The sequence below is a fragment of the Chrysemys picta genome, chromosome 1 (assembly GCF_011386835.1).
Source record: "Chrysemys picta bellii isolate R12L10 chromosome 1, ASM1138683v2, whole genome shotgun sequence".
NCBI classification, from domain to species: domain Eukaryota; kingdom Metazoa; phylum Chordata; order Testudines; family Emydidae; genus Chrysemys; species Chrysemys picta.
The window spans coordinates 224000245-224576960 of record NC_088791.1 but is presented as its reverse complement, the minus strand read 5'-3'; the positions used below and the strand labels follow the sequence as shown (position 1 = coordinate 224576960).

Here is a 576716-nt window from a genome sequence, read left to right as displayed (position 1 = left end):
AGCATCTACACTAACTGTCAACCCTAGGTTAAGAATTTTCTAACCTGGACCCAAATCCAGATCTCTGGCATCCACACTGCGGCAGGCAGACCTGAGTCCAACCAACTATATCCCAGAATTTCTCGCACCCTCTCAAAATGTGGCCTCTCTAGCCCTTTGTTGGTGGTGAAGTGGGAAACTTGATTGTCCACCCCGCAAGTTACAGGAGACTTGACCAGCCCACCAACACATTCTGCAGACCCATCATTTTGGTCTGTGTGCTCCCAGCTACCGGAGACAGCAACATGAAAGAGGCACCATTTGAAGATTTTCTCTCACTTGCGCTTTCACTCCTGTTTCAGGAAACAGGCAGCGCTCCTGTGAGGTGCTGGTGGACATTTCAGCAGTGTTGTCTGATCCACCAAAGGCTATGATGGAGCTAATGATGGAGCAGGAGGAGGAGAAGGAGGACACAAACATGGCAGACTCAAGCTGGCTGATGCTGCTCCTGACACTCAGTATAGCTGATGATGGCCCCTACATATACGAGTGTCTCAGAAGCAGGGCCATAAGCACAGCCTGGTGGTACCACATCGCTTGAGGACTTGGGATGACAAGCAGTGGGGCCATAACTTTTGCGTGAAAAAAGCTACATTTCTGGATCTTTGTAAGCAGCTTGTCCTGACCATTCAGCATAAAAACACACATGAGGGTGGCCATACAATATGAGAGGGATGCTTCAGACCACAGAAGCTCCCTGGGCACAGCTGGGTTAATCACAGTGAAAGATGTGCCGAGATAATGGTAAGTTAAAAATCAAAGCCGCTCATTTTTCTAAAAACTGCTGAACAACTTGGGCTTTGAGGAGGAGGTCGGTGGCTGTGCTACAAAAAAATTCGCTGTCATTTCAGGCATTCCACATTTTGAAGGACATAACAATTCTTGTGTTATCCAAGAGATGTTATTTCAAGCTGCCAGTGGGAAACCATCAGTGTATGCCTCCAAAGTATTCAAACATATAGTGACTGAACTGCACATCTGTGAGTGGAGTGGGCTAGTCAGCTACCAAGGTGGCCTTGGAAAATATGCCCTTCCCCAAAATGTGACTATCTGTCTGGAGTTCCATGCTACAGGACAAATTTGCAGCTATCAGCATGCCAGATTGGGTGAGAATTCATGAGGGAATCAACAGGATGATCATGCTAACACGCAGAACTCCACAGCCATCCCCCTTATGCCTTTTCCTCCGCCTTCCCCCCCCCCCCCCCCCCCGGAACAGTTCTGGACAAAATGTAATACCCCTAGTAACTGAAATGGACTAGATTTGTAAATGGAACACAAATCCCTCATCCCAGTTCACCGTTTGCAGGCAACTGATTACACTATTGAGTAGTCACATAGCAGTGCACTTACAGGGGAAGTAAGGTAAGGTTATTATTTCTTAACAAATAGGAATGGCCCTAGCAAAAATGTGCCCCTTTCCTGTAAACACTTGCTTTTCAAGGCATTTTTTACAGTTTGCATTTCCTGGTCACTATTCTGAATTCTGCACTGGGGGGGAGAGGGGGCAGTTTCCAAGGGACTAGCATACAATATGCTACATTGGTACCTGGAGCTTGTAATAACTTTTGCATTGGTTCATAGAAAGAAAATCCCTCCATTCCTATATTAATAAACATAAAAATGGAGCCAGAAACTTACCAGGCTCCGGGGCAGCATCTGCCTCTTCTGTTTCTGCTGCCAGTTCCGCAGCTGGTCATTCCTCAGGGGAGCACTGAAAAGCTCTTCCAAGTGTGGCCCTAGGATGTGCTGCAGTTGCTCCGGTGGCAAAGCCTCCTCTGGGCCAGTGTCAGCAGCAGAATCACTTCCCTGGCCTCATTCAGTGCCTACTGCTGACTTCCATCAGTTCTCATGGTGGATTCTGGGGCCAGAAGGACACCATCCCAGCTGATCAGTCACTGTGCACCATCATTGGCTCCATGTGGGCGCAGTACCCAGCCACTAGTCAAACTCATCATAAAACGGGCATAATGTCGATAAATTGCCCAATGTACGGTGCTGGTCCCCTAGTATTTTGGTATTCAGTCCTGAGCTATGTAATCTTCTCCCTGCACTGGTCATTGGTCAGCTAAATTTGCAATGCTGCCTGCTTCTTTGCTGTTTGCTGGTAGGCATGGTCATTCCAATCCTTTTACTAAATCCACTGTTTTGCTCCAGAGACTAACCAAAATCTGGCTCCTGCAACTATTAATGTTGATTTATAATACATCTTGGAACATGGGGGAAGATCCAGAAGACTGGGAAAAAGTTTCGATGATAAGGATAATAATATTGAAGTAATATACTTACAGTTCTGTAGATCAACATTTTGATTACAAAACTATAACTTCAACATGACACATATTCAATGGATTAAAAGCTGGTAACTGAAACATTTCAAAATGTAATTGTAAATGGGGAATCATCATCGAGCAGTTGTGTTTCTAGTGGAGTCGAACAAGCATTGTTCTTGGCCCTACGCTATTTAACCTTTTTATCAATGACCTGGATGAAAACATAAAATCAACTGATAGTTTGAAAATGACACAAAAATTGGGGAAGTGGGAGATAATGAAGAGGACAGGTCATTGATACAGAGTGGATCACACTGGATGAGTTTTAATGCAGCTAAATGTAAATGTATGCATCTAGGAACAAACAATGTAGCCATAATTACAGGGAGGGGGACTCTATTCTAGGAAGCAGTGACTCTGGAAAAGGTGGATAATCAGCTGAACATGAGATCCCAGTGCAAAATTGTGGCTAAAAAGGCTCATGTAATCCTGAGATGCATAAACAGGGAAATCTCCAGTAAGAGTAGAGAGGTTATTTTACCTTGAATTTGGCACTGGTGTGATCACTACTGGAATACTGTGTCCAGTTCTAATGTCCACAATTCAAGAAGGATGTTGATAAATTGGAGATGATTCAGAGAGCCATGAGAATGATTAAAGGATTAGACAACATGCCCTATAGTGATAGATTCAGGGAGCTCAATCTATTTATCTTAACAAAGAGAAGGTTAAGGGGTGACTTGATTACAGTCTATAAGTATCTCCATGGGGAACAAATATTTAATAATGGGCTCTTCAATATATCAGAGAAAGTTATAACATAATCCAATGCCTGGAAGTTGAAGCTAGACAAATTCAGACTGGAAATAAGGTATACATTTTTAACAGTGAGAGGAATTAATCTTTGGAACAATTTACCAATTGTTGTTGTGTATTCTCCATCACTGACAATTTTTAAATCAAGATTGGATGTTTTTCTAAAAGATATACTCTAGGAATTATTTTGGGGAGGTGCTATGAACTGTGTTATATGGAGGTCAGATTAGATTATCAAAATGGTCCTTTCTGACCATGAAATCATTCATGACCTTCATTCCTTTCCTTTGAACAGGACTCACAAGGGGCAAAAAGCCCCTTGCACCATCTCCTCATTCCACTGTGTCTGTTCCCCAACTCACCCCACTACCTTCACATTAGGTCCAGGGATGTTCTATCTTGGTGTGTGTGTAACCTGAACTGTGTGTAACATAGTGACTTGTCTAGAGAGTCTGTGTGGTCAAAAATAACACATGTGGGAGTTGTGTGTTCAAATCCAGTTCTCACAATGACTCACTGTGTTACCTTGAGCAAGTTGTGTAACCTCTCTACCTTGTTTTCCCATTTCCGAATTAGGGAGATATTACAAGAGTGTTGTGAGAATTAATGTTTAGAAGGTGTTGTAATTATGTGTATGCACTTCCCTGAAGTTATCTATTCCCCTAACTAGCTGAGCTAGTGAGACCTACTCCTTTAGCACCTACAATACAAACCTGTGAGTTCTGAGCAATGATTTTTCCCTTCATATTGCTAGTACGCTGTTAGTAGAAAACCAGCAATATTAGTGTATACCTTTAGCCACCAATTCTCGCCTGTTTTTCCTCCCACTGCTTTGCATTTATAAGAGTGCAAAGTTAATGTAAAATAGCACCAGGCTGATTTGGAAGCCATTCACAAACACTTTGGATGGATGCAAATGACAATACAGTAACTCCTCACTTAACATTGTAGTTATGTTTCTGAAAAATGCAACTTTAAGTGAAACAATGTTAAATGAATCCAATTTTCCCATAAGATTTAATGTAAATATGGGGGGTTAGGTTCCAAGGAAATTTTTATGGGGCAGACAAAAGGCATTATATACTGTACAGTACTGTACTGTACTGTGGTGGGAAGGTGCCCCTGGCTTATCCCTGGGGCTCAGGGCTGGGGGTGCAGGGTCTGGGAGGGAGTTATGGTGTGGAAGAGTGCTCAGGGTGGGGTGGGGGCTCTGGGAGGGAGTTAGGGTGTGGGAGGGCGCTCAGGGTGGGGGTGCGGGAGGAGGTTCAGGGCTAGGGCAGGCAGGAGGTGCAGAGCACTTACCTGGGGCAGTTCCTGTTTGGTGCAGGGGGTGTGCAGGTGGCTCTGTGCAGCACGGCACTGCCCCCATGGCCACAATTCTGGGAGCCGCGATTCTGAGAGCCACCCCCGGAGGCAGGGCCACCTGGAACACAGGGGCTTTAGGGGCTGCAGGGCCCTGGGCTAAGGGGGCCCCAGGACCCTGGCCTGCAGTTCTAAAGCCCCTTTCGGAATGTAGCCCTGTAAGCACGGGCTGGAGGACTCAGGAGGAGCAGGGGCTGCCGCGCAGCCAGCAGCCGGAGAGAAGTGGCACTTTCCCCTTCAAAGTCAGCCAGAGACAAGCGGCTGCCCCTCCTCCTCCTGAAGGGGAAAGCGGCCGTTTCTCTCCGGCCGCTGGCTGCGCGGCTGCCTCTACTCCTCCTGAGTCCTCTGGCCCATGCTCGCAGGGCCGCATTCCGAAAGGGGCTTTAGCGCTGCAGGGCCCCGGGGTCCCCTTAGCCCAAGGTCCTGCAGCCCCTAAAACCCCTGCTTCCAGGTGGCCCTGCCTGCCGGGGGGAGGGGCAGCTTCCCCCCGGCTTGCTCGCTCCCTCCCAGAAAGTCCTAGGCACTGGGAGGGAGGGAGGAAATAGAGTGATCAGATGTCCCGATTTTATAGGGACAGTCCCAATTTTTGGATCTTTTTCTTACATAAGCTCCTATTACCCCCCACCCCCGTCCAGATTTTTCACATTTGCTGTCTGGTAACCCTAGGAGGAAGGGAGGGGGAGGAGGCAGAGAAGAGGAACTTGTGCAATGCTCCCTTGTAAAGTCAGCCAAACGACGTTATAAGGGAGCATTGCGCAACTTTAAACAAGTATGTGCCCTAATGGAGCAGCAACGTAACTTTGAAATAATGTTAAGCGGGAGGACAGTAAGTGAGGCGTTACTGTACAAGATGCAACACAATCCAGAGAATCAGGTCCTATATAAATGTATCAGCATTCCCTTAGGAAACTGCATGTTACATCTCCTGAGATTATGTTAATGAGCAAAATTTTAAATAAGTACTGGGCCTTTGGAGGTGTCTTACAATCTAAAGTCCCTTAAATTCTCACTTGTGGCATCCAAGAAATTAAGGCACATCAGAGGATTCTTTCTTACAAGTGTATAATTGAATGTAGAGATTCAATTTATTCTAAATAATGCGACAATAAGAGTATCCTTAAAGGCTCAAAAAGGAGGAGAAAACTTAGTTTAGGAGAGAACAGAAAAATTAGCAGCAGAGGTAAAGACAAGAACTCTTTTGATTAGCTCACAAATCCTGCACTCTCATGGCTAATCATTTGGTGCAGATTCCACTTGTCAGGTTGAAAAGGAAATAAAGTATAAAGAGAAATATTAAGGATGTCAGGGGATTGTTTACAGCAAACAGTCTTGCATGCTCATCTGCACAAATGCAAGCTTTAGCACTTCATTTTGAATGAAACCAGTGCTGATGGTACAAACATCTTCATTTGCTCTGAAAGGCTGGAGAAGAAGAGAGAAGAGACAGTTCTAAATTACATCTCAGAAAAATTAATTCAAGTGATGTAAAAAAATTAATACTTCATGTGATAATAGCTAGGAAATTTTAAGGTAAAGCTAAAACTCCAAGTTTGTCCATGGCCTTAAGCTTATTGTATTGCAGCACATATAAAATATTTATCATTAACAGCTATTTTTTCCTTATAAATCTTTCATTGCATCATTATTGGTTAAAACAATGATACTATGTGTATACTTTACAATATGTTCTCTTCTGTATATATCATCATGGTGGCATCATAGCCATAAAATACCACCATCTATGATAAACAATGCAATAGATTTTTTGTTGTTTTTTGTTTCTTGGTTTGTTTGTTTTTTGCTAACCAGTAGTGCACTTTTTGTCTTATATGAGGAGTAAAACTTCAGAGTGTAGATTCAGCCCTAAGAGATTATGGTTTTTTTTCAGTGTCTCAGAGCTTGTCTTCACTACCAGCGTAAGTCAACATAAGTTACTCTATTCCAGCTATGTGAATAATGTAACTGGAGTTGACGTAGCTTAGGTCAACTTACCCCAGTGTCTTCACTGCGCTGCATTGACTGGAGACACTCTCCAGTCAACTTACCTTACTCTTCTCACAGAGCTGAAGTACCAGAGTCGACTGGAGAGCGCTCTGCCATCATTTTAGCAGGTCTTCACTAGACCCACTAAATCGACACCTGCTGCATTGATTGCAGCAGCGTCGATCTCCCCGGTAGTGAAGACAAGTCCTCAGTGTAAACCAGATTAGAGCACCCCTAATAGCAGAAAGCCTGCCCAGAGGGAAATTTGGTTGGTATTAAGTTGAAGGTCTCAATTCTTATCTTTAAGGTGCTCAGTGATCTGGGCTCAGCATATCTAAAAAAAATCTAATCTCTGGTGGAGAAGACCATGGCTGAAAACTCCATTCCAAAGGCACAATGGAACTTTCTATCATAAGGCTATGTGCAGAGACAGAGCTTTCTTGGGGTTGGTCCAAGACACTGGAATGAACTCCCAGAGGAAATGGGGATCATCACCAACTTCACCTTCTGCTACAAATACAGTGTGCACTTTTTCTACCTTGCCTTCTCTAACACAAACATATAGCAGTGCATATACAAAAACAAAATAAAAACCCTATCGAAACAAAACACTCCACGGTACACACGATTCCACCACTGTGGAAAGGATGAACCACATGTGAGCGATGTTAATCATGTTGGCCCTCAGATACTACAGTGAGAAGGGCAGAATATGAACATGTACAGAATATAATAGCAGTGAAAAATAATCTCTCCCTTTTCTAAGCAGCCTGCAGCCAGCTAATATGGCCCCCAAAAGTGGACAGTACTGGCCAGAGAAAAGGCATGACCAAAGCATCTAGGAAATGCATTGATTCAGCACATTTCCTGGTATCCTCCACAGGAAAGATTCCTACTTAAGCACTACTTACATCTGCACTTCTATAAAAGAGGGTGTTGGTACAAACATCTCTTATGCTCTCAGGGCTATGATTCCACCCATGGGGCAAAGTGGGCATAGACCTTAGCTTTCCTGAATTATAGGAAGAAGCCACCAACTTCTTGTGTGGATTATAATGTATGCGGTTAAGTAAAGTGTGGACGAGTTTAGCTGTACTAAGAAATAATTGTAGTAACTGGGAGAAATTTGCTGACAAATATTGACTTTGTGTAATCACAGTCTGAGTTCTTATTGGCTAGAATGTGTCATTAATTTGCTTTTTATTCACAGATTGAAAGGAGGAATCTGTATTCTCATTTGTTGGATATCCGTATGGATTAATTTAAACAATCTTAAAGTAAACTATAAGAATTCAGAACTGAGGGGTTGGCGAACCTCATAGAGTTTGTGGGTTTGAGATCTTCATGAAGTTTTTGTGAACCCTGCAAACTCCAAAAGCTACCTTAAGTTGACACCTCATTGCCAGTAAATTATTTGTTTTTTTCCAGCGTGATTCAACTTTTAAAAAAAATGCTTTCTTGAGTCAATGGGAAGCATATGTTATAAATGAATAGAAAACCAACCCATAAAAACTGGGGAGTACTGTACATGATCTATAGGCCGAATGTCTTTTTTATAGTAGAATTTCCTCTCCCCTTTTGTGTTCTTTCTTTTCACTGTTTGTATTATTTTTTCGTCTCATTGTGCCTGTTTCTGTTCCCATTGTGTCTTTTGCTCTTAACAAACCAAATGTAATGTGAAAGAACCACATGGGTACAGTGGGGTCCAAATAACAAGTGTTTACTAATTATACACAACATTAAAGGCCAACCAACATCTCTCAGCTACTTTTTCACTATTTCTCCTTAGCACACCTTTAACCTACTAAGGCCCCTTTCCTGAAAACACTTTCAAATGTAAGTTATTTTATTCATGTGAGTCGTCCCATAGAGCCTCAGGTCAATTGTTGACATACAAGGATTCAGCAAACATTATTTATCTGGTCCCTTTGAACTCAATGGGTACGTCCAGACTACCCGCCATATCGGCTGGTAGTGATCAATTTATCGGGGATCAATATATCATGTCTCATTAAGACGTGATATATCGATCCCCGAACGTGCTCCCCGTCGACTCCGGAACTCCACCGGAGCGAGCGGCGGTAGCGGAGTCGACGGGGGAGCCGCGGCCATCGATCCTGAGCCATGAGGACAGGAGGTAAGTCGGAATAAGATATGTCGACTTCAGCTACAGTATTCCCATAGCTGATATTGCGTATCTTACATCAACACCCCCCCCCCCAGTGTAGAACAGGCCAATGAGACTACCCCTAAAGCTATTCATGTGTATGTTTACTGGATTGGAGTCCCTGAGTTGGGTCAAACTTTTTAAACTTGCAGTGTTCAAATGGGTTCAGAGTCAGGCAAAATGAATTTCCCTAGCCCTGTCCAGAACATTGGCCCAGATCCTTGTATAACCTGTGCACTCTGTCCCCCTCTAGTGATAACTAGAGATTGTTGAATCTGCTACAGCCTTAGCTAAGTGAGATGTGTCTTTTAGCTCATGCCGTAGAGGCTCATGCATTAAGCTCTGGAGTTCTTAGGGTTGATTCTGGCCAACAATGACTGGCGTTACATTTACCCTCCTTGAGTCTGTTTGCACTGCTTCCCTAATCTAAGAGGCATATAGCCAGTGTAAATGGCCCCTTGAGACTGTTGTAGGCAGAAGTCCTATACAGCTGCCCCAGGGCAGATTAACTTAGGCTGTGGGCCAAACCAGCTCCCAGCTCCCAGGTTCAGGGAAACACAAAAACGGCATCAAGTCACTTTTGCTCTTTCCGCTGCTTTGGGTGCTGCACTGTTCAGAGTTTGGCTGGACCTGAAGATTGTCTGCATTATGAAAGTTAAGGTAAGGATAATGAAATCTCTTGTTTCAGGGTGTAAACTGCCTGCAGAGGTAGGGATTCAGGAATTACTTTTATCTCTGTAATGCATTTCACAATGAGCTAGATGTACTAATACAGGCAGGAGGAATAACCTTCCATATAACTGGTCGTTGCTAGAGAAGCAGAATGCTAGATTAGCTGGATCAGTGGTCTGACATGACAAGTCCAATGTACCCATTATCATGCCTCTGTTTCCTTTTTTTTCTTATCAGTTTTTGTCTTAAAGCAGATAAAGGGGCTCAAATAATGTGTCAAAATGTAATACATTTGTTTTTGTTTTGTTGCCGCCATCTCTAACTTATTTGTATTTCTAAAGAGGATCATGAATAGTTTTGATAGCCCCCTGGTGACTATCTTGACAAGAACTTTTGTCCTTAATTAGGTTCTGCTTAAAGATAATAAATATTCCCTTGCAGACTTTTCACTCAATTATATGTTACCCCAAAGTATATGTAAATTTAGAATAAAATCCAAGCAATTTGCTTTAACTCAGCATGATAAATAATAACCAGAGGTTTCATCAGAGATCAAACACTAGCTGCTGAGCGTGGAAATGAAACTAATTACAATTTTGATGGTTTTGAGAAGAAGAAAACTGCAGTCTCTCTCTCATAAAGTCTCTCTCATAGGGACTGGTTTTAATCAGATCCTTTTGACTTCTGAGCATCTACCTTCACATGTCCTGAAGATCTTCTACACAGCTCAAGGAGTTCATGCCATGCACAACAGTTGCCTTCTTAGGATGCTGAAAATATAAGGGTACTTACTGGTATGTGGCAAGGATTATGGAAGAATTCAGAATTCAATATGGCCATAGGGATTTCATTTTCTTTTATGTATTCATTTTAGACCTTTCTGATGAGTGAAAAGATCCACCTTTAGAATTTGCATTGTGCATTATTCTGAAACATGGTTAGACAAAATAAAAATGGACATCTTTTTACTTCATTCTATAGCTTCCTCTGCTAAATTGCAACAAATAATCATGTAGTATGAAGGACAGTTTACTCCCAGTGAATGCAGAAGTATAACAATGGCAGCAATGTTGATACAGGACATCACCAAGGAGTGTGAATTTCACCTTCATTTCGACATGGGCGACACTCACACATACATTTTTCAATTCAATTTGAAATATTCCACCGACATGACAAACTAAATAATTGTTGCCAATTTTGTAAAAAAGAGACTTTTTTTCTAGCTTCATTATTTCAGCTCATCCCAATCTTCAAATACTGAATCCATTTCATTTCACTGGGACCTTGTTTAATTGTCTTTTGGATGTAGTTGATTTAGTTGGAGATTGGTCCTGCTTTGAGCAGGGGGTTGGACTAGATGACCTCCTGAGGTCCCTTCCAACCCTGATATTCTATGATTCATTCTTTGTTCAAATGTACTTAATGTTACGCCTTACTGAACAAATGTGTAAAAAGATTATGGTTATGAACACACAAATGTTGGTGTGATTGTATGCTGAAGGGAGACTAGGGAGAACACTTGGCTAATGAAAAAGCAAGGAGTTACCTTAGCATCATATAACCTATATGAATATTGTCCAAGGTCATATTAGAATTATTTTCAGATGGACATTTCTGTTGGAAAAGTGATCAGACTACAGGAACTACTACCAACAACCTTTTGCAGTGGCATATTTTGTTGATGTCTGAATTTTGCTCTTTGTTCCCCCATGCAAAGACATTCCACTTGTAACATGATTCATTTTTCTACGTGAAGTATTGTATTTTCATATAACTTAGCAGTGAAAGCATCACCTGGATCTTGTTACGTTATTGAGTTATTGCTGACAACATGCTTAGTACTATACAATGCATAGAAATGAAACCATTCCTTGGCTCAATACTGCCACCCTGCCTGTGTGTACTACCTTACCACACAAGTCGTCTCAGTGATTTCAATGGAGCTACTTTCAGAATAAGGTACTAATCAATATTAGGGTTGCCAACTGTATAATCACACAAACCCAAACACCATTGCCCCACTCCCTGCCCCTCCCCTTCCCCAAGGCCTACCCCTACCCTGCCCCTTCTCTGAGGCCCCACCCCCTGCTCACTCTAGCCCCCCTCACTTGCTCTCTCCCATCCTCACTCACTTTCACCGGGCTGGGGCAGTGGGTTGGGGTGCAGGCTCTGGTCTTGGGGGGGTGGGGCTGAGGGGTTTGGAGTGTGGAAGGGTCTCTGTCCGGAGCCTTGGACAGGGGGTTGGGTGTAGGAGGGGGTGCAGGCTCTGGGAGGGAGTTTGGGTGAGGGAGGGGGCTCAGGGCTGGGGTAGGGCTGCAGGAAGGGGTGCAGGCTGTGGGGTGGGGATGAGGGGTTCGCAGTGTGGGAGGAGGCTCTGGGCTGAGCCTGGGGCAGGGGGTTGGGGTGCAAGAGGGGGCTCAGGGCTGGGGTAGGGGGTTGGGTGCAGGGGGGTGGGCTCTGGGAGGGCGTTTTGGTGTGGGAGGGTGTGCAGGGCACAGGCTCTGGAATGAAGTTTGGGTGGGGGGTGCTGGCTCTGGGGGTTGGGGTGCGGTAGGGCGTGAGGGGGGCAGCATTTACTTCAGGCGGCTCCCGAAAGCGACCAGCACATCCCTCTAGCAGCAGCTCCTAGGCGGAGCCCCAGGGGTCTCCCAGCCAAGGGAGCGTCGGAGTCAGCGCTCGAGGTGGGGGCAACACGCAGAGACCTCCTGCCCCCCAACCCCGGGGGCTGCAGGTACGTGCTGGCTGCTTCTAGGAGTGGCGCAGGGCCAGGGCAGGCAGGGAGCCTGCCTTAGCCCCGCTGCACCGCCAGACTTTTAGCACCTAAAATCTTCCAGTTTGGCATCAGTAGCTTCCAGGAAACAGGGCCTGATTCCAGGAGTCTCCTAGCGAATCCGGAGTGTTGGCAACCCAAATCAATATGAGAAAGAGGGCCCCATGATAATATTTGGATGTTGTTGATGACCTCATATTAACATTGCCTAGCACTTACCATTCCTGTTTCCAGTTGTTTATATACTTCTGTGACAAAGTCAGACCAGACATCTACCAGAGAGCAGAGGAAGGCAGGGAGATTAGCCCTAGAATGGTAAATGTCCTTTTCTCCAGGAGCTGAAAAGCAGTTACCTCAGGCCAAGTAGGGACACCTCAGTCCAATTAAGGGCTGCCTGTGACCTTCCAAAAAAGACCTCTTCTCATGAGAGCCAGGGAGGACAGATGTAGAAGGACAGATGTAGGCTCCTCCTGGTGGAAGGCTGCTCTCTCTCATTTTTCATGAAAAACTTCAGGTCTTGCATTCATCCCAATACAGAATGGGGAAAAAATTTTAATCTTGAAAAGTTTCATGGGACAAGAAAACCTTTCCCTGTCCCGTTCTCCTGATGACCCAAATAGAGGTCCCAATGTTGCACATTATGGAATCTGTATTTTTCTAGTTTTCTTTTATTAAAAATCTGATTTAATTTACATAGTGAGAAAACATCACAGAAACAAAATATTCTGTACTTTGGTTATTTGTCATATTTTGCCCACTGTTATCACACATTGGCTGCTTTGAAGGTTAAGGGGCACAACCAAATCAGATACAAAGAAACACTTGAGTGGCAATAAGATTTAGCAAGGTAACTGCTGGTGCACGCAGGGGGAAATTATGGGACTGGCAATGCCTTTTAAAATAGGCTTATTAAAAATAATTAGAATGCAAAGGTGTTTTAATTTTTAACCGTCAGCTGTAAGCTCAGCATTCCATAGCAAAACTACTTATATTATAGAATACCGGTCAATGGAACAAAGTGTGTGAAATATATTTGGAGCCATATGGTGTATCAAGTATGATTTAAAGGCCATTTAAAACCATTGATAACATTACCTAAATAACAATTCTCCAAAGGAAAGGGAAAAGAATACCCTGTAATCCTACACTAGCAAATGGCTTGACTATGCTCATTTGATGAGTCACCACTGTAAGTAAGAAGAGCCTCAGAGGAGAAAAATGGAGAAATCAATAAGCTTTACCCACATCATCTAATCTGATGCGCTGAAGAAATGGCTGTCATTAGAGAACACTAAATAAGCAACTAAAAAAGTAATTGTTCCATAACAGTTAAAAGTTCATACACTTTTATTTCCCTAATCACAAGGAAACTCAATACTTTAATGGAAGGCTGTAGACACAGAGAAAGCAAAAATATATTTCAACTACTCTCAGAGGGAGGTTTAGTGATCACCAGAACAGTGGGCATTGTAATCATCTAATCTAACCTTCTGCATAATACAGATGATATAGCTTCCCTGAATTAATTCCTGTTTGACCTGTCCCTCTTCCTACAATTTTACTTCCTGAATGATCTTGAAATAATTATGGAAGTGTCATCGCTGTGCATTTTCACTGCTGCACATACTTTTAAGCCTTCCTGCCATCTTATGATGTTATCGTCTCTGAATGCCAGAGAAAAGTGGAACAAGATTCCACAGAAGGGATTTCCCTTGCAGCAATAGCCATGCGGAAACTCTCAGAACTTCTTCCCCCAGTAATAGGGTTATTTTTAGCCCAGACAATAGAGCACAGGTGGTAGATTTTGTTTATGTTAAATATTTGATCCAATCCGATCACAGTGAATAAAATTGAACTGAAGGCAAAAACATCTACAATGAATGGAAACAAAAACAAAATTGCTTCATTTTTTTTTAGCACTTGTGTGTAATATTCAGAGGGAGTTGGTTGTGTGTGCATGTATTTGTACAAAGCGAGCAGGATGAAAGGGTGAATCTGGATCACAAATCCAGCTGGGTGCTGTGTGTATGCAGTATAATCACATGTTGCGATTCACGAGTCTATTGTCTTATTTTGAAATAACATGCCAAATGGCTAAAAATCTGTTCTATTTGGGTGGCTGACTGCCATTTTCTTGCCACAACCAATGCACGCAGTTTAGTCAATATAACTTCTCATCATTCATGGTGTTCTGAATATAAATATTGGGCCAAACACTGAGTCATGTGATCTCTGGGGGCTTCAATTCCCTATCTGTCAAATGGGGATAATGTTGTTTCCTTTCTTACAGAGCAAGGACTGTCTCTTATTATGTCATGTGCTTGTACAGTACCCAGCATAAGGAATCCATCTGGAATCAGGGCCGCTAGCCCCAACTGTAAGACTAATAAATAATAATAATGATGAGAGCTGCTGAGCAACTGTAGCTTCCACCAAAATCAAGGGGAGTTGCAGATTCTCAAAATCTCTCTTGTTTTGACCTATTGTGTATTCTAATGGGTGATACAGTGTGTGACACTGGCAAACCAGGTGCCAAGTCTGTAGGCATCAGCTGAGCACTGACAAATTCATAGCCGGAAACCAGAACAGCTCACATATATGTTAATATTGTTCAAGACAGGTGTTGAACTTCTAAGAATGTGTTTAGCGTTTAGATTCTATAAAATGCTTGGCAGTTGCTGCCTGTATTTATCTTACTTGTAATGTCTGTATCCCATGCTATAAGGTAATATGTAAGTTTTGCTTTATAACTATAAAAAATGCCTGCTCTGAACTTGTGAACCCAGGCAGGAAAAGTGGTTCTCCCACCCATCCAGAAGAACTATCAAGACTAAATGGGCCATTGTAGAATATCACAATACAATGGCTGGGTTAATGGCCCTCTAACACCAATGAAGGTGCTATGTGCAAGGAAGCTCATTCCATCATCTTGAGTTCTGGAAGAGGAAAATAAAGATAGCTGCCATGAAGATTTTTCATCTCTTTGCTGTTTGAATGCTTACAAGGGCTGAAGCTAAGAAACAAAAAGCAGAGATTCCCCACTGAAATCAACCTGGGTCAGCCCTAAAAAGACATTCACTCTTGCTCATAAGCCACCCAGACAGTGTGACACAGTGGTCATTAAATTTTCATTCTCATCTTCACATTTAAAATTGCTTATGCCTTTCTCAAACAAAATTTCTTTTGTGCAGGGATTTCTCATGATTTGTTTCAACCCAGAGATTTTTTTTTTTAAGTTTTGATCAACATTATGTTACTTGTGCAAGTAAAGAAAAGAAAATGTCCTCTGGTATGAAATTTTGTGCCTGGATACCAGACTATAGAAAGTTCAAAAGTGGCTTGCTCTGTTGAACTCATCTAGATCTAAAACATAAGCAAAGTTTTATAATTCTTTGATTTTTTAAAAAATTCTGAACATATAGGGGCTAAGACAATGTCCAGTGAAGACTTTAGAAAGACTCCCATAGATTTCAATAGCTACCTCTAAAGTATAAATAGACCAGTAAAATATGATAGCCCCAAACTGCAGGTTGTTCAGCATTTGACATGATCTGAATTATGGATAGTAAAGCTGGACTGAATTAAGCCATGCCTTCTTAGGGTAACGGTGGCTGAGTTAAGCACAGTTTGCATTGTAACAATCATTTTTCAGGCGCTCCTGACTTTCTCAGATTTTGTTTATACTGAAATTTTCCACAGTTGGTCTCAACCTAAAGGTTAAAGTTTGAGCAAAATTGGTTAACATGCTTTTGAGATGGAAAAGTGAGAATGAAACGTGCCCTTCTCCATAAGTTCAGATCACCGCTTCATTAATGCCATATTATGAAATGAATAGACCTTTTGAGGGAGAAAGTATAACTAGTAAGTTTGGGGACTCTCTAAAATAAGCTGGACTTCTGTTGATATAAATCTGCCTTCATGCTCTGATGGGCAACAAGATACTGGACCTTAAATATATTGTCAGTTGCCTGCCCTGGGCCAGTGCAGTTTTGGTGGGAAATTCCATACTTGGAAGGGATAGGGGAGAAAGAAAAACTATACATATTTTAAATTGAGACTGATTTAAAACTACTCAAAAGTTTGACATGTAAGAAGTTGGCATGTAAGACCTTGGCCAAGATCAATTGGAGGGAGGATTGCAGATAGGAAAGTTAAAAGTATATGATAAATGCAAGTTAGCAGTCTTCTACATTTTATTATCTGTGTGTGTGTAATCCTGGCTCCACTGAAATCAATGGCAAAACTCCCATTGACTTCAGTGGGGCCAGAATTTCACCATGCACACACAACCTATGTTAAAAGAAATGTTATTAAGGTTGCAAAGTCAAGCATTCACAAGTCAGGAAACTCCAGAATGAAGGTAGCTCTGTGCAACTTTAATTCTGTCCCCTTGTGGATATGCATTTTGATACCATCTTTAATTACACAGTCACATTCCACTTTTTCTAGAGCACCCTACCACTCAGTACACTTCTGTGTGGCTGCTTCAGATTGGAGATGCTGATGACTTCTTTCTGATAGGAACTGTGAAGGGTGCTCAGTGGATCTGAAGCATGCTCAATGCAGCCAAAATATTCCGAGAATTTATCAGTAGACCTGTATCAACGTCTGCAAGAAGACTAGAAATGGTGACTTATAATGGTTTATAACTAAGCAAAAACTGAACAGACTTTCTTGAGGGGAAAAAAACACACTTCTCTGACTCTAGGAATATCGCCAGTTAAAATTTCAAATTCCTGGTGCAAGTCATGAAGGCATTAGAGTTCCTCAAAAGTGGTTTGAAAATGTTTGTAATGAGAATTGTTAGGCAATTTTAATATAAGGGTTGCTACCATTCCCCCTATAACTTCTTTCTCACATCATAGCGAAGGAATTACAACACACGTGAAAGCTTTTGTCATCATCATAGTAACCATGAGAGAAGAAGCTTTGAATACTGGCTAGTGCCATCAGTGTAGCTTTCTCACAGCTTCCCTTTAAAAATGTTTCCTAAATTATATTTTCATTTAGGAATCACTGCATGTATTCATAAACTAGTTCTGAAGCTAGAATAATGCTTTAGTTCTGGGAGACATGGGGTCCAACCCATAAATCCATCTGTGAACAAACACACACACTCCCTACATACAATAGGAGTGTGTGTGTCTGTTTCTTATACCATGCCTATCACTGTAGAATCTAAGCACCTTCCAGTAGTACATTAAGTGACGTGTTTAACATCTGTCACATGTTATTTGTTCTCATCTCCTCCCAGAGGGGGGAAACGTGCAGTATTTTGGTAGGATTTTTTGTTTGGCTTTTATTTTATTTATATACATACACACATGGCTATGTTTTCAAGGTAGAAAAGACATGGAGATGACAGTGCACTTGGAGCACAAGGCAGTGAGGTTTGTGATGGTCCTTAATTCCTCCAAGAAAGTTCTGTCTCCCAAACAGAAGAGCTTTATTCTTAGTATTGAAAGTTCCATTGTGCCAGACAAGTGACGTTCACCACAGTCTTTGTCCTGGAGTTTTAGATGGTCTTTTAAATATCCTGGACCCAGGACATGGAACACCTTGAAGATAAGGACCAACACATTGAACTTTATTTGAAATTCTATAGGAAGTCAGTGTAGGGAGCGAAGAATAGGTTTAATGTGCTCGCCATTGTCTGTGTTCCTGAGGAGAAACAATGCAGTGTTCTATTCTAGTTGAAATTTCCTAAACACTGAAGATTTCATACACACATCATTGTGATAGTCCAGATGACAGGTGACAAAGGTGTGAATAATGAGGCCAAGTGATTATTCATTAGGATGGGAGGGAGTATCCTAGCCAACTACTGATTATAGAAAGCACTGATGTCAGCATCAACAAGGAATCCAGGAGTACTCCTAGACAGGTAGAATTGACAAATTGTGGGTATATCACTTCAGCCAATGGAAGTTGCACCATGGCTCCAAGCTTTTCCTCTGTCTACCAGCATCACCTCTGTTTTGCTCAGGTTCAGCATCATCCATGAGCTGATCTTGTCCAAGCCCTAGACCATCTTAGTGTAGTGGTGTGGTCATATGTGGTGAAGGATAGGTAGAGCTGTGTGTCATCTGCATAGTGCTGGCACTTGAGTCCATGTCATCTGACTAGTTTACTTAGTGCTGCATAATGGTGTATAATACTAAGTTTATCTCTATTTATGTTGTTAATGAGGCATTTGCTATTTTGGTCAGGAGTGGCACCAGTTGCTCATGTTTCTCTTTCATAAGCCAGGAAGGGCCCAGGTTGGATTTGTAAATCTTGGGTTGAGATTCCTTTAGGATGTCAAACTTCCTGGTGAGTGGATGTGTTGAACTTTGGGAATGCAGGAGGGCTGTTGGTTGGTGAAGGCAGGTGAGGTGGATCAGTTATTTGGGAAGCCTTCCCAAATGTGAAGTAGGATGATAGGTCTTCACAGTTCTTCATGATGGGTTCTGGTGCAGGATAAAGGCACTCAGGATTTCTGGATATCTCTTTGGGATGGAATTTTGAAGCCTCAATAGAGGCTGATAAGAAGGGTCTCTTAAACTGTAAAACAGCCTTAGCATAGACTTTGAGGAATTTATTGTGTTTCCTCAGTCTGTATCGGTCTTTAATCTCTGCAATGAGTGCTTGAGTTTCTGCGCCTCTCTCATCTGGTGCAGCAGGAAGCTAGCAAACCAAGGTGTTATGTGTGGCCAATGGGGAGAAAGAGGCCATCTCAGCACCAGTATAGAATGGAAATGATTCACCAGGTCCTTGATGCCTCGTCCTGTGGGTGCGGTGTGCATGAGCAGATTTTGGCATTTGTTGGCATCTGAGTTTCATGGGTGAATCAGGGGCAGAGGTCTTTTTGTCTGGGAGCTGGAAGGTTTCTGACCACTGCCTAGTGAAGTGAAGGTCCTCAATCTTGATAGGTAGGCCAAAGATCAGGACGAGGATGGGACTGGCTGTATGGATTGGACCAGAGGTGACCTATGAAAATCCTAGGGAGGCAAGTGAGGAGATAAGCTTTTGGGCTTTTCCATCTGTGGCCTTGTTGAGATGGACACTAAAATCTCAGAGGTCAAAAACTTTGAGGTATTTCATGACCATTTCCCACAAGGTACCAACAAATGCCTTAATGATTCCTATCATCCATGAGTTCCAGTATGTTCAGAAGTGGTCAGCTAATTTGTTTATATAGATAGAGACCACAAAGAAGTTTGGATCCATGTCTGAATGTTCCTGGACTTTGGACTTGAGACAGTCTTTTATGTAGGCAAGTCCCAAACCAAATTAAGATTTTACATGGCAAAATCAAAAGTCCACCTGCAAGCCATCAGTTAGGCAATGAAGATCATAGAATACCGGTGTCATGTGTTCCCAACAAGAAATGCCATTTCCTAATGAAGTGGCCACATGATGCTGGGTCTGTTAGGATTTCTATCGCTTTTACCCTTTTGTAAGTAAAAATGTTGTGGTTGCATTACTGCTTTGATTTTAAATAAATAGTTTTTTTTTTATTGTGAATACAAGTAAGATTTAACATTCAAAAATACACACAAGCTTTCCAGGGCAAGTTCCATTGCTCTATTAACTTTCTTTTTTCACTTTCCTTGCAGAAGTTATTTCTGTCAATTTATTTTCATTTCATCTGAGGAGAATGGGAAGGAAGAAACAGGTTGACACAGATGGTTGTCAGCGAAGTGATGACTGCAGCTGAGAATAGGTTTACAAAAATACACAGCTTTCTGAACTGTGTATTGTTTAGCTTCTGTGTATAAAATGAAGCTTGGAAGAAAAAGATTTTAGAACTTGTATTTTTTTAGTAGATTACTGTTCACCATGAAGAGGTGATCATAGGTTTCCAACGGAATTATAATGCGGAAACTATACAAAGAATGATCCTTGAGTTCAAGATTTTCAAAAATAATCATAAGATAGGCTCCATATTAAGGCATCTAAAGAAGTGGTCAGTTTTCAAAAGTACTGAGCATCAGCTGCTTCTACTGGGGTCAATGGGGAGTTACTGGGTATGTCGATGCTGAAAAAAGAGACCCGTGGCAGCTACAGCAGTGTCGATGTTGTATAATGGGCTGGCACCCAGGCTTTTGTATTAATCCCCTCCCACCCGCTTCTGCCAGGTTTCAGAGCCCAGGTTCCAGCCTCAGCCTGAATGTCTGTCCTGCTATTTTTAACCCCATGGCACAAGCCTGAGTCAGTTGATCCAGGCTCCGAGACTTACTGCTGTGTGTGGGTTTTTTGTTTGTTTGTTTTGTTTTTTGCAGTGTAGACTTACTCAGTGGGTGCTCAGTTGATTTGAAAAACTGACCGCTTATTTAGCTTCCTAAGTACAGATCTAAAAACCTACCGTTAGGTTCCTATTTCTGAGAAATCAGGCCCCCAGCAAGTCAATCACACAAATGACCTTTAAAATTAGAGCTAGATAAATTCAAAGGAATTTATTGTGAGCAAGCTCTTTATTTTTTAAGCTGCCTCAGGTTTGTTAAAATCTGTGTCATCTTTAGGGGGAGGGGAAAAAAACAGGCCTTGTCCACACAAGAAGGTTGCAACATTTTAATTAAATGCATATAAAATCTATCACTCAAACTGGTGCAAACTCTGATAAAGATGCGCTTAAATGAGGTTAAACCTTGCTTAAATCAATCTAGCTAATTAAAGTATATCTGCATTAGGGGTTTGCCCCAGTTTAACTAGATTAATGTTTAAATTATTTAGTCTAAAGTGGTGCTATTTTCTAGTACAGGCAAAGTCTTAGAAATGCTGTTTGAGATACCGTTCTGAAAAGCTGACAGGGATGGGAAGCACAGAAAATTTAGCAGACACTCCTTCTTGTCAATATTCAATAATGTGGGTATCAATCTACCCTCAAATCAGTCGGTGCTAAGCTGATTGATATAAAATTACTTGAATCTTCCTCAGGGGAAACCCACTGGGCTAAACTCAGTAGTGTAATTCCATCGGATTCAGTTGACTTACACCAGGGATAAATTTGGACCATGTTGTTCACAGATCCTATGTAAATGTACGCTTTTTATGTTATAGGTGTAGACAAATAAATCTTTGTGGTCATTCAAATGTTTGAAATCCTTCGTTTCCCTAGACCACACTCGCCATGAATTCCAGAGCGGATCACAAAGCAAACACAAATTCATTTTAAGTTAATGTGATTTCAAACCACCTTTCTGTACTGTGTGAGCTCCCCCTTCATACTAGCGAAAGTGTGGATGGGGGGAAGTTCTAATACAGGAAATAAGTATGAGATAATGATTTGCAAAAGTATGAGAAATTCATTAATGAATGAGGTTATTTTCCCCTGTGGCTCCTGGAATTAGATATGACACAACACCTTAACACAATCAGTTTGTTCCGAGATCCTGATAATAGGAACCCATCTGCTTGGAGACATAAAGGAGAATTCATTATATGCCTGGTAATTACTTTCAATGCAACATAAAGAGATTTCATGCACAGCTTCTTAGAGCTAAACATGCTGTCAGAGAGAATACTTTGATGCCTAGGAATAAGTGAGGTTCAAAAAGGTGATAGCTAATAATGACATTTAAACATTTCTGCAGAAAAATGTATATTGTGCCTTTTCCACAGCACTAGCTGCAAAGAGACCCAAAGGCTTTGTACAGGACTTCCTGCCGTCTGCTGCTGAACATCTCCACTGAGTGTATTCTTTTCTATGCCATGCCTAATTATGATGGACAATAGATAATATCAAATGCATGTTCTCTTGTAAAAGAAGGAAGGAGAAAGTGACAAATTTGGAAACTGAGTTTTAATACCTTACCCTTGTGGCTCGCTCCCAGAGTTGGCAAGAAATATTACAGTCAGCATGCTATGCCCTAAAGAGGAGATTCCCAACAGCATTTAACAATGACTGCTAAGATTCAAGAAGGAGTGGCATGGACAGACTCTGGAGTGAGTCTCCTCTGGCCCTCCATTTCTTTATCATAAGAAGGTGGCATACAGCCTTAAATGGGTAGGTGAAAGGAGTAGGATTTGAGGCTCTGAAGAAGATTATTAAGACTCTATGGGGGATGGAATAGGGCAGGAAAATGAACTGAAGTGAAAGATATGGCTTAATTTGCTTCTCCTGATGGTCCATTTTGTGCTGAATTTATTCTCTCCCACAATTCTAAATGCTAAAATACATACAAATATTTATAGAGGATAAAAGTCTGGGTTTAATTTTTATGGTTAACCTTTTATTTTATACTTCAGACAGTGCGTGTTTCAATTACATTTCCTCAATGGGGGCAGGCATCCTCCAGGGTTCTCCTTCCTACTTCCATTTTATTTCTTTTTTCTTTGACTTCACTGAGAGCTGCTGGGTGATCCCTACTTCTGAAGATGACAACATATTTTTAGAGGCTAAGTCTCCAATGAAGCAAGACATTTAAGCACATGCTTATATTTAAGCACAGGAGTAGTTCCACTGAAGTCAGTAGGAATGCTCACATGCTGAATGTTAGACACATGTTTAAGTACTTCGTTGAATCAGGGCCTAAATATGGATTTAGGAGACTTTACACACCCATTTAAAAAAAATCTTGGCCAGAGGCTTCTGTACCCAGAAGCAATAGAGAGAGGTCTTCCTCCAGGTGACAACCCTAATATTGCCCGTCTCTGAAGAGTACTGCAATAGTCTACAGTTACTGCATAAAACAACATTCCCTAGACTATAACAACCCCCATCATTTCTGGACCTACCTATTGGCCAAGTGCAGAATGCAAACATTGCTGTAGCCTTAATAGAGCCCCCCAACATGGTTGTGTTCATTTTTTGTATTATAAAACTGAAGCCCTTTCCACTTGCTGCCATTAAAAATCCAATGGCACTTTTAAAATAAATAAAAATATCAATCCTGGATTCCTAGGCAAATTATGCATGAAATCCTGGCCCCATGGCAGTCAATGGCAAAGTTCCTATTCACTTCAGTGAACCAGGATTCTTCCCTAGTCAAGTCAAATAATTACATTCTGCCTATATAAACTCTCCACATCCTTGCAACTGGATACTATTCTTTCTGTCCTAGGGGACTGATCAAAGTCCCCTTAGAACTGGCAGATGTTCTGCCTGGAAATTGTTTGCAGTGTTGTAGCCATGTTGGTCCCAGGATATTAGAGGACAAGGTGGGCAAGGTAATATCTTTTGTTAGACCAGCTTCTTTAAACATGCTAAACAATCTGTTCCAGCTTGTATTTAGTTGTGATACTGAGTACCTTTCCCAGACCTGAAGAAGAGCACTCTGTAGCTCGAAAGCTTGTATTTCACCAACAAAAGTGGGTCCAATAAAAGATATTACCTCTCTCACCTTGTGTGCAAAATGTTACTCTATTCCACTCCAGAAGTGGCTAATGAGAGGATCCTTGTGTATAGTTTGTATTTTAGTGTAAGTTGGTAAAGCACTTTAGGATCATGTGCAACATAAATGTAAGGGATTATTATGCAATTACTTTATGTATAATTAATAACATTGCACTCTATGTTCTTTTCACAAACTGTTCTAAGAAATTCAGAAGGTAATTTGCTTGAAAGCTACTAACTAAATTAATTGCTACTTTTCTTAACACTGTTTATTTTGAAAAGATTTATTGTCACTTAATTTAGTCTGTTGTGCTATTACAATATGACTGAGAGAAAGTGCTATTTAAGTGTGAGGGAGGGAAATTTCTTAATCAGGGAATAAACTCCTAGATATTAGCTAATCCAAATTTTCTAGCACATCAGTCTTGAAATATGATGGGTGCCCACTGGGATAAACAGAATGTTGGGTATGCAAATTGCACAACCATCTATTGTGATTAGTTCTGCCTCGCATACTTCTGCGTAGAATACTTCTCTTGTTAGCTTCTCTAAAACCATTTCAAATAAAAATCTCTCTGAACACTATTTATTGCACCTATCTCACCTAGAGGTTTTTTCCTATAAGAGACAGAAAATAGAGTGCATCTAAGCATTAGGTGTTCTAAAATACTACAGTCTTAACAACAAAAGTTGGCTAATATTATAGACTGGCAGAAGTTCTTTTCTTTTTTGCAACATAAAACAAGACAGAACCCAGTAATTAGGCACGTGTATACGAATTGTTTGAAGGAAACCATATGTATCAGCTATATCTGTCCAAGTCCATCTCTACATCAGTCTTTCCTTCTCTGTCTGATATCAATATGACTAGGGCTATCAAGCAATTAAAAAAATTAATCATGCAATTGAAAAAATTAATCGTGATTAATCGTGCTATTAATCGCACTGTTAAAATAATAGAATACCATTTATTTTAATATTTTTGGATGTTTTCTAGATTTTCAAATATATTTCAATTACAACACAGAATACAAAGTGTACAGTGCTCACTTTATATTTATTTTTGATTACAAGTATGTGCACTGTAAAAAAACAAAAGAAAAAGTATTTTTCAATTCACCTAATACAAGTACTGTAGTGCAATCTCTTTATCATGAAAGTTGAACTTACAAATGTAGAATTATGTACAAAAAAAACGCAATCAAAAATAAAACAATGTAAAATTTTAGAGCCTGCAAGTCCACTCAGTCCTACTCCTTGTTCAGCAAATCACTCAGACATACAAGTTTGTTTACATTTGCAGAAGATAATTTGCTGCCTGCTTCTTGTTTAGAATGTCACTTGAAAGTGAGAATAGGCGTTCTCATGGCACTGTTGTAGCTGGCATTGCATGATATTTATGTGCCAGATGTGCTAAAGATTCATATGTCCCTTCATGCTTCAACCACTATTCCAGGGGACATGTGTCCATGCAGATAATGGGTTCTGCTTGATAATAATCCAAAGCAGTGCAGACCAACGCATGTTCATTTTCATTATCTGAGTCAGATGCCACCAGCAGAAGGTTGATTTTCTGTAGTTTCTGCATTGGAGAGTGGCTCTTTTCAGACTTCTGAAAGCATGCTCCACACCACATCCCTCTCAGATTTTGAAAGCAACTTCAGATTCTTAAACCTTGGGTTGAGTGCTGTAGCTATCTTTAGAAATCTCACATCGGTACTTTCTTTGCGTTTTGGCAAATCTGCAGCAAAAATATTCTTAAAATGAACAACATGTGCAGGGTCATCAGCTGAGACTGCTATAACATGAAATATATGGCAGAATCCAGGTAAAATAGAGCTGGAGACATACAATTATCCCGCAAGGAGTTCAGTCACAAATTTAATTAACACATTATTTTTTTAACAGCATGGAAGCATGTCCTCTGGAATGGTGGCCAAAGCATGAAGGGGCATACGAATGTTTAGCATATCTGACATGTAAATTCCTTGCAATGCCAGCTACAAAAGTGCCATGCAGATGCCCGTTCTCACTTTCTGGTGACATTGTAAATAAGAAGAGGGCAGCATTATCTCCTTTAAATGTAAACAAACGTGTTTGTCTTAGCGGTTGGCTGAACAAGAAATAGGACTCAGTGGACTTGTAGGTTCTGAAGTTTTACATTGTTTTGTTTTTGAGCGCAATTATGTAACACAAAAAAAGTTGCACCTTCATAACAAAGAGATTGTATTATAGTACTTGTATGAAGTGAATTGAAAACACTATTTCTTTTGTTTATCATTTTTACAGTGCAAATATTTATAATAAAAACTAATATACACTTTGATTTGAGTTACAACACAGAATACAATATATATGAAAATGTAGAAAAACATCCAAAATATTTAATAAATTTCAATTAGTATTCTATTGCTTAACAGGGTGATTAAAACTGTGATTAATCACGATAAATTTTTAAAATCATGATTAATTTTTTGAGTTAATTGCGTGAATTAACTGCGATTAATTGACAGCCCTAAATATGACCCAAAAAAGGGAAGGGTAACCAAAGCTTATAGTCATTTATGGCAAATTGGGTACCCACATGATCTAACTTGCAATCCCCTGAAAAGGTGTCCCCTAGTGTCTGAGACTTACATGTTGCATCAAAAAATCTAGGGAGGCATTTTCAATTTACTGCCTAGGGATTTAATTAAATAACTCCGTTAAAAGGAGTCCAATTTCTAAATCACTCTGCACCACGCTGAATATTTACTGCCTAAGGCTGGTTTACAAAGGTAAAATAGCCACCTGCAGGTTTCATCTTCTTTAGGGTTTGGGAGGGGGAAGAGGTTTACAAAACCAAATGGGGCAAGGCATAGTTTAATCGATTAAAGCAACAGAGGGTCCTGTGGCACCTTTGAGACTAACAGAAGTACTGGGAGCATAAGCTTTCGTGGGTAAGAACCTCACTTCTTCAGATGCAAGTAATGGAAATCTCCAGAGGCAGGTATAAATCAGTATGGATATAACAAGGTTAGTTCAATCGGGGGGGGTGAGGTGCTCTGCTAGCAGTTGAGGTGTGAACACCAAGGGAGGAGAAACTGCTTCTGTAGTTGGATAGCCATTCACAGTCTTTGTTTAATCGATTAGTAATGGAGCAGGGGCAATGCTGATGTGCTACTGAGTTCTCTGGGTTCTGTGTGGAATGAATGGTTTGCATACCAAGTCATGATAAACGAAGAAGTCTCAAAACATTTTTGAGAATGAAGCTAAGACTGCCTAATTTGTGACTGGGCCAGTTTAGTCAACAAATGACTCAAATCACCAAAACATACATCTTGTTCCATGCTGAAAGAAGACTTTGTTTTCTGTAAATCATCTTGGCTTGTATATACAATTCCACCCTGCCTTGTGTAAACAATAACCTGACCCTTCCAAGGTCAGTTGAGTTCAGCAGTCTGAATCAGGGATGCTAAATCAGGGCTTCGGGGAAATGCCAGGAAAAACAGGGAAAGTAAAATTAATAACAATGTTTGTTTGTACTGGACAGAGATGCCAGATTTGCAGATCCCTAGAAGAACCTCACTACACACCATTTAAAACCTCCTAAATGTTGCTGATCTTGTCAATCGCACTTGATGCAGCAGAGGTTTTGCTGGTAAACTGGCCATTCCAAATGCCACAATGAGAACTGAGGGAGGCGTGTCCTGTTGTTGAGACAGCTCCCATTGACTTTAATGGAGCCAGGATTTCACTCCTAGTGTGTTAGGAAGTACACTCATACTTAGTAAAGTACGCATTGCCCTGAAGTGCAGGAACAGATGAGTTTATAGGCTGAGCTTCTCTGTTGGGAGAGTAGAAATATGGTTGAGCTGTCTTTATGGGAAGTCTGCGCAATCTAGCTGGGGTGAGTTGTCCAGGTAGGTCTGGCAAGAGACAGTTACAGATTATGTGGTAGGAGTCGTCTCAGGGAGTTCATAGAATCATAGATTCATAGAAGATTAGGGTTGGAAGAGCCCTCAGGAGGTCATCTAGTCCAAGCCCCTGCTCAAAGCAGGACCAACACCAACTAAATCATACCAGCCAGGGCTTTGTCAAGATGGGCCTTAAAAACCTCTAAGGAAGGAGATTCCACCACCTCCCTAGGTAACCCCCCCCCTTTTTCCCACCACCACCCTCCTAGTGAAATAGTGTTTCCTACTATCCAACCTGGACCTCCCCCACTGCAACTTGAGACCATTCCTCCTTGTTCTGTCATCTGCCACCACTGAGAACAGCCTAGCTCCATCCTCTAAGGCAGTGTTTCCCAAACTTGGGATGTCGCTTGTGTAGGGAAAGCCCCTGGCGGGCCGGGCCAGTTTGTTTATCTGCCCCGTCTGCAGGTTCAGCCGATCGCGACTCCCACTGGCCACAGTTCGCCATCCAGGCCAATGGGGACTACTGGAAGCGGCGTGGGCTGAGGGACGTAGTGGCCGCCACTTCCAGCAGCCCCCATTGGCCTGGAGCAGCGAACCGCAGCCAGTGGGAGCCGCGATCGGCCGGACCTGCGGACGGGGCAGGTAAACAAACCGGCCTGGCCCACCAGGAGCTTTCCCTACGCAAGTGGCGTCCCAAGTTTGGGAAACACTGCTCTAAGGAACCCCCCCCTTCAGGTAGTTGAAAGCTGGTATCAAATCCCCCCTCACTCTTCTCTTCTGCAGACTAAATAACCCCAGTTCCCTCAGCATCTCCTCGTAAGTCATGTGCCCCAGCCCCCTAATCATTTTCATTGCCCTCTGCTGGACTCTCTCCAATTTGTCCACATCCCTTCTGTTGGGGGGGGGGACCAAAACTGGATGCAATACTCCAGGTGTGGCCTTACCAGTGTCGAATAGAGGGGAATAATCACTTCCCTCAATCTGCCGGCAATGCTCCTAATAATACAGCCCAATATGCCATTGGCCTTCTTGGCAAAGAGGGCACACTGCTGACTCATATCCAGCTTCTCGTCCACTGTAATCCCCAGGTCTTTTTCCGCAGAACTACTGCTTAGCCAGTCGGTCCCCAGTCTGTAGTGGTGCGTGGGATTCTTCCTTCCTAAGTGTAGGACTCTGCACTTATCCTTGTTGAATCTCAGATTTTTTTTGGCCCAATCCTCCAATTTGTCTAAATCACCCTGGACCCTATCCCTACCCTCCAGTGTATCTACCTCTCCCGCCAGCTTAGTATCACCTGCGAACTTGCTGAGGTGCAATTAAATCCCATCAACTAGATCATTAATAAAGATGCTGAACAAAACCGGCACCAAGACCAACCCCTGGGGCACTCCGCTTGATACCGGCTGCCAACTAGACATCGAGATGTTGATCACTACCCATTCTGCCCAACAATCTATCCAGCTTTCTATTCACTTATAGTCCATTCATCCAATCCATACTTTTTTAACTTGCTGGCAAGAATACTGTGGGAGACCATATCAAAAGCTTTGCTAAAGTCCACCACTTTCCCCATATCCACAGAGCCAGTTATCTCCTCCTAGAAGGCAATCAGGTTGGTCAGGCATGACTTGCCCTTGGTGAATCTATGTTAACTGTTCCTGATCACCTTCCTCTCCTCCAAATGCTTCAAAATGGATTCCTTGAGTACCTGCTCCATGATTTTTCTGGGGACTGAAGTGAGGCTGACTGGTCTGTAGTTCCCTGGGTTCTCTCTCTTCCCTTTTTAAAATATGGGCACTATATTTGCCTTTTTCCAATCGTCCCGGACCTCCCCGGATCGCCACAAGTTTTCAAAGATAATGGCCAATGTCTCTGAAATCACATCAGCCAACTTCCTCAGCACCCTTGGATGATTAGATCTGGACCCATGGACTTGTGCATGTCCAGCTTTCCTAAATAGTCCTTAGCCTGTTCTTTCACCACTGAAGGCTGCTCACCTACTCCCCATGCTGTGTTGCCCAGTGCAGCAGTCTGGGAACCGCCTTTGTCTGTGAAGACTGAGGCAAAAAAAGTATTGAGTACTTCAGCTTTTTCCACATCATCTGTCACTATGTTGCCTCCCCCATTCAGTAAGGGTCCCACACTTTCCCTGACCTTCTTTTTGTTGCTAATTTACCTGTAGAAACCCTTCTTGTTGCCCTTGACATCCCCTGCTAGCTGCAACTCCAATTGTTCCTTAGCCTTCCTGCTTACACCCCTGCATGCTCTAGCAATATTTTTATACTCCTCCCTAGTCATCTGTCCAAATTTCCACTTTCTTTTTGAATTTAAGCTCACCAAAGATTTCATTGTTAAGCCTAGCTGGTTGCCTGCCATATTTGCTATTCTTTCTGCATTTCGGGATGGTTTGTTCCTGCACCCTCAATAAGGGTTCTTTAAAATACAGCCAGCTCTCCTGGACTCCTTGCCCCCTCATATTAGCTTCCCAGGGTATCCTGCCCATCAGTTCCCTAAGGGAGTCATAGTCTGCTTTTCTGAAGTCCAGGGTTCGTATTTTGCTACTCTTCTTTCTTCCTTTTGTCAGGATCCTGAACTCAACTATCTCATGGTCTCTGATGCCTAAGTTGCCACCCACTTCTACTTCCCCTATCAATTCTTCCCTGTTTGTAAGCAGCAGATCAAGAGAAGCACGGCCCCTAGTCGGTTCCTCCAGCACTTGAGCACTTGTACCAGGAAGTTGTCCCCAACACTCTCTAAAAACTTCCTGGATTGTCTGTGCATTGCTGTATTGCTCTCCCAGCAGAGGTCAAGGTGATTGAAGTCCCCCATTAGAACCAGGGCCTGTGATCTGGAAACTTCAGTTAGTTGTCCGAAGAAAACCTCATCTACCTCATCCTTCTAATCCGGTGGGCTATAGCACACGCCCACCACGACATCACCCTTGTTGATCTAGCCTCTAAACTTAACCCAAAGACTCTCAACAGGCTTTTCTCCAGTTTCAAACTGGAGTTCTGAGCAATCATACCGCTCTTACATACAATGCAACTCCTTTCCTCCCCTAACTGTCCTTTCTGAACCATTTATACCCATCCATGACAGTGCTCCAGTCATGTGAACTGCCCCACCAAGTTTCTGTTATTCCAATCACGTTGTAGTTCCTTGATTGTGCCAGGACTTCCACTTCTTCCTGCTTCTTTCCCAGGCTTCTTGCATTCATGTACATGAACCTAAGAAAACTAGCCGATTGTCCTACTTTCTCAGTATGAATCAGGAGGCTTCCCATCTTGTACCCTCCTCCTTGTGTTTCCTCCCAGTATTCCACTCCCCCACTTACCTCTGGGCTTAGGTCACTTTCACATGGTGTAGGAACATACGCTCACCTCTAAAGCACCTTTCTGTGTCTGGGCATAGTACCCTAGTGGTTCATTCAGTCCAACACGTCTTCCAGCCCTTCTGGCATCAAAACAATCTGTCATTGGTTAAGTCTCTGCTCAGTCTATCCCATTTCACAGGCACAGAAGAGTCCAAAAATAAGGAACTCAAAGTCCAACCTTCTCAGAATCTCTCCTCTGGCCTCTGTACAATACTTATAGTCTTTGACCATTTTCCCTTTTCCTTCTTAGTCTGGGAAAGAGGTAAGGAAAACCAGATCCCGTCTATGCCACTGGGTTCCAGCTCAGGGCCCTGGTTCAAAGCAGCCAGAGTTAACCCATCTCAAGTTCCTTGCTGTTCTCTGAGTTGCTTCTTACCTCTGTGGACTTTCTAGCCTCCTATTCTGTTTTCTCTCTATGTTTTCTTTCTTCTCATCAGTTTGTTGGCAGAAGCTACTTTCCGGAAGCCTACTGCCTCTCTAGTAGCCACTCTGCCTGCCTACCTTACACCCCTTTTTATATTCACAGTTGCTGTGGGGCTGCCAGTCAGCTCTGACCCCAAACACAGCTTGGTGCAGAGACCCATGTAAGAAAAGCCCCTTCTCCCCAGTAGTTTGCTCTCAGGAACTAAATGCCTTATCATTGCAAACTCTACCAAAGTCCCTGCTGTAGACCTGTTAGTCCTAGTCATGCTCTCTTTTACCACCTAAAACAACTATTTTCCTTTCTCAGTAATACACCCATCAGACACTTGTCAGAAGGCATAGAGGTGGGGGGCGTGGTCCTAGAACCTGGACTTGCAGAGTCCCTGGGCATCAATCACATCCATGACACCTCACTTAACTGCTTTAGTAGCAGTTATATTCAGGGAGTCATGAGCCCTAGGGTACCACCCCGCACAGGATGTGCCACTCAGAGGAGGCCCTGATTGACAGGACATTCTGGATTCCTGATTGGTCCGTACATCCTATTTAAATCTTTGGAAGCTGCAGGAAGTTTGTCTGTGCAACAGGGCAGAACCTCAGCTAGTTGCTGCTATGGGCCCTATTTTCTTGCTTTGCTTCTGATCCCTGAGCCCTGCATTTATCTCCTAGCTTTGATACCTGGTTTCTGACTTGGCCTTGTTTCCACTTATGGTTCTGATCGTGTATTGACAAATGACTCAGATTCCTGACATCTGGCCTTGGGTGTAGCCACTAGGCAAGCTGCCCATGACTTGGCCTTGATACTTGTAGACAGTTGTTATGTTTAGCTATGTTGTGATGTTGAGCCATAATGTATACTGCTGAATTAGATTTTATGCTGTCTTGATGTCATGCAGCATAACTCATCATGATTAATTTATGTAACTTAAAAATATGCCTTAGTGCATCAAATTCCAAGACTTTATATCTGCTGGAATTTTATGCAAGTTCTTATTATTAACTCCCTAAAAATCTTAATTCTGCCCCTTTAGTAGTTCCAGTCTGCTATGCCTTTTGGGGGGAGGGTGAGCTTTCTATTATTTCCATCTTTTTCAGCCAGATTCCAATACTTCTGATAGAAACTTTTCAAGGGCTGCAAGAAGTCTGGAGTTTGTAGACGCAGTCTTGAAAATATTTCATCAAATATTGGTTTTATAGCCAATTTTGTCTAGAGATGGCTCTTGGGTTACTGTAATTGTACCATCTATCAAGTGCAATCTGAACAATTCACTTAATCTTCTTACTTTCTAGTAATTTAGTAACGGAGAGAGGCAATTTTAGAAAATCCCTTCCCTTCCCCAACCAAAAAAAGAGAAATTCATTATAGAACACAGTAACTCTACCAGTAATCCTCCAAAAATATGTCCATATATCAGTTGCATTAGTTACAAACAAAGTTCTTTGAGCCAGATTCTAAGCTTGTGTAAATCAGTGTAGCTCCTTTGAAATCAATGGAACATGCTGATTTCAGCATCTGGGGATTTGGCTTTTTAACTACCCTCTTACACACACTCTCTCTCCCCAGCAAAAAAATAGAATGTGGGGGAGAACTGATATTCAGTATCTAGGCCTGTCCTGTAACTTCAAGAGGAGTAGTGACCCTGCAGGATAGTCCACTACTGTATATGGATTCTTGTGGGCAGAGGATACGTGTTCTGGGATAAATGCCACAATATGCATGATTTCAAAATTACATATTGCCATAGAGTTATAAATCTAAACAAACAGGGCTAAGTTCAAAATACATTCAGGGCTGTGGTTAAAAGCTAAAAATGTGAGAAATGCAGAGTTAAGGGAATTACTCCACCCTAACTTTTTTTCCTGGAAAAAGCCTAGGGAAAAATCAGACTAAATCAGAGCACCAATGGGATACCACTGGGGTCACAAGGATTTGCGGCTCCCACAAAAGATGCCATAATTAGTAATATGCAGCATGTTATTATTTAGTAGAGGGTGACCCTGAGATATGAAAAACAGTCTGAGTGGAGTGCCAAAAAAAAATAGTGCTAACATGAAAAGTACCTTTAAACTGTAAGATCTGGTTAAATCAGCATTTTCTTGGGGTTATTTAAATTTCTATGTGTCACAGATTGAAGTCAGAGAAGACACAACAGCACGTACATTTACATTATAAAAATGACTGCATGCAGCTGATTGAAAGGGGGTAACTTTTGGTTTGTCAGTAAAAAATGGGACGTATCCATTCTGGACTATAAGGTGGATAGAAAGCTGGCTAGATCGTTGGGCTCAAAGAGTAGTGATCAACGCTTGATGTCTAGTTGGCAGCTGGTATCAAGCGGAGTGCCCCGGGGTCAGTCCTGGGGCCAGTTTTGTTCAACATCCTCATTAACGATCTGGATGATGGGATGGATTGCACCCTCACCAAGTTCACGGATGACACTAAGCTGGGGGGAGAGGTAGATATGCTGGAGGGTAGAGATAGAGTCCAGAATGACCTAGACATATTGGAGGATTGGGCCAAAAGAAATCTTATGAGATTCAACAAGGGTAAGTGCAGAGTCCTGCACTTAGGATGGAAAAATCCCATGCACTTCTACAGGCTGGGGACCAACTGGCTAAGTGGCAGTTCTGCAGAAAAGGACCTGGGGATTACAGTGGATGAGAAGCTGGATATGAGTCAACAGTGTGTCCCTGTTGCCAAGAAGGCTAAAGGCATATTGGGCTGCATTAGTAGGAGCATTGCCAGCAGATTGAGAGAAGTGATTTTCCCCTCTATTCGGCACTGGTGAGGCCACATCTGGAGGACTGCGACCACTTTTGGGCCCCCTGCTACAGAAAGGATGTGGACAAATTGGAGAAAGTCCAGCAGAGAGCTATGAAAATGATTAGGGGGCTGGAGCACATGACTTATGAGGATAGGCTGAGGGAACTGGGGTTATTTAGTCTGCAGAAGAGAAGAGTGAGGGGGGATTTGATAGCAGTCTTCAACTACCTGAAGGGGGTTTCCAAAGAGGATGGAACTAGGCTGTTCTCAGTGGTGGCAGATGAGAGAACAAGGAGCAATGGTTTCAAGTTGCAGTGTGGGAGGTCTAGGTTGGATATTAGGAAAAACTATTTCACTAGGAGGGTGGTAAAGCGTTGGAATGGGTTGCCTAGGGAGGTGGGGAATCTCCATCCTTAGAGGTTTTTAAGGCCTGGCTTGACAAAGCCTTGGCTGGGATGATTTTGTTGGGGTTGGTCCTGCTTTGAGCAGGGGCTTGGACTAGATGACCTCCTGAAGTCTCTTCCAACCCTAATCTTCTTTGATTCTATGATTCTATATTTAAACGTGTAAAGCAGATACTATGGTGATATGACATTTCAAATGCAAACTTGATCTGTTTTCAGTAGAACTAAATATGCAGCAAGTTTAAATGATTGATTTTTAACATGAACAAAATGTTACATAGCTACCCTGGGCAAGACTGTATCATTCCCCGTTACACCCAAACCATTAGGACTCTTCTACTGATCAACAGGAGTCAGCCTGTTGCCTACACCCGTCCTACCCTAAAGCTCAAGCATCCATCCTAGTGAGCTTCTTTGACCTCGTGAGTAACAGACACCATGCACCTAAACTCAGTTCACTCACGTAGTAACATTCTGAAGAAGCCATGGAACTAAACTATTCTGAGTAAATTTTAAAATACATTCAAAACACAGGCTGTTGTTTGTTTTGTTTTGGAACAATGTTATGTTTCTACAGACATTTCCTCATAGTTCCCTGCTGACACATTGTTCCATCGTGTATCATTCCAATATTCAGTTCTGTAGATATTACTTTGTCAAAAATACATGACACATACAAGCAATAGATGTCAGTTGGTTTGAAAAGCTGTGGATCTGCATAAAAACTTTCTGAAGAGAGCATTTTCTCCTGCACCCTATAAAGATACATTAGTGTTTAAACATTTTATAAAAACATAAATATATATATAATTAAATTGCTGCATCTAAAGAGATTTTATTTGGGTTTTTAGTGCAGAGACCAGTGTTCCTGGAATTCATGTGGAAGTATACCGAAAGGGAGGTTCTGAGAAAATCCCTGGAGAGTTGGCAAGTATCCTGTTTTGCAACTAACAAATAAGTGAAAAGACTAGGGATGAAATCCTGTCTCCAAAGAAGTCAATGGCAAAACTCCCACTGACTTCAGTAAGGCCAGGATTTCACCCATGTTATCTTTTATATAAAGGTTAAGGCTGACACTCCTCTCCCCAATTTTGTGTTTATTGATCTGTAGCAAATTTCAAGGCTGAGGCATTTTAAAAGGCCTAGTGGTATTATATTAGAATGCAAAACACATCCCAAGGCTAAATGAAACATTTTAAAACCAGCCTAATCAGGGTGCTATTTTTGGTCTGCAGAAACATACATTTTGTTCAACCGGCATAATTTTATTGTTTAATGTTTCCAGGTCAAAACTGACACATTCTAGCTGTAGAGTTGCACAACCTAACAATGCAAGATTCTAAATTCATTCCCTTCAGGGGACTGGATGAGCAAAAAGGATACTTGTATCAGCGTAGCTCTTAGCAGTAATTTCATTATGTCAGTTGTACTATCTCTCCATTCCCATCCCCTTTTTTGTGAATCCAATCACACACTCAGATATCTGATGCTGAGAAACGCACTTTGCACTGTTTCTCAGATACATTTCATAATGACTAATTATACAAATTGCAGCAGGTTGAATTCTGAAGCTCCAATTCTTTTCTGTGTTTCCAGGGACCATTTTTACTAATGGCTTTTATAAGAAATTTTTAAAATTTAAAAATAAATCACAGGAATTTAAAATCAAGAAGGGAGGCATTGAATGTTTGTATCACTAGCCTGTTTGTATAAAAGAATAGGTACTAAATATATTTTATGAGATATCCTCTCAGGTTACAGCTCATTGCATAATACACTGTCATGTATCTTTTGGCCAGAATCTTTAAACGTGGGTGCCTAAAAATTAGCCTCCTAAATCCATGGATCCACGGTAGAACTTTCAAAATGATCTAAGTGACTTAGGTGCATAATTCCATTTTAAATACTTAAGAATGGATTAAGGAGGCAAAGTTTTAGGCAACCAGGTTTGAAAATGTTGTTCTTTGATCTCATTACTACATGTGAGAGTATCGTCTTATGGTTAATGGACTGGAGTGAAGAGATTTGGGTTTTACTCCAGCTCTGCCTCAGAAGTCCTCTGTAACTTTGGACATACTGCTTGTATTGCAGTAGCACCAAGAGGTCCCAGGTGAGATAAACCCTCTTTGTATTAGGGACCATAGAACACATAATAGGAGACAGTTGCTGTCCTGGAAAACTGATAGCTTAAGGCTGTGTCTTCTCTAGAGAAAAGAACATGTGCTCTTAACATGAGTTTGATAACTTAAGTTAACTAACTCATGATAAAACCCTAGTGAAGACAAGGCTATTTGCAATTTTCACACAAGTTTGTAGATCGACTTTAGAAACCATGGGCAAGCCTGGGGCTTATCCTGACCCACTAATTCATTTGAAAACTACAAACTCCCTTGTCTTTATTAGGACTTTGTCTCAAGTTGGTTAACTCGAGTTAAGAATAAAAGACAAGGCCTAAGTAAGTAGACAAAACAGACAATGGGTAGGAGGAGAAAGTGACTTTTTCAAGGTCACACAATAGGCAGAACCAGAAATAGAAATGAGGTCTCCAGACTCCCACTCTTGAGTCCTATCCACAAGGTCACATAGGTCAAAATTTTGCAGCGTGACATCACATTTTGGGTGTCTCAATTTTTGAGTGTCCAAATAGAATGTTGTTTTTCGGACATGTTGTGCTTATAATTCCACTTAAAGGTTGCTCAGCGCATCTGGAAAACCTAGTCTAATATGTTTCAATTTGGGTATAAAAACCAGAAGAACTGAAAATCAGAGGCCACCTTAGAAAATGTTGACATGTCAATAAACAAAAGTCATTTTGCTTTAAGCACTAAAACTGTCAACTTTTGTTGAGGAACAAGGCGGGTGAAGTAATATCTTTTATTGTACCACCTTCTGTCGGTGAGAGAGGCAAGCTTTTGAGCCACACACAGCTCTTCTGCAGATCTCAAAAGCTCGTCTTTTCATGAACAGAAGTTGGTCCAATAAAAGATATTACCTCACCCACCTTGCCTCTCTAATGTCCTAGGACTGACCCAGCTACAACTACACTGCATACACATTTTGTTAAGGCATTCACAACCTTCACTTAACAGGATGGTATCCCAGCAGTTAGAGTTATTGTGTAAGGAGACTGTTTTAAATTTGGAAACCAATTTATAGGTCTGGGTGAGGTTATAGTCTCTCTGATACTTGTATATTTAAGAAACATCAAGCTGAACAATCCCTTATCTAACATTTGTGAATGTTTCCATAGTAATCTTAGACACAAAATTAATAATCAGTTCTCTGAATAAATATTTTACATAGTGGCTATACAGAGCAGATACACTGCCACTTGGACAATCAACCAAAAATATCTTTCCAAGACTTTACTAGCTGTATATCATTCTGCTGAAAATAAGGTGGGAAACTGTATCCTATTATTAGATCTTCTCCTTTCTATGTGCAGAAATATTATTAGAACTGATATTGGGTTTTTTGCAGCCATTCTATATGTGTACATCATCTTCTTTCCATTTTAGACATATATAACATGAATAGAGTTGTATTTATATCCTCCCTCTTGCAGTTTAATATATCTAAAAAATACTCTATTAGGAGGATGTAAAGAACTTGTACAAGTATATGAATCAGGCTGATGTGATTCCCATTTGTAGAAAGACCCTTTAGGCAAGTTGTACAGGAATCTAGAGAACACCTGCTAAGCAAAGAAATCACATTCTCTTATGCATTATTTTTATTAATGGGGAAAAAATAGTCATCCATCGCTTGTTAAGAGTCTCCAGAAAGCAATCCGAGAATCCTCATCCATATTATTCGAGCAACATTTTTTCTACAGAAGTTGCTGTTAAGAGCAGCTTTAAATTAGTTTGTCTTCAATCTTGGGTCTCACTACTGTAACTAGAAGAAAATGAATTGATCACTTAGAAGGAACTTGACTTCAGAAAAGCTCACACAGGTATAATCTGTACAGTGTGCAATCTAACTTAATTTATGGGCTTGATCCTCCCATCTCCTTCATACAGTTTCAACATCCTACCTGTAATAAATAATATGTAAAATCAGAAGGAAATTACAAACTGTGCCTTGCTTAGAAACCTTGAGAGACAACTATGATTAATGGGAACATGCTGTGACACCTAACTGCATCAGAATATTTCCACAAATTAGGCAATATTTTATTGATCCTAAGGTTTTTTGTTATTCTTCTTTGGTACTGGAAAGTGAATTGAACAATTCAGTTCCTAACACAAAGAGATGAAAATAACTATTTATAAAGTTGTTGGAAATTTTAAAGGCAGTAGATGTTTATATTATTTGTCACTTAGCGTTTGCATGAAAACATTCCTATTTGCAGAGATTCCTGCAACATCGGTGTAAGTGTATCCTCACCCTGTTTTGCAGTTTGTTATAAATTACGAAAATTATTTTCCAGGCTGGCAGAGGTGAAAGCTGAAATATCCCTGAATCTATTTATTTTGCTGATTTTCAAGTGATCTGTTGGTTCTTTTTTTTCATGAAGGATGCGAGCACCCTCAATAACTTGTGTTTTCGCATTTGAAAATGTGGCTCAGGTTATAAATATAACTGGTGATGTGTAATAACACGTTTCTGGTTAGATGCATAGGGACAGCTTAGAATGTGAAGGCATCAATTACCCTAGGCAATGTGATGTCTCTGAACTGGGCATTTTCCATATTTATGCTATCAGATTTTTTTTATGACCACTTATTATTGGAGCAATGCGAGTCTTTTTGCTTCTCCAAGGGAAGATCGCATAAGGTCAGGATCCTGTGAGATTCTGATTACCTCCTGCCAAATGTGAGCGCCTCTGTCTCCCATTTCAGTTGATGGGAGTTGAGCATGCTCAGCAATGTGCAGAATCAGACACGTAAGTACTGTGGCGAAAGAGGCACTGTCTGAGAAGTAGCCTCATGACTGTAACATAATTCAGTTTAACAGAATGTGTGCCAAACAACAAACCAAATCACTGACTTTTCCTGTTGAGTTCGCTCTTCCCATCCTTTTCCTATCTGTCCTTCTTTGGGGGATAGCTTTTCAGGAATGTAGACACTACGGGTACGTCTATACTTACCTCCGGGTCCGGTGGTAAGCAATCGATCTTCTGGGTTTGATTTATCGCATCTTGTCTAGATGCGATAAATCGATCCTGGATCGATCCCGGAAGTGCTCACCGTCGACGCCGGTACTCCTGCTCGGTGAGAGGAGTACGTGGAGTCGACGGGGAAGCCTGCCTGCCACGTCTGGACCCATGGTAAGTTCAAACTAAGGTACTTCGACTTCAGCTACGTTATTCACATAGCTGAAGTTGCGTATCTTAGTTCGAAGTGAGGGGTTAGTGTGGACCAGGCCTACATGTAATAAACCACAGATCTAAAGAACAGGGTCAGGTCTGATCTTAATTTCTACTGATGAAGGCAGTGATTAAAGGGCTATTGTCCATTTAAAAATCACATTCTGTCTGAACATGTTGTACTTAGTACAGCAAATTTTAATACCTAATGACTTGTCTACACCAGAGTATAGTACAGGCACTACAAGTGTAGCTACCTACAGCAGTGAAAGCAGTCTGGGTCCACACTTGTCACTGTGGTGTGTAGCTACACAGGTCAGCAAAAGATATCAGCAGTGGTGAAAGGGTCCAGCAGCAGGGACATGATAGAGCCTTTCCCTGCTGTTGGAGCCTTTCTTCACTGCCTCCACCTTGCCAGAGCCTTTCCTTGTTGTCAGAGCCTTTCAATGAGGTGGGGAAAGGCTCTGGCAGCAGGGAAACAGTGGGACACTACACTGCTAAAAAATAGCAGCGTATATGTGGGAGGCACTGCTTAGGTATATATACACTAGGATTCAGGTCTGTAGGACACTCAACTCTATTCACCTAAGCGTTGCCTCACTGTCTACACTGCTATTTATACCCATACTAGCTGGGCATACCGTGTCTGTAAGTCTACATGCTGCCATAGGTATAGATATACCTTAAGATTAATGTAACTGAAATGAAAATGTTCCCATTTATTCCTAATCTGGTTACCTTGTGCATTTTACAATACTGTGTGCATAGTGAGTTTTGCTGCTTCCCCTGTATAGTTAATTAGTTGTGTTTGTATTAGTGTATGCCAGGATCTGGAACCTCTTGAATTTTACAGTGCCAAGAGCCAGTGTGGGTGAGTGCATTGCTTGAAGAGGGTAGAGGGAGAGTGACATGAAGTGAATGGGTTGTAAAAGGAGGTGAAGAGCTTTATATTTCAGTAACTATGGGATTGACAAAGTAAATGTATAGAATCATAGAAATGTATTGCTGGAAGGGACCTAAAGAGGTCATTGAGTCCAGACCCCTGCACTGAGCCAGGAAACCTAGAGCATCCCTTACAGGTGTTTGTCCAACCTGTTCTTAAAAACCTCTAATGATGGGGATTTTCACAACCTCCTTTGGAAGCCTACTCCAGAGCTTAACTAGCCTTATTGTTAGGTATCTTTTCCTAATACTTAACCTAAATCTCCCTTTCGGTAGATTAAGCCTATTACTTTTGTCATACCTTCAGTGGGCAAGGAGAACAATTGATCACCATCCTTCTTATAGCAGCCTTTAATTTGTCCACATCTTCATAAAGTGTGGCACCCAAAATTGGACACAGCACTCCAGAGATCTCACAAGTGCTGAGCAGAGCAGGAAAATTACTTCCTGTCTTACATACAACACTTCTCTTACTACAACCCAGAATGATGCTAGCTTTTCTGAAAACTGCATCACATTGTTGACACATATTCAATTTGTAATCTACTATAACTCTCAGATTCTTTTCAGCAGTACTACCACCTCGCCACCTATTCCCCATTTTGTAGTTCTGAATTTGATTTTTCTTTCCTAAGTGAAATACTTTGCACTTGTCTCCATTGAATTTCATCTTGTTGATTTCAGACCCATTCTCCAATTTGTCTAGGTCATTTTGAATTCTAATCCTGGCCTCCGAAGTGCTTACAACCCCTCTCCTAGCTTGGTGTCATCCACAAATTATAAGCATACTGTCCATTCCATTATCTAAGTCATTAATTAAAATATTGAATAGTGCCAGACCCAGGACTGACCCCTGCAAGACCCCACTAGATACACCCTCCCAGTTGTATAGTAAGCCATTGATAACTATTTCTTGAGTATGGTCTTTCAACCAGTTGTGCACCCACCTTATAGTAATTTCATCTGGACCACATTTCCATAGTTTGCTTATGAGAATGTTGTGTGAGACTATGTCAAAAACCTTATGAAAATCAAGATAGATCAGGTCTACTGCTTTCCCCACCCCGATCCACCTCACCAGTAACCTTGTCAAAGAAGGAAATTAGATTGACATAATTTGATCTTGACAAATCCACATTGGCTATTCCTTATAACCCTATTATCCTTTAGGTGCTTACAATTGATTGTTTCATAATTTGTTGCAGTATCTTTCCAGGTATCAAAGCTAAGGTGATTGGTCTATAATTCTCTGGATCCTCTTTGTTCCCCTTTTTAAAGATAGGTGCTATGTTTGCCTTTCTCCAATCCTTTGGGACATCACCCATCCTCCATGTGTTCTCAAAGATAACTGCTAACAGGTCCAAGATTGGTTTAGCTAATTCCTTAAGTACTCTTGGATGAATTTAATCAAATCCTGCTGACTTGAATGAATCTAATTTATCTAAATATTCCTTAACCTGTTATTTCCCTATTTTGGCTTGCATTTCTTTCCTCTTGTTAATATTAAGTGTGTTGAGTATCTGGTCACTATTAACCTTTTTAGTGAAAACTGAAGCAAAATAGGCATTAAAAACCTCAGCCTTCTTGATGTAGTCAGTTATTAGCTCTCCTTCCCCACTAAGTAGAGGACCTACACTTTCCTTCCTCTTTCTCTTACTCCTAATGTATTTATAGACTCTCTTCTTATTGCCTTTTATGTTCCTTGCTTTACGTTTTGTGCCTTAGCCTTTCTGATTTTGTCCCTCCATGCTTGTGCTATTCTTTTGTACTCCATCTTAGCAATTCATCCATTTTTCCATTTTGTGTAGGATTTCTTTTTGATTTTTTCAGGTCATTGCAGCCATATTGACCTCTTACTAATCTTCCTATTGTTACCCCAAAAACAGATTTACGGTACCACCAGAATAGCTTACCTGTTGCCCCCCTCCCAGGTTTGCCCAGGGTCTTCTCTAAGACAGCCCACCTGTCTGCTAATCTGTTTCTGTCAGGTATGGGTTCCCAGGGTTGGTAAGGAATCTTGGGTTAAACAGAATCTGAGGGGTCATGGATACAGCCCTCCAATAGAAATGATTGACACCCAGCCAATATTTTTCCAAAACAAGGCACCTCTTTATTTTGGTGTAAATAGTAATTTCTGATGTAATAATCTAAACATAAATCCCTTTTATTAACACAATCCTTGGGTACAAGCTAAAAGCACCCAAACCGCAATGACATACAGTTAAAGCAATACTAAATGGCTGTGTTCTGCATGCGTTGATCAGTCACTTGCAGTTCACTGACAGCAATCCATGTTTATAAGATTATATATTTTATATATATATATTATCATAAATAAGATTATATATATTATGAGAGTTTATAATAATTTAAACTCTACATGTCAATTAATATAACACATACATACACAGACATTTATTAACTCAGACATACACATGTGTACACACCATCCTATAACAATCTATCACAAGCTTACTCTCTCTGGTGGCTTCTTTCCCTTTGCTCTGTCAGGGTCCTTTCTGCTCTGTCCCAGCAGCTCGCACTCCTGCTGCTCACCCTGAGGCTTCTTCTTCTGCTGTTGCTTCTGATCTCTCCTTCTTCTAAATCCGCCTCCTTCTCCTCCTCCTGCCCTTGACTTCTCTTTCTCTAAAGATCTAAAAATCCCTTCTGGTGCACTCCCTTTTATACAGTTTATACATTCTGAGCATGCTTGCATTCTGATCATTTTAATTATTCTATTGGCTACTTCTTAATCCTTCTCTTATTCTCCAATCACAACCGTTGGAACATAACTGCTGAGTCACTGTTTACCATTTTTGAATATTATGGTCTGTTTAGTATTATGGTCTGTGACCTTTATCCTATATTTACACTGAGCATGCTTGACTGACCACTGATCTGAGTGACCTTTTTCGGTACTGAGCATGCTCCACTTTTACTTGGATGCATACCAATGTTCCACATATACCAAACGGTAAACAATTACCTCATCCCTTCTGTGCACTTATCTACATTTCAGTTGGGTCAGTTTGTGGCAGCCCAGGCCCTAGGTCAGGGCGGGGCAGCAATCCAATAGTCAAGCAAATACCCAGGCCCTTAAGCAGGGGCTGGGTCAGTTTGTGGCCGCCCAGGCCCTAGGTCAGGGCGGGGCAGCAAGCAAACAGTTAGTCAGGTACCCAGGCCTTTAAGCAGGGTCTGGGTCAATTTGTGGAAGCACCCAGGTTCTCTAGGCCAGGGAAAAAGGGGGGAGTCTGCCACCCAAGGAGTGGGTGGCAGGGGGGATGCAGGCCCTCCCACTCCACTGCGTCCCAGCCCGGGGCCCTAGCAGTGATGGAAACTCGCTGCTGTCAGTGGGGATCCTGGCCGCAACACACTGACATTGGCTCTGGCAGTGCAGCAGCCAGACTGGGGTCGGCTGCCCCCGGGGTTACTTCCACACTCCCCCTCGTATGGTACCTGGGCCGTCTTGCGGTCGTCGGTGCTCTCCACCAGCATCGGCTCCTCTGGGTAGGTGGCGAAGGGCAGGCTTGGCTCGTCCTCGGGGTAACTGGCACGAGGCAGGCTCGGCTCCTCCTTGCGGTAGCTGGCACGGGGCAGGCTCAGCTCCTCCTCGGGGTAGCTGGCACAGGGCAGGCTTGGCCAGTCCTCTTCGGGGTAGCTGGCACGGGGCAGGCTTGGCCAGTCCTCTTCGGGGTACCAGGCGAGAGATAGGCTCGACCGGCCCGGTGACTCAGCAGGCCGGTCACGGCCTGTGGCTGTTTCCCAAGCGGGAGCTCGGCCACGGACGTCTGCTCTCTCCGCCGGCCTGGGCTCCACTGAGTTCTGCAGGCGGGCTTTTATACTTCCGGGTCAGGGCCATGACCTCGGAGGGGCGGGTGCCGGACCCGGTGACTCCGCCCACGTTGGAGTTAGGGGAGGTTCGGCCCTCAGCAGGCCTCACTACAGCTCTTACATAAATTAAGTTGTCAAGGGATAAAAGGGAAGGTCCTTTCATAGATTGAAAACTGGTTAAAAGACAGGGAACAAAGGGTAGGAATAAATGGTAAATTATCAGAATGGAGAGGGGTAACTTGTGGTGTTCCCCAAGGGTCAGTCCTCGGACCAATCCTATTCAACTTATTCATAAATGATCTGGAGAAAGGGGTAAAAAGTGAGACAGCAAAGTTTGCAGATGATACTAAACTGCTCAAGATAGTTAAGACCAAAGCAGATTGTGAAGAACTTCAGAAAGATCTCACAAAACCAAGTGATTGGGCAACAAAATGGCAAATGAAATTTAATGTGGATAAATGTAAAGTAATGCACATTGGAAAAAATAATCCCCTAACTATACATACAATATGATGGGGGCTACTTTAGCTTCAACGAATCAGGAAAAAGATCTTGGAGTCATCGTGGATAGTTCTCTGAAGACGTCCACGCAGTGTGCAGCGGCGGTCAAAAAAGCAAACAGGATGTTAGGAATCATTAAAAAGGGGATAGAGAATAAGACAGAGAGTATCTTATTGCCCTTATATAAATCGATGGTACGCTCACATCTTGAATACTGCGTACAGAGGTGGTCTCCTCATCTGAAAAAAGATATATTGGCATTAGAAAAGGTTCAGAGAAGGGCAACTAAAATGATTAGGGGTTTGGAACGGGTCCCATATGAGGAGAGATTAAAGAGGCTAGGACTTTTCAGCTTGGAAAAGAGGAGACTAAGGGGGGATATGATAGAGGTATATAAAATCATGAGTGATATGGAGAAAGTGAATAAGGAAAAGTTATTTACTTGTTCCCATAGTACAAGAACTAGGGGCCACCAAATGAAATTATTGGGCAGCAGGATTAAAACAAATAAAAGCAAGTTCTTCTTCACACAGTGCACAGTCAGCTTGTGGAACTCCTTGCCTGAGGAGGTTGTGAAGGCTAGGACCATAACAGTGTTTAAAAGAGAACTAGATAAATTCATGGAGGTTAAGTCCATTAATGGCTATTAGCCAGGATGGGTAAGGAATGGTGTCCCTAGCCTCTGTTTGTCAGAGGGTGGAGATGGATGGCAGGAGAGAGATCACTTGATCATTACCTGTTAGGTTCACTCCCTCTGGGGCAACTGGCATTCGGAGACAGGATACTGGGCTAGATGGACCTTTGGCCTGACCCAGTATGGCCATTCTTATATTCTTATGTAGTTCTGTAAATTTGTTAAAGTCTGCTTTTTGAAGTCTACTGTCCTTATTCTGCTTCTCTATAGATTCCTTTCTGTAGAATCATGAAATCTATTATTTCATGATCATTTTCACCCAAACTGTCACCAGTTCATCTCTGTTGGTGACAATCAAGTTTAAATGGCTGTCTCCCTGGTTACTTCCTCCACTTTCTGAAATAAAAAGTTGTTCCCAATACATTCCAAGAACTTAAGGCAAAACACAAAATGTCCAATATTACTTTTCCAACAGATGTTTACTGATTACTACTAGGTCTTGTGGTTTGGATATTTCTGTTGCCTGTTCTAGAAATGCCTTATCCACCTCCTCTTACTGATGTGGTGGCCTATAGTAGACTCCCACTGTGATGTCACCCCTATTTTTTAGCCCTCTTAGCTTTACCCAGATACTTTCAACTGGTCTGCCCCTCACTTCCTGCTGGATCTCAGAATGTGTGTGTGTTTGAGAGAGAGAGAGTTATTGGGGCATTGCTGAAAGAAGGTAGATTTGAAGGTTGCATGGGCATCCTTATCAGTGCATTTCTTGGTTTTCAGAAGTTTGGGTTTTTTTCTCAATTCACTGTTCTGTAAGGGGATGACGTACTGCCAAGCAATCTTAACTCTGCATTAACATAGGGTTTTTTTTCGCCATTGTATAAATATTATGAGTATCAATACAGACTTCCAGAATTTTGGAGAAGCATGAATGCTAAAGTTATTGTTATACTGTGATACTGAATGCTGAAAAGCACATACACTCCAGTATTTATTTTTCTTTCCACACTGAGTAAATTAGAATCTGTAATACCTGCATTATCCAAACCATCTGCTTCACTGCATAAAAAATGAGTAGGTGGAAGAAACTCATGAGCCTTCTCCTCATTCTTGTTGCTAGAGAAACCAGTCTTTAAAAGTGTTTCTATAATCTGCAAAGGAACCTGTCATGCTCCCTTTCCACTGCAAATGAAGTAAAATGTGCTCTATTTTGATGTTGGTTTAGTGGTTAGCATGGAGGATTTGGGAGTCAAAATGCATTGTTCTTTTTCCAGCTTTGCCACTGACGGACCTTGGGCAGCTCAATTAGGGTTCCTGTGAGTCTGAGCCATGCTAGAGAGTTGTGGGGGAGGAAGAGCTGCACAATTTGAGAAGCAATGTCAGCAGTATAACGTCTCCTGAACACAGAGCAAGGCAACACAGGGCACAGCAGATCCTGATTTAACTTCCCATGCCACTCTCAGCCCTGGAGCTGGTCAGTGATGCAGGCTGTGCTAGCTGGTCCAGCTCTCTTACACTCCCTGGGCTAAGGCGAGGATTATGCCTGCAGTCCTGCATAAGTGTGCTAGAGGTAAAGGACTTCCTTTCCCTTCTCCTCGGGCTAGCATATTTATGGAGACAGACAGGAAAAACTGAGCCCTTATCCCTCTTTAACTGTTTCCACATCTGTAAAATAGAGTTAATAGAACTTATATTATAGTGGTTTGTTGAGAATTAATTTGTGTTCTCAAAGTGTTTTGAGCGCTTTATGTAAAAGGCTACTCTACAATGCCAAAGTCGTAATATAACTTGTATTATTCCCTGGAGAGTTTCCTTTCCAACTCCCCTATTCATTTACAATGGCATTATATCCGATTCCAGAATGGTCTAAGAATATTCAGGCTCACATTCCAGGTATTCACTTCTGCCACCAACCTGTGCCCAGTTGGGCTGTTCAAAAAGATGAACCTGTAACGCAGACTAATATTTCCATTTATTTTATTTCATTTTTTTAAAAGAACACTATTCACCTGTTCGGTTTTCCAAGCTTTTGCCACTGCTTCTCCCTCCCCACAACCCCAGCAAAACTTTATTTCAGATTATGAAAACAAACCGAGTGTGTGTCCAAGTGGCACAGCTGTCAGATGCACCGTCAAGGGAAAAGGATACCAAATGTAGAGCTGGTGAAGAACTCAAACGATTTTCACTAGAAAATGCCCTTTTGGCAAAAATGAAATTTTCCACAGAAAAATTGCTCTTTTGCCAAAAAAAGAAAAATGTATATTTTCCATTGGGGGAATCAAAATGATGGCTGCCCACCTGGAAGACTCTTGTCAATTTCACTTTCTCCCAGCTCAGCCTCCCTGCCACCCCCACAGGCCACAGCTGATTACTCCAGATCTTTGCCTCTCCAGCTCTGTCTTCTTACCAGTTCTGGCTGCTGGAGAGGAAGAGAGCTAGGGTGTTCAGCCCCCCACCTCCCTCCACAGCCTGGCTGCCAGAGATGCAGGGGCCCAAGGCAAGGCAGAGAGGCTGAGAAAGCAAAATTGACAAGTCGCCCAGGTAGGCAGCCAGAAAGCTGCAAAATTCCATTTTGGTTTTCCCCATATGGAATTTTTCTGGAAATTCCTTCCAGTGAAAAATGCACACACCAAAAAAAAAAAAAAAATCAGGGAGGGATTTCTATTTTCCAACTAACATTAACCAAAAGCATTTCAGGTGAATTGGACCCCTCATTTTGTTTCATCTTCACGTAACTCCCTATTAATTTTCCCCCAGGAATATCTATACAACTGGAAGTCTCCGTTTCTAGTTTCATGACTGCACTGATATACATAATTATTTCATCATGGCAAATCCAAAAGAAAGTTGCACTAGTCAGAAAATCTGATTTCAACCAAACGTACAACAGTTTCTCTCAGCTATTGCAAGACCATGTGCGAAAGAGTTTCATCCTTAAGTTTGTTATGTGTTTTGATAGGCAGGGATAGAATCTTTGTCACATTAACCTCACAGTCTGTATCAGTGTCATCCTGTACAGAAGTGGTGTTAGGCAAAACAGGTCTTGATAATATAATTGCTATAAACATTAGTTCCTCGCCAAGCCAACAATTCAGGGTTTATTACTGCAGTCTCTGAAGCATTCTTTATAACCTCCAAAAAAAACAGGAGTACTTATGGCACCTTAGAGACTAACAAATTTATGAGAGCATAAGCTTTTGTGGGCTACAGCCCACTTCTTCGGATGCATATAGAATGGAACATATGTTGAGGAGATATATATACACACATACAGAGAGCATATACATGTATATATATACACACATACAGAGAGCATATACTTGTATATATATATACACACATGCTCTCTGTATGTGTGTATATATATCTCCTCAATATATGTTTCATTCTATATGCATCCGAAGAAGTGGGCTGTAGCCCACGAAAGCTTATGCTCTAATAAATTTGTTAGTCTCTAAGGTGCCACAAGTACTCCTGTTCTTTTTGCGGATACAGACTAACACGGCTGCTACTCTGAAACCTTTATAACCTCCGTGACCCTAGTGAAACCCTCTATGGTAACCTATGATCTGTTTCCACTTCAGTTCTTTCTTGGCCATAAATATATTGGCAGAATCTATCAACCAGACAATCACAAATAATTCTTTTTCACTCTTGCCGTGGTTCCATCATGACCTTGTTAATACTTTTTGAAGCATATGCTAGTGGGTTGGTGTGCTACTGTAACTTATTTTTTCTTTTTTTGCTGGTAAAACAGAAGGTTTATTAGTCGACAGGAACACAGCGTAGAACAGAACTTGTTAGCACAGAAATCAGTGACTTTCAGCCTGCTTCTAGACCATTTGTACTTGTACTCAAGGCTGTTTACAAATTCCTGGAAACTTGCTTTTCCAGTTTACCCCAATACCAAGAAGCATTTTTAATAGTATTCTTCTCCGTGACAGTTAGAATAAATGTATGAAGATATGATCGTGAAAATTTGAAGTTCTCTATTCTCTTGTAACGTTGCCATCTCAAAAATTCACATGGGAAGGGCCTTTCTCCACACTGTCTTTGCCAAGAAAATCCTCCCCTAGTGGGAACTGGGGCCTTTATGGCTTCTTTACACCACTCTGGATTTATTATCGGGCTTGGTGAAGAAGACTCTGAGGCAAAGCAAAAGAAACCATATAAGAAAAAACACAAAAAGCAGAAAAAAGAGGCAGCTGAGTATGTTGAAGAAATGCAGAGAAAAAAGAAGAAACATTCAAGTCTGACTCCCCTTCACAAGCCTGGTATGGGCAAGGGAGCCATATTGGGTGGAGCCATAGTATACAGCAATGTGCAGATTCAGGGCAGTTCTGTGGCCTATAAGGCAGCCCAGGGTGGCTGCTGTAACTTAGGCAGTTCCCAGGACTGTCTAAATTATGCCAGGGTCTCTCCAGACCCAAGAGCAGCACTGGATTGGGAGGGCATAACTGTGCCTTAAGACTAACATAGCCCTTCTCCTACCTGGGCTGTGAATTCTGTGCTGCACGTCTTAGAGGCAGAGCACAGAATCTCACCCCTTCCTTATAGCTGACAAAGGAGTCTTCCTTTAGGTCAGCTTTTCACTATGATTTATTCAGTTTTATTTCTTGTGTTCCCTGTACATTTTTGCATATCCCTTCATTCTATGTGTCGTCACTTGCTATCCATATTTGCAGGTATTCCGCAATGATTTCTACTCCCTCTAAATCATCAGAAGTAATCTGAGTCATAATCTGTAATAAGTCATTCCTGAGTTATCGCTGAACCTGAGCCTACTTAAGCCTGAAGAGTCATCCATGAGCCAAAGAGTGTGATGCATCATCAGAGGCAATTACCTGCAGGACTTGTGATAGACTCCACACCATGCAACCAGGGTTCAGCCAATCCACAGGTGATCCCAAAGCAAATATATAAGCACCTAAGGGAAACAGTCTCTTCAGTCTGCTCAATGTCATTACGTGGCTGGGAACACTTCTGTTACCTAGTAGTTCTGACAGATTGCTTATGCTCCCTTCCATGCTAGCTAGCCCCTGCTCCAGCCTGCATCTGCTCCTGCCTCATCCAGACACCCAGCAATTCTGACATAATCTGATCTATTTCTGGTGATGATGCAATGCCAAATGCCAGTTTTTAAGGATATAACTTCCATATAAGGTGGTAAACGTATACAAAACAGCACTTTCACAGTTCAGTGGCACTTGCTAAGAACCATGACTGAAATCTATACCCAAGAACTGTATTGATTTGGGAAATATGGAAGCAACATCTCAGTAGTGCTCATGGGATACTCTTTGCTTCAAATTACTGTTTAAATCCTTAAAGCCAAATTCTCCTCTCTGTTACATTGATGCAATCCCATTGAATTCAATGATTATTCACTAGCATAACTGACTGTAGAATTTGGCCCTTCAGATTCACATAGAGTGATATTTTATTAGGATTCTTCACTGTCACCATACTAACAACCTAATCAGTAAGGTCTGTTAAATTCAACTGTACTCTCATTAGATGCAGTCAAGTTGTTTCTTAATAATTTGCCTTAAAGCTATTAGAAGTTTTCTTGTTGTTTTATATGGTGGAGTTTTTAGGATCCATGTAGATATGACTGACTATTCTTTTAATGCAATCTAGGCGTTGGGGCAAAAATAATGTTACTGTCCCTTGAGAGGAATGTTCATGTGAATTATCTTCAACTTTCACTGTGTGCCTTCAACCTCTTAAGTATAATAAATTCTCAACCTGTTGAATCCTGGCAGTGAGTGATTATTTTGATCTCAGACTCTACAAACCAATACTGCCCTTTCTGTTGCCAAGCCAGTGTTGCTTTCCCAAATCATTGTGTTTATCGCACCCTAAGCTACAGTTGTAGCTTCTGATTTCTAGAAACTGTAATTGACATGCCTTTATAGGAGACCCTTCCAACTGAATCTGGTTGAATTATTAATGACAAATGTAGCCATTTTTTGCTGTCCATGAATAGCCTACGAACAGTGGTAGCTTTAAAAACCTGTTCTTTATTCATACTGTTCATTGAATCATTTGTGTGAACAAATTGCAGCAACTAGATAGTCTGTGAATTGAGTGCTATGATTTTCTGTCTGCTTTTCTAATGATTTATTACTGATTCTTTATTGATTATCCTTATTTGTTATATGTAATTGGTGATGTAATTTATGTGGTATTGTTTCCATTTCCCAACTGAACAAACTAAATTTATAATAATCTTTGAATGTGTCATGTCAACGAGAGGGCAGATGCAGGGAATTTTAGTATACCATTTTAAATCTTTTTCTGTACCCTTTTGCATAAGGAACAGCATTTTATTTGGCTATGCTCATGAACCCCAAATTTAAATATAGCTGTATTCCTTCCTGGCTGAGCCGGAAAGAATCTCAGGTGTCTGGTTTATTGGGAGTCTAGCAGCCTTTACAGTCATTCTTCTCCTACCAGTGACACCAAATTATTATTATTACATTATTATAGGATGGTAGTGCCAAAAGATTGGGCATCATTGTACTAAGCATGATATAGCCCTTTTTACCCTTACACTATGTCTACACTACACACCACTGGGGACAGCGTGTAGTTGTACATACAGCTACACCCTGCAGTGAAAAGCATTCCATGTCTACACTGTGGTGTGTAGCTACACGTCAGTGAAAAGGCTCTGGCAGAAGGAGGGCAGGGAAGCAAAGGCTGAGCCTTTCCCCACTGGCTACCCCCTGCTGGAGCCTTTCCCCAACGCTGGAGTCCAGCAATGGGGAGCTGGAAGAGCCTTTCACCTCCCCCATTCCAGAGTCTTTCCCCACAGTAGGGGAAGGCTCCAACAGTGTGGAGATGATGGGGCCATTTCCCACTGCACCCTTCCACACTCCCACTGCCAGAGCCTTTCCCTGTGGTGGGGGAAGAGCAGGGCCTTTCCCTGTGGTGGGAAAGGGCTCTGCACGAAACCTTTCCCACTGGGAGAGTCTTTTACTGGAGAGGAGAAAGGGTCCAGCAGTGGGAAGCATCGGGACACTCAAAATAGCAGTATTGACTGGGGGGTACGGCTTGGGTGAGTAGAAAGCATGTGCAGCAGAGGTGCCGACTCCAGACCTGGAGCACCCACAGAAAAAAAAAATACTGGGTGCTCAGCATAAACCAGCCACCTGCTGATCAGCTGTTTGGCAGCAGGCGCTGGAGGGAGGGGACAGGAAGTGGAGGCGGGAAGAGATGGAGCAAGGGAGGTATGTGCTGGGGGGGAGAGAGGGGCAGGAAGAGGTGGAGCAAGGGTGGGGCTTTGGGGGAAGGGGTAGCGTGGTGGTGGGGCTCAGGGCAGAGCAGGGGTGGAGCACCCACCCGGAAAGAAGAAAGTCAGCACCAGTGATGTGCAGTATGCATACGTACCCAACCCTGCAGGCATCTCTCTACTCTACTTGCCTAAGCCAGCTACACTGCTGAGGGGGCTATGCAGGTGTGTACTCTACACACCACTGAAAGAAGCATGCAGTGTAGACATACCCTTAGAATGGCACACTTAAAAAAATAATTAGGTTTGCTGCATGTTCTTCATCTAACTACATGCAAACAACACGTGGTTTTTTTCATAGGGCTGTTGCCACATCCACCACAGATTACTGCATTGGGTGCAGACTTTTCTGCTTTGTACAACTTGGTGAATGCTTTTTTACAGTGCAGCGCACTGACTATTGCTGGGAGCCTGAACACATGCTTTACTACTTCAGCTTTACTGTTGTCATTTGCTTGTGCTAAAGTTAAATTAGGTCCTCCAAATAGTCTTGCTCTTACTCGTTTATTGGTTGTGCCTCCAACAATTCTGCCTCTAATTAAACTGTCTGAGTTGCTCAAACTCTCAGGAGGCTGATTTGCTTCTTAGCACAGCTGCATGTTGATCAGTTGTTTCACCCTTACAATTTCTGCTAGAGAACTTCTGCCTTTCCCACGTCTGATATTTCATGGAACTGAAATTGCTGCGTTTCAATTTTTTGTCACTTTTTAATTCTTCACCTTCCTGATCCCACTGGATAGAACTATAATGTTTAATGCTTCCTCTCCTGCTGTGTGTGTAGCAATACTAAGGCTCTGGCTGCTTCTGGTTTCTCAGTCCACTGGCTAGTACACACACAAATGCTGTTGTGTTATACCTTTGCAGTCCTCCTTTCCATTTCTAAAAGTCGTATAACATTTGCTTCAGAACTAACACCACTTGGTGACTTCAGCAAATCCATCTCAATTTGTTTGAACTTGGACACTGGGCCCTGGTCTACAATTAAAGCTTAGGTTGCCCTATCTACATCGCTCAGAGCTGTGAAAAATTTCACATCCTGTGCAATGTAGTTAGGTTGACTTAACTCCCACATTAGGTGCAGCTAGGGTGACAGAAGAATTCTTCCCTTGACTTAGCTACCCCTCTCGAGGCGGTGGGTTACTACAATGATGGAAAAACCTCTTCCATCACTGTAGTAAGTCTACACTACAGCAGCATAGCTGCAGCCATGATGCTGTAGTGCTTCTAGTGTGAGCATATGCTAAGAATATGAGTTTCTTGGTGGTGGTTTTGGTCTACCAGCAATTAGCACACCTAGCTTTTTTCAGAAAGTAGTAAAAACTCCTTGACTTTTGACACCTTGTCTCCATTTAGGTTACATAGTTGAAAACATACTGTTGATAATCATTTCCTCCTTACTTACCTGCCAAGTCTGCAGTTCCAGTTCAGTTGTCCCATCAACATTTTGTCTCCTCTGGTATAGCTGATATCACTTGCAATCACTAGCAACTACAGTGGTATAAAAAACACAATTCCTTTCTTTGCGCTAGATTTTGTGATGATATAATCAACTGTCGAACAAAGGTCCCTGAGGGTCTTGCATTTAAAAACAGTAACAACTGATGCACAGGGCAAACACCTCTGTATTTCCACACCATTCTAGTGTATCTTAGCTCTGTACTATTTATTATACTTGTGTCTTAAACAGCCACACTGCATAAGTGACTCATCAGGAGGGGACAAAAAGAAACTGATTGAAAATCTTCCCAGAGCATTATAAAATAAAATATGCTCCCTCCCCTCCACTTTTGAAAGATTTACCAAAAAGAAGCTGCAGACAGAGAGATGCTCTATGAAACAGAACATAGTGTGCAGGCTTTGGGATTGGAGTCTATATTTCAGGCAAGAAAAAAAACTGGAAGACTATATGGGCAAGCTTCAGGCATGAAAACAATCATCATTTCATTGTTGTGTCTTGTCATTGACTCTGATTCTGTCTTGTCTTGTCTTATTAATTGGTATTCCCTTACAACTTTCACTGCTGAGCCCTAATTAACAGTGTAGTTGATTAAACAGGCAAATCACCATTAAAGTGTCTGTATTTTAGATTTACCAATGACCGTGAAAAATGTGGGTTTCTTAGTCACACTCTCCTCCCTCTCCTCCTCTCTTCTCTACCCAATGCTCAAGAAAGACACCATAAGTGCCAGGAATATTCTTAACAAAACCATCTATTCATAGTGCTATTTATTTATTTTTAACATCTAAACTGATTACATCCCACTTCCTGCACCCTACCAACTAGAGCTGTTGAATGCAGTTTAACTAGCAAACAGAACTTCATGTTCAGAGCATTTTATTAGACCTTTATGTACAGGGCTGGCTCTAGGCACCAGCGCTCCAAGCATGTGCTTGGGGCGGCACTTTCCAAGGGGCGGCATTCCGGCTCCTTTTTTTTTTGCTTGGGGTGCAAAAAGCTGGGAGCTGGCCCTGAGCGGAGGTGAGCTGCAGCGCTGGGGGGCGCAGGGAGGGCCGCAGGAAGTAACCCGGGGGGGGGCAGAGGAACTGCCCCCCACCACCGCAGCTCACCTCCACTCCACCTGCTCCCCTGAGCGCGCCGCCTCCGCTCCACTTCTCCCCCCTCCTTCTGTCCCTCCCAGGCTTGCCGCGTGAATCAGCTGTTTTGCGGCAAGCCTGGAGGGAAGTGGGAGAAGCGGAGCGGCGGCGGCGGCACGCTCAGGGGAGCAGGCGGAGCAGAGGTGAGCTGTGGTGGTGGGGGGTGTGGGGAGGGCCGCAGGAAGTAACCCGGGGGGGCAGAGGAACCACTTCCCCCCCAGCTCACCTCCGCCTCCTCTCCCGAGCGCGTCGGCGTTCTGCTTCTCCCCCCTCCCTCCCAGGCAAGCCTGGAAGGTAGACATAGGAAGGGAAATGCGGCATGCATGGGGGAGGGGGAGGGGCCGGGGATTTGGGGAAGGGAAGGGGCGGAGTTGGGGTAGGGTAGGGGGGGCACGGGAAAATTTTTTTGCTTGGGGAGGCAAAAAACTTGGAGCTGGCCCTGTTTATGTAATACGAAGTATATAAATGGTGATCACAAATCTTGTTTTTTGAAGAAACGGAACTCAGTAAAGGAGGGATTGGCCATATTCATCTCTCATCTTCCATATCAATGAGCATCAGTCTCAGGCTTTACCTAGAGTCATGTCACTTACAGGGTATGACTTCACTGCAGAGTTAACTTGAAAGTGATCAGCACCTGGGTTAGACTAGCTCAGGTGTGAGCAGCCACGTGGCAAAAGCCCTACCCAAATGATTGTGTCCTCACTGGTGCTGCATTCACCCAGGTGTGGATCAGGTTTCTGTGAGCATATCCCATGATTCTTTATGCAGTAAGCTGAGCTGCTCTTCTTTCCCAGTGAATTGGGGGAGAACTTGTCCGTCCTTCTGTGCCCACAGGGGCAATTACGGGAAGGCACTGGAGGATTATCAGGATTTGTGTGATTTTTTTAGCCTACATCTTAACTACAAAATACCCCAAGCCTGGGTCGAAAGCATCACTAAACTTGGGTCAGAGGGCTTTGTGTAAGGACAGGAAGAAATTTAGGGGCTACACGCAAGAGCCTGAGTTTACTCTGCTGTGAATACTAGAGCTGGGTGAGATTTTTCAGGTGAACTGTTTATTCGCCAAAGAATTCAGTTTTGGTTGAGCCAAAACTATTTGCAAATCTGATGTAAAGTTGCCAAATAGTTTTGCCCAGACATTTTTTTTTTAACAGACTAACTAGAGGAAGAGGCAGAGATGGTGCTCCATTTCAGCCTGGTGGTTAGGGCACTCTGTTAGGAGGCAAGGAAAACCTGAGTTCAAATCCCTGCTCCACAACTGAGGTTTGAACCTAGTTCTCCTACATTATAGGCTATTCTGGGCCAGGTCTCTCTCCATCTCTCCTATTAAAGCTATTCCATTGTGTGTAAAATACTTGAACAGTAATTTTTCCAGAGAGACACTGAGAATGTCTCTATAGCCTAGTGATTAGGGCACCCACTGGGGATATGAAAGACCCACATTCACGTCACAGCTCCCACAAATGTTTAAATGGTTATAAATAAGACCTTGTGAACTTCAGATTTTTTTTTCTTTTTTTTTTAGAAAAATTCAAACATTGTCATGGGTTAAGTATTGAATTTCTCAGAATATGCCTGGAATGCTGTCAATACACAGTCAGTGCTGCATTCCTTCATATCAAACCAGTCGCCAAGTCCCCCGTCCCGCCCCAAACTCCTGCTCTAACAGGGCGCTGCTGCCCACTGTGATCCACACCAAGCACGAGACTGGTGCATGCAGTGGCCTGCTTCCCCCTCCCCACTGAGGCTGCTTGTGTTCCAAGTGATGGTGGCGCTGCCTACTTTGCCTCTTTCTCCCACTTAAGTGGTGCAAATGCAGACCCAGTCTCAAATTGCAGATGGAAGGAAGGCGACAAGGTCATGTGACCCTGGTCTCCTCTTCATTTCATTTTAATTTTTAAAGAATATTGGGGAAATTGCAGTACTGGGCTAACTGAATGATTTCAGCAATTTTTCACAGGGGCTTAATTATAAAAAGTAGAACAGCTTCAACAGGAGAGATTGAGAGAGCCCTCCCCCTCACCCCACAGTTAATAGCCCCAGAGTTGGTTTGGGTATTCACCTATGGGGAAGACCCTAGTTAAAATCTCTCCTTCAGAGTTGGGGGTTTGATCCTGAATTTCCAGCATCCCAGGTTAGTACTCTCTAGCCATTGGGCTAAAAGTTAAAAGGAGATCAATCACCAGACATCTAGTCCTCTGGCCATTTTGTGAATCTAGCCCTTTAAAAATACATAGAAAAAAAAAACATTTGGGTTGAAGGACATGTTCTATTCAACCTGAAACAGATTTTTTGAAGTCACTGACATTTTTTTTAATTTTTGGATTCAGTTCAGCACTAACTGATTTTTTTTCTTTCTTTTTTTATTCCTTTTTTATACTGCCAATGAAACTAAAACTCAGTTCTTCACCCAGCTTTAGTGAAGACCTACCCACCGGCCCTGAGGACTTCAGTGAGGCTACTCATATATTTAAAGTTAGGCATGTGCTTATGTACTTTCTTGATTTGGGTTTGTGATGGATGTGGGGTGCTTGGTAATGAACAGTGATCAGGACCCCAAAATGTGTTATGCATAGAATTCCTCATGTGGTGTGTTGGAATGTCAGAGGGAGAAGATCACATCAACTCACTCTCCCATGAGACCTGTGATTGCAAGACATTAAGGCTGAATGGGTCTAACTGCCAAACAACTGAACAGTCATTACAAGAGCATTATCTGAGATGGCCTGGCTGGCCTGCTTAGTCTGGGAACATGTGTAATTCTGTGGGCAAGTTAATGATAGAAAGGTAAGGGAGGTGTCATTTGATTCATAAAAATCTACAGAATCATGATTACAATAGTGACAGGTTTCAGAGTAGCAGCCGTGTTAGTCTGTATCCGCAAAAAGAACAGGAGTACTTGTGGCACCTTAGAGACTAACAAATTTATTTTGAGCATAAGCTTTAGTGGGCTTTCCAGATGATGAACTTTGTGACTTTGTCCTCACCCACAACTATTTCACATTTGGGGACAATATATACCTTCAAGTCAGCGGTACTGCTATGGGTACCCGCATAGACCCACAGTATGCCAACATTTTTATGGCTGACTTAGAACAACGCTTCCTTAGCTCTCGTCCCCTAACGCCCCTACTCTACTTGCGCTACACTGACCACATCTTCATCATCTGGACCCATGGAAAAGAAGCCCTTCAGGAATTCCAACATGATTTCAACAATTTCCATCCCACCATCAACCTCAGCCTAGACCAATCCACACAAGCAGTCTATTTTCTGGACACTACTATGCTAATAAGCGATGGTCACATAAACACCACCCTATACCGGAAACCTACTGACTGCTATACTTACCTACATGCCTCCAGCTACCATCCACCGCATCATCAAAGATCTACAACCTATCCTGAAAGATGATCCTTCACTCTCACAGATCTTGGGAGACAGACCAGTCCTCACTTACAGACAGCCCCCCAACCTGAAGCAAATACTCACCAGCAACCACACACCACAAAACAAAAACACTAACCCAGGAACCTATCCTTGCAACAAACCCCGATGCCATCCCTCTATATCTTCTTACACTTCTTGTATGTATGTATGTAGCAGAGAGCAACAAAAATGATTAGGGGGCTGGAGCACATGACTTATGAGGAGAGGCTGGGAGAACTGGGATTGTTTAGTCTGCAGAAGAGAAGAATGCGGGGGGATTTGATAGCTGCTTTCAACTACCTGAAAGGGGTTCCAAAGAGGATGGATCTAGACTGTTCTCAGTGGTACCTGATGACAGAACAAGGAGTAATGGTCTCAAGTTGCAGTGGGGGAGTTTTAGGCTGGATATTAGGGAAAAAAAATTCACTAGGAGGGTGGTGAAGCACTGCAATGGGTTACCTAGAGAGGTGGTGGAATCTTCTTCCTTAGAGGTTTTTAAGGTCAGGCTTGACAAAGCCCTGGCTGGGATGATTTAGTTGGGAATTGGTCCTGCTTTGAGCAGGGGGTTGGTCTAGATGACCTCCTGAGGTCCCTTCCAACTCTGCTATTCTATTCTATGTATGTATCTTCTTACACCTCTTTTCCAGTTGAGCTTTATCCTGATCATTATTACAGAGCCGCTTTGAAATACATTTGTGTCTTTAAGGAGAAATTTTGCACTAGGGAGGAGCATCACATTTTATATGGCAATGGGAGATATTTCCTTTATGTTAGATAATTTAGATTCTCTATTCCTCATCTTTTCAAGTCTCAGGGTTTTTTGTTTTTTAGAAATGTAACCAGTAGAAAGGGAATTATATATGTTACAGCAATAGTTTTAGCCTGAGTAAGCAAAACTGTACTTTGGCACATGGCAATGGGTGGGGGGGCAGTCTGATCTGGTCTGATCTGATCATGAAAGATGGACAGTTTTTGTGAATCCTCAGAATTCATTCAATGAAAAATATAATCAATTATCAAACAATTGAACCACTACTTGTTATAGCTTGGCTTTCCAGCTCCAGTATAAGCCAAATGGTACATCTCATTCTGCAGAGATCATAGTATTTTACAGTTGTCTGCGGAGAAAATGTGTGATGTCTGTCTGTTTGCTTGTGACATTTATTCCTTATAGCAATGGATCTGAGAGAGAATGTATGTGTTCCAGCAACTATGTCAACTACAACATCATATAACTTTGGTGCTTTCAGAGGTTCTTGCTCTACCTCCATGCGATACGCACAAAGAGTGGGAGATTGGTGTGACAGGCCATCTCCTGTCTACTTGTTATCAGAACAAAACCGCTGTTGAGTTTCAAAGGAACAGAAAAATCAATGGTAAATCCTTAGTATGAAAAAGTTAGAATCTTTGAGGTAGAAAGTCTTTAAAAAGAGGAGTCAAACTACCCTTTAAAGACTCGTTCTGTTGTGGAAAAAGCCGTCTTTCCAGGCAGTGCCTGCCTTCATTACCAGTTAATAGGGGAGAACCTGGGGGAGACAGCAATGGAGCAAAGCCTTCTAGGAAAGTCAGGGTGAACTGATACTCAGGTGAGCTACACAGTTCAGTTCAGTTTGCTGGTTTGGTCTATACATATTACTTCTTGACTACTGGGTTTTCTCCTCAGGATCTCCTTCAAACTCATCTAATCACTGTACAGTGAAATCTGCTTGCAAAACTATATGTGTGCAGTTGTAAATATAATTTATATACAGGGTCACTCAGTTAGGAACTGAAGTCTCATTGCAGTCAATGGGACTGTTTCTATAGATATCAGTGAAGCAGGATCAGGCCATTCATGCAATAATGAAGTTGCAGTCTGAAAATGGAAGAGTCAGGAACTGCCAAAGTTGAAGCACCTGTAGTAATGAATATTGTATTTTGCATTCATGTTTTTGTATTTGAATGTGTAGCTTACAGTGTTACTGCTCATTTTCCCATCACAGATGTACAATTTTAGGCTGCAGTCATGTAACCACTTTGTTCACATGCTTAACTTTATGCATGTGAGTAGTCCCTAGTGAAGTCAATGTGACTATTCAGGTGAATAGCTGTGCATGTGCAATAAGTGTTTGCAGGGTCAGGGCCTTGGAATGAAAAAACTGAAAATGAGTTTGTTAGCGAAGCAGCCATGTCTATTGCGATTGTGGCTGAGTGACTGCTATCGTAATGGATACTGTGCTGTAAATACACACAGTTGTCTTTATTTATGTGTACAGAAGTTTGGGGATGACATCACAGTACAGGAAACTATCTCCAACAGGGCATCATTGCATCACTTTAATGTGGGGACTAAAGAAACATAATAGGCCAGGGACCACACAGACCACCTGCCCCACTTCTTGCTTCAGCTTCCCCTGCAGGTATCTGCCAAGAATCACTTCAGAAAGTTGAGCTGCACATTTTAAAGCCCTGGAAAGCCCCATGTACCACAGAGTGTAGAAATTAGTACATTTCACCTATGAAAGTCAAGAGTGAGAGTCAGAAATGACTGGTATATAACAATATGCTTCTACTTTGATGCTGTATACTGACATTTCAGTGTAACCTGTTGATGCAATGTTTCCACATAACATCTTTGTGACTCTGAGAGACATGAACTTGTTCTGTCAGAAATACTCACATTAGTGGGATTAGCTGTGTTAGCCAACATTATTTTTAAGGTCTGACATAAGTTTGTTTTTATAGTATAATTTCACCTATTTGAATGGTACATTCATGAAAGGTGTCCCTTCAGTGTGGTTGGACAAAGCTACCTTAGCCAATAAGCCCACATGGGGTTTGTGAAGAAGAATTGTTTGTAAAAGCACTTTGGGATCCTTAGCTGGAGGCACTGTAATAGTGCAAAGTGTACTATTATACCATACAAATGTTCCATTCATTTGAATGGCCCTCCAATAGAAAACCTCTGTTGTATTTAGATTGTAAGCTCCTACGGGACAGAGATTGTGGCCCCATTGAAGTCAATGGGACTTTTTTACCATTGACTTTGAGGGCGCGTATTTCACCTTATGTGTTCTATGTCTTGTGCAGCACCAAACACATTGTTAGTGCTAAATAAATAAGAAATATGCATCTGGTCAACACTTTTCAAATGAAGAGCTTTTTTAATCCAAAAAAAATTTTTTTTTTCATGAAACTCTCTGAAAAAAATACTTTAAAAAAATCTCTGAGTGAATTAAAAAAAAATCCATAAACAAAACAACATTTCAGTTTTAAAAAAATCATGAAAAAATGAAAGCTATCCATTTGGAAACCTGAAAAAGGAAAACCTGAAAAAGGAAAAAAATTCAAAAATGTTCAATTTTTTTTAAGTGTTACTAATGACTATTATTTTCCCTTTTGGGGTCCTGATTCTGTGATAGGCTCTGCACTCTTGTGCCTCTGCAAACCCTAGAGATCATTGCAAAATTGGTACCTTAGCTGTAAAATATTTTCAGAATAAGGCAAATAAGTACCCACCTCCTAATGAAGATATTATTTCATGACATTCTCTCATGATGAGAAAGTCAGAGTGAAAACTGGAAGGATTTCTTCAGGGACTTACTTTTCTTAGAGGACAGGTGTGCCATGTATAAACTAGTTCATTAGAATTTAAAAGAACTAGGAAGACATGTCTTATTTAGGGCTAACAATGTCTTTAAAAATGTTTTAAATATTTTTTCATACTTGTTGTTCAGAACTGCCTGCAAGTAGCACAACATTCGCCCTCTCCCCAACCCCACCCCAGACTGTTCATCTGCTCTTGTTAAATAATAGTTTTTATTCCTCTCAAATGTTATGCATGCAGCAAAAAAAAGTAAAAACCCCCAGGGGAAAATTATTTTTAATACAGGAATATTGCTATTCCAGGAGGTTGTGAGGACTGGGGGGGAGGAGGTATTTGTTTATTTTCCACCTAAAATCCATTATCCCAGATGATATGCCTTTTTTTTTTTTGTAACATTAACTGAGCTACAATGATGGTAGAAAGCTATAAGGAAACAATAGATCTAATGAATTTATTCCCCTTACAGAAAAGCACCACATAATTTAATACAGAATATCTGTTATAGAATTTAACCAACCGACAGAATTCTACAATGGGCATGTAAACCCTGACCCTGCAATCAGATCCTTGCAAGTGGATCCTTTCAGCCATGCAGACTCCTACCAAAGTCAATGGGACTTCGCCTGGGCACAAAGGTCTGTCCATGCAGTTCCAGTTGCAGGACTAGAGCCATAATTCTGTAAAATTCCATGGCTCTTTAGGATACTTTCCCTAGAAACTCATCAGTAGCAGGGTTCACTTAGTGGCCAGCATGCCTAGTGGGCAGGCCAGGGTTCAACAGTCCCCAAAGGCCTTGTTGGGCAATCTGGGGACCTGGCAGCCAAATTACAGTCTGTCCTTATCTGGGTTCCCCTGGCTAGACAAGGGGCAGAGGGTAGGGAGGACCTAAGCCCTTCTTCTCCACTGTCCAGCCCAGGGCCCAAGGGGGAAGGGATGAAGAGTGTTTCAGTCCCCTCTAGCTGATCCCCAAAACCACTTCCTAATTCCCTTGTGCTTTTCTCAGTTTGGGGCACAGTCACAGCACTCTGCTTCCCTCCCTGCAAATAGTTGCTTAAGCAGTCTCGATGATTCAGATGGTCAGTAGGGGCTCTTCAGCTCCCTTCTCAATGTCCAATGATTGCCCCTTGTCGGGGACAAGGGGAGGGAAAAAGGGGTCCGGCCCCTGGTTGCCCAGTCGGATCTTACCCACAGTCTAGGCCCTTCCTCCATGGATTCCTCTATCCCAAAAGGTACTAATTGGCTTCCTTACTAAGAACATAAGAACAGCCATACTGGGTCAGACCAAAGGTCCATCAAGCCCAGTATCCTGTCCTCTAACAGTGGCCAATGGCAGGTGCCCCAAATGGAATGAACAGACAGGTTATCATCAAGTGATCCATGCCCTGTCACCGAATCCAGCTTCTGGCAAACAGAGGCTAGGGACACCATTCCTGCCTATCCTGGCTAATAGCCATTGATGAACCTATTTTCCATGAATCTATCTAGCTCCCTTTTGAACCCCATTATAGTATTGGCCCTCACAACACCCTCTGGCAAGGAGTTCCAGAGACTAACAGTGCATTGCGTGAAAAAATACTTTCTTGTGTTTGTTTTAAACCTGCTACCTATTAATTTAATTTGGTGGCTCCTTGTTCTTGTATTATGAGAAGGAGTAAATAACACTTCCTTATTTATTTCTCTATACCACACATGATTTTATAGACCTCTATCATATCCCCGCCTCAGTTGCCTCTTTTCCAAGCTGAAAAGTCCGCGTCTTATTAATCTCTCCTTATATGGAACTGTTCTATACCCCTAATCATTTTTGTTGCCCATTTCTGAACGTTTTCCAATTCCAATATATCTTTTTTGAGATGGGGCAACCACATCTGCACATAGTATTCAAAGTGTGGGCGTACCATGGATTTATATTGAGGCAATAAGATATTTTCTGTCTTATTAGCTATCCCTTTTTTGATGATTCAAACATTGTTTGCTTTTTTGACTGCCGCTGCACACTGAGTGGATGTTTTCAGAGAAGTATCCACAATGACTCCAAGATCTCTTTTTTGAGTGGTAACAGCTCATTTAGACCCCATCATTGTATATGTATAGTTAGGATTATGTTTTCCAATGTCCATTACTTTGCATTTATCAACATTAAATGCCATCTGCCATTTTGTTGCCAACTTTTGTGAGATCCTTTTGTAGCTCTTCGCAGTCTGCCTGGGACTTAACTATATTGAGTAGAGTAGTTTTGTATCATCTGCAAATTTTGCCACCTCATTATTTACCCCTCATTCCAGATCGTTTATGAATATGTTAAATAGGACTGGGCCCAGTACAGATCCCTGGGGGACACCACTATTTACCTCTCTCCATTCTGAAAACTGACCATTTATTTCTACCCTTTGTTTCCTATCTTTTAACCAGTTACCAATCCATGAGAGAACCTTCCCTCTTATTCCATGTCTGCTTATTTTGCTTAAGAGCCTTTGGTGAGAGATTTGTCAAAGACTTTCTGAACATCTAAATACACTATATCCACTGGATCCCCTTGGTCCACATGCTTGTTGACCCCCTCAAAGAATCCTAGTAGATTGTTGAGGCATGATTTCCCTTTACAAAAACCATGTTGATTATTTCTCAACAAATTATGTTCATCTATGTGTCTGACAATTTTGTTCTTGATGATAGTTTCAACCAGTTTGCCCGGTACTGAAGTGAGGCTTACTGGCCTGTAGTTGCAAGGGTCATCTCTGGAGCCCTTTTTAAAAATTGGCGTCACATTAGCTATCCTCCAGTCATTTGGTACAGAAGTTGATTTAAATGATAGGTTACAGATGACAGTTAGTAGTCCTGCAATTTCACATTTGAGTTCCTTCAAAACTCTTGGATGAATATCATCAGGTCCTGGAGACTTTTTACTGATTTAGTTTATCAATTTGTTCCAAAACCTCCTCTAATGACACCTCAATTTGGGACAGTTCCTCAGATTTGCTACCCAAAAAGAATGCTCAGGTTTGGGAATCTCCCTCAAATCCTCAGTGAAGATCGATGCAAAGAATTCATTTAGTTTCTCTGCAATGGCCCTATCATCTTTGAGTGCTCCTTTAGCATCTTGATCTTCCAGTGGCCCCACTGATTGTTTAGCAGGCTTCCTGCTTCTGATCTATTTAAAAAAAATTGCTATTACTTTTGGAGTCTTTGGCTAGCTGTTCTTCCAATTCTTTTTTGGTCTTTCTAATTATATTTTTAACACTTCATTTGCCAGAGATTATGCTCCTTTCTATTTTCCTCATTAGGATTTATCTTCCACTTTTTAAAGGACGCCTTTTTGCCTCTCACTGCTTCTTTTACTTTTTTGTTTAACCACAGTGTCTCTTTTTCTGTTCTATTACTATGTTTTTTAATTTGGGGTATACATTTAAATTGAGCCTCTATTATGGTGTCTTGAAAAAGTATCCACACAGCCTCTCCTTCATTTTCTCCCTGCTTGAGTGCCAGAGTCCCATTTTAAGCATCTTCTCCATTTGGAGCATGCTCTGCAGCTGCTGAGGAGTGGGACCTTCTTGGCCCAGTACTGCTCCATCACTCCTTTAGTCTGTAAACCCCATCACACGCTCCTATTCAATTCCACAAGGGACAGAATTTGTTACCCTGAACCCTACATTAAAAAAAAAAAAAAAACAAGTATCAGCTACATAAAGCAGCTCACAATCCATTTCACAAAGGAGAAAATGCTAGCTGGCATGGAAAGGCCACACACCAACTGACATTTTATCCCACACTCAGTGACTTGATTCACATTTGATTAGGTCCCAAGAGATTCAGTATTCCCCAATTTGTCCACTACTAAATGCTCTATTTATCACCAGAGAGAAGAGAATCAACCTTCCCTCCCCTACCTTTCCCCCTCCTAGGATGTTCATGTACCGGGGCTGGGAGCAAGGCAGAAAAGATGACCCTAGTGGGGGAGAGTTTAATCTATTGCTGAGTTTTCTGGAGAGATGATTTGTTTTGTTGCGGTTTTTTGTTGCTGAAGACAGCAAATATTTCTCCTCTGAGCTTTTTTCAAGATTGAGCTATTTTTTATTTACCGCTTGTATGACTCAAAAATAGATACAACCACAGGCTTCACCAAGCTTTAGCATGGATTCAAATTGTTGCTTTCATGAGACAACCATTAGGGCATCCACCTTTCTCTATATTCACAGTGGTGTGATCCCTTGGTAAGAGCGAGCATCACACACAAGGAAAACATGGAGAAGATCCTTAGCAAAATACTTTTGACAAAGAGATGGTCTGGAAGGCCCAGTGAGGCTTGGGATTCAGAATAGTCCTAGCCACCTATTGCACACTAAACACACTGTTCTGTTCTGCACAAGCTGTCCATGGTGGCAACTCCTCCCTAAAACTGGGCAGCAACACAACTACTGCTGCTAAACCCCTGCATGTCAGCTGGCAAAATGCAATTCTGGTTTATTCTGTACTCTCGCCTCCCCTCCTTTCCAGTGCTCCCCCACCATGGCACCCAGTATTTCGGAAACAAACAATACTGATATCCATTATGATGTTTTCAATGTTTAAAAAATGAAAAAGCATGAACTTTTTTGGAATTGGGTCAGCATCAAACCTTTTGAAATGAACAGCTTCAAAATTTGTTGTGAAACTAGTTTTTCATTTTCCAATCAGCCAAATTCCTAGACCATATTAATTTCACCTATATGTACCACACGGACACCTGGCAGCATTTTTCTGCAATGCTATTTAATAGTGTCCCCCTCCACAGAATAACGTCTGTGTAATTAATAAACATGGGATGGGGTTGCTTTACCAAGTGTTAGGTCAGTCTAACAAGATAAATCAATTAACAGCAGGATACCAAGGGAGGAAAAATAACTTTTGAAGTGGTTAGAGAGTGGCCCATTACAGACAGTTGATAAGAAGGTATGAGTAACAGTAGGGAGAAATTAGTATTAGGGAAATTAAGTTTAGGTTTTGTAATGACCCAACCACTCCCAGTCTTTATTCAGGCCTAATCTGATGGTATCTAGTTTGCAAATTAATTCCAACATGAAGCTGCAGAACTGGAATTAATTTCTCCCTACTGTTACTCACCCCCGTCCTTTCATGTATTTATACCTGTTCCTGTATTTTTTACTTCATACATCTGTTGAAGTGGGTTCTAGCCCACGAAAGCTTATGCCCAAATACATTTGTTAGTCTCTAAGGACTCCTCGTTTTTTTTGCTGATACAGACTAACACGGCTACTACCACTGAAACCTGTGTAATTCATCTGATTTAAAAACATGTTGGACTAAATTGTAACTGATCTTGCACAGGTGTGGAAGAAAAGAATGAAAGGAGCTCTTTCTCCACCCCTAAGTGCCTTCTGATACATAGCCTGAGACTGCTTGTACTCTCCGCGCATAAGATATGGGTAGGAATGCTTTGCTAGGCCAGAGTTACTCCACACTCCGAAGGGTATTTGGAATATATGGAGTATTCCAAGATATTGCCAGGCAGGTCAGGTCAGAGGCAGACACACCAAACCCGTGGGAAAAAAAACAGAAATTGGGCTTGTTTTTGGCTTAACTGGCTTGTGAGTTGCTTGTTGGCTAGTTTTTGGCTTGTAGCTTGTTGCTTGTTTGGCTTGTAGCTTGTTGTAGCTTGATGCTTCTTTTTTTGATTGACTCCCAGCAAGAGGGAGAAAGGGGGGGGCAAACAGGGGCAAGGGGAGAGAGAGTCAGGGGTGCACAGCGGGCCCACCACAGTTCCAGACTGCACACCGGGGGGATCTAGTCACATAGAATGTTGGGGTTCTTAGGGATTGGCTTGTTTTGAAATGGGATTAGCTTGATTTTTGGCTTATTGTGAAAGTCGGTGTGCTTATTTACCGGGTGAAAGTTAGCAACTGTGGACAGAGGCTTGGTCAGGTCCCTGCACATCTACTAACAGGTGGAGGGTAGCATTGGGGATAGCACTTACAACATTTTCAATGCTGTAATAGTTGCGCTTTTGAGTGTATTCTCTATGCATCCCTGCCTTCCTCTGTCCTCTCTAGGTAGAATGAGACACAGCAGCCCTCACGCTGATTGCTGCAGCACAGCACTGGCTCTCAAAAGCCAAAAAGGAGACTGTTGTTTGTGTGGAACCGAATTCAACTGATCATTCTCATCCTTTTCTAAACATCTGATTCCTAAAATCTGTGCTCTTTGGAACTGGTGTAGAGGCTGGTCTTTTGTTAACAATCTAGAAGATAATGGTACACTGACTTTTATCAGTTCAATATTTTTTCAAAGACAACTTGTGAAGCAGGTTTTAGGGAACTTGAGGAGGGAGGGGTATCTGTGTTGCTGTGGCAACTCTTAAAAAAATAGTGCTGAACTACCTATGCTTGGAGTGCAGTTTACTTTAAAAATAGCATTGATTTCCTCAGTGAAGGAAAGCAATGAGACAGTTCTGTAAAGTATGATGCCTGCTTTCCCCACCACCACCTCCATCAGCACCACCAATGTTAGAAGATCAGCCTCAAATGAGGCCCTTTAAAAGCTCAGTAACTTGAGAGCTTTCAAAGGAAGAACCAAAGTGTATCACGTTGCTTTGGTGATTAGAATGCATTACAGCACATACTTCAGACAGCTCTCAGGCCAACCAGTAGCACTTCTGTGGAAAAAATGCTGGGAATTTCCACCACTCCGTTTATACTTTGGCACATCTCATGATGTCCAACTACAGCCTGCCAATATGAAGACTGAATTCTCTCTTTCCCCCTGAGCATGTTGCTTGAAAATCAGTACTGAACAGAACAATGGGGAGAAGCCTATTCTTTCCCCAGAACGTGATATTTGCAACACAAATGGTTGTAGTTAGTAAAATACAGAAAAAAGGGAATCTCCATTAACTAAAGTAACTTCTAGAGCAGAAGCGTTATGCAAAACCTGTCCTAAAAAATGGAAAACAAGCATGTATAATTTTTAACATAATCCATGATTCTGAGGCATTAATTCTGTGATTTAATTTCATAGAGCTTAGGAACAGAAAGGACCATTACATCATCTAGTCTGACCTCCTGTATATTACAAACCATTAAATTTCACCCATATAGCCCCCTATTAAGCCTAATGACTTTAGTTAGACCCATGGGCAGTGGGTAGCATAGGCAGGGGAAGGCTGTGCCTCCCCAAACAGCCTTGTATGGCCCTGCCCACACTCCACCCCCAGACACTCTTCTGCCTATTTCAGTTCCTGTCCTCTGTGTCTGAGAGACTGGGGCAGGCAGGCTGGGGCCGGTGCACACAAGGCCCGGGGCTCAGGGCTCTGGGGCTGAGGCCATGCTGTGCCGCCCGTCCGTCCAGCACTGGTGGTGCTGGGACCACGCCACCAGAGCTGTGGACACTCCAGGGCTGGGGGAGCTGCAGCCGCCCTTCCCACCCACCCAGCACTGGGGTTGGGGGAGCTCTGAACACGCCACCTGCCTGACACTCCAGGGCTGGGGCTGGGGGCGCTCTGGGGATGGGCGCACTCTGGCCATGCCGCCCACCCAACATGCTGGATCTGGGGACATGCAGGGTGGGGCAGCGGCCTCAGGGGGGTTGTGCTCCAGGATCCAGCAGGGGAGGGGGATAGGAGGGGCGGGGCCTCAGGCAGACGGGGAGAGGACGGGGGCTAGCCTCCCCCAACAGTGCATTCACCTGCCGCCCATGGTTAGACCAAATCATTTCAGTACTCAGGAGACTAAATTGTTGTATGCCACAGGCAGAGAACAAAAGAGACCAAGGTTCTACCAATGCTTGAGGCCCCTGCAATGGCACAGAATTGCTTAGGTGAAATATTGTAAGTGATCCTGGCAGGCAATTCATGTCCCATGCTGCAAAGGAAGGTGGGGGTGGGGGGAAAATCCAAGATCTCCATCAATCTGATCTAGGGGAAAATTTCTTCCTGACCCCAGTTTGATGGTGAGTATGTGAACAAGACACATGAGCCAAGATTCTCTGTGTCACTTCAGAGCACAGGTCCACCTCATCTGATGTCCTGTCTCTAAGCTGTGGCCAATCTCTTGTGCTTCAGAGGAAGACGGAAACAAAATCCAGAATACATGTGGCCAACTGTGCTTCAAGGGGAAAAAAGTTCTCCCTAATCCCTATAGACAACCAGCCAAAGCTCTGAAGCATGAGAATTGATTATAGCCATTGTGTTAATGCAGAGCAGCAAGTGTTATGAGCATTTTGAGGGCAGTTATTTAAAAGTGCTATAAATATTTTTCAATTACCTGGTACTTTACATTCGTAAAGCAGATTTACAATTGTATTTTAAAGCATAAAAAAGATATTGTCTCTGCTCAAAAGAGTTTACAGTCTAAATAACACAAGATGGACAAACACAAAAGGAGACATGGGATAGCAGCCCAGGAACAGGAGGAGAATTATTAATGACAAGAAGGAAAGAAATATATGAAGAAAGAGAGATGAAGGCTAGCAGACGAGAAGAGGAAGCATGGGTGGTGGGTGAACCCCCCCTTCGGGGAGGCAGTCCCTGGCCCCACCCACTGGAACCCCAAGGCCCTGCCCCCGGAGCCCTGAGGCTGGAGGAGCCCCAAGCCTCTCCCTTGCAGCTGGAGGAGCCCTGAGGGACCCCCCTGTGACCAGAGGAGCCCCAGCCACAACAGCAGGGGAGAGGGAGAGCGAGGGTGGGCAGGGCCACAGGCCTGGGTTAAGGGAGGCTTAGCTTCCCATGGCCTACGATACCAGCCGCCCATGAGAAGAAGAGTTTCAGATAGAGGGAGCAAAATGAAAGAAGGCGTGAACATGGAGCTAGAGAAGGAGCTGAAGGGAGAAACCGGGTGAAAGAACTGGGAAGAGCATAGAAAATAGGAAGATGAATAGTGGGTAATGAAAACTAATTAAAGCAGAGGAGTAGGGGAAACAAAATTATATCCATCCTCCTAGCTAAGGTCAAAGTGCTTGAAGTTATCCAGAAAGAGGTTGGAAGTAATTAGAGGGATTCAGTGAACTGAAAAAAATGAAAAGGATAGAATAGGAAGTAAAGAGGTCTTTGACAGCAGCATTTTGGACAGAATGAAGGTAGGGTAAATTTTAAAAAAGCAGTGAAGATAGATGGAAAATTACAGTAATCCTGTTAGAGATCACCAAGGCATGGACACTTGTTTTAGCAGTGAGAACAATGAGGGGATGAGTTTTGTATGAGCCGCTCAGAGGTTGCTAACATTGTATAGAAAGAGATAAACTACAGAATAACCCTACACTGGCTCATGGATGAACGAAACAATCTAAGTGATCTCTTATCACCTATAGTTTCTATGCCGATGATTTTTCCCCCCTTAAATCTGATTGTGTAGGTATCTTGACCTGAACCATTTCTTTGTCTCCCTCATAGGTCATTCATCTACATTCATACTATCCCTGCCCTCTGTGCTCCTCTCCATTGCTTTTGTCATCTCTCTATACCCCTTATCTCCATCTCTTCAATAGCCAGTTCCCTCCTTTGCGTGTCCTGTTAACTAATTCCCTTCTGCCTTCTCTCCTTACCCCACATCTGCTGCATTACACATGTAGTGTGTGCGTGGACGCATATATAAACAAAAGTGAAACCTTCTCCCCCTTCAAAAAGAATTGTGGAACTACCTATTTGTCCACCACCATCACTCTGTTCAAGCTGCTTGTATGTTGCATCCCTTTAACTCTGTCTGCCTTGTCCATTTCGATTTTAAGGGTGAACTCCTGGCCTCTTTGAAGTCATAGGGAGTTTTGCCTCTGACTGCAATGAGTCCCGCATTTCAGCCTAAGTTCCTTGAGGAAGGGACAGTCTCTAAGTGTACGTCTACACTACCCACTGGATCAGCGGGTAGTGATCAATCTATCGGGGAGCGATTTATTGCGTGTAGTGTAGACGCGATAAATCAATCCCCGATCGCTCTTCTGTTGACTGCTGAATTCCAGCTTGGCAAGAGGTGGAAGCAAAGTTGACGGGGGAGCGGCGGCCATCGATCCCGCACCGCGAGAACGCGAAGTAAATGATTCTAAGTCGATCTAAGATATGTCAACTTCAGCTACACTATTCTCATAGCTGAAGTTCTGTATCTTAGATCCCTACCGTAGACCAGGCCTTACATATTAGAAGTGGGGCTGGTAATACCACCTATTATTAAGGTACACCCAAAACTTCCAATTATAAGATGTTTTTGCAGTTGCTTATACCGTTTCCAAACTTGAACCATATGAGCTGAAATGTACCGAGCCTCTGCCTCAGTTTGATTATTTTTGGAAAATTTCAGTCAAAACAGTTCAATGTTCTCACCCAGGCAGCGGAAAGGAGAAAGCCATCTGATGTGAATGCAGAGGAGAGAAAAGCCAGAGCAGGTAGAGGGAAAGGTGTAGATTGGGTCAAGGCACCTGATGAAACTGGAACTAGAAGGGGGAAGGGGATCTGTGACTAGAGGTTTGGGAGATAGAATGGGACTGGCTAGGCAAGAAGACTGGGAGCTGTGGAAAAAATTGTAATGATCAGGTAATTAAAGATTTATCATAATGCATAAGGAGGATGAATTAAAGTTGCACAGACAACCTTAATTCTGACCTTTTCTATTTTTTGATTGTTTGACTTGGCAACCTTAATAATGTTATTTTAATATAGTTTTGTGTGTGTGTGTAATATATACTGTATTTATATTGGCCCAAATAATGGAGGATATTAATCAGTTTTTATGTAGTCCTTAGGGAAATTTCCATGGATTGACTATCCCAAGTCACTCACAGCTCGAATGTGTGACCAGACTGCACATTTGCCATCCCCACAGAACAGGGCTATAATGGTGAAGACAGACTTTCCCTGTAGCTGCTGCCCACAGCTGCTCAGTGGTGGGACCAGACACTAGATCTGAAAGCAGGGAACCTGTCTCTCTCAGTGACCCCCTACTGGCACCTAGGCAGCGAGGAGGAGAAAAACATCTGAATTGGATGCAGAGAGGGACAAAAACCCGAACCAGAAAGGGATCAATAGGGACAAGTAGTCAGGGAGACTGGGACTTATTGGGCAAGGAGACTGGGAGTCAGGGGGAAGCTGGAACTTGATTGGACAAGAATGCTGGGAGCTGGTAAGGAAAACTGGAAGGGGTGGGGGGACTCTGAGATCATGCAAGGAGCAGTGGGGTGTGGGAGACTGGGACTATCAATCAGTGTGGAAGGGAATGGGCATGGGGGCAGAGGAGACAGATCTGAAAAGGAACTGAGGTGTGGGACAAGAACTGTGATTGTCTGGGCAAGTAGACTGGGCAAGGAGTCAGAGGTGAGAAAGAGACAGGACTGGAACAGGGACAGGTTGGAGGTGATAGGGCAGAAGAGGTCAAACTTGGGGGGAGGGGATAGGCCCACTAGAACAGACTCCCCTCAAGAACCTGGAATGGAACCCAACATTCCAGAATCTCACCATTCCTCTATCAGAAGAAAAATCTGTGAAAATAACCAGCAACGTGTGTATCTCATCCCCACTCTGGTCCTGCTCCATATAGAGGATGACAATCTACTACTGCTGTCAGTTACTCCATTAGCTCACATGGCAGAGATCCGTGTGGCCACACACTCTAGGTGGCAGGAACCTTCTTCCCAGCGGCACCCCTTTCCCCCCAGTCGGGGTTATGATCCCCCTCCAAGTCTGGCCTGCAAGACCTCTTCCCTGGGCTGGGCCCTCTGCCCCATCTCCAGCCCCAGCTCCACTCTGCCTCAGAGCTGCTTCTGCTGCTCTGCCTCTCATGCAGCTTCCTGGACTGCTTCTCTGGCCCATCTGGTTCTGGTTGTTGCAGCTCTGCTCCCAGCACAGCTCTCTGGGCTACTCCTCTGGCCCCTCTGCTTGCTGCTGCTCTGCCTCCAGGGCAGCTCCTTGAATCTGGCCCCTCTGGCTCTGGCTGGCACGGCTCTGCTCTCCAGCTCAGCTCGGACTCCACTCTCTCCTCAGCTCAGCCTGTTTCTGGCCCAGGCAGCTCCAGCTCATATGGAGGATGGGACCCCTGGTCTCCTGACTCCCTCATTAGCCTGCCTGCCCTGTCAATCAAGCTGACCTGGAGTGTTGGCCTCCCCTCATTGTCAGTCTTAGGGTCCCAGTTTCCCATCAAGCCTTCCCCTTTATTTTGATACTGAGAGATGGCCAACCAAAAACCCCCACTACGTTTTAGTAAAGGGCCAACAGTCCCCTTGCACTTAGTTGGAACACTATGTTCCTGAAACAGCATTGCTTTCCATAAAGCAGTATTCCCAGCACATCCTTTCTCTCCTTCCTCCTTCAGTGCTACACAGCCAGGTTCATGGTGTTTGGCTTTCCTTCCCTGTTTGGAAAAGTTACCGAAGGATGAAACAAATGTGCTTGGAATTTTGTATTATATATAGCTTTCTTTCTAAACCCAATATTAATTCAAAGTTACAAAGACGTAGGATTTATTAGAGGGAAAATCCTTTTCTTTCTTGGCCAGCAAGTGCATTGGCAGATATTATGGTCTCTTCTGATGAAGATCAGCTGTTTTTCAATGAACAATAAACCATTTCCAGTTAGCATAGTTGCTATTTTAATTTTTTCTACTGTTTAGGATTTTTTTAGTTGAATTTAATTATATTCCTATGGAAACAAAGGAGATAACATCCTTCTTCCTCAATATATCTTTCTCACACACGTTCTAGCTTCTTAATTACTGAGTAAGGCTATTGCTAATGACAACATAATCAAAATGCAGAAAATTCATCTTTCAAATGCATGAAAAAAACACCATCTGTATGTATCATTCACATGAAGCATTAAAAAGCAGCTCCTGTCTGTTTAGTGAACATTAAAAATATGTAAGAGTGATGGTTTGCTCTGGTGTCTTTGGTCAAAATTTCCCCTTTCCCCACTGTTGTGCAGTCTGACACCAATTCAAGTTTCAAGTTAGTCGTGGTATTTGACCTAACTTTTTCTTTCCTTACTTTCAAGCCATTACTCTTAATCACATCTCCCTCCTTGGCATTTGAACCCTTGAGATATAGACTATTATTGTGGACCCCATTTAGTTGTGACATAACAAATTTTTTTATATTTATCTTTCCTCATAAATCAAACTTTCTATCCCCTCCCCCCCCCTTTTACCCATCTCCCAATGAATTTGTTTGTTTTTCTCTGGCCCTCCCCATCATCCAGTTTGTCAGTGTCTTTCTGGTAATAAGATGCACTGAACTTCATGAAATGTTCCAGATATTGTTACACATAGAGCGGGAGTCTTAACTCTCTGTGATATACCTATGTATATGCAGCCCAGAACTACATCATCCTCTATTACCGTCCTATCACACAGCTGCCACATCACATGACACCCAAAGTCATGTCTAATTTGTTATCCACTGTCACCTCTAGGTCTGTTCCAAATCAGCACCCCAGATTGTTCACTCTCATGGAGTAAACATGGTTCAGATTACTTTCCTCCTGATACATGTATTTGGTTTTTTTCAAGATGAATCTTGATCTATTTTATGACTACGTTTCTGTGTTTCTTTAGGCCCTCTATAGTTGTTCTCACTGATGTTTGTGATTCTTCCCAACTAGGTATAATCTGCAAACTGCATTAGTGAGGATATAAATAAGATGGGTTCTAATAGTGATCACTGTGCTACCCCTATTCTCAGCCCTAAACACTGCCGTTTATCTGCACTGTTTGTCAAGTGTTTTAGTGGGTGTCTGCCTTATATGACTGAGTTAGCAACCAAACCAATTTGAGTCAATTTTCCAATTATGATTTTTTTAGAAACTCTATGATGCTTTACGGGATCTGATCCAGTGCCTAATGAAGTTAATCAGAATCTTTTTCTTTATTTAGATGGGCATTAAATCAGGCTCTTACAGAAAAAGAGGAATCTTACAGGCTCTGACTGGTCACAGTTGAACTATGCCTCTTGATATGAAGCTCCCAAGTAATCAACAGGAAGAACTCCAACATAGTATTTAGGGCAATATCTGTGTGATAAGGGCTGCTGGCTGGATTGGGAATGAGAAAAGTAGAACAATAATACATTTTAAAAATACAGACGCCTGGACTCAAGTTGCTGGAAAGTTTGAACTGCTCTTTTCAATGTTTTTCTTTTAATAGAACAATTTATTTCCCATAAGAAATCTTTTCAACCCCCCCGCCCCCCAAAGACTACAAAATGACTTTAGGAATCATCAAGAACTTTGCACAGTTCACATCTGAGAAAGTGTTGTGCCCAGTGACTAATATTTCATACCCCAAGGGGAAAATAAATTAAGAGATTTTTTGCTCATTTACAAAAACTATCTTTTTTTTTTTCTTTTCTATTCCATACCTTGGCTTGCAACCAGCATTTCAATGACTTTCAACATGCTACGTGCTATGTGTTTTAATTACATTGTGAAGTATGCTGCATCCCAGAAAAGACAAATATTTTAAATGAAATAATTAATGTGTGAAGGTACCCATACTAATAAATGTATTTTTCATAGCAGCAATTAATTATTCTCAAGATAACCATCTTTTCCCCTGTAAATTAAGACATTTCTCCCCTAATTAGTTGGAATTGCCTGTAGGAGATTATCACTTCTGAGCTAAGGAACTTCCTTCATCTTGTAATTCCAGTCACCAGAGAGGAGAGTTTAAAATAATAAGAAAAACAACTGCTTCCTCTGTACATGCACTCACTGAGCTACAAATCACACAATCTTTTTTTTAATTACATGGTTTTCCACATCTTTGGACACTTCTGCATCAGCAGGACTAAGTCACCTGCATCCTCCAAGGAAAAATAGAAAGCAAGTGCTTAGGACAAAAATTAAGCATCATATTACTTGAAAGGGCTGATTCTATTTAGGAAATGAATGGCAATATTGTTAAGGTAGATTTGTTTTCCTGGGTGTTACTATACTTTCTGTATCTACTTTACAGGGGTGCTGTTGAACTTCATTAATTAATGTTTGTAAAGTATGTTAAAATCCATTTATGAAAGCCAGGTACATATGGAAACACAATACAATTGAGTAAAATTTTCTAGGTAAAATTTTATACCACCTATTATCACTCAAATTTAGCTAATGGAGATGTAATTTTGAAAATCAGACTGAAAAGTGAATTTTCAGGAATGTAAACTGAAAACTTAAAAGTATCACAGGAGCTTTTTATCCCCTTAAAAATTCTCTGCAGTTTTCCATTCATTATACAGAATGTTCACAACAATATTCAGATTCTTTCATGTTGAGAACCAATCCTGTTGTCTGGCAACAGTGATGACATAGGAATTTCCACTAGAGGCCACTACAACCTCAACCTCCTAGCTATTCCTGTTCCCAAATAGGTCATTGTCCCCTTTACCCAGGCAACTACTTTCAACCTAACTGAGAACTTAAATTGTTAGTAAGGAGAGAGATGCAGTCTGTGGCAGTTCAATAATGCGGCCAGACATGCATGCCATCCATTAGCACAGACACACATATTTACTAATAGGAGAGGATGATGAAGAGGAAATATAATTGATAGGACACAATTTTCAAACTAAACCAGATAGGTTATACCTGTGCCGTAAACAGACATCTGTTATATGTGGCCATTGTGGTTAGCTGGAGTACTCAATAGCTTTCATGTATATGCCGGCATCTAGCCTACACTATTATCTAGAGGACCAGTTGGTTTATGAGGTCCAGATAACAGTGACATGGGAGAGTTCACCAAGTTTGCTATGTTTGGCAAAAGCACGGCTGTCCGATAAATACATTTATAACAGCTAGAGTTCCTTGTTCCTTGTTATTTACCGGTTTTTTTTGTGTGTGGAATATTTGTTTACATTCAAGTTTCACTGCCAGTGAGCAAGGGGAAAATATAATGTTTTGTGTTTATTTACAAACCAGTTCCTTTCAATATCCCTGCTAACGATCTCAGTCCCTACCTGGAAGTGGCCAGAGGCAAATTAGATTGGAACCAAGCCCATCCTCACATAGACTCCAAATCTTATGTAAAGCAATTTTAGAACCAAAGACACTTTAGAAGCCCATGCCAAATTAAAAGAAAGATGCTAGCGCATAACTCTTTTTCCCCCCCAAAATATGTAAACTCTATAACTTGTCACATTGTGTTTGTGCAAAATCTGTAGATAATGGCAATGTACTTCAGAAACTGAAAATTGCTGCTTAAGAGCCAGAAATAATATATTAAAGAACAATAATAATAAACACAGGTTGGCACCATAATTTAATTTCTTTTGATGGATGACAAGTTTTTTTGTTTGATGCCATAGAACCATAAATAAATAAATAAAAAGGAAGAGAAAATTTAAATTAGACTCAGACTTGCCTCCATTCTTCCAATTTCTCTTGCTAACCCTGACACATTCCAAATAAACCAACATAGTTCTGAAATAATAGCTTCCAATGGGGTGCTATATGACTTTAGGGATCTCAAACTCAAATCACTACGAGGGCCACGTGAGAACTAGTACATTGGCCTGAGGACCACATCACTGAAACCTTTTCATACAATGATACAAAAGGAAAGTCAAAAATTTTAAAAATGAAAAATAATATAGTATGCTATTGAAAGTCAATGTATTAACTTTTTAAAAACTGTAATGCGAAAAGTCAGTGCTAATTTTGACAATCATTTCATTTTTGGCCACTTAGCTGGCAGTGTTTTGCATCAACCAGAGCATCAATATTAGGTTTGATATCCTGAGACCAAACCAATCTCAGTGTTGCTTGGAAATGTTCATCAGTGAGCCTTGACCTTAATACAGATTTATTAATCTTCATGGAAGAGAAAAACTGTTCACATATATATGTACTTCCAAACATTGCCATTACCCTTGCGGAAGCAGAGAATAACATGGGAAATCTTTCTTGTGAAAGAAACCTGTAGAATTCTGGAATTCCAACATCTGTATACTTCTGCTTCAAAATGGTATCACAATGAAGCTCCACTAACTCCATCTGCATTTCCTCTGCAACATTGTCAATTTCCACAGCAAATGGTGTGGAAAAAAGTTGAAAATGTGGTTCAAGTGCCTTGAAATCTTTAAACCGCACATCAAACTGTTTGTGTAAGTTAGAAAGAATAGCTGCATATTCTTTCAAGGATTTAGGTTCAACTTTTCCCAAGGAATTCAGAGTCGAGAAATGGACCAATTTGCCAGCAGTCAGCTGTTTCCCCCACAAAGTAAGCTTGACTTAAGACTGTCATACATCTGTATTATCACCTGTTTTCTACCCTGAAGTTTCAAGTTCAGTGCATTCAGGTGATCAGTTACATCTGTTAGAAAAGCAAGGTTGCAGATAAAAGTGGAATCAGCAAGCTGTGGAACCTCCTTGTTTTTTCATTTTCATGAAGGAATCAATCTCCTCTCTAAGTGCAAAAAATACTTCAAAACATTTCCACGACTCAGCCATCTAACTTCAGTGTGATACAGAAGTTCCACATATTCGCTGTCCATACATTGACTTCAGTGGAGCCAAGATTTCACTCTAAATAATTAGGGACAAATCTGGAAAACTCCTATTGAGATGGATCCTTTGAGGAGCTGAGCATGCCCAACTGGAATTTAGGATGGTCTGCTGGTACTTGGTATATTGCAGGATGTTGCACAAGTGAAGTTTTTCCTGAGTAAAAATACTGAATCTCAGGATTTGATATATGGTCAGTATTTTTAAAAAAACATAATAAAACAACAACTGGAAGAACTTTATAGCCTATAGAATTTCTATTTAAATATGTACAATAGAGTACCTGAATTTAAATGTATCTTATTTAAGACGCTGAAGTTAAGCCAATGCATAAATTAAGTTCAATTAATAAAAATCTTAGTATGTTTGCAGACAATTCACAAACAGGAAGAAGGCTATAATGATGGAATAGTTCACCTAACTCTGCTGTCAAACAAGTGCTTTCTCCTGTTATGAGAGCATAAATGTCCCCCGTCTGCCCCCGGCCCTGCCCCCACTCCACCCCTTCCATGAGGCCCCACCCCTGTCCTGCCTCTTCCCACCCTTTCCCGGCCCCCATTCCAACCCCTTCTCCAAAGTCCCCACCCCAACTCCACCCCCTCCCTGCACCTATTCCAACCCCTTCCCCAAATCCCCACCCTGGCCCCGCCTCTTCTCCGCCTCCTCCCCTGAACGCGCCGCATCCCTGCTTCTCCCCCCTCCCTCCTGGAAAGTCTTAATCGCCACCAAACAGCTGTTTGGCGTTGGGAAGCGCTGGGAGGTAGGTGGAGGAGCGGGGATGCGGCACGCTCGGGGTGGGGGAGAGGAGGGGACGGGAGGGTGAGGGGAGCTTGGCTGCTGGTGGGTGCAGAACATCCATTAATTTTCCCCGTGGCTGCTCCAGCCCCAGAGCACCCATGGAGTCGGTGCGTATGGCGGACTGCAGGAAATAACTCCGCGGGCTGTGCGTGTTTGAGACCCCTGCTCTACATGATGGTTCTGCCGAATTACTATGGGGTGGGGGAACAGTTAATTAAGTAGCATCCCCCTGCACAATTGTCCCTGCAATTACTGAATTTTCAGGTTTTCAATGACTGGGAATGACTATGTATAAGAAAAATGCATCAGGGCTGCAAATCTGACTTTCCAAGACAGAATGATTTCAAATAGGTACAGGTATCAGTTATTAGAGATCTGTGGGCCTCTTTCATTGCTGTCCTATCGTAGGACTCCTGTAGCCCTTTTCTGCTATGATAGCGCAAAGAGGTTCTAGAGCCAATGTTAGGATATCTCAGCTGGCACAGAGCAGTTGTAGTTGGTTCTTTTTCATTCCTTCTCAACTCTCCCCATCATAGTGTGCCAGGAGACATCTCAGGAGGCTGCCGTTATTTACCAATGTAAATTAGAGCAGCCCTGAGGTTGCATTTATATTAGGTGCCAAACCAATCTCCAGCTCCCCACGGAGCAAGGTCAACCTTTGCCCTCTTGTATGATCTATCAAAGGATCAAGCAATAAACTACATTTGTTGTTAAAATGTATTGTTTAAAGCAAATGACAAAAAACAACTTGTACTCATATCTTCCTGGTTCCCTGGCAAGTTTCAAACAATGGCTTCTTGTAGCTCCATCTTAATACAAGGCTGGAGTCAGATGTCACACTGATTCTGCTGGAGTTCTATGGTGGGCTCCAAATCTTATAAAAAGTAAGGCCAGGCTCCCACCTGTTTAAATACATCCCTATAGCTTCCAACAACCTACCTTGAAGAGTTTCTGTAGCCTTCCATCTGCTATGTGAGAAACATTAGACGGCTGCTAACGGAACAGCATTTTAGCAAAGAGCAACAAGGAGAATGGAAACACTGACTACCAGTATATTAGCCTCTGAAAATAGGCCACAGTATTTCTCCCTCTAACAGGCTTTATTGGATTTTTGATACCCTCTGAATAGGACCCCCAAAATCCTGCTGCATCCCATCCTAGTTGTGTCTAGGAAGTGCTCTCCCCCTTTCTCCTCCTCCCACCCTAAACCAAACAGAAGTCTTGTGTTTCAGGCATAGGCACCGACTCTATGAGCACTCAGCTGTTTGGCGGCGCTGCTGATCCGCTGTTTGGCAGCATAATCCAGGGCACCGCCAGTTTATCGGAGATGCCACCAAACACTGGATCAGCGGTGCAGCCAAACAGTTGTTTGGCAGCTCAAGGAAGGGCGTGGGGAAGGGTGGAGAGCAGTGAGCAGCCGACAGGTGGGAGACTCAGGAAGAGGGCAGAGTAGGGGCTGGAAGAGGCAGAGCGAGGGCAGGGCCTTGAGGGAAGGGAAGGAGTTGGGGAAGGGCCTCGGGTGGAGCAGGGGTTGAGCACCTCCAGGGAAAACTATGGTTTCAGGGATAAATTCCCAACAGGGATCAGAGGCAGCTCAGAGAAACACTCCCAGCTGGCAGGTGATTAGGTGCAGTTGTGCCTATTTGGGCTCAACACCTTAAAATAAGGTTGTTTTATGCCAGAGAAGGGGAATCATACAGGCAGACAATTAATTGGGTTGTGCTGACCAGAAGCTAAGGCAGGAAAGCATGGGAATTATTTTGCATAGATAGAACTTTTGTTCTGTGTGTTTGAGTTTACTGCTTGTAATAGATGGAATCCAGCCAGAGACTTTTGCCAAAGTGGTGTCCGTTTAGATTAACCCTTTAAACCCCTAATCAGAGAGGCTGATTTTATGTTCAAACTGAAGCTTGGAGGGAATTTTCTTCTCTTCTTGCTCCATCCTGGGCTTTGCAATGTTCCCCCAGAGAGGCCCCCAACCATTTAGAATGTACTGTCATCATCACATCTCTTGTCCACTGTTATCTCTGTTTGCAAGTCCCAGATACAGTAAATCACGGGCGAGTACATAAGAACTAAGCAATGTAGTAATAATTTCAAGGTTATATCTGCTTTCAGGCCAACAGAGAAATCATTTCACGGTCTTTTTAAAAATTTCTTATGTTTTTAGAATAGATTAGAGAGCACATGAAAGACAAAATATATAGTTAACAGCATAATACTGTTCTATTACAAATCACACCACTCCTTGGGTTTGTTCTGTGTTACAGAATAAGTACATTGCTTCCCACAACTATCACACAGAAACTCCTATCGCCATGTGTACAACTTCAATTTGAGCGGAAATAAATCAAAATGAACAACATGAGCAAGCGTCCCAGACACAAAGTTAATAGTACCAAAAAGAGAGAGAATGAATAAAACAAACCTACACAGATAAACAGACATGTTTTACAAGGAAGCAGGGTCAGGTTTAGGGGCAGGCAACTGCCTGGGATGCTAGACTTGGGGGGCGCCAGGCTTGCAAATTTACAAATCCTAGCGTGCAAATGTATCGTCTTATATGACAGGGATAAATCATGCATGCAAATCGTGCATCAACGTTATGAAATGGGCTACCACTGCAATAAAAATAAGGTATTCAAAAGTTTAACAAATGAGGGGGAGGCACCAAAGATGCTACTCAGCTGGGGTCCCATTCGGTCTAGGGCCGGCCCTGCCAGGAAGGTAGTTTGAAATGATAATATGAGAGAAGTTTAATCACCGCTCAAGATCGGCCAGTACTAATAAATGGGGTAAAAGTTATACACTATTTTAGTTAAGTTTATACTATTAATTTTTTTAAACCATAAACTCTTTGGAGCAATAACCATCATTTACAGTATATTTGGACAACTAGCACATTGGGGCGCCTAGCCTAATGGTTGTGTCTTGAAGGCACTACTGCAATCTAAATGTTAAATAATAATAACAATACTTTGCAACTTGAGAGTTTTGTGCTTCTAGTCCACACGTAGCTCAGCAAAGAGCTGCTACATTTGTTTATCTACTAATTCCAATTTCCAATTCCATATGGACAGAATTCCATGAAACTTGTGATTGACCTTTAAGTGAGTTTCCAGTAATTTTAACTCCTCTGACAGAGGCAGATCTACTTCTTATATTTTAAAAACAGATAAAGAATTTTTGATTTCACTTTCACCCAGTGACTTGATTAAACTCTTGGGTTCCTTTTTTAGTAATGCAACCATTTCTTTGTAAATGTGCCCTTGTTAATGTATTACACTATTTTAAAATATCACTTTGTTAGTTTTTTTTACATCCTTCCTACTGCAATGTTGGTGCAAAGGGCAGAAACCAGTCTTCCGCCTCTCTCCATCATAACTGCTGCTGCTTCCATCTGCTCCATCATATTGGGATTAACTGTTCTGCTGTCCCTCCTAGGAGTGTTTAAGGTTTCTCTTGGGTAACTCTATTGGTGTCCACTTGACAGCGTCATGTGGGACTCTGTGTTGGCACCCAAAGTACCTGCACCAAATGTGTCCAGAGCTTATTTCTGATGCTGCTGGAAACGAGCTGCTGGTAGGTGATTTCTCGGATCTCTTTGTTGGTGATAAAGTTTTTCCAATCAATGCCCAGAATTCTTCATAGGCACTTATTTTCAAAGGCATCTAGTTTTGTGTCTAACATTTTAGTAGATCTCCAGCTCTCACAGCTGTATGTTAGCATAAAGATTATCTTTGCACTGGAAATTCTCAGTTTTGTTCTGGTGCTGTATATCTTCGACTTCCATACATGTTCAGTTTAGTAAATGCATTCACCTTTCCTATCCCCGATGTCACTTCCTTCTTGAGGTCTCTGTTGGCTAATATGATGCTCCCCAGGTAGTTGAACCATTCTACTTTCTTGATATTTTTGCCTTCTAATGTGATTTTACTGCTTGACATCTAGTTTTCAAGGCTGTTTGTTTTAGCATACCTAATTTTGAGCCCTGCTTGACCTGCTATTTTTGTCAATTTGTCTGTCTTTGTAACTATGCTCAGTAGCATAATATCATCAACAAAGTCTAGCACCATGTCTATGCTACAGTGCAGCGCTGCACACCGCAGCTATGCTGCAGTGGCACTGTAGTGTAGACGCTTCCTACATTAATGAAAGAGGGTTTTCTGTTGATGTAGTAAATCCACGTCTCTGAGAAGTGGTAGCTAGTTTAATGGAAGAATTCTTCCATTGATCTAGCTGCATCTACAACAGGGGTTAGGTCAACCCAACTATGTCACACACAGTGTGGAATTTTTCACACCCACGGGAGACGTAACTAGGTTGAATTAATTTTTAGGTACACCAGGCCACCTTTTAGGCATTTGCCGTCTACCCATACTATATCAATGTTTGTGTTGCTAGTACACTTCTTCAATAGCCAGTCTATGGCAATGCCAAACAGTGGAAATAAAATGCAGCCTTGTTTCACAGCAGTGTCCAAACTAAACTACTCTTTTGTCTGGTTGTTCACCCTTATAGATCACGTTATATCTCTGTATGTGGCCTTGATGATGTTGACAACTTTACCTGGGATGCCGTAGGACTGAAAATTTGTCTGTGCAGGCTGACAAATGCCTTTTGAAAATTAATGTAAGTGATGATTAGGGGAGCTTACCATTCTAGACATTCTTCTGTGATGGTCCTTAGAGTGAAAAACTGATGTATACAGGATCTCTTGAACCTGAAGTAAGCATGTTCTCCTCTAAGCTTCACATCTACTGCCTCTTTCATCCTCCATAGTATATCACACTGCAGAAGGCTTTCCCTACAACAGAGAATAATGTAACTCCTCTCCAACTGTTACAGTCAGTAACAAAGGCGCCGACTCCATGAGGTGCTCTGGGGCTGGAGCACCCACAGGAAAAAAATAGTGGGTGCTCAGCACCCACCGGCAGCCCCACAGATCAGCTCCTCCCTCTCCCCCCTCCCCCCCAGTGCCTCCCGCCTGTTCAGCAGTGTTCAGGAGACACTGGAGGGGAGGGGACGGGAAGAGGTGGGGGAGGGGCAGAAAAAGGTGGGGCAGGGGCAGGAAGAGGTGGGGCGGGAGTGGGATCTTGGGAAGGGGTGGAGTGGGGGCAGGGCCTGCAGTGGAGCAGGGGTCAAGTATCCCCTGGAAACTGAGAAAGTCAGCACCTATGGTCAGCAACATCACCCATTTGGGGTATACTGACAATGGTTCCATATTTTCACTGGTCAGGCGGGGTCTCTTTTTCCCAAACTTCATTGAACACTTGTTAGTGTTATTCTAGCCATACCCATTTTCTTCAGCAAAGCAACAATTTTGGCAGATATTTTATTTTCCTCAATTAGCTTAACTAAGATGCATCATTTGTTTCTCATAAGGACATTTTTTAATACAATTTGACATTTTGCTTGACTTTGGTGCAAGAAGCTCAAGAAATTCACATGATGTGTGAAGGTCAGACCAGTTAGGAAACAAGACTCCTTTAATCCATTAGGCCAAATGGTTATTCCCAAGTAAAAGGAAATAGGATTGGGATAATTTCAAGACCATATGAGAACTGTTCACAACTGATTGCTAGGGCAGGGTTGCTTGGGCTCAAATTCAGGTCTTAGAGTTTGGCACAAAATAGAATATGGATTTTTTATTTATGGATTCAAAGTAGAGCTATAATTTTACTGTTTCTCCTTGATTTACTCCATCTGAAAGTGAACTGTTGTAAATTATAAAAATAATTTCTCTTGCAATAATTTTACAAGTTCAAAATGTTGCCAGTGTCATAAACAGTTACATTTGTAAGCTTCTAAAAGAAACCTGAGAAACAGAAAAGTAATGCAGTTCTAAGACCAATTTTATTCTGAGAGATCTAAACACAGGGCCAAATTCTTTCCTGACTTACATCCTCTGCAAATTTGGCCCATTGTTTCTAAATGGTTAGCCTTTCCCTAATCAGGAGTCTATCAATCAACGATGAGGATGGCAAAGACTGCTCTCCATTAACTAAGATCCCAATCCTACAAAGATTTATGCACATACAGAATTTTGGGACCACTCATGTGTTTATAGTTAAGGTCATGCGTCATTGTTTGCAGGATGATGGCCTCTCTCTGCTTTTTGTTTCTGAACACTGGTTGGAAAGCACACTCCAGCCAGGTCTACAGTACAAACTTTTGTTGGCAAAACCATGCCAGTCAGGGATGCAAAAACAAAAAACAAAAAAACACCCACACCAGCGGACATATCTATGCCAGCAAAACCTCAATATAGAAGCAGCTATGTCGACAACACAGTGCTTCTATCAGCATAGCTAATGTCATTCAGGGAAATGGTGTTACTATACTGACAGAAAAACTCCTACTGTTAATACACTTGTGGTATAGCTGTATCGGCAGAGCATTTGTAGTGTTGACAAAGCCTTGCTAAAAAAAAAATCTTTCTTCCACAATGTGTCTTTTAAAAGTACAGATCACATCCTCCAAAGATCTTTCTGATCAGGTAGTCAAATATTTAAGCACTCGTGTCCTGGATTTGGTTTCCCTTGAGGGCTGGAGCGGGGGTCCAGTTCCAGAGCACAGTGCCCTGATGATGCCAAGTCTGGCCCCCTCGATATAGCCTGGGCTCACTTGTTTCCCAGTTCCTTGCTGGTCAAGATCCACGAAGGGCAAGAGGCGAGGGCATGTCTTTGTGCTCCACAATAAAAGGGTAAAGCACTGGCAGACCAGGTCAACCTGCATCAGTTCATAGTTGGACCCTGGGGTTTTCAGCATGGAGTGTTGGTGAGGCAGCAGCATGATTCCCTTCCGCTCTTCCTTTCTCTCACACAGTCAGTTGTTGATATGGAGAGAGAGGTCAATAAAAGTATCTGAGCTGGTCATGGTCTCAATGGTCTTTACCTCTTCACTAAGTCTACACCAAAATTGGTGCAGTTGGGCCACCTTGTTCCATGAAACGTCATCCGCGAGTCACCAGAACTGGGTAGTGTACAAGGCAGCTGGCCCTCACCCTTGCTGGAGCCTCTGTAGTGAGGCTTCCACTGAAAAGGAGTCATCAACATTTGTAGAAAACATTCACAGGAAAGCATTCCAGTCCATTAACACCAGGCTGTCCTGCTCCAGCAATGGAGAGGCCCAATCCAGCGCTTTTCCATCTAGTAAACTAATCACTACTCCCACCCTGACCTCGTTGGTGGGATACATTCGAGAGTGGAGCAGGAAAAGGTGATGACATGGGTTCAGGAGCCCCCTGAACTACATTTGGGTAGCTGTACAGCGGCAGTACTCCAACCCAAGCCTGGAGCATGAACTTCGCTTCCTGGAACCATGCTAGCTGCTTGCAGAGTGTCTGACTTTCTGCTAGGAGTTGCACCATTTGGGACCACAGCACATGGTTCGCTGTTTAGAGTTAAGTGACTCACTCCTGAAGATCTGATACCCCATGAGGTACTGTGGATGGTGGTAGATCCACCCCTTCCAGATCCCTGGAAAGGGGCTTCTGCAGAGGGAGTCAAAAGTAGATCTGGGCTGCAGGGCCACTCTGGCCACTTCCGGGAGTGACGTGGGGCCAGAGCAGGAACGGAGCCTGCCTTAGTGGCAGCCCCGCTGCACTGCCAGAGATTGCGATCAACTGGGAGATCCTCTAGGATTGACCAGTCATTCGCAATCGACCGGTTGGTGACCACTGGACTAGAGCATAGGCAGTCTTGCTTAGTGGTCACAGCTGGGCTCCTATCCACAGGATACCAAGTATGTCCACAAGGTGATAGTCAACAAGCAGGGATCAGAGTAATCATTGAAGCTGGAATCAATAAGCAAGAGTCAGGTTCAGAGTTAAGCTGGGGTTGGAGACAGGCAATCAGAAAGCAAACTGATGTCTGGAGTCATAGCAGGCCTGAAGTCTGGGTGGTTGCACAGACAACTTCCTGGGATACCCTCCAGGGTTAAATAGGGAGCATGGGCCAATCAGAAGGCTTCAGGGTGCTGTCATTCTGGACCCTTTGAGTGGTACTTCCTGCAGCTCCTAATCTCCACAGTGTTCCTTGAAGGTAGCTCTGCATGGCCTCGTGGTGGCAATGTGGGAATGTCAGCTGTTGCAGGCATGGGTTCTAGTCCCACAGACCCTTATATTAATCTTATGATTTTTAAGCCAATGGTATGATTTTGGAGGGGCCTAACTCATGATTTTTGAATGGTTGGAGTTGGCAATACTGAACAGTTATTTAAAAAACACTTATGTGATCATGGAAAAGCAGTCACCGAAAGTGTTACACTCTTGTAACACAGAACAAGGAACTTCTTTACAATAAAGAAAATACTTCGACCCTATCTTTGCTTCAGAGCAGAGCTTCTGCCTAGAACCTTACCCAGTTCTTCCTTTCCCCTGCCAGCTTTCTGCTGTAGCTTTAAAGAGTACACATCCCAAAATCATGTGCCCTTTGCCGATGCCCCTTTGATATCTAAAGTTGCTATAAACCTTGTCATAGCTGACATTTTAAAAATAGAGATTTGAAAAACATCCTGTTTCTTTTTCCTCCTTTCTCCCCCACACACAGTTCTTGAAACCAAATCGCGTGTAAATGATATTTCTCTAGAGGCAGGCTTACTGCTGTATAATGAAGCATTCATGGAGGATGCTATTGCTAGCATTCTTGCATCAAAAAGAACAAGACTAATAACCTGTAACTGAGAAAACAATGCAGTGATTTATCACCTGTTTATGTTCACATCAACAGCTTTCAGCTGGTGGGAGGGGGAGAAATGCTGGTGTGTTGGTGAGACTACAAAACACAGATTGAAACACTCCTGCCCTGGGCGTTTCATATACTAATAGGAGCTGGGTTTGTTTCAGGGAGAAAATGTTAGGAAAGGCCAAGTCACTGTACACAGGCCAACCTATTAATCTAGGCAAAGAATTTTTAACAGTTCCAAGAAACCATGTAAATAGGGGCAGCTGTACAATAAAACTGACTGCTTACTAAGGGGGGGGGGAATTCTAGCCACAGAGTAGAAACCAAATTCTGTGATTCTTTTCGTAATACAGTCCTACTTTTACACCAAAAATTTCTACAGCACTTTTTCTCTGGGGTTCTGTGCTGAGCTAAGGATGCTTTGTCATTGGGATATGGGTTTTGCTGGGGGTTAGTAGCTTGAATTTGAAGTAGCCTTTCAGAAAAAAAACCCTCTGTATTTCACAATAAGGAACAAAATACTTTGGATCATTAGGTTTCTTTTCCATTTGTTAGAGTGGAAGAGAAAGAAAGTCAATTTAAGGAGACTACGTACAGAAACACTGAACCATTATTGCTCTGGAAGGCCACCTGGAACTGTAATCTTAGGCTCCATCTCTTCAATTTATTTCTCCTACTACATTTTCTTCCATATTTATTGAATGTCATTTGAATATAAGGTGTATTTATCAACCTCCCTCGTACAAATCCCAGAGCAGGGAGACAAAAGATCCGGCAGACTTGGTGCATAGATACTAGAGTGAACAGTGTGTTAGAAAGAAAGATTCCAGTCTAGCAGTGTCTGCCATTCTGCAGTGTTGCCTGGCCTACTCCTCCCCCTATAGTAGAATGACAAAGTCAGAAGTTGTGCTGCAACTAACCCCTCCATCTGTGCCTCCTAAAACACCCTCTTTGAGCAGGGTGCTGGCACCATGCACACATTCATATTGCAAGGAGAAGAATTAACCTCTGCCCAGCTGCTTGACAGAGCCCAGGGGATTGTGCTACATAGAGTGATTTCTCCCTGGCTCTGTCCCCATTGTACTATTTTTCATTTAATATTAAGCTCCTATATGTGTGTTAAATTTATAACATTAATATACAATGGCTTAAATATCAGAGTTGGATTTTTCCCCTTTTTTATTCATTATGTATTTTTGCATGAATATTAACTCAGCCCATTTTCTATTTGTTCTTCCCCATTCCTCTTTGTCTACCGGATTTGCTGTATTTCATAGAATCAACACAGAAATTCGGCCATGGAAAACCAGAAAAAAAAGTTTCTTGTAGATCTTTACTGCTTTCTGTCTTGGGAAAATATCTCGTTTTGCCTCATGGTTGCTGACTGCATCATAAGGAGCCAGAGGGCATCTGCTAAACTCACTGGATGTGACTACGCCCTTCATGTGAAGGAACGTATCAGTCTCATATGCCTTAATTTGTCTAGTGAAGTCTATGAGAATTTTACCATTAACTTAATTGAGAGAAAGGGATGGGGGGTTATAAAATATCCTGTTAGTTTGGGGCACAATCCAGAGCAGTGAGAGGTTGTGTCACCCCCTCCTTTGTAACCTTGTGTGCCTTAAATGCTCTGCTGCTGTGGTTCACTGTCCAGACAACAATAGCCACCAGACAAACATGCAACTCCATGAGAATCTGTGTGCTGTGCAGCCCTGGTTCAGCACTCTGACCCCAACAGCCTGTCCACAACACAACAGCCCCACCCGGGTCTCCAATAGTCTTGGTTACTACTTGCCAGGTCACCCCAACACACCCCCAGTCCTGAATTTCCCCAAAAACATCTGCTCTGAAATGCCCAGTCCTCTCCTGGAACATTTAGAGGCGTAATGATGTCTGTTTCTCCTTTAAAGAGACAAAAGCACAGCAATTTGGTACTTTAACTGGAGTTAATAATCACTTCATGTCAAATACAGCATTGGGTTGAGGTAGAATAAAAGAAAAACAAGTTTATTTAATCAAAAAGACAGTGGTTTTAAGTGAGTTCAAGTGCAAGGGGTAAAGACAGAATGGTTACAAGCAAATACAAATAAAATACACTTCCCAGTGGCTCAGACTTAACTCAATAAACTACAGCCTTTGTTCAAGGTAGTTTTCTTACCAGTCTTTTTCTTTCCAGCCATGGCTGACTTTGTCTCAGTCAGGACCTTCCCCAGAAGGACAAGGTGCCAATTTTCCTTGTCTTCCTAGGTGAAAGATCTTTGCATAAGCAGACTTCTCAGTTATATTCAGTTTCCAGAAACTTCAACCGCCTTGATTGAAGGACCCATTTTTCTCAGCTTCTGAGAGCTCTGGCCCCTTGTGTCTGTCCAGTGATAGATACCAAGATGGCTTCTTCTCACGCCTATATCTTCTCAAACTCACTGTTTTGTCCCCCCGACTCACAATTACCTCATGCTGTTCTTCTCTACCTGTGGACCCCACCCCCTGCTTATTCATATGTAAATGAGGCTTCCATTGTGTTTGGTCACACCTGACTTAATTTTCTTGGACACAGGTAGGTAGCTGCCTTCCCTCCTGTGTGAGAGAAAACCTGTTTCTCCCTTTGTTTAGTTACACACTTTAAAGCATAATATCAGTGAATATTTATAATTCCTCATATAATGTTAATACATACATTTTACAATAATATTAATCACCATTGTATCATTAGCTTTCAATAAAGTTCTTACTTGATGCACTTTTATAATACAGTAATTTGTATACATTTGCTTGATTTAATTACTTATCATTTGAGGTTCAGACCCCCTGTAGTCCAAAGACAGTTTCCCCCACTCACTGGATTGATGGCTTTGTTTATTTTTTATGTAAATGTGCCTTCATTGTCTCTGCCTGAGGACCAGGCTTGTGAGACAACCAAATACACATTCCCTTGTCTAGGGCAGTCTGGGCTTATGCGTTGCTTGTCAAACACATTTTGAGAACATAATTCTAGCACATTCCGTAACTCTTTGTACACACCCTGTACATACCTCACACAAGAATATTAGTGATCAGTGAGTTGTCTGACGATACGTTACATGCCATCGTTTGGGTATATATCATGACAACAGTGTGTTAGGTGTAGTGAATATGTGAGGCCCCATAAGAGTTGTTGACCCAGATTAGTGAACCACAAATGGGCCTCTGTGTCAGAAGTATGTCTAGACGATGAGCTGGGGTGTGATTCCCAGCTCGTGTAGAGATATTCACATTAGCTCTCATCAAGCTAGCATGCTAAAAACAGTAGTGTAGCCAGGGTGGCACAGGCAGCAGCAACACAGACTAGTATGTACCCAGGGGGATCAGGCGGGTTTGTACTCCACACTGCTAGCTCTGTGTCACCACTGCCACTGTCCATGCTACCCCTGCTATACTACTGTTTATAACATGCTAGCTCAGATGGTAGCTACAATAAGCATCTCTATGCAAACTGGGAATCACACCTCTAGCTCTTACTCTAGACATAGCCGTAGTCATATAAACTTAGGAACCCAGACTATATTCGCACACACTTTCTTGTCTTTCAAGCAAAAAATAATAATGTGTAGATTTGCCAGTGTGTTCATCCCAGTGTAAACCAGTTTATTCACATCTGTGTCCAAAAAGAAAATTTTATTCAAAACAAAAATAGGGATATTCAGTATGATCATGAACAAGTGATCAAATTCCAAATTGCTTGGAGATAATTCTCCAAAGTCTAGACCAAATTGACTGCCCCCTGGTCTGCACACTCATCTCTTATTGGAACCAACAGAAGTGGAGCATACGTATCTGAAGACATCTGAGCTGGAGAGAGGAGAAGCACTTAGGAATCATGTATCAACCATATGGCCTAGTGGAAAGCCCACTGGACTGATACTATTCCTAGTTCTGCCACTGGCCTACCTGGTGACCTTGAACAAGTCACTTTCACCTCTCTGTGCCTCAGTTTCTGATCTGTAAAATAGGGATAATGATGTAAAGTTCTTTAAGACTTACTGCTGAAAAGCACTACATAAAAGCTAGGGCTTTTGATTATTACCACATCACAGTAGGATATTAACTGCAAAACTAGTTGATAACTACAACTGCCTAAATGGCCACTAACCCCTACCAAAAAAAATCTTTTTGTTTAAAAAGCAAGGAAATTAAATGACAAAGAATGTTGTTAGTGCACAGTTAAAGTTGCCAGGTGATAGCTCATTCCCTTCCAGATCGGGGGGGTGTACCTTAACTCCATACTTCCTGGTTTCCACAAGTTTGAGTTTTGCCGAACTCATCATTCTGGAAGGCCACAAACTATCACCCCAGCAACTTTAACTCACATTAACAAAGTTCTTTGCCATTTAATAATCCCTAATTTTATGTTGCAATATGCAGCAAACGTTGCTGCAGCAAAGTGCCACCATAAAACCATCTTGTGTTTGAAAGGAATAAATATGAAACACAGATTCCTTTCTGTGGCTTTTACTGCTCTGTCTGTTCTGACTGATTGTAACTAATCGATGTGCTACTTTTAACAGTACTTTTAGCATCCACAAGGCACAATTTTCCATTGATTGACACCAGACTTTTACCATTGTAATTTCATTGACTAAACTGGAATTACTCCTGATATACATCAGTGTTACATGTGCCCATGATGGTTTCATTTAAAAAAAAAGAAGAAGAAGAAGAAAAACCACTACTTAGAGTTGCCCACAGTTATTTCTAAGCTAAGTAGAAGATATTCTCGGTATATACACATGCACGTTGAAGTAAATGTTGTCTATTTAATTGCAGCTACTGCATTTTCTTTTCTATGTTCCTTGCTTTGCCACTTCATTTTTTCCTGTGGCCCTGTGTAGTCTCAAGGGAGCATGCAGGGAGACGTTTCTACAGATTTCTGCACAGCAAACTCTAAATGATCCTATTCTGATTTCAATAAATGTTTCAAGGTCAGATGGAAAGTCATCTTCCATTTTTCCAGTTCCCAGAGGTCCATGAGGTCAATCAAAGCCATAGCTTTCTGTGTGTGCTGAGAGCATGGAACTAGCATCCACAGCTTTAAAATATAGCTTCAGGGATGCATAAATGCCAAAGATGAGGCAAATTCACATTCTTCCCTTAGCTGTCATTAGCTCTTCTGAAAATCTGTATCTGCACAAAGTTATGTCACATGCTTTTTTAATGTTTCCTTTCTCGTGGAGCTTCTTGATTTCTAAGAAAGACAACAGAAGAGATCAAGCAAGACAAGGGGCATGTTTTTTCTGAAGACACCTAGTGCTGTTTATGATGTCTGAGTCAAAAAGAAAAGCTAAAGCCACTTCTAGGTGCAAGGGTGCTGTTTTCCCACCAAATCTTATACAATAACACTTAATACAAAGCTTAGTACAGTATTAGATTTCTACTTCTGATCATTTTTGCTGGTTCATCTCAATGTTTGCCTTTTGCTAATACTGCAGCAAGGTAGGTACAGCAGAGAATGCATCCCATTGTTAGGCCACTCAAGGAATTCATCCACGCTGAAACTTTCATAAAGGAACCATCTGATAGACACCCCTCAAGAGACCTCTTCTTCAGAGGTGGGTCTATCTGGTACCAGATCCCAGAGTTGGGGCCAGATTCTCAGAAGAGTTCAGCTCCCATTTAGGCACTAAAATAAGGACCAGATTTTCCAAAAAGCTTGAGTACCGTGTGTCCTGCTGTTCTGAAAATCTGGCTGCTGAGCCCTTCTGAAAATTCCAGCCAGAGCATTTGGAAGATGCACTTCTACATCCTTGACTTAGCTTTGTACTCTTTGTTTGTTTTTTGTTGCTCTAACTCAGGGGTTGGCAACCCTTCAGAAGTGGTGTGCTGAGTCTTCATTTATTCACTTTAATTTAACATTTCGCATGCCAGTAATACATTTTAACGTTTTTAGAAGGTCTCTTTCTATAAATCTATAATATATAACTAAACTTTTGTTGTAGGTAAAGTAAATAAGGGTTTTAAAATGTTTAAGAAGCTTCATTTAAAATTAAATTAAAATGCAGAGCCCCCCAGACCGGTGGCCAGGACCCAGGCAGTGTGAGTGCCACTGAAAATCAGCTCACGTGCCACCTTTGGCATGCATGCCATAGGTTGCCTACCCCTGCTCTAATTGTTTTGTTTTCCACGTCTTTCACATTGTCACATCTCTACATTGCTGGGAGGAGACGAGTGGGGTGGGGTGGGGGGGACTTATAATTATATCCTTATCAAACAAATAGGTAGGTTAACCATGAAGAAAGGAAACAAATGTCTAAAAAAAATCCTCCAGGTTCACCACAGATCTCTTTGGACAATGCTCACAGCTGCAGTTATGATTCCTATTGGGGCTGAAAAGAGGTACCAGCTGATCCCTCTCCAGTAGCTCAATGTTGGCTAGTAGAAGATTAGGTAGCACTTTACCAAATATTGTCACTTACATATTGCATTGATTAATTTATGCAATATCAGAGATGCATAAACTGTGATCTTTGAGTTTTTTGATAGCTTGGAATGGTCTTAAAGCTTATTGTTAGCAAAGGGTTCATTCTGTATCTGTTTTGAATTAAATTCTACAGACATCATAGCAATTGTTAAATCTCTATAAGATGCTCACAGCAGTTGTAGGTTTTTTTGCCAAAGTCTAAAATCTAAACCAGTGCAATAAGTCACTAGAGCAGACAAACACACATTTCAAGAGCCAAATTCTGCTCTCAATTACAGTCATCCAACCTCATTGACTTCAATGGGATTGGACAGATGTAACTAAGGGTAAACATTGGCCCTAGAAATGCTACACATGTATACACTTTGCCTATAATAATGATTAGAAATGTTTTTGAAATATGTTTCTGAGTTTTAGTTGTGCCACTGAATTTGGCATAGTTTATATATGATCCCTCAGATTTGTTTTTCCAGTAGATAGTTCATGCGCTAGTTGTTGTTGTTGTTGTTTGTTATTTTACACATAGATAGTACTAGAAACTTGTTTTCTTTATTTATCCCCAAGGCAGGTACAGCACAGACAGGAGCACTGCCAGCCTCCCTGCACATCTTTCCTGTGTGTCAGAGGCAAGCACCAGCTTTCCATCTGAATGGTTAGAACTGGGCTGAAGGGGCCAAGAGTCAGAACCGGAGTTAGGCGCCACCAACCAGAGCCAGGGCATGAAGCCAAAGTCAAGAGCCAGGAGCCAGAGCCAGGGGGCAGAGGCAGGGCCAGAAACTAGGAAGGGAAGGCAGGGCTGAAGCAGGACAGGAACAAGGCAGGGGCGGGACTGAAGCGGGGCTGAAGCAGGACAGGAACAAGGCAGGGGCGGGACTGAAGCGGGGCTGAAGCAGGACAGGAACAAGGCAGGGGCAGGACTGGAATGGGGCTGGAGAAATACAGGAACAAGGCAGGAACAAGAGCAATCACAGCTGCAGGCAGAAGTGTTGATCAACCAGCGGCTGGCTGCTGCTGCTGAGCTTAAAAGTAGACGTGCTTGATCACTTCAGCCAACCAAGTAGGCCAGCCAGTCACATAATCCTACCATAACCCCTCTGAGCTCATTAATCAACCTGGAGGCTGGCCTGACTGGTCCTCAGGGTCAGCTGAAGGTGCTCCTTCCTAAGAGTATCCCTTCTCTCAGGGGCACCTTCTAGGGGCGCTCATCCCAGGTCTCTTGGGATGAGCTCAGTGGAATTTCCAGAGTAGATCTGGTGCATGGACATTCTCTATTGGCTCCCATGACTGGTCATCAGGACCATAGCCTTCCCAACCCTATTAGGTAATAAAGCTTACCGCACACTCATTTGGAGTCTAGAGTCTGTCAAATTAGGTATTCCTCTTATCCTTGGACCATTATGGGAGGTAGCGATAGGTTAGACTGATTGGGGAGTAGGTTTTCCGCATAAGGTTTTAGGAGATAGAGGTGGATCTTAATTGACTCCAGTAACAGCAGTGTGAATATCAATAGACTGATTTGCTCAATTATCTTGAATGGACCTATATATTGGTGGTCTAACTTGACTAATGTTTGCCTTGACCTGAGATTTCTGGTTTACAACCAGACCTTGCCCCCATGGTAAGGGTACAGACTGGTGGCCCTGATTAGCATAGCACTTCTAGGCCTCTTTGGCAGCTTCCAGATGTATCATGAGTTCTCACTTTACATGGTACAGGTAGGTAACCACTTCAGTGACCTAGGAAACTCTGGATGGAAATGTGGATGGAAACCATAATTGGCACAGAACAGGCTCTGCTGAGTAGAGGCATAGACCAAACTATTGTAGGCAAATTCTTCATAAGGCTGCAAGGAGACCCAGTTGTCCTGATGATAATTCAGAAAGCAATAGAGGTACTGCTCCAGGATCTGATTTACCCACTCTGTCTGCAACTAGGAGCTTAACAAATTCACACCAGAAGCGAGCAATAAATTGTAAGCCTCAATCTGACACAGTTCTGGTTGGAAATCCATGGAGCTAGAAAATCTGTTCTAAAAAGAGGTGAGCTGTCACCAGAGCAGTAGGGATGGTCCAGGAAGGGACAAAATATGCCATTTTGGTCAAAAGATTAACCAGAACTACCACTGTGGTGCAACTTTGGGAACGAGGCAAATCCACAATGAAGTCCAGAGACACAGTGGACCAAAACTGGGATGGGGAGGGCACTGAGTGGCTTCACACATGGTCTTTGGTTTGGGAGCAAAGGTCACAAAAGCTACCATATTTCTTGATGAAAGAATGCCAGCCCAACCAACAGAAGTTCAGTGAAACCAAGCTCCATGTTTTAGTCATGGAAAAGTTTCATAACTTTGAGATGAAGCAGACCATTTGGGACATAAAAGCATTCCCCATGATAGAGGATCTTATCCCACAATTGAACCAGGCAGGGTATCTGCATTAGCCGAGTCCTGGCAGATCCATGCAGCGAATGAGTCATGAGGCAGCAGGGACCAAATGATGGATATTGGGTTCTTGTCCACCATTCCATTGAGAAAATGAGATATATTAAGGACTGTTGAAAGAGATTCTGTGCTGGATTTGATGTACTCATCCTTCTGGGATAAGGTGTCTGCTTTTCTGCTTTAAGCACCCAGGCAGTAAGTCATGACGAACTCAAATTGGGTGAAAAATAATGCCCAGTGTATCTGGCACTGTTTTAAGTTTTGGGACATGCAGAGATATTGTAAGTTCTTGTGATCAGTAAGGACCTGAATTGGGAACCGGGCTCCTTCCAAGAGTTGGCACCACTCATCGAAGGCTGCCTCAATCACCAGTAGCTCCTTATCCCAAATGTCATAATTCCTTTCTGCTGGGATTAACTTTCAAGAATAAAAGGCACATAGGTGAAGTTGATTATGTGGATCCATTAGTTGCGACAGTACAGCTCTAATGCCAAAAATTTATGCATCAGTCTCTACAGTGAATGGCTTGATAGTGTCTGGATGAATGAGGATGGGAGCTGTGATGAAGGCTCTATTTAATTGGTCAAAGGCATATTGAGCCTCAGTACACCAACCAAATTGGACTCCCTTACAGAGGAGTGCCATCACTGGGACTACCAGTAGGGGGGAAAAAAGCCCTTGATAAAATGCCAGTAAAAGTTGGCAAAACTGAGGAATCACATCCCTCAGAGTGGCTCACTCGGCAATGGCAGATACCTTATATGGATCCATAGTCAGCCCTTAAGGGGAAATAATGTACCCGTAGAACTTGATTGTGCTCTGGCTGAATTCACACTTCTCTAACTTAGCATACAGGTGGTGCTGGTGGAATTTTTCCATGGTACACATATGGATCATGGAGGAACAGTTTTTTGAAAAAGATGAAGTTATCATCCATGTAGATCACAATGAACTGATGCAACATATCTCTAAAAATATCACTGATGAAATGTTGGAACATTGCAGAGGCACTGCACAGTCTGAAGGGCATTATCAAGTACTCAAAGTGCCCATATTGGGGGCACAAGGTAATCTTCCATTCATCCCCTTCCCGAATATGGACCAGGTTATAAATTCAGTGGAGGAACTGTGGTAAAGATCTTAGCAGAGAGAAGTGTCTTGAAGAGCTCACTGATGAGCAGTAGAAGGTATCAATTCTGGGTGGTTACCTTATTCAAGGATTGATAGTCCTATGCAGGGGTGCAGGTAACCATCTTTTTGGCCACAAAGAAAACCAGAGCTCCTACTGGGGACATGGATGGGTTATTCTGCAGCTCAGGCTCTGAGAGGGAATAGATGCACCCAAAAGTAACATCGGCTTCTGGCTGGAAGTCAATGGGGCAATTGTAGTATATCAGCCTTCTTCTTATCGAATACATTCATTTGCCAGAGTCCCGTACTTTGCTAGTACAGCTGGGGCTACAGTGGAAAATGCAGGCACTGATGGAGGTTCTGCTGACCCAAAGTGTGCCAGGTTAATCAGGTTTAAACTATGGATGGCCTCTGGCATAGAATTGGGTTTGGGGAGACGAGCCTGTCAGCAAAATGGCAAGCAAAAATGGACCATGCCTGCCCCCGAGGCAAGTATGGGAATTGTGCATAGTGAGCCCAGAGTTGCCAAGAATAACTGGGAAATTCAGGGAGAAAACCAGGAGAAACTCCAGAGTTTTGCAATGTCTCTTGTGTGACTGGGCCCAATGAGAGGGGGGATCTGTCAACAAACTCCACAAGGTCTGGGATGGCCTTGTGCTGTGTCGGGATCCATGTGCCCAGGCTAACTTCAGGTCCATGAAGTTACCAGAGACACCAAAATTGATCAGCACTTCTAGACTGACCTTCTGCATGGCAGGATGCTTCAGACAAAGTGGAAGCTGGAGAAGTATAGGTTGCCAGCTAGGAACTGCAAGGGCTAAAATAAGGGGAAGGGAACTGGCCCAGCCCAGCCCAGACCCCTCTATTGGGGCTGTGGTGTGGCATTTCCTGACCAAGGTGTGAGTCAGGCCTTTCATGGGAGGGACAAAGCAAAGTGCCCAGCTTGCCCACAAAACTGAGATACCCTGCCCAGCATCAAGCCTTCTCCCCTTTGAAGAGGCAGGTCCAGGGTTTATTGAGCTGCATTGGTTCAGGCTGCAGGATGGACACAGGAGACTGACAGGGCAGAACCATCAAAACTGGTGGAGATTTAAGTGTCATCTTCCTTTCCTGGCAGTATTTGGATAGGAGGTTGTCAATTCTGATGCACAGATTCATAAAGGCATCCAGGCTGGCCAGATGCTCTACCCAAGACAGCTTGTCCTTAATGTCATCATTAAGGCTGTACCAAAAATGATGGTACTGAGTAGCCTCATTCCATTCCATGTCCACCACTAAGCACCAGAAGTCAGCAGCATAGTTAGCAGCCGACCAACATCCCTTAGAGTCTGGACCCTGGCCTGGCTGTGTGTACACAGCATGGGTTGCATGGCTTAGACAAATTTTTTAAACCGGTTCAAGAGAAGGCTGGATTTTTCAAGGAGTGAGGAGACCAGGGCCAACATCTCACCTGTCAGCAAGCTGATGATAAGCCTTACCTTAGTCTTGTTGGTGGGAAATATCTGTGAGTGCAGCAGAAACAAGACGAAGCACTCGTTGAGAAACCCACGATACTTCCCCCAGTCAACACTGAATTTGCACCACTGAATCCTCTGGCAGTAGATAGGTCTGGGTGCTGGGCAGTGCAGCTTGCATATGCAGAATGGCATTTTGCACCTGCAAGGCATTAAGCTGGGTCTGTAGACTCTTCAAGATGCCCAATAGCTCCATCAAGGAGAGGTTGGCTGTAGTGGGGTCCGTCCTAACAGCTGGACAAGGTTTTGCAGAGAGTTCAGACTGTCAGGGTTAGGCACCAGGAGCCTGACACAATGGGTAGAACCAGACTGAGGAGGGCCAGGAACCAGAGTGGGAGCCAAGGGTCGAACCTGGATTCAGGATTCGGGAACCAGAGGATTCCTTAACCTAGAAAATATCATATTGCCTATGATTGTACCTAATTTATTAGCAAATAATCTTTACCTGAAAATACTAAAAGCATCTAAGATTATAGAATATTTATATTTAGCATAGCAACACCAGCTCATAAGCTTCAAACAGTAAATTGGCTTCATGGCATTTTGTTAAGGATTTTGAAGATCTTTCATTCTCTCTTAAAGCAAACCACATTTGAATATACATAGTAGTTAAACTGCCTAGCAAGATTTGTGATCAAAGCAAACGTGAAATAATTGCTAGTGGTTTGTGCAGCAAAGTGCCTTGTACAAATAAAGGCAATAATATCAATGGAAGTTAATTCAGTTCAAAATGTAAGGAGACAGAACTCACAGAGGAAAAAATCAAAAATGTATACATTCATATGATCAATTCACAGTTATTTTTAAGTCTTGGCTGTGAAGTGACAGCAACAGCAGAAATGAGTTCTCCCAGCATAGCATAATATTCATTAGGATGCTTTGGGTAATAAGAACTTTGGACCACACTGGATTCCTCCACAGTTAACCTAAAGGGCTCAGAAAAAACAGGAAGGTTTGCCTCACCCAGGGTGTAATTCTGGAACCAGTTGATGTCAATGACAAAACTCCCCTTGATTTCAATAGGGCAAGGAGAAATCTATGGCCAATTAAGTTAAGGACAACAAGGAGGTTTTAAATATATTAGAAACAGAAAGAATCCTAACAATGGTATTGGTACATTACTTGATGAAAATGATAGAATTATCAACCATAATGCAGAAAAGGCAGAAGTGTTCAATAAATATTCCCGTTCTGTATTTGGGAAAGAAAACAGATGATATAGTCTCATCAGATGAGGATGATAATACTCTTTTTCATTCTACCAATATCACTGGAGGATGTTAAACAGAAGCTACTAAAGTTAGACATTTTTAAATCAGCATATCCAGATAACTTGCACAAGAGTTTTAAAAGAGCTGCCTGAGGAGCTCTCTGTACTGTTAATGTTGCTTTTCAACAAATCTTGAAATACTAGGGAAAGACTGGAGGAAAGCTAATGTTCTGACAATATTTTAAAAAGTTCTGACCCAGGTGATTATAGGCTGACATCGACCCCAGCAAAATAATGGAGTGGCTGATATGGATTTGATAAATAAAGAATTAAAGGAGGGTAATGTAATTAATGCAAATCAACATGAGTTTATGAAAAACAGATCCTGTCAAACGAACTTGATATTTTTTAACGAGATTACAAGTTTGGCTGATAACAGTAATAGTGTTGATATAAAATACTTACACTTCTGAAAGGTGTTTGGCTGGGTGCTGCACAATATTTTGATTAAAATATATAAAAATATAAAATTTACATGTCACTCACTAAATGGATTAAAAGCTGGCTAACTAATAGGTCTCAGAATGTAATTGTAAATGGGGAATCGTCATTGAGTGGTTGTGCTTCTAGTGGGGTTCCACAGGCATCGGTTCTTGGCCCTACGCTATTTAACATTTTTATCATTGGCCTGGAAGAAAACATAAAATCATCACTGATAGAGTCTGCAAATGATACAAAAATTGGAGAAGTGGTAAAAAATGAAGTGGACTGGTCACTAATATACACAGTACCAGGTTTCCCTGCCTGAATTTGATGTACATCAATTCCTGTCAGTTACAGATCGGTTAGGGGATCCATCAATAAATAAACACAGCAATAAGCCTAGGTTTCTATACGTTTCTGAATCATTTCTCTAAGAGACTTTGCAATTGCCTCTATACAGTCTTTCGTTCTGTGGGTGTTAATATAGTTTGAGCCAAGATTTTGGTCTGCCGATTTTAGAGTACTGCAAAAATAATTTAAATCAACCAAGTCTGTGTGTAAATAATTCTTAATACAAATGTGTCCTTATCATCAGGCAGGAAAGTCAATTATTTTATTTTTCTAGATAGCACTTCTACTTGCCCCATAGGCTTCTAGGAAATAGAGTGTTTTTTTCCTAGCCTGCCTGTAGCTAGAGATCTCCATAGCTGTTAATGTGGTACATTTCACAAGAATTAAATTAACATGGGGAAAAAATAGTAAGTGTCAGTTAAGTGCCATTTTTTTGTTAAATTATAATTGTTGTTACAAGTGCTTGAATGTGCAGGAAGATTTAATCATCAGGTATCTGAAATATTGACTACACAGCTATACTGTATTAACTGGCCCAGTTTGGCCATCAGTAGCTAAGCCATTGGCATTTGGATGTCTCCCTCTCAAGCCAGCAAGGAATTAAATGCTGTTCTTTCTGCCCCTGAGACTGAAATGCAGGTTTCATTCAACTCATCACCAGTGGTATGCAGAGTTGTTGTAGCAGTGAAGGTCTCATGATATGAGAGAGACAAGGTGGGCGAGGTAAAATATTTTATTGGACCAACTTCTTTTGGTGTGAGAGACAAGCTTTTGAGCTCATACAGAGCTCTTTGTCAGGTCTGGGAAACATACTCAGCATGTCCCGACTAAATACAAGATGGAACAGATTATTTAACATAAGTAGTTAACACATATTTCAAGGGACCATTCAAGGTGATGTGGCTTGTTAACACCTCTCCAGTTATAGGGGGAGAGGTAAGTATAAATTAAATAAATAAAATTAATGAAGATATCCTATCTCCTAGAACTAGAAGGGACCATGAAAGGTCATCAAGTCCAGCCCTCTGCCTTCACTAGCAGGTCCAAGTACTGATTTTGCCCCAGATCCCTAAGTGGCCCCCTTAAGGATTGAACTCACAATCCTGGGTTCAGCAGACCAATGCTCAAACCACTGAGCTATCCCTCCCCCCAAGTAAGGGGTGGGAAGGCAGCTGAGGGGGTTCTTAGTGGGTTCTAGACTGTTGTAATAAGCCATAAATCCAGTATCTCTATTCACTCCATGATTTTTAGAGTCTAGCAAAGTTATGAATTTAAGTTCTCAGGCTCGTCTTTTGAAAGTGTTGTGCAGGTTTCCATTGAGGATGAGGACTGATAGATCACAGATAGAGTGATAGCTTTGTGAAAAGTGTTCACCCATAGGTGATGAGGTGTTTTTGTCTTTTATCATTTTCCTGTCTGAGATCATTCGAGAGCGTAGTGATTGTCTGGTTTCACCCACATAGTTATTATTGGGGCATTTAGTGCACTGGATGAGGTACACCACATGTTGGGTGGGTCATGTGTAAGACCCATGGATCTTGAAAGGTGTGTTGTGGGGGTTGTTGCTCATTGTAGCAGTGGAGATATGTCTGCAGGTTTTGCACCTATCGTTCTGGCAGAGTCTGGTGCTGCTTTGAGTTGTGTGTCCTGGTCTGTGGGAAGCTTGCTTCTGATGATGAACTTGGAGAGGTTGGGGGGTTTATAGGCCAGAAAAGGGGGTTCAGGAAAGATTTATTTCAGGGTGGGGTCCCCATCGACTATGGGTTGTAGTTGTTTGTTGATACCCCATATGGGTTCCCGTGTGGGGTGGAAGGTGACAACTAAGGGTGTGTGATCAGATGGGACTTTATTTCTGTATTGAACTAGGTTCTCTCGGCTTTCAAAGGCAAGCCTGAGAGCTTAAATTCATAACTTTGCTAGACACTAAAAATCACGGACTGACACTGGATTTATGGCTTATTACAACAATCTATAACCCACTAAGAACCCCCTTCCCTTCCTTTCCACTCTAAGGCCTTGGCTACACTTGTGAGTTACAGTGCTGTAAAGCCGCCCCCAGCGCTGTAACTCACTCTCCGTCCACACTGGCAAGGCATTTGCAGCGCTGTATCTCCATGGTTGCAGCGCTGCATGTACTCGACCTCTCCGAGAGGAATAGTGAGTATTGCTCTGCTGCTGCAGCGCTGCGGCACCAGTGTGGCCACCCAATGCGCTGTGAATGGCCTCCAGAATTATTTGGCAGTATCCCACAATGCCTGTTCTAGCCACTCTGGTCATCAGTTCAAACTCTACTGCCCTGGCCTCAGGTAACCAACCATGTGACCCACCCTTTATATTCCCCGGGAATTTTAAAAATCCACTTCCTGTTTGCTCAGCCTAGCGTGGCTTGGAATGCTATCAGCGAATCTTTCCAGGTGACCATGCCTCCACGCGCCAAGCGAGCCCCAGCATAGAGCAATGGCGAGTTGCTGGACCTCATCAGTGTTTGGGGGGAGGAAGCTGTCCAGTCCCAGCTGCGCTCCAGCCGTAGAAATTACGATACCTTCGGGAAGGTATCAAAGGACATGATGGAAAGGGGCTATGACCGGGACGCCCTGCAGCGCAGGATTAAAGTGAAGGAGCTGCGGAGTGCCTACCACAAAGCCCGTGACGCAAACGGCCGCTCGGATGTTCCCCCTGCGACCTGCTGATTCTACAAAGAGCTGGATGCAATACTTGGGGTTAACCCCAACTCCACTCTGAGCACCACCATGGACACTTCAGAGCCAGTGGGGGGGGGGGGGGAGGAAGAGGAGAAGGAGGAGGAGGAAAACGGGAGTGATGGTGGTGGGCCGGATGGAGACACCCCGGAATCCCTGGAGCCATGCAGCCAGGAGCTCTGATCGAGCCAGGAGGAAGGTAGCCAGTCGCAGTGGCCAGTACTTGGTGGAGGACAAACAGAAGAGCAGGTTCCCGGTGAGCGGTTTGTTTGTTTTTTGGGAAGGAGGGTTAGGCATGCATACCTAGATGCGGAATAGTGCATTGATGTGGTTTATCACATCACGGTAATCGGCTTCGGTAATCTCCTCGAATGTCTCATCCAGAACGTGGGCAATGCGCTTGCACAGGTTTATCGGGAGAGCCACCGTGGTCCTTCTCCCAGCCAGGCTAACATGTCCGCGCCACTGTGCCGCGAGGGGCGGGGGGACCATTGCTGCACACAGGCAAGCTGCATATGGGCCAGGGCGGAAGCTGCATTGCAGTAGAAGACCCTCCCTTGCTTCCCAGGTCACCCTCAGCAGCGAGATATTGTCCAGGATGAACTCCTGTGGAGTTCAGTGTAGGTCAGGGCCGGCTCTAGGATTTTTGCCGCCCAAAGCAAAAACAATTTTGGCCGCCACCCCCTTATTTAATTACCTTACCCCCGGCCCCGCCTCAACTCTGCCCCTTCCCCAAATCCCCAGCCCTGCCTCCTCCCCCCAGGCTCTCAAGCCTAGGAGGGAGGGAGGGAGAGAGGGGGAGAAGTGGCGCCGCGCCACAGCCACTCGGAGTCTTCCCCCCCTCCCAGGTTTGAGAGCCTGGGAGGGAGGGGGAGACCCCGAGCCGCCACGGCGCGCGAAACAGCTGATTCGCGCGCCGCTGCTTCCCCTCCCTCCCAGGTTTGAAAGCCTGGGAGGGAGGGCGAGTAGCGGCGCGTGAATCAGCTGTTTCGTGCGCCGCGGCGGCAGCAGCAGCGGAGGTGAGCTAGGGCGGCCGGGGCACATTTTTAGGGGCGGCATTCTGGCGCCGGCCATGCCGCCCCTAAAAATGTGTCGCCCCAAGCACCAGCTTGTTTTGCTGGTGCCTAGAGCCGGCCCTGGTGTAGGTGCCCCCTGAAGCTGTTGGCTCTCTCCAAGGCACAGAAACCCAAAGGACAGTGCAGCCCTGAAACAATCAGTCCCCCTTACTCACCATTTTGAAGCTCCCGTGGGATATGTGTGCTTTGTTTCGGATGGGAAAATTATGCAATTGTGTAGACCCTGTGTGTTTTCTACTCCTTAAGTGCAGGGGAAATCATTACTCTGTCTGGTATAAACAATGCTGCCTCTGTTAAATGTTGCATTTTGCCTATATAGCAGCATCAACCTTGAGACCTCAGCCATCCCTCTTATCACCTGCTCAGAGACTGCAAAGACTCAGGAAGAGACCGCAAAAAAGCAAAGAAGACATGCTGCAAGAAGTGATGCGGCAATCTATTAAAGAGAATGAGAAAGCACAGAACTGGAGGGAGAGAGAAAGCAGGATCCGCCAGGAAAATGCAGCGCATCGGCGACAAAGCACGGAGCACCGGCAGCAAAGCATGGATTGGCTCATAAGCATCCTGGAGCGCCAAGCAGATGCTATCCAGGAGGTCGTAGCCATGCAGAAAGAGGAGCAGTACCGCAAACGCCACCCCCCCTACAGCCCTTGTCCCAAAACTCTTTCCGTTATGCCCCACTGTCACCTCCAAACCACTTTCCCCAACTTCCGTGTTCTTCACAACACCCGCTGCCTCCAACACCAGTATCTTCACCACCCAGCCCTGAAAACCACGACCCTTACTCTCTGCACTCAACCCCCATCACCATGCAGTATAGCTATCCTGAAGTGCAGCACTCTCTGCACAGCACACCAGACAGAACATACGCAAATCTGTGATTGTACCATTCCCCACTCCACCCCCTTGTTTCTTTTCAATAAATAATTTTTTTTCTTTTCAATAAATGGATTTTTTGGCTTTGAAAACATTCTTTATTATTGCATAAAGTAAAAGACTCCTTAGCCCAGGAAATAAACAGGCACTGCAAGTCTGCTTGTCTGCTTAGCAAACACTGATTCCTAAAGATTGGAACTACTGCACTTCACTGCCGTGCAGGGCACCAGATATCACTGCTGGTTTTCAGCCTCAAATTGCTCCCTCAAGGTATCCCTAATCCTTGCAGCCCCGCGATGGGCCCCTGTAATAGCCCTGCTCTCTGGCTGTGCAAATTAAGCCTCCAGGTTCATGAACCTCAGAGGTTCATGCCTCAGAGGTTCATGCCTGAGTGAAGCTTTCACCCTTCCCTTCACAAATATTATGGAGGGCACAGCACGCGGATATAACCGCGGGGATGCTGTTTTCGGCCAAGTCCAGCTTCCCATACAGAGATCGCCAGCGGGACTTTAAACAGCCAAAGGCACACTCCACAGTCATTTGGCACCAACTCAGCCTGTAGTTGCTGCTGTCAAGGCTCCCTGTGCAGGGTTTCATGAGCCATGGCATTAACGGGTAAGCGGGATCTCCAAGGATCACAATGGGCATTTCAACTTCCCCTACCGTGATCTTCTGCTCTGGGAAAAAAGTCCCGGCCTGCATCTTCCTGAACAGCCAACTGTTCCGAAAGATGCGTGTGTCATGCACCTTTCCGGGCCAGCCAGTGTTAATGTCAATGAAATGCCCACGGTGATCCACAAGCGCATGGAGAACCATAGAGAAATACCCCTTCCGATTAACATACTCGGATCCTAGGTGGGGTGGTGCCAGCATAGGAATGTGCATCCCATCTATTGCCCCTCCACAGTTAGGGAACCCCATTTGTGCAAAGCCATCCACTATTTCCTGCACGTTACCTAGAGTCACGGTTCTTCTGAGTAGGATGTGATTAATGGCCTTGCAAACTTGCATCAACACAATTCCAACGATCGACTTTCCCACTCCAAACTGGTTTGCAACCGACCGGTAGCTGTCTGGAGTTGCCAGCTTCCAGATTGCAATAGCCACCCACTTCTCCCCTGGCAGGGCAGCTCTCAATCTCGTGTCCTTGCACCGCAGGGTGGGGGAAAACTCCTCACACAGTCCCATGAAAGTGGCTTTTCTCATCCGAAAGTTCTGCAGCCACTGCTCGTCATCCCAGACTTCCATGACGATGTGATCCCACCACTCGTTGCTTGTTTCCCGAGCCCAAAAGCGGCGTTCCATGGTGCTGAGCATGTCCGTGAATGCCACAAGCAATTTCGTGTCGTACGCGTTACGTGGCTCGATAAGTCAGCATACGCCTCAGCAGTTCGGACTCCATTTCCCGCAGACAACAGATCGCGCTGCACAGAAACCGTCGAAAGATGGCGCCAAAGGTGGACGGAAACAAAGGGATTTCTGGGATGTGAAGCGATGCATCATGGGGCATTGGGACAGGACCCAGAATGCCCCGCACCCACGCCCCCTTCACACAACCCACAGCGCCAGAATGGGAAGAGGTGCTCTGTGGGATAGCTGCCCATAATGCACCGCTCCCGATAGCGCGGCAATTGCCGCAAATGTGGCCACAACAGTGCGCTGGGCAGCTGTCAGTGTGGACAGACTGTAGCGCTTTCCCTACTCAGCTGCACGAAGTCAGGTTTCACTCACAGCGCTGTACATCTGCAAGTGTAGCCAAGGCCTATGACTGAAGGGGTGTTAACAGGCCACTTCACCTTGAATGATCTCTTGAAATATATGTTAACTACTTATGCTAAACAATTTTCTCCCTCTTTTATTTAACTGTGACACTCTGGGTACGTCTACATGGCCATTAAAAACGCACAGCTGGCCCATGCAGCTGACATGGGCTCTCCGGGCTCAGGCTAAGGGGCTGTTTAATTGCAATATAGACATTTGGTTCAGGCTGGAGCCCAGGCTCTAGCACCCTGTGAGGTGGGAGGGGGAGCTCGGTGGAAGCTCAAAAGCTTGTGTCTCTCACCAACAGAAATTGATCCAATAAAAGATATTGCCTCACCCACCTCATCTAACTCATCACCAGTGGCATCTGCAGATCACTCAGAAGGAACAATAAGAGAAGGGATATATACAGTTAAATCTTCTGTGCAGTTCCCACACTGATTCTCATCACAAGCTACTCTTTGCTTTCATCTCTATTTAATTCCTCTTTGCTCTCATGTAAATTTATTCCAGAAGCAGCTCCAGTGTATTTTCAGCAAAATGACACAGTAAAGCTGCCAGAATTTTCCCTGTTGTCATAGTGCCTGACATACATCTTTAGCACTGCCATTAAAATGTAAGCTAGCTCTAGAGAAAGAGGTCAGTATTGTAGCAGAATCATGTGAGGGGCTATCGTTATGTTTTTTTCATTGCTTCCATTATAAACCCCAGTTTTCAGGGATTAGAACTCAACAGTAAATCTAAGCAAGTACATTAGATATTTAGATATTATTTGTGTGAGCTGAAATTACACATGGAGGTGCTGTGGGATACCTTGGGTTAGATCCTTGGTTATGGCTGAGGAGCACAGAACACAGCTCTAGATGGAGATGTCAAGCTTTGTGCTCTCTGATTCAGGGTCAGTTGTATGCTGGTGTGTAAGGAAGTTCAGGCTGTGCCCCTTACACCAGCAGTGGGGGTTAAGCCACAGAAGCTGGTGAGATCTTCCCTGTATGGGCAGCAGTTCGCATAGGCTGGGGGAGGCTGTGCCTCCCCAAACTGCCAGGCGTGGCGCCACCCCCTGCTTACCACCAGCTCCAGTCCTGCTCAAGCCCCCCAGTGCTCCGGCTGGGGAGGCTGCGGCCACGCACTGCCCGCCCTCCCTTGCTCCGGAGCTGGGGAGGCTGGGGCCGCACACCGCCCACATTCCCGGAGCTCTGGAGCTGAGGGGCTAGCCTGGGATGGGACTGGGCCAGTGGCTGCGGTGGGGGGGCCCTGGGCTCTGGCGGGGGGCAGAAGGGGTGGGGCCTCAGGTGGAAGGGGCAGGGCTGGGGGCTAGCCTCCCCCAGCCGGCAGTTCACGCACTGCCCATGCTTCCATGGCCAGCTGCTGTGCAGCACAAGATCAGGATCTGTTATTATGAAAGGCTTGGAAATGCTTATATGACCAAAGTCTATTCAGTATTCCCCAGGACACCAAAATGGAGTTTTTCAAGACATTAATATATGTTGTGGCCTTGTTTGCACTTGGAAAGATCACCTTTGCAGGAATTAGATTAGCTGAACTGGTACTGGTCACAGTTTAGTTGTAAATGTAGACAAGGGTGAAACATTGTCAGTCCTGGTTCAGCTAACCAGGGTTAACCCCAGTTCGCTGAACCAGGGCTGAGCATGGTTTTCATTACACTGGTCTACAATTTTTGAGAAGTTGTCTGCTTCAGAGATAAAATGTGCTATTTATTATGTATTTTGATGTGCTGAATTCAAATATGACAATCAAAACAACTGATTGGCTACTGTTTCTAAGATATTTAAGTTTTTACATTTTATGTCCATGTATATTTTGTAGATAGTAGAGTTTTAATCATAAATTGTAAACCTAGGTCTTTTCATGTGTTTATGGTTGCTTTACATGATAATAGTTCACCTGTGCTGTTTATGGAACACTTTAAAAATCAGCAAAAGGGTTATATAAATAAAATTTATTGATGAAACAAAAGGCAAAAAAACTATTACGTACATAGTTTAGTCCTATTCAGTGTCTACTCAGCGCTTTTTGGCTTGTCTCTTGTAGACATTAAATAGAACATCTCTTGTCACTGTCCAGCAATAGTCTGCAAGCATTGATGGGCTCCATTTGCCCTGATAGCGTTTCTCCATTGTTGCAATGTCCTGGTGAAATCGCTCACCGTGCTCGTCACTCACTGCTCCGCAGTTCGGTGGAAAAAAATCTAGATGAGAGTGCAAAAAATGGATCTTTAGTGACATGTTGCAACCAAGGCTTTTGTATGCCTTGAGGAGGTTTTCCACCAACAACCTGTAGTTGTCTGCCTTGTTGTTTCCGAGAAAATTTATTGCCACTAACTGGAAGGCTTTCCATGCCGTCTTTTCCTTGCCATGCAGTGCATGGTCAAATGCATCATCTCAAATCTGAGGACCAACAAAGACACCTTCCTTTATCTTAGCTTCACTTAACCTTGGAAATTTTCCACGGAGGTACTTGAAAGCTGCTTGTGTTTTGTCAATGGCCTTGACAAAGTTCTTCATCAGGCCCAGCTTGATGTTTAAGGGTGGTAACAAAATCTTCCTTCATTCAACAAGTGGTGGATGCTGAACACTTTTCCTCCCAGGCTCCAATGACTGTCGGAGTGGCCAATCTTTCTTGATGTAGTGGGAATCTCTTGCACGACTATCCCATTCATAGAGAAAACAGCAGTACTTTGTGTATCCAGTCTGCAGACCAAGCAAGAGAGCAACAACCTTCAAATCGCCACAAAGCTGCCACTGATGTTGGTCATAGTTTATGCACCTCAAACAGTCTCCACTCATCTGGATCGTGAACGATGTTGAGGGCTGCCATTCATAGAGAAAACAGCAGTACTTTGTGTATCCAGTCTGCAGACCAAGCAAGAGAGCAACAACCTTCAAATTGCCACAAAGCTGCCACTGATGTTGGTCATAGTTTATGCACCTCAAAAGTTGTTTCATGTTGTCATAGGTTTCCTTCATATGGACTGCATGACCAACTGGAATTGATGGCAAAACATTGCCATTATGCAGTAAAACAGTTTTAAGACTCATCTTCGATGAATCAATGAACAGTCTCCACTCATCTGGATCATGAACGATGTTGAGGGCTGCCATCGCACCATCGATGTTGTTGCATGCTACAAGATCACCTTCCATGAAAAAGAATGGGACAAGATCCTTTTGACGGTCACGGAACATGGAAACCCTAACATCACCTGCCAGGAGATTCCACTGCTGTAGTCTGGAGCCCAACAGCTCTGCCTTACTCTTGGGTAGTTCCAAATCCCTGACAAGGTCATTCAGTTCACCTTGTGTTATGAGGTGTGGTTCAGAGGAGGAGGAGGATGGGAGAAAATGTGGGTCCTGTGACATTGATGGTTCAGGACCAGAAGTTTCATCCTCTTCCTCTTCCTCGTCTGACTCAAGAGAGAATGATTCTGGTGCATCAGGAACCGGCAGTCCTTCTCTGTGGGGTACTGGGCGTATAGCTGATGGAATGTTTGGATAATGCACAGTCCACTTTTTCTTCTTTGACACACCTTTCCCAACTGGAGGCACCATGCAGAAGTAACAATTGCTGGTATGATCTGTTGGCTCTCTCCAAATCATTGGCACTGCAAAAGGCATAGATTTCCTTTTCCTGTTCAACCACTGGTGAAGATTTGTTGCACACGTGTTGCAGCATATGTGTGGGGCCATCTCTTATCCTGATCTCCAATTTTGCAGCCAAAATAAAGGTGATAGGCTTTCTTAACCATAGTGGTTATACTGAGCTTTTGTGATGCAAAAGTCACTTCACCACAAACATAGCAGAAGTCATCTGCACTGTTCACACAATTACGAGGCATCTCTGCTCACTTTGGCTAAACAGAAATGTGTCCCTTTGCAAAATCAAACACTGACAAATAAGAGAGCATGACACTGTATGATTTCTAGAGCTGATATAGGGCAATTTGTTCAGCAGAGTGATGTAAGCTTCGTTATGATTGCATCATCCATGACTTCTAGGAATAACATGATGCAATTCATATCATGTATGACGCAATACCAGCTTCAGATTGCATCATTCATTGTTTTGCCTAAAAAGCAAGTACTGTCCAAACCCAGTCATAGATTTATTCATAGATCCAGTCAAAGATGTATTTTAGTCATTTCTGGTTTAAATTGAGATCCCTTCCCTTTATAACTCACTTATCCTCCGCCATTCCCAAGTCAAGGGTCATATATACTTACCCAATAGCATAGCTTGAAAACTAGAGCCAATCAACAATTTTAAGCATCATTTTCGTTCTCAGTGACCCAGAATTAGTAAAGTTTGACTACATTTATTTCAGAAGCATTTTGACTGTAGAGCAGTATTATCTACACTTACAGCTTAATTGTGGTTTAGCACCAGTTCAGTTAGCTGATTACTGGCAACTGATTGCTGAAACAGTGCTCCTTCCAAGTGTAAACAAGTCCTGTACATATAAGAACAAGGAATTTGAAAACAAATTCACCAAAATGTTTGGATAACTCCCTCAGACAGGCATGATCCTGGAAATTCAAAAGAAAGCTTCTACTTAATCCTTATCTTGCACTATTTGAAAACTGTCAGTTTAAATATTTATACTTACAGTTATTCTCTTCTTTTGTATTTAATTCATCTACTGCAGGGGCAGTGAACAGGTGAACCGGGGGCCAAATTCAGATGGCCAGGTACTTTTGAACAGACTGCAAAATCTTTTTATTTACTTATTATTAACAGTATTGGGAGGGGGTTGGTACTATTTTCCTGGAGTCTGGACCTTGAGTATAGCTTGACCAAGAAATTTGGACTTTGACAAAAATAATTGATTACCCCTGGTCTATTGCCTCCTGGAATATATGTGATCAAATAAATATTCATAATTATAACTGTTGAGATCCCCTTTCAGCTTTCAAAATGTTGATGTGCGAACTACAATACAAATGATTCAGACTTGTTTCATACCAGGTGTGAATTGTCCGGACTGATATGATATATACAGCAACACAGGAAAATGTTCTCTCTTTTTTTTGTAATATATATTGTAACTTTTCACCACATCACAGCAAGCTAACATGACATTATTTAAAATTTAGTTATCACTGAGGCAGCATGTCAGCAGTTTTAGAGGATGCATTTCTCTCAGCTTGCACTTACAATATCTGAACCAAATTGTGGTAGACTGGTTGTGGATCATGTGTCCCTATAAAAGCAGATAACCTGAAATGATCCATGGGTCAATATTCCGACATCTGTAATTTGAAATTGCAGTGGTTTGGGCTGTGCGTATTTTATAGATCAGATTTTTTGCCTTTCGTGATAAGATTATCAAGAAGAGGCAGCAGCAGTGCTGGTACAGTTAAGCATATCGCTAGAGTTTTTAATTTTAGATTGAAAGTGGTGCATGAAGCTTTACAATATTGCTTGTGGAAGGTAGAAACACCATATTTTCAAGGTAAGGCCATGTCAGTGCTAGTGTTAAGCTCCACTCTGTCTAGTGTTAGACTACTAAGTCCCCATGTTATCTGCAGAGGGGGTTCGGAGAAAAAAATCCCCATCTGTCCTCTCACTATACAGTATGCAAAAGGGTCCAATGACATTGCCGGAGGATGGGGGGTAAGCAATGACAGAATTACTGACAAGATCGTTATTTCTTCTTCTTAGGTTTCTCGGCTGTTTTTATAGCTGGAATGACAGGAGGGGTTAGTTCTCTTCCTCCATCCACGTTGTTCATAACTCCTCAGAGGAGCACTGACTATAAATATCCATAAAAGAAAAAGAATAGCAAAATCCTACATGCATCCATTTTTCTTCTGAATACACAGCTCTGTTTGGGGGCTTTTCTTCTTCAGTTAAACATATACATTTCCAAGTCTGGCCAGTAACATTTTACATTATGCTGTTTGAGAATTTTCATAAAATGTGAACGTTTTTGGTCACATCCCTGCCGTCCCATCTGCTGAGGAGTTTAAATTGTTTCACTTAGCTATAAAAGCAATAGAGGACTGTGTACAATTCCAAATGGATTTAAATGCATTTCAGGATTGACCCATGCAATGGCAGATACAAATCCGTCTTGTAAAAATGTTTGGTAATATGTATTGGGAAAAACAGCCTACGAAGAGGAGGATGGTCCTTTGGTTAGGGTGTTAGTGTGGGACTTGGGAGACCAGGTTCAGTTCTCTACTGCCTGTGTGACCTTGGGTAGGTCACTTAATCTCTCTGTGCCTCTGTTCCCTGCATGTAATATAGGGATAATAACACTTCCCCACCTCACAGGGATATTGCAAAAATAAATCCACAAAATATTATGAGGCTCTCAGATAATATGATGATGGAGGCTAGATGAGTACCAGACATAGAAAGATTAGCACCAGATTTCCATTTGGTGTAGCAGAAGGACATATGTGGTCATCGCTGTCAACCAGTTACAGCTTCTTGATTAACTGGGCAGGTTAGAGCATCCTGGAGATTGCTTTCATCTGGCCATGGTGTTTCATGGACTATACACCAGCTGGGGATAGCTGAAGCACACTGTTCTCTGGCAACTCCTTCTCCCCTTCCTGACATACTCCCTGCATCAACTGTATGTCTTCTGGGGGTTCCCGGCCTCATACCAGGGAAATCCCCATCAGGGCATCTGTAGCCAGTCTCCATCCACTTTGTGCTACCATATATTTTCTACCCAATATGACTCATATACACAGATGGACTCTGAATTTGTGGTAACCTCCTGACAGTTGATTGGAAATTTTGAAATTTCATCAAATGAGGGGGAAGGGAAGGAGGTTTAATATATCACACTAAATGTTGTGTCTGGGTATTTTCCAAGCAGAGATGCTAAGGGCAAAGAGTGGCTATTGTCAGTACTTCATTTCAGGTATCTTTCCAGTTTGCAGCAAAAGTTATAAAAACAACCAGAGTGCTTGGATGCATTAAAAATGGAACAGAAACCCATGGTTCTACTCCCTTGTCCTCATCCAATCCCTCCCGCATTTAGTGCTGTGCCCAGTTTTGGTCACCTCTCCTTAAGGACAATGCAGTTGAGACTGAAAAAGAATAGAAAAGAGCATCCAAAATGCAGACATGTTAAGGGCTCCATTAAAGAAGCCATTAGCAGTGCACACAAGAAGGAATTTTATTGATCCTGAAAATCCAGGAACACTGCTACATATTCTTGTGCACCATCTACTGGCACTTTATCTATTAAATAACTATTTACATGTATACAGGCATCTCTTTTAACTCATAATAAACCTTAGTACCTTTTCTTTACTTTCTTTTGCAATCCTTCTCTTCCTTTCCATCTTCCTATTCCACTGTTTGTTGTTTTCACTGCTTCTTGCCTAAAATGTAAATAATGCATTCTTCATGGAAAGCTGTGTCTTTTGTTTATCAAGCAGGTAGTCCGTACACTGTTGGTGCAGTGTAAGTAACAAGGGCAATGAAGACAGATAGTGGTATAGAGGGGCATAGAGAGAGAGGGAAATTTCAAAAACTGGAAATATTCAGATTGGAAAGGAGAAGAGTTAGAGGGAACTTGACTGACATTCATAATTGCACAGGATATGGCAGCTTGATCCATTTTGCCTTTTTACATTGTGACAAAATAGGAAATAAGGGATCACTCAATGAAATTTATAACAGGTGTTTAGAATAATTAAAGGGAAATTGTTTTTCACAAAGCTACTTTGTCAGCCTCAATAATGCGGCTGGGTTTTAAAAGTTCTGAATAATGTGGTGACCATTAGTAACATTTGCAGTATTATGCAAGCAAAAATAAGGTTTGCCAAATATTCATTAGGCCCAATATTCCACTGTCTGGAGGGGAGAAGCAGCAAAACTTGCTGCAGACTCTGCAATAACTTTACTGTTCTCCCCCACAGTCTAGAATACATCAGGCAGACATCTGTTAGCCTGCATAGTCCTATTTTGCCCATTTCAAAAACACAGAGCTGAAAAAAGCCAGAGGGGGTCTTTTGCAGGGTAAAACATGCCATGAGGGTGGCACATCCCTTTCCATGCTCTCCAGGCATAAATGTTGAAGAGATAACTATTCATCGAGTGCTAGCCCCTGTGTGTTCCGCTGTGGGTCACATATACCGCATGCACCCTGAGTTGGAGACTTCTTGAAAGCAGTGTCAGTACCAGACCACACTCCATTAGCAGCGGTACCTCCAGCACCAATGAAGCCTAAACTTGAGAATCGACGGCACTGACGAAAGACAATCAAGACCCTCAGCCACTGACAGTATCTGCTGTGCCTTGCCAAATTGCAACCCAAACAGTAAATGCTCTGGTCCTCATAGGCGCTGACTTTCCAAAGTGCCAGGGGGTGCTCGACCCCTGGCTGTGCGCCAGGCCCCACCCCCACTCTCCCTTCCCCCAAGGCCCCACCCCGCCCCGCCTCTTCCAGCCCCATTTTGCCCCCTCCCCTGAGCATACCGTGTCCTCACTTTTCCCTCCTCCCTGCCAGAGCCCCCGCACGCCGCAAAACAGCTGGTCGTGGCGGGTGCGAGGGGACGGAGGGGGGCAGCGCTGATCCATAGGGACTGCCGGCGGGAGGGAGGTGCTGGGGAGGTGGGGAGAGCTGATGGGGAGCTGCCAGTGGGTGCTCAGCACCCACCATTTTTCCCCGTGGGTGCTCCATCCCCAGAGCACCGATGGAGTCAGCACCTATGTGGTCCCTTCAGTTTGGGCGGACAAGACCCACCACACTCCAGAGAAAGTAGAGTCTTATGCTCCATCCACAGACATTTTTGCTCTCCCAGATCCCCAATCTCCATCTCCATCAGATCCTTCCCTTACAAGAGCGGTCCTGACTCCACCAAGAGATGCAATCTATGGAAGGAATCTGTCTCCTATTCCATCATCTAGCCTTGGTTTCCCTCCAGCAGAACCATTGGTACTGCCAATGGATCCAGAATAGGCATTTTCTTTCTTGGGATACTCTTAACTACCCAATGAAATGACGTCTCCACCTCTGAGGCACACCTTCCCACACAGTGAACCCAAACAAATAGTCCATGAATGCCATAGTAACTGTGCCCTCCAAAGTAACATCCCCTCTACTAAGATGGAGGAATCCTCTCTCCATTTCTTTCCCCCTCACCAGACAGGACGATCATTATGAATGCATCCCTTTTAGGCTGGGGGGGCTCCCAGGAGCAGCCACACAACACAAGGCACTCGGATATCCCAAGTGACCAGGATCCACATCAGCAAAAATCTTGGGATTGGTGATTCTATGTTAGTCTAAGAGTTGAGGGAAGAACAACAGGAAGAGAAGGCAAATATACTGAAAGAGAAAAGCCCAATTTTACACCATACACACAATGAAATTACCATATCCTGGGGAAAATACTTTTTTTTAAAAAAAAAAAAACAAGAGCCTAAACAATATAGAAGCCGCCAGCAATAGGGCATTCATCCAAAATTAATCAACTCAAAATAATCTAAATTAAAATAATAATAATAAATAATAATAATTAATAATAAAGTTAGCAGTGTGTATACACAGAGACTCTATCTTATTGTATAGTTCCCTAAAGAAAAATTATAATTAAATCCACCAAAAGAATTCTTAGAAGAACCTTATTGCATGTCCCAATCTCACCACACTTTCTTTTTGCAAGGGAAAGTTGTTCTTTCACAACAAAACCTCCAAGGGACAAAACAAAGTCACAATTCAATTTCCAAATGAGTCAGTTTAGACAGGAACAGTCTCCATCAAAAACAAACACTCCAACAAAGAAAGAAAGCAACAGAACTGAAAACTTTATAGTGGAGTCCCCTGCCGCTGATATATACGACGTTTCCCCCCCCTAAGCAATAAACAGTCTCAGCTCAAAGAAACTATTAATTCATAGGGCCATTTAATGCTCTCCAGTGTCAGAAGATTAATCAGTCTCTGAACGTTTACTCTCCAAGTTTGAATAGCATCCAAAACCCGTTCTCTGCTTGAGCTATATTTGCAATAAACATTTTCTTTTCTGAGGTGCAGTTTCAATGGGATATTAGGAAATGGTCACTGCTGGCATTCTGAATCCTTTACCACATGGGAGAGACCTAGTTTATCTTCGAGAGGGGAGCCTCATCCAGCCTGCCATTTCAACTATGTGAAGGCTCAAGTATTCAGGAGAAGCCAAATATTTTCTGTACAGTGTCTGAGGACACATGTGAGTAACTGTGGTTGCCTCTCTAAAAACAGTTCATCCTTATGCAAACATTACCTCTGTGCTGCTGCCAAGGTCAGCAAGTCCTTGAGGTACTTGCCACATAAGTGCTGGCCATGAAAATAAATGCCAACCAAGATAGATTCACTTTGTTTGCCTGATTTTATTTAATAAGCTTTTTGAGTTAATGATTTAGCATATGTGTCAGATTCTCATTTCCATTTCTTCTTCTCTAAGACTTGTTCTCCTGCTTTCTCTTACAGGACCTGCCGCTATGTCCTATTGCACAGTGCATAATCAGTAAGTGATTTCTGCTACTTTTCTATCTAAATTCCACTGCAAACACAGCTCTAAGTTCCACCAGAACAGTCCCAGACATTTTTTCCATCAGACTTAAAAGTCTTTTGAATATCACAGGTCATTGAGTTACACCAAAAATGTTGCGTCTTACAGATTAAAAGAGATCCAATATACCTGCTTTCTTCAATATATGGTAGAGGGGGAGAGGGGACTTAAGGAACTGAAACCTAGTAAATATGACATAATAGCTGGTATGCAGTGTTGTTGTAGCCATGTTGGTCCCAGGATATTAGAGAGACGAGGTGGATGAGGTAGTATCTTTTACTGGACCAACTCCTGTTGATGTGAGAGACAAGCTTTCATGCTTACACAGATCTCTGTGAAAGGTTGGAAAGCTTGTCTCTCTCACCCACAGAAAGTGGTCCAATAAAAGATATTACCTCACCCACCTTACAACTGGTAAACTGTTAATGAGACTGTCAATTTGCAAGCACCCAGCTGCTTACACAAGGTGATGATAAATGGAAGTCAACATGAATTTGTCAAAAGGAGTGATTCCAGAATAACAGAACTGATTTCTTTAAGAGGAGAATAGAGGTAGGCCCTGTTTCTGTACTCATATTGATTAGTTCTTTCCCATGCACTTAGGTAGTAATGTGGTGGAAGCTATATGAGTATTTAGATAGATTAGTAGTTCTACTGAAAGCAATAGGACTACTTGCCTGAGTACTTTCTTAATAGCATGAGTCAGGGTTGCAGAAGTGGGCCTTTAGTGGATAAAGATTATGCATTGGACATATCGAGCCATTATTTCAGGGGCTAGAGATCCACTTACATGCTCAAATTGCAGCATATTTGTGTGTCTATGTTTACATAAACATTTACCTTGACTGCATGTGCAGATACCATAACTCCATGCACAACTGTGGTAAATACATGTATAATCATGGTAAATGCACCTGCAAATATAGGCACATATGTGACCCATTAAGACCAGTTATTCAGCTCCACCACAACTCAGGAATGTGGTCTGCATGACTCACTAGGAGCGCTTTACAATTGAAATGCTTCTCTGCTTATATACAAAATGCCTTATACAGTAGTTGGAACAGTTCCAAGAATTCCAGCATGAAAAATGTTTATATTATTTCTATACCCAAAAGGCCTTAGGCATTCCAAAATAAACTCAAATAGGCAAAAATAATGGAAAGTTATTAACTCACATACTGTAATGCATTTGTTGCAAAGAAAACAAATATTTGAATATCTATGTCTTCCCAGGGCATAAAGTTTCTTTAGGGGTGCAACAAAGCTGTGTTGTTTCTTGTTACAGTTGCAAATGGGCCCATATCCTTGAAATATTTCCAGTACTGTAATTATAAGCAGGCTCAGCCCCAAAATAATGTGGATCCAAGTCTGGATTTCTGATCTTTGGGTGTTGAAATATGGGGCCTTGGTTTGGTTTGGCCAATTGTAGAAAGAGGATTCACTTGCAAACTCCAGATCTCTCCCCCCTCACCTCCAAATTTCAGAGGTGTTCAGTGATGACTGTCTGGTTCAGTCTCTTTTCTGCCTGCAATATTGTAGAAATAAAGAGACACCTGGGTTGTAGCAATATATACAGAATATCAGAAACCAAGATTGCCATTCCCAGGGCCGGCTCCAGGCACCAGCCCAGCAAGCAGGTGCTTGGGGCGGCCAAGGGGAAGGGGCGGCACGTCGGGCTGTTCAGTAGCAATTCGGCGGTGGGTCCCTCTCGGAGGGAAGCACCTGCTGCCGAATTTCCACCGAAGAAGAAAGCGGTGCAGTGGAGCTGCCGCCGGAGTGCCGCCGATTGCAATTGCGACTGCTTAAACTCTCCAAGCCAATAGCTGCTAGGAGTGTTGAGGAATGGGCAGGACCGGCTCCAGGGTTGCGATTGTGGCTTTCCCCCCCCCCCGCCTCTTGGGGCAGCAAAAACCCTGGAGCCGTCCTGCCCATTCCTCAACACTCCTAGCAGCTATTGGCTTGGAGAGTTTAAGCAGTCCCATAGGATCCTGAACCCAGGCATTCATCAATTGCCACAGTTGCTCTAGCTATTGGGCATTGACTTCTGACATAGTGCTACCGTATGGCACCAAAATCCAAAGTGGCACAGCCTGGTGCTAACTAGGAAAATCATATTGTTGGCAGCATAGGGCTACCAAAAATATGGAGTGGAAAAGTGAAGTTGAATTTCTTCCAGCCCGCCAAAGAAGCCCTTGATGTGCATTTAAAATCCTCATTACAGCTAACCTCAAGCTGAAAATGAAAACTGGCCTGAAGTCTGTTTCCATGTCAAAAATGGATGATTTCCCCTTTTCTTCTCATTTGCAACCAGCAACTGAGTTATTAACTTACTCACTTCCTCCTTTGGCCTGTTGCATCCTATTGCATGGTGGGAGGAGTTCAAATGGCTAGGTATGAAAAGGGACAAATGATAACGATTAACAAACCTAGTCATAAAAACATAGCTCCACACACGCAAGATACACACCTACAGTGCAATGTAGATACAGTATAACTTAATTTTTAAAAACAGCTCATTTCAATTAGAAAGCAAACAAAAAACCCGAGGGAACAACATTTTATTGGCTGACTCAAATACAATATCCAGGGACTAGTCAGGCACCAGACATTTTTTTCCCCTCATCTTGCTCTGAAGGCACCGAAACAGCTGATTACTCTTCTTGAATAGCTTGAGATTCAGCAATATACATACATTTCACTTTCCAGTAAAGTACTGGGCATACACAGATGTTTGCTACTTTTCTGGAAATTGAAATGCTGCACATTCCTGAGGTAGCAAATGAATTCCCAAGCTTGTATGACTGGCGGTAAGTCTCAGATGCAAGGAAGTGTGGCCGCTCCACTTCCTTCAGACTCTGGAAAACAAAACAAAACACAGTCACGCAGCTGAAAGGAAAATGAATCTGACAGACTTGTCCACTTCTGGGTTTCAGCCTCCCTGCTCTCTGAAAAGCAAGGCCATGCCGCCTTGGAAATAAGGCCATTGTTTTTAAGCACGGAGGGAACTTGTGCCCAAGTAGAATTAATCACCCCTGTTTCACACTTGCAACAGGAACTGAAAAAAATTATTTTAAAGGGGGAGATACCAGTTTCCCTTACAGAGTATGCACTGACAATTAGTGTAATAATAAGCTTAGTAGCTATTTAAAATGTAAAGAAGCAGGATGTTCTGTAAGCTGTTTCTCATTCAGCATGATGCAGCAATAATTTAGTGTTCTGCATGATGGAGAGGCAGGCTGGCTGTGCCTGAAATAACCCAGCAAGGGTCCCAGACTTCATAGTTACTGATCCAAGCTTTACTAATATCCAGCCAAATCAAACTCAGTTCCATCTGTAATACAGCCTCCATATAACAATGTCCTCTCAAATGTAATGGGTCTGAAGTCAGGGCATATTACAAAAGCTATTCTGCCTTTTTGAGGGGTGGTTTAATGTAGGATTAATGTCAACATTATCTGCATGATCAGTGTTTTTCACATGCATTTTTCTGATGTGTACAAGACATAAGAATTGCTTGCTTTGGTATATTTCTCTTTGCCGTGAGTATATACACAAGCAAGTATATTTATATTCCTGCACAGTTTCTCTTGTGGCAGGTGAGGAAGTGGTTTGAAAGCACTGCTGCAGAATATGAAGTACCCAAAGGGGGGGAATCTATTTACAAACAGCAAGCATGTCTGTGAAAGTGCACTGGCTTTACAGTGAAAGTTAAATGAATGCGATGTTTCCCCTGGTTTTAGAAATTTTGTTTTGTTGTGTTTATAAAGTCTCATGAATTGGCTGTGTCACTGTTGTCCAAGAACACATTACAAATCCCCATGGCTTGCAATAATCAGAATTTTATCATAATCAAAAACGCCTTGTTCAATCTTCCATGCATACTTCCCCTTCCTGTTCCAGGCTGTCTGGAGGTTTTCGGCAGCAGGCCTACAGACATGGCTGGGTCTGTAATGAGGATGACCTCATCTGCACACCACACAACTGCAGAGACAATCTGTGTGCACTCTGCTTGAAACAAACAGATTTCTGGGGAATTTATTTGTTCACACATGAACAGTAAATCAACATTCAACACTTGGAAGTGGCAGAGGGTTTTTGTTTGTGAGAAATGCCTAAGCACAGGGTTTCCATTTCACTGTTAGGAATGAAGAAGAAAAAATGCAGATCATCTAAACAAAGGTAGCTAAGAAAGAACCTAGAGAAAGCTAGAGTATTTCTGAATATAAGCAGTTCTGTTTTGTTGGTCAGCTGCACTTTACAGTGAACCCTGCTAGAGCCATACATTACCCTCAGAGGGCTACATCCTCAGTTTATGTAAATTGGTATACCTTCATTGTAGCTAGTGGAGCTACACTGATCTACTCCAGATGAGGATATGAAGTGATCTCCTGATTTCTATATTTGCTACTGTTTCATTATGTTTTACTGCTAAAACAACCTCCGTATTATCTCAGATAGTTATAAGTAACCTCCCAGCTGGGTTTGCAGGAGAAGACTCTCTGCAGTACAACCAGTGGTAGCAATAATGCGAGTGCTAGCATAGAGACAGGGTCCCAGACAACCACTGGCTTTTTAACTATTATGACATCTACTTCTGGTAGGAGCCCTGGCAAATACAAAGGCCAGATGCTCTGGTCTGATCCAGCTGCTCTGCACAGTTCTGGTGGCACAAAGCAGCCATAAAACCAGGATTTGCCTGAGGAAATTCTCCAGTGGTGTAGAAATGACATAGCTGCTTTTTATGCTATCCCATCCTAAGCTCCAGTGCAGGGATCAGGTCAGAGGGAAAAGCTATGATGACTTAGCATTGGCTACACATAACTTCTTTCCAAACCATGTAATGACCATGTGTTAAGTGGTTCTCAAATGTCATTGACCCCCTTCTGACAACAAATATTACTACACGACCCCAGGAAGGGGGACTGAAGCCTGAGCCCGCCCGAGTCCTGCTGCCCAGGGTGAGGGGGCCAAAGCCCAAGCCCCACCACACTGAATGGGGTGGGGAGCAAAAGCCAAAGCCCAAGGGCTTCAGCCCCAGGCAGGGGGCCTGTAACCTGAGTCCTGCCACTCAGGGCTGAAGACCCCGGGCTTCAATGTCAGCCCCAGGTGGTGGGGCTCGGGCTTCGGCTTCTGCCCCGGCTTGGGCTTGGGCTTTGACCCTGGAACCCAACAAGTCTAAGCCAGGCTTGGTGACCCCACTAAAACAGGGTCACAACCCACTTCGGGGTCCCGAACCCAGTTTGAGAACCGCTGTTATAAATCCATAATCAAGTCATAGTATGATTCTGGAAGAATCTTTTTCATGTAACTCAGCTGCTCCCTATTTAGGATAGGAAGAACCATTGTTACATTAGTGCCCATCCCCATGTCCATCTGGGCAGAAGAATTAATTCTGTCCCTAAGCAGAGGAGAAAAGCCACCTCTATGCCCCACCTCTGGAAACCCAGGTGGTGGTTTGTGTTTTCATGGCTCCTATACCCAAACTGTCTACACTAGACACAGTTCTGAACCACGTTTGGTGAGGACACTGCACCATTCCAGAATAGTTCTATTTAGCAGGGATCAGCAGTATGGACACAGCAATCCATGTTAAGCAGAACTATGTCTGGCAACTGTTTTCATTACACGCTTGTGGCTACCATGGTTTACTGCTGTAATTTAAACAAGTCCTTGATGCTGTTACTGAGATGAAATTTCCAGTTCTGGAATGCAAGCTCAATGCTATGATCACTTAGAAGACCCAGAAGAGGAGTAAGCACAGTAAAGTAGGAGCGGCACATCTAAGGCACAAATGTTTAAAGAAGGTATAAAACCCTCTGACGAAATCTAGCCAACCAAATCTAAAACCACTGGAAGAAAAAAAATAAAGGGTATGTGTAGATAGGGTTCATTGGGGTTCGTCCCTCTCCGGGGCGGCGGGGAACCACACTGTCTCCCTTAGTCCTGGCACGGCCCCTTGGGGAATCGGTCGGGTCGCAGGAGTCCTGGTTCAAGCCGTCCGGGAGGGGGCTGAGCACACACAGGTAACAATTAACAGATAACTAGCACAGGCCCTGGGTCCAGGCAGGGCAGTAAAGAGTCCAAGGCTCAGGCCCTCAGGCAGGGGCTGAGCAAACACAGGTAAATAGCACACCCAGGCTTCAGGCTCCAAGTGGCCTAGGAGAGAGGGAGACTGCCACCCACACGTTGGGTGGCAGGGGGAGATGCAGGCCCTCCCACTCCACTGTGTCCCAGCCCGAGGCCCCAGCAGCAGCCAAAGGCCCACTGCTGTGTCAGTGGGGATCCTGGCCCCAACACACTGACTTGGGTTCCAGCTGTGTTGCAGCCAGATTCGGGTCGGCTGCCCCCGGGCTGCGTCCCAATTCCCCCTCTGGAGGTACCTGGGTCAAGGTGGTGTCCTCAGGGGGGTCGATCACCATTGGATCCTCGGGGTAGCTGGCAACGGGTAGGGTCAGCGACTCTTCGGGGTAGCTGGTGAGGGGTAGGTTCAGTGACTCTCCCACACACAGGTCTGCATTGAGTGTCGGACAGTCAAACCAGTCTCCAGGTCTGCCGCTGGTTGCTGAAGTCTCCCCGGCAGGAGCTGGGCCAGAGGTGTCTGGCTGCTCCAGCGGCTGCCTCCTGAATGAGTTCTGGGGTTGAGCTCTTATACTTCCTGTCCAGTTTCTGACCCTCTGGGGGGTGAGCTTGGAGTGCTCTGGCTCTGCCCACTCTCGTGTCTGGCGGAGCTCGTCCCTCTCCGGGGCACTGGGGAACCACACCGCCTCCCTACAGTATGGAATGTGAAGCCCCTTCTAGAACTTTGCAATCGTATATCTGAGTGCCATCCATTTTCACCTCACTCCCAGCTCTTTCCTCATGAATTAGGAGGATGGAGTTAGAGACAGCAGTAAAACAAAAGCAAGAGGCCGAATGCTAGTGACCTTCAGATTTAGGGCATTCCCTACTAAGCCATCTGCTAAGAAATAGGAAACTAAGAGCTTGTCTACACTACAAAATTAAGTAGACTTTATCTAATTCACCCATGAGCCTCTGAATTATTTAAGTTGATTGTGCGTGGCCACACTATGCTCATTGTCTCGATGGAGTACGTCCTCACTAGCAGTGCCTGCAGCAATGCACAAAACAATGCATCGTGGGTAGCTATCCCAAAGTGCAACTTGCCGGAGTGTGTTTTGGGAAGTTTGTGCAATGCCTCATGGGACCAAAACATTGTCACAGGGAAGAATGGGAACATTGTGTCGGCATCCCATGATGCACTGTGCTCAATGGCAAACAACCCAGTGGTTTTCGTGCCTTAAAACTGCCATGTATATGCCATAACCCCAGAAGCACAGAGCCTACTCAGTTGTGCACTCTTGATGTGAGCATCTCAAATACCTCACATCTTCTCCTGCAGTATTTCCAGAGCCGAAGTAGGGTCCGCCGCGCAGAACATAGTGATGTCCTCCAAGCAGCCCTGATGCAAGCCACTGAAAAAAACAATTCACAGTTGCTGCTGGCAGTCACAGAGCAGCTGCACTCTGTTGAGCACCGTTTCTGGTCCTGTGAAACAAGCACTGACTGGTAGTACAGCATTGTTTTGCAGGTATAGGTGACGAGCAGTGGCTGCAGAACTTTCGAACGCGGAAGGCCACCTTCCAGGAGCTTTGTGCAGAGCTTTCCCTTGCCCTGCAGTTCAGCAACACAAAAATGAGAGCTGCTCTGACAGTGGAGAAGCGAGTGGCGATCGCTATTTGGAAGCTTGCAATGCCAGACAGTTACCGGTCAGTGGGGAATCAATTTGGAGTAAATAAATCAACCATGAGAGCTGCTGTGCTCCAAGTGTGCAAGGCCATTAATCAACTTCTATTACGAAGAGTAGTGAATCTGGGAAATGTGCAGGACATAGTGGATGGTTTTGCCACGATGGGGTTTCCTAATTGTGGTAGGGCGATACATGGCATGCATATCCCCATCTTGGCACCAGACCACCTTGCCAAAGAGTACATAAACCAAAAGGGATACTTTTCAATGGTGTTGCAAGCGCTGGTGGGTCACGGGGGGTGTTTCACTGATATCAACATAGGATGGTCGAGAAAAGTACTCAGGTCTGTTCAAAAAGCTGCAATCCGGGACTTTCTTTCCAGACCACAAAATTAACATTGACGATGTTGAGACGCCTATAGTTATCCTGGGGGACCCAGCCTACCCCTTGCTCCCATGGCTCATGAAGCCATACACCGGACTTCTGTACAGCAGTAAGGGTATGTCTACACTACCGATTACTCCAAATTTACAGAATTCGATTTTTGGCAACAGATTGTATAAAGTCGAATGTATGCGGCCACACTAAGCACATTAATTCGATGGTGTGTGTCCATGTACCGGGGCTAGCGTCGATTTCCGGAGCGTTGCACTGTGGGTAGATATCCCATAGCTATCCCATAGTTCCCGCAGTCTCTGCCCATTGGAATTCTGGGTTGAGATCCCAATGCCTGATGGGGCCAAAAACATTGTCGCGGGTGGTTCTGGGTCCATCTTCCCCCTCCCTCCGGGAAAGCAATGGCAGACAACTGTTTCGCGCCTTTTTCCTGGGTGAACAGTGCAGACGACATACCGTGGCAAGCATGGAGCCTGCTCAGCTCAAGACAGCAGTCATGAACATTGTAAACACCTCGCACGTTATCATGCAGTTTATGCTGAACCAGAACCTGCAAAACCAGGCAACGAGGAGTAGGCTACGGCAGCGCGGTGACGAGAGTGATGAGGACATGGACATGGAATTCTATCAAACCGTGGGCCCCCGCGCTTTGGAGATCATGCTGTTAATGGGGCAGGTTATAGCCGTGGAACGCCGATTCTGGGCCCGGGAAACAAGCACAGACTGGTGGGACCGCATAGTGTTGCAGGTGTGGGACGATTCACAGTGGCTGCGAAACTTTCGCATGCGTAAGGGCACTTCCATGGAACTTTGTGACTTGCTTTCCCCTGCCCTGAAGCACCAGAATACCAAGATGAGAGCAGCCCTCACAGTTGAGAAGCGAGTGGCGATAGCCCTGTGGAAGCTTGCAACACCAGACAGCTACCGGTCAGTCGGGAATCAATTTGGAGTGGGCAAATCTACTGTGGGGGCTGCTGTGATGCAAGTAGCCAAAGCAATCATGGAGGTGCTGCTATGAAAGATAGTGACTCTGGGAAATGTGCAGGTCATAGTGGATGGCTTTGCTGCAATGGGATTCCCTAACTGTGGTGGGGCGACAGAGATATCCCTATCTTGGCACCGGAGCACCAGGGTACCCAGTACATAAACCGCAAGGGGTACTTTTCAATGGTACTGCAAGCACTGGTGGATCACAAGGGACATTTCACTAACATCAACGTGGGCTGGCCGGGAAGGGTTCATGACGCTCGCGTCTTCAGGAACACTATTCTGTTTAAACGGCTGCAGCAAGGGACTTACTTCCCGGACCAGAAAATAACCATTGGGGATGTTGAAATGCCTATAGTTAACCTTGGGGACCCAGCCTACCCCTTAATGCCATGGCTCATGAAGCCATACACAGGCAGCCTGGACAGTAGTCAGGAGCTGTTCATCTACAGGCTGAGCAAGTGCAGAATGGTGGTAGAATGTGCATTTGGACGTTTCAAATGTCGCTGGCGCACGTTATTGACTCGGTCAGACCTCAGCCAAACAAATATCCCCATTGTTATTGCTGCTTGCTGTGTGCTCCACAATCTCTGTGAGAGTAAGGGGGAGACCTTTATGGTGGGGTGGGAGGCTGAGGCAAATCGCCTGGCTGCTGATTATGCGCAGCCAGACACCAGGGCGATTAGACGATCACACCAGGAAGCACTACACATCAGAGAAGCTTTGAAAACCAGTTTCATGACTGGCCAGGCTACGGTGTGAAAGTTCTCTTTGTTGAAAACCCTCCCCCTTGATTGACTCATTCCCTGTAAGCAAACCACCCTCCCCCCTTCGATCACAGCTTGCTTTCAAAGGAAATAAAGTCACTATCATTTAAAAATCATGTGTTCTTTATTAATTGATTATAAACATAGGGAGAGAACTGACAAGGTAGCCCAGTTGGGGGGTTGGGAGGAGGATAGGAGGGAAGGAAAAGGCCACTAAAAAAATTCAATATAATGACAGCCTTTTGGTTGGGCTGTCCACTGGGGTGGACTGGGAGGGTGCATGGAGCCTCTCCCCGCCCCCCGCGTTCTTACACGTCTGGGCTATGGAACATGGAACACGTAAGGAGGCTATGGAACATGGGGAAGGGGGAGGGAGGTTATACAGCAGCTGCAGCGGCACTCTGTGATCCTGCTGCCATTCCTGAAGCTCCACCAGACGCCGGAGCATGTCCATTTGATCACGCAGCAGCCCCAGCTACTAGCATGGCATGGTCAAGTGTCCTACCATGGAGGACGGAATAAGGCTGCACTGCCCAGAAACCTTGTGGCAAGGCTTTTGGAGTACCTCCAGGAGAGCTTCATGGAGATGTCCCTAGAGGATTTCTGCTCCATCCCCAGACACGTTAATAGACTTTTCCAGTAGCTGTACTGGCCGTGAATGCATCCCAAGTCCTCAGGGCAAATCAATCATTAAAAAACGCTTGCTTTTAAACTATGTTTTATATTTTAAAAGGTAAACTCACCTGAGGTCCCTCATGGTCCTGGGTGCTGCCTTGGGAGGGTTGGGAGGGTACTTCACTCAGGCTGAGAAAAAGATCCTGGCTGTTGGAGAGAATGGAGTGCTGTGTGCTCTCTGCAAGCTCGTCCTCCTCCTCCTCTTCCCGCAGAATCCTCAGGTTTGAGATTACCCCCGCCACGGAATCCACGGTCAGAGGTGGGGTAGTGGTGGCAGCCCCCGCTAGAATTGCATGCAGCTCAGCGTAGAAGCGGCATGTCTGCGGCTCTGACCCGGAGCGACCGTTTGCCTCCTTTGTTTTTTGATAGGCTTGTCTGAGTTCCTTAACTTTCACGCAGCACTGATATGAGTCCCTATTGTGGCCTCTCTCCATCATGCCCTTGGAGATTTTTTCAAAAGTTTTGGCATTTCGTCTTTTGAAACGTAGTTCTGCTAGCACTGAATCCTCTCCCCATATAGCGATCAGATCCAGTACCTCCCGTACGGTCCATGCTGGTGCTCTTTTTCGATTCTCGGACTGCATGGTTACCTGTGCTGATGAGCTCTCTGTGGTCACCTGTGCTCTCCACTCTGGGCAAACAGGAAATAAAATTCAAACATTCGCGGGGCTTTTCCTATCTACCTGGTCAGTGCATCTGAGTTCAGATTGCTGTCCAGAGCGGTCACAATGGTGCACTGTGGGATAGCTCCCGGAGGCCAATACCGTCGAATTGCGGCCACACTAACCCTAATTCGAAATGGCAATATTGATTTCGGTGCTACTCCCCTCGTTGGGGAGGAGTACAGAAATCGATTTTAAGAGCCCTTTATTTCTAAATAAACGGCTTCGTTGTGTGGATGGGTGCAGGGTTAATTCGATTTAACACTGCTAAATTCGAATTAAACTCATAGTGTAGACCAGGCCTAAGGAACAGTTCAACTATAGGCTCAACAAGTGCAGAATAGTGGTTGAATGTGCCTTTGGTCATTTGAAAGGGTGCTGGAAAAGTTTACTAACAAGGTTGGACCTTAGTGAAGAGAACATCCCCATGGCTATAGCTGCCTGCTGTGTGCTCCATAATGTCTGTGAAAAAAAGGGGGGAAATTTTCTGCAGGCAGTTGAAGCAGATCACATGGCAGCCATTTTTGAGCAGCCAGACACCAGGGCGATAAGAAGAGCACAGCAAGGGGCGCTGCGTATCTGCGAGGCTTTGAAAAGCCATTTCAGTAATGAGTCACAGTAATGCGAGCTACTTGTCTACATTGTGCTTTCCCAAACCTTCACCTGGCTTGTATTACTGTCCCTGTAAAGTCCCTCACCCAAGCCCACTGCTTCTACTCAATAAAGAACATGTATTTCTCAAATCCATTTACTTTATTTAACAAACATAAGTAAAGAGGGAGAACAGAAGAAAAAAAGGTAACCTTGGGGAAAAGGGGTTGTAAAGTTGGAACGAGAGAAACATTTTCAGCTGTGTAACATAATACCACATTCCAGACCATCAAAGGTCTGTGCATGGGCACCTTCTGTTCCTTGTACCCTCCCCCTGAGTTAAGTGAAAGGGATAATGGACTTTTCGCCCACGCTTTAGGGAACGCTTGGGGGAGGGTAATTCTGCACCAGGCGATGCTGACTGGCTGTCCACCAGGGTCTTCACAGGGACTCTACCCTCCTGCTTCTGTTCCTGCAGTTCAACCAGATGCCTCAACATGCCGGCTTGGTCCAGCAAAATCCAAAGCATCTCATCCTGTGCCGCACACTCTTGCTCATTGGAAGCTTTCCTGCTCTCCATGTCCATGCTAACTTTTCGGACAGTGAAATCCTCCATGCACTCAGCTCTGTGTCACCTGTCCCGGAGGCATTCATTATCTCAGTAAAAAGCAACAGAGGGTCCTGTGGCACCTTTGAGACTAACAGAAGTACTGGGTTATGCTCCCAGTACTTCTGTTAGTCTCAAAGGTGCCACAGGACCCTCTGTTGCTTTTTACAGATTCAGACTAACACGGCTACCCCTCTGATACTTGACATTATCTCAGTGAGCATGTCCTCCCGCGTTCTCTTTCTCCTCCTCCTAATCAGCGAAAGTCTGCTTTCAGGTGTGGATGACATGCCAAAGGACACATTTCCAGTTGTCAGTCATGGGAAAAAATAAAGGAGCCATTGTACATCAATAAAATGTTTCCATAGCAAGGCCCTTTTCATTAAAAAAAAAACCCTTATTACACTGGCTTCAAGCCATAAAATAATCAGAATCCATAACCGTTCACTATGCCGTTTTGCTGTTCCAGCCATGGAGGGTAGGCCTCCCCAGGTAATGGGTGACAGTACTTTTAATGAAGTTTATGGCAGACTCGTGTCGAGAGCACAGGTAGATAGTTAAACAGTGGCATTTCCCCATAGCACCACAGGAAGCTGTTTACGAACAGCGTGGGGGCATGGGTGGGAATATTTTCACTCCCAAATTGTGGAATCTCTCATGTGGGGCTCCAGTCCCCTATCAGCCACTTTAAACTACTTGCTGACCCATGCCAAGCACATTAGCAGCTGCATGGTTTGGCGATCCGAAATGTGGGGTGGGTCTACATGTTCTTTTTTTCCTTATAAGAGCACTTTTAATGAGAACTTCCCCTGTTTCCCCTAGACAACCCTATGTGATATTAGTCTCCTGAGGGTAACAGAGACGGAAAGGACAGAGATGCTGCAAGCGTCTGGGTATAGACCCAGTCCTTATGCTGCTATGCTGTGTACCGGAATGATGCCAGGAATTGCGTGGGAAAGTGTCCTATCATGGTGGCAGAAATAAGACTGCCCTGCCCAGAAACCTTCTGCAAAGGATTGCAGAGTACCTCCATGAAAGTTTCCTAGAGATATCCATGGAGATTTCCCAGGCTATCCCAGTCCACATAAACAGTCTTTTCCGGGGGCCACCCTCTGCATAGCTGGAGCAGCCTCTTGTAAGCAGAGAACCACAGCAACCTCACTTTTTCTTCACAGTAAACATGCAATACCACCGAATGTGTGTGCCCGCTAAAGTTTAACTGGACTTTGATTGTAACTGTATACTCACCAGAGGTGCCTTCCCCAGCATCATGGTCAGCCATCGTGATGTCCTGTGACCCACAGGGCACCAGGGTTAAAAATATTTCCTGGCTCTCAGGAGAATTGATCCACCGCTCGCCTGTCTCCCATTCTCCTCCTCCTCCTCTTCCTCATCCACTACATTGTCCTCCTTGTTGTCCCTAGACTCACACATCTGTGAGGAGTCCACGTTGCTTTTCAGGGTACTGGTAGGGTCACCCCCGAGAATCACATGCAGCTTGTTGTAGAACTTGCATATGTGGGGTTCAGCACCAGAATGACTGTTTGCCTCCCTTGCCTTCTGGTACGTTTGGCGAAGTTCTTTTATTTTCACATTGTGTCCCTTGTGTAGCCCTTCTCCCCCATTCCATGAGCAATCTTTGCATAGATGTCAGCGTTTCTTCTGCTGGATTGGAGCTCTGTCTGCACAGCGATGAGATCCACCACCTCCTGTGCAGACCAAGCTGGAGTGCGTTTGGGGCATGTAGTCTCCATGATCAGCTGTGCTCAAGCTGGCGTGCTCCCAATGATGATCAAACAGGAAATGGGAACTCAAAAATTCCCGGGGCTTTAGCAGGGGAGGGGCTGTATCCTGTGTATCTGGCTGCAGTGCAGCAGAGTTGAGAATGATCTCCAGAGCGGTCACAGATGAGCCTTGTGGGACACCACCTGGAGGCCAATTTAGTCTAATTACACAACACTGCATCTGCACTACCTCGCAGTCGACCCATGAAAATCGCATTAAGCACTACACCTCTCGCAGAAGTGGATTACAGATGGCATTATAGGCAACTTAGGTCGGTGTAAAGGACCCAGTAGTGTAGACTCCTACATTAACAGGCTTCCTTCAACCTAACCTTTTAGTGTAGACCAGGCCTAAGGCAGGTGGGAAGCCACAAAATTCAGATCTCGATTTTGACCACCCCAAAATTCAGGATTGTTCAGTTCTGATATTGTGATTTAGCCCATTAGTGGCTAATTATCAAATTCTGTTCTAGATCTCTGAATTTTGAACTCACCCAAAAATAGGAGGGTTTTGGATCTGAGGTTTTAGTTCAAGTTCATCTCTGACAGGAAATCAGATCCTCAGCTGGTGTAAATCAGCAGTGTTCTACAGAAATCACTGACGCTAGATTGATTTTCCCCTCCATCCCCCGCTGAGGAGCTGGCCCAGAAACTTCATATAATTAACTTGTTCTAAATCATGTCCGACAGGGTTTAATTTGTGTATGGGGGGACATGTCCTCTCCTTCCAAGCATCTTCTCATTGTTTCCCTTCTGACCTGGAATAAACGGTTGCCAACTAAGGCCACTTTGTTTAGATATGCTGCACTGTTCAACAATACATCGCACCAATCTGCAAGAAGGAGTGTAAAATAATTCATGACACCTAGTGATAAGTAGATCCCTGTTACATTGTGGATTTGCTTACAGCTCTGACCTCTGCTCTACATAAACTGTTTTTGATTGCAAAATTGCTCTGCTCCACAGTACAGCTGTGTGGAGGATGTGCAGCAGAACTGTACTCAGTCTGACAAGCCATTTAGCTATAATATTTATAACCACTGAGTAGAAATGAAGAACAGTACTTTCAGCACCTCCAAAATCTGACTTCTATAATCAGCTCAAACAGCTAGGAATGCTGCCATATGTCATAGTAACAGACTTCCCTAATGGCATATATTTAATGATGGAATGGAGTAGGAAAGGGATCCAGGAGATGCCAAGAAATAGTTAGCATCATATATTTCAACTGCTGCCTTTGCAGTGGACCTCTGGCATTACAGGAGGCACCATCCCAGCTTCCTTGATACGATTAATAAAGGAGGGAATATGCCAAGAAATTGCTCTGTTTGCATCAGAGAGCATCTAAAAACCCAAAGCCTTTGAACTTTGGGCAGGGCCTAAACAAATCAATGGTAATGTGCTCCCCTTCCCCCCCGCAATGTTTTCTCCAGCCTTGCCAGGCAATGAAAGATATGTGGAAAGAGCATGTCAAGGGTGCTAGGGAAGAGTGGTGGCAATTATGCAATAGGGAAAGAGAAGACATTAGTTATGGAAGAAAGTTAAAGAACTAAGAGGTTCTTTAACTTGAGTTAAAGAATGAGTGACAGTAGAAAGGACAAGGGTTAGAAAGTTCAGTAGTCAGGAGAAGTGAAGTTCAGCCCTGAATGGGAAGAAATAGACAGAGAATTCTTTGTGTCCATTACTTTACACTGTATTTTGCATAGTGTACATGTTTTCTGTTGCCATGATAATATGCTTCCTGTCTGTCACTTCTCTATCCTGTAGAGTATTGGACTATAGAGTTCTCATTGTTGTATATGGGATTGCATATTAAACAATATCAACATATCTTTCCACTGCAGCACCGTATAGTCACTTGTTTTGTTTCTAAGTGTGACAAACTAGAATGGAGAGGGAGGTAAAGGCTAAGAAAGCAATATTAAGTGTATATAATATTTTTAAATACAGTAGGCCAGATTCTACCTTGAGATACACGCAACTCACGTTGACTCCCAATAAGAGCTCGGCACAGACATCTGAGGGCACAATTTGGCCTAATATTTTAATTATGTTCTTAGTAATACTGCTGCAACGATCAGATGTTTGCAGTATATGGCTGCAATAGTACACAAATATATATATTTATACATACTGTATAATATTTGATAAAACCTCAAAGCATAAAGTAATATAGTTAGAGATACACTGAAATAAGGACAGCTCGTGCTGGCCTCACTCATAGTAAACAAACACTATTTCTTCTGGGAGACACCGTGGCATAGTGAATAAGGTATTAAACAGGGACTTGGAGGAATTGGTTTCCGTTTCAGGCTCTGCCACTGCTTTGGTGGGTGACTTGGGCAATTCACTTCACCTCTCTGTACCTCAGTTTCCACATCTGTAAAACAGGAATTATTATACTGACCTCTTTTGTAAAGTACTTTGATATCTACTGATGAAAAGCTCTCTAGAAGACCTCTCTACTGTTATTATGGAGTTCTCCAGGTTTGCAGAAGACACCAAATCTAATGAACCATAAGCTGGTGACAAAGAACTACAACTTTTTCAACTATAGTTACAAGCATTAACTGGGCAAAATACTTATCATGATTGCTAGTTGTCCTTTCTTGGCTTCTTCACAATAGACAAACACCACTTCTCTGATAGGTCTTTTTTACAGCTTGATCATTAACCAATAGGGCTACTATCATATCTGCAGCTAGCACAATTGTAGACAACATAATGCAAGTCTCAGAAGCAGCTCTGACGGCTTGCTGTCCGTTCCTGCTGCAGCAGCTCCCTTAGTGGTCACCTGTGGCATCCCAAGGAGGAGATGGTAGCTGTGGCTGCTCTATTGCCTGTTTTGTTGCCCGGCAGTGGGAGTCCCAGGAAGAGTAGGATAGGCAATTGACTAGATTTGAATGAGCCCAAGGGGACACCTATCAAAGAAAGGCTCCCTCCCCAGCCACAGTCAACCAGGGCAGACCAGGAGAAGGGGGAAAAGGAGGAGCATGTTCCATCTATTCCCCCTCTTTGCCCCCAACATTCCTTCTGCTGACTATTCTGGCTACACACCCACCAAGAACTACCCCATACTGGAGGAATCATCAGTAGGAGACTTGTGGGTGGCTTCATCTTCCATTGAAGCACCCAAGCAGTGTAAAAGTGCAGAACAGGGCAGGGAATCTGTCCCAAAGGGTGGATTGTGGAGCCTTGATCCTTTGGAAATATGTTTAGCCCCCCACCCCCTCCTCCCCCAAACTGAAAAGGATGTACACTGCAGATGTATACAATTTAGACTATGCCACACCAGCTTTCTTTTAAAATGTTCTCACCACTGTTACCACCAGTGATGCTCCACCTGTGATACCAGTGATGTGTGTACCAACACAGACAGGCTGCTTGTCTAGACGACACAGTGATAAAAATGCCAGTGGCCGGCCTACACTGGCCGTTTCACTGCCATTGGTGAAAAGCTGCATCAATAGTAGCAATGGCAGGGAATTTTAAGGGAAGAAGTCTAGCATAGCCACAGCCTGCATCTTCCTTATCTCCTGCTATTTTGTATCAGGTCTTTGCATATGCTAGTGCAATGGATCTCAAACTTTTGTACTGGTGACCCCTTTCACATAGCAAGCCTCTGAGTGCGACCCCCTTATAAATTAAAAACACTTTTAAATATATTTAACACCATTATAAATGCTGGAGGCAAAGTGGGGTTTAGGGTAGAGGCTGACAGCTCGCGACCCCCCCATGTAATAACCTTTCGACCCCCTAAGGGGTCCCGACCCCCAGTTTGAGAATCCCTGTGCTAGTGTATGAGAGTAAGCTGAAGAATCAGAGATCATGTTGTAAGAAAATACAGCACCAGTACAGTAGGATATAGAAAGACAATAACTTTCTAGAATTCCTTGTTATATGATGGAGACAATCCAGAAGAAAAGTGACAAATCTAATCCATTTCAATATAAAGTTAGTCTATTTATTATTTGCATTAGAGTAGTGGTCACTGAACCCAATCAGGATCAATCCCCCTGTGATAGGATACTCTTCCCCTTAAGGACAATACAGCCTATTGGTCAGTCCTCCCCATCACATGGCTGGCCCTTTAAGAGTTTGGGGTGCTCTGATACACAAAGCCTGAGAAGATATGGGGAGAGAGGAAATGAGCCCTAGGAAGAAGTAGCATTTAGAAGGAATCCTGGTATTGTATCTTTAAGGACCTGGGACCTGGAGCCTTTCAGACAGGGTGAGGCAGGGCTCCTGTCTCAACCAGCCAATGAGGAATGAGATGGGAGAAGGGGCCACCATAAATGATGGTGCTCTGAGTTAGCAGGCACCAGCAGAAGAGGGCTGCCAAGCCTTCTGAACCAGAGGACTAAATGGGACCAGCTGAAGGAGATAAATTGCAACCCAGCTTCAGGAGGAGAGCTGAGGACCCCTGGTAAGGAAAGAGATAATAATTGTTTGAACTCTCCAAGCTCCAGGAGGAGAGCTGGGACTCTGCCATAAGAAGAGACACAAAGACTGAGCGAGAACCCTGAGGGGATTGGGAATGGCTTCGAGGGCAGGCTTCAGAGGAACCCTGAAAGCCAGAAGCACCTTTTGCTTATTTGAGAATTCTTTGTTATGGCCCCTTTTGCATGTGGGTTTGTAACAAACATACCCAATGAGGGTATTATTGAGTCAAGTGTCAAGATTGCCTGAAGTGAAATGTTTGGCTTCCTGGACAGGGAGCTTGTACAACACCCCATTAACTAAGCAAGGGGTACTACAGGGTAGGGTAGGCATCCTCTATGGCATCCCATCATGCTGAGTGCTGTACAAATGTACATTAAAAACCATCCTTATTTAATCTACCTATTAATATCAGCACTACATATAAAAGTTTACTCCATTCAAAATACAAATTTTCTACAAGTGTAACAAAGATTTTTGTGGCACAAAATTGCCAAATAGGTTGATTCTTTAAGGGCTGCATTATGCATTTGGAAATGTTGAAAACATAGCTGTGTGCTCTTTCTATTTTTCTTTTCTCATAGCTGCTGACTGCTGGTGTATGTGTGTATTCACACTGATAATCAGCCACCTCCTCTTCTTTCTCTCCCCCTCTTGCCTCATTCCTTTCACACTGCCACAATCCTTTGTTGGTGGCAATAATCACACAATTAGATCTGAATGAGAAATTTCAGAGAATAAAAATAATAAAATCTTTTTGACACTTTCACAAAAGCATGAAACATGAGGTTTTGGGAGAGGGGTTTTTTTGAGGGGGAGTGGTTGTTTGTGTGCTATGAGTGGGGGTAGGAGGAACTGAGAAATTTTAGGCAAAGGAAAACTAAAATGTTTAGCCTGAAAGAAACATGGAAATGATAGTGATATTACAAGGACTGGGTTGTGAAACTACAGGCTAGTTATCTAATAGTTCCTTTTTTCCCCACACAAGTACTCTGGTAATGAGCAATGGGTATACAATGAGTATCTTTTTAAAATTACATTCTTTCATATCTGTTTAGAGTTGTACAGGCTTTTTCTTCAGTGAGGATGGACAGCATGAGAACAGTCCAACCCATCCTACAGGAGCTCTGACCAGATGGATCACCATTGGAGTCAATACTAGCCTAGTTGCATGGAACTCGGGCCCCAATCCTGCCATATCAAGGTAGTATGGGTTGAGATATTTGAATGGGACCCTTCACCTCTCCCTCCAAAACTCTAAAGTGTTCAGAGGGCCTAGTTTTGGCATATATCTGGTAGGACTACACAAGCTAAATCTGATAACCCATTACTGCTCTCCATTCAGGACAGGATAGGGGGAGAATCCATTGATTACATGAGCTCAGTTCCTCAGCTCCAGTTGTAAGAAGGCTTTAATTAAAACCTAAATCCTTTATTTAATAATAATAAAAAAAAAAAAACAGAAATCCCACAGAAGGCCCTCAGGATGATGTAAAAGATGAGGGAAAGCAAGGCAAAACTCCAGCCCTCTTTGACTATGATATGGTTTTTCAAGTAAGCACAACTAATCTAGGCAACTGGGGAACAGAAACAATGGCAGATCAAATTCAATGTAAACAATTGCAAGGTAAATGTACAAAATCCATAATGGGTTCTATGTTAACCGTAATGACATGGGGAGGGGGAGAGTTTTTCAGTTCAACATGGTTGCATGTTCTTTTATGGTGTTTTTTGATGGAATATGTATAACAGTTATCATAGTTATGCTAGATATTTGTTACTTGTATTAGCTAAAAATGCTGCTTCATTCTTCATTCAAGAGTGTTGATGTTTGTGGTGGTGGTCATTGCATTACTAATTATGACATTTATATATGGTACCTTAACTTAAAGTGCAACTGGCTATACTTGGGCTGTCGGCAGGAAAATAAGAAACAATGCCAGCAGGAAATCTAGATGATGAGAAAAACCAAAGACTGCAAGAGTTACTAAACATAGTTTGTGTTAGATCTACGGTATTATTCTGCTATTCTTATAGTCTGTCAGCTAACCATAAGGTTCCATGGGGCTTCCAGAAATATTAATAGGGGAGTTGAAGCAATATCTCAGCTCTGTCATGCGCTTTGTTTTATTATACTGACTATTACTGTGATTAAAGTTATATTGAATTACATCATTATGATCATAATAAAATATAAACAGGGTAATATTTCTGTAAAACTTTCTGGCTCCTATCTTATTTCCTGACTCTTAGATATGTAGAAGAATTCAAGTGTGCCACAAAAGCAGCGTTTAGTAATCTTTGCTGTGTCTGGTATGTACTGGTAGTTCTGATGAGCTGCTTAGACCATGTTCTTCCTGTGCAGTTTAGCTCAGCATTTTATTCAAAACTCATTCTACATCAGAAAATGAATCTATTGACTAAACTACAAAACCAAAACCTCTTTATCTCTCTTATAAGACAATACACAAATTGCTGGTCTGACCAAACATTTAAAATAGGTAGAAAAAGAATGACATTCACAGACCTAGATGTACAGAGGGAATCCCCTCTTTAACCATCTAAGGTAACAACGAGCAGTTGAAAGATGAACCTTTCTTAAAAACAACCAGTTCGAGAAAGCTGACAGGAAAGATTAACATTATGAATAGTGTGACTTTTTAGGGGGATTTCAAACATGGGTGGAGAATGCTAAACCCTTTGCATTAGCCATCAGAACTTTCTATGTTTCTTGTTAAGTGACTTGCATGCTCGATGTGGGAAAAACAAAGCTTATGCCACATAGAATAAAAATATTTTGACCAGCTGGAAGATTTGAAGGCCTCATCCCCAATGCAGGAAACTACAAGTTCAGGTCAGAGCGTGGGGCTACTCTCTTGCCTGGATAGAAAAATTCAAGCACAATGCAGAGATGATATAGTTGAGTCACACATAGAAGGATGTAACAGCTAATCTAATCAAGCTTTATTGGCATAATCTCTTGAAGGGGTACTCACCTTCCCTACTATTGTCCAAGAAGGAAAAAGCAAGGTGGGGGTGTGGGGGGGAATAGGGAAGAGCCTGTCTGGACCATAGTCAGCTGGGAAGGAACTTTCCATTACAAAACCAAAGTTTAAAATTGTTCAGCAGCTCCTGATTGTAGTAATGATGCCCACAATGCAACTGGGGGAAGGGGTGTGGAAGAGTGCCATTTGTGCAGGCTGGAACTGCCCATGCCTAGCTAATTGAGTGTGAAAGTCTTTCCTGATATTTCAAATTATTTGGATTAATAGTTATGAATCTCTACTTTTTTGCATTAGTGTATCTGACAGCAGAATTTGGCCCTTCACATTTGGAATAAGGGCCCCTCTCCTTTTATGCAAATTCTTACCCTTTTTTCTCTTTTGCTGATTCTTCCCCCTCACCCCATTACATGCTGACCACCTAGTCTGCTACGGGCAGTGACACACAGATAACTACTGCCACAGTGACATTGCTAAATAAATTATTATGGCAGTTTACCTCACGCTTGGAAAAAAATAAAGATAAATGAATGCTTAATTTGTGATTGCCAGAACTAAATTATAAGGCCTTCTAAAAAGGGACTCTCAGCTAGATCCTCAATCCATTCCTCAGTAAGGTTGCCAACTTTCTAATTGCACAAACTGAACACCTGTGCCCTGCCCTGCCCAGCCCTGCCCCGCCCCTTCTCCGGGCCCCACCCCCCACTCACTCCAGCCCCCCTCCCTCCATCGCTTGCTTTCCCCCACCCTCACTCATTTTCACCAGGCTAGGACAGGGGGTTGGGGTGTTGGAGGGGAGGGGAGTGAGGGCTCCGGCTCGGGGTGCAGGCTCTGGGGTGGGGCTAGGGATGAGGGCTTTGGGGTGCAGCAGTGGGCTCCAGGCTGGGGCAGGAAGTTGGGGTACAGGAGGAGGGTGAGTGCTGCAGCTGGGAGTGTGAGCTTGGGGGCTGGGCCACCTCCTCCTCCCCTAACCAGCCTCCATACAATTTCCAAAACCTGATGCAGCCCTCAGGCCAAAAAGTTTGCCCACCCCTGAATTAGGGGCATAGGGAAGGTCCAGGAGCAGGGCTGGGGGCAGGTGGGTTGTGTCAGGAGCAAAGCCTCAACCTTACCTAGGGAGGCTGACATAACTTAGACAGGCCCCCAAGGCTGTCTAAATTATGTGAGAGGTTTCTCCAGCCTCTGGAGCAGTGCAGGGTGAGTTGAGTGCAAGAGTAACTTAAAAATATCTTTGGAGCCCCCTATCACTCCCAGGTTTTGAATTCTGGTACAGCCCAGAATCTTAGAGCTGGGTTTCTATTTCCAGTTCTGCCAGTGGCCCTTTGGATGACCTTAGGCAAGTCACATCCCCCTGTGCCACAGTCTCTCTATCTGTAAAATAGAGATGATACTGACTGCCTTTGAGATCTGCAGATGAAACATGCCATATAAGAGCTAGATTTTATTATATAACATAATGAGCCTCTGCACTACCACAATACAAATACTAATCATTATAAATACTTTCTGCTTTAAAAGATGAATTTATTGTTTTTCATAAGGAGGGGAAAGGGAAATAGGGTGGAAGAGGTTAGGCACCTAAATCCCTTAGAGGATCTGGGTCCTTGAGATCTACTGATGTGAAGAGCTATAGCCACATGATGTATTAAGTTATTACACTATTACCACAAAGTACACAACTATCACACTACTGTAGGATTAATCATTCACCACACCTGGTCTGATTCTGCCAGCCCTCCACTCACAAAGCTAGTCAATGAGAAGAGTGAGCTCTAAAGGTATGTCTGCACCGCCTCCAGCTCTATAAATTCCACCGTGAGGAGACATACCCATACCATCTCTGATCAAGCTATTGCACTAAAAATAGAACATGGAAGCGGGAGGGTTTAGCTGCCCCGACTGCTGTCCCATCTGAGACTATAGGCATGTATTCAGGATGGCTAGCCTCTCCCGTCACTCATGCTGCTGTGGCCACACTTCTATTTTTAGCACACTAACTTGATTAGAGCTAGCATGGATATGCCTCCTGGACCTGGAATTTACATCTTTCAGCTCCATTGAAGACATACTCTAAGATTAAAGACCTTATTTCTCTCTTTATGACCGACTTTTTTCATTTAGCTACAACTGAAAGTGACTTTCTAGATTTGTTCGCTCTGCCATCTTCCAAGATATAACTTATTTGCCAATTTCCATTTTTGTAAAGTCAACCTCTTTTCTAGGGCTTAATTAAAATTTCTTTCCAGATCAATGTGGTTCTGCTGTTGGCTGCTTACCAATTTCCTTCTTAGTTACTTTACTTTTTGTGCATGTCAGAACCATCAGATTGGTCACTGTTATGATTAAGGTTGCATGTCTGTCTCGGAGGTCGCGGAAGTCATGCTTCTCACTCACTGCTTAGGCGGCCCCCAGGACAGCCACACCGGCCGCTGCTGGAGCGGATCTGGGGCCAGCAGCACCAGCTACTACTCACGCGGCCCCGGACATCTGGCCCCAGGGGCACCCAAGCAGTGACTAGTGCTGCTGGCCGCACAGACGGTCCAAGCAGTGGTGGGTGAGGCTGGCACCAGGCCCCCCAGAGAAGCAGCACCCCAAGGCTCCCCAGAGCAGCAGCCCTCCCCCCCCTCCCCCGGACTCCCCAGCTAAGATTTAGTCAGGGGGTATTTATAGTAAAGGTCATGGACAGGTCATGGGCCATGAATTTTTGTTTATTGCCCATGACATGTCCATGACTTTTACTAAAAATACCCATGACTAAATCGTAGCCTTAGTTATGATTATTATTTAGAGCCATATGTGTGCATGGTGCTATATCGATATAAAGTCAAACAAGAGCCCGCCCACCCTGAGGTGCTTGCACTACAATTGATGTGAAAACAAATGACAACATCAGCCACACAAAGGAGAAGCAAGGTGTTGTCAGGGCAGGGTGGGAGAGGTGAAAAAGTTAATTTGTTCTTTGGACTAGACCAGGGGTAGGCAACCTATGGCATGCGTGCTGAAGGCAGCACGCGAGCTGATTTTCAGTGGCACTCACACTGCCCGGGTCCTGGCCACCAGTCCGGGGGGCTCTGCATATTAATTTAATTTTAAATGAAGCTTCTTAAACATTTTAAAAACTTTATTTACTTTACATACAACAATAGTTTAGTTGTATATTATAGACTTACAGAAAGAGACCTTCTAAAAAGGTTAAAATGTATTACTGGCACGCAAAACCTTAAATTAGAGTGAATAAATGAAGACTCAGCACACCACTTCTGAAAGGTTGCCGACCCCTGGACTAGACTGTGTGGTTTGACACAGCCCTACAGAGGATCCAGGCTACATAAAGCAAAGAATCAAGAGGGACTGAGCCTTACTGAGGTACAGTTCCTCCCTGAAGTCTCACTGGGGACTGGGCAGATTGACCCTCCATTCTGCCAGTCCCTGGGAAGCATGGTCCCACCCACTTCCAAGACATATCTGATACCAGAGTTGACTCAATGTCGTTCCTAATCTGATCTGCAATCAGCTGAGTTATCTTGTAATGTTAACATCTTGTCGGGAGGGGAGTTTGGTATTTTCCCCCCTGAAATGCTGTTCTATTTTGTGGCCTAAGGAGGAAAGTGGCAAAGAGCAGCAACCAAGTAGAGATTAGTGACAGCAGGCAGGCAAAAGAAGTAGATTTTGAGGAGGGATTTGCAGGAGAATAAGGTCTCTCAGAGCACTGGAGGAGGGAGGCATATAAAGAGACATGAAAGGCATTGCCAAGTCATGAGTGAGAGAGACAGACAAAGAGGGCATGAAGGTGAAATAGATTACATTTAAACAGGATTATTTAGAAAGAACCTGTGCTTCAAATCTTCCTTTCAGTTCTATAGGGTTTAATATGAAAGTATGTGCCTGGGATTTTCTCTGCACCAAAACAGTGGGTTACAACAGCCCTGTACATTTCCCTGTTATTTCATTCAGGATGCTTTCACATCAATGAGGACAGTGCAGATTAGACCCAGACAGCTCGTAACCCTAGTCAGGATTTTTCTTCCTCCTTAAAAAAAAAAAAAAAAAGAGCTGATGTAATTCCCTAGAGCCCCTGCTATGGTATTCCTATTGCATAGCTGCATAATCTCGCTGAGTAATTGTCTGTTTTGAACATCTCAGCCCCCTGGGTTGGGGGCCATTTAGTTAAATTATTTTTCGTGTGCTTATTTTCTTTGTGTTTTTCTTAGGTTAGAAACTAAGGGGGGATGGGGGAGTGAGATAAAGAAAGGTGTTGAAATTGTCAGTTAAGAAGCTGAAGCTCTGCACAGTATTAAATGACCCAGAGGGAAATTGGAGAGAGTAGCTTTTGTGCTCCAGCTTCAGAGTTTTCCATTGATTAGGTAAAACTGAAGTGGAAGGCATTAAATGACAAACTGCTGTCTCTCTTTGGCAAGGACCCCTCCCTGGCTATATCAGCAGCTGAGGGACTCAAAGTCAGCTCTGATCCTCTGCCTCCCTCTCCTGCACACCAAGTCATCATTTAATTGATTCTGAAAACCTGCTTGTTTGAGCACACCCATAGGTCTCATAAATGCTTTACAGTTACATTCATCTTGGCTTGAGGGCTGAAGGATCACATAACCGAGCCCTTGCCTGATCCCCTCAAAATATGAGTCTGCAGCAACAACAACAACAACAAATCAGCCTTCAAAAACACAGAAAAACACACATGCTAAGCTTTTCTTTAAAGGAATTAGAATAAATGTTGCCCTCCCTCAATCTGTGGCCATTCGCTTCCAAAAGCAACATCTTAGAAATTGAAGGAGAAACTCAAGTAGGGGAGGCCAAAATCATTTGAATACAAATAATTGTTTATGCCCTTGTGAAGAAAAATCATTTTTATCGTGTATTACAAAACAGCTTGCTGTCTCTGTGTCTCTTTTTCATGCCACCTAAAAAGTAGGTCAACAATTTTCCTAGCTTTCAGAAGAAAATGAGCAGGTTTTAATTTTAGTTGTAAACAGAAAGTCATAGTTTCACCCCTAAGGTGTTTTCATAATACAGTAGTTAGAAATAAAGTTAGAAGTCAGGTTATCAGGGCCGGCTCCAGGCACCAGCTTACCAAGCAGATGCTTGGGGCGGCCACTCTGGAGAGGGGCGGCACGTCCAGCTATTCAGCGGCAATTTGGCGGCAAAAACCCTGGAGCCGGCCCTGCAGGTTATACTGTATTATATGTATTGATCACATCAATGGCTGGATCCCACATACACCCTGGATTTTCACTGGTTTATGCCAATGTAAACATGTAGAAGACCATTCCCATGGAACGTATGCCAGAGGAAGCTGGAAGTGACGTGAAGTCCCAGCTTTCTTTGCACTGGAGGAATGAAGCCAGGACAGCCCCCCAAACTGGGTAGTATTAGTTGGGAAGGATGTGTGAGGAGGATAGCCAGAGAATTTGTTGATTCCGCACATCCCCCTACAAACGTCCACTGGCGAGGATGCTACAGCGTCTGGTCTTAAGCTGGGTATGCATCCCCACCCCGTTCTAGCAGAACCCCAAAAGGAGAGTCACAGTCATATACCTCCTCGAGTACAATGCATCTCACTGCACCAACACTAGTGAATCCAAAGGACTATATATATATCCTTGCTACTAAATAAAATTAATAACAAAAGCAAAACAGAAAGATATGCTTCAAAAGACTGTGATGACTAGTTAGGAGAAGGTTTCGGTTTGATTGTCAGGGTCAGGGAATTTTCAGTAAGAGAGCTAATCACTTTATCAGTTGTACCATGGTGTAAAAGTTCTCTACAGAACATGAATGAATAAGAGCAGACATGCACACACAAAGAAAAATCTGATCAATTTAATGGCTGCTGCAGTTATACACTTTTTAAAACCCTTCTTGATAATTTGCTGAAAGAAACTTTATTTCACCAAAAAGAGAGAGAGAGAGAACCTTTTCCACTGCAATCTTTCTTCAAGTTAATATACTTTTAGATCTCAGTTTTTGTGAGACATTAGCATCATTCTATTATACAGTAACTGGTTAGAATAGGTATTGGTTGGAACTGAGGCTTATATTTTTTTAGCTTAGTTACAAAAATTGTATATGCATTAGTGAGTTCAACTGAATACTAAAACTCAGTTATGTGGCATAGAATAATTGCACTCAGTCTATATACACAAGGAATTTTCAATGGCTTTTTATTATTAATATTTTATTCTATTACTTTCATTACATTCATGAACATTAGTGGTGTTTGTAATGTGTCCACTGTTTCTGATGGATACTCAGCAAACTATAAGCAGGCTTTTCATTTGGATCTGCTCCATGCTTAGATCTTATTTTCCTGCCAATGTGCCCATTTTATAATGAGGGTTTTTTTCAGATGACAGACTGAGTCAAGTGACTGAAGCAGCAAGAGATCAAACATACTGTACAAATAAAAATCTTCAAAATATATATTAATAGCTCTTACTTTCCACAAAATATGGTTTATAAGAATTTTTACCAAGGTTGCCAACTTGGCAATATTTAAAAAACGAACCCTCCAGTAGGAGTGCCGGAAGCTCTCCTGCCTGGCCTCTTCCCCCTGAGGCCCCGCCCCTGCTCTGCCTCTTCCCGCAAGGCCCTGCCCCCATCCACTCCTCTTCCCCCACTTCCTATCACTTGCTGCTTTTCCCGTCCCACCACCAACCCCACCCTTGGGTCAGGAGGGATTCACCTGCTGAGCTGGGGTTTGGAGCTGGCCCCGGCTGAGTAGGGGCTGGAGCGGGTGATGACCCAGCGCCTCCACGCCTCTAGTAACTGGACTTTGGATGTCTGGTCATAGATCTGACCGGACACCATCACGTCCCCTTTTGGGACAGACTTTCCAGTCGAAAGCCAGGCATCTGGCCACCCTAAGGGTTAGATTCTGTTATGACCGTTCAAGTTTTCAGATTGTTACTGCATCAGATGGGGTTTCCTCCAACATACATTACTTAGAGAAATCTTCCATCCTAGAAAGAGTTATATTTAGCGCTATTAAGTTTGTGAACTAGGTCAACAAAAAGTAACAGGCCAAATTCAGCAGTGACATAAATTGGCGTTTAAGTTACACATCAAGTTTAAATTGGGCAGAAAAGCAGCATAAACTGGTGTAAATGGTAAAGTATTTTATTTTGTGCCAGTATGGCATTCAATGAATGTACAAAATGAGCATAACATACACTGCTTTGATATTCTGTACATGCCAAACTTAGCCCCAGTATACATAGATGCAACTACAATTGAAGGGAATACACGTTGTATCTCATAGACTCATACACTTTAAGGCCAGAAGGGACCATCATGATCTACTAACACCAGGTCTAGAATTTGGCCCGAGTGCTGTTGGGGACGGCACAGCATCTGCATAAGTACTTAGATGGCTTCTTTATCTTACACCATCCTTACCTTGCTTTTCCTACTATTCCTCTCTCATCACCTCAGGGCCAAATTCTCTCTGGTGTCAATCAATGCAGTTCCTTTGAAGTCAATGGAGCTGCATCAATGTATATCAGCAGAGAAACTGGTGTCCGGATCTAAGAGGTTTATTTTCCACATTCACCAAATGCCAAATAGTATAATTCTGTAGTGTGACGTTATACACCGTTTAATTCACGACACAATTTGGCCAGGACCTTCCATGGGATTTGCACCCATTTACTACAAGCTGTATTTGGAAGAACTTAGTCCAATATCTTTATTTTAATTTATTGTACATTTAAGTGAATTTGAGAGTACACAAAAGGTGACGGGATGACATTTTTATTCACCCAAGTGCAGAGGATAGCACAGGTCCACTAAGTTCTCCATGACGTGAGAGCCCTGTGATATATAAGCACAGAATACAAGTTAAAGAATTGTCAGCCTGAATTTATGTGGTATTGTTGGATTGTGTCCCATTACTTAAACCAAGTTTCCCATGGTAATTCCCCCTCTCCTTTTTTTTTTCCCCCCCACCTCTTAACTGGAGTTTAGAATCTTCTGAGGATCATGGAGAGTCTACCACATAAAAATACATATTTATGGACACAAATATAGGCAAAGTATTGACCCAATGGCTGTGCCTATCGTATAAAGACATACTTTATTCAGAGCATTTTTACAGTACCTCTTATTTATATGATAGATGGTAGGGGCACCAGGAGAGCTATTACAGCCAATTGTACGTATATGTACAGTATTTACAATGTTTTAAAAACACATGCAAGCATAGAGAATTAAAATGAGGGTACAGCATATGGTTATTTCACTTTGAAACGTGACTATCTTAACCATTAACAGGAAATAATTAAGGGCCAGGGTGAATAAAAATCCTGCTCAGCTCCTGCAGCGTGGAAGCCCGCACAAGAACGAGAAAACAAACTCAATTTGAGAGGGTGCATGCTTAACCTGGCACAGCAGCGTGAGCATTTATTGATCTTGGCTTTAAATGATTGAAGCAGATTATGGACTAACTCTTTGCCTTTTTGTTTTTAAACAGAGATATTTTGACATCATATGAGCACAAAATAGCGTTTTAAAGTCTTAAACAACTAAATAATTGGCTAGAAGAATCAATGCTGTTTCCTATTTGGGGTTGCAAGTGAAGGGGGCTGCCTGGATACCTCCAAGCTGCTACTTTTGATGTAAATTTGTACTTCAGAGTGAATTTTCATGATTGCGCCATGGCACCCTGAAACCAGGGCTCATAAACATTTATGGTAGTGATGACACCTTAACTACAGTAGTGCAGGGTGAATACACTCCTGGGGGGGAGAGGGGGGGGAAATAGTGGCCCCATGGATAAATATTAGGTCATGAATAAATCCAGGTTTATTTTAAAAACCCTTAGACATTGATTATTTCTCCACATCTTTTTTTTATTTTTCAAATAATCTGTATTCCAAGAGGAGATCGCTCTCTCTCTCTCTTTTTCCCTTTTAAATCTTTTTTCCCCTCCCAACGTTTGTCTATAAGCCCTTAATTAGGCCTCAGCAGAGATAGCCCGTGTTTGATTTGCAGTCAGAAAACCTAATGTGTTTTAACATTGTCTGCCTGAGCTGAAAAGGAAACTGTAAATTTATACAGTCTGGTAAACATATTTGGCATTTGCATCTTAATGAATCTGTGGAATGAAGCTGGTCTGGTCCCTTCCCCCACCCCCCTTCTCCACTAAGCTTTCAGTACAGCAGGGCAGTGTGTGAACTGCCTACTCCCCTCCCCCACCATCACATATTACCATCCAAATTCTGTGCTGTCTAGAAAGGTCATGTGACCCTCATCAGTCTCCTGGGGTGGAGGAGGGGAAGCAGATTGAACCTGTTCTTTGTTAAGAGGTCAACGTCAGCTCCCAGAGCAGGGGAGGAATTACCAGCAACTCTCGAAAAGCCGGGCACTCTTTGCTGCCTGCCAGCAAATATCTTTCTTGGCTGGAGGAGGATTAATCCTCTGCTCTCTTTAATGTGATCCTCCTGATGATACATGTCTAACCTAAGAAGACCTGCAATTAAAACTGCAAGGAAGGAACCAGCAAATTCAGAGCCTTAGCAATGCACTTTTGCAGCAGGGCAACTCATACGTCTGAGATTTACAGTAGCTGGCCTTTGGGGAATGCTGCTTCAGAGGCAGAAAGAATCTTGGTTTTAAAAAAAACACATTCAGGGCTGAATAGTTCTGACTGATGTCCTTACAAATGTTATATATGCAGTGTAGCTGTAGCCCTATGGGTCCCCATAAAAGCTATTACCTCACCCACCTTGTCCTTACGAAAGTGCATTTAAGGGCCCATGTTGTTGTGACCTTAGCACATGGCAAGTCCGCCGAGCCAAACGCAAGGCCAGCTCCTGAAGTCCTTACCCAGTCAATGTTTGCATTGAAGTGAGTGGGGAGGTAAGGCAGAACCACTAGTATTGGGAATCAGTAGATGCACTTTCCCAATGGGACTTGTCAGTAGCACTCTGTACCCCTCTGTAATGCCTTGAAGGACTCTGGGAAAGCATAGGAAGGAGTGGCCACAGCTTTGGTGCCATAGCCCCGTCTCTCTCCCAGCTCCTTTGGGAAAGCTTGCACTGTGGTCAGCACGGGCCTGGAGCCAGGGCCGGCTCTACCATTTTTGCCGCCCCAAGCAAAAAAAAAAACACCAAGGTGAATGCTGCTCCTTAGCATGTGCCACCCCAGGCATTTGCTTCCTCCGCTGGTGCCTGGAGCCGGCCCTGCCTGGAGCAATCCTTGCACATTGTGGTCCTGTTGACAGCTGGGAAATTTTCATAAATGTCCCACTAGCTCAGCTTAATGTTGGCAACATGGGCCACCAGCTGCTGCTTCCACCATGTCGATTAAACTCTGAGCAGGGTTACATGCATGGGGTTATATCCCAGTCAGACGCAAAGACTTTGTCCTTGTCTGTACATGCAGTTAGCCCTGATTTCAGCCATCAGCCTACTGGAGAGAGGGAAAGCTGTGATTTGTATTAGTGGGGCTTACCCCAGTTTCAAGCAGATTTTCCTTGTCTTCACATCGGGTTTGCGACTAGGCTGATGGCTGAAACTGAGGCTAATTCAAAATGTAAACAAGGCCTGGGATTGTGTCTGGGCCCTATACAGGAATGCAAGTGTGGAGAAATCTCCTTGCACTCTTTCCCACTCCCACCTCTTATATAGCAGCACAGACACAATCTCCCTGTATATTGCAGGATTTGACCTTTTGAAAATAGCAGAGAAAAATACTTTTATATCAATATCACTACATAAAGTACTCTAATCCCTGTTACTTTCTTTGCCAACAAGAACATTTTCTTCGATTTTTCTCTCCTATTCCAGGCTTAATGATCAATTAAGTAAATACTAGCTTTAAGACACCTTTCTCCCACTTCCTCTTTCTCCCCTCCCCCAGCCCTCTCATTGTAAGCTGTACAGACATCTGTTTCTCACTGCATCAGTTAAACTCTTTCCTTTTTCTGTTTGGTATGTTCTGGGCTTGAAGTAGAAAATGTTGTGGAAGGGAGGGGGAGGGGATGCTAAAATAGAAGCTAATTCTTGTCCTTTGACCTCAGTTTAGATAGAAGAGTGGGTTAAAAGGTCAAGGAAAACAATTGAAATGCTTCTTTTGCTTGAATAGCATGCCAAATAAACTTATCCAGGGGATTTAGAATGATCCTTTTATGGGAATTTCTACCTCCCTCAGGATTGCACATGCTGACTTTATGGGAGCTGAGGACAGTTCTAAATTTATTTGGAGTGGCACAGGGAATACTTGAGCTCTTCTTAACAGTCTAGCTGGAAGAAACAATAACATTAAAAATAAATAAATTAATAAAGGGGTCCTCAACACAGCATACCTTCTTTGGGCTTTATTTTTATTTATTTATTTATTTATTTATTGGCATTTACTGTAAAGATTTTAGCTTCATTATAGAATTCATTTCTTATTGCTATTGGGAATGCCTAGTTCTCTTGAGATTTAAAATCAGACTGAAGAAATATGGATCTGATTCTCTTCTCATACCAGTGTGCCTACATCAACGTCAATGGAGTTTTGGCTGGTTTACACAGATGTATGTGGCAGCAGATTTAGGTCTATCTATGCTGTTTTAAATAATAGTGTAGTAGTTAATTGCACTCTTTCCTGCAACTTTCTTATGGCGGATTCTATATAAATGTTTTATGTTGATGCTGAACTGTTCCAATTTCCACTGTAGTGCAAGCTAACAAATCAGGATCACCATAAAGAGTAAAGTCTCTTCAAGCTATCAGGCCATATATACATTAGAGATGATTGGAAAAATTTCCATCAACACCTTTTTTTTTTTAATTTACAGAAAATAGACTTCATTTTTTAATGAAAATTTTCACAGCACATTTTTGCTTCACTCAGATTTTTCCTGTTTCTCAATGAAAGGCAGGAAAAAAATGATTTTTCAGAAAGCATTTTTGGTTTTTAAAACTGAATATTTTCTAGATTTTGATTTAGGTTTTTCATTGAAAATCCAGAATACTGCAATTTTGTGGGAAGCTTTGGAAAAACATTTTTGAAATTTCCTTTGAAAAATATTTGGCAGTTTCTAACCATATCTAGTCTACACTAGTCTTTTTTACACTGAAATGTCCCCCCACTTCTAACACTGGTGCAGCTGTGCCAGTGGTAACAACTGTGGGCATGCCAGTGAAAAATAAGTTGTTGACACTCTCAGTGTTTTTATTGCTGTGCCATCTCAATTTGCTCAGAGCAGAGCCTGGTCTACACTAAGAAGTTTTACCGACATAGCTCTAGCAGTTAGGAGTGAGGGGGGGGATCACACTGGTAATGGACATAGTTATGCTGGCAAAAGCCCTAGTGTAGATAGTGTGATGGGCAGGGCCAGATGGCTATAGTAAAGTAGTGGGAGACAGAGATATTAGCCGCAGGCTAAACAAATCTCTGTTACCAGAGTAAGCAAATGGCAGCTGCTCCAGGTCAATTGAGACACCTGGGGCCAATTAAGATCTTTCCAGAAGGCAGGGAAGACAGCTAGGTTGATTGGGACACCTGAAGCCAATCAGGGGCTGGCTGTAGGAGGAAGCTATGCTGTTGGAGAAACTGAGCAGTACAAAGCATATCAGGCACAAGGAAGGAGGCCCTGAGGTAAGGGTGAAGTAGATATTGAGGAAGTGGGGGCTGCTGTGGGGATGTGTGAACCAGGGAATTGTACGTGTCCTGGTTCCAAAAGGTCAACTACCATAGCTGATACTATTAGGGTCCCTGGGCTGGAGCCCGGAGTAGAGGGCGGGCCCGGGCTTCCTCTTTCTCTCCCCCCTCCCACCCCAAATTAATCATTGAGACTAGGAGACAACAGCGACTGTGCAAGGGAGAGTAGCTTCTCCTCATCTCCCTTGCTGACTTATGATGAAAATGGCTCAATAGGCTGTGACCCTTGCCTCTAGAGAGAGAAGGGCTACGTGGAGGGTCACAGTGAGCCTCTGAGACTAGCGAAATCATGGGATACATGGAGATAAGGACAGAGCTTTGTCACAATAGTTATACCAGCAATATAGTTCTTTTGCTGGTATAGCTTACCTCTTTTAGGGAACTAGTTTAGGCTATACTGGCGAAAGAACTTTTTTGCTGGTATAAGCTGGTTCTCTGCTAGGTAGGTTTGCTGGTATACCTCCACATGTATAGCTATACCAATAAACATTTTTAAGTGTAAACAAGACTCAGGTCTAGAATATATTATGTTAAAAACACCAGTGGCCACCAGGGTACTGTCTGCACTGGCACTGGTGAAGCTACACTAGTGTATGTTAACAATAGATGGAAATTTTAGGGGAAAGAACTGTAGTGCAGACACGGCCTCAGAGTCTAAGGGCAAGTCTATACTATGAGTTCATGCATGGCAAGCTGGGGTGTAAATCTAGGGTTACCATACGTCCGGATTTTCCCGGACATGTCCGGCTTTTGGGGGCTCAAATCCCCGTCCGGGGGGAAATCCCCAAAAGCCGGGCATGTCCGGAAAATCGGGAGGTCAGCCGGGCCGGCGGGGAGCCGGGCGAGCCGGGCCGGCGGGGAGCCGGGCCGGCGGGGACCCCGGCCGGCGGGGAGCCGGGTCGGCCGGGCCGGCGGGGAGCCGGGTCGGCCGGGCCCGCGGGGACCCCGGCCGGCGGGGAGCCGGGTCGGCCGGGCCCGCGGGGACCCCGGCCGGCGGGGAGCCGGGTCGGCCGGGCCCGCGGGGAGCCGGGCCGGCGGGGAGCCGGGTCGGCCGGGCCCGCGGGGAGCCGGGCCGGCGGGGAGCCGGGTCGGCCGGGCCCGCGGGGAGCCGGGCCGGCGGGGAGCCGGGTCGGCCGGGCCCGCGGGGACCCCGGCCGGCGGGGAGCCGGGTCGGCCGGGCCCGCGGGGAGCCGGGCCGGCGGGGAGCCGGGTCGGCCGGGCCCGCGGGGACCCCGGCCGGCGGGGACCCCGGCCGGCGGGGAGCCGGGTCGGCCGGGCCGGGCCGGCGGGGACCCCGGCCGGCGGGGAGCCGGGTAAGCCGGGCCCGCGGGGACCCCGGCCGGCGGGGAGCCGAGTCGGCCGGGCCCGCGGGGAGCCGGGCCCGCGGGGCCGGGAGCCGGGGGGGTGCGCCGGGCCGCCGGGGGCCGGCAGTGCTGGGCGGGCCGGGGGTGGTCGGCCGGGGCCGGCACCCCAGGGCCCGAGCTGACCCAGGCTGGAAACGCCGGGGGGCCAGCCTGGGCCGCGCCTCCTCCCCCCACACCCCCCTTACCTGCTTCAGGCTTCCCGCGAATCAAATATTCGCGGGAAGCAGGGGAGGGGGCGGAGACTTTGGGGAGGGGGCGGGGTTGGGCAGGGGTGTGGGCGGGGCTGGGGGCGGGGCCGTGGGCCGTGGAGTGTCCTCCATTTGGAGGCACAAAATATGGTAACCCTAGTAAATCTAGAGTGCTCCAGTGTGCTGCCTCACTAGCTGCCCATGTCGACCCTGCTGCTGCACACTGAAAGCTTCATGTGGATTATGTGGCAGCAGGGACCACATAGACAGTTCGTGGGCAGCACACTGGAGTGCTCTGGGTATATACCCAGTTTGCTGCACGCTACCTTGTCATGTACACAAGCTCTTTGGCCCACAACAATACTGTTCCTCTCAAATCCAGAACTTTATTTTTTATTTTATTGGTTTTCATATTAAAAAAATGCAAGCATGGTTTCCTCATAGGGCCAGGTTTCACAAACACCTTCACATTTTTAAGCATCCTCACTTTGCAGACCTTGGGCCAAATTCAGCTCCCACTTAAGCCTTTTTAAAGCTGGATTAACTCTACTGACTCCAGTACCGTTATTTGGATTAATACTAATGTAACTGAAGGCAGAATTAGGCTCCTTGTCTCCATCAGAAGAGAAGAATGGATGCCAAAATGTCCCTAAACTGGGGGTACACAGAAGAGAAGAGAAGACTTTCTGAGCTCTGACTGACAGGTCTGCTATATATTTTAATTTATTTCTTCAGATCACAAAGCTTGATAAGGCAGCAGTACAGGGAGTATATCGTCAGCACTACTGAGTGAGACATTTCTAAAACTAAGCCTCGTGCCTCTACATGAGCTTTTTTTTTTTTTTTTTTTTTAGATCAGTGTATCAAGATCCCCAAAATAATGACAACATGTCTCCTGCTAGCAGTTAAGAGAATATTGGGCAGGGCTGCAAAACCTGAAGGCAGCAATAACTAAAAGACTGTACTTAGTCAATGGCAGGGGGAGAGGAAGCAGGTCCCTTGCAACTTTTAGCCCAGTGGTTAGGACACTCACTTGGGATACAGGAAATGCTTAGTTTAAGTGCCCCCCCTGCCTAAGGAGGAGAAGGGATTGGACGGGTGACTGAAAGGGGAAGGGCTCCCTCAATCTCTCCTGCTGAAGCTATTCCACTTTGGATAAATAATTAAAAAGTCAGTGGAGCAGGGGGACTGGATCCTGGGTGACTGCTGTAACCACAAGGCTAGGGAGAGTCTCTCCGTCTCCCCACGCTCACCTAGCTACTCTACATATTATACACAGAAACATGTTCAACAGAAGAGACTGAGGAAGGTCCATATTAGAATATCCCATAGTTCAGTAGCTAGGGTACTTTCCTGAGATGGCAAATCCCTTTTCTAACCTCTTCTCCCCCTCAAGCCAAGGGAGGACTTGAGCGGGGGTTCTCCTGCATCCCAGATGAGTGCCCTAAAAACTGGGGGAAGAGTTACAAGGGAGGTGTTTGTACACCTGATCTCAGAGCATACCTAACAGACTGGGCCCCATAGGTGAGTTAGAGGAATGCCCGTCTTCCACTAGTTCATGTATCGCACTGGGGCTTAGGCACCCAGATACCTAGAAAAAGGCAGCAGCACGCATGCCCAGAAACAGAAACACAGGCGCCTAAGCAACTCTTACTACACAAACTTCGGCACCAAGAGTGTACAGGATTTGGTGGCAGCTGAGCAGGGATTTGTGTGTCCCAATGGAGCCTGATTCTGGGATTTAGGTGCTAAAGTGGCAGTTAGGTGTCTAAGTCCCTTTATGACGCTCCACTGTTACTATGGGAGCGTTTTCAAAGTTCTGGCAGTTCTCATGTCAAGGCTATTGGAACAATAATGAATATTAGGCAAAGAAAGTTAATCTCTAGCCAAGGCATTTTAATCAATATCACATTTTATTTAAAAGTGCAGAGCCATTAGCTCTTGCCTAATTACTTTTGCACTGAATATGGTAGCTTTCCAAGAATTTTGCTGAAGTTCCCCATAGTTCTGCTGCTCATACATTTGGGTCATCTACCAAGTTACATTCTGTCTTGTAGTAAGGCAAATTCATGAGAAAACATACATTGATTGTGGAATTAATTTATTTACTAAATCAGTATGCTGAAACATTAGAATAGAAAGGCAGATGGTAGGAATTAGATAAACAAGTCACAGTCAATTTGTTACTTTAAGCAGTGGTAAATCATTAAACTTGATACTATTCAATTTATTTGGTTTCACCCCTAATTCTCAGAGCTTTAATATATAAGCCAAAAGGCACTTAGGTTTTAGATATTTGCACACATGTAGAATAGCACTAGTGGACTTTTCGAAGCTATGCAAAAAGCCTGAAGTGAGAATTTGGCCTGAATTCCCTCTGTCCAATGAAACAAAGTGGGTGAGGTAACGTTTTCTACCGGACCAACTTCTGTTGTGAAAGAGACAAGTTTTTGAGATTACACAGAGTTCTTCTTCATGAATCAGATACTTTCAAGAAGGCAGCTTTCTCCCTTCTTGAACCTGCACATACTAGAATACAAAACTCATGATCTCAATATGGACAAGAGCTGCAGCTTTGCCTTGTGTGAGTCAGTCACAGATTCAAATCAGACTGAGAATTTCTGAAGTTTGCTCAAGGAGAAATTGATATCTATCTTAGTTTTGCCATAAGGAGGTATGAAAAAATGGTTATCAGAACTATACCACTCATTTTTCTTAAGGTTGGAATTGGTACTTAACTGTGCTCATAGTGTGATTCTACAGTACCATATTTTCACCTACATACTGACCTATACTACTAAAACATAATTAATATAATATATATTATAATATAATTAATACTACTAAAATATAATTAAAATTTTACTGTTTCTTTCAGTGGTGGGGAGGAAAAAGGGAGGTGTTTGTGTTTTTACTTTTGGGCTCTTCCTTTAGAAAAATACATTTCTTCATTTATTCTCCTGGCAAAAGCTTTCTGACGGCCTTGTGTTATAGAAGATAAGAAAAAAGCAGGTAGGGAGAGAGATTGAATGTGAAACTCATGGGATTGCTAACAATAATTTAATGGACACAGGTGTGAAAAAAATTTTCACACTGCCAGAATCAAAATGTATGTGCATTTTTAATGAGTGAAAATGGAAGCTTTATATTAATGCAAATTTTGGTAAGATTCTACTTAAATGTACAGTACATGCTTTTATGCCAGTGGATACTTGAAAAACTATTGTGGCCTACTGCTGAGTTAGGTTTTTTAGGTCTGAGCTTGTATAAAGGGATGCTGTGAAGATTAGAAAATTAGACCCACCAGGGGTGGTTTGCATAGGTGCTCACATCATATTATTACTCTGCTTTTTGCCATTCTTAAATGCAGGCAGATAATGAAATATACTTACCTCCTGTTGTTTCAGAGAAAAGACTTCTTATCCTTTCTATATCAGTCTGCTGACAAGTCAGAACCATGGAAAAAAGGGATTGATTGGATCTGGTAGGCACAGTCCTGGGGTGGATGAGGTGAGGAGCTGCTCTTCCCTAGGTGAGGTGGAGCTGCATCTGGCAGCATTCTGCTTCAGGAAGGCAAAATGCCTTTTGAAGTTCCCAGGTACTAAGATTACTACCCCTCCACTCCATGTAGTTGGACAGTTTTGCAGGCCAGTGCACAGAGTGGATGGAGGTATGCCTTCTCCTATTGTCCCTCTCTTCTGTTGGAGAACTAGATGCCCCAGGAAACTTGGGAGGGAGCAGTCTACTCTATCCACTACAGGCTGCATATTTGCCTGGCCCTTACATGGTCTGTGGAAGGTTTCTTGGGCCTTGTCCTTCCACTACACACTCACACCTGAGTGTCACTGGCAGGCTCAAACTGGCCCTAAGAGGTAGAGAAAAGAGATGACATGTCTCATGAGCACCATAGTTTAAACTCAGTTCCAGGTAAAACTTGTTCTGTCAAAGTTCTAAAACCATGTTCTAAGCTAGAATTTCAACCTGGCTGGCCCTGCTCACAAAGTTTTATTTGTAACTAAGTTAAAACCATCTATAGATGAGACAATGGCTGGAAGGCTTGTGTAGACGACCAGTCCTAAAAACACCTTCATTGTGTTCTGATTATTATTGTAGGGTATCCCAACAAAGTAACTTGAATATTATCCATCTTGGAATCTTTAGTCTAGGCATGAGGGATAGTATAAACAATGGTGATTTTTAGGGTGGGATTTTCAAAAGCATTCAGTTCCCACTGGAGCCAGCAGTAAAACTCCTGTCAATGGAGTTAGGCCAACGCTAAGCACTTTTGAAAATCCCACCCTAGGCATAAGTTTAAGTCTGTCAATCTTGACAGCAATTTCTTGAGTGTTTATTTTTTAGATTAAAATGGTTCCTTGTTCCCAGTAGGTGCCAATTGTACCTTGAATAAGAGAATCTCCATCACATCCATTCCTAACCTTGCCCTTGCTGCAGTTGGTACAAGGCTCTGCCTATGCAAGCTCATCATAGTTTCTTTAGAGTTCATTAGTGTTGTGGTTTTGTGGTAGTTTTCATTCATTTATCCAGACACCAGTTCTAGAAGTCATATAATGTAAAGTAAAAAGCAACAGAGAGTCCTGTGGCACCTTTAAGACTAACAGATGTATTGGAGCATAAGCTTTCGTGGGTGAATGACATGCATCCGACGAAGTGGGCATTCACCCACGAAAGCTTATGCTCCAATACATCTGTTAGTCTTAAAGGTGCCACAGGACTCTGTTGCTTTTTACAGATCCAGACTAACACGGCTACCCCTCTGATAATGTAAAGTGTGTTCTGTACTGTATAGGTTTTTTTTAATGGCATTTTTAAAAACTGGTAAAAAAAAATCAAATTCTAGGAAAATGAAGAAAATACGTAGGTTTCACACAAATATAACAGAAAATAAAACCAAGCAATTTTTCACAATTGAATTCAACCGTAAATATAGTGCAATGATAAACTATTTCTTAATCTCTTTATATCGATCATATGCATTACATTACTACAGTAACACAGGGTCCCACACCAAAGGCTCTAAAGGAAAGTAAGCAGTCATGGGATAAGAGAGAAGGTCCTCTCAAGGATCAGTAACTGGTTAAAAGACAGAAAACAAATGGTAGGAATAAATGGTCAGTTTTCACAATGGAGAGAGGTAAATTGCAGGGGTCCCCAAGGATCTATACTGGGACCAGTGCTGTTCAACACATTCATAAATGATGTAGAAAAAGGAGTAAAGAGAGAGGTGGCAAAGTTTGCAGACGATGAAAATTAGTCATGAAAGTTAAGTCCAAGGATGATTACAAAGAGTTACAAAGGTATTTCACAAAACTGGGTGACTGGGCAACAAAATGGCAGATGAAATTCAATGTTAATAAGTTCAAAGTAATGCACATTGGAAAACATCATCCGAACTATACATACAAAATGATGGATTCTAAATTAGCTGTCACCACCATCACCACCAAACAGAGGTCTTAGAGTCATTATGGATATTTCTCTGCTCAGTGTGCAGTGACAGTCAAAAAAGCTAACAGAATATTAGGAACTGTGAAAGTAGAATGAATTATATTGTAAAAATAAGAATAGATTAAAGAAATGCTGCATGTACCTTTAAGCAGAAATAAGGAATGTTGAAATACAGGTGTCAGGAAAGAAACATTAAGGCATAAACAATGAGTCCACTTAAGCTAATGGAACATTAACCGGAGATTGGTAAAAGTTAGTAAGGAAATTAACTATGTATGTCTAACCTCAGGTAAACTTGTCAGTTCTGCTTTCTTTGTCCTCTTATTAAGTTCGTGCCCTTTTTATCTGTATAAAATAAGGTAGTGTGGGTCTTGCATAGCACTCACATTATCTGGGTGTATTAGCAGAGCGCTGTGCTAATAAAACAGAGTGGTCTGACAGATTGTGAGTCCTGAGTCTGACTTTGACAGAACCATTAGGAAAGGGATAGATAATAAGACAGAAAATATCATAATGCCACTATATAAATCCATGGTAGGCCCACACCTTGACTACTGCATGCAGTTCTGGTTGCCCAATCTCAAAAAAGATATATTAGAATTGAAAAAAGTACAGAGATGGGCAACAAAAATGATTAGGGAATCATTCATGGATTATGGAACAACTTCCATATGAGGATAAATTAAAAAGATGGGACTATCCATCTTAGAAAAGAGACAACTAAGGATGGATATGGTAGAGGTCTATAAAACCACAAATGGTGTGGAGAAAGTGAATAAGGAAATGTTATTTACCCCTTCACATAACACAAGAACCAGAGGTCAGCCACTGGAATGAATAGGCAGCAGGCTTAAAACAAATACAAGGAAATACTTCTTCACGCAATGCACAGTCAACCTGTGGAACTCATTTCCAGGGGTTGTTGTGAAGGCCAAAAGTATAACTGGGTTCAAAAAATAGTTAGATAAGCTCATGGAGGACAGGTCAATAGCTATGAGCCAAGATAGCCAGGGACTCAACCCCATGCTTCGGATGTCCTTAAACCTCTGACTGCCAGAAGCTGGGACCAGATGATAGGGGATGACGTACTTGATAATAGCCCTGTTTTTTTTCATTCCCTTGAAGCATCTGGCTCCGGCCATTGTCAGAAGACAGGATTCTGGGCTAGATAGACCAATGGTCTGCCCCTGTATGGCCATTCTTATGTACTTAAGTCACCTCTCACTCTTTCCACCTTCACCCTGCCCCCAAAAGGAGCTGGCAACAGCAAGAGGTCAAAATTCACACTTGAACAAAGGGGGAGGAAGCTCTTGCTTACAGCTGACAGGCCTTCACTCTTGCCTCAGAATAGCTCAGATTACTTGCATTGCTTTTGCAACTCCTTGCTATTACTTTGACTCAGCAAAATGGGAAATGTCCAGGGGCTCTTGAGGAATGCTCCAGATGTAATAAACGGGTGAAAACAAATTTTCATCTATTCTATATATTAAGAAATCTCTGCTGGATTCAGGATGCACCGTTAGAAATGAAGGACATGTCAGAGATTCTCCAGATAAGAGAGTGCTTGCAGTTCAAAGAACAAACTAATTCAAGGGCAGACAGATGTTTTTAAAAGTAAAATACACACGGGGAATTCTTCCTTTAGCTACTAGACTAAGCATTAACTAGATTGTCTGTTTGCATATAGTAACTTTTTATAAAGAGCTGAACATATAAGGGGAAAAATCAGCCAAGGTAGGGTTGCCAGGCATGGCTGGATTCTGTGATTACAGGAACTGCCAATCTACTGGAAAGAGACCATTGTCAAAGCATTTAAACCATAAACCAGGTTCTAATATCAGTTACAACAAGGTAGATCTGTAGTATTTCCCCTGAAGTCATTTACTCCAGATTTACACTGGACTGAGATCAGAATTTGGCTTGTAGTCTCACGCTTAGCCCAGCAGTGGGTTTTTAAAATTCTTTTGAATAAGAATGATTATTAATAATAATATTTTGTTCAGGGCAGAATTTCAGTGCGTTCAAATAAGTTTTCAAAAGTTCACAGTCACGCAGATTAACTGATGAAGTCACAAGTCTGAACCTGAATGTAATTTCTCTAAAATAAATAGTATCTGTTCTCTTCCATCAATCACATGTCCTCACTGTTGTTTCAGCCTCGCCTTAGTCTGCAACTGACACAATTTTTGGCCCAGCTCTGTATTTATGGGAGTAGTAATATCTGGATTGATCTGAACACAAATTTTTGAAGAATGAGCTCATGAGGATTTTTTTAAAACATGTAAAAAATAAATGCTTATTTTAATGTCTGTATTCACAGTGTTTCCTGAACATTTTTTATTGATAATTTTAAAAGTACTGTGACTATAGCACCATCATAGCCCACTCTGGAGTACACTCTGCAGGCAGCTCCGGCCAAGAAAAGGCGCACGCAGAAATGCAGCAGGGAAACTCCCTTCTACCCAGGGGCACCTGTTCCAAACCCCCCAGAGTAAACAAACACACACACACTGGATTCGTACAATGAACATAGAAAAGGGAAATATTTATTTACAGAGGGATACCTACCTACAGCCTCCCTCCTTATTCCCAATCCAAGGTCACAAGTCCCAGTACTCATGGCCCCATACAGCTCTGGGCGACAGTGATACTGGGTCCAGCTCTGGTTTGTCCTTTTTGGATGATTCCACCCCGGCACAGTGCGCCTCCTGATTCATGTCCCGGGGCATCCCTGGACAGCCACTCTGTCCCTCCAGACACACACAGCCTGTCACGCTCCCTTGGAACAGCCAGCACTTCCTCAGGACAAGGTTTGAAAGGGGTCTTGCTCTCTAAACCCCAAGGGAGGGTTACAGTACCATGAGATCTTCCTTTGGTGAAAGGCCATACTTTATATCATATGGGTTTGGTTTTATTGTCATTTAGGGGTCTATTCTCCTGTGCTTTCCACTCTAAGAACAGAGTCACTGCAAGATGCACTGTCTCTTTCTCAGGTGTTCCCAGTGCTGTAGCCATAACACTTATCCCTGAAAGCCTTGAGGTAGTTATAGACAAAGTGACCTATTACTTTTTTCATTTAAAAATGTTCAGCCACATCCACTACAAACGGGGTGTGGTAATAGCAGGGGAGCGGGGCAGGTGAAGTGGGGACTACTCAGTTCTGCATCGTCAGAACCACGAGGAACCCACTTAAGGACACTGGGCTTTAGCAGTTCCCCATCCCATACAGCCCCCAGCACCAGATTTCCAGGAGTGGAGATTAAATGTTCCCAGCTTGCTTAGGGTGCTAGGTTGCAACTCAGGAGACCCAGGTATAATTCTCTGCTATTGACTTCTTGGGCAAGTCATAGAGTTTAAGACCAGAAGGGATCACCAGATCATCTAGTCTGACCTCCTTTATTTCACAGGCCACCAACAGCACCCGTACACTAAACCCAACAACTGTGTGGCACTCTGTGCCTCAAAGCAACACCCTGGAACACCCCATATTCACCACTGTCATACAATTATGATATGTTTTGTACAAAGTATGCCTTGTTAGGTATCATTTTAAAAGTCTTGATCTATTGAACATTAATATCCTGTTGGATTGTAAGTGCTATCATTGTATGTAAAGTTATGCAGTTTTGCTATGCGTGTGTTACTGAAATATGTTGTGAGATTGGGAACACCCACAACCAGCCTTTCAGGTACAACAGTGGAGCAGCCAGATGTGCTGATGGCCCATTAAAGAGAATCCACTATCCCAGGAACTGTATACAATGGAAACTTCTCAGACAGAGTACATAGACAATGAAGAATGCTTGACCAGTGGGGGTGGACCCCCATGTCACAAGCAAAGTTCTTTCCAGCAAGCTGGAAGAAACTATAAAAGAGGGGGAGTGACATCATCTCTTGGCCTCACTCCCCCCACAACTCAACACCTGGAAACACGTTTGGAGGACAAAGATTTTGAACTGGGGAGGTGGTCCCGGACTGGAGGAGAGTCCCAGCCTATGTACGGAAGATCCGTGATCTGTTTGTACCATCTATCAGAGTGAGACACTGCTTAATTCAAATCCTGTTTAGTTTATAGAACTAAGACTGCAAATTTGTTTTATTTCTTAGGTAACCAACTTTGATCTCTATGCTCACTACTTATAATCACTTAAAATCTATCTTTCTGTAGTTAATACATCTGTTTTATATTTTACCTAAAACTGTGTTTTGGTTGAAGTGCTTGGGAAATCTACTTAAGTTACAAAGACTGCTGCACGTCCACTTTGTATAAAGGTGACCTTAATGAACTTATACTGGTCAAGCTTCTGACTAGTGCAAGACAGTATAGTTCTGGGGTGCAAGGCTGGGGAGCTGGGGGTAATTGGCTGGAGCCTCTCTATTGTTGGTTCATGAGTGGCTGGGAGAAGCATTCATGTAACTCAGTTGGGCTTGTCCCTGTCTATGGATGTCTGTGTAACTGCAGTACCTGATAGAGGCTTGTGGCTTAGCAACAGCATCATAGTGTGAGAGGGATCCCAGGTTGGTGGGACAGAGGGCTCAGCAGTCCCACAGTTTAGGGTGCACCCCAGGAAACCTATTGCAAACTGAAATTCAACCAGTGTTACCACCCACAGGAGACTAAGCTATTTTGTGTCACAATATCCTTTAGTAGCTCTGTGTCTCAGTTCCCCATCTGAAAAGTGGGGATAATAGCACCGCCCTGCCTTACCAAGGTGTTGTGAGGATAAATTCAGTAAAGATTTTGAGGTGCTCAGATGTTATGATGTTAGGGGCTATATGAGTACAATTGAAATGACTAGAACTTCTTGAAGAGCAAGGAGCCCTAAATGGATACCCCTTCAAAAGTCTCTCACTGACAGAGTTGAGATAAAAGTCTCATTTCTACCAGAGTTCACCTACTTCTTTGAAAACGTGTCTATTTTGCAACAAAAGCTTTCCTTAGACAGCTCCAGTTGGTTACATTGTCATTCCCATGTGTCGACAAAATGCTAGGAGTTGAATACCACATTCCTCTAAGAAAGGAAGGGGCACTTATTCTCCTAAACTTCTAATTACATAGCTTCTGAGCTGCAGTACTTTGGTTTGTGGTTCAGTGGCTGCTTAACTCCCCAGTGATGAATTTGAACAATATTTAATTAGCCCAATTCTATGGTGGTACTCCAAACAACCAATTTAATCAATTAAGACAAAAGTTACACTGAAGGTTTGTGTGTAGGATCATGTAACACAGTCGGAAAATATAAATTAAAAAAATGTCTCCTTGCAACCCTTTCTGGCTACAGCCAGGAACACCAACCAATTTGGTCCAAGTAATACAAAGAAAATGGACACAGAATAAAAAGATTAATGGTTAGATTGATTTCTAAACAACAGATTGAAAACATTCAAGAAATGCAAAAGACTCATCTAAATAATGTGAATTGTAACCTGCACATTCAGTTTCACAATATGTTCTATTGTAGCAACAGAGAGCAAATATAATAAAACATTGTCAAAATTTCAAATGACAATTGAGTTCTCTTAATATATGCCCAAAGGTCTCTTCATGAAAAGGGACACACAAATTATGAAGGGTGAAACAGGCCTGAGCTTTTTCCAGGAAAGGAGCTACTTCAGTTTGTACCAAGTACATCCAGGAAAGGAGCTAGTCTACATATTCTTATGGTGCCATGGTGTTTCATTGGAGTAGTAGCCCCTGGACTGGGCTCCCTGTCTGGAAAACATCTCTAAAGAGACATCTTCTGGCATGTGACTCCCACAATGCACCAGGAAGTTTGGTCAGAGGGAAGACCACATTGCATCGTCAGAGATGTTGTTCAGCCAGGGAGTCAGCCAGTAGGGGAGAATGGGGACCAGAACTACAACATCCATGAGACAATAGGCCTTAAATTAGGGAAATTAACTTCAATGTTAAACTGATTTGAAAGGAAACGTTTCATGTCAGTTCAACAAACCAAAATATCCCAAGTGGGTTGAAGCAACCTAAACCAAAATATTTTGAAAACTCAAAACCTTTTGATGACATTTAAATTTTACCCATACTGCATTTTCTGTCAAAATGGAAAATTCCCAGCCATCTCTGACAATAACACATATAGCAGCCATATACAACCATGGGCCTTATCTCAGATTTCACAGTCTAAACAGGGTCATTCTGTATCTCCCATATGAATGGGAGCTCCCAGAGGAAAATCCAGGTGAGCAGTGGTGCTGGTAATTCAGTAAATGGTCACAAAGAATGGGACAATTTTTGAAAGAGAAGTAGTTAAGGACAGAGGTGAACAGTAATTGAGATAAAATACAACATGGTTTTACAAAAGGTCTATCATGCCAGAGTAGCCTGATCTCCTTCTTTGAGAAGATTACTGAAAGGGAAAAAAAAGAAAAAAAAAAGTTGAGGTAATCTGCTTGAATTTCAGTAAGGCATTTGATACAGTTACGCATTGGGAAATTATTAATTAAATTACAGATGATGTGGATTAATATGAGAATTGAAAGGTAGATAAGGAACTGGTTAAAGGAATGACTACAATGGGTTATACTGAAAGGTGAACTCTCAGGCTGGAGGAAGGTTACTAGTGGAGTTCCTCAGGGAGCGATCTTGGGACAATTTTATTTAACATTTTTATTGCTGACCTTCGCATAAGAAGTGGGAGCGTGCTAATAAAATTTATGGATTACACAAAGTTGGGAGGTATTGCCAATACAGAGGAAGACCGAAATATCATACAAGAAGATCTGGATGACCTTGTAAACTGGAGTAATAGAAATGGGATGAAATTTAATAGTGCAAAGTGCAAGGTCATGCATTTAGGGACTAACAACAAGTCTACAGCTTATAGCAAAAATCCTTATCAGTTGAAAATGACAGGAGGAGGAGAAAGACCTGGGTGTACTGGCTGATCACAAAATGAATATGAACTGTCAATGTGATGCAGCCATGAAAAAGGCTAATGCAGTCCTCGAATGCATCAGGCAAAGTATTTCCAAGTAGAGACAGGGAAGTGTTAATATCAATATATAAGGCACTGGCAAGACCTCATCTGGAATGCTGTATGCAGTTCTGGTCTCCCATGTTTAAGAAAGATAAATTCAAACTGCAACAGGTGCAGAGAAGGGTTACCAGGATGATCCGAGAAATGGAAAAACTACCATATATACTCGTTCATAAGCCGAATATTTTTAGTAAAAAAGTAACGCATCAAAGAGTGGGGGTCGGCTTATAAATGGGTCTACACCGAATTTTGATGATTTTAAACTCTATGGAATCATTTAATAATATCCAATACATTGTCATCTTGTTTACCTGGAGCGTTCACAGGCATGGAGCCCCTGAGCTCCTTGTGACCGCGGTTCGCCATTCCGAGCCAATGCTCTCTCAAGTGCTCAAACATGATGGTAATTAGAGTAGAAACCTAGACAGAAAATTTCTGTAGCTGAGAAAAGCTTCTGAGGCTTGGTCTGCACAACCAATTTATGTCAGTATAACTATGTCACTCAGGGATGTGGAAGATCCACACCACTGAGTGTTGTAGTTATACCAACCAAACTCCCAGCATAGACAGTGTTGTGGGGCATCTCATGTCGACATAGCTACCGCCTCTTGGGGAGGTGGATTAAGTAGGCAGACGTGAGAAGCTTACCTGTTGATGTACGTAGCATCTTCACTAAGCCCTGCAATAGCACTACTGCAGCACTGTAGGTGTAGATAAGCCCTGTCTAATCCATTATCATTTTATTTTCTCCCAGGTTTTCCTCCACATTATGTGCCTTTTGAGGACCCTCCCCCCCCCATACTCTCGTACTCCATTTTTCCAAGAAAGGAGATATGAATTGGACTCCCATGATTTTGCAGCAAGTCATTGTTGCTTCTTAGTAAGCTCCAGAGGTTGCTGTTGAATGATGTGGGACAATCTGCCCTGCCTGCCCTGTGTTCCAGAGGCTCTGTCCATTTCACTCCTTGCCTTCCATGATACCCTACTTAAAGAATCTCTTAGCATATTTGTAACCACTAATGCCCTTGGGTTGTTTGATAGCTTGACATCACACTGTATTTATTAACTGTTGCTCAGATATAAGAATAGAAAGTCCTTTTTAAATGGCCACCCTTCCACAACTTACACAGGTATGTACTTGAATTTCTATGAATAATCTTAATGTGCATTTTAATATATCCATTAGCAATGCCATGCTGCCATCTGAATTAGACACCTAGGTTCATGAGCGAGTTGGTTTCCTGGGACCTCTTCCTGATTTGAAGTATGAGTGAAGAGTGTCTTTCATAACCTCAAACAAATTGTTGTGCAAAGGCCTTGCAGTAAACCCTGAGGAAAGGTTCTTGACTTCTCAGTCACTTGGTGAATACAGTGTTCATGAAGAGGGTTAAGAGAAGGCACTAAGGTTAAATGAGCTGCAGGAGAGGGAGTATAAAAGCATTCCAGAGTGAAACGTTAATTAAAAATGCTATTCCATGGTTGTGGAGATCTAGTCATTTCCTTTTTCTGGTGTAAGCCTCAGTAACAGGGAAGGAGGATTAAAATGCTTTCAGGACCAAAGCATAGGTCTCAAGGCCTTTCTGATTAGTGGGAAAGATTTCAATTTTCAAGTGCCTGATAGAAAGGATGCTGAAGATGGGAAAGTGGCGCATCATTTTTTCTCCCTCTATGAATGTTGAAGAAAGGAGCTAGCCTTTCCTCCCCTTAGGAGAAATACTCCCTTGTATGAGGAGATATCACATAGAAAGAAAAAATGACAATGTCTCTGTAATAGGGTCAGCTGCCTTCTTAGCATCCCCTGATGGCCAGAGGTCACACTACAATCCCCAGCCTCTGTTTCTCCCTCTCAGGGCCACTTACAGACTCCACACACTTTTTCCTGTGGTCAACATATCGCTCCTTGGAATCTGGGTTTATTCACAGAAAATAAACTCAAAATAAAACTCAAAGTCCCAAGGTAAAGTCAGCCAAATATTTTCTCCTCCTCTTCCCAGGCATCCCTGCCAGGAGACCTTTTGCAGTCTTTCACCTACTTGCTCAGGGTCTCTTCTGGCTTAACAGACTATCCCCAGCCCTTCCTAGCTAGAGTCTTAGTCCCAAATGATTAGATTCTGCTGAAACCTAACCCCTTCTAAAAATCTCCACTAACTGCAGCCGCCTGCTGCTCTTTATAGGGCAATCACCTGATTCCTAGCAGATGTGGCTCTTTCAGTGACTAGGATTGGCTAGCCCCAGGCCCTCCAGCCCTTACAGGGCCAGCCATCCTGTTACAATCTCATCTAGCTAAAAGCACTGGCTAAGGTACTCTCAGCTAGTTTTCTTTCATGAGAATGAGGGGAGTCTGTGTTGAGTGCAATCATCTTTGGAAAAAAAAGAGTCATAAGGGAAAAGCAGTGAAATGTTTGTGCCTGCTCCTAGGACAAGAGGACACTCTTCATAACAAGGGTAGATAAACCAGCAGGTTTCCAAGAGTCACCACAGCAGAGGCAAAGGAATCATAGCTTTAGAGGAGATCTTACCCAATGTCCTGAGCCAAAATTGCTGTCTCAATTTCAGGAAGCTGATTCTTGCATTGAAATGCACCCTACAATATGTGGATGGGGTAAAAGAAAGATTTCATTCAAATGGCTGGGGTATGCTTGTAAGATACACAGATGAACATTTTAAAAACTGGATGTCTATTATTAGGTTCCTCAGACCATATTTAGGTACATAAATAAGTGGCCTGATTCTCAAAAATGTTGAGCATTCACAGATCCCATTGATGTCATTGGATCCACTTCTTAAAATTGTGGCCTGGAAATATTCCCAAGCATTGTTTAGTAGACAGAAGCCTAAAGGTTTTGTTTACAGACTTTTTCCCAGAAGAATAAGCAAACTCTGAAGAGAGCCGTTACTGTGCTTACTTGTTAGCCTGAGTCTGAAAGCCTTTGCCAGCTGGGCCCACTTTGACTAGGGAAACAGGAGGGTTGGGGTGGGAGCTCAAAAGGTGAACTTGTATTTATTGTCAGAGGAACAAGCAAGTTTTAAGCTTTCATCTGCCACTAGCAAGTAATCAAAGATGTCAGTGGCGGCAGCTCTCTTAGTTAACCCAGTGCATGTTCATTAAACAGCAGGGGATGCCCAGAGTGTTTATTTCAATACAAACAATTAAGCATATATATTTTATTTGTTCAGTGTTAATGATTCCCTGTTAAGAAAGCTGAAGAGGGGGTACTTCCTAAGTTTCAAAGTGTGATTATTAAATAGAAATGTCTATCAGTCTAGTAATTTGGGGGAGTGCCAAGCAGACCATAGGTGTTTTTTTTTTTTTTTTTTTAAAGAGCTGATTATCAACAGAATTTTTTTTACACTGCCACAACTAAACTTTACAGCTGATCCTCTGTCACCAACCCAGCTGCCATAATGGAATCCTTCCTGTAACACTGAAGCACAGCACTCCAGCCAAGACTGAGATGGTATCTCCATCTAAAATCCCTCCCTGGAGACATTAATCATGTACTCTATAAAACACCTCCTTTGGGGGTGAAATTCCTCAGGCATGGTGTCAGCTGATGGATGACCTTTTGCAGAAAGTTTGAACAAAATCCATTCAGTGACTTTTGACTTAGTGTGCATTTCATAAATTATTGTTTATAAGAACAATTTTTTTCTCTGTGCTCAAATCAGGGGCGGCTCTATGTATTTTGCCGCCCCAAGCACGGCAGTCAGGCCACTTTCGGTGGCGCGCCTGCGGGAGGTCCGCCGGTCCCGCAGCTTCGGCGAACCCGCCGCCAAATTGCCGCCGAAACCGCGGGACTGGTGGACCTCCCACAGGCATGCCGCCGAAGGTTCCCTGACTGCCGCCCCCAGGCACATGCTTGGTGCACTGGTGCCTGGAGCCGCCCCTGGCTCAAATAACTCAGCTGTTCTGGGGGAGAGTGTCACAGTTCAGGCACCTGCACCAATATTTCCCCTCTACGGTCCACCATGGGCACTCCCTCTCAGACTTCCGACTCCCTCATCCTCGTCTCTCTCCCACCCAACCAGGGTATTTTCAGGCTGCACAGGCCCCTGCCTACATTGTGAATTCCCAACTGCCTAAGCAGGCATGCTTTGCTTTTCTTCTCAGAGGCTATAAACAACATACTTGCCCATTAGTGTAAGATACCACAGAGCTCTTTCTAAGCAAGCCCATTTATTCTTAAGGTGAAAACATTACAGAGAAAGTATATTAAAACAATTTTAAAAAACCCTATATACATGCTAATAATTTTACCAGAGATCACCCCAACTCCAACAAGGGCTCTGGCCAGTGACCGCTCCTTCAAACCCCACCAAGGCACCTAAAGTTAGGCTTAGGGCAACACTCAAGTTCCATTTATGGATCTAGCACCCAGATGAGCCCATCCAGATGAACACATAGGCAACTTGGAAAGTCATCATCATGTGTTCAAATGCCTAGCTGTGTTTACAGCTCAGCCATAAAAAGATCAGAGTCATTCTATGAATTGACTGAGTAAAGGATATAACTAGTGCTCTCGGCCACCCTAATAAGGTTTTAGTGTTCCAATAGAGTTATTATTCATTTGAATATTTCCAATCTGGAAGTCAAAAATCTGAGTTTTACAATGTATTGACCCTTCAGTGACTATATTATGAAAAAAGTCTCCCAACAGCTTTATGGACACTGGACCAAATTCTGATCTGTCACACTGATGTAAATGCAAAGTAAATTCGGTAGTTACGCCAGTGTATCTAAGATTAAAATTTGTCACTCTGGCTTTCATATGCTTTATATCCTGTATGTTGATATTGTATAATAATAATTTTAAAAAGCTATTGAACTGTAAGGTGTCAAAGTCAGACGTATGTGGCAAGAACAAAAATATATGATGGGCTTAAATAAAACACAAACCAGTCTTGCTAACATTTTAAAATATACTGGAAACAATCCAAGCTAAATTGCTCCCATTTTACCTAAACTTTTGACACTCTTTTGTTTTACATATTAAAAAAATAATAATTAAATAGTCTGCATAAAAAAACTCCATGGACATTTATTTCAAACTGCTTCCATTTTCTGGTAAAATATTAATTTTGATATATGTTTTAGAACATTCCTCCCCTATATTTTATCTGCTGCAGTGTCTTTATAATGCATTTTTTCAAATGTGTTGCCTAAATTTAATGAGACAATGCAGTAGCCAAAAATAATCATTAGTAAGATGGTTGCCTTTAGCTAAAGCCAACATTCTTTTTGCCAGTGAACCAAGACATATCAAGTGCTTTAAAGGAGATAGACTGACTTTCTTTTATTATGGGATTTTAAAAAAAATATTATTATTTAGGGGTTGGGAACAAGTCCCTTCCCACTAAAGTTGATAGGATTTTTGCCATTAATTTTGATAAGACTGAGATTAGAACCTTGATCTCTGATATGTGACATCAGGAATATAAACTAGCCTGCTGCCTACAGAGAACTGCACACCATCAATGAGAGTCTCTGCGGGACTCCTTGATGACACAACATAGAACTTTGCACCGTCCCCATCCTGGACCACTCTGGGAGCTGAAGCAGCCCCTGACATAATATAGACTACCAGGTCCTGTCTAAGCTACATCAGTCTCCCTGGGCTGCCCTATCGGTCACAGCTCTGCACGGAATCTCCGCAGTTCAGGGTATGGAGCCTAAAAGTCTGCTGTTCCTGGCTCAGCCCCTATACCAGTGCTTGTGACAGAATCCTTGGAAGGCAACCATATGGTTTTCTTGCACAGTGCCTGTGCTGAGAGGGGATTCGTTTCTCCTTAAGTCAGAACTAGGGTTTTTAAGGCACCTTTATGCTGCTTGAGCCCTTTAAGCTGGCGTAAAAGGGCTCAAACACGGTTGAGATTTTCATGCAATGTGTTTAATCTCCTATGTTGCCCTTTGAGACAGAGACAACCTAGTCCAGAGGTTCTCACAACAAAAATGTTGGTGGCCTCAGAGTGCAGCCACCAACTCTTGCTGTTGGCCCCTCTGAAAAATTTTCCTAAAATGCTTAATTAACTTTAGGAAAAACAAATAAATATGCACATATACATGTCCAAATCATTGTAATTTGTTTATGTAGGGTTTTTTGCAGACTCAATTATAAAAATAATGTACAGTTGTATTTTGGTGCCTCTGGCCCCCGCTGCCTCCCCAGACCCCCCACCCATTACCTCTGACCCTCACTGCCTCTCTCAGGTCCCCCGACAGATCCCCCTAGGGCCCCCATCACTCCCCTGGGCGCTGCTGCTTGCCTCCCCCTCCTCCCCATTGCCTTAAGCTCCCTTCTGCAGCTTCACACACCAGGTTTGCCCCACTCCTTGCCTCTTGACCACTGCACCGGTTAATGCCAGAATTGCTGAGGCCCCGCCACCCTGGGCTGAAACCCAGAGCCACAGGTTTTAGCTGAACCAGGGGAGGGGGAGCTCAAGCCCACCCCCAGAGCCCCACAGCTGAAGCTGGGGGGCAAGGGGGCCCTGAAGCACGGAGCCCGCCGCCAGAGCCCCAAGGCTGAAGGGGGAGAAGGGAGTTAAGCCTGCCCCTGGAGCCCCGTGACTGAAGGTGGGTGGGGAGGCTGAAGCCCGCCCCCAGAGCCACATGGCTGAAGCCCACTGTTATAGCCTCTGGCTGAAGCTGGGGTGGGGCGGGAGGGAGGGTGAAGTCTGCCTGAGCCTCTGGCTGAACCAAGAGAAGGGGCTGACCCACCCCTGGAGTCCCACGGCTGAAGATGGGATGGGGGGGGCTGAAGCCTGCCCCTGGAGCCCCTGGGTGCTGCAGGGAGGGGCTGCTGTTTTGCCTCCTCCCCCATCTCTGCCCAGGAGGCTGTCATGGCCACGGTGGGCTCATTTGAGAAACGCTGAGCTAGTCCTCTCTATACAGCATGGAAGCTACCTAGCATGGGTTCACTATGGTTATGTCTATACAGGGATAAAAAACCTTCAGTTGGCCTCGATCAGCTGACATGGTGTCAGGCTTTGGAGCTGAAAAACTGCTAGGTAGATGTTTGGGCTCGGACTGGACCCGAGTTCTGTGATCCCATGAGAGGGGAGCAGGAGCGCTGCCAGCTTTTTTGCCGCCCTAGGCGGCGGAAGGTCCCACCCCCGAAATGCCGCCCCTGACAGAGGTGGCAGAAGATCCGGCCGCCGTGGTCACCGCCCCCCAAATGTTAGCGCCGTTGGCGACCGCCTAGGTCACCTAATGGGTTGTGCCGGCCCTGGGGGGGAGGGTCCCAGAACTCAGACTCCAACCCACATGTCTACATGCCAATTTTTAGCTCCACAACCCGTGCCTAAGAGCCTGAGTCATCTAACCCAGGCCAGCCATGGGGCTTTTATCCCTGTTTAGATGTACCCAAAGTGTCCGAATAGGTAGTCAGTCTGCTAGGGAAAACAAAGGAAGCTGTTCTCCGCTATCAGGAAACTGAGACAAGGGATTCTGAATCCCTGTGATCCTACTTTGCTGTTATACATCCTTTCCCAGAGGATCAGGTTTAGAAGGAAAGACAGTTGAGTTGTCCGACCAAGTCACCAAGTGTAAGTAGCTATAGTTACACTAAGGAGCTGTAAAAAGCAACAAAGAGTCCTGTGGCCCTCAGTCTTCACCCAATCTTTTGTGGGTGAATACGCATGCGTCTGACGAAGTGGGTATTCACCCATGAAAGCTTATGCTCCAATACATCTGTTAGTCTTTAGGGTGCCACAGGACTCTTTGTTGCTTTTTACAGATCCAGACTAACACGGCTCCCCCTCTGATACTAAGGAGCTGGTTATTCTGATGGCACATTTTCTGCACGCTATTTAAGGCTATGCTACCTTTTCCTTTTAATGAGATTTTTGTAACATTCAGGTTCTGTGCTGACAAATATTTTTGATGAAAAATAATGACAAATATAAACCTGAGCATGTGTGAATTTTCTCGTCCAGTTTTGGCTGTCTAATCTATGTAGCTGTAAAGTTATAGAGTGTTTTTTTTCCAGATATTTTAGAGAGCATCTCATTTTTCTGTTTTGTTTTTTAAACACTTTTGGGGAAAATGCTTAATTTGGGCAAAACATTATTTAGTGCTCATAAGCTTTTCCCTACTTTCCACTAGCCCTGCATCTGTTTGATTCTAGGGAAATTCTTCCTTAACTCACACCCTTAACCCCAACACCTGCATTCAGTTGTGAGAAGAAAAACCATCTCTGGTTCCCTGCTTACGGAGCTGTGCTGGCCTACTTCTTAGTTTGATTTACTGTGTCTCACATTTTCCCAAGGACTTTTTTTTCTCCTTTTCCTTGTTTGGGCCTTTACTTTTTTATATTGTGTCAATCACAGTAGTGCCAAGAACCAAAGATTAAACAAATGGAGAAGCTTCAGAACATTCTGAGTCTGACTGTAGTTCCTCTCCTATGCAGGGCCATGTAGCAATAAGGAAATTCTTCAAAGTGTGTTCTGTTTTCACTCTCCTCTAGTGTTGAGTGTTAAACATTTCTTTTTTTCCTGTGCTGTATCATTAATGCCGGCTCTGTTTGATTCATGGGGAGAGCAAATTTCCTGCATCTGCCTACTGCCCACATGAGAACCTTGTTACTAGAGCCAGTGAGCAATGCATTAGCATGAATGCTAACAAAATAGAATAAGAATACATTTTGTTTTTATGAAGTGCTTTTCATATTCAAAGTGCAGTATGCCAAAGCATTGTATAAAGCAAGTGGAGTAATGACAGGGCAGTAACACTATTCTATAGGTTCTTACACCATGTCTATGTGGTATGAGTGCCTAAAGTTGTCGCTAACCATGGCCTGGCATGTGCTAAGCAAATGTGTGTCATTATGGTTTAAGAACATGAGTGTGGCTGCAGGGACCAAAGGCCATCTTTCATTTTGGAAAGCAGGGTTCTGGACTGCAGCAAACAGAACAGTGTAGCCAGCTGCAGCTTACAACAGGCTCTCATTGCTGTGTTATGTAATGTTTAAATAAAAATAATTTAGTGCTGCCTTACTTATAGCTAGAGCATATAGTGCCGCCTGCAGTTAACATTGCCCAACACTTCCCTTTATAAGACTCTGTTTTCATTTACTAATAACTTTGCCAAGCATGAATTGTTTGGGCTGAAATTTTCCACACTGGGTGTCTGCCATTTAGAAAGTTTCAGCTAAAGCACTCAGCCATTTCTGACAATGAAGTTAGGAAAAAATTATTGTTTTGTCCATGTTAAAAAACATTCTTACAACTGTTTCATTGAGAAGCTCTAGCACCTCCATGCTTTGGGGCAATGACTTGTGTAAGCCCTGTGCCCAGAAGCCTTAGAGAGACTAAAGAGCTTTTTCTTGTCACCTGTTGGTGAAATGGGAAAAGAGCGGCCCAGAGCAGTGTAAGAACTGCAGATGGGCAGGAGCTCCACTGGGGAGGGAGCTCTTTGCTGGCGTCGGTTGGAGAGGAAAGGGAATTGACTGAATGGGCCATTTGCATTTCAGTTTTATGTGACAGTTTGGGACATTTTGGTTAAATTTTGCATTTGGGGGAAGTGACATGCCAGGCGCCTTCTTGCGAAGTACCAGGACAAGACATTAACATCAAGTGTGCCTGGTGTCATCCTGACCAAGAATGATATCAGGCATAGTTGGGTTAAGGAGCTGCTTTTGGCTGGCAGTGCTTTTGTGGTGATGAGAACTCTATAAAGGGTCTTATATAGCTCTGATTCCTTTCTAAAGAGAGAATCTGAGAGTGCTGTAGACCTGTGGATAGTACAGATCTGAGAATGGCTTTGAGGCAATGGATAGTGTAGAACAGTAGCTTTGCAGTAATGGCTGGCACAGAGCAGCCACTTCAAGGCAAGGACAGCTCAGAGCAGTGGTGACTGGAACAGAGCTGATATAGCTTTGTTTCAAGCCCCAGCAGTGTACTTAAGGGACTGTGGTGTGGATAACCTCCCTACCCATCAATTAAAGCTGAAATCTCCCCAGCTGGGTCAGGTGGTAGAGGACCCTAAAGCTTCCCGGGCAGCACTAGCCTGCCAGCATCCTTGGACTTCTCCAACCCAAGACAGCTAACTGTGAGTAAGGGGGCTGGGGAGGAGGGAAGTGGCCAGAATGCACCACAATGCCAGGAGGACTGAGGTTGGGACTGTTGTTAAGGCCCATTGAGGGGCAGGGTGGGCATCTTACATCATAGAATTGGTGGATTTATTAATTGCTGGTTTCCCCAAATGTATGTTATTGTCCCTTCCTTTCCCCCACTCCATCAAGTTCTCATTGTTATAAACTTTTTAAAAATTAATGGAGATATCCTAATCTCCTAGAACTGGAAGGGACCTTGGGTCATTGAGTCCAGCCCCCTGCCTTCACTAGCAGGACGAAGTACTGATTTTGCCCCAGATCCCTAAGTGGCCCCCTCAAGGATTGAACTCACAACTCTGGGTTTAGTAAGCCAATGCTCAAACCACTGAGCTATCCCTCCCCCCAAACTTCTGGGCTTAGTGTTTGTGAGTCGGGAAGTATTGCCCATCAAGGTGCCCAGGGTGGTAGATATAGTTTCCCAGGTTTCTGGGTGGAGACTCAAGCCAATGTTAGTTAAATCTTTAAGGAAACCCTAAGAAAATTGAATCTGGTCCTTTTTGCTGCTGTCAACACCAAGTTATAAACCTCTGGAAAAATTGCACCCCTCGCATGTTCAGAAGAGACTCTTTTTACAGTTTGGCAGCTAAATTTTCCAGAGATTTTGTCTGTACTGGGCATGGTTCCATCCCATTACAGTTCCTATGTATGACCAGACAATGCATGCACCATCCCCACAGAAAGCTTGAGTATGCTTTAGCCCAGGGCTGCAGGGGTGGAGAAGGACTTGCCCAACAATACTCATCCAGCTGCCAGTGGCTGCTGTGATGACAGACACTGTAAATGAGTGCTGGGAGACAGCCTCTCCTGTGTTTTCAAGTGCCTCCCTTGCTGGCACCCAACAGCGTGAAGGAAAAGAAGGAGGTTGCCTGACTCAAAGGTAGAGGGGTGAGGAACAAAGTCAGGGGAGGGGAGAAGCTGAAGGGTGGGGGGGTGGGGCAAGCAATGACAGGGGACAGCAGATGAAAAAGCAGGGATGGGAGTGGGGTTAAAGGGTAAGAACGAGGGATCCAGAGGGGGACACTGAACAGAGAACCCTCGGCAGAGCCCACTATTCAAAAGTGTGTAATGAATGAGGCAAGGGACTGCAGAAGAGAAAGCATGGTCTTGTGGTAAAGACAGTTAATTGTTACCCTGGAGAATTAGATCTTATCCCTGTCTCTGCCACAGAGTTCCCTATGTGACACTAGGCAAGTCACATATACCAAAAATTTCACAGGTGGCCATTGTTTTATTTCTCTTTTTCTGGATACCCAACTTGAGACATTTGGGGTCTGATTTTCAGAAGTGCTGAGAACTCACAGCTGTGCAACTGACATCAGCGGGGGCTGTGCTTGAATATATACTGTTATAAAATGCTAAAAATCTTAAAAATCAGATCGTAGACTTCTCAAATTGGGCACCCAAAATTAGTTGACACTTCTGACTTTAATCTTCGTGCCTCAATTCCCCATGTGTAAAACAGGGATCATAAAAACCACCTCAGCTTACCTGCGTGTTGTGAAGATAAATTCATTAATGTTTGTAAAGCAGTAAGACACTACGATATGAGTGGCAGAGAAAAGCCCATGATTAAATTAATAATTCTGTATTCCATGCAGGATGGTGTGGAATACATATCGAATGGGGTGACACAGTATGGTGAGGATAAAAACACATTAAATAGCTCCCCATTTAGTGATCAATGTCTGTCCTATGCTCTGAATGAGGCAGGGGTCCTTTAGAAAAAATAGCATTTGATCATAATTAAAGACTGTCTCATAATGCATATGCACAAAGGGACCAAATTAAAGCTGCACAGGCCATCTTAATTCGGGCATTTTCTAATTTTCGCATGCTTGACTTTGTAACTGTAGTGTTCTTTTAATGTAGGCTTTCTGGGATGTAATAAGAACCCACTACAAATAGCACTTGTATAGACTTAGACATTAGAGGCCAAATTTTCAAAATTAAGTTATTTGTGAGCATGTAATTTGTGCAGAAATCACTTACCTGCAAACTATTTATAGCTTTTCATTTGTATATTATAGAATGTATACAATCAAAACCCATCTAAACACATGATTCAAGTACAAAAGGGGTTTCTGAATACACACACAAATAATATAATGTGTAAGTGAGAGTGTGCAAAAACTAGGTACAAAAGAGATTTTCAAGCATACAAAAGAAGGCTATATTGAAACCCCTTTGGAACTTTAAGCCTACAGCTTGTTTTATAGAAAGCGAGGGCATATTGGCAAGAACATCACGTTTATCCTCCACTCTTTTCAAAAAGTTCCACAAGGATCTTTAATTCCTGCCGAGATCTCACTTTAACATTTCATTTGGAAGAAGGCAGCTCCAACACTGCAGCACTGTGTTTTGTTCTTGTGTAAGACTGCCTCATCCTGCGGAAATAGCACTTACCAACTGAGCCAAACTCCTAAGGATAACACTCATAATAGCACTTGTTTTTGTTCCCAAATGGAGAGTCTGAATGAGGGGAGGGGGCATGCGCAAGAGAATCACAGAAGGTGAGAGTCAAAATGAACACTTGGATTTTCAGATGTAACCTAATATTTAGTATGGAATTAAGAAATGGTGGGGGGGAATAGAGAAATTTCCTGACATCTGAAATAAGAGCTTTGAAAACTTGGAAAAAACACACCTGGCAATCAAAATCACTTTTTTAAAAACTAAAGTCTAGATTTACAAACCCAGGAGAGTGTTAATATAATCTAGTAGCAAATCTGGACACCAGAAACCAAAATTAAATCCATAACAATTATTCCCTCTACCCAGTATAAGTGTGTTTTGCAAGTGTTCCTAACCATATAGATTGTAAGCAATTTGGGGCAGGGACTGTGTTTGTACAGATCCTAGCACAATGGGGTCCTGGCCCATGACTAGAGCTTCTAGGCCCTACCACAGTGCAAATAATTAATAACATATAAAGGACAGAGGAGATTTTTTTTTTCATTTTTTGACTTGCAGGGGAATGGGAGTTAAGACTGCTGGGCTCTCTTCCCAATTCTGTTATTGATCTAGGCTCATATCCTCAAAGGTATTTAGACTCCTAACTTCCACTTAAATCAATGGACGTTAGGAGCCTAAATATCTTTGAGGATCTGGGCATTATGTGTACACTTGAGCAAATCATTTCACCTGTTGGTGTCTCAGTTTACAATTCTCTAAAACCAGTGTAAGGATATTTAATTACGTGGCAGTGTTTGGGCTTCCTCTGACCCCTGCAAGGGCAGTTACCCAAATAAACAAAGAAGCAAACATAATAGAGTTGTATTTTTCCTCTTTCCCCCATTTCATCTTGGGATATTTGTTTGTTTTTAAAGAAGGCCCTCCCTTCTGTTCTTTGGGGTACAAGCAGAAAAAAAACAACAACCACCACATTTCTTCCTTTGGGGGTCAAGCAAAAAAAAGCAAAATAGAGCTCTCCAAAGTAAAAACCGGACCTTCCAGTTTAACACCAGTACTCCCCTATGACATACAGGCCCTTTGGCAAAGGGTCTCCTGTTCTTTGTGAACAACTCTTGTTTCAGGCCAGACAAGCTCACTACACCAAACACGTGTCTTGCAGGATATTTATCCATAAGAGATGACTTAAGGTATATACAGAAAGCTTGTAGCTTATCAAGACTCATAATCATTACGAAATGTATGTGTGAGTAGTATTTAAGGAATAATGGAACTATATTGAAAGTATGCTATATAGTCTTAATGTGAAAGTTAGTCACCAGGGGATAATATGTCTCAGTGACAGTCCACTCAACCATTCAACCTGGAGGGAGTTGTTATCCCTTCCTGGTTAGCCAGTGATGTAATGCACGGTTCAATGGTCTAACCTTGCTCAATCTCAAGACTATCGATGGAAAACTATCAAAGACAATTGCAAACAACATCACAGGGGAACAATTCAAAGGGACTCGGGGATTGGACTGCACCTGGTTAATCTGCAAGGTGAAGGCAGAAATGGCAGGGCCAGAGGAGAGTGCTTGAGTAACTGAAAAGCTAGTGGTGTTAGGGAGCCCAGAGGAGAGTGCTTGAGTAACTGAAAAGCTAGTGGTGTTAGGGAGCCAACACACAGCCACTATGGGCAAGAATCCCTCTCGCTGGAGGCAGGGGGTAACAAGGTAAGTCAAAGTCATGGGTGCCTTGAGAACCACCACATCCCCCATCACCAGCTACACCTTTCAATCTTCTTCATTTTTATATCTAATAGTTGAGACCTGCAGCTTAAATGAGCCCCAATTGCATCAGCTCTTCAGTCATTTAACCCTTACCAGTCTAGTTTTGTAGCCTATAGACCTCTTAGGACTGTACCAATTATCTAGATGGTCTCCTAGGAATACAACATCTAGTCTGTCCCACTGCACCACCTCCCAGTATCTCTGTGGAGTTCATGTTGGTGTATGTAGAGTGCTCTGAGGTGCTCAGCTGAAGAGATCTGTATCACTGCACAGCATTATCATTTAGTATACTATTCTGGCATTTAAATTAATCCTGGTCTTTTAGTCAGTCTCCTCTTTGTATGGCAGTTCAGAGATGTTAAGCGTGACTAGATTATAGTGCTAAGAATATCTTACATTTATATAGTACTTTTCAACTCAAAGGATCCAAAGTTCTTTGCGAACGATTGAAGTCAATGTCAAAACTCCCTTTAATTTCAGTAGGAGTGGGACTGTGTGTGGGACAGTAGTGGAATTGCATGTATCTAAGGTTGATCTCAGGGGAAAACAAACACCCTAAATTCTGTTGAGAGAATCAGAAGACACTGAGGTCTGGTCTAGACTTAAAATTTATACTGCCAGAGCTATATTCTACATATATGTTCTATATTCTACTGAATTTAACAAATGTTCTAGCTAGTGCTGACACTGGTTTCTATGGGATTAACCCTAAAAGCATTACATAGCCATATATTTAAAGATAATGATTTATGCTGGTTTTGAAAACAAAGATGAGGAATTTCAATACATTTTCTGTGTATTAACGTTCCTGGGTTTTATTTTCAAGAGCAGCATAAATCATTAACTTTAACAATTACAACAGATGATCAGTATAAAAGAAATAAAGTGGGATTTAATATGTCTGAAAGTCAGGGAAATGTACTTCTCTGCTCAAATTCTGAGGGTTTTTGTTTGTTTGTTTGTTTGTTTTTGTGGAACTGGAATACTCTGGATAAACTGTATTTGTGTTCTTCTAATCTGTTAGACGACTGACTTCCATTGCACTATAGATGGCTCTGACTGTGTGGAAATTATGGGGTAAAGCATTATGGTCTAATTTGCTGTCTTTACATCAAGATTCCTTGCCTCTTATTCTTTGAGGTTTTCATTTGTACAACTTAAAGGTCTAAGGTATTGTAGACTAAAACAGAGTGGGAATCTGTGATTTCCAGATAGTGTCAGGTGGGGCTTCTGGCTTCCCTCTCTATATGTCCATAATATATGTGTGCAGGCAAGGATGGGGTTGCTGGCTAGTGTAGAATTGGGAAAGCAAGGCTGTAAAATGGCAGAGGAGAATGAAACGTTCATCACTGAGGTAATCTGTGTCTTTTACCACTTAGAGACTGATCACACACAAAGCAGGAGAGTCTCTGCTATGTATACTATAGAAGGCAGATGGCCTATTGATGACAGAGGGAAAATAAGATGGGATAGTCACCCAGGAAGGGTGGAAAACAGCAAGATGAAACAGTTAATCCTGTCCTCAGTTACTCTTATTTGTTAATTATAGAGAATCCAGAAATGTACTAGGCACTTTACAGATAATTCGCTACAGAGTGTACAGACTAATTATAGACATAACTAGTGTAACAAATTGGAAGGATGGGGCATGGAAGGAGAAGGATGAGATTGGGTGATTACTTAATTTGTTATGACCATGACTTGAAGGTTCAACTACATTTCTAAATGTAGAACTTTTTCAGGGAGATTGATGAGACAAGGAGATGGATGCGAGAGGGGAAATGGAAGAGACAACGAGTTGAAGGAGGAAGGCAGGTAGCATGGTGAGACAATTCAGTAGTGTAAAAATCAACCTGGTGACAATAAAAATCAAGTGACTTGAAGCAAGCGAAAAGAGATTCAAAAACCTGTAGTGAAGTCTGAAGTCCTGGGTATTAAGTGAAGTGAGCTGCAACAAAGCTTCTTTAGTCCACCCAGTACCTCTCAAGGAGTGACATTGTTAAAGGGGTTGCAGGAGAACCAGTCTTTCACCTCTGTTGAGAGCTTTTCCCAGAATCCCCTGACTCTCCAATGGTGCTGTGGCTCTTTGAAGAACCATATGGAGGGTGGGGATAGATTACACATGAACAGAAAAGGTGTCAGTATTCTAGCTGAAAGAACAGACCAAGCTATGCCAGAGAGCTTTACCTACTACAGAAAAAGATAAAAATAGTGATTATAGAATATGAGGCACTTTATATTGAAGCAGAGAGAAGGAAGGAAGAAGCTGCTAAAATTAGCAGACAACGAGGAAATAATATTGAGCGCTGAAACAGATAAAATAAGATCAAAAGAGGAGTAAATAGAGAAGAGTGCTTTAAAAAATCATGCAAAAGAAAGTAATAAGGTCACTGGAGGGAGGTTAAATATACTATAAATACATGAAGCGGGACCAGAAAAATAGAGGAAATAAAAGTATATGAACCCAGAGGGGATCTAAACAGCACAAGCTTTACCAAATGCTAAGAAAACAAAACTTAATAGCTATATGTGAAGACTGCAGGGGAAGGAAGGAAGAAGAGAATAAATTGTCTGTAAAGAAAGTTTTGCAAATCACTTTAATAGCAACTACAAGTGGAGTAGACTGATAAAAATTGAAGATAATAAAGACAGTAATCCTGGTTCTGGGCTTGATTTCAGATCCTTTACTCCGCTTCTGTGCTGTAAAGAGGTTAGAAGACATCCAGATCTCCCCAACAGGAAATTCCCCAGAATAATAGAGATTCTGCACTGACACTGGGCTGGTGGAATGCCCCCAGGCCACCTTATCCACCAATATAGCTCCTGCTGGAGATGGCCCTATGGGCATGAATATGTGTCTCCACTGCACTCCAGCTATGCTGGGCTACCGAACCATCCCTTGGGGACTGTTTCAGCACTGGTCTAAATAAGAGAAGCTGGGGGAAAAAAAGAGACGTGGGAAAAAAGATAGGCCTTACAGCATGACCTGAAGGTTAAAAGATACAGTACTGCACATTTGCCTCCTCTATGATGGACAATGAGGAAACTTTAAAGCCATCTTTAAAAGGCAATCAGAATGTGGCCGTGAGAGAAACTGAGATCTCTAAGGAGGAAATTGTGAAGCCAGAAGAGATATTCAAGGTTAGTAAATAACCAGGACTGGATAGTACTTATCTGAGGAATCTGAAGGAAATGAAGTAAGAGGTACTGATGAGATATATGCAATATGGGAATAATCCTGGTCCCACTGAAGTCATGGGGAGTTTTGTCATGGTCTTAAAAGGGACCAGGATTTGGCCCTATATCTTTAAAAACAAGAAATGATCTTGAAAAGTCCCTAGCATGGCCCTCACTTGCTGCTGCGTTTTTAAATAGCAGGTAAAAGAGCTCCTGGGAATTCCAGACAGATGAATTTGAGTTTCATTCCTGGAAACTGATATGGAGCCCAAGGACAGAGCATTACTGGGGTTATATTTATCCAAATGTTTCTCTACTTTAACCCATCTGCCCCCCATTAGTCTCCATAGAACAAAGGTAAAATTCATTGCTCTGTAATTCACAGGATCTCCCTTGGCTTTTTGTTTCCACCAATTCTCAAAGATGCCTGTTAAAACAGTATAGAAAATGGTTTTATCTGGTCTATCTTAATACATACGTTGTTTCTGATACCAGATAAGAAGGAATCCTAGCTTTAAAAAAAAAATTCAATTTCCTAGTGCAAAGCTATAGGTTCAAACCAACAGAACTTCAGTAAGGGTAAAATCGTGTAAGTAAAATTAAGCTTATGTGCAAATATTTGCAGGCTCGTCAGGGCCTTAACTTTGAAATAACTTTTAGGGTTTTTGGAATCTATATAGATTTCTATATGTAATGGTTTGTGAGCATCTTCTAAGGGTATGTCTACACTGGCAAGTTTCTGCACCACAAGTTATAACACTTCTATTAAAACGCTAGAATTAAACTGCTGTTGTGTGTCCACTGTACATTGAGGCATTATGGGACAGCTTCGGAGGCCAATTACAGCACAGAAAGCAATCAAGTGTCTACACTGGCAATAGAGCGCTGGAGCCTCTGCGCAAATAGCCTTACGACTCTCGCTGCAACTGAGGAGTTTCTGCGCACAAAGTGGCTTGGCAGTGTGCACACGTCTGCAGTTTGAACACAAAAATCTGCTTTACTGTGCAAAAACTTGCCAGTCTAGACAAGCCCTAAGTGACAGCTGGGCAATATAAAATTATTGCAAAGAAGTAGAATTGTTAAATCTTTTTTTTTTTTTAGTAGGGAACTAGTAACTGTAGTGCATTTACAATATAAAAGGTAAATATACTGTTATTCTCTTCCTTTTCTACCTTACTGGTTTAAGATGAGATGCCTTTTTGTTTTCCTATATTCCTGTTAGAACTCTGTTTGGCAGCATTTTGGACCAAAATTTTCCAAATATGTGTAGGACACCAGTGGAAAATTCTGCAGCAAGCTGAAGCTGCTGTTGTTGCATTGTTGATAGATGTCCAAATCATTCAAAATATTAGTTAAATCTAAAAATGAAACATGCAATCAACATAAAACAAGATCATCCCTTTCAAACACTTGCCATAATAGTGTATCAAACACTATGACATTTACATAAACTTTTCTAACTTGCACTGTAGCAGAGGAATGCCACCTGGCATGTGCAGGCTGCAAAAAGATACCATTCTCACCTCCTATTCCAAGTGCATGGGTTACAGAGAGCTCCTTTTGTCTGTTGATTTCTCAAACTGTGAATTAACAGTGGCAGCTTTCATAGTTTTTATACTGGGTGTGAGCAACAACAAGGGAGAACATGAAAAGTCAGTCCACCCCCTGAAGCAAAAACCATGGATTATAGTGTCCAACTATAGGGAAAACTGAACATTCTTTAAAAAAAAAAAAAACCAAGAAAATCTCATGGGGAAAGTTAAAAATTAAAGTACAAAATATATAAATTGCAAACGCATATGTATCCAGAGGTCAAGGGGGGGGGGGGGGGAGTTATCATGGGTAAATGAGAAATCAAGAAAAAAGGCAATGGTGGGTGTGAGAGACACTTTCTGTACCCCTGATTCTTTTAACACTATTTAGCATTTCTGTTCAGTTGATGATTCACTACTATCCCATACTCCAAGCACATTATATATATTAAAAACACATGGCCAGAACCTCCGTTTATGTAAATTGCCAGTTGACTTCAATGGAGTTATACCAATTGACCCCATCTGAAGATCTAGCCCACAGTCACCCAGTTAGCCTTACCTTATTCCCCAATCTTTATTAGATTTTAGTACATTGTTCTACTGACATGGCTAGGTCTAAAGAGTTAATTATAAATCCACGTGTCATTGCATGCTAAAGACGCTATAATCCATGCTTCCTTATGAACACTTCTCCTGGCCCATATTCACTTGAGCAAGAGGATCGATAAAATAGACTATTGGGGGAAATAGCCCAGCAAAGGCTGCCAAAGACTGGGTGCCTGGCTGGCTGGATAGAATAGCAGCAGAGCCATCGAAAGGTCAGTGTGGACAGACGAGGGTACCAAGATGGACTCTGCTGGTCTGATAGCAGACAGATTCGGGGCGGGGGCGGGGAGGGGACTGCTGAAAAGGACACCAGTTGAGGATTCCAAGATGGGCCCCAGCTAGGTGTCTGAAGAAGGCAGTGCCTCTGGGAAGAAGCCTAAGAGCTCCAGACCCATACCAGGGCTGTGATAAGAACTCTGGACTGTATACCCCGGAAGGGGGGACAGTGTGTGCGGCTCAGACGGAGGGCTGAGAAGCCAAAGTTCACTAAGAGAACCATCAGCCAGGGGGTTGCTCATAAGAGGTGCGTGCCACCCTCATATAAGAACTAAAATCAAAAACAGGCTCACACCCAACCACCCAAAGGGGGCCATCCATGAGAGGCGGGTGACCCCCCAACCCCCCCATGAAAAAAATGTGTTTGCAGGCACTATCAGCCAGAGAAAAGGGGGCACGTATAAGAGGTGGGTGCTGACCCTGTTACAGGGATTCATACACCAGAATATATCAGAGGAAGTGAGTGTGAATGTATGTTTGAGGAGGGAACAAACTTGCTCCCCAAAGGTTGAAGCTTGTTACAATTCATATCTCAGCCCGGTCTGATTCAAATAGTTTGTTTTCTCATTTTCTCTCTACACAAGAGCATGTTCTTGTCTGCCTTGCAATCATGTCTTTATCTTTTGTTTTCCTATATATTCTGCATGCATATTGAAGATGAAGCTATATCCTCTGCCTACCCATTATTGGATTAGGCGAAAAAGGATTCTTACAATCTGTATGTTTTGATGACTCATTTTGCATTGAAAAGTTGCCAGATATGCATCAATGCCTTTTGCTGGGAAATGCTGTTTTAGTCAACTGGATTTGTTTTTGATCTAGTGTGAGGTCTTGAACGTACAGGCAAATGGAGACCACATGGTAAATTATCCCCATGTTGAAGCAAAAGCCAAAAAAGAAAAAAAATAAGACAAAAAAAAAAAACCCCTCACTCCTGTTATAAAGAAGCAGAACCAAAAAGGAAAAATAAAAAAACAGTGTTAGAATCTGTTTACATCTGGAGCATAAAGAAAGTGATGTCAAACAACCACAGTAGATGGGAGGAAGCAAGAAAAATTAACACTTATGTGCTGTAAATGATCAAAAATATTGTCAATAGTACTGAACGACCTGAGTAGCAACAACATCCCAAGCACTGTAATACTGCAAAAGTCTGAAAAGGAAATTCAGGTAGCTGACAAACATCAATATTTTCTGACTTGGAAGAAGTGCAAGGATTATACATACTCTCCATTCTCCCAGCTATCTTATAGATGCAGACTGGATAGCAATTCACAGATTTCAAAGAATTTTTGATATCTCTTTATCACACTACTCTTTAAGTGCTGGAACTGCTAGCAATTTATAATGGAAACACAATCTTTCAGATGTTTCAAATCGCAAAGGGCTGAAACATAGGCCAAGAGTTGTCTTCTGAAAAGAACTTTATTTCTTAAAAATAAAGCAAACCTGGACCATATCACCTGAGATGGAAAAGAACAGCTGGGCAGGGAAATCAAGGCAGTGGTTGTATTATCTAAGGACAAGAAAATAGGTCTATGACATTAACATGAGGGACGAATCTAATAGGTTTTGAAACAAAACCAATAACTCTCCCAGATTCCCCCATCCCACAATAGGCCATGCTCCATTTTAGTTGGACCATTTCAGCGGTCTTCTATATCTTCATGAAGGGATAGCGGATTCCACCCCCAGTCCTTAAGGGGTAGGCAGGCAGCACTTCCTATCTCCATTCGGTTAGGCATATGGCAACCAGCTTTACAAAGTGTAAGGGGACTGTTGTCCCCTTATTAAAACTCAGTGGGGGTGTTTTGGTTGGCTAGCTCCCAGTACCAAAAGTAAAAGGAAGGGTCGATGGGAAATCAGGACCCTGAGACTGACAGTCCCCAGGAACAATGGGGAGAGGCCAATGCTCCAGGTCAGTCTGATTGATGTGGGGGGGCAGGCTAATCAGGGAGTCAGGAGACCAGGGGGCCCATCCTCTATGTGAGCTGGAATTGCCTGGGTCAGACAGAATGGGGCCAAGCTAAGGAGAAAGCAGGGGTCCAAGGTGAGCTGGGGAGCAGGGCTGTGCCAGCCAGACAAGCAGCCCAGGAAGCAGGTCGGTGCTGGGAGCAGAGTCACAGAAGCAGCCCACAGAGCAGACCTGTGCTGGGAGCAGAGCTGCAGCAACCAGAGCCAGAGGGGGCAGAGAAACAGCCCAGGGAGCCGGAGGCAGAGCAGCAGCAGCAGCCGTGCTGAGGCAGAGGAGTGGAGCTGGAGCTGGGGCTGGAGCCGTCCGGAGCTGGGTGCAGTGAGCAGCTGGGGAAAGCGAAGGGGACCCTGGGCAGTGGGCCCAGCGCAGGGAGACGCCCCCAGGCAAGAGGCCTTGCAGGCCAGACTTGGAGGGGGATTGTAACCCCGACGGGGAGGGGGTGACTCTGGGAAGAAGGGTCCTGCCACCTAGAGCCTGAGAGCGTGTGGCCACTGCCAGAGCAAGTGTCCGACCCGCAGCATCCCTGCAGCAAAGCCACGGCCTGGGCAGGAGGCCTGGGACTTGTGAGGAACAGACTGAACTTCCCGGACATTCCAGAGACGCTGGGTGTGATGTCCCCATGCCACAGAGCGGGGTTATGTGCTTTCCTTTAACCTTTCCCAGTTTTTCCTTCTTTTTGTTTAATTGATTGCTGTTTAATAAATTGTATTTGCTTTGAACTGTATGTAATGATCAGTGGGTCAGGGAAGCATCCAGTGCAGAGAGAGCACCCTAGAGTGGGGACACCCTAGCCCCCGCCCTAAAGTGACCATGACGAGGTTGGGGATCGAGCCCCCCAAGAATCCTGGGCCCAACCTTATCGGGGTTCTGAGGACTCTGCCACACAGGAGCGTGGAAGGGAGCCCTCTAGGTCAGGCAGGCCTCTGGGTAAAGGATGGGGGAGCAAGGACTCAGATCCTTTCACTAACTGACTTCAGTGGGGTAGTGTATAAGCCAAGAAAGTTCCCCACAATAGTGGGACCGTTCCCCCACTTACAAAAGGTACAAAGGTACTTTGGTGCCAAAAATGGAGATAGGGGCCTAGTAGGATGGAGAAAAGCACTCAAGCAGGTTAGGCACCGACCCTGGCCCAGGGTTAGTTATGCTGTGGGAATAAACTTATTTGTGTTCCTACAGTAATCCATTATCAAAACAAACATTAAAAGCAAAGGGTTTCCTGATGTAGGAAGAGCAGGATTATCTGGGGAAAAAAACCTTCACTCTGTGCGCATTCCTACTTTCATCATTTAAAGCTGCCACTACATATTAGAGATGACTGTAAAATACAAAGCAGAGTTATGAAAAGAAAAGACTAGCATTGTAGTTATACTAAGCCTATTCTTTAGAGCTGCCTTATCTCACAAGGGTATGTTCATCCAATTGTTCTGCTTGGCTCACACCTCTTGGGATGCGTGTAGTGAACACAATTTGATCCTGAATTCCTTGCACCCTCACCTCCACTGAAATCTGGCCCAGTGATATAGGTGGAAATGATTCTGGTTTCCATGCTGCTCTTTCTTTGGAAGCTGTCCAAAAAATTAATCTGGGATCCCTAGCAATTATGGAGAACCGGTGAATTATTTAAAACAAAAATTGATTAATTATAAAATGAGAGTTTACAAGGAATTTTGCAATTCATATAGCAAGCTAAACTATTATTACAAAAATCTAATACATTAAAGGAGGGCCTTGACATCCTCACTCAGGCTGTAGGAATGAATAATATCAATTAGAGATTTGAATGACCTATTTGGTCACCTAGTCCATCCCCTCAGTGGTGGATTAGCCACTGGGCCAATGGGGCCCGTGCTCAGGGGCCCCCCCAGAAAAATGGGTATCCTGTGCCCTGACCCCACTCTGCAGCAGGAGTGCCGGTGGAGGAGAGTGGGAGACTGCAGGCAGAAGTGGTGGGGAGGGGCCCTTACTTACTCTGGCCCAGGGCCTCACAAACCCCTAATCTGCCTCTGCATTCCCTGCCTGTGCAGGATTATTCCCTACCAATTCATTGCCTGGCATAGTATTAAATATGAGCCTTAGAGTACTATCACGAGTAGACAGCAGATACAGGAATACTAAGTAATTCCTAATTTGCTTTTGTTTACAGGTGCGGCATTCCTACCGATATGCTGGGAACAGAAATGGGGCTTAATAGGGAAAGAAACACAGTAAGACTAACAGCAAAAGGCTACTTCCAATGTTATCTTTGGACAAACTTTCTGTCCTAGTTTCAGCATAGCTCAGCCAATTCTCACCCTCTGTAAATTTTAGCATAAAGTTAACCTTCTCTGTGGGCCATTTTCAGCTCTCATTTAAATTTCTGTAAATCTACAGTAACTCGAATGAAGATAATGAATGGAGTTACTCTGGAATTAACTGCTGAATAAGTGAGAGTGGAATCTGACATCAGACCTATAATTCTTTCTGAAAACCATTAGACCAAGTCATGAATGTCCTCACCTAAGCAAAACTCCTCTTTGTGATCAGCAGACATTTTGACTGAGTAAACACTGTTGGGTTTGGCCAGTAAATTTTACTCTTTACTTTTGTAGCTTGGCAGTATACTGTCACCAACTGTGTGTGTCAGATAGCCACTCTGTTTATAGGCTGGACAACACAACGTAAACCTTTGACATTTATTTTATAACAAAGCCACTCCTCCTAAACAGGAGAGGTGCATCAGAGATCTGAGAGACTAACATCTGTGAACACAGTTTTTCCCTCAAATGGCTCCATAATCATGCCAGCCATTTTTATAGGGTGCAGCTCCTGCTCTGTAAAACTGTCTCCTCATTTGTACGCCTTTGTTACTTCTGCCACTGTAGTTAAAACATTTATTTCTGGCAATGTTGCCCAGTTGTGGTGCAACTGAGACTACCTGCAGTACAGCACAACCAAAATTCAATCATCCCAGCAGGGTTTAATCACATCTAGCTTACACGCTGTTGAACATGACTGTCTACACAGACCATTCAGTTGTGGTCAGCCACATGTTGGCTAATTCAACTCCTCACCTTCCTGACTAAACACAATAAGATTTCTTAATGGAGACAAGTTCTTAGTTGTTTCATGTCTGAAATAAAATTGTAAACTCTTCTGAGGACTTTTTGTAATTGTAAGGGTTCAAATAAAATGTCATATATTAGACTATACATGTATTTTTAAATATATAAAACTATGAGGATGCTCTCTCCTCATAGTTGCATGTTATTTCCCTCACTTAACACCTGAAGTATGATGGGTTCTTCTTTCTTCCTTTGTTTTAATATATAAAAGTGCTCTTTTTGCTCTAGGTAATGGTAATCGGAGCTAAAAGATGGCACAAGGTCACAGCCGCTACATAGGAAATCACAACACATGGAAAACAGAAAAAAAGATACAAAATAGGATGAGATAGAGATGATATAGTTTCTAGCATGCTAGTCCTTTGCACAATGTATAGACCTACATCAGGAAATATCAGAGGAAATTATAAATCATAGTTATATCTAGATAGTCTCTTTTCTATGAGGGGAGGGTTATTACCATATGAACAGAGGACAAACCAATGACAGTGATAACCTATCTTAAAAATTAATGTTTTTTGAATGTTTCTCTGTTACTGGAAATGAGTCCTAGAAAATGGACTGCAACACTGTTAAAATTTCAGCTGAATGAATTAATTGGCAATAAACACAAAGCACTAGATTTGCTGTGACCCTGGATTTACATACATATGTTAAGTTTCCTCTTTTCTCTGCCTGTCCATTTTTTACAAAATTATAGAAATTTAGCGATGGAAAGCAACTTATTAAGTCATCTAATCCATCCCAATATCAGTGCAGGATTGTTGATTGAACTATCTTCTTGAATATTTTGTCCAGTCTAGTTTTAAATGACTCAGAAGTAAAGGTATGGAAAAGTTTTCTATTTCTGTGATCAATTCTGAAACTTCTGGCACCCAAGGCAAGTATCATACCCCTACACCAATGCCACTATACTTCTAGCTCAGTAAGTAGGGGGAGTGCTGAAAGTGACAAGGCAGAGCACAGAGTGCAGCAGTGCATCCAGGATCACAACAAGCTTCGCCCTCTGGGTCCATCCTTGGTGGTCTTATACTTGAAGGATGCATTTGTTTTGGAAAGATGAAATTTCTTTAAATATCCCCCTTCTCTGACGTCAGATTCCACAACCCTTATTCATGTTGAGTAGTACGTACCCAGAGGAGTAGTCCCATTGGTGCTAGACAAAGGGGGTAGAACAAGGCTCTACACCAGGGATCGGCAACCTTTGGCACGCAGCCCACCAGGGTAAGCCCACAGGACGGCCAGGATGGTTTGTTTACCTGCCGCATCTGCAGGTTCGGCCGATCGCAGCTCCCACTTGCTGCGGTTCGCCGCTCCAGGCCAATGGGGGCTGCGGGAAGCAGCAGCCAGCACATCCATCGGCCTGCGCCACTTCCCGCAGCCCCCATTGGCCTTGAGTGGCGAACCGCAGCCAGTGGGAGCCGCGATCAGCCGAACCTGTGGACGCGGCAGGTAAACAAACCAGCCCAGCCCGTCAGGGGGCTTACCCTGGCGAGCCACGTGCCATAGGTTGCCGATCCATGGTCTACACCAACACTGCACACTGGGGTTATGTGAAGACCAAAGCTGGCACTTGAGGGAGTCCATGCTGCAGCATCTGTGTACAGGCTATGAAGCAGTTGCTGCTGCTGCTGCATGCATTTCCCCAGCACGCTGAAGACACTTTGATTACCTCTCCAGCACAGGCAAAATGCCTGCAGCCACTGCCTCTTATGCACCTTCTCTACCACAGTATTGGTTAGAAAGACCACAAGGTAACCTTGTTTAGGATGCAGACAAACAAATGCTATCAACTACAGAATCCCACTGTGACATTATTTAAGCATTATTAAATCAAAAGCCATTTATAAATAGATACTAAATGATAATGCTATTAGTTTGCTCAAGAAACTTGGACTTGGATGCTGCAATTTCTGTCTTCACTTTTACAAAAGCCAATTGGAGATTTTTTTTTTTTAGTATCTGTTTTAATCATTCACTTTTATAGAGCGCAAATGATGTCTAGAAAAGAACATGAGATTTCACTCTTGTGGCTTCACCCTGGTACAAACTATTTTCAAGGTCACCTGTAAAGTATCACAATGTTATGTTAAACTCATCGACAATGCTGGCACTAACCTGGCATCACCAACAAATGCCGACAGACATCCAAAGAGCCTTTTATATTTCCTTTTCAAATTCTCCATCCCTGGCATAAGATCTGAGACTTGCAAAAGAGGTATGGCATTTGTTAAATCTGACCAAGTGACTTGGCTGAAATAACAGGCCCGGCCTTTCTCTGTGCGGCTTTGAAACAATCATTTTTATTAGGCAGAGATAAAGAATGTGGGTACTGTCTGTCTGAAAGGGTTTTTTAAGACAAAAAAATTGTTTATCAACTTTTTGAGGGATCAGAAAGAAATCTGGATGGCTTTTTGTCATCAAAAGGAGAAGACTATGCTTTCAGGCAGGTAGTCTGGTCTTACTTATTAACATATGTTTTGGGGAACGCTATATATAGCCCTATCAATGTCTGCTGGCTTCAGGTGCATATAAAGCCCATCAAGGCTTTAGAGAGCAGTTGTTTCTCTTCAGAATCCCCTTCTGTCCTCATTCATTTCTTCCAGATTCACATCTCAACCTCTCATCACAATCAGCAGCTCTTGGGGGGAAGAAAGCTTAGAAAGTTGCTGAGAGAGAGACACCCTGCATAGTCTAGCTCTGAAGATTAGCCTCTCCAAGGTATATCATTCCTCTGAAAGTTCATCACGTAATTCCTACCCGTTTAATGAAATGTACAAAATCTATTGCGCAAACACACCAAGCTGTTCCAGCACAGTGTGTATGTGGCATACTCTGCGGTTTTACTTACACTTCCTGAAGACTTACACAAAACTCAGGTAAAGATTCTTAGAAGAGATAATTAGAAACAATTTTTCTGACATTATTTTTAAAGATGAAAATGAATATTAATAATTTCAGGGAAAATAATGTCAATAACAATGGGAGAAAGTTTGGCGCAAAACATTTTCAGTTATTCAACGAGCTCTTGTTCATGGTAACCACCATTTGTCTAATATGGAATTTGAGTGGAGCACTTTAATATACTAAAGTGTTTATACTAGTTGAACTAAAGAGGAATTTCCACTAGCCGTCACCAATAGTGACACTACTATGCCCATACAGGACTACAGACTTGTGACAGAAGGCACTCAAGGCACTAACTGAGTCAGCAGCCTTTAAATAACAGCTTCAGTTGTTGTTTTCGTTGTAGAATTGCAGGTCATGAGTTCTATTCCCAATGCTGCATGTATGTGGTCAGCTGACAGCTGTGGTGTGTGTACCTATGTGCGGCTCTGGCTCATTACCCTAAGACAGCCCAGTGTGACAAAACATTGATAACATAACTACCTGCAGTTAAAGAACATTATTTTTGTTCTCCCAATAGCAGTGAACAATTGTAGCTGATATACAAGCTTGGCACATACTCCTACTAAAATAAATCCAATAAAGAACATAGCAGTTCTCTGAAGATGGCATATTTATCATCAATATTATTCTACTTGTAGACGAAGATGGCTATAGTTTTCATTAGAAAGTCACTGCAAGCAGCTCTGCATTAACTCTCCAGGACTGCTGTGTTCAGCAGGGTACATACAGCTGCTGGTCCTCAATGAGCTTTAGGTTCCTCACATATTTTTGGATGAGTGGGATGCGTAGTTTTTAAAAAAGAAAACCTTTGCCAGACCACACATAATTTCATTTGTGCAGGCCGTATGTTTAATAAACTATTGCTTCTTCCACAACATTGTAATATTTTCCACAACACTCTCCTTTTCCAGAGCATTGTCCAAATCTCCTCTGCACTAGGCAGCAGCCAGTACTCAAATCTTCATATGATTTATTTCCCCAAACACACCTCTAGTTCTCCTATGGGTATCGAAGGGGTGAGACTTTTATTGATTGGACTTTAAAACTACCAAGACTTTTTGTAACTGTATAAAAAAATCAGACGATCAATTTAAAATCTGAAGGGCTCTCGATTGTGGGGCTATGTCCTGCATGGTCTTCAATTATCTGAAAGGTATTTTCCATCTTTAATTACTATAGTATGGCTCTTTAGGCACTGGATGACATATATAAACTAATTTGACTGCACTTCTTGAAAGACCTACCAGTCACAGAATGCAAATAGCAAATTCCAGTTTAACAGTTTTATAGTATAATTTAACTTTGAATATTTCTAGAGCTCCCTAAATAGGCAAGAAAATCAGAATTAGTGCTTGCCACTTATAAAGGATGTTACAAGATATTTTTTGATAAGGTAACATCTGCCATGCATTACATACTAAGGCAAACATTTTAAAACTCGGGTATCTAAGGTTAGGCACCTGAATCCAGACTTAGTCACAGAAATAAAGTGTCTTGATTTCCAGAAGCAGTGAAAGCTCATATCTTCTACTTCAGAGGTATCTGGGGCTTTTTGGCACTTCTGAAAATGGGGACGCTTTTTAGGTCCCTAAATATGTTGTTTAGTTTCCTAAAGATTGGGTACCCAAATCTGAACATTTTTTGACTGGAAATATATTATGTTATTATGGGGTTTACACCTACCCACAGAAGCAACAGAAATGCCTTGATGACTGAAGTCAAATTATTGATTGGCTTGAAAAAAAAAGCAGAACATGTAGCTGAACCAGCAATAGCAAAAAACTACCCTCATCATGGATATATTTGCTGAGCTCAACACAGAACTTCCCTTTGCTATAGAAAAGGACTTAAGCTGCAAGGTTTGGAGGATTGTTTCAGCTGTGGCTTAACATATTTTCTGGGCATAATCCACATGCTTGCCAGTACTGGGAGTGCTATTTCACAGTCATGCATAGTTAATTTTTTCATAGATTTTTTTCTTTTTTGGTAAGGCGAAAAGATACCATTATGTTCATCCAGTCTGATCTCATGTGTAACATAGGCCAAAGAACCTCACTCTGTAATATCTGCATCAAGCCTATAATCTCTGTTTGAACTAGAGCATATCCATTAGAAAAATATCCAGATCTTGATTAAAGACTTGAAGTGCTGAAGAATCTACTGCACCCATAAGTAAATTGTTCCAATTGCTCAGCGGTTCTCAAACTGTGGGTCGGGACCCCAAAGTGGGTCACGACCCCATTTTAATGGGGTTGCCAGAGCTGGTGGTAGACTTACTGGGGCCTGGGGCCAAAGCCCAAGGGCTTCAGCCCTGGGCGGCATGGCTTAGATTACAGGCCCCCCGCCTGGGGCTGAAGCTCTTTGGCTTTGGCCCTCCTGCCCAGGGCAGTGGGGCTGGGGCTTTGGCCCCCAGCCCAGGGCAGCGGGACTTGGGTGGGCTCAGGCTTTGGTCCTCCCTTCTGGGGTCATGTAGTAATATTTGGTGTCAGAAGGTGGTCACGGTGCAATGAAGTTTGAGAAACCCCTGAGTAGCTAACCACCCTGATTGTAAAAAATGTGCACCTTATTTCTGAATAAGTTGAATTTGTTTAGCTTCAGCTTCCAGTCACTTGATTTTGTTATGCATTTATCTGCTAGATTAAAGAGCCCTCTACTATCAGAAATATTTTCTCCATGCTGGTAACTATATACTGTGATCAACTTACCTTTTTAACCATATCTTTAAGCTATTATTTCTATGAGAGGTTAGTAACTTGTAGACTTTGAGGGTCATTTTCATTTATTTCTGCTATACTGAATTATTTTGGGGGTTTTAATTGCTTACTATAATGTAAAGTAGCTAAGAATAGTAGTGACATATAGAGTTCTCACACAGTACTTTTTGTTTTAAATCTCATTTTTAACTTCCCTTATTCTTCACACTTACAGGAATAAATCCCACAGCACTGACTCAGGCACTCTTCCTTTTTCAGTCAGGCTAATGCCCAGATAACTTCAGCAAGCATTTTGCTTTGCCAAAGAAAGGGCTGAAGACGCAGTTATACTCCGGTGAAGTCAGCAGAAGATTTCCTGTTAAATTCAACAAGAACAGGATTAGGACCTGCTTGAGGCCCCCTAGGGGGCCCTGGACCCCTGGTTGAGAACCACTGGTCTAGATAATATTTATTCCTGTCATGAGTGCAGGGAACTGGACTAGATGATCTCTCAAGGTCCCTTTCAGTCCTATGATTCTATGACCTGAGCGAGTATTGCAGGGTTTGGCCCAGAACAATTGGCTGCACATTACAATAAAGCATCAAACTGACATTACACTTTTATTATCCTGTTATTTAAACCATATGTGAAAGTATTAAAGCATGACACTGAAAAATAATTTAGAATGATGTACGTTAACTGATGTCTGCCACGCTGACTCAACTCATGTATAACGACCATTCGGCTATAACACTTAAATGGCATAATACCCAGATCATTTCTTATAACTAACTTCTGCTACATGCTCACACACACTATCTTTTACCATCTCCTTAATCTAAAAGAAAGGCTGATTGCTGTTTAAAATAACCCAAGGCAGTATTTTTATAGCATTCTCCTCAGTCTCCCAAGATCCAAATATGTGACAAAAGCCCAAAATGAGGAACCCAATAAAATGAATAATACAGGAAAACTAAAATGTGGTGGGATTTACTCCTTTAGAGTAAATAACTCCTTCCATAATGTCAATGGCATCATTTCTATTTCTGATGGAAATAATTTTCAACAATAAAAATGAAAGTACACCAGACTTGTGTAGAACACAGGTAACTTTGAACTAAAATAAATAATGTCCCTCAAAACAAGGTACACTTGAGAGATATAGTCCTTAGGCCTGGTCTTTACTTAAAATTTAGGTCAACCTCACTACATTGTTCAGGGGGTATGAAAAAAAAATCACACCTCTGAGCAATGTAGTTAACCCAACCTAATCCCTGCTGTAGACACTATTAGATTGATGGAAGAATTATTCTGTCAATCTAGCTACTGCCTCTCAGAGACAGAAAAACACCTTCTGTCACTGTAGGAAGCATCTCTACTGTGCTACAGCTGCATAGCCTCAGTTATATGGGTATTAAGCAATTTACCAGGAGGATTCCTGGGAATCCTACCCAGGTAACTGAAGGCAGAAATGGACTGATATCTGTTGATAGTTCTTGTCAAGGCTGATTCCCTACTCTGTCACTCCGAGTGCAGAAGGTGGAGGCCCGCAAGGATTCTAAAAATTAATACTTGCCACTCCAGGTTTCTATTATACTCCCAAGGTTACAGCTTTTCTCTAACCTTGGCTTGGTAAACGCTACCAGCATGCAAATGCAAAAAAAAAAAAATCCTTTGAACCCAGGAAGGAGCACTTGGGAATTCCTCCCTGTGAGGTACCCTCAAATCCTTTCACCCCTCCCCCCCTCTGGGGAACAGCTGAGAAAGAAAACAAAGCTAATCAAACAACATGCACAAACCTTTTAGGACACCAAAAATCCAATCCTGTTCTTAAAAAAGGTAATTTTTATTAAAACAAAAAGGAAGAAAATACATCTGGAACTTAGGCTTTTGCTAGATTTTAAAAGAGCAATTCCAAAAATTAATCACCCAAAAGAGCTTTCTTGGGGGTTCAGCTTAAAGGTTACAAGCAAACAAAAGCATCTGGGGTTAGCACAGAGGACTCTGCAAGCCAATAAGAAATAAATGAAATAACCCTAATTGTGTCTTTTTAGACATTCCCTAATTTTACTTACATATCTGAGGCTCCAGATAAGTAGGTTCGAGGTATGAATTGATAATCTATAACCATACCTGGTTTAAAGCTGGTTACAGCATTGCTGCTCCGTGTCCCTGCAGCCCAGAGAGCACAACAACAGACAAAAGGGAAAGTTTCTTTCCCAATTTTAAAAAGTTCTACCTTTCCATTGGCTCTTTTGGTCAGGTGCCCACTCCTGTTCCTTTACCTGTGGGCTTGTTAACCCTTTACAGGTAAAGGAAGCAGAGAACAGACCAAGAGGGATTTTACAGCTAACTGGCTGGCTGGGTGTCCATCAAAGGGAGCTACTCCCCCCCTCCACCCTCTTCGTGTATCACAGTTCTTAAGGTCAAAATTTTCAAAGATTGCTAATGATTTTGGATGCCTCAGTTTTTGATTCCTCGACTCGAGGCGTCCTAAAAGGATTTTCACCATAAAGGATTTTCAGGAATTTCTGAGCACCTGTCCTCTGAAAATCAGGCCCTTTTAAGATATCTCAAGTTGAGCATCCAAAAACAGAGGCAGCTAAAAATCACTAGTCAGTTTTGATAATCTTGGCTTAATGTCTTATCCAGAGTTTGTGAAACACATTTTCTGTCTACTTTACTGAAATGTAAAGGTTGAACACAGTTCAAAGGCTGGAAAAGAAACTGCAGATGTAGTAAGATTGGCACTCTTACCGTAAACAGTTCATGGATTCGTTTGAGCTGTGGACGCTATTTTAACACAAGGCAAGCCAAAGTGTGTACAAACATCTAATGCCATTACATTAGCCAGGTCAGTTTACTAAAGGAAAAATAGGCTTGGATGACAATTTAGAAGTGCATTTTTACCAGGAGCTTACATGAATAGTGTTCTAGGCTTTTGGTTTTAAAGGAAAGGGAAAACAGATTTAGACGCTAATGCTTTGATTTTTATACTCTGTGTCACCTTGTGTTAGTTCCTGAACAAAAGTAAAACACTGGATAACAAACAATACTCTTTATCTAGGACTAAACTGTGTATTTATCATTTGTTTTTGTTGTTCAGTGGAAACACAAAGCATTTCTTCTATATGTTGAGGTCAAGTTGGAAATCATACTAAGACCGGTATTCCCCACAATTCTTTGAGGGACAAAAGCATTGTGGAGGCACAAAACATGATGCAAAATCTTAACACTAATAGCTCCAGACTGAGGCTGGAATCTCAGGTTAAAGCCTTGTCTTCTGCTAAGGAGCCACCTTAGTTTCCCATCAATGTTTGTCAGCCAGGGATTGCGAGAGTTTAGCGCACTCTGGCCTTCCTACCTCCTGCACTACACCTGTGCCAAGGTGGGTCAGGAGGAGTTTGCATACAACCGGCTATGCTGGTTCTACAGCAGCTAGGGATTTCCCCTGCTGAATCAGTTTTATGGTTGCTTTGTGCCACAGCCGAGGGTGGCCCTGAGCAGACTAAACAATTGCTTAGGGCCCCGAGGAGGTCCAGGGGGCCCCCATTCACTTTTTATTATAAGAATTTGCCTGTTTTAATATTGGGGGTGGGGTGGGAATATTCCTGCTTAGGTCCCCCAATAGACTAGCCCTGGGTTTAGCCACAGCACAACACAAAGGGTCATATCTGCGGATGAAGATCTGACCCTAAATATGTCTAAAGGGTTCAGCCTCTATTTCTTCCCTGTTTCCTCAGACAATTCTGCATTTTGGCCCTATTCAGTAAGGTCCCTAAGCAAGTGGCTAGTCCCATTGAGTTCAGTGGGGCTATTCTCATACTTCAATTTATATACCTGCTTCAGTACCTTCCTGAATGTGAGCCTTTGTAACAAGCTTGTTTCAAATAAGTGCACACGCTTTTATTATTAAATTCTTGAATCACCATAGAGCCGAGAGGCCCCAATCATGGACCAGGACCCCATTGTGCTAGGCGCTGTACAAACACGGAACAAAAAGACAGTTCCTGCCCCAAAGAATTTACAATCTTAGGCTATGTCTACACTAGAGACCTTACAGCGGCACAGCTGTACCAATGCAGCTGCGCCACTGTAAGATCTTTCATGTAGCAGCTCTATGCTGACGGGAGAGAGCTCTCCAATCAACATAATTAAACCACCCCCAACGAGCGGCAGTAGCTATGTCAGCAGGAGAAACTCTCCTGCCGACATAGCGCTGAGCCCACTACCATTTATGCCAGCGAAACTTATGTTGTTCAGGGGGGTGTTTTTTGTCACACCCCTGAGCAATATAAGATTTGCCAATGTAAGTGATATGGCCTAAGTAGCCAATCCGTGGCTACTGGCCGGTATTATATGCACCCTCAGCTCTTTGTAGTGCCTCTCATAAAACAGCACGTTGGGCTCTAAACCTCACAAGGTCATTATACACACTACTATAATACAAAATACAAAGCACTGACATTACTTAACATGTACACAAAGGAACTGATCTTATGAGTTGAAGAGTTTCTCCTGGAAGGTGAGGAGTGCACACATTGTATTCAATGGCAGCTAAGGATATTTAGCACCTCTCAGGATCTGGCCTCAGCAAAGCAGGTGTCATTCAACGTGGAAAACTGCTAGCAGAGTGCTAATAAAAGTCCTAATGAAGAACAAAAGGCCCTGCCACTACATCACTAGAAATGTTGTGCCAAATCCCCTGCTGGTATAAATGAATGCAGCTCACTTGACTTCACTGGAGCTGTGTCAGTTTACACCAGCTCAGGATTTGGCACGTTATGACTTGTGCATGTGTTCACCCATGCTTTATAACAGACTGAAATTGACTTCATATGAGTGCATCCTTCCTGAACGTCACAACACCTTGTGAGTTTCACTATCACATCAAGAAAGCTGCGGGAAATTCCCCACCAGTGAAAGGATGTGTGCAAATCAAAAAAGCTTCACAGAATGTTTTGCTAACTAATAGCCTTTAAACCTTTTCATATTTATTGTTTTCACCTCTGACACATCCCAATTGTCGTCTCTGCATTATTTAGTCTGCTTTCTTTCAGAGAAAGCTGCTGTGTTCTGCAGCTTCTCTTCAAGTTACCCTGGAAGGGATGGACTAAAAAGTGACCTGGCCAGAGGCTCAAGGTGCAGGTAAAGAAACCACTGCAGGGGGTGCCATATGGGGAGACAGCTGCTATGCCATGCCTGGCCACAAAGAGGTGTTCCTGCAGTGAATGAACCCCTTTACCACCCCTGTCAATTGCAAATGCAACATTTTAACTTTTTAAACCATTTTTCGTAAAACTTATCCAAATTTGTCAGCATTAAATTTAAAATCACATTAACCTAGAGAATGGGCAATTGTATAGGCTGGTACCCACATATATGGTTGCCTTGATGTATACCAGTTTGATTTGTGAGTGCTGTCATACATGGAAACTTGGGATGTGCAATGTAAGTGACCACTGCTAGTAACTTTTCCTTAGAATGCAGAGCTCACAACCACATCAGGAGACCTGATCACAGCGTGGCTATCTCCTGTGCTAGTTATAAAATAGTTATAAAATGGTTAACTTTGCACTGTGGATGGGACCCAATAATTATACTTAAGTCCTAGTTAGATCGTGTAACTGGGCTATAGAGTGACCAGATGTCCCAATTTTATAGGGACATTCCCGATTTTTGGGTCTTTTTCTTATATAGGCTCCTATTACCCCCAACCCCGTCCCGATTTTTCACACTTGCTGTCTGGTCACCCTACTGGGCTACAGCCATAACTACATCCAAGGCATTACCTCAATCATGTGTTTTATTTAATGCTGTCCAAGCTACATATTTTAACCATGTAATCAGGACCCCTGACTCAAAAGCTTTTTATAATATAGATCGGGTCTGTCTTAAACCAGCACCAAAGCAGAAAAGTTTGTAGTTGATGCCTTTTCACCTTTAATTTGCAGACTTACACACTGGGCTGTAGCAATGAGGAGCTGCTCTGAGGTATTAGCACATCCGGCTAGGGCAACTGTGAAGTGCTTTATGATATTAGCGGGGAGCTCATCTGTCCCTTAAAAGAAGGAACATCCCTCATTCCGTGCCTGATGTTTCATGTACTAGTTCAAGTCCAATATCTTTGTCCAATATTTCAGATTAGTCATGCAAAACATCTGTATTATAAATGTATGGTTTGGTACCACAGAACAAATTGAGATACTGTCCCTTAAAACAAAATGTTTGTCCTGCATTTTTCATGAAGTAGCTGTTGTATTTCACTGAACCACAGGTGACCATCCCAAGTATTATGGCACTATGAAGGTAACATGGGGTACACAAAACTGCAATAGTGGTTTGGTGCCCTAAAGTATTGTGGCAGAGGTCCCCAAACTGTAGGGCATGCCCCCCTAGGAGAGCATGGAGGAATGGCTGCGGGGTGAGGGGTGTGGCAGGGTCTGGGCCAGCCCCCACAGGGGGCAGGGAGGAAGCGACACACAGCCCCTCCCCACTTCCAGCTCTGCTCCGGTCCCACCCCCAGCCCCATCTCTGGCTCTTGGCTCCATCCCCAGCCTCAGCATGGCTCTGATCCTGGCCCTGTGCCAACTCCCAGCCTCAGCCGCTGGCTGCAGCTCCATTCACGGCCCGTGGCCGAGGCTGGGGACAAGGCTGGGAGCAGAGCCACACCTGGCCCCGGGCCAGCTGCCAGCTCCTACCGCAGCCAGGCCGCAGCTCCACTCCCTCCCCCAGCCTTGGCCCCTGGCCATGGCCCCACTCCTGGCCCCAGACCCACCCCCCCAGTGGCGGCCCCAGCCTCAGCCCCCTTACCCCTGTCCACATTCACCCCTCCCTCCCAGAGCTGTGGCCCCGCTGCCAGTCCCAGCTCCAGGGAGGGGGCCATGGATGGGGGCAAGAAGGGATGTGACCCTCAAAAATGTGGGGATCACTGTATTAGGGTCCAGCTGAAAGCTCAGTTAAATCATTGGGAAAGGCTTCCATTGACTTCCAGGACTTTGGATCAGGCCTTTAGTACACTGGGGTTATAATATAAAATGTAAGGCTATTGACAGTGGAGACCTGACCTATATTCCATTGAAGTAAGTGGAGTGATTCACATTTACTTCAATAGGTGTTGAATTGAGCCCTTACTTAATATCTGCTATGATCAGTAGTGCTCTTTGTGAACCCAGAAGTGTTTATATTTAGTTAATTTTGAAAAGGGACCAAAACAAAAAAAAATTTCTTCAAGACAAGCTGGGAATGAATCTCCCACACAAATCCATTTATGAACAATAATTATCGTTGTCAGCTCTTTAGATTAGAGCACCACAGTTACATCTGAACCACACTTACAGCTCCGCTTTTTAATTGCTTCACATTTTAAAAAAAAGCAAACTTGGATATCAATGATATTTCTTTTCTCTGTTATTCAGGCTTGTTTTATGTAGGTTTCTCGATGATATTTCTGAAAGCTGATTCAGGACTCTGGCAACAGCACTTTTGCCACTAACAGAGTATTACGAATTATTTAAAGGTATTCTGTGTTGTGATATAGCTTGGTGTTGGCTAAGATGACCAGCGAACAGGCTAAATGAAGGTAAAATACTCCTGAAGAAAAACAGATTTTCTTGTTTGAAATTAAGAGGCTCAGACTGAGCCTAAGTAGTTCTTCAGTGTTGAAACAATCACTCCGTAATCCTAAATTTTCAGGTTTTCTTTCAGCTCCACTGAAAATATTGAAATTTTTTAGGTTCTTTAAAACTCTTTCCTTTTACTGTGTTTGCACAGAAAACTAGAGAAGGATCAGGGATGCAATTTTGCAAAGGCAGAAATTAAAGGGGGAGGGGGCAGATCCTCAGCTGGTATAAGCTGGCATTACACTACTGACTTCAATGGATCTCCATTGATTTACACTTGTTGAGGATCTGGCCATAACTAAAAACGTCTAGAATCCAACCAATGGCTTTGCTAGAACCATGTTGCAGCTACCATGAAGGAGCCTACTTCCTTGGTAGGCTCCTTAGAACAAGGGTCTACTTCCTTGTTTAGCCCACCTAAAAAGATCAGCCACGGGCTCTGTCCACTGCCAACAAAAAAAAAAAAAATCTGTGTTAAACTAATAATGCATGTTACCTATCTCTCTGTGATGGCAAGGTACCACAGTTTTTATCACAATGTAGCTAGGTGAGGTTCACTGTGGGTGGGGGAGATATAGTGTTGACCTTGCCTAGTTACGTCATGATAAAAACTAGCAGAGCCTTTTCTCCATTAGGATTTTATAGTGAGATAACTAATGCACCTGCAGCTATCTCACTATGTAAAAAAAAAAAAATTCTGGCAGTGAAGACAGGAAACGAGATTGTGGCCTTATTCTTGGTCTCATTTGCTAAGGCTCCTGGGAGTGCACAGGGCCCCCAAATGGGTCGGAAAGGATAGAATAGAGGTGGGTTAATGGCCCCACCCCACACTGCATTGGTTCAAAGATACAAAACCTAGATGTGCAGCTTTTCTGTTTCTTGATAATGTATAAAGAGGGTTAACAGGTTGTATAAAAGGTGTTTTGTTTTTTACCTTAAAACTATCAGGAATGGCAGAGCCGGCTCCAGGCACCAGCCTGGCAAGCAGGTGCTTGGGGCGGCCGCTCCGGAGAGGGGCGGCACGTCCAGGTATTCGGCGGCAATTCAGCGGATGGTCCCTCACTCCTGCTCAGAGCAAAGGGCCTCCCGCCAAATTGCCGCCGCAGATCGCGATTGCGATCGCAGCTTTCTTTTTTGGCTTCTTGGGGCGGCCAAAACCCTGGAGCCGGCCCTGAGGAATGGTAAGGCTATGGTTACACTAGAGAGCTTACAGCGGCACACCTGTACCAATTTAGCTGCGCCGCTGTAAGATCTGTGGTGTAGCTGCTCTATGCCGATGGGAGAGAGCTCTCCTGTCAACATAATTAATCCATCCCCAACAAGCAGCGGTACCTATGTTGGTGGGAGAAGCTCCCCTGCCTACATAGGACTGTCCAGACCGACACTTAAGTCAGTATAACTTTCATCGCTCTGGGGGGTAGTTTATTCACACCCCCAAATGACATATGTTATACCGACACAAGTGGTAGTGTAGACATAGCCTAAAACTAGCCTTCCCTGCTTCTGCTGGAGACCTCCTTGGAAGTCTCGGATGTGCACTTTGAATTTTTTTCTGCCCTGGAGAAGCAGGGGAGTGACATATTTTCTCAGAAATGTTTCTCAGCACTTGAGTTAAACAGGCGTTAACAAAATTAAAACCACCCATTCAGAATAAAACTCACTCTTCCTCTCAGTTAATCCAGGTTCATTTGCATGGTTTCTCTGAGGTCATAATCCTACCTGTTCTTCCTTTATCCATAGAGAATTCCATCAGAGACAGGGCTCTAATGATAAAAAAAACAAACAGCAAGTCCTGTTCCCTGAGAAACAGAAACCTTTTGCTGTTATAAATCAAATAGAAGCAAAAGAGAGCTTTCTTTCTTTTGGGGGTCATCATTAAAAACAGTACCTTGTTTTACACAGTTTCAGGTGTGTCCTTGCTTACATTTAATGAATTGAGTAAGATTGGCTTGATCTCACTCACACTTTTTCTTGATGCAACCTCCCCCCCAACCCAAAACAAACAAAATAAACACTTTTTAAATTCACACCCACCAAAAGTTGCTGAAAGCATTTCCAAAAGGAGGGTACAATACTTACCATAGCCCCAGGTCAGCAACACTGGTGACAAGTTATTCTGGTTTTACGTGTCTATTCAATTTCATATGGAATCTGTAGCTCCTGCATCTCATACTAAATGTGCTAATGCTGGAAAAGCTTCTTTTGGGTCACACAAATAAAATACATACATGTAAACTGAAATATCATCTGCTAATTCTAATATTGCCTATTTTTTTTTAAATTCTGCACAACAGCCCATGCAATGTCACAGAGGACTCTCGTCCACTCACGCCCCTTCTCTACCTACGCTACATTGATGACATCTTCATCATCTGGACCCATGGGAAGGAGACCCTGGAAGAATTCCACCACGATTTCAACAGCTTTCACCCCACCATCAAACTCAGCCTGGACCAATCTACACGGGAGGTCCACTTCCTAGACACCACAGTACAAATAAGCGACGGCCACGTTAACATCACCCTATACCAAAAACTCACCGACGGCTATGCCTACCTTCATGCCTCCAGCTTCCACCCCGGACACACCACACGATCCATCGTCTACAGCCAAGCGCTGAGGTACAACCGCATCTGCTCCAACCCCTCAGACAGAGACCAACACCTACAAGATCTTCACCAAGCATTCTCAAAACTACGATACCCACACAAGGAAATAATGAAACAAATCTACAGAGCCAGACGTGTACCCAGAAGCCTCCTACTACAAGACAAGCCCAAAAAAGAAACCAACAGAACTCCACTGGCCATCACCTACAGTCCTCAGCTTAAACCTCTACAACACATCATCAGTGATCTACAATCCATCCTGGACAATGATCCCTCACTTTCATAGACCTTGGGAGGCAGGCCAGTCCTCGCCCACAGACAACCTGCCAACCTTAAGCATATTCTCACCAGCAACCATGCACCGCACCATAACAACTCTAACTCAGGAACCAATCCATGCAACAAATCTACACCAGCAACACCATCACAGGACCTAACCAGATCAGCTACAACATCACCAGATCATTCACCTGCACGTCCACCAATGTTATATATGCCATCATGTGCCAGCAATGCTCCTCTGCTATGTACATTGGCCAAACTGGACAGTCACTACGTAAAAGGATAAATGGACACAAGTTAGATATCAGGAATGGCAATATACAAAAACCTGTAGGAGAACACTTCAACCTCCCTGGTCACACAATAGCAGATGTAAAGGTAGCCATCTTACAGCAAAAAAACTTCAGGACCAGATTCCAAAGAGAAACTGCTGAGCTCCAGTTCATTTGCAAATTTGACACCATCAGATCAGGATTAAACAAAGACTGTGAATGGCTATCCAACTACAGAAGCAGTTTCTCCTTCCTTGGTGTTCACACCTCAACTGCTAGCAGAGCACCTCACCCTCCCTGATTGAACTAACCTCGTTATCTCCATACTGATTTATACCTGCCTCTGGAAATTTCCATTACTTGCGTCTGATGAAGTGGGCATTCACCCACGAAAGCTTATGCTCCAATACTTCTGTTAGTCTTAAAGGTGCCACAGGACCCTCTGTTGCTTTTTACAGAGGACTATGGGGTGCAAGACTTTCCCACTCCTCTATGCAGGACCTACCCATATCTTGAATCCATGTCGGAGGTAAGCAGGAGCAGGAACAGGAGCTGAGTGTCTGATGCTCACACATTAGGAGTCAGGAAAGGGATGTGATGGGGCTAGGAAGGATGGGGATTAGTTGGAGCTATGGCAGAGCCCTCTTACTTTAAAAGTGATGGGGCCATGGCCCCCTGGCCCTCCCACTCCCGTCCGGCAGCCCTGTCTTCAGGTACCCACTTGAGTAACCCACCAAATAGCAGCATACACTCAGTTAATAGTGTAATACAATAGCACCTTGTCCGTGGTGTAAAGTCACTTATCTTTTGTTCATGTGCATTAACTTTGTAATTATTTCAGCTGCTAGTAGGGTGACCAGATGTCCCGATTTTGTAGGGACAGTCCCGATATTTGGGGCTTTTTCTTATATAGGCTCCTATTGCCCCCCACCCCGACCCGATGTTTCACACTTGCTGTCTGGTCGCCCTAGCTGCTAATGCTGTGGTACACCAAACCTCTACAGTACTAGTAGCTCCCCAGGTGTCCCATGACTCAGAGGCAAGTGCTAAAGTGCTTCAGCTGCTAAGCCATTTCGGCTCTAGCCCTGGTGGGTCCCAATAACCATTCAGAGAGATGGCTAAAGTGAAGAGGTATTTTACTAGTGTTGACAAGACAGGGAAAGGTTGCAAATACTGTAGGTACAATGGCTTACACCAGGGGTGGCTAACCTGAGCCTGAGAAGGAGCCAGAATTTACCAATGTACATTGCCAAAGAGCCACAGTAATAAGTCAGCAGGCCCCCATCAGCTTTCCCCCCGGCTCCCAGCGCCTCCCGCCCACCAGCAGCTCCGCCGATCAGCACCTCCCCCTCTTTTCCTCCCCGCACCTCCCGATCAGCTGTTTCATGGTGTGCAGGAGGATCGGGGAGGTGGGGGTGAGGAGCGAGGGCATGGCAGGCTCAGGGGAGGGGGTGGGAAGGGGTGGAGTGGGGGCAGGGCCTGTGGCAGAGCCAGGGGTTGAGCTGTGAGCACCCCCCGGCACATTGAAAAGTTGGCCCCTGTATCTCCAGCCCCGGAGTCGGTACCTATACAAGAAGCCACATATTAACTTCTGAAGAGCTGCATGTGGCTCCGGAAACACACATTGGCCACCCCTGGCTTATACAGTTACAACTTTGTAGCAGTTCTTATTTGGGCCCCTGGGGAACAGTCCACTAGAGGATTAGGGCGCTTCAGGCCCAGTGCATGGGGCATCCTCTCCAATCCAGTCCTCTATTTTTCATTGGCAGCACTTCTCAAATATTAACAAGCCATTTTAGCAACAAATGACATCTGCCATTCATACACACTAGTCATGTTCACTGCAAGGAATACAAAATTTCAAGTTGAAGAAAATGCAAATGAAAGATTACTTACCAGGATTCCCTAGGAAGACAACTGCTATATCTAACTTCCCTTCCCAGATCTGTATCTCTTTTACTGTGGTTTTTTTAGAGTGCCTCAAGAACTTTTTTACTATACTTTTTTTTGGTCAAAAGCCCTTTGTTGAAGCGGGTTTTTGTGTGTGTGGAAACCCAGGAGTTTCTATGAAACTTTCCTTGGAAGGTTTCTGAGGTCCAGGATGGAATTCCTGATCAGAAGAAAGAAAGAGCCATCTCAGAACCAGGGTTGGCTACAGGCACCAGGTCCCCAAGTGCGTGCCTGGGGCGGCAGCCCCAGGGAGCGCCCTGCCGGTCGCCGTAAGGGTGGCAGAGTCAGGCAGCCTTTGGCGGCATGCCTGCAGGAGGGCCGCCGGTCCCGCAACTTCGGCGCTAATTCGGCGGCGGGTACGCCGAAGCCGCGGGACTGGTGGACCTCCCACAGGCATGCCGCCGAATCCGCAATACCACCAGACCTCCCGCAGGCATGCCGCTGAAGGCTGCCTGACCACCGTGCTTGGGGCGGCAAAATACATAGAGCTGCCCCTGCTCAGAACAATAGCCTGATGGTTAGGATACTCATCTAGGGTGCACTGCTTGATTCGGAGCAGGGACTTGAACCTGGTGCTCCACAGCTCGGGTGAGTGTTTTAGACACGGGACAGTTGGGATAGTCTCACTCTCCATTTCAGTAGGTCTTGATTTTTGTTCTGCTTCAGAATAGAAACAAATGTCAAACCATCACAATTTTCATGAAACAGAAATCTTGTCTTCCAGGCAGTCCTAGTCTTTTTACTCTCCCCTGGAGCAGTGTTTTTCAACCTTTACGATCCCAGCAATCAGCTTGCTGCCTTCCTAAACTGTGACAGGGAGATCTCGGGGACCAGTGCCAGTCCATGGACCGGACGTCATTGCGCAACACAGCCCTAGCGTATGGTAATCTTAAAGCACGCCTGCCATTTTTTAAAAATGCACTTGAAACATTCTGCTTCACCCATTCATCCTCAGAAAGAAACTGGGCACCAGATCCTCAGCTGGTGAAAATTGACAGAACCCCGTTGTCTTTAATGGAGCGCTGGCAATTTACACCCCTTGAGTATCTGGCCCTGGGTCTCCTCACTCCATTTTGAAAAACCTGTTGGGGGAGGAAGGGTGTTGTCTAGTGGTTAGAGACAAAGATTTGAAACTCAGATGTATTGTTCTGCTCCTGGATGCTACTGACTTGATAGGTAGCTCTGAATAAGTCGCTTAGGCTTAGTTTAAACTAGAAAAACTTACTACGTTGGTTAGGGGTGTGATGGTTTTGTGTGTGGATGCAATTTTACTGTTATAGCTTATTTTGCTTTCTGAATCAGAGTAAGCTATACTGGTATAACTGCATCAACACTGGGAGGGTTTTGTCCTTTATCCCACTAGAGTTAAAGTGTCAAAATTTTCTAGCATGGACAGGCCCTTAGATGATCTGTGCCTTGGTTTCCCTCTTTGAAAAATGAGCATGCTGCTACTGTACTTCCCATAGTTGTTACAGTAATTTGTTAACTAATGTTTGTAAACTGCTTTTGAGATCCTTGTATAAACATGCTGTACAAGTGCAACGTCTCGCTTTTGTGCTGAATGATGAAATAAGATTACAAATAGAGACGTTGTTGTTAACCATGTGCAGTAATGCAGGACTTCCTCACAGTTGGTCCTAACCTCCATGAACCCCCCTCCTTTCTCATAGTTGTCTGTGGATCTGCAAGGCATGGAGGTGGGCCCCGCTGTGTAATCTGAGAGGACTTCTGCAAGGAAATCCCTGTGAGTGCATAGATGATATTTGTAATTACAGGTCCCAGATCATGCTGAGAGTAAATTTAAAGTTTCAAATTTTGTTAAAAGCAAAATTAGTTGATTACAATCTGAACATGCACTTTTTCTTTAAAAAAGTTAGAACTAGAGGTAAACTTCTTCACATGACTTCATCATTTTGAGACATGACACTGAGTAAGCTTACATTGCTTCCTTCAAAATGAGCATTAGAGGACACATAAGGAAATGATTGTTGCTCTGTTTCCTACTTTCAGGTTAAGTCTGGGACTGCACTCAGATTAATTCCAAACCTCAAGGCTTGACTAGTACCAAAATGTAAAGAGCACTTTATGGCTGTATACATTGGCCTGAGATTGCATAAAGCTAAACAATACAAGTGCTGCAATGCAACTGAAACAATAGAGTATTTCTGTTTGAACTATTCAGATACAATAGAGGACAAGTCCTACCTGCACATTAGTCCCATTGACATCAACTGGATTCTCCATACAGTAGAACCTCAGAGTTGTGAAAACCTTGGGAATGGAGGTGTTCATAACTCTGAACAAAACGTTATGGTTGTTCTTTCAAAAGTTTACAACTGAACATTGAACTAATACCACTTTGAAACTTTTACTATGACGAATAAAAATGCTGCTTTCCCTTTATTTTTTTAGTAGTTTACATTTAACACAGTACTGTATTTGCGGTTTTTTGTTTTTGTTTTGTCTCTGCTGCTGCCTGATTGCGTACTTCTGGTTCCAAATGAGGTGTGTGGTTGACTGGTCAGTTCATAACTCTGGTGTTCGTAACTCTGAGGTTCTACTGTATGAGTAAAAGCTGTAAGATTGGGCCCTAAATTTGCTTGAACAAGAAGCGCTTTCCAATAGTACATATTTTTTCTAACCATCTTCCTTAACAATGTTGCAAAAATTGTGCAGTTGTTTACTGATGATATCAAGTTTTTCAGTATACTAAGATCTTTTCAGTCAGAATGGCCTTTAGGTGTTTGTTTGTTCTTGTCTCACTCTAAAATAAAGTATCAATGGAAAAGCACACAGTGTATGTCTGCAACAGTCAGCAGGGAGCACAATTGCTGCTTGTCTCTGCAGACAGCAGGTTCCTTAGAAATATAAAGGTGTTTCATGCAGAAAAGAAAAACATAACAGCGACATAGCTAAATACAGCATTGATCTCACAACTTGTGTCCTCTTCAGTGAGTAGTGTGAACAAACTATTGGAAATTCCAATTGAAAATGTTCAAATGGCTCCTAATGGTTCCAGTTGGCAGCTAGGTTTAAGAACAGAGTAAAAGATCTATTGGGCCACTGGTTGCTAGTGCTATCACAGAAATAAACACTCACCAGTAGAATATAGACCATTATTGTTAAGTTGCTATGACATTTGTAAATCTTGTGCCTGATCTCGCTCCCATTAAAGGCAATAGAAGTTTTGCCCTCCATTTGAACAAGAACATGATCAGCCCAAGTTTTGAGCCTAACTCCTTGTATGCTTATTAGGGAGTGTAGCGCTGAATATAGGTATGAGGAATTTATTTTAACCACTTTAACAATTACATAAATAATGCATCTATTAAATATTATTTTTCAGTGTTTTTATTTAAATAGGTAGTTTTGCCAATATCGGGCCCCTTATGAGAGAGGGTTTCTAACGTTTAATTTGATGTGAGTAGATGAACACCCAACACACAACAGGCAACATTTTAAAAATACTGGATGCATTCTTGTTAGTTTGAGTCTTTTCTGCTTTCACTGGTACACCTCTACCCCAATATAATGCGATCCAATGTAACACGAATTGAGATATAACGCGGGCAGGGCTGCGCACTCCGGTGGATCAAAGCAAGTTTGATATAATGTGGTTTCACCTATAACATGGTAAGATTTTTTGGCTCCCGAGGACAGCAATATATTGAGGTAGAGGTGAATATGGAGAGGAAGTTGAAGCATGTTACACTTTAAAATCAGGAATTATATTTAAAATGACCCACATAATTTAAAATTGGATCATTCATAAATCTAAAAATGCCTCATTTGTGTCCTTAAGTAGAGAATGTTTAATTATAATTTAATTTAAATGAAACCTCTGCCATTTGCAGAGACTCACAATTAACACTTTTGCTTGAACACTGTATGTAGTGTAGAACATCATAAGCAAAAAATCATGGAATCACATGAGTCTCCTTAATATTACTCCTCTTCAGTATTAAAACAAAACACATTTATACAGAACAAATTGCATAGGGGACTCTTAAGTAACTGCAGCTTGTGAACATACTGCCAATCACAAATTTGTCATGACATAATGCAGAAGTAGTGATAATTTTGGCTTCAAACTAACAAGTCTTGTTGTTTTGGAAGCTTCTGTAACTGTATGGTTAAACTAGTAGACACATTGGGGAGGCATTCGAGGAAAATGGCTAAGAGGCACATGGGAATTCCCTTATCTCCTATTATCTTCCTTTACTTTTGTTTTAAATATATAAATTAAAGCAAACATTCAAAAATGAGTGTTAAAAGACTAGAATCATGGAACTTGATTAAAAAGGGGAAAGGACAAAATCTCGGAAGGTAGGGGATGTTACGTGCTGTATGCACCAGGTTTTCACCTTTATCATTCAAAACAATCCCCAATTTCACATGCATAGAATTCTCCTTCTTTATATATCTGAAAAAACATGATTTTACTCTCAAATCTGAAAATCTCTCCTCTTCATACTTCCGTCTCATTGATTAACACTGGCAGCTAAAAGGAGGACACAGAGAATGCTAAATTAAAATCCAGGAACAGTGGAGAATTAGAGAATCACCTTTGTTCTACGGCAGATTTAAACTGAGTTACTGAAGCTAGTTTCTCCTCCACCACCCACCCCTGCATATTACTAATTACACTGTTTAGCAAAAAGGTCTGTAATACAACCAAGCATACATAAAGAGGTAAATTCATCTCTGCTGCGTAATGTATATTCATTTTTTCTGACAGTTGGATTTTACTTAGTTCAAGGGTTCTATTCTGTTCCTATTTAAGTCAAAACTCCTATGGATTTAAAAGAAACAGGACTGGGCTTTAAAATGTCTTCATTTGTAACCAGAACTATTCAATTAATTTCTTTGACCCTGAACTTGTCTATTTAAAGTAAGACACATCTTTAAACATAATTAATAGTAGCACAGTATTAAGAAAGTACCATATGTATAGTATTAGCAAATATTTAAATATTTGCTAATACTGTACATATATATATAAGACTGACCATAAAAATAAGGTGAATCTCTTCTCACAGTTTCCTTATTGACATCAAGGGAGATGCACAGGTGCTGTTGAGAATAGAATTTGCTCATCGACTACAACTATGTGAAGTTTAAAACTGCAAAGCAAGACAGACCCACTGGCCTAAGAGTAGTGCTTCTTGCTGCTATGCAGAAGACTTGGGCTCAATTTCTGCCCCTAGCCTGTGTCTCCTTGGGCTGTGTAGAACTTGGAAGGCTGAGGAAGGCCTTCTCTAAGAGTACGGAGTTGTTCATGATGCTCAACTGTGAGGCTGCCCAAATGATTGAAGAATATCACTAGCTGGCTCTGAAATTGTTCCTTCTAGTACAATTCATCTGGAGAGATGGTAGTCCTCATGAGTCTTTGAAAGAAGTGGAGTTAAGATTGGAAACCTAATGTAGGATAATCTTCACGGATTTGATGTGGAGATGGAATTTTGCAACAGGAGAAGAACTGTGGGAAATTAATGTCTGAATATCTATGTGACACAATGGGAAAAAAAGCTTTAGCAATTTGTAAAAATATTTTGTGTAGGAATCAGCACTACTAATAACTACTAATCACTTATCACTGGAAAGTTTGCATCAGTTCTGTGTCTGTACAGCACCAAGCACAATGGGATCCTGACTCCTGATCCATAAGTAGGGCTCCTAGGTGCTCTGGTGATACAAATAACACTGCTCTACAGCCAAAATGCTTCTGAAATAAATGTAGTCAAACTTTACTAATTCTGGGTCACTGAGAATGAAAATGATGCTTAAAATTGTTGATTGGCTCTAGTTTTCAAGATATGCTATTGGGTCAGTATATACGACCCTTGCCTTGGGAATGGCGGAGGATAAGTGAGTTATAAAGGGAAGGGATCTCAATTTAAACCAGAAATGACTAAAATACATCTTTGACTGAATCTATGAATAAATCTATGACTGGGTTTGGACAGTACTTGCTTTTTAGGCAAAACAATGAATGATGCAATCTGAAGCTGGTATTGCGTCATACATGATATGAATTGCATCATGTTATTCCTAGAAGTCATGGATGATGCAATCATAACGAAGCTTACAGCACTCTGCTGAACAAATTGCCCTATATCAGCTCTAGAAATCATATAGTGTCGTGCTCTCTTATTTGTCAGTGTTTGATTTTGCAAAGGGACACATTTCTGTTTAGCCAAAGTGAGCAGAGATGCCTCGTACTTGTGTGAACAGTGCAGATAACTTCTGCTATGTTTGTGGTGAAGTGACTTTTGCATCACAAAAGTGCAGTATAACCACTATGGTTAAGAAAGCCCATCACCTTTATTTTGGCTGCAAAATTGGAGATCAGGACAAGAGGCCTGATCATGGGCCCCACACATATGCTGCAACACTTGTGCAACAAATCTTCACCAGTGGTTGAACAGGAAAAGGAAATCTATGCCTTTTGCAGTGCCAATGATTTGGAGAGAGCCAACAGATCATACCAGCAATTGTTACTTCTGCATGGTGCCTCCAGTTGGGAAAGGTGTGTTAAAGAAGAAAAAGTGGACTGTGCATTATCCAAACATTCCATCAGCTATACGCCCAGTACCCCACGGAGAAGGACTGCCGGTTCCTGATGCACCAGAATCATTCTCACTTGAGTCAGACGAGGAAGAGGAAGAGGATGAAACTTCTAGTCCTGAACCATCAATGTCACAGGACCCACATTTTCTCCCATCCTCCTCCTCTGAACCACACCGCATAACCCAAGGTGAACTGAATGACCTTGTCAGGGATTTGGAACTACCCAAGAGTAAGGCAGAGCTGTTGGGCTCCAGACTACAGCAGTGGAATCTCCTGGCAGGTGATGTTAGGGTTTCCATGTTCCATGACAGTTCAAAGGATCTTGTCCCATTCTTCTTCATGGAAGGTGATCTTGTAGCCTGCAACAACATCCATGGTGTGATGGCAGCCCTCAACATCGTTCACGATCCAGATGAGTGGAGACTGTTCATTGATTCATCGAAGACTAGTCTTAAAGCTGTTTTACTGCATAATGGCAATGTTTTTCCATCAATTCCAGTTGGTCATGCGTCCATATGAAGGAAACCTATGACAACATGAAACAACTTTTGAGGTGCATAAACTATGACCAACATCAGTGGCAGCTTTATGGCGATTTGAAGGTTGTTGCTCTCTTGATTGGTCTGCAGACTGGATACACAAAGTACTGCTGTTTTCTCTGCGAATGGGATAGTCGTGCAAGAGAGTCCCACTACATCAAGAAAGATTGGCCACTCTGACAGTCATTGGAGCCTGGGAGGAAAAGTGTTCAGCATCCACCACTTGTTGAATCAAGGAAGATTTTGTTACCACCCTTACACATCAAGCTGGGTCTGAGGAAGAACTTTGTCAAGGCCATTGACAAAACACAAGCAGCTTTCAAGTACCTCCATGGAAAATTTCCAAGGTTAAGTGAAGCTAAGATAAAGGAAGGTGTCTTTGTTGGTCCTCAGATTTGTGAACTTCTTCGAGATGATGCATTTGACCATGCACTGCGTGGCAAGGAAAAGACGTCATGGAAAGCCTTCCAGTTAGTGGCAATAAATTTTCTCGGAAACAACAAGGCAGACAACTACAGGTTGTTGGTGGAAAACCTCCTCAAGGCATACAAAAGCCTTGGTTGCAACATGTCACTAAAGATCCATTTTTTGCACTCTCATCTAGATTTTTTTTCCACCGAACTGTGGAGCAGTGAGCGACAAGCACGGCGAGCGATTTCACCAGGACATTGCAACAATGGAGAAACGCTATCAGGGCAAATGGAGCCCATCAATGCTTGCAGACTATTGCTGGACAGTGACAAGAGATGCTCCATTTAATGAATACAAGAGACAAGCCAAGAAGCGCCAAGTAGACACTGAATAGGACTAAACTATGTACAGAATAGTTTTTTTGCCTTTTGTTTCATAATAAATTTTATTTATATAACCCTTTTGCTGATTTTTAAAGTGTTACATAAACAGGACAGGTGAAATATTATCATGTAAAGCAACCATAAACATATGAAAAGACCTAGGTTTACAATTTATGATTAAACCTCTACTATCTACACAATATACATAGACATAAAATGTAAAAACTTAAATATCTTAGAAACAGTAGCCAATCAGTTGTTTTAATTGTCATATTTGAATTCAGCACATCAAAATACATAATATATAGCACATTTTATCTCTGAAGCAGACGACTTCTCAAAAATTGTAGACCAGTGTAATAGTAAATAATGTCTAAAATATGCCAATTTCTATGCCAAACATCTATTTGTAACTTCTATCATTTGCAGAGTTCAGAGAACTTAATTTGTATGCATGAGTACGTTTGGACAAGATATCAAATATACATCATGCAAATCTTGAACTATAAATTCAGCATGTGATACAAGGGAAAAGGCCATCTAACTATATCACTATGGGCCCACTTTTGCCACCCTTACTCATGCTAAGTAACACCTTACACCATGAGCAATCCCATTGTCTTTAATGGGACTTGTGATAGAGTAAGGCCCAGATCCTCAAAGGTATTGGGAACGAGGCACCTAAATACCACTGGGGATCTGGGCTCAAGCTATTATTCAACAGGGTAATGGCAATAGAACTGGGGTAATAGATGTTGACTTATAAGAAAGCTTCCAGGTCACTACATCCTTTACACACGCTGTTCCTATGTAAGGGACTGGAAACTCTGAGGGTCTCCTGACAGATTTTTTTCCACTGGATCATTCCCTGAAATATACAGAGTTTGTATCACCTAGGAATCATCAGGAGGTTTGAAACCCTTCCCTCCCAATATTGGTGGATTCCTGGATCTGTGGGTGCTCACTGCTGGCTCATTTTAGTCACGTCCAGCTCCTGGACCAGTGTTACTAGGGCCATTCCAGCTGGTTGCTTCCCTTAAAACACCCCTTTGGAAAGGGATGTTTATGTGTGTGTGTTGGGGTGGTGGGGGGGCGTTTCACAACAAGAAGGGAAACGAGGGTAACTTTTCAGAGGGTCAGAATTAACATACCTATAAACTGTGAAAGATGAGGGGAGACAGACATCCTTAGCCATAAACTCATACCCCTGTGGAGCACACATGGAGGGGCTTCTACATGGGAAGCAGAATGATGTCCTCGAAATAATACTTCTATTTCCATGGCTCTTCAGGTTTCTCACTTGGTCCCTAGTTAGAGATACTCTGTTTTAAGGCAAATATATTGCATTGGGGAAAAGAAAGTGGGCCAGGTATCCTCTGCTGTGCTGAATATTAACACAGCTGAGTCCACATAGAGCAAGGTTGGATGAGGGAAGGGAAAGAAGTGGCCACCTCTCTGTTCCGCCCCAAATCCTGGACTGCCTGGGGCCAAAATGACTCTGGAAGTATATTAAAGCAACCTAGAGACCACTGCACCAGGTAAGGATCCAAAGGGTCCCATAGGATCCAGTGTGCCTATGAAGGAGTTAGCTCACCACAATCTCTGAAGCCCCCTATGTAGAGCCGGGAGGTAGGCGATGTAGCATTATACACATGAAAGAATATGATCTATGTTACCTTAATTAAAAAAGAAATATATACATGTGCATATATTATATTACATGGGAGTATTTTCCTAAATCATTTAATTATGAGATTTTTGCATTCAGTTTGGGAGAATTAGTCAATATGGGCTCATCTCTTTTTCCATTGAGAAAACAAGAATGGCCTTGCCTTAACACTCATTTGATACACAAGTGTCCTTGAGTGGGAGCTGTACATTGATTAGATACAGTAGAACCTCAGAGTTACGAACACCAGAGTTACGAACTGACCAGTCAACCACACACCTCATTTGGAACCAGAAGTACGCAATCAGGCAGCAGCAGACATAAAAAAAAAAAAAAAAGCAAGTACAGTACAAAGGCGTTGCTATGGGCACCGTGCACTGCTGCCCCAGTCTCCAGCCCCAGCGCTAGCCCTGCGGGGGGTGTGCCTCATGGAGATGGGTCTGGGTAGGGCTAGTGCGAGGGCCAGAGACTAGGGCAGCAGTGCACAGCACTGGCAGGAGGGGGACGTGGCCGGGTTGATGGACACTGAGCCAGGGTCAGAAGTGGCGGGTGGAGCTCGAGTCCCAGCGTGGCCCCTCTCTGCCCCTTGGTTGCACGTGCAGCCCGTTTGCCCTGGGTGCCTGCTGAGCAGTAAGGAGGGTGGAGTGAGACGGGCCCCTCATCACTCCCTCCCCCCTCAGGGCACCGGATCCCTCCTGTGCCCCCTCTCCTTCCTTCCCCTCCACCCCAGGGTGTCCCCTTCCTCCTGCTCCCTCCCCAGGGCATCGGATCCCTCCTTCATCCCCTCCCCTTCCTGCCCCTGCACCTCCCCCCAACATTGCCCGCCCACCCACCTGAAAGCTGGGGCCTACCCAGTTTTCCTGTCCTAACTATGCCACTAGTACAATATAATAAAGGGAAGTTTAAAAAAAAAATCAAGGTAAGGAAACTGTTTCCATGCTTGTTTAATTTAAATTAAAATGGGTAAAAACAGCATTTTCTTCTGAATAGTACAGTTTCAAAACTGTATTAAATCAATCTTCAACTGTAAACTTTTGAAAGAACAACCATAACGTTTTGTTCAGAGTTACAAACATTTCAGAGTTACAAGCAACCTCCATTCCCGAGGTGTCCATAACTCTGAGGTTTTACTGTATTGGTAAAGGAACATAAGAATATAAGAACGGCCATACTGGGTCAGACCAAAGGTCCATCTAGTCCAGTATCCTGTCTTCCGACAGGGACTAATGCCAGGTGCCCCAGCGGGAATGAACAGAACATGTAATCATCAAGTGATCCATCCCCATTGCTCATTCCCAGCTTCTGGCAAACAGAGGCTAGGACACCATGCCTGCCCATCCTGGCTAATAGCCATTGATGGACCTATCCTCCATGAACTTATCTAGTTCTTTTTTGAACCTTGTTATGGTCTTGGCCTTCACAACATCCTCTGGCAAGGCGTTCCACAGGTTGACTGTGCGTTGTGTGAAAAAAATACTTCCTTTTGTTTGTTTTAAACCTGCTGCCTATCAATTTCATTTGGTGACCCCTAGTTCTTGTGTTATGAAAAGGAGTAAATAACACTTCCTTATTTACTTTCTCCACACTACTCATGATCTTATAGACGTCTATCATATCCCCTCTTAATCGTCTCTTTTGCAAGCTGAAAAGTCCCAGCCTTATTAATCTCTCCTCATACGGCTGCCATTCCATACCCCTAATAATTTTTGTTGACCTTTTCTGAACCTTTTCCAAGTCCAATATGTCTTTTTTGAGATGGGGCAACCATATCTGCATGCAGTATTCAAGGAAAGCAAGATTATAGCATGTACCTCTGTTTGTAACCTCATTTAAAATGTAAAAGCATTAAAACTCCTACAAAACAGATCTTCACATTTTAAAATCTGGATGAGCAGAATACCATGAGTCGTCCCATTGAAGTTAATAGGAATACACCTGCGAGTAACTACAAACAGGAATACGCAAGGTGTTTATAATCTCGTCCTATAAAAAGCAAAATAAGGCCCCAGTCCTACAAATGCTAATGAATATCCTTGACATTATCAAGTAGTCTCATTGAAGTTAATTGGACTATTCATGATAGGAAAGTTAAGTATATACATAAGTGTTACAAGAATCAGGACCTAATATGTCCTGGCTTCAGAATATAGACTTTCTTCACATCACAAGATCAGAGTTATATGTATTTTCACAGCTATGTCCAAACAGTTATGGGGATATGAATTATGGCCAAATTACTTGGGCTTTGGCTTGATTTTATTTTTCATTGTTACATTAAATGTATTGCGTTCATTCTGTTAGAAACACTGACATGTTTTTGTGAGGGAAAACACCAAGAATTTTTTTTTAAATAATAGAATTTATTTAAAAATGACTCATAGCATTTATGCAAAGCAATTTCATTTCCTTTGGAGAGAGAGTACAGGAAAATATGGTGTGGGGGAGGCTATAGCTTGAAGCCCTTAGCATATAAACAACACATGAGGGTAATGAAGCACTTGTTCAGAGCTCCTTTTATGTACAGAATGAGTCCCAACCTTTTCCAAAGCTTTGGCTTTGGCTGACATCTTGGGCCTGACTTTCAGCAGTACTGAGCACTTGCCGTTCCCGTTGCCTTCCTTTGGAGTTGCAGGTGCTCAGCACTTCTGAGAATCAAGCTCCAGCAATAAGACTTTGAAAATTGGGTTGTTTTCTGAAAATTGGAGCACAACTCTCCTAGTTACCCAAAGGGCCTTGTGCAAATATTTATGCAGTGGAGTGAAGGGCACGCCCGCACCCTATTAAGGAGGAAGCTAATGAACCTCCTGGGCTCAGCCAGCACTAACCAGATACAACTTTGGGGCTTGCTCTGCCTGGAGGGAGGAAGCTTAAAAAAGGGAAAGCCTGCCCTAAGAAGGGGCAGTGACTAGGGGGAGACAGCTGTGCCTTGGACAGTTGGTTACAGGATTAGATCAGCAAAGAGGGAGATAGTGGCAGACCCTGCCACCCCTGAGACTGCTTGGAGCCGGTACAGAATGGGTGTTACAAAAAGGAGGTGTCTAAGAATGGACTTTCACCCTGACCAGGACACTAAAAAGCCTACAGACAAGCTGGGCCTCAAAGGGGTGACCAAGAGACCGAGCACTTTATTTTCCTTCCTTTCTTTACTTGATCCTCCCTCTCCTCTGGGAGGGGGAAAGAACCTTGTTTGTTTGGAGAGACCCTGGGATACCTAGCGCTGGAGAAGCCCCCTGTGAGAGTCAGAGAAGGGAAGCAGCTGAGTCCCACCACCATGGTCTGGTGGGGACTCAGAGAGCTCCTACCCAACAAAAAGTGGTGAAGAATGTGGGTAGCATATACCTGACACAAGTGTGAAAGAAAAGAAAAACAGTCAAACAAAAAAGCCACAGAGGGAGATGGAGCTCAGTAGTTCCGAGCATGATGGAATCTGAGCAGAGGTGTAAATGGTGAGCTGAGATGCACCATCAACAAGTGGCTGCTCCGCAGTACCAAATCCAAGTGATGTAACAGCTGCTGAGGGAGCTGATGAGCCACGAGAAGGAGCTCTACCAGGAAATGATACAAAAGACAGTGCCATCCTATGCTCCCCAGGAGTCCCAGCAGGACAAGCTTCCTCTGAAGTGGGTCCCTCACCAAAACTTGGGAAGCTAACAAAGATGGGACTGGACAATGAGCCTAAGTTTTTTTAATTACCTTTCAGAGGGTAGCACTAGCATTCTTGTGGTCCCATGGGCTTGGATTTTGGGCTCCATACTTGATGGGTCTGGAACAGGTAGCCTCCTGTAACCTGGACTTGGAGAAGGCTAAGCACTACAAACAAAAGTCCACCATTTTGGACTACTTGGGCATTTCTGAGGAAACCCTCCACCAATGTTTCAGATCCAAAATCTATCTCACAGGGACCAGACCCTGGTTAGTAGGGCATCATTTGAAGGAACACTGTTGGAAGTGGATACACGTGAAAGAACGGTCTGGCCCAGATGGCTAAGTTGATTGTGACTGAATGATTTAGAAGGATATTACCACAAAAGGCAGATGGTGGATATTACTGCACTGCCTGGGAATCTTGTCAGATGCATTGTGGTTAATCTAGAGCTTTCTAGAGGCTGAAGGGTCACTAGATTCAGGATTCTCCAGGGCCTCAATGCCATGCAGGCCAGATCTGAAAGGGTGGATGACCTCAAACCGGTAATACTCATTCTGAGGGGTCCACCTCTGTGGTTGTGGGGAGAATCAGACTAGGTGCTAGATTGTGATAAATGCAGGTGGGATAAGCGGGGCTGTCAGGCTTGGAAACGACGCTGCCAGTGGGACAACCAGGCAGTGCAAGCAACCGAATTAGGACCTGCAGAACTGGGTCCGGACATTACTTAAGAGCCAAGTTCATCCCCAGGTAGGAAAGTTGCCATCAATGCCATCCTGGTGATTTGCTACTTCTGATGGCAGACAGGACATATGAAGAAAGAATGCACTCATGTCTGGAAAAGGGCTCCCCCCAACCAATTTGAGGGTGCCAGTGAGGGGCAAAAGGAAGAGAGTTCAAGGACCCTTTTACCCTGGCTGTAGTCAGATGGGGTCCAAACCTCCTTAGTAGGACACAAGGATGCTCCTTAAAGGTCAATTCACCTACAGTGCATAAATGGTTATATGAAAACATACCCCAGGCAACATTTGCAATTGACCGTGGAGACACATACCAATGTGATAACTGTAGCTCTGGTTGAGAAATTGGCGTACCCCATAATCATAGGCCAGGACTGGTCATTTGTTTTTTTGACAAGACAGTAACAAACAGGCCCGCCCAGTGAATGGGGTCCAGGTCCACCGCTGCAGAATGAACCCCAAAGCCTGGTTTTAGAAGACCCTGAGGAGAGAACATCATGAGCAACATGATCATCCTCCCTCACAGGGAAGGAAGAGATAATCAACCTGGACCTGGCAGCTCTCCTACAGGGTGGTCTTGTGCAGGGACAGAGGAGCGACCCTTCACTGAGTAGTGCGTATGACCAATAGGCCTCTGTACATGGGAAAGTAATGGAGCCTTGGCAAGTCAAGTAGCATCCATGCTTCATGCTCGAGGAAGGGAACCTGTGCTGAATTGAAAGAGATCCACAAACCAGGACCGTAAGGACAACTGCTGGTGCAGTGCAAGTATTGCCGGACAGTGCTGCAGCTCACATGACAACCATGGACTGGACACCTGGGAAGAGAAGACACTGTCACGGGTACTAGCTTGATTCTATTGGCTGAGCATGCCTCTGGAGGTGAGAGAATACTGTTCTTCCTGCCCACCAAGCCAGCTGTCTGGTGACAAAGGGACTCCCAAGGGCCCGTTGGTCTCTCTGCCACTGATTGAGACACCCTTTGAAAGAATGGGGTTAGACATCATCGGGCCCCTGGAAAGGACCACATCTGGGTATCAGTACATATTAGTAATTGTCTACTATGCAATCACGTACCAGGAGACTCTTCCACATCTCTCAGCAAAAGCCACAGCAATAGCAGCAGAGCTCCTGAAGCTCTTCTCACATGTGGAATTTCCCAAAGAAATACTACTGGATCAAGAGACTTACTTCATCTCCAGGTGATGATACTGGTTTTGTGCTGTTCCTCTCTGCCAAATGCAGCTTACAGTACGCAGACACAATTCTCGGTGGACCCGTTATAGCCATGTTATACTTGGCATAAGAACTGAAACGTTGGCGTGGAAAAGTTGGTTTTGAATCTACCTGGAACCTCCTCTATTCAGGGGCTGACTGATGGCCTGTTGGCCCCCAGTATAAGTTAGAGCAGCCCTGAAACTGCTCTATATAGACTCTGCTTCTGAAACAATAACTTAGGATAAGGTCTAAATGAACCATGTTAGCAGCTAGGATTAGCTGGGATTCCAACACTTCACCCTTGCTCTCTCCTTTCTGGCCATTCCCCACACCCGTGTGCTAGAGGTGATATGGAGTAGAGTCACTAAACTGGTTCTATTCTACCAAGAAAATCCTCTTGTGCTGCAGTATTCCCTAGTGACATGATTCACCTTCTTTACTGCCATAAAGTTCCCACTGTTGGAACGGTATAACAAAGCTGTATGGTAATGGACCATCGGGCCCAATGACATCAGTGAGAATTTCACCTGCTCCTACCAGTGCTGAATTGTAACTCACCAGAATATAAAAAACAGTACACACACTTACACCCATTTTCTGATCAATTTACACCATTTCTATCCCTGCTCTTAGGCCCTCAAAAACAGAAGTGCAGGAGGTTGACTGGACATCTGATATATTGGGATTTATGTTTTGTATGGTTGATTTACATTTAGTCTCAATAGATTAGCTTTGATGGGACCAAAACTACACTGGTATCAAGAGTTTCACTGGTGTAACTTTTCTTAAAAAAACAAACACCAAAAAAAACCAAACAGGGACTCATTAAAAGAGGAAGACTTTTGCTATTCTGTCTCTGTTAGTAATAACGATTTTACACCCTATATCTAGATCAGGGGTCGGCAACTTTTGGCACGCGGCTCGCCAGGGTAAGCACCTGGCGGGCCGGGCCAGTTTATTTACCTGCTGACGTGGCAGGTTCGGCCAATCGCGGCCCCCCCTGGCCGCGGTTCGCCGTCCCGGGCCAATGGGGGCGGCGGGAAGCCGTGGCCAGCACATCGCTCGCCCGTGCTGCTTCTTGCCACCCCCATTGGCCCGGGACGGCGAACTGTGGCAAGTGGGGGCCGCAATCGGCTGAACCTGCTGCGTCAGCAGGTAAATAAACTGGCCCGGCCCTCCAGGGTGCTTACCCTGGCGAGCCGCGTGCCAAACGTTGCCGACCCCTGATCTAGATGCTGAATATGACTCGCATTAAATTTAGGCTATACTGTTTCAGAATTTGTTGGTGTGTATGCTTTGGGTTTTTTTTGCCATTTCAGTATCATGTTTTAATGTGCATGGAGATGATCTCTATGCAGCTTTTATACACAACATCATAATCCTTTACTATGAGAATTCTCAATGACAGCACATAGAGGATTTATCTAAATCTGCAACAGGAACTGAAAATATAACTGTAATATTCATAACATCCTCTGTAATGTAAAAATAAGTCAAAAGAACAAGAAGACTGGCCACTTGAAAAAATATGAATTACAATGTAAAATAAATATCACCACCTAAGGGATTAGCGTATCTAAACAGACACTCCAGGAGGCAACGTATTTGCGTGATTTTCACATTTGTGTGGGATAAGGTACCAGACCAAAACATTGACACAATTTAACCCCCAGAAAAGTGCAATTAATCATGTACACTTGCAGGGCCTTATAGTCTGATTATAGACAATTTGTTTCGTAAGAGTAAAATAAGGCTATAGGCCACGGCCAGGGCATTAACTGGATATTATTGCCACTGGCCTTGCATCACTAACAGGGAGTCAGAAAACTGTTTTTGCATATCTTTATATCTATATCTATAGAAACCATTTTATAATTTAAAATATTGACACTGGTTAAGCATTTTATGTTTCAAACATAGCAGGAGACTATTTACAAAGTTCTATGCTGTGCCAGAGCAAGCAACCCAACACTGGAATCCCAGCTTTAAAAGAGTGGGTTTTACTGCGCAGCTAATAGACAGTGTGTGGTAGGAGAGGAATGTGTCACAGTAATGCAGAGAGCTGTAATGATGTCAACTTGTTATTTACTTTCCAAAGCTGAATGACTGAGCAAGGCGAAAGGAGAATCAATCAACCACGATGTGACTCTACAGGCGAAAAAAACACAGCACTCTCACCAGTAAGAGGTTGGGGGAAGGGAAGCACATGTAACCAGGGCAATGTTGCATCATTTACTTGCATTGGTTTTTATATTGCTCCCTTCTTTTCTCGATTGAATGTAATATCTCAGTATCAAGCTGTACAAATCCAGAGAAAAATAAGAAGGGCATGTTCAAGGCAAAAGAACAACAACATTTTTGGGGGTGTTGAATTTCAACTGATATATAATAAAATCCATTCTGCTGATTCACAATTATGGAGACTGTGTAAGTCCATATTTAATGTGCTCTATTAATGTTATAGAAACATTAGTTTTACATCACTCATGTTTTATAATAAGATATATAAGAATTTAATTTTGCTTATGTACTCTTTTGATTGCTGAGCTCCACTATTTTAAAATTTGAAAAACACCCATTGTCTTTTGATCAGATTGTTATGTTTCAGATTACTGAGAATTAGGCTCTTGCTGTCTGGCATATTATAAAGGAAAACACTTAAAAAAATTGGAATAGGTAGAAAAATAGAAGGTGGTTCTGGAGTATTTTTCCAATTGGGTTAACACATGAATGGTTTGGTGTTCAATAACTAAATATTATTACCATATCTACTTCCTGGGAGGGTTGTGGAAATGTAAATTAGATTTATTTTAAATTGACTTTTTCAAAACTGATTTTTGTGAATATTTTCAGATTTGAAATCCGAAGACACTTTCAGCAGTCTGAAACTTGCAAAATAATAATAGTGTGCACTAATACATAATTTAATACAATTAATGTAAACTAAGCTATCCCCAGACAGTAATGGGAATATAGTATATACTCATATCTATTTACACACTATCACAGACAAACTGTATGTGTGTTTTTATGCAGGGAGGAGAGGAGGGAGAGGAGTGTTCATGCATCTTTGACATTTTTTATTGCTGAGTCCACAGGGTTAATATTTCGTTTTTCTAGTAGATGGGGGAGGGTTGATTAAAAAAAAATCCCTGGGATTCAAAATAATGACAAAAATAAGCCTTAAGTGATTAAACAAGTTACCCTAGGTACTTGGAAGACAAAAACAAAGCATTTTTTGGGTAGGCGTGCTTTTTTTGTTTGAAGTTTTCTGGGGGAGTGTGGGGACTGATTTTGGAGGAAGGGAGAGGTATTGAGAGAGGGTGTGTGTGTGTGTGTGTGTGGCTACCTTCCCCTAGTTCAGGTCAATGTGGCTGGTTGGTCCCCCCCCACCCACTCCAGGTCACTGACTATCTCTGTGTGTCTTTCTCTCAGTCCTCCTCCTGCTGCTGCTGCTTGTCTCTTGGAAGCCTTAGACACACACTCACACCAAACACATTAACTCTGCTAATGAAGTAGTGAGTAGCAGCACCTCCTGACCGCCATTCCGCACCAAAAACTTTCCATTTTCCTCTTCCCACTCTCTGGGACTTCCTTTTGATTTTGCTGTGTGGAGGAGGAGGAGTGTGTGTGTGTGTGTGGTGGTGGGATTTACAGTCTCCTTTAACGCTTGCTGGGACCTAGGAAAAGAAGAGTTACACCATGTACTGCAAGTGAAAAAGTCTCTGTGTGTGTTTCTTGCAGAAGTTGAGGCTTTTCTCTGCTGCTTCCAGAAGTGAAAGCTGTGCCTTTAATACACGTTGAGTGAGGTGAGTTTGGAGGACTGATTATTCATCATTTGGACCTTTTTGTGTGCGTCTGTGACATGCAGTTTAGTGATTAAAACGGCTTGCCTTTGCCATATTTTTCAGTGCATGGAATCAATTTCCTCATGTTCCTCTCTTCTTATTATTTGTTTCTTTTGTATCTGATTCTGCTGGATTTATGGCTGTTTCTTTTAGGATTTCCCACATTTTGCTGTGTGTGTTTCTCTCAAGTGTGTCATGATTTTGTGTGTGTGTGTTTTACCCTAAAGTGACTGGAAAGGGCTAGAAAGTCTTGCATCGTTGGAAGGTTTATTATGAATGTTAATTCTGCTGGAGTTTCTAAACCCTGGTTAAGGCAGAGTAGTAACACAATGTGGTGGCTTTAGAAATGTTCCTCTGAATGAGGGAAAGGAGACTTGTTTGTTTGGAGGTTTGTTTTTTGATTTGTGCAGGGGAAGGGTTAGTGAGTTTGGAGGGGAGTTTTTGAAATGATAACTTAGCCTTAAGATACTCACATTTCCCCTTAGTATTTCACTAGCAAAATAAAAGGTATTCACACTGTAGAGAGTGTGGAGTTTGCACAACCCAGGGTGGGGGAGGGGAATCCCATTCATCTAGTGTTTGAATCAGCAAGCACAGAAGTTGATCACTCTCTGGTAAATCGAAGTTTAGCTCCAAGTAGGTAAACAAGTTAATTTTTGTTTATGATTTGTAATACTGTCATTAACTGAAAAGCAATCCTTTAACAAAGTGATGGACCAGTGCTGGCGTTATGGGAAAAATATTCAGTGTGACTTGTATTACAAGCAGAGTACTACTGCAGTGTTTGCAAGAAAATAAATTTGCAGACCTGTTGCATATATATTGAGGCAAAAATAATACGTGCTTGATCATTTATCATTAACACATTAGGACAACAGGACACTTCTGTTAAGTTAGTGTGCCCAGCATAGATACTTAGCAGCACAGGATAGTGGGCATGTTCCTCCCAACTATAATCCTTTTATGATTCTGTTCCTATTTTGTGTTGGCTGTTTTAATCTCAGCAGTTTATTTTGTTTTAAATGGGTGTGAGGTCAAGTAGTATTGCAATATGTCTTGCTAATGACCCTTGGCCTATTTAATTACATGTTGTTCAATTCTCAAATAGGCATATTGCACACAAAACCACACCCTAAAAGTTGGACTTATAGTAGATACAATTTTCTCACAAAGTCTGGCCTCTTCATGTTGTCTTAAAAGATCTTTCACCTTCCTGCATGAGGATTTTGTATTATTGGTATGTTTGTCCCCCTCCCCCTACAATTCACATTTAAAGTAGGAGGCAGGGGGAAAAGCAATCTATTTTGAAATGAAAAGAAAACGGGTTAGCATATTACACAAGAAGGCTTGTAATGTCACATTTTTCTCCTTGACCCATTTATTAGTGAACCTTTAACTGAGACTGCTCACACAGCATGTACAAGATTAACTGCAGTAAACCTTGCTTACCACATAATAGCACATGGTGGATTTAGGCCTCTTGGTTGGCCTAGAACTATATGGACAAGGTGTTACCAAACCTGGAGACATCTCACAGTTTTCAAATTAAATAATTCCTTTTTCTGTGATATCAAACAGGATTGGAGCAAGAGCACTATTTCAGATTTCTTAATTTTCTTTTCTTTTTTTGTAAATGACGGTTAATAATTGCAACATCACAAATACAGTCATATTCAAATAGGGAACCCTTTCCCTGTAGATCTGGCAGTGGGGGTGGGGTGGACAGAGAAATAGACTCACATATTAAAAATATATTAAACCTTTCTTGGGCTACATGCAGTAATAGTAAAACTGGCAGAAATTTAAACAGAGCTACTGTATCTCAATATAAGTGTTTCAGAGGGCTAAAGAACAAACAGGCCATTTTTAAGATTAAAAAGTCTGTCTTAGCACTAAAGAGCATAATAATTATACATGCATATAAACATTGGCAGCTGCATAATAGTCCAAGTGCCCTTAGGAGAAGAAATCTCTGGCAGTAAGTTGTCTTCTGTATCCATCCCCCTCGCGCCCCCAAGTAAGTTACTTATATATCCTACATTTATCATAATGATATTGGGACTTCACCTTCTTGCTCTTTCAGTGCATGGATCATAAATCCCTCTGAAGCCTTTTATAAGGCTAGGTTTTTTATACTCTTAGTTTTGAGGATGGCGTGGAGAAGAACTTTTCTCTCTTTCAGAGCCCTGAGATGTCCTCTCCACCAGTTTTTCCTGTGTTCCATTCTCCCACTTATTTATAAATGAGTTTTTCCCCATCTCTGTAGTTACAGGGCCAGAATCAGATCTATCCTTCAAAGGGTGATAATATGGCCTGCCTCTTTGGAAGAGCGGTGGCTCCTTAGACTGCAGCAATTCTCAAAAGCCAACATCCTTGAAGCTGAAAAGGACTGGATGAGACATCCTTTGGAGTTAAATAATATTGTTTCTTAATGGTACAGTTTGGTCAGTATTGAGGTATGCAGGAATACTTAGCAGTATTCTGAGCTCTGGTCATCTGGAGAGCAAGGTACCAGACTGGGAAAATTGACCCAGCAATTCTGTATGGTAGTGCTTGGTCCCTGGATCAGCGTACTTTTAATATTTTCTGTTATTTCCTACTATTTTCAAATCAGGTGATAGAATTTACACTCTAGATGATTTTGCATGTATGTATGTATGTTTGTTTCGCCCCAAGTGAACACATACTAAGAATTAGTTTCCACCTTGAAGAGTTTATAGTCAAAATAGACAAGACAGACAAAGGGTGGGCGGGAAAACAGAGACACAGAGAGAGGTGAAGTAACTTGCCCAAGGTCATAGAGGTCAGTGGCAGAGTTGGAAGAGAACCCACCCGGAGCTCCTGACTCCCTATGCGGTGCTCTATCCATTGTAACCCATCGTCTCTACATCTCTTTGTGGGTGTGATGTTGAACCGTGGCACTCTATGGTGGTTTTATGATAAATAAGTCCATTCAGTCTGGGGAAGGAGTAGATTTCCTGCATCTTTGCTGTGCATTTTGCCTGCCTTGAGTTTTCATTATTTTTTTATTATTTTAATTTATAGTACTATTTTAATACTGGCTGGTTATACTCCAGCCAACCTTGTAAAATCACAAAGAATTTTTAACTCTCATGAGCAGGCTCTTTCCCCCCCCCCCCCCCCCCCATTACTTCCATCTTGCCTCATGATGAAAATTATTTTGTAAACTGTTTTTCAGGTTCTAAATTAAACTTAAGTCTCCCTCTCCACCCCACCCCCCCGACTATTTTTAGTTAGAAGGAAATAGCTGACCTCTTTGCAGTAAGAACACAGAGCCCTTGGGTACCATTTATAGGTTTTTACCGAATGGCCTACTTGGACAAGTTGGTTGAAATTAAACAAAAACACTGGAACTACAGCCCTGCCTAGGAATAACAGCCTCTTCTGAATATACATAATTTTAACTTGAGTAAATCTGAGAAATATCTGAAGGTGAAAATGTGACTTTGGGGCATTCTTCTCCCCTTTGGTAGATGAGTCAGCATTGTAGGGTATTTGTGGCAATCTGAAAGTTAATATTGAGGGATTTCATTTAAAATTGATTTATGTAATTTATATGCAGTGTTAAGAATGCTAAGAGTCCCACTTGCATTGTACTTATGTGGAAGTAAAGAAGGATATCTGTTTTCATAGGGAAGGATAATATTTCCCTTCACCTTCTCTCACATCAAACAGAACGTACCCCAACAGAGATTTCAGAGTCGTACCTATTAAAACATGGTAGTTACACAGCTGTGTCAAACCTGATTTTGCAAGCTGTTTGTGTTGGCTCTGATAGTTTCAAGTCTAAACTTATATGTAGGCTTGGAAGGATTGAATTTTTGTTGGTAAATGTAGATTTCACTGTACACACACAGAGATGAAAAAATATTTCCACAGATGATGGCAGAAATTTACAGATAAGTTGTTTTTACTTTTCCTGAGAACTTATTAGAGTTTACTTAACTTTGTATATTTTGACATTGTAATGTTGCCAATTTGTGTTTTAATGGCTATGAAACCTCATCTTTTTGAATCTCAATACCTATTGTCATTAAATAATTATTGTCTGACTCCCCAGTGATTTATGACAACTGTAAAAATTTAAATTGATAAACATCTAAAAAAATTAAAAATAAACTACCCATATACAAAATTATTAGGGCCGTCAAACGATTAAAAAAATTAACCGTGATTAATCGTGCGATTTAAAAAAAAACCCTCACTATTATTTGCACTGTTAAACAATAATAGAATACCATTTATTTAAATGTTTTTGGATGTTTTCTACATTTTCAAAATATTGATTTCAATTACACACACAATACAAAGTGTACAGTGCTCACTTTATAGCTTTTTCGATTACAAATATTTGCACTATAAAAAAGGAACAAAAAAAATAGTATTTCAATTTACCTAATACACCTAATAGTGCAATCTCCTTATAATGAAAGTTGAACTTATAAATGTAGAATTATGTACAAAAGATAACTGCATTCAAAAATAAAACAATGTAAAACTTTAGAATCTACAAGTCCACTCAGTCCTACTTCAGCCAGTCGCTCAGACAAACAAGTTTGGCTACAATTTGCAGGAGATAATGCTGCCCCATGTCTTGTTTTCAATATCACCTGAAAGTGAGAACAGGCGTTCGCATGACACTGTTGTAACCGGCATCGCAAGATATTTATGTGCTAGATCTGAAAGCATTCTCCACACCTGGTCCCTCTCAGATTTTGGAAGGCACTTCAGATTCTTAAACGGTGGGTCTAGTGCTGTATCTATTCTTAGAAATCTCACATTGGTACCTTCTTTGCATTTTGTCAAATCTGCTGTGAAAGCGTTCTTAAACCGAACATGTGCTGGGTCATCATCCGAGACTGCTATAACATGAAATATATGGCAGAATGCAGGTAAAACAGAACAGGAGACATACAATTCTCCCCCAAGGAGTTCAGTCACACATTTAATTAATGCATTATTTTTTTAACAAGGATCATCAGCATGGAATCATGTCCTCTGGAATGGTGGCCGAAGCATGAAGGGACATATGAATGTTTAGCATATCTGGCACGTAAATACCTTGCAACGCCAGCTACAAAAGTGCCATGCAAATGCCTGTTCTCACTTTCAGGTGACATTGTAAATAGGAAGCAGTCAGCAGTATCTCCCGTAAAAAAACAACTTGTTTGTCTTAGCAATTGGCTGAACAAGAAGTAGGACTGAGCGGACTTGTGGGCTCTAAAATTTTACATTGTTTTGTTTTTGAATGCAGTTATGTAACAAAAAAAATCTACAGTTGTAAGTTACACTTTCATGATAAAGAGATTGCACTACAATACTTGTAGGAGGTGAATTGAAAAATACTATTTCTTTTGTTTATCATTTTTACAGTGCAAATACTTGTAATAAAAATAATAATATAAAGTGAGCACTGTACACTTTGTATTCTGTGTTGTAATAGAAATCAATATATTTGAAAAGTAGAAAAACATCCAAAATATTTAATACATTTCAATTGGTATTCTATTGTTTAACACTGTGATTAATCACGATTAATTTTTTTAATCGCAGTTCATTTTTTTGACTTAATCACATGATTAATTGACAACCCTAAAAATTATAATATAAAATCTAATTATGCCATGACTACATATATGTAAGACAGCCCAGAGATCATTTTGTCCCTCATATTACTTTTCATTCATGTATCTGCTTTGTCCTTGGTTTCAGTGATGTCATGGCCTTAATAAATATTGCATTGCATTAGTATTTGGTGATGCCTTTATTTGCTAAAGATAGAGGAATATATGGCTGTGGGTAGCTTACTTTCCCACCCCAGTCCCCTTGTTCAGATTAATTATGTTGCTAAAATAACACAGGCTGGGTAAGAGATTTGGTTTTAGGAGCATGATAGACTCAGATTGTTTATTTTCTGTTGACTTCGCACAGGTCTCAATAGAAGGGTGCATCACAATGTCAGTATTGCAAGTAGAGCAGGTCAAGTAATGTGGTTAAACAATCAATATGTCTGGTTTGTCCCATTTAAATTGAGACTGGGATGTAAGTATTTAGAATTTCTTAATAATGGCTAAGTAGTGTGCAGTTTTTAGGACATAATGCAATCTTATTTCAAACAAGTATGGCATTCATGTAATTTAAAATGTGTGTATCTAGTAAAGTATCCTATAATGGAAGAGGAGTAGTTATTTTTAATGCCTTTCGAAGGTGCATTGAATAAATATTCACTTGGGTGTTGAAGCTAACTACTGTAATTTATTATCAAAAAGTACAAGATGCACTAGATGTGTTAATTGACAAGACCTATGGCCTGTTTATGAATAGATTAGTAGTACTAATAGTGTACAATAGTTAGATGTGCACTTGTCAAAATCCTTAAGTCTCATCCGGTTATGAGTTTTACTATGTTAATGTGTGGTTACCTTTTTCATCTTCCATTGGAGGATAGAATGATGTGGTTTGTTTGTATTGTTTTTAAGCAGCATTCTTTACTAATAGCCAGAGTAATATTAATCTAAATTAGATTTCATTTTCTGACCTACATTTCATTCTCTGGCTCCTGGTTTTAGTTGTAATGTACCTTGTGTCTTGTCTTCACATCCTACAAGGCTTCAAATATGTTTTGTAACGTATAATTTTACACAGAGAAATTTTTTCTGTTGGAAAATATGGTAACATTGAACTTTGAGTTCTGTCTTTTTAGTGAAGCACAACTTCCCCCATTGGCAGACATATTATTAATTCAGTGAAGTTGCAAAGTCATTTCAATCATTTAAATGACATTGGAAAATACCATTTAAAGTTTTCTTTAAGAAAACAAACAGGAAGAGGGTTTGCTTTTAATGGGAGATTCTCTTTGCCATACTGCAGAATAACACTTTTTTTAACGCTCCTTTTTGGAACTCAGCAAACTGCACTGGACACTTAACTTTGGCTTCTGCTGTATTTTGCAATGCTGCATTATCAGCTATTCATTAATCCTAGACCATAGAAGAGGCACTCTGGAGAGTAGTCTGTGTAGTTTAATAGTAAAAGCCAACCATTTACAACTTAATACTTCAAAAATGAATAGTCATGAGGTATGATGGCACTGATGAAAGGACACTATCATATTATCATGATTAGCACATGTGCAATTTTTATTACATAAGGTTTATGCTTGAAAAAGTGCTCTTAGTTTATACTGATTTCAACATATTTCAGTCACCTACAGCAGAATGATTCAAAAAGTCCTGCCAAAAGTACTAACCTTTATAGTGTACAAGTGAAATGTACACACACAGGTGTTTTTTGTTTTTGTTTTTTGTAACATTAAGTAAAAACATGGACTCAGTGGAAGCCAGTATGAATTAAAGGTTTGATAAAAAGAAATTTCAGCAGTTATAAGTTGGTTTACAGGTGTACACCAGTTGGTTTCAATCCAATTCTAGTGGACAGAGCATGCACACGACCCCTCCCTCCCATCATGATTAACGTTCTTGCTGGCAGTCTCAATAGAGGCCAAGGTATGAATAGGCACAGAAGGTGAATTATCCTCTTACCTCGTTGGTACTCCGTCATAACTATGGATGAAGCTCACTGGCAAGGGTAGGGTGGAGAAGCCTAGCTCAGACGGTGCCGATGCTGTATCCACATTGTAGAGGTTAGTTTCCAAGGATATCTATCTGGTACCTAATGAAAATCACTTAACCCCTTCTGCCCCCGCCCATGTGCACACATGAAATAGACCAATAAGAAAGCCGTTTGTTGATTAAACTGCTAGCAACATGGGCAGATTCAATCACACCAAATTCTTTGTGATTTTCACAACTGGTTGACTTTATATGCTTCCAAGTTTTTAAGCTGATGGCTTGCTTGTCTTTGACTTTTTCTTCTTCTTTTAGATTAAGGTGTTTTTTTTTTTTAAAGCCTTCTTTTTTTGTGAATATTTACCAGGCACCATAACAGAACTGTATTTTTTTGTGTTGAATTTCTAATGAAATAACAATTTAAAAAGAAAAAGAAAAAGTATTCCAAATAACCTTTACGAGACAGTAGGCAGGGCACTCACTTTCACAATTTTATAATTTATAGTGGACTTTAAATGACTTAATCTGTCTCACAGAAGTGCTAGGAGGATTAGTTAATGTTTGTAAAGCGTTTTTAAGATTGAAAACAAAAAATGTTAATTGTTACTGCCAGTTTATTAAAAATGTAAATTTTTATATGCAAACACACTCCACATCCTCCCCTGCCAAGTTGTAAACTATTTTAGAAAGATGTCAAAAATAGAAATGGTTTTATTTATCTCCTTTATGGGGTTTTGAATAGTTCCTGTTGCTTTATTTTGTTAAACTCCATCAAGATGACATCTTAACTCTTTCCTTGGCTAAGAGACAGCCTTCCTTCTGCTAGGACTCAAGAGCTGGTGCTAAGCTGCTACTGGCATTCCATCATGACCTAAAGGGGAGAGTCCAGTTTAGCAGGCTTCATCTCTGCTCCACAGTCTTTTTTCTACCACTTCCCCAAGGTGTGACTGATACCAAATGAAGGATAACCCAATATATAACGTGTGAATTTGTGTTCCAATCCTGCAAACCCTTATCAACCAGGTAGTTCTGATGTATGCAAGTGACTCCATTGTAGTGATGGCCCCAGGCCTGCAAAATCTTGTGTGTATTTTTCACGCTGTAGATGTGAATAGTTCCATTGGCTTCATACATAGAAATCTTTGCAGGTTCAAGGCCCATGTGGCCAAGGGTTTGTGGTACAGGCTCTCGGTTGATTATGTGAACACTTTTTTCTATTTATTTATTAACTAGCTAAAGACTCCTGATTTCTTGCTTTAATTCTATAAACCCTCTATTCCCAATGTTTCATTTCAGTTTTCAGCTATTGCTTGAAAAACTTATCTTCTCTAGATATGTATATATCACAACCTCTTCTGGTCTCAGGTGGTAGACTTCCCTGGAAATGTGTGATTATATATACATCTTAATGATTTTCCTTTCTTACTTTGTAAATGAAAAGAAAAACTAAAAGTAGAAATCTTAGCCAGGTCTCCATTTTTGTACATTTGTCCTTTCTTTTCCCATATAGATGTTCTTGCAGGTGTATATACATACAGTGTATGTGCATTATGGAGCCATGGTAAGTAACTAAACTATACTTTAGGCTGTAGAAGTGTCTGTGCCAACCCGACTGTCTCTTCTTCTGTCTCTAACAAAAACAGCTCCTTTTATCCTGAAAATTCATGTCCTTTATCATGAGCTAGAGAAGACTTTTATTTTGACTGTTAGAGGTTAATCAGGCAAGCTGTTTTCTGAGTTATGGGACATAGCAAATTAGGTGTTTTTGCTCCCCCTTGCATAAGCTCCTTTTCATGAAGGGAGCATGAGGTTCATATATAATCTCCATTAACTGTTTTGCAGGCTGTTCTCATTTATTTGAGTGCCAACAATGTACTTTGAGATTTATACAGTAGACAACACAAGATCTGTGCTCCACTGTATTTAAAGTTTTATACAAACAGCAAGTTTGCCATTACTGACCTTGTATAGGCTTAATATTTTGCAGTAAATGTCAATCGAGAACATTCAGGGATAAAAATCTTCCTTAAGAGAATTAAGTTTGTTTAAAAAAAAAATTAGAATGCAAAAGTTACTAAAAATATTTTTAGCTAAGATCAGACCATCCACCTTAATTCTTCTGTCACTAACTCATGTCCAACCAACACCAATAGGCTGAGAAATAAACCCCTATAGCCACTCAGAATACATCACTACTCTTGCAGTCATTGTCAAGATTCTACCATCATTGTCCTCCTGCACTTTACATGCTGTATGATCTACACACTGTTCTGCGAACCATGACCTAATACAGAAGTAGCTACACTCTTCTAGTGCACCGTCTGGTGCCAGCCATATTGTTTAGGGTTATGAGTATTATATACTATATATAGGCCACATATCAACCATCCCATTTGCATGCAGTAATATATAAATCCTGCACATCTTGCTTATATGGGAAGTAAAAAACTACATTTTTCTCTCAGATACTATAAGTCTGATCAGCCTCTACCTCATCACTTTGTACGAGCTACTATACTAAGTCTCCCTTGTTCACCCACCCAATACAATCAACATATAGAATATAATCAACATAGAGCACCTTTAATTTTAAACTATGGACCCAATTCTGTAATTAATTCAGCATGGGTGAAGCTCCACGGAAATCAGGGAGACTCCACGTGGACACAGAAGTCTGATTCTGCAGTGCCCTTTTCAGGATCTAGCTTTTCCCTAATCACTCTGCCATAGAAGACACAGTTCTTGGTGATAAATGCTGAGATCTCACTAATTCCACATGCAGGAGAGAAGAGGGTCAGATCGTCTATGGGCTATGTGGAGTTTTCATTTGAAGGATATAATTTACTAACTTTCCTGGAATAGTTACTCTACCAATATCACTGTTTGGTAGGCCGTGTGCAGTGATACAAAGGGAGAGTTAAAGTTGTTTGTCTAATCTTAACAATGAATTTTCTGACTTTAAAACATTTATTTTGGTCATTTGAATGTTCTTCTGATAGTTGTACTAAATTAATGTATAATTATTTACGTCCGTAACTCTGTCTTAATGAATGTTTTTGTCCATGAATATATGTATAATCTCTTATTTGTTCTCCTATTCTTTGGAATCCCAGGTCAATGGTGTCTTTTCCAGTCTGTTTAACACACTTAACTGTGTAAGAATATATGCTCCGTGACCTAAAACACCTCTTCTATATTGGTACCTTCTTTTATCCTTCTCACTTCTGCTCAAATGTATTGCATATTAGGCTGAAGTCATTGACCCTTTCAGCTTTTTTTGGAAACATTGCACTGACAAAACTTAACCGTCTCTCATTAGAACCAGAACTTAACCTGCAATAATCCATGGATGCTTTTCGGGTGGTGACTTACTGCATTCATGAGGTCAGCAAAGTGAAAATGCAATGGTTGTCTGAAGGCTAAACTTGATTTTGATTAGATCTGTTTTTTTAGCTTGTAAACTACTGTCTGTAAACCACATGATGATCCTCCCTTCAAGTCTGTGGGGTTTTTTATTTTTAGTTTAGTTTTGTTTTTTAAGTTCTTCAATGTTCTTTTGCTGCTTTTTCTTTTGGATTTTCTGGCCATCACATAGTTTAACTAGTTGTTCTATTCTTGTATCAGCTTCTTGGAATACAGGTTATGTTTTCCTTGCTTTGTACACTTGTAGGCCAATGTAAATAACAGTAATAATAATACCTATTATCTAATTATATCATAAGCTCCTCAAAGACCTTGTCTGCTGTGCACACACACGACACTGTGTAAGTCATAAACTCTGGTTTTACGTAGTGCAATTTATACCAAAACTTACATGACATCAGTATTATTAAATTTTGTAGATTTTCACAGAAATCCTCTTTCGTGGGATGGTTTTCTGTCTGCATAGTTGAAGCAGAGCCTATTAATACAATCCTTCTGACTGATCTTTATCAAGGTGTACAGCAAATAATGTAGAGATGATCATTTGGAATCCTTTATCCTGTGCTTATCAGGAGGACAGTCACTTCACCAGTCTACTCAAGTGGTCCTCTTTTGCCTCTGTACCATCCCTAATATCAGGTTAAGTTCAAACCACCTAAATTGGAGAGAATCCAGAGGACAGCAAAAAACATGATCAAAGATTTAGAAAACCTGACCTATGAGGAAAGGTTAAAAAAACTGGGCATGTTGAGTCTTGAAAAAAGAAAACTGAGGGGGGACCAGGTAACAGTCTTCAAATATGTTAAGTGCTGTTATACCAAGGATGGTGATCAATTGTTCCCCATGCCCGCTGAAGGCAGGATAAGAAATAGTTGGCTTAATCTGCAGCAAGAGAGATTTAGGTTGGATATTATGAAAAATGTTCTAATTATAAGGGTAGCTGTGTATTGAAATAGGTTACCAAGAAAAGCTGTGGTACCCCATCATTGGAGGTTTTTAGCATCAGGTTGGAAAAACATCTGTCAGGGAGAGTCTAGGTATGGTCCTGCCTCTGCTAGGGTGGACCGTGGCGGGCAGAGGTTGGGAGGGGGGAAATGGACTAGATGACCTCTCCAGGTCCCTTCCAATCCTACATTTCTATGATTCTGTGCTGTAGCCATCTCATTTCCATAACCCCATGGGCCTACATCTTGAAATTTTTAGGGGATTTTTTTTTTAAGTTTTTGAAGTCCCCGCCCCGTATGATAAGTGTTACACTATTTAATGTTAATGGGAGTTACCCAGGGGATATGAATATGTGCTATGTATGTGAGAAACAGGCCCCTGGTGTTTACGCATTCCAATCAGCAATGGTCCCGGTCTCTTTGAGGCCCCAAATATTTTCCTTTTGACTATCAAACTTGTAGATTTGGGGCATTTGGGCACCACTCCAATACAAATAAATAATAATCTGGTAAGCACTTAGACTAAAATGTAATAAACCATATCTCTTTCTGCCTGTACACATGACAAAAAGGTTAAATTCACATGGAAAATAGAATAGCATAGAGTTATTAGCAATGCTCTAACTAGGATACCTTCTTCAGGAATTGCCTATAAAAGGAGATAGCCACATTTGATTCTTTTCTTCATACCAGATTATTCCTGAAAGAAAGCCATGTGGCCAAAATATTGTTGCTAACTAGATTTTCTCTTTTCAGCATGATAACCATTTAGTTCAAATAGCTGATGCCAAATCGTTCTTGATGTACGTGTACATGTGTATTTTTTTGTTTGCTTTGGGTGTGTTTTTAATCTCTTATGCAGTCTTTTCATCAGATGAATATATTTTCAAGCACTAGGAATTCAGAATGCTGATGTCCTATGTAGAATCAAATGTATAAAGCTGTAGTGGCCTATTTATTTTATTCTGCAGCCTGGGAGGAATTTTCTGCATGCAGCACTAAAAGAGCGTGAATTCTTTCAGGGTCTGTATAATGTAATGAACGGAGCTTCTGTATATTATTTATTATAAGCATTTTATACATACCTATTTCCTTGTCTGATGTCACTTACTCGGATCTTTTAAAGCTATGGGCTATGTATGCTGTTATTGGGGTATTAAACTTTTTCAATGAAATAGTAATGCCACTTTGTTGCTTTAGCAACTTGTTCTGTCCCCCTGAAAGGACATATCTCAATTTGCTAGTATTTCTGCTTTCTAGAAGGAATTTGTTGTCCTCCAGAATATTAACATAAAATTATGCACAAGAATTTGGACACTCCCATTGGGCTCACAGATGTTCCCTTAATTCTCAAGACTTCTCCTACATGTGATGTGAGGAGGCCTTACTGTTTCTCTAAAGGAAGTTAATTGCTTGGAACTTGCCACGTTGTTATGACTTCCATTTAACCAGCAGTTAGAGGCATTTGACCAAGTTCTCAAAAGTATGTGGCTGTATCAGCCAGACCACCAGCAACTTGGATAAACACATGGTGGTATTTGTCTTCATTTCATCTCTAGGAACGGAGTATTACTCTGTCATGTAGTGACCTGAATCTAAAGACAGAGCTTGGAGTCAAAGGTTATTTTGTGCTGCTGTCAGACAGGATCAGGTTTTTCCCCTTAGCCTAAACGTAATTAAAGGGTAAGGTTACGTGCACTTCATTATTGCAGTTCTTTTCTGACAATAGGACAGTTTGTGCATTGGCCGGATATGTTGTTAATAATTTGTGTCCCTAGCACGTGTATTTATCATGATCTGAAAGCTTTAAACCTAAAGGCCAACATTTTCAGGTGTAGGTGTCTAAGTGGCCTGGCTATTTTCAGAAGCCCTGAGCACTCTCAAAGCCAATCGAAATGAATGGGTGCTGGGTGCTCAGCCCCTTTCAAAATAAATCTTTGTTAGGAGCCCAACATCAGGCAAATACATTTGAAAACTAACCAGATAACTTCAGTTTCATGTTGCTTTGGCCAGTTAAATAAAGTCCGAAAACAAAAGCAAAACAACAAAACGAAAACAAAAGGGAAAACAAAAGCAACTAAAGCAACCCCCCCCCCCCCCAGATAATCAGTGAAAGGTATGGTTAAAAAAATTGTAAAATTGGATGCAAAATTTGCTCCTAGCCATGCAAGCTGCTCTCCGCACGCTGTCCAATTATGTGTAGGTGAAGAGGACCACTAGTGGATCAGCTTGCAGCAATCAGGCTCTTTACTGAAAACAAGCAATATGACTGTGTTAATGTGTGCATTGATTTTGTTTAGTATTGTTTGCTGAAGCTGCAGTAAGGTGTACTACTGTTGTGGTGTTCCTTTGGTTTACTAGTTGTTACAAAGATTTCCTTTATGAGGATCTTGAAATGTTTTGCATTTGTTAGTATTGTATTCTTGTAGTGCCTAGGAACCTTTTTATTTTAGTAAAGTCCATTCGTGTGGAGGGTTGGTTATTTATGAAAGTCTCCAGATTGGAGAGCTCTTTCTTGATGTTTTTCTGTTTGCTGTATAGGATGCTGATCAGGTGGTTCCTCAGTTTCTTTGATAATGTATGGCATAATCTCTCACTGTGGTCTGTGCAGTATGTAGTTAGCAATGGATTTTTCACCTTCAGTCCATTTGGTATGATGTCCATCCGTTTGCGTTTGGAAAGGAAGATGATATCTGTCTGTATTTGTGCAAGTTTCTTCATGAGGTTGATAGCTTTCCATTCCATACGGCTAAATGCAGTGCCTTGCATGGTGTCAAGTATCAGAGGGGTAGCCGTGTTAGTCTGAATCTGTAAAAAGCAACAGAGGGTCCTGTGGCACCTTTGTGACTAACAGAAGAAATTCTGTTAGTCTGTTAGTCTCAAAGGTGCCACAGGACCCTCTGTTGCTTTTTACAGATTCAGACTAACACGGCTACCCCTCTGATACTAGGAACCTTTTTGTAATTAAAAACAAACAAAATAAAATACAAGTGAAAGTGACTGGATAATAATAATTAATGGAGATATCCCATCTCCTAGAACTGGAAGAGACCTTGAAAGGTCATCGAGTCCAGCTCCCTGCCTTCACTAGCAGGACCAAGTACTGATTTTGCCCCAGATCCCCAAATGGCCCCCTCAAGGATTGAGCTGACAACCCTGGGTTTAGCAGGCCAATGCTCAAACCACTGAGCTATCCCTCCCCCCTAATATAATTGAATATAGGCCTTAGTCCAGACAAAGATGTGAGTTCTGGTTATCATTAAATCCATGTTACAGAGGGGGGAAGACAACTTGCACAAGGTCACAGGTAGACCTGGGAAAAGAACCCACAGCACCAGACTCCCAAGCCAGATCACTACCCCCTGGGCTACACTGATTGCAAGAACATATTTTGTATATGCCAGAATTAAACAAAATTGAATGATAAGAATTTGCAGTTCTGAAGTATTAAAGGGTCCGGGAAATTACAAAAAATTGGGCATCACAAATTGGCTATATAAATTAATGTTCTGTTCCAAAAAAACCCAAACAGTACTTTGGTTAGGAATTTCATGGGCTGTTGTCTTGAAAGAAAACATTGGTTCAGTGAATGCCATTAAAGAGAATGCTAGTGAAGAGAATTTAATAGAGGAAGAGATAATGTGATGAATGGTTGCTGTGTGGAGAGGACTTTATTCTGTACTTTCTGTCATATAAGACCTGAGCTTGGCCCCTCTCCTTATTTCTTTATTCCTTTTGTTTATGAAAGTATGTGTATGAGACTGGACTATTTACATGTATGTCCGAAATCTCAATTCACAGCTTACATTGCTCTAACTTAATTGTACCATGTTTAAAACGTTAAATATTGAAATTTCTTTCTAGCAATAACAGTCAGCAGACCAAAATGTAACAAATTTACATACTAGACCTAAAAGCCAGGGTTTTGACTTAATTGTATAAAAATAAAGATACTAATTCATTAAATATAATTTGTTACGGTAGCAGCTAGGAGCAATAGCCATGCATCAGAACTCCAGTACGCTAGGTGCAGTACAAACAGAATAAAAAGATGGTCTCTGCTCTAATGAGCTTACAACCTACAGTAAAGAAAGAGGGCATTTTAGCACCTAAAATTAATTAATATTATTACCCAAACCATTTTAATGTAAATTTTATAGCTATGCACTTTTCAGTCCCATGTTTCTTCATGGCATTCCCCCCCCGAACAACCCTCGCTCCCACACACCCAGACCAACAAGAGTAGAAAGTTACACACTGCAAATTCTGTACAATTGTCCCAACCGCTGTTAGGCAAACTCCTGTTTTATGAGATCTTTCCACCACAAAGTAACCCCAAACTAAACGAATACAGTTCTGTTTCCCCTTATAAGATAGACAGATTTTTGTCAGTCGTTTGCGTTGTTGCTTAAGACAGGGGTTTCACAGCACTCTAACCTGAACACATGGCAATGTCAAGCTTTATTCTCAGCCAGTGTGCTTCCTGTGAAGAGTAATGTTTAGTGAGATGTTAATATTTCCCACATCAGGCTGATATGAACTAAATTGCAAAGGTTTCTGATACTGAAGATTGTGTACCGTTTTATGTCATATACCTTCAAAGTAGTGAGGGATAATGATAATGCAATGGTGTTTTGTAGGAAATAAAGGCTCATATGCCAGCTTTTGGCTATGTTAATTCTTCTCAGAGTGTGTTCTATCGACTGCAATCTGAAAAGAGTTTTGTACCTAAATAGTGTGTTAAGTATCTCTAGGCCTTGCCCACTAGCTTGAAAGACCTGTCACCTTTTTTTACTATGGCCACATATTGGAGTGACCATTTTAAGGATTTAATTGCTATGTGATCTTTTTTTAAAAGAGGAAATTGGTTCTATAAGTGTTAGTAAAATGCTACAAATAATTTGTGGAGTGACGCATCTTTATAATACAACTCTGCTCTAAACTAAAATTAAACAGATGACAGATTTGTTAATGTCCCCTGAAGGTTATCTCAGGACGTAGGTGCTTGCATTTAGAATTGATCATAAATTGTCAGCTTGATGTGGATAGGAAGCAAAGTGAACTCAGCATGAAAAAACATACCTATTAATGAAGTTGAGAACATTTCCTATTGACAGTTGCTCTGATACAGTTACTGTTGTATCTGAGGGAAGGTAAATAGGATGCTGTGTGCTATGGAGAATGGCTGTGCTTATCAGGGGTCAGCAACCTTTCAGAAGTGGTGTGCCGAGTCTTCATTAATTCACTCTGATTTAAGGTTTCGCGTGCCAGTAATACATTTTAACGTTTTTAGAAGGTTTCTTTCTATAAGTCTATAATATATATAACTAAACTATTGTTGTATGTAAGGTAAATAAGGTTTTTAAAATGTTTAAGAAGCTTTATTTAAAATTAAATGCACAGCCCCCCAGGCCAGGACCCGGGCAGTGTGAGTGCCACTGAAAATCAGCTCGCGTGCCGCAGGTTGCCTACCCCTGGCTTAGATCAAAGGATGGACACATTTATCTTCACCATTCTAAAATGGCTGGTTTTCCACCCTTTTAATTTATAAATATTAACCAAAAACAAACCAACCACCAAAAACCCAAACAACAAACAAAAACACCACATATTCATTGCATATATCCTTCTATGTTTTTAAGTATTAAAGCAGAGCACTGTTAGTTGTACACTGATGAATGAATGAGTTAAATATTAGAAAGTTTGTTTGACAAAGCTTCTGTCTTGATTTCTCTTCCCCCCCCCAAAAGTATGTATTTGCTGTACTTTATCTGTTTTAGATTATTATAAGAATGTAGCTTATTATAGGAATACACCAGATACCTTATGGATATTCTTTCCTTTATGCACAAGCGTAGTCCAATGGAATTCAATAATATTACCCAGGCACGTGAAGTTAAACGTGTTTTCAGGATTGGGGCTTTAATTGCTAGCTATAATCTTTCACAGTTTAGTGGATGGGGCCTCTACATAGGATATAAGTATTTTATAATAACATCAACATAATCGTCTCTCTCTCAGATACTTTTAAATAGGAAAAATCAGTTATTAAAAGCTTTAATTGGGTTTGGGAAAAATTGTTGCTGGACCTTCAGTACCATTGACTCTAGCCGGGAATAAATTGCAGGTTTTATCATGACACACGCCTATTAATCTTTCTAGAAAAGAAGCTTGTGTGAAGGATACATTTGGCTGTAGTCTGCAATGTCTGTCTGTGTGTGGAGGAGGGGAGGTCACCAAGTGCTCCTTTTGTGTAAATGGGTTATGGAAATACCACATGGGAGAAAGTCAGTAGCTTTGTCAGTTGTGCACGAGAAAGACCAGTATAACATTATACTTAAAGTATGAAATTATTCATCAGTTCATCCTTGTTCCTCCCTCTCTCCTTGAATTCCAATTTCCACTAACATACATTCCACAGCTAATAGCAAGAAACAGGCACCGCAAACATTACAGTCAGGGTAGCATTTAAGTGTCTTTAGCTTAGACAGTCTGTCTTCAGAATAGAAGCAAAATACCAATGTCTTTAAGGACTGATATTGGGGGCCTACACACAGGGCATATGAAAAAGACAGTAATACAAATAACATAACTCAAATGAATCTTTAAATAGATCGGCTTGCTTTCATTTTTAGACCCCATCTACGCTACAAAATATACTATTACCAAATTGTTCCTAAAAGGCTTCAGATCCTTTGCCACATGTGGCTGGAACTTGATGATTTTTTGAAAACTGTTCTCAAGACAGATCTATCTAGTCTTGAAACGTTTTCCAAAACCTTTCAACAGAATTATGCCGTGTACGTATGTGTGGCAAAACTGTCTTAAGTGAAACCATTAAAAAAAACCCCACAACAACTATTTGATACACCGCACATTTTGTAGTTTCAATAGGGACTTTATGCCACCCACCCTTTAAAAATAGATATTTGTGTACATGCACATCTTCTATAATATGGAGCAAGCATATTTTAGGGCAGAAGTGGTATGTCTGCCTGAGTGGTATGTCATGCCTTTGTATGTGGCGTGTGGAGGAGAAACTTTTGTGAGTGTGTTTACTGTGGCCAAATCAGTCTGTCTGGGGATGTTTTGGGAAGCCATTGAAAAGGTTAATAGCAACAGTAATAGGCATCAAGGCCAAACTTAGGGTACACCTAGGGTGACCAGACAGCAAGTGTGAAAAATTGGGACAGGGGTGGGGGGTCATAGGTGCCTATATAAGAAAAAGCTCCAAATATCAGGACTGTCCCTATAAAATCGGGACATCTGGTCACCCTAGGTACACCACCACATGGCTGTTGAAATATTGTCAAATTGCTTCCTGTCACTGAGGCAAGAAACCAGGTGTGTGTGTGTTCTGGGGGAGGGGAAAGAAAAGAAGAGGGGTTGTTAAGCTATTACACTTCCTAAGTGATTTTAACATTTACTGAATGGTTGGGACATCACTTTGTGACCTCCTCTTCTACAATTCCTAAGCAAAAGGTTATCCCTGGTTCACTGCTATTGTTTGATGCAATTAGGTTTTATTGACTAAGAAGACCTTAATAGGTTTCATTTATGTACCTTAAGTTTATTACAATTAAGCCCTCTAAATGCCTAGAAGGCTGCTGCAATAACAAAGGTACTATTAATCAGGGGTTCCCCCAGAACTTTTTCCCATGGTACACATCGTCAGTCCCTGCGGAGTCATTCTCAGGGCAGTGCCTCACCCACCAAGTCCGGGCCATGCTCAGCCTCCGTCTTGCAGCCTGGCCCACCCAGGTAAAGTGACACTCCTCATCCCTGAGAGGGGATGAGGGTCGCTGGAAGCGGGGTGAGGCTGGGCAGGGATTTGGTGCAGGAACCCTGACCCCTAAGCAGCAGCGAAGAGGACCTGTTGTTCCCGCAACCCCTCTGTCACAATGGAGGGGCCAAACCTGAGTGGGCAGTGGGGTGGCCAGAGCAGTGCTGGTCTCGCCTCATGGTATGCACCGTGAGTAACATGCATGCAGCTGGAGATACCATCACAATTAGAAGTTAAAAGGAATGTGAACTTTGTAACAATACTTTTTGTGTTTATTAGAAAAAGAAAAAAAGGATTTAAAGGGATAGCAGCAAACTCACCATGCAGCTAAAAATGTGTTTACAAGTAATATCGAAGATTACTATAAGAGAGTAGAAATAGACGTAGTTCTCTTTGTTCTATGGATTTCATAGACTCATAGACTTTAAGGTCAGAGGAGACCATCTAGTCTGGCCTCCTGCACAGTGCCCACCCCTAACCTCTGGCTGAGTTGCTGAAGTCCTCAAATCATGATTTAAAGACTTCAAGTTACAAAGAATCCACCATTTACTCCAGTACAGTGGTTCTCAAAGCTGGCCTGCCACCTGTTCAGGGAAAGCTCCTGGTAGGCCGGGCTGGTTTGTTTACCTGCCGCGTCTGCAGGTTTGGCCGATCGCGGCTCCCACGAAGCGGGCCGAGGGAGGTACTGGCTGCCCTTCTTGCAGCCCCCATTGGCCTGGAGTGGGGAACCGCGGCCAGTGGTAGCCACGATCGGCCGAACCTGTGGACGCAGCAGGTAAACAAACCGGTCCGGCCCGCCAGCGGCTTTCCCTGAACAAGCGGCGGACTGGCTTTAAGAACCACTGCTCTAGTACAAACCAGCAAGTGACCTTGCTTACATTACAGAGGATGGCAACCTCCCTCCCCCAGGGTCTCTACCAATCTGACTGGGGTTTGGGGGGGAATTCCTTTCCAACTCTAAATATGGCGATCATTTAGATCCTGAGTTTGTGGGCGAGAACCACCAGCTAGACACCTGGGTAAGAATTCTCTGTAGTAACGCAGAGCCCTCCCCCTCTAGTGTCCCATCTTTTGGCAATTGGAGATATTTGCTAATAGCAGACCTGTGTGTACAGTCAGATTAACTGTTTTCCTTGGTGGCTCCACCTCCCCTCTCCATTTGACTGTTTCACAGAGCAACAGGGAGGAATTTTTTTTATAAAAATATAAAATGCAATTGTAAAAGCATGAAAATTGACAGAAGGGAGCTGAAGTAGCAGTACCTGAAACTACTTTTAACTTGCTTATTTAAAAGTGAGTAGCTTTCAGGCTGACAGTGTCTTTTAAAAATGGTGAGGGGGGAAAAAAACTGTTGCAGCTGAAAGCTTTGTGTGTAATAGAACGTACTATATTCTTTTGATTATGATAATGGCAGAAATGAAAGACTGTCAGAGGTAGGCACTTAATTGTTGTGTGCTCTGGTGCTGCGTCATTGTCATCGTTCTTACTGCTGCCTATTTGGGGCCTTGTTTCAAAACTTGTGATCATATGCCAGGCTGTCATGCAGATCAGTCTTTCTGAGGTCCACTGATATCTGGTCTATGTATCAAGTCTTCGGTTTCCCCCCGTGGTCGTTTTCCATCCACAGTCATTGCAAGAGCCATCGTATCGATAGAGTGCTCTGGTCTCCACTGCATATGCCCATACCAATGTAGCCTAGCCTCCCTCAGCTTGTCTTCAAGTGGCGCAGCTCACGTTTGGCCCCTTGAAACCTGGTTTGGTTTCCTAATATGAAGTATCCAACCATGTGACCATCTCAACATCTTCATTTCTCTGGTGGAGAGCATGCTGGTTTCCTTTCTTATGGCTGGTCAAGTTTCTGTTCCGTATATTAGGATGGGTTGAATTACAGTTTTATACTCTCTACTTTTAACTGTATTGGCATCTTTGTGTCTCAGAGAACAGGGGTCAGCTGCCACCATTTGCACCACACAGCTTTACAATGATGCCAACAGCAGCAGCCATTAATCCTAGGTATTTAAATTCTTTCACTCTATTAACCTTTCCATCTATGATGTCTTTTATGGTGAGTCCTCCTCCCTCAGTTATCATAGCCTTGGTCTTACCAACATTCACTCCAAGTCCAGCCTGTTCAAAACTATGTTGCCACTGTTCAAAGTTGGCTTGCTGGGTCTCACAGTCCTCTGTACATATCACTAAGTCATCAGCAAACAGCATGTTCCAAGGTGGCTTCCTTTGTATGTTCTCACCTATCCCATCCATGACAATTGCAAACAAAAAGGGGCACAAAGCTGTCTCCTGATGCAGGCCAATGTTTACTGGACATTCTTCATTGTAACCTGTCACAGGATGGGATCCCTGTCCCCATGCATTTCACTTTACTACAGATGGTCTTCTCTCCTTCATGTCATCCTAGTCAGTTATATAGCTCATCACAGGTCATACGGCTAAAATATTTTGAGAGAAATCTGTATTGGGGATGAGGGAGAAAAATATGGCATCCAGTTGAAATAACCAGTTGGACTTGTGCTGAGTTATAAAGCACTGAGTTTTATAAAGCATGAGTTCATTTTTATTTTTAGCATTCTTTAAAACGTGAACCAAAGGTCATAAATAGGACTGAATGAGACACTATCAGCAACTGTGGTCTCTACAACTTGTCAGTTCCTATCCATTTGATTAGCACCTAGTCATTTTACATAACCTCTATACAGTTAACTGGCTGAAGGAGCTAATAAATAGTCCAAGATGTACTGTTGAGATCCTAATACTTTACCTTTCAGTGAGGAATTGGATATAAAACACTATATTGTTTCCAGTGTGAAATGTCCCAAACGGTTACAGAAATGGAAACCTGAAGTTCCTAGGTATGCTATATGACAGGTCAGATGACAAAAGGTTCTAGTATGGCCCTTTTTATTTAACAGCTCTTATCTTTGGCTGTTTGTACTTAAGATGATTAAAAGGATGAAAGAAACTAGAAATTGAAGTTTTCTCCATGTGCACCAGACATGCATGGGATAGACAGCTGCATGGTGACCTTTGCTGAATGGTTTCAATCTTCACCAGTAGAAGCCCGGGTTTCTAGGGTGAGGGCTAATGGTAGGTCAGTCCAGAAACCTCCCTAGGGCAAAGATGCCAATCAATTTTTAGACTGTGCTGGAGTTGGCATGTAAATGTGTTTTGTTTTTTATTGTTTTGGGTGTTTTTATGTGGACTGCAGTCTGGTAGAGACTAGACTCACTGACTTAAGTGCAGATGGCTAGTTAGAGAAGGGGAATGAGTTGATTTCCTTCCCAGTATGCTTTGAAACTAATTGTGAAATACACATAGATGAGACAGTAACACGTGCAATCAGAAAACTGACTGTCTCTTGAGCCTGTCTCCCTTCCCCCTCCTCCACCAGACCATTTTAAACGGATTATCATCTGTTCATAAACTCTGAGTGCCATGGATGTTTAAGAGGAACGCTTTACAAAAGAATAGGGAATTTCACTTAAAAAACCCATGGCACAATTATGACCCCTGATTTTGGAACTGCTTTTTACACAGTAGATGTTTTTGCCTTTATCAAAAGTAGGAAAGAAATCCACAAAGCAGCTGCCCCAATACACACATAACAAATGAAATTTACTTAAAGTTCTCTCTCTCTCAACATAAATGCATCACATTCCCTATTTGTTGTTTTTTTTTATTTAGGAAAACAATTAGATTTATGGATGCTCTGCACATAGAAAAATATTGTTTTGCATACAACGTCATCTGATTTCATAAGTCAGTACATTGCAAGAAATAACATGTATTTTTTAAAAAAATTGTCTTCAGCACCCTGAAGTGATCTTCCTTTCTAGAAATTCAGGCCAAACTCCTGAAAAATCAAGTGCAATGTAAAAAACAAAAAAAGCTTTTTTTATTTTTTTAAAGCTGATATTAATAGCACTTTAACAATTGTCACTTCCATTTTAGATGCATGAAAGCATTTTTAGATACATGAGAGTTAGCTCATATAATAGATGGGGATGTTAATTAGCTTATATAATACAGGATATGAAACAGCTTAAAGTTGCAAGCTTTAGAAAACCCTATGTTTACAATGTGATGTTTTGAAAGCTAATGATCTAGTGTACTTGCAATAGTAGATCATTACAGAAAAGTCATACAACTCCAAATGTTTCAAAAGTAATCCATGATGTGCTGAAATGAAATGTCTTCCAAGTTACCTTTATTTACTGTTTCAGATGACTAAAAAAATTAGCACTATCAATCATTAGCACTTCTTACTTCATTTACTTTATGCAAAACGTATATTGGGAGTTTCTCCTATATTATTAAAACTGTGTAGAAGGCCATACTTTCATATTGAGGTTTTGGTGATCTATACAAATCATTAAAGGATTTTCTTAGTTCGTAGCTCATGATAAAAATACAGGCGTATGTTGTATTCTTTGATTTTGTTTGTTCCGTTTACATAGCCTCAGAAGCATTAGTACAACCAAAGTGCCCACATCTCATGAACCTGATGAATATATATAGCCTTTCAAAGTACTAAGTGAGGTATGATTCCCATATAATATGGGGCTTTAGCCCAAAAACTTCTGTTAATTATAATGTAGGTTGCACTGTTTACTGCCTCACAGATCAAGTTGAAATTGTTTTCTGGAATTAAGAATTTGGATTGGAAATTCTGTGGACCTGTGACTGCTGCTTTTAGCTTTAGGATGCAACAGTAAAGGCACTTTCTAATTTCTATACTTGGCAGTAAATTCAAAGTTTTTACAGACACAAGAAACCTTGTACCTCATGACAATTGCTACTACTTTAGTGATAATACCGCTAATGTAAAGAACAGTTCTGTAATGGCCCAGTTGGAACAGTACGTACTGTTACCCCTTAATCTTACTAATGCGGATCAATACTGGTCAGCGATGGGTTCTGTTTTTTTCACTCTGTTGGCTTGTGCTTAAGACATGGTATATTTATCTGTACTATTGACTGAGAGTCAGACAGCATGAAGTGGTTTAACTAGAGTTGCATTCTTACTGTAAATCTTTTCCAGTAAGTAGGAGTCTTTTATGAGCAGTGTTTTTTTTTTTTTTTTTTTTTTTTTTTAGGAGTTGATATGGGGAGAAAACATGACTCTTTAACCAGGACCAGGGGGTAAAGTAGGATGACCAGACAGCAAGTGTGAAAAATCAGGACAGGGGTGGGGGGTAATAGGCGCCTATATAAGACAAAGCCCCAAATATCGGGATTGTCCCTATAAAATCGGGACATCTGGTCACCCTAGGGAAAAGATTTGTCAGGCGAGGATACAGTGCTCAATTTAGCAACTAGAGTGGAACACCTATTTCCTTTCCATTTGCAGGAGAAAGGTGGATTGATTTTTAAATCAGTGATTTTAAAAAGCTGATTTTAATCATGATTTAAATCAGCAACCAGACAACCTAGATTTAATTAATCGATTTTAACATTGTTATATATTTGTACTTTTTAGTTATTTTCCTAAGAGAGGCTGATCCTCCCTGGTTGATAACTTTTAAAACATAATGATTGGCAAGTAGATATAGCCTTTACACTACATTTGAGGCTTGCTTTTGCGAACCAGGAAGATAAATTATATCTATACACATTTATTTAAGCAGTTATCTAAAATGGTGAATGAGGCATTTATGTATCAAATTAATTTTTACTTGTATCAAGTAAATTGTATCAAGCTATTTGCCTGGAAATTCAAATTCAATTAAAAGATACAAAACATTTATATTTTTAATTAAATAAAACTATCTTAAATATCCTGGATACATAATTAAAACAAGTTTATCAAGTTCATAAAAATATGGTTTTTGCATTTAAAACTAACATATTTTAAAGAACGTGTTATCTGTAGTTGGTGAATTGAATTGATTGTTTCTGTTCACCAGGTCCTTCAAGATTTTAGAACTAGTAGATCTCATCCTCATGTCTCATTTTAATTTATAGAATGGAAGAAGAAAACAAGCTTTCCTGCTTTTTCAAATTCCAGTTGGTTCCTTAACTTTGAATGAAATAGTCATTGAACTGAACTATCTGAATAAACTGAAATGAAGAAAATATTCTCTCTACACTTGCAGAACAGGCTACTGCTGTCAAAAGCTAGTTTAGCAGTTCAGCAAACTCTGATACAGGTTCTCAGCCAGTCACTTCCACCTGTTCAGTGGTCTGACTTTGTTTAAATCTTCAGCAGCAAACAAAAATACAATATTATTTTTGTATTTAATTTAAATGATTTTAATAGATTATAATAACCTAGGTTAAGGCTTAAGCTTAGTAATTTAAAATTTAATTTTAAATATCTGACTTTTAAATGTTTTTATTTTAAATAATTGATTTTTATCCATTGATACAGAGCAGTGCCTTATGTAAAATATTTTCCAGGCTTTGAGGCAAGTGGCAAACATTGCAAGTGAATACAGAAAATGACAAACATGGCACAACTGTTCTTGAGACAAAGGTCATAATTAGTCTGGGGAATGGAACAAACCCTTGGGAGACAAATGGATGTTGGGGGGGTCAAATTTGTCCCCTCTGTTGGTGTTCTTCCTTCGATCCCACACCCAGAGTGTGACCGGTGCCTACTTCAAATATACTTGATAACTACACTGTGCTCTCAGATTTAATCATCTGTGTTTGGGAATGCAACTTCCTTAACTGGAAAAGCAATTCCTTTAGGATCCTTTCCCAAGTATACTCCCACTGCAGGTACTTTCCTCTTGCCAGGCATCGTAGAGAAGCACAGTGCTTTCAGTTGATGATCCTGCACACACGTTCGTCTGAAATCTCATCCATATCCAGAGATTAAGTGATTAAAACTCTCAAACTTTCTTTCGCCTGCTTCTCTTCTTCTCTCCCGCTCTTTCTTTCCACTTTCCGTGAAGAATTATTAACAGGTGCTGAGGGCATAAGTGTTGCATGCCACTGAAATCTCAGAGTAGAAATAAAAGATCAAAGAATTAAAAAAACAACCCCCACATCCCCCCGAAGTTGGGGCTACTTGTTGTAAAGGAATAGCATTGATTGTCTCTAGTAGGTGTGAGTTTGGAGGGAAAAAAATAACCATAATTGTTACAATCACATCAACCTATTTGTGATTTTTCCATCTGTTTTCCATGTCCTACCACTAAAGAAACGACATTAACAGAATGAGGCGGGCCTATGGACTTTTTTATGAAATGTTAAGCACAACTGCCTGGGGTTGCTGCACTGAGGGAGGGACGCAGACACTCCTCCCATCTACGTAAGGCCTGGTCTACACTTGTAAATTAGGTCAGTATAACTATGTCACTCAGGGGTGTGAAAAATCCACACCCCTAGACGATGCAGTTAAACCGACCTAACCCACGGTATGTTGACAATGCTATGTTGACAGGAGAATTCTCCCATTGAGCTCACAACTGCCTCTCGGGGAGGTGGATTACCTGTATCAAGAGGAGAACCACTCCCGTTGGCGTAGGAAGTGTCTTCACTGAAGTACTAGAGCTGCGCAGCTGCAGCCTTTTAAGTGTAGACAAGCCCAAAGGTTATTTTCCCCTCTTCCTTCACCTCTCACCAGTATTCATCCCATCCCCCTACCTCATGCTCTTTAAGCTGCAGATTTCAAAAAGATAACATTTTTCTTTCTCCCCATATCGAGATCTTGATCTCATCTATGTTGACATTTTAGCTTTGAGAGGGAAAATGCAGTCTGTAAAGTTTCCATTAGTCTATAAGGTATTTAATAAGCGTTGAAAACATGAGCTCGGTTTCTTGGCTGAGCTAAGCAGAGCAAGCCATTCATATGATTTTGTCCTCACCCAAAGCAGAAAAGATTCTTTAGAACAAATAGAGAACTTGGCTGTTATAACATCCCCTTTCCTTCCCCTCCCATTCTCCACCCTTTTCCAGAAAATGAAATGTTTATGAATAAGGGCCAAGTTCCTAATAAGGCAAGTGAAAACATAGCTATAATTTGTAGTTGAGAATACTGTGTGCAGTGTATGTGGCCACACATTCCTTTGGCAAGATGTTATTTGAGTTCCCCTTTAGCATATAATTATTATATCATTGCTTATAAAGAGAATTTTTTGTCAACCACTAAACTGCAGCGTTAACTCCAGATTTTAATGGATCATTTCTGAAGATCTTAGGAGAATCAACTCTTGTCATTTAATTTCTTTTGATTTAGGATAACTTAAGTCTCACTATAGCAGCAGTGTAGGTATAAATAGGTAAAAATGTAATATGCAATATGTGTGTACATGTGTAAGTGCATATAGTAGGTGTAGAGATATAAATGAAATCTGTCTTGACATGCACACATGATAACATTTTTCCTGCTTGTTTACAAAATGAAGGAATTTTCTTACCAGAGACAGATTTTCTGTTTAAAGCAGTCTCCCCAATTCTCTTTGAAGTGTTAAATCCTCCTAGGGTTTCATTTTTTGGCACAAGAGGAGTGGCTGTTTAAGCAGCCAACAACATAAGCTTGCACAGGAGCATTCCTGTTTTATTTTTGTTTCTAGGTCTGTTTCCTGTGTTGGGGGAGGGGGAGGGAATGAGAACACCACTGCTCCCAAAGTTCAAGATGAAGCTACTTTTTTCACTGTGTGTGTTTTTAAGCTTTGATCATACTTTCTTACTGGAAGATTTGGTAAATGGACTTTAGACTAATCTTCTATTGCTCTTTTATGGGCATGTTGCAAAAAATGTCCAGAATATGTGCAACACAAACAAACAAAAGCCTCGCATGCACAAAATGTCAACCTGATCTTTTCTAGAAGGAAATGGATGTTTGACATAACATCAGTCTGGTAGGTTGACTGGTCAATATTTGTTTTTACATCTGATTTTTCCCCTCCTCCTTTGTAGTTTTTGTGTTTGCCAACACACAAGATGAATGAGTTATTCTGGACCCCAAAGTTGAATCCATTTGAAGCTCTATTTCTCTGATAAGTTGTATACAGTAGAGAAGGAAGATCAAACATTCATACTGGATTAGGTGATTATTGCAGTAGCAACCATTATAGTTATGGTTGAAATACAACATATGCGCCCTTTCCCTTTTTTCCAGTTACTCATAACTCTTATTTTTAAAGAATTTTGGGGCTGAAATTGCCCTTGCATACATAATCCATAACCGGAACTGACTTTTTAAATGGTGTGCTGCTTTTTATTCAGTTTTAAAAAACATTTTTGAAACAAACCCTTGTCCCATATGTTCAATCAGGATTTTACTCTTACATTCACACACCTGAAGTGGTTTTGATCAAATTTGCCTGATCTTGCAGCTCACAGTCAGATAAAAAGAACAAGCGAAGAGGGGAGCAAATGGGTTCAGAAATTTTGAGTGTTTAAAATATTTTCCTTGCGTATATGATAGGATTTTCTATTAGGAATCTTTGCCCTGGTCTGCACTACGAGTTTAGGTTGAATTTAGCAGTGTTAGATCGAATTAACCCTGCACCCGTCCACACGACGAAGCCATTTTTGTTGACTTAAAGGGCTCTTAAAATCGATTTCTGTACTCCTCCCCGATGAGGGGATTAGCGCTGAAATTGACCCTGCTGGGTTGAATTTGGGGTAGTGTGGATGCAATTCGACGGTATTGGCCTCTGGGAGCTATCCCAGAGTGCTCCATTATGACTGCTCTGGACAGCACTCTCAACTCAGATGCACTGGCCAGGTAGACAGGAAAAACCCCGCAAACTTTTGAATTTCATTTCCTGTTTGGCCACCGTGGCAAGCTGATCAGTACAGGTGACCATGCAGAGCTCATCAGCACAGGTGACCATGGAGTCCCAGAATAGCAAAAGAGCTCCAGCATGGACCGAACGGGAGGTACTGGATCTGATCGCTGTACGGGGAGACGAATCCGTGCTATCCAAACTCCGTTCTAAAAGACAAAATGATTAAACGCAGCCAGACATCAGGGCGGTTAGAAGAGCGCAGCAGGGCGCGCTGTGCATCAGAGAAGCTTTGAAAACCAGTTTCATGACTGGCCAGGCTACGGTGTGAAAGTTCTGTTTGTTTCTCCTTGATGAAAACTCGCCCCCTTGGTACACTCTACTTCCCTGTAAGCCAACCACCCTCCCCTCTCTCCTTTGATCTCCACTTTCAGAGGCAATAAATTCATTGTTTCAAATTCATGTATTCTTTATTAATTCATCACACAAATGGGGGGATAACTGCCAAGGTAGCCCGGGAGGGATGGGGGAGGAGGGAAGCACAGGGGTGGGGTAGTTGTAGGGGCACCCCCTAGAATGACATGCAGCTCATCATAGAAGTAGGGTGTCTGGGGGTCTGACCCAGAGCGGCCATTTGCCTCTCTGGTTCTTTGGTAGGCTTGCCTGATATTCCAGGCAGGACTGAATCTCCATTAGACGAAACTTAAAGAAGGAAATGACCTGGAGTCACTCCCATTTATGTCCAGGCACCCCTGACCGACCTCACCAAGGCCGGCCAGGAGGAACCAGGAGACAGCAGCAGACGGTACAATACAGCTGCTAACCGTCTTTGCTAACTTGCAAAGGCAAGGAGCTGCTGCTGTGTAGCACTGCAGTGCCGTGTCTGCCAGCAGCACCCAGGAGACGTATGGTGACAGTGAGCTGAGCGGGCTCCATGCTTGCCATGGTATGTTGTCTGCACGGGTAACCCTGGAAAAAAGGCAAGAAACGATTTTTTGCTGTTGCTTTCACGGAGGGAGGAAGGGGGGGCATGACGACATGTACCCAGAACCACCCACAACAATGTTTTTGCCCCATCAGGCGTTGGGAGCTCAACCCAGAATTCCAATGGGTGGCAGAGACTGCAGGAACTGTGGGATAGCTATCCACAGTGCAACACTCCAAAAGTCGATGCTAGCCTCAGTACTGTGGACGCACTCCGCCAACTTAATGGTCTTAAGTGGGGACACGCACAATCGACTGTATCAAATAGATTTCTAAAAAATCGACTTGTATTAAGTCGACCTAATTTCATAGTGTAGACATACCCTTTGCTCATATAGATTTTAAAACATTGGGGCGAGTGGGACAGACATACACAATAGACTTGTTGAACTTTTCTGCTTAGGCATGGGTTTGAATGTTGGGATGGGGGAAGTGTGCACTACGTAGATTTTTAGGATGTATAAAATAAGAGGCAGAGAGAATGGTGCTGCCTCTCCAAGAGGCACTTAGCTTAGGAAAATGAGTGCATAGCTGGAAGCCCGGAACTCCTGGTGTTAATCCTACCTGATAGAATAATGGAGTCCCTTAGCGCTGTTCCTAATTGTGCCATGCCTTGCTAATTTTTATGCATATAAAAACACTTCATGAATTTCATATAACAGGCCTTACATTTCTTCTATGACGTAGATGAATATAGTTATCTAATTTTACATATAGGGAAACTGATACAGTCTCATACTGTTTTAAATATAACTTGGGATGCTGTCAAGTCTAATTTTGCCTAAAAATTAGGTTTTGCGCAAACAAGCATTTACACAAACAAAGACCAATCAAAATGTTTTCATGGTCTTTCAAAATTCCACTAAATACGGGTTCTTTAAACAAGGATTTGCCAACAGTATTTGTAACCCAAATATTGTAGAATTGTGTTAATACATGAGAGCCTAAAAGTGAAATCCGCTGGAAACTGATATAAACAGAAGTGAAACTCAGAAGCCTATGATTGTTATCTGTTATGATAAATAGCATGTACAGTGGATAGTAAATTGGATTATTAAAGGATTTTAACAGTCAAAACTCTTGCGTGTTACATGGTAAGAATTTTTTTTTAATATTATTTTAATCTGACAGAATTTGTCAATAACAACAAATAGTTAATAAGCCCAATTCAGTGCAAGTTATGTCTTAGTAAAGAGACCACAACAGGCTCTTGTGTGAAATGAAGTAGGTGGATATATGGAGATTTGTATGTAGGTTACGTAGAGAATCAGACAGGTGGTGTCGGTAAGGATTACAGTAGATAATACAAGGGAGAGCTGAAAGAGCAAGTCAAGGAAAAGAAGTATGCAGGAGAGTAAAAGCATATTGGAAGGATGCCCTAGGGGTCATGTAATGCTTCCAGTTAGCTCTTAAAAATACATCCTCTTATTTATAATTATGTGAGAATATCACCAGTTCATTACATCTAGATGTATTTGTTATCCTCAGCTGGAAATTAGAAAAGAGCATTAAAATTGTTTCTCTAATATTAAAGTTTGAGAAAAGTTGTGTTGCAGCTGATTTTTTGTTTTAAGTTTAAATAGCCATACCTTAGCAATTGGCCTTCCATTATTTTGGAGGGTTTTTTTTTTTAAAATTCCCCCCAGACTTAGTAAGAAGTGACTATTTAGTTTTAATGAACTGTGGGGTCATTTCCACCTTTTTGATGGATGATATGATTTTCTACCGAGGAAGAGGCCATATCATCATATACGTAACCTAAGTCCCAGAAGTTACATAAGGCAATATTCCTTCACTAAAAATATCCCTGACAAAAGAGGTAGGTGGGTTCAGCACCCACTGCTGCTGGGGCTCCCTGATCCCCCACTGTTGTGGTTCGTAGAAGCTCCAGGGCTGTCCCTCTGTCTGTGGGGCTGGGCTGCAGTGGGGTCCCCTCACCCTTGGGGCAGCTGGGAGCTCCCAGGTCTCCCTGCCCACGGGCTGAGCAGCTGCGGGGTCTGCTGGCCACCCAACAGCATCTGGGCAGCTGCAGGGTCCCCCCTCCAGGATGGGAGCGGGGCTAGCTGGGAGCTCCAGCCCCGGGGCAGAAAATGTCATGGAGGTCAGTGGAAATCATGGATTCCGTGACCTCTGTGACATAATCGGACCCTTAATTATTATATTTAAAGAAATGATTCAGGCCCCAAATCATCAATAATACTGTAAGTACTACATATTCGTCATGCACTGACAATTTTTTTAAGTTAAGTGCCATAGGTAAATAATAAAGGTAACAAAGTATGGATAGATACGTCTCAAAGCTTATGTTTACACTTACATAACACTGTATAATTAAAAAAATTAAACATGAATTAAAAGGACAAGGTAGAAGAATAAGAAATATATATATGTACTATCAATATGTAGATCAGTTTTTATACACACCCACAACTTAGCTAATTATTCCTCATTTGAATTTTCTCAAGGAAGTCAGAATACTTGCCATACCATGTTATACCAATTAATTTTCATGTGTAAACTTGTCAGCAGATGTCCCAAGGATCTCCGGTCTGCTTCCACCCTCATGGTGTGGTGGGGTGTGGTATTTCAAAACTTGACTAATGTGTACCTGGGAATGGTGAATCAGCTTTAATTAGATCTTTCTTTTGATGCTCAAGCCTTCCAGAGCCCCAGTGAATGCATGACAGGGCTGAGGCAGAAGTTACACCCCTTAATACTGCCGTATGCGTATGTACATATTCACAGAGTTTTAGTACTTGAAGAGTAGACTGCAACTTGTATTTTAGTACTTGAAGAGTAGACTGCAACTTGTAAATTTGGAAGTCAGTATTTATATAAGCACACAGATAACAGAATAGTGTGAGTCCTGTTACCCCCTTGAGAATTCTTAACAATAAGGTGAATAAGTCTAGGGGAACTTAAGAGATATTTGAATTACATTTGGCTGATGTGTATCTAAAGAATGAGAGAGGTCCAGATTCAGCTTTGGTGTTAGCTGGTGGAAGCCTACTGGCTGCCATATGAGCTGCACCTGTTTAAACTTGAACTAAATTTGATAAGGGATCAGAATTGAATTCACTGGTACATGCCTTTGTAGCGAGTTCTAGTTGTAATAAATGATTGAAATAAGGCCCCACCTCTTTTGCTTAGTAGTTGTTTTTAAAAAAAAAAACAACCCCAAAACAAAACATGAAATCCACCACAATCTGTCTTCCTGAGATCTCTCTCTGATATGAATAAACTAGAAAATTACCCATGTATAATTAATACATGGCTCTGTGTATGAAAGATGTTTGGGACTGAACTTGACTGCATTTCGTGATAAGTGCTATGCATACTACATCACTATGTACAGTAAACACTCCTTAGTTATAGTAGGTGGAACATATAGTGACGCCTGTAGTTATGGTTGCACAAGTATTTCCATTGTAAAATGTCATGTTTGGTTGCATATCTTTTGGAATGAACTTTGGTGGGATTGTTCTCAGTCCTGGAGCAATTTTTTGTGGACACTGAGGAAAAGTGATTAATCTGTCTTTGAAAATGAAGAGTATGGTGTAGTCAGGATTGAATATAATGTGCACCATTATTTAAAATTAGAAAAGAAACAGTCATAGGCACCCTGAACTTGATAGTTTCTAGGTCATAGTTTTGCCTTTTGCTGGTTTAGTGACAATCCAGTTATAATTTGAAGTTTATTTAGAGAGGTTTAGAAACATGTGTTACTCATGTGCAGTGATATATTTTTCAATACAATCTACTACTAATGTTGTATCAGTTATGTTAACCCCACAGTTGTGTTTGCTAGGAGAGTTTGTAGGGAGTTCTGCCTGGCTTTCTATGATCTGTGAAGGGGTATAGAGAAGGAACCAGGGCTCACAAAGAATGTTTCCTCCTCCCCTACTTAGCAGAAAGGTGCATAGAAAAAGTGGTGGGGGTCTCATAATGCTGTACAATACGTGCCATCTGAACTCTACTTCTTCTTCGTCACCGTGTCCCATCAGTTGGGGTTGGTGACTCTTGTTCTTGCTGTCAGATAGCATGGCTAACAGCAGCTGCCGCAGGCCAGTTGTACTGATGAGGCTGCCTGAAGACTAGCTCTGTTGTGGGCCCTGATTCCTGATACTACCTGCATCATGGCTCATACTGTTTTATTGTGTAGTCTATCCGCTCTCGTCTTACCTAGCGTCCGTCTTAGTATGTTTGTTTTGGTAGTGTGAAGTAATTGTTCTCTCTTCCTCATTAGCAGCATTCCACCCCGACCTGTATGTCATAGCTGGCCTAATCATGAACTTACCCACTTCGCTCTTTAGTTTACTTGGCATATCTTATCACAGAGAATTCCCATCAATTCCCTCCATTTATACCAAGCAGTCTTCATGCAGCGCTCAACATCTGCATCCACATTCCCATACAGCTCAATATTGGACTGAGGTATTAAAGTTTGTACAACAATATAAACTCTGTGCCATTAAGTTTCATGGACCCTGTCAATGAAACATTACATGTATTCCGTTTCTTGTCAGCTGATTCATAAGCCATTTTCTTCTAAGGCAGAAGAAACTTCTCCATAGTTCTAGGTCCCTTTCTACTTTGTATTTATCTTCACGGTGCAACGTAATGTCATTGGCGAAAAGTATTCTCCATGTAGCCACTCCCCTAATCTCTTGCATCAAGGTGTCCATTACAGTTACAAATAGGAATGGGTTTATGGCTGATCATTTGATGTAGACCTGTCCTTACAGTGAATGCTACCTGTATCCACAGCTGCTTCTTGTTACTAATACTTGTTGTGGTACCCTTGTACATGTCCATCATAATCTGCACATATGTATCTGGCAATTGCATCACCATAAAAATTCTCTGGGGACTGTGCCATAAACCTTCTTTAAATCCATAAACACTGCGTACAGTTCCTTGCATTTCTCACTGTACTTCTCCTGCAATATTTGGCCTGGAAACACTGCATCCATTGTTGACTTTGCTGGCATAAAACCAAATTGGTTGTCACTTACTTGGATGTTCCAGTCCTTTCCAAAGTCTTTTCTCGATAATTCTTTTCAGCCATTTCATTGTGTGACTCATTAACTCGATGGGTTGGTAATTAGTGCATTCTTTTAGATCTCCTTATGCTTGAAGATAGGGATCAATGTGCTCTTCCTCCACTCATCAGGCATTTTTCCAGTACGGAAAAATACGTTGAATAACTTTTGTCATCACCACTCCCTAATAGCCTAATGGGTGAAATTCCTCAATTGATATACCATTTGGCCCCATTGCTTTCCCTTGTTTCATCATCTTTAGCACTTCTGAATCTCCAGCATGTGAGGTTGTTGCTTGCACATATTTTCTTCAGCAGTTTCTTTGCATCTTTTCATTAAGCAGTTTCTTATAAAACCACTGCCACCTCTTAATTTCACCATCTTCCACCACTACTCTCCCATTTTCATCTGTTACACATTTCACAACTCTGAAATCCTCTGTGCTTCTGTGCCTAGTCTTGGTTAATCTATATAGTCCTTTCCCCCCTTTCTTCATTAGTAATTCTGAATATAAGGCTTTAAAAGTCTGAACTTTAGCTTCCACAACTGTTCTTTTCAGCGTTTCTCTCTCCCAGCTTGTATTCCTCATAACTTTCCACTTTTCGTACTTTCTGCCATTGCTTACACTTTTAGTCCTTCTTCACTGCCTCCTGCACATCGTTGGAACACCACCACCTCTCCTTCCCATGTAATTCTCCTCCTTTCTTTTGGCCACAGGCAGCATATGAAGTTTCTGTAGTATAGTGGATATTTTCTCTCAAACCTCATTGATATCATTGTGTTTGGTTTGGTCACTGTCCAACCTTCATTGGACCTCATCCTTAAATCCCAGACTTCCTACTCACATCTTTTCTCCCCACACTAGACTTTTCACCCAGAAATCTATTACAAGCAATCTGTTGCTCTGCTGTCTACGCTCCCAGGATCACTTTACAGTCCCTCATGTTTCTTTTGGGCAGGAAATGTTTGATCTGAGACCTGTTGGCCTTGCTCTTGTATATAACTAAGTGTTCCTCCATCTCTACAAAGTATGAACTGACAAGAAGCAGGACATGAACTCTGGCTAACTCTAAGATATCTTCATTGACTTAATTTCTGGTTTCCAAAGTGTTGTCCTCCATGACAATTATCGTAGTCCTCACCATGTTCTCCCACACGTCCATTGAGGTCTTCTGTGATAATCAAGAACTCAGCTTGTGGAACTTCACACATCACTTGGTCCAGTGCTATACGGAATTCCCTCTCCTTCCTCCTCAGTCATACAATCAGCCTGCAGCGCGTATCCTCATATAGGGTTAAATATTTTTTCTCCGCTCAGTACTATTCTGACTTTCATCTGCCAGTCACTCTTCCTTTAGATGTCCACTACCTTATCCTGTAATATTCCTGCTCTGATTATTCCTGCTCCATTCTTTTTTGCTACTGAGCAATGATACATTATCTTGTAACCCTTCCTGTTGTTCATGGAATCAGAATTCTACTGCTGTCAAGCAAGGCATTACACAAGATGGGGTTCTTGTAGTTCAATTTAACTTTTTCTAGCTGTGTTTAGAACTTTTGTATTCTTAGTTCTAGTTATTTGTGTTACTCTGTCTCCTCTTCCCTCTTTTCTGGCCCACTGGTTTGTCTCATCCTGCTGTTGTCTTGTCTCTTTATTCTGTACATTTTTTGATGGAGGGACTGCCATTTATTATATTTTTACAGCACCTAGCACAATGAGATCCCAATCTGGTAGGCCTCTGGAATACTACTGCAGTTTAAATATTTAAAAATAATACTTGTGTTCTCAAAATGAATTATCACTGGTGGAGTCTGTTCAAGTACTGAGTTAAGTGAAAAATGCCCCATTTTCTCTATCCTTTGTCTTCATCCAATTGCTACAGTTTTTGAAAACCTTAGATCAGTTTACTGAATCTGACATATTTTTATATATATTTTTTATATATAAACTTAGTGAAGCAGACTAGAAAATGTTTATATCAAAGCCCTTTTCAGTGCATGGAATAAAACACAGGTAGTGTATTTACTGTGTAGATACAGCATAGGGCATCTCAGTTGACACGTTCAGATTACTTTTCATTTTCATGGCCTTGTGATGGGTTCCCCCCAGGGTTCCACCTGGAACTGGGGTACCACTGAGCCCCCTGACCCACCAGCTGTGGCTCTCTTTACTGCTCAGTACTATTGTACTGCTGTGTACAGCCTGCACTTTCACCAGCACACATACAGGTAGGTACACACCCAGCTGCAGTTACATGTAGATGCTGTGTCCAGCCCCTGCATGGGTAGGCTCCAACTAAGGAACTTCTGAGCTACTCAGGCACGCACCCCCCCTGGAGTGTAAACCCAAAATAATACCGTCTTGAACTGTATAGCGTAAGCTCATGAAATTCGTCCCCTCCCTCAATGTGGAGAAGAAATAAACAACAGCTTTCTGCCCCGAGTTATGAGTCTCACACACACTCGTTTTAGATAAAGCAAAAACAAGTTTATTAACTACAAAAGATTGATTTTTAAGTGATTACAAGAGATAACAAATAGATCAAAGCAGATTACCTGGCAAATAAAACACGCAAACTAAGCTTAATGTACTACATAGATCAGATATGAATAGCAAATCCTCACCCTAAGTGATGATACAAGCAGTCTGCAGATTCTTAAGGGGCAAGCTGCACTAGCTTACAGCTTGGAATCCCCAGGTGTCTCATTCACAGGCTAGACACCCCTTTAGCCTGGGTCCAGCACTTCCCCCAGTTCAGTGTTTGTTCCTCAGGTGTTTCCAGGAGTCTCTTTGGGTAGGGAGTCAGTGAAGAACCACCATGATGTCACTTCCCTCCCTTAAATTGCTTTTGCATATGGCGGGAACCCTTTGTTTCAAAGCTTGGCTCCCACGCCAGTCAGTGGAAAAACACTGATATCCCAAGATGGAGTCCAGCACCAGGTGACCTGGTCACATGTCCCTGTAGTGTCCCAGCAGCCATCACTCGGAAGCTGTTTGTAGTGTCCTCAGGAAGGCTCCCAGGTAGAAAAAAAGCTTCTTCTAAAGCAAGGGTGGGCAAACTTTTTGGCCTGAGGGCCACATCGGGTTTCCAAAATTGTATGGATGGCTGGTTAGGGGAGGCTGTGCCTCCCCAAACAGCCAGGCATGGCCCGGTCCCTGCCCCCTATCCGGCGCCCCCTGTTTCTCACCCACTGACAGCCCCCCCGGGACTCCTGCCCCATCCAACCACCCCTGTTCCCTGTCCCCTGACAGCCCTCCCGCCCGGAACCCCTGCTCCATCCATCCATCCCTCCCTGTCCCCTGACTGCCCCCAGACCTCCGCCCCTGACTTCCCCCTGCTGCCCCATCCAACACCTCCTCTCATTCCTGACTGCCCCCCTGAGACCTCTGCCCCATCCAACCACCCCTTCTCCCTGACCGCCCCCAGACCCCCGCCCCTGACTTCCCCCCGCTGCCCCATCCAACCCCCCCCTCCCTGACTGCCCCCCGGGACCCCTGCCCCCATTCAGCCCCCCTGTTCTCTGCCCTCTGACCGCACCCCTGTCCACACCCCTGCCCCCTGACCACCACCCGAACTCCCCTGCCCTCTATCCAAACCCCCTGCACCCTTACTGTGCTGCCTGGAGCACCGGTGGCTGGTGGTGCTCCAGCCGCGCTGCCTAGAGTACCAGGACAGGTGGTCATGCTGCTTGGCTGGAGCCAGCCACACCACTGCGCAGCACAGAGCACCGGGTCAGGCCACGGCTCTGCAGCTGTGCTACCAGGCAAGAACTCTCAGCCACGCCACCCAGAGCATTGCGCCGGCGGTGCACTGAGCTGAGGCTGCGGGGGAGGGGGAACAGCAGGGGAGGGGCCAGGGGCTAGCCTCCCAGGGGCCAAGCAGGAGGGTCCTGTGAACCGGATGTGGCCCGCGGGCCATTGTTTGCCCACCTCTTTTCTAAAGACTATTGTTTTCTCCTAATGGCCCGTTAATCTGAATGGGCCCTTCCCAGCCAACCATCTAGACGGAGAGCCTTTTGTCTAGTGGGCGTTCCCCATATGTAAACACATTTGTAATACAGATATATAGTCAATACTCCTAACTTCAGATACAAAAGTGATACATGCATACAAATAGGATAATCATATTCAGTAAATCATAATCTTTTCAATGATATCTCACATAACCTATCTTACATAAAATACATCAGAATTATGCCATAATCATATCATAATATTACTGTGAAGTATATGGGGTGCAGTGCCACAGGCCTTTATTGGCTTTGTTAGCTATATCATAAATTCCTGCTGTAGGAAAACTTCAGACTGAAGTTCTGGGTGAAAAGTCCTCTCCCCTATATAAATTCTAATTCTTATTATTGTGTTCAACTCATCCTTCCGCTGTGCTTCTCAAGCTAGAAACTGTAGTCATCCTTGGTCTTGTGGTCTTTTCCCTTGTATGGTTTACCTAAAGTCCTACACTCTAAATATCTTAGGGTCGAGAATAATGCAGACTGTTGCTTTGATATCTGGAAAGTTGTATGATATCACCCTCTTCCCAAAAACCCACATTGACATTTATTGACTGCCTAGCCATCTCAGAATCCAATTGAAAATTCCAGCTGCTCTAGTTACCTTCTAGGAAGAGCTATTCAGAAATTGAATTTTTTGTTTCATGAGAAATGAAAATGATTCAAAATGTTGGAATTTCCGACTGAACAGAAATTTCAATTTGAGATCAGTGTTTCATTTTCATAATGTCAAATTGTTTAATTTTGAGTTAACACTTTGATTCATTTTATTTTGCCTTGTGGTATCTAATATTTTAATATAATGTAAATAGTCAAAATGATGAATTAGAATGATAAAGTTGAAAGAACCTTTTGTCAGCAAAATGAGATGTGAAATTCAGATTCGTTTAGACTTTCCTCATCCAATTTCATTGAAATTGACATGTTCCCCGTTAAATGTTTTGATTTCGATGAAGCTGCATTTTTTGATGGAAAATAGTTCTGTCAAAAAAAAATTTAATCCATCTATTAGCTATTGCTAGCAAAATATCTAGAACTCTCATTGAAATGGACATTGAGAAACTACTTCTTTGTTTTATTTTTATTATGTTAAGAACAAATTTTCCTGGCAATGGAAACGCCAGTAGATCATTCCTCTCTATCTTTCCCTAAAACCTACCTGTTCGTATTCTGAGCTCAGATACTATGGAGGCTCTTGGATACTATGTTGATGAGTGCCACATGTAATGAGCATTATCTGTGATACTCTTATACTCGGCATTTCAGAGTGTGTTACAGAAAGGCATTGCATAAAAAATAAATTGTAGTATGCACTTAGCTTTCACAGAGCTGTGGATGTTATTGCTATGGGCAATACTTAAAACGTAGGTTCTAATTTTGCTCACAGAGTCCCAGGCCCACTATTATCTGTGTACGCAGAACTGAACAATGAACCGTCTTAATTCTGGAGGTGGCTTAATGGATGTCTACATGCAGTTCGGGCATTTGGAATCACTGGCAAAATTGTTCCTGCTTGCTCTCAAATTTGTCCACTTCTGTTACTGATCTGATACTTAACAACTACATTATTTTTATTTAAACATGACATAATATGACAATGACAGCTTGCTGTAAGTTTCAGTCAGCTACAGTCTGTTTTGTCCTCTGCAGTCCAAAATAGAGGATGACCTTTGATGTCCATAGCACACCCCACATCATCATACCAAAATGATATTTATTATGTCACATCATGACATGTTTAGGAATTCATTAGATACAGTCATTAGGTACTCCTATCTGTCCGCTCCTGCTAGAAGGGAGCATTACTAAGGCACAGAGAGCTTGTATTGAACACTGAAATTATTATTATTTAAGCATTACGTAACTTGAACACAACCACAACCAGAGCCTGCTGCTAACAGAATCCTTTAGCTCTCTGAAGTTCAGAACCCCACCTTCCAAAATGGAGGATGATGACCTTTGGTTTCTGAAGTGAGACCCACAGTAATATCTGCTCCACATAGGATTAAAGGCTTAACAGAACGACAGCACCTTCAGCCGTGCAGTGTCTTCCTGGGGCTGCAAGGAATTGTCAATGCTTCTGTGAACTCAATCACTGGTGTGGAACTGAGTCTTCCTGAACTTCATATCTACATGCAAGGGTGCTACCCACCATAGTGCCCATGAAATTATCTGTAAGGTACAGCCCTTTTGGTTCCTACAAACAGATTACCAATGAGGCTGTGCTGGAAAAGAAACAAAACCTTGATTGCTTTTCCCTGAGCCCCCAAAATAAAGATTACAGAAGCGTTTAAAAATCCTGCTGAGCACTGAAGAAAATGCTGACATACTTGAATAGACAATCAATATTGCCAACTTTCATTGTGAAGTTACGCAATTTTTGTATTCTGCTGGAGCCAGTCTCATGATGACATGAAACACTCCAGTCTTTATATAAATTTTAGTGCTACCATGGGGATGGGAAACCCACTCTGATTGGTTGTGTTCCTCCTGGGGAATCAGGGCTGCTGCAGGAGTCCAGAGCTCTCTTCCCCCATCCCCTGAGGACCCAGGAGGAGTTTTCAGGTAGGGAAGAGTGAAGAGGGGGAGCAGCTTACGCCATGATTAGAGGATGGGAGGGGGATGGAGGGAGCAGAAAAAGCCCAGGAGCTGTAGGAAGCCCAGCTCACTCCTCTTATGTGAAAAATGAGTTGCCCCTCTCCCCTCAGTCCCTGACCCTGCTGCCCCAGATGTGAGAAGGGGAAGAAGAGGACCCAGCTGCAGCTGCCCACTCCCAGTCCTGAGGGTTGGGATTGAAGAACTCCTAGCAGTGCATTGAGGAGCATGGGCCAGATGTGGGGTTGGGAAGAGCATAACTGGTGGGCTGGAGGATGGGCAGATGTGGGGCTGGTGTTCAGGGCTGAAGAGAAGCTGGAAGCTCTGCACCATCAGGTAACCAGCAAGAGTTCCTGCAGCAGGGGCCAAGTCACCTGATTGTATAAACTTGAGAGAACTGGCAATACTCTAATTGCAACACGCACATTGGGGATAGGCAGGGGGAGTTCAAAAATTAAAACACAGAGCAAAAAACCCAATATAATCTTTTAAAACAAGTGCCTTTTGGTGTCTGGCTTGTGATTTTTGAATTTCTAGGCTTGGCATTACTAAGAGATGGACTTGTACATGCTTGAGTGTTTTAATAAATCTGGGGCTAAATTAATTTTACATGATTTTTTCCCCATATCTTCTTGACTTAAAACTTGGAAAGCTGCTCAGTTAATTATTAAAGAATCAATTAAACTCTTCTGCACTTGCCAACTTGCATTTCATTCTATATTCTGCCTCTCTTTACGGAGTCTCTGGGGTTAGCATCTGTAAAGTCACTGTGTCAGTGGGTAGGGGCGCTATCTGCTTCCGAATACACAAGAGATTAACTCTGGATTCACTTTTCCCTCTTCCTTTATTGGTGCTTTGGGGGAAGGGCTTCTGTCGGGGATGTGTAAGGAAGAGAGGCATTCCTTTGGATGGGCAGGATTCAGTAATCAAACAGTGAGGTCTGGTTTAACCCCCAGGATTTGGGGAGTTGCATTTTAGTGTGTGTTTGTGGGGTGGGGTGTGTGTTTGTTACCGGTGTACGATTATATACATTTTCTCTAGCCTAACAGACCTAATAACTTTCGCTTTGATGGTTCTACCATCTTACAGTCACCTTCGGCGGGTGTTTTGTGACTTTAATGTGACCAACTCTGTTTTATTTTTAATGATGAGGCTTTCCCCCTCCCCCTCCCCAGTTGATGTAGGGTTTCAACCTAGCAAACTCTTCAGTAATGTAGATAAACTGTCTCTCAATTATATGAGTTTATTCTTTATAAGAATAGGGTGAAGATTTTCAAAAATGACTAGTAATATTGGTGCTCATGAAATACCTTATAGGAGCCTACAGAGACAAGGTGGGGGAGGTAATCCCTTTAATTGGACCAACTTCTGTTGGTGAGAGAGACAAGGTTTTGAGCTTACACAGGAGCTTACCGTTCTGTAAGATCAACAGAAGTTGGTCCAATAAAAGATATTACCTCACTCACCTTGTCTCTCTAATATCCTGTGACCAACATGGCTACAACAACACTGTGTATTACAGGAGCCCTGAGATTTTTCTTGAAAATCAACATGCTTTAAAGTCTCACATTTGACACCCAAAAATCACTAGGGAGTTTTGAAAATTTTGGCTGTTGCGTCTAACCAGACTAAATTCCTTTCAACTAGTGGAATTTATAAACTCTGCCAGACCATTGGCAAAGCTTGTAAAGTCCATTGGGATCTAATGAAGCTGTCAGGAGTGATTTGGTGTCGGTTTCAGAATGTCTATCACCTGGCCCTGTTAGCCCTATGCACTAGACCGCAAGTAGGATTATTCAATAAAACAAACATGAAGTTTCTAGTCCAAGCTGGCTTTATAACTTTTTTTGATGGACCAACTTTTCCTAATGAAATATTTTGTCTAATTAACTTCCAGATTTAAAAAGAGAAAAAAAATCCCTGTGGCTATAGACCACACATGCAAAATTTCAGGAAGAAAGGAAATATATTTTTAATGATGGTGAAAATCTGTCTTACAATGGAAAGGAAGTGACATTCTTAATTATGGACAATAGTACGTAGGCTATGTCTACACTGCTCCACTGTTTGGACTACGGGGGCGTGAGTAGCACTGCACACCAAGGTAACTCCCCCATGTGGATGCTGCTGGCTCAAACGAAAAGGTTCCTAGTTTGCAATAACGTAGTTCTCTTCAAACAGGACCACGTTAACGCAAACTTTTATTTTGAGCCTGCAGCATCCACGTGGGGGAATGACAACGCAGCACTTTGTTGTGCACTATTATTTACACCTGCATAGTCCACTGCAAGCCAGTGTAGATAAGCCCTTCGTGTGTGTGTCTATAGCAGCTTTTACACTGAAAGCCCTTTACAAACATGAACTAATTAGTATAATTTACAATGGTGGAGCTATTACTGTTGCCCCAGAATGTACATGTGCATGTGTGTATCTGTGTGAGAGATGCTTGTGTTCATAGTACTAAATAATAATGTGGTCAAATTGATTTTGCTTGCAAAATTAGCGAGACCAGTGTTTCATCAGTCATGCTTATGGGAGTTAGTAGCTGTACTTTCTATGGCCCTTATCCGACAAACTCTAATGCATGCTATTGAACTGAATGAGACCAGTTGTGTGTAAACATGTGCAGGATCAGGGACTGTGCTGGCAGAGAGTATGTTGTAACTTCCACAAAGCCTCTGGCCTGGTTATCAAGAAATTCACAAATTTGTTTCTAGAGTGAGCAGAACCACATAGATGACCTAAAAGAAGTTACAGACTTCGCCAGTATAACCTACAGAGTTTTTAACTGTACTAAGTCCCACGTTTCAGCCTTCACTGAAGTTATAAACTGTACAGTTTCTTATCTTACGGTATCACAGTTGTTATAATCTAAAGGGGCTTTGATATTTCCCTAAGAATTAAGAGTTAAGCAAATTAACAAAAGTCTATACTATTTAGAACACAGGGTGAATCAGTAAAATCCCCTCTGCTTGCGTGACTCTCAGCATTACCCTGTGAATCTAGAACAATGGTCCTCTTAGGAGCTAAACTTGACCTCCCAGTTTCAAAGGAGAGATGGAGGGAAAATGCCCCCTTCCTCAACATTTCAATGGAGGAATCCGTTTTTCATCAAAAATAGTACAGTAGTTTGTTTTAACCATCTTCTATATCCATATATACTGGTATCTGTATCATTTTACTTAAGTAGACAGGACCATAATCTCCAACAGCCAACTCCCGCCCCCTGCTGGGGGCCAGTTGCCCATCTTGGGCTCTGGTTATGTACTGTTGATTTCTCTTTCATTTCCTCCTCCATTTTCCTTGTATGCTTATTATTTATTTGTGTAACCGTGATGACTAGAAGCTGCAACAGAGTTCTGCACCTATGGAGGCTCTTGCTAAGCCTGATGATGTCAGCTAAAGTCAAAACTATGACTTCATAATCAGGTTCTTTCCAGAATTTTCAGTATGTAGCTAGGAAAAGGGGTTGTTAGATTTTTAAGTTAAGCAGACCAGAACACCTGGAGAAGTGTTCTCTTGAACAGTATAGTTAGAGCCCTGTGCATATACAAAATTTGTATCCACATCCGATCCGCAAAAATGGTCTGCAGATATAAAGTGGATATCTGCAGATTTGCAGGACTCTAGATACAAAATTTGTATCCGCATCCGATCCACGATCCGCAAAAATGGTCTGTGGCTATAAAGCGGATATCTGCAGATTTGCAGGGCTCTAAGTATAATATTTTTTATTATCAGAAAGTTTAAACTTAGAAATTCCTTTAGAAAAAAACGAAAAAACAGCCAATGGTACTAAGACAGTTCTACTAGGTTTAAAGAAATGTATTAATATAATATTCCTGACATTTCCCTTTTCCAAAGTCTAGCTTTCCACAGTTTTGTGATCTAGACTTAATTGGTTATAGAAAATGCCCCATATATTTAAGCAAAAATCCCATTCATTATTACTCAAACATCAATTAAAACATTATGTTCAGTGGTTAGAGCTAGGTATAAATATTCACTATATTTGAAATTTAGATTTTGGGTTGAATTAGTGAAAATAATTAAAACAACAAAACTCATCGAAACAACTTCCTCTTCAAATCTAAAATCACCCAAATGACTTTATCCTCAATTTTAACCTCACAAAACTGAAAATCTACATTGTAAAATTACTTTTCTTTCCTATGGAAATGCAGGTAGAAGGTCTTTGACCTCAGAGTAATTTCTCTATTATTCGACTCTGTTGATAATTTTTCTAACAATGTTTTTATTGTTTTGTTTTAAATCTCCCTTTCAATTAGAGTGAGATGTCATTAGATTAGGCAGTGTCCCTTCAATGACACTGGAGCTCTGTGTCTGTTTTAATAAGATCAAAGTGTAGACTTACTCTAATGGCTGCCTCAAAGCTTTATTTCCTGCAGTAAAGTTTTCTGCATGATGTAGGTAGAATAGTTTTGCAGGTCTGGAGCAGCATATACAAAGCAGACATACAAAGCTTTTTCCTTCTGCATTCTGCTGCAATGGCAGTCACTTCTTAGTTAAGGTTGCAACTCAATTTCCATTTCTAGCCTAATTTGTGTTCCTTGTGTAAAATCAAAATGCACTATCAGTTTCTTAATTGTTAGGACAGATGTTAGTCCAAGTGATGTTATCTGCAAAATTTTGAAGTAAGTCCAAGAAGAGATTCTTGAATTAAGTCACCCTCATATTAGAGATGATAAACGCCATCCCAAAGTTCTTCTATTTTTGTCAATGTGTAGTAAAAATAAATATATATATAAACTGAGAAAGGAATCCCGTAGAAGAGACCTCCTGACCAGGACCGTAATTTAATTGATTAAAGTCTGATTTTAAGAGTGTAAATTTTAATGTAGTCATATTGCCAAGGAATCTTAGCCTAGCTAGTCAAAGCGTGATCTGGATGACATTTTCTTTTTAAATAGAAAACAACTTAAGCCTTGAACTTGCAGAGATAGAGCTCAAAGGGTAATCCGATCATTGGATAGACGTGTCAATGAAAAAAATACTTCCCTCCCATCCCCAGTCAAAAAGCTCACAAAAGGGTTCTCCCCTTTTGCAACCCTGGGAGATCCACAGAAGAACTAAAATGCCTCTTCTCTCATAGTCCCTCCCTCATGTCAACTAGAAAGGAGCCCTGGCTCTGACTAACCTCAGATCTGTGGAGAGGAGAGCCTAAGATCTGAGGCTAGGGATAACAGGAAGTCCAGGATGATTGGTGGACCATCTCCCATCCCGTTCCATGGATCCACTGAGGTCTGCAGGAGGGAAGAACCCCAAGCAAACTGTAAGGAGATCATTGATTCCCCCTCAAAGCCTTAGGTAGCTTGTTGTGGGATCAGTCCCCCACAAGCCTTTAGGATCATTTAGTTCCCCCTCCCCTTCAGGCCATTGGGAGGCTACTTAGGGGCCATCCTAACCCCTGAAATAATCACTAGGATTTTTTTATCCTCATCAAACCTCCCTATTCTGGCCATAGCAGATTGATTGTAGTTATCAAACTCCCCTGCTATACCCACTCTCGTAAGCCTTTCTTAGTCTCATCTTAGAAAGTCTCCTCATAGTAGTGCTTTGTGGTGGTATCCGGGTTATGTGAAGTCTCTCTTCACAATCCCCCCGCATGTGAAGTCTCCCTGCAGGGACTCTCCCACATGCTGCAGTTGTGTTTGCCTCTTCCTATCCTGCACAGAAGAAATATTGATGGGAAAGATGGAACTTGCTCTCACACAGGAAAAGCCCAATTCTTTTTCCACTGAAGCCAATGGAAAGACTGGGCTGCATGTCTGGTATCTCCTACCAACTAATAATGAAGTTTCAGGCACATTAGTCGTATTGTTTTTATCACCTTATGAGTGTGATGTAAGCCAATGGTTCTCAAGCTAGGGCCGCTGCTTGTTCAGGGAAAGCCCCTTGCAGGCTGGGCCGGTTTGTTTACCTGCCGTGTCCACAGGTTTGGCTGATCGTAGCTCCCAGTGGCTGCGGTTCGCTGCTCCAGGCCAATGGGAGCTTTAGGAAGTGGTGCAGGCCGAGGGACGTACTGGCTGCCGCTTCCCGCAGCCCCCGTTGGCCTGGAGCGGTGAACCGCAGCCACTGGGAGCTGCGATCGGCCGAACCTGTGGACGCAGCAGGTAAACAAAGCAGCCCGGCCTGCCAGGGGCTTTCCCTGAACAAGCTGCGGCCCTAGTTTGAGAACCACTGATGTAAGCTATTGTGGCTATTGGAGTATTGGGTTGGATGGATCATCAAGCGCTTCTTGTAAGGAAGTTTTTATATTTCTACAGAATGTATTGTGAATGCTTTAGGGTTTTTGTTTTGTTTTTGTTTTGCTGGAGGGAGTGGGAGGACAATCTCATGCTTTTGCATAACATTTTTGAGCAGCTGTTATTACTCATCTTATTGTTCTAAGTACATACTTTATAGCAAGTGATGCTATTTTATTTCTTATGAGTTACTTTAAATTGCTAGCCATCAGTGTTTTGTGGTTTCTTTAGTATAAACTAGGTTGAACCCAGTAACTCTGTAAGAAACATAGTTGCAAAGTTAAATTCTTTTGTTTTCCCTCTGTTCTATACTTACTTTGACCTTCTATTTACTGACCACTTAAGAAGTTTTCTGGAAACAAAAAAACCTTAGAATAGGTTTTAACTCCAATGTGTCTCTTCTTTTCATCAAACATCTGATTCACAATTCAGGGTTTATGGATCAACCCCGTTCCTATTTCTCCTCACTCTAATGCTACAGTCTTCCCTTTTTCATCCCAGAGAAGATTGGAGCAAAACTAGAAGTAGATTTTTTTTTTTTAAAGACAAGTCTTTGCTGTATGGATATTTAAACATATTTCTAAAGACTTTCATGTGCAGTGTTTCTCTTTTTTTAATTAAAGTGGAAAAACGTGTATTAGGATAGCTACATTATTTTGAGAAAATCATGTTGTAGATTGTCTACAGAAAAAACGCAGTCTTTCAGCTGCGGATGTGATTTAACTTAATCTTAACATGTTATGATTGCCCTGGAAATAATTTGCAGCTTGATGTAGAAGAAACTGTATTGAGAATTGAATTAAAAGATAGCCTTCTGATAAAAAATTGCATGCCAAATTGCTCTGATTGTGGTGAATGTGTTGAGTGTAGGTTTTCTGTTTGTTGTTTCATTCTTTTAGGATTGATTAAGTATTGTAATAAGCAGAGGCCTAATGCTTCAAATTCTCCAGCTCAGATAGTAGAGGTGCAAAGCAAGGAATGAAAGTCAGGTTAGCAGTCCATTAACTTATGCGACACATACATTTTCTAAAAAAAGAACAGGAGTACTTGTGGCACCTTAGAGACTAACAAATTTGTTAGTCTCTAAGGTGCCACAAGTACTCCTGTTCTTTTTGCGGATACAGACTAACACGGCTGCTACTCTGAAACCATACATTTTCTAGTATACAGAATAATGCTTTTGGCTTTTTTTCTGCTTTCTTAAATATTTTGATAAGTTAAAGTTGGTTTTCTAATGACTCCCTCCTATTAATCACTGCTGGATTTAGTTAGGTAGGTGATACCATGTTAATATGATGAAGCAGTGGAATTACGGAAAGAGAAGGAGATATATTTTATTTTCAATGAACTCACAATATTAATGAAGTGATATTTTCATCCAGGGAATGAGTCTGTAAAGCTACACCCTGGAATGACTTGATATCAAGGGGGATTTTGCTATTGACTTAATGGAAACAGGATTTGGTCTGTAGTGAGCAAGACAGGAAAGGCATGTGCATGTGCACTCAATAGAGAGATTGTTTACTACGCTATGTGATGTGCTACCCTGAGTGTCTAGCTTTTCCTTAGGTTTAATCTGAAATACTAATTCTCTATTTGGTTTATAAATCTTTTTCTCCTTCATACGCTATATTAATGGTAAATACTTTTTGAACTCTTTTCCCTGGTATCCAACTTTCGCATAATTATGAAGAGCTATAGTTCAGATGATCACACTTGTATTACTTGGTTCTTACGCCTTGTATTGTGGGTGGTGTCTGATGACCTAATGAGCTAATAATTAGTATTCATGTCAATCAGAGACTACATATATTCTATGCAACTGTTAATATTTTAAATAAAATAAACATTTTGTTGAATATGCACCATATTTATGTAAGGCCTGGTCTAACGTACAAAGTTTTTGCTGCCATAGCTATGTCAGGGGGGGCGAGGGGGAGGGGGGGATGTGTGACACCCCCTTCCCGCCTCCCTCATACTCCTAGCAGGCATAGCTATGCTGGCAGGACTTGTGCAGACACAAATAAGCTGAAAAAATAGCGCTTTTATCAGCATAGCTAATGTAGTTAGATGAACTCCTTCTGCTAGCATATGCAGATCTTTATTAGGGAGCTCTATCAGCTTAGCTATGCCAACACAAGCTCTGTAGTTTTGACGTGGCCAAAGTGGTTGGTAACCTGCCTGCTTCATTGATTCGTTGTACTCCTAAAGTACATTCAGACAAAGAGGAGCAGATTTTCCTCTTTGTGTCTGTGAATGGAGACTGGCTGCAACTCCTCTGCTGATTTTCAAGCTTCCCTCCCTGCAGATCCTGTGGGAAGGGTTTTGTGAAGGGGAGTGGCTGGAGCAGGATGGGTTCAGACAGTGGATGGTCCCTTGGTGGCCACTGCCAGTTGATACAGCTTAGAGCAGCATAGGTGCTGTCCTCTAAATTTTTGCCCAGGGCTGGGCAGAGAATTAGGATGCTGTAGCCAGCTCCCTGATAGTTTGCCTGCCCTACTCCCTGCTCTCTACACATCCAGAGGAGAGCAGATGCAGCAGGGAATCTCACTCAGAAATTCACATTATTTGTAAACATTAATGAACGAATTCTCACAACACCTCTTTAAGTAGAAAAGTATTATCCTTTCAAGTGTGAGGAAACTGAGACACAGGGAAGTTAAGTTGTTCATCCAGGGTCACAAAGAAAGTTTGTGTTGGCAGCAGATGCTCCACTTGCTGACTGTTTTATTTAAGGTGTTATTTGGACGTAGTGTATGTAGAATATTCTGTAGAGCACTGGAAAACCTATCATTGTTTTTGTTAGAAAAGTACTGTAAGGCAATGCAAATAATATCAGATCTCACAGAGTCAGTTTATCAGAAGGCCACATTTCAACATGTTAAGCTATTTGAAAGTAGTGATAAAATGGTGACACAAACCAGTAAAATGGAGGGCTTTCAAAGCAGAGACACTCTGTCCTTGACTTTTCCTATTGAGCATTGATATGAGTTGTTGCTGAAATCCAAGGTTTATCATCAACTCTAATTCTTCTGGATTTATTTGTCAGATTTATCTCCATCAACTATATCTCTGTGCCAACTCTTTCCTTGGTTTCACATATCTGTTCTTCACTGATTTGTTTCCTGTCTGCCTATTCCATCGTTTCATTTTTGGTAAAACTATTCTGTTTTGTTCTTAGGTTTAAATGGAAGATGTTCCTTTGGATTCAAACCTAGATCCTTTATTACTCTTTAACATCTTTCCTTTGGTAAACTGATTAAGTTTTGCAGGTTTGAGGAACATCTGTATGGTGGGGATCATACAGATTATTAAATAGCCCATGATTAAGAATCTAAAAATGGCCATGCTGCATCAGAACAATGGTCCATCTAGCCCAGTACCCAGTCTTCCGACAGCGCCCAATGCCAGATGCTTCAAAGGCAATGAACAGATCAGGGCAATTATCAAGTGATCTATCCCCTATCATCCAGTCCCAGCATCTGGCAGGCAGAGGTTTAGGGACACCTGGAGTATGCGGTTGAATTCCTGGCCATCTTGGCTAATGGCTATTGATGGATCTGTCCTCCATTAATTTATGGAATATTTTTTTTAACCCTGTTATACTTTTGGCCTTCACAACATCCCCTGGCAATGAGTTCCACAGGCTGATTGTGTGTTGCGTGAAGAAGTAATTCCTTTTTTCTGTTTTAAACTGGCTGCTTATTAATTTTATTGAGTGACTCCTTATTGTTGTGTTATGTAAAGGAGTAATTAACTATTCCCTGTTCACTTTCTTCACATCATTCATGATTTTACAGTTCTCTATCTTATTCTCCCCCCTCCCCCTTAGTCATCTCTTTTCCAAGCTAAAAAGTCCCAGTCTTTTTAATCTCTCCTCATATGGAAGGTGTTCCATACCCTTAATCACTTTTGTTGCCCTTCTCTGTACCTTTTCCATTTCTAATATGTCTTTTTAGAGATGGAGTGACCAGAACTGCACACAGTATTTAAGGTGTGGGCATACCATGGATTTATGTAATGGCATTATGATATTTACTATGTTGTTATCTATCACTTGCCTTATGGTTCCTAATATTGTTAGTTTTTTGACTGCTGCTGCACATTAAGCAGATGTTTTCAGAGAACTATCCACAATGACTCCATGATCTTTCTTGAGTGGTAACAACTAATTTAGATCCCATCATTTTGTATGTATAGTTGAGATTATGTTTTCCAACATGCATTATTATTTATTTATCAACGTTGAATTTCATCTGCCATTTTGTTGCCCAGTCACCAAGTTTTGTGAAATCCCTTCATAACTCTTCACGGTCAGCTTTGGACTTATCTTTCATCAGTAATTTTGTATCATCTCCAAACTTTGCCACTTCATTGTTTACTCCTTTTTTTTTTCATCATTATACATTGAACCGAATTGGTCCCAGGATAGCTCCTTGGGGGACCCCCACTATTTACCACTCTCCATTGTGAAACTGACCATTTATTCCTACACTTTGTTTCCTAGCTTTTAACCAGTTACTGATCTGAGAGGACCTTCCCTCTTATCCCTTGACTGTTACTTTACTTAAGAACCTCTGGTGAGGAACCTTGTCAATGGCTTTCTTAAAGTCTGAGTACGCTGTATGTGCTGGATCATCTGTAGCCACATGTTTGTTGACCTCTCAAAGAATTGTAATAGATTGGTGAGGCACGATTTCTCTTTACAAAAGCTGTGTTGACTCTTCTCCCAACAAATCATGTTCACTTATGTGTCTGATAACTCTGTTCTTTATCATAGTTTCAACCAGTTTGCTTGGTACTGAAGTTAGGCTTACTAACCTGTAGTTGCCGGTTCGCCTCTGGATCCTTTTTTAAAAATTGGCGTCCAATTAGCTGCCCTCCAGTCATCTGGTACAGAAGCTGATTTAAGCGATAGATTACATATCTATCAGTTAGATATGTTAGTTGTTCTCCGATTTCATATTTGAGTTCCTTCAGAACTCATGGGTAAACACCATCTGGTCCTGGTGACTTATTACTGTTTAATTTATCAATTTGCTCAAAAACCTCCTCTATTGACTCCTCAGTCTGGGACAGTTCCTCAGATTTGTCATCTAAAAAGAATGGCTCAGGTGTGGAAAGCTCCTTCATGTCCTCCGCAGTGAAGACCACTTTAGAGAAATCATTTAGCTTCTCCTCAATAGCCTTGTCTTCCTTGAGTGCTCCTCTAACACCTTGATCATCCAGTGGCCCCACTTATTGTTTGGCAGCCTTCCTGCTTCTGATGTGCTTTACATTTTTTAAAAATTTATTCTACTTTCTAGTATCTTACTCTGGCAGAATTATCCTGTTCTGGTCTGTGTTGAGTGTGGGAAACTCTGTCATTGCATCATGGTCTGTTGCAGATCTGGGGTAAGGGTTAGCTTCATTTTATGTTTAGAATGTGGATTATATCTGAAATTTTTAATACCGGTCCAACTACCTTTCACTCTTAATTAGGAGAGTATCTGAAAGAAACTCTGGGAGGAACTCTCTTAAGTACCTGAGGCCTTCCAACATGGCCATTTGAAAGAGGGTGAGCAGGAGATTCTTCCAGATGAAATAAAATTAAAGCCCTGTCTATGCAAGCAATGTTTTATTTTACCTTTCAATTATAGCCACTCAGTGATCTTGATTCTTGTATTATGCAATGGGCTATATCATTCATATTTGTATTTTATACAGTTAAAATGTGTAAAATACAAATATGTATTTTGATGCTACTGAAAAGCAATCAGCTTGCAAATAACACGTAGTTTTGAAGAGAGATCTGTTTTCATTAATGGATTATTTACAATAAGTAATAGCAATAGTAGAGAGGCGATTTGAATAGGCACATGGTTTTCCATATTTTCTGATCTCTGAAGCCTGGTCTATACTACACGGTTGGCTAGACTTAAGCTGCCTATTTCCACAGGTAGGTCAACCTGTCTTCACTTAAATTTGGCTCCCACTGACGTAAGTCCCTTTCTATGTCGACTTAATAGCACCACCTCCCTGAGCGACACAGAGTCCCGGTCAATGTAATTAGGTGTACTGTGAGTGTAGACACTGTGTTGCTTACATCAACTGTTACTGGCTTTCAGAAGCCATTCCACAAAGCCCCACGCGGACAATACAGTTGAGCCAAATGCTTCTAGTGAGGACTTGCATTGCCGACACAAGGAGCCAAGTGTGCACGCACACAAGCGATTTAATAACTGTGGTAGCTGTATGCCAACGTAAGTTAAGTTGACATAATTTTGTAATGTAGACGTGGTCTTGAATGTCTTATGGTTCTATTGACGGCATCTACACTAACATATTCCTTAAAGTTTCTCACTATTGTTACTAATGGTGCAGCTCTTATTGGAGTAAGAAACTTTATGGGGGAAATGGCCAGTGTAAATAAGGTATCGGTCTGACTACAGATACCGCCAGATATGAAACCTGCTCCATCATCTTTAGAAGTAAATCTTTGAGAATAAAACTTTTAAAGTATACTACTTCCAGTGTAGAATTCGGCTTTGATTATGTAACTGAAACGGGTGCAGTCAGAATACATGAACCTATAGCCTAAGATTAAAAAGTGAGACTATTTAATTGGCAAAATAGTTCAGTAATGTCTACTTGGAATTCATAATTCTGAAGAAAATTAAGAATATAGAGTTGCAAGGATTATTCCTGTTAACAAAAAACAGGAAATCAAGAGGACAGACTCGAACCATTTGGAAATTTAGAAACAAACAGGAGTGTGTTTCAGGACAAACAGTAGGAAGGCGTAACTAAATGGAGCATGCTGACATTAGTAGATGTAGATTCCAAGGCCAGAAGGAACCACTGTGATCATCCAGTATACCACAGGGCATAAAATTTCCCCAAAATAATTCCTAGACCATATCTTTTAGGGAAAAAAAAATCCAGTATTGATTTAAAAATTGCCAATGCTGGAGAATCCACTATGACCCTTGGTAAATTGTTCCAGTGCTTAATTATCTCACTGTCAAAAATTCACACCTTATTTTCAGTTTGCAGTTGTATAGCTTCAATTTCTAGCCATTGGATTGTGTTATACCTTTCATAGATTTCATAGAATATTAGGGTTGGAAGGGACCTCAGGAGGTCATCTAGTCCAACCCCCTGCTCAAAACAGGACCAATCCCCAGACAGATTTTTACCCCAGTTCCCTAAATGGCCCCCTCAAGGATTGAACTCACAACCCTGGGTTTAGCAGGCCAATGCTCAAACCACTGAGATTGAAGAGCCCATCATCAAATATCTGTTGCTCATGGAAGTACTTACAGACTGTGATCAGGTCACCCATTAGCCTCCTCTTTCTTTAATTATTCTCAAGGATCTTCTCTCAACACTCCTCAATTTATCATCATCCTTCTTGAATTATGGGCACCAGAACTGGACACAATAGTCCAGCAGCGGTCACACCAATGCCAAACACAGAGGTAAAATAACCTGTCTACTCCTACTAGAGATTTCCCCTGTTTATGCATCCCAGAATCACATTAACTGTTTTGGACACAGTGTGAGCTCATATGCTGCTCCATCTTTATTAGAACGCCACCTCTGCCAGCGACCCCACCCACCCTTTTGCCACAATAATAGATATCTGATGTGGGGAATGGAAGTCAATGTGCATGTCTTGCTCCTCACTAACACAGCAGGCTTTTTGCAGATGTCGGGAGCGCTAGATCCTACCCTCCTCTTACCCCTTCTGAGTTGCAGTGTCGTCCCTGACAAGGTTTCCTCTCTCTCATAGTGGTAGCCGTTCAGCTGCCTGCCCCAGCTGCTACCAGGAGGGAGATCTGAGGCCTAGTCTACACTGGCAACGCTAATGCGCTTCTGTGGCAGCGCTTTCACGTGGCTTGTGTAGTAGTGGCGGAGCGCTACCGCTACTCCATGAGGGATGTAGCTACCAGCGCTGGGAGCATGGCTCCCAGTGCTGGTGCACTGTCTACACTGGTGCTTTACAGTGCTGAAACTTGCTGTGCTCGGGGGGGGGGGGGGAGATGTTTTTTCACATCCCTGAGCGAGAAAGTTGCAGTGCCGTAAAGTGCCAGTGTAGACAAGCCCTAAGATGTTATAGCAGGGATGGGGGTTGTTCATGGTTTCTGAACAGAGCCTTCTTCCCAAAATAAACAAAGAATGCCATATGGGGGCACTTACTGGCCATGACCTTCCTACATTCACTTGGCAGACACACTATGTTACTTGGCCTGTAGGGATTTTTATGAGGAAAATGTAACTGATATATATGTGTACTGTATATTTAGGGTGCTATAGATGTGATATTTTTAATTTATTTCAATTTCTTTTAAAGTTTAGTGACTATTTTTGGTCAAGACTCTGCAAAATTGTACTAGTTCATAATAAGTTAATACTTTATAGATAGTTAACATATATAGAGGGGGAGCTAGTTTTATAGCTCCCTGCTATGCACTGACTCCAGCCCAGGCGTAAATCAGAGCAGCCTAAAGATTACTCTAAATATGTCACTGTATATTTTCTCTAAATAATCCTATGCTAGTGAAAGAACAGTGGCAGAGCAGATCTCTGCCCTACCTCCAATACACGCCTCCTTTGTCTGACATGCCCTGTAGGGGCGTTGGGGCAGGGGACAGTTTGTACAGGAACTAGTCCACCAATTTTACACCATCTGCGAGTCCCTGATTTTATGCTAGCTGCCCCCACAATCAGGGGAGTTCTCAGCTGGCCAGTTATAGCAAGAACATGCCCCTCTTTTGTTGCTTGAGTGGTACCAAAAATCACAGTTGAGATTTTGCCGTGAAGTATCAGTCACTGCACTAGAAATACCTGAAATTGCTGCAGGAAATTAATTATGTATATCTGTTCTAGGCTCCTCCGGTACTGAAATAGTATAACAAGTTGATCCAGCAAGAGCTGCTAATGAGGGAGAATCAATGAAAAAGCCCATGTATGCGTTTTGTGTTCCAGTTTCCAAATGTCCCTGAGCTTCTGGCATATACAATTTATTGCCAAAACAATTGATATCTAGAAATGCTCCACTTAAAGTCATGGGACAAAAATATACTTCTGCATCAAGCCTGGAACAAGGATCAGAGGGAACAAAGGGTCAAATAGATACAAGAGGGCTTGCTTTTTTTTTTTTTTTTTTTTTTAAAGTCCACCAGTCAAGAAAATTGCTTTTATACCGGTTTCATTTCCAGCTGCCCTTTTTAATCTCTTGTCCACAGGATGACTAAAAATAGCAATGTCAATGTAATATTTATATTACTGTGAGAGCACACAAGCCCTGAGTTAGGCCTGATCTGCACACAATTTTTGTATCAGTGTAACTATTTCGGTTAGGGATGTGATTTTTTTTCTTTTAATGATATACTTACACTGGTACAGTGCTTAGTGTGAACAGTTGTATTGGTATAGCTGATTCCCATTCTCACATGACACTAAGTTTTAACAGTATAAGCACATTTTATACTGGTACAACTGCATTCACAAAAGATGGGTTGTACTGCTTTAACTATATTGGTGTATGTTTAAAGCAGTACAACCTTTGTGTGCAGACAAGGCCTTAATGATCAAACTCTCACCTCCTTCCTTGAGATATTGGCTTTACTGATAACAAACATAGCACTTCAGCCTAATCTTCCTTCCTTGAAGTTTCCATACAGGACCAACCTCCACCTAGCTCTATAGCAGAGGTCAGCAACATTTGGCACGCGGCTCGCCAAGGTAAGTACCCTAGCGGGCCGGGCCAGTTTATTTACCTGCTGACGCTGCAGGTGCGGCCGATCGCGACCCCCACTGGCCGCGGTTTGCCATCCCAGGCCAATGGGGGCGGCGGGAAGCCGCAGCCAGCACATCCCTCGCCCGCGCCGCTTCCTGACACCCCCATTGGCCCGGGACGGCAAACCGCGGCAACTGGGGGCTGCGATCGGCCGAACCTGCCACGTCAGCAGGTAAATAAATTGGCCCGGCCCGCTAGGGTGCTTACCCTGGTGAGCTGCATGCCAAACGTTGCCGACCCCTGCTCTATAGTTTTAGAGACCCAACGCCCAATAACGAATTTGCTTCAACTGTGGCTATTTCCTCACAGCGTACCTTAAAACGGTGCGACAGTGCCGCTGCAGCCACGCTGTTGTAAGTTGCGCTCTGTGGCTGCTCTTTATCGCTGGGAGAGAACTCTCCCGGCAACAAAATAAAACTACTGCCAATGAGGGGCGGTAGCTTTGTTCCTGGGAGCACGGCTCCCACAGACACCGGCACATTTCATCGTTAAAACTTTTGTCGTTCAAAGGGGTGTTTTTTCACACCGCTGAGCAACAAAAGTTTCAGCTATGAAAGTGCCAGTGTAGACATAGCTTTCCTCACCGTGTCACACTTCAGCAGCTTTGTGCAGGCGTCTAGCACTTGCTGAGAGAGTGGGTCAACACAAGAGCCCCCTTTTTGTTTATCCTGACCTCCGTAATTCTTAGCCATGTCAGAAAAAGATGGAATCTCAGGTTGATGTAGCAGTGTAGTGGCTCTTTATGAGATGAGGGGTGAAAACATGATCTACAGTAGAACATGATCTACAGTTTGACTGATGAGGCCTGGATGATTTACTGCTGAAACCTTGTGCAACTCTGACCATCAAAAAGAATCAGACATGTTCACTCTCTACCTGCCCAGTGAAATGTTACCCAAAATATTTTTCTGCATGGAGAAGTCCAAATGCAGTTTCAAAAATAATGTAATTGGAGGGGGATGGTAGTCAGCAGTTTCTCATTCTTTCATTCAAATAAAATGACACAGACTTACCCTGCAGCTTGAACAAGGGCAGTTGGTTAAAACGCACATGTTCTGAATAGTTTGACATGTTTGACAAATGGTGTAAATATTTTCTGGGGAAAAAAATTAGAGCAAAACGGAGAACAAAACATTTTTAGGGAGATTTTTATTTTTCAATTAAAGGAATGGAGTCAGAATGGAAACTGTCATTTTGAAATTTTTGTGTTTTCGTTCAGTTTTTAGCCCCCCTCCCACTTCCTTCCTCTTTTTTTCAATGGGGGGGGGAAACGGAGGGGGGAGCCAAAAAGTCAAAATCTGAAATTAAATTTTTTATTTGAATCAAAACAAAATGAAACATTTCCAAACTAAACCAAAATATTCTTTTCACTGAAAAATGTCAAAGGAATTTCTCTTGAACCATTTCCTTTCCTTTGGCATGCCATTTTTCATTGGAACTTTTTTTTTTTTACCAGCTCAAATATTTGAAATGTGTGTGAATCTCCTGCTTGAAGGGATCCAGCCACCTTTTTGGAGTAAAGTTTTTCAGCCCTGCCTCTCCTCTTCTCTTTTCCTTATCCCATCCTTGGCCTCACAGGGCTTACTGAACAAGAGGAATACAGTCAGAGGGATATAGACTCTGTTTCCCGCAGAGCCAGGGCACTGTGTATGCGGTGGTGTCTCCAGGAAAGAATCATCAAGATTTTTCCTTCCCTACAGAGTCCCCTCCTATTGTGGTTACCCAGGGAGGGTATGATCCGGGTCCAGGACAGGCAAAGCCTTCCTGGTGAGAAATGGGTTCAACAAACTGCAAAAATCCATCACAGAACTAGTCAGATCTCTGAGCTTTGGCTCCGTGTGTTCTTTTTTACTATTGTGTGAGCCATTCCATTTTGAATAGAATAACACATTGTGAAAACTGGAGAAGACTGCAAGGGTGAAGATGAGACTTACTGACTGTCTGAGTACCTATATAGCCCCTATCACTCTAGGATCTGACCCAGTGTCCATGACTGATGGTATTTGTTTTCTTTCCAGTGTCTATGCAGAGGAGGAACCATTAATAATCAGTGCATGTGTCATTTCAGAGAGAAGAAAATCTTTTTTTTTTTTTAACTCTAAATATTGAGCATTTGAAATTTTTAAGCTTTAAAGGTGGTAGTTTGACATTATGATGGGTTCCTGCCCTTGATTTGTAGCCATTTCAGGAGGCACGTTGTGGTTGTTTGAGTTGTTTTATTTTATGTTCTGTATCCAGCAGATCTAAATTATCATTACTATTGTAATTTGCCATGAAGGCAGAGAGGCCCCGATGTAAATAACAAATAGTCAGGGAAAGAAGTTGTGAATTAAGGACTGGCAATCCCAGTCTGATTTGTTTTGAGTTAGGTGGTTGTGGTACAGAAAAGATCAGACCATTCCCCAAAGTCTTGTCAGGTATATTTCATTTAACCACCAACTAAGGGCTTGCTCCTGCAAATACCACAGCATGTGAGTCAGTTGCTCAGGTAAGCAGTTCCACTGACATAGGTCTGCCAAAGTGAATAAAGTTACTCTCTTGCTGAAGAAGTGTTTGTGGATTCAGGCTTGAATGTAGTAGCTATATATTAAGAAATCTGTGAAGAGAGACATGAGCGCTCAGCATAAAGACTTCTTAAAATTATGCATTAAACTTTTTCTTTCTTTTTATATCCAGATTTCCATCTGGAGAAAAATGGCATAGGAACACTATTTGAAGCAATAAAAATTCTTCAGAGTATTCCCTTCCAAAAGCCTTTTAAAAGTCACTCTCATCATACAGAATGAGACACTTCTGGTGTCTAGACAAATGTTGTGAGGCCTCAATTGCTTTGTTTAGTCAAACACGTGCTACAACTACAAGAGTATATTAGATAAAACTTACATAGATTAAAATGTATTTTAAAATAATTGCCTTTGTTACCAATAACATCTTAGATTATTAAAATGAAATTAGATTTTTTAAAAAGCTTTAGTTCTTCCACACTGATGTTTTTGCTTTTCATTTAGACAATGAAAATGGATAGATTTGTTAGTGCATGAGAACCAGAGAGTGAAACTAAACAAATATTGCTTTGTTTGGATGGCAAACACTTCAGCAAATATTTAGTTCTAAACAGATTGTTCACATTAGGATTTTTTTTTTTTTTTTAAATCATGGAAGCATTTTGGTTGATCTCTCTACAAATTTTGTTTCGAAATGGACCTGACAGTATCCATTAAAAATATCTGATATTCTATTCCGTGTAAGCTTCCCTGCACTGGTCCCACTGCTGTACCTCATCCATTGGCTTGGAAGGATTAGATTTTTATCAGTAAATGGTGATTTCACCATACACTCATAAACCAATGAAAAAATATTTCCATCCATAATAATCGAAATGTACAGATAAGCAAAGTAAGAAAAATGTTGCTTGAGAATGTATTAGAGTTTGAGTTTAAGATATTTTGATGAGATGTTACAATTCGTGTTTTAAGATTCATAAAGCTTTAACTTTTTGAATCGCAATATTACTTTAATTATTGTTTGCCTCCCCACCCCCCGTAATTTCCTGCAACTGTAAAAATTTAAATCAATAAAAAAAGAAAAATGCTTAAAAATAAACACCTATTTGTCAAAATGTTAAAAAAGAATTGAAGTCTTCCAAGTCTAGTCATCCATGACCAGCAAGGCCTATCTGTAAGGGTGAGGGATGCTGTTTTGTTCCAGTCTTTGGCCAGGCTGACTGCCATTTGGTGGTAGTGATGGTTCCTGTAATGTGAATACATCCACTGGGATCCCGTGGGTGTTCTAATAAAGATATATTGTATTACCTATATTTTATTATCCACTGCTGTTACTCAGTATCTGAATGGCCATATTTTTATTTTGTACATAGATTTACTATGTGTGGACGTTTGGCATGGCCAGTTTTGGGGAAATCTTGATTTTTGTCATGGAATTATCTAAGCTTACACTTCGATGCAAAATCCAAGAGAGTAAACCAGGGATTGGCAACCTTTGGCCTGCGGTCAGTGGGGGCAGTGGGAAGCAGCACGGGCTGAGGGATGTGCTGGCCGCTGCTTCCCGCAGCTCCCATTGGCCTGGAGTGGCAAACCACGGCCAGTGGGAGCCGCGATCAGCCGAACTTGCGGACGTGGCAGGTAAACAAACCGTTCCGGCCCACCAGGGGGCTTACTCTGGTGGGCCACATGCCAAAGGTTGCCGATCCCTGCAGTAAACTGAAGGGGATGATTGTGGTTTTGCACTTTTTTTGAACATCTAAACAAATTTCAATTTACAGTCAGTTATCTAGGTTTTGCTATATGAGCCAAAAATATCACTGAAACCGTGTCCCCAGCAAAACAGATACAATCTAGCTGTAACGCTATTCAAACAGCCCTATTCTAGATTTCTTGCCTCCTTTTCGTATTTTGTTCTTTGTAAATGGATTATCAGTTATAACTTGCTGAGACATCCTTATATATCGCCATACACTTTATTTCTTACACATGTGGACACATTGTCTTACTAACAAAATATATTCATCACAAGATGCACTTGTTGGAAAGAGTATGTCTTTTTCTTTTCTGCTGATGGCTTTAGAAATGTTATAATATATTTGGAGTCTAAAAAAGATTTAAAGAGGTGAAGTGAGGGTTGGTCAGTGAGGATGGGTAAGGCATGCTCACTACATGTATAGTTATTGATGTGGAAACTATGCAGGTGTGGTGTCCATTTTTTAAATGATATCCAGTCCCTTTATTGCCCTCATCCAAATAAATTAAGTGAATTTAGTGCTGAGAGAGAGGATAACTTGGTACCTTTGGGAAAACTAATAGCTCAACTATAGCAAGGCAGTGGCAATGAAAGTTTCCTCACCTTGTCTCACAATTGTGTATTAACCCTGACTTGTGGGAATAGTTTACTGCAAATACCTTTAATCTTGTCCTTCTTGATACCACTGCCAACAAAATGTCAATTGTGAAACACCTGCCTATTCATTTTTGCTCCAAACACACTACATTTGGTTAATGTATAGGGCCTGATTTTTAAGTTTGTGAATAGACAAAATGCATGCCTAGCTTGCATGTCTGTTGGCTCGTGTGTACATGCAAACTAGGAATTTTAATGCAACCAGCTGGTGGTGCATGTGCTAATAAGCGTGCATTTGCAGTCAGGCAAAATATATTCCTAAAGTCTTCTTGAAAATCAGATTACCTCTGCATGAAAATTTCATATTTAGACACACAAAATCTACTTCTATTTTATAATGATACCGATGTAATCTGCAGTGTAGAAAGCTTTTCTCTCTCACTCCAGCCTAGATCACAAGTGCAAAAGTCAGTGGAATAATTTTGCCTTGACTGTCAAAGTAATCATTTTTGTAAAAGTGTTTACTCTGACCATACCTATGTATTGTTTTACTTCAGATGAGCATTCAAACTGTCCAAGATCTAGTTTGTTTTTGTATAAACACTTGCCCAGAAACTAATTTAAATTGTACCTAGAACTCGTCTGCAATTTCAGTTAATGTAATCGTTGACAAGGGAAAATATCAATGAAGGTACAAGGGCCAAATTGTAGCTCTGAGAGGATAATTATGCAAGGTGCAGGTATTGGAGAACCATCTTGAGTTCCTGAGTAATGGGTGGAAATATTATGACAACATAAGGCAAAATGCTACTTCAGTGTCTGGACTCTTCTGGAAGCTGGCACTTGCTGCGTCTGTATAAAAAGTGTAGTGCATGTACTATTCTCTCAATACTGCTTTAACATTGCTAGCTGAAGGGTAAGGCTAGAGCCATGCTCATATCTTGCCCAGACATGCTGCTTCCGTTTTATGCAGCACTGCTAACACGCTGGCTTTTCCCACCTCTGTCTCTAGCAGTGTATGCATCCGCATCATGATGCTTCATGCCTTACTAGTATTCCTCTCACTTGTGGAGGGAAAATCATAACAGAGCTCAACAGCAGATTTAAAGGATGTGTACACAATAGTTTGTGTAAAAAAAAAAAAAAAAAAAATCAGGATTTTTATTTTCTTAGTAGAAGTAGCTGTGTCATGTTTGGCTTTAATGCTTGCATGATTTAAATACGAGTCCCTTCACTAGCTCAGAAGAAAATGATGGCTCCATATATTGCTTAGAAGAAAAATATATTTCTGGATTGTGATATCAGGAATACAAAACAGACATAACATTTTGAGGGAATTAAGAGCTACGACATATTGAGGGAAATTTAGATTATGTTCGGTTTTAAACCATGGTCCAAAGTCTCCTGCTGATATAGTATGTTTTGTTAACTGGAATGTTTTGGCAATAGATGCATAATGTATTTAGAATTGCACTATCCTATGTTACATTTTTCAGTTCCATAGGAGCCATAAACAAAGCTGTTTTGCTTGACTATCAGTCATCTACTGTATCCATCATGATTATCCTTTGTACTCTGCAAGTTTACAGTCATTCACTGTGCAGTCTGACTTTTGGTGGGACCTATTATTTTAGTTTCAACAAGATGCTTAAAAAAGGAGATATCCAAACAGTCCATGGAAACCCAAATGGTTAGTTTAAAAATGTGATTCTTGAAACAAATTGTTCAGGAGAGTTAAACAGTGCCTTTGTTACAGACAGATAGTGGAGCAAGAAGCTATATCTGGAAACATTTCTGAGGTGAATATTTCCTGCTCTGACTACCCTGAACAAATATGTGGAAGAGGTGGCCTAAAGCTAGTTCAAGTTTCTATCATTTTGAAGGAATAAGCATAGGATCAGGTCTCAGAAAATCCTGATTTCTAATCTCACTCTCTCACTATGTGGCCTTGATCATGTCACGTTAATCCTAGCCTCAGTTTCTCCATCTGTAAAATGGGGATAGTAATACATCTCCAGCTACCTCATAGGAATGTTGTGTGAGTTATTTAATGATAATAAAACACTTTTGAATGTGAAAAATGCTGTGTAAATGCTCCAATTCCTTTAAACTCTGTTTCAATACAAGAAGTTGCAATGCGATCATTTAGTGATCCAGGTGCAGTGCCACATTCCTTCTGCTCTGAATGGTTTTGCTATTCTATGCAAGACGTCTCCCTCCCTCTATTCCTTAGTTAACAGGAGAAATACATTCTCTTCACATATAGCTCAGGAAGGAATTAAGTTAGTATATAGCTGTCTTATGGCCGTTTCTTGTTCTTCTCCCATCATCCCCTCCCAGCATCTCTATGAGAAAGTGAACTTTCAGGGAGTGCAGTAGATCCACTAAGAACCCAAGTTAAAAGGGGAAAGTGTGGAAAGGAAATGAGATGTGAAATTCTTTCAAAGCACTTCAGTGTAGACACTACCTATGCCAGTGGGAGGGGTTCTCCCGTCCGTGTAGGTAATCCACCTCCCTCAGTGGTGGTATCTAGGTCGATGGAAGAATTCTTCCATCAGTTTAGTGCTGTCTACTCTGTGGGTTATGTTGGCTGAACTACGCCACTTAGGGGAGTGGATTTTTCACATTCCTGAGCAACATAGCTGGGTCGACCTAACTTTTTAGCATAGACCTGGACTTACTCTTGGTATTGAATTAAGTCATTAGAAGATAGGCAGGAAGTGGTGTGTGTGGAGCAGTGGAGAATGAAAAAGAGCAGCATTGCCATTAGCTTGTCTGGTTGTTGAAAAACCACAGCATCTTATATACTTGTTGGTTTGTTTACAGCACATTTTTGACATAGCTGCTTCCTGTTTAAGTGTACAACAGGAAGAAACGTGGTTCCTAAATTAGTAGGTTAAGGTCACAAGGAAAGCAGCTGGTAATGGATGGCATAAAGCTTTCTAGACTTTATACAGTACAGGGTTTAAAGAGACAATCCCTTTCAACCTTACATTAGTGATCCTGATTAAAAAGAAGTTAAATCCTTATTTAGTACTTTCTAACATTGGGAACACATTATGTTCATTTTGTTCAATAACATTTTTTTCATTATCCTTTTATTGGACTAAGGGAGGACTCTGTCTTTTGTATGTGGTGTTTGGCAACTACCATTATATGGCCTGGATCCTGATTGGGGCCTCATGGGCACTACTGTAATATAAATATAATTATTTATAATGTCTAGAGGAGAATCCACAAGAGCATGAGTTAGGAGACCAGGCTTCTATTCCCAGCTTTGCCAATTAAGTGGTGTTTCATCTGACACAAATTATTTGAAAAAGTCCGATTTTAAAAAGAGGCCAGTGATTTTGGATGGCTTTTGTTTTTTTCCTCAATGCTATATGACTTGAACCTGATTTTTTTCAGAGGTGCGCAATACCTATAATTCTTGCTGAAGTCAATTTGAGATGTAGATACTGAGCACTTTTGAAAATTAGGCAAAGGTGTGTCATGTTTGTCACCCAAAATCAGTAGCCTTTTTTGAAATTTTTGGCCAGAGATGTTAATTTGGCTTTAGTTTCCCAACTGTAAAATGGGTGTTATTCTTACCTCTTTTGTAATATACTTTGGGGGGTCTAAGGATGCAAAATGCTGTATAAGTATTTATTAAATTGTTGGCACACCCTTTGTTGCAAATCTTTTTCTCCCTTGTTTAACTAACATATCACATACTGTAAACCAGAACAAAACTGCACCAGTAACTTGTTTTTCATGTTGTGGATTTTGTTTCCAATGTGTAAGGAATCAGATTGTCTTTAATACTTTTGGATGGTTGGAAATGTAATTCTGGGACTGCCCTGCATGAAGTGTTGCTGTGATGAGTGGTTACTGAAACTAGCAGGTGCCTAGTGCTTCCTCGTCTCTCTCACCGCCTCTCCCCCCACTTCCTCCATGAACTGTGAAGTTCATAGATCAAAGAAATGTTACATGCATTGGCTGCAGGCAAGTATAAATATATAAGCTGTGTTTAAAGGTCTGCTGAGAAATTTTAGGGTTTGTTTGTTTACATGGGAAAGATACCAATACAAGAGAGAGTGTGAATTTAAATTGCTATATTTATACCAGTATAACTCCCCACAGTCTTACTCCAGTATGAGTGCCTGTTAATGCTTTAGCTCACGGATCGGCAACCTTTGGCACGCGGCACGCCAGGGTAAGCACCCTGGCAGGCCGGGCCGGTTTGTTTACCTGCCTTGTCTGCAGGTTCGGCCGATCGCGGCTCCCACTGGCCGCGGTTTGCCGTCCCAGACCAATGGGGGCTGCTGGAAGCCGTGGCCAGCACATCTCTCAGCCCGCGCCACTTCCCACATTCCCCATTGGCTTGGGACGGCGAACCATGGCCAGTGGGAGCCGCGATCGGCCGAACCTGCGGACACGGCAGGTAAACAAACCAGCCTGGCCCGCCAGGGTGCTTACCCTGGCGTGCCGCGTGCCAAAGGTTGCCGATCCCTGCTTTAGCTTATGTCACTTTAGAAGAGGTTTAAACTAACCTGAAAAAAGCCACTCTTATTCCAGACTGTCAAGTGTCTTCACAACATCAGTAGCCAGGGTTGCCACTTTTGGCTGGACATATTACTGGAGACCCCAGGACAATCCTGGAGGGTTGGCAACCCTATCAGTATCCTACAAAATGTGTGATTATACTAAGTCGTCAGAAACTAGCGAAAAAAATAGAATCATAGCATTAAGATCCTGGGGGCTTATAGCACCAATTTCTGACATGTGCTGAGCAGCTGGTAATGCTGAGTTCAATGGTGGTTGCAAGCGCTCAGCACCACTTAGGAGTTGTCTATACAGCGGGGTAATGCACTCAACAGAGGTGTGATTTCTAAAGTACAGTCATGTGGTATGCATTAGTGAGTCCAGGTGGACCCTTCTGCTGAGCTTCAACATAGTGCTGTTTGAAACTGTACCAGGCTAAAGGAAAACTTTAGTGCCAACAAGCAGGGTCTGCACGGGTTAATTATTGTGCTACTACACATTAGTACGCTTTAGAGCTCACCCCCCCACATCATGCGTCACCCCACTGTGTGGGACACGACCGTAGTATTTTCAGGACTGGGCCTCAAATCCTTACTTGCAGGTTCAGGCCCTTGACTTTGAGGTAGCAGGAGGACACAGAATATTTGGGACATATTTTAATCACTTATACTCTCCATCTGTTACAGCTAAGATAAATTAGAGACGAAAGAGTCGATACAAGCTTGTGATACTGCCATATATATTTGAGACAAAAAGCTAAACATCATCTATTATGGATGCTGTTGAATCATTAAAGCCATCTTTTCTCATTTTTATCTTTCGGATGATTTTGGTCATCCTGATAGGTCTAAACTTCACTTTCTTCTCGAGTGGAATCATGGAGCTCAAGTGAAAAAGATATTCTGTAATTATACGTCACTGCCAGTATTTAACATATAGCTCACCACTAACTAACTGCACAAAGAAACAAGTGATCTGAAGGCACTATGTATATTGGTGATGCTGTACGTACACTGGGGGAGGGTTGCAGTTATATCAAGCATTAAATATATGTGTTAATTCCCGTCCTGTTCAGATATACGTCAATTTTAATGATTTATAATTTAATATTTAAATATAAAAGTGACTAACCATTAGTGGACTGTTTTTGTTATTGAAGATAGCTTAGCTGTTTTGGGTCTGGGGTTACCATTGAAAGAATTTGTAGATGTAATAGAAGTCCACCTTCAGCACGTATCTCTTAAAGTTGAAGCAGTTGTTTGTACATGTGAGCAAAGTGCAGTGTTACTAAAGGGAAGTTCATTGATGAAGTAGCAGAACATGAAAGATGCATGCTTACCCTACTGAATCAATTTTGTTAGGCTGAGGTTGAGAGTTTCAAAGCTAACTAGGGGATTTAGCCACATTTCGTAATTCCCATTACTTGCAATGGGAGTTGTATGGCTAAATCCTCTAGTTGGCTTTGAAAATCTCTTCTCGAAGTCACTTAGATTTTTGGCTGGCATTTTTTCCCATTGCTCAACATTCTGAATATCATAGTATTTTGTATTATATAGTATAGGATCAAAGGATCAACAAACCCACTCGCTTGGAGTGAGTCGGAATTTGGAGCGCAGTTAAAAATTCAACCTTGTGAGGAGAAGGACGCTTATGCTCAAGGATGAATTTCATCCCTGATGCATAAAGCAAAAATGGTGTGTGGAGTCTATTTAAAAAGAATATTTGTTTAAAAATAATTCTTTGTTCCAAATACAGCAGAAAAAAATTAATGGCTCCAACAACAAATTCTACATAGCAATAATAAAAGACCTGGTTGCATATGAAACATTATCTTATAGATTTATATTCTTGCTGCAATCCTGTCTTATGCTCCCTCAGCACACAAGTTATACCAGATTAGACTCAGGGAGCCAATTGCAGAGGTGATGTTGGAAGATCCTGTTAGTTTAAGGGAATCCTAAGAGATCCTAAACTGTTTTAATTTACACCAATTTAGACTCCTCCCTTAGATTCATCTCTGCCTTTGACCTACAGTCTAAAATACACAGGTCTTGAATTGCACCCTGAAGCTAATTGGAAGCTCATGCAGTGTGTGGAGCACATGTGTAATGTATTCCCTGAAGAAGTACTGATTACACAAGGCAAGAAGGCAGCTGCGTTCTGCATCAGCTGAAATTTGTGTGGTGGTTAGGTGAGGAAAGTGTGGATAGATGGCAATTAAGAGGAAGAAGCAAAAAAGTGGGGAATGAATTGACAGGCGTGGTGGAGGAGCAGCGAGGACAGAGGGGGTAATGTGTAAAATGCGAGCCATGGGAAATAGAGGTAGAAAAGCAGATTTGTGGGGGAGGCTGGTATATATTGTCACGGAAGTAGATTTGTAAGTGCTTAATCAGAAAAGCCTCTAATAACATTGGGTGTTGATACCAGAAAGCTGAGGTTGCTTATTCTATATTAGGGTTTATAAACATTTACATTTTAAACCTCCTCACCTACCTTTGAAAGACCCCCCCTTGAAAACCTAAGTTTTGGGCCCAGATATAAAGCAACAATGACCTCTTGTAAATTCGTCACACTCCTAAGGTATCTTTTTAAAATAGGCAATGTACCCTCTATATACAATGATCTAAGGCAGAGGTTCTCTCAACACATTTTTGGTGCTTTGTACATTCTTCTCTTTTTTGTTGTTTCTTTAGGGGGTTTTTTGATTGCTTTTTGTTTTTGTTTTTGAGACTTGCTGGCTAGTAAGTCTGCTGCTGTGAAAAGTGACATTTGTATGTTAATATCACTTTTCACAGCCTCCCAGCTAGGTATTGAATCTGCTGTGAAAAGTGATATTAACACACACACAGATATCACATTTCACGGCAGAGTTACTCAGCCCCGGCATGCCAGGGGGCAGATTAAGCCCTGGACAGGCAGGTGGGTAGGGAGGCAGCGGGGCCAGGGGCGATAGGGGGAATGGATGGGGGGCTGAGGGAGGCAGCAAGGGCCAAGGGCGACGGGGGGGGGGGGGGGGGGGGAGAGGGAGAGGGAAGCCTGGGGCCAGAGCCCATTGGCATACGGCCGGGGGATGGGGCTGGAGCCCACTGCTGTGCAGCTAGGGGACAGAGCCCAAAGTCCTGCCCCCAGGGGACGGGGCCCAGCGACGGACCCTGGGACCCAGAGATGGAGCCCAAAGCCCCACAGCTGAAGCCTGCCTCCCACCACTCCAGGGCTGAAGCCCAACCGCACCATCCTCAGGAAGGTGGGGAACTCACTGGCTGCCTGCTCCTCCAGTGTTTGTCTCTCCAGAGGGGAGCAGGGCCCAACCGCTGCTGGTAGCCCCAGGGGAGGGGCCCCTCTTTGCGCCCCCGCCCCCACAAACCAGGAGGCTGTAGCTACAAGAAAAGCCCCTGGTGGCCACATTTGAAAAACACTGATCTAAGGTAAGCTGCATGTAGTGGAGATTGCTCCCAAGCTATTTTTGTGTGCAACTTGAAGTAGAGGTGGGCAAAACTTTCATCATGAAGCTCTCATGGGATTTGAGTTTCATTATAAACTTCTCAGTTCTGGTTTGGTTTGTTGAAAGCCGAGCTCTGCTAATGTGAACTCCACTATTGCAAATCCCAGATGTTTAAAACTTGGATTGGTTTAAAAAATAGAATTAAAAAACCCCAAAAGCAATAAATCATGTTGCTTTTTTGACTGCCTTTTTGGTTCCCTCCTATACACAGACTTTTCAGGGGGAAAACACTAACATCTTTCTCTTCTCTCCCCCCCCCCCCCCCCCCCCCCCCCCCCCCCCCCCCCCCCCCCCCCCCCCGTAGGGTAGCAAAGCTCTATTATCCCCATTTTGCAGATAGGGAACTAAGCACGGAGACTAAGTGATTTGTCCAGGTTCAGAGAGGACGGGAATTGAACACTACTTAGACCATCGTTCTTCTCCTCAGTCCTGCTGTGTAAGCACACCCTGATTGTTTTAGGACCCGTGAGGTGACTACGTAATGCTTACATTGGGATAGGCAACCTATGGCACGCGTGCCAAAGGCGGCACTCGAGCTGATTTTCAGGGGCACTCACACTGCCCGGGTCGCTCTACATTCTAATTTAATTTTAAATGAAGCTTCTTAAACATTTTAAAGACCTTATTACTTTACATACAACAATAGTTTAAAGAAGAACAGGAGTACTTGTGGCACCTTAGAGACTAACAAATTTATTAGAGCATAAGCTTTTGTGGACTACAGCCCACTTCTTCGGATGCAGAAGTGGGCTGTAGTCCACAAAAGCTTATGCTCTAATAAATTTGTTAGTCTCTAAGGTGCCACAAGTACTCCTGTTCTTCTTTTTGCGGATACAGACTAACACGGCTGCTACTCTGAAACAATAGTTTAGTTATATATTATAGACTTATAGAAAGAGACCTTCTAAAAACATTAAAATGTATTGCTGGCACGCGAAACCTTAAATTAGAGTGAATAAATGAAGACTCGGCACAGCGCTTCTGAAAGGCTGCCAACCCCTGGCTTACATGATAACCAAACTCTTCCTGGACTCTGCCCAGCTTGGCTCCCATTTATGACCATTAGGTATTTGAGAAAGCATAGTGGGTATTAGCAGAGGGAGCAATGAGCATGCATGCTGCTTCAATGATGTCCTAGATGGAGGTAGCGGGTCTGCCGAATTGGTGAACACTGAGCTGAGTAGACTCTCAGTGGTTTGTATGACATAGAGATCCTGGAATGGCTGACATTATTGTGATGCAATGTAGCGTTAACAGGCCACTCTGCCTTGAATGGTCCCTTACAGCGTGTACTATACCAAGGATCGGCAACCTTTGGCATGCAGGCCTGGCGGGCCGGGCCGGTTTGTTTACCTGCCGCGTCCGCAGGTTCAGCCGATCGCAGCTCCTACTGGCTGCAGTTTGCCGCTCCAGGCCAATGGGGCTGCAGGAAGTGGCGCGGGCTGAGGGATGTGCTGCGTGCCAAAGGTTGCCGATCCCTGTACTATACTATGGATGACTAGACTTGGAAGAATTCAGTTCTTTTTTAACATTTTGACAAATAGGTATTTATTTTTAAGCATTTTTCTTTTTTTATTGATTTAAATTTTTCACAGTTGCAGGAAATTATGGAGGGTGGGGAGACAAACAATAATTTATACTAAACAATCTGTTCCGCCTTACATTTAGCTGTGATGCTTGGAGTATTTTTCCCAAGCCTGAAGAATAGCTCTGTGTGGCTCATAAGCTTGTACCTATCACCAACAGAAGTTGGTCCAATAAAAGTTATTACCTCATCCACCTTGTCTCTTGAATTTCTGTAATGGACTTACACGTCAGGGAGTTGATATGGGGGACCATTAGCTTTAAGATCCCTTCCTGCACTGTAAGACAGGCAGTACTGGAAGAAGAGTCCTCCCTCATTCTCTCTGGAGCACTTGTGGCCGGAGGGTGGAAATAATCTCTTTGTGCTCCTTTTCACCATATTATACCAGGGTCAGAATTTGACCAGTCCATGGACAGTTGTATATTTGTCATGTTTTACTCAATAGTCCTTTGTGCAATTAGAATTTGTATATAAAATACTGAAATCCTAATGGTAACAAAAATAATCTAATTTACTCTCCTCTTGTCTTTTGCTGATCACTGCTTATCCTAAAACTATTCTACAATTAATAATAATAAAAAAGAAATTTAAAATGTATCCTTTTGATGAAGTTACATTTTATGACTGCTAGTAAAGAATTTTTAGGAACAGTTGTTTTAGGAATGCTTAAATTGGGGCTTATATTGATGTGCATCTGCATTGCGATACATTCTTTTAATGACATGTTTACTTGCTATTTTTTCCATAGGACTCCCGCCTTATTCAGTACACAGATTGGTTGCATATGCAACCATGAATCTGGGACTTCCTAGCTTTCAAGTGCTTGATTTTTGTAACTTAAGTCACTTTTTTTTAATGATGGATGGATGGAGGGAGGGAAGGGTTGATGCTGCTGTGCCTTCTGTATATTTCTTCTGGAAAAGCCTGGATGGACAGTGTGAAAGAAAATAAGAATGGAGAGAATATAGTAAAAATTTTATTTAACCCCTTTACAATTTTTAGATGTATATTCAACTTGCCACTGAAAAGAATTTTCTTTAATTGCTTTTATTATGTAAATATAAGAAATTAATTAAATAATTAATCAGTTTCCTCCCTTTATTTCATATATCATTTTTTCTACCATATTAACGGGAGAAATTCAGACTTACACTAACTTTGTTCTTTTTTCCACGTGGCTATCAGTATTTGGTCCCCTGTGCTCTGAATATAGTTGAAAGTAACATGGTGGTTATTGCTTAGTGATAATAATTTCAAGTGTTATATCATACCATCATAATTGTCAATATTTTTTATTGGGCCCTACCTTAATTAAGTAAATAAAGGCACAAAACCTCTCACGATTTGTAAAAAGGTAATTGAATCTATAGAATTTCCGCTTCAGGCAATAACAATTTTAAGGTAAATTAAATCTGTGGCCAATAAAACCTTTATCATGCCACTTTCAATTAATACCCTTTTTAAAAAAAGGATAAAGGATGCCTGTGTCATCAAACTTGCCTTTCAGTAGCCTGCATTTACACTAGTTTTCACTCAAAAAAAAGCTTTGATGTTCTGTTGATTCTACAGACAGAATGATTTGCAGAACTGGTCAAAGTGAGAGCAGGCTCCCTCCACAGAAAAGTCCATTTAGCCTTTTTCTGGTGGAGTAAATTGATGGGAGAGAATCCTGTTATCAGTCCACATATCTAGCACTTTTAGTTGACGTTTTTGGGTCATGGAGCTTTAAGGTAAAGTCATGAACTCTTGAAGAGGACTTGTGTGAACTTGGCATTTCCTTTTTTTTTTTTTTTTGTCATTGACAGGTACCCAAGGATAGGAAACTGGCCTGAAGGGAAAATCTGGGGGAGACTGGGTATTTGGCTACATTTGCCCCTGAGTAAGTCAATGTTTAAATAATTACAATATTGTCAGCTTTTTTTAGCTTTTCTGTTCCTGAAAAATAAATATTAACTGTACTGGCTTTACTCCCTGGAAACTATGCAGATGACTCAAGGTTTCTTGGAATGAAACAGGGCAAGAATATTTGGGCTTGCTTCCTTAAGAGCTTGTATATTACCTTCAATACTTCATAAAAGGCCTTGTTTTTTGTTTCTACCCTCAAAGCCTGTATCAAGTTAAGTGAAGAAAAAGTTTATAACTAAAACGTCTTTTGTTTTTGTTGGCCTTTTATTTTTGCTGGTTTAGTTTTCTGAGAATAACTGTTGAGTGCAATGGAAATATCACTGACTTAAAGTGAAGCACACGCTTTGCTGGATTGGGGCCTGGTTGCATGGCATTTTGTAGGCTCAAGGACTTATAGAGGAAGGTTTGAGCACTGAAGCAGTCAAGCACCAGGGAGCAGAGATAGGTAGAAAATAGCCCATGAGAGAGGACTCGGGATTCACATCCTCACCCCTGAGCAACGACCTAACCTTGCATGTAGACAGCGCTATGTTAATGGGAGAGCTTCTCGTTTTGACATAGCTACCGCCTCTTGGGGCGGTGGATTAATTACACCAACAGAAGAAGCTCTCCCATCTGTGTAATAGTGTCTTCACTAAAGCGCTACAGCGATGCAGCTGCACCAGTGTATGTGAAGATAAGCCCTAAGTTGCAGTCCATTGTTGCTCTTTGCCATGTTAATTGAGGGAAAAGCTGCTGCAGAGTCAATTAAAAGAGTCATCATTAAGGAATGCAAGGATACTGCCTTCCATAACAGGCCCAAAGGTGCTGGCAGTCCTAGGAAGTGAGAATCCAAGAACCAAATTTATGTTTCCCCTATGGCAGCACAAAAAATTGCCACTAAAACCTGGGGCCAGCCCCAAGACTTTTCATTTTATTAGGGAAGGTGGTTCACAATAGATACTCCTTAAAATACAAACGGATCCCTTGTAAACTGGGGTATTTTGAATGAGCAGATAAGCAAACTGTAGCATTGACCACTTTTTTCCCCTTTCTTGCCCAGTATGTATTCTTAATATGGAGGCAAAGTTCATTGAGATTTCTGAAATGAATACTAAAATTGTAGCACTTCTCCATGCTGGGAATTTATTATTGCCATAAAAGTTATTTTTAGTTTGGGAAGGTTTGTCGTTGTTTATGTAAGGCAAAGATTCTTTATTTCTACCTATGTTACATTTTGAGAGAAACTGCCTCTTACAAAGTCCATTGCTTTTGGTTCGTGCCTGACCTAGACTGATATTAGTGTGTTTGATGCTAAAACATTGCCATGGCTTAATCATATTCTTGTTCTCAATGAATGAAAATAATAAGAAGTTGATAAAAGTATGATAGCTGTGTAGGCAAGTGTATTTTAGTTGCAGTGGTATTAACTGATTATTTCTTTATAGGGCAAGTATAATTTTTTTTGCCTTTTTAATCACTTGTGGTATAAAGAGAGAATTAAACATGACACCTCTTATAACAAATCACTAAGTTTCATAAGCTACAACACCATGTAAGATTTTAAACTCATTACACACCCACATGTACATAGCATAAGAATCTATTCTTATCTTCGTTGTGAAATACAGTAAGACCCCCCCACTTAGGGTCAGTTTTTGTTTTGTAACTCAAGGAAACTCACATGGTTTGTCACTTGCAGCTTTAAAACTGGCTGGTTGTTTTCATGTGCATTTGTTGTTCATGTTTAAAGGCTGGTTCCTGCAAATGTGTATGCCCAGGCACATCCCTGAACCAATGAATATCCAGGATCTACCCTAAAGACCCCAGTGTGCAGGTGTAAGGTTTTTTAAAGGCGAGAAATATGTTGTTAAATAATAGTTGCATATTTTAAAATCAAAATTAGTTTAACATTTCTGTATTCAATCTGATATAGATCATTCAGAGATGTTTTCTTGGTTCTTTTAACTTTTATACTAATACACATCAAAAGTTTTCATTTATAAACCCTATGTTATCTGTCCATCTCTTTGTACTTGGTCTGTTACTGTTGATAGTGACGACTGACAAGGTATTTCCTGGCCTTTTGTATCTTGGACTCTGTATAAATTCAGGCATTCATTTTAAGATTATTTTCTTCCTCTGCATTGTTGGTCATTTTTAAGGGCAACAACAAAGGTGGTCTCTCTGGAGTTATAGTTTAAAAGTTTCAATCGTGTACATGACAAAGGAGTTGTTGGAGCTTTTCTGTGCTTTTCAAAGAACATGTAGTAGTATTTGTGCTGCATTGGAACAGAGATAAGTAGGTGTTCTGATTCTTTTTACTGGAACAGTAGTCCAGGAAGGCTATATATGTCCTTGGTTTGTATGAAGAAGGCAAAAAGTCCACCACAGAATTAGAAGATGAAGGCACTCTAGTTAAGTTACATAGTTTATCTCCTTATTGGTACAGGATTCTTCCCTACAGTGATTTATCAAGTGCTTTATCCGGCCTACTCCTATATTTGCTACTCACTTGTGATCATTGTGAACCCATGCATTTCCTTTTTAAAATTGAAAGTGAGTGCACTGGGGCCAGATTTTCCCTTTTTAGCAAATAGATGAAGGGTGAATTTTTTTTGTACATATGCTGTACCCAGCTGCTCCTGGTGGGAACGTTGTTCTGAATGAAAGCTGTAGTGTTCTGAGCTCTTTTGAAAATCTGGCCCTTGGTTTGCAACAACATACAAATACATTTGTGCAACTTTGTGTGTGTGGTATTAAATTATACTGTAGTCCCTGAGAAATAATTTAACAGAATTTAATGTCTGATTTTTTTTTTAGCTAATAGGCAAAGATGAAACCAAGCAAAGCCTGTTGATGCTGAAGCACGTAGCATTTTAGCTGTGTTTAACAGCTAAATTCAGAGGGATTATTACTATTGTGAACTACAGTTTATGGTTTATGACAGTAATTTTTTAAGATACTGTGTTACTACTGTTCAATGACTATGATGGATAATCTTTCATTATCTGGGGACATAGGGCTCTTTCTTTCTCATGGAGATGAATTAAGTATTTACAATTATATTTATATCAATTTATCTACAGAAATTCTTAATGAAACTGACATTTTATAAGTTATTTCTCGAAGGTTTTCTTCTCTTTTATATTATGAAGAAACTTGTTTCGTAGGGTGTTTTATGTGGATGGGGGTCAGGATAAGGGTTGACTCATTTGAAGTTTAATTAACCCAAAACGTCATGAAAATGAAACAAATTAGTTTATTTAAACAGTTGTATCTATTGAAATTATTGCTTTTCAGGGAAGTAGTAGAACTGCATAGTTGCTAGGAAGGCTACTTTTGATTTTCAGCATACAAACCCTTATTTTGATCAAACCTAAAACGTTAATGAAATTAAATCTCCATTTTATTTCACAGCCTGAAGCAAAGTGTTACAGCCTTTCCTTGGGGTTTGGAAAGTTATAGATCACTAAATTTGAAAGGCACAAAAGTCCCTTGTTTGGCCTCAGCATTAAAATATATAGATATTGCTGCTGCACATTATGAGGTTGTAAATGAGAACTGATCACTCATAGGGGACTTGCAGGTGGATGTTAGCTTTTAAAGAACAATACATTATATTACAAGTTCCTTTAGGGGGTGAATGTTTTTTTTGTTTTTTTTTTAATGATTCCTGGAGAGCAGAAGGCTACATTATGATGATATAGTTCAATATTTGTCTAGATTGTTTTTTTGAGAGCCTAACTCCTTTTAAACATACTATTGCCATATGAATTCCCACATATTGTTAGTGTCCCACCTATCACACAGGAAAAAATGGCTGTATTTAGAGCAGGTGCAGTTTTCGCACTAACCATGAATAGAAATACGAATGCAGTTAATGTGCAGTACCCATGAACAGCAATACCTTTATACTGTTGTCTCTCCAAATGATGGGAGGTATTGGAGGAAATGAAGGAGGAGATGGTTATGTGGAGGATGCTCTGTGATATACATGAACATTTCTGACTCTTCTTTAGGCGGATGAAAAAAGACTCATTACAGATCTGACTTGTTTTGTTTTGTTAATCTCTGATATTTAGAAAGCATCTTTACTGATGCTTTTTGCAAATCATCTCATGCAATAACTGGCAAAACAGAAGCAATTAGTGGTGTAGTCTCAAAGGGAATCTCAAACTTCACTTTAAGTGCAATCCTTTAAAATGGTAACCAATGCTGCCAAAAACCCCTGTAGTTGGTCACTAATGTATTTTGTTGTAGTAGTCCGTAGCTACTAGATTTCAGACACATAATTAGCAATGTACACACATTTGGTCAGTAAAATTGAAAATCTTAATATAACCATGGCTAGAGCGGGCAGAAAAGGAACACAGAACTGGAAAGCTGAAATGGTGTTTTGTTGATAGTACCTAAGTAGAACTGTACGCTTCAATAAAACAAGTGTCCTACTGTGCTGGAATACAAATGGCCTGTCTGTGGCAGGATACAAGGAAGACGTTTGGCAGAGAGGGATTTGAGAGCTTCTGGCATTATGTAATTGAATTGGCCATTTCTTTAAAGATACAGCAAATTGTTTGTTGCAGCGTTCATCATCATAAGGAAGGTCAGACAGCTTGCCAAACATATGATATTCATAATAAAAAATAAAACAGTGACTCACACTTAAACACAAATCATTTATTATATTTGTAAAAGCTGTAGAAATGAATAAGATTTTTTTTGAGGAGTTGATGCATCAGAAATCTAAGGAGGATTGTAAATTGAGAGGTGGAGAGAGTATTGAAAACAGACCCCAAGGAATTTAGCTAGTGTTCAACATAGGGATCCCCTAATGTGCAGATATTGTAGGTATTTTTCCAGTGATGCTGCTTACTGTCGCTTTTAAAATGCTTTACAGAAGGTAATCACAATTTTTTTCTATTTAAAAACAAAACAAAACATCTACAAGATGGGAAAGGGACTTAACAAAAACCAGTTCATTTTTTAATAAAGCATTGCTGCTTCTTGTTAAAATTGGCTATAGTGTGACAGAGCCAAATGCTGTAACAAGCTGCAGCATATTTGAAATCTATGAAATCTTCAATATCAGTACACTGGGAAAACCCTCTCAAGTCACATCCAGAACAGTGAACATAAATTGTATTGTGACAGGAGTTTTGGGCCACACAGTGATGCCTCAGAAATGAGGATCAGTTAGCTTTTAGATCCTAATGCGTTCAGGAGACTAGCATTTTGATTTTTTGCACCATTGATAGGGTTGGAAATTGGAACCAAAATAATTAGATTGGATATACAGATCCCAGCAAGCCAGGCTATGAAGTCATGGGAGGGAGCAGTGCTTTGAATTCTAAAGCAAATCTTGCTCTTTTTATTATTATTTTTGATGTGAAGGTGAAGGAGGGGAGGTAAACTAGAACATAGATGTCTATTGTTAATATTCAAGCCATATAAATTAAATAATTATAGGAACATTTCTTCATGTTAAAAGGTGTATGAGAGCTGCTATATTAAAATAATAAAATACATACTTTTAATTGTTATATTCAACAGAATATATAGAAGTGCATATTTGGGGGGTGGGGGTGGTAAATATTTGCTTAAAATATGCACATCTTATAGAAATAAGGGATGGAAAATACCTACTAGATTACATACTCCACTCCTCTCTGCCAGTGCAGGATTGTTCCTTACACTACACTTTCTAATATTTTGTCCAGGAATGGCGCTCCTCTATTCCCATTAGGATATTATTCCACAGGGCAGTAGACCTATCTGTCTAGAAAGCCTTTCCAGATATTCAGTCCATATCTGCCATTTCTTAATTTTATTCTATTACTCCTACTTGCATTTTCATGTATGAAAAATTATTTGTCTTCGTGCGTGGTGGGTGTACCCTCAGATGCATGTAAACTGTTATCATGTTCTGTTCCCTCCCTTAGTTGTCACTTAGCCAAACTATACACATTAGCTCTCGTAAACTTTCCTCATAAGATAGTTCCTCTAGCTCCCATACCAGGTCCTATTTTCCTCTAGCTCCCATTTTGTTGCCAGTCACAGAACTTCCTCCAACTTGCCAATGTTTTTCTGATAATAGGTCCAAAATTCTAGGTCTGATCAGACTATAGACATATATAAATATAAAGGGGACTATTACTTTCTCGCCCCATGATGTGATCTCTTAGTGTATGCTGCCCAAAAAATGAATTTGCTTTTTTTCTGTTGCCAGATTCTACTGCAAGCTCAACTATAGTTTGCTGTCCAGAATCTCTTCTATTTCTCTGCCAAATTTCTCCCTTCCATTCAGTATGTCGTGAATTTTATTTGTTCCAAATGTGTAGTACCTTTCATTTTTTAAAATCAAATCTCATTTTTTATTTTTTGTACATTTTTATCTGTCTAGATCCCTGTGCATTATTTTTCTGTCCTCACTTGTATTTGTGACTTCTTCCAGTTTAGTATAATCTACAGATTTTATTACATGCTCTTACTAACCAGCAAGTGACCTGTGCCCCATGCTGCAGAGGAAGGCAATTCTTCCGCCCCCATGTCTAACGTGGGGGGAAATTCCTTCCCCACCCCAAATATGGTGATCAATTAGACTCTGAGCATGTGGGTGAGAACCACCAGCCAGACACCTGGGAAAGAATTTTCTGTAGTAACTCAGAGCCCTCCCCTTCCAGTGTGCCATCTCTGGCCATTGGAGATATTTGCTAATAGGCCACATGCCATTGTACACAACCTCATCTTACCATCATCTCCATAAACTTACCAAGCTCAGTCTTGAAACCAGTTAGGGTTTTTGGACCCACTGCTCCCTTTGGAAGGCTGCTCCAGAACATCACTCCTCTGTGGTAGCCAGTTTAGGCACCTACCCATAACCTCAGCTTCAGACAGCAGTCATATTTTCAAACAAGATATCATGTATAATACGTTCCATTTTAATAATGCTTAAAGATATGGTTGTGAAATTATCTTTAGGGTATTTTTAGGGTATCTAGGATTTCTCAAAACCGTATTCTGGTCCCCAAACACTGATGACCAGATTTTCAAAGAAGACTTCAGCAGCCCACAGCTGCATTCGTTGACAATAGAAGCAGCTGGGTGTTAAGCTTTTTTGAAAGTCTGGTCCTAAGATTATTAAGAGTAATTAATAATGCTAAATGCTTATATTTCTGTTGTTTGTTATTTTTATTGTGGTAGCGCCTGGGGGCCCTAGTCATGCAGCATGATCCCGTAGTGCTGGGCGCTGTACAAACGCAGGACTAAAAGATGATCCCTGCCCCAAAGACCTTCCGATCTAAGTATAAGACAAGAGACAACGGATGGGTTACAGACAAATAGATAATACTAGGAAATAATGAGACCGTATTGGCCAGCATTATAGGCAATGATGTCAGCACACCAGCAGTCTAACAGTTGTCAAATTTTTGTAAGCATCATGGAAAAGGAGAGTTTTAAGAAGGATTTGAAAGGAGGATAATGAGCCGGTCTTGTAAATATTTATGGGCAGCTTCTCCCAAGCATAAGGGACAGCATGAGAGAAAGCATGAAGGTGCTTGTTTAAAAACTTAAGTGGGTGATTGGAGACTGGCATCACTGGCCGATCAAAGGTGAGTCAACATCTTGATAATGTTATGCGATAAGTTAGGGGCTAGGCCATAAAGGGCGTTGGCTTTGAAGGCAAGTAGATTATGTTTTATTCGACATAGGAGGAGGAGCCAGCAGATGGGTGTAAGGAGAGGGGTAACATGGTCAAAGAGAGGGGCTAGGAGAGTGGCATTCTGAATGTATATCAGCGAGGGAAGATTGTGTTTGTCAAGGCCGGAGAGAAGGATGTTTCAGTAATCGAAATTTGAGATTGAGAGCTTAGTCGAGAGTTTTAGCTGTGTGGATGGATAAGAAAGGCTATATCTTAGACCAGGGGTCTCAAACTCAAATGACCATGAGTGCCACATGAGGACTAGTACATTGGTTCGAGGTCGCATTACTGACACCTCCCCCTCACTGCCCTCGGCCCCACCCCACTCCCCCCTTCCATGAGGCCCCACCCCCATTCCAATCCCTTCCCTGAAATCCCCACCCCAACTCTGCCCCCTTCCTGTTCCCAGGGGGTGCAGGAGAGGTTCGGGGGGCGGACTCCAGCCCGACGCGCACCGGGGGCAGGGCAGGCTCCCTGCCTGCCTGTCCCCACGCTGCTCCAGGAAGTGGCCGGAACTTGGGGAAGGAGGGGCACAGGGGTCTGTGTGTTGCTGTTGCTTCGGGCACCACCCTCAGCAGCTCCCATTGGCCGGGAATGGGGAACCACGGCCAATGGGAGCTGCTGAGGGCACTGCCTGAAACAAGAGCAACACACAGACCCCTGTGCCCCTCTTCCCCACGTTCCGGCCACTTCCCGGAGCGGCGCGGGGGCACGTCGGGCTGGAGCCGCTCTAGGTAAACGGTGGGGGGCGAGGGGGACCACAAGGAGCTTGCGGGCCGCAGAAAACAACCCCGCGGGCCGCACGCGTCCCCCGGGCCGTGTGTTTGAGACCCCTGTCTTAGACGTTTATGGAAAAAGAATTGGCAAGGTTTAGACATAACCTGGATGTGAGGACCTAGAGAAAGGTCGGAGTTGAAGATGACAGCCATTTTGCGGGCCTGAATGACAGAATGGTGGTGTTGTCCACAATGATTGAGAGACAGCTCATGGGGGTGGAGATTAAGTGCTCTGTTTTTGCCATGTTTATCTTGAGTCAACATCTAGAGAGCCATGAGGAGATGTCAGAGACTGGCTGAAATTTTAGTTTGTGCAGAGGGAGATGGGTCTGGAGTAGAAAAGTAGATCTGTGAGTTATTAGCATAGAAATAGTAGTTAAATTTGTTTCTGCAGATGAGATTACCCAGAGACCAGATATAGAGGGAGGAGAGAAAGGGACCAATGGCAGAGCCCTGTGAAACCCCCACAGAAAGTTGGAAGGCAAATGAGGAGGGTTGTCCAGAAGACACACTAAAGAGGCGACCTCCAACTCAAATTACTTCACATCAGTTATGTTGAATTATAAAGATAATAGCAAAGAACACCAGAATGGTATTCCTCTGTCCTGATATTTTCAGCCCCATTATAGTTAAAAGTGGGCTGTCAAGCGATTAAAAAAATTAATCACGATTAATCGCGTGACTAATTGCACTGTTAAACAATAATGGAATACCATTTATTTAAATATTTTTGGATTTGTCTACATTTTCAAATATATTGATTTAAATTACAACACAGAATACAAAGTGTCCAGTGCTCACTTTGTTTATTTTTGATTACAAATATTTGCACTGCAAAAAAAACAAAAGAAATTGTATTTTTCAGTTCACCTAATACAAGTACTGTAGTGGAATCTCTTTATGATGAAATTTGAACTTACAAATGTAGAATTATGTCCAAAAAAATCTTCATTCAAAAATAAAACAATGTAAAAATGTTAGTCTGCAAGTCCACTCAGCCCTACTTCTCGTTCAGCCAATCGCTCAGACAAACAAGTTTGTTTACATTTGCAGGAGATAATGCTGCCCACTTCTTGTTTATAGTGAAAGTGAGAACAGGCGCTCTCATGACACTGTTGTAGTCGGTGTGGCAAGATATTTACATGCCAGATGCACTAAAGATTCAGATGTCCCTTCATGCTTCAACCACCGTTCCATATGTCCATGCTGATGACGGGTTCTGCTCGATAACAATCCAAAGCAGTGCGGACTTATATGTTCATTTTCATTATCTGAGTCAGATGCCACCAGCAGAAGGTTGATTTTCTTTTTTGGTGGTTCGGGTTCTTTAGTTTCCACATCAGAGTGTTGCTCTTTTAAGATTTCTGAAAGCATACTCCACACCTCCTCCCTCTCAGATTTTGGAAGGAACTTCAGATTCTTAAACCTTGGGTCGAGTGCTGTAGCTATTTTTAGAAATTTCACATTGGTACCTTCTTTGCGTGTTGTGAAATCTGCAGTGAAGGTGTTCTTAAAATGAACAACATGTGCTGGGTCATCATCCGAGACTGCTATAGCATTAAATATATGGCAGTAGACATACAATTCTCCCCCAAGGAGTTCAGTCACAAATTTAATTAATGCATTATTTTTTTAACAAGCATCATTAGCATGGAAGCATGTCCCTTGGATTGGTGGCCGAAGCATGAATGTTGGGCATTCATGAATGGGCATACGGATGTTTAGCGTATCTGACACACAAATACCTTGCAATGCTAGCTACAATAGTGCCATGCAAATGACTGTTCTCACTTTCTGGTGACATTATAAATAAGAAGAGGGCAGCATTATCTCCTGTATATGTAAACAAACTTGTTTGTCTTAGCAATTGGCTGAACAAGAAGTAGGACTGAGGGGACTTGCAGGCTTTGAAGTTTTACATTGTTTTGTTTTTAAGTGCAGTTATGTAACCAAAAAAAATCTGCACTTGTAAATTGCACTTTCATGACAAAGAGATTGCACTACAGTACTTATATGAGGTGAATTGAAAAATACTGTTTCTTTTGTTTATCATTTTTACAGTGCAAATATTTGTAATAAAAATAATATATACTTTGATTTCAGTTACAACACAGAATACAATATATAAGAAAATGTAGAAAAACATCCAAAATATTTAATAAATTTCCATTGGTATTCTATTTTTTAATAGTGTGATTAAAACTGCGATTAATTTTTTTAATCGTGATGAATTTTTTTGAGTTAATCGTGTGAGTTAACTGCGATTAATCTACAGCTCTAGTTAAAAGCCATGAAAGCATCCTTTTTTCCAGCCTTCGTTACTAATTTTTTTTTGTCTTTATGTCATTTGTGCATAATAAAGGTACAATCAAGGTCATGGTGGATAACCACCAGAACATAAGCTGCCAGTGCAAAGCTGTGGCTAAAAGAGCGAATACAATCTTTGGTTTTATAAACAGGGACTATCGAGTAAGGAGTAGGGAGGTAGTATTGACTGTGTATATAGCACTGGTTATTCTACTGCCAGAATACTGTATCCAGGTCTGGTATCCATACTTTAACAAGGATGTTTTTTAAAAAAATAATTGGAAAGTGTTCAGAATATAGTTTAAGAAGGACTGAGAAACTATTCTGGAAAACCTGTCTTTGAGTAAATGACCAATGAAGCTCAATCTAGTTACCTTATCTAAGAGAAATTTGTGATCAACTCACCTCTCAATCTGTGGGTACCTATGTTAGTATTTCTGACAGTAGAGGGTTATTTAATCTTGAAGGCAAAGATATAACAAGACCTCATGGTTGGAAATTGAAGCTAGACAAATTCAGACTGGAAATGAAGGGCAAATTTTTCCATTGAGGTTAATTAACTATTGGAACAATTTATCAAAGGATGCGATGGTTTAGATCTAGTTTTGATGTTTTTCTAAAAGTTATACTTTGTTCAACCAGAAGCTATGGGCTAAATGCAGGAATCACTGGGTGGAATTCTATGGCCTGTGTTTAGAGTGACCAGATGTCCCAATTTTATAGGGACAGTCCCGATTTCTGGGTCTTTTTCTTATATAGGTTCCTATTACCCCCCACCTCCTGTCCCGATTTTTCACACTTGCTGTCTGGTCACCCTACCTGTGTTATGCAGGAGGTCAGATTACAATGGTCCCTTCTGGCCTTAAAATATGCAATGGGCTCTGATTCAGGGTAGATGTATGTGTGTAAGTATATATTCTTTAGCTGGGGCAATGGCTTATTTTGGTAACAGGATATGTGAGAACGACAGTGTTGTAAGTACTATATGTAAGCTGAGAATCAAGTTTGGTAACATGGCAGGGACATTGCAGAGCTACCTCTTGGAACGCAGGATTTATCAAGTGCTTCTCTTGAAGCATCCCATGGCAGATATGCCATTTTTATATGTCTTGTTAGGTGAGAGTCCCCCTATTAGTATATGCCCATGTGAATAACTACTTGAATGCTTGGTGCTATTACTTTATAGAGAGAATTTGGAAATACAAACCAAACAAATTACATTTTATTGTTTCCAGAATTACAGAATTGTTCTCTCAGTCTTTATTTACTGTGGAAGTTGTCTGGTAATGTTGCAGGCACTTCTAATACAAAGTTTAATTAATGCTACTGCTTTAAAAAAAAATCCTTTGGCGCTTGAAGGGAGGAGAGAGTGAAAAAATGGAGGGTTTTTAGATGGAGAATCTGTTGAATATGAACCTATGCAAGTTTACAAAAGAGATCAGATGAAATATCTCTCAGATGTTCTACAGTGTTTATCTGAGAGGAGACACAGCACTTGATTTCTCATGTTTTGACAGCTGCCATTCAGAAATGTGGACGTTGCTTAGCTTTGGAGAATGTCGTTGTGTTTTTTAGATGTTATTAACCAGGCAATGTTGACATAAGTAGTATTTTCTATACCTGTTTTACAATTAAATGTACAGTGGATTCCACTAAAAAGTAAACATTTGCCATGGCATGGTATAAATACCTCACTGCAGTATGCATTCTAAATATAGGAATTCATCACATCAATACCACAGGATGTCATTTGTTTTAATGACATCTCTATTTAGCTTAATCTTTTAAAAAAATATATGCCATAGATAAACAGGAAATGCCACATGGCTGACTTGATTTGTGTTGCAACTGAGAGCAAATTTGGCTAATCATATAGACATTGTCAGAAAGGCTTGTCCACCCACATCATCTTATTATCCCTGGGTATAGTCAGAATCCCAGGCCATGTGTATAGTATTTTTGTTGAGTAATCTTCAAAACTGATGATGATTAGTGACCACTCCATGCCTATTAGTTCTTTATGATCAGGTTGGTGTACAATAGACTAGACTTTGACTTTTGCCATATGATCAGTTCCTATTTTGTCCATAAATACTGTATATAAACTTTTTTTGTTGGCGTAAAAACCTAGGCTATTCTCTTCTATGGTCAAAAGAAAAAAAGAAAACAATCTATTGGTCTCTCTCATATCTGGGCTCAGAAACATGTCCGATAAACCCATCTCATGGGACAATGTGTGGTGGTGTAGATTGATTGATTGTTTCTTTGCAGCTTAGCATCATGGCCCATTGTGTTTGCCCTGATGTGCACAAACTCAACAGGAAAGAGAAGATGTGCACATTCTGTTTTTGTTTGTTTATTTGTTTGAAAGCTGGATGAGAGTCTCCCATTTAGAACTAAATTTGACTAACGGATATTAAGAACATGTTGGCTTTGTATGATTTAATTAAAAGACTCTTAATTCCTCGGATAGGGGAAACATTTCTGGAACCTAATCCAATGTCGTAGTAACCTGTTGCTTCTCTGTACTTTCTTCAGTGAAAATATCAGGATAGCATAGTGCTTTAAAGATTTAATTCTGGAATTAGGCAGCACCACCTCTTATACAAAGATTCGGGGGATGAATTTAAAATAATTTATGTATTGGTTAGTGCTAAAATAGCTTCTCTCCACAATGGGAAGAATTCTCTTTTTTCCCCTTCCTGTGCCCCTCCCCAAGAATACAAAACAATATAAAAATATAGGTGTGGAAAGGCATAAAAATGTGTTTAAAGTATTTTTCTTCTGTCTTGGAACAATGGTTGCTGACAGCAGAAGGCTTGCTTGCTTGTTAAAATTAGATTTGAATCATCAGTATAATAGCTGTAGGAAATTGTGCTATGGATGGATGCCAAGACGTCTACTGACGTCTGCTCCATCGTTTGAGTAAGTGTGGGGTGATCGCTGTCTGACCATAGCTGGCTTCCTTAATTGAGGGAGCTTCTGCTCTCTATGACGGATTGTGGGTGTTGGTTTAAGAGTCCTTAAGTAAAAATGTTTTGTACATGAACAAAGGGAATTTAGTGGAGCTCCAAGGAGAAAAACACAGCACAAGTTTTCAAATATACAAGTAGGTACTTTACCACCAGTTCCTATTTCATATTAACTCGGCCTAAATCCAAGAACTCTTTCCCCCTCCTGATATAGGGTACAACAGGGGTTCTTGCTTGCTTGCTTTCTTAGCCAGTCAAAGGGCAATGCCCTTTCCAAAGCTGCTTTGAAGTCAGCATCATTTTGGCTTACTCTTCTTCAGTTTCTGAGCTGTTTTATGATGGCCCAGCATCTACTTGTTTCCTAACTGTAGTTATTATCCCTGCCTTTGCAGTAATCCAATCTGGAGATGACAATTACTTCTCCATGGGGCTTCACCTTAAGATCACTCAGAGAAACTCCAGCTGGTGCAGAATGCAGCTTCTCATTTAAGTGATGTTTCTTACAGGGAGCATGAGACAGCTGTGCTCTGTAGTGGCTTCCATTTCATTTCTGGTGCAAGCAATCTAATGTGTTGTTTTTAACCTACTCCCCTAAGCGGTTTGGTTCCTGATTACTTCAGAGACTACTTTGTGTGACACTGTGGTAACTGATATCAGCTGAGGTGCTCAGGCTACCAGTCCCCTAGTTTACATTGGTGGGGGACTGAGGCAGGGCTTTGTCAATGAGATGCCCCTTTCTTTGGAAATAATTTACCTTGTTGGTGTATCAGAGCCAGAATTTGCTGACCTTCAGGTTACACTGCAAAGTTTTGCTGTTCTCTATTCCTGGGTTGGAGGGCAAAGTGGAAGAGAAGGAGTGGTGGAGAGTTTTAATTGAAGGATTTTTTTTTTAAAGGAAGGATTTTAATTTAAATATTGGTCTAACTGTATAGTGTATGCAGGTTGTGTGTGCAACAAGAGGAGACATTTTAAATAAGTCTAAACAAATAAACAGCTAATCGTCATTCCACATTGATAACCTGTGCTTGTGTCTACTCCAGTTCCCATCTCCTTTGGGATTAGTAAAGTCTGCATAAAATTTCTGGATTTTTTTAAGTTTTGTTTTTTAGTGTTTTATATTACTGAGGCGAAAGAAGTTCCACACATGGATTGGATATATGAACAATTATCATTTGTTAATTTTTGGCAGGTAGGGGACACAGGATCACCCCAGGTGACTCAGCAAAGACTGGTACAGCAAGCCCGGTATTATCCAATTGGGCGTGGCAAATGTACTGCTTGAGTGTGAGGGACCACCTTAAGTTGGTGGGCCTTAACCTAATGTAGTTATAACTGTATAGGAAGGAGTAACTTCCAGAAGAGTTTCTGCTGAAATGTATTCACCATAGTATCATTTGGATTGGAAAAGATATACCATGGATCATCTAATCTGTCCCCTTTCTTCATGGTGGGATTGATCTAACCATTCCAAATCATTCCTGGCAGGCTTTAGGTACCCAACATGATGGTGTTTCTAACACCTCCCTTGGTAGCTTGTTCTGTTGGCTAACTGTTCTTACAACGTGTTTCCTAACCCAAATTTTCTTCTCTGTTCTGAGCCCATTATTTCTTGTTCCATCTTTGCTGACTAATGTATCTTAATTGGCCCCTGTGGCATATTTGTAGACAGTTGTTTCCCCTTAGTCTTTTCTTTAGCCAAAACATGCTCTGTTCTCTTAAATTTCCCTTTTCCTACTTCCCAAAGCTTAGTCATTTGTGTTGCTTTCCTTTTAAATTTCTCCCATTTGTCTGAGCTTGCCTCTTTTTTTTAAAGTGTGTTATCTACATTGGAAGATAGTATTTTTAAGACCTAACTCTGTACATCATAATTTGACTCATAGTATATTGCTAGATAGCATATACTCTTAATAATGCTATTCAGCCAATAATCTTCAAACATATTTCATGTCCCGTGGGTGTCTGCCATCTGTTACTTTATGCCATTAGATTTCCACCAGATTTCCTATATTCCCCTCAACATACTGTGCTGAAAAATAACTTCCTTATCTTTCCCTTTATTGATCTCACAGTTTAGTCTTAATTACACACCTAATCAGACTATGGTCACTATTTCTATTTCTCAATATATCGTGTTTTCCATTTTAACCAAAACAAATGTAAGAATTGCTCTGGGCTTACATATCTGGGGCCTGATTCTCCGCTGCCTTGCACAGTCATTTATACCTGTGCAAAACCAGCATAAAGTGGTGTTAAAACACTCTGTAATCAGCATTTTGTACTCACTCTTGTGCTCATTTTGCATGGCACTTGTAAATGACTATACAAAATACAAAGCAATAGAGACTCAGGTGCCCTATTTAAATATTAGGCATAGAATACATTTTATGATCGTGTAGGGGCTGATTCTGTATTATTTATACAGGCAGTGAAGGATACCAGGCCAGATGAAATGATCATAGTGGTTCCTTGTGGCATTACAATCTATCAGAATCAGGATCTTTGTGAATTACCACTCTAAGGAATATTTTCACAAACATTTCTGATTTCTCTTATATCTAACACTTTGGATAGGTGGTCTATAGACATTTGCCCTTCTTTTTTGCCAGATCTTAAAATGAATACCTGAACCAACATCTAACAGATCATCAGAGCCCAATTTTGTTGTTGTTATCTTAACAGCTCTCTGAATGCCTTTGTTTTTGTTAATGTGGCAACCTAAGAAGAGTTATAAATATATAAATATAAATAAAGAGTTTTCATTTTTTAAAATAATCTTTAATTAATATCCCCTGTAACTGCAGGGGGAAAACTAAGCTGATTAACTCCAGGTTTCCATTGCTAATGAACTTGGCCAACAAGTAATATCTGTTCATATACCATAAGAAATAGACTGTATGGTACTATTATTGTGGAACGTTTGTTTTTCCTTACAAACACACATGTTTATATATGCCAGTTAGATGCAGTCTTAGTTAACTCAGAATATTTGAGTCAGAATTCTGATGATATATTCAGTGGCAGCATTAATACCCCATGAGGTTCATGGGACTTTACCCCTCTCTTAGAGCTATTTTTTCTGAACCTGCAGATTCTGGAAGACAGCGCTGCATATATTAACTATTCCAAGGGCGAACTGAAGATAAACTTCCTAAACATAAAATAATATAATTTTTTTTAATGCAAGCTCAGACTCCAGAGCACAGTTCTGCAGTGGGGGTGGATTCTGTGGCAGCTGAATCATGGAATGAATACACCCTATTTTCCATAATATTTAGTTTTCATGATGGTGAAGCTTTTTTCTTGTGAAGCCTTATTGCATTTTACCCTAGCTAAACTGTCCTGGTGAAATCTCAGCAAAGGGCATGTACTTTCAAACATCTTAAAAATTTCACCCTTTTATTACCGTATCTGCTCTGCCCTATTTTTGTTTCTGTTTTAACCCTTAACAGTGAAGTGCAAATAATAGTCTAGAATTAAATATTTTAGAACACTAAACTGTAGTATCAGTACAGGAAGGGGTGTCGGTATTAATTCTTGAACATTAAATTCTCTTTCCACCATAAGGGGTGGGGAGGTGGGGGAGCGATAAGGTTTGCATTGAAATAACTGCTATTGAGAGAGGGAGCACTTGTCTTCTCTGTCTGTTGCATATCCTCAAATGGCTGATCTGCTGTGACATGGATATCACAAAATTGTTAGTGCAAGCACATTTTTACTTTGGCTCCTTCACCGCACTGTTGTTGATAGTACAATGTATGTAGATTTATCTCAATTCAATTTATTGTGCTGAATAAAAAATGTTTTGTCTCCGGCAATATTTCGGAGGAAAGACACCCTACAACAGACTACCAGTAAGGCTCCCTTCTCAATCCTATTTCCTGATTCCTCACACCTGCTTACAAGACCTCAAGCTCTTGCCAGTATCACAGGTTCTGACTAGAGCTGTGCTGAACTTTCACCACAACATCTGAACCCTCAAAAAAGATGGCGAGTTTCAATTTTTGTGTGAGTCTTTGTTTTGGTGACCTTGGATGAAGCTTGGGCCCTGCTGCTGTGCACAGTTCCCAGCGGGTTCAAGTTCCACACTTACCTCTGTGACAGGGTCAGGCCAGATGGCTACAGGAGAGTGATAGAAGGCAGATATATTAGCCCCAGATTAAGCAGGTCCCTTTTCCCTGGGTAAGGTAACGGGCAGTTCCAGAACAATCAGGAACTTGCGGGAACCAATAAGGCAGGCAGGCTAATCAGGGCACCTGGTTTAAAAAGGACCTCACTTCTGTCAGTGACGGGCACGTAAAGAGTGGGAAGAGAGAGGGCGTGCTTCTGGAGGACTGAAAAGTACAAACGCTATCTGGCATCAGGAAGAAGGTCCTGTGGTGAGGATAAAGAAGGTGTTGGGAGGAGGCCATGGTAAAGTAGCCCAGGGAGTTGTAGCTGTCACAGAGCTGTTACAGGAAACACTGTAGATAGCTGTGATCCACAGGGCCTGGGCTGCTACCCGGAGTAGAGGGTGGGCCCGGGTTCCCCCATCCCCTCCCATTGGATGCAAGAGGAGTTGACCTGGACCGTGGGTCCCACCAGAGGGGAAGGTCCCTGGCCTGTCCCCCGACCCACTAGGTGGATCAGCAGAGACTGCGGGGATTGTTCTCCTTACTTTTCCCCATGCTGGCCAGTGATGAGGTTAGCTGAGTGAATGGCAGGTTTGAGCCACTAGCAAAAGTGGCCAAACTGAAGGCTGCCGTGAATCTCTGAGGTGAGCAAATCCGCCAATAAGCGCAGGACCCACCAAGGCAGAGGAGGAACTTTGCCACACCTCATAGTGTCTTCCGAAGAGAGGACCTTTGTCTTTCTACCCACCCAAACCACTAACATCTTCAGGAATACCTTGGCTGGTCTGCTCCATTTTTAGCTCCCTGGGGGTGTGGAGAAGCAGACTGCAGTTCTGTTTTATCCATTCTGGTTTGGTTTGTTTGTTTTGAAGGGGCCAGTTAGTAGACCTACTTTCCCCTTCCTCAAAATTCAGGGTGCTGGTAAAATTTGGGTAATGTATTTTGCAGAAGAACCTGGGAATTTTCTGCTAGGTAGCACTAGTGCTAGTTTTTGAAACCTTGCTCTGATCCTGAGATATCCTAGAATTCAGTAGTGTATTGTGGAAAACTCCACTGAAGTGGGGGCAGGGTGGATAAACATCAATGATTTAAAATAAAAAAAATTTTTTTTTTATTTAAATTGGATTTTGTTTGATAAAATGCTTTTTGAGGAAAAAAACCTATCTAAATATAATTTTAATTAAGATATATTATAGCTCAAAGATATCTCATCATGGAATAGGTATTATAAATTCTAATTCTGTAGTATGAGACAATATATTCATGTAATGTTTAAGAAAAGTTTTGTAAATGAGTTCCAATAGTTCATGGCTTAGGGACCCAATTCAATGGGGTTCCACAGGCTTTTGTATAGATTATTTAAGTTAATCTTTCTATCTACCCAATGGGACTCAATGCTCAGTCTAAACGATACCATCAGAGATGCTTAGTTTTGCAGATCTCAGACTGTGGATTTGTGGTAACATGAGGTAAGTCTGGAGATAAAGGTGGGAAGCGATATTATATGTTTGCTGTTGAAGAAAAAATCGAGAATACTTAATGTTGTTTTTTTTAGTTAAATAAAATAATTTAAATGTATGTCTGGTGATGTTCTCCTCCTAATACAGCATGGCAAGAAAATCCTCCAAATATTAATGCTGTTGAATTGGAAATAGTTCACCTCCCAATGACTTCATAAATATCTGCTTCAATTACCTTTGGTAAATGAAATAACCAAACAATCATTCATTTTCTGATATAGCTGTAAAACTAATCTGAAAAGTTTTCAAAATAAATCACTGTTTAAAAATGTATAGTGTGTACCTTCTAAAAATGAAACCTACATCTATCTCTGAGTTGTGAAGAATATGTATTAAGGTTATAACAACCAACAACAATGCACTTTTATGTAGAAAACCATGATTAAATCAAGTCTTCCTGACTAGTGATTTAAATCAAATCCACCGTGAATGGGGGCATCTCAGTCTGAGCAAGGTTTAAAGGAAAAGCAGTAGCATCCAACAGGGATTTCCAGGTTCCCTCTCTGGAATAGTTAGGGGGTCAAGCAGGCTGTTTGCAAGGGCCTAGAAGATGGGTTTGGGGAAAATTGGGTTGCTGGTTGGTCACCAAAGAAGTAGAATGGGGAATTGTGCCCAGGTGGCTGCCCCTTAAACATGGAGCAAGAAGCACTACAGAAAGACACAATTCCTCTCCCAGAATCAACCTGATGCAAAGGTGAGTTGGGCCGTATGAGGGGAGGAGGAGGTGGTGGTGCTTTATTATTACATATGGGTATCCCCAGCAGTTCTGCATTCCTATCATTCTTCCCAGCAAGACTGAAAGCTTTTTGTGTTTGCATCTTAACTTCGAGTCTGATTTGTGTGTTCTATAGATTGCAGGTGTGGGAGTAAGGACTGTTTTTTTCCCCCTCTCTTCTCTTTCCCCTGTCTCTTCTGAATATGATTTAGGGAATGCTGCCTTATCTTTGGGGCTGGTCTACACTGGGGGGAGGGGAGGAATCTATCTAAGATACGCAACTTCAGCTATGTGAATAGCGTATCTGAAGTCGAAGTATCTTAGATCGATTTACCTTGGGTCCTCACGGCGCGGGATCGACGGCCTCGGCTCCCCTGTCGACTCCGCTACCGCCGCTCGCTCCGGTGGAGTTCCAGAGTCGATGGGGAGCGCATTCGGGGATCGATATATAAGACGCGATATATCGATCCCCAATAAATCGCTCGCTACCCGCCGATACGGCAGGTAGTCTGGACATACCCTTAATTATATATTTAGTTTGTGGGTTAAGCTACCCCAGGGCCATGGTGAACTATCCTGATATGGTAGGTGTAACTCTCTATGGCTCTGATCCTGCAAAAGGGATCCTCATGGGTGAAAGGGTCAGAGCAGATGATACCTTTACAGTATCTTGCACGCAAAGATAACACATTTATTTTTATACCTCAAGTAAGTACATCATTTTGCATGAATAACACCTAGTGTAAGCTGCTTAGATCAATAATACCTCATAAACTGTAACAGCCACAACAAAAATCTAAACGGGAAATGGCCATGAGACATGAAATAAAGGTTGCTAATTTAGCTGCAACAAATAGGCACTGCCAGTAGCCCAATTAAACTCCATAATTTGACAAATAGAACGTGCAGTCTTAAAATTAGTTTCTACAAATTTAATATTGTTATAATGGACTCTGGTGCAGCACAGAGCAGTAACAGTAAAATGCACCCTCCCCCCCCCTGTGAAATGTTACTGTAATCTTATTTTCCCTATTCTGTTAATACTTCAGTATTCCCTTACCTTTGGCAGGGTAAAGATTAGAACAATTGCAGATAGCCCTCTTTCTTCTCTAATATAAAAAATTGAATTGTAAACCTGAAATGGTCTAGTAAAACGGGAATGTTCCTATAGTGTTATAGAAAATAACAAAGCATCTGGGGGTGTGTACATATGCCTGGGGGAAATGCATGGTTGCTTATACTGAGTAACTAAAGAAGCTATAGTGGAATACCCCTAAATACAAATGTTCTCAGAATCCCATAACTGTTCTGTATTGATCCCCCTTGCCTGCTGCTTTCTTATTCTCCCCTCCCACTTGGGAATGTCTTTGTTACACTTACCATTGCAGGGTGTGTGATTATAACAGCTTTGAAACTGGTGCATCGTAGAGTAGTGGTTCTTAATTGCTCTTCATTGGGTGAGATTCTGAGCTGCACCTTCCAGAGGCGTGGTATAGAATTTACGGATTAAGGGAGGTGGACTATGGTGGCTTTAAGCAGCCACCTTTGTGCCCTTTGCATCTTGGGGCTAGTCTACACTTACCGGCTGGTCCGGAGGCACGCCATCGATGTTCTGGGATCGATTTATCGCGTCTGGTTAAGACGCGATAAATCGATCCCGGATCGATCCCGGAAGTGCTCACAATCGACGCCGGTACTCCAGCTCTCCGAGAGGAGTACGCGGCGTCGACGGGGGGAGACTTCCGGCCGCGTCTGGACCGCGGTAAGTCCGGACTAAGGTACTTCGAATTCAGCTACGTTATTAACGTAGCTGAATTTGCGTACCTTAGTCCGAAGTCCGGACTAAGTGTAGACCAGCCCTTGGACTGTTCCATGGATCTTGATGTAACAGACAGCTGTGGGGGCCTGTCTAAACTGTAGGATCCTCCCTAGCCTGCCTCGTAGTGCAGCACTGCCTGGAATCACTGCAGTGTTGCATGCTGCCGACCCACCCATCCCCCCGTGCCCCAAATCCTGTCTGCAGCACACTCCCTACACTAGGACCTGCAAAGGAATCCTTGGAAGGCAGCCTTACAGCTGTCTCCACAGTTTCTGCACTGGAGGAATCCTCCCCTGGAGATATCCTGGCTTTTAATGCCCTTTCATGCTGCTCCAGACCTTTTACCCAGTGTAAAGGCTTTTCTGGATAATGGGTGAGGATCTTACGCATAGTCTTCACTTGTGAAAATGGCATCATACCACAAGGATTGCATGTATTAGGACCATGGTGTCAAAATGCACAAGCGATATTGATTTTTGGCGCATTTAATTTGTGTTATTGGGGTGAATAAAAAAACAAGTGGGTGATTTTATTTGCTGCTTTTTTTTTTTGCCACCTTCATGTGATGCAATAGCTCTGTGGAAAAAAAAAAGAGAATGGCATTCTCAACATGGATGACATGATTGCTAGAACTATGGTTTTACATATTTTGAATTTTAGTGGAGTGAGGATACTTTGCACTGCCCAGACCTCTACTTTCCTGTATTTCCCTCCAAAAGTGTCATGATGCAGGTATATTTGTGTCATAGAGAAGGCTTATGTATTTACCCCAATGTGGAAAAAAAGGCCATGGTCACAGTAGTGAAAACGGTCTTCATTCACTAATCATAACAGTCAGCTCTGTTTCAATAACTTTTAGAATGGGTGATGAAATTTGTGTGTTTGAAATACAGACACCCCACTTTCTTTTACTCTGACTTTCCATTTAAAGAGAGAGACAAGGTGGGTGAGGTAATATCTTTTATTGGACTAACTTCTGTTGGTGGAAGATACAAGCTTTTGAGCTACCGAGAACTCTTCTTCAGGTACAGAAAAATGATAAGATATACTGGAAATCCTTAAACTAGCAGGCTTCATCCTTGGCATAATGCCAGCATATGGTCATGCAATTAAAGATTGTGAATGCACACACAAAAGGGCACAAAATTAAGGCAAACTTAATTCTTGAATTTCCGAACATTTGAGTGCTTTACAATTTTAATAACATCATTTGGATTTTTGTATCTAATCTCCAAAGTGGTCTTTTTCTATAAAGAAAAAGGGAAAAAGCAATTTTTATTACGTTCAGCTATACCGCATCCCTACCCACCATGTGCTGTCAGCAGGATGAAAACCCTACACCTTCAGCACTATCACAGACCTCTAAAACTTGAACTAAAAGGTTAATCACAATAGCTGGCAGTAGGATTAGACTGTTCTCGTGTGGACCAGCCACTAGAAAAAATGCATAACTCAGAAAGAGAGAGTTATGTATATGCATTTTGCAAACTCAAAAGCCACGTGCATAGATTTGACAGATTCTTTCTGAGAGGTAGTGTGGCTAAGTGATTGAGGACAGGGGTGTGGGGGTGTGTGAGATTTTCTTAGGGTTTTATTCCTATTTGTGTAACCTCTCAGTGGAGTACGGTGCCTTGCTCATTATGAGGATTGTGTAGGGCCCACAATTATTACTAGTCAACAGAAGAAATGAGATTTGAACTAACTGTCTCCTGGATCCAAACCCAGTGTGTTTTCCTTAGACCAAAGGCGGAAAGTAGCAGAGGGAGGAGGATGAGAAGGGTCCATTTTGAGGAGGAGGAGGATCCATTTTGTCTGTGAACTTTCTGGAGCAGTTTTGTGTGCTTTGCATGCTGAAGTAAGAAACCAGGGCAGTAAACGCATGGTGCTGATGGAATGTTGAGGGAATTTAGCAGCCAGCTTCTCGTAATCTCTACTAAGCAAAACATGAATGGGCAATGGCATCTTTTTCAGCAGTTTACAATGTGGTTAAATCTGAATAGATTTACTGTGGGGACTGCAAAGGACACCTTCCTGACTCTAGGTCTTCTCATTGCCAAATTTCAAGGTCCTGCTGCAAACTAGGGAGATGTTACAGCTCTTAAAAAATGGTCAGTAAATTTTTTATAAAGGAAAGTGTTAGGCAATCTAAATAAAGGGGTTGTTGCTTCTCACCCTATAGTTAGAAAACGTGGGTGTATGTAAAAACACACACACTGCTTAAATGTCCAAAAGTGACAAGTGGTTTTGGATGCCCAATTTGGGCTCTCTTAAAGGAGCCAAAGTGCACAACGCTTTTTGAAAATCAGGCCTCTTTAAGGCGTGTCAAGTTGGACACTGAAAATCCCTAGGCACTTTTGAAAATGTCATCCACATGTATTCATATATGTATGTGTCTAGAGCACCTCTTAATAATTTTCCTTCCTTACCTTTACCCCAGGGTTTTGTTGAGGTAGGGTTACCATATTTCCACAAGCAAAAAGAGGACACGGGGAGGGAGGAGCCCTGCTCTAGCCCTGCCCCGCCCCCATCCACTCCCTCCCACTTCCCACCCCCAGATTGCCCCCCTCAGAACCCCCAACCCCCCCGTTCCTTGTCCCCTGACTGCCCCCTCCTGGGACTTCCCGTGAAGATCTGATTCGTGGGAAGCAGGTGAGGGGGAGGAGCAGGTGGGCGGAGTGTTCAGGGGAGTGGAGGAGGGGGAAGACAGCTGCGGGGCCGGACAGCGTGGTAAGGCTGCAGGGGATGGGGGGAGCCGCGAAGGGGCTTTGGGTGCCCAGCGGCACTTGGCCGCCACTTTTCTGTCTATAAATAGCCGACCGGGGGGGGGAATCCCGGACATTTTTTAGATTTTTAAAAATCTCCCCCGGACGGCTATTTATAGACCGAAAAGCCGAACATGTCCGGGGAAATCTGGACATATGGTAGCCCTAGTTGAGGCTTCTTTAAATCATGTTTGTAAAGCATTGTGAGAGCCTTTGTTGGGCGATTTATACAGTGTTACGTTTTTTTCAAAAGACAGGAAAGTGAGGCTAACATAGTGTTAAAAGGAAGCTCAATTGCTAAGGTATTATGGGGATAAACTGTAAAATCAGTAAATCACATAATGCAAGAGTGACATGCATATTGATTTGTTTGTATCCCGGCCTCCCTTTCCTCACCCTTCCCCCTCCTGGTGCCCATCTGTGGAGTCTGAGTCATATCAGGCAAGAACAAAAATGGATGTGGTTGCTACCTGTTTGTGGTTGATTGGTTGTTTTTCCCCTCCGATTGCTGCAGGCTCGGAAGAGAACAGCGGCTTATCAAGCACTTCAATCTGGTTTGCTGAGTGTAACAGCTTAAGAGAAAATGGCTGCCTTGTTTTCCAGAGCTGTCCTACAGATGACCATGCAAGAGAAAATGAGGATCTGAGCATGAGAAATCTCAGAGTAGTTTCCCGGGCCATTTAGCATTTATAAATACAATATGAAGGATTCTTTTTCTTCCCAGGTAGCTGCATGACTTAGTCCTCTAAGATTTACCATTCAGCACAATGATTCCAGCCGAGCTGTTTGAAGGATGGCTTGTTGTGAATGTAGGTGGAAGGGAGCAATTCCAAAGATGTCATAAATACTTTTTGGAAACCTCTCTTTCATAAATAGATGGAGACTCTGAATTTTGCATTTTAATCTATAATGCTAGTAATATAACAAATGAATTCAACCATTATAGTGATTAAATATTTTATAAAAATATATTGTGCCTTACTTCTTAAAAGGAACGTTACTCAGTGTGAAACAAACATGAACAATGTAGCATCACATTATAAGCAGATGTAAGTGACATAATATAGAACTACATACTACAGGTACAATGAACTATGTCTAGGCCAAGAAGATTTACATATTAATGCACATGTGATCTGTAAAGGACAGCATTCCTAATTCTCGCTGAATAAACAGCTGAGAAACTCTAAACTGTTCTCTGTACAGTCTCACACAATAATGCGATAACACAAAGAAAATAGTTAACAGGTTGCACTATTGCTTTGCACCTTCCATTGGAAAATCTCAAAATGCTTTAATGAATTAAGATGCCAAACATCCCCATGAAGGAGGGTCCTTATTCCAGTTTTTTTGATGGGGAAACTGAGGCACAGAGTGGGGCTATCAATTAAGCAATGTCCCAGAAGATGTTTTTAATCAGAGCAGGAGCAGAACCCAGAACTCCTGACTCTTAGTCCTTTAACTTAATCACAAGACCAACCATCCTCTACCATTTTTAAAGTCTTAGGGAAAAAATCAGAGTAGATTTTTGTCTTTGGAGTTGCTATTGGTAATGTCAATACTGCGGCATTGACGTACATTGGTTTCTAAGAGCTTATTTCAACATATTGGTGTAAGGGTTCATTTCTTCCCTCATGTGGGTGTTCCCCCCTCCTCCTCACCACCTCTTGAATTTAGTCATTCAGTAATCTTTTTTGGGAGCCCAGCCATTATCTTCAAGCATCATCACAGGATGTGTAATCTGGATCAGTTGAAAATGGAAGGTAGTGTCCCCTATTTTATTTTGTAATGGGAAGCTTTAGAGAGAGAGACTGTGGCCCCCTCTTTTTTGATTACACGTACTGTTGAACCTTACTGCAAGTCGAGCTGTTACGGGAGATGTCTACATTAAAATTCCTGTGACTCCATCCATGCTACTCTGTGGATCAGCTGGAAACATACTCAAGCGTGAATATGGCTGTTTCCATTACCCAAGGATGAAGTGCGCTGCTGTTGCTACCATTGCCAACCTGGATACCAGCCTCGGGACTGAGTTTTGAAAACTGCTGTCAGTAGAGCTCAATGGACTTGTACCAGTGTCAGACAGGAGAAACACTCTGGTGAATCAATCCCTAAATATAGTTTGGAGAGGTGGTCAAAAACTCTTTTAAATGGAAAAATGGTTTCTTTTAAAGGAATTAAAATTTCATACTTTTTTTTTTTTAGCAAAATGAACAAATTTTAATGTCATCTGGAATAAAATAGTTTATTTTTGTGGGTTTTTTAACCTCCCCTCCCCTTTTTCCATTGAAAAAGAGAGTGGGAGGGGATGTAGGAAAAAAGAGATTTAAAAACAAAACTAAAATTTTCATGTTGAAATCTTTTTGTGGGAAATAGCTAACATTTTTCAACCAGCTCTAGTAATTTGCATTGTGAACTTGGAAGCTGGCTACATGGGGCTCACGTTCCTTCTTCCAGTGGAAACCAGTGCAATGCCCTCCCTCATACCACTAGATAGGACTGTCACAGAAATCTGTTCAGAGCCCTACTCTCTTAGTTTGGATAGGGCCAAAACCTAGGGCCAGCTGTGGTAATGTGCCAGTAAGCAGGGTGTGATGTTCTTTTCTCATAAGATGGAATCTTGGAAGTTTCCTGAAAACTCACTTTAATCCAATTAAAAATATAAAACAAATACTTAAAATCTCATTTCTACTCTGAAAAATGGCAGAGTAGACCATGTGGGTGATATTTCGCGTGGGTGATTTTCAGATCAAGTATACTCAATTTGCAATTAATAGGTGTTAGAATACGTTGTAACTGACACAGTGTTCAACATAATTTTGCCCTTAGTGTAGACCAGGGGTAGGCAACCTATGGCACACGTGCCGAAGTCGGCACACAAACTGATTTTCAGTGGCATTCACACTGCCCAGGTCCTGGCCACTGGACCGGGGGCCTCTGCATTAAATGAAGCTTCTTAAACATTTAAAAAAACGTATTTACTTTACATACAATAGTTTAGTTATATATTATAGACTTATAGAAAGAGACCTTCTAAAAACGCTAAAATGTACTACTGGCACACAAAACCTTGAAAGACTTTTTGTCAATAAGGTCACCTGATGTGACTGTAAGGGCTTGTCTACACTGTAGGGTTACCATACGTCCGGATTTTCCCGGACATGTCCGGCTTTTTGGGACTCAAATCCCCGTCCGGGGGGAAATCCCAAAAAGCCGAACATGTCCGGGAAAATCCTGGGCCAGGGGCTGGCCCGGGGCCGGCGGGTGCGCCGAGCCGGCGGTGCCTGGCGGCTGGGGGGTGCGCCGGGCCGGCGGGGACCGGCGGTGCGCCGGGCGGCCGGGGAGTGTGGGGTGCGCCGGGCCACCGGGGACCGCTGGTGCCGGGGGGGGTGCCGGGCCGCCGGTGCCGGGTGGCTGGGGAGTGCGCCGGGCCGCCGGTGCCGAGTGGCTGGGGAGTGCGCCGGGGGTCGGGGAGTGCGCCGGGCCGCCGGGGACTGGCGGTGCCGTGGGGTGTGCCGCGGTGCCGGGCGGCCGGGGAGTGCGCCGGGGGTCAGGGAGTGCGCCGGGCCGCCGGTGCCGGGGGGTGCGCCGGGCCGCCGGGGGTGCTGGGTGGCCGGGGAGTGCGCCGGGCCGCCGGGGGGTGTGCTGGGCCGCCGAGGACCGGCGGTGCCGGGGGGTGCGCTCGGCCGGCGGTGCCGGTCGGCCGGGGGGTGCGCTGGGCCGCCGGGGGGGGTGCTGGGCCGCCGGTGCCGGGTGGCTGGGGAGTGCGCCGGGGGTCGGGGAGTGCGCCGGGCCGCCGGGGACTGGCGGTGCCGTGGGGTGCGCCGGGCCGCCGGCGGTGCCGGGCGGCCGGGGAGTGCGCTGTGGGTCGGGGAGTGCGCCGGGGGTCGGGGAGTGCGCCGGGCCGCCGGTGCCGGGGGGTGCGCCGGGCCGCCGGGGGTGCTGGGTGGCCGGGGAGTGCGCCGGGCCGCCGGGGGGTGTGCTGGGCCGCCGAGGACCGGCGGTGCCGGGGGGTGCGCTGGGCCGGCGGTGCCGGTCGGCCGGGGGGTGCGCTGGGCCGCCGGGGGGGGTGCTGGGCCGCCGGGGGTGCTGGGTGGCCGGGGAGTGCGCCGGGCCGCCGGGGGGTGTGCTGGGCCGCCGGGGACCGGCGGTGCCGGGCGGCCGGGGGGTGCGCCGGGCCGCCGGGGACCGGCGGTGCCGGGCGGCCGGGGAATGCGCCAGGCCGCCGGGGGCCGGCGGTGCCAGGCCGCTGGGGACCGGCGGTGCTGGGTGGGCCAGGGGCCCGGGGCTGCTGGGCGGGCCAGGGGTGCTGGGCCGGGCCCCCGGGGGCCGGGCCGGGGGTGCTCGACCGGGGGCCCAGGGGCCGGCAGTTCTGGGCGGGCCGGGGGTGGTCGGCCAGGGCCGGAGCCGACCCAGACTGGAGCCGCTTGGGGGCCAGCCTGGGCCGCGCCTCCTCCCCCCCCCCACATCCCCCCTTACCTGCTTCAGGCTTCCCGCGAATCAAATTTTCGCGGGAAGCAGGGGAGGGGGCGGAGACTTTGGGGAAGGGGCGGAGTTGGGGCGTGGGCGTGGGCGGGGCTGGGGGCAGGGGCGGGGCCCCGTGGAGTGTCCTCCTTTTGGAGGCCCAAAATATGGTAACCCTACTACACTGGCAAGTTTTGTCGTCAAAAACTGCCTTTTGGTGACAAAACAGCAAGAGCGTACACGCTACAATGGGACTTTTGTCGTGAAAAACGCTCAGTTTTGGCGACAAAAAACTTCCGCCGATACGAGAGACTTTTGTCTTTTCCCCTCCCTTTATTGTCGACAAAGAGGCAGTGTAGACACTGCTGATTGTTTTGTCGACAGAACTGGCTTCCCCCAGTATCCCACAATGCCTGCCCTGATTGCTCTGCTCAGTGTTTTGATCTCTGCTGCCCTGCAGGCATGCGCCCCTCCCCTTTCAAAGCTCCAGGAAGTATCTGTGTGCTGGTCTGTTTGGGGAATGAACAAAGAGCAAATCATTGGACTGCTCTTGTTCTGCCTGGCACTAGGAACACAGCAGCAGGCAGACTGCTGTTGCACAGGGAGGGGGACAGACTGCTGTGCTGCTTTGCCGTTCCTCAGCACGGAGAGCTCATGAAGCTACTCATGATGCTGCTCTCCGCAGCTGAGGGGGCTGTGGGAGAACTTGGAGAGAATCCCAAGATGCGCAGTGATCAGCTCTTCCGTCCCACAACACTGCACTGTGGGATACATACCCACGGTTCATTGCTCAACCTGTCGATGATGGTGTCCCCAGTGTGGACATGATCTGTTCACAGAGGGAGCAAGTGTGAACACCCTTTGGCGATTTTTGTTTTGTTGACTTTTGGGTGTCGACATAAGTTTTGTCAACAAAACTTGGTAGTGTAGACAAGCCCTAAGACAAGTTGTGTAAGCAGGAGCCATGTTTACAAATCATTTTTTCAGTAGAACCGAGGAGCTCCCCCTTAAACATCCACAAAGCTACTTCATTGTCTTCCTTCAAATCCTCCTTAAAACTCTCTGCCATGATGCCTACAATAAACTTAACAGTGGTTAGGCTGCTAGTGCACTCAGATCATTGCCTACCATGCTGACTGATATTGTCTTCTTGCTACCTTGCATTTCCCCATCTGTCTATAACTGTCTGTTGTCTCTGGTCTTATTTTTAAATAGTAAGATGCTCTTTGGGGCAAGACCGGCTTTCTGTGCTGTGTTTGTATAGTGCCTAGCACAATGGGGTCCTGGTCTGTGACTAGAACTCCTAGGCACAGTGGTTATACCAATAATAATAATAATAATTTATTATTGATCACGTCTTCATATCTTTTTGTATGTTAAAAACAAATTGATGGGTTGGGTGCCACATGTGCTTTAAGATAAGTAAAACGTCTCATCGTCAATGCACCAGCTGTCAATTCCATGAAAAAATGAAAGATGAAAAAATAGTTATAACTGTGAAAGAAAAATTCCCATCTCGATCTCATTTTTATCATATTTACTGAAAAAAGCACTTTGTGATGTTACCATAATGCACATAGAATCTGTCTAGCCTAAATTAAATCTAAGGTTGATTTAACAATATACATTTATGATATTATGCTGATGTGCTATTTAATCAAAAGCATTAAACCATTGAAATGATTTCATGTCAAGCTGCTTTCTGAGAGGTCTTTGGTATTTTTGTAACACCGTATAAATGTTAAAGACAGACGGTGAATGTTTTAGGCCCAATTTTGACCTACTGTAAAAATGTTACCGTACGATAGGCTCTGTATTCAAAATATTGTGCCGTTTCAGTAGTCTAGTTTTCTCATATTCTGCCTTTCCATTACTGAGAAATTAACAAATCTCTCACCATCAAAACCAAAAACCAGCCACTTGGTTTTCTGGGCCAACCACCATGCTGTCTTGTTCCACTGAGAACTCTGTACCAGTAGGTACACCACTCTTCTCCAGAGTGGTGGTGTTATCAACTGACGGTGATGGCCAAACAGTCTGAGGCCTGAAAAAGCTAGTGGAGAATCATTTTCTAGATTCAGTTTCATTCAAAATCCAGGAAATAAATGTTTCACTACCAAACTAGTCCAATAAAATCATTCTCAAGGCAAAGATGGTATTACAAACTGTAGACCAGATGCTGCTTTCCCGTACACTAGTGTTCCTTTATTGACATGGCATCACTCCTGATTTACACCAGAAAATCTATTAACACCACCTAGCAGGTTCCAGAATCCCACACACTTTACACACTGCAGCTACCTGAATGAGTAAGATGAGCAGGATTTGGCCCAGTATCTTTAAGTTTCTGTATACTTTCTTCTGATTTTTCTTAAAGCTGAACAGTAAACTAGCCATACTACACTGTAGGGGTCCTGACTGGGGTGTATCAGGTTGGCCAGGATTGGACCTCTGCAGTTGCAGTATTCTGTGCACATTCTGACCCTTATGGAAAAACCCTGTAGAATATGGTAGGATTTGGTAGCAATTTTTTTTAACCTCATTAATTTAATAGAGAATGACAACCTCTCTGTTTGTTTGTTTTTAATATCTTGTTATAGAATTCTGTATCATGATCCCCCTTGGTGATGACCACTCATTTGAATGTCTGTCCTAATACATACGATCACTTGGATATAATTCTCTACTAACTTATACAGGATGGTATTTAAAAAAACAAACATTAAAACCTTATACTTTTTAAATTCTATAGGACTTATTCATCAGGAGAAAGACTGTATCTCATCTCGCTCCTCTTCACAGCTACCATACGCACTATTCCCCACAAGTGCTTGGGAGCTGCAGTTGATGCTGGGATCGGTGGGTTGGGGGGAGACTGAATGGATTGAATGACGCAGACGCACTGTGGTTCATAGCTCCAGAGCAATCACTAATTTTACTAGTAATGCTCAGGGAGGATATTCTTAAGTGCTGAACAGTGTGTGAATGGACGTTCTTTTAGATGAAGTTCCTTTGTTACTTATGAAAGGTTCTGAATTGAGAGCCCTGGCAATGGGTTGTGGTCAAGTTTTATCTACCCTTATTTAAAAAAAAAAAAAAAAGCTGTTATCTTACAGCTATAGGTACTTTTTGTTGTCATTTCCTTTCATTAGCCTGGTGGTTCTGTACTGCCTTGTTAATCCAGGGTTCGAAACCGATGGACAATACACTGCCCTTGTCTTTTGTGCCCCTGCTTGGCTTTCATTTATTGTGCAGTTCGGTTAGCTGTTCTCTTAAAGTGTGTTGTACTCTGAGTGACTAAGTAAAAAGGGTGCCTTTTTACTCAACAGATCTATTCCGTGTGCGTATCTGCTTAATTTAGTGACTAACGCCTACATTTTACTCTCATTAGCACTGCTGCTTTGGAAGAGTGAGCTGGGTTCTATTCATTCTCTTTCATCATAAAAAGAATTCTTACCAAAATCCAGTACTGGGCCAAATTCTGCCCTCAGTTACACCTATGCGACTCTATGAAATATAATGGGATTATACAGGTGTAATTGATGGTATAATATGAAGACGATAGTATTTAACAGGTGCAACTGAGGGCAAGAATAAGTCCTGCAAAAAAAAAAAAAAAAAAAAAAAAAAAAAACCCTATAGGTGCTAATTCAGGAGAAAGAAACTGCCCACTTGACTGTCAGATCCCAGGTTTAATTGACAGGGTCGTCAAATGGGAAGAATATGTTTTTACTTCTAAATTGAATAAATTTGCTTTGGAATCAGTGAGACACTCCATAATGTCATTATTAGTCACTTTTCAGCATAAGATTCTGCACTTTACTATTTGCAGAGATGAATTTGGACCTCAGGTACACCAGGGAACATCTGGAATAGCTTCATCTGTAATCAGTGTACTCTCCAGATTTACACTGTTCTAACTGAGTTCAGAACCCAGCCAACAGACTCAGGAGAAAATCATTCACCTGTACACTCGCTCACTTACTTGCCCGCAAAAGACATAGGCAGATTTTACAAAGCAGGAAAATCATGAATTCATAAATTATGACAGCCATGACAAATAAACAGTCTTATCCATTACCAATCCCCTGAGTTATCAAGCCACCTCCTCATTTTATGGATCTTAATGTAAGATTTTAAATTAATCTCCTTTTCACTCATTATTTGTAATTCATAGCATTAATAAAAGCTCACTGCTTTATTCTTTTTTCCTTGGGTATCTCGGTTATTTAACACAGTAAAAATGCTTATATATCTCCTAGCTGTAGCATTCTTCGTACTGCTTTTCTGGTGTTCTCCTATTCCCTAATCTGGGAACACTATAGGAGAAATTGTATACCTTTTCTTTATTCAGAGACATGGTGAGTCTGTTGACCTTCAGAGCACACTGGAAGGGCCATCTGTTTTTCCAGGCTTTTGGAGGGTGGGGGATAGAAAAGACAGGGGAGGATCTAAGGCATAATGAGAGATTGGTTTGCTTTGTTGTTGTTTGATTATAGCTTGGTTTTGTTCAGGGATGAGGCTAATTGATGTTTTACTGTATTGTGAAATTTGTAACTGATTTTAAAGTGATGTCAGGACACCCAGAGCTTTTGGATGGGTCCTTTTTAGTGTTAGAAGTCAAAATAAATAAAATAGTGTGGCTTCAAACTGCTTGCAAGTCTCTGGCCAATTGTATGGTTGAAAGCATGTTTGTTGCTATCTTGTGTAAACAGTGTTGTTTATAATGTAGTTGCATCTAGAACATCTTCAATTCTGTTATGGAAAAGGCCTTAATTATAAATGGGGAACTTGCAGGTTATGATACTGGCCCCAAATAAACTTGGATTACTTCAAATCTCAAAAAACCCTGTAATCTGGAAACATGCTTTTTTTTGTTAATTTATTTCTAAGAGTGAATTTGTGATGCTGACCTCCACATACAGCTGCCCAATTGAGATCATTGACAGTGCCTAGATAGGAGACATTCTCTCATTTCTATGGTGCTAGTTGCTGTCTATCAAGGACAAAAGGATTAAGATATTGATGTGGGTCTGAGAGGTGTAAAGGGCGGGAGGAGGAAGATATCAGTTGACAATGTTCACCTTTCCTTTGTCTTTGTAAACAATTTTTCATGAAAGATAGTGGTGGCTTTTCATGATTTTGTGATGCATTTAACACTTTATTCCTCCTCATCACACCCCAAAGAAACCATCTAATTTAAAGCACAAGATATAATCTGTTTGCATTTTTATAAAATATATTTTTCTGCATATTCTTATATTTTGTGCAAATATATGTCATGTACTATGAAGTGTGCCATAGAGCCTAATCTCCCCCTCCCCCTCTCCAGATTCTCAGGAGGCATACATCAGCATAACTTCCAGGAGGCTACCTTGATTTATAAGAACTGAGAATCTGGCCTATCTCCGTTAAAAGGGAAAGGAAAGGGCTGGAGTTCTCTCTGATAATAAAATGGTAGGGTAGTGTAGTTGCTTTAAACTGAATACAGAAAATAACTTGGTTATAAGAGAGAACCTCAGTCTCAAATTCAAGATTAATGTTTTCTAAAGAAGAGGATATTTTAAAGCACAATTTATGACAGTAAAGTAATATTGCTGGGTGCTGTTTTATTTAGTTCAGTAAAATCCATAGGGTTTAGTTGGGGGTTAATTTAGTGTCAGTCACTGGAGAGGATTCCTCTCAGTCTTGTTCATTGTGTTAGGAAGGAAATAGTCCAATTATGCAATTTATTTTCCGTAAAAATATGTGAGGAAAAATGAGCTGGTTTTTTATGGTTTAATTAATAATGAGTCTGTTTGAATCCAGGACAGTTGAGTCTTGGATCTGGTCCACACAAAAAAGTTAGGTCAACCCACCTTCGTTGCTCCAGGAAATGAAAAATTTCCATCTCTGAGCAATATAGTTAAGCCGACCTACCCTCCCAGTGTAGACAGGGTTAGGTCGAGGGAAGAATTCTTCCATCGATTTAGCTACCACCTCTTGGAGAAGTGGATTACCTATGCTGAAGGGAGAACCCCTTCCGCCAGTATAGGTACTGTCTATACTGAAGTGCTACAGCTAGCATTTTAAGTGTAGATAAGCCCTTGGAAAAAACCTGAATTTTAAAGGAAAGAGAGCAGAATAAAGATCCATGGATGTGACAGTTTACTTCACTACCCCTAAGAAATGCAGGGATATTTCGTATTTATCACTAGCATTTCAGACTGACCGTTTATTATATAGGCTGTACATTTTGAGAGAGAGGCAAATGAAAGTTTTTGGGGAAATGTGCTGCCTATTTTAAAAGGTCATTTTGATTTTTTGATTTTTTGCTGAGAACCTACTGTAAATGTTGCATGAAATTTGGTATTCTATTACTGAGGAGTGGCACTTTTTTTTGAGCGTCAGCCCAAGTTTTGTTGGGGGTTTGTGGGCACTGCAGGATAAGAAGCAGTTAGCAGTCTGTTGTTTTTAAACTGGGGTTTCCGATGCTTACAATCAAAAGGCTTTCTCATGAAGCCTTGCATGGCTTACGCTTACAGAAATTCCCTCAAGGGGTTATAGGTCTTTGAGTTAAACATTTTTCAAGACTATTGCAACTCTTTTCAGGGAAACACATTCAATGTAAAACATCTGCTTAAAAAAATATTCTTTCTTTGGAGGGTTCTTGCAACTGTGGTAGGTTAAACCTTGGCCTTGGAATTTCCTCCCTTGGTGACAGTGGTTATGTATAGTAAATATGAAATAGCCTGGGTGTTATGTCAGCAGACATTTGCAGAGTATGGGAGGGTGCTAGAGTACCAACTTGCAGGTGCAATTCTTGGCAACTTGGAAACAGTGGCAGTCTAATAATTCCAACCTTTATCCCTGTGTGAAATTAAATCAGAGATAATGAAAATATGAACAAGCAAGGATTCAAGCAGCTTTGAGGACAGCATGAAATACAAAAAATTCAATTGGTAGAAACATCCTGTTTCATGACTATGAAATCCTAAACTATTTAGATTAATAGTGGGTCAGTTCCCTCTGTACACTGAATCAAATTTGTTGAGTTTCCTGTCAATTTAGTGTTTACACCTATGTGTGTGTGTATGTGATGTGCGAGCTAGATTCTGTTCTGGCTGACAAATCAACTAAATTATTAACTGAGTTCCAAGAACAGAGCCAAATTTTGCTGTGCCATATCTGTGCATTAGAGAGACAAGGTGGATGAGGTAATACCATTTATTGGACCAACTTCTATTGGTGAGAGAGAGAGAAGTTTTTAAGCCGCATATAGTTCAAAAACTTTTCTCTCTCACGAACAGAAGTTGGTCCAATAGAAGATCTTACCTCACCCACCTTGTTTATCTAATATCCTGGGACTGACACTACACTGCGTGTCTGTGCATTGTCAGTGGAGTTTCAACAAGTGTGGTGAGAATAGAATTTCACCTACAGAATCATTATTATTAGTGGTGATGCATGATAGGAGAAAAAGCCAACTGGATTTTCAGATTTGAGTTTGCATGCTGGTCGCTTGTAAGCTGCCCAAATTTGGTGGAAAGCCATTGAGACTAAATGTCGATCCCTAATAAAGTCATTGTTTGAAGTAGAACCACATTTCAAAGAATGATATGGCTTAACGTTTCGTTTAATTAAACATGTGGTTTATGGTGGTTTATGTTATATGGAACAGGTAAAAATTTTGGATTCTCTACCAAAGCACAAATTTTCAAGGGAAATTTTCATTTCTTTTTTAAATTGTCTCATTTTTGAGACAAAATTGAACAAGAAAAACCCATTTAGTTTCACATAAAATAACATTTTCATTTCAGTTTAAAAAAAAAAAAGCCAAAAATTGGGTTTGGTTTTTCCTGTTCGTGTATGCTCGATCTCTCTCCCTTTTGCCCTCTCTTTTCCAGTGGGGGGGTGGGGGTTGGGGCAAAAATGAGGAGAAAAGGAAGAACAGACAAGGAGGAAAACTATAGGATTGAAAACAGTAAAATGCTTGTTGCTGTTCAGTACCACATCTGCTATTTTTTCAGTTAAATAACTAGTTGAAATGAATAATTGTTTTACCACTGCTGAAAAGCAAGTCTTGATTCTTTGGTTACAGAGAGGTAGGCAGGTTAAGTAACCTGATAAGTCATAATTACACTCTTGCAGTGTAAGTTGATTTTTAAAAAAATGATGTTTTGGTGAGTGTTACGTAGCCTCCATTTTATTTTTAGTTTTCTAACTTAGGGGACCGATTTGTAGTTTCCCCCCAATATAGTCAAGGATGCATTTTTCTCTCTAGGTGTGCATGCCAGTCTGTTTTTGTATATAAAACAGAGAAAGAGAGAATCTCCTTCAAGTAATCTAAGCAAAAAAAAAAAAAATCCTCACAAATTTTAGTATAGTGCTGGAGGTTAATTCCTGCCTTGAATGTAAAGAATGAAACCCAAACACTGAAAAGACGGTGCCTCTGGGTTAATGTAATTCACCAGACGGTTGTAGAATTGTTAACAGGTAGTGTTTTGTTCTGTTTTTTACCCGTTGCACATGTTTACCTGCTTGTTTGTTAGGATTTTTTTTAAAAAAGGTGTAGTTAGTTTAATGGTTACCACTAAATGATTTTTTTTGTTCTATAATAGTGTTAATATTTAGTGTCCAATAAGTTATTATTTGAATCTGGTATTGGATGTTTGTAAAAGATGAGTTCTGTGACAGGGTAATAAGGATGTGATAAGACATTGTCTTTCAAAAGGTGTGAAGGAAAATGATGATAATGAGTTGATACTTATAACATTCAAGTTTCAAATTTAGGCAGTGAAAAGAAAACCTCTTATTAAATGCAAATCAGTATTCCGGTAAACACTAGAACAGTGGTGAGGAGGAAGGGGGGAGAAGCTAACCTCAGTATGAACCACTTCTTACAGCTGTTGTTTAGGAAGAAATACAGTGTTTTACTGTATATTGAGTCATTGACTCAAATAATGGTGAAAAACTGGGGAAATTTTCTCTTAAGAGGAAAAGAGTATGGATTAATTCTCGCTCAGTGTACTTATACATGAAGTCCAGTTGAACCCAATTGAGGCTTGGTTAACACTTAAAACTTGAGAAACACACCCCTGACTGACATAGCTATGTTGACAAAAACCCCAGGGTTGTCACAGCTATCTTAGCATCATAGAGAATCATAGAATATCAGGGTTGGAAGGGACCTCAGGAGGTCAAGTCCAATCCCCAGACAGATTTTTGTCCCAGATCCCTAAATGGCCCCTCAAGGATTGAAGTCACAACCCTGGGTTTAGCAGGCCGATGCTCAAAGCACTGAACTGTCCCTCCCTCTCTCCCTCTGTCAACACAGCTAATGTTGTTTGGGGAGGCGGGATCTCACACCAGCAGAAAAAACCCTTCTGTCAGCATACTCTGTGTCTATAATAGGGGCTATGGTGGCATAGCTGTGCTATCATAGGTTCCGTAGTGTAGATTTAGCCTGAGAAAGACAAATGAGATTTATCCATATTTCCAAAAGGAGGAAAAACAACATTGTGAGAATTATGTTCTGACTTCCAGAGAAACATACTGGAACTATGCTGGTTAGGGAAAGGGGGAGACTGTCTTTCTGCATCCCCACCCCCTCCGCCTTCCTGATATTCTGTAAAATATAAGATCTTGTGTTAATTTCACCAGTGTTCTGTTTAACTAAACTGAGAGCCTCGCTTGTTATGCCTTCCATCATGACTAGTTTCAGCCATCTTGCTTCACATTTTTTTCATCAATTTTACTCTTTAACTTCTACCCTGTGCCAAATACACATTGTTTATATTTTTCATAATAGAAATGTTGTTAAATTGGGGCAACTACCATTGGGCATCTCCTGAGAGAAGCAAACTGACATGGTTCTAAGGGAAGTGGAATAAGATGAAATACCCGCTGGGGCTTTAGGTCAAGAGTAAAATGGGTTCCAGACCCCTCACTAAATGGTACTGGAAAGAAGCTGACTGTGATCAGTATAGTCATGGGTAGCTGAATAGCACCAGGCAGTCGACAATTAATTATTGACATATAAGAAATATAATACATATTTAAAATAACCACACATTCATTAAGTAACTGGAGATAAAAATCTGAAAATAACTGTCCAGACTTTCATAACTTCATTTTTAACCAGTTTTATTCCATATGATTTACAAACTAAGAAACAGTGCAAATAAGTGATGGTCACATAAACACCACCCTATACCGGAAACCTACTGTACCCACATGCCTCCAGCTTCCATCCAAGACACATCACACGATCCTTTGTCTACAGCCAAACCCTAAGATACAACCGAATTTGCTCCAACCCCTCAGACAGAGACAAACACCTACAAGATCTTTATCAGGCATTCGTAAAACTACAATACCCACCTGGGGAAGTGAGGAAACAGATTGACAGAGCAAGACGGGTACCCAGAAATCATTTACTACAGGACAGGCCCAACAAGGACAATAACAGAACACCACTGGCCATCACATACAGCCCCCAGCTAAAACCTCTCCAGCGCATTATCCACGATCTACAACCTATCCTGGAAAATGATCCCTCACTCTCACAGACCTTGGGAGGCAGGCCAGTCCTCACTTACAGACAACCCCCCAACCTGAAGCAAATACTCACCAGCAACTACACACCACACCACAGAAACACCAACCCAGGAACCAATCCCTGTAGAAAACCTCGTTGCCTACTCTGTCCCCATATCTACTCTGGTGACACCATCAGAGGACTCAACCACATCAGCCACACCATCAAGGGCTCATTCACCTGCACATCCACTAATGTTATATATGCCATCATGTGCCAGCAATGCCCCTCTGCCATGTACATTGGCCAAACCGGACAGTCCCTCCGCAAAAGAATAAATGGACACAAATCGGACATCAGGAATGGTAACATACATAAGCCAGTAAGTGAACACTTCAATCTCCCTGGTCATTCTATTACCTGGTCATGATTTAAAAGTCACTATCATTGAACAAAAAAACTCCAGAAACAGACTTCAAAGAGAAACAGCAGAACTAAAATTCATTTGCAAATTTAACACCATTAATCTGGGCTTGAATAGGGACTGGGAGTGGCTGGCTCATTACAGAAGCAGCTTTTCCTCTCCTGGAATTGACACCTCCTCATCTGTTATTGGGAGTGGACTACATCCACCCTGATTGAATTGGCCCTGTCAACACTGGTTCTCCACTTGCCAGTATATAATGCCTGCATCTGTAACTTTCACTCTATGCATCCGAAGAAGTGAGGTTTTTACCCACGAAAGCTTATGCCCAAATAAATCTGTTAGTCTTTAAGGTGCCACCAGACTCCTTGTTGCTTTTGTAGATACAGACTAACACGGCTGCCCCTGATACTAAACTAAGAAACAGTTGTCTTTTGTCTCCTGCCGAAGTAGCTGCCGATATAGCTACTGCCGCTCATTGAGGTGGTTTTATTATGTCGACGGGAGAGTTTTCTTCCGTCGGCATACAGCGACTACATGAGCGATCGTACAGTAGCGCAGTTGCATTGGTACAGTTGTTCTGCTGTAAGCTCGCTAGTGTAGCCATGGCCTTAGTCTTTTTTATAGTGGGTATCAGTCCAAAATTATACTAAAATGCCTGTGGAGATGGGGAACTGTCTTAATTCTCTGCCTCCCAGATTAGAGATTCAATATATTTATATAATTTATAAGAGGGTCAATACATTGTATGTAATTTATCCTCCTCATATAATTGAGAACGTACTGCTACCATATTTTCTATTTCTTATCCAAGCATACTACAGATATATACAAAAAGGGATAGTGCTTTATGTTAGGAGCATACAGTGAAAGTGCATTCACAAAATGTAAAATAAGCAAGCATAGCAGAGAGTGAAAGAACTTAAATAGATATAGATTATACTGAAAACACTACTGCAAATGTCAAGTAGAATTTGACAGCTGGTAGATTGGATACATAATTTAAAAAAATGCCATACATGCACAGACAGCCTTTTTGCATGAAGAATTGGCATCTTGCAATGTAATGGGGTGAGGGGCATATGGAGGATTAAGGCAGCTGAGGTCCCGTGCATACTGGAGGCAAACAAGTGGGACTTTGAGACAAAGAAGACTATAGTAATAGCTCTGGCAATGTGTCTTTGTTGATTCATAGCATAGCATTCTATGTTGGTTAAAGAAAGGTCTGTTTACTGTAGCTTGCTCTCCCAGTCAGCAGCACAATAAGTTGGAGCAGTGGTAGATGCCAAAAGGAAAAATAGTCTGGGAATGGGGAGAGATGTGCAGAGCAGTCTGTCATGTAAGCGACATCCCACATTGGAGTGGGAAAGAAATTATGTCTTTGTTTCCATACGGAGCTATCTCATTCCCCTTCATTGTGCATTGGGTTTATGGGAAGAATTCAGAGAGGATCCCTTTTTAAGAAGTAATTAATGTTCCCATTGAGCATGATTATTATGCCTCCCTATCGAGGCTACAGTTGGAATACTGGTAGGAAACGGAGCTTTTGAAATGTCTCTTTAAATATTGCTTCCAGTCTTTTTTTTTTTTTTTTCCCCCTTTCTTTTTTTGGCTTCAATTTAGATTCCAAATGCATTGCCATTGGGCTGTGACCCTCCTGAGGGAGAGATTAGTTCGGTCATGCAAGCTATTTTGGGAGCTGAGCTGTGCATTTATTTATGGAGCTCTGTCTTTAGTCTCGTATTATTATTTCCCGGTGCACTTGTGTTAGTGTTGCACCCACCACTTCTAGTTCTTTGGACATGCTTTTAAATAAACACACTGTAGGAGGCTGGCGTTGTTTGCCTGGAACAGCACACCCATTTGATCCTACTGCGAAAGGGTTAGAGGGTTCAGAATCCTTGTTAACCCACAAGAATCTGTTGTTAACCCACAAGAATATAATAATGTAGGTGTGATTTTTTTTTTCTGAGGAAAAGATCTAAGGTGTGGCCTGAGTAGACCTGAGGAAGGGATCCCAGAGCAGCCAAGCTTGTGGGAAAGCTTGAGCTAAATTGTTGTCTTACTGTTGGTTAGTAAATATAAGTTTGGACTTTACATAGCATGTGGTAGGTGCTTTATAGGAGATTGGGAAAGGTGCTAGCTTGACACACATTTTGGAGCTTGCTGAAAATCTTTTTGACTTGTGAAAAAAATAATTGAACTATAATACAAGTTATACACACAATTGGGAGATAGGGAGCTTGCCATGTGCCAGGAAATATGGTGGAGGGGGGAAATGCCAGATACAGTTAACTCACCTTATAGCAACACTGAATGTCAACTAAATAACTCATCAGAAAGCACAATATCCCTTAAATATCAAGTAGTACGTGTTTCCCATTAAACTACTATCTGCGTCTCAGTACTCTGAGGGGCATTCATTTCACACTTATATGGGTCAAGTAGATTTAGTTTGGTTTGTAACTATCCGACCATTGAGCATTAGAAACTTGTGAGGCTGCCCAGCTCAAGGGATTGGAAAGGAATACAGAGCCTTTCACCTATAGGGCTGCAGTTTGTCAATAGTCCTCCTTTTTAATCACCTAAAGTTGCTGCTTTCTGCTAGCTATTTGGTTCAGTGGTTGGACTCTTTGAAAGTCCTAAGTGATCTCAATTCAATTCCTAGTGGACGTATGTCAACATTTCAATAATGGCCATCTTAGTTGACACTAATTCACATCCCTTGGCAGTATCAATAGAAAAGACAAGGATTTGAACGGGCAAGGAAACTAAACTATCCACCTACCTCTTAGGTCTATATGCTACTTATAGATCATGGGAAAGACATATCCATAGAGCAGAGTAAGGATAGTTGCATAGTCTCCTCTCAGGTACTTTCTGTTCTGAGTACTTCATTCTCCAGGGCTGTCCATCTCGTATCTGCTACCAGCAGTGGCAGATTAGCCACTGGGCCAATGAGGCCCATGCCCGGGGCCCCAGCCAATTGCAGGGCCCCTGGAAAAATGGGTGCCCCTCCAACCTGCCCCACCTGCCCGGCGCTCCTGCCAAGGGGTGGGAGAAGCCCCCGCACCCTAACCCCATTCCCTGGCAGTAGCGCCGGGCAGACGGAGCGGGGCAAGCCCCCGTGCTCTGACCCTACTCCTTGGCAGGAGCACAGAGGGGGCAAGGGACTCCAGGCGGAAGGAGTGGGGAGGGGCTTCCACTTGCTGTGACCCAGGACCCCACAAACCTCTAATCTTCTTCTGGCTACCAGCACTAAATTCCCTCAAGAATAAGGAAGGAAACATAGAAGAGTTCAGGTTTCAGTGGTAGCCGTGTTAGTCTGTATCAGCAAAAACAACGAGGAGTCCTTGTGACATCTCAGAGACTAACAAATTTATTTGGCATAAGCTTTCGTGGGCTAGAACCCACTTCATCAGATGTATGAAGTAAAAAATACAGGAGCAGGTTAGACTGACCTAACACTTGGTAAAGCACCCCCATCCTTTCATGTATTTATACCTGCTCCTGTATTTTTTACTTCATACATCTGATGAAGTGGGTTCTAGCCCATGAAAGCTTATTCCCAAATAAATTTGTTAGTCTCTAGGTGCCACAAGGTCTCCTCATTTTTTTTTTATAGAAGAATTCAAATCTCATGGTCAAGTTAGAAAAGCTAGGAACTAGCTTCAAATTATTGCAGAAGGTTTTATTCTAACCTCCTCCCCCTCATCTCTGATTCAAGCCAGATTCAAAGTAATGCGTATTTATTGCTGTCTTGTTGGTGTTCCCTTATTGTGACCACAGGTTAAAGGCTTAGTAAGGCTGCAAGCCAGTCTAATTTACCTGAATATCCTGAATGCTCTAAATACTTTCATGCTGAGTGTTTGCCTCAGACACTGGAACATGTGAAGAGCTGGAAGTTAGGAAATAATGGAATGAGAAGTGGCTGTTGGTTGCCATTATGGTGAAATGAAAGGTTTAAGTCTTTGAATTGAACTTGACTTTGACTCTCTGTCTGTCTCCTTGCACGTGAGCATGCACTTTCAGATACGTAGGAAAATACAAAAAAATAAAAATTAAAAAAAAAATCAGTCTTGTACTCTGAGATTCCCTTTTACACCTGCTTGATGCAGTCTGGTTTATGCTACAGTTGTCTAAGCATAACTCCCTTTTTATGTGAAACTGGTTAATGGCCATGCTAAGGCTGGGACTGTAGGAACAACTATGGGTTTTTTAAAATATTTCACTGGAATGAAGTAGAATTTACAGAGTCAGCAATTGAAATCTAAGGAACTGTAGCCATTTAAGTGTAAAATTTAGGGATTGTTCAATAATAATTTAAATGGATTCTGTCAGCTGGCTTAGGGTCTCTGTATATTTTCTTTAAAAGGCATAGTTTCAGGGATAAGTGCATTGAAAATATATAGGAAAGCAGTCAGGTTGTACCTCCGAGATCATGCTTTGGGTATGTTCTAAGGCAAAAAGTCAAGTGACCACAATCATATAAACAAAGCAGTGGTCACCCAGAAATGCAAGGCTCCAAGGCCAGATTTTCAAAGGGGCAGAAGTTTACATATGCAATCATACACCTAGTTTTCATAGTTAGGTACTACTACCTCACTCGCAAATTGGATATTTGCACATCCAAATAACCATTTGGACAGCTAACTAGTAAATATCTGGCAAAATTTCCAGTTTTCATATAACTTGGTAATTACCTGTGCAATTTAAGTATGGAATTGTGTAAACATGTTTGTACTATACTGGGGCTTAGGTCCTTTTGAAAACTATATGGATCCATTTGCGGGTAGGGTTGCCAATTTTGGCTGGACACTCAAACAAAATGTTGCATTACAAAACTAACCAAAAATATGTTACCAGGAATTGTTTCAGCTGCTGAAGGTAGCCATTGATAGCCCTATAAAACATATCCTGGTGTGTCTCTCAGCTGTTGTGATTCACGTATTTTAATTTAATTTTTTCATTAACATGTTATTAAAATTACAGTAAATAGAGTGTGGCCTTAAGGAAAACGATTCGCAATGAAGAATTTGAAAATGCTAGAACAGAGGATAAGCATTTTCCCTTTTAAAATGATAACACAAGTAGCTCGCTTTTCGACACAGAAATATCAATTGTAGAGACATCATGGTTATACTGTAGGAATCATCTGTTTTCTAAAACAAGTTGTGAAAAGCAAATATATTTTGGTGTGGGGTTTGTTTTTTATGAATGTGTTTTAGTTTAGCACAAGTTAAAAATGGCAGCCACATCAGAGAATCCATCTTTACTCTTTCCTTATTGTTATGGGCTTGGTGCAATGCCATTCTAACATATAATGAAAATGGCAGAGGCCAGGCTGCTGACATATACCTAGATGTGGGTTTTGTTTCTTTGTGGTTTGCACATGTGTTCATACACTGTGCTCAGTGGTGTTTCTCTCTCTTTTTTGCACATTTTTGAAGTTATGAAACCTAGTGCAGATAGATTCCCAAAAGAAAGTTTGTTTGTTTTTAAAGCTCATTCACTATAAAAAGTTGGGAACAACTTTGGGTTACCACCAGCCTCATGTTGCGGGAGAAATGTTCTTCTGTTGTTCAAATATAAAATAAGCCTACTGTGCCCCCATGCAACTCAGGGTTTTGTGTGAATTTTAGCACTTAAAAAGCTTAGCACTTTACAAACAACTACCTATCTCAACCTGCCTATGAGTTAGGCAAGTGATATTCATACCATTTTACAGATGGGGAAACATCACAGTAGAACGGTTCAGTGTCTTTGGCAAAAGTCATAGAATGAATTGGTGTTAACCCTGGGATTAGAATGCAGGAATTTCTTGCTTGTGGGGCTGTTCACTAGATCCGGCCATCTCTCCTACTGCTGAGTGCCTCTGTTCATCCTTTATCTTTCAGCCACATTGGCTTCTCTGAGAGAATGTAGTTGAGCTCAGGTACCTGGCTAGGGGGTTCCTATGGCTTGGTTAAGCAAGGCAGCAAAGTGTTTCATATCTGGAGTAAATGGTGGATATTTCAATTAGCTCATTAAATGGAGAAGCTGATTTTGTGGGACACCGAATGCTCCACTAGGTGTTTTATAGTAACACATACAATCTTGTGATTAACGTGCTGAATCTGTTGTATTACACGTTTGTGTTTGCATCTTGTATGTAAGATTTTCCTGTATTCAAACCTGCTAACTGAAACCAGCGTTTCCCATGAGAGCGGGGACCTGTTGGATCACTCACTTAGGGCATGCAGGTCACTGTAGACAGTGCTTAATAATGACATACTACCTTACCTGGCCCACGTTTCCATGTGTAACAGTTTATTTGTAGTGGGACAAGAGCCTGCAGTTGGATTATTCAGTGTTGACAGGTGACAAGTCATAGCAGAAAGAGTCACAGCGAGCCTTATGGGGAGAGTCAAGTGTTAGTGTACTGAACGCCAATTAAAGGCTGTCTGCCACATTTGTTATTGAAGAGGTGAGCTTCATTTTGACTTTTTTTAGGTTCAGTGACCTATTACCCAATGTAATTGTTTTTCTCATTATACTTAAAGCAGCTAAGTAAATAAAATGTACCAATTGCAAGGCATCTGTGTCCTCACTCAGTTTTGTTAGAATAGGATGAGTTGCTGCTGTTTTAAAAAAAAAAAAAAGCGAATGAGCTCCCGTTAACTTAATTCTTTGTTGCTTTCACATATCAATATTGATTAATGGGTATTTGGTTAGGATGACAAAGATGTAACCACCATCTCCCCCTAAAATGATTAAACGTAACAATGGAGGTCAGTCACTAAATCTCCAAACAGACTAACTGACGTTTTGTTACAAGAAACTGACATTGGCCCACACTTCTGTGAGCAGATTTGTGGTTTCACAAGCAAATGGGTGGGAATGGAAAGGTGCAAGATAAAAAACTTTATTTATTCTTTTTTTTTACAAAATAGCTTCAGAACTATATTGTATTTTTGTTGTTGTTGTTGCCTGTCAGTAATGTCATGTTCATGATAATGCTCTCTAAATGCACAGACCTGGTTTATTGTATGTATAAATTCGGTCTCATGATAGTAATAAGATACTCAAAGCTGTGTATTCCAGTGTGATGATTATTGCATTTTTTGAATAATTAAAGTTACTCAGCCTTTGGCCTTATGCCTTTCTGGCATGCCTTGGGTGGTGAGTAAATCGCCTACAAATGAACTGGCTGTCGTGTCTTATTGCTTAATTTGTTCTATGAGGTAAGTATACTATCATAGTATATACACCATGCAGTGAATAAGCATTATACAGGGACAGAATCCCAGCCTTGGAAAGCCATTTGCAATGTTGAGTCATTCACCTCTCACAGAAAGTAATAAATACCAAAATTAATATCCACAGAAACTACGGTATGCTTTTGCTCTGAAGAACTTTGCAGAATGATTGGATATCTCAATGGACTGTTATTACGATACAGATTCCTTTACTGCCTGGTCAGGGGTTTGCATGTGGCCTAAGTTGCTAGTGCATTGCAAGACATTGTCATCTGATGACTGCACGGTTGCATATATTAATTGTGAGGAATTGTGTAGGACAGTTGGACAGATGTGCACATCATGAAAAACACCAATGAAACGGGAACTTACTCGTCACCCTTAATGGTAGTGCCAGCAGACAGTGCATTTTCCCTTGGCACCTGTTGTTATTACAGTATAATTTTTTATGATGGTCTATTTTTAATCTGTGATATTTACAAAAAATTATGCTAGTGCCTCTCTTGTAACCAAGATTCCAAGCTGAGCGGACCAGCAAAGGCACAGGAAGAAGCAAGTCTTTCTTCATTTAACTTCTCCATAACTTTATATATCCAAAATATTTATTACAACAATTTTATCTCTAGCTTCAAGTGGCAAAGAAATTACTCAGTCACCCCTGGTTTATGTTGCTAGAACCTCTTAATAAAATTACCCAGCCATATGACAGAAACCTTAATAGATTCTTCTTATAATGTTTTGTATTACATTACAATATATTACACTATGTTATCTGGTGCTGTATTGTAGAATGAATAAAGCTACAGTTTCTGATGGGGTAGAATTATATTATTTATGGCCCAGAGGGTGGTAGGATCTTTAATGAGAAAGTACACTAATATATCTTGCTGTGTTCAATAACATTGAAATGTATTTGTAAGTCTTGCATCTCTTGTGATTTCTGTTCATGATAGATTCACTCTTACTAAGACAGGAAATTTGTATTACCTTTCTTTGTCAGAATAGCAAAATATAGTACTTAGCATCTGTTGGTGTCCAGACTTGTACTAATAGAACTTGAACTATGAATGAACAAGATGCTATTAAGAAAGTAGGAGCAGAGGTTAGAAGCTACTTAAATTGAGCGCTAGCACTTATCACACTTCAGAACTCTGAACTCAGCACGCTTTTTGGTTATTCTCATTTTATAACATCAACTCGTAAAAGTTTTGATTCTTCTAAAATATAGTACAGGTTAGTAGGAGCAGAGGCAGAAAACCATACGCAAAATTTTCAGTTTTAGAAGTGTTGTGAATCTAATATTACATCCTGTTTGCACCTTAACCTCTGTTTGTGTACTCATCCTTTTTGTCTTTGGCACACATATTATGGTCATGTCAACTTGCTTCAAAATAAGTGGACAAAATTGCCAGTTTGCAGTGTATTTGGGGGTTTATTTTCCTCTTCTTTAGGAATAGCAATCAGATGGCTCTGAACTAATGTATTTTATTTGTAGGAACTTACATGGGTATCTTTAATATCCCATATTTGTAGCCACTATAGACCAAGTAAGTTTATTCACACCTTCAAAATAAAAACAGACAGAAGCCTTGCAAAATATTAACGCAAAACCAGACCAAACCAATGCATTTTAAGCTGTAAAAGGAAGCTCTAAAAAGAAACTGACAAGTCCAGAGTGTTATAAGACCAGAACACCTAGGAGTATATTTCTAGTATGAGAAGCAATGTCCGACAAGGAACTGAGCACATCCTGAGTGTGAGTCTTAGCTCTGCCATTGACTTGCTCTGTGGCTTTGGGTAAGGTCACCACGGGTATGTCTTCACTGCAGAGTTAACCTGTGCTCTTATGTAGGTGTTGACCCGTAACGTAGCTTCCATCCACACACACAGACCTCTTGTTTGGGGTAAAGCCTAAGTGCTGCTTTACCTCTCCACTTCGCAGGCTAATCCACTTGCATGCTGATAGTTCTCCAGCACCCTCTTATAATAATTCCCCCTCTCTCTCCTGTGTCCAGAGGGACAAACAAGTTATCCCACAATTCACTAGGACTCACTAGCTCAGCTGACTGAAACACTAAGCACTCTGGGATATGATCCCAGAAATCTTAACGCCTTGCACAAGTGAATGCAGCTCCAGTGTGGACCCAGTAACTTGAATATGGCTTTGCAGTTTGGCCGCTTGCACCTAAGCTAGGCTAACCTGGGGATTGATCACCCAAGTTAACTCATCAGTGAAGACATACCATATGACTCAATATCTCCAGCTACAAACTGTGAATACCACTACTAATTCTAGTTTCACAATAGCATTATTAAAGTGATAGATAAGTACTATGTATTATTGATCAAGCATCCACAATGTTCCCCCGTGATATGGATGACTTAGTCAATTTATTTTTCTGCCATTAGGTCAAATGTTGGCATGTGAAATGCCTTAGCGTAGAAGAGTATTGCTTTATTCATTTTTGTTATTTATCATTTTCACTGTTATTTATTTACTGGCTTGCAGTGCTCCGTGAAAAATGGGCTGGAGGGGAAATGGCAGCGTGGAAAGAAAGAATTCTTCTTCTTCGAGTAGTGTCCCATGGGTGCTGCATTTCAGGAGTGCGTGCGCCTCTTGAGCTCTTGATTGGAGAATTTCAGTTAACAGTGTCCGCTCAGCCTACTCATGCACCCTGTGCCTCCTTGTGTGGGATACTGAGGCTGTATAGGGAAGCGCAGGCAAACTGCCCTCTGTTTCCTTTTCAATTGCCTTGGCCTGAGATGGAGCTCTAGCTTGTCCAGGCTGAGCATGCCTCAGCTTTTCTAATATTTCATAGTGGTTAAGATAGTTCTTATAGTTAGTTGCTAGTATAGTTATAGCTGTAGTTTGTTAGTGAAGTAGTGAGAGGATTGGTTTGCTCCTCTCCCAGACACAGCTCTGATAAAGCCTTGGGTACCTTCTACTAGCAAGGAGGGCAAGCATAGATGCTTGGCACTGATAATGTCAAGTTTAGTCAAGCTGTCGGTACCCATCCATTTGGCACCGAGCAAGCAACAGCAGCAGACACCAGCGACATCTACTTTGATACGCCCACCATCAGTGGTATCTTTGGCAATCGTGGCCTCGGCTACTGTGTCTGTACCGATCCCCTATTTGATAACACAGGCATTTAGATATATCAAGGACCTCTCAATAACAGATTAACTGAAGTCCTTGCTCCTCATGGGAACCGAGCATCTCTCAGTACCGAGACCCCAGTCTCTGGACTACCTTGCTCCGGTACGCAGGAACTGCGGGGGTTTCTCCTCTGGATTAGATGGAGGAGAGTGAAGGAGACTTCCAGTCAGTCTCCTCTATTTCTGTTCAGGGTTCTCCAGCATATCCCTTCAGGAACCCATCCCCTGAAGGTCATAGGAAAGATGGGGCTCAGTTTTTAAGGTGGGTGGAACCAACCCTGCATGCCACCTCGACTTCCCAATGGGCCCCTCAATGGTCACACTGGGACCCCTGGGCTGCCGACCAACAACAAATTGCTGTACCGTGGCTACAGTCTCATAGCATAGGGAGGCCAGAGTTGTACAACCCTCTCCTCCCCTCCCCAACCAATCTCCTGCCCCCACCCTCACCCCCCAGGAGGAGATGTTTGAGGAGCAAGAAGCTAAGGTAGATAAGGAGGCCACCCCAAAAACACCTATTTCATCCTCATCTCCAGACAAGGTGGTTATGCCTCCACCACAATCTATGGCCGATGAGTTTCAGCAATTTCAAGACCTAATAAAGAGGGTAGCTCACACTCTTCAGATTCCTCTCAAAGAGGTCAAGGATTCACAACACAAACTGCTGGATATCTTGCAGTCAGGGTGGCGTTACCCATCAATGAGGGGCTGCTAGATCCAGCTAAGACTGTGTGCCAAACACCTGCCACTGTTCCACTCGTGTAAATGTGTAGATAAGAAGTATTAAGTTCCTCTAAAGATTCTGACTTTTTGTTTTCCCACCCTCCACCTAACTCCCTGGTGGTGGATTAGTAAGTGAATGGGTTAGGCAGCATTTCTCTAAGTCAGTGGTTCTCAAACTTTTGTACTGGTGACCCCTTTCACACAGCAAGCCTCTGTGTGCGACCCCCCCCTTTATAAATTAAAAACACTTTTTAACATATTTAACGCCATTATAAATGCTGGAAGCAAAGTGGGGTTTGGGGTGGAGGCTGACAGCTCGCATCCCCCCATGTGATAACCTTGTGACCCCCTGAAGGGTCCTGACCCCCGTTTGAGAACCCCTGCTCTAAGTGAACTGCATATGAAAAGGACCAGAAAGACTGGATCTCTTTGGGAGAAAGGCCTGTTCATCAGCAACCCTGCAGTTCAGGATCACAAATTATCCGGCAGTCACTGCCAAATATAATTTTACCAATTATAGCAGATTCACAACTGTTGTTGACCAGTGGCCACAAAAACATAGGGAGGAATTCCAGTCCATCATCTCAGAGGGACAATTGGTGGCCAGAACTGCTCTTCAAGCATCCTTAGATGCCGCGGACACTGCTGTCAGATCCATCTTGATAGTGGTGGTTATGCACAGGGCACCAAGGCTGCACCTCTCGGGATTTCTGAGAAAAGTACAGAACACTGTGGAAAACCTTTCCTTCCATGGTTGTAAACTGTTCTCAAAAACCAGGGTTGAGTGCTCACATGCTTTAAAGGATCTAGGGGCATTTTACGATCCCTAGGCATATCTACACCTACAAATAAGAAAATGTTTAGTATGTCGCAGACTGCCCAGAGATCGTGTCCTGCTCAGTTTTCTGGATTTCATAGAAACACAAAACCCCCAGAAAGAGACATAGTTTCAGAGAAAGAGAACTGCCCAACTGCCCTCCATGACCACCTAGCCATCCTCAAAGCAATAGTAGTCTTCATATATCTCAATGACTGGCTACTCAAGGACTGTTTTTACGAAGCAGTGCTATCTTCCACCCAGACGGCCCTTGTTCTGTTCCAGGAGTTGGGTCAACACCTGAATGGAAACCAGTTCACACTAACCCCTATACAGAAAATACAGTTCATAGAGGCAAATTTGGACTCGTTGACAGCCAGAGGCTACTTTCCCACCCTCTGACCACCCCTACCCCCTCGCCCTGCTCCCTGCCCCCTTACTGCTCTGCCTGGAGCACCGGTGGCTGGTGGTGCTACAGCCATGCCTCCCAGAGCACTGGGACAGGAAGCCATGCCACCCGACTGGAGCCAGCCACGCCACCGCGCAGCACAGAGACCAGGCCAGGCCGTGGCTCTGCAGCTGCGCTGCCCGGCAAGAGCTCACAGCCCCGCCACCCAGAGCATTGCGCTGGTGGCGCAGTGAGCTGAGGCTGCGGGGGTGGGGGAACAGCAGGGGAGGGGCCGGGGGCGAGCCTCCCCAGCTGGGTGCTCAAGGGCTAGGCAGGAGGGTCCCGCGGGCTGGATGTGGCCCACGGGCTGTAGTTTGCCCACCTCTGATCTAGGTTTATTAAGGGCTTGGGGGAATCTCTATCCACAGATTAGGAATCCTCACTGAACTGGGATCTCAACCTGGTATTCAGTTACTTTATGAGACTTTATTTGAACCAGTGGCAAACTGTTCTCTGTTGCATTTATCTATGAAGGTGGCCTTGTTTTAGTAGCCATTTTATCAGCCCGTAGAGTTGGGGAGATGGCAAATTCCCCCATTTATGGAGTTCTTTAAGGACAAGGTCTCTTTATTTCCATACCCTAAATTCTTACCTGAGGTTCTGAGTTCCACCTTAATCAATTCATCCCTCTACCAGTGTTTTGCCTGAAGCCTACAGGAGTTCACTATAGGAGTCCAGTTTACATAGCCTGGATATTAGACGAGCATAGGCCTTCTACTTAAATAGAACCAAGCAATTTAGGAAGTTATCTAGGCTCTTCTTTTCCTTTGCAAATAGATCCACGGGGTCCTCAGTCTTTACTCAGAGACTATCGAGATTGTATCTGGATGTATTATCGCTTATTATGATCCTGCGGGTGTCCCCCCCCCCTCCCCCAAAGGTGATAGCACATTAATCCAGCTAATAGGCAACATCTGTGGCATAACTGAAGAATGTACCAGTATCTGAAATGTGTAGGACTGGCTTCAGTACATATGTTTTCAAATCATTATGCCCTGATCCATGTTATCAGATCTGACGCTGCACTTTGTTTGTCTTCGTTTCTGGCTTCTGTTCTGAAGTGCTCTCCTCCATCTTGAGATATTGGGAATGGGAAATTTGCCAGCTGAGAGCAACCTGGAGGGCAGCAAATGGTCAGTGATGACAGAATGTCTTGAATCCTGAGAATGTTATTTTGATTCTAAGCTGTTTACCTTCCACTAGATAAATATATAATGTTAATGTTCTGAAGACAGCTAATAGAAAAGATTTCCTTCTTATTACCCATTTAGATACCAGTATTTGTATTTTTCTTTGTCTAGGCCTATCCCATATAAATTTAATTACAAAATCCTTCATTAAAATAAATAAGGTTAGGACACAAAGCAGTGAAACCAAAGCAGTTTTGCCTTGAGGCTGCAGAGGTTTCCTCATCTCACCCTGCTGTGTCTAGGTATTGCAAAACATATGGTTCACCTTTAGGGGGAGTCTCCAGCCACTGGGGAACGTTTCGTACTATATGTGCTGCAATAAGTGGAGGTGTGATGAAAAGGTGAACTGAGGACAGCCATGCAACTGTCATTCAAATTTGTTGGTGGCTGCAATGTCTGTCTGTATCTTCTCCTCACCTCCTCTCTTTGTAGAAGTTAAAGCATTAAAATATGACATTATGGGGGGCATTATAATTGCTTATCCATATAATTTATTTATTTATTTGTTTATTTATTTTTATTACTGCTATCTATTCTGTAGAAGTGCCTAGGAACCCTTGCTTTGGACCAGGGCCCCATTGTGCTCGGTTTTGTACAAACACAGAACAAAAAGACAGTCCCTGCCCCAGTGAGTTTACAAACAAGACAAGATACAATGCAGATCTCAGTTAAACTTCCCACTACTGCCCCGATGATAAATTTTAATTTTTGATGCCTGTGCTCCAAGGCTTCTACCTGGTTTAATAAGAAAATACTGAACATAATCACTTGTAAATGGGTAACTTGCCCAAATAAGTTCAAGAGCTGGAGCAAGAAAACAGCATCATCTCACCCTCAACCAAAAAGCCGCATGAAAAAAACAAACCAAAGCAGAGACAAAAACAAAGCTCCCAACTGTTCTCTTAGTTGTCACTGACACTATGGCTTTGTCTACACTACGAGATAGGGGTATGATTCCTCTCCCAGTGTACATGGAGACATGGCTGGCTGAGCTGTGTTGAGTACAAACCTCCCTGAAACCAGTATGTACTAGCCGCTGCTGCTGCTACCCGTGCCACTGCACTTCTATTTATACTTGTGCTAGCTCAATGAAATCTGGTGCGAGTACTTGTACGCGAGCTGGGGTATTACACCCCTAGTGTAGACCGAGCCTATCCGTGTGATTCCCATTCTGACATTAATGACCTGTTGCCACCACTGGCAATATCTCCTGTTAATGTAATGGAAGCCACTCATTTGTAACAAAAAGCCAAAATGTTCCAGTATGAGATAAAGATGCTACTTCCTGTAATAAAGGAAAATACAGAGACAGATCTCCTTTCTTCATAAAAAATCAGTTCTGACGTATTTTACTTTCCGAATTTTCTGAGATCCGGCGTGGCTGCCCCCCTTGAGACACCAAAACCGTGTTTCAGAACTGCAGAGTACCCACAGCTACTGCTAAACAGTAGTTGTGAGTGCTCAGCCCCTGCATAAATCAGGTTTTAAGTGTCAAGTTGAGATCCCAAAATGACTGTGGAGTTTTGAAAATTGAGGATTAAGTAACTTGCATAAAGATGCTGTGGTCTGATAAACCATAGAATCATAAAAATTTAGGGCTGGAGGGGACCATGAGAAGTCATCAAGTCCAGCCCGCCTGTTCTGAAGCAGGACTAAGTAAACCTAGACCAGGGGTCGGCAACCTACGGCACGCATGCCAAACATGGCACGCGAGCCGATTCTGAGTGGGACACTGCTGCCCACTGAGAGGAGGAGGAGGGGCGGAGGGGCCGGAATGCACCACGCTGTGGGAAGAAACGGGGGAGGGGGAAGCTTGGCTGCCGCAGGATCAAGCTTCTGCCTCCTGCCCCCGCAGGGGAGAGCGGTGGGGAGGGGGCAGAAGCTTGGTCCTGCGACAGCCAAGCTTCCCTCCTCCCCAGCTTCTTCGCACAACGTGGTGCATTCTGGCCCCTCCTTCCCCCCAGAGGAGCAGAGCCGAGCACAGCGTGCTGGCTGCTCCGTAGAGGACGCAGAGAGAGGTAGGGACGGGCCTGGGGGAAGGGGATGGAACAGGGCATATCCCTTCCAGCCCCCTGCCCTGAGTCGCTCAGGGCCGGGGGCTGGGAGCACCACCATGAGCCGAGCACCCCAGCCTTCTGCCCTGCACCTCCCCACCCCAACACACACCCATCCCTCTGCCCTGCATCTCCACACACACCCCAGCCCTCGGCCCTGAACCCCCCCCACACACACACCCAGTCTTGTGCCCTGCACGTCCACACACCCCAGGCCTCTGCCCTGACCTCGAGTCCCCCCCCACGCCCAGGCCTCTGCCCTGAACCCCCCACTCCCCACCCAGCGGGCTGAGCAGGCTGGCGGCGTAAGTTCAGCATTTTAATTTAATTTTAAATGAAGCTTCTTAAACATTTTGAAAACCTTGTTTACTTTACATACAACAATAGTTTAGTTATATAATATACACTTAGAGAGAGACCCCTTCTAAAAAAAATGTTAAAATGTATTACCGGCACGGAAAACTTAAATTAAAGTGAATAAATGAAGACTCGGCACACCACTTCTGAAAGGTTGCCAATCCCTGACCTAGACCATCCTTGACAGCTGTTTGTCCAACAAGTTTTTAAAAACCTCCAATGATGGGGATTCCACAAGCTCCCTTGGAAGCCTGTTCCAGAACTTAATTAGCCTTATAGTTAGAAAGCTTTTCCTAACACCGAACCTAAATCTCCCTTGCTGCAGATTAAGTCAATTACTTTTTGTCCTACCTTCAGTGGACGTGGAGAACAATTGATCACTATCCTCTTTATAAACAGCCCGTAATATATATGAGGACAGTTATCAGGTCCCCCCTCAGTCTTCTTTTCCCAATACTAAACTTGCCCAGTGTGTTTTAACCTTTCATCATAGGTCAGGTTTTCTGAACCTTTTATCATTATTGTTGTTCTCTTCTGGACTCTCCCCAGTTCGTCCATATCTTTCCTAAAGTGTGGGATCCAGAATTGGACACAGTACTCCAGCTGAGGCCCCACCAGTGCCGCATAGATCCAGATAATTACCTCCAGTGTCTTACATTCAACAATCCTATTAATACACCCCATCCTGATATTAACCTTGTCTGTACCTGCATCATATTATTGACTCATATTCAATTTGTGATCCTCTCTAACCCCCAGATCCTTTTGTGTAGTTATTCCCCAGATTGTAGTTGTACGTTTGATTTTTTCCTTCCTAAATGAAGTACTTTGCATTTATCTTTACTGAATTTCATCTTGCTGAATTCAGACTAATTCTCCAATTTGTCACGGTTGTTTTGAATTGTCATCCTGCCTCCAAAGTGCTCGCAACCCCTCCAAGCTTGGTCCTAGCCACAAATTTTAGAAGTGTACTCTCCACTCCATTATGCAAGTAATTAATGAAAATAATAAATAGTACCGGACCCAGGACTGGCCCCTGTGCAACCCCATTAGATATACCCTTCCAATTTGATAGTGAACCATTGATAACTACTCTGAGTACAGTCTTTCAACCAGGTGTGCCCCCATTTAATAGTAATTTAATCTAGACCACATTTCCCCAGTTTGCCTATTAGAATGTCAGGCAAGATTGTGTCAAAAGCCATACTAAAATCAAGATACATCATGTCTACTGCTTCTCCCTTATCCATTAGGTCTTATGGTAGTAAAGTAGGAATTGGGAGACCTAGGTTCTGATCCTGGTAGTCTAGGTAAATTGTTTAATTTCTGAATTTTACTTCTCCATCTGTAAAATAGGCATAATACTTAGTGAACAGAGCTGTGAAAATTAATTAAGGTTGGTGCAGCATAATGAAAAGGTAAATCTATATCAAAGTATGAACACCAAGGGAGGAGAAACTGCTTCTGTAGTTGGATAGCCATTCACAGTCTTTACACCATCAGATTAGGATTAAACAAGACTGTGAATGGCTACAGAAGCAGTTTCTCCTCCCTTGGTGTTCACACCTAAACTGCTAGCAGAGCACCTCACCCTCCCTGATTGAACTAACCTCGTTATCTCCATACTGATTTATACCTGCTTCTGGAAATTTCCATTACTTGCATCTGAAGAAGTGAGGTTCTTACCCACGAAAGCTTATGCTTCCAATACTTCTGTTAGTCTTAAAGGTGCCACAGGACCCTCTGTTGCTTTTTTCATAAAATTGGTGTGATTCTGTAGGTTGAACTCTTTGAAACACTCAAGTTTCTTGCAGCCGACATTTGCTACAGGTAAACACAGATTCCTGTTAAGAATGGTATAAGACTTAGTGTAATGAGTTTCTCCAGCCTCAGTACTGTCGACAGAGTTAGTGATTCAGCATAATTTCTATATTTAGGCAACTAAGACTAATTTTTTAGTGAAATACAAGTACATACCATACATTTTCGTCGTTGTGTGTTTTAACTCCGGTATGTATTTACTGAAAAGCATTTAACTTAACCAAGTTATCACTCCCGTATCTTTATTCCAAATATATAGGCAAAAGCATATAAAATAGAAAAGAAAAAGCTGAAAGAGTAGGTTAATTAAAAATTTAGCAAGAATTTGTGGTTAAGCGTAGCTAGGTAGCTGCTGTAACAGTTACTCAACCCACATTTGTGTGTGAAACACAGAACAGCATCTGCTGTTTGACATGTTTTAAAGGTTTAGGCCTCAGTTATCCCAAGAATTCTGACCTATATTGGGGGTTGTTTATAACACTATTCTAATAAACTACATATTTGCTGTGTTCTCATTACAATAGGTAGGAATATAACTTTTTCTATAAACATATAGGTTCAATCCCACACTAATGTTGGGGAAATTTCTTCTCTCAATGTAAAAGTTAGGTTTTGAAGTAAACGTTACTGAAACAGTGTTCTGGTTGCATGCATAAGGCAGACCATTTCCGATAAAAGCTTTGAAGTACCACCAGTCTATTCATTTGTGGTTATGAACACCTTTTTCAATTTTGCAATATGTATCTACTTAGCAATTGTACAGTAGCTACTATAAATTTGATGTGTGATCCAGGCAGCAGGCTTTATTGCATAGATAGTTCCTCTTCTTTCCTTACTTTTGTGCTCCATTTATTTCTGTTTTTTAAAGGATTTTGAGTGGAGCTCTAACAATAAAGCTGCCCTATATTTTGTTGTTGGTTTAAAATGGGGGGGGGGAGGGAGAATCTTTTGAGATAGAAATTATATACAAATACTCGAAAGATATTTCATTGATCTCAGGAAGAAATGAATGAATTCCATTCAGAAGTAGGACACAGAAACACAATGTATTCAGATTCCTCCTACTGTGTTTAAATGAAGATAGTGTTAGAATGTATTGCCCAAGACAGTGTTCCACATCTGTAAGCAGATAACCATGAATTGTTTTGTTCACGATGATTGTATGTGGAAGCAACTTGTTCATCTTTGAAATTTCAAGCTGTATTTCAAATTGGGTCATGCCATTTAGTCTAAATGAATCTCACTGTCTCTTAAGTAGTGGTTGGGGGAAGGGGTTGGAACAAAGAGTTTCACATAAAAGCACCTGAAACTGAGATTTCTGCTACTGTATTCACACAAGGAAATCTCCTAGTATTTAATGCCCTACAGTGTACTTTACTACACCAGCTAAACACCTATGAACATTTTTATTATTGTTTAACAGACGTATTGGAGCATAAGCTTTCGTGGGTGAATACCCACTTTGTCAGACGCATGTCACCTACGAAAGCTTATGCTCCAATAAGCCTGGTAGTCTATAAGGTGCCACAGGACCCTTTGTCACTTTTTACAGATCCAGACTAACACTGCTACACCTCTGATACTTTATTATTGTTGTTATTTGGGGGAAGAGGGGGAGAAATTCCTTGTCACACCCTGGCATAAAACCAAATCCGTACTGTCATAATAGCCACCACTTGTTAGCTGCATTTCAAACTACTGGTAGGCAGTGCACACATTACTTGGAACCTGCTTCTATGACTAGGTATGTTTTTCTTGCCTTTTCGTTTTAGATTCACAAACCAGATCACCTGAAACGTATTGCTTCTGAATAATCGTATTTGAATGGCTTTTTCCCTGGTTAAGTATTTAAATATATACTTGTCTGTGTGACTATTTAAAAAAAAAATTATAATTGAATCTAAATTGATACTTTCCCTTTCACATAAAAATGAAACCATGTCTAGGTGTGAGGAGAGGTATAAAACTGAACTTTTTGCTATATTCCAGTGGTTTTTTGTGGGTGAAGTAGTGCATTTTGCCTGTTATTAGCATCCTAGCTCAGTTAGCCATGTCCCCATTTACCAAGGAATTCAGCTGCCATTGACCCAGATTATGTAAAATTTCTTACTAAGCTTTTGAGTATATCCCAGTGCTTAGCTTGAAGTGAAGATCCATATCATTTCCTGTTGAGAGAAGCAGACTCCATACCAGCCACAGGCTTCTCTTGTGGGTCTAGTGCCTTCCCTTTTTTGTATTGACCTACAGCCATAATTCAAGTATTTAAAACATCCAAAGATTGTTTTCAAACTTTACCCATTTAAAAAAAAAATCTTTAATACATAACTGGACAAGGTGATAAAAAAAAAAGTAGGTTCACATTCACCTGGGTCTTTTAACAACTCCTGAGTGTTGAAATTCAACTTCAAAATAAACAACATACTCTGAACCAATAGTAATGTAATAAGCTATTTCTTGTTGTTTCATTGTATTGCAACATCTCCATTTTTCCATGCCAGGGGCATGGAAAAAATAATAAACAAAACAATGTTAGCACATTAGCTGGATCATGATGATTTCAAGCACAAGTTGGGTTATTGACCTAAAGTGTAATGGGCCTAATAGAAAAGCAATTGTTTAAACAACCCCTCTCTGTGTAGCCCATTCCCTGTTCTATCCCATCTCATTCTCTTTCCCACACCCCAATTATACAAGATCTAAATACGTTATTCTATGGCAGCTTTGCTTTTAAATCAGGAAAAATAGTTTTAAAATTATTTTTAAATAAATGTATTTTAAAAATATTCTTGCTACATTCAGCAGAGCTTATATTTTTCCAAACAAAGGCTCTGATCTTGCAATCTGATCCATGTAGGAAGACACTTGCAACCCACATAGTCTCATTGACTTAAGTACACCTCTACCCCGATATAACGCTGTCCTTGAGAGCCAAAAAATCTTACTGCGTTATAGGTGAAACCGCGTTATATCGAACTTGCTTTGATCTGCCAGAGTGCACAGCCCCGCCCCCCCCAGAGCACTGCTTCACCACGTTATATCCGAATTCGTGTTATATCGGGTCACGTTATATCGGGGTAGAGATGTATGTGCATGGGGCCATCAGAAAGGATCTGATTGCAGCATCAAGCCACAGCAAGTACAAAGAAACAATAGTCTATTTTATGCCATTGAACCTATCTGGCCAAGGATTGAAACATCCAGAGATAGTCTGTCTGGATTTTCAAACAAACAAAAGCCCCAAACAAAAAATCATGATATTTCTCAGAAACAGTAGTTCTTTGGTGGCACACTGTTATCCTCCTGAAGTGCATTTGTGCTCATGGTCTGAGTATTTTTGGATTTTCACTCCTGTGTATTATACTCAAAATTGCATAATAAAAAATAATATTCAGAAAGTTTTGCTTGAGAGCAGTGGTAGAATCCTCTTCAGGAGAGAGAACCAAGAGAACCGTATTTTGATCCACTAGAGATTTTTCATTTTGTTCCAATAGTTTAATCACTATTTATATATTTTTGCATTATTTTTAGCATCACATAATTCCATAGTATGTGTGCATTAAGTAAGTGTTTTCTGTATTGCATCTCCAACATCTGTGTATAGCTGGCTAGTTAATCAGATATAATTATTCAGTGCTGCCGAGGAGACTATGGTATTGTGTGTTTTTTCTCCTCTCCCCAAATAATGCAAATTTTCTTTAAAACATATGCAGTAGCAAGCTGACATTTTGACTTGAGAAATATTAATAGAATAGGACCCACAGTACCAATGATTCAGTCATCTGTCAGCCTGATAAATTCCAGTGGGGAAATGTAGCCCATAGGGCTTCCAGCTAATTATATTTAAGTTGTTTAGTACTGCTAGGAAACAGCATCCAGGCAGTCGCTGAAAGCTTTGAAGCTGTGTGCACCATTCGAGTGTGTGTTCAGAAACTCATTACCCTTTTGTGCTTGTGTTGGATGGATTTTAGAAAGCTGACATGAAATAGAGAGCAGGAATCAATATCTGAAAAGACATTTTATTTGCTTCTGATCCATTTCCTGATTCAGCAGCTGCTAGTCTGTAATGCTTTATACAATAACTACATATGAGGGCAAATGTTACTTAACTTCACTAGGTATTGGCCATACAAATCTGTTGATAATGACATGCAGCAAAACAGAACAAGTTAAGCTCCAGCCACGCCAAAGTTATAAAGGGACTGTCCATACCCAGAATCCCGAGTGGCATCAATTGTCTAAAGTGCCTAACTTCTCTGTGTCTGGTAAGTTTATTGCAACTGTTTCTGTCAAAGCCTGATCTTGCAACAGTTATCCATTCCCTTGCAATTTCTGGATTCAAATCCTGTCGTGAATGCTACATGTTACCCTTTAAGACCTCTTGGAAACTACAGCTTGTGCAGAATGCAGCTGCCCGCCTGCTTGGCAGTGCTAGCTACAGGGAGCACATTACATCAGTTATCAGATGACTATGCTGGCTTCCTCTTTGTTTCCCAGTCAAGACAGAAATTGTATGGAGCTTTATAGATCAGTGTCAATAATGTGAATTGCATCTGGAAGCAAACTCTCTCACCGAGTACCGCCCACTGGTTGGTTGCAGCTGAGGTGAGCGTTCTAAAAGTTCCTCCCCACATCCAAACTTCTGGAGGTCAAAAGCAGACAGTTCTCAGTGGAGTTCTGAGGTGTCAAATTCACTTCACTTTCTATGGGTGGCAGTCCCAGGGCTTATGTATGCACAGAAATTGCATGGATTTAATTAACCCATTTTCTATATTGATTTTATTAAATCAGTGCAACTACTTGTGTGTACACTCTCTTAAATTGTTTTAACAGATGGCTGATAAGACACACTTGAACCAATTTAAGTGTGTTCACAAAAGGAGGTTGCAGCTTTTACATCAATTTAGAAATGGATTTGATACAATTTATACAATTTCGGTGTGTAGACTGGAACCAAGCCTTTCAATCTTTTTAATGAATGGTTCATCTTGTTCCTCAGGTTTTTACTTGAGGTGGGATTCAGTGGAGAATGGAGTTTGATATTTCTGAAAGGGGAGCGTCCCTCTCTCCCCCACCAGACTTTTTATGACCATTTTGTTTCCTTTCCTTTTATTTTATTAACTTTTGTACACGTGCCTGTAACTCTTTAACAGGCCATTTTATAAGTTAAGAAATAAATCTCATGAATAGGGTTGCCACTGTGCAAGTTTTGGCTTCTGTGTCCAGGTGCCATTTAGGGTTGCCAGGTGCTTGGTTTTCGACTGGAAAGTCTGGTCAAAAAGGGGACCTGGCAACCCTAAATGGTACCCAAACCAAAAGTACAGTTACTGCAGGGTGGGGAGAGGTGCCGGGTCATTAACCCATAACAACCCCTGCTAAGCCGGGGCTGCCTCCTACCTGCAGGCAAGCTCCTTGAGATGATCCAGTGAGCAACGCAGGGTGGGGTGGGGGGTGAGCAAGGGGCAAGGTCTTGTGGGGAGCCGGGGCAGGATCTCAGAGGTATGTTTACCAGCAATTAGAAATGTGACGATCCTACTCATGAATGAATACCAAGAAACAGAACTGTTTTTGGAGCTGGATTTTTTAAGCATAGAAATTAACATTTATTTTACTAACCCTGAGACTGTGAATGAAATGAATATTTGTCAGTGTATATATTTATATCTTTCTAATTAAAAAAAAAAGTTTCCCACCACTTTCAAGTTATGTGAATGTAATTATTGTCCATGGTTTCTTAATTTTTAAATTTTTAATTGTGTATCCTATATTTATTTATTTTTAATCTTCCTGTTGACACAATCCTAAATTAATTGCAACAACAACAGGCAACTGCAGTTCAAAATCCCCATGGACTTTGTCTCATATTTTGAAATTAGCCTTATTTCCATCTTCGATTTCCTTTCTCATACTCTCTTCCTTCAGTGGAGACCAAATTCACTCTGAGTTTTCATCCTATTACTATTACTCCAGTTTACAAGGTCATCTAGATCTTCCTGTATGATATCCCGGTCCTTCTCTGTATTGGCAATACCTCCCAGCTTTGTGTCATCCGCAAACTTTATTAGCACACTCCCACTTTTTGTGCCAAGGTCAGTAATAAAAAGATTAAATAAGATTGGTCCCAAAACCGATCCCTGAGGAACTCCACTAGTAACCTCCCTCCAGCCTGACAGTTCACCTTTCAGTATGACCCGTTGTAGTCTCCCCTTTAACCAGTTCCTTATCCACCTTTCAATTTTCAAATTGATCCCCATCTTTTCCAATTTAACTAATAATTCCCTATGTGGAACCATTTCAAATGCCTTACTAAAATTGAGGTAAATTAGATCCACTGCATTTCCTTTGTCTAAAAAATCTGTTACCTTCTCAAAGAAGGAGATCAGGTTGGTTTGACACGATCTACCTTTTGTAAAACCATATTGTATTTTGTCCCAATTACCATTGACCTCAATTTCCTTAACTACTTTCTCCTTCAAATTTTTTTCCAAGACCTTGCATACTACAGATGTCAAACTAACAGGCCTGTAATTACCTGGATCATTTTTTCCCCTTTCTTAAAAATAGGAACTATGTTAGCAATTCTCCAGTCATACGGTACAACCCCTGAGTTTACAGATTCATTAAAAAATTCTTGCTAATGGGTTTGCAATTTCATGTGTTGCTCTTTAAGAGTTCGGATGGTGAACACCTATTTTAGCTCCTGTAGAGCTCTTGAGTAAGAGGGGTCAGATTAGGATTCCTCACACTGGTTCAAGATATGGCATTGCTGTGATATTGATCCTCTTAATTGCCCAGGTGTCCCTTGCGTTTGAGAGAGGCTGCTCCAGTGAAAGGGAGAAAGGCTTCCCATTGGCAATGGAGTTACAGCTATTGATTTTCTCTGCATTAGATACATCTGCCTCTAGCTCAGCAAGGCTCCTTTGACCCCTTAGCTGAACAATGCAGAACAGAATTCTGCCACATCTATCATATAATTGAAACATGAATAATAAATCTCTCAACTTATACATGAAAAGAGAGACTGAATTATTTCTACGTGATTGGACCTTGATACCAATTCATCACTTCTGGTCCTCAAGAATAAGACTGGCATTTTAAGGGTGTTTTTCCTTTTTAACCTGTATATGAGGGAAAGCTTTTATTCAGTCATGTTGTACGGTAAGTATTTGTCTCAAAGTTGATTTCATAGTTTGTTTTTATCTAGCTGACTCGTATCTATTTTATGTTGTCCTCTTCACTGGATGTGACTTTGAAGATGTCTCATCAATGCTAAACTGAGTCAAAACACCCTTCCAAATTCAGTAAATGCACGACTCAGGGCTTGTCTACATGGAGATTTAGCTAGCCAGGGTGTAGATGTATAGCATATTAGCATGCTGCACACTAACGGGCAATATGGACTCTGCTACCACACACTACAAGTTCTGTAGCGCACTTTGACCTGCTCTTTCAGAGCACACTACAGAACTTCTAGTGAGCGGTAACAGGGCCACATGACATTTTTGTGTGCAGCAAGCTACTGTGCTATACATTAACACCCCAGCTTTCTGAACGCTAAGTCTCTGTATAGATTTCAGAGTAGCAGCCGTGTTAGTCTGTATCCGCAAAAAGAACAGGAGTACTTGTGGCACCTTAGAGACTAACAAATTTATTAGAGCATAAGCTTTCGTGGACTACAAGTGGACTGTAGTCCACGAAAGCTTATGCTCTAATAGATTTGTTAGTCTCCAAGGTGCCACAAGTACTCCTGTTCTTTTCTCTGTATAGATTAGCACTTAGAGACACAGATGCTATGGTGATGGGGCAGTATAAGAACCTAGACCAGGGGTCGGCAATATTTGGCACGAGGCTCCCCAGGGTAAGCACCCTGGCGGGCCGGGCCAATTTATTTACCTGCTGACACGGCAGGTTCGGCCAATCGCGGCCCCCACTCGCCACGGTTCACCGTCCCGGGCCAATGGGGGCGGCGAGAAGCGGCGCGGGCGAGCGATGTGGTCTGACTCAGTATGGCCGCTCTTATATTCTTATGAACATCATGCAATTTACTAGGGGGAGATTTTTATCGAGATGTTAAAAACCCAGCTCTTGACTAGTCTGGGTATAAACATTGTCCCTTTTGTAAGAGTAGTCATTGCCAAAACTTCCACCCATACTGTGCTGGGCACAAGTTGATTGTTGCCTGTGTCCCAGAAGTGGCTGCATTTTAGTGGTGCTGGTGCGGTTCTATGTAAAATATTAATCCAAAAAAGCAATTAAAAACCCAAATCACTTTCAGCAACTTTGCAGGTGGCAGCACTTTTAGTCTTTTTGATTTATATACTTTTTAGGAATCGCTTCATATATTTTTAAAGCATCTTTCAGACAAGATATCTTGGGTTTTATTTTGCCGGATTGTGACATATTTAACGATGGTATCCTGCAGTTTGCCATATATTCTGGTTTTCATACAAGTACTAAAGGTTACCCCTAAGGGACTGTTTGAAAATATTAAAGCTGTTTATCACTTTGAAAGGATACAAAACATTCATTTAATGGATTAGATAGACGGCATATCTTTTCTAGAGGCTGAAAGTTAAATCCCTCCTGTGAGGCTTCTGTGGTTTTGCATACTACTGAAAGTAGCCTGCCTAACTTATATATAAAAAATAAAATAAAATCCATTGCTGGAAGGGGAAAATATGAATTAGACCCCCACTAATATAATGGCTTAAGGAACACTGCTAGGGAAATGTATTTAAACTTTATGCCAGTAAAATTGGCACCTGGTTTGCCCTGTCTATGCTGGCTGGGATTTACAAAAGGACCTAAGTAGGTTAGGCACTTAACTTTTTACTGATTTTTCAATGAGAGTAGGCACCTAACTTGCTTAGGTGCTTTTATAAATTTCATTAGGCACCTGTCTTCATCTTTGGATTCCTAAATACCTTTGTAAACCTGGCCTATGGTTCCCAAATGAATGTAGGCAAGATTTAAAGGGAGACTAGATTAGGAGCAGGGGTGCAGTAGATAGATGTACTCACCTTTCACTTCTGAATACAGATAGGACCAAATTCAGACTTGGGGTAAGTGGATTTAACTTCATCGACTTCTATATCAAAGGCCCACTTCACAGTTTGGCCCAAGTAGAGATTTCTGCTCAGTCATGTCCGGGATGTGAGTATCTGATCTGGATGCAGTAAGTTAGTATGCAAATAGAAAGTATGATTGTTGTATTACCTGTGTCAATGTTCCCTAAACAGTGGGTTGCAAGAAGGGTCTAGGTGGCTTGTGTATGCCCTGGAGGCACTCCCCATCCCTCTCTCCTCTTCTCCCGCCTTCCCCCCAATTTCTCACTTCTGCTGGGCATAAGGAAGTGGCCAAAGCTGGCAAGTGGACAGTCAGCAGCCTGGCAGCGCTTGTAGCCCGGCAGCGCTTGTAGCCCAGCCAAGGGAGAGAGGAGCTGGCTGGGGCTGCAGGAGTGGGGCAGGGGGCTTGGGCTGAGAAGAGGAAGGGAGATTGGGGTGCAGGGGACAGGAGGGCTGAGCTGGGTTGGGGGTGGGGTGCAGGGACCAAGGATTATGGTGGGTCCCCAAAAAAGACAAAATGCAGTTGGTGCGTCGACTTTATAAAAAGTTTTTGAATCACTGGCCTGTATTACTAGATGGCTGGATGCCAACTGAGACTAGGGCCCTATTGTGCTAGGCACCAGACCAAGACCTAGTAAATGGTCCCTGCCTCAGAGAGTTTATCATCTAGTTAGAGAAGATTGACAAAGAGTGAGAGAGAGGAAGTATTAACTGACATTTCACAGCCAAGCCCCAGAGAGTGTTGGAGAAAGAAAGTGCCTCTGGAACCTAAACATATAGCACCATAGGTGTGTATATATTATAAAAAATATTACAAAACAAACCACTCCACTGCATGCACACACTTCCCCTATGGAGAGAATGAGAGAACAAACACATTGTTAGTCATGTTACTTAATGTGCTCCTGGAAGGTGCTCAGATACTAAGGTGATGAGTGCCATATAAGGACCTATATAGAATACAGTGGTGATTAAATGACTTGTCCATGGTCACACAGCAAGTCTGTGGCAGAGCCAGCAATTGAACCCATATCTTGTTACTCAATCCAGTGTCCTAACCACAAGACTAGACTATAGTCTCTGTTCATAGGCAGTTCATAAATTCATAGCGTTTAAGGCCAGAAGGGATCATTAGCTCATCTAGTCTGACCTCCTCTATATTCTAGGCTATTAAATTTCACCTAATTGAGCCCAATAATTTGTGTTTGACTAAAGCATGTCTTTGGCCTGGTCCCCACTAACCCCCCACTTCGGACTAAGGTACGCAAATTCAGCTACTTTAATAACGTAGCTGAATTCTAAGTACCTTAGTCCGAACTTACCGCGGGTCCAGACGCGGCGCGGAGGCTCCCCCGTCGATGCCGCGTACTCCTCTCGCCGAGCTGGAGTACCAGCGTCAACGGCGAGCACTTCCAGGATTGATACGGGATCGATTTATCGCGTCTAAACCAGACGTGATAAATCGATCCCAGAACATCGATTGCCTGTCGCCGGACCCTCCGGTAAGTGTAGACGTACCCTTTCAGAAAGGCATCCTGTCTTGATTTGAAGACATCAAGAGATGAAGAATCTACCACTTCCCTTAGTAGCTTGTTCAAGTGATTAATCATACTTGCTGATACAAAGTTGTGTCTGTTTTCTAATTTGAATATGTCTGGCTTCAGCTTCCACCGAATGGTTCTTGTTGTGCCTTTCTCCACTAGATTGAAGACCCCCTTTTATACCCAGTGTTATCTCCCCATGAAGGTACTTATACACTGTAATCATATCACCTGTCAGTCTTCTTTTTGATAAACTAAAGAGATTGAGCTCTTTACATTTTACACTGCAAGGCATTTTCTCCAGCCCTTGAATAACTTTTTTGTTTTCTGCATCTTCTCCAGTTTTTCAACATCCTTTTTTAAAATGTAATCATCAGAACTGGCTGTAATATTCCAGTATCAGTCTCATGAATTCTGTATACAGAGGTAAAATCATCTCCCTGTTTTTACGTCCAAGCATCACATTAACCCTTTTTGCCACAGTATATAAGGGACCAGGGTGTAGGCAGTCTGGCCTAGTGGTCGGAGTCAGAAGGCAAGAGTCAGAGTCAGGCTTGGGATTTGAAACTGGAGATCAGGAGACAAGCTAAAGTCTGGAGTCACAGCAGGCCAAAGTCTGTATGGTTGGCCAGACAACTTCCTGGGGCAAGCCCCGGAGTTAAATAGGGGGCTTGGCAAATAGAGGGCCACAGGGTACTGCCACTCTGTCTCCCTTGGGTGTACTTCCTGCAACACCTATTCTCTACAGTGCTCCCTGGCTGTAGCTCTGCATAACCTCCCTGTGGCACTGTGGGAAGTCAGCTGTCCCAGCTTCTAGTCCACACAGCAAATTGGATAGAGAAAATCTGCTTTTCAGAAAGTAAACTGTGTATAGTAAAATTCTGCTTTTCCCCACTAACGCCTACCCCACCACCCTCACTATCACCACCTATTTTTATTCCTTTTCTCTGCCTGTGAGGAGATCATCATTCTGTGCTCGAGTAGTTACCAGTACGTCGTTTCCTCCAGTCTGTCAACTACAATAAATCTGCTGGAGTCCTTACCACCAAGAACACAGCATGCTCCCTCCTCCTGGGCTGTGTGTTTTGCCCCTCCAGTGCTACTAACCTCTTGAATTCTGATCCCTTGATATTGTGCCTGATCCTGCAGTAATGACATCCATGCAAATGTTACCACTAACAGCAATGCTGCGGGATCAGTCTCTTGCTTCCAGGAGTCCACTGGGTCTTCTCCATAAAAGAGTTCTTTAATACATTACTAAATATCCAATTTCAATTTACTGTTAATACTTGACAATAACTGTTCTGATAACTGCAATGATCAGAATACAAACCCAAAACATTATCTTGTGATTAGTACTTTGATTTTTTTCATGTATCCATAAATTAGATGCAGGAAAAGGGTTAATATAACTTGGATACATGAAATATTTATAGAGCTAAAGAGAGATGAAGGTCTCTGGCCTTCTGCTAATATCCTTGAATTATGACTGTTCTACCTGCTTTCACATCAACGTAAAAAATAAATAGCCTCCCAACTTTTTATAGAACTGGCAACATTTGGGTCCCAAATGTAGTCAGTAATATGTCTGAAGTGTTCCAGCAATTCATTTATCAGTATATATTGCCAACAATATTAATCTGTTAGACCAGTCCAGTGTGGACAGACCCCCATTGAAGACTGCAAGGCACTACATGGGATAGGGGAGCCACCTGTATCAAGTCTATTGCCTTTAATAAACAACAATAATAATAATATAAATAATAATTAATACCTAGTTCTATATAGCAAAAGTGAAAAGATGAATGGCCTTTAAATGGCCATTCAAATGGTTCTGTTGCTTTGCTAATAGTATTTTTGAAAAAGCTATTGATAAAAGCAGACGATGATAGAGTGCACCAACATTTGTAAGAAACCTTAGTCTGACAAATTTATGAGTATAATAAGAATGGAGAGCATTAAATATGCAGACACAATATTTAAATGAATCAGAGCTATAGTAGGAGCCTTTATCTGCTTTACAGGATGTGTTAAAATCAATGATTCCTGCAGAGGGCTAGAACATGGATCAGTTAATTGTTGTCTAGACCAGTACCATTATAACTTGTCTTTTGTTGCATGCACAGGTATCAGGATTATACTATCAGTATCAGGAAAGAGGGATTATAACAGTATAGTCTTCCAAACATATTTAGGGTACTGCATTCCATATTTACAAAGTCATGGTTTTTGGAGTTGTTTTATAGAGGGGATCATAACACTCACAAGAGAAGAAATGAAAGAAAAACAACTTAACCTCAAGCTGTCAGCATGGCTAGATGGCATGAAATAGCATAAATCTCTCATTATTCTATAAATATATGGGAGCACACATTCATTAGACAAACTCAATAGTAATGGCTTTGACTTTTAGTTAGTGCTATAGTTTTGTCATGGTGGTCACGGAAACTGTGAATTTGAAGGAAGTCCATGAAATACTGCAAACTGAGTGAAATGTTTCCAAAGTGAGCGATGTTGTGACCTGGTGCATGCAGGTTTGGCCGGTCTGTCCCTCCCTCTATCCTCCATCCTAACCTCAGTGGTGTTGCTATCTTGTGCATTAGGTTGCAGAACCCAGAGTAGGGAGCTGGTTCCAGCCCCAGAGGACAGGAGACACTGCTGAGAGGGTGAGTGCAGTGTGGGCTCACTCTCCAACACTCTGTCCTACTGCCCCCTTTCCATGACTTGTTTTTTCCCACACCTCTGCCGTTAAATGTATTCAAAATTTCTGTGACAGTTGTAGCCCTGCTTTTGTCAATTCAAGAATAGTTCATCTGTTGTTCATATCAAAATTAATTGGAACAACATGGAAGGCCTGATTCCCCCATGGCCTTGTCCCTTGTAGAGTCATTTACACTTGAGCAAAATGGGTGTATGCACAGTATAGAATTTGGAATTTGTTATGTTTTACAGTCACCTTGTACTAACGAGAATGAGTATGTGGTGCAAGACAGATGGAAAATCAGGACTGGATTCATAAAGCTAACCTCTAATGATGTTGCAAATACCTTATTTTGTAAATTGATTGAGGAATTAAATGTTTTAGTTAAAAACACATTTAATGTTTGGTTTTTAGGAGCTATCAAAAGTCTTTGGAGAAGGACATAACTCTAAGAAATTCAATAAATTATTTCATCCTGATACATTTTATTGTTTTATTAGAAAGAACACAAGACAAACTGGGCAGAAGAGACGAAGCTTGAAATGTAGCTTGGGGTAAAATCAAGAAGTAAGTTAGGCACATGGAGGCTGTTCCAGAGGGAGGCTATGAAATAAGGCTCCACTGGAAAGACACAAAGGAAGGCACAGAAATGTCTGCTATTTGAAGAGTGCAGGAAAAAGGCTCCTGTAGATATAAAAATTCTGGCACACCTTTCATGTTTGATTCCATAAAGATTTCCACCCTGACCTTCCCAGAAGACCAAGGAATGGATGCTTTGGTCTACCAAACTCATTTTGTTCCACTTACTTGGCACAAAGTGAACTTAAACCATCTGGAAATTCCCGGTATAGGGGGAAGCTCTGTTTGCAGTAGGGCGAAGTGAATTGTCTGCATTCTGTTCAGCTACAATTCTATCAGACTTGAACATGTACAAGTGCCCATTGAAATGGCAGAATTTTGTGCACCGATCCAGGTTGTCTTGAGGCTCCTGTTAGCTTCCTGAGTTCCTACAACCTGCCTCACAACCACATGTGCACCAATTGAGCAGTATGAGTCCTTGTGAGTCTCGCTTCTATAGCTCTTTCTATCACAGCTTTATTCCCCCATGGTTCAGATAAGTCTCCTATCTCAAAGGATATTAAAAATGGTTGATAAACTGGAGAAGGCCAAGCGGAAAAATTGACAAGTGCTCCTCTTTTGAGGCCATGTAACCCGGTCTGACTGGGTCTCTCTGCCTCTCATTCCAGACTTATCAACTGTCGGATGTCGTGATCTCAATGGTAACTCAAACCCCCAGACTCTCGACAGCAGCCTGCGAGGAGCAGCATTCAGCAGCTCAAAGGTCTCACGACCAGGTAAACCAAAGTAATTCCAAACATGGACTTACCTTGAGAATGCTATTCGCCCATTCTCCCCACTTTCAGATTGTTCTCTGCTGGCCTAAGTCCTGGTCACAGCTGGAGCACAGCAAGATAACACCTGCATTTTGTAGAAAGAGTTCTGTTGTTAAGTCTCCACTTGCACCGTAATTCAAGGCTAAGATGGTCCCAACTCCCTCAGTCTCATTTGATAAAAAGTCCATAAATATTATCAGTCATTTTTCTGAAATTCCCTTTTATAAACTTCACCAAATTATAAAAAATGCCAGGAAAAAGAGCAAGGAAGCAAGCTATCACTGATAAAGTGGATTCTGTGTTAGCTAGCTGCTCCAGAAAATTCTTTACAATAGAAGGAATCTACTCTCAGACATCATCTGTTAAAGAGAGTGTATTAATTTTCTTACATTTATTTAGAACTGTCTGTCCATTTACATTAGGCTAGAGTCCTTACAAAATTATTTGCAAAATTATTTTTCTCTCTTCATGAGGTCAATCTTAATGGGTCCTGGAGAATTTCCATTTTGCTGGGTATGGTATCAAAATGTTTGCACAATACTTTCCAAGATGTCATACATCTGTCTGTAGGGTTGGGCCAACGAGAGCCTGCAGGGCACTTTGTCAATGATCTGGTGCAGAATTCTTGGTTAAATTTTGATTCCTTCTCTATATTGGTGGACTCCTATGGAGGGAACATGTAGATCAAGGCCTTAAAGATACGTTTGGGAAAAAGACCTACGTAACTTCAGTACAGGGGAAGATCAAGACCTTTACATACAGACCTAATCCTCATCCCAAATATGTTGGCCCACCATTGTTACAGAAACGAAGGATTGGCTATCATACGTAGGTGTAGCAATTCATATATTCAGAGAATTCTGCCTAGCTCTCTGGCAACTCCATATTAGGGGCCAGCTGGCTCCTTTTCAACTATGGTGTTACTGCCTCATCATCTCTAGCTTCTGGGGAACATTGTGATGATGGCTATTTTATAAACTTTCTAAAGTTTCCTTCCATACCCCTTTCTTTACAGACTGTTCTTTCTTCTTTCACCATTGTCCAGAGATTGTTTTTCTTCCCCTTTTTATCTCTCTTTTTTCCTTTGGGGAAAAAAGGAGAAAGGGTTGGGGAGGGACAAAAGACAAAAATGCTGATTTTAAATAAAAAATAAAAAAAATAAAAAATATTTGCTGGAATTCATTTAATTGAAAAAGTAAATTTCTAAGGAATTTCTAATCAGGATGTCACACAGTACTAAGCCAAATGCTTTACAAAAGTCTAGGTATATTATAATCACACATCCGAAGAAGTGGGCTGTAGTCCACGAAAACTTATGCTCTAATAAATTTGTTAGTCTCTAAGGTGCCACAAGTCCTCCTGTTCTTCTTTTTATAATCACACAGTTACCTGTATCAACCAAACTTATAATCTGATCAAATAATTAAATCAGATTTGTTTGACAAGACTTATTTTCCATAGAACAATGTTGACAGGCCCTAATTATATTCCTATCCATTAATTCTTTTATCAGTTGAATCTCATATCGGCTTTTTCCACTATTTTGCCTGGGATTGTTGTCAGCCTCACCAGCCTATATTTAGTCAGGGCATTCCTTTTTTAACTATTGGCACAACATTAGCAGTCTTTCAGTCTTTTGCAGTGTTCCTGATATTCCAAGCTTTACTAAAAAATTAACATCAGTGGGCTAGAGGTCTGCTCAGCCAACCCTTTTAGAACTCTTGGATAAAAGTTATCCAAGCCTGCTGATATAAATACGTTTATCCCTACTAGATGTTGTCTAATGTCCTCCTTAGTTACTAATGGACAGGAAAGTTTGATCATCCTCATGTGATACAAGTACATCATTCTGCTTCCTTTCAAATTCAGAACAAAAATATTTATTGATGTGTTTTCTGCATCATCAGTGGCGGATTAGCCACTGGGCCCATGGGGCCCAGGTCCAGGGTGCCTGGCCAACTGGGGGGCCCCTGGAAAAAAATCTGCCATCCGGGGTGGAAGCCCAGACTCCCGGCAGCAGTGCCAGGCGTGTGGGGTGGAGGAACACCCCCCCCCGTGACCCCTGAACCCATTCCTGGAAGAAGCCACGGGATGGGGGAAGTCACCTCCCACTGCCCCTGGCCTGACCCCGTCTCTGGCAGAAGCAGCGGGATGGAGAAGCCCCTCCCCCCAGCAGCCCCGGCCCGACCCTGGCAGAAGCTGTGGGATGGAGGAAGCCCCCCCGCAGTGGTCCCCAAGCCAAGACCCTGGGTGGAACAGGGGCGGACCCTGGAGAAGGGGCAGAAAGGGGTGCAGCTGTGGGAGGGGCCACAAGCAGAAGGGGCGAAACAGGAAGTGCTCTGGCCCAGGGTCCCAGGAAACCTTAATCCACCTTTGGCATCATTAACAGTTTTACCATGTGTATTTAGCAATGGGCCTATTGATCTTTGCTATGATTTCTTTTGTACATAATATACTTAAATTCCTTATTGTCCTTAGCCCTGCCAGTCATGGATTTTTTTCTGATGTCCTTAGTTTCCCACATCAATTTTCTGTACTTCATAACTTATAATTTATATGAGTTATATCTATTTCCCCCTTTTTCTGGTTGTTATATGTTATTTTTCTAATTGCTGCCGTCGATCCACTGAACCAGAATAAGCTTTTAGCCAAAGTTGTTCTCTTTCTTGAGTTTTTGGAATCATTGCTTATTGGCCGTCTTATAAACGCTTTTTAAAGAACCCAATTTGCATTCGCATTTTTCTGTCTAGATCAGGGGTTGGCACTGTTTGGCACGCGGCTCGCCAGGGTAAGCACCCCGGCGGGCTGGGCCAGTTTTATTTACTTCCTGACGCGGCAGGTTCGGCCGATCGCGGCCCCCACTGGCCGCAGTTTTCTGTCCCAGGCCAATGGGGGCGGCGAGAAGCCGCAGCCAGCACATCGCTCGCCCACGCCGCTTCCCGCCGGTTCGCCGCTCCGGGCCAATGGGGGCAGCGGGAAGCGGCATGGGCCGAGGGATGTGCTGGCCATGACCCCCATTGGCCCGGAGTGGCAAATCGCAGCCAGTGGGAGCCATGATCGTCCGAACCTGCGGACGCGGCAGGTAAACAAACCGGCCCGGCCCACCAGGGGGCTTACCCTGGCGAGCCGCATGCCAAAAGTTGCCGATCCCTGCCCTAAATCATCCTGTGCATAACGTAGTGATAAAGATTTGGGCCAAAAAAGACAAGGTTAAAGGGATGGCTTGGTTACAGTGTATAAGTATCTATATGGGAAACAAATATTTAATAATGGGCTCTTCAATCTAGCAGAGAAAGGTATAATATAATGCAATGCCTAGAAGTTAGAGCTAGACAAATTCAGACTAGAAACTATGAACAGTGAGAGCAATTAATGCTTGGAAAAATTTACCAAGGCTTGTGGTGGATTCTCCATCGCTGACCATTTTAAAATTACGATTGGATGTTGTTTCTAAAAGCTATGCTCTAGGAATTATTTTGGGGAAGGGCTATGGCTTGTTTTGTACAGGAGGTTGGACTAGATGATCACAGTGGTCCCCTCTGGTCTTGGAATCTATGAATTTATGACAAATTTCAGCCTCATAGTTCTTGTATGGCCAAAAGAGCCCTGTTACTAGGTTTTGTCCAGCTATCCATTAAAAGAAGGTTCCTTGCACAAGTGTCTAACCATATCAGAGGCTGGTTCTCAGTCTGGATTTCATGATCCTGGCCCCGATGGAGCTGTAGGGTAAGAGTTCTAGTTCCAGTTATGTAGGTATCTGACCTGTTATGGGGAGAGACTAAATTTTACACTGCCAATGTAACAGGCAGACCCATTAGCAAAGATTCTAAAAAGTGATTAGTGATTTTGGGTGTCCAACTTGAGACATCTTAAAAGGGGCCTGATTTTCAAGTGCTGAGCATCAAACCACGTGTAGTGTCTCAAGTTAGCCTCTGAAAATTAAAGTCACCCAAATCACTTGTCATTTTTGAAAAATCTTGGCCAATATTTATCATAGATATGGCAGGTTGAAACCACATTGTGCTGAGTGCTGTATAAATATATAGGAAATGAGAGTATCTGCTCCAAAGGGCTTGAAGTCTAAAAGTGTAGACATAATAGATGGATAAGCCAAACAAGTAGGCTGGAATGGGATTTGGGGGAGGTGGTGTAACAAAAATAAGATGATGGGCTTAATTCTTAGCATGTCAAACAGTACTCACAAATTGTCACCTGTCTAGAATGTTTTTTAATTTTAATGTATTATTTTGATACCTTAATTTTGATATCTAGGTTCTTTTAGAGATAATAAGTAATAAAGATTTTATGCTTATGTCAGTTGATACTATATTTTTGTTGTTGTTAATTGCTTAGAAATGATGTTTCTTGAATACTGTTAGAACGTTGCATTTGACATTTAATAGCAAAAATATCATTATTAATTTATGATAAAATTATGTTCATGTATGGACCCACGTTAAGGTCACCTATATATGTGAAGCATAGTTATATAAATATTTTGGTAGGTTTTCAGATGGCTTTTCTCTTTGTTTTGAGATTAATGAAGAAAACATTTCATGGTGGGTCAGAGTTAAGGTTGTTTGTTCTAATGGAATGTACATGTCTTTGTACTTGGTAAAAATGTGATTTATGTTCTATAGGCAGTGTAAGATTTACCATGCAATTAACTATTGTCTTGTTTTTAAGTGCTTGAGTTTTGTAAGTTATGTGATACATTAGTGCACTGCTGCTACTCAGGAATCTCTATTTTTTTAAAACAAAGGGTAACTGGGGTTTGTGGTTGGCTTGTTTGTTTTATTTATTTGGAACATTAGTAGTGCTATCGCATTGGCAGCTGGGGAAGCTTTCAAAATCAGAGACAACTTGATTTAGCACTCTGGTCATTCATGTCTATATAAACATGATGAAATAGAAATGGTCAAACTACTCATTTGTAATGATATTCATTATGAACGTAGTCCCTTTTTAGTTAATGAACCATTCATAAACTGATTTTGATTTCTGAAAATGTATTTGTCAGAAAGTTTCAACAAATAAGTTAAAGCCTATGGGAAAGTTCATGAACTGTGCACTTTGACTATTCAATATTCATTATTCATGATGTATGGTTACTCACATAGGTCACGTTACATTGTTTCTGTTTGCTGACTGGAATATAATTAACTGCTGGTAGGAACTTTTGGAAAAATAAACATTAAAACATTAAAAATAAACACTGTTTAAACTTTCATCATTTTCAGATATTTCAGGAATATATGCTGTGGCACTCCATATAATCATTAATACTTCTCATGCAACCCTATGAATCATAACTTAGTGAATGCTGTTTATTCATGAAGTATTAATGGATCAACGTTTTCTTTTAGCACCCAACTACCTCTAGCAAAAATATAGTTGGTTAGAATTTGAACATCTCTATTAGAGAAATTTTTTTTTTATTTCTGTGAATTGCACTGAAGAGATGGAAGAAGGAAAAAAAAAAAGAAACCCTACTATTCCCATTGTTAACAACTTATAGAATTTTTATCACGGTCTTGTGATATATGGTGTTTTTCTTAAAGCCCCAGCTACTGGAATCAGGTTATTACCAGACAATCTCTCCAGCTTTAATTAAAAATTAAAAAATTAAGAGTGAGTTGCTGAGAAAAACTTGAAAATATAAAGAGGCCGAAGTGTATTATTTTTAAAAGTTAATGATGTTTAAAATGAAGCTCATGATTGTTTGGGGCATGGCTCATGATTTTTGAACACTGTGACTTAGCAATACTGTTCTCTACACTCTATTTGATTTGTAGGGTTCATCAGGATTCAGAGTTCAACATATCGATCATTTGCGAGTTGTGAAATTTGATGAGAAGAGAGCAGTGGGGCAAAACAAATACATAAATTGACCTCTAGGGTAGAGTTGTTAAAATGATAATCTGGCTCTGCAGTTAAGAAATTAAGGCATAGCGTACTATAGGCCTGTGCCTAGGATCCCAATACTGGAGTCACAGAATAACAACAAAATCTTGGCTTTCATTTAAAAAAAAAAAATTGCTTGTTAGCCCTCCTGGGGTATGTCTACAGTTCACACTCAACCTGGGTCTGTGGGACCCAAGTTTGTGGACTTGGTGTTTCCAAGCTTGTGTATGAGCATCCATGCTGCATTGTAAACCTGGGTTTACAATTGCTGGACCCATGTTTCACAGGCGTACTAACACGTCCATACTGCACTACACAGACTTTCTGACTTCGGATATCTCCCTACTGCAAAATGATAGGGCTTGGACCTGAGTCACAGTAGGACAACCAGTGGCAGGACCTAGGACCTGGGTTCTGAGTGCTTGCTGACCTAAGTCAGATTGATTTGTGTGCGTCTGGGAGAGGGGCTTGGGCTCAAGCCCAAGTCAGAGCCTGGGATTAGTGTTCAGTGTAGACATTCCTGTGGATACACAGAAAATCTTGGAAACAGGTACCTCGTATAACTAATGCCTGCCTGAATCTGCAGACAGTGTGTATCAGTAGCTCCAAGAGGTGTGAATTGCACCAGGTATCTGAACTCTGAAACCTGCTGCTGCCCAAAGGAGGGGTGTGGCCACAGTGTGGGAGTAAGGGACAGGAGAGTACCATGTTGGGTGTGCCTAAATTCCTAGTTAACCCTAATTTGATCCTGTTTAATTGTTCAGAACAAGAACTGAATGATTGCTTTTCAAAGTTTTGTTCACTGGGTTTTTGCTTTATATTGATTGTCATCTTGATATCATAGAATCATAGAATATCAGGGTTGGAAGGGACCTCAGGAGGTCATCTAGTCCAACCCCCTGCTCAAAGCAGGACCAATCCCCAACTAAATCATCCCAGCCAGGGCTTTGTCAAGCCTGACCTTAAAAACCTCTAAGAAAGGAGATTCCACCACCTCCCCAGGTAAACCATTGCAGTGCTTCACCACCCTCCTAGTGAAAAAGTGTTTCCTGATATCCAACCTAAACCTCTCCCACTGCAACACCATGTTCTGTCATCTGGTACCACTGAGAACAATCTAGATCCATCCTCTTTGGAACCCCCTTTCACGTAGTCGAAAGCAGCTATCAAATCCCCCCTCATTCTTCTCTTCTGAAGACTAAATAATCCCAGTTCCCTCAGCCTATCCTCATAAATCATGTGCTCCAGCCCCCTAATCATTTTTGTTGCCCTCTGCTGAACTCTTTCCAATTTTTCCACATCCTTATTGTAGTGTGGGCAGGGCCGGTGCAAGGAAGTTTTGTGCCTTAGGCGAAACTTCCACCTTGCGCCCCCCCCAGCCCTGCAGCAGCTCCCTGCCCCCCCAACCCAGAGCGCCCCCCCCCCCCCCGTGGCAGTCCTCCCCCCGGGGAGCCGTGCGGCAGCTCCCCACCCCAGCTCACCTCTGCTCCGCCTCCTCCCCCAGCACGCCGCCCCCGCTCTAATTCTCCTCCCCTCCCAGGCTTGCGGCGACAAACAGCTGATTGGCACTGCAAGCCTGGGAGGCGGGAGAAGTGGAGCAGTGACCACGCGCTCAGGGAGGGGGCATAGGAATGCTGTAAAAAGAAAATTGGGGCCACCGCTTTTTGGTGTCCCCAAATCTTGGCGCCCTAGGCAACCGCCTAGTTTGCCTAAATGGTAGCACCGGCCCTGAGTGTGGTGCCCAAAACTGGACACATTAGGACAGCAGTTCCCAAACTGTGGGTCAGGACCCCAAAGTGGGTCACAACCCCATTTTAATGGGGTCTCCAAGGCTGGCGTTAGACTTGCTGGGGCTCGGGGCTGAAGCCAGTCTGAGCCCCACTGCCCAGGGCTGAAGCCCTCAAGCTTTGGCGCCCCCCAGGACAGCGGGGCTTGGACTTTGGCTTTGCCCCCCCGCTCCCCCCCCTGCCCAGGGGGGTGGGGCTCGGGCTTTGGTTCCCCTTCCCGGGGTCGTGTAGTAATTTTGGTTGTTGGGGGGAGTGGGAGCAATGAGTTTGAGAAACCCTGTGTTACTATAATTCAGCTAAATAAATATACCCCCAAATTAATTGCTGGTCTTAAAGCCAACTCACCCAAACCCCCCATACAGACACACACTGAACTTCTAATCCAGTTCTGTTTAAAAAATAAACGACTTCTTTGGGGTTTCTGCGAGGAGATGTTAGGCTCCCAGAAGTTGGCTGACATAAGGTTTTTTAATCCCGATACATTTATTTCAGATAAAAAAATCAAGAAAGCTCCTTTTATTCTCTATTAGGCCCTGATCCTGAATCAGGTTCTGCTAGCGTGGACCCCATTCAGTGTTCCATGGATGTCTTAGAACCTGACTACACAGCCCTGCAGTTAAGACTACAAAGTGCTGCACTGTAACTCCCCCATGTGGATTTTGTGAGCACAAACAAAAAGATACCTAGTTTGCATTAACTTAGTCCTGTTTAAGAGGATGGCATTAACATGAACTAGGTATCTTGTAGTTTGCTACAGTGATCCCCGGACAGGGGGGGGAGGAGGGGGAGAGCAACAGCGCAGCACAGGAGTACGCATTCATTTCACGCCCCCTTATTCTGAACTGTGGGGCCATGTAGACATAGCCTTAGTTAAATGTTTTCCTTCCTAAATGTAAGCTAGAAAAGGAAAATGTCATGTAAGTGCATTGCAATGTTTATCTTCTAAATAGAGGCTGGGATGGGAATTGAAAACAAGCACTGACAGTTTGACAATGGCAAAATAAACATTTTGATCAGAGATTTTTTAAGACCACAGTTGAAACGAGTTTTTCCTTTTGACATTTTTAAAGTCTTTTTAGTTTACAATTAGGACTGCTCTGGGTTCCCTCCTCCCTTCTCTTCCCAGACTGGATTATTCCCTGGATTATATTTTCTGTTGGGTTTTTTATTTATTGTTTAGTCATGTTCATCTATCTTTACATAATATATTTTATTATTAATAAAATAAAGAGAAAACTGAACTGGTTCACAGAACTATTGAGGGGGGAGGACCAGGAAAGAGGAGGGGAGGGCAAGAGAGCATGTCATCTAAATGTAAGGCTCTGAAATATGCATTCTGTGAAAGAAGGACTTGTGATTGAGTAGATGGACCTCCATGTAAGTCCAGGGATGTGAGAAATAAGTCACAGCCAGCAGTGAATGTAATTTAAAGGACTTACTGGTATGCCAGAGTCCTGAGCAGGGGGCGGGGCCTCAATCGGAAGGGGCGGGGCCTCAACCGGAAGAGGCGGGCCTTTAGAGTCCCGAGCCCCTTAAATCACTGCCAGGGCCCCGGGGTAGCAGCAGTGGCCCAGGGCTCCGTCCGTGATTTGAAGGGCCAGGGGCTCCTGACCGCCACTACCGCAGTGGAGTCCTGTGCCCTTTAAATTGCCGAAGGAGCCCCGGGGGCTCTCGGCTGCCACCGCTACCCCGGCCTCCAGCAGTGGGACTCGGGCAGCAATTTAAAGGGTCCGGGACTCCAGCCACCGCTATTGCCCTGGGCCTCTTAAATCACTGTTGGAGCCCCGCTACCAGAGCCGTCAGCGATTTAAAGGGCCCAGGGCTCCGCTGCGGTAATGGCGGCCCTTTAAATCGCCATCCAAGCCCAGCTGCCAGAGCCCTGGGGTAGCGGTGGTGGGGCTCCGGCGGTGATTTAAAGGGCCAGGGGCTCCCAGCCCCAGGCCCTTTAAATCGTCGATGGAGCTCCGGGGCTTCCAGCCGCCTCCGCTACCCGGGGGCTCTGGCAGCAATTTTAAGGGCTTGGGGCTCCAGCTGCTGCCGGGAGCCCTAGGCCCTTTAAATTGCCGATTGGATTTTTATCTCTGAACAAGCCTACTACTTTTTGAATTCCTTCCCTGCACTTACATACCTGCACTTACATACCCAAAATCTGCTTCTGGATCTTTACAATCCAAGCGTCCAGCTGTTCTTGTAAAAATATGCCCCTTTAAAAAAAGGTTTTATATTTAACAAGCTACTTGCTATCTGCAGGTGAAATTGTACATCTAGCTGTCCAAATTCACTGAACTTTGTAATGAAGTATCTTATTCTAAGTCTTTTCCTTCATAAAAGTGATTACACTGACTTGGCCAACTGGAATAATACAGGGTAGTACTAAGAAAGCTGGGATAGCTAGTGGCAGGTTGTGGTTTGGACTCGCTAGGCGAGGACAAACCGACTCCCATCACAAGACTGATGTTACATTCAGACCTAACTTCTGGAAAGAGAAGTACTTCCTCTACCCCATGCAAGAATCTTATATTTTCTTGATTAAAAGACAGAGGATTGAGGTGCTGTATCTGTTATCTCATGAGAAACAAAATGGGGATGGAATGCAAATAATGTATCCATTGTAATAAAACAGTTCCTTCTTGCATTTTTTCTTTGTATCCTTAAATATTAGTGTGGTTAAAGTTTTGTTGTGGTTACTATATTGTATACAGAGTAAATTAGCAAATGTGCCAAAGCTCTGTAAACATCCATTGTATTTACAGTCTACTTAAATCAATTTAAGTAAGCTCAGCTCAACTGGTGCATTCACAAATTCAAATTAATTTCCTTTTTATCTAGTCTCCTTGCAGACCTAATAAACAAAGTAATCAATTTTATGAGCCCTCTTTTATAACATGACTGTGCCTCTCTGATCAAGGAAACTTAAAACAATCTTTATTCCCCCCTCTAATAATCTCATCTGACTGGATTTATTTAATTATTCAAATCACTCTTTTTAAAAAATCACTTACTGAAATTTAGAGAGAAGTGTTATCTAATTTGGGTTTCAATTGAGGGTTCACATGTTTAAAGGAAAATCCTGTTTTCCACTGTAATAATAAAGACGTGCAATGTATCCTATGGCTTTACAGAAGAGATGGGGGAAATTGGTATCAGTCTGACTTATAGATTTGTTCATAGGCAGGAAGCATAGAAATCCACTCTGAACAGCTTGTACTGTAGTATATATTCTTTATAGATTATGGGTGAAATCCTGGCTCCACTGAAGTCAATGGCAAGTCTCCCACTGTCTTCAGTGGGGTGAGGATTCCACTCAGTAGTTTTCTACCCCTCTTGTAGTGGGGTGCTAAGCCCTTTTAGGAAATGGTGGTTACTGTTACGGGTGGCACTAAAAGAATGATATGCCTTAAGAAGGTCCTGAACAGGAGTTAACCATACTGCTTACCAAGAGTGCACGCGTGCGCGCACACACACACACACACACACACACACACACACACACACACACACACACACACACACACACACACAGTCTCTCTCTCTCTCAACAAAATTGGAATTGGCCGTCCATTGAAATAATACATTGGCCTTTACACTCAAATACTTGTAGTAGAAAATGTTAATTAACTGCCTCTTTTCTAACCTTCAGATAATGAATTAGCATATTTTAATGTATCTGTATCAACCTATGTAGTGTGACAAAATGGCCGACGTTGGTATGGTGGGTCCCACACTTTTCTTGGCGGGGGGCTAGGATACCACTCCTTGCCCCTGCTCTTAGTGCGCCGAGGGCCCCGCTAGTGGCCCGGGAAGGTGGTAGAGGAAGGAAGCAGGGAAGGGGTCTGGGTTTGCGCCTCACTCTGAGCCCCAGCACCTCTCAACCCCAGCAGGTTTCTTACCCTCTTCCCTCTTGGGTAGGGTTACCCTTGGTGCTTGACCCTGGGGGAGGGAGTCTCCATGCTCTGCTGGGGTTCTCTGGTCTTTCAATTATCAGCAACACACCTCCAAACTCCAGTCCTCTCTCCTTCCTCACTCCACCCTGTCTGCCTGAAGTAGGGTTTTTTTTATTAGGTTCCTGACAGGGCCTTAATTAGTTACAGGTGCTCCAGTTAACCTGTAGTAACTCTTCCTAGTCTACAGGGAACCACGCCTTAATTAGCCTTGGGCAGGTGTTGGCAACCTTCGGCACGCGGCCAATCAGGGTAATCCGTTGGCGGGATGTGAGACATTTTGCTGACGTTGACCATCTGCAGGCACGGCCCCCCCGCAGCTCCCAGTTGCCGCGGTTCGCCGTTCCCGGCCAATGGGAGCTGCCAGCTTGCCGCTTCCCACAGCTCCCATTGGCCGGGAATGGTGAACTGCAACCACTGGGAACGTTAGCAAAATATCTTGCGGCCCACCAGGGGTTACCCTGATGGGTTGCATACCGAAGGATGGCCTAGGGCTTATATATCTCCCCTCTACCACTCTCCCACTGCTCCCTGGCCCTGCTGTATCACAGTAGTCATTTGTGTCTACGTTTGTCAAGGTATGTCATTATTTTTAAAATGTTGTGTGTATGCCATATATGAAATATAATCAACTTGCTATATGCTTATAACATTATTTTAGTGTTTGTGAGACAGTGTCACTGTTTACATCAGCCCCATGTCACTGTTGCTACCCCCTGTGTGACTCACCAGTGGTTGCAATGGTGGTAGGGCTCATGCAGACTAGCCTACCAGTGTTTTAATTTCTCTGTCATCTAACCCAGGTTTGAGCAGGTCTATATGACACAATGACTATTAAAAAGCTGGCACCTCATCAGCACTACAGCCCTCCTGCATTAGTGATAGCAGTAGTGAGACTTTTTAGGAGGGAAACAAGACTAGTGTAGAAATGGCATCAAACTAAAATAGCCTCTTTCCCTTCCCCTCATGTAACTTGTATGGTAGGATTTTCAAACATGCTTAATATTTGCTGATTCTGCTCTCCTTGAAGTCTGTAGTAAGACTGCAATTTACGTAAGTGGGAGCAGAGTTAGTTCAGTGATGAGTGTTTTTGAAAATCCCTTTAGTATTTACATGCCACAGTGTGCCTTGAGGAGAGTCGAATTGAGAAATTGGGATTTGCTGAGTGACTAGCTTTCCTTTCTGGAGGAAAGTTCTGTATCATATTGTTTCATACTCAGTCAAAACCTAACAAAGATCTGACAGCGCCTGGAAACACAGGAGTTGGCACGTAGTTTCACTAAGGAATTCAAGATTCTAATTTGCATATATAGTTTCCTCTTAAATAGCTGAATATGAGCTCACAATGCAACACCGTAGCTAAAAGGGCTAATACATCTTTGGATGTGTAGACGGGGGAATATTAAGGAGGAGTAGGGATCTTATATTACCTTTGTATTTGGCAGTGGTGTGACCACTACTAGACTACTGTGTCCAGTTCTATTGTTCGCACTTTAATATTCTTCTTGAAAATTGGAGAGGGTTCAGTGAAGATCCTCAAGAATGAATAAAGGATTGAAAAATTTGTCTTTATAGTGAGAAATGCAAGGAGTTTGATCTTTTTATCATATCAAAGAGAAGTTTAAAGGGTGACTTGATCATAGTCTATATGTACATACATGGGGATCAGAAATAAGGTGCAAATTTTTAACAGTGAGAATAATTAACCATTGGAACAATTTACTAAGGGTTTGTGGATTTTCTTTCACTGGACATCTTAAAATCAAGATCAGATGATTTTCTAAAATAAATTCTCTAGTTCAGCCTTGGCAATTGGACTTGAAGCAGGAACTAATTAAGGAAAGTCCTGTGGACCGCAGGAGCCAGACTTGATCATAATGGTCCCTTCTGGCCTTGAAATCTATGATTCCATTAATCTTATGCAATTTTTTGTAAATGTTTTTAACATTAGGATCTCTATGTATAGAAAAATGAAATTTAATGAAATGGGAAGAACCCTTGTTTGTGATGTGTGCCTTCAAGTTATGAAACTTGTTCCAAAAGAGAGTTGACATAAATTTGCTTTGACATTATAATATGCAGGAAAAGTCCAACTTCAGACTAAGCATCATGAAACATTAATCTTCTCAGTGGCTAAGAAAAGGGGTTGGTCTCTTTATTCTGAATCAACACTGCAATTTTGGATAACACAAAACAGAGACTGTGGCAATTTCACTTGCACCATTCTGTTCCAAGAATAGAAAAATCAAAGATCTCCAGCCATTTAAGACTTAATTATTTCCTTCAACAAATTTGTGAACCTCAAATGTAAATTACTTCTAATTTTTAAGGGGTTCACTGAAAAACAAGGAAAGCTAAACCAGAAAGTTTTAATTTAGATATTAGTGGCTTTTGTTTACACTGCTGTATTGAAAGTTGCATCACATTGTTTTGGGAGTCCTTTCTTTTCTGAGTTTAAAATTCAGCCACGGTAATGGCACTAAGCTAAACTTTAGTATCTGAGGTCCTATTCTGTGAAGCCTTTCCTCAGTCTGGTTTTCATAAAAACGTTGCTTTTGACATTTCTCGGTTATACAAGCATGTATAGCATAATTTTGTTATTCCTCCATTTTTTCCATTCCCCCACCATTCTCTTTTTTTAAGGTCAGAAAACTAGAAGTAGTTTTTATTTAAAACCTAGGATTTGGAGCTGATTAGCCTACATATGGTGGTGAAGTAGGAAAAAAAATTAACATTTCAAACTGGCTACTAGTACTTCTGCACATGTATATAGTTACTTTCAATTGATTTTTTTTTTACTCTGCATATCAATATGCCTTTGCTAATTACCTGCTTGGTGATAGGCCCAATTATTTCTGAAGGATCTGTTGTAGTCTTAAGTGTGTAATACACATTTTAAAAACTGTCTATAGATATACCGTAATTCAAAGCCCCAAATCTACAAAGTGATCTCCCCAAGCTGATCTCTAGGCTTAAGTGGAGTCCCTGTGTGTGTGTGTGTGTGTGTGTGTATGTGTGTGTGTATGTGTATATGTGTATATATATATATATATATTATTCAAAAGAATAATGGAGAAGAATACAAAAATATCTGTTTTTTTAAATAAAATAAGGCTAGGGTTGGCTCAAGGTCAAAGTAGCAAAAGCAAGGGCAGTCAGAGCTGTCTGTGCTGCACTGATATGCCAATTGTTCTCTGAGGGAATGAGGAAGAGGATCAGTAGCAGCAATTAGGTCAGTGACTGTTGAGTGGAAGGGGAAGAGAGAAGGGTGTGATTGAGCTGCAGTTAAAAGGATGGGAGGCAGAGATGGGGGAAGGCAAATTCAATTCAAATCAGATTTTCAATAAATTAATGTTCTATTGGCAAGTGCTGCCCAAGTATAAAAAGGAGAGAGACTGTGGGCAGGAGCGCCGCCAGGTTTCTCCGCCACCCTAGGGTGACAGAAGGTCCCGCCCTGAAATGCCGCCCCCTCACAGAGGTGGCGGAAGGTCCCCCGTGAAATACAGCCGCGGTCCTTGCCCCCCAAATCGCAGCGCCCTAGTCACCTAATGGGTTGCGCTGGCCCTGACTGTGGGTATCTATCAGAGGTATCTTTCCCCTTTAAAGTCAGCCGGAGAGAAGCGGCTGCCCCTGCTCCTCCTGAAAGGGAAAGCGCCGCTTCTCTCCGGCCGCTGGCTGCGCAGCTGCCCCTGCGCCTCCTGAGACCTCTGGCCCGTGCTCGCAGGGCCACATTCCGAAAGGGGCTTTAAAGCTGCAGGCCAGGGCCCCGGGGCCCTCTTAGCCCAGGGCCCTGCAGCCCCTAAAGCCCCTGCGTTCCGAGTGGCCCTGCAGTTTCCCCGCTCGCTCCCTCCCTTCCAGAAAGTCCTAAGCACAGCCAAACAGCTGTTTGGCGGCGGGGGAAGCACTGCGAGGGAGGGAGGAAGGGAGGGGGAGGAGGCGGAGAAGAGGAACTTGTGCAGTTCTCCCTAGTAAAGTCAGCCAAACGACCACAACTTTAAAAGAGTATGTTCCCTAATGGAGCAATGACGTAACTTTGAAACAACATTAAGTAGGAGGACGTTAAGTGAGGAGTTACTGTATTTAGTAAGAGTCTGCCTTTCCTTTGCACATTACATTGTGATGAAGTACTCTGCTAGTGTTGTGATAGCTTTGTTGAGGGATTTGTAGAAGACTAGCTTCATTTTTCAATTTGTTGTTCCTAGTGACTCATAAGTTGATGTGTTAAGTGTTGTTTAGTACAAACAATGCTAGTAGCTTGAGCATTCTTTGGTTTTTGGTGAGGATGTCCACTTCAATATATTGTGGCTAGTGTGGCTGATGTCTGACACTAGTGTTATGCTGAAGTCAAGAAAGTTTTTGTTTTGTGTTTAGATTTTCAGCTTCTAGGACTTTGCAGTGAAGGGAGTGTATGCTGCTTTGGTTGAGACAGTACAAAAAGTTGAATGCTCTTTCCTCTATGATGATTAAGAGCAGAATTCCTAATACTGCTATGCAGTTAGCACTGTTTGGGTTCCAGTTAGGGTGATCAGGTGTCCGTTTTTTGATCGGAACAATTGGTCGAAAAGGGATCCTGGCGGCTCTGCTGTTGACTGTCCGGTTGGCAGTGCCACGCAGTGGGGCTGGGACTGTGGAGGTGGTGCCTGTGGACGGGGCAGTGCACAGAGTCACCTGGCTGCACCGCTGAATAGGAGTTGGAGGGAGGACGTGCTGCTGCTTCTGGGAGCTGCTTGAGGTAAGCACCACCCAGAGCCTGCACCCCTGACCATCTCCCGGGCCCCAACCCACTGCCCCAGCCCAGAGCCCCCTCCTGCACCCCAAACTCCTCATCCCTGGCCCCACGCCAGAGCCCTCATACCCCCCCCCACTCAAACCCCTTGCCCCAGCCCAGATCCCGCATCCCCAGACCATAGCCCATACCTCCTTCCACACCCCAGCCCCCATGTCTTAGCCTGGAGCCCCCTCCTGCACTCTGAACTCCTCATTTCTGGCCCCACCCGAGAGTCCGCACCCCCAGCCAGAGCCCTCAGCCCCTCCCGCACCCCAACCCCTTGAGCCAGCCCAGTGAAAAATGAGTGACTGAGTGAGGGTGGGGAGAGCAAACAACGTGGGGGGGGGAGGGGGATGGAGTGAGCAGGGGCGGGGTCTCGGAGAAGGGGAGGGGCAGGGGCGGGGCAAGGGTGTTTGGTTTTGTGCGAGTAGAAAGTTGGCAACCCTAGTACCAGTGTTGATGTAATATTTGCTAACAGTATTTAAGTCCAGGTTTTCTGTTGTGGTTTTGTCCCAATTGCTGTAACTGACTATTACAGGCTCTATCGCAGGCTTTGCTCAGACAATTTCAATGATACTTTTAAGTTGATTTAGAGAGAAAGTGATCAGTGGGTTGTATTCATGAAATGGCTTCTTGATGTTATAGAAACTCACATAGTTCTTTTTGTTTTTCTTGAGAAGATATCAAAAGTTTGAAATACGTTTTTAAAAATTGGGGGATTTAACTAAATCTTGGCAAGGATCAAAGATCTCTTTTATACGGGGGCCTCACTGTGAAAGGAAGACGCTGAGCCACTTAAAACAGTCAGAAGTGTTCCACTCAGTTCTGCATTAGGTCTATACATGAAAGTCAGCATAAAGCTAATCAGATCACCTACACCATTTGATCTGTTTCCATTGGCTTTAAGTTATCTTTGATAAATGAACTGCTCTACAGTAGAGCTGAACTAATGCCAGCAATAATTCATGTAGCTATTAGTGTTTTCACTCAGTTCTATTTTGTGTGGTCTAAACCTAAACTGACAGGGCCTAAAATGGTAATTTAAAAAGAGCAAAACCAAATTCTGGATACTTTTGTTTATGAACCTTATAGACTATTTCTTAGTCAGCTCTTTGAGTGTCCTATTGACACCAGGAAGCCATGTACATTTCACACTGGAATTTACAAATCTGTGGGAGTTGCATGTTGATGACTGTCTCTTCTGTTTCCCTGGGGTGATAGACAATAGATTACTAATCTTTTAGTCATGACTTTAAAGCTACAGTGCCATTTTGTTCTCAATATTCCAATTTAACAGTAATACCAATTGATAGCCTATCTAATCCAACATGATTTCCCAGTGTCTGGTATTCAGTCCATCACAAAAGCTTTCTAAAATATTATTCTTGATGGTAGTTTTTTATCAATTTCTATATGTACTCAGTAAACCTGACTCCAGCCAGTGTAGTCAAATATGAAAGTGGAACTTTAGTGATGAAAACAGACTGTGCTATGGATGGCTTTGATAAAGAACCCTCTCATTTTTGTACAATGTATAATAGATGTAATCATTAGACATAATTTGCTTATTAACTGTTTACAAGTGTTCAAATTTTGTTTGTGCCCCGCTGTATAGTTGCCTTTGATCTTGCAACTAAAGAAATTAGACTGTTGAAGGGAAGTTGGGGACTTGATTGCAGATTATTTATGTTGGAGTTTTTATTGCCTGCTCTTTTAATTGACAAACCACTACTTCGATTGGGCTACCTAGAGGGCAAACTTTAGAGGAGGTTAAAGGGACGTGGTCAAGACTTAACAACAAGATGTGTTTGCTCGTTGTAGGTGCTGCAGATGTGACTGGACTTTGTGGAACCCTAGGGCTTGGAAAAGTGACGTGAAGGTGCATCTTTTTCCTAGTTAGTTAAACTAGATTTGAAATTCTTTAGCTGCTATAACTGATGGAATAGCATGAATTTTAAAATGTTTAAAGATGTTAGTAATTTAAAAAAATGAGTTGTGTGCTTTACTTAATTATAGATTTTATTTTTAAATGCTAGAATTGCGTGTTTAACCATTTAAATAAATTATTATTTCATGTCATGTTTAAAGGGTGTTTTATTATGTTAAAAGTAAGTGTGAGATTATGGTTTTTAATGTGCTTTGTCCTCTGAAAAGTGACTGTATCAGTGGCATATTCTCTTTCATCAGACATGTTCCCTGTATCTATTCAAAGCCAGTATTGATGACTTTAGTGACAAGTGACTTTTCACTGCCTTTTTATGACTATTGGCCATGTAGAACCAACACAGCCAAGAGACACTGAGCTGGATCGTAATCCTCCTTGTTCATCAAGGAGTTGTTTGCTAAATTCTAGTCAGCTACATCTATGCAGACTTGCTGACGGCAATACTATTGTGCAGGTATATGCTGAGGGCATAATTTGGCCCAGAGAATATTTTGACTGGTGATGATGCACAAGAATGAAAGGACCCAGACTGACTCTCAGTTCCTAATTTCTTTGCAGGGTTGGCAGTTAGGAAAAAAAATAGCACATTTGATACAGAAATCATGAAAAACAATCATATCAGAACTCCAGAAATGCAATTTTTAGAGTCTGTACTGGAAGAGGTGTAAAAAAGCTGAGCTACAGTGAGATTCTTGGAGGAAATCTAGCTATCTGCATCAGAATTCCCCTTCAGGAGTTCATGCTCTGCCACCCTGTATACTAGGGTTACCATATCTCATAAATAAAAAAAGAGGACCCTCCATGGGCCCTGGCCCCGCCCCAACTCCGCCCCTTCCCCACCCTAACTCCGCCCCCCCCTCCCTTCCACTCCCAGCCAGGGGGAAAGGGCTTCCCCAGTGCTACCGGCTTCAGGGTTTGCCGGGCAGCCCCCAGACCCTGCGCCCCCAGCCGGCGCTTCCCCAGCGCAGCTGGAGCCCGGGAGGGGAAGCGCCCAGCCGGGGGTGCAGGGTCTGGAGGCTGCCCAGCAAACCGTGAAGCCGGTAGCGCTCGGGGTTTGGGCAGCCCCTATGCCTCCGGACCCTGCGCCCCCAGCCGGGCACTTCCCCGCCCGGGCTCTGGCGGCGCAGGGTCCGGAGGCACGGGGACTGCCCGAAGCCGGTAGCTCTCGGGCAGCCCGGCTCTTAAACAGAGCCGAAGAGGAGCAGAGCCTCCAGCTGCGGCGGCTCTGCGTAACTTACACTGTGTCAGTTACACAGAGCCGAAGAGGAGCAGAGCCGCGGCGGCTGGAGGCTCTGCTCCTCTTCGGCTCTGTTTAAGAGCTGGGCTGCCGAGCGCTACCGGCTTCGGGCAGCCCCCTGCCTCCGGACCCTGTGCCCCCAGCCAGGCACTTCCCCTCCCGGGCTCCGGCGGCGCAGGGTCTGGAGGCACGGGGGCTGCCCGAAGCTGGCAGCCCGGCTCTTAAACAGAGCCGAAGAGTCGGGGAGGAGCAGAGCCGCCATTTTCCCGGACATGTTCGGCTTTTTGGCAATTCCCCCCGGACGGGGGTTTGACTGCCGAAAAGCCGGACATGTCCGGGAAAAAGAGGACGTATGGCAACCCTACTGTATACTGTGCACTCCCTGTCTCAACCGTCCACCTCTTCTAGGGCACTGTCAGGGGAGTGGCTGTGCTCATTGATGAGAATGTATACTTCCCATTCCATCCCATCCCTTGTACATCTGTGCATGGTCTGGCATCGTTAATTCTTATTTTTGTTCATATTGTTTGTTACAAAACCGTTTTTGCATTAATTTGTAAAGTACTGACCTTTTTCTGAGACAGCAATAAAAAATCCTGTAACCTGGTTAGGACGAAGAGTTACAGTTGTAGTAGAAATCAGCCACTCATTGCTACTGATGCCATAAATATCACTGAACAACTGTAGCTTGGTAATGGTGAATCACATAATACATGCCTTAGGCCTTGGCTACACTTACCCGCTAGTTCGGCGGCTGGCAATCGAACTTCTGGGTTCGACTTATCGCGTCTAGTCTGGACGCGATAAGTCGAACCCGGAAGTGCTCGCCGTCGACTGCGGTACTCCAGCTCGGCGAGAGGAGTACCGCGGAGTCAACGGGGGAGCCTGCCTGCCGAGTGTGGACCAAGGTAAGTTCGAACTAAGGTACTTCGACTTCAGCTACGTTATTCACGTAGCTGAAGTTGCGTACCTTAGTTCGAATTAGGGGGGTAGTGTAGACCAAGCCTTACTGAGGAGCCATATTCTCTCAGTTTCACTTCTTTTGTTCATCTATGGCCCCCGCTTGTTGTGTCATGTGTGAACTTTGGCCCCAGTCCTGTAGTTGGATCCGTTCACATAGACCGTAACTTCAATATGGCTCCAGGTGGCACTCATTCCAGGATCAGGGATTTAGGTTGGAGGGGAGGGATAGCTCAGTGGTTTGAGCATTGGCCTGCTAAATCCAGGGTTATGAGTTCAATCCTTGAAGGGGCCACTTAGGGATCCGGGGCAAAATCAATACTTGGTCCTGCTAGTGAAGGCAGGGGGCTGGACCTGACAACCTTTCGGGGTCCCTTCCAGTTCTAGGAGCTAGGATCTCTCCATTTGTTATTTTTTTAAACCTCTTCGAGATTGTGGTGTATTGAAAACTGTGTTGGGGGCTCTGCGGGGAAGCGAGCAATCTGGGTCTTCAGCAGTGAGTCTGCCAAAGTGTCAGTAGGAGCAAGGTGGGTTGAGTTGTGCCACCTTGCCTTAGGTAGGATTTCTCTTCTCCCCCACCCTGCCTTATTTGGCTGTTCATAGAATTATAGAAGATTAGGGTTGGAAGAGACCTCCGGAGGTCATCTAGTCCAACCCCCTGCTCAAAGCAGGACAAATCCCCAGACAGCTTTTTTTTTTTTTTTTTTTTTTTTAAGCCCCAGTTCCCTAAATGGTCCCCTCCAGGATTGAACTCATAACCCTGGGTTTAGCAGGCCAATGCTCAAACCACTGAGCTATCCCTCCCCCTGCAGCCTTTCAGTAGTGGACCCAAAACGACGCAATACTCCAGATGTGGCCTCACCAGTGCCGAATAGAGGGGAATAATCACTTCCCTCGTTCTGCTGGCAATGCTCTTACTAATGCAGCCCAATATGCCGTTAGCCTTCTTGGCAACAAGGGCACACTTTTGACACACATCCAACTTGTCGTCCGCTGTAATCCCGAGGTCCTTTTATGCAGACCTGCTGCTTAGCCAGTCGGTTCCCAACCTGTAGTAGTGCATGGGATTCTTCCTTCCTAAGTGCAGGACTCTGCACTTGTCCTTGTTGAACCTCATCAGATTTCTTTTGGCCCAATCCTTCAATTTGTCTAGTTCACTCTGGACCCTATCCCTACCATCCTGCGTATGTACCTCACCCCCCAGTTTAGTGTCATCTGTGAACTTGGTGAGGGTGCAATCCATCCCATCATCCAGATCATTAATGAAGACGTTGAACAAAACCAGCCCCAGGACTGACCCCTGGGGCACTCTGCTTGATACCAGCTGCCAACTAGACATCAAGCTGTTGTGTGTTAGATTTCTGGATTTTGAGAAATATAGTTGCAACCTTCCAGGAAGAATATACATGTTTTTTCTAACTGTGTGTATGCCATGAATGTAACAGGGGTAAAGAGTGGGTCTTTACTTTTTGAGTGGAAGATTAAATTATAGTGTGGCAAGCACCTTCCAGAAAAAAGTACATAGTAATAGTGATGGTGATGGAAAAAATGGGGTGGGGGCAGGAGGGAGAGAAAGCAAGGGAAGATGCAGTTCTCTGTAGTTAGTAAATAAATTTTATTCATATTCCTGTACATTTATTTTTTATTTCTGGGACTAAAAGGCTAGGAAGGAAAGAGGAGCAACTATAAAGAGAGTTTTATTTGTGTAACTGCATACACAAATTAGATTTTCACTCCGTGTTGTAGGTTCATGCCAATTAATAATTTGTAATAATCTGGAAAGTCAAGGATGCAGCAAAATTCAGTCATCCTTGAGTTCAAAATCAGTGCCTTTTTAAAGTAAGTTTCTTTCATGGAATTTTTAATTAAAAATAGTTGGAGGTGTATATCCTCTAATAAAACATTGTATTTATATAGAAATGTTCCTTTTTAATATTATTTACAAATATTAGCCAAGTAATCATTGCAACACTCCAGCAAGGTTGGTAATCCTGTATATTATTATTATTATTATCCACTTTACAGATAGGGAAAATGGAGACCCAAAGGTTAAGTGACTTGCCCAAGGCCACACGGGATGTTGGTGTCATTGTCAAAATTAGCATTCAGGAGTTCTTGACCTAGCTCAAACTACTAGATCTCCCCCTTTTCATTATTCTGAATTATAAACCACAGCACACAAATTATTTGATAATTTTGCAAAAATTCAGTCTAGTTATGTTTCAGTATAAATATAAATGAGATTATTTTCCCTAGCATATGGTTTAAAACAATATTAACACGGCCCATCTATTTTCTCTGGCATTTAGAAAGGATTAGAGTTTATACTGGAAAGTGCATACTTTGAAGCATTGTGGGGTGGCAGTTCGTCTTACTTCAAAACTGTTTTGGAAAGGTGTGCAGCTGTGTATTATTGAAGGTCTGTGTTTTTAAGGAATGGCAGATTACCCAGAGCATGGCCTTTTTATGTTTGTTTTATAAATGAAAATAAACAAATACTAACAACCTACAATTGGGCCATTAGCTGTCTTTGGATTCACTATGGACCACTCTTTGATTGCTAAGGATTGTCAGATGAGGATATGCAGGTTGGCAGAGAGAGATGGTAGAACTACAATGAAATTCTGATCACAGTGGCATTTTTTTTTTTAAAGAAAATAGTGAAAATGAAATTATTTGCGCATGGACCTTTTGAATGTCGTGTGTATACATTTTCCTTTTATTCAGAAGATGTGGGTTACAGTTCGGATATGCAAAATTATTTATTCAAAGGGATTTTCTGCTTGACACTATTGGTGCTACAATAAAGAAATGCTATGAAGAAATGTTTTCAGTTAAAGCTGAAATTCTTGTAATACAAACTGTCCTAACTGATCATTGCCCATCTAGTAAAGGTATGGTGGAAAGTATACATTCTTAAAATTCAGCATAAACCACAAAGGGTTAAATGTGATTTTGTGTAAGCTGGCAGGTGACCCTCAACATGTAGGGCTGGTCCACTGAGACAATCTTGAATCAGAGGAGAAGACCATATCATTTTAGCTATTAAGCTTATTTTCTAATCTATTCTATTATAATGCATGATAATAACTCTTATTTCCCCCTGTTTTACCATGGCAAATATATACATTTAAGCAAATAAGCTTATACCAATCTTCTTGGAAATGTGGTGCTTTGAACTGCCACCAATTAGTTAATGGGAGCTGAATTAATTTAGCTAGAGCAGACTGATCTGATAGACAAACAACAGCTTCTTTACAGTCATTACCATATAATATGAAAATGCTTGCGGACAATATAACTCTTAATTAAGGGGCTTGCACATTTATTTTATTTTGTTATTTGTATGTTTTATATATATATAAATACACACCCACACACATCCCCCCCATGTCAATATAATAATATTGTTATGCACTTCTATAGTAACTTTCATCAGGTGATCTTAAAGCACTTCTGTAAACATGAATGAATTTAGCCTGGCATCACTTGTTATTGTTCCCGTTTTACAGTTGGTGAACTGTGACACACAGAGAGCTACTTTGCCCAGTCCTGTGAGAGGCTATGTCAACTTCCATTGACTGGAACTGACATAACTCCAGATCACAGGCCACAAGTGACTTGCTCGAAGTCACAGAACAGCTCTGTGGCTGAGCCAGAACTAGAAGTCAAATCTCATCATTTCCGCTCCTGTGATTTATCTCAACTATTATTATTCTTTCTGTTTGTACTGTGGTAGCACCTAGTAGCCCTGGTCATAGAGCAGGACCCCATTGTGCTAAGCACTGTACAAACATGGAACGAAAAGATAGCCTCTGCCCCAAAAAGCTTATGACTTGCCATTGTTGCAATGGTAGACCTTTATGACTCATTTTAATTATTACAATGTATTATAAACTAAAAACAAACAAAATCTTGTGCTATCTGTAATGGAAGTCCTTTGATGAAGAACATTTTTGTTGTGTGCTTTGGCGATTTTCAAATATCTATGACTAGTGTTTATAGTCTTGGTTTATTTAAGGTTTTCTGATTGGGGTGGGGAGAGGCAGATGCTATCGTGTGACTATGCTGGTTACCAAACCTGCTTTTAAAAATGTAGTGAGTTTTGAGCACGCAAGGGCACCTTCTAAATAACCATTTGAAATATATACAGACTGTTTGCCACTTTAAAATATAATTTTGGGGGGAAAAACCTCTTGCTGAATTTATAGTCAGAATGAAGAGGGAACAGGTTTGTTCCCCGTGGTACACACTGTAAATAACACAATGTTAAAATTGTAGAAATTGTTCTATAAAAGGCAGAAGGCACATTGCATCCGTTGTTTTGTTCGTGACATCTGGGTTTACGTGTGCTATAACTCAAATCACAGTTGCCATTCACATAAAATACTTCTCAGTTTCTAAATATAAACCTATTTGATACAAATATGCCACCTAGCGTGCCTTCTTTTTACCTATTTTAAGTTTCTTGTAGATCTTAGAACTGGACTGGGTTACAATAATAGTTGTAACAAGCATCTGGAATAGCGCTTTGCATAGACACTGGTATATGCTGTCTTTGTAACTCCAACTTCATAAAGCGTCTTCTGTCATATGGCAATATCATTCAGTTATGGCCTGCAGCTAGGCAGTAATAAGCTGAGAAGAGCAGTTGTAGCACAAGGGAGACTTTTCAAATCCCTCACCATAGCGAATATTTTTTGGGGGGTAAACAACCCACCTCCTCTCTGGTCTCCAAACCTGAGTCCTCCCTTACTCTTTACTGCTCTTTTAGAGTCTCTGTAGTGTGAAAGGACCCTTTCAGATGCTATGAACTTCTTGGTCTTATCAAAAGCCGTGGTACACTGTGTGGGCCAACACCATTTCTGTTCGTTGCATAACAGTTTGTTTAGAGGATGTAAAGGTGTTAGGCAAGAATCTGTGGTAATAATTGACCATCTCCAGAAAGAAACATAATCGTGGCACATTTTGTGGTTGGACTGCTTAATGGTAGCTTCAGCTTTGTCCTGTGATTTATGTAAACTATCTTTATTAATGGCACTCTCACTCATGCCCGTCACCCCAATCGGGGTATGTGCCGCCAACCACAGATCTCCAGAGTCCTCTATCCTGGGCCATTTGCTCTAGCTGGTTCCAGGTATAGCCCATTTTTATGCTATCAGCCTGAAAGACACGTCATCAGGTGTTTCTTGGACAGCCTCTTTTCCGCTTGCCTTGGGGGTTCCACCGCAATGCCTGTCTAGTGATGTTGGTTGGCTGCTTGCGTAGTGTGTGTCCTATCCAGCCCCACCTTCTCCTTCTAATTTCTTCCTCTGCTGGAAGTTGACGGGCCCTCTCCAAGAGGTAGATGTTGCTGATGGTGTCTGGCCAGCGGATCTGGAGAATCCTTCTAAGGCAACTATTTATGAAGGTCTGGATCTTCCTGGTGGTTGTTTTAGTTGTCCTCCAGGTTTCAGCTCCATACAATAAGACTGATTTCACGTTGGAATTGAACAGTCTAATCTTTGTTGCCAAAGACAGCTCTCTGGAGCTCCAGATGTTCTTGAGCTGTAAGAAAGCTGCTCTTGCCTTGCTTTGATGGCTGCGTCCGTGCCACCCTGTTGGTCGATGATGCTGCCTAGGTAGGTGAAGGACTGCACTTCTTCCAGAGGGCTTCCATTCAGTGTGACTGGGTCATTACTGATGGAGTTAATCTTGAGGATCTTGGTCTTGTCCTTGTGGATGTTGAGGCCAACCTGTGATGACGTGGCTGCCACTACGTTAGTCTTCTCTTGCATCTGCTGTTTGCTATGCGAAAGGAGTGCAAGGTCGTCGGCAAAGTCCAGGTCATCAAGCTGGGTCCACAATGTCCACTGGTTTCCGTTCCTGCGCTCATAAGTGGATGTCTTCATAATCCAATCAATGACAAGGAGAAAGAGAAATGGTGACAACAAACATCCTTGTCTGACTCCGGTTCGCACCTGGAAGCTGTTTGTAAGCTGCCCTCCATGGATCACTCTACAGTGTATGCCGTCATATAAGTTCTTAATCAAGTTAACCACCTTTACTGGGATGCCATAGTGCCGAAGGAGCTTCTAGAGAGTCTCTCGATCCACGCTATCGAATGCTTTCTCATAGTCAACAAAGTTGATGTACAACAAGGAGTTCCATTCCATAGACTGCTCGACTATGATGCGGAGCATTGCTATCTGGTCCGTGCATGATCTATTTTGCCGGAAACCTGCCTGCTCATCTCGTAGCTGTGGATCGACGGCATCCTTCATTCTCTCTAAGAGAACTCGGTTGAAGACCTTCCCTGGCACCGACAGAAGTGTGATTCCTCTGTAGTTGGCACAATTGCTGAGGTCTCCTTTCTTGGGGATTTTAATAAGGTATCCCTCTTTCCAGTCTGCCGGAATAATTCTTCTTCCCATATCTTCTCAAAAAGGGGGTACAGCATTTCCACTGAAGCATCCAGATCTACTCTCAGGGCCTCTGCTGGAATATCGTCAGGTCCAGCCTCCTTCCTGTTCTTCTTCATTGTGATGGCTTTTCTGATCTCATCTCTGGTAGGTCTATCACAATTGATTGGAAGGTCTTCGTTGGCTGGGTCAATGTCTGGTGGATGTAGTGGTGCTGGTCTATTTAGGAGTTCCTAAAAGTGCTCCACCCATCTATTCATCTGTTATTCTATTTCTGTTATAGACTTTCCCTGCTTGTCTTTGACGGGACTTTCTGGCTTGCTGAACTTTCCAGACAGTCGCTTGGTGATGTCATACAGCTGTTTCATATTACCATTATATGCTGCCTGTTCCGCTTCTGCTGCCAGTCCATCCACATAATCTCTCTTATCCTTCCTAATATTCCTCTTCACTACTTTATGGGCTTCAGCATACTCTTCTTGTGCTTTAGCCTTTGCTGCTCTAGTCCTGCTGTTATTAACTACTGCCTCCTTCTTCTTCTTTCTATCTTCTATCTTAGTCAAGGTCTCTGCTGTGATCCACTCTTTCTGCTGGTATTTCTTGATTCCAAGCACTTCCTGGCATGCTGACCTAAGTGTCTCTCTCATTTTCTACCATCTGTTGGATACACTGTCTTCCTCTTCCTCAGACCGATCCTGTAGTACTGAAAACGTATTCTTCAGTGTCGGTCCAAAATCTTCCTTGATCTTATGATCCTTCAAAAGGCTGACGTTGTACTTCGCTCTTCTATCTGACTCGTCTATCCAGTTCTTCTTCAGCTTCAGCTTCAATCTGGCCACCACTAAGTGATGGTCGGACGCTACGTCTGCTCCTCTTCTAACTCTAACGTCCTGCAAAGATCTTCTGAACTTCTTACTAATACAGACATGATTGATCTGGTTTTCTATCGTGCCTGCTGGCGATACCCAGGTACTCTTGTGGATCCGCTTGTGAGGAAAGATGCTACCTCTTATGACCAGGTTGTTAAGTGCACACAGATCCACAAATCTCTCTCCATTCTCACTCATCTCTCCCAGATCGTGGGTCCCCATGACTTGTTCATATCCTGTGTTGTCAGGTCCAATTTTGGCATTAAAGTCTCCCATAAGGATGGTAATGTCTTTGTCTGGGAGAGTTTCTAATATTTTCTGAAGTCTGTTGTAAAAATAGTCTTTGTCCCCCTCTTCACTGTCATTGGTTGGAGCATAGCACTGTACAACATTCATCTTAATCCTCTTCATTTTAGTTCTGAAGGATGCTGTGATGATCCTGGAACCATGTGCCTCCCAACCAATCAGTGCTCTCTGTGCCTGCTTGGACAACATGAAGCCTACTCCCTGTGTGTGGGGTGCGTCACTCTCTTCATGTCGGGAATACAGCAACAGCTCTCCTGTCAACAATCGTCTCTGTCCAGCTTGCATTCATCTTGTCTCGCTAATGCCTAGTAGGGTCAGGTTGTTGCTCCTCATCTCTGCTGCGACCTGCGCCGTCTTTCTTGACTCGTACATGGTCCTCACGTTCCATGTACCGATGGTAATCCTCCTAGTTGCAAGAAGGGTAATTGGCTTAGTGGCTTCCTCATGACTTTCACCACCCAGCGTCATGCGTCTTCGAGTTGAAGGCCCTTCTTTTTCCAGGCTAAAAGTCTCTGTTATCTCTATTGTTGGCATTTCTGTAGCAAATTAATTTTTTATGGGGTGGAGTTGCTAGCCCCACGCCCAACCCTCCTCCTTTTCCTGACTTGGGACAGGCAGATGGCCCCAAAGGATCTCTCTGGTGGAGTTTTTATTAATGGCATGGCCATGATATTTCACTCTGAAAAATTCACATTTTTTCTTGTTTGCTCACAAGTACCTTTTGGGGTTCTAAAAGTTTTCTTCATCACTAGATCCAGTGACCAAGTAACTCTGAGTCCCAGTAATGTCAGTAATTAGAGCCAATATTCTTGAACACTGACTGTTAAGAAATTGAATTCAACCGTATTCATCAACATGTGAATCCAGATGACTGTCACTCTTAGTGGCAGTTAAGGATATTGAAGTGGAACCAGTCAGTCGGTGTGATATATAGGACACAAACTGAATTCTTGCCAGTGACAAGTAACATGATACAATGTGAAAGTAAAAAATGATTCTGTGCTAGCTAAAATGTATGACATTACTATGAATGGATGGATTTATGCACACACAACCGTTTCTAGCTCTCCTTTCTCAAAAAGAACAGTTAGTATATGTCAAGGTTTCCTAAATGTGTGGCACGAGAGCAATTATTGCTGTGAAGCTCACATCAGGCACTAACAACATGAAGGCCATTTGGGCATTGTAAAAAATGAAAGTCCTGTCCCAGAGTTGTGTTGTGGGCAGGGATTAATACTCAAATAGAGGAAATGGCAAAATATTGTCAAGGTTGTCAACAAATACAAGACATGCCTAAACATTCTCTGTTGCATTCTTGGAAGTGGCCAAGTATTCCCATGGCCATTTATAGGACATATGTTTTTGATCACAGTTGATGCCCATTCTAAATGGCCTGAAGTATTCTGTGTCAATTCCACTAGTTCAGCACAGATGGCGCCAGTGTTTAGACTATTGTTTTCAAGGACAGAAGTTCCTGAAGATCGGAACAGTGAAACTCCATTCACATCTGCAAAGTTCCAACTGTCTGCCAGAAAAAATGGTATCAAACATGTCACATCAATTCTTACCAGCCTGCCATGAATGGATTAATGGAAAGGTTTATCTAGACATGAAAGCAAAAGATCGACTCTGGATAGAGGTAGATTCCAACACAAGATTACTAATTTTCTGTTGGTGTATAGATATGCAGTATATTGTACTACAAATTAGAAGCCAGCAATGTTGTTTATGGGATTGAAACTTCAATCTACAAAGGGACTGTCAATAAACCGTGTGATCAATGGCCACAAATAGTCACACCTGACTGCACAGTTTTTACATAAGAGAAAAAGAATTAATAAGAGATTACTTAAATAATTCATGGAAATCTGGATTGATTGTCATAGACTGTTCCTCTATTTTATCAGATAAAAGTGGCATGGAACATGTCATGAGGATGACACGTAAACCAGCTTGTAACCACAAGTTTAGCACAATGTGTTTCCTATACTGGTGACACATTGAAAATACCAAGCCTACGGTACAGCTGCAGACACTGACTTGTGGTAATATCAGTGAACCTTGTGTCCCTCCTACAAGCGTCCCTACACTACCTATCAGGAAGTTGTCTTGAGACAGCTACACAAGAAAGTACAGACACTGCTCCAGATGTTGTTGTGATGCCTATGAGTCATTATCCAAGCAGCAGTCATAATCCACCTCTCAGACTTCATTTGTAGCATATTGTGAATTTAATGGTAATGCATTATAACAATTTAAAATATCCTTTTACATTAAAGGAGAGGAATATGTAATGAGTGGGACTGGGCAGTATCTCTTTAGTTTGTGAACCCACTAGTGGCCTTCTGTCTTTTGTTTGTACACCTGCCTGTGCAGCAGTGGGTGTAGGTAAGGGCTTGCCTATACTTACGGCTAAATCAACACTGCTGCGATTGATGCAGCATGTGTCGATTTAGCAGGTCTGGTCAAGACAAGGTAAGTCAATGGCAGAGTGCTCTCCCGTCACCGTCTGTACTCCACCTCTCCTGTCGACGCAACACGATGTAGACATCACTGTAAGTCAACCTAAGTTACATCTACTTCAGTTATGTAACTTGTGTAACTGAAGTAGCGTAACTTAGGTCAACTTACAGCTTTAGTGTAGACCAGCCCTAAGTAGGCCTTACATATTGTGCATATTTGGACCCCACTGTGCCCATGTGGTTCCTTCACATTGTTGTGCAAAGAATAAGACATATTCATCTCTCAAACTAATGAGCTCCAAAGTCCTCTAAAAGAAAAGTAGGGCATATCTGTGTGCATATATTCATATCAGGGGGACCTTTATTTACCTTTGCTCTGGGTAGGGGCAGTTTTCTTAGTGATGTGTCTTCTTTCAGGCATAAAGACTTTGAAAATGTCTTCCTACACGAATAAATATGATCATTGGAAACTTGACAAGTTAATAAATTATAGTATTAACTGGCAGAACACCAGCAAATATTCTGCAAGGTATAATATCACACCTTTCCTCCTGAAAGATCTTAAATCTCTTTATAAACCACAAAGGAATGAAACCCTGTCTGGAGCAGAAGGTGACAGCCAACAAGTTTGTAATGTGTACACAGCAGTAATGCTATACAAAATGTGTAGGACCGGTGAAAAGCTAAGATGTAAAGTGTTTCTCTACTTGCTTATTCAGCACCAGTCCAGGATGTAACATAACAAGGGCCAGGGCATCCTCTGGGCATTCTTAGTTTTACATTGTTCGCCAACAATAGCACCATATTCCCCTTGCATCTCATCTCTTTCTAGAATTACTGTTAAATGAGAAGCCTTCTGTCTGCCTTCCTGGATGGAAGGATTGTTTATTAAATCCAGGCTCAAACCCCTTCCATATAGCACTAACTTTTTTTTTTATTGGTGATCCTTTCACATAGCAAGTCTCTGAGTGCGACACCCCTTATAAATTAAAAATATATTTAACACCATTATAAATGCTGGAGGCAAAGCGGGGTTTGGGGTGGAGGTTGACAGCTCGCGACCCCCCCAATGTAATAACCTCGCGACCCCCAGTTTGAGAATCCCTGATATAGCAGGAGGTGTCTTGTTCAGAAAGCCCTGAGATAAAGGTACTTGTGCTAGCCAGTCAGAAGATCCAAGACCTTTTTATGTCTCTTGAGACTGTAGTATGTCTGAACCAAGTTTTTAGTATTCCTGTTACAGTGTAGTTCAGATGGTATAGAAAGTATTCCATCGCACTTTAACCAGTTGATGTCAGGGCATACAGTCCCATTCAAGACATTGACTTTCTGCTTGCAGGGAGTTTAGAAAGTAAATCCACAGTGGTTTGACTGCTAGAGGTTCCATCTCTGACCCAGGTTTCTTCCATAATTTGTAGACTGACTTGCTCTTGCTCCACGTAATATTTCTTGTTTCACTCCCCAGGGAAAAAAAACAAGAATTCATAGCTTCAGTAAGCCATTTGCAAGGCATTCACACCGTTATTCTAATGTCTTCGGTCAAATAATTGACAGGCATTTGCTCTGTTAATTCATTGTATCCAAAAGGTCTGAAATGGGCTTGAAATGGTTAAATCAATACAGTATCTCATCTCCTAAAAAATTCAAGAGTCTACTTGAGGTTTGTAATTTTAGTGTTGGCAATGGCTTCCCTAGGAAAAAGGGTGTGTGTGTTTTTAGTGAGATATTTACAATGTACCTTATATAGTGAGGGGAGCCTAGGGTTTATTTTGACCTGTTAATACATATTAAAATGAAATTCTGCCTCATGTAGTTACTATGTGTACCTAATATGTGGTAAGAACACACTTTTTTTCGTAGTGAGCACAAGGCCTCAGTAACTGTATTTGTGGACCTACAGTATGATTACCTCCATCGCCAGTGAAATTTCAGATTCTGCTTTGGGGGTATTTTTACCTACAACATTATTCCCTCCTGTTCCGTTCAGTGTTATGTCCCTGACTTCATGTATGTTATGTCCCCAGTTTTCATGTAACTGGAGGGAACGGGCAGACCATTTAAGGCAGGAGAGCGTGTGGTTGTACCTTTCTGGGATGGGTGGCTTTTTCCAGCAGGAAGTACAAGTGTAGACAGTTTAGCCGACACTGATACTATTTTATAGGGCTATTGATTAATCACAGTTAATTCACGCGATTAACACACAAAAATTAATCACGATTTAAAAAATTAATCGTGATTAAATTCAGTTTTAATTGCATTGTTCAACAATAGAATACCAATTGAGATTTATTAAATATTTTTGGATGTTTTTCTTCATTTTCAAATATATTGAATATTCAATTACAACACAGAATACAAAGTGTACACTGCTCACTCTATATTATTATTTTTGATTACAAATATTTGCACAGTAAAAATGATAAACAAAAGAACCAGTATTTTCAATTCACCTCATACAAGTACTGTAGTGCAATCGCTTTATCTCTCTCTTTATAGCCTACAAATCCACTCAGTCCTACTTCTTGTTCAGCCAATTGCTAAGACAAAACAAGTTGGTTTACATTTACAGGAGATAATGCTGCCCACTTCTTATTTACAATGTCACCAGAAAGTGAGAACAGATGTTTGCATGGGACTTTTGTAGCTGGCATTGCAAGGTATTTATGTGCCAGATATGCTAAACATTTGTATGCCCTTCATGCTTCAGCCACCATTCCAGAGGACATGCTTCCATGCTGATGATGCTTGTTAAAAATAAAAAGCGTTAATTAAATTTGTATGAGGTGAATTGAAAAATATCGTTTCTTCAGTTTTATTACAGTGTAAATACTTGTAATCAAAAATAAATATAAAGTGAGCTTTGTACACTTTGTATTCTATGTTGTAATTGAAATCAATATACACCTCTACCCCAATATAACGCGTTATATCCGAATTCATGTTATATTGGGTCGCGTTATATCGGGGTAGAGGTGTATATCTTATTCCAGCTAGGGTAGGAGAGGGATGGGCAAGGTAGCTGGAATAAGATATACACCTCTACCCCGATATAACGCGACCCAATATAACACGAATTTGGATATAACGCGGTAAAGCAGCGCTTCGGAGGGGTGGGGCTGCACACTCCAGTGGATCAAACCAAGTTCGATATAACGCGGTTTCACCTATAACGCAGTAAGATTTTTTGGCTCCAGAGGACAGCATTATATCGAGGTAGAGGTGTATTTGAAAATGTAGAAACCATCCAAAAATATTTTTAAAAATGGTATTCTATTATTGTTTAACAGTGCGATTAATTGCGCGATTAATTGCAATTGATTTTTTTAATCGCGCAATTGATTTTTTAAAACACTTGACAGCCCTACTATTTTACCATAATAGTTGGATGATGACTGAGTCGAAAAGCCTCTTTTCCGGTTTCCTGAGGAGTGGGAGGGGGGGAACTTTTACCAGCAGGGAAAATTACAACCAAAAAGGTGAATGTTTCAGAAAGTTCTAAATTACTTAAAACAGGGACTTATAATGGAAGCAGTTTTGAAACCTTACCTATAGAATATAAATGAGTGTATAATGTTGTTACCCTTTTTGACCTAAGTAATTAGTCAAAATTCAGGGTCTTATGGATTGTATCCATTAAGAGAAAATAATGATGGAGAAAAGTATTTCTTTGATGCAATCCTGTTTCTTTACTAAGCCTGTACAAAGTCCTGTTTCCCTGAACACAATAGGGATTAAATAATAGGAGATAGTTTCTTTGCTTATTGTTCCAAGGTTCTTCGGCCAGCACTGTACCCAATAATCTCTCTAGGCTTTTTCTCAGGGCCATGTTCCCAGTGCTTGTTCTGGCTGCCTGCTTGGGTTTGTGCTCCTTCTCTGTCTGTTTCTGTGGTGTTTTTCCACTGCTTCTCTCTCACACTGCTCCATCAGTCAAAGCCCGAGCCCCAGCATTTGTTATATCAGTCACTAGGGAAATCCCTTGGGCCACATGTACCTGTGTTTTGGGTGGTGCTCCTATTGTTTCAGCTATCTGAAAGGAACTCAGCTGCTTTTTAAATTTATCCTGCACAAAAGGCAGCTGTTATACGCAATGAGGTTTAATCTGAGCCATAATAGTATAAAGTTCGCTTTTTTCTTTATTTCTTGTAATAGTCCCCTCTCGTAAAGCGACATGAGATGTCCATGTGAAGGATGTTATGGAAATGTCATGTTGTTGGTCAATGTTTTTGTGTCCTTTAGTTCATATAGAATCAAGTGAAGTATAAGAAGCTCCCTCATGCAGTCTCACCTCCTGAAATTCCAGCAACTCAAGTTTAAATAATTTTGGGTGAGCACAACATTTAAAGAAAAATATTATCCATTTGCTGTTTCATTGAACCAGTGTCATGCCTCCTGTCTCTTCTTATCCTAGCACACACATATTGTGTTGATAATAGTGGAGTATCTGATACATCATCAAAGAGGAAGGGAAAATAGCCTTGGTTACTTCAAAAAAAAAAACACTCTGCTGCAGCGAAGTCTTTAAAAAAAAATAGTTATGAGAATTGATGTGAGACCTAGAGTGTGAAACTACTACTTGCAAGGTTAGATTAGTCTAGGCTGAGCAACTTTGAGAAGCATGCCTTTTAATAACAATAGACATTCATGTTCTTTGGAAGTTATATAACTTTGGGTTATATAAAAATGCTTTATAGAATTAAATATCATAAGATGATGGACAGTATACTGTACTGTGGAATAAATAAAAAAAACTGTGGGGAATAAGTGAAAGCATCCAGTCATCAGGCTTGTGGCAGGGTGTCATCCCAGAGCATGCCCCTCAGGGCACAACATGGCCCTGTGACCAGCCCATCCTCCGTTCCATCCTGGACCTCCAATAACTCAGTCATAGTGCAGAGTATTTAAAACAAAATTCCAGCTCTTTCCCAATGCTTTCCTCTTGGGATTTCCAGCTCACTGCTTGTTCTAGAAGGGCTTCAGGTTCCCGGATCCCCTTCAGTTCCCTTTGGGCCAGAGAGCTCTCCCAATCCCAACAAGGCCTGGGGCACCAGTGGAGACTCTTTCCCCATTGGTCTTCCTCTGCGGTTGTCTCTGGATTTGACTCTTTCCTCTTGGTTAAGGGATTCCATAGCCCCTCTTCCCTTTGGTTCAAGGGTCCCACAGCCCTCCTTTTTGGGGCTGTGCTGTGATTCAGGCTGGCTGTGGCCCTAAGCCAGCTTCTCCCCAGAGGCCTGTTTAAAGTATCGTCACCTTGTTACAGGTGGACACACAGGTGTTTCAGACAAACAGAACTCAAAATAACACCTTCATAACGAAGTCCTTTCCTCTCAGGTGTGTCTGCTGGGGTCCAGTCTTCCTGTTATTCTCACCACTTGGACTCGGGTCAGTGCACCTGAGTCCTTTGCCATAGGCTGGGAGAGTCCAGCAGGTATGCTGTCCTCCTTCTGCTAGTGCCTCTTTTGCTAGAGAGGGGAGTCTTGTCCCACACTACACTACAAGTCTTCTCGCCCTTAACAAAACAGTCGTCTGGGGGTTTTTCCTGCCGGACACTAAGTATTACCCTAGGACAACTTCCTCTGTCCCAGCATCTTCTTCTGTTATTTCCTACGCCCTTGTCTGCTTTGGAACTCCTGGAACCTTAAAGGGGCTTAGTCATGGAACTGGGGTGATTGGCCTGGGTCCCCACTACCTCTTACAGGGGACAGAATACCCTGTCATAGGACTATTTGACTCACTTGGATTTAGTAACATGTTTGTTAACTTGTTTCTAGTTCCATTTTTAGGCTAATTTGTTCTGCTCCTCCTCCCCAAATCTTTCTCCCCTCCACCTCCTCTGATTTTTGTGTTCAACAGTATAAACCTCAGTGCAGAGATCAATCAGCTAGAGATTATCTAATTCTGGAGGCCTCTGCCCAGAGCACATCAACCACCCAGTGTGCTAATTATCAGGAGGCTCAAAGAAGTTCATTGGTGAAGATATCTGCAGCTGTGCCCTTCAGTGTTCTTAAGCTGCTATAATGGCATGCAAAATCACTCAGGGCTGAATGTCAGGATGAAAACAGGGCTGGTGAGGAAAAGGAACTGTGCTGACACATTGGTGAATGTTTTTGATCCTTTTAAATAGTTTGTGACAGATGGGTTACTAGAAATCTTCTAAAAGGCATGCTTACAAAATACCATTCTTGGTAAATTATATTATTGTATACCTTATTGACATAAGATGAAATTATAAAGATTGTAGCTGGCTTTGCTGATTGAGTATCAGAATGACATTGCATTTATTACTAACAGTGAAATTATCAAAAAGTTAGCTGAATCTGCTAAATGTTTGCTTTACATTTTAGTCAATCACAGATGCGTTGCATTTCCTTATTTTGGAGGAGAAGGGATTCATTCATTTTTAACTGTATCTGTTAACACAGCATTGAATTTTAATATAAACATGACATACTCTGCTATGATAAAAACAAAAAAGTTATACAGAAATGTCTCAGGCGTATTAGTTAATGTTTGTAGAACACTTTGAAGATTTAAAGCAACATAGAACTATTAAATGGGGGTTGTATTCATTAATACATAAGCCCTTATTTCCCTGGCCTCAGGGGGAAGTCTGTCATTACACACACACACAAAAAGTCAAAAATAGGGCATATGCTGTACTTCCCTTAAACTTGGATCGTTATTATTGATTGAGTGAGGTCATGAACATTTCCTTTTTGTTTTAGTAGAAGGGATATATTCTTCCATCAAACTTTCCTTTTCCAAGTTTTACAGTTTGCTTATTCCAGAAAAAAAAATTATTATTGATGTAGAATGGACTATTTTTTCTTTCAGTGAGATATGCTGAAATAATTACTCTGAAAAAGTCTCAACTGCTTTATTCTGGTTACTTGCCAAATGAAATTTGCATGGCTGCATTCACTAAGATGACCTAGGGTGTCATGACAAACCCAAAAGCTTAAAAAAAATTAAAAATAAATATTTTTATGAAATGATGCTTTTTATACATGCAGGTGTGGATTTAAAATATCCTTAGCCTAAAAATGAAATTGACATTACAGAACATTTTTATTTTTATCTCCAAAGTTTCTTAAAATGAAAGATCATTGCTTTCACTCCACAAAATAGGAATATACTGAAACAGGAAATAATAATTGTGAATGAGACCTTTAATAATTACTTTCAAGTCTATTTACACTCTCCATTGGCTGACCAAGGCCATTCCAAAACACGGACCACCATGTTGGTTGTCTATTTTTTTTTTTTTTTTAAAGCATGGTGCTTGCACCAATGCCCCCTTTACATTCTGGATGTCACAGAAATCTTAATAATGCAGAGCCAGAGCCAACACAAAAGAAGTACTCTTATTTTCCCCTCCTTCACTGATGTTTCCCAGGACAGTAATGTTGGCATGAAGAGTAACACTGGACCACTAAGCAGGGTGGCAAAAAGTCAGTGGGAGCTACTAGGTGCTCAGCACTTGTGAAAATCAGGCTGCTTGTTTAGATGTCTATGGATTGAGTTAGGAGCCTCATTTTTGAAAATCCCAAACTGCAAGAATATCTCTACTTCTATGGTACATAATATGTGGACTTGAATGGCTTAAGTGATAAGATACAGAATGACCTTCTTCTAGGTCACCAGTTCACATCTTGCCCAGTAATAGATGAAAGTTTAAGCGATGGCTCTTCAGTGGCGTATTTGAAATTACTTGGTTGTCTCAGTCCAGTTCCTAGTGGGAAAACACATTTCTCAGTGTTCAGCTATCTTTTTTTTTTTCAAATTGGTGTAAAATATTCTGCATGATAAGTGAGGAAGGCTCCTCTCCACTTTCTACCATGAATGTGACCCTTTCAAATGATCACACATTTAGCAATCCAAACTTGTTCATCTTTGGATCACCATATGCTAGTGTTCTTTTCTGCTGTTCCAAGCAGCATGCACTATTGCTAAACGTTCAGAATTTGTGGTGTTTTCAAACTAAATTTCTCAGACAATAAAAAGTCATTAAGCCTTATACATACATATATATTGTTCTGGTTTTTTGATGGAGTAACCAAAAAAAAATTCAGCCAAAAATGAACAGCAACAACAACAAAAAGATTTGGAAATGCCGCTGCAGTGTATCATGGGAGATGTAGTCTTGCAATAGAGGCTTGTCCATAGAAGAGAAAGGGGGCATGAGGTACCTGAAGTACAAACCCCATGAGGCATAACAGATTCATTTCCAAATAAAATTTTCAGGTTTTCCCTGGAAATATTTTGTCTTCATTTATTTGATGAAAATTTGTCCTTTTGGGGTGGGTAACTGAACAATGTGTAACTATTCCCCTCTGCTGCTTTCCCCACAGCATGTTCCTTTCCAAGATCCCTTTCTGCATTTAATTCACAGCGCTGCTTCTTTCTTCTCAATGAAAAGTCTGCCTCAGCCTCAGACCTTGCAACTCTGGAGTGGAGCAAGCTCAATGCACACAACATATTCAGAAAATTTAGCTGCCAGCCTCTTGTAGACCTCTGGTGAGCAAGTGCAAATGGTAATCTTCAAAGGGTTATATAATTCAGCCAAATCTGGGTGAATTTTCACTGCAATTCAAAAGGCACTTTGCTACCAGAGTGAACCCTCTCGCAAATGTTACACCCTTGCTCCAAAGCATGCAGGAGTTAGAGCGTCTCAACAAAACACTTGTATAAACATCAGTAAATCTGTATCTTTTCTCCTGATCTGGTTTCTTGAAATAATCAAACTGTTTTTGCTTAAGCCATCCAGAAACATTTAGTCCAAGGCAGACACCTGGAAGAGAGCATTACAGCCCGAATAGTTAAAGTTGGTCATGTTATAAGCAAGTGAAAAAATAGGGTCTTATAATGAAAAGTATGTCAACCTTTAATGACAGGTGTTGATGCCAGCTTCCTCTATAACAAAAATCTTCAGTTTATGTTAGCAATGGGGGGGGCGGGAAAAAGAGATGTAAACAATCTATCCCTACTGAGGAATTATAAAATCTATCTATGAGGAGAATGATTCATGCAGATTCATCTGTAAGCAAACAATGGATGAATAATAATGCTTAACATTTATGTATTTCTTTTCACCCATATTGGGGAAAAAAACAACACATACCATTTAGTATTCAACTGCAAATATTCCAGTAGGAGCATGTTCTGAGCAAAAGCTTCTTCTAAGAAATAATTTGCCTCTATTTCTCTTCCCCATTAAAATATTAATCTCTGCCTCGAGAACATCATTTGCCTCATCGTAGTTCATCAAGCACTGACAAAGGATATGTTTGTGGTTAAGACACAGGGCTGAGAGTCAGAAGACCTTAAGTTCCATTCTTGGTTCTGCCACAGTCTTACTATGTGACCTTGGGCAAATCACTTAACTTTGCATTACCTTAGTCTCATCATGTGTAAAATGAGGATTTTAATACTTACCTTACCTCATAAGAGGACTGCCAAGCTTAATTAGCAGTTATTGTTAGTAAAGTCCATTAAGACATTTGAATGGAAGGCTAAATACAAAGTATTGTGATTGAAAATATTTCGCTCTTTCAAATAAAACTCTACTCTAGTAGTAAACTGGAAGTGCTCGAGTATTCAAAAAGTCATCCTTCAGTTACTAAAACCATTTTCTTTGTTACTGGATATTTGAGATTTCAAACATTTATTCCGTTCCTCATCAAGAATTAAATGGAGACCTTTTAAAATATCTCTCAAACAACCAGAGAGAAAAACAGACACATTAGAATAGCCAGTTGTGTGGTGGTTAGGGCATTCACCTGGGATTTGGAAGATGCAGGTTCCGGTCCTGCTGTATTCAGAAGAGAAACCTGAATATGGGTTTCTCAAACCTCTAGTGAGTGCTCTAGCCACTGGGCTATTAGGCAGGACACTCTCTCTTCCCTCCCCGGAATGGAGAAAGTGCTGTTGAAAGCCATTTTTTTCCCACAAAAAATTTCAGTTCAACTAATTGGCATTTTCTGATGAAAATGTTTTGTTAAAAAATTCCCAACAAGCTCTAATTGCAATCCAGATTAGAGAATCAGTGGACTCTTTGCCCATACAATACTACGGTTGTTGAGACTGTAGGCTGGAATTTTCAAAGGAGTTAGGCACCCAAATCCCAGTGAAATTCAATGAGATTTGGAGTCTCACTCCCATAGATTCCTTTGAAAATCCCAGCTGTAACAATGCATGTACCTCTCCTAATCCCTGAATACCACCTTCTAGCTTTGCCAGAGTCAACAAAATTGGTGCAGAAACCAGAGGGGAGGTCAGAGTCTTAAAACCTTGTCAATACGCAGGGAAAGAATAACCATTCTAAGCCTCATTACTTTCCAGACTTTAATAATGACTCTCAAGCCCAATATTTCTAGATTTAAAGCTTCAGTTTTATTCTCAACATCTAGGTTTTTTGTTTTACAGGAAAATATTTTTCCTGTTAATTAAGCTAGTTCTCAATGATAACATTTATAGGTATCATACCATAATAAAGTTCTTCCAGAGAAGTATTCAGCTTGAAAATTTTCTTGAAAAACTTGTTGTTATATCTATCTTAGAAATTCTTGGGGAGTCAGAGTCTAATTTAGCTTCTAGGGCAACAAGTGTATAGAAAGTAGGATTCAAAGCAACTTTCCATAATGGAGCTCTCTAACCATAGATTTTCCAATTTATATCTGAAGCTGTGATGATGATGCCATCAAACCTCTAGTGTTTTGTCTCTTTCCTCTCCGTGCGCACGTGCGCGCGCACGCAGACACACATATATAAAGGCCTAAAAAAGGGTCCAAAGAACATCGTCACTGGCAGAGTTTCCTTCAATAATTGTTAAACCACCACTAAAAGACATCAAATAAAAATAAAACTTCAATTTATGCAGCAAAGATTATGAAGAATTAAAAAAAATAGAATTTAAAACTCCTGCCTCCGCAGGCCAGCTATCCAAAGTTCCAAGGAATAAAGGAAAGTCATACTGAATGGCACTGCAGCTAAGAAAACAACATAACCACCTTGAAATCTGTCCCCATATGCCTGCTCATCTTTCACCTACAGGCCAGAGTAAACTATCTTACCCTTTCCACCCTACACCATCTAATGTACGATTACAATATGGACCATGGATCTCTGCTATCCCCACATTGTTTGCATTGATCTGTATACCTCTTGCAGTAAATGGGCCAGACTCAAAGCTCCAGTCTGTCCTCCTTTTAGAGGTCACAGACACACATCACCTGACTTTTCACATACAGCCCAGGCTCTCTATCACTTACCACCCTACTATTAGCCAAAAAGTCTAATCTTACAGAGAACTTCTCCACACCCCCACACCCCACTAGCCCAATATATGAGTGGAGCATGGATGTGGGTGTTAGTATCGTAAAACTAAAGGTCATGCTATTGGAATGAATACACTTAAAAGGTCAGACTTAACTTGTGTTTAACATCTGGTGAGGGTCCCAACTGGAGGGTGGGATACAAAGGTAAAGTTATGTGTGATGTTGGAACTCTGAGTGAAATCCTGGCTCCCCTGAAGTCAACAGTAAAACTTTCACTGACTTCAGGGGAGCCAGGATTTCACCCGCTTAACTATAAAATTCATCAGTTTGTGAAGTTGAAGTGTGGGGTGTTTTCTGTTTTGTTTACCAACTTTAGCACTGGAGGGGTAATGCAGTCTCAATCTCAGCTCTACTTTGATGGTGGTTTTTGTGAGGGAATTATCTTTTTTTATTTAAATACTTAGAGAAAATCAGAACATGATTAACAAACGGATAAAAGAAACCAGTTTACTTAACAGTCTGGATTTTCAAAGAACCAAGAACATTTCAAAGGGACACATATGTATTCAGTGCACACATTCTTCTGTCTGAAGCAAAATCCATATAAAGGGGTACACTGGACCAAGTTATTTGTATGAAAATATTTAGCTATTTGCATATGGAAAATATAATTTAATTAACAAAATTCAGTATCTGATCAGTAACTACTTAGAAGATTCTACTGAGACCCCTTTTGGAAGAGAATTATCTGTTTTCCTGACTTGAAGAGAAATAGAAAATAAATCTTCTTATTTCACCCATACAGTCTCCTCAGAAGCAGTTGTTAGGAATATTAGAATGGCAAGCAGGGACTTGCCTGCCTTGACAAGGACAGATAAATAAGTAGGCTGTGCCTAACTGAGTACGAACCTGTCACTGGGCTGAATTTTGATCTCACACCAATGTGAGATCAGGAGTGATGCTAGTGAAGTCATGTAAAACCAGTAGAAGTGTGATCTGATCATCTCCAGTACATGGAATTAATAATGAAGGATAGAAATGCTTAACAGTAGTAATATATCTTGATTCATGTATTTATGTTTGATGTTATTACATTGATAGGCACCTATTCTGTGCGCTGATTATCCTTGCAGCAGTTAAAATTGATAATCCCTTAGCATTATCCATTATAACAAAGAATAGGCAGCTTTTATCTACTTCTGATGAAATAAGCAAATGCTTTCTTCCCCTCTAAATGTTTCTAATGTTATATTTGAAGACAGAGCTCTTTATCTATTTATGTTCATACCCAATCTCTATGAAAATAGTAGGTATCAAATGGCATCTGCCATATTTAAATAGTTTCCATTATAAACTAGTGCTTTCACACATTCCACGTTTTTCAAAATATTTATTTTGGGGACTGAAATTTTCCATGTTCTTTGTTTGCCTGAAGGTTTTATTTTTGTTTGTTTGGTTTTTTTAATTTTATTTTTAACTTAGAACTCAATCCTTTCAGTTATTTTTGAGTTATGGGAGAATGAAGAAAAAAAATTTACCATGGTGTAGTAATAATAATAATAAAATTAAAATATAATAATAATTAATAAAATACTTTAAAAACATCCAATCACACTGTGGAAAAATAATGTAAAATACAAAAGGCACTGGAGCAGGAGGACTGGATCCTGGGTCTCCCCAGGAGACTGCTCTAACCAACAGGCTACAGCGTCACTCTCGTGTGTGTTCTCTCTGGACCCATGATTCTTTTATTATTTATTCAAAGGAAACAGCTTCAACAAGATAAACTGAGGGAGCACCACATCAGAATAGCCTAGTGGTTAGGTCACTTACCAGAGAGGCGACAGATCCTTTTCCCTGCTCAAATCCTTTTCCCCCGCCCACCCCCTCACTCAGGTAAAGTGGGGACTTGAATCAAGGGTCTCACTTGTTGCCAATGAGTATCCTAGTCACTGGGCTCAAAGTTATGAGGGTGGTCCTTCTCTGGCTGTTTTGTATAGGGGCTTGATCCGGTAGGCAAGCTCTGAGTATGTTATGCTAAAAACCACATGGAACGTGCTTCTATTGGAATTTTTGAAGTTGAATCCTAAATGGTATATGTTCTTTTTCAATATGGATGAAAAAAATTACATAAAAGTTAAATATTTACTTGTACACTCAGGGTATATTGTCCCTGAACTAAAATAGACAGAGGAACGCCTATCTTTCCCTGGTTCATGCATCACTCTGGAGTTTAGGCGTCCAGACACCTTGAGTGAGGCTGCTGTGCACTTGTCCAGAGCTAAGTTCCCTCTAAGCCGCGCAGTAGGTTATCAAGGGCCGTGCAGGCGGGGAGAGGTTCCTCTCCTCCGGCCCAGCCCAGCCAGAGCTGTCGGGACTGGGCGGGGGAGGGGATCACATGCAGTGGAGAGGAATTAAAACCCCAAGCCAAGCAGCAGCGCTCCCAGCCCATTGTGCTGCAGCCAACTCGTCTGGTGGGTTTAATGAGCCACTGCAAGTTAGCAGGAGGTGCCCAAGCCACCGTCCTGTGACCCCACTGCGCTCCCAGGGATGGAGTGCCAAGCTGCCCCTGGCCCCCCGCAGCCGCTGCCCCTTATCCCTCTGGGCCCACCTCCGAGCTCGACCAGCCTTGCGAGTCAGCCGGTGGGCTTGGGGAGGCGAAGACTGATTCCCTGTGTGGCCCTTGGAGCGCGTGTATCCAGGCACAGAGCTCGGCCAGGGGCACAATTCCAGTGGCTGATGTAGCTGAGGGTGGTTTTGCCCAACCCCCACGGGATGGGTAGTTCGAACCCACCCGCAAGTACCTCCCCCTTGTGTGCAGGGGGCAGAAGGCAGAGCCTCCCGCCCTGTGCAAAGTTGCCCACTTGGCCAGCAACCCCTGAAGCTGGAGGTGCCCGCAGAGGTGTGCAGAGTCTATGTCGGGGGACGTCCCCTGGGTGGCCCCTCCCCCTGAACTTTGCCAAGCTGGAGGGGCCGCATGGAGCGGAGCCGCATGAGGCTGTGTGCTGGGGCGGCGGTGCTATTTCCCCAGCCCCACACAGAGAGGCACGCCCAGCCCAGCCCAGCTGTTAGCTGCTACCGCCGGGGAGAGGCACCCCTCTCCCGACCCTGTGCTGCTGCAGTGAGAGAGGGCTGGGGGGAGTCCTCGCTCCCCACCGCAGCCCCGGGGCAGCCTGCACCCCAAGTCCCTCATCGTTGGCCCTAGCCAGAGCCCTCCCCCTCCCTGCACCCGAACCCTCTGCCTCAGCCTTGAGCCCCCTGCCATACTCCGAACCCACCCCTGCCGCCCATCACCTCCATATTGATGCACATAACAAACTTCATTCCGCACATGGACATAAAAAATTAGAGGCAACATTGGTCCAGAGGCAGAAGCATAGGAGCCTAGGGAACTTTTAGTGCAAAAATGAGGGTGCTGAGCGAGTTCATGTGCCTACAGTTTGGCAGCAGTTGAATGGAGATTTTGGGAATCCCAGTGGGGCCTGATTCCGGGATTTAGGTGTCTAAAATGGCAGTTAGGTGCTTAAATCCTTTTGTGAATCTAGCCCTTTGTGTGCATATAAGGAGTGAAATCCTGGCTTCGCTGAAGTCAAATGGGAGTTTTTCCAGTCAGTGGTGCCAGGATTTCACCCAATATCTCTGTTCTCAACTCAAATCCATTAGTATAGTCAATTCTTAATGCCTCTAATCCGTACTCCTTATTTTCAGATACTAATTTCAGCTGTGAGCCCTAGAGCTACCATCAGCCTTCTTTTATCTTGGTTTCCTACAGCTCTTCATATAGTGTATGCATGTAAACATTAAATTATTTTTGTTTATTTTAAAAAAAAAACTAATTGAAATTGCCTCTTTTCAAAGTAGGTCATGAAAGAAATACAACACAATTGCACTAATTAAGAAGGGTGTTTTTTTTCTTAGCAAAGTGCCAAGAAGGAAAGATCAATACAGCAAAAACCCTTTTCACTTCAGAGCAGAGGGAGCTGGAAAAGATCCACTTGAGCTCTCAGAACTGCAATGCTGGAGGCTGATATCATTAAGAAAACCAGCTGAGGACTGAAAAATAAACCAAGCAAACTAATAGGTTTTAAGTGTAAAAATGTGGGGGGGAGGGGGAATGTTATACATCAGTAACATCCTAAATATAGGGATGGGCTTTAATCTTGGTGGTGCACAACTTTGCCTCTTTTGATATAAGACTAAAGCTGGCTGGGCATTTTTCAATTAAACATTTTTCTATTGAAAAATGCTGATTTGCTGAAATGGAAACTTTTTTGCAGGAAAGGGTCAATTTTGATGAATTTCCTGTTTCCAAAAATTTGGAGGGAAAATAAAGGGTCAAAACATCCCATTTTGACATTTTCAAAATGAAAAGTTCACTTTTTTCAGTTTGAAACAACATTTTATTTTGAATTTTACATTAATTTATATTTTAAAATATTTTAAAAGTTACAAGTTTATTGGAAATGAAACACCTTGAAATGATCAAACCAAAACAGTTCAATTGACTCAAATCAATGTTTTTTTATTACTTTCAGTTCACAATTTTTTTTTTTGAGATTTTTGACTTTTCACCCTGATTTGAGACAGGAAAATGTTTTAAAAATCTCACACAAATTTCTGAGAATGGAAAATCCTTTCCCGCCCGGTTCTAATAGGGACCTTGTACAGTTGCAGAGACTTTTAAAGGTATGTAGTGAATGTGTCTTGCACATCAGAGATTAGTCTGCTCCAAAGCATGTCATTATCAATATTTCAGAGTGCTATGACTCTACTCCTGCATTCAGATATGTATGGATGGATCCTTAGTCCCCTTGTAGTTGCTGGGACTTTGCATGAGTGTAGTGGTCTGCCCACACAAATTTGATTGTAGGATCTGACCCATTAATTCCTACCACCAGGAATGAGCTCTTCAAGGCAAAATAGAGGTTTATTTTCATTAAATATTTAATTCCCACTCCCATTCCCTCCACTTCCTTTTCCTTCAAGATTCAGATTCAGTGACTAATTGGACAAGATACACTTCAACATGTCAGTATCAGAGCTGGACCATTCCTTGTTTACATCAGGGATTTTCAGGAATAATTGTATAGATTATAGACATGGTTCCAGTTATGAAAATGTGTGATTGTGGGTAGCAGTGAGAATTTTATGAACGTAAGTTCAATCTTGCTAGCTGGATTTTTATTCATTTATTTTTGTTCACCCTCATTTAAAAAACAAAACAAAAAACAGAAGACTCAGGTAAATATAATTCCTGGGGTTTTTAAAAAGCTAGTCCTAATGTTGGGCTATTTGGGATCCCTGAAAGCCCCATGCCTTTTGTCTTGGAGGTCTAGGCCCCTGCTGAGCTGCTATAAATGTCACTCAGAGGACCCTGACTGAGCCAGTACATAAGGGTATGCCACAGCAGCACTTATTTGAAGCTCTTCTCTTGTTCTCCAGAAACTCAACTTTTGATTTTAAAACAAAAACCAAGAAGTTGCTAGGTGATATGGTTGTGAAGAAAGCCTCAAAAATAGGAACTGAGTGTAACCAATAGAGAGCCTGGAACAATAGCTCTGACAGGTTTGACCTCCTTCGTTCATATCACTGAGGCGTTAACTTACATGGCCAATGACCATGATTTAAGTATCAGTGTAGTTTTCTGTTTAATTCCTCACAGAGGAAAAAAAGTAGGGAGAGTCAGAGAACTCCAAAATTTACTGTGAATGACATCTCATTTTGGAGCCACAAGTGGGTGGCACGTAGGAGATGCCACCAATTATTCCTTTTTCCCAGTCAAGAAGAAACCAAGTCCAAGAAGTTCAGCAGAGGCCATGGGCATATTTCAGACTCGTAAAGGGAGGGAGCTCAGTGGAGTTCAGAGAGCATCCATGGTCTATATTATAAACAATTTACTATGAAGGGTACTTTTTTTTGGCAACTCACCTGAGTGTAGCTTGGAAAGAGTACATCACCATTCTTTTTTCTTCTCCCAATTTGACCCCTGGTCATCAGCAGACTTGGTCTATTATCAGAAGCTACTTAAAAAGAAAAGGTGGCTTAAATTATATCTGCCTGAATCAGCAGCAGCTTACAAGGCAAGGGGGAGATGAAAAAGCGAGACTACCTGCCCTCCAAAGCTTCTGGCATCCTGGGAGTGGAACAGGATAAGGCTTCCAATTCAAGAGAAGAAATCTGGAATGAAAGACAGACAAGGAGCAAAAACGCAGCGTACGGGACAAAAACAATTGCTGTCCTCTCGGTGAGGAAGATACTGATTCTTAATCAGTGACTATTGTGTTTAGACACTCTGGTTACAGAGCCTAGAAACAGATACTAGGGCTGGTTGAAAATTTTGACTATTTTTCAACAGAAAATGCGGGAGGTTGACTAATTTTTTAATGGAAAGTGGCTGCTTTCCATAGGAAATGTTGTTTTTCATCGAAAAAGCCAAACACCAGAAAACCAAAATATTTTTATTAGAATATGATGCCTCAGAGTTTTATTTTATTTTTATTTTTTTCAGATCCTGTTCTCTTCTATTGGATGGGCTTTCTGGCCAGACTGTTTCCCATGATGCACTTCCTCCCCTCCTTCAAGAGAGGAGATGAGGAGCATCATAGGTGTTGCTGGCAGTGGTGCATCATGGGAGGTGTAGCTTGACCAGGGAACCTAGCCTATAGAGGAGAATGGGAGCAGGATGCACCTGAACTTCAACTCCATAAGGCACTAAGGCAGTGTTTCCAAGTATTTTGATGTTTGGCTGAAATTCTTTTGCATTCAGATTTGTGCGGAAAATCTGAAATCTTCCTTGGAAGATTTAGAAAATGAAAAAATATGTTGTCACTGAAAGTTTTCATGCAGAAAAATGCCATTTCCCAACCAACTCTACTAGGTGACTAGATGAATAGTATAACCTCACTTAATGAGAGACAGAGGGGTGTGGAGTGAGAAGGAAGAGCCCGTGTTCAGCTTGCATTCAAAGCACCCTGGAGCTGCCATACTCCCTCAATGAGTCATGCAAGTGCCAGCCCAGCTTGTCTACTGCCCTTTGGCTCTCTGATTAGCCACCAGCAGGGAGGGGAAAGGAAATAGAAGGGGGCCGTATTAGTGAGTCTTCCTCACTTGCTGGCTCATCTCTCTTCTGCTTGAGGCAATGTAGGTGAATATCACCGTGGATATTTTGAAGGGGAGGGAGGATTAGCTTCTCCTACATTCATTCCCCTTAACAGGCTGCTGACTCTGCTTCTAGAGGCAAATCCCAAATCCTCTCTTCAGGCAGCCTCTGCTGCCCCCTGGAGCTTCCTGGTCATATCCCTGAGCAAGAGTGCAGCCCTCCAGCATCCCACAAAAGAGTAAAATACAAATTAAGGATTAAAAAAACAGAGCGGAAAAGAAAAGAAAAGGCCCAAACCTGGTATTTTGTTTACCCCAACTCTCACTTTAAAAGAAAAAAAGTGATAACCACCCTTTCAAGTTTTATAATTTAAATAACTGAAGGTAGTTAAATGCCTGTGGATAATGCAAGGTAAGTCCCTGATTTTATAAACACACTCCTCATTCTTAAACGCCTGGGGTCAACAGTACTGTGGGTTAATTTTAAGTATATGACTAGTCCCGTTGACTTTATTGGTGCTACTCACATGCTTAACTTTAAGCCCACGCATGCGTATGTGTAAATGGGACTCATTTTTTTCTGTGTATAGTTGAAGCTAATCAGACCCTCCATAACATGTAACTGGTTATGAGAAAAGGTGTTTCAGGTAAAAAAGAGCTTGGATGTGTTTTGACCGTCTGCCTGTTGTTGTGTGTTGTGAACTTAATTATATTACAGCGAACTCAAATGTTATCACTTTAGTTTAAATGTGAAACAGCCCCATAAGCACATTAATGTTGTCTCTGAGCACTATTTAAAAAAAGAAGAGAGAAGGAGTATTAATTTAGACAATATTGATCACCACTAATGAGGGGAGAACATTTGGTTACTACACACACACCCCACTCCACCCCAGCTTTCAATTGGAGGTTTTCTCAGAATTTTAGAGATGGACTGAGTTTTATTGTGCGGGAGGGATTTTTGTTTTGTTTTGTTTCTTTGTTCCCGAATCAGACTTAGAGCTACACAAGAGACAATTATGTTCCTCTCCTCCCGACTGTCTTTTTCATAGTCTGATATCAGGTTTGGGGTATTTTTGGGTAGGGATGGGGGAAGTCAGAAGGCAGGGTTAATGAAATTTAGTATAGTCTTTCATGGCTCAGCTGAATTTCTAATGAATAGATTACTCTGGGGCAGAGCCAAGATCTCTGGATCATTTCAGATGGATGGAGCCCCGTGGTTGTGTATCTTATTGCTGCATTGGCATCTGCAGGAGGGGGGAACTTAAATGCATGAGCAGGGATCATCTGGTTATTTATGGGATGGTAACAATGTGTATAAAGATATGATCTGACACATATGTCAAAGTAATTCCTGTTCACTGACTTCAGGGAAAATGCATTATAAATCCAGCTCCTTAGTGTGTTTGGAATTCTAATACAAAAGGGAGAAAGGTAGCTGCTATGGAGGCTTTCTCTGTAGTTGCCAAACTATTTATTTTGCCGTCAGACTGATTTCCTCTGGCTTTTAATTCATTTAACAAAGGTGTTGTCTGGGGGGGGAAAAAAGAACCTCTGTATGAGGAAAGATTATGATATTAATAACTCAGCCTAATAAGATGTATCCCAGGAGCAGCACTTGTAATTTCTTGAGATATTCTTAATAATGCTCACAGCAGCACAATGTACGTCATCACTGAAACTGAATTTTTGTAAGAGGTTTTAACTTTACCATCTTTCCTACCACCAAGGAAATGAAAGTGCTATTTTTAAGATACTAAAAAAAGGGTTGGTGGGTTTTTTTTAAACCAGCGCTGTCAGTTTCTTACACTCTTGTTATCACTGCTGTAGGAATGAACAGTTGTGATAGGAATATATGTTTAAATGTAATCAAATAGATGGAGATAAAAATGGCTTTAACAGGCATCACTAATGTCTTTGGGGGCTTTGATTGTTTTGAGTGTATTATACAAAAGGGATGCTTGGTGAATTATTCAGAATTATTCAAATACTATTTACTCTAGTAGACAGCAGTAAAGTTGTATTTAAAGGTTTCCTTTTTTAAGTAGGCTCTTTATAGGGATTTATAAAAAAAAACGATCTCTTAATATGCATTTTTGCCATTAAATGCAAAATTCTGTAGTTCACAAAGGTAGATTTATCTGTCTGCTATGATATCCATCACCTTAGTATCCACCCTCCTCGCATATAGTAATGAATTTATTCTCTCAACATTGCTGTGGATAGGGAAGTTTTACCCCTACTTCATAGATGAAGAACTTGAGGTACAGGGAGACCAAGTGACTTTCCCAGGGACACATAGGGAGACTGTAGCATAACGGAAATTGAACCTAGATGTCCCGAATCCCAGATCCGTGCTTTAATCACAAAATCATAGGAGGAGGAGAACGTGCTATGTATTTTCTCTTTTGCACGAGGTGCAAGCGCCTGTAATATAGAACCCAATATCCAAGGTATTGGTTGTGGTGGAAATACAGCATCTGAGCCATTACTGAAATAGAACAGGGAAGGGGAATAAAAGGCATAATGAAGTTCAGAAGAATTCTATTTACATAAATATGCAAAGACATCTGTTACAGTCATGAACGACCTGCTGGTTTAGATCGTCAGTGGGGGAAACTTGTAGTTGATCAGCACTGCCTACAGTAGCAGGTGCTACTCTAGGCAACAGGAATTACTGAAGAGGTTTTCAGTGAACAAAGACCATCCTGCCTGCCAAGAAGAGACATTTGAGAAATTAAAACAAACAGCCAGACTCCTACAAAATTCTTCATTTATAATGTGTAAGCATGCTCTTACTTCCAAACCTTTACATAGTGGTTATGTGTTCGGCGTGGATGTCAGAGCTGTATGGCTCACTTAAAGTACTTAAAGCTGTTATGGTGAATTTTCTGAACCAACTAAACCAGAACAAAAAAAATTGTCATCGAGATTTAGAGAGAGAACCTCAAATACAAAATAACGTCTTAATATATAGCATTTGGCTTCTTTTTTTTATCACAAAGTATACCCAAACTAGTCATGCAAAACTGTCTTTCTTTTTAAAGGTTATGGTTATTTTAGTAAATCATCCAAGCTTGACTTTTGTGCTTTATGAACCACCGAATACTTGAGACATTAGAACTTTTTATTATGCAGAGAGGTGTATACATTGTTCTGCACAAAGTGTTCTGCATTATTCCCTATAAATATACATTTGCTATTTGTTCTGGGGTTTTTTTTGTTTTGTTTTGTTTTTGGTTTTTTTTTTGGAGTTGCTTGTAATTTTACTGCTATTTTATTTAAGTTCTCTGAGTAACATTGTGCTATTTTTTGAGGTTACTGTCTGTTTCTCACGTGGATAAACCACCAGGCAGAAAACCAGATTATAAAGTTTGGGCTGGAAAAGATTAGGTGTGGTGTGGTGTACTATGCATTGACTGTAATTGCCAGTAGTGCTGATCAGAGTGTACTCATACACTGAAGGGGGTATCCAAGAGAACTGTAGTAAAGCTAAAGTTCTTTCAACATTTACAGCGCTCTCTTTGCATCTCTCGCATACAGGTTGAATCACAACTGTAATAAATGTCAATATTTTAGCCTTTAAAATATTAACTGTGTCCCTTTAAATAATGTTCCTTAGTTCTGGTAGCAAATAATATAGTAAATCAAAATAGAACAAAAACTCTTATGTTTTCTTCCCCCCTTTGAACAGAGCGTGGATCACACTTCTTGTAAACCTCATCATATTGAGGTGGGGCTAAGATGAGCATAACCAGTGACGAAGTGAATTTCTTGGTGTATCGCTATCTCCAGGAGTCAGGTAAATTACTTGTCTTTCATCAGAACACGGGTCACAGATGGAGAGAGAGAGAGAAGAAAACCAATTTATTATATTGTGTTGTGTCAGCAAAATTGCATTGAGCATTAGAGAATGGAAAACCCAGGCTAAATACTCCCTGCACAAAACCACATGTCTTTGAAACCATTTCCCATGATAATAGGGCAGACATACAAAGGTGCAAAAGTAAATATTGTAGTTAGGCAACACAAGAAAATAAGTAGCATTATGTTAACAAATGTCTAGTAGAATTATGTCATACTAGCCAAAGTTATTTTTGGCAGCATATGCACAAAGCGCAATTACTTAATCCCTTGGGGTTTTTTAGCCACTTAAGAATATTTCAGTCAGATACTTGTCAAATGGAGTGAGATTTTCTGCAAATAAGCTTTTCATTGGGCTGCAGATAAGTACATTTCTAAATGGTTATTTGTGTGTGTGTAAATATCTGATTTTTGTGTATAATCAATGTCACTGTGAATCTAATGGTGCAAGTGGAATTCTCTTTGTCTTCCCTTCCCTCTGCTCTTCTGACTGCTCTCTTTCCAAACATAGGAGAGTCTTTTAGAGTAAAACTGTAATCTGTGCTTTTAAAAAATACTTTCAAATTGATGTTTAATTTTAGAGAATCCATTTTCTTTTTCCCAACCTGCGTCCACTTCCTAGCTAACAGCAGCTGATAGGAATGCTGCTTTGCTGATGTGTAGGGCAAGTGCATTGTCACGGAACTGACACCCACTGTCCCAACAGGCCTAGAATTGGTCTCTGCACCTGGTTAGAGATAACTAGAGCTTTCTGGCTCCATTAGAATAGGCAGATGGGATCAAAATCTCAGTAGCTATTTGGAGTGGAAACTCACATCTGGATCACTGTTCGGAGAGATCAGGGTGCTCCTGCTAGTTATCCCAGCGTGTAGTCCATTGAAGCTTATTGGAAGTTCTATGCATAATAGGCCCTCTGAGATAGGGTTACCATATTTAGTGCCTCCGAAAGGAGGACACTCCACGGGGCCCCGCCCCCAGCCCCGCCCATGCCCCCCCCGCCCCAACTCCGCCCCCTCCCCAAAGTCTCCGCCCCCTCCCCTGCTTCCCGCGAACATTTGATTCGCGGGAAGCCTGAAGCAGGTAAGGGGGAGTGTGGGGGGAGGAGGCGCGGCCCAGGCTGGCCCCCCCAGCGTTTCCAGCCTGGGTCGGCTCGGGCCCTGGGGTGCCGGCCCCGGGCCCGGCCCCCGGCCGAGCACCCCGGGCCCGCCCAGCACTGCCGGTCCCCGGCCCGGCCCCCGGGCCCCCGGCCGAGCACCCCCGGCCCTCAGCACCGCACCGCTGTCCCGGCCGCCGGCCCGTCCCCCGAGCCCCCGGCCCGGCCCAGCCTGGCACCGCCGGCCCGTCCCCCGAGCCACCGGCCTGGCCCGGCCTGGCACCACCGTCCCGTCCCCCGAGCACCCGCACGGCAGGCCCCGCATGTCCCGATTTTCCCGGACATGTCCGGCTTTTGGGGATTTCCCCCCGGACGGGGATTTGGAGCCCAAAAAGCCGGACATGTCCGGGAAAATCCGGACGTATGGTAACCCTACTCTGAGAGGCTAGCACTGGCTTTCTTTCCCCCATCTGCACAGCACTCACTGCCTGTTTCCCCTCTAATCATCTGGCTCATTAGAACAGGACATGGCTGCTGTCTGTGATCTGGTGATGGAAAGCAAGGGCTGAGAAAAATAAAATTTGATCTAAAACTTAATTTTGAAAAGCAAGCTGATTGGGGTTTCACTCTAAAAGGCTTTTGAACATCTAAAAAGGATGCATGGAGGATACAGCTATACCTTAGAATCCTTGAAATTACTTTCTGTTGTATATTTGCATTGTTATATTGTTTTGAATGTAAATGATTCCACATCACGGTGTTGTGCAATAATTTTCCCCTACGGGACAGCAAAAACCAAAGATGGCAGTCTTCGCATTCCTGCCCGCCATCAACACTCACACTGATGCTGTGGAATGATTCAAAAGGAAACTTTATGGCCCTCCCGATGAATGGCAAGATCGAAATGATGGTGGAATAAGGCTCTTTTGGATGTTTGTCCTCTACTGTTTTCCAGTATTTTTTTAGCATTTGCAGGGGGAAAACATTATGTTTCTACTTCACATGCAACTTTTATTTGACACAGAAAACTATATTTCCCTAACTTTATTATGCATTAGAGTAAATACAGAGTAACTCCACTGACATCACTGGATTTACCCCATATATAAATTATATAGTTGAGAACAGAAGTTGGCACTAATAATTTAAAGGAAAAACTAACTCAAACCAAACACATTTGGTCCTGGATACTATGCATAGTCCTTGTAGTAGTATCTGATCCAGTTGTGTACAGGTACAATGTTGCACGGTAAAAGAGAGCTATAAGTAATCCTGTACCAGCAGATCTGTTTTTTTAAGAAACATGTACTATACAATTGGTATTGACTTTCTGAGCAGGGCCGGCTCCAGGTTTTTTGCCGCCCCAAGCAGAAAAACAAAAAAGCCGGAATGCCACCCCAAAAGGCTGGAATGCTGCCCCTTGAAAAGTGCCACCCCAAGCATATGCTTGGGGCGCTGGTGCCTAGAGCCGGCCCTGTTTCTGAGCCATGCTTATGCTCTTTTCCCTTATGGAGTTTTAAACTTGTATTTTTTGTAACACAAATAAAGAAATCTCAGCTTGTAAAATGCTGTGCCATCTTCTAGCATAAACAATATAGAAAGACAAGATAGTAAATTAAAAATGTCTAAACAAGAGTTTCTAATGATTGTAAATTTGATATCCTGTGGGTTTTTGTAATCTAGTTTGAGTTGTCATTTACAGTTGATGGACTCTGCAAAACCAGGGATTTTCTAGATTTCCATCTATGATATTTTATATTGGAATGTGAGCATCCACCCAGCTCACAAAACATCAAGAATATAAATCAAATAGCAACATTAGAGTAATTTAAAAAGAAAATGTGCTCAATTTTCCTTTTCCCTCCTTTTAATGTTCTTTTGTGAGAATTCTAAGCTTTTGCCCTTAAAATGTGTGTGAGTAGGGAGAGATGACAAAAGGAAACATGCACAAGACAAGTAGGCAAAGCCATACAAAGCAGGAATATTCCTAGATCATTACAAATATTTCACAGCTGTGAGGCAGCAGGTTGCTTGAGGTTAATTCAAACATTGTCATGGCAAAGGTACCTGTGGGTACTGTGCACTTCCTCATGAAAATACTCTAATGACATGATTATGGAGGAAGTTCAAGCCTTTTAAAGTTGAAAAATTCATCAATAAAGCTCAAAGGTTACTTTCTCTCGCTTAATACCTTACTAGACCGGAAAGCTTGTATCCAAGAGAATTAAAAGAATTGATTGAGGATCTCTCTTAACCATTATTGTTAAATTTTAACAAATTTTAGATTACTGGGAAAGTTCCAAAGGAATGGAAAAAAGTAAATCTTGTTCCAGTATTTTATAAGGGTAAATGGGATGATCCAGGTAACTATGGATCATTTAGTCTCACATTGATACTGGTAAACTCATGGAAAGGCTGATAAGGGACACAATCAGTAAAGAATTAAAGCATGGAATCATAACTAATGCCAGTCAGCATGGTTTTATGGACAACAGGTCTTGTTAAAAAACTCGATATAATTTTTGATGTGATTATAAATTTGGTTGACATAATATATTTTGACTTCTGTAAGGCATTTGACTTACTCCCACATGAGATTCTGATAAAAAATTAGCACTATAGAAAATCAATGTAGTCCATTCTAGATAGTTTAAAAACTGATTAACTAAATAAAGCTCAAAAAGTAGTTGTACATACGGAATATTCATGCAATTGGGATGTTTCTGGTTAGGTTCCACAGGGATCTGTTCTTGGACCAATGTTGTTCAAGATCTTTATCAGTGATCTGGAAGAAAAGATAAAATTTGCAGATGACCTGAAAATTGGTGAAGTGGTAAATAAGGATGTGGTCAAGTCAGTTTTACACACCGATGGGGATCACTTGGTGAGGTGGGCTTATTTAAACAAAGGTGTTTTAGTTTTAATACAGAAAAATCCTAGGTTGTATGTCTGAAACAAAGAATGTAGGTGTTCATGCTTCAAAGATGGGGACTGTATTCTGGAATACAGTGACACTGAAAAGAATTTAGGGAGCAAGGGAGATCACTAATGGAATGTGAGTTCCCAGTATGATTCTGTAGCTAAGAAAGAGAACACAATTATTGGATGTATAAGCAGGGGAAAATCAAATAAGAGTAGGGAGGGGATATTACCGCAGTATATGGCATTAGTGGCATTACTAGAATATTATGTTCTGTTCTGATGTCCAGACTTAAAAAAAAAATGTTTTTGAAAAATTACAAAGGGTTTAAAAGAGCTACAAAAATAATATGAGATCTGGAAAACATTCCTAATAACGAGAAGTTTAAGATCAAGCTCAGTCTTGATCCAAGAGAAAGGTGGTCACTGCCAACAAATATTTACATGGGGAAGAGATTTCTGATAATAGACAGCACTTTGATCTAGCACAGGGGTTCTCAAACTGGGAGTCAGGACCCCTCAGGCGGTTGGGAGGATATTACATGGGGGGTCGCGAGCTGTCAGCCTCCACCCCAAACCCCTCTTTGCCTCCAGAATTTATAATGGTGTTAAATATATAAAAACGTGTTTTTAATTTATAAGGGGGCTCGCACTCAGAGGCTTGCTATGTGAAAGGGGTCACCAGTATAAAAGTTTGAGAACCACTGATCTAGCAGAAACAGGCATAATGAAGCTAGAGAAATTCAGACTAGAAGTAAGGTACAAATTTTTAATAGTGAGGGTAATTAACCATTGCAACAATTTACCTAGGGACGTGGTATATTCTGTATCACTTGAAATCTTTAAATCAAGACTGAATATCTTTCTAATAGATATGCAAGAGCTCAAACAGAAGTTATGGTCTTGGTACAAATATTATTGGGTGAGGGTTATGGCATGTGTTATGCAGCAGGTTAGACTAGATGATCATAATGGGTCCGTCTGACCATAAAATCTATTAATCTACTTCTCTACCTCACCCCATGGAATTCCAGGTAGGGTGATTAATCCTGAAACTCCTTCTTTTTCCCATAACCCTCCCATTTGTAGTAACCATAGTTGCAACAATCAATCCTTTAGCCTGGTGGATTAGCAAATATATGCAAAATGAATCCATTCTGTAGATTATTATTGTTTATAATTTATACTTTGTATTATCAAACTGATGAGGAGCCTGAGAACCATAATCTCATTGTGTTAAGTGCTGTACAAACACAGAACAGAAGACCGTCCTTGCCCCAAAAAGCTTATCATCTTAGTATAAAAAGAAGAGACAATAGATGGACCTAGACAGATGGGGGAATACAAGGAAACAATGAGACAATATTGGTCAGCATGATTGGCAGTAATATGAGCACACCAGTGGTCTAACCATTATCAGGATTTTGTAGGCATCATGGCAAAAGAGGATTTTGAAGTAGGGTAATGAATTAGTTATGCGGATGTTTATGGGGAGCACCTTCCAAGCATGAGAGAAAACACAAAGGGATGCTTTCTTGAAAATTAACAAGTCAGTGATGTAGGCTGGCATCGTTGGCCAATCAGAGATGGGAGTCGACGTTGTGATAGTGATTGAGGGATGGTAGATAGGGTGGGGATAGGCCATGTAGGGTCTTGGCGGTGAAGACAAGTAGCTTTTGTTTGATGCTATAGAGAAGGGATAGCCATGGTCAAAGCAATGTTCTAGGAGAATGATCTCTGCAACAGCATTCTGAACAGATATGAGTGGGGCAAGGCCAGAAAAAAGGTCGTTTCAGTAATTGAGATATGAGATTATGAGAACCTGGACAATAGCTTTGGCTGTGTGAATGGATATGAAAGGCTGTATCTTAGAGATGCTATGCTATTTATTTCTTCCTTTATAAATCTGAAAAACATATAGGTCTTATCTACAGTTACAGTTACAGTGTCAACCCACCAATGCACTAGATGCCTTAAATATATAACAGGCATTTGATAGTAGGTTTACCAAAAATTAAAAAATAAACTTCTATGACTTGTAAAATTTCCCAGGAAATCAAATTTTGACATTTCAGTTCTTTTTTGAAAGGAGGGTATCTAAAAATATAGAGCATAAAGTGCTTCTCTAGGGGCTGTCCTATCAATGTTGAATCTGTGAGATGGTTCATCAATGGCATAATAGTGTTGTTACATGTTACTTATCTTTACCAGAAAACAAATTTATTAATAGGACCCTCAAATATTTGTCTTAAGCTTTCCGTGGAATCCTTGTTTTTTGTGTAATGTTTAATAGGTACCCCCTGTTTCCCAGAATGGACAGTGTCTGCTTACGCTCTGTGTCACACAGATTCCAAAAATATTTAGCTACAGCTCTGCTCCCCTCCAGGTACCCAGTAGATTTCTAGTGCTTCCACACTCCTCCATTACTTTTTCCCCAAGTGTAGCACTGTGTGTGTATTTTTCTCCCCCAACCAGTAGAAAATACTTCTGAAAACTGCACATGAAAATGAAAAGCTCAGGCCAAAATTTTCAGAACTTCAATCTTCTAAATCCATATTTAGGCACCTGATTTTCAAAGGGGCTGGGCATCGCTAGCCCTGGTTGAGTTCACTGGGATTTGTGGGTACTCAGGACCTCAGAATATTGGGTTACTTTATGGTTAGGTGCCTAAATACTAATTTAAGGGCTTAACTTTATGTACCCACGTGTGAAAATGTTGACCTTGCTTACTAAAGTTACAGAAACTTGCTATTAGTTTCTTCCAGAATGAAGGAGTTGCAATACCACACAACCACTTAGAATCCAGAATATAGAGTTCCCACATGCTGCCATGACTGCTGAAAACAGAACAGATGATTATTTACATTTCAGAAAGGACATCAGAAAAATGCAGTGAGAGACATGTGTTGTGATTAAAAGAATTCCAGTGGCAAACTGAATGGTGAGGAGAAGTAGAAATTGAAAATCCAGGTGCATTGGTATATCTGAGACTTGCATTAATTCTGTCTCATATACTTAACCTAAATACTCTAAATTGAACCCAAACCTTCAGATATGGGTGACAAATCCATACTTGGCACAAATGCAGCAAAATGAGGCTTTTTTTTGTCCCTACGGCCCAGCCACTTGTCACTTACAATTTCTTAAAACTATTTCAAAATTAATAATTTTTATTTATTGATTTGTGTTCCTCTTCTGGCTTCTAATGCTCTTTTCTGATGTTCCTTCACTTCAATTTGTTCCACAATATGATTTCACTGCCCTAAAATTACCTCCCTATCTATCTCTGGCTTATACTGCTTAAAAAACAAAAGCAATCATAGCAGCTGCCTGGCAGTGACTGTCATAGTTAAGGTTGCATAACAGTTTCCATTCTTACACTCGTAGCTTTCTGAAACTTTTCCCTTTCAACTTGAAGTTTTCCATGCTTTGTCTGCCCAAAGGTTGATACCAAACTCTTCAGAGTACAATCAGTATCTGCCACGGCATCCAACTTGATGGTGGGATAGAAACATTCACTGGATGATTTTGCTAAAATGATCAGCAGTGAAATTGTTAGGTGCTGATGTTTGAATATTTACCATTCAACTTCAGAATAGTTATTCGCTCCTCCTCAACGAAGATGGACAGGGCAGCTTGTGTCTTATAGCTGTTTTAAATTTTCTGTTCGGAAACTCAAGAAAACAGCAATGTGGTGTTGTGTGTTTGGCTCATGTTAGAGAGATTTTTTTGCAATCATAAGGGCTAGGAATTTCTCTGTTATTTAAAGCTTAGACTGAGGCAAAAGTTATGCAATAAAAGGGGATTTTGCAGAATCATAGAAACCACAAGGCCCTGTTATGAGTTTAAACTTGTATATGTGGGAGAAGGGCTCCTTCCTGTAAACCTTTTAAGGTGAACTAGAGGGGCACACTTCCCCCTATGGAGTTCCTAAGGTGCACGGGAATATTTTCTTTACAGATCTGATAAAGTAAATGGAACAGGGAGTTCTAATGTTGTCAATTTAAATAGTTCAAGATTATAGTATATCTATGTGCTCCTTACAATTTCTTGAAAGCCAGCAGAACTTCAAAGCCATAGAGAGGGAAGTACCTTTTTTTTTTAAATGTTCTTTTAATTTTTTTTAAACTTTGACATTTTGTGCAAAAATTAAATGTTACGGGTCAACAGTTAAGATCTTGAAGGTTAGGAAATATTTAAAGGTAGATTAATACTCTGTCGCCTTTGAGTTTATGTCATATGACACAATCTTAAATTACATGATCACATACAGTTTCTCAAATAAAAGAACATACATTTTTTCTGTATGCTTAGGTACATATTTATAGCATTTAGAGTGTTGTGAACTACTGTGTATACCACGGAGTTTGTAATTTTTATGAAAAGTGCATATTTACTCAAAATACTTCAGATGAAGCATAGCATAGAATAATAATAAAAAATATTTGTGTATGTAGATCAGCTACATTTGCTTCATAGTTACCTGCCTCATCCTTTGCAAATCAGGAAGACTGTGCCACAAGTTGAACAGGAAATATATAGTGTATGGGTTTTGACAAAATTATTAAAATACACACCTTGAAGAATAATGTATTATATAAGAAGCATAGGTCAGTCAAGGTACTGGACCACTGTGACAACAAAAATAGTGCACTGTTCTCATACTTACGAAGTCTGCTGATGATGATTTCCCCCCCAATTCTATTCATTAGCTTCAAAGACCTTTTAAAGAGCCTCTCTATAAATATGCTTTTAAACAATGTCACTCAAGTGCTGCTGAATTTACCTGGTGCATGTACAAAGCTCATATCAGCTGCTACATTTAAGCATGTACTAGTCACGTCTTTTGAAGCCTCCAAATTACAGTGAAAAGGACAAGAGAGCTTAGTAGAAAAGAACTTAATTACGTATTGTTTTCAGTCACTTAGGCCTTGTCTACACACAAAAGTCATACTATTATATGACTATGCCAGTATAGTTCAGCAGTACAACCTCCCTAGCATGGGCTCTGTTATACCAATATAAATGTGCTTATATGCTGATATAGCTTATTCCATCCTTTTGTTCTGTGTTGTACAGTGCGTAACCTATTTCTTGTCCATGACTAGGTCTCCTTGGCACTGCAGTAATGCAAATAGATAATAATAAAATAATAATTAATAAATAAACCAGTATATCTGTGTCCACACGAGGGGTTATGCTGTGTTTATTATTTTGGTAAAACAATACAGCTCTAACTGACAGCTTTATCAGTACAAAAACTGTGTTTAGACCAGAACTAAACTGTTATGTGCCTCAGTTTCCCCACCTGTAAACTGAGGGTAATAATACTTACCCTGCCTCACATGGGGTGTTGAGGTTTTGTTCATTACTATTTGTAAAGCACGCTGAAGTCCTCTGGTTGAAGGCACTGCAAAAATGTTGAGTAGCTTCTATTTTATTTGATCAAAGTGTGAGATAAGGGTGCAGAACTAGATAAGGGTGGAGAGTGGACCAGGAGTTACTTACTTATTCTGAATATCTGGACAACAAGAATGAGATGGTGAATCCAACTTTTCAAGTGTTAAAACTAGCCTTTGTGGCAATGTGACGTCAATTTTTAGTTGCCGTGATTCAGCAGAGAGCTGGTCTGTGGGTGAACAGGCTTATTTACATGATGTCTTATTTTCCATTGGCCCAACCTACTCAGTGAAAAGAGAATTGCTTCTGCAGATGAGCCAAATTTCTGATGAATAGGCGGCTCGATGTAGAGCCAAGATTTGTGACCTTCCAGGGGTTATTTCAGAGGCACAGAGCCCTTCGTGTTCTTAGAACAGATGTTGTATCTGCGATATTGGAAAACAGTGCTTGAGAAATTGAACAAAATCAGCATTAGTTCAAATAGATATGTCCTCCTAAACTGACCTTATTATTTAAAGAGAAACGGTCAACTGGATTTTTATAAATTGGCTAATTAAAAAGAAATATTTTCTGTTAGCTTATGCTTTATATAGTCTTTTTTTAACTCCTCTGAAAACATTGACAAGCCTTCCCCTCTCTCCCTCCTTTGCTTCTATTATCTTTTTTAAAACTAAGGGAAACTGACAATACCAGGTTTCAGAGTAGCAGCCGTGTTAGTCTGTATCCGCAAAAAGAAGAACAGGAGTACTTGTGGCACCTTAGAGACTAACAAATTTATTAGACCATAAGCTTTCGTGGACTACAGCCCACTTCTTCGGATGCATATAGAATGGAACATATATTGAGGAGATATATATACACACATACAGAGAGCATACCAGGGGTCAGCAACGTTCGGCACGCGGTAAGCACCCTGGCGGGCCGGGCCAGTTTTATTTACCTGCTGACGCGGCAGGTTCGGCCGATCGCGGACCCCACTGGCCACGGTTCGCCGTCCCGGGCCAATGGGGGCGGCAAGAAGCCGCGGCCAGCACATCGCTCGCCCGCGCCGCTTGCCGAACGTTACCGACCCCTGGACTATACAGTACATTGGGGACCATGAAACTGGCTGTATTCAAAGTATTGTCAAAAGTACATAGTTAAAAATGAAAGACTTTCAACTTTTTTTTTTTCCAAATATAGTAATCTTGGGCATTACTTGTAATAGTAGCAGTGCAAATTTTTCAGACAGAAATGTGTTTTTTTCAGTTGATGTCCCTTTTAAATGAAAAGGGTACTTCACCATTACACTGCCTGATAAATTTTGATGTTCTAGTGTCTCATAGCACATCACATAGCCCTTACAGATGTATTTTCATTCTAATTTATAGCTTATTTATTTAACTAATGGGAAATAAACATTATTTCTCAGTTTAGAACTTTATTACTATCCATAATTCCTCACTCTGCTTGCCACCGTCTTTATTCACTCTGAAAATATGAAATACATTTAAAAGATCCAGAAGTGCAATTAGAAGTCAAGCTCATTTCACTTATGATCAAAGTCAGGTTTGGATCCAGATTAAAGTCAGGTTTGGATCCAGATGTGAAATGATTTTGTCTAAACATGCAATTTTTCTCTAATGCATTTTGCCAACCTCTTGTAGATAAAAAGCAATTTGGCTTTTATGCTGACAACACCTTTATGTCACATGAAATAATGTGAGACTCATGATCACAGTGTGCACTTTTTTCATAGGCTGACAACATAGAGAGGCAGTATATCAATAGTACTGTTATGAAATCCAAACACCACATTTAACAAAACAAAGGACAATTTTTTTTTTTTGTCTATAGATACAGAAGCATAGCAGTTTGGTCATTCCTTGTTCTGGTTAAGTTTTTGGAGGAAACTAATTATCTGTATACCCATGCCATTTTGTATGTATTGGAGTGAAAAATAATCGACATTATGTATGTAAACTGTGTTACTTATGTTCCCAAATATTTATTTCATATGTACAAATGCCCATATGAGTAAATACATGTTTTGCAAATTTTGAAAACTTGTCCCACTGCATGTCTTCCTTCACTCTTATTCATTTTGCATCAGGAAGGCATATTAAAATGTAGGGTAAGGAAAGCAATTCAGAATTTAGCAAGTTCTGGTAAAGGAAAAGAAATACACTGAGTATCCTGTTCTTCTGCCATTTGCAAGGCCCTACTTAGTCAATATTTCCTTCTGAATCATTTCACAGATTTACAGACTTGGCTGTTTTAAATTCTCTTTGGCCTGTGTCTTGGCATACAGTATCAGATCTGAGCATGTATGGTCATTTTTAAGACAGAAGAACACAAACAATTGTACCCCTTTTCAGATGTGCTTTTTTACCCATAATTCCAAGCAAGTTTGTAGACATTTTTAAATTAGACATTGTAAATTATTAGGCTCTAATGAAGATGTATCTATTGTATTGTATTGAATAAATTATTGACATGAGACACTTTAGAAGGACTTGCTGAATAAATAAAAGGGTTTACTGAATATCATAGGCATAGGGGGAAATTACAGTATCAATTTTGGGGAAAAGTTTTAGATCATGCCTACGCTTGAAAGGTTTTGACAGCATAGGTATATTATACCAGCAAAGTGGATGCAGCTCACACTTCCAATAATGCACATTTGCCAGTACACCTCTACCTCGATATAACGCTGTCCTTGGGAGCCAAAAAATCTTACCGCGTTATAGGTGAAACCGCGATATATTGAACTTGATTTGATCTGCCGGAGCTCACAGCCCCGCCCCCCCCCGGAGCACTGCTTTACCACGTTGTATCCAAATTTGTGTTATATCGGGTGGCGTTATATCAGGGTAGAGGTGTATATCTTATTCCAACTATCTTGCCCATCCCTCTCCTACCCTGCCCTTCCCCTAGCAAAATACGCTATACTGGCAAAAGCACAGTTTTGCTAGTATAACTATATCTATAGTAGGGGCTTTTGCTGGCACAAGTGTGTTGGTCACAAGTCACGCCTCACCACATCTCTGCTATGCCAGCAAATGTTTGTAGTGTAGATCTGACCTTGCTATCTTGGGAACTGAAAAGTCCATGGTGACCATCTGTAGAAACCATCTCAGTATTGAAAGCCTTGCTTGTTCATTACTGAGTGTCAGCAGCAATGTCCTTTTCACTGCTGCTTGCAGGTGGTTATTGTAACTGACGGAAGAACACAGCTTAGAGCAAAACCTGCTAAATATGATCTCCATTGCCTAAAAATGAGTCTTGAAATGATACACATCCTCCCCTTTGACCATTGGTTCAGAGGACAGGTCTGGAAGATGATGATATTATTAATGTAATAAGAGAGGATGACTTTTTTGGATGGCCGTCAGAGAAGATTGCAAATCTTGCCGATTTGCATAAATAGTTGCATTAAAATGTCAGATCAGTGTTGACATTTAATTACAGATTGTCAGGCTAATTTATATGGCGTGATTAAAAGATAGAATTATTTCAAGCTTTATTTTTTAAAACAAAACAAAAAAAACCTCTTTCCATTTTCCTTGTCCTGCCTCCTCCCTGTATCATATTTCTCAAATAGATGTAAATGGTAAAAGCCAAATACTGCTCATCAAAAGATCATTTCCAAGTTTTATTAATCTTTTCCAACATATTTTCCTGCTTCACAAAGACAATCCCTGCCCAAAGCATTCTTTGGCACATCATAAAATAATTTGGGGTTGTGGAGTTTCACTCTGAATTCTTGGCAGATGCTGAGCAGGTCAAATATCCAAGGAAAAGGGTGTAACTTTTAATATTTGTGAATAATTGCTTCTACAAAACTTAGTAGGCCACAATGCACACTGTAATTTTGGCAGCTGACATAAACTACAGTGTAGGATCCTTTCTTTATATTTCATAGGGACTATGAAAGAACTTATAATACAGGACCCATTTCCCAGGGTTCTGGAAATCATTTTAATGGTTCAGTAACCCTAATCTTAATACAAATGTGCAGGCCCTATTGTTCATCTGATTTTCTAAAAATATATTTTGACTGCAGTTCTTATTTTACATTGCTAATGTGTGTCCTTGTTAAGTCCTTTATGTAATCACTAAGGTAAGTCTTCAAAAATAAGCAGATGCTGCTGAAAAAGAGAGAGGCACTCTAGGACATATTACCCAGAATGAAAAAAGCTCAACTTGGAGAAAAATCGGAGTCTGCTGTGAATAATAAACAAGATGCGATTTAGGATCTGTGCCCACCTTTAAACTGTCTGCATTAAAACAGAACACATGCAGTGGCTCGAGGCAGCAGAATGATATTAACCATATGTAAATAATCTCTTAGCGATACCAGGGTTCCACTTGTGATGCCACCAATTTACTCACACTCCACTCTGAAGGAGAGTATATTCAATGCCTCCATAATTGCCCTGTGATAAATAGAGATTTAATCAGAATCAAAACTACAGTTCTGCTAGTAAATGTCTGCTAGATAATACAACATATGACTGGGTCAGGGAAAAAGCGAATGACTATCGTCTGGCAGTTCGGTCACTCTTCTGGGGAACGTCCGACTTCAAAGACCTGCTCCAGAGGAACAGCTTCACCAGGATAGATGAAGAGAGATTCACCCCAGAATAGCCTGGGAGGGCACTGCCTTGGGAGAGGGAAGACCTCGCCTCAAGTCCCTTCTCCAGAGCAAGAATTCCAACCCTGGTCTCCCCCATCCCAAGTGAGTGTCCTAACCACTGGGCATGCCTCCTCCAGCTGTTTTGTGAATCTGGTGCTTTAAAAATGCCTGGAAGCAAAATGTCTTTGGTCGAAGGACAGGTTTTGTTTAACCCCCAAATGGACTTTTTCAATTCACTGGCATTTTTGGAATTTCCAGTTCAAACTAAACTGACTTTTTTTTTTTTTAATTGGAACTGCCAGCAAACCAAAAAAATCCGTTATTTGCCCAGCTCTGATTACAAGCGCTGGCTTGTATTTTGCAAATAAGTAGTTGATATACCTGTTTTTCACCTCCCCGCCTCAGTAACCCTTCAAAATACTTATTTTCATCCTCATTTGTGTATGCTTCTAATTAATTATTCTTTCAGTGCCTCCCCCTCACCCCATTTGTGGTAGCAAGGCTCTTATTTATTTCTAAGCATCACATTACACAATTCTTCCTTCCCTTCCTTCCTCTGAGATGTAACTTCCAAGACCCAGGTGTCAAACTGTGGAAGATATTTTTCCAGAAGTTGCATCTGGGCCCTTGGCAGGCTCCGCAAGCGGTTGTGTTGGCAGCTTTGGAGTTACTCAGGGTTTGGGGACACAGTTAAGCTGCAGATGGGACTGTGTGGGATGTCTTGTCCTTCTGAATGCCACTTTCTTTCGATTCACTTGTAATTCTACAGAATGACTCTACTTGATACATCTAAATCCTTCGTGAGATTTGCACATAGGCCTATTTATGGAAATAAAGACGGCTCTTTTACCCTCTCATGCCCAGATTTTTTTTTCTGCAGCCTGTGGTACTAGCCAACTTCCTAATACACATTCCACTCTTGCACAATTTTTTACAACAGTTAAATTCACAGTCTTGGTGCCAGTGCTTATGCTGCTTTAAAAAAATATTCATGCACTCAGAATCCCCAAATTGCCAGGAACGTGGAAACCAGAGCCATTTTAAAACCAGTGTTATTTTAAAACCATTTTGTAACCCTGCTCTTTTTTGTATCCCCTACCTGTCAAATTGCTTTTAAGGGAATAAATATGCTATCTAGGGGAAGAGGAAAGGAAGAAATGGGATGGGGGTTTAATGAAAAAGTATGGTCTCAATAAATAAAAATAAACCAAGGTTTTAAAAATTATCTTAACTATGATTAGAGCTGGTTAAACCCAACTAAAAGAGTGTGGCAAATATTCATTTATATTCCAAGTGGCGGCTCAGTTTGACAGAGTTCATTCTTCCCCTTTCCCCCCTTTCCCCTCCCCATTATTAACGAATGTAACAAATCCAGGTGGTCTGTGCAGGACCTCTGGATCTAAAAGCATCAGCCTTTACTGTTTCAGCTAAAGGACTAGGATCACTAGTGCAAAAGCAGGAACAGCAACACAAATCTCCATATGAAGAACCACCTCATTAGTATGAGTTATATAAATATTTGTGAGAATGGGTTTTTATTCCCAAATGTTTGGAGAATGACTCCTTTTCATACAAACACCTGGGATTTGGTCCGTCACAAGAATATTCAGTAGAAACGATGCACGTTTTGGTGGTCATAATTCCTTGTTCTCCATGTCATTCAGTCAGGGAGCAGTACCAGTGCTGAGGTGACAAGTCACACGTTGTGAATAATTAAAATGAACAGTTTGCAAAAAACCTAGAGGCTAAAACTTGTTTTTATAAGCTATTTGAAAATGGTGGTAAATAAATTTAGCCTGCTCTGGAGGAGTTCACAAACAGAAACAAGAACTACACTAAGCAAATAATTCAGCCAGCTCTGACCAGGATCCCCACAATAGCAGGCCTGGCCTGTGATGCTTCTGAAGCTACTGCTTCCAAAGAGGAATTGTCATCCTGTACACCCATCCAAGTGCAGCAGAATGTACAATAGCTGTTGTAGTGTAAGATAGTAAGTCACACAAGACAGCTATTTACAGAGTTAAAGGAGTCAGAAAGAGAAAGGCGCTCTTAATATATGTCAGCTACTTGAATTTATGATTGCTAGACCAGCTAGGACAGATAATACTCAAAAGCACCTCCTTTGTATGTTTATAAGTAAAAATCCTTAGCGCACATTTCAGCTGAGACCTAAATCCACAGAAGGGAGGGAATTCTCACTTAGGGTAGGTATACACTACGGGGGGGTGTCGACCTAAGATACGCAACTTCAGCTACGTGAATAGCGTAGCTGAAGTTGCGTATTTTAGGTTGACTTACCTGGCTGTGAGGACGGCGGCAAGTCGACTGCCGCTGCGCCGCCGTCAACTCCACTTCCGCCTCTTGCCACGGTGGATTTCCGGAGTCGACGGCAGAGCCATCGGGGATCGATTTTATCACGTCTTCACTAGACGCAATAAGTCAATCCCCAATAGATCGATTGCTGCCCGCCGATCTGGCGGGTAGTGAAGACGTGCCCTTAGATTGCCATGGCAGCATAACTCTGTCCCACAATTGTGTCTGTGTTTTGGAAATGCATTGCTGTTGTTCTGAAAGTGTGCGTGGTGTATTACAGGCAATTTAAGATGACAAGATCTTTGCCCCCAAAAGCTTGCAACGTGGCCAGGTTACAGATGAAGAACAGAATTGTGTTAATTAAAAAGGCAACAGCTAATTGACATACCCAATCCTTTTAATATCACATACAAAAACTGTTTTAAGAAATACCATATTCAATGGGAAAATGTATAACCAATTTAGAGGAAAATTCATGTTTATCTCACTTTCTGTGGATGAAGCAAAATGCCTAAAACATGAATTTTGTGCAATTGTCAGACAGATATATTTTTGGTGTGAATTAGGGAATATGCATTGTTTCAAAGTAGCCCTTATATTAACATTTTTAGGGGTTTTTTTTGTCTGTTTCCATTGCATTCATTCTAAGCCCATTATCTTGTCCTCCATCAAATCCTTTTTCAAGGCCCAGTTCTTCCATGATTCCTACAAGATATCAGCTAACTAATAATGGCTATATTAAGGAGCTGCCATGTAGAGCTGCTGTGTTTTTTAAAAGGTATATAATGTATATATAAATTACACATATTTTGATTGTTTACCTTTTCTCCTCTTTTCACAATATGGCCAAAAAAAAAAAATTAGAAGAGTCGGACAACACTCCGATGGGTCTGTTTTCTGGAAGCAAACAGTAATAGCAACATAATGAATTGGAATGTGTCACTCATACATGACAAGCCTGTTCAACTGGGAGAAGGAGAGGCAGAAAGAAACTAGTGTGTGGCATTATATTCCCCCTCTCCCTCCATTTGACTGTTCTTACCTCTTTATGGATAGTCACTACCTCAGAGGATCCACATTTCTTGCTATGGGTCTGTGTAGGAATTAACACAACATGGTCCCATTTCCTTGGTGGTACAAGATAACAAATTAATAATAATTTATGGAACAATGTGGAATTATTGCAATGATGAAAATTAAATCTAGTTTATGGGAAATAATACACAGGGACACTCAGTGTGAATTTTAAGTGGTTTAGTTAAAGTGCATTAAACCCTGTGTGGACACTCTCAGGTCTGGTTTACACTACAGAGTTAGGTTGGTGCAAGGCAGCTTTATGTCGACCTAACTATAGAAGTGTCCACACTTAAATTTTGCTCCTGACGATATAAATGTCCTGCTGTGCCAACTTCCTAACTCCACCTCCATGAGCGGTAAGGACGCGCACCACTGATACAAGGAGCAAAGTATAGTCATGCACAAGTGATGTAGTTACTGTGGAAGCTGTATGCTGATGCAAGTTAGGTCGATTTAATTTTGTAATGTAGACATGGCCTCATTCAGAATTTAAGTGGCCTTAATTTGGTTTAGTTTTATTTCAATTAAGCTAAACCAAATTAAGGTTACTTATGAGTATCTCCACAGGGGTTTAATGCAGTTTAACTAATCCACTTTAAAGTCACACCTTTAGTTAATTTGGATTGATTTTCCTGAGTGTCACTATGTAGCCAAGCCCACAGATTCAACAACTTTTCTCTCCTGCTTTATTCAGTACTGTGACAGTGTGTCTGGTTTCAGTCAATTACAAATTCACATTGTCCCCATCAAATCATATCTACCATTTGCAGAGCACATTCTGTCTCTGCTCTCCCCCTCCCCAACTGCCTCAACAGTCTGCATACAGTCATCAGAGGGGGTGGTGTTCCAGTTTCTTGGCTTTTAGCTCCTTAATGTGGGTTTCTGAACCTTAGAAGAGGGGCCAAGTTAACTCCATGTAACATGACCATTTGAATAGCTAACCTTTGAAACTTGCCTTTGTTTAAGGGAGATCTTCTCTGTGTATGGCTGAAATATAGAGAGATACAACACTACTATATAATACTGTACACAGACATCAAAGAGATCTGATGACATCTGGTAACCATAAAAGCAAAGCTCAAGTGATTTACGATGTCATTGGAACCCTGACGTTTGTGCAGCTTCATTCAGTTTTCCTGTTGTGAGAGTTATACTTCAAAAGCATACACTGTATAAAATGTCCATTTCCCTGTTGATTTTATAAAACGTTGCTGGAGAAGTACAGGAAACTAGGAGAGAATTTTTTTTCTTCTTTAAAATATACAGTTTAATTTCAAGACTGTTCTAAAAGGGATTATGACATCAGATATTGTTCATTCAGCCAACCTTTGTTTGATTAAACTCCTTGATTTTCACACTACAGTCTTATTTGTTAAAAGGTTAGGAAAGCTGTCTTGCTGATGCGCAAAAGATTAAATATTGCTTTTTCAATGATGCCCTAGCTATGACTATGGCACCTTTAAGACTAACAGAAGTATTGGGAGCATAAGCTTTCGTGGGTAAGAACCTCACTTCTTCAGATGCAAGAAGTGAGGCTCTTACCCACGAAAGCTTATGCTCCCAATACTTCTGTTAATCTTAAAGGTGCCACAGGACCCTCTGTTACTTTTTACAGATTCAGACTAACACGGCTACCCCTCTGATACTAGCTATGACTGTTCTGTTTTGTTTTGTCTGGCAGTTTCTTTTGTAATGGTGTGTTATTTAAACATCTGCAGAGATGCTATACATTTATATAAGCTAGAAGCCAAACATCTGTTTTTAAATCCATGTTTCAAGTCCCTTCCCCTGCCTAATATTTTCAGGATGTAAAATGAAAACCTTGAAGCTGTGTGTATTAATGTGACTTCTGCATGGTGAATAAGTGCATTTTCATGTTCGAGCAGGTGATGATGAGTTAGCAGCCTTCAATGATGTGTCATGTCCCTCAGTATTGAGCAAGGTGATTAGCTGCAGGCCCAAATTATAGCCTACAGTCTGCTGGCCCAAGATATATCCCTCAGCCTGCCAACAGAGAAGGGGATGCAATAACAGGTGTAAAAGTGTAGTTAAAATGAAACCTAGTGTACATCTACACTAGTAGCTTTACATCTGTTGCTGCAGGTTTGGTGGTTTGGAGTTTTAATGCTGCCAGTTCTTTGATTTAGCCGGAGACCACTTACAAAATCCTTACCTGTCAGGATCACAGCGTAACTTCTGTGTGAACTTTAATGCCTTTTGACCCACAGTTTAGTCACCAGATTATTCTCCATTTATGAGTGCATGAGTAGATTGGCCATGAAATCAATGACACCATTCTAAAAAGAGCCGACTTTAAAAAATAATGTGATAATGTGCACAAATTTAAAATAAAGTAGGACCTTTTTTGGGTAATATTGGATAGTCGCACACCATAGATGTGGAGATTTCAGTGTTACGCGACTCTGTTATGAGACCAGGGCTCTGGACTGACACACTCCAGCACAGGTTCACTTTATTATTATTTATTTACTTATTTTTGCACCAGCCAGAAATGTGCTTTACACGTTTGACAGAACAAATAAGAAAAAGTCCTTGCCCTACAGAGCTTACAATCTAATCTGATGGGTGGTCAGTTACCAAATAAACAAGAGTAGGGCAGGACAGAGTAGCAAAGAACCAGGGCGATATAAATAAGATCACTCGGTTCTGTGCTTTACTTCACCCATTATTCTTTTTCAGAACTAGGCTTGTAGCCAGAGCTGAACCTCTTCAGCATACACGTCGACACCCAAAAGGGACGGGGAGCATGGGGCAACATGTGGAGACAGTGGCAGAAGTCAAGATGAGGGGGAAGGGAAGACAAATAACAGAATGGGGGTGGAGGGAAGGCGAGGAACTTTAAAAAGCAAATATTTCAATTTCAGTGGGGGGATGTCTGAGGAGGCTGGGGAGATTGTATTTCTGAGTTTCTTTTTGCTACTGATCCAACTAACTGGGATCATAGTTGGTTGGATTGGTTGCCAAAATAATCTTTCAAAGAGAGAGAGAGAGCATCCCTCCTGAAATTCTGGAATAACTCCATAGTCCCCTCCCGCTCCCCACACATAGTTGGACAGAATATTGATATGGGGGGAAATCCCTTAACGGACAAAACTGTAAATTAAACCACTGTTGACAGGGGGAAGAGGTGTAGATATATATAACGGAAGTATTTTCATTTGAGAGCTGCTGTTCTCTTCTCCCACTCGTCTAGTCGGCGGAGAGTGTGAGGGTTTTCCTGTTTGAGACATGGCAATGGTGGTTTCCTCAAGGCTTTTAATGTTAGATTAATGCTCTGGAGACAATGTGGTGATAAATGGGTTCCTACAGTTATATCTACATCCTGTTCTCCCTTCCCCCTCCCGCATGTCCACTCACATGCACAGTCCAGGTACTTTTCCAAGTTGTAATGCTTGTTCTTGCACAAAGCAACTGTTCTGACTAGTTTCCCCTAGTGATTAAACTGCAGCTCCTTCTTTCAAAGTTTATCCGCTAAATCCTTTAATTTGAGATGCAGAGTGCTTTATTATCAGCTGTTTCCTAGCAAGATGACAAAAATGAAATGGGGACAAGAAAGGCTTATGGTTAACTGAGGAGTGGTGCCAGTGAATTGGCTTGTCATCTGTGATGTGATACATTCCAATTCATTATTTTTGCTATTACTGTTCACTTCCAGAAAATAGATCCATGAGAGTGGCCTCCGTCTTTTTGTTGTTGTTTCATATTATAATGACTAAGCTCTGCGTTTCAGATTATAGTCAGTAATCAGAGCTGTGGGCAGAGAATTGAGTATTTCTTATCTTCTGAAAGAGAATGGCTCCCCTGTGTGAGCTGCAAGTATGCCTTGGCCAAATGCAACCTGTGCAATGATAAAGATTAAAGTATTTGGCTTTGGAAAAGCTTGATACTAAATTAGAGAGGAAACAGAAGATTCGAGTCAAGTTTTTAGTAGCTGCACTTGCCAGCAGCATGAGTTGTTTTAATAGGTATATTTTTTACTTGAACACTGATCATGAAAGCTTTTCATTTCTGTATCAATTTTGTTTACAAATTAAATGTAGTTGGAGAGGAGGGGAAGAAGAAACAGTAAGATGGCTCTGTTAACCTAACTGACCTAATGCAATCAAACTGTATTTTTCCATTTATGTGTCAGTGCTTTTCACAGTTTAAAACAGTATATTTTTAGATTGAAAAGGGTGCTTATCATGTTGATGAGTTCAGATTTCATATCATGGCTTCCTTTCTTGCTTTCAGGTTTCTCCCATTCGGCCTTTACATTTGGTATCGAAAGCCACATTAGTCAGTCCAACATCAATGGAACACTAGTGCCACCTGCTGCCCTCATCTCTATTCTTCAGAAAGGACTGCAGTATGTGGAGGCTGAGATCAGCATCAATGAAGTGAGTACACTCATTGCCACAAGCGGGAAGGGCACTTTTGCAATTTACAAACGTGATAGAATGTGGCAGATGAAATCACACATTTTCGGTTGAACTCAACAGGTCAGATGAACATGAGACAGCATCTGAGGTGTCTAGAGATTAGCTTCATTTTAATACATTTCCCCCTACAGAAGCACCTGAAAAGGCTCTACAATACTTTCCATTTCCACAGCGGCAGCTCCAGGCACCAGCGCTCCAAGCGCGTGCCTGGGGCGACAAGCCGCGGGGGGCGCCCTGACGGTCCCTATGAGGGTGGCAGGCAGGCAGCCTTGTGGGAGGTCCGCCGGTCCCGCGGATTCGGCGGCAATTTGGCAGTGGGTATGCCTAAGCTGCAGGACCGGCGGACCTCCCTCAGATGCACCACCCGAATCCGTGGGACTGGGGACCTCCCGCAGGCATGCCGCCAAAAGCCACCTGCCTGCCATGCTTTGGGCGGCAAAAAATCTAGAGCCGCCCCTGCATTTGCAATTATAGCTTGGAGGATGCATTTTTTTGATGTTACTGGTGCCTAAGTAAAGAAGTTAAATACTCAGGGAGCCTTATGGTGCATAAGAAAATATATGTCCTTTAACAAAAAAAAAAGTGTTTCTGTTTTCAAAACCACAAGCATTCAATGGGGAAAGTCTGCATTGTATCGTAAAACTTCGATTGTACACTCTGTTAGCAGAGAGGACTACCAGCAAGTGCTAGGGGCCTGATCCAAAACCCATTGAAGTCAATGGAAAGATTCCCATTGATTTCAATGGGCTTTTGGATCAAGCCCTAGAAAAGACACATGTGGCCAAATGGTGTGACTGAGCAAGGCAAAAGAATCAAGACATTCCTGAGGTCTAATCCTGACTCTGCTGTTGAATCCATCAACCTGCAAGCTCCCAACAAGGTGGACAGTTCAATGAAACAAAGGGACTACATAGGAAAGTCCAGTAGTTCTGCCCTGCCTAACTTAAGAACATGGTGCCACAGCAAAAGGAAATGAGACAAGCCAGGTCTTACTATATTACACAATACTCACCATGTATACTTTTAATTAAGCAAGATCTTGATTCTAGATAAATAATAATTTCCCATGTGCACATTCACTCTCCCACCCCCATGCACTTTGAGTAGTCGTGGAAAAATCCATTATAATACCCAAGCTAATAAATATTTTTTTAAAACAGGGAGGGGAACATTTTTACCTCTGTCAGGTAATACGTGGGTGGTGGGAATCTTTAATATATATAAATTCATATGAAAGCTATCATTTCCTTTGACTGTAAAATACTTGCGCCTGAGCAGCAGGGGTGAGAACAAAAGGACGGGGGGAAAGAGGGTGAGGAAGCGCTTGTATTCTATAATATAGGGCATGGTTGTATGTCACTCATTTTTTAGAGGTAAAATGTTATGTTTATTTTACTCTCTCAATAGAACGAACCAGCAATATTTAGAAGGTATCTTTTTTTTTTTTTAAATATAAAAGCAATGGGATTTGAGATTAATGCCAAATTACACACTGATGTATTTGTAATAATAAAACACCCGTAGGGATTTGTTTTGGTTTTCTGCCACTTAACATTTTGCAATTGGATGCTGCAAAACATGTTGCAGTTGGATCAAGGTGGGTGGACCCTGGCGCCTACGGACATCACCATTGACAGTTTGGCCTCTGTGCTAATGCAAGAGTCATTCCAAGTGGATCTTATTCCGGATCACAGCACAAATAGGGAAAATGCTCTAAAAATATGTACACTGTCGCAAGATTTATGGTGCTTTTATACTTTTTTTAAAACACCGATAATCACACTTTTGTATGCTTCACTGTGTTTTTAACTTATTCAAACTGAAAACACTAATTATGAATTCACTTGTCCAATTGTGCTATTTAATTTATTTAATAAGTTTATCTCCAATTTCATGGCCCTTAATATAATTGAGTTTTATAATTGCAAGTATAATTTTTCCACCTTTATTTTAATGAATTGTTCTTGCACTTCATACTTAAATGCTCACACAAAGACACCAAGTTCTGAAATGATCAATAGCAGACAAAACTTAGAGGGAATTGGAAGCATTTCCTTGCTAATTATGCCATTCAAAGAAGGTTAGAGCTAGACCTAAAAGGCCTCAGCATTTACTTTCATGCCAGCAATGATCATCTATTTTTGCTGGTGGTTGTTTTAAAGAGAGGGAGCTTACAAGCAAAAAGTAGTAAGAAACAGTGCCGGTGCAACCCATTAGGCAACCTAGGTGGTCGCCTAGGGCGCTAGCATTTGGGGGGCAGCATTTCAGGTCCTTCGGCGGTGACTGCAACGGCCGGATCTTCAGCCTCCTTGGTCGTCATCGGCATTTAGGAGGAGGGAACTGGGGCAAGGGGTCGCGGGGAGGGCTGCCTGCAGCAAGTAAGCGGGGGGGGAACGGCACGCAGGGGAACTCCCCGCCCCCGCTCACCTCTGCTCCGCCTCCTCCCCGAGCATGCCGCCCCGCTCTGCTTCTCTCCCTCCCAGGTTTGCGGCACCAAACAACTGATTGGCACTGCAAGCCTGGGAGGCAGGAGAAGTGGAGCAGCAATGGCATGCTCGGGGAGGAGGCGGAGCAGAGTTGAGCTGGGGCGGGGAGCTGCCGCACGGCTCCCTGGGCCAGGGGGAACTGCCGCGGGGGGGGGGGGGGAGGGGCGCCTCAGGGTGGAGGGGGGAGCTGCTGCGGGGGAGGGCGCCTCAGGGCGGAGGGAAGGTAGGGAGCTGCCGTGGGGGGGGGCGCCTTGGGGGGGGGGGGGCGCAAGGTGGAAGTTTTGCCTAGGGCGCGAAACATCCTTGCACCCGCCCTGATAAGAAAGCAGCCAATATGCCCCTTCTCTACTGTGTGGTTGGAAGAAATGTCTCCTTCCCAAGCCAGCATGCCTCCTCTACTGTCTTGTTCTTGCCAAGGACATACCTGCACTATGGGGAATCCTCCGCTCCTTGCCTGTTACAGCTTTTAAATCCCTTGTCTCCATTCTGGAACAAAATTAGGGACACAGGTCTGATTCTAAAATTCTGTGTACAGTAACGGGCCCCAGTTTTATATTCCAACTTCATTTTTTATGCCTGCAATTATGCTAGACATATATTTCTAAGTATCCAATTACATCAGCAAGTAGTTAGTAAGTTCTTAGACATCTACAGTAATGATCATTATTGTGCCCACAATATTCTGCGTGCAGAAACAGAGGCCTTGTTAAGACTGTGGTGCTCTTAGCACTAAGGTGACCAGGGGTCCTGGCCAATGGGAATGGTGTGTGTGTGTGTGGGTGGGTGGGTGGGTGGGTGGGTGGGTGTGCGCTTGCAGACGAGAGCAGTGTGTGGAGCCTCCTGGCCCCCCTCGCCTAGGACCCAGACCTGCTGGCTGTTTCCAGGGCACGTGCAGCACGGTGCCAGGACAGGAAGGTAGCCTGCCTTAGCCCCCCGCTGCACCACTGACCAGGAGCTGCCCAAGGTAAGCCCATGCCCCTGCCTGAGCCCACTCCCAAACCCAGAGCACCCTCCTGCACCGCAAACCCCTCATCTCCGGCTCCACCTCAGAGCCCGCACCCAGAGCCCCCTCCCACACCTTGAACCCCTCATTCCCGGGCCCACCCCCAGAGCCCTTACCCCCTCCTGCTCCCCAACCCCCGCCTCAACCCATAGCCCCCACACTCCAAATCCCTCAGCCCCAGCCTGAAGCCCCCTCCTACACCCCCATTTCCCATCCCCAGCCCTACCCTGGAGCCCTCACCCTCTCCTGCACCCCTGCTCCCAGCCCAGAGCCCCCTCCTGCACCCTGAGCCCCTAATTTCTAACTCCATCCCAGAGCCTGCACACCCAGTTAGAGCCCTCACCCACTCCCACACCCCAACCCTCTGCCCGAGCCCAGTGAAAGTGAGTGAGGGTGGGGGGGAGTGAGCCACTGAGGGAGGAGGAATGTAGTGAGCGGGGGGCAGGGCCTCAGGGAAAGGGTGGGGCTAGGGTATTTGGCTTTTGTGCAACTACAAAATTGGCAACCCTACTTACCACAGATCCTCCACAATGAACGTCAATGGGAGCTTTGCCATTGCCTTCAATAAATATAGAATCAAACCCTTTGTGCCTTCAGTTAAAAGTTTCATATGCCACATGTCACAATTCAAGGAAGCTGCACCTGTATTTCCCCTCAGTGATCCAGGAAGGGCACTCATTCTCAGGCATCCAGCTCCCCAGCTATTGCCTCTCTTGGCTGGAGACCCAATTCTCATTCCCTCTGACTGAGGAATTTCCAGGCTGCACAGTTCCCTGCCTTCACTGTCCCAGCATGGACAGATTGCCCAAGGACACCCACTTTTTTCTCTTCAGAGTCTGATAGTGATTGTGAGCAGATATAAGTACTACAAAGATATAGCTAAGCAAGCCTATTTTATTCTTAAGGTAAAAAGCACTTCAGAGAAAACATTTTAAAAACAGTAAAAGAACCTGCATGCATGCTAATGAGCTTATCAGGAACCTACGCCTTAATATGGATTCTGGCAGGATAAGTCCTTCAATCCTCCCACCCTAAGCATTACCTTGGGATTACAAAGTCATAACAGCTTCAGCTCAGAAAAAGCACCCTGTCATATTAGGCCTCAGTACGCCAAGTCCTTCCAACCTTCCCTAAGGATTGGGGCCTTCAGTGGACCAGAAATCTTGTTCTTTTGCTGGATCAGGAAAAAGGCCCCGAGTCAATTTAAACTCAGGTTATTTATCCAAAAGTCTCTTCTTTGTCTGTTGGTCTCTGGAAAATCTGGTTTAAACTACTATGCATAGCTTGCAGGGAGGGGGGGATGACAAAGGCTGAAAATGATAGTTCCATACTAGCCAGCCAAATGGTTATCTTTAGATTTCAATTTTTAATTTGTTATGGGAGTGGGGGGGAGGGGTATTATAAAGTGAGAATTGTTTCCCAGCTACTTCATTTTACCACCTCCCAACCCGATCTCTCTAATTATGAAAATATAATTGCCAACATTTACTATTTCACTATTTATCAAAATGCACAGAGAATTTACACACCCTCTCAATTTGACCCCTGTCTGTGTCTCTACATAGTCCTTGACCCTTTTATTTTGGAATATAAAATCAAGGGAAAAATTTCTAGCAAGATTTAGATAATTAAGCTTTGCATAACTCTGTTTTCTTTTATAAATTCAAATGCTTATGTGCCTGAATTTACATACCCTCTCAACCGATTATCCAGCCACATTCGGTATTTCTACATAAGCTCCAGTGTTCTGACTTTTTGGTCATATCCAAGTCCTGTAACCTCACACTACTCATATGTCTGGTTTCTCTTTGATGTTCCCCTCTCTACAGACCTTTCTCCACTGGGGAGATACTAAGCCTGAAATTTCCCCCCTGTTTATTTTGTTCCTCAGGATGGTACAGTATTTGATGGCAGGCCCATAGAGTCACTGTCTCTGATCGACGCTGTGATGCCTGACGTGGTACAGACCAGGCAACAGGCGTTCAGAGAGAAACTAGCTCAGCAACAAGCCAGTGCGGCAGCGGCAGCAACGGCGGCAGCAGCAGCAGCTGCGACAGCGACGACGGCAGCAACCACAACAGTTGTTTCCCAGCACAACACACCAAAGAATGGAGAAGCCACTGTGAATGGAGAGGAGAATGGGGCACATGCAATAAGTAAGCAAAAGCACGGCGCCCGTTGGCCAGTGTTCAGGTAGACTTTGGTTAGAATAATGCTCTTGCAGCAGCATGATGTTCACCCAACAGTTGTAATAGGACAGAACTGTGACGGCATCATTCCAGAAAGCTATTAAAGCATGGGCATAGTCAGAACGGTTATTATGTAAACCTTACATATTGGAGGTACGTGCTACAGTGCTGGCATAGTCAGTGTTTTGTCGTCTCCCTGTACAAGACTAAACAAGCTTTACCGAACTGCAGACTCAGCAAGGCATCATAAAATGAAGCGGTGTGCGCCTTCTGCTTTGAGCAGGGTGCCAAAGCTTTGCCCACATTACCAGCTAGCCAGGTGCCTTGAGGCTGCACCCAGTTAAGATCAATAAAACAGTGTGGCTTCCCTGGTTTAGATTTCCAAAGCTATATAGGGGATTTAGCTGCTTCCATTGAAATTGTGTGGCTAAATCCCTTAGTCGGGTGTAAGTCTCTCAAGCCCCAACTTTAGAATGGAGGTATGTCCTGAAGAGACTACAGATCCTCTCGTGCCACCTCCCTCTTGGCCTGAGAAGAGAGCACATTATTGTATAAGAAATGAGGCAAGCCACAAAAGTCACATCATATTTCTCTGCAGTCTGCGTTTGGTCTCTTGAGCCACAGTTTGTCCATTCCCGGTATAACCATTGCAGTCATTTTAAACTGAGGGAGTTTCATTAACATTTCTAGCCTTTTCTTGGGCACCCAGGAAGCAGTCATACAGCAGGTCACATGGCTGTTTTGGCTTTCTCTATTTTGGGGAGTGGTAATACCTGGTACTGTGCTCTCAAATAAAATTTCACAGAGGGAGTGAGGAGGCCAAGTTAGGGCTGTATCAACCAACAAGGCATGGGTTAGCATGCAGTAAATTTGGGGGCTTAGTTTTGGATAAGCAGTTTGGTAGGCAGACAGTAAAACGAACAGCAGCAGTTTGGGATTTAGGAGGGGAGAAGGTCCCTGAGGAGCAGCTAGCCAGATGGCATGTGTTTAGCAATTGCTGCTGTGCCAGCTGCTCATTCTGGGAGAAGAGCTGAGGCCTGAAAGTTAAGAAGACGTAGGCTATGGGGAGACCCTGCAGAGCAACCTGGGGACAGCTGGCTCTGTGAAACCACTTTGGGATGCTGCAAACTTGCTCTCTCCAAGCCATTCACAATATGCCATCTTCAGATCGGAAGGTGTAAGAATACATGGGGGAGAGGCACACAAAACTTTAGGATTCCTGTTTAGTTGAACTGGCCCTGTCAGTCATCCATGACCTGTTCAAACAACAAAAATTGAGAGATAAAACTCAGGACTCCTGTGTCCAAGTTACTGTAATTACAGGCCACCACTAGAAATAAAGATTTTATAATGAGATTCTAGCTGGCAATTTTGTATTAGAGGCTAAATAGTGCTCCTACCACTGTATTTGTCTCTGTAGCGATAATGGTAACCAAAAAAACAAATTCTGTAAGTGAAATAATGAGAGGGTCGCAATCTTTGTTGCTTAGGTAGGCCGAGCTGTATACCCAGCCAGGGTCCTTGCCCTCAGTATGGCAAGGCCCCTCATCCCATTTGGACACTCAGGATATAAGGCAGGTGGAGGACTATGTTCTGTTTTGGCAGTGAATGTGAAGCCACTTGCCTTCCTCCCCAGCGGTTGCTGCTCCTAACTTTGCTGCCATCTGTGTTTAGACTGAGGCAGACACTGCTTCACTAATAATACTTAAATCATTTTTTCAAGATTTTCTGCACAATCATGAGCATTAGAAACATCATATTTTTAAATGAAAGCTGGGATTCTGATGTCAGCATATGACTCTCAAACCTGGGGCCCTAAGCACATACTTATTGTGTCTATGCCTGAATGTCATGAGTGTACCTGAACCACACTGAAAAGCAGGCAAGCCTGAGGAGCCCAGCAGGGTGGAATACGTTCATACTTTGAACAGCTGCACAGTTTCCTAAGAATGGCATCCTATTTTATCTTTCCAAGTGGGCGGAGTTTGGGAAAATAGCACTGCTTTTTGCTTATTTTTACCCCAGTTTGAACCCTGAATAGGACACCGACAAAATGAACCATCATACCGCTGCTGCTTTCCACCAGCACAATACCCTTTGGCCTAGATGAATATGTGCTGTATTGGCAACCAGGAGAAAATGGGTTTTAGGCTAATTTCTTCTACTAATTGATTTTAGTAGTGCTTTGCCTTTCACAGACTTTAGTAGTTAGAACCTTACGGGTTCCACACACAGCGTAGAGAACCCAGAGCTCTAATATGACAGACCAGTTCTCAGCCACTTAAACATGCTGTCTCTCAAAGAGAGTCTGACAAATATTTGCTCTTGGCTCTGTTTTCTATAAACAGGGGCTACTCCTCCATATGTAACATCTTTAACCTATTATTTCAGTGTTAGTGGCTGGTGCACAGGGGGTAACAGCTTCTCCTGTTACCAGCTAAAGTAGTTAGTCCATTAGCTCAAGTGGTAGAAGGTTGTGCTGCAATGCTGAAAATTTGGGGTTAAAATCCTGCTGATGACACATGATGGCTGTTACAGTTACACACAATATAATTTGGATTTTGGGGGGTGGCTTGTTTTTCAAAAACAAAAGAAAGCTCTTTCAGTTGCAAAGCCAAGCACTCAAAAGTTAGAAAGCCAGATTTAACGTCACCATCCAACCTTAATTCAGCCCCCATGTGCATTATGATACACCCTTCAATTATATGATCTGAAACTGTTTTGTCCACTGGACCCCTGCCTCAGTGTACAGCATGGACAGTGCTCAGAGAATGAGGCAGCTAGTCAATATTTCTTTGTATTCTCATTGTTCAGTGTGTGGCCTCAGGCCTTATATACTGTACACCATCCCAGAGAAGGAGTGTACAGCATATTACTCTTAAGGGAACAACATAAAACTTTTTAATATAAATGTGGAAATATACTGTTTTTAATAAATCAGAAAAATTATTTTTTTAACGCCAACGTTAAACAACAGATTGAATAAAATATCAATATATTTGATGAAAAGCATCAGGATTTTATTAAGCATGGCAATGTTATCTATGGAGAAAAAGCTATATAAGTTTCAATCACAAATAAAAAGACAGAACAGTGTGGTCAATGACACACAATAGAATGTTTGATTTGTAAAATGTTGAGAGCGTCAAGCCTACATTATCAAGCCATATTTTATGTGTCTGTAACAAAAACTCACAGAGCACTGATGTTCTGATATTTCTTTTTTCTACAGATAATCATTCAAAGCCAATGGAAATTGACGGGGATGTTGAAATACCTCCTAACAAAGCAACAGTCCTTCGGGGCCATGAATCAGAGGTGTTCATCTGTGCCTGGAACCCTGTCAGTGACCTGCTAGCGTCTGGGTAAGACAGTGACCGAAACCACTTTCCAGATGTATAAAATACCATCTGTTACAATTAGGATTTATTTAGAGATGCAAAAACACGAGAGACCACTAGAGTTTGATGGACCACTTCTACAGTTTCTCACGCTAGAACAGTATCAATACGTTGTTTGAAAGAGTTGTGAGGTGATCCAGCACTTCAAACACTTGCAGAGTTAGTATGTGCTGGGTTTGAGGCCACTCTACATTCGTGCATACCATGTGGCTTGCTTTATAGTAGTACATTTTAAAGATGTCTTTGGAAGATTCTCACTGGGCTCATGTTCACTTTTATTACACAAGCATGAGCACTCTCACTACTCAGAAAAGCTCTTTGTTCATCCAAGCTTTAGGGGGGGGGGGGGGGGGGAAGAACCAAGACCCTCTGAAGTAAGACTCTGTGTAAGACCCATATGCTGATAAGACCCTGGCAGCTGTTGCCAAAATCCTTATTTATCCGCACTCAGTACTCAATAATGTATGCCAAACTGAAAAAACCTGCGCACTTTTGGAAAATTGGCATAGAGAAGATGTTGGAGGCAAATCCTCATGAAAGGCTCCTATCCCAGAATACTAGAAAACAGAATTGATGCCTTCTTCCCCTCTCCACTCAAAGACAGAGGAAATCTGTAATCTGCAGAAAGCAGAATTTCAGGAGGATCAGAGCTTTCCCCTTTTGAGTCCTTGCAATCATAAAACATGAGAACAAGGAACTAGAAGGGAAAAATAAATACCTGCATTAACTTGATTTCAGTAAACTAAATATGAGGCTGGGAGAAACTGAACAAAATATATATGGCTGTGTAGATAGAAACCAGCCATAAGAAGTTGCCAACAGCAAACTGAGTGTTAAAAAAAAAAAAAAAAAAAAAAGTTTGTGAAAAGTCAGGTGAACGGGAGACTAGATACAGGTAGAAAAACATGTTATTACTCCATTCAGTACACCCCCCAGCGTATAGTTTAGAGGTGCAGAAAAGGAGACTTACTCAATGTCAAAAATATTTGATTGGTATTAAGGAACCACAGTATTCCCTGACAAAGCGGAATGGATATTTTCAAGAAACGAGTTTCTTTTTTGATTTGGTTTGGTTTGGTTTTACTAAGGCCAATGAAGCAGTGAAGTACATAGAATGTCACTTACCTAAAGCTGTCAACCTCACAACATTAAATGAATCTGAACTAAAATTCTTCAGAAATATTGCGATAGTACCACAATACTTGCCTAAATGCTGTGAGTAACCATGACTAACATTAAGTTAAACCATGATCTAACAGTGCATGTTTGAAAAGAGGAAACACCAAGGATTAAGGTGCAACTATTAGAATTTAAATTAACCTTAGTAAATTATTGTTTTTGGTAAATGGCTATCTATCAAACATAAGAAATGCTCTCTTTCTATTTACTGGTAAATTTACCCAGAGTGTCATATATTTGATTTCTGTGGCAATCTTTGGATGTTAATAGAGTTGTACTGATTCATTTACGAAATCAGTCCAGGGTAAGGATAGTATGGATTAATTCCAAGTATAGATATGTTCTATATCATGTGTTAAGTACAGTTGTAACATAGAAACTTACAATTGTAAGCAGTTGGTATTAAGTATCTTCAAATGGGGAAACAAATGAGAATAGTTTCCTGGGCTAAAGATATCAAAGTTAAAATTCTTCATACAAAACTAGGGCTGGCTGCTTTAAATATATAACTTGGTATAGTCAGGATCTTAGACACCCAATACAAAGATCTAAACTTTTAGTTTTGAAATACTATAGAATGTTGTATACTACAGGAAAAGCATCTCTTGAGTTCCAGGACTTGCAAATTAAGGAAAATGTGGATGGACAGTTGTTTGAGGCTTAAACTCAGAAGACGCTGACATCCTTTTAAATAAAAGATTCCCATTTCATCCATTTGAAGTCACAAGGAATTCAGTTAGAAGATACATGCTAGTAATACAATTGGGATGAAATGAAAAAATAGTGTTTTACTCAATGGGTGCCCCTCAGACTAGTAAAACCAATTCCTTTTTTTTAATAAATGTTGTCACTGATTTTTGAAGCACATAATCATATACATACATAACTTGCAAATGCGATCAAATAATACTGAGACATGCTTACTAATAGCAATAATAAAGGGCATATAAGTAATTTAGATTCATAATTTAAAAATACAATTTTAGCCTAGACACAAGAAATAGTACATCTCTGTTCAGCCAGCATTCAGGTACTATAGCAATGAGTGCAGTATTAAAAATCTAGATGAGATAACTGGTATATAACATATGGAAATTATAATACCAGGCTGTAAAACTATGTAGCCCAATGGTTTGAGTCTGACAATGTGCCACTGCACAAAAAGTATGGATCAGCAATAGGATACACGGTCCTCAGCACAATGATGCAGTTTGTCATGAATGGGTAAGAGCTATGCTATAGGGTACTACTAAATATGAGGCAAGACATTTCCCCAGACTACTGTATAATGGTAGTGCACTTTCGCTTTCACAAGTTCATCTTTCCAAAGAAGATCATTCAGGTAATTCAATGTGCCAATATTGAACTGTTGGGGTCTAAAATAACCCATTTTTTCCGGTATAGCTTGTTTTGTTCATGAGGGGTAATTTTACCATCAGTACGTAGCAGAAATTTGCCAGCATAGCTGCTTCCACACTAGGAGTGCTTTGCCAGCATAGTATACAAGTAGTCCTATACTAGGAAAGCACTCCTAAGGTAAACTTGGCCATCTTTAGATTTGGGACAGGGACCGTCTCTTGTTCTGTGTTGTACAGCACCTCTCCTGGACCATGACTGGGGCTCCTAAACACTATAGCAATACTACTACTACTACTACTACTAAACTTTTTACAGAAGGTGGGGGCATTTTGCAGAAGACAGTATTAAAACAAAAAATAGGGCTGTCAAGTGATTAAAAAAATCGTGATTAATCACACTGTTAATAATAGAATACCATTTTTAAAAATATTTTTGGATGTTTTCTACATTTTCAAATATATTGATTTCAATTACAACACAGAATACAAAGTGTACACTGCTCACTATATATTAATTTTTGATTACAAGTATTTGCACTGTAAAAAAAACTAAAGAAATAATATTTTTCAATTCACCTAATACAAGTACTGTAGTGCAATCTCTTTATCATGAAAGTTGAACTTACAAATGTAGAATTATGTACAAAGAAATCCTGCATTCAAAAGTAAAACTGTACAATTTTAGAGCCTGCAAATCCACTCAGTCCTACTTCTTGTTCAGCCAGTCGCTCAGACAAACTCATTTATTTACATTTGCAAGAGATAAATGCTGCCTGCTTCTTGTTACGGTCACCTGAAAGTGAGAACAGACGTTCTCGTGGCACTTTTGTACCCAGTGTTGCAAAGTATTTATGTGCCTGATATGCTAAACATTCGTATGCCCCTTCATGCTTCTGCCACCATTCCAGAGAACCTGCTTCCATGCTGCTGACACTTGTTTAAAAAAAATACGTTAATTAAATATTGACTAAACTCCTTGGGGGAGAATAGTATGTCTCCTTCTCTGTTTTACCCACATTCTGCCAAGTATTTCATATTATAGCAGTCTCAGATGATGACCCAGCTACGGTGACCAGATGTCCCGATTTTATAGGGACAGTTCCGATTTTGGGGGCTTTTTCTTATATAGACTCCTATTACCCCCCACTTCCATCCTGATTTTTTACCCTTGCTATCTGGTCACCCTAGACCCAGCACATGTTGTTCATTTTAAGAACACTTTCACAGCAGATTTTACAATACAAAAATTAAATTTAAATTAATGGAGATATCCTATCTCCTAGAACTGGAAGGGACCTTGAAGGTCATTGAGTCCAGCCCCCTGCCTTCACTAGCAGGACCAAGTACTGATTTTGCCCCAGATTCCTAAGTAGCCCCCCCAAGGACTGAACTCACAACCCTGGGTTTAGCAGGCCAATGCTCAAACCATTGCGCTATCGCTCCCCTCCAAAGAAGGTACCAATGTGAGATTTCTAAGGATAGCTACAGCACTCGACCCAAGGTTTAAGAATCTTAAGGGCAGTCCAAAATCTGAGAGGGACGAGGTGTGGAGTATGCTTTCAGAAGTCTTAAAAGAGCAACACTCCGATGCGGAAACTACAGAACCCGAACCACCAAAAAAGGAAACCAACCTTATGCTGGTGGCATCTGACTCAGATAATGAAAATGAACCTGCGTCAGTCCTCACTGCTTTGGATTGTTCTCAAGCAGAACCTGTCATCAGCATGGACACATGTCCATTGGAGTGGTTAAAGCATGAAGGAACATATGAATTTTTAGCGCATCTGAAACTTAAATATCTTGGGACGCCAGCCACAACAGTGCCATGAGATCGCCTGTTCTCACTTTCAGGTGACATTGTAAACAAGAAGCAGGCAGCATTATCTCCTGCAAATGTAAACAAATGAGTTTGTCTGAGTGATTGGCTGAACAAGAAGTAGGACTGAGTGGATTTGCAGGCTCTAAAATGGTACACTGTTTTATTTTTGAATGCAGGGTTTCTTTGTACATAATTCTACATTTGTAAGTTCAACTTTCATGATAAAGAGATTGCACTACAGTTTTGTATTAGGTGAATTGAAAAATACATTTCTTTAGGTTTTTTACAGTGCAAATACTTATAATAAAAAATAAAGTGAGCACTGCATGATTAATCATGATTCATTTTTTTAATCGCTTGACAGCCCTAATACTAATTACAGTCAAAGGGCCAAGCCCTAATGTTGTAGTCATGTGGATGCAGGAGTCTGCCCAAGGACAGATAATTGCATGATCAGGGCATTAGGACCAACTACAACAAACAGGCAACTGGAGAGGAAATGAGAGTGGGGACAAGGAAAATAGCGAGAGGAGCATGTGGTTATATACAAGCTATCAGACAATGTAAGTATGATTTAGTTATTCCTAGGTCTGATTCAGTACATTTTCTCATTGATTGGGAGTTACCAATTTATTTTGACACTTGATTTTCACTTTTACAAAAAGTTGTATTTGGTTATTTATTTATTTTTTCTGTCTTTATTTATTCACATTTTTACTGAACAGCAGTAAAAGAGCATCCATCCAATGATCGGGGGACCCTGGATAATATCGTAAAAATAAACTAAGACGGAATCTAACCGGTCAATTACCACAAGTCAAATTAAATCAGATAACTCAGCTACAATATAACAAAAAATATCCCAAAACTGTATCTGAAGATTAGCAATAACAAAATCTGAAGGGGTTGGGCAAGACAATTAACCAGCCAATTTCTTCATCCATGTAGGGCTATTATAATACAGTACTGACAGCCATGGAATGGGGATTTTATTTGTCCTATAAGTACAATTCTGGAGAGATCCTCTTCCTTGATTTATAATGGGGGCTGGAGAACATGCAATTAAAAAAAAAAGAATAAGAAAAGACAGTCTTTCAGAACTAAGCTTCCCTAAAGTCTGGCAATACTCCACCCAAGAGAAAAACAGTACAGTACTCCTATTACTCAAGTGTTCAGGACTTGCATGCTGAAATCAACTTCTTTATCATGCAGATAGATTGCTTCAGAGGGGTAAGGAGATTAAATATCTTCCCAAATCGTGCTTGAACCATGGTCCTCTAATAATGCAGGGTTCACTGAATCATTCAGCAGAAATGAGGATACTTTTCCTGAGCAGAGAATACTTTTCCCAACAACAAAGGGAAGACACACAAATACCCTTGCCACACACTGATAGGCCTATTGAGCTACTCTGCAGGGACACATAATAGCTTATATAGTAGGGGAACAGAATAGAAAAACAAAATTAAAATACTGGAAAATATAATTGCCCAAGCTGAGCCTGAATACTGAATAAATAAAACCACTGAAAGTAAAAATAAGCTCTTCTATAATTAGCAAATAGGAAACTGAGTTTGACAGGAACATTGCTAAAAAATTGATTTCAAACATTGGTGCAAACTGGGTTATTAAAATTAGGACAATATTAGCTCCGAATCTTACATAATGGAGAAGCCAACTGGAGCATTGAGGCAATTTCCCAATTAGTTTGCATGTTAAGCCATTATCCCACTCTTATTAATAAAAGATTCATGTCCTATAAACAATTATAAAGCACCAGAGCTAAAAATGATTCTTAGCTTTTAAACTTCATTAAGTAATCTCTAAACTTGATTCTCTATTTTCAGTGTCTCAGACTTGAGAAGTTACATTAAAAGTTCTTGCCACAGCAATCTCAGTTCTTCTTGAGGGCAAAACTCCTGACCCAAAAATTTTACTAGTCATTAATAGAAACAAAAAATGCAGGAATGACAACTGGAAATGTTCTGTTCTGTCTGTCAGCGCTCCAGTCTTATAGGGCCCGATGGTAGCTGTCCCCAAACTGGCCCTAACATGGCCATGTGATGAATTAGACGGCGTGAAACACAGATAGCCCTTCTATGTAAATCAAATATTAAACAAAATGTGAATCTATAGAGTAATTGCATTTGTAAACTCTGATCTAGAAATCAGGGACAAAGAATAATGAAAAGAAATGATGATTAATATAGCAATTGACCTTCATTCAGATTTCAAACTAGCTAGATCAACATTGGTCACTTGAGACATTGTTTGAACTTAATTTGGTACTTTATCCTTTTTAAAAAAAATGTTGAAAACATTTTAGTTATCAACTCCAAGAAAGCATTCAGTTCAGTTGGGTGGGATTTTCCTTTCAATGTACTTAAAAGGCTGGGTTTTAGAGAGAAGAATTTTATCTCAAGAATTCAGTCATGAAAGAGACGCACTTTTCTTTCCCTGTAGCAATATATCTCCTAAACTTCATTATTAAAAAGATGCCCCAAAAAATGAGGTACAGACTGGAGTTATATGCAATTAAAATATTTTACATGTCTGAATTCCTGAAAGTATAAGAAATATTCTAATTCTCTATCAAATTCAACTTTCTGCATATAAATGAAAGTAACCCAGTGAATAAATACGAACAATTCTTTGTGTAAACTGATTGCAAAAAGGACAAGTCCCAATAAACTGGAAAGAGGAATCTCTATCATATTGTTGTAAATTGATTTCCAACCTCATAGACTTTCTCCCACTGGAAAATAGTCTCATGTAAATCCAATGCAAATATGAGGATTAGTATAGAGTCTGACTTCCTATCCATGCTTTTCTCAAGATAGAGAGTCAAGACTTCAGACTTGAGGAAAATGACCAAATTAGATAAGACTCAATACATCCAATGGATCTTTTACACCTTACTTTGGTCTCTAGCAAATACTAATATGAGTGTCCCTAGCTTGCTGTCCATCCATTACCAAGGAACAATACATTATAGTGTCAATAGCTATTTTACTGCTGCAATTTATGGAACAGATCACCAGGTCTGTCCAAGTTGCACTCAGCGCAGCACCTTGCAGGCAGTGGAGAGGGAAAAGTGGAGCTAAACCACCTTTTTGCTCCCCTAATTCTGGGACTGATTTGGGGCTTGCTTGGTCCATGGCTTAATTTAGAGCAAGTGGACCATTCTGCCAGCCAAGCATTACTGGAACACAGCCTGCTCCTGCCCCATTTTTCACCTTGGAATGCCCTTATAGAGTGGGGAGGAATGAATGACATAGAGTCAGCTGTGTTGGTTCTAATATCACCAAATTTCCCCTGTATGACAAGGGAATTTCCAGATGCTACTTTAAGTTTTAAATCCCCTTTCTGCCACTGAAGTGGCCCATAAAGGGAGCTAAGGAGCTGACCCCCTGTATGTATTGGCTTTTTAGTCAGGTTTTCACAAATTATTACTTATTTGTTTATAACTTTTGCAAGATTGTGTGACATGTAAGGTGATACAAAGGTGAGCAGCGCGTGGGCTGCAAAATATTGAGGGCGAGAGAGCGTTTGGATTGCAAAATGCTTTGGAAAAAATATTGGTGAAATAAGAAGCTGATTCAAAAAAAGCTTTCTTTACTTTTAGTTTAAGAACTTAAATAGGATTATTCTCATTAAAAACATAAAAGATCACCAATATGTGAATTGGGGTGCAGGGTGGGGGAGTTGAAGAGCAGAGGAACTCACCATTTGTTGCTCTTTTTTTTTCTTTTTTTTAAGTCTACGATGTTCTCTCAGTGTAACCAGAGATTTACCTGCTATGTAAGATCATCTCATTCTGAAGTGTTCATCTTAGTCTGTTTGTTTTTGTAGATCTGGAGACTCAACTGCCAGAATATGGAATCTCAATGAAAATAGCAACGGTGGTTCCACTCAGCTAGTTTTGAGGCACTGTATAAGAGAAGGAGGACATGATGTCCCCAGCAATAAGGATGTGACTTCATTGGACTGGAATGTGAGTTAACTTCTGGGGCCATTCACAGTTTTTAACTGAATGAACTTAATTCTGATGGTTTCCGAGTAGCAGCTGTGTTAGTCTATGTCCGCAAAAAGAACAGGAGTACTTGTGGCACCTTAGAGACTAACAAATTTATTAGAGCATAAGCTTTCGTGGACTACAGCCCACTGTACAGAAGCCACAAGTACTTCTGTTCTTTTTAATTCTGATGCAATCATAGTTACTATGCCTTTATAGTTAAGGTGGTCAGAACGTCTTCTCTACCCTACTAACTTCCTTCTTGTTTTCAGAAACTCATAATAGACTAAACTTTCATCAGTCGGGCTGAAATTTTCTAAGGTTGTTGATTTTCCTTAGGCTTAATAATTAGTGTGTTTATATATTTATTTTGGGGATTGTGAGTAAAAATGGCTCAACTGTTTTTAAGGATGAGGGAATAAAAAAGTCCGTGGGACTCCGTATCAGCACAAGATCCCAGCTGGATCCATTGGCTAATCAGGACTATTATTACAGTGCCCCCGTGTGAGGTAGGCGCTCCGCAGAAGAGAAGGGTAAGGCCCTTCCCCAAACAGCTTGCCATCTAAATTGGAGACTTGACATAATGAATGAAGGTGATGCAGAGTAGAGGAAGGTCAGGGTTAAGGAAGAAGACAAAGATGAAAGATAGCGAGAGTTCTTGATTCATTTGCTATGGGCTCTGTGGCGAAGGGGAATTTTCAGGAAGGATTTAAATAGGGAGATGCTAGTGACTTGATAGACCAGCATAAGGAAATAGAGAATTCAGTGCATGGGGGAAGCATGAAAACAGGCACAGAGACAATTATGAGAGAAGTATAGGGTGACCAGATGTCCCGATTTTATAGGGACAGTCCCAATATTTAGGGCTCTCTCTTATATGGGCACCTATTACCCCCCACACTCTGTCCCGATTTTTTCACTCTTGCTATCTGGGCACTCTAGAGAAGTAGGAGAAATAGATAGGAAGGGGCATCCTTCAATGGGCGATCATCTTATTTAATTTCCGGACCTATTGTGATACCAATATTTATCCTGAAGTTTATTCTAGTATTTATGTAAGCACGCCTTTCTAATGAAACACTCAATGTGATCCCAGATTGTTACTGAGTTGTCCAAGGCAAGTAAAAACAAAGGAAACTGGTATCTTATAAGATGCAAATTTGGACAGTATTTGTGCATCTTCCACCTGACCTTTCTTTCCCCTCACTCATGTTCTCTTTTGTAATGGTCGCTTATGCATTAGCTAGCGTGTAACTTGAATGTATGTCCCAATAAACCTAACCTAGATTTTGATTTCTTTTCTACATCTTTCTATATTTGAGTTAAGTGCACAGCTATTCTGTCTCACTCTTTTTGGAGGATAGGAATGGACACATCTGTTGATGATTATTTTATGCTTTCCTTAACAACTTTTTATTCTGGATGCTAATAAAGCCATCTGCCATCATTATTTAATTAAATCCACAATATTCATCATTGTCCAGTGTGAAAGTTTCACACTGGTTAATGTCTAAAAGCCAGTAGTTATTGCATTCTGTTTTCATATGGATTGGGTTAGAAACATTATAAAGAAACATGCAAATTAGAATTTATTTGCTAAATGCTCTAAAATCCCTGTTTCTCAACTAAAAGATTCCCATAAAAATCATTATATCTCAGTTTTGTCTCAATCCTTTTGGCTAAGTTATTCTATTTGATGGAGCAACTCAATTTAACGGTTCATTTGCGGTTTTTATTCTCTCGTTGTTGCCAGCAGTAGTAACCTCTAATTTAGGATGTAACTGCGTAGTGATACTTGCTTTCTCTCTTTGTGGGTTGTCAAATTTCCCTTACTTCAGAAAACACTGACTTGAGGAATAGATGAGTGAATCAGGGCTGATTCAGTGTAATCTCTAGTAACCTTTCATTTATATTGGCTTTTCCACATCCAACAGAGTGATGGAACATTATTGGCTACAGGATCATATGATGGTTTTGCAAGAATATGGACAGAAGATGGTGAGCCATTCAGCAGTTATTGTTTTCAGTGATTACAAATGATTAATAGTACTGTATTCCATCTCCCAGACAAATCATAACATTAACATTTTTTGTTTTTACATTTCAGGTAACCTTGCAAGCACCTTAGGTCAACATAAAGGTCCCATCTTTGCTCTGAAATGGAACAAAAAGGGGAATTACATTTTAAGTGCTGGTGTTGATAAAGTTAGTATTAAAAATGTGTAACTTTGATGTGTGAACGTGCAGATGCTCTGAGCTTATATTGTTTGAATTTCAACATCTTCTGCTTTGGGAATTCAGCAAAGCTTGCCTAATTTGTTTTTTGTGGGGCTTGATTTCGTCAGAGTAAGTGACTAACTACTCTCCTGTGGCTGGATAAATTTGTACCACGTGACATACAGTTTTAACAAATCCTCACTTTGCTGTCTGTCGCATTGAATCCCAAGCATTGCTCAGACAAAGGAAGTGAAAATCTCATCCCCCAATTTATGTATATACATTTATCTAGCACTTATAAATACCTCAGGAGAGGGAATCTGTTTTAAGTTCTCTTGTGCCCTCTAGTTCATTTCAACAATCAGACAAAGAAATCTGAGTAAAGAATTTATGCTTTTGTTTGCAAATCAAGCAAAATCTGGTGATTTCATCTCAAAATCAGGCACAATGTGACAGCTTCAACTGAGTGTCCTGTTTGAGTTAGAGATTGAAAACTCAAATTACTACTGAGGGGGGAGCACAAACCCATTTGAACTGTAACTGGAAATTAACCTCCCACAAATCCCTGTAAATGGAAACTTAGAGTTTTACTCCTTCTAGTGCTATAGTAACTTTTATCTCCCAACAGCAGTACTATTATTGCAGTGGACATACTTTCTCTGTAACGGCAATAGTTCTTTAGAAGGTTACATTATCAGTGAAATGCGGCATCCCATGTTTATGTTCTGGAAGTATATTTTTCTAATACATTTACAATTCACTCAAAAAATAGTGCTTAGTTCTGTAGGGATTTTGCTTAAATTTGCTATGCAATAGATCCATAGGAAGCAAATTCTACATTCATCTGGCCCACCATGATGACGGTACACCATTTATATTTTTCTGTTAGATGAATTTCTCACATGGTGACTTAGTAATGATATGTATAGTTTCTATTGGGTTTTCATAATACAACTCAGATTGCATCATGCAAAAGGGGGAAGTCTCATCTAAAAGAGATGCTAATTGAAATAACTGTAGCAAAACGCTCAGAAAGATCAGCCTCATAAAGTTGCTCAGAGCTATCTTCTGGCTAATACATTTCAGAGGGAACCCACGCTCATTGGGTTCATTGCTGCCTCTGTAGTAGTGACAGTTCAATATCTACAGTTGTATTATTTTCTCATAACAGGTGGATTGGAACAGATATATATGTATACAGCTTTGCAATAGCTAAGGCTCTCAGCAGTCAATAATGTTATCGGGGTGTCTTCTAGAATTGCTCTGCAGTGAGCTTTCTTTTGTCCTATTACTTTCCAAGAGGAATGGTAACTAATCTTTATTTCTTCCTCTGAACACAGACAACAATAATTTGGGATGCTCACACAGGGGAAGCTAAGCAGCAGTTTCCTTTCCACTCAGGTAATTACCATTTATATTTTGTTTCAAAATATTTTTTTCCTTAATTTTGGCAGTCTGAAAATATCCCCAATGCAACAAGATATGCATGAAAGTCTAACAAATTCTAACCCACACTTTGTGCCTTACTTTTCATGAATTTCAATGCCCTGATCTTGTCCTCTGATCAGGAGAAGAAGGGGTTCTGTGAGAACCAATCCTATAGGCTAGAGTGAATTTGCTTTACTGAAATTCTAGTAGAGGATTATTTCCCAGCCATAACTACCTAATAGGAATTATTCATCTAGCTTCTACATGCTTGAGCTGGATTAGGGTTAACATGGGGACCCTGCCTTTTAGGAATTGTCATTTGTTCATTTTTTTGTTTTTGTGGGGACCTCCAGCATTTCTTCTCCACCTGCTTCTAAAGTCCCATGCTGTGAAGCGCTAGATATAGATCTCTCCAGAGTTTCCAAGCACTGGCCAAAGGGGGTTCTCAAATTACAAAACTCAGATCCAGGGGAGGAATTTAATCACTCTGAAGTCTGATCTGGGATTTTGGTTTGGCCCATTTTTAGAGGTCAGTTGCTAAAGCCAGGTCTGGGTTGAGATTCTGAAATCTGCCATCCCAAAAAATGTGATGGTATTCAGGTCTGGGGTTTTGGCCCTGTCTCTACTAGACAGTGGCAAGAGATGCTCCCTCTTCCACAGCAATTGAGCATGCTACCAAGCATCTTGGGCAACAAACAAGCTATGACCTAATCTTGGATCCCCACGTGACCGGTTCTACAGGGTGATATAGTTGAATTCAAAACCTAACATTGGAAAAATGTTTAAAATTAAATATTTTATTAGGCATAGTCATATAGTGATATATCTTGTTATCAAGCTGGCGTTATAATTAGTAACAAAATCCAAATTCTGGCTCTAGAAGTATTATAGTTCCCCTTGGGTTTAACCACAACTAGCTAATGCATTTTTAAACATCACTGTCTTCATCTAAACTAGGTGCTAAGTTTATGTTTAAACACCTGTTATTTAGCATGTTTAGTTTGCTAAATAGCTAACATTTAGTCAGCTAACATATTTAAAACATCACTCATTTTCCCATTTTGAACAACCTATAACCATTACTGGCCTCCGATGCAGGTAGAAAGTATTATTCCTCAGAAAACACAAAGTATTCTGATAGTCCATGTTCCTATCAGATTTTCACTCCTTTTTGCCACTTATCTTATAAAACCGTGCACTAAGCTGCCTGCATGGAGAGAGCAGTCTCTGTTTGCAAATGTACTCATGTTATTCATTGTGGAATTTTATTTTTTGTTAGTAGTATTCTGTAGAATCACCCTCTGCACTGTAAAGTGATGTACTGATGAAAAACCTACACCCTCTTAGCTCCCTAGGATAGTGTTCCTACTGGATAGGAGTACATATGAAACAAAGTCATCCTTCAGGAATGATGTGCATCATACACGCACCTCATGGTTTCCTTTTATATTAATTGGTAACTTGATTAGGTCTTCCAACGTAATGTAATAATCTCTATCTGCATTTCAAAGAGTTCAGGACATATCTTCCACCATCTGTGCTATGTTTTTCACTGGGCTCAGGAGGTGTGAATGAATGACGGTTGTGTTGGTGCTAATATTATTGTTCATTTCAGATTGATTATGTTAATTTTCAAAATGGAATAGAACAATTATGAATACTGGATGTCCCTGGGATCTCCACTATTGCCTGGCCAATAACCTATAGGTCTAATCCAAGGCCCATTTTAGTCACTGGGAGTATTTCCATTGATATCAGTGGGCTTTGGCTCAGATCCTTGTGAGAGGCCTAGGTTTGGCCTTGCAGCCAGCCTTCCCCAGAGCAAACTGTTCTGTGGCAGGAACTTGTGCTCTGTCTAGGGAAGGTGAGATATCACCTCAGGAGTCTAATGTAGACAAGGCACACTGGCTTTTACATATGCTAATCAGGGCCATTTAAAACCTTGGGCGGGGAGCCGAGACTTTAACTTGACCTGCTTAGCATGTGTTAAAATCTGTACTGCCTTGTCTACACTAGACTTTTAGAACATGTGAGTGAGCATGTTAGCCAACACATCCTAACAACTTTTTTATCCTAATCTAGATGAGTTAGAGTCCTATTCTACCTGGGCCTGGAGGCCTCCATGCCCCTGAAGTTCCCTGACAGATTGGTGAAGTGTTGTAGGTCCAAACCTAAAACTCCCATAACTTTCACAATGGGCTCGTAGGTATCTTGCATGCATCCAGGATTTGATTAGCCCTTTTATAAAGATTTACTACTATTCTTCCCAGCCACCAGAGCAGACTTCAACTAGAACACATTCCCAATGTTTTCATTAAAATTCAGTGAGAGAATCCTGTTTTCAGATGGATCGATGTTTGGACGCACATACAAAGCACAACCCAAGCGTAAATTGGTACTGGGTCACTAATGAGAGGAATTTAGCTAATTGATTTTTACAGTATATCACTGGTAGCCTTATAATAGCAAATAATACTTTTATTTTGGGTGCTCATTTGTGGAAAATTTTCAGTGAATGCCTGCGCCGTATTTAAGAAAGATCATTCTTAACACAACATATAAATCACAGTATTAAACATGTAGCTAGGAGTACAAGGAAAAGCTTTGGTCTTGTCATTTTCAGTGTCATGCAAAAATCCCCAAATGCCTTGATAGCATTGTCTAAATAGTAATGCATAGCTAGGTGTGTGATTATTCTGAATACCCATATGGCTTAAATGTGCAATGGGGCATGAGGGCAGAAGCCAAATGCCTTGAACTATGAGGAAGTTGTTGCTTTCTAACTGCAATTCTTGAAATGTGTAGTTGTTGCTTTTATTAAATGTTGTTGTAACCTTTTTTTTTTTTTTAGTCAAGTTACTCATTTTCATACAGGATACTTGGTTATTATTTCCAATACATTTTATTTACTTATTTTCTGAGTAAACATATGATTCAATAAAATAAACCACAGCAGTGACTATGAAATTCTACCGATATTATCGTGTCACCCCAGCAACCCGTTTATGATTCAAATGACACTTCCTTTGTAATTCCATAATTTTAGGTGCACGCAGCTTTCTGAAAATTACTTTTGGACCACAATTTCTCATTCTTTCTATTAGCCCCAGAAAAAGGGTACTGATGTTGATTAGGATACATCTTTATTGACTTTAAAACAATGAAGCAAAACTGTGCAGCAGAAAAATAATAGCAGAGAAACACTGTGAAAACAGAATCCTGGGCTGCTTCGTGATCCCCTCTAACCATACTGAGCCCACATCTCTACAGTGATCTCTCTTAAACATGCATGCTTTCCTCACCTTTCTGTCAGACAGCATTCCTCCCCTCTCTCACAGAATTCTTCAGTTTCATCATTAATTCTATACATGATGTTTTTCTGTGAAGCATTTCTGCCTTGCCAGTGTAGCAGTATTTCTTTTAATTGAGAGGGTTAAAGAAAGCCCCATGATAATTCACGAGGCATGTTCTCTCCTGTCAGTTTTAGATATTACACACATTTACTCTAAGGCGCTTAGTTTCATGAAGATAAAGTCAAAACAAAATATATTAAATGTAATAAATTTTTTTGGTTTCCAAAGGAGACATACTTCCATCTTTATACTTAAAAAACATTGCTCAGAACAACTTTGGCTAAAAAAATTTCAAAGGTCTCGCCACCATTTTAACAATAATCCTACATTATATCCTCACCCCAAATAAATTCAACTTTAACCCCTTTCTAAATCCTGTTAGATTGTCATTATTACTGACACATACATAAGTGTCCTGAGAATGAAAACTAATACCTCTGTTAACAGATCTCATTCCATCCTTTAGAGGGCAGCTAAATTCGGTCTTTGGCAACAAAAGAAAGCAACTGTGGTAGGCCTTGTCTATATAGTCAAAGTTGTACTGGTTTAGCTTTAAATTGGTTTAAAAAACAATTTAGTTAAAGCACTGCAAAAACCTTTGTGGACATTTTTAATTTAACTTAATCGATTTATCTTAAGTTGGTTCCTTACCAAATTAAACTACATCTATATATAAAACAAGTTAAAACCAGATTAACAAAAGTGCACACAACTATAGGTTTAAATCTGGTCATCACCTAAGGAGTCTCACAGGAAGGTAATATATGAAGCATACATGGTACCCATTGCTAGGTTGCTAATAAACAGAGTCCCTAGAACAACTACTGAACTACTGTATATTTTTTTCATATCGGACATCCACATAGCAATGAACTGTTCCAGGTCTATCATAGGCCAATCACTAATTGGTGCCCTTGGTCAGGTTGGTGGCATGGGAGAATGACTTGGGTAGCTGTTTCTTTGCCATATTCTCTAACATTCACTCTTTTGTTTGTGCTTCACAGCCCCTGCTCTGGATGTAGACTGGCAGAACAACACTACTTTTGCCTCCTGCAGTACTGACATGTGCATTCACGTATGCAGACTTGGCTGTGATCGCCCAGTCAAAACCTTTCAAGGACACACAGTAAGTTTAAAGAGTTTGAAATTTTAGGAGTCATTACTAGCATGTGGTAGCTGGTGATGTTAAACAGCTTCCGTGTTCTAGGACCAACGGTGTTTATATCCCTTTCCTTCCCCAAAGACGTACTCTGTAAAAATGACTCTGTCTTTGAAAAGAGATTCACTGTTCTAAATCACAACATGCAGGCAAAACCCTCAGCTCACACAGTGAAGGCATTTACATGTAACTGACTCTAAAGACTCAGAGATACATCAGTAAAATTTCATCTTCCGCTTTTGTAATCTCTTTAACAACGTGATGTGAATTACAAGGACGAAGGGAACAATTTACTTTTAACCATCGTTCAGTTGTAGAATTAATAATAATTAATTGGGTAGAGTAGGATCAGATCCGTTAAGAGATACTTCCCTTATCCTTCACCCCATTCCCCACCTGTCTATGTACTGAAATATACTCCTCATTTTTTTTCTCTTCTTGACTGTCTCTCTTTGTGACTATTTAATGGTAGCCACAGGCTAATGTTGCAGACTTTCTTTCACAAGAACACTGCTGAGCTACTCTACCGTATAAAATCACTTTTAGTAACTCTCCTCAACTGGCCACCTCCCCCTGAGGGAGAATTGGTCCATAGGAAGACTTGTTGGCTACAATTCTCAATTAAGCTGGTGTTTTCTCAAAAGGTGCTGCTGCCTCCACAATAGGCCTTCATCCATAGGCTGATGTTTTCTATTGAGTGGACTGACCGCTCCATTGTGCACATGGGCCAAATCCTGCCTCAAATATGTGTGTGCAACTCCTGTTAACTACAGCTGAAATTGTGTGTCTGTATCTGAGGGGGAAATGAGTTAAAAATAGTTTCAGGTACTATCCCTGCCACCGAGGACTCCACCCAATTACTGTTCTTACAACACATTTTTTTTTTAAAAAAAAATGCTTTTTTCCCCCGTTACCATGTGAAAGGCCCGTAGGAAACAGGGGAACTGACTGACTAGATAGGGGAAACAGTGGGTCTGACTACACACAAAGTGTTGTCAAATACACAAAGTAAGCTGGAGAAAAACAAAGAAAAAAATGTCCTTTAATGTCCTATAGTTATCGTCGCTGCAGGTGTTATTTGTACAAATAGTGAATAACAAAGTTTTCAGACTGAAAGGTGGTTTTGAAGTTGATCCAGTTTTAAAGACCACAAACCAGCTAATGCTCCAAGTTGCATTTTGTCTTAGTACATTAGTACACACACTGGTATAGACAAAGCACCTCTGGAGAGTTGCACTATTTGAGAACAGTCCGTAGAACTTTGTGTGTCTGTGTGCATATGTATATGCCTATATATTCTTAAGAAAAGGTATTTGTTAGATGAATGGAATGTCAACCTCAGAAATTGTTTTAAATTATCTACAGTACAGACCCATTTACGCGCGACCCGTTTACAGACAAATCTGCTTAATGCACAGTAGTGCCATGCCTCCCAGTGCTACCTGTTTAACACGCGAGACTCGTTAACATGCAGTACAGGAACTTGCTATGTAGCACTATAGATTTGCTCATTAACTCACTGACAGAAATCGACAGGAAGTTCGGAGTGGAAACATGTTGTATTGTACGTCTTTACCGATATTGGTAAAGACATATCACGCACGCTTAGTCATTGTCACACTAGAGAGATATATAATATACAGTAGTAATGTAGTTATATAGTAATATATATACTGTACTACATTTGAAAATTTTAACCGTAGGCCTAATATAATGGCAGAGGGCAAGCGTCAGCGTTCCTACACTGTAGAAGAAAAGCTAGCTGCAATAGATCGAGTAAATAGCGGAGAAACCCATCCAAAGTTTCAAAAGATATTGGGATTGCCGAATCAACTCTAGGATAGCTAAAAAATGAATCTAAACTGAATGGCTTTGTACAAAATATCGATTCTGCCACGAGACTTAAGCGAAAACGTGTGCGCTATTCAGCAAAATCCACAATAGACAAAGCCATGCACACGTGGTTTGTTCAGGAAAGGCTGAAAGGAATGCCGCTAAGTGGGCCAATTCTTCAAGCCCAAGCAACAAAATTTGGAAATTGAATGGGGGGTGAATCATTCCAAACCAGCAAGGGGTTTATAAGTTGTTTTTAAAAGTGTCATGGCATAGCGCAGGTATCGATTTCTGGAGAAAACCGATCAGCCGATGAATTGGCCGCAAATGCGTTTCCCGCTGAGTTAAAATCTATTTTACAAAATGAAGACTACCACAAAGAACAACTTTATAATTGTGATGAAACAGCTTTATTTGCAAAACTGCTACCTGATAAGACTTTAGCTTTTAATTACGAGACACAGAAAACAGCTGGATTTAAAAAGATAAAAGATCATGTGACTCTTCTTTTTTGTAGTAATAAGACGGGCAGTCATAAGCTTACCCCTCTTCTCATTGGCCGCTTTCATAACCCTCGCTGCTTTAATCACCTCAATAGAGCCAAACTGCCAGCAATATACGCTAACAGCAAAAATGCTTGGATGACGAGACACATTTTCGACGACTGGTTCCACAACAGCTTTGTTCCAGCTGTTCGTAAGCATCTGCGGTCGAAGAAACTCGAAGCCAAAGCACTTTTGCTACTTGACAATTGTCCAGCCCATTCTCTGGCCGAATCACTGGTATCAAGAGATGGAAAAATTCGAGTGCTATACCTACCATTCAATACAACATCAAAAATTCAACCTTTAGACCAGGACACTATTCAGAATTTTAAAAACAATTATCGACGGGAGTTGATTTTGGCGATCGTGTCATGCACATCTTCAGGCATTTCCGAATTCCTGAAACAGTTAAACATGAAGGAAATTATTTATTTAGTTAAAAAAGCTTGGGATGGAGTAAAACAAAAGTCCATTGAAAACTGCTGGATGAAGGCTCTCAGTGATGCCTTTTCTGTCAAAGACAGCTCAGACTTGGAAAACTCCAGCACTGATTCAAAGCCAGACTTTGAAGGATTTTCAGAAGAAGACGTCCTACAAACACACACGCAGACAAAAGAGGATAAAGGTAAACTTCTCTTTCAAATGATAAAAGATTTTAGTTTGGATACGTCGCTTGAAATCATAACTGAGTGGCTGGAGATGGATGAAGATTGCCCGACTTCAGAATTTCTGTCCGAGGAAGAAATATTAACAGGCTGCAAGGCTACTCGGACCGCGAAAGTGATGGCGAGAATTCTAAGAACGCAGGCTTAGGGCAGATCTTCACTACGGAGGGGGTCGATTTAAGATACGCAAATTCAGCTACGCCATAGCGTAGCTGAATTCGACCTATCGGAGCCGACTTACCCCGCTGTGAGGACGGCGGCAAAATCGACCTCCGTGGCTCTCCGTCGACGGCGCTTACTCCCACCTCCGCTGGTGGAGTAAGAGTGTCGATTCGGGGATCGATTGTCACGTCCCGACGAGACGCGATAATTCGATCCCCGAGAGATCGATTTCTACCCACCGATTCAGGCGGGTAGTGTAGACCTAGCCTTAAATGACAGTGACGACGAGGATGTCGTTGAAAAGGTCAACATTTCGCCCACAGAAGCCCTTAGTGCTGTAGAAACTGTTGTAAGATTTATGGAGGAGCAAAATGCGGAAAATATCGAACTCGTTCATCTGCAGCGAATGACAGACATCATATGAAAGGAAAAAAAAATGTGAGCGTGAAAGAGCAGAGAATAATGGCATTTTTTTCTAAGTGAATCATAGACACTTTTTTCAGCATGGCCCTCTTAACCCGCGGTCCATTAACACCCGGTCGTGACGGCTTCACTCCCGACATCCGCCCATAAATGGGTCTGTACTGTAATTATTGCACCATTAAATGGTCTGGGACTAGGGTTTGTTGAATATTTTGTCATGTGGGAAGAATCTGATGATTGCCAGACTTTGCTCCTGACACCAGTTAGCTCAGGAACATGGTAGCTAATTGTGTGGATCATTCATTGACACAAAAAATTGGTTTCCCTTCCTCGTATGTATTTGGATAGTGGGATGTGAAAAGGGATGTGTTCACATGTAAGGTAATGAAGAATGTAATGTAATTTTCAATAGTTTCACTTGTTGGAGTAATAACACTTGAGTGCCCTCTGCTGGGTGCCAGGCACAATGCAGGCAACTTGGAATGTTCACATAGAAAATCAATCTTTATTTCAGAATGAAGTCAATGCAATTAAATGGGACCCTTCTGGTATGCTACTAGCATCCTGCTCTGATGATATGACATTAAAGGTAATGTAATTTGATGGCTTGCCTCCAGACTGCTTAGTATTTTTCCCCAGTAGAAATTTACTTTATAAGGTTTTCCATTCATGTTGTTAAAAAAGACCTTTTTGTCTCTGTTTACATTTTTTCCCCCCGCCTGATGCTACCATACTATTAAAACTCTCTGCATGAATGGTGGTTTCATCTTACCATTTTTGAGTGAAATAAGAATGAACAAAGAGAAGCAGACAGAAAACTGAAGCATGCTATTTCTATTAGAATCTACTGTCTAATATGTCACTGTCATGGAATTATAGCAGTTTGAACTGAAGACCATATTTTAGGTCATCCTGTCTCCTTGCCAACACAGGATTGATTCTCACTGTACATTAACAAGTGTTTAACCACCGTAATTTACAGTAAATACACTAATAAGGTTTTCACCATTTCACCTGGAAGACTGTTCCAGTCTAAAACCTCATCCACACTCAATAGTTAAAAAATATAATTGTCAGTAAGGAGTGTGATTTTTTTTTCTGACGTAGTTATACTGGTAAAAGCCCTCGTGCAGTAGGAGTTATACCACAGTAAAGATGTTTTACCCAGTGTATTTTATTTTTGTTCCCAAACCGGAATAAACTGTACCAGTATAAGCATCAGTATATTTAAAGGGGCAAAACTTTTAAGTGTAGACAAACCCTAAAAGGATCTCACAATTATAAATTATAGACTAAGAAATTTTAAGGCCAGAAGGGACCATCATGATCATCATGTTCAGCCTAAATAATATTTTGCTCAGTTTCACCCTCTAACTCCTTGGTGTTTTATACCTCAGATATTTGTTAGATGATTCTTCTGTTCACCCACACCCATATAAATTTTAATAAATTACTTATCCATATTTAGTCATTTCTCTTAATGATTTTTTCTGAAATCAACCCCCTCCAGTTCCTTCATCACTTCGGTTGCTCTTCTCTGAATTTCACCCCATTTCTCCACAGCTTTCTGTTACTTAGATGCCCCAAAGCATGTGCTATTTCCAGATTGTGCTCTCACATTCCTCATTAGTGATTCTACACTGCTGTATATAGCGACAAAAAGTCCTGTGGCACCTTATAGACTAACAGACGTATTGGAGCATAAGCTTTCGTGGGTGAATACCGCATCTGACGAAGTGGGTATTCATCCACGAAAGCTTATGCTTCAATACGTCTGTTAGTCTATAAGGTGCCACAGGACTCTGTCGCTTTTTACAGATCCAGACTAACACGGCTACCCCTTTGATACTGCTATATATGTGGTTCACAAACACATTGGCTTGTTCTCCTGCTGCTAATTTGTATCCAGTGAGTTTGAGCATTATTGCTTTTCCAGTATCTCTCTACCACTGAATATCTGTAATTTTGGATTATTTTCCCCCCTAAAGATTAGTTGAGGGTTTTTGGTTTGTCAGGCAGCTGCAGAGCAATTTCACTATAAAACATGTAATTTCCATTCAACTTATTCTTATTCTGATATTGAAATATTGCCTTGCATAATGGTGCATAAATTATTGATTTGATTCCATCAAACATGTTATTAAAGACATCAGTAAAACAAATCAGAATACCAGCAGGATGCTTGAACAATCAAGATTTATCTAAGCCATACTTAAAATGGTTTTGATAAATTCACACTATGATTGAAACATGTAATATAAATTCAGGTTAGATTCCATGGCCAGGGCAACAATTGTCAGCTTCTCTTGATCTAGTGAATGAACACAGTTAAATTTGCAAGGTCTTTGCAATATATACACAATTGTCATATACAAACAGAATGGATTGAAAGCCAGGAGTTGAGAAAAGATTGCAAAGTTTAGATACATGGCTGATTTTTTTTTCCTGATTCACCTGACATAGATTTGGAGTATGAAGCAAGATACATGTGTACATGACCTTCAGGCTCACAGCAAAGAGATTTATACTATCAAATGGAGTCCTACAGGACCAGGCACCAGCAACCCAAACTCCAACATCATGTTAGCAAGGTAACATCCCCTCCTACTGGTGGTTTTTACTAGGCTCTCGGCAAATAAAACTGAAAATAATTTCTGTTAGCGGATGAAAGGGGATTGACCAAAGAGGGAGGAAACATATAACAAACATGGAAAATTAAGCCATATAGTGCTTAATTTTTAAACAAACTACTTTAGTAAAAAAATGTTACAGTTGCCACTGCACCCAACACCCAGGATTCTGGTTTATATAAATGAATATGTATAATTGAAGCCCTATAATATATGGATCTGGCAGTCCATTAAACCAACTGGATGTACTCTAATGAGGGCCATCAAGCAAAACTACATAGATACTGATATTTTTTTATAGTTCTGTTAAGTGGTGTAAAACAACTTTCACCTAAAGAAGTCCATTCAAGATTTAACTTCATCCAGTTTTAGACATCTGTTTAATCTTAGTAATGTCAATAGATGCCTGGACCACTGGATTGATTAGCTAATTGGCACATAATGACTTTATCTTCTGTATGATATTCTAGCAACGTTGTCTCTTAAATTTATTTATTTATTTTGTTGGTCAAGTAGTTTTGTTTTGTTTGGAAGGAAGATTGTTGGGTTTGGGATTTTCTTATACAATACAGGCGATTTCACCGGTCTTCTCTTAGTCCACAACATTGGATTTAGGTGGATTGTGGTAAGAAACGGCGAGTGACTTCTGGGTGGAGGGTGAAAGAAGATAAAGGACCACTATGCTAGAGAATATGAAGCAAAATTCATTTGTTAGATAAGAGACCAAATCCTCTTAGGAAGAAACTTTCCCTGGGGCAGGTTATCCTATACCTGTCCACTACAGAGTTACTTCAACCTTCCTTCAAAGTAGCAGGTAATGGCCACTGTCAGAGACAAGATACTGGACTAGATGAACAGCTGCTCTGATCCAGTAAGGCAAGTCCTATATTCCTACTGCTACCCACAAAACCCCCCCAATGAAGCCAAAAATTCCAAATACGCACATCCACCGTAATAAATTTCTTTCACTTCAGAGGGTTTGACAGATCTCAGCCCTTCTATACCTCTCCTGTTTGAAGTATTGGTGCACATTTGTTTGTAGGTGAGATGTGTCCTCACGAGTTGTTTACAGTATCTTTGCAAACTGCAGATAAACTAGTACCCTGGTCAGTACTCACTTGTGTTTGACTCTTTCCTGTAGTGCTTCATTCGATTCTACTGTTCGGCTGTGGGACGTTGAACGAGGAGTCTGCATTCATACATTAACCAAACATCAAGAACCTGTCTACAGTGTAGCTTTTAGTCCTGATGGGAAATACCTGGCCAGTGGGTCCTTTGACAAATGTGTCCATATATGGAATACTCAGGTACTCGTTTGATTCACACACACTAATGAAAAGCGGTTTAGCTGAAACATTAATAACAGAAATGATAAATGGAAAATGTATGTATCTGTATGCACTGAATTTGTGAACCTGACCATGGCATGAAAACCGTTTGAGCTGATGGTGTGAGATGATGAGGTGCCTGTCCTTTCACATTTTTGCCAAAGGTTCATTGAACATGGAACTGTGCCAAGAAAATCAATTGTCTCCATTTTATGTTAGTGTGTAGAGGAAACTGCACTGGGCACATGAGGCATGTCAAGCTGCCAGGGCAGCAGCCTTTAGAAATGATTGATCCTCCTATTGAGCAGCAAGCTGGGTTCATTTGAGATTCAGATATGCACAGGGCTAATTTTTTAAGAGTACTACAGATTTGTGAAGCAATTATCATTGCACAGGTTCATGGAGCTGATATTTTACAGGATAACAGGGCTCTGCGATAACTTGGAGTTACATCTTTGCAGACTAACGCCCAGAAAGCTTTTGGGGCTCATAGTGACTTCCTAGCAGTGCTTGCTCCAGGAACAAGCTGAACGATTTGAGCTATGCTTGTTTGTACACAGCATTCTTTTTTTTCCCTAAGAAGTAAAAATGTTCAGGACATGAATTTTCAATATTTCTTTCTGTATTAGAAATCGCAGGGACCCTCCTGGCAGTGAAACTGGTGTGGTTCCCACCAGTCGGTGGGGATGGTGGATTTGGGATGGGGCTACAGACAAGTATGTATACACGATGGATCCCAACTCTTCACAGGACAATTGGGTGAAATCCTGCTCCTATTGAAGTCAATGGCAAAACTCTCATTGACCTGAATAGTTCCAGGATTTCACCCCTGGTATTTGTGCCTCACAGTGTAGACACCAATGCACCTCATAGCAAACCCACAATCATAAGTGCCCACATAAAAATAAAATATCTTAAAAGTCAAATCTTGCAAATTGGTTTGCTTTCTAGAGCGGAACTCTAGTACATAGCTACAGAGGCACTGGAGGGATCTTTGAAGTCTGTTGGAATGCGAGAGGAGACAAAGTGGGAGCAAGTGCATCAGATGGATCGGTAAACATTTGTATTCATTCATTGTAAATATTTTGGGGAAAATCCTGTGCCGAGGCCAACACAAGTTCTGTGCACTGTTGCCTTCTCTGGACAAAGCTCAGAGGTGGGTGGATGTGTTCCCTTATTTAGGGCCCAGTTCAATGCCCCATGAAGTAGATGGTGTCTTTCCATTTACTTGAAGGGGCTTTATATCAGGCCCCTCAATGCACAGTTCCTTGATTGCCACCCTTTATTTGAAATATGTTTATGATTAAAGAAACACAAACACTACTGTTTCTTTCTCCTCCATGACCCTTGAAGTGTAAATCCTGCAGATTATCATGCAGAACCATAACAAGTAGAGATGAGAAACAACTTTTACATCTTCCAGCTCATTAGCTGGTGAATGCAGAATTCTCCCCCAGTCGGTATTCCATGATGCATTATCTAACATATTGGTAAATTACTTTATTATAAGATTAGAACCTGAGCGCACACACATTAAGAATCCAGAATAGCCTTCAGAAAAGTTTCTAACTTTTGGGTCTTTTCTTTCTACACCTCTAGGTTTGTGTTCTAGATCTGCGGAAGTAAAGGTGAAGTGTTTTAGAAGAAATTTCAAATGGACCAGCAGTGAATGTGTGGGGAGAAGCACTCTTCAAAACTATTCTTAACAGCTCCAGAACTGTACAAACTTGAAAAAAGTTAGTGTGTACAATGAAACCAACTCTCCCTGGCCACAGAAGTCTAGTATTTTGCCCATAACCCTCATCAAGGAGTAAAAACACAGTCACTTCAAAGGGGGAGAGTATGGTTTTCACCTGGAATATTCAGCCTTGGAAGCATGAAGCCACCAACTAGAGACTGCACTGTTTGGTTTGCATCTGAGAACTTGCTTTGATGGCTGAAAAAAAAAAAAGCTGTGCCAAAAAATAATAATAAAGAAACAAACTAAGCAAAATGCTGTGATAAACCAAAAGGGAAAAAAAAATCCTCCTCCATGTGGTGGTGTATTTTTTTCCTTCCAATTTGGACACTACAGTTGCTCTCCCAAAGGACATTCAAAGACCAGTTTGTACTGATGACATGCGCAACTTTGTAATCACAACACTTTCTATTTTCTAGACTACTTTTTTGTTCAGTGGTTTTTCTATCAGCTGGAATATTATGTCCTGGAGTATCCCGGGCTTAGGTTGGAACTGATTTTTTTTTCTTTTTCTTTTTCCTTCCCTTTTCCTTCTTGTTTCTCTCTCTCTCTCTCTCCCCCTCCTTCCCCCTCCTGTGTGCCCACAGTAGATGCAGCCAGTTGGACATGACAACAAAAACTTTCGACAGTCTGCTTCTCCTCTTTCTCCGCCCTCCCTCCCGCCCTGCCTATTTTTTTAAAATCCTCCATGCTTCAGATCTTAGCATCTCAAGGGCACTTTCAGCAAATTGTGTAATAAGTGCTTTATAGAAGAATGCAGTGCTGGGGAAGATTTTTACAGGCGAAAGATGACTTTTAAGAGAAAGAACCCAGTGTATTTTTGGAAAAAAATATTTTTTATGTTAAACATAATTTTAAAAGCCTAAAATAGCCACCAAACGTAGACTGCTTTGTGTAATTCAAGCAAAAGAATGACTCAAGTGGAAGCCAAGGTACATTAAAGATGCAGTATCATTTTCCTCTCCTTTGTCTCATAAAGTGCTGTAAGAAAATGTCATTTCATACAACAACTATCAGGTTTTAAGCAACAATAACCTCTTCCTGCAGCCAGAAGTTTACATGGACTAATTTTTATTTTTGTAGTGGTATGATTATGTACATTTATTAAAAGAATACAGAAGTTTGAGGTTATATATACAGAATTCATATATTTGGGTCCATATACCCAAATACCTGTAATAGTTAAAGGAAAACAATTGTGTATGCTCTTTCCTGGAGAAATGGTCCCAAATTCATATTAATGCTGCATTCTGTCACTCTCAGTCATGTTCATAGGAATGGAAGGGATCTTGAGAGGTCATCTAGTCCAGTCCTCTGCACTCATGGGAGGACTAAGTATTATCTAGACCATGCGGACTAGTACCTCATTCCACTAGTCATCACATTGGGCTGATCCTCTTCCCATTAAGTCAATGGGACTTTTACCAGAGATTTAATAGGATCACTCCTTCCCCTTTGGATTCCCCTCGTATAGGCACTGCAGAAGACAGCTATCGGATCGCCTTCTGGGATGCTTTGCAAATCATGATGACAGAGGGCACAGGGTTGGGGGGCAGAAAAGATGTGCCGTGGGCAGGGTTGCAGCATACGGTGCTGTGGAGATTCCCGGCAGTGCTGTAGACCATGGAGCAGCTCAAGGAGGTGGCCATAACTTAGACAGGCCCTAAGAGCTAAACCATGCCAGGGCCCTCTCCATCCCGTGGAGTAGCCCAGGATCAGAACAGTGCAAAAGTGGCTTAAAGCCACCATAGCACCTCCATAGCGAGTTGAGTGCTGTGCCTCTCAAGAGGTGCCGCACAGAATCTCACCCGTTCCTTTCAGTGGGGCTGCCCAACAGGATTAATTTGTAAGACCCTGACCCATAATGCTTAAAGTGGTGTGAAAATGCCCAAGTTACTTAGTATATGGAATTAATATTTTATTTCATCTGAAGTTTTTCTCTCTTTACTATGACACACTGACAGTATCTTGGCCTTTTCACAGGAACTAACCACGGCTCACACATTGCAAGCCCTGTGATGTACCATTGGAGATCAGAAAGTACTTAAAAGAATTAAACTATTAAGATTTTTCAGTGCTGAAGTAGAAACGTTTATGTGGAACATTGGTTATTAATTGCTATTGCTCCTTTTTACCCCCAAAGAATGGAAGGTGGGTTCTTTTTCTTGCGGTAATAAATCCGTAGAGAATTAGACTTTAGGATGCCCAGATGACATTTTTGAACTGTTTTATAATAGCTGCCTAGGCTGACCTGTTTAAGCTCAAGATAGGAAAAAGAGTACTTGTTAGAGAATTACTCACTAGTGGCATTGTGTGTGTTTATGATTAGCATTTTAAGCCTGTGTCTATGATGCCCGGTAGCCTTGGGTTGAATTTTCAAGGATAACAGGAAAGCAGCATCTGTTTTGCGGGGCTGCAGAAGACATGCTCAGAAGTGTGCTTCTTTTGGGTCTGCAGTTTGCGTGACTCTTGAACCGGCCAAACATCAAGATGTGGTGATGTCAAGATAGGTGATTTTAGTTCAGTTGCTTTTGTTGCCTGGCTTTCTTGCTACACAGACATATCTAAATCTGATGGAGCCTGTTCCAGGAATTTTAACTGGGAGATACTTTGTGGGTGTCAAAAAAGCATGTTTCGTTTTTGAAATCATCTGAATTAGCACCATCTTCTCTCTGCTGAGTTACATAAAGGAAAGAAGGCAAGTAAAGCACAGTTTCAGAATTTGGCAAGTATCAAATTCTCACATGTGAAAGGCGCTGTTGTCCCAAAGAAGAATTCTGTATACATACACATTTTGTTAGCCTTCTGCAGCCTGGCCCATTAACCTTCCTGGAGGCTTACAGGAATTGTACCTTTACTGGCTGCATGGAACTGGCCTTGAGATAAAATGGCAACCTTTGAATACGTGCTCAAGCTCTGCATCTTTAATGTAGGTTACTGCATCTTTAATGTAGAAAACACTGGGTCCCTTGTGGGGCATTAAAGGGCCTGACAGTTACAGGGTTAAACACGCACTAACCCCATGCTACATCTTAGGAATTTCCTTTTGATTTGTTTTTAAAAAGAAAGAAAAAACAAACCTAGGTAATGTTAGAGCCAAGTGAAGTGCACTTTGTCAAATGTAAGGGTCTGCTTTGGTTTTGGGGTTTACTTTTTCTTTTTCTTTTTTTTTTACTTTTTTTTTTTTTAATTGTGGTTCTTTGTCAATTGCAGAAATGTTCTTTCAGCCACTCACTGAAATTTTGAATTCTGGCTTCTGCAGTTTTTATTGTCTGTGTCAGACTTGCAGCCAGACTTGGTTCTCATTTCAGCATTTCCCAGATTCCGTTGAAACAACATCAACCCCTATTTTGTTTCCCCTCCACCTGCACTCTCTCAGAAATCACCTTGTGTATTGTAGCTCATTTGTTTCAAGGAGAGAATCAACAGATCATATTCAGTGTCTTGAATAAATTGCTATATTTTGATATTAGAGAACTCTGCGCGTGTTGTTCCTTTTTCTTTCTTGGCTATTAACTTTTTGCTTCCCACATTCAGGAGCTGGGAGGAATGTGTCAGAATGCAGCATATTTATTGTAGAATTTTGTTTTCCCCAAATGGCCCTTCTATTTAAAAAACACTCTGTTTCAAAAGGGGCATAACTAAATATTGAGCAGTCCAGATGGTAAAGAATCAACTTAAGTGAAATGCGTATAAAGCACTTTTATACCAAAATAAGTGTCCATAAAAAGGGGCTAACTAAATCAATGTGGTTAAATTGTATAATTTTCTCACATAGACAAGGCTTTAAATCCACCACGTTACTTCAGGTGAGGCACCACAACCAGTATAGATGTCATAAATGCAGATGGGACATGCCCTTGACTACAGGTGCCAGTTGAGGTTTTCACAGCTCTCTAGAACATGTAGACAGACATCTTACATTAGTTTTAATGTTTGCAGTGTTGTTGTAGCCGTGTTGGTCCCAGGATATAAGACAGACATGGTGAAAGAGACCAGCTTTTGATCTCCATGGACTTGAAGAAGAGCTCTGTGGCTCTCGAAAGCGTGTCTCTTTCACCAAAAGAAGTTGGTCCACTAGAACATTTTATCTTACCCACCTTGTGTGTCTCATTAATTTTAAGAGAAGATGTGTATAAATCCCCTAGATGATTTAAAAAAATGTAACCACAGTACTTAAGTTCATGCAGTAAGCATGTAAATTCTTTTCTGTTAGCTATATCTAGACGTGGCTAGCAGAGCTGTTTATTAATCTACCCATCCCCACTGTGTTAAAAGCATCTTGGTGCTCCTATGAGCTTGGTCCTCAAGCAAAGTGGAGTTGTTCTGATCCTCCTATCAGTTCCTTCTAATGATTCTCTAAGCGGCTAACCTATGAGGGGTCCTATATGTTAACCCATCTGGGTTTTCCGAATATGTAGAGTGCCTTAAGATGTACATATCATAGCTAGAGTTCTGGGATAGTAAAAAGTTTTATACCATGCAAGCTGGTATCTGCAGTGCACATAAGATGCCCCGTGTGACATATGAGAACATAATCAATAAGAGATTTTGCGTGACAGCCTCACTGCACTGTCTGTTCACTCAAGCAAAAAGCAGGATATTGTCAGAAGCCTCCAAAGGAATTAGCTGCCTAACTTATTAACTCCAGCACCAACAACTCACAACCATCTCTAGCAGCATGTTCTATCATCTGGCCTGTCCTTGGTTACCTAATATTCTCTATCAACACATTGTCTAGTCACTGGAGGAGGCTACACTTAGTAGGCATGGTATGCATCTTGGTCATAGTCCATCATCACTTCCATCTTACCCTAACTATCATGCCCAATGATCTCCTTTCACAAGTTACATCCTTCCTGGGCTCTGGTTTTGATATAGTGTATTTTCATAGAATTATAAATGTTGGGCTGGAAGGGACCTTGAGAACTCATCAAGTCCTGCCAGCTGCACTGAGGCAGGACCAAATAAGCCTAGAACATCCCTGACCAGGTGTTTGTCCAACCTGTTCTTTAAAACTTCCAATAACAGAGATTCCACAAATTCCCTTGGAAGCCTATTCCAGAGCTTAACTACCCTTACAGTAAGAATTTTTTTGTAAATTTTTTTTTTAGTAGACACTCAAGAAAAGGCAAGCGATGTCCTCAAACATTTTTGTTACATTGTTTTTCGTGCAGTTTGTTTCAACCCACACTAAGACGTATACTGTGAGTTAAAACTAGAAATGTATTAATTTGGACTACTAGTGAAAATGAGTTCAGTGGGTCTCACAGAAATCTTGTTAGCAGCCAATAGTCTACATAACAAACACTCCTCCAAACATTAGGCCTAACTGCCATTCTTGATTCAAGAGAGGACTGGGAATGTAACATCTGGGCAGGGTGGAAAGTTTGGTCTGAATCTGTAATTTGCAGCAGTATGGAAAGTTTGACTAATACCTGTTTGCACTATAGTTGGTTCTTTAGTCAGCACTGTATTACATTAGTACTTTTTTGAGCAACAATTTCAGAGAAATTTTAAGAAATGAATTACTATTAAGCTAAAAATGTAATTTGTTTCTGCTTTTCCATTTACTTAGCAAGAAAAATACCATTTACAAGTAGCACTTACAACAATGAGCCCACATAAAAAAGGTACTTCTGGCAGATGCTCATATCTTTAAAGCAATAGAATAAAAGGTGTAATTTATGATACCTATGGCTATGAATATGTAATAGTGCAGCTGTCTCATTCCATGTAGTGGCCTTTCCAGAGCCACCCCTGCTTTCTTCCCAGCCCTGTATATACATCCATTTTCATAGTTCAGTAAACACTAGCAATGAAAGGACAAGAACATCTTCACCCATTAAGGTCTCATGCAACTTCATGGATAAAGACTCAAGCTACCCAAAAGCATCTTTAAAAGTTTTAAGGCTCCATCCCAGGTTCTTACATGAGTAAATGAGTCACTTGGCAAGGAATTTGTCATTTTTACAGCCTCCCCTTGTTCCTGACAGAGATATTTCTTTTGTTACCAAAAAGGGAACACCAGGCAAGAAAAGAGACCAGCCTTTCATGTGAAAAACTAAAATCTCTCCAAAAGATGACAAAAATGTTCACAAAAAGGCAAAGAACAAAATCTAAAAACAACAGGAAAACAACTAACAATCCATCTAGGTCCTATTTTCCTGCCATCAGCTCTAACGCCTTTCTCCAGAAAGCAGAACTTTTGGCTTCAGCCCATAATAACACTGAGATAGAAGAACAGGAAGAGGTTTTTACACACAGAGAGAGATGTGTTTGAACCCATGGGGAAGAAAGTGGTGGGTGCTACTGCTATCTAGCCAGAGAGAACAAGTGGCTAAAGCCCACGGCAAAAATCTCCTATCAAGAACTGAGACAGAATTCGCCGTCCCTCTACACCACTCCTTCAAAGAGGTCTTTAGAGACGAGTGTATAAATGCACAACAAAGGGGAGAAGGCTTAGTTGATGAGCCCTGAAATCCTAGCATCCGAGAAACCAAAGATTCTCTCTCCATCCTGAAAGTGTAGACTAGGGCGATTTCCCCCCTCAAAGATCCCAGGGACAGAAAGATAGAATTCAACCAGAGAAGGGACTTGGAGGCTTCAGGAGCAGCCTCTAAAGCCATAATGTCCTGGTACAAAGACCTAATAAGCCTGACTAATTCAAGTCACCACTTTGAAAAAAGATACTCTGAACTACTGCATTTGACATGGACTGATTCATAAACTCCGTGAGGCTGGCAGTGAGAGCCCTGATAGAAAATTCAGTGGCCAGATGTCAGCTCTGTTTTAAATTCTGGACTGTGGATAATTGAACAATGTCTCAGTTAGATCCTGTTTGGGGAGAAATTCGAGAAAGTGGTGCTCAATAACACGGACAAGCCAAATCATCCAGCCTCCATTCCAGCAAAAGTCCAAGGACTACGAATCCTACATACACAAAAGATCCTTTTGTTCCTACCCACAACAAAGGCAGCGGAGAAGGGTCTCCTCTTCCATCCAAGTGTAGGCCTGTATCAAGAAAGTGAAATATCCCATTTTTCAGATGAGAAACATCACATTTTCTTGAAGGAAATCTCACACCTGCTAAAGGTAAGGGCAATAGAGCTTGTCCCTCAAGACAAATGATACATAGGGCTTGAGTCCATCTTCAGAGTCAGAAGAAGACCAAGAAGGGTCAAGGGTATCTCAGTCCAATAAAGGGTGAGCCAGAGAACGAAGAAAATAAAATTCAGGATGGGAAACTATCTTCTGCTATCACTACAGTCTCTTCATGAGACCTCACGTTGATGGAGCTGACAAAAGATTAGCTGCATATTCCATTCAAGCTCTGTCACCAGTAATTTCTTTGGGTCACCTTTGGAAATTGTCACTATCAGTACAAAAGGTTACCCTTTAGCCTGTTTTGCGCCCTATCATGTTCACAATAGTACTGATGATGACCACAGCCCAGCTGAGAAAACCAGGGGACTCCTGTGTATCCATTCTTACACAGAGCATGGTCCCCTGAGATTTCATAGGAAATTGCCCATAGGAATTTCTCCACACTTCAGGCACATGGGGCTGTGATAAACTTAAAAGAAGAGACCCCCTGATCCACTTCAGAGGATTGTCTGCCTGCTGTTCTATAAATGAAGAATACCAGCCACTGGTAGGCTGATTCCAGAAGAAACCAGAGCCCATAGAAGTATCCCTGGAAGAAAGGGCATCCGTCACCACAGAGGAAATCTTTAAAGCTGCCTTCCAGCAACATTTTCTAAAGCAAAACATACTTGACATTCATTCTTATGCAGAAAGAACAAGAGTACTTGTAAATTTGTTAGTCTCTAAGCCACAAGTACTCCTGTTCTTTTTGTAGATACAGACTAACACGGCTGCTACTCTGAAACCTATTCTTATGCAGAAATATCCTTCAGCAGGGATGTATCCAAAGCACTGCACCCAAAATTACCACTAATTTGACAGAGGGATGAACATTTTGCCTTCTGTCCTACTTTGCTCTCCCACACAACTAATATTTTCTTCCTCCTTGCTATTCCTCATTTGTCATGGGCTAGGTGAGAGGTTATGATCCAGAATGAACAGTTTACCTGATTTATTTTCTGGGGCTGACCTCTCTCTTAGTCCGCTCCTCCTGATACAAGTTCTTTGTATCTTTACAATGGCCTCTTCAGGGGCCGTGTATAAGATTATCACAGTGCTGGTAGAAAGTGTTTTTTGTTGAACACTGGCCTTTGGAAAATGAGAATTTTCATGATTCAGCATCAGCAATGTTATCATCTAGTAAGTCGTGTAGCTCACTCGAGCTGTGGATTTCAATGGTGCTAGCATCAGTAGCTAGCAAAGGCCTGTGTTATATTGAGAGGTATGTGGAAAAAAAATTGTTGTTGAAAAATTGGTTGTTAAAAAAAATAATTGTACAAGATACATAAGGTGGTACTGTTCCTTCGAGCAACTATTTTGATATTTTTGATATCAAATTGTCAATAAAAATGTTGAGTACAAAATTGAAATGTCACAAAAATGAAAATGGCATAAAAATGTGCCATTATTTCAATCTTTTTTCTCAACATTTTGATTAACATTATCGAAAAGGCTATTACAGTATTTTGTTTATCAAAAATTAGGCTTTGGGTAATATTAAATTTTTATAATCTCAATATTTTTATTAAAAAATTAAATCTGTGAAAAAAATCATAAAACATTTAAAAAAAAAACAAAAAACTTTGAAATGAAATCAACTTTGAAATTTAGAAACTTTAACCATCCCTTGCTAACTCAGTTGAATAAGGTTGATATGGTCAAGAAATGTAAAGTTAATCAAAAATAAATTGTAGTGTGTTCATTCAGCTTTGGCAGTACTCATCCTGCAAGGGAGAAGAAGGGGGGTTCTTCAGCACCATGGACAAGTCTGAAGTGTCTTGTTTTTTGCACAAAAAGAGGCGTAGTCCAAATATCCTCTGTTGGGAGACAGCTCAGTTGCACAAAGGAAATCATCGGTAAGGCTAAGATTTTTGTCATGGATATTTTTAGTAAAAGTCAGGTCATGGGATTCTGTGACTTTTTCTTTATTGCCTGTGACCTGTCCCTGCCTTTTACTAAAAATATCCATGACGAAATGGGAAGGGACTGGGCAGCTGCAGGGTGGGGGCCACGGTGGGGGTGCTCTGGGCTCCTGAAGGGGAGAGGGCGGGAGGGGGAGGGGCAGGGCTTTGGACAGAAGGGGAGGGGCCGGAGGCTAGCCTCCCACAACAGCTGGTTCACGGCTGCCCATGACTTCTGAGCTGATTTATTTTGTTGGCTTATAAAAATGTTGTAAATGCTGTAAAAATCCAGTGCAAGATGAGCTAGAAGTTTTCTCCCTACTCCATGAAACAAAGGCCCAAATGAGGAAATACTCTCCCTTTGTATAAATATTTATTCGGTTATTAAGCAGCACAGTGGTGACTATGCTAGCAACTCCAGTGCAAGGTTTTTTGTTTTGTTTTTAAAAGCCCTTAAATGATTTATATACGGCACTGTTTAGCTGGATAATACAGCTACATGAAGTTTGCTACTTAAAACCAATATTCTGAGCTTTTCCAAATGGTGTCAATTGTCTTCCCATGCCCATTTCTCTTAGCAGACCCGGCAGACAAAAAGACCAGACAGACTTATACTCAGAGATACAAATGTAGGCGTGTATAGATAAGCACTTACATTCATATTTTGAGAACAATCTGTCACTTTTTCTTTCTATCAATTTAGGTGCTTGGGTAGCCCCCATTAATGTACCATGTGAGCACCTTGCAAATGTTAATGAACCAATTCTCACAGCATGTCTAAGAAGTAAGGAAATTTTATCCCCATTTACGGATGGAGAACTGAGGCACAAAGAGTTTAAGTGTTTTCCCCAAAATCATGCCAAAAGCCTAAGGCAAAATGGGAAATTAAGAACATAAGAATGGCCATGCTGGGTAAGACCAATGGTCAGTCTAGCCGGTCCCAGCATCTGGCAGTCAGAGGCTTAGAGACACTCAGAGCTTGGGGTTGCACCCAGACCATCCTGGCTAATAGCCATTGATGGACCTATCTTCCATGAACTGGTCCAATTCTTTTTTGAACCCAGTTATACCTTTGGCCTTCACATCATCCCCTGGCAATGAGTTCCACAGCCTGGCTGTGCATTGTGTGAAGAAGTACTTCCTTATCTTTGTTTTAAACGTGGCGGCCTATTCATTTTATTGGGTGACCCCTGGTTCTTGTGTCATGTGAAGGAGTAAATACTTCCTTATTCACTTTCTCCACACCATTCATGATCCCCCTATAATGGTGTGCACACCATGCCCCTTCGGCTAGGCCCTGCTCTCCCTCTTCTCAGAGACCCTTCAGGCAATACCCGTCCTCTTTATTTTTGATCAAGCCCCCACCACCAGTTTCCAACTATATACAGGCTTTTTAACAACAGCTCAGCCTAGCACAGACCTGGCTAGCAGCAGACTAGGAGACTCCCGCTGAGCCTGACCTGACCTGACCTGACCTTCCCCTCCTGGTCTTTGCCTCCCTCCAGTTTCCCCCACTTCCTCCCAGTCTTACAGCTCCTGCTAACGAGGCTGGCAGGTGTGGTCAGTTACCAGGCAAGCGTCAGGCTACCTACCCATTCCAATTCAATCCCCCTGATTGGGGCTGGAGTGACAGGAGCTGATTAAGGCCTCTCTAGCAGCATCGTGCCACACCCCTCCTTAGTTATCTCTTTTCTAAACTGAACAGTCCCAGTCTTTTTATTCTCTCCTTATATGGAAGCTGTTCCTTATCCCTAATCATTTTTGTTGCCCTTCTCTGTATTGTTTCCACTTCTAATGTATCTTTTTTGAGATGGGGTGACCAAAACTGCACGCTGTATTTGAGGTGTAGGCATGCCATGGATTTATATAGTGGCATTATGATACTTACCACCTTACCTATCCCTTTCCTAATGTTTCTGAACATTCTGTTTGCTTTTTTGACTGCCACTGCACATTGAGTGGATGTTTTCAGAGAACTATTCACAATGACTCCAAGATCTCTTTCTTGAATGATAACAGCTAATTTAGACTCCATCATTTCGTGAGTATAGTTGGGATTGTTTTCCACTGTGCATTGCTTTGTATTATTTAACACTGAATTACATCTGCCATTTTGTTACCCAGTCACTCAATGTTGTGACTCTTTCCAGTCAGCTTTGGACTTAACCTGAGTAATTTTGTATCATCTGCAAACATTGCCACCTCATTGTTTACCCCATTTTCCAGATCATTTATGAATATGTTGAATAGCATTGGTCCCAGTACTGATCTTTGAGGGATCCTGCTACTTGTCTCCATTGTGAAAACTGGCCATTTATTCCTATCCTTTGTTTTCTATCTTTTAGCCAGTTACTGATAGATGAGAGAACTTTCCCTTTTGTCCTATGACTGCCTACTTTTCTTAAGAGCCTTTGGTGAGTGAACTTCTGAAAGTCCAAGTACCCTATATCCACTGAATCACCCCTATACACATGTTTGTTGACCTCAACAATTCTTATAGATTGGTGAGGCATGATTTCCCTTTACAAAAGCCGTGTTGACTCTTCCCCAACAAATGGTGTTCATCTATGTGTCTGATCATTCTGTTCTTTACTATAGTTTCAACCAGTTTGCCTGGTACTGAAGTTAGACTTATTGGCCTGTAATTTCCAGGATCGCCTCTGAAGCCCTTTTTAAAAAATTGGCATCACATTAAGGCTCTGTAGTCATTTGGTACAGAGACTGATTTGAGCAATAGTTTACATACCACAGTTAGTAGTTCTGCATTTTCATATTTGGAGTTCCTTCAGAATTCTTGGGTGACTCCCATCTGTTCCTGGTGACTCGTTGCTGTTTAATTTATCAATTTGTTCCAAAACCTCCTCTAATGACACCGCAATCTGGGACAGCTCCTCAGATTTGACACCTACAAAGAATGGCTCAGGTGGGGGTAATACATGTAATTTGATCCTTTACTGTGGTCTTTTTAAAAAAGTTTTCATGCAGTTTGCAGACATGTCAGGCTTGTGAGTGTTCCTTTTAATTTCTGTTTAGCTGGCCTTATTTTTGTGTAGTTCCCCTTTTTGAAATTAAATGCTACTGTGGTGAGTTTGTTTGGTAATTTTCCCCTACAAGGATGTTAAATTTAATTACACTATGGTCACAATGACCAAACTGTTCAGCTATATTTACTTCTTGGACCGATCCTGTGCGACACTTAGAACTAAATCAAGAATTGCTTCTTCCCTTGTGGGTACCAAGACTAGCTGCTTCAAGAAGCAGTCATTAATTGTGTCTAGAAATTTTATCTCTGCATCCCAACCTAAGGTGACATGTTCCCTTTGAGATCCCCCATTATTATTGGGTTTTCTGGTTTTGTAGCCATTCTGATCTCCCTGAGCATTTCACAATCACTGTCACCATCCTGGTCAGGTGGTGAATAGTATATTCCTACTGCCATACTCTTATTATTCAAGCAAGGAATTTCTATTCATAGAGAGTCTATGGTACCGTTTGATTCATTTAAGATTTTTATTATATTTGACTCTGTGCTTTCTTTCACATATAGTGCCTCTACCCAACCAACACAACCTACTCTGTCATTCCTATATATTTTGTACCTGGTATTACTATGTCCCATCAATTATCATTCTTCCATCAAGTTTCTGTGATGTCTATTATTATATCAATATCCTCATTTAATTCCAGGTACTCAAGTTCACCTATCTTAGACTATAGACTTCTTGAATTTGTATACTTATAAAATTTGTCAATATTTAGTTGTCTCCCGCCATGTGATGTAACTGAATGGGACTTTTTCATTCAGCTTTTTCTCTTCAGTTCCTATCTGTACTTTATCAACTTCTATCATCTCCTCTTTATTGGGAGTATCCCCTTTAATAACTGCTTCCCTAAGGGATATATGTCTGTCAGAATCATCTTCTCCTCCATACCTGTCGGCTTCCCCCCTCCCCCAGGCCTTAGTTTAAAAACTTCTCTACAGCCTTTTTAGTTTTACATGCCAGTGATCTGGTTCTGATTTAGTTTACGTGGCACCCATACTTCCTGTGAAGGCTCGGCCGTTCCCAAAAGGTTCCCCTGTTCCTAATGAAGCTAAATCCCTTCTCTGAACATAATCATCTCATCCAGGCATTGAGACCCTGCAGTTCTGCCTGTCTAACTGACCCTGTGCTTTAATCTCTTACCTAACCATCTAAATTTGTCCTCCAGAACCTCACTCCTACCTTTCCCTATATCACTGGTACCTACATATACCATGACCGTTGGCCCTCCCTAGCACTGCACATAAGTCTGACTAGATTTCTCGAGAGGTCCATGACCTTTGCATCCAACAGGCAATTCACCATGCAGTTCTCTCAGTCATCACAAATCCAATATCTATATTTCTAATAATTGAATCCCCCATTACTATTACCTCTCTTTTCTTAATAACAGCAATCCTCTTCCCCAGAGAGGTATTCTCAGTGTGAGAGGTTACCATGACGTCATCTTGAGAGAGAGTCCCAACTATGGGATCGTTTCCCTCTGCTCCAGTTGGATGTTCTCCTTCCCTGAGACTTTCATCCTCCTCAACAGCACAGAGGCTGTTAGACTGGGGATGGGACCGTTCTATTGAGTCCCTGAAAGTCTCGTTTATGTACCTCTGTCTCCCTGAGCTCCTCCAATTCAGCCGCTCTGGTCTCAAGAGCCTGTATTTGGTCTCTGAGGGCCAGGAGCTCCTTGCACCAAATGCACACCCATGCCACCTGCCCATAGGGCAGGTATTCATATATGCTGTGTTCAGTTCAATAAACTGGATAGCTCCCACTGTGCTGCTGCCTGCATTATTTTTACTCTTGCAGAGGTTTTGTTTGTTTGTATGTGAGGAGGGGTTATGGAGGGGGGGCGGGGAGGGTGTTATTTGTCTACATTTAGGGAATGTTTATTAGGTGTATTTCGTACTCACGTTTTCTCTCTAAACTCACAAAACTCCCCTGCTCACTAGCTCTTCTGGTCACTTAGGAACTGGCTTTTTAAACCCCTGTTCTTCCTGAATTATCCCCACCCCCTAGTCAAGGGATCCTAAAGGGACGAGGGATCAAAGGATGGCAGGCTAGAGCCTCGCTAAGAAGCTCTCAGCCTTGCTGAGGGAGGCTGCTCAACACACAGCCCCCACAAACAGAGCACATTATAAACGTCAATCCAATAGGCACACGAGGGCAAGCAAACAAGCACACAACAACAAACAAACAGACAATAAACTCATTCCAACAGTCACATATTTGCTTCTTTTACCTGGAGAATTCCCTCGCAACACTCTCTTGTTCGCTAGCTCCTTTCGTCGCTTAGGAGCTGGCTTTTTAAACCCCTTTTGTCCCTGAGTTAACCCCATCCCCTTGGCAATGGATTCTAAAGAGATTTGGGATCAAATTGGAAATTCTTCTTCTTCTTTCTTTTTTTTCTTTTCTGACACTTTTCCAAGTGAGGGTCATGGCAGCAGCATGGAGAGTAGGGAAGATGAGACCTCCTTTTCCTCCGCAACAGGTTCCAGCTCCTCCTGGGGGGTTCCCCAGCATTCCCAGGCCACCTGGGAGATATAATCCCTCCAGCGTGTCCTGGGTCAGCCTCGGGTCTTCTGCCCAATGGGATGTGCCCAGTGGGATGTGCCTTATCAGGTGCCCGAACCACCTCAACTGGCTCCTCTCGATCCGGAGGAATAGCAGCTCTACTCTGAGGCTCTCCCAAATAGCCGAGCTCCTCACCCTGTCTCAGAGAGTAAGCCCAGCCACCCTGAGGAGAAATGTCATTTCCATCGCTTGTACCCATGATCTCGTCCTTTTGGTCATTACCCAAAGTTCATGACCATAGGTGAGGATGGGGATGTAGAGTGACCTGTAAACACAGAGATTCATCCAAGAACTGAGTTCTCACTTCACCACCACGGATCGGTAGAGCGCCCACTCACTACCGCCGCCACACCCATCTGCTGGTTTAGATCCCGCTCCCACTTGCCATCACTTGTGAACAAGACCCGTAGATACTTAAACTCATCTACTAAGGACTGCTGCTCCCCCGTCACCTGGAGAGAGCAGTCCACTTTCTTCCCGGAGAGGACCATGACCTCTGATTTGGAGGTGCTGATTCTCATCCCAGCCGCTTCACACTCAGCAGTGAAACGTTCGAATGCACATCAGAGATCGCAGTCTGAAGAAGCAAGGACAACAACATCTGCAAACAGTAGAGATGCCACCCCCAAGTCCTCACCCACAGCTTGGCTGCGCCCTGATATCCTGTCCATGAACATAACAAACAGGAGTGGGGACAAGATACATCGTTGGTGGAGTCCAACACCCACCTTGAACGAACTCGAGAATGCTGAGAATAGGAATGCAACTCTCACTCCGAGAATAGGGGGACCGGATAGCACGCAAAAGCAGCACTGGCACCTCATACTCCCACTGCACTTCCCACAAGACATACCTGTGAGCGCAGTCATATGCCTTCTCCGGGTCTACAAAACAAAGGTAGACCGGATTAGCAAACTCCTACAACCCTTCGAGTTTCTGTGAGAGAGCAAAGAGTTGGTCCGGTTTTCCACGGCCAGCAGGGAATCTGCACTGTTCCTCCTGAATGTGAGGTTCAACTAATGGGCATAATCTCCTCTCAGGCCCCCTGGCATAGGCTTTGCTGGGGAGGCTGAGGAGTGTGATCCCCCTATAGTTGGAACACACCCTCTGTTCTCCTTTCTTAAAGATTGGGACCACCACCCTAGTTTGCTAGTCCAGAGGTACTGCACCCGCCTTCCACGTAACATTGAAGAGGCGTGTTAAACATGACACCCAAATTGGAATTAAACCTCCTAATTAGTCCAGTGCCCTACCTAGAAAATCATCTTTCTTTCTGCTATAGTGTCTAAGTGCAGGTAAATGTATCTTCATTATGATGACCCAAGGGCTTTTGCAGAGAATTTAGATCTTATCACATCCAGGTTTTAGGACATTCTGTGTGTGTGGTTTATTTTTGTCCTTTCCTGAATTTGATTATGTATCAGGAACACTTTGGCAAATACATTTGTTTTGAAGCATGGCTTCAGTGAGAGCTGTAGGTGTTTCTGGAAATCAGCATCCTTCCATTTAGGTACTCACATTTGGTACTTCCATGCATATCAGCTGCTCATAGGCTAAAACCTTCTACAGTTTGAAAGAATACTTTAGAACATCAGTCAATATTTTCAATTTCAAAATATGTTTTTGTTGTAGATAATTTACATCTTGATATTAATTAGTATTTACTCCATTTTGAGGATCTGTGGCAGGTTGATCTCCATTTGGCAAACTTGTCATGACTGAGAGGAACATCAAGTAATAGGAATTTGTTATATGTTGAGAAGTTTCTGCACATTCGCTGCAAAGTTTACTGCAACACACAGTCATACAGGTTTCTCCCTCTTGACCATTTCAAAAACTACTTTTCAGTAAAGAAACAGACACATGGATAATGTGAAACAACTCACTATTAATCATTTGTATTATGGTAGTTGACAAAGGTCCCAAACCAGGATGGGAGCCCAGTACAAACACAGATGAATACACAGTCCATGCCCTGGAAAGCTTCAGATGTCTGCCATTCTGACAGGAGTGTGTTACAACATGCCTCAAATTAGTTTTTTAACTGGCTTTCTCCAACCAGTGTCATTGGTAGATGACCTTAAGCTGTCTTGTGCGGTGGCTAGGTGCCTATTTTAAGTACAATTTGTTGAAGAGAAGCTGTATATTGTTTTTCAATCTGTGGAAGTGAATTACTTTTTCTCTGATCTTCTCTACAGCAGTGGATGGATTTCTTGTTGATGAAATACTTCTGTTGAGGCACTGTGAATCTGAGGACTTTCTACATCAACCTCTGGTAAGATTCCAGGAGGAGAATGTCACTATTCCAGTTATGTTCAATACTTATCTGTATAAAGTACTGCTGAGCTAAAATCAGTGTGGTGATTTCCAGTGCACATTACAGATGGTTAGGGATTAACCTCCTCTTCCAACCCACTGCAAACACTCCTAAAATGAATACACTACCCAGATCTTGGGAAAGGTATATTATCTCCTCTGCCTCTACACCAAGAAGTGTTTCCCCAAAGAGTTCTTTCTAACATCACAAAGTAACGCCTACAGTTATTTCAAATACTCATTTGGTTGGTTAGGGATATGCTGCATTTGAGGTAAATGAAAAAGCAGCTATTGGCTTTTTCACTTCTTCCTGAGTCATCCTATCCAGAAAGGAAAAAAATGTCCCTTCCACTCAGCCAAAAGAATGGTTCCTGTCATAATCTGAAAATATAACTATCTTCAAAGAGGAGTCCAAACTCAATACGTAGGGCCAAATTCTGTCTCTGTTACACCAGAGTAACTCCACCAACTCCATCAACTCTACTGAGTTACACTAGTGTCACTGACAACACAATTTGACCTATAGCTCCTTCATCTTTATAAGGTTCAAAGTCTTAGTGTGAACATTAAAGGACAATACATACATAAAAGCTGCAGTTAATTTTATAACAACCAATTAAAAGGACCTTAACCAGAAGGAATGTCTCACAGAGCCAGATCTTCAGTTGGTGTAAATTGGAATAGCGTAATTGATTTCAAGATGAAGATCTGGCCCATGGCATTTTAACAAAACCAAAAGAAGCAAAGCTATATCAATAAAAGCATGGCATTTTCCACCAGCAGGAAAGGTACCATACATACAGCGCATGAGGTACAAATTCAAACTGATCAGATTTTTCCCTCTAAAAATACACCCAGCTTGTGCCAGAAACCATTATTTTTACTATCAACCAGTATGCTGAATTAATCAGTCACCCTAAGACAACCTAAATCATGCTAATCTAGATTTGACAGGAATTTGCATTAAATTTCCTTGAGTACATAATCATAATCATAATTACATCCATCAGTCTCAACATCAGTCTTTTATTTTTTATTTTTTTGGCAAATGAATCATCTCTTTGGACCATGTGGACCACATTCAGAGATGAGTTTAAGTAAATGAAGAGGGAGTATAAGTGAGTATAATTTACATCCAGCCCTTCAATGTGTATGTTACGCCAACTTAGATTCCAGCTAGACTCCCTTGATTTACTTGCTTGGACTTTCACCATTTTATCATGTAATTTACAGGTCCCTTTGCACATCACCTTAGAATTTGACTCAAAGGGAGTCTAATTTGTATAATGCACTGTACTGGGATGTGCACCCCACACCAGCCCTCCTAGGGTTATCAAGGGTCTGAGAGGCCAATTAGTTACCTGGCAAGATGCAGGGCCAGGGTTAGTTAAGAGTGAAGTCCTGCTGGGGAAGGATTGGGACAGCACTATAAAGCCAGGAGGCTGAAAGCAGAAGGGAGCTGCAGGGGAAGGAGTCTGCAGTCACTTCCTGGAGGAGGGAGACCATCAGGGACAAGGAAGAAGTCCAGACAGAGAGTAAGCCTGGAGATCCTACCCTGGAGTAAAGAGTCTGGCAAGAGGCTAGGAGTGGTGTAGTAGCCACAGGGAATAGAGTAAGCTCCAGGGGTAAACCCAGAAACAGGCAAGACGATAGAGAGGCTGGGTAGGAAGGAGCCCAGAGAAACAGCAACAGGGAGTAGGCCTGAGCATATCTAGACTGCTGGTTGAAGAATCCCTGGACTGGAACCTGGTGTAGTGGGCAGGCCCGAGTTCCCCTGCTAGCCACTGGTAAAGTGGCATAGAGCCCCAAGCTGGGGATGAACACCCTCAGGAGATGGCATTTGGATCGTTTGTCCTGTTGGATTTTGTAACCTTGGAAGTGGTGGCGGGGAGAGATAGCTCAGTGGTTTGAGCATTGGCCTGCTAAACCCAGGATTGTGATTTCAATCCTTGAGGGGGCCATTTAGGGAACTGGGGTAAAAATCTGTCTGGGGATTGGTCCTGCTTTGAGCAGGGGGTTGGACAAGATGACCTCCTGAGGTCCCTTCCAACCCTGATATTCTATGATTCTATGAAATGGTGACCTGGCCAGAGGGCCAAGTTACAGAAGCAACTTGCAGAGTAATGCGCAGCAAGGAGGCACCGGATGCAGTGAGAGCTACATTCCCAGACCTAGACGCAAGGAAGCACACCCTGTTACGTTTACATACTAAAGGGCGAGAAGAGAGAGCTCAACAGAGAAAGCACCTCATAAGTAGGTGCTTCTTCTGTATTTTAACTTACACTTTCTAGACTTCCTGGCCATGTGTGAGGAAGAGTGAATGTAAAGGATCCTAACTCACACCACCTTAAACATTATCTCTGAATCTGGCCCTCTATGTCTAGTCCACAGCTCAGGCCATTTAAATATATCAAAAAAAAGTGCTCTTTCAATTTCAATGCTAGAAAATTGTTAAGAGCAAGTTAGCTCAGCAATCAGACATGTACTGAGGGTGTTGCTGGGGGGCAAGGGAGGAAGACACGTGCATTATAAAAGAGGGAAAACAATCAGGCAAATCCTTGAGAACGTCTTTGTGTCTCCAGATACCCATTTAATGCCTTCCACAGTTTTCCAGTTATTCAGCATCAGGATCATTATCCTCTAAGTCATGTAGCTCACTTGGGATCTGGATTTCAATTGTGCTAGCATCAGAACCTAGCAAAACAAAAGAGAAAGGACTCTGTTACTTTCAGAAATAGGTGGAAATAATTACTGACTGGGTCATTTAAAAAAATAAGATGGCAAGGTGCTAGTTCTGTTTAACCATAAACAGTAGGAGGCCTGGTCTACACTATGACTTTAATTCGGATTTAGCAGCATTAAATCGAATTAACCCTGCCACCCGTCCACACAACGAAGCCATTTATTTCGAAATAAAGGGCTCTTAAAATCAATTTCTGTACTCCACCCCGATGAGCGGAGTAGCGCCAAAATCGATATTGTCATTTCGAATTAGGGTTAGTGTGGCCGCAATTTGATGGTATTGGCCTCCGGGAGCTATCCCACAGTGCACCATTGTGACCGCTCTGGACAGCAATCTGAACTCGGATGCACTGGTAGACAGGAAAAGCCCCGCAAACATTTGAATTTCATTTCCTGTTTGCCCAGCGTGGAGATCACAGGTGACCACAGATAGCTCATCAGCACAGGTAACCATGCAGGCCGATAATCGAAAAAGAGCACCAGCATGGACCGTACGAGAGGTACTGGATCTGATCGCTATATGGGGATAGGATTCAGTGCTAGCAGAACTTTGTTCGAAAAGACGAAATGCCAAAACTGTTGAAAAAATCTCCAAGGGCATGATGGAGAGAGGCCACAATAGGGACTCAGATCAGTGCTGCATGAAAGTCAAGGAGCTCAGACAAGCCTATCAAAAAACAAAGGAGGCAAACGGTCGCTCCGGGTCAGAGCCGCGGACATGCCGCTTCTACGTCGAGCTGCACGCAGTTCTAGGGGGGGCCGCCACCACTACCCCACCTCTGACGGTGGATTCCGAGGCGGGGGTAATCTCATCAGCCACACCTGAGGATTCTGCGGACAGGGAAGAGGAGGAGGAGGAGGAGGACGAGCTTGCGGAGAGCACCCAGCACTCCGTTCTCCCCAACAGCCAGGATCTTTTTCTCAGCCTGACTGAAGTATCCTCCCAACCCTCCCAAGCCAGTATCCAAGACCATGAACCAATGGAAGGGACCTCAGGTGAGTTTACCTTTTAAAATATAAAACTTGTTTTAAAAGCAAGCGTTTTTTAATGATTACTTTGCCCTGAGGACTTGGGATGCAATCGCGGCCACTGCAGCTACTGGAAAAGTCTGTTAACGTGTCTGGGGATGGAGCGGAAATCCTCCAGGGACATCTCCATGAAGCTCTCCTGGAGGTACTCCAAAAGCCTTGCCACAAGGTTTCTGGGCAGTGCAGCCTTATTCCGTCCTCCATGGTAGGACACTTGACCACGCCATGCTAGTAGCAAGTAATCTGGTATCATTGCATGACAAAGCCTGGCAGCATATGATCCCGGTGTTTTCTGGCATTCAAGCAACATCCGTTCTTTATCTCGCTGTGTAATCCTCAGGAGAGTGATATCGCTCATGGTAACCTGGTTGAAATACAGGAATTTAATTAAGGGGACAGAGGTGGCCGTTCCTACTGGGCTGTTTGCCTGTGGCTGAAAAGAAATCCTTCCCTGCAGTTAGCCAAGCGCGGGGGGGAGGAGGGGGAAATTGGCCCTGAGCTTTTCGCGTTTGTCTAGCAGGGATCTTCCCTGTTACCAGCCATGCGGTGGAGGGAGGGGTACAGCGATCATCCCAGATAATTCATGGCGGGGGGAGCGGGGGGTTAGTTTGGTTTCTGCAGGGATCTTCCCTGATACCCGCCACACGGTGGGGGGAGGGATAAAGCGATCATCCCAGAGAATTGGATGGGGGGGGGGTTAGTTTGTTTTCTGCTGATGAAGGTTAACAGGAAAACTGCAGCAGTCAACGGGCTTTGCTTGGTATGTGGGAAAGGAGGGCGCAGAAGCCGAAAGACAATGGCTTACCATGGCTGCATGCAAGCTGAATTCTGTTGCCCGGACCTGCGTCTGTGATCTCTAACACCAAAGCCACAGGCACTCAATATTAAGATGGAAAATGCGACCTTGTCCTGAAATCACATGTGCTATGTAATGTGAATAGTGTTGTTCACTATGGAAGAGTATAAGCATTGTTCTGTAAAATGTATCATTTTAAAAAGTCTCTCCTTTTTTTCAACCCTCCCTCCAGCAGCTGCAAATTTTTCAAGCCTGCCTCCTCTGTCCCAAAGGCTATCTCAGATAAGGCGGCGGAGAAAGAGGACGCGAGACGAGATGTTCTCGGGAATAATGGAATACACCCGCAATGAAAGAGTTCATTTGAATGAGTGGAAGGACATGGTATTTAAATACAGGAAAGATGCCAGTGAACGTGAGGTCATGAGGGACGCTCGAGATGAGAGATGGCAGGCTGCAACGCTGGGGCTGCTGCGTGATCAAACGGACATGCTCCGGCATCTGGTGAAGCTTCAGGAACGGCAGCAGGATAACAGACTGCCGCTGCAGCTGCTGTGTAACCTCCCTCCCCCCTCACCCTGTTCCATATCCTCCTCACCCAGACGTGTAAGAACGCGGGTGGGGAGGCTCCATGCACCCTCCCACTCCACCCCAGTGGACAGCCCAACCAAAAGGTTGTCATTATATTGAATTTTTTCAGTGGCCTTTTACTTCCCTCCTATCCTCCTCCCAAACCTCACTCAGATTACCTTGTCGGTTCTCTCCCTATGTTTATAATCAATTAATAAAGAATACATGATTTTTAAACGATAGTGACTTTATTTCCTTTAAAAGCAAGCTGTGATTTAAGGGGGGAGGGTGGTTTGCTTACAGGGAATGAGTCGATCAAGGGGGCGGGTTTTCAACAAACAGAACTTTCACACCGTAGCCTGGCCAGTCATGAAACTGGTTTTCAAAGCTTCTCTGATGCGCAGAGCTTCCTGGTGTGATCTTCTAATCGCCCTGGTGTCTGGCTGCACATAATCAGCAGCCAGGCGATTTGCCTCAGCCTCCCACCCCGCCATAAAGGTCTCCCCCTTACTCTCACAGAGATTGTGGAGCACACAAGCAGCAAGAACAATGGGGATATTGGTTTGGCTGAGGTCTGAGCGAGTCAGTAACGATCGCCAGCGACCTTTTAAACGGCCAAATGCACATTCTACCACCATTCTGCACTTGCTCAGCCTGTAGTTGAACAGCTCCTGACTACTGTCCAGGCTGCCTGTGTATGGCTTCATGAGCCATGGCATTAAGGGGTAGGCTGGGTCCCCAAGGATAACTATAGGCATTTCAACACCCCCAACGGTTATTTTCTGGTCCGGGAAGTAAGTCCCTTGCTGCAGCCGTTTAAACAGATTAGTGTTCCTGAAGAAGCGAGCGTCATGAACCCTTCCTGGCCAGCCCACGTTGATGTTGGTGAAATGTCCCTTGTGATCCACAAGTGTTTGCAGCACCATTGAAAAGTACCCCTTGCAGTTTATGTACTGGGTACCCCGGTGCTCCAGTGCTAAGATAGGGATATAGGTTCCATCTATCGCCCCACCACAGTTAGGGAATCCCATTGCAGCAAAGCCATCCACTATGACCTGCACATTTCCCAGAGTCACTACCTTTCGTAGCAGCAGCTCAGTGATTGCTTTGGCTACTTGCTTCACAGCAGCCCCCACAGTAGATTTGCCCACTCCAAATTGATTCCCGACTGACTGGTAGCTGTCTGGCGTTGCAAGCTTCCACAGGGCTATCGCCACTCGCTTCTCAACTGTGAGGGCTGCTCTCATCTTGGTATTCTGGCGCTGCAGGGCAGGGGAAAGCAAGTCACAAAGTTCCAAGAAAGTGCCCTTACGCATGCGAAAGTTTCGCAGCCACTGGGAATCGTCCCACACCTGCAACACTATGCGGTCCCACCAGTCTGTGCTTGTTTCCCGGGCCCAGAATCGGTGTTCCACGGCTATAACCTGCCCCATTAACAGCATGATCTCCAAAGCGCGGGGGCCCACGGTTTGATAGAATTTCATGTCCATGTCCTCATCACTCTTGCCGCCGCACTGCCATAGCCTACTCCTCGCCGCCTGATTTTGCAGGTTCTGGTTCAGCATAAACTGCATGATAACGCGCGAGGTGTTTACAATGTTCATGACTGCTGTCTTGAGCTGAGCGGGCTCCATGCTTGCCGTGGTATGGCGTCTGCACTGTTCACCCAGGAAAAAGGCGCGAAACGGTTGTCTGCCGTTGCTTCCCTGAAGAGGGGGGAGGATATACCCAGAACCACCCATGACAATGTTTTTGGCCCCATCAGGCATTGGGATCTCAACCCAGAATTCCAATGGGTGGAGGAGACTGCAGGAACTATGGGATAGCTATGGGATAGCTACCCACAGTGCAATGCTCCGGAAATTGATGCTAGCCCCAGTACATGGACGCACACCACCAAATTAATGTGCTTAGTGTGGCCGCATACATTCGACTTTATACAATCTGTTTCCAAAATTCGAATTATATAAATTCGGATTAATCCCGTAGTGTAGACATACCCGGAGTCTTGGTACATAAGCTTTCAGACCACAGAGCTCTTTGGCCAGAAGCTTTATGTATTCAGACAGACAGTATGTGAGGGCAACAAAAGTTATCTTTATCTGCCCTGTGCCTTGTTGCTTTCAGTGTACTTGCATTCCTAGGGAAATGGTTGATTGCATTACCCAGTGAGCTATTGGGGAGCTAAGTTATTAAACTTAGAGTACTTAATGTGATTGTGGGAGAGTCTGTGAGCTTTGGCCAATAATTTCTGGTGCTTTGAGCAAAGATATTTGTTAAAGCAACAAAAATGCGGATCTCCCTGTCACATGGGGGCACATGATGGCGGGGTGAGGGGGGGAATGAAGTTCATGACATTTCCACAGAAACTGTGGTATTTTGTTGAACACTGTAGCCTGAAGGGAGATAGTTGGCTTTTTAAAAGAAAGTTCACACAAGATCTGCTGTAGTAGGCTACAGAGCATTGCAGCCAGTTGCTTGTACATTTCCCTAGCTGAAATTAATGTCCACCTAGGTTCAGATATTGTTGTTAGCTCTGGTACTACTTGGGAGTGTGAGAGGTAGGACAAGAACACTTCATCTAGTGCAGGTATGATGGAATTTATTCTTTATGCTTCTTGAACAAAACTTCTCAGAACTAAATGATTTTAAAATGCTACCTTATTTTTAGAGAGAGAGAGAGAGAGGTTCTTTACACATTTCCATGGTTTCTCAGGATGCTGCAGAACAGATGTACAGGGGCCTTTGTCCACACCCTGTACATATCAGTGCTAGATTCTGCACCAGCTTCAAATAGGCCAGGGAAGACAAGAAAGGGAGCAAGAAGCTAGAATAGGAGGTTGGCCTGGAGATGGGGGATTGGAGATTGACTGTGTTTGTGGATCCAATGGCTACAAATCCAACTCTAGGGGATGGATAGATGTTATGGTCTCTACTACCTGAAGCCTGGGATTTGGAATAATGGATCCAGAGTTCCACAGTTCCCCACCCACAGACTGAGATGAGGCATTACCGTTCGAAACCCACACACTATAACTGGTTCAAAAAAGAGTTAGATAAGTTCATGGAGGATAAGTCCATCAATGGCTATTACCTAAGATGATCAAGGCTGCAACCCCATGTGCTGGGTGTCCTAAGCCTCTAACTGGCAGAAACTGGGAGTGAACAACAGGGAATGGATCACTAGCTAATTGCCATGTTCTGTTCATTTCCTCTGACACATCTGTCATTGGCCACATTTGGAAGACAGGATACTGGGCTAGATGGACCATTGGTCTGACCCAGCATGGCTGTTCTTATGTTCACACTTCTCCTGCTCAAAGCCCATTAATCCATGCTTTGAGGTGAGGTAAATTTTACCCAAAGGAAACACTCTCTTTAGGTAAGCATTAAAGGTACTCCTGCATTCTCAAAATACCATCAGCCCCATTATCCAGCACATGCCACCTGAGTGGTGCAAAGTAGTTCTGAAGTCAATTAATCCAGCCACTGGAAGTTTCCTGCTGTAAAAGTGCTCTGTTTTGTTGTATTTCCTACTACTAGATAACTTAACTGTGGCATTGGAGTTGCAACAATATTCCTACTGCTAAAGTTCTAGCAAAAAATGTGTTTTGTGGGGTGTAGGGCATGATAACATTTCCTCTTTGGCTACCAAAAAGGAGGGCAGCGGCATCTTGCAAACTAACTCTCTAGTTCATGTTTAACTAGATCTTCACATTTATAAATGGAAGATGGAGGCTCCTTTCATACACAAAACTTGAAATAAACCTTTCTGTGGCACTTAACAGTATTGTTTGTTGCCTGAATACCATAGAAAAACAAGCTCTTGGGTTTATTTTTATTGACAGTTACCTGCAATCGATATAATTTCTAAATCAAACCAAGTTTTGTTTTTATCATTATTTTTACCATTGGCCATGAAAGGCTAAATCATTTCCTTTCTCTCTGGGCCAAATTCATCCTGGTGTAATCCATTTTATGTATCTAAATCTGTTGTGGTTTGAGGTTTTACTCACGCTAACGGAATACCATACTTTAACTTGGAAATGTAAGTAAGAGAGTGATTTCCATTCAGATGAGAGAGAGGCACAAATGGATGTTAGGAACATTAGCTTTGTTAACAGAATGCAAACCTCCAAGACTTCATAACAATTAAATACTTCCAGTTGGAACCACTAGGAATTCCCCTTAATTCTAATGATTGTCAGTCAGCTTCTCCCATGTGACCCAGAGCAAAGCAACCTTATCTCCTGTTTCTTTAAATGAATTTAGTGCTCATGAAGTTCCCAAATTAACATCTTGGAGACTGTTCTAATTATCTGCAGAGCAGGTATAGCCAATTTTTCCCTTCTAGTGGGCCTAATCCCTGACCCAAAGGGCCAACAGCACAAGAGTTAGAGTGTAGATCAGACTCCATGTCTTTTCAATTCTTGACCTCTGCTGAAACTTTCAATAAAGATGAAAATGGATTACCTCTGCAGTGGTCATTTTTGTGAAGTTGATACCTGTGATCTGGGAACTAGGCTAAGGCCACAAACTAATTTCACAGAGGTCACCAAAATGCCATTGGAGGACAGTTGCTTTAGACCACTACTGACCTGGATTTGGATTCATACCACCCTTTTAGGGGCTGAAGATCTCAATAATCCATTCTCTTGAACCAACCCAATCCTGCACTCCTCTGTCCTATATGAAAAGTCTTCTTCCTGTTTACCCAAACCAAATGGATACGTGTATTCTGAATGCTCCTGTGCAATGCCTCTTGGCAAAGCTGCGTTCTTTTCTCAAACTTTTCCTTAAGAGCAGTGTTAGGATGAGCTCTTTCCTGCCTAATGGCAAGATGGAATCTGTGCAGAGATGACTGGTACCTCCTGACATTGGGGGGAGGGGCATAATTTAAAGGTTTGTCCCCTCCCAAAACAGCTTGACTCGCAGCTCCCAGCTGTTTGCTGCTCCCTCTCCCCTGGGCACAGCTCCAGGAGCTGCCTCACAGAGTGGGGCACCTGGCTGGCAAACCCTGGCAGAAATCCGGGGGGTGGGGGGAGTGGAAACGTCTCCCCCTCCTGCCCCCCACACATGTCACCTCTGGTTGCAGGAGAGAAGCCATTGATGTATAGTTGGATAATTCATCTACTTTTGCTAAGGAACTGCAAAAGATCAGGTAATGTCAACCAATCTACTACTAAGCATTCCATTTTACAGTACTTTATGATTCAATGTGATCACAAAGTTGTACTAAAACCCACTGAATATTCTGACTCAACAACCTCACAGACACAATCATGTTTATTTTTATTGTTATTTTAGATTAATAGATTATAAAGATAGGCTTGACTACTGTGATCATCTAGTCTGATCTCCTCTACAACACAGGCCATAGAACTTCCCTGAGTTCATTTCTGTTTGAATTAGACTACATATTTTAGCAAAACATCAGTCTTGATTTAAAAATTGCTCATGATGGAGATCTATCACAACCCTTGATAAATTGCTCCAATGGTTAATTACTTTAAAATAAATACATTTTTGCCTTATTTCCAGTCTGAATTTCTCTAGCTTCAACTTCCAGCCATTGGATCTTGTTCCACCTTTGTCTGCTGGACTGAAGAACCCATTATCAAATTTTTGTTCCCAATGTAGATACTTATAAACTATGATCAAGTCACCCCTTAATCTTCTCTTTGTTGAACTAAATAGATTAAACTCCTTGAGTCTCACTATAAAGCATGTTTTCTGATTCTTTAATCATTCTTGTGGCTCTTCTCTGAACCCTCTCCGATTTCTTAACATCCTTCTTGATTTGTTGACACCATAACTGAACAAAACATTCCAGTAGCGGTCTGTTTAACTCTATTGCTATCTGTACCTAGATACCAGGAATGTCATTTCACCCTAGTGGAAGCCACTGTATCAGGAAGGGAGGACATTACAATTCACTGTGGAACCTTGAGTGCACACTAGGAGGGCCCACATAGCCAGTTAGTGCAGCAAGCTAGTGTGCTCTACATTGACACCCTGGCTTGCCATGCACTAACTAGTTATGTAGACAAGCCTTTAGGGAAAGTCCCCATGCTAAAATATTTGTTTCCTGACTCTAAACACATAACTTCCCAAAGAGGGAATGCATTCTCTCTGTTTTATCTATATATATATATATAAATCTTTTCGTGGCTAGCATTCTTGTTTTCTAAACATTTGTCACATTCACTTCAGCCTGCAGCTCTGAGACCTTTATGTAGCCTTTTCTCCTTCCTCTCAACCCAGAGTACTTTCAAAAGCAGGTCACTTTCCACACTTAAATGTTGGTCCTATTTCCAGCATATATTATACCTTCTCCTAAAAGTAATCATACTATTTCATATGGGTAGAGAAGGCACCTATTGTAGCATAGAAGAGTAACAGGCATCTTTTTCCAGTAGCTCTTGAACTCAATACATCTGCATCTTCATCTCTTATTCCAATTCTAATCTTTTTATGCCTCTTAAACAGGGAGTTAGACTTGGTCTTGCTGAAGGCAGAGTCAAGCCAAAATTGAGCCAAATCACAAGCTGGCTATACACAGATGAAAAAGAAAATACATCCAACAGAGTGTTATGATCACACCGTGATCAGCTGACTCAACTCACTGAGTTTTAGGGCACATCTACACTTGCAAAGTTACAGCACTGGCAGTTACAGCGCCGCTCAGAGAGTGCCGAAGGAAAACCGCTGTTGTGTGTTCACACTGACAACTGCCTGCGCAATAGCATATTCACACTTGCGGCACTTGCAGCACTATTGAGAGCGATGCACTCTGGGCAGCTATCCCACAGAGCACCTTTTCTCTTTTGTCGCTAAGACTTGTGGGAAGGCGGAAGGGGTCATGGGGCATCCTGGGTCCTGTCCCAATGCCCCATGATGCATTGCTTTGCATCCCAGCAATCCCTGTGCTTCCGTCCGCATTTGGCACCATCTTTCAACGGTTTGTGTACTGTGCGCCCTGCCCTGCCTCTTTCGGGCTGCTGGAATGGATCCCGAGCTGTTGACTAGTATGCTGCTTGCACTGACCAACATGTCACGAGTGACAGTGGAGTTATTCCTTAAACTACAAAGTCAAGAGGAGTGTGACATTGATCTCGCCACGTGTAGTAGTTACAACACAAGGTTGCTTGTGGCATTCATGGAGGTGCTGACCACAGTGAAACGCCACTTTTGGGCTCGGGAAACAAGCACTGAGTGGTGGGATCACATCGTGATGCATGTCTGGGATGATGAGCAGTGGCTGCAGAACTTTTGCATGCAGAAAACCACATTCATGGGACTGTGTGATGAGCTTGCCCCAGCCCTGCAGTGCAAGGACACGAGAATGAGAGTTGCCTTGCTGTTGGAGAAGCGCGTGGAGATTGCACTGTGGAAGCTGGCTACTCCAGACTGCTACCGATCAGTTGCTAACCAGTTCGGAGTGGGAAAGTCGACCGTTGGAGTCGTGTTGATGGAAGTGTGCAGGAGCATTAATCGCATCCTGCTCCGAAAGACCGTGACTCTGGGCAACGTGCGTGACATTGTGGATGGCTTTGCACAAATGGGCTTCCCTAACTGCAGAGGGGTGATCGATTGCACACACATTCCAATTCTGGCACCAGACCACCTAGCCACCAAGTATATTAATCGCAAGGGGTATTTCTTAATGGTTCTCCAGGTGCTTGTGGATCACTATGGGCGTTTCACAGATTTTAAGGCAGGCTGGTCCGGAAAGGTGCATGATGCACGCATCTTTTGGAACACTGGCCTCTTCAAGAAGCTGCAAGAAGATCACTGTAGGGGAAGTCAAAATGCTCACTGTAATCCTAGGAGACTGCACCTACCCCTTAATGCTGTGGCTTATGAAGCCATACATGGGGCAACTTGACAGCAGCAAGGAGCGGTTCAACAGGCTGCGCAAGTGCAGAATGACTGTGGAGTGTGCATTTGGCCGTTTAAAAGCCCACTGGCGATGCCTTTATGGGAAGCTGGACCAGGACAGTGAAAATATTCCCATGCTTATAGCCACGTGCTGTACGCTCCATAATATTTGTGAAGGGGAGGGTGAAAGCTTCACTGGACCACAGAGGCTCAGCGCCTGGACGCTGAGTTTGAACAGCCAGAGACCAGGGCTATTAGAGGGGCACAGCACAGGGCCATAAGGATCAGGGATGCTTTGAGGCAGCAATCTGAAGCTGAAAGCCACTAATATTTGTTACTCGGGATTGCAGTGCTTGTAATGCTAGGAGGTGATTGGTGCACATGATGCAAGAAGGGGCCTTAACATAATTGTATGTTGCTTTGCAGTGCTCTTTTTGCTTTCACTTAATAGAATAAAGATTGCTTTCAAACAAACACAATTATTTTATTGAAAGACAACCACCAGAGGAGTCAAATGAAAAAAATCATCAGCAGGGAGGGGGATGGGGGAAGGGAAGGTCTCAAGAGGAGGAGGGGTCCCGGGACGGCTACAGATTTGTGTATGTCCAGGGATCATACCCAACCATCTCCTTTGGAGTATGTTGCAGTGGGTGCTGGACTTCAGCAGAGCCAAACTGCAGAGGGATGGGTGTTGATTGCAGTGAGTACTGGGACTCCACACTGCTGGACTGTGAGGGGGAGGAGTGGAATGCTGTGGGTAGAGAGTGGAGCCAGGAGGTTGATAAGAGTGTGTTGGCAGTGTAGGGGGGATGCACGGGAAACAGTTTTGCGACAGCTGCTGCAGGGGAGGGCGGGCGCAGAGCTGCTCGGTTTGAAGAGCTAGTATCTGCTTGGCGCTCCATAACTGTTAAGAGCCGCTCTGTGGCTTCTTTCTGGTGTGCCGCATTCTCCTTTCAGTCCCTCTTCTTGCTGTCCCACCACTCCTTCAATTCTTTTTTCTCGGCAGCGGAGTGCATCATAACCTCACGCATAAAGTCCTCCTTAGTTGTTCTTGAATGATTTCTAATTCTGTGCAGCCATTCTGCTGCTGATAACAAAGAGGGAGCTCTGCTCCCAAGCTCACCTCTGTGAAGTTTAAACGCAACATTTTACAGAAGCAGTATTGTTTGCAACACAAACAACACTGATTCAGTGAGTTAAAACACAGCCAGTACTCACACACCTGTCACTAACTGGCTGACCCCAGGCAAGCACACATGAGACACAAGACCCCCAAAATGGTGAGTAGCCACAGGGGCAGGGAAAATCACTCTTCCCGGACCCTGCTGTACACTGGGCACATGGCTCTTGGGGAGAACCAGCACTGTAGGGGGTCCTAATAATCATTCCTGTCCCCACACTTTCCACAGGAGATGATTATTATGGAAGATATCTCGCTACTGAGGGTGAGCAGGGAATAAAGGGAGAGTCTTCTCCAAGCCTGCGACTTCCACCCTGATGCTTATGCAGCTAGCCTGTGTGAAGCAATGGTCTCCCAACCCGTCAAGGCAAAGTGGCGCGGGAAAGTTACCATTAATAGACAAAACAAAGCAGCTCTGCTGAGGAACCTGTGGCAGCGGATTTCTCAGTATCTCCACGAGAGTTACCTGGAGATCTCTGAGGCAGATTCCCGTGAAGTGAGGGAATGTATCAACAGCCTGTTCCACTGCTCAAACTAGGCATGAGCTGGGAGACAAGCCTGCTTTCTGCAAGCCTCCTGCCCCCAACAACTCGCTTCAGCAATTCCAAAATTAGATCCACTTACCAGGGACCTTCTCTCCTGTTTGTGTTTTGCCAAGCTCTGACTGCTGTGACTGGGTAGGCTCCTCCAGGGTAGAAGAGAGTTCCTGACTGCATGCATCTCTGGCCTCTGAGTCATCCTCTGTCTCTGGGTCCCCCTCCCCCTCTTCATCCAAGATTGCCTCCTCCTGGCTCGGTCCACTCTTGACTGGCACACAAGCCAATGAAGTTTCCACAGGGTCTTTTGCAGTGGAGGTGGGGTTGCCACCGAGTATCATGTCCAGCTCTTTGTAGAACCGGCAGCTCATGGGCGCAGCATCGGAGCGGTGGTTTGCCTCCCGCGCTTTGTGGTAGGCGTTCCACAGCTCCTTCACTTTGACCCTGCACTGCAGTGTGTCCCGGTCATGGCCCCCTTTCAGGTTCAAAGTGCATCTAGAAATCTGTCCGTAGGTATCATAATTCTGATGGCTGGAGTGCAGCTGTGACTGCACTGCCTCCTCTCCCCAAACGTCGATGAGGTCCAGCAGCTCAGCATTGCTCCAAACACGGAATTGCCTGGTGTGTGGAGCAGGCATGGCCACCTGGAAAGATGCACTGAGACCGCTGCACATATCACCAAGCAAACAGGAAGGAGACTTTCAAATTTTCAAAGGAATGTATGGGGTGGGGCTAGCAGTTGGTCACCTGAAGGCAGGGTGGTACAGTTCAAACCGATGACCAGAGAGCTGAGAACAGGCATTGTGGGACACTTCCTGGAGGCCAATTGCAGCGCTGTAATCACCACGGTGTCTACACTGGCACCACAGTGCTGTAGCCCTGGCGCAGAAAGCTCTAGCGCTGCATCTGCGCAGTTTCTGCACACTAAGTGGCTTGGCAGTGTGTACACCTTGGGAGTAAAGCGCTCAAAGCTGCTTTACTGCGCACAAACTTGCCAGTGTAGATGGGGCCTTAATGTCTTAGCTGTTGCTTAGCACGTAGTAACTTGAAGACACACAGTGACATGCAAATCAAATCAGTTTTGTTTCATTACCAATTGACTCATTCATGATGGAGAAGTACAGAATAAATTTTCTATCTTCTCAGAGTACAGAACCCTGGCCCAATTCCTAGGACTCCAACCATTGAAGAAGTTCAGATCAGGATCCAGATCTGAGCTTTGTAGCTTGGGTCCATCGCTACCTCCAAATAATAAATGTGTTTGTGTTCATTTTCTGCAGTATTCATTAGAAACACATGCTTTTCTTCACTTGAATTACCACACTTTTGTTCTTGCTGCAGTTTCTATTGTATTTTGTTTGACCAAATTTCACAGGGCTCTCTCTATCTGTGTTTTGGTGATCTCATGCATTCCATCTGCCTTTGAACACTAATGATGCTATCAGATGTGAAATGTCCTCTAAGGGACTTCATTTGAACAACAAAGAAAAAAAAGTCTTAACACTTGTTGCTCCCTACTTGCAGTTGATCTTCTGTGTCAATTTACCAAACAGCAAGTCTCCTAGCAATGACAGGTTTAAACATGCCTGGCAGGGGGCATGGTTAGGATTAAGGCTAGGAAAACATTCTAAACCAGGTGACTGCTGTGGGTCTTGATGATGTTAGTGTTTTTCTTTGTAGTTAAGAGTCTGATCTTTCTAGGAGTCCTTCCAATCTCTACAGTACCAGCATGCAAGCAGGTGGGTCTAGGGCCGGGGATCAGTTAGTTTCACAGTGGAGATTGTTTGTTTGTTTTTTAATGTAAACTCAGTCAATTGGTGAATTTTCTCATGTCTCAGAACTCCTGCTGAAGGAGTCTTTTGAAAATGTGACCCACAGACACTCAAATGAGTGCAGCTTTCTTTCTGTGTAAACAGAAATGTGTGTGATCCATACCTACAGAGCTCGGGAGTTATATGTTTATACAACTGGCAACATTCTAGGGGAGCAGTAATTGGGAGACAAAATAACCAAATGCCTCCAGGGGGTTGACAGTACTCAACAGCTTGTTTCCAGCAAACCTAGTGCTTCCCCAACAATCATCCTGTACATATATGTGTATATAGTCATGCTCTTTAACAGGTGAGTGACCAAACCACCATCCGGATTCATCCGGACTTTCCCAACATGAGGTTACCTTATCCACCCTTTGTCCTAGGCATCCCCATGTGTAACTGCTGTATATCTGATCTTGATAAACTCTTCCCTTGTCAAGGTCAACTGAATCTTGGAAGATAACGCCCCTCTCCTCACATACATATTATGCTGCCTTCAGGAGTTCTTGTTGTATGGCAGAAGAAGTAGGCATCCTAGACCAAAGCCGTGCTAAGCCTTTTAGATTCTAATGCCTCTTCAGTATATATAAACGGGGAGATCAGAGGAAGGATTTAGTTAGAGATGTACAGAACACTTAAACATTTGACAGCTAGGGGAACCTCAAATGTGTAGCTTTGGTGTGCAAGAACTTTACCTCTTCGCATTTCAGCCATGCAATTAGCATGAACATCTGCCCAGATTGAATACTAATTAAATGTATAAAACTGGCTGGGCAAAATGTAGCCCCACTCTACTCCAATGGATAAATTCAGGCTGGTCTGGAAAAATGCATCCTATGGTAGCAGGGGATAAGACACACTGAGTTCCTGACAGTTTACGTTTTACTGTTATAATTAACACAACCTAAAACCAAATGTCAAGTTTGTGCAGAGAACATATATTGTGTGTTTGTGTTTAACAATCCAGCTTCTTACTGTCGTATAGCTTTTGGAACATACTTAGTTTAATCACGTACCATTATGCACAAATACTTATATCATGAGGATTCCATTGCATTAATGGTTTTATTCAAAATTATATTCTAGCTTTGTTATATTATTTATATATTTTACAATGTTATTTCTTCAAGTATTCATGTAGCTGAGCTTTGTTATGCGCTGGTGTGTGCAAAATATGATCATGTACAATTAATAATGGGTATGTCCCTAACCCATGTTATCTGAGCTGAATGTAACTTGCTGGACAATTGTTTTGAATGTATAAGTGCTCAGTAATTCTGCCCATGACCTGATCACCATCTCACATCTACCTTTCAGCTGTGAGTCACAGACACCTCACTGTCCCAGAGAAAAGTGTGGACTGGCCAGTAAACTGTAGATATTACTATTAATTAGAGCCCAGACTGTCCTGCCCCGACATGGTCTAAGGCAGAAGCCACATCTCATGTATGTTTCACAAGACCCTGACTCAGGCTACTGTCCTACTGTGGATTGGATTCTGTCTCCACTCTCCCTGAGCCACCTTCCCAATACTAATTTGAGACCGAACCCTCTAGACATAGGCTAGCAATAAATATTTCCACATTCAACCTGTAAAGACTCCCAGTATGTTCCCAAATTGAGCTTGAGATAACCCCCTACCCAATATAGTCTGGCTGTATGATTTACCATCATAAAATCCAAGACCATACAACTGTAATTCATCTACAAAATGGGGAAGAAAATTCTTTATTGTGTGATAACTAGTAGGGGGTCTCCTACTCACTGAGAGTGGATAAACAGAGTTCAGGTTGGTGTTAAAACATAGCTGTATTTCCTGACTTGCTGGGAGGTAGGTGTTTTACACTACTGGTCCCACATTCTAGCTTCCTGACTCTCAAACATTTGTTGTTAATGTTACCTTTGAATTTCCTTCTAACTACATATTTTTAATAGCTACAACGATCTATTGTTTTACATGAATAGTTATGCCTTTCCAAACGTAAGTGTATCTTACTGAAGACTTTCCTCTTCTAAATACGTAAATCAAATACCTGCAGAAGGCTAAGGTAAGTTAATGCAACACTTTGCTTGTAACAAACTGATCTGGTGCATGGTAAGGGAAGGAGAGCTATTTTCTTATGGTCTGCTTGTGTAACCCACACACCTTCTGGGTGTGATGTTCTGTCCCATCTAGTGGCACCGAGACCACTTAGAGAGAGTTAAATGAGTTTGCTCTACAGCCTTAGCCAATAGCCATGTAGAGCATGGCTTTTAGTTCATGCAGTAGAGGCTCATGCACTAAGCTCCAGAGGTCGCCGGTTCGATGCCAATGACCGGGGTCTGTCGGTGTTACACATGCAGTAAAATTGAATGTTGACTGGGTACAAATGTGCAGGACACACAGTTACCCTTCCGTTTTTGAACAAAGGAGGAATAGCTCAAGTACACATGCCACAGGAATTGAGGGAGTGGTAACACTTTCCTCACCATTAAGTTTCCTTTTAAATTAAAAATCACTGTTGCTTTACCCCCAGCATACAGTATATGTATGTCACAAGGCACCAAAATTAGCCTAGTCATGGAAGCCAGTGTTGTCAGAGCAGCAAGAGGCTTTCATGAAAGGTTTGGGTTTGGTTGTCTTATGATAATATCCTGCACAGACTGGCAATGTGTTAAAGCACCACTCAGCTCTCAAGTCTGGTTTTGAAAAACTTTTTGGGGCAGATTATGGCCAGCTTTTTGTGGATGAAGGAAGTGGGAGGGCGAGAGAGTAACGGGATCTTGCACAGGTGTTAACCACATTGTAAGTGGGGAGCAGAGCCATTGTTCTTTGCTCAGGGTCAGCAGTGGCACTAGTCTCCCCAAATGGGGTACAGCCAGGCTGCGGAGTACAAGGGGAAGGGACTGTGAAGCGGTCATTTTCCCCTTTCAGATGTGCTCGGCAACTGCGATGCACTGGAGCAGAAGAAGGAATGCTGGATTAGTTAACCAGACTTCTAGGGCTTCTCACTACAAACTGTCACTTTGCAAATCCATCCTCAGCATGTGGCTGTGCCTTTGAAGGCATGATCCGTTTGTTTATTTTAGGGGTTTGTGCTGCGGCCCACGACAGTAGCATCTGAGAGAAGATTAACAACAATTCTCTCTACCTGTAATAGTCTTGTTTTCTTTCTGCTCCTAAAAATTACTTGGACTTACATGAAAACAGGATCTTTATTTTGATCCATTTAAATCTGCTCCAGAAATCTTCATCCTCTGTCTGTGACATCACTATTAGCGTCAGTGGAAATGACCAGTTTTACAAACAAATAAAATATCCTGTTACATGCAAATGGCCCTAGTAACCAACCAACCAACCAACCAAAAGAAAAGGTGTGGGGGTGGGGAGGAAAAAAGATTGTTTTTAAAGACTGTGATTTTAAAGGTTTTCTACAAAGCAACTGCAGCTCTTTAAAGATCAGTCCCGCATTTATCAATTTACTGTATCACCTTTTTATTGATTATGTAAGATCAATTGTTTTTTTAACTCCAGCTGCACCTGGTTCTCTGACCTTCCTGGAACTCTGAGCAGTATGGCTGTTATCATTCTACTCTTTAATTTAAAAAAAGTTACACAGGGTTTCCATGGGATTTGACAATCTATTTATGCTTAAACATGGTTGTACCAGAACCAGTTATAACACAGTTTGGACAGCCAGTACAAAATTGTTTGAATTGACTTAAAGATTTGTTCTAACCTATGCCAGGACTAGCATGTTTTTTAAAACGGGTGATCAGTTTGGGCTGGTCAGTATAGGCTTGTCAAACCACACTGTAACCTAGGTTACCCTTGTTTAAACCATGCATAAGCACTGTAGACTGAGCCCCAATTGCTAGTTAACGATCATCCTGTTTTAACGAGTATTTGGGCACAGGTGCTTAGACGCCACAATGCTGAGCACAGTAATTAGGGAAGGAAATAAATATTGTTGTTCGAATTCCCTTGAGTTCAGTAAACCAGGATATAAAATAGAACACTCCTCAGAGAAAGGACTGCAGATTACATTTCACTGTCTTTTGATGAGATTTAGGCACCAAAGTCATTTAGATGACTAAAAATTATACCCTGCATCCCTTAATGGTATAAATACCAGACTGCACTGTACTAAAAGACTATATTCCTATTAATTGCAACCGCATTTAGATAAAAGCACACTTAATTATCCCACTAAAATTCAAATGGGCAGGGTAAAAGAAGAGTTATTAAGCAGGGTTCTATATGCAAACAATGCAAATCCATATCTGTGTCACAGTTGTGTCTTTCCAACATTTGACCATTGTTTTAAGGATGACAATTTTGCATCCCTACAATCCTAGTGATAGAATTCCAGATATAGAGCTGCACCTCTGGAAAGTCAGGCAAGGGGCCAGAGTTAGAAAAACCCAACACAATAGTAATTTGTTTATTAAACAAAAGAATATTCTGCTGAAGTACAGGTGGCAAGAGAGGTTAAAACAAAAATGTACAAAAAGAAATCAATTAGGTTAATTAAGAAACACTGAGCTTCAAAGAGACTGCTGCCAACACAATGGAAAGCAATCAGGCATTCATCAAACAGTATCATCTTCTCCCACACTCCCTACAAGAGGACTGAAGACATAAGTTATCATTTATGCCTCCAGGAAATATATAGGATGTGACAGATGACAAGGCCCCAACCAAGCCCTGGAGCAAATAGTGATGCACTCCATGCAGTGGTTAATCAAAGGTCATGGCAATGGGAGAGGTAACATTAAGCTTTATGCAGATGCAAACTACCAGCCCTGGTAGATAGGAGAGTTTCTGGATAACCTGTCATCATTGGTAGTGTTACCTTCAGACAGCATGCTTAAGGCCTCGTCAGTCTGCTGGCTGCTGGCTGCTGTTGTCTTCTTCGAATCGTGGATGTTGCTTTGGTAGTTCACAGAGGAGCCAATGGCAGAAGGGTAGCCATTGTCAGCAACAGCTGATGTGGACATTGATTCCCACGGTATTTCTCTCTTTTGCCACTTCAGGTTCAGTTTCCACCCGGTCCAGCCATAAAAAGTGAGTGTGAAGAGAAAGCCTTGCATTGGATTCAGCACTCCCTGGAAGAGACAAGAAAGGAGAATTGCAATGGGAATTAAAATCAACAGAGTGGTGAATTTCAAGTACAGTGAAACCATTCCTGTGCATTAAGGCTACATCTACGCGGCAAAAAAAAATTCACGACACCAAGTCTCAAAGCCTGGGTCAGCTGATTTGGGCTCGCAGGGCTGCGGGCAATACAATTGCAGCATAGACATTGGGGACCAGGCCAGACCCTGGGTTTTGAGCCCAAATGTCTACACTGCAATTGTATAGTCCCATAGCCCAAACCCCACAAGCCCAAGTCAGCTGGCCACGGGTCTTTTATTGCAGTGTAGACATACAGATTTTCTTCACAGTGAACAATTGCTGCCTTGAGAGATGTTGTAAAACTCACCCATCTGCATCCAGATGAAAGTACATGTTATGTTTCTTCTAGCCACAAGCAAATCCAGGGAAGAAACCAAAGCCCTTGTTCTGGTACACAATAACTCTGAGAATACAAGGGGTCAAATGCTTGCCTGGTTTGACTTCAGCTACTCAGTGGAGTTGTATCAGGGATAAATATGGCCCTCACTGTGCTTTAACAGTCTCCACTGTGTCTTATGAATTTTATTTTGCATGAGCAATTTTTCAGTGAAAGCAGAGCCAAACATACTGAGAGCAGCCACTCACAGATAACCAAGTTCTTAAACAGTGATCAATCAGTTTGTAACTGCTGCTGACTCATGAACAAGTCCATCTTGGTTGGATTAAAAAACTGGGCAGCTGAGACAGTCTCTCAAAAATCACCTCTGTCCCCACTTCCTTGGATATTTGGCAAGTAAATGCTTCGGATGTTTCTATTTTTCTCGTGGGAAATCAGCACTTTATTTTTATAGCCAGCTTACAAACAGTTCAATTCCTAGACTTGACCTCTTGCCCTCCAGGCCAGCAAGAGCTGAGAGCTGTGTCACGTGAGTGTGTTCAGCCCTTGGGAGAGAAGGGGGCACCATGTGAGTGGCATCGCTTAACCCTTTAATACAGGATGAAACCTGGAAATGGAGAGGTACATACTTGAGGGTGCCTGATTGCTTGTCAGAGGGTAGCAGGGTGTGCTGGGGGAGTGGGAAGAGGAGTAATTTATCTCTTGTAACACTAATGTAGGATAAAATCTGGAAAGAGAGAATTAGGTATGCAGAGATGGAGGTGTCAGGGTATTGTGTGTGTTCTGGGAATGGGGGAATATTCCATGCACAGGAGATGTACATTCATCCATAATACTTCAGGCCAGATTAGCCAGGTTCAGCTGCAAAAATTGAAAGGTTAATACTGATGCTCTACTGACTGGTAGATTTAGAAACGATGTTGTAAAGAAGCCCCAGCGAGTCCTCTGTGGGCAGAGGGCTGTAGCCAAGGCGCACATACAAAAATAGAGGAGACTGTTTTAAGAGAAGAAAAATTGGTGGTAACATGGGTTAAACTTGCAAGAGAAGCAGTGGATTCTCCAGCTCTTGACATCTTCACATCAAGACTGGATGCCTTTCTGGAAGCTATGCTTTGGCCAAACAAATTATTGGGCCCAGTACATGGATAACTGGGTGAAATGTAATGGTCTGTGATATACAGGAGGTCAGACTAGATGATCGAATGGGCCCTTTTGGCCTCAAATTCTATAAATCTCTGTAAGTTTCCCAGAAAGTGGGAAGGGAGGGAATTATTCACAGCTAGAGCTATGCCATAACTCCAACTAAAAGAGTTTTAGTGCTTTTCATGTGTTTAATGTTCACTTAATTAAAACTCTCATCCAAATATACCCTTGACCCTCCGCTAGAAAATTTTTCTGTCATTTCAAAAAGAAAAACAAAGAGCGTGTTTTTACTAAGAGGCTTTGCAGATATTTAAGATCTCCCCAAAGAAGCTACCTGCATCATCAGCTCCAGAATATCCTCTTTTGACTATTCCAGGAACATTACGCTTATGGGGTGATAGGGAAATTACAGTCCAGTAATGGTCCAAAATACTTTAGTAGTGTTCCTACAGTATTTTGGATCATTGCTCTGAAAGACCAATATATTTTTCTCTTGTATATACAGATGTTTTCTACATAGCGGCTTTAAAGAGCAAAGAAAATGATCTTAGTTACAAATACAGGCTGAAATTGTTAGTAAGCACCCAAGTTGTTAGCCTGTATTCAGGAATCACTGGTGAAAACTCTGTAGTCTGTTATTCAGGAAGACACAGTAGATGATCATAACGGTCCTTTCTGGTTTTTAAAATGAATGAATCACCTTGACTTCAGTAGGGATGCACAGAGGATCAGTCAGGGCAAAATTTATCCCTTAGTTCTTCTTTCAGAGTTTCATATGAAGAATAGTTCCTGTAATTTTGAAAATGTTCTCCCATTTATTTATTTTTTTTGTATCGAGGGGAGATTATATTTTGAAAGAAATAAACACTCATTACATTGGTGCTGCTGCCTGTCATACAGAAGCTACTTCCAAGACTAATAAAAATCATGGTTGACCTACCATTATAATCCATGTGATCAGTGCAGCATTTCTAACATTTTTCAGGGGGCTTCCATTGATATCTGGCTGCATTTCAAGGTAGAACAACAGGCTCTCATTGATGATATTCGGTAACCAGCTGTTGCAGGGATAAAGAGGATGAAAAGAAAAAGACAGATTTGTTTGTATATACAGTGGTTTTGTTACCAAAGCGTAATTGTGGTGATTGTTGGCAGGGAGAGGGAGAAGTCTGTTTTTTAAAGCTTGTAGCCAACAATATGAAGGAGCAGCAGGTTTGGGAGAATATGATCAGGAAACAAAATCCCTTTCCTAACCCAGCCTGAGACAAAGAAATAGACATAACCAAACGGAATGAAATCCTAGCATTCCAGCCTGCTGCAGGCTGATAAAATGCAGAATTAAATCAAGTTGATTAGCAAACACAAGACTAGAATGTACTACAGTCTACAATGGGGAATGTCATCATCAGCACCTTCTTATATTTGCAGCCTCTGACGTGGTGTACCAGGCATTTGCTGCTTCTTGCCAGAGGCCTCACTGCCTTAGCAAACCCTGCAGAAGAAGGTGCCTTGCCAGAAGGGAAGGACATTGATTTCAGACATTTATGGATTGCCTAGAGCAGTGTTTCCCAAACTTGGGACGCCGCTTGTGTAGGGAAAGCCCCTGGCGGGCCGGGCTGGTTTGTTTACCTGCCCCGTTCGCAGGTCCGGCTGATCGCGGCTCCCACTGGCCACGGTTTACTGCTCCAGGCCAATGGGGGCTGCGGGAAGCAGCACGGGCCGAGGGACGTACTTGCTGCCACTTCCAGCAGCTCCCATTGGCCTGGAGCAGCGAACCGCAGCTAGTGAGAGCTGCAATCAGCCGGACCTGCGGACACGGCAGGTAAACAAACCGGCCCGGCCCGCCAGGGGCTTTCCCTAAACAAGCAGAGTCCCAAGTTTGGGAAACACTGGCCTAGAGAGGTCTCCCATGATCAGCTACAGGCAAAATCAGAGAGAGTTGGTTCTCTGGCACCTACCAGGACCGGGAGCAGGTAGAGGCCAATCAGGGCCCAGCAGGCCAGATAAAAAGCAGTGGCTGTACCTACTACAGGCCAATTCTGGGTGAAGCCAGGAAAGGGAAAGAACACTTTTCCTGCCCTAACCCAAGTAACCTGGCCCAGTCAGAGGCCCAACCTTGACAATGTTGGGTATCTATGAAGGATTAGTGTTTATATTGTGGGCTTTAATGCCCAGGTGGCTATTTTGAGTTAAGATTTAATTTGTGTTCTGTTAACCCTGGAAGGGGACTGGACTGAAACCTGACCTGGCCAGAGAAGCTGGCCACTGGGCCATGGAGGCAGCTGACCATTGCAGACCTGGGACAACAAGGGGTGCTAGAGAGGAAAAGTCCCTGCAACACTATGTCCTGACACTAGGGGGGACTCTAGTATCAAGAGCACATTATAATACGGCATATAAATAGAGTTGCAAGGTTCATACATACACTAAATATATATAGCATTGCTACATTGCTGCACATCGTTCCCTGAAATTGCCATAACATATCAATAGTTCTTACCAATAAGGGCAGCTCATGGTCAGATAGCAAACATCAAGTTAAATGAATAATAATCTTCAGCGCCAAAGAGAGGGTATGTCAGAAAGCCCAGGTTTTAGCCCCAGTGAACAGACTTTAGTGCAGTTTCTCTGTATTTCTCCTGCATAGTCAAATGGGTCATTCCCATTCTATGTGAAAACCTCATGTTTTTCTCCCTCCACCTTGCTCCCCTCACACTTCTTCCCTGTTCCATTCCCCCCAACCAGTCCACTTTAACAAGCTGCTCCCACGCATGACCTAAGGCAAGCCACATCCCCTCTTTGACACTGTTTCCTTTCCTACCCTATTTCTGTCTTGTAGGTTTAGACAGCAAGTTCTCCATGACAGGGACCATCTGTTGCTATGTGTTTGTATGGTGCCTTGCATGATGGACCCCAGTCTCATCTCAAATGTGCTCGTGTAATACAAATAGCAAAAAATAATTTCTTCCTCCAAAAGGATCCTCTATTTTTGTTCAGCAGTTTGTGCCGAGCAGTCAACACCTGTCACTCCCAGTAGTACTCCAGAATCTTTTGTACTAGCTGCAACATGCTTTAGAACAGGGGTAGGCAACCTATGGTACATGTGCCGAAGGTGGCACGTGAGCTGATTTTCAGTGGCACTCACACTGCCCGGGTCCTGGCCACCGGTCCGCGGGGCTCTGCATTTTAATTTAATTTTAAATGAAGCTTCTTATACATTTTAAAAACCTTATTTACTTTACATACAACCATAGTTTAGTTATATATTATAGACTTATAGAAAGAGACCTTCTAAAAATGTTAAAATGTATTACTGGCACGTGAAACCTTAAATTAGAGTGAATAAATGAAGACTCGGCACACTGCCTCTGAAAGGTTGCCGACCCCTGCTTTATAAGGAAGCTGCCACTGCAGAATGGCAGTTTTCTTTGGGACACAGTTTTGCCTAAGGATACCATATTGGAGATGGGAAAAAGTGGTCTGAAATTCCACAGCCAGACCATATTGAGGCTACTCTTGTGGAGAGTGACCATAGCAATCTTTGTATTTTTCAGACTATTGCTCTAGGCAGCTATCTACCCAGTCAATGCCTACTTATCTTTTTTATCATTTTTCTTTGAGGCTTGTGTTTTCATGTTGCTCAAACTCCACACACACACACGCACACCCCCCCGGTATATTCTGGAACTTGTGTCACAGCTGCAATTGGCAGCTTAATGCTTCAGCTACTAAGAAAAATAATTTAGAACATTTTCCTTTCTAGACAATTCCTCCCCTTGAAACTGTCAGGTTGACAAACAAATAGAGCAAGCCCGCCAATGCCGTTCACACACCCCACCTTCCACAGTTGGGAAGTATTCAGAGTTTTTTAAAAAATACGCCTCCTACCATATAATGAACACCAGCATAATTTTGAAAAAGCGGAGCTGAATCTCCGTCCCCAGGCGTCTTTCATTCTCTGTGTAGATTCCTTGTCTTCCTTTGAGCAATGAGGCAACTGGAAAGTACAAAACTGTATAATGAGTACATGGCTATGGGGTTTTTTTTATTTACAGGGATCCAGAGAGAGGGAAAGGGAAGAGGAGAAGCTGTAGCTCAGGTTCCTGCTGTGATGGGACTTGATTTTAACCAACAGGGAAGAATTGGTAACAAACAGAAGGTGGAAGGCAATTTGGGTGAAAGTGATCATGAAATGATAGATTTCATGATTCTAAGGAAAGGGAGGAGTGAGAATAGCAGAATAAGGACAATGGACTTTTAAAAAGGCAGACTTTAACAAACTCAGAGAAATGGTAGGTGAGGTTCTATGGGAAGAAAATCTAACGGAAAAAGGAATTCAGGAAAGCTGGCAGTTAATCAAAGAGACAATATTAAAGGCATAACTGCAAACTATCCTAATGCAAAGGAGAGAGAGAAAGAATAGGTACAAACCAATATGGCGCAGTCAGGAGCTCTTTAATAAGCTGAATATCAAAAAGGGAATCCTACCAAAAGTGAAAACATGTACAAATTGCTAAGGAGGAGTACAAAAGAATAGCACAAGCATGTAGGGACAAAATCAGAGAGGCTAAGCACAAAAAGGCAATAAGAACAAGTTCTTTAAATACATTATGCAGGAAAGAAAGAGGAAGGAAAGTGTAGGTCCTCAACTTAGTGGGGAAGGAGTGCTAATAACTGACTACATGAAGAAGGCTGAGATGTTTAATGCCTGTTCTGCTTCAGTCTTCACTAAAAGGATTAATGGTGACCAGATAGTCAAAACAAAGCAACAAGGGGGAAGGAACAGAAGCCAAAATAGGGAAAGAACAAGTTAAAGAATATTTAGATAAATTAGATGCATTCAGGTTGGCAGGGCCTGATCAAAATCATCCTAGGGTACTTAAGGAACAAGTTGAAGCAATCTCGGAAATGTTAGCAATTATCTTAGACAACTCCTGGAGGACATAGGTATGGTCCCAGAAGACCGGAGAAAGGCAAAGCACCTATCTTTAAAAGGGGGAACAGAGAGGACCTGGGAAACTATAGACTAGTCGGCCTAACTTTTATAGCGGGAAAAATACTGAAACAAATGATTAAACAATCAATTTGTAAGCACCAAGAAGAAAATAGGGTTATAAGGAATCGGCAGCAGGATTTGTAAAGAACAAATCATGCCAAACCAACCTAATTTCCTTTTTTGATGGGTTTACTGGCCAAGTGGATAAGGGGGGAAGCACCAGACACGATAGATCTTGATTTTAGTAAGGCTTTTGATGCAGTCCCATGTGACATTCTCATAAGCAAACTAGTTGAAAGACTATACTCAAACAGTAGCTATCAGTGGTTTGCTGTCAAACTGGTAGGGTGTATCTAGGTGGGTCTTTCTGGGGTCAGACCTTGTTCCAGTTCTACTCAATATTTTCACTAATGACTTGGATAATGGAGTGGAGAATATGCTTATAAAATGTGCAGATGACACCAAGCTGGGAGGGGTTGTGAGCACTTGGAGGACAGGATTAGAATTAAAAATGACCTTTAGAAATTGGAGAATTGGTCTGAATTCAACAAGATGAAATTCAATAAAGACAGTGCAAAGTACTTCACTTAGGAAGAAAATAATCAAACGAACAGCTACAAAATGGGGAATAACTGGCTAGATGGTAACAGGATCTGGGGGTTGTACTGGATCACAAATTGATGGAATCAACAATGGGATGCAGTTGCAAAAAAGGCTAATATCCTGGGGTGTATTAACAGGAGTGTTGTATGTAAGACACAGGAGGTACTTGTTCCACTCTGCTTGGCACTAGTGAGGACCCAGCTATTAGTATTGTGTCCAATTCTGGGCACCGCCCTTTAGAAAAGATATGGACAAATTGGAGAGAGTCCAAAGGAGAGCAATAAAAATGATAAAAGGTTTAAAAATCCTAACTTGTGAGGAAAGGTTAAAAAAACCTGGGTATGTTTAGTCTTGAAAGTGGGCGTTGGGATCTTTATAACAGCTTTCAAGTCTGTTAAGCGCTGTTTTAAAGAGAATAATTGTTCTCCATGTCCAATGAAAGTAGGTGGACAAGGCAATGGGCTTAATCTGCAGCAAGGTTAGATATCAGGGGGAAATTTTCTAACTAAAAGGCTAGTTAAGCTCTGATATAGGCTTACAATGGAGGTTGTGGAATTCCCATCAATGGAGGTTTTTAAAAAAATAAGTTGGGCAAACACCTGCCAGGGATGGTCTAGCTTTATTTGGTCCTACCTCAGCGCAGGGGGCTGGACTTGATGACTTCAAGGTCTCTTCCAGCCCTACATTTCTATGATTCTATGCAGGATAGTTTAGAAGATGGAGGAAAGCTCATTAAATAATCTCCTTTATCCATTTAACAATTAAAGAAAATAGTGTCATCCAAAAGTGGGTGGTGACATCAGAACTTGCCATTGGCTTTCTATCAACCCCATCTAAAATGAGAAGTAACAGGAGGGGTCATAACTGTTTTACCTTTTAAAAACGTAAAATGAAACAAGTGTTTCGATAGTGTGTTTAACTATGCAATTGTTATGCCTTTGTTTTCTGAGTTCTGCACCTATAAGTCACTTAGGACTCCCTCTGCAGAGATGGGCAGCTAGGTTGTGTGCAATACAGACATTCATAGGGGACGCAGGCACACTTTGCGCTCTCTCATGAAGACTTTAGTCTTGTTTGTTGCTTTTGATTGATGTAAAATAGGGAGACTGAAAGGATATGGCTGCTCTAGTCATCAATATTGGTTCACTTTACAGCATGGAAGCTAGGGTGCAGCCTGAAGTAACCCTTATTCACTGAAGAGAAGATAAAGAAGTGTAGCCTCTATATACCTATAGGACTGCAGGTACCAAAGCAACATCAGAAGAGCCTTCCTTATTGGCCCTCAATAATATGCTTCATCACCTTGATCAACATGTAGCTGCTCCTGGATGCCCAGGTAGCTGCAGTTGCCAAGTCAGTTATCTGTGCTTGAAAGGGGTTTGTCTCCTTTTATTTGCTTATTATTAGAGAACAGTTTACATCTGTGCTCTGCTCTGACTACCAGCAGATTTCTGGGTAAAGTCTAAAGAGTTTTTGACCTTATAAAGGCTTTGGCTGTCAGGGAGAGAGAGAGAGACTCCTTTTCTTCTCATATGGTACCATGGCAACTATGATCTACTAATAAGCTGAGATCCCCCTCCTCATCTAAATGGACTGTGTTCTTGATAAGGGCTCTTGGCTCTGACACAAACTTCCTACTGTATATGTATATATATGTATATATATCTTCCTACTGTATTTTCCACTCCATACATCTGATTAAATGAGTTTTAGCACATGAAAGCTTATGCCCAAATAAATTTGTTAGTCTCTAAGTGCCACAAGTACTCCTCGTTGTTTAAACTTCCTACTGTGGTTCACCAGAACTCTGGTATGATGGATATGGGGGAACAGTCTTTTTGTTCTGTGTGTACAGTGCCTGGCACAATGAGGTCTTGGTTCTGGCTGGAGCCTCTAGGATATAAACAATACAAATTATTATTTTATTGTTATTAAAAACCTGTCTGTTTTCTCAGACTTTTTCTTGGAAGTGGGGATTAAGGAATGAGGGAAGGAAGGGAAGATGGGACAGAAATTGCATTTGTAATGGGATTGGGGGGGTTTCAGGAGTTTTTTTTATATATTTTAGTATGTGTATATTTTAATGCAAACTTGTGGATTTATATTATGTAATACACTGAGCATTGGGTGGGTGTAATATTAAATACAAAACTTGGGATTGTTTGGCTCCAAAGTTTTATTTCAGGCTCCTCTCTCGAATACATGTAGATGTGGTCATCAGGCCCCTGATGAAGTTGTGTACAAGCCCAATTTCAGGCCTTTGTTCCTAACATCAAAGTCATGAGTAACCAAATTCCAATCATATTTGACCACATGTAAAACTAATATCTGACTCCATGTGCAATTAATGAGAGGGCTGCAGAGAAGCCAATGGAGTCTGCATTTCATTACAATATCTCAGTGACTTAGACCTTGTCTACACTAGAGAATAATCCTGACTTCAACTCTCAGTGGCCAGCGATAGCTGCACCAGTTCAAGCCCCTAGCATAGACAGTTCAGTCTGTTATAAGTACCAGGGCAGCTTTGCTAAATTTCGAGAAGATGCAATGCAGTTTTGTCCATCTACAATAGTGTTTTTGAACCAGCACAGCTACGTTGATGGTGTTGTTGGCCACCAATGCCTATACCTGGAGCAAATCCCCCATGTAGACAGAGCCCTGCTTTTGGTACCTAGCTGTTATGCTAAAAAATCCTGGTGCATTTCTTTCCCTTGACTAGTTGCATCCTTACATGGCTTTGTTCATAAGGGACTCCCCCACAGATCAGGATATACAGACATAGCTTTTACATTACTATTATTTTTTTACATCACATATACTAACTAATGTTAACATTTAGGAACTTACCTCCTGTTACTGTCCTTCTAAAGAGGATTGGATTGGCCACCAAAACTAGCAGAAGTGGGGCATAGGTAGTGATGTAATGAGGAATTGCATGCTGCAGGCCATTTTCACAACTGAGAAGAGACCATTAAAAGATTAATTCTTCTTCACACCTTGTAGTCTTGGCTATTCTACTTAGATCCAAAAATGTTGTGACACATTGATTCTGGCCAGCTCAAGTGAGTCACAAAGTAGACTATTGAAATACAGTCGAGTTTCAATGCTTCCTTCCAACAATTTGGGTGGAAAGGAAAAAAAATGAAGCTAAGACAGGGTGGAAGAAGAAGGGATAATAGGATACAGAACTTCTTTGGCATGATCTTCTCCCTCTCTAGAAGCTTGTGGAAGCCTTAATCCTCCACTTTCCATGGCCAAGTCAGGGATGGGCTATGGGGCAAGTAAGCACCCATTTTATGTGGCATGTTTCTCTCTGGTCCTGGCAGAAACCCAAGCAGATGACTGAAGGGTCATATTGGTTATGTCTACACTGCAGCTGGGAGATGTGATTTTTTTCAGCACTGTGAACAGACTTGTGCTAGCCCTGCTTGAGATAGCATGCTAAAAATAGCAATGAGGGTGTGTGCCCCTACTGCAGTCTACACCGCTATTTTTAGCATGCTAGCTCATGTCTGTCTACCTATGCTGGGAATCATGCCTCCCCAGCTGCAGTGTAGACATACCCATTGACTCTGAGTTATGTGTATAAATTGTTTTATTTGGAACTTACCAAAGTTAAGTTATTCATAAGAACTTAAGAATGGCCCTACTGGGTCACATCAAAGATCCATCTAGCCCAGTATCCTGTCTTCTGACAGCGGTCAGTGCCAGGTGCCCCAGAGGGAATGAACAGAACAGGTAATCATCAAGTGATCCATCCCCTGTCGCCCATTCCCAGCTTCTGGCAAACAGAGGCTAGGGACACCATTCCTGCCCATCCTGGCTAATAGCCATTGGTGGACCTATCCTCCATGAATTTATCTAGTTCTTTTTTGAACCCTGTTATGGTCTTGGCCTTCACAACATCCTCTGACAGGGAGTTCCAAAGGTTGACTGTGCGTTGTCTGAAGAAATACTTCCTTTTATTTGTTTTAAACCTGCTGCCTATTAATTTCATTTGGTGACCCCTAGTTCTTGTATTATGAGAAGTAGTAAACAACACTTCCTTATCTACTTTCTCTACAGCAGTCATGATTTTATAGACCTCATTCATATCTCCCCTTAGCCATCTCTTTTCCAAGCTAAAAAGTTCCAGTCTTATTAATCTCTCCTCATACAGAAGCCGTTCCAGACCCCTAATCATTTTTGTTGCCCTTTTCTGAACCTTTTCCAATTCAAATATATTTTTTTTTAGATGGGGCGACCACATATGCACACAGTATTCAAGATGTGGGCATACCATGGATTTATATAGAGGCAACATGATATTTTCTATCCTATTACCGATCTCTTTCTTAATTATTCCCAGGATTCTGTTCGCTTTTTTGACTGCCACTGCACATTGAGCGGATGTTTTCAGAGAACTATCCACAATGACTCCAAGATCTCTTTCTTGAGTGGTAACAGCTAATTTAGACCCCCTCATTTTATATTCAGTGATCAAACCATACACAAGTATAAGAACATCTTTGGGACTTCACTAGTTGTTTGTTTTTCAGTGGTTGGGACCCAAAGTAGGAGTAGATGGTCCTGGTGCATAATCAGTGATTGAAGGAAATGTGAGTTTTGAGGAGGAATTTAAAAGAGGAAGGGATCACACAAGTAATGGGAGGCTGTTTCAGGCATAGGGGTTAGCCTGATGCTAAAGTAGAGAGTCATGAGTAGGAGAAGAGTTGGATGGACAGAGTAAAGGGCATGAGAGAAATAGGATATGGTATTTTTAAGGCCATGCCTACTCTACCACTTATGATGGCAAAACTTACATTGCTCAGGGGCGTGGAAAAAATGCACACACACCCCCAGCGACAAGTTTCCCTGGCATAAGTGGTAGTGTGCACAGGGCTATGTTGTCAGGAGAGTTTCTCCCACCAACATAGCTACCGCCGCTCATTGGGGGGTGGTTTAACTATGTTGATGGGAGATCTCTCTCCTGTTGGCAGAGAGCGGCTACACGCGAGATCTTACAGCAGTGCAGCTGCATCGGTACAGCTGTGCCACTGTAAGATCTCCAGTGTAGACATAGCTTAATTCACTCAGGGCCAAATTTGCTCTAACATTCCTTACTGTAAATCCGGAGTAACTTCATTGAAACCAATATTCAGCAAAAACTTGACCCCCCATCTCCAAAACTGACAAAGTCATTCAAATAATCACAGAGCTAGATTTTTTTTTAATGTCTTGCTTACCTAGCAACGGAAGGGTAGTAAAGCATGGCAATTCCCTCCACACACAGCAGGATTGCCAGGCCCCATGTCATCATGTGGTACAACACAATTGTACTGGAAGCACATGAAATGGAAAAGCAGCTGTTAATGTCACCCATCATGTGCTTTTGGAATTGCTGTAGAATTTCACATTGCAACCATTCAAAAGATATATGCAGGTAGAACAACATCCCACTGGCAGTACAGTAACTAGGAAAAGGTAAAGCGGTTTGGGAAAAATAAGAGCTGGGCTAAGTCAATGCAATTGTTCAGATTGAGATAAGAGGCCCTGCCTCTGTTTCTTCCTGTCAACAGAGCTGTAAGTGACTCTTGCCCACACAAGCCTCTAGTAGTCCCCCCAGGCTCCCTCCCTTCCTGTGACCCACAGAGTTGGAGCTTGGGGTGGGAAAAGCTACAAGGAGAAGGAAGAAGGGCTCCCCAAACAGTGTGAACAGTCACATAAACTTCAGCCCTTTCGGGGATTTGGAAATCACAAACTTTAACAGTTATGATCACATTTTGCTTCATCTACATCAACAAGGGCCTGATCCAGACCCTGCTGAAGTCAATGGGAGTTTTTCTATTGACGTCAGTAGGCTGAGAGTCAGGACCTGAAAGTTTTGCGACTGATTTTGGTGGGAGCAGAATCAAGCCCTTATTGCGTCAGGCTAGAGTGGTGTGACTTACATATAATGTCTCTGAACACTTGAATCACTGCCCATAGGAAATAATATGAATGTCATTACAGCACCTAGCCTTGTCTGGCACAGGGAATTTAGATAACCTTGATGGAAATAATTAGGGTAAAATATGTGAAGAATTTTTATAATATACACTAGAAATCACGTAGTCTAGCTTGTTACTGCTTAACAGTTCCATAATTCCTGGGCATCAAAGCTTCACTATACATGTAAAATTCAAGTTTGTCCTATACAGGCCAGGGTTAATACTAGTTTAAATCGGGGACTTTTGTATTTGTTCTGGAGATGCACATAATAACATCTGCCAATTGCACTGTGTCTCCAATATCCAATTGCTCAATATTGTCTGGGTATAATATCACATAATTCTGTGCTCAGTACTGGCAAACTGAAGGTCTTTTTGTTCTTCTAACTCCAAAAACGGGCAGCCAATTTAGAAAAATCTTTATATTTTGTCTCTAGTATAACAGCATGGCCATTGTACTCAAAGAGTAGTTATCAATGGTTGGCTGTCAAACTGGGAGGGTGTTTCTACTGGGGTTCCTCCTGAGCTCAGTATTGTTCAATATTTTCATTAATGAGTTGAATAATGGAATAGAAAGTATGCTTAAAAAATTTGCAGATGACACAAAATTGGAGGGGTTGCAAGCACTTTGGAGACCTGGTTTAAAATTCAAAATGACCTTGACAAATTGGAGAATTGATCTCAATTCAACTAAATGAAATTCAATAAAGACAAGTACAAAGTACTTCACTTAGGAAGGAAAAAATCAAATGCACCACTACAATATGGGGAATAATTGGCTAGGTTGTGTTTCTTCTGAAAAGGATCTGAGGATTATAGTGGACCACAAATTGAATACGAGTTGTGAATATGATGCAGCTGCAAAAAGAGACTAATATGCTGGGGTGTATTAAAAGGAGTGTTGTATGTATAACACAGGAGATAATTGTTCTGCTGTATTCAGCACTGCTGAGGCACCAGCTGGAGTATTGTGTCCAATTCTGGGTACCACAATTTTGAAAGGATGTGGACAAATTGGAAAGAGTCCAGAGGAGAGCAACAAAAATGATTTAAAAAAAAATTAGAAAACCTGACCAATGAGGAAAGGTTGAAAAAATTGGGCATGCTTACTCTTGAGAAAAGATGACTGAGGGGTGACCTGATATGTCTTCCAATATGTTTAGGGCTGCAATAAAGAGGATGGTGGCCAACTGTTCTCATGTCCACTGAAGGTAGAAGAAGTAGTAGTAATGGGCTTAATCTGCAGCCAGGGAGATTTAGGTTTGGTATTAGGAAAATCTTTCTTACTATAAAGGTAGTTAAGCTCTGGAATAGGATTCCAAAGGAGGTCATAATTGGAAGCGTTTGAAAACAAGGTGGACAAACGCCTGTCAGGGATGGTCTAGGTTTACTTGGTACTGCCAGAGCACAGGGGACTGGACTCGATGACTTCTTGAGGTCACTTCCAGCCCTACATTTCTATGATTCTATTAGCGCCAGAGAGTTTAGATACGCCAGTGACGGGCACTATAAAAGACATATAATACATAAGGTTATTTTTTTCTTTTCTTGAAAAAAAAAGTTCTATAAAATGAAAACATCAATAGGACACTAACAACAGCATTGAAAAGAAGATAAAACCTCAAATCCTGAAGCAAAAATTGTAGGTGTATTTCAACCCTTTTTTTTTTCAGAATAACATTTTATTGCTACAAGTTTCAATTCATGGTGTAGATTAGGGACTGGAGTGAAATCTTGGCTCCACTGGAATCAATGGGACTTATTCCATTGACTTCAACGGAGGTAGGATTTCACCCCAGATTTTCAAAGTTTAGGTGCATGCAAGTTTGTAATCAATAATGGATCATATTCATGGCCCTTTAAGCACCTAGCATACTAATACGTGGTTTGCATATGCACATCAGATGTTTGTGTATGCTTCATTTGTGTGCCTGAATACATGCATACAAACATGCACACCGAATGTAGAAAGTAAAGCTGTAGATATTTAATTAGTTAAAATTAAAAATTAGTTAATTTCACTTTGGTACCTTAGCCCTGCTGATCTTCTAACCACCAAGTAGGAATCTACAGCATAGCAAAACAGCCACCAGAAGCCAGCACTGTACAAGAGCTGGATCCACATCTGCAGAAGGAAAAGATTACATTGTGTCACAGCCGCTGACAAAGTCTCTAATGGTATGTCTACACTACCCGCTGGATCGGCGGGCAGCGATCGATCCAGCGGGGTTCAATTTATTGCGTCTAGTCTAGACACGATAAATCGATCCTCGAGCACTCTCCAGTCAACTCCAGTACTCCACCGCCGCGAGAGGCGCAGGCGGAGTCAATGGGGGAGCGGCAGCAGTTGACTCACCGCAGTGAAGACACTGCAGTGAGTAGGTCTAAGTATGTCGACTTCAGCTACGTTATTCACGTAGCTGAAGTTGCGTAACTTAGATTGATTTCCCCTCCTCCCCCCTCCAGTGTAGACCAGGGCTAAGTGACCAGGACAAAATAAAACTCTCTGTTACTTCTAGCCCTGATGAGACCTCATTCAAGCATGTTTAATGGAATGTGTGTGGTTTTGTAACAGAGATCCATGAGGGGCCAAATCTTGCTCAGAATCACAGGAGTAGTCCCACTGAAGCCAACTGGTCTATTCATATGAATAGGTTGAGCAGAATTTGGCCCCTTTTGATAAGCTTGCTTTACTCCTGCCCAGAAGAGATATTAACCTTGCCTAACCTTAACTCTGAATTTTACATGTGCATCCAAAAGTAAAACATTTTTGGTTACAGTCATAAAGAGATTTATAGTGAGAATGTTTGAAATTACTGTATTTGCACATTAGTGCCTCTCCTGTAGCTGAGGGCTTGTCTAAACTTACAGTTAAATCAGCACTGCTGCGATTGATGCAGCGGTGTCGATTTAACAGGTCTGGTGAAGGCAAGCTAAGTTGATAGCAGAGTGCTCTCCTGTCAACCTCTGTACTCCACCTCTCTGAGGGGCAGAAGGTACGTCGGCGGGAGAACGTCTCCTGTCAACACAGCGCAATGTAGTCAGTACTGTAAGTTGACCTAACTTATGTAACTGAAGTAGTGTAACTTAGGTCGATTGACAGCTTTAGTGTAGACCAGCCCTGAGACGTGAGAGAAGGACTTGTAACTCTTAATCATTGTAGCTATATTGTACCTTCATATTCTGGGAAGTGAATGTAAAAGGAAATTATTATGTGTAGTCAACAATCTCTGTTCTCAAGAGAAAGAATAACAACAAAAAAGAGATGGGTGGTAGTGAAATGTCCACACTTTAATTCTGATGTTTTTTTTCAGTAATGACCCAAAGTGCTGTGCACAGGTTTAAGTCAAGCTACATTCCACTGTATTTGACAGTTGACAATTCTCATTTTTTCTCATGAGTATACATAAAGATATCTGACCTTTTCTTCTGTGTTTACAAATTCCAAAATTCTTTCCCTGATAAGCTGGTTCTTTACAGCATACTTTCCCCCACTTTTTAATTAGTCTGAAACATGTTTACTATTCAATTTAATGTTCCTCTGAGCCCCTCTTTCATTTTGGCTCCATTTTCATCTGAATATCCTTTGCCATGCTTCCATAGTAGCACCTCTTTACCAGGCAGAGACCATGATGCTTGCTATTAAGCCAAACATCAGTGATGGCTACAAGTCTGAAAACAAATCCCTGGTATTCCCTCCTCCACAATCTGAAAATACTCCTTTTCCCCAGAGATGTTGATCCTTGGCCCAATCACTAAAGCCATCAATACACCTTCAGGCTCCAATAATTTCATCACTGGAATGCACTTTATTCATAACATTCAGTGTATAACTTGAGCTTAGTTTTAATTTTTTTTTCTTTGTAAGATGTCCATTTGAAAAATAATATTTAAAAAATTCCATTTAAAAGAATCTGTGGGCTTGATTTGCTCAAGATCTGCACTGGCTTCCTCCACCTCATTAGGGAAGATGGAGCTAGTCAATACTGCCTCAAACAGATTTGTGCTTCATCTGTCCAAGATGGGGTATTAGTAGGTGTTTGCTACTGACCACCAAATCACACTGGGGAGAGACTGACTGGCTCCTTATGCACCTATCTGTAATGTGTAGGGGGAAAAAGCAGTGTAATCCTGGGGGAATTCAATCAGAGTGACATATGTTGGAGGTCAATGCTACCAGAACTAAAACATCCTTGGGATTTCTAAATACTACAGATGGCAAAAAGTGTGGCATCCAACATAGGAGAATTCTATTTTAGACCTCATTTTGACAGATACAGAAGAGCTGATCACAGCCATGATGACTTGATCATCTTTATTATGTGCAAGCAGAATAAAGTTCAGACCAATTATATTTATAATAGGTGGTTTAAAAGGATCAGTTTCACAAAGCAGAAAACTATTATGATCCAAATAAGCTGGGAGGAAGAATTTAATCAGGAAAAGATTAATAATAATTTGTAATTGTTTAAGAATGCTTTACTAGATGGCCAAAAAAACACAATCCCACAACTAAGGAAGAAGGCCATATTGGTTGAAAAGCTGACCTGGTTTAGAAAGGAAGTGAAGGCAGCCATTTTATATATTAAAACAAATAGAAGAAAAGGGAAGTTGATAGTAATGAATACAAATCAGAAGTTAGGAATTGTAGAAAACTGATGATGGCATCAAAGGGACTCAAGAAGAAATCTATGGCCAGCAGAGTTAAGCACAAAAAGAAGAATTTTAAAAAATATATTAGGAACAAAAAAATCCTAACAATGGTATTGGTCCATTACTAGATGGCAATGGTAGAAATATCAATAATAATATAGAAAATGCAGAAGTGTTTAATACATATTTTTTCTGTATTTAAGGAACAAAGCAGATGTAGTCATCATCTTATAATACTCTTTCCATTCCACTTGTATCTCAGGAGGATGTTGAACAGCAGCTAGTAAAATTAGATATTTTTAAATCAGCAGGCCCAGATAAATAGCATCTAAGAGTTTTTAAAGAGTTGCCTGAGTAGCTAAGTGGAATGTAATGTTTATTTTAAATAAGTCTTGAAACCATGGGGAAGTTTCCATAGACTAGAAGAAAACCAATGTGCCAATTTTTAAGAAGAGTATACAAGATGACCTGGGTACTTATAGGCCGGTCAGTCTGACATCAATCCTGAGCAAGATAATGGGGCAGCTGATACTGGACTCAATTGATAAAGAATCAAAGGAGGGTAATATAATTAATGCAAATCAATGTGGATTTATGGAAAATAGATCCTGTCAAACTAATTTCATCTTCTTTTTTGATGAGATTACAAGTTTAGTTGATAAAGGTAATAGTGTTGATGTAATAAACTGAGACTCCTGTAAGGCATTTGTCTTGGTACCACACAACATTTGTTAAAGAACTACAAGATCAACATGGCACGCATTAAATGGATTAAAAACTAGCTAACTGATAGGTCTCAAAATGTATTTGAAAATGGGGAATCATCGACCACTGTGATTTGTTCTTGGCTCTATTCTATTTAATATTTTTATCAATGACCTGGAAGAAAAATATAACATCATCACTGATAAAGTTTCCAGATGACACAAAAATTGGGGGAGTGGTAAATAATGACAATGACAGGTCACTGATTCAGACAGATCTGGATTGTTTGGTAAGCTGGGCGCAAGCAAACTATACGTGTTTTAATACAGCAAATTATAAATGTATTAATCTAGGAACAAAAAAGTAGGCCATACTTACAGGATGGGGGACTCTATCCTGGGAAGCAGTGACTCTGAAAAATATTTGGTCGGGGGAGGGTGGATAACTAGCTGAACATGAACTCCCAGTGTGGTGCTGTGGCTAAAAGGGTTAACATGATCCTTGGATGCATAAACAGGAGAATTTGTATTTGGCACTGATGTGACCACTGCTGGAATTCTGTGTCCAGTTACAGTGTCCACAATTTAAGAAGAACGTTGATAAATTGGAGAGGGTTCAGAATGAGAACGATTAAAGGATTAGTGCCTTTGGTGCCCTGTTTTATAGTGATAGACTCAAGGAGTTCAATCTATTAAGCTTAACAAAAGAGAACATTAAAGGTATCAACATGGGAAATATATATTTGAAATGGGCTCTTCAATCTAGCAGAGAAAGGTAAACCACAATCTAAGGGCTGGATTCAGGGGTGCCAGAAGAGGGGGGGGGCAGGGAGCCATGGCCCTCCTACTTTCCACCTGTCCACTTTTTGCCATGGGCCCCACCCCAGCCTCTCCTCTTCCCCCCGAGGCCGAGGGTCCATGGCTCGCAGCCCGCTCTGGCTTCTGGCTTGGCCAGGGGCGGGGACTTGGACATAAGGGGCAGGGTGAGGGCCCCTGACCCCCCAACTTTTGGAAAGGCTCTGCTGCCCCTGGCTGGAATCTGAAGATAGACAAATTCAGATTGGAGATTGTTAAAGATTTATGCCTAATGAGAGTAATTAACCATTGGCAAAAGTTACTAAGGGTTGTGTTAAATTCTCAATCCTTGGCAATTTTAAAATCAAGATTGGTGGTGGTTCTTCTAAAAGATTTGCTCTACGGTGGTCCCTTCTGGCCCTGGAATCTATGGGGGAAAAAGTCAGCAGGAAGTGGATACATCCTCGTTCTACTCATCCCCTGGGTAGTCTCTGCTGGCTGCCAAGTAGAACTGCCAGTCCTGGTGGAAACCTCTGGGAGTGTGGCATTGTAAACACAATCTGTTCTTTCTTGGGGGTGTATCTACTTTGGAGTCAGTTTCCCCTGCTTGTATGGGGGGGGGGGTCTCCCAAGGCGATGAATCAAGGCCTATTTGGTTTAAGGCCAGAATGCATGGCATTTTGTTTTTTAAACAAAATCAAGAAAATACATTTTACATGACTATAAGTGGTTTCATGAATTCTAATGAGAATAAGGTGGGAGAAGGGAGTAGGAAGAGGGTTATTTGTCATTTTGTTTTCTGAAATGTAAACATTCCCTTGCACTGTTACAGACCCAAATATTGCAGTATTTTTCTAGTGCAAAAGAGCCAGAAAGTGAATCTTTGAACCAACCCTGATGCTGGCCAGTCATATTTCATCATCCATGCTGGGATCAAGACAAAAAATAAACAGCATCAATGGTAAAAACTTTGTTTAAAATATTCATTCAATGTTAACATAGTGAAATTATGATGTTTTCAGAATTGCACTTTACTGCTGCAAAATTTTTATCTTGGCAAGTTTTCTTTCTTTTTTTTCTTTTTTGAAAAAAATCAGGCTTGGACTATGATACAAGTTTGTACACAGTTAACAAGGAATAATGTTTTTTTCCCTTGTTTTTTCTACTTGTACCTGGCAAAACTCAGAAGTGTGTGATGAGAAATAGAGAGGGATTAGAAAAGGTTGTAGTATGACTGATTTTTGCCTGTATGGTACGTATAGTTTAATGTGGAAATTCAGATTTGTAGCAGTTGGATACAGGTTTCTGTACAACACCATGATAGTATGTCTTTTCAAACCTAATCAGATTTTTGTTTAGAAAAAGATCCTTAGCAACATTTAGATTGTAATTATAGTATTGTACATGCTTGATCGGAAATTCTTTGGGTACCCAATATTCCCACTGGCTTTTAATAAGTCTTTGTTCTGTCCTATTTGTCAGACTCCATATTACTGTAAAAACTGTGAATTGAAATGAATATTGGTCAGATATAGCATTTATATGCCATTTAAGTTTATACATCACCCCATATTTGAACCAAATTCAGTTAGAGTATGAATGACAGTGTAATAAACCCCTGCAAACAGTTTTGTCACTTTGAAATTCCTGAGATTTGCAAGCTCTCCAGAATTATTCAGGCCAACCATATTTTTCATTTAGCAGAAGGGGTAAACTCCCCACCCGAGATTTCCTGTCTGATTTTCAGCATATAGTATGTAATTACAAAGTACCTCACTCAGAGACCCATTTACCTTTGTCCCATACAAACCCAGAGCTTGATTTTGTCCTAAGTCATTGTACATCTGAATTACCTTATTGACTTCACTGGGGCTTGTGGGTGGTTAGGATCTCTGAAAATCAAACCATTCATTTAGATGCCCAGATATGATTTAAGCACCTAGCTTTAAGCACCCACATGTGAAAATTTTGGCCTCAGCTTTCAGGAAATAGCTCGCACTCCTCCCACTCTAAGCTGGTGCTGCATAGCAGGGCGTGCCAATGCTTGTACCTTGTGAGCAATTAATACATTTCTCTTGTTTTTTCACTTGTAGGGCTTGGGAGAGGCAGAAACCCATTATACTTATAAGTCTGAATGATAGTTCAATTTTCTTTAGATCAGGAAGAGTTTGTCCTTCAGGCTTCCTTTATCAAATTAGTGACCCTAGCAAGAAAAAAAGAGTTTTGTACTTACTGCACTTCCCACACAGAAGGCAGAAGGCCACACATCAGTTCCATTCACCACAGAGATGTTTGCTATGAAGTCTGGGAAGCCTATCCATACAGTTGATCTGAAGATTATACCTAATGGGAAAATTCATTAGCGTTCTGAATGTGTTAATATGTTTTGAGTCACATACTTGCACAGTTAGCCTGGTTTTTACATGTGAACAAAGCAAGGACTGTGCTTGAATTGAGCACAAGACAACTCAATTATTTAAATTTCACCATAATCTATCAGTGAATGCTGCACCAAAGTTTAAAGTTGCTGTGGTCTAAAATGTTCTGTTCTATTTAAAAAATACTTCATTTCATTAACACTGACACACATTTCTCTAAAATGAACTAGATAGCATCTCACAGGCTGTCATCAAATGAAAGTAATCTCATAATTAAAGCATTTTCTTTTTACTTCTTTTCTCTGTTATATTTTACTTCTTTTCTCTGTTATATTTACTTCTTTTCTCTGATATATTTGCATATATCAATGTTCTTACATTCATTTCTCTTTAACTCTTTACATTTTAGTATTAAAGGTATTTTTATACCCTTAATCTATTCTCATTTTTGCAAACAACTCTTTCAAATGAATGAAACAAATAACATTCTCAATACTGCCTTAAAAGACATCACAGCTTGCAATCAGTGAAGATTCTTATTACAATGTGATAGCACTACCCATGATGCTTTATATACCATTTAATGAGAATTGATCCCTGCCCAGGAAAGATTACACAGGGTCTCAGACAAAGATGATACAAGACAATTGGTTCTGATTTGTCAATATAATTAAAACAGAAAAACCTCTGTCACATTTTTGACCTCATCAAATTAAAGGGCTGTCTATCCAGAGTCTTATATAGGTGCTCTTTACTGTATTGTCTGAGCAAATCTCAAAGGTAGAGAACAATACCTATAGGTGTCTCTCCCTTCATCCCAGCCACAGGACTTCAGATTATATTATTTATTATTATTTTATTTATTTATTTATATTATTTATTTCATCATTTTATATAAAATGTGAGAGTAAAGATATTATTGCAGCAAAGCCTGGATGAAGAGGAAGTTCTGCATTTAGCTCTGAACGTGGTGCAATTAGTGTTAATTTATACTTTGGCAGCACGTTTCATAGTCTGGCAGATTAGAATTAGACACCACTTTAGTTTTGACACATGGGTGTTCATGCATATTGCCTCATTCTTCCACTTCCTCAGCCTGTTCTCTCCTTGTGACCAGGCAGGGCATTGGATGAGGAAGATTCTTATAGATTTCAATACCCTATCTATAGCACAATCTAAAGCAGCACTCTTGGGTTTGTTGCTCATGCGATTTGCCCAGTTGAGTAGCTGGCATTTTCATAATGCTACAGCCTTTGTTTGGAGTGTTTAAGGATCAGAAGAATGTTTTTAAAAGTTAGTCTTTGCGGACAATTAAGTTTTGGATCTGTCAGCCATTGAAAAAACTTCCAACATCTGTCTGCTTGGATTTTGTTAGTTTTAGGTGCAGATTTTGAAGAGTGCTTGGTTTTAAATGTGAACTGTTAAACCTAACATTCAAAAAAATCTCTCTTCCATGAAGACCCATTATTTCCTAGCATCCCTTAACCCAAATCTACCAGCAAAACAGAAACAATATTCTTCCATCCCAGAGCTCTTTAGGTTGCTACATGGATCCATTTAGCCACACTGCCTCCAGGCAGAGGGAATCCACTCTAGGGCAAGGCACAACAAGCTGGTCCTTACCTAGGCCACCCAGGATGTCACAAACGGAGATGAGGAGAAGAATGGTTGAGGATGAAGCTTTTGGCATCTTCCGGGGACTCTGTCCCTGCTTGGGAAGGAGCTGCAGGATGCTGAGCAGCAGACTGACTGAGGCACTGCCAATGCAAACTCCACAGAAAACCTCAGGCTGGAAAGTCAGCACCAGTTGCGTGGCTGCATCCCGGTTGGGACAGCAGTAGGTCTCTAGCCTGGGAGAAGCCATGGGAGGTCTGGTTGGTGGTAGAAGAGAAGGAGCAGAAAAAATTGCTGTTGCTTCTACAAGGGAGCTTTAGCTTTTACTTGATCCTTCCCATTAGCCTTTAGTGGTGAGAATCACGCGACTGATGGATCATGTGCTGTTGCTAGTGCTAAATCCCCTGAAGCTGCCTCTCTCAGCCTCTCCCTTGAAAGGAGATCAGATCAGAACAATACCATTGCAGTGTAATCTGAAACATACTCCTTCCCTGCTCTGAGCCATTGGCAACAGTTCACTCAAATATTTCTGCTTGTACAGTATGTGATGAGGGAGGACTAAGCCCTTCAGAGCACTGAAGATGGTGTAAAATGAATGAGGATAGAGGCCCCAAGGTAGGAGCATTAGATTTTAACTCTCATTTTAGCCCCATCCCACACATCGTACTTTAATTATTGCAAATTAACTTGAGCTCTGGGTCCAAACCCAAGCACTCCCAGACTTTTGGAAGAGGAGGAGGTAGTCTAAATCCACACCCAACTCCTGAGATCCACCTCTCTTGTTAAAATCAGAAATGCTAACTCATCAGGGAGGTAAAAACAAGGCTAAAGCTATTATTCTTATCTCATTTAAACTGTAAACCGTGAAGTTTTAACATATATGAAACAGTATATATGCTGTGGGCTGATCCAGCAGTGAAAAAATTGTGGGTTATGGATTTCTCATGAGCAGTTTTTTTATTTTTGCAAGGATTTGATGTGCCAGCTTCAGAATTTGAGCAGTATTGTTTGGTTTGACTTGCATAGATTACATAGTACAATTATGTTCCTTCTTTATATGATTATTGATTCATGTTCTTATGCAAATACTCACGTTTATGAATTCAGAATTAGCTTTCCCTGAATATTTGCTTAAAATTCCTCGTGTCAACCTACATTCTTGCTGCTAACACTGTTTGTTAGAACATATGTAAAATGTAAACACAGAAGCACTACAAACACACCTGAAGTGACTTGGATTTTTAATAGTATGAATAATTGTGGAGTTTTTTTCCAGGATGGATGCCTTAATTTTTCATGAAATTGATATCCTTCATCTACATTCAAAAATTCTGATTAACTTTAGTGGGAGTGTTGTGTATGCAAAAAATACAGGATAAACTTGCATGTTTAACACCATGTTAAGGAAAACAATTACCAGTCCTGTGCTGAATGACAAGGCGTAGCAACTTCATGGTTGTTACTACCAATGGCAGCATGTAATGGAGGTGTGGGGAGGGTAAGCCACCCCAAACCTCATGCCGCTGGGTGGAGCAGTGGCTGATTTGAAGCCCACGGAAAAATCTCCCCCTGCCACGGCCCTGGGACTGGAGGAGCTGTCCAGTGGGCAGGGTCCCGGGGGATGGGGGGAAGAGGTGGCATGGGGGCAGAATGGGAGCAGGGGAAGGGGCAAAATGGGGTGGGGTCATGGGCGGAAGGGGCATAACGGGGGAGGGTCTCTGAACTCCAGCCAAGCTCTCAGCCCCCACCCCAAGCTCTCACCGCACCCAGCCAGGGCCATGGGGTGTCTGAGAGCAGTGAGTAGGGGTGTGGTTTCGGCTGGAAGAGGCAGGGCCTCGGCCAGAAGAGATGGGGCAGGGGGCTAGCCTCCCCAAGAGGAAGCTTCACCCACTGCCCATGGTCACTTCCATACATACCATGGCTACTCCGAACTCACATGGTGACAGCATGGTTATAATGCAGAAACCCCTACTCCAAAAACAGACACCTTCTAGTTAAGCTAAAGGAGAATCTTCATTATCTGTTGACAGTATGGGTCCCATGACCCACATGTTCTGATTCCATCTAGCAGAGGGTAATGGTGCACATTGCCACTACCCTATTCACAGTAGTATGAAATGGTCACATATTTGGTTGGCAATATTTTAAAACCATAAAGTTATAAAACCAAATGAGTGTAACTCAGACACTGCTCCATACTTTCATCTCCAAATTAATATCTAGCAGCCAAATCCTGCAGTTCCTTAGTCAGCCAAAGCTTCCACTAAATTGGGCAAGTTTTGACGGAGCAAGGACTGCTGGATCTTCCCTAAAACTTCTGTGTCTTGTGCAATAGTAAATATGGAGGCAAGTTGGAGAAATTAAAATGATAGTTAATTAATCTGCAAGAACAGAAGAGCTGGAATGTCTGTTAAACTAGAAACATTTTAAGAGCCGTTCTACAAAAACTTCATCCCAACCAAACTTTCAGAAAGGGTAAAAGACCAGCCTTCCATTGAAGTAAATGGAAAAACTAAAAGATTCCATTCAGGTGGATTCTCACTTAAACTAAGGCCAATTTACATTATACTAGGAATGTAAAGTGGCCTTACATTTAGTGTAAATATAATGTACTCCCAGGTTGATGTACTGTATTAATGTATAATGTACTTTGCATTGTTCTGGAAGTCTGAGAGCGTGAATGCAAATGAGAATCTGACTTTTTTTTTTTTAAGTGATGCAAGTTCTGGCCCTAAATGACAAACATCACATTACCAGAATGAATTCTCATTGACTGGTCATACATTACTCCTGGGGGACTTCTTTGCTACTGTGTGCATGCAGAATTCATGTCCCCCATAGATTTTTTTGCTTCCCACAGAAAAAAAATGACTTTCTGATGGGGAAGCAAAGGGAAGCCTCAAGAGCAGTCATGCACCCCTCCCCAGCAGGGCTGGCACATCGATTCAGGCATCCAGAGCAGCCAGCTGAGAGGTAAATCACTGCAGGGAGGAGGGTGCGGGACTGGGGATGTCCCAGTCAGTGGCTCCTATCCTGAGGTGGGCTCAGCTTCTCTTCCCCTGCAAGGAACATCCGGGGCCAGGTCAGACCCACCCCTAGAAATTTCCCCCGGCTGCAGGGAGCTCCACATCCCCCCTCTGCCATTGCTCTTCAGCCACAGGGGGAGGAGACACTGCACGAGGAACTGCTCCCTCATCTGCCCAACTCCCATGCATCTGAATGCCCCCATACCCACACTCCCTCACCGAGTCTCACCCACCCACCCACCCACACACCTAGAATCCCTACCCAACCAAGCCTCACCTCCTCCATCTGAAACCCCTGCACCTGGATCACACCTGGACCTCTCCCCAGGACCGAGCCCAACACCCTCTGCATTCAGATCCCTACCAAGCCCCTACCCCCTGCACCCAGACCACCCTCCACTGAGACCTATCCCGCTGAGCTCCACCCCCTACACCTGGACCACCCCAATGAGCCCCCCTGCTCCTGGACCCCCCCCCCATTGAGCCCCAACCAGCTGCACCTGGACTCCCACCCCACCAAGCCCCACTCCCCTAGCATCCAGACCCCCCAACTGAGTCCCCTACACCCAGACTCCCCCACTGCTGAGCCCCATCTCCCCAAACCCAGACCCCTCCTCCCCGCTGAGCCTCAACAACCTTCACCTCGACTCCCCTGCAGAGTCCTATTACCCCTGCACCCAGAACCCCCCAACAAGCCCCTGTGCATCCAGACCCCCCACTGAGCTGCCTGCATCCAGATTAACCCACAAAAAACCCTCTCACTTGGATCCCCCAACACTAAGCCTTCCTGACCCCACACCTGGATTCGGTGGCCAGGACTGGGCGGGCATACATTTGAGACTCTGTCCCTCTTGCCTGCTTGTTGCACCTGGCATGGAGGGGCAGGGCCATGGGGTGTTTCTGGGGCAGGCCCGGCCCTTGCGCTGTGTCAGGGTCAGGTGCAGCCTCACTGCCGAGTCTGTGTCTCGGGGAGGAGGGGCCTCAGGGTGATGTCCCACCTCTGTGCAGCCAGTGGCCTGTGCTCCCCACTGCCATGCTGGAGCCTCCACATTTATTTATTGACAAATAAAACTTGCAGGATTTTGCAGAATTTTAAAATATTGTGTGCAGATTTTTTATTTTTTTTATGCCAAAATCCTCAGGAGTAGTACGTTAAAAGCATAACACTTTTGCCTAACAACTTCTCAGCATCAACGTTCACACTTTAACCATTTTGTGGATATCCTATACAGCAGAAAAATGAACAAGGAAAAACAGATCCATTATATTCCACTTCAAAACAGACAAGCATCTTTCCTGTCAGAACAGCAGCAGCAAAAGACAAACAGGAGAAATTATTCGGAGGAAAAGGAAATTTCAAAAGGAAGTCTATGTAATTCTTATGTGTGAATGTACTGACAACTTTCACAAGCAGACAGCTACAGTATATTCAAATCTAGCTTAGTCACTGTCAGAGAATAGCTACAATATACACTGCACATGTTCTGGGGAAAATGCACATCCTCTCCACAATTCAATTTCCACAACACTAGCCACATCAATTTTTACACAAGGTGTAACTATTTCTTTTTTGAACACCGGGTAAAGGCCATTTACTTAACATACAATCCAAAGGGCTATCCTTAGAGGGTTTTACCAGAGACCCACCCATCTGCCTGCTGACACTCTAACAGAGAATTACACAGAGAACGGAGGGAATTATGGCCTAATAGGATCCTATTACAGGAATTTCTACTAATACTGACCGCTACAGGGGATGGGACAGAAGGATCCCAATTCGACCTCAGAGCTTCATCGCACGCGATGGCTTCCACTCTGAGGAATTACGAATGAGAAGCTCAGTTCCGTCCACACACCTAACGCCCAAATGTATAAGACAGAAATTCATTAACTGGTTAACCAAAACAGAACTAGACCAGAACCAGAACCAGATAGTGTCTCCTTATCCTATTAGGACTTACCTTATTGGAGCACGAACCCCAGGGGCTGCGGTGAAGCAGAGAAAAGGGGCGAAACACCCCGTTGGCGCAGTTCCCAGTTCGCTGCAGCCATCCAGAGTCCAATGTCCGAGCTAGGAGAGTCCCGGCGGAGTCGCCAGAAACTGTCACCGAAATATCGGGTCCACCTAGCTGAGAGCCAATAACAGCCAGACAGGGATAAGGAAGAGTTGCTTTATTCTGCAGAAGAAAGGAGAGCCTTGCACCTTGGTACAAAGACTCTGTCTTACACACATTTTACCATTCCAGTTATTATCCTGGGGATTTGAAATCTCATGCTTACTTACTCCTTTCCTTCGACTATGCCCTCAAAGTTTCCAACCTGTTTTCCAATCTCTCTATCTGTTGCCTGCCCGCTTGGGCCTGATCCTGCTTTTCTCGCTGAACCGTCCCTTCCATGAGCTCCGGCTTTTTCACTACCAATTTAGATAGGAGGGTGGGCTTCTCAACTAGCCCCCACCCTTCCTGGTCTCTTCCCTTAAACATTCTTACTCACAAGGCTACCCGAGTCCTCCCTCATGAGGCTTGCCACCTGGGCAAAACACATGGCCCATTGGCGTTTAACTATTCAATTTTCTCTTGTGGCAAACACACTGCTCTTATAGCATATACTGAGCACAAATAATTAAATTTTGACAAGTCCCTGAAGGACCGGTACTTGCTTAGCCAGTGCTTCCTTTTCTGCCTGGAAGTCCTGTCTCAAGGCTTGCAACTTGCCCTGGGCGTAGGGTTGAGCTGCTGCCTGGTTCATGATCTATGCTCTTAATTGCTCAATTCTAGTTATCAAGTACACAACTCTTCCCTTTTCTCCAACTTCTCTATTGCCCAGTCCTGCTACGACTGGGGTAGATCCACCTGACACCCTTCCCGGTCAACCGGGGTGGAGAGAGGAATGCTAAATCCCTGTCTGGTTCTCAGACTTACTGCGGCTGAGAGTAGGCACACTTTCATACTCACACACTTACATCCAGACTGGCCACGTCTGTATATAATGTTCAGAGAAGGCGCTGTGCAATCTCCAACTTGCTTCCTCTATTGGAAGGGCAGTTCTTTTACGCGCTGGGGTCTCCTGGGGTGTCTTTTCAGTGATTCCAGTCCAGGCCGGCTGCCTGTGGCTTCTTCAGCGTCCCCAAACCACGCTGGCTCCAGGGTCGCAAAGGCAGACTGTTGGATCTCACTGGACAGTTAAGCTTTGCAAATGTAATCTCAGCACTGTAACTTGTATTGCCTTTGGTTTGACTATGTCTATATTTTTTCACAGCCAGCTGGGGCCGAAAGCAGTTTTTCTTTGTACTTAGCCTGGTCTGCGTTGATTCTTGACCTTGAACGCAGATTAACTTTCTCTTTATCTCTGGACCAAGCTGAATTTCAAATTAACCCGTTCCTTTCCTCAATAGACAAATTGCTCCCATTGAGGCTTTTTGGTGATTAAAAGCTCCTCTGAGATGTACGATCTTATCTAGATTGAGGGTATCTTCTAGTGGGCATTGTTTAGATGAATTTTAACGCATGTAATGATTCCAATTCTCTAAATACCTGCAGGTTTTAGGACCATAATGTACATACATGAAATCAGACGGGGTACCCTTAGGGGGTGAGAGGGAATGCTTAGACTGTCTCCCACCCATTTTCCAATCACACACACAGGGAGGATGCCCGGTCCGCGCTAGCGGCACATAAACTAAGAATCTCTCCCTACAGCGTACTCACACAGGAGAGGCTAATGAGGATGGCCACGACCCTCCTATACCTCCCTTCAGCAAAGAGCGTCGGCTAGTCTCAGAGAGACGGCACCGCTTACTCTCGTTGCATCCAGCAAGATGATCAGACTGTCAGTGGCTCACACAGAGAGGAAAAGGGGGAGGAAAGATGGATTCACACACTCCTAGACTCAGGTAGCCTCCTCGCCGGACGATGCCAGGCCAAGTTAGCCCACTGTGGGTCGGATCTCCTAAAAGATCCTCTAGTTACCGGGCTTGCGTTAGAGTAGTTCTAGTCACGAGCCAAAAGACTTCACAGAGTACTCTGGGCGTCTTCCGGTAACTCTCAATTCACACTGGTGTGTACACACACACACACACCACGGCCTCTATTTCCAAGTACCACGATACATCTACACTATGAGGCGGTAACAACCCCTCTTGAGGCGGTAAACAACCCCTCTGTCCAGACTCAATACACTATGAGGCGGTAACAACCCCTCTTGAGGCGGTAAAAACCCCTCAGCACCGGTGCATACCTATGCATCTCTCATATGCATATGGGGGTGGCCAAACTAACAGGTCCCCAGAACCGCATACTACTACCTTAGTGGGGGCAGCAAAACAATTCCCCAGAACCGCTCTGCATCTGACCTTGCTGCACAGTCAATAAGTTCGGATGGCGTGAGCCCAACAGGGACAGATGGCCCCATGGACAGTCCTCCTCCGACACCCCAATAGAGATTTCAAAAGGTCTCCTACCTCTATTGTGGCGCCATGGGGTTCGAAGGGGAACAATCCATAGCAGCTGCCGGTGCCTCTGCGGGCATTGCCATCCCGGACGAGCCCCCAAATTGTTGGAGAATAACAGAGTTCTCACTTTTTGTTTGGGTATAGCAAGTCAGATACTTTATTTTCTCTCTATCAATTGCATAGAGGGAGAGAGCTAAACAGGTCTCTCAACAGGTAAACAATTACAGCAAGCATTTATACCTTTTGTTACAGACAATAATGAGCAACAGCTGCATTTTGTTTATACATAGGTCATTCTGATCTCTTGTTTTGCTCACTAATGTAGACTCTTAGTCTACATTCCATATTATCTACACATTATCTACACAAGGTCGCAACAACTTCTCACACAGTTCTTTCCCACTCGCCTCACACATTCCTCACTTCTACAAATCTCGCGTTATTAGGGTTACAGTTAGCCTGACTCTTGCTAACAAACTGTCATGCATTGCAATCCCCTTCCTGTCAGTTCTTTCTCTGCTTCCACATCACAAACAAAGTGATTTTCTTGGTTTCACTGTACCTCATAGAGGAAGTCTTTCTACATGATAAAATGACCTCACAATTCAATGTAATTGATACACTTAGGCTCAGGGCTGGATAATCACGATTGGTACACTGGAAGAGCTGTATGAAGAATTTTATAGAATATCTCAGTATGCCATGCTGGAATCTGTAGTATTGATCCCATGCTTCATTGTATGCCTGACCCTACTGTCCTTGTGCACACAAAGCTGCCATTGTGCTTAGTGGAATTATGTATATGTAAAGATAGAAAGAACAGGATTACATCTGAATTTTTGATATCACCAGCTTATTAAAGAAAATGTGAAAAATGAAGTCATTGGCTACTTTCGCATCTTTTTGGTCTTCTTCATTATTACATTTTTCATCATTTTTTCCATCTGAGACTCTTGGAAATATGGTGACGCTGCTAAAGCAATGGGTAGGTGTGACATTCCCTGGGTACAATCTGGACTGTTGAACAGCTGTGTCCTCTTAATTCTCTAGCCTGGGGTCTCTCTTAAACTGCTTTGCTGTCAGAACATCCACTCCTAACCTGCTCTCACAGCCTTCAGCTTGTAAAGTCACTCCCAGCTAAGTTACATGAGCCCTCTGGCCAGTCATTCATGAATTACATACAGGGCAACACCTGCAAATTCCTAGTCCCCCCCCCCCCCCCCGCCCAGAAATGTGCATCTTGTACTGTCCAGCACACTACTGAACAATGCAAGCCCATAGAAAGTCCATCATTTCATCAAAGGAAAATGGTAATGCGCCAGCCTTATTATCACAAATGGAGTTTCCCCACACTCTAATCCAAACACACTGTTTAGGATAAAACAATAAGATAAGTTTATTAACTACAGAAAGGTAGATTTTAAGAGATTATCAGTGATGATGTATAAAAGTTAGGATTGGTTAAAAAAGAAAATAAAAGAGTAATACTCAAGCAAATACCTGATTTAACAAGCTAAGTGAGCTTAAAAGCAAAGGTTTTGCTCACCGTACACTGCAGTAAATTTCACAGGCTGCATCTCCTTTCAGCCTGGGATCACTCCCCCTTTAATTCAGTTCTCTGAGAGCGGCTGATGTCATGAGCAGAGAGACAAGAGAATGAGAGATGAGTTGGAGGTCACTGACTATCATTTTTATATCCCTCTCCCTTCTTCAAGGATTACCCCCAGCTAGGGTGTAGTCTCTTGTGGACATGAGGTATGAAACATTCCTGTGATGCAATGTAAATTTCTTATTCACATCTTCCGTCCTGCTAAGGAATAGCCATTTAACTAGGTGATTGTCCAATTGATTATGCTGATACCTGGTTGGGGGCCCTTGTGTGTCTTTGTCTCCGAAGAGCTAGTTTGGGCCTGCCTTTCTAACTCTGGAACATGTTACAGCAATATTATACAGTAGACACTTATTACTTCCCTGTCTCATATAATGTTGTTACAAATATTTTACCAGAACAATAATATTCAGCAGATTATGAGTTTTCAAATGATACTTCACAAGGCATACTTTGTCCAAAATTTATCCTAGTCTTGTAAAAGTGGTGACCATAAGAGTATAGGCTGTCACAGTAGGTGGGTCTTGTATCAAAGTCCATCTCTCAGCACTCTGGAATGTGAGAGGTTTGAATCTGGAACCACATTTGTGGCTGGCCATTATCTCTATATTAGAGGTCGTGACAATTTGGGGAATCTGTCCATATACAATTGTGAATGCTGGTTGACGTTATGACATTGTTGTATCACGGAATGCTACTATGTGGGTATAAAACCCACCATTTGCTAAAAGAGGGTGTAGAACATCTTTGCCACGCCAAGGGCAAAAGCCGATTCTTATCCTTAATGGTCACCTATTCTGATGGAAATATCTTGGGACAATGGGTAGCTGAAGAGGGGAGAAGCTAATATCTCTCCTACAATATCTCTGCAGGGATGGAGAATGGAAAATCACCAACAGCAGAACAAAGAAATAAGGTGTTGGTAGGAAGGCACGTAAACTTAAAGAACTCATGGGGCTTTGCGGAAGAGAAAGGGGCATGCTTTGTAGCAGGGTATCCTGTTTAATTGTGGGATCAGCCAAGGTCAGAGAAAGCTAGCTGACCTAGAGAGAGGAGCAAGGCTCCATGCATCTGAAGAGAAGCCATGAGCAGTAGGAGACGAATCCTGGATACCACATAGGGCTCTGACCAAGACCAAAGTGCTGTCCAGAGTGATGAGGAAACTGAGGCAGGGAAACTTGCTGTGGTGTATTATTTTGTCTAGATATATCTCTTTCATGCTAAGTAAAAATTAATTGTGTTAAGACTTGTGCAAAGTCTGTGTGTCTGTTTGTTTTCACTGTCGTGCTCCTGAAGAGTTAAATCCTAAATCCACAGTGTGTGGATGTGGATGGAGTTCTGGGGGAGGGTGTGCCTAAGCTTAAGTCTGAGGGATCAGCACTAATCACAGGGGCTAGGCACTTGGATCGTGGGGATCTCAGCTTTAAGAAGGGAGTACTAGACATAGGATCTGCACCCCAAGGGTGTACCAAGATATTCCAGCCAGGGGCGGTGCCTGGGCTCAGATTCGGGAGGCTTAGGGTATGTCTATATAGCAATGTAAGGCTCAAGCCAAGCCTCCCTTGCATTCACACACCAACTGTGCTAACCTAGGGCTCAGACCCAGGGTCCCAGAACCCTGCAGGACTAACGGGTCCGAGTCCATGTTAAGCTGGGACCTAGGTTCCGAGCCCTATTACTTTCCTGTGTGCAAGCAGCCGTGGCTTGACTTGGGTCCCAGAAGTCCTCCAGATGTATCCCAGAGTGCACCGCAGCAGAAGAGCAGCACTGCATGCAGCCACTCTGCTTTCTAGTCCTTGCTTCTGCCTTCCCTGAGGCTGTGTGTGCAGAGGCACCCGGGCAGTGTGTGCTGTCAGGGCAATGAGTGGGAACCAGCCCCAAAACTTCCTCACAGCCTCTCTCCTACTACTTCAAGGACACAAGAATGGCCATATGTGGCCAGACCAATGGTCCATCTAGCCAAGTATCCTGATTTCAAACAGTGGCCTGTGTCAGAGGGAGTGAACAGAACAGGGCAATTTATCCAGTGAACCATCCCCTGTCATCCAGTCCCTGTTTCTAGCAGTCCTTGGTTTAGGGATCCCCAGAGCAAAGGATTGTGTCCCTGCCCATCCTGGCTAATAGCCATTGATGGACCAATCCCCCATGAACTTCTCTAATTCTTCTATGAACCCAGTTATAGTTATACAAGGATTTAATTCAATTAAACAATTACTTACAAATGGTGTAAATTATTTCTCCACTGAATTCTTCCTGCTGGAGGCAGAACACATATGACACATCTGATTCAAAAAGAAAATGAAGTGACTCACCGGTATATGGATAGGTGCCAGCGCACATGCAAAGATGCCTTTACACAGGAGTGGTTAAGTCAAGCTGGGACACAGATCTGCCAGAATTCTGGGGCCCCCATAATCCCAGGGAAATTCTCAGCTGGCAAGATCTAGCCAGTTTCTGAGCTCCATGGACCAGTCTAGACGTGCAGAGGAGGAGCTAGAGCAGGCCAGAGAATCAGGATCAGTGATGTTACACCAGAGAATAATTTGGGCTGTTGTGTTTATGAAGATAAGGGTTTAAGCGTTAGGAGCCTAAGGGAAAACAGTAAGTAAACAGAGAGGTGTTTTTGCCTATAATTGAACAACATGTGGTGTGCCAGTAAAAGTGAGGTATTGTTGCATGGCTCGATCCGGGGTGGTGGAACAATTTTTTAGTGGGAGTGCTGAGGGCCATTGAACCAAACTGTAAACCCTGTATATGATGGAAACCACGTCAAGCCAGGGGGTGCGGCAGCACCCCCAGCACCCTAGTTCCAGCACCAATGGCTTGATCCTATTCTCACTGAAAACTCCCATTAGATTTGATGATGCTGGATCAGCCCCATAAACATGAAATGCATTTCTTCTTTCTGCACCTTAGCAGTGTCATAACTAGGCATATGCTATTGTGGGACCATAGAGAGATACCGTAGCAAGCAGAGAAGCAAGACACTGCATAAATTGCATGGTAAAAAGCAAATTAGTATAAATAGGACATTAGAACAACTGTATAAAGTATAACTGGGACATTGCATGACACACAAAATCCCAGTTTTGTTTTATGCATTTACAGCTGTATATTGAAGTGGAGAAGCTGTGCTCCGAGAGGTGGATTACACTTTTTTGGGGGCCCAGGCACCAGCCCTGTTGGCCCAGTCGCTAATCCGCCATTGTGTGCTCCTTGGAAACACGGTCTCTTCATACATATATTTCAGAAATCACGCCTTATTTTCTTTTGGGACCTGTAAAGCCAACCTTCAGTTCAGTCCACCTTCATCGTTAAGCTGAAATATTGGCTTTCCAGGTCCCAAAGGAGAATAAAGATGCTTCTAACACATATAAATGTGAGGAGAATGCCCTTGACTATTAATGAGTGCAGCATGGCTTATGTGTGTGTGCAAAGCAAACCGTAATTAAAATATCTACTGAAGGGACCCACAATGTCAGGGACTAGTGTAAAAAGAAAATGTGAAAGGACCACCTTCCTTACTTGATCGTTTTATATATTATTCATAGCATCTTTGCCAGCACTCAAGGCTGTTCCATAAAGACCATTATTAATTTATAAATATTAAAGCTGGTGTTTTCTTCAGTTGATTCATGCTCTATCTCTCTCTCTCCCTCTCCCCCGTCTTGGGCTCATTACCTGAAACAGCATTTCCCAAACTTATGAAAGCTGAGTCTCCCTTCAGAAAAACTAAACCAACTGGACTCCTCTCTGTAGGCCTGCCCTGTGATGTTAAAGGCCTACCCATCTAAATGTATACATCTTCCACATACCCCAGCTAGCCCTTAACCACCAGCCCCCGTGAAGTGGTTCACTCACCGTTGGAGCTCTTCCTCATGACTAGGCATAGCATAGCAGCAGCCTCCTGTATGGTGCCCTGTGCCAACAGTCGCTAAGTCGCTGCGGTGGTGTCTCTTCCCACAAATTGGCCTTCTGCCACATCACACTTTAGTCCGCCCCTTCTAGGATAACACAGAGTTCAACCAAACTATAGTCCAGGGGTCGGCAACCTCTCAGAAGTGATGTGCCGAGTCTTCATTTATTCACTCTAATTTAAGGTTTTGTGTGCCAGTAATACATTTTAGCGTTTTTAGAAGGTCTCTTTCTATAAGTCTATAATATATAACTAAACTATTGTATGTAAAGTAAATATGTTTTTTAAAATGTTTACGAAGCTTCATTTAAAATTAAATTAAAATGCAGAGGCCCCCAGTCCGGTGGACAGGACCTGGGCAGTGTGAGTGCCACTGAAAATCAGCTCGTGTGCCGACTTCGGCACGCATGCCATAGGTTGCCTACCCCTGCTATAGTCCAATGACCTTACAGCAGGTCTTCCATCTGTCTCTGGGTTTGATTGTCCTTACTCCCCTTACTTCAGGGGGCTTCACTCTATCTTCCTTGGTGGCGGGTAGGGGAACCCAGGCCTTCCCTTTTCTTGGGGTTCCAGCCCACTGCAGCTGACATCCAAGGTTTACTCCCTCAGATGCCTTGCAGCCTCCCCGGACCACTTCTTACCTCTTCTATCTCCAAGAGAGTGACTGCAGACTCTCTCCCTGCAGCCCTTTTCTTTTGTTATTTTTAATAGTGAAGCAGACTTGAGTGAACAGCTATAGCTACCATCAATTATCATTCCTAAATATTTAACGGTTTATATTCTTTCACACCACTGTGTCCTCCAATTAATGTAACATTGACTTTGTAATGCTACCCCATCTTCCTGATAGTTTTACTAAATAACATAATTCAAGACATTTGAATTCCTCAGAAAACTTTCCCCTTACTTTAGCAATGCCTTTGCATACCCATAAAAGGGGATCAAGTGTTTCCTCCACCTTACAGAGTGCACATAGTCCATCTTTGTCTCTTTTTTTATTCAAAAAATATTTTTGTTTATGCCACCATGGCCACTGAGTAGCCTAAACAAAACCACTTCCTTAGTCCTAGCCAGGCCCTGAAGTATGTCATTATCCTCAACTCTAGGGCACAACTTCAAAAAAAAAAAAAAAAAAAACCATAACTTTTTTCATTCATCCAAATTTTTTATCATTCCTCTTTTTAAATTTTTCTATATTAGGCATTTGAATTCCTGTTCACTCAACAATATTTCTATGTCAATCCTTCCATTTCTTACAGTGTTGTTAGCTGCTTTGTCCGCCATTTCATTCCATTATCCTGATATGTGCTGGGATCCAAGCTACTGCTACTTGTATCCCCATCTGTACTAACTCTGTTATTATGTCGCCATAAGGCCTGAGACTGAATCTGAAAAATGACCGCTGCTGCTGGCTGTACATCCCAGATCCAATTTAATGTCAGCATTAGTGCTACGAGTTTGGCTGTCATTATTGCCACTACAAAAGCAGATGTCTTTTAGATATATTAATTCCTAATTTTGGTATACAATATGCCATCCCTATTCTGCCTGTTTTTTTTTTTTTTTTTTTTTTTGACCCGTCTGTATATATTTGACAAGATTGACTCCACTTTTCATATATATACTGGTATACTTCTTTTTTTAATACCTACGGTCTCTCCCCCCCCCCTTAAATTTATAAAATAAATCTAAATTCACATTTGGACATGCAACTTTCCATCCATAACTAATTTCCCCATGACTGAAAGTTTTGATTTCATTCAGCTTTTCCTTGTAGTTCAACTCCTACATCCACACTTTAAGTCAAACGGCATGTGCAGTTCCAATATAGTCTGCTATAGTTGGCCTATCAAATTCCACCAAATCCTCATAAGTTTGTTTGGTACTTTCATCATTGCAGTTGTTACTAACTTTGGCCCAGAAAGTTAAGTCCAGTAGTTTCATTTGTAGTGTATCTGTAGTGTGCATATAGGTGTTGTAATAAATGTACCACACACAATTCATAGTGCCTGGCCTTGTATTAAATCTAATTTTTTAAATTCAGAATTTCATGATGACCCAAAAGCTTGGCAGCCATAGACAATAACTGGTCTGATTAAGGCTCTGTGTACCATCAGCAGTGTTTTCCTATCCACCCTTCAATTAGTCCCAGTAAGCCTTTTAAATAGGTTAATCCTTCCTGTACATTTATCTTTAATATGGTTTATATGATCTTTCCAACATAATTTAGTATCAAATATTACCCTAAGAATTTGAACCTTTAAACTATATCTATTCTCCATACAGATACAGTTTACATTCCTTTGTAATTTTCCTTTTTGTAAAGATAAATCCTCTGGTTTTAGCAATGGAAAACTTGAAACCTCATGTATTTCCCCAGGCAGAGGTCTCTCCTAATGCTCTGTTGATTCTCTTTTCTGCCACCTCAATATTCCTGTTCCTAACCCACAGAGCACAATCATCTATGAATAGAGTGAACCTACCACAGCACTTATTTGTATTGGAAAATCATTTATCATACTATTAAATAAGGTCGGGTTGATAACACTTCCCTGTGGTGTACCGTTTTTAAAATTATATGTATTTGACATAATCCTCCCAACTCTGACCTGCATGGTGCTTTTACTCAAAAAGTCTCTAATCCACCCATACATTCTTTCCCTTATCCCTAGTGCAACTCTTTTGTACCATAGGCCTTCCCTCCGTAACGTGTCATATGCCTTTTCAACATCAAGACAGACAGCTATCATGAAACCTTTGTGCCCCATGAACCCCATGAGCCTGAGTTAACTTAGGTGTATAGTTTTACCCATGGAGGCCCTCGCCATTGGGGTGAATTTCACCATTCCCACACTAAAACTGTTGAAACCTAGGCTTTAGGAGTCCTTAACTAACGGGGAAAACAATTTTCAGTGTGGTAAGAGTGGATCATAAAACATAAGTAATTTCAGGTGACCTGTGTAATGAGGTGTCCACCATCCTGAAAACCACGGCACTGCTATATTTTAGTCTGGTGCATGCACTTGAAAAAGTTGAGTAGAGTGTTGGAGCTCTGCAAGTAAAAAACACTAGCCCTGCACCTGTGTGTATGCTTGGATTCACTCCCATAAGATCAGGGCCGTAGCAACAAAGAACGTGGCCCCCTCCGAACATATGTCCGGGCGGGGCCCCTTACAATGCAGAAACTGGAATGCGGTATTTATTTTGCCACTTTTAGGGGCCCCCTTCTTTGCGGGGGCCCCCTCTGGTCGGAGGGTACGGAGGGCGCTCGCTACGCCTCTGCATAAGATATTACATCCTATGACTTTCATTTGGCCACAGCTCTTGGTTTTGTGTGACTGTCCTATGTGGGCAGTGAGCAGAAGAGCAGCTCGTAATGAGAGAACCGTGACTATTTAAAGAATCCATTGAGAGAAGTATTTGCATAGTGCTGACAGGCAAAAAAGGGAAAGGTCTGGTTTGAGATAACTAGCAAGAAATCGAGTAAATGAGAGCAAAGTCCAACAGGAAATAAGCTTTGCAGGCTGCCTATCAACAGCATTTTGGCCTCTCCAGTCACGATGGCGGCGTCCTATTCTTAAACATTAGCTACGATGGCCACCCTAACCGGGGGGTAGCTTAAACATTAGCTACTCTTTTTAAAATCTACTCCAAAGCACAACCTGCCCCCCACCGCATGCCCATCATCAAGATACATATTTTGTGTCAGCTTCCTTCTTATTCTAGCTACGATGGCAGAGTTTATATGGGTATAGTCCCCTGTGCTTCCGCACCTCCAGTACCCTTGGAGAAGGGGGAGTATATATGGGGCAGGCCCCCAGTAGCCTGATGGCAGAGGCCCTGGGGGTTTTTCACCTTCCTCTGCAGCGTGGGGCATGGGTCACTTGCTGGAGGATTCTTTGAACCTTGAAGTCTTTAAACCATGATTTGAGGACTTCAGTAGCTCAGACATAGGTTAGGGGTTTATTACAGGAGTGGGTGGGTAAGAATCTGTGGCCTGTGTTGTGCAAGAGGTCAGACTAGACGATCATAATGGTCCTTTCTGACCTTAAAGTCTATGATTCTATGAGGGTGTGGGAAGGGGCTCTGGGGTGCAGCAGGAGGTTGGGAAGGGGGTGGGGTGAGAGCTCCGGCTGGGATGTGGGCTCTGGGGTGGGGCTGGGGATGAGAGGTTCAAGGAATGGCAGGGGGCTCTGGGCTGGGGCATGGGGTTAGAGTGTGGGTGGGTGTACAGGCTCTGGGCTGGGGTGCGGCCTATGGGGTGGGGCCAGGGATGAGGTGTTTGGGGTGCAGGAGAGGGATCCAGGTTGGGGGGGCTCAGTGCTGAGGTAGGGTATTGGGGCTCAGGGTTGGGGCAGGGTCTTACTTCTGGCGGCTCCCCATCAGCGGGGCAGCATGGGGGCTAAAGCAGGCTTCCTCCTGTCCTAACTCCACGCTGGGCCCAGGAAGCAACCAGCAGGTCCAGCTCCTAGGCGGAGGCGAGGCAGGCGGCCCTACACGCTGCTCTTACCCGCAGGCACTGCCCCTGCAGCTCCTATTGCCTGTGGTTCCGAGCCAGTGCTTAGGGTGGGGGCAGCATATGGAGCCCCGTGCCCCACCCCACCGCCTAGAAGCTGGACCTGCTGCTTCTCAGTGGTTTGAGCATTGGCCTGCTAAACCCAGGGTTGTGAGTTCAATCCTTGAGGGGGCCATTTAGGGATCTGGGGCAAAAATCTGTCTGGGGATTGGTCCTGCTTTGAGTAGGGGGTTGGACTAGATGACCTCCTGAGGTCCTTTCCAACCCTAATCTATGCTTCTACGATCTCATTTCCAGGTATTCCAATATGCACCAGAATCTATGCTATTTTCACACAAATACCTGCTTGTATTATTTCCATAATTAGGAACATTATTTCACTTACTAATTCATTTCTGCTTTCCGAAGTCCCTTTTCTGATTATCATAATGCCTGACAAAGAATCAGATAAAATTACTGCTACAGCCAGTCAGACATCTCTAATCCAGGTTAGTGCCAACATTATCCCCATATGTTCAGCCATCAGAACAGTCATATAATTTGATAGACTCCAAGACTGAGAACACAGAAGGCTATGACCACTTTACTCGTGTTGTCATCTTTTCATCTATCTGTACAGTCTTGACAAAGCTGGCCCCATTTTTCACAAATAAATTCAGAAATTTCATTGGTCATAATTAAGGCTGCGTGTCTGTCATGGGGGTCACAGAAGTCATGGATTCTGTGACTTTCCGTGACCTCCATGATTTTTGCAGTGGCTGGTGCGGCTGGCTCTGGGCCAGCAGCAGCAGCAGTTTGAGTGTGGGAAGGGGCTCAGGGTTGGGTGCAGGGCGGCGCTTACCTGGGGGGTGCTCCCTGGAAGAGGCTGGCATGACCCTGCAGCTCCTGACCTAGGCAGAGCGGACAGGGGGCTCTGCGTGCTATCCCTGCTTGCAGGCACCACCTCCGCAGCTCCCATTGGCTGTGGTTCCTGGCCAATGGGAACTGCAGAGCCAGAGCTTGTGGTGGGGGCAGTGTGCAGAGCCCCCCGGCCTTCCCTCCCCCTAGGAGCTGAAGGGACACCCGGAGCTGGGTAGAGAGCCTGCCAGCCCACCAAACCCCACACCCAGCACAGCAGCACGGATCCCGGGTCATGCACTGCTGCCTGCTCCCTCCCAGCACCAGTGCAGATCCCGGTCTATGCGCCACTGCCCGCCCCCTCTCCCCAGTGCCAGTGAGAGTCCTGGGCCATGCGCCACCGTCAGCCCATCCCCCATCACCAGGAGGGGTCCTAGGCCATGCCCCCCAGCACCCAGGGCAACCCCAGTTAGGAGTATATAATACAAGTCATAGACAGGTCATGGGCCATGAATTTTGATTACTGCCCGTTACCTATCCATGACTTTTACTAAAAATATCCGTAACTAAAACGTAGGCTTAGTCATAGTATGTGTGTGTGGTTTTTTCCCTTGTTTTTTTTCATACAACTCAAAATCCACAACTGGGGGAATAGCTGCCCAATTGTAATTTAATTTCCCATTACTTAAAAGTTTTAGTTCTCTCCATTTTTCTTTTTTACATATCTCCTTTACCCATTTTTTTACCTTGATAGTATGAGGAAGTCTGTGGCGATCCATATAACTTTGTCTACTAAGCAAGCACCAATGCTCATAAAACTGTTGTGAACTTCTATTTTCATGATTCCCTTTTACCTTTGCCCGAAAGGTTAGGTCTAATAGTTTCATCCTGAGATTTTATAGGTGCTTCTCCAGTGGCAGCACACACAGCACTGGTGTTGTTATCATTGTACTACATGCCAATCTCAGAGTTTGAGCCTGGAGCAGTTCCAAGAGTTGTCTTTGAGGCTAAACCAAAAGCTTGGCATCCATAGTCTAAAACTGGTCTATCAATGCTCTATACATCATCATCAATACCTTCTTATCTGCACCCCATTTGTTTCCAAGTACACTTTTAAGTTGTTCACCCTATTTTTACACTATTTGTGATCTTTCCAAGTTAATTTATAATCAAACACTACTCCTAAGAACATAAACTTTTGAACTACTTGAATTTTTTCACCATAAAGAAATAAGTCCCAGTCTTTCCTGATCTTCTTCCTGGTTAAAAAACATTACCTTAGTTTTTGCAAGTAAGAATTTAAATCCCCAGTCATTTCCCCACTTGGAAATTCTCTAGAGGGCCTCATTTAGCTTTTGCATGGCTACTTTGCTTTTTATGCTTAGTCCATATAGCACAGTTGTCTGCAAAAAGGAAAATACCTATTCCTGTCTGCACACTCTCTGGGAGTTCGTTTATCATAATGGAAAACAAAGTAGGGCTGATAATACTCCATTGTGGAATTCCATTTGTAAACATGTAGGTTTTTGATAAAGCTGTTCCCACTTTGACTTGTATAGTTCTGCCACTTTGACTTGTATAGTTCTCCCTTTTATTCCAATTTTGGCTAGTTTATATAGGAACCCTTCCCCACGTAGCATGTTATGTGCTTTTTCAGTGTTCAGGAAGACTATCATAAGGTTCGTAGTCTTTCTGGTTTTTTTGTACCTCTGTTTCTAGTCTTGCCTTATTGTCAACTGTGCATCTTCCTTTTCTGAAACCACATTGTACCTCAGTTATAACATCATTTTTCTCCAAGTATTCCACTAGTCTTACACGTTTCATTTTTCCTATACATGATGTGAGGGCAGTAGGACTATAAGCATCAGGTCTCATTTGTACCTTACCTGATTTCCTAATTGGTATCACCAATGCTTGTTTCCTTTCTATTGTCAGCAGTCCTTTCCCCCATATAGCATTATATAACCACAGCAGAATCTTAAGATGCCCTTCTAACAAGTGTTAAAGCATTTAATTACTTATATTATCTTTACCTGGAGATGGGTTATTCCTTTTTCTAATGGCTGCAATAAGGTCCAGAATACTACAATTTTTGTTTACCACATCATCGGTATTTTTTCCCGACCATTTAATAGTTCACACTTTTCCTCAATTAACCTCCTTTTTTGCTCATGACACTCATTATTTTGATTCATGTCACTACTGATCTTTTGGAATTCTTTTTCTAAAATGGCTGTATTTCCTAAGTTGGAGACCTCCATTTCATTGTTTACAATAAGATCAGGTATACACTTACTTTGGCCTTGGCTACACTTACCCGCTAGTTCGGCGGCTGGCAATCGAACTTCTGGGTTCGACTTATCGCGTCTAGTCTGGACGCGATAAGTCGAACCCGGAAGTGCTCGCCGTCGACTGCGGTACTCCAGCTCGGCGAGAGGAGTACCGCGGAGTCGACGGGGGAGCCTGCCTGCCGAGTGTGGACCAAGGTAAGTTCGAACTAAGGTACTTCGAACTTCAGCTACGTTATTCATGTAGCTGAAGTTGCGTACCTTAGTTCGAATTAGGGGGGTAGTGTAGACCTGGCCTTTTACTTCGAATTCCATTCATTCTTTGAATTTGCTTATACATTTCTGAAAGCTTTGAATCTTTGCTCAATTTCCCACAGACATATCTCCAACTTTCTTTTTTTGTCTTTATGATAATCTTTGTGCCACCGCCTTGCATCTTTTATAATTCATTAAGTCTTTACTATTCATTGTGTGTTGTGCTTGCTTGTATGCCTTATTTCCTTCCTTGATTGGTAATTTGCAATCCTCATTCTACCAGGGAACCAGATTTATAAATTGGGGGCAATTTGATGTTTCGTAGCTGGCCACATCAACTATTGCTGTAATTCTTTTTATTGCGTTGTCATAGAATTCTCCTAAGTTTTCACTTGTGCATAGATATTCATCACATTTAATCTTGAAAAGGCCCCAATCAGCTTTTTGAAAATTCCAGCTAGGAACTCTTTCTGTGTTTTTGACATTTCCTTTGCCTTAGTACTCAATATCTGTGGGGAAGTGTTCATTCACATTTCATCATCTTTATGAATTTCCCAGCTGCATTTGCTAACTATATTATTTATTGCAATTCCCAAATGCAAAATTGAAAAGGATCCATCCTCTGAATTAAATCCAGTAGGTGTTCCCGTATTCAATATTTCTAGGTTATGCATATCAATAAATTGTTCTAAGCATTTACCATGTAGGTCAGTTTTCTTACTTCTCCATAGCTCATTATGACTATTAAAATCTGTGCAAATTATTAATTTTTTTTATATTACCTAGCTTTTTCAATTCTAAAATAACTAATTTTGTACATGAATTATAACATTATAAAGCCATATATGTGATTTTTGTTCTGCATGGGAATCTCAATAGTGTTATATTCAAAATTTAGTTTCTGCACATCTATTTTGACATAACTGAGTTCCTCTTCTATAAATATACAGACCACCTACCCTCTTCTGACATACTCTGGAGGGATCAAGAGGCTACCATATCCCGGAAGATTGATCACAAGTTTATTTATTAGCCATGTTTCTTGCACACACATTGCATCAGGCTTCCCCCTCCCCCCGCCCTTTCAGTGATTGCTTTCTTAAATTCCTGTCCATGACACTTACACTGTGCACATTCCAGCTAAAGATCATTAGGACCATGTTATTTAAGCTGTATTATTGCCTTCCTTTAAAATCACATGGATGCAGTCTATCAAGAGAGTGTTTATCTTTAGATATTTCCCTGTTGCTTTTGCTATGATTTTAATCCTTTCCGTTTTTTTCTCCATCTTCAAGATGCAGTAAATCCTCATCCCTGACCAGAGATGAGTTCTGCTGCCCTATACATCTTTTTTCTTACTTCAGACTTCTTCTTTTTCTATTTTCTGCAGTGGGTGCCCTTTTGCTAGCCTCCACATATGATACTTTTTGAATGATTTTAACCTGTTGTATTTCCCTAGCTCTTTCTGCTACGGCACATCCTTTATATGCTGCATTGTGCTTTCCCCTGCAATTGCTGCATTTAGTTTCTGTTCCTTCTACACAGTTCTCATATGAGTGATTTCCTCCATATTTACTACACCTCCTTGTTCCTTTACAAATGGCTGCTGCATGTCTAAACCTTTAACAAATATAACACTTCATGGTGGTGGGGGGGGGGGGGAGGGAGTGGGAATATATGATTTAACCCAGAAAGACTGATACCCCATTTTTATCCTGTCTGGAAGTGTCCTACCTTTAAAGTGCCATGCATACAACTACAGATGGCAGGTTTTTCTCCCTCTCTCCTTCTAAGTAGCCATTTAACAAACAATACTTTATCTTTACCTTTTATCTTCATCTTTATCTTACTCTTTCTAATATCATCCGTACACAATCCTAGCAGCACTCCATACAACCCTTCTGGCAGGAAGGTAGGCAGTTGGCAAGAAACTTCCATTTTCCCTAAGGTTACAGTTTTAAGTTTTTCAGCTTGCTCCTTATCTGTACATTCTACCAATTCTACCTGCATTCTTTTAGCTCTTTGTATGTCACCAACCCTTCACTTTAACCATGCCGCCATTTTCAGGGGGTTAACATCTCCTGTTTTCAAATCTTCTGTCATCGATCTGACAATTATGAAATGTTGACTTCCATTGTGGTTTTGTTTTTTTATTCCTATGCATTCTTTCTTCTTTAATCCTGATCTATCTAGTCTTTTTTTCTTTCTCCTGAGCTGAGATCATTCCTCATCCCCTGCTGCTTCTCCTTCCCACAGTCCAAGGAAACGTTCTCTCCCATGCTACCCTCTTTCATTGTCAGTTTCAATGTTCAGCCTCGTTTCTGCTGGGCCTTCCAGCCAGCCTGATCCTGCAGCCCAACCTCACTGTTTGAGCCAGACACCTGCACTCAGCATGACTCCAGTTCAGCCAGTTCCTCTCCAAACTCAGGCCATCCCATAGTCTCCTTTTCTCTTCCCACAGCCAGCTCAGCCCAGCCACCTCAGCCTAGCCTTTCTCCCAGTCCTAAACAAGCCAGGTTGTCTCTTCTTCTTCCCTCTCCAGGTCTGGCACTGGCTGTAGGTATAGCAGGGCACCTAGGCCCACAGGCTCTCTTCATCCCTTTTTCTGCTGGTGTGAGGTTTCTCTGCTCAATCATCATCATCCTTTTGAGTAGTCTGACAATTATTCCATGTTTAGCACTATGCAGTATGCATATCCAATAATCTCAATTAGAGAGAGGCAGCGTGACTTAGCAAACAAGACATGCATCATGAGACTCAGAAGATCTGGTTCTATTCCCAGCTTTGCTATTAGCCTGTTGGATGAGCTTGGGCCAGTCACTTCACCTCTCCATGCCTTGATATCCTCATCTATAAAACGGGATAGTGATACTAACCTCCTTTGTAAAGCACTTTGAGATCTACTAATGAAAAGAATCCTATAAGAACTGGGTATCATTATTAAGTAATGTGCTATCAGTGGACTCCAGAGCCAGCAATAATCTTGGTCCTAGAGGATGAAATCCTAGCCTCACCGAAATCAATGGGAATTGTAGAATTGACTTCAATGGGACCATGACATTATCCAGAGAATCTATATGTGGGGGAAGACCATTTGTTCTCCTTACCTTTCTTTTTTCCTGCCTGTCTTCTTCTCTGATTGAAAGCACAGGTTTATTACAATAGTGAATGCAAGTAATGACTGCTATAGTTAAGAGGGCAAATATATCTTACTACTTTGCTGTGTGTGTATATATAGTGTTAAGTGGCAATAATATATCACGTTTGGCGATAGCTGCATCCTTTCTCTCATTAGTATGAGAGATTCTGTAAACTTAGTTGCTAAATTACTTTGACATCCTGATGCATCTGTCACTTTGAGCTTTTATACTCAGTCAAGCAAAATTTGTAAGAGAAAACTGCCTGGGGAGAAAACAGGATGATTCACTGGGTGTCTTGGTATTATTATGTTATTGTGATGAATGAAGAGTTTGTTATCAAGGACTGGTTTGGAGGAAGTCAAATTGAAGATTATTTCTAGTTAGATTGTAAACTCCAGTAGTGTCCATCTTTTTATTCTCGCTTTGTACAGTGCCAAGCACAATGGAGTCCTGCTCCATGACTAGGGTTCGTAGGCACTATGGTAATGCAAACAAATGGAAGAGAGGACTGCTAAAAATCTCCAACAAGTTTTGGCGCTTCTACCCATAGTGAGCAGGAGATTTTACAGAGACATTATGTGAGATGTGGGACTGAATCAGACTGATATAACAAGAGGCATAGAGGCCAACTCCCATTGAATGGAAGCTGTATGCCCTCTTGATTTGGGATAGCAGATACAACTTAGATGTATGAGGAAATTAAAATATGAGTCTCTTGGTGAAGGTAGGAAATTCTTTGCTTTCCAGTGTTAAGACTAAGGGCTGGTCCACACTAACCCCCCACTTCGAACTAAGATATGCAACTTCAGCTACGTGAATAACGTCGAAGTATCTTAGTTCGAACTTACCGCGGGTCCACACGCGGCAGGCAGGCTCCCCTGTCGACTCTGCGTACTCCTCTCGCGGAGCAGGAGTACTGGCATCGATGGCGAGCACTTCCGGGATCGATCCCAGAAGATCGATTGCTTACCGCCGGACCCGGAGGTAAGTATAGACATACCCTAACAGAGAAGATAGCAGAAAAATGTCATTGAAGCTAGGTTTTTTTATTTCTGAGCTGGTGACCACAGAAAAACAAATGAAACAAATTGAGCACCCATATAAAGGCTCACTAGAACAATAATTGACAGATCTGGGTTCTAGAGAGCTCCACTATTAACTGATATATTTGTTTTCTACTAAAGTCTCCTGTAACTGATCTATATTTTGCTATATTTATCACTGTTTCTGTATGCACAGTGCACAGAACAGAGGTTCTTAAACTCTTTCATAGTGGTGACAATATCCTACTTTTGTTAGTAAATGTCTTTTATACAGTGATGGATTTAGAGTTAGTGGGGTCCTGTGCACAGCTTCATTTTTGGGGCTGCCCGCTCGGGACCCAGCCAAGAAAAAGATCATTCTCTCTTATCTCCCCCCTTCCCCCTGTTTTTCATTCTTTTTTTCTTCATCCTCCTCCTATATTATAAGTAATAGGAAGTAAATGAAAATAAAATGAGGTACCTTGATTGGGACAGAGGGTTGGGGTGCAGGAGGGGTGAAGGGTGCAGGCTCTGGGAGGAAGTTTGGGTGCGGGCTCTGGGCGGGAACAGGGGGTTGGGGTGTGGGAGGAGTCAGGGGGCGGTGTTTACCTTGGGTGGCGCGGCTCCCAAAGTGACCGGCACACCCCTCTGGCAGTGGCTCCTAGGCCAGGGGGTCTCTGCATGCTGCTGCCAGCAGGCGCCGCCACCACAGTTCCCATTGGCCGCCGTTCCTGGCCAATGGGAGCTGCAAAGTCAGCGCTTGGGGTGGGGGCAAAGCGCGGAGACACCCTCCCAGGAGCCGCAGGGACATGCCAGCTGCTTCCGGGAGCGGCATGACGCGAAGGGAGGGAGGCAACGTGGGCAAGGAGTCACCTTAGCCCTGCTGTGCTGCTGCTGGCACGTCACTGCGCGCCCCTTGGGGGCAGTGGGTCTCCATGCACTGCCTCGGGTGGGGGCAGTGGGTCTCCGTGCACTGCCTGGGGTGGGGGCAGTGTGCGCAGCCACCTCCCCCCAGCCAGGGGCATGCAGAGATGTGCCAGCAGCCAGCCACTTCCGGGAGCAATGTGCTGCGCCGCCAGCAGGTTGTCAGATGAGATTTGTCCTGAATTTTGGGGGCCCCCTGTCACGCACTGTTTGTTCATGGTAAATCTGCCTCTGCCTTTATCATAAAAACAGCGAGAATGATTAAATAAATACATAATCAGATGGATTAGTATAGTACTATCATAAACACCTACAGTGATTTAGGTGATTTAGGTACCCAAATCTCAGTTTTAGGCACCACTGCGAATCCCATACCCTTGCTTGGCTGCTGCCTAACACTGTTGGTGTCAAAACTCACTCACCACCTAAATTTTGCTGTAAAAGTTAACTCAGAGCCTATCTGTGGGCATGTGCACTGCAGTTTCACTCTGGGCATCTGGATGCTGATTTCATGCCGAAGCCCCGAGCAATCCATAAAGCAAGGGGAAAATAGGCATTCCTCCACCTATCTAGACTGTGGACCTGATTCGGTAGGCATGCTCAGCGTTCCTGAGTTCCCTTGTGGATCTAGTCCCAATTCACTTGTGACACTGGGCAAATTCCAAACTCTGAATCTGTTTCCTTACAAGGCTCTTTGTTTTTGTTTTTTACCTATTTTAAAGAAAATTTCCAGATTTTACAAAAGCTATAAGTTTTCCACTGATTTTCACCTTAATTTTCGACCACTTAAGTACACATCTTCCCTGCTATAACGCGACCCGATATAACACGGGTTTGCGTATAGTGCGGTAGCAGCGGGGCTCCAGGGGTGCTTTAAAGGGTCCAGGGCTCTGGCTGCTGTGGGGAGCCCGGGCCCTTTAAATCACCACCGGATCCTGCCGCCCCGGACCCTTTAAATCGCCGGCAAGCCCCACTGCCACAGCCCCGGGGTAGGGTGGCAGGGCTCCGGTGCTGTGGGGAGCCCCGGGTCCTTTAAATCACAGCCGGAGCCCTGCCACCCTTACCCGGGCTGTGGCAGCGGGGCTCCACCGGCGATTTAAAGGGCCTGGGGCTCCCCGCAGCAGAGCCTGGAGCTCTTTAAATCACCACCGGAATCCTGCCACCCCTAACCCGATATAACGGGGTTTCAGCTATAACGCAGTAGGGATTTTGGCTCCCCACGACCGCGTTATAGCGGGGTAGAGGTGTACATGAAAATATTGATTATGTTAAGAAAATCAATACATTACATTAAGAAATTGTGTTTATGTTAATAATAACAAGTCTAAGTGTAAATGCAGGCAATGTAGCAGAAAGTAAGGCAATGTAGCAGAAACTACTGTATATGCACACACAAATAGACGTGCAAATAAACTATGGCATTTAACTGCTTTTACTTTCAGCAGGTCTATGGACATTCAGCCCCTTACAAAGTGAGGAGTCTGGTGGCACCTTAAAAACTAACAGATGTATTTGCTCATAAGCTTTCTTGGGTAAAAAATCCCTCTTCTTCAGGTGCAAGTGAAGTGGTTTTTAACCCACAAAAGCTTATGCCCAAATAAATCTGTTAGTCTTTAAGGTGCCACCGGATTCCTCCTTGTTTTTGTGGATACAGACTAACACGGCTACCCCCTGATACTTGCAAA

General features: G+C 42.1%; 2 protein-coding genes across 27 annotated transcripts; one reads left to right on the top strand and one right to left on the bottom strand.

Moving 5' to 3' along the window:
* The first annotated feature begins 228760 nt into the window (after positions 1-228760).
* TBL1X (transducin beta like 1 X-linked) lies at positions 228761-509524 on the top strand. 22 transcript variants are annotated; one of them, XM_065580697.1, is made up of 19 exons: positions 230191-230475; positions 304904-304977; positions 376085-376147; positions 377430-377537; positions 395798-395855; positions 430222-430329; positions 452066-452211; positions 457634-457898; positions 461164-461296; positions 469541-469682; positions 471638-471701; positions 471811-471908; positions 473261-473321; positions 477706-477827; positions 482003-482077; positions 483952-484079; positions 485260-485425; positions 486398-486499; positions 487046-490661. In XM_065580697.1, the coding sequence occupies exons 6-19, from the start codon at positions 430272-430274 to the stop codon at positions 487070-487072; spliced, it is 1587 nt and encodes a 528-aa protein (XP_065436769.1). In that variant the 5' UTR covers positions 230191-230475; positions 304904-304977; positions 376085-376147; positions 377430-377537; positions 395798-395855; positions 430222-430271; the 3' UTR covers positions 487073-490661. The 22 variants fall into 22 exon arrangements, 20 of the variants coding, with proteins under 20 accessions (XP_065436780.1, XP_065436772.1, XP_065436771.1 ...); XM_065580700.1 differs by lacking the exons at positions 376085-376147; positions 395798-395855 and adding an exon at positions 228829-228846 and having other exon boundaries at positions 230411-230475; XM_065580699.1 differs by lacking the exons at positions 376085-376147; positions 395798-395855 and adding an exon at positions 228906-229093 and having other exon boundaries at positions 230411-230475.
* Positions 503708-555502, bottom strand: GPR143 (G protein-coupled receptor 143). Of its 5 annotated transcripts, XM_065580713.1 has the most exons (11): positions 555037-555502; positions 554036-554203; positions 549058-549305; positions 547290-547399; positions 540935-541029; positions 538161-538253; positions 535783-535892; positions 531225-531333; positions 528277-528394; positions 525534-525786; positions 503708-506847 (listed from the first exon to the last, which is right to left on the bottom strand). In XM_065580713.1, the coding sequence occupies exons 3-11, from the start codon at positions 549296-549298 to the stop codon at positions 506768-506770; spliced, it is 1209 nt and encodes a 402-aa protein (XP_065436785.1). In that variant the 5' UTR covers positions 549299-549305; positions 554036-554203; positions 555037-555502; the 3' UTR covers positions 503708-506767. The 5 variants fall into 5 exon arrangements, with proteins under 5 accessions (XP_065436785.1, XP_065436786.1, XP_065436784.1 ...); XM_065580714.1 differs by lacking the exon at positions 554036-554203; XM_065580712.1 differs by lacking the exon at positions 555037-555502 and having other exon boundaries at positions 554036-555021.
* Positions 555503-576716: the final 21214 nt, after the last annotated feature.

Excerpts from the sequence above, each read along its gene's own strand:
- TBL1X (XM_065580708.1), top strand. The coding sequence starts at position 430,272 with ATGAGCATAACCAGTGACGAAGTGAATTTCTTGGTGTATCGCTATCTC. Across the intron at positions 461,297-469,540 it reads AGTGACCTGCTAGCGTCTGG|ATCTGGAGACTCAACTGCCA; the intron begins GTAAGACAGTGA and ends TTGTTTTTGTAG. Across the intron at positions 486,500-487,045 it reads CAAGTGCATCAGATGGATCG|GTTTGTGTTCTAGATCTGCG; the intron begins GTAAACATTTGT and ends CTACACCTCTAG.
- GPR143 (XM_065580713.1), bottom strand. The coding sequence starts at position 549,298 with ATGGCTTCTCCCAGGCTAGAGACCTACTGCTGTCCCAACCGGGATGCA. Across the intron at positions 528,395-531,224 it reads ATGCTGGTGTTCATTATATG|CTGGTTACCGAATATCATCA; the intron begins GTAGGAGGCGTA and ends TCCCTGCAACAG. Across the intron at positions 525,787-528,276 it reads TGATCACATGGATTATAATG|GGAGTGCTGAATCCAATGCA; the intron begins GTAGGTCAACCA and ends TGTCTCTTCCAG.